The 490,000-nt window shown below is 43.2% G+C and overlaps 3 protein-coding genes across 3 annotated transcripts in view; 2 read left to right on the top strand and 1 right to left on the bottom strand.

The window, feature by feature from the left end:
* The first annotated feature begins 40,424 nt into the window (after window positions 1-40,424).
* LOC140491661 (polyubiquitin-C) lies at window positions 40,425-42,567 on the top strand. Its single transcript, XM_072590157.1, has 2 exons — window positions 40,425-40,588; window positions 40,841-42,567. The coding sequence occupies exon 2, from the start codon at window positions 40,847-40,849 to the stop codon at window positions 42,446-42,448; it is 1,602 nt and encodes a 533-aa protein (XP_072446258.1). The 5' UTR covers window positions 40,425-40,588; window positions 40,841-40,846; the 3' UTR covers window positions 42,449-42,567.
* A 3,406-nt stretch (window positions 42,568-45,973) lies between these two features.
* On the bottom strand, window positions 45,974-301,806 carry LOC140491660 (uncharacterized). The gene is made up of 19 exons (XM_072590156.1): window positions 301,745-301,806; window positions 301,287-301,425; window positions 290,035-290,156; window positions 269,479-269,596; window positions 262,479-262,607; window positions 257,411-257,637; window positions 229,813-229,927; window positions 228,395-228,469; window positions 187,138-187,277; window positions 165,702-165,855; window positions 141,530-141,617; window positions 130,917-131,006; window positions 130,284-130,374; window positions 127,272-127,364; window positions 114,946-114,974; window positions 93,634-93,713; window positions 90,940-91,050; window positions 71,807-71,901; window positions 45,974-47,143 (listed from the first exon to the last, which is right to left on the bottom strand). The coding sequence occupies exons 1-19, from the start codon at window positions 301,793-301,795 to the stop codon at window positions 47,024-47,026; spliced, it is 2,067 nt and encodes a 688-aa protein (XP_072446257.1). The 5' UTR covers window positions 301,796-301,806; the 3' UTR covers window positions 45,974-47,023.
* Window positions 301,807-325,673: 23,867 nt separating this feature from the next.
* Window positions 325,674-490,000, top strand: part of LOC140491253 (integrin alpha-E-like) — a 344,341-nt gene continuing 180,014 nt past the window's right edge. Inside the window, exons 1-18 of the mRNA XM_072589219.1 lie at window positions 325,674-325,731; window positions 343,765-343,870; window positions 367,812-367,915; window positions 373,328-373,395; window positions 388,583-388,697; window positions 401,280-401,366; window positions 404,243-404,317; window positions 426,107-426,190; window positions 431,671-431,742; window positions 438,129-438,244; window positions 440,913-441,067; window positions 469,707-469,860; window positions 477,890-478,040; window positions 481,620-481,693; window positions 482,702-482,831; window positions 485,835-485,977; window positions 486,124-486,264; window positions 488,739-488,942. Coding sequence (XP_072445320.1) covers window positions 325,692-325,731; window positions 343,765-343,870; window positions 367,812-367,915; window positions 373,328-373,395; window positions 388,583-388,697; window positions 401,280-401,366; window positions 404,243-404,317; window positions 426,107-426,190; window positions 431,671-431,742; window positions 438,129-438,244; window positions 440,913-441,067; window positions 469,707-469,860; window positions 477,890-478,040; window positions 481,620-481,693; window positions 482,702-482,831; window positions 485,835-485,977; window positions 486,124-486,264; window positions 488,739-488,942 — 2,019 coding nt within the window. The 5' untranslated portion in view covers window positions 325,674-325,691. The remainder of the gene's footprint in view (window positions 325,732-343,764; window positions 343,871-367,811; window positions 367,916-373,327; window positions 373,396-388,582; window positions 388,698-401,279; window positions 401,367-404,242; window positions 404,318-426,106; window positions 426,191-431,670; window positions 431,743-438,128; window positions 438,245-440,912; window positions 441,068-469,706; window positions 469,861-477,889; window positions 478,041-481,619; window positions 481,694-482,701; window positions 482,832-485,834; window positions 485,978-486,123; window positions 486,265-488,738; window positions 488,943-490,000) is intronic.

Genomic DNA, 490,000 nt, shown 5'->3' on the forward strand with positions numbered 1-490,000 from the left:
GAGGGAATTAATTATTAAACAGAGAATGCTGGAGAAACTCGGCAGGTCTGACAAAGATAGAGTCAACGTTTCAATTATTTTTATTGATTTGCAGGACATGGTGGCATTGCAAGACGAGAATTCTTCTGTCAGTCCCCAAATGCTGTTAAAATGGTGGTTGTGGACCCTGTTCTTGATACACCCACATATTGTCAGGGAGCTACTGCCTGAATTTTTAACCAAATGACAGTGAAGGAATGGCTATAGAGTTGAAAGTCTTGTGTGACTTGGAGGTGACTGTGTAGTTGTTGGTGTATTCTGTTGTTACCACAGGTGGCGAACTCTTCTGTTAATTAAACAAAAACCCAGAAAAACACACCTCGCCTTGTAATCTCTTAAAATATGAGTGACAGGGAACTCTCAAATTCCACTATTTAAAGAAAATAACATCAATTTAATTTTTAACTCAAAAAGTGAATGTTAACCAACAACTATTCACAACCCTAAGCAACCCTTTCCCTTAACTGCTTTTTATCTGCCTCCAACTCTGTAGAGTCATAGAGATGTACAGCATGGAAACAGACCTTTTGGTCCAACCTGTCCATGTTAACCAGGTATCCCAACCTAATCTGTCCCATTTGCCAGCACTTGGCACATATCCCTCTAAACCCTTCTTATTCATACACCCATCCAAATGCCACTTAAATGTTGCAGTTGTACCAGCCTCCACCACTTCCTCTGGCAGCTCATTCCATACACACACCACCCTCTGTGTGAAAAAGTTGTCCCTTAGGTTCCTTTTGTATCTTTCCCCTCTCACCCTAAACCTCTGCCCTCTAGTTCTGGACTCCCCCATCCTAGGGAAAAAATCTTGGTTATTTATCCTATCCATGTCCTTCATGATTTTATAAACTTCTATGAGGTCACCCCTCAGCCTTCCATGCTCCAGGGAAAACAGCCCCAACCTATTCAGAGAGCGGAGGAGCTTCTCGTCAAAAGAAAGAAGGCAGCTTATGGAAGGTAGAGGAAGCAAGGGTCTTGCTCAGGTCTAGAGGATTACAGACAGGTGAAGAAGGAGCTCAAAAATGGTCTGAGGAGAGCCAGGAGGGGGCACGAATTAGGCTTGACAGGAAGGATTAGGGAGAATCCAAAGGCATTTTACACTTGCCACACTTGTGAGGAATAAGAGAATGATCAAAGGAAGAGTAGGGCCGATCAAGGATAGCATAGGAAACTTGTGTATAGAGTCTGAGGAGGTAGGGGAAGTCCTAAATGAGTTTTTTGCATCTGTCTTTACGAAAGAAAAGGACCTTGTAGTGAATGAAACCATTGAGGAGCAGGTAAGCATGCTGGAACGGATAGAGATTGAGGAAGCTGATGTGCTGAAAATTTTGACAAACATTAAGATTGACAAGTCGCCAGGGCCAGACCAGATTTGTCCTCAGCTGCTTTGGGAAACAAGAAACGTGATTGCTTCGGCGCTTGCGAAGATCTTTTCATCCTCGCTTTCCACTGGACTCATACCTGAGGACTGGAGAGAGGCAAATGTAATTCCTCTCTTCAAAGGAAATAGGGCAATCCCCGGCAATTACAGACCAGTCAGTCTCGCGTTTGATGTCTGCAAGGTGTTAGAAAGGATTCTGAGGGATAGGATTTATGACGATCTGGAAGAGCATGGCTTGATTAAATGCAGTCAGCACAGCTTTGTGAGGGGCAGGTCATGCCTCACACAAACCTTATCGAGTTCTTTGAGAATGTTACTAGACAAGTTGATGAGGGTCGAGCAGTGGATGTGGTGTATATGGACATCAGCGAGGCATTTGATAAGGTTCTCCATGGTAGGCTCGTTCAGAAGGTCAGGAGGAAATTTAGCTGTCTGGATACAGAGTTGTCTGGTCGACAGAAGACAGCGAGTGGTAGTGGAAGGAAAGTATTCTGCCTGGAAGTGAGTGGTGTTCCACAGGGCTCTGTTCTTGGGCCTGTACTCTTTGTAATTTTTATTACTGACTTGGATGAGGAGATTGAAGGATGGGTTAGCAAGTTTGCAGATGACACAAAGGTTGGAGGTGTCGTTGACAGTATAGAGGGCTGTTGTAGGCTGCAGCAGGACATTGACAGGATGCAGAGATGGGCTGAGAGGTGGCAGATGGAGTTCAACCTGGATAAATGTGAAGCGATGCATTTTGGAAGGTCGAACTTAAAAGTTGAGTACAGGATTAAAGACAGGACTCTTGGCAGTGTGGAGAACAGAGGGATCTTGGTGTGCAGGTACATAGATCCCTTAAAATTGCCACCCAAGTGGACAGGGTTGTTAAGAAGGTAAAAACAATGACTGCAGATGCTGGAAACCAGATTCTGGATTAGTGGTGCTGGAAGAGCACAGCAGTTCAGGCAGCATCCAAGGAGCTTCAAAATCGATGTTTCGGGCAAAAGCCCTTCATCAGGAATAAAGGCAGTGAGCCTGAAGCGTGGAGAGATAAGCTAGAGGAGGGTGGGGGTGGGGAGAAAGTAGCATAGAGTACAATGGGTGAGTGGGGGAGAAGATGAAGGTGATAGGTCAGGGAGGAGAGGGTGGAGTGGATAGGTGGAAAAGAAGATAGGCAGGTCGGACAAGTCCGGACAAGTCAAGGAGACAGTGCTGAACTGGAAGTTTGGAACTAGGATGAGGTGGGGGAAGGGGAAATGAGGAAACTGTTGAAGTCCACATTGATGCCCTGGGGTTGAAGTGCTCCGAGGCGGAAGATGAGGCGTTCTTCCTCCAGGCATCTCGTGGTGAGGGAGCGGCGGTGAAGGAGGCCCAGGACCTCCATGTCCTCGGCAGAGTGGGAGGGGGAGTTGAAATGTGGGCCACGGGTTGGTGTGGTTGATTGGTGCGGGTGTCCCAGAGATGTTCCCTAAAGCGCTCTGCTAGGAGTCGCCCAGTCTCCCCAATGTAGGGGAGACCGCATCGGGAGCAACGGATACAATAAATGATATTAGTGAATGTGCAAGTAAAACTTTGATGGATGTGGAAGGCTCCTTTAGGGCCTTGGATAGAGGTGAGGGAGGAGGTGTGGGCGCAGGTTTTACAGTTCCTGCGGTGGCAGGGGAAAGTGCCAGGACGGGAGGGTGGGTTGTAGGGGGACGTGGACCTGACCAGGTAGTCATGGAGGGAATGGTCTTTGCGGAAGGTGGAAAGGGGTGGGGAGGGAAATATATTCCTGGTGGTGGGTTCTGTTTGGAGGTAGCGGAAATGTCAGCGGATGATTTGGTTTATGCGAAGGTTGGTAGGGTGAAAGGTGAGCACCAGGGGCGTTCTGTCCTTGTTACGGTTGTTAAGAAAGCATATGGTGTTTTAGACCATAAGACCATAAGACATAGGAGTGGAAGTAAGGCCATTCGGCCCATCGAGTCCACTCCGCCATTCAATCATGGCTGATGCGCATTTCAGCTCCACTTGCCAGCGTTCTCCCCGTAGCCCTTAATTCCTCTAGACAACAAGAACCTATCAATCTCGGCCTTGAAGACATTTAGCGTCCCGGCTTCCACTGCACTCCGTGGCAATGAATTCCACAGGCCCACCACTCTCTGGCTGAAGAAATGTCTCCGCATTTCCGTTCTGAAATGACCCCCTCTAATTCTAAGGCTGTGTCCACGGGTCCTAGTCTCCTCGCCTAACAGAAACAATTTTCTAGCATCCACCTTTTCAAAGCCATGTATTATTTTGTACGTTTCTATTAGATCTCCCCTTAATCTTCTAAACTCCAACGAATACAATCCCAGTATCCTCAGCCGTTCCTCATATGCTAGACCTGTCATTCCAGGGATCATCCGTGTGAATCTCCGCTGGACACGTTCCAGTGCCAGTATGTCCTTCCTGAGGTGTGGGGACCAAAACTGGACACAGTACTCCAAATGGGGCCTAACCAGAGCTTTATAAAGTCTTAGTAGTACATCTCTGCTTTTATATTCCAACCCTCTTGAGATAAGAGACAACATTGCATTCGCTTTCTTAATCACAGACTCAACCTGCATGTTTACCTTTAGAGAATCCTCGACTAGCACTCCCAGATCCCTTTGTGCTTTGGCTTTATTAAGTTTCTCACCATTTAGAAAGTAGTCCATTCCTATATTCTTTTTGCCAAAGTGCAAGACCTCGCACTTGCTCACGTTAAATTCCATTAGCCATTTCCTGGACCACTCTCCCAACCTGTCTAGATCCTTCTGTAGCCTCCCCACTTCCTCAGTACTACCTGCCTGTCTACCTAACTTTGTATCATCGGCAAACTTCGCTAGAATGCCCCCGGTTCCCTCATCCAAATCATTAATATATAATGCGAACAGCTGTGGCCCCAACACCGAACCCTGCGGGACACCGCTCGTCACCGGCTGCCATTCTGAAAAAGAACCTTTTATCCCAACTCTCTGCCTTCTGTTAGATAGCCAATCCTCAATCCATCCCAGCAGCTCACCTCGAACACCATGGGCCCTCACCTTGCTCAGCAGTCTCCCGTGTGGCACCTTATCAAAGGCCTTTTGAAAGTCCAGATAGACCACATCCACTGGGTTCCCCTGGTCTAACCTACTTGTTACCTCTTCAAAAAATTCCAACAGGTTTGTCAGGCATGACCTCCCTTTACTAAATCCATGTTGACTTGTTCTAATCAGACTCTGCTCTTCCAAGAATTTAGAAACCTCATCCTTAATGATGGATTCTAGAATTTTACCAACAACCGAGGTTAAGCTGATTGGCCTATAATTTTCCATCTTTTGCCTTGATCCTTTCTTGAACAAGGGGGTTACTACAGCCATCTTCCAATCATCCGGGACCTTTCCTGACTCCAGTGACTCTTGAAAGATCTCAACCAATGCCTCTGCTATTTCCTCAGCAACCTCTCTCAGAACTCTAGGGTGTATCCCATCGGGGCCAGGAGATTTATCAATTTTAAGACTTTTTAACTTTTCTAGCACTATCTCTTTCGTAATGGCAACCATACTCAACTCAGCCCCGTGACACCCTTTAATTTTTGGGATATTACTCATGTCTTCCACTGTGAAAACTGACGCAAAGTACTTGTTAAGTTCTCCTGCTATTTCCTTATCTCCCATCACTAGGCTCCCTGCATCAGTTTGAAGTGGCCCAATGTCTACTTTTGCCTGTCGTTTGTTTCTTATGTACTGAAAGAAACTTTTACTATTATTTCTAATATTACTGGCTAGCCTACCTTCATATTTGATCCTCTCATTTCTTATTACACTCTTTGTTATCCTCTGTTTGCTTTTGTATCCTTCCCAATCTTCTGATTTCCCACTGTTCTTAGCCACTTTATAGGATCTCTCTTTTTCTTTAATACATTTCCTGACTTCCTTTGTCAGCCAAGGTTGTCTAATCCCTCCCCGGTTAATCTTTCTTTTCTTGGGAATGAACCTCTGTACAGTGTCCTCAATTATACCTACAAACTCCTGCCATTTTTGCTCTAGTGTCTTCCCGGTTAGCCTCTGCTTCCAGTCTATTTTAGTCAGTTCCTCTCTCATGCCCTCATAATTACCTTTATTCAACTGTAACACCATTACATCAGATTTCGCCTTCTCCCTTTCAAACTCCAGACTGAACTCTACCATATTATGGTCGCTACTTCCTAAGGGTTCCCTTACTTTAAGATCTTTTATAGAGTCTGGTTCATTGCAAAGCACTAGGTCCAGAATAGCCTGCTCTCTTGTGGGCTCCATGACAAGCTGTTCCAAAAAGCCATCCTGTAAGCATTCCATGAATTCCCTTTCTTTAGATCCACTAGCAACATTATTTACCCAGTCCACCTGCATATTGAAGTCACCCATGATCAATGTAACCTTGCCTTTCTGACATGCCTTCTCTATTTCCCGGTACATGTTGCGTCCCTGGTCCTGACCACTGTTAGGAGGTCTGTACACAACTCCAATTATGGTTTTTTTGCCTTTGTGGTTCCTCAATTCCACCCACACAGACTCCACATCATCCGACGCTATGTCATTCAATACCATAGATTTAATTTTGTTCTTAACTAACAAGGCAACCCCACCCCCTCTGCCCACCTCTCTGTCTTTTCGATAAGTCGAAAAACCATGGAGGTTTAACTGCCAGTCCTGACCCCCCTGTAACCAAGTCTCTGTGATGCCTACTACATCATAATCATTCACTATTATCTGTGCCATTAATTCATCGGCTTTGTTATGAATGCTACGAGCATTCAGGTTTTGGCTTTCATTTACAGTGGGATTGAGTTTAAGAGCCGTGAAATCTTGTTGTAGCTCTATAAAACTTTTGTTAGACCGCACTTGGAATACTGCATCCAGTTCTGGTCGCCCTATTATAGAAAAGATGTGGATGCTTTGGAGAGGGTTCAGAGGAGGTTTACCAGGATGCTGCCTGGAATGGAGGGCTTATCTTACGAAGAGATGTTGACTGAGCTTGGACTTTTTTCACTGGAGAAAAGGAAGAGAGGGGACCGAATTGAGGTGTACAAGATAATGAGAGGCAAACATAGAGTTGATAGCCAGAGACTTTTTCCCAGGGCAGAAATTGTTAACACGAGGGGTCATAGTTTTAAGCTGGTTGGAGGAAAGTATAGAGGGGCTGTCAGAGGTGGGTTCTTTACACACAGAGTTGAGAGCATGGAATGCTTTGCTAGCAGCAGTTGTGGAAGCGAGGTCATTGGGGATATTTAAGAGACTGCTGGACACGCATATGGTCACAGAAATTTGAGGGTTCGTACATTAGGTTTACCTTACATGAGGATCAGTGGTCGGCACAACATTGTGGGCTGAAGGACCTGTTCTGTGCTGTACTGTTCTATGTTCTAAAACAGCCCCAGCCTGTTCAGCCTCTCCCTATAGCTCAAATCCTCCAACCTTGGTAACATCCTTGTAAATATCTTCTGAACCCTTTCAAGTTTCACAACATCTTTCTGATAGGAAGGAGACCAGAATTGCACACAATATTCCAACAGTGGCCTAACCAATGTCCTGTACAGCCGCAACATGACCTCCCAACTCTTGTATTCAGTACTCTGACTAATAAAAGAAAGCATACCAAACGCCTTCTTCACTATCCCATCTACCTGCGACTCCACTTTCAGGGAGCTATGAATCTGCACTCCAAAGTCTCTTTGTTCAGCAACACTCCCTAGGACCTTACCATTAAGTGTATAAATCCTGCTAAGATTTGCTTTCCCAAAGTGCAGCACCTCACATTTATCTGAATTAAACTCCATCTGCCACTTGTGTGAAGGTAAAGTCTGTACCAATGTTGAGTCAATTCTATTTCTAAAGTGGGGCCCACAGAATTTTACATAAATTCGTGCAGTTTTTGAGCAAAACACAATGTAACTCTGCAAATACAAATTCACTCCATAAATTTATATGTGCGCGCGTGCAGGAGTGAGTGTCTGTATATTAGTGTGTGCATGTGGGTGTGAGTGCATGTGAGAGAGTGTGTATGTAAGCTTGGTCAAGTATGTTTGTGAGTGTGCTGGGGGATAAGCCTGTGAGAGAGTGCGTGTGTGGGGGTGAGTGCGGAGGGTGTATGTGTGTGCGTATGAGAGAGCACCTCTGTATGAGGGTCTGCGTGAGTGTGAGAGTATGTCGGAGTGTGTGTGTGAGTCTAAGAGAGAGAGTGTGTATAGTGTAGTGGGGTCACCTGGAGTGTAACATGAACCCAAGGTCCCGGTTGAGACCTTCCCCATGGGCTCTGAACTTGACTTGGCCACTTTAGTTGTTGCTTGTCCCAAAGTCTGCCTTGGAGGATGGTCACTCGAAGGTCCGAGGCCGAATGTCCTGGACCACTGTAGTGTTCCCTGACTGGGAGGGAACAGTCCTGTGTGGTGATCATAAGACCATAAGACATAGGAGTGGAAGTAAGGCCATTCAGCCCATCGAGTCCACTCCACCATTCAATCATGGCTGATGGGCATTTCAACGCCATTTACCTGCACTCTCCCCGTATCCCTTAATTCCTTGCGAGATTAAGAATTTATTAATCTCTACCTTGAAGACATTCAACGTCCTGACCTCCACTGCGCTCCGTGGAAATGAATTCCACAGGCCCACCGCTCTCTGACTGAAAATATGTCTCCTCATTTCCATTTTAAATTGATCCCCTCTAATTTTAACACTGTGCCCACAGATCCTAGTATCCTTGCCTGACGGAAATAAATTCCCAGCGCCCACCCTTTCCAAGCCATGCATTATCTTGTAACTTTCTATTCCATCTCCCCTCTACCCTCTCAACTCTAATGAATACAATCCCAGGATCCTCAGCTGTTCATTATGTATTAGACCTACCATTCCAGGGATCATCCGTGCGAATCTCCGCTGAATACGCTCCAGTGCCAGTATGTCCTTCCAGAGGTGTGGGGCCTAAAACTGGACACAGTACTCCAAATGGGGCCTAACTAGAGCTTTATAACGTCTCAGTAGCACATCACTGCTTTATATTCCAACCCTCTTGAGACAAATGACATTGCATTTGCTTTCTTAACCATGGACTCAACCTGCAAGTCAACCTTTAGAGAATCCTGGACTAGCTCTCCTAGATCCTTCGTACTTTAGCTTTATGAATTTTCTCACAGTTTAGAAAATAGTCTGTCCCTTTTTTTTCTGAAGTGCAAGACTTCGCATTTGCTCACATTGAATTTCATCAACCATTTCTTGGACCACTCCCCTAAACTGTCTCGATCTTTTTGCAGCTTCCACACCTCCTCAGAACTACCTACCTGTCCACCTAACTTAGTATCATCGGCAAACTTTGTAGAATGCCCCCAGTCTCTTCATCCAGATCATTAATATATAAAGTGAACAGCTACAGCTCCAGCACTGAACCCTGCGGGACACCACTTGTCACTAGCTGCCAATTGGAAAAAGAACCTTTTATCCCAACTCTCTGCCTTCTGTCAGACAGCCAATCCTCAATCCATGCCAGTAGCTCACCTCGAACGCCATGGGCCCTCATCTTACTCAGCAGCCTCCCGTAAGGCACCTTATCAAAGGCCTTTTGGGAGTCAAGATAGATAACATCCACTGGATTTCCCTGGTTTTTCTTTTGTTACCTCTTCAAAGAATTTTAACATGTTTGTCAGGCACGACCTCTCCTTGCTAAAACCATGCAAACTTGTTATAATCTGACCCTGCACTTCCAAGAATTTAGAAGGCTCATCTTTTACAATGGATTCTAGAATTTTACCAACAAGCGAGGTTAGGCTAATTGGCCTATAATTTTCCATTTTTTTGTCTTGATCCTTTTTTGAATAAGGGGGTTACAACAGCAATTTTCCAATCATCTGAGATTTTCCCTGACTCCAATGATTTTTGAAAGATTACAACCAATGCCTCCACTATTTCTTCAGCCACCTTCCTCAGAACTCTAGGATGTAGCCCATCTGGGCCAGGAGATTTATCAATGTTTAGACCTTTTAGCTTTTCTAGCACTTTCTCTTTTGTAATGGCTACCATACTCAACTCTGCTCCTTGATTATCCTTAATTGTTGGGATATTACTCATGTCTTCCATTGTGAAGACTGACACAAAGTATTTATTAAGTTCTTCAGCAATTTCCTTATCTCCCATCACTACCCTTCCTGCATCAATTTGGAGCAGTCCAATTTCTACTTTTGCCTCTCATTTGTTTCTAATGTATTGAAAGGAACTTTACTATCATTTCTAAAATTACTGGATAGCCTACCTCTATATTTGATCCTCTCCTTCCTTATTTCTCTCTTTGTTTTCCTCTGTTTTTGTGTCTTCCCAATCTTCTGATTTCCCTGTGCTCTTGGCCACTTTACACGCTCTCTCTTTTTTGTTTGATACATTTCCTAACTTCCTTTGTCAGCCATGGCTGTTTAATTCCACTCCCCGCCCCCAGATAATCTTTCTTTTATTTGGGATAAACCTGTGTACTGTGTCCTCAGTTATACCCAGAAATCCCTGCCATTGTTGCTCTACTGTCTTCCCCACTAGGCTCTGCTTCCAGTCGACTTTCATCAGATCCTTTCTCATGCCCTTGTAATTACCTTTTATTTAACTGTAACACCATTACATCAGATTTTGTCTTCTCTGTTTCAAACTGCAAACTGAACTCTACCATATTATGATCGCTGCTTCCTAAGTGTTCTGTGACTTTAAGATCTTTTATAAAGTCTGGCTCATTACATAGCACTAAGTCCAGGATAGCCTGCTCCCTTGTGGGCTCCATCATAAGCTGTTCCAAAACGTCATCCCCTCAGCATTCCATGAATTCCCTTTCTTTGGATTCACCGGCAACATTATTCACCCAGTCTATTTGCATATGGAAGTCCCCCATGATCACTGTGACCTTGCCTTTCTGATATACCCTATCTATTTCCTGGTACATCTTGCGCCCCTAGTCCTGACCACTGCTGGGAGGTCTGCACATAACTCCCATTATGTTTTGTTTTGCCTTTGTGGTTCCTCAACTCCATTTACACAGACGCCACATCATCTGACCCTATGTCATTCAGTGCCATAGATTTAATTTCGTTCCTAACTAACAAGACAACCCCATCCCTTCTACCCACCTCCCTGACTTTCCGATAAGTTGTAAATCCTTGGATGTTTAACTGCCAATCCTGAACCCCCTGTAACCACATCTCTGTGATGTCTACCACATCATAATCATTCCTGATGATTTCTGCTGTTAATTCATCTACTTTGTTACGAATACTACAAGCGTTCAGGTAAAGCACCTTAATGCTAATTTTCTTATCCTCATGATTTCCATCACCTCTCCTAAGTTATTCTTCCTTTTTGCTTCATTTCTATTCTGCCTCAAAATGAAACCCTGCACACATGCTAACCTGCTGCTTATCTTTCTTCTTGACTGCATACTCCCTGTCACTTTCCCTTTCCTCCTGACTCTCAAGTTTGAAGTCCTAGTGACCACCCTTCTTATCCTTTTAACCAGAACACTGGTTCCAGATCGCTACAGGTGGAGACCATCCCATCGGTACAGGTCTTCCCCGTTCCCAAACCTGATGCCAATGCCCCATGAAATGGAATCCCTCTTTCCCACACCAATCACTTAGCCACATGCTTGCTTCCATAATTTTCTTATCCCTATGCCAATTGTGCATTCTCCATTCATCCATTGTTGTAGCGTTTGTTCAGTCTCACCAATGTACCGTGGCTTAGGACATCCCTGCCTGCAGTGTATGAGATCGACAATGTTGGCTGAGTTACATAAGTACCTGCTGCATATATGGTGGGAGGTGTCCCCACGTGTAATGGTGGTATCCATCTGGACGCTCTAACACTTCTTGCAGCGGCTGCTGTAACAATATTGTATGGTGTTGTGGTCGACGTTGTCCTAAAGGCTAGACAGTTAACTGCAAACAATGATCTGTTTGAGGTTTGGGGTTGTTTAAAAGTGAGAAGTGGAGGCGTAGGGAAGATTTTGACAACGTAATCGTCCTCATGGATAATGTGTTGCAGGCCATGAAGAACATGTAGTATTTCGGCTCCTGGGAAGTACTCGAGAATGAAGGGTACTCTATCGGCCCGTGTCTGTCTCCTGAGGTCATTGTGGTTTCTCGCTGTAGTACATAGGAACTGGCAGTCGACAAGTTGAGCATCGTACCCTATTCTTAAGAGGGCATCCCTGAGCACTTTCAGGTGTCCATCACATAGAATGTGTCCATCACATTCCTCCTCCTATCAGCCAACATTGTACATCTCATACACTGCAGGCAGGGATGTCCTGAGGCATGGTACATTGACGAGACTGAACAGACACTACGACAATGGATGAATGGACAATGCGCAACAATCACCAGACAGGACTGTTCCCCTCCCAGTCGGAGAATGCTTCAGCGGTCCAGGACATTTGGCCTTGGACCTCCAGGTGACCATCCTCCAAGGCAGATTTTGGGACAAGCTACAACCAAAGTGGCTGAGCTGAGGTTGATAGCCAAGTTTGGTACTCATGGGGATGGCCTCAACTAGGACCTTGGGTTCATGTCACACTCCAGGTGACCCCACTGCACTATATACACACTCTCACTCACAAACACACACACTCCTACATACTCGCACACTCACGCAGACACTCTCTCATACACAAGTGTCTCTCGTACACACAGACATGAATCCCCCACACTCACCCTCACACATGCACCCTCTCACAGGCTTATCCCCATCACACACATACTTGACCAAGCTTATACATGCTGTTTCACATGCACTCACACCCACAAGCATACACTCACATTCACACACCCACTCTGTCTCTCCTGCACACATACACATATAAATTTATGGGATGAATTTGTATTTGCAGAATTACATTCTATCATGTTCAAAAACTGCATGAATCCATGTAAGATTCTGTGGGCCCCACCTTAGAAATAGAATTGACTCTCAACATTGGTATAGATTTTACCTTCACACATTTAAAGCATTGACTGAGCGGAGATGACACCTATTATTAGTTAAGCTGGTGCCACCTTGAGAATGTAATTCTGGGATTTATGTATTAAAGAACCTAAAGCACCATATCCCATTCTAAAAGATGAAAGACTTAATATAAATTTGTTTAAGAACTATAATCTGGTGTGTGATTTTTAACTAAAGTTGTTTAATATATCATTATAACTTCATGACACTGTAACCCTTTTGTTATAAACTCTGTTTCATATGGTCATGTTCCACAACTACCCGATGAAGACGCAGCATGTCAAAAGCTAGTGCATCCAAATAAATCTGTTGGACTACCACAACCTGGGGTTGTGAAATTTTTAACCCTGTTCCAATAAGACACTTATTAAAATTACATCAACTTAATTTCAAAACCATACAGCGGCTGTCGTCTTCGGTCTCTGTCTTCTTCTGGCTGAAGATCTCCCTGGATCATCTTTCTTTTTATTGCAAATGTTTCATATGAAAAGGTACCTTTGACAGAGAGCGTTTCCTAATTCCTTGGATCTGTGTTGTTGGCAGTTGCTCTGTCAAAATGCCTGCCTTTTTAATATTCCCGACAGCAGACTGTCTCATAGGATCGATGTTGGCAAACCAATAAATTCAAACTCAATTGGGGTTTGGTATCCTGGGGCATAATTTAAACTGCTTGGTTAAATTCAAATTGTTGTCAAAACAGCAACCAACTCAGGTATCCATTTTACAGCCAAATGTTACATATTTTCAATTTTCCAGTACACTGAGACTGCCAACTATTCATACTTGTAAGCTCTTAGTCCAGAACAGCATTCACTCTTTCTTAAAGGTACAGCATACACCTTCAATGTCATAACAGCTCGCCCCTTAATAAGGAAATGAACCATCATCATGAAAAGATGGCTTAATTTTTTTCTTTCAATTCTTAATCCCAATACAATGAAATACATGAATTATTAATCTAAGTTCATATTAATTTCTGCACCACATACACATAACATTGGAATCTGTCCAATCTTATCTATACTTTATCCTTTACCTTCATGATAACATGTCTGCTATCACATTTTTATGACCCACAACATGTTCAATTTGTAAATTAAAGATCTTTAACATAAAACTCCAATGAAATAGTTTCATATTTTTGTCTTTAAATCTTTCCAAGAATGGGTGAGGTTGTGGTCCATGTACGCAACTGTCTCCGACACATTCTTTATCACATAAACATTAAAATGTTATAAGCCAGTACCAAACTCAATAATTCTTTTTGATGGTAGACTATTTTCTCTGGTGGGTATTGAGTTTGTTTGAAAAGTAGCTAATTGACTGTTCAATTCCATCATCATCTTCCTTTAGCAGTCCAGCTCCAACTCCTATATCACTAGCATCAATTGCAACTTTGAAAGATTTCAAAACATTTGGTGTCGAAGCACCTCTTTCTTTGGGCATGGTTGTGGGAATTCCTCAATGGCCTTCGTCTTTGCGTTCCTTGGGATCAGCCTTCCAGACCAATGTTATGTCCCAAGAACGCCACTTCTCCCTTCACGAATTCTGTTTTCTTTAAGTTTATTACCAGTTTTGTTTCACGTAATCGTTCAAAGAGCTCTGCCAACTGTACCATGTGATCTTTCCATGTCTCATTAAAGATCACTACATCGTCCTCAAATAGGCTGCGTAGTTTGTTACCTAGCCACAACTCTGTTCATGAATCTTTGGAATGTGGCGGGTGCATTCTTCGTTCCAAAAGGCATCACTATGAACTGGTATAGCCCATTTGGGTTACAAATGCAGAAACTTCTTTCACTTTCTCTGATAAAGGTACCTGCCAATAACTACACAGTATGTTCAACTTTGTGATGTGATTGGCTTGTCCAACCTTCTCTATACAGACCTCCAATCTTTGTACTGGGTATGAGTCCAATTTTGTTACAGCATTGACCTTCCAGTAGTCCACACAAAATTGTTACATCCCATCAGGTTTGACAACTAACACGATCAGCGAACTCCACTCACTCTGACTCAGTTCAGTAATATCTTCATTGAGTATCCCATCCACTTCCTTCTGGACCCATGTGGCTTTGAAGGGATGAAGTCTATATGGGTGTTGTTTTATCAGAACAGCATGCTCTACTTCCACCTCATGCACAATAGTATTAGTCCTCCCCATCTTATTCCTTGATATGTCCTCACTGCTGCAAAAAACTTTCAACTCGGTTCTTTGCTCCTGAGACAGAGAGTTCACTAACCTTTCCCACTCCTCAAGGACTTCCTCATTATTTAATGTATTTTGAGGCATAACAAACTCCACAACATCTGGATTTGATTTCTCATTTTGCGGGGCAGTATCTAACATCTGTTTCATAAGTTCCCTGTCTCTATTATAAGAAGATTTCAACATATTCATGTGACATACCCAATACAGTTTTTTTCTATCTGGCATCTTTACCAGATAGTTTACCTGACTTAGCTTTTTCTCAATTTGATAGGGACTACGAAACCTGGCTTTGAAGGGATCTCCTACCACTAATAAGAATAGTAATACGTCATCCCCATGGGAAAACATCGGCATTTTAGAGTTTTTATCTGCCACCTGCTTCATTCTATGCTGTGCCCTCTTCATATGCTGTTTTGCCAGCTCACCTACCCAATTTAATCTCTCCCTCACCTCAGAAACTTAATCCAAATGTGAGATCTCTGTCTTCAGTCCTGTCAATTTTTCTTTAATTAATTTCAAAGGTCCTTTCACTTCATGTCTGAATATTAACTCAAACGGAGGGAAGTGAGTAGATTCATTTGGGGCATCTCTAATGGCAAACAATACAAATGGGATACCTTTATCCCAATCATTCAGCTAGTCCTGACTACACTCTTAAAATGGTCTTCAGAGTCTGATGCTACCTTTCCAAAGTTCCCTGGAATTCAGGATGGTACACACTTGATTTAAAGTGCTGTATGCCTAAGCTATCCGTGACTTTTGTAAACAGCCTAGCAGTTAAAATTAGACCCTTGGTCTGACTGAATCTCTCTGGGTAGACCATACCATGTGAAGAAAGCTACTAACTCTTCCACGACCCTTTTTGCTTTAATACTCCGTAATGTAATTGCCTCTGGAAATCTGGTAGACACATCTAATATGGTTAGTAAGTAATGGTTTCCACTTTTAATTTTATAAAGGGAACCTGCACAATTAATCATAACTTGCGTGAAAGGTTCTTCGAATGCGGGAATTGGCAACAAATGTGGTTTTATTACTGCCTGTGGCTTATGTACCATTTGGCATGTATGGCAAAATTTAACCACATCCATATGCAGTCCAAACCAATAGAAATGGTTTTGTACTTTAGCTTTAGTCTTCCTCACCCAGGTGATCTACTGGAAATTCATGTGCTACTCATAACACTGGTTTGTACGCTACCAGCAACACAATCTGGTGCACTTCTGCTCATTTCTCCTCTGCACTAACCTACTTGGTCTCCATTTTTGTCTTAGGATTCTATCTTTAAGATAATAATCCTAAAGGCATACATTCTGATTCCTTTTCTGAGTATGCATCAATATATACATCTTTTATTGCCTTGTCTTTCTGTTGTAATCCATTAGCCTTTCAGGACTAAATACTTCTGTCTGACCCTCTTCATGTTCAAGTTTCTCCTGCACGATTACATTCACAGAGTGTCCGCGAACTGAACCTCAATTCCTTCGTCTTTTTCTTTTAGTTTTTGCTTCTTGCTCTCACTTGTAATAGTGGGATCTTGTTACTACACAGTCTGGAAAAGTTCCAGGGATTTTTCTTTTAACTCTTTAGTTCCCTGGTCTTCTTTTGGCATCTCCACAACAAGGGGTATGACTCCACTTAGGATTCTGCTAAATCATTCCCAAGAATAAACTGTACTCCTGGAACTGACACTCTGTCAATCAGTGACACTGTTACTTCCCCAGTCTTGAGTAGGCACTCCAACCTGATCTTACACAGGGGAACGCTCTATTTCTGTCCATCTATTCCACAAGTTACCACAGTCTCTCGGGTAACATGTCAGAAAGAGTGCAAAAATGTTCATTTCTTTAGAAATGGATTAGATGCCATAACTCTCAAAATTATAACTTCCTTCCCTTCTTCCCTGTTCTTCCTGAGTATGCTTTACCCGCAGAGGTGAAGTCTTTTTACAGAGATCAGGCACTAACTCCATACTCAGCCCCTGCCTAGGCTGTGCACTCTCCTGCAGCTCTTCAACTTTTTTTTTGGGTTTTCTTTACTACTTTCACTAAGGCTTAGTCTGTTTTACCTCATCTTTTCCCACAGTGCCTTTCTTCAACAGCCAGCACTGTGACTTTACGTGTCCCACAGTGGAAACACCTGAGGCCTTTCACCTCCTTTTCACCTGCTTGGATTTCTTTTTTCACCCATGGTAAACTATTAGCATGGGCTCTAATCTTTGTTTTGTAGTGTAGGATCTCCCCTTCTCCAAATTTCTATCCCTCATTAGGATGAAATTCCTGCCAGAAGCTACATTTCACGTTATGCACAAATGTATATTCATCTGGCATCTCTGCCACTCTTCTCACTTCTTGAACTTTCTATTCATCCACATGAATTCTTATCATCTCTGGAAGTGAGTTTTTAAACACCTCCAGCAGAATAATCTCTCTTAGAGCCTCATAGGTCTTCCTGATGAAGGGCTTATGCCTAAAACATTGATTCCCCTGCTCCTCGGATGCTGCCTGACCTGCTGTGCTTTTCCAGCAACACACTCTTTGACTCTGATCTCCAGCATCTGCAGTTCTCACTTTCTCCTCATAGGTGTTATCTGTTTTTAAGACCAACACCCATCTATCAAAATTAATATGTTTAATTCTTTCGAACTCAACATAAGTTTGACCTGGGAGCAGGAGAATCAATGCTTCGGGCAAAAGCCCTTCATCAGGAATGAGACTTGTGAGCCAAGGGGGTGGAGAGATAAATGGGAGGGGCTGGGGCTGGGGCTGGGGGAAAGTAGCAGAGAGTGCAATACATGGCTGGAGGTGGGGGTAATGGTGATATTTCAGAGAGGAGAATGGAGCGGATGGGTGGGAAGGTAGATGGACAGGTAGAACAGGTCATGGGGACAGTGCCGAGTTGGAAGGTTGGAATTGGGATAAGGTGGGGGGAGGGGAAATGAGGAAATTAACATTGATACCGTGTGGTTGGAAGGTGGAAGATGAGGCATTCTTCCTCCAGGCTTTGGGTGGTGAAGGTGTGGTGTTGGAGGAGGCCAAGGGCCTCCATGTCCTTGGCAGAGTTGGGGGGGGAAAGAGGACGGTGTTGAAATGTTTGGCCATGGGGCGGTGAGGTTGGTTGTTGGTTTGTGCTGGTGTTGTGGAGATGGTCTTTGAAGTGCTCTGCAAGTAGGTGTCCTGTCTTCCCAATGTAAAGGAGACCGCCTCAGGAACAATGGATACAATAAATAACATGCGTGGAAGTGCAGGTAAGACTCTGGATGTGAAAGGTTCCTTTGGGGCCTTGGACAGAGGTGAGGGGGGAGATGTGGACGCAGGTTTTGCAATTCCTCTGGTGGCAGGGGAAGGTGCTGGGAGGCGTGGACCTGACAAGAGAATTGCGGAGGGAATGGTCTTTCTGGAAAGCAAATAAGGGGAGGGAAGTATATCTCTGGTGATGAGGTCCATTTGTTCCAATTGGGAATAAGGGATAGCGTTTTTACAGGAGGCAGAGTGGGAGGAGGTGTAATCCAGCTGTGGGAGTCGGTGGGTTAAGATGTCAGTGTTCAGTCAGTCACCACCAATTGAGATGAAGAGGTCCAGGAAGGGGAAGGAGGTGTCCAAGATGGTCCAGGTGAACTTAAGGTTGGGGTGGAATGTGTTGGTGAAGTTGATGAACTGTTCAGCCTCCTCGTGGGAGCATGAGGTGGCACCGATACAGTCATCAATTTAGTGTAGGAAACAAAGTTGCAGAACACACCAGTTGGCCTCCTTCTTCAAAGACCGCAATGTCCCCTCCCACGTGGATGATGATGCCCTCTGGCGCACCTCATCTATTCCTGCACCTCTGCCCTTGAATCTCTCCAACGGCAACAGGAACAGAACCCCATCACCATTTCAACCAAGTATACTGTTTTGGAAAATGGAGGGAGTGATGGATTCTCAGGGGAACATAGCACGAACAGTCAAGTTTCTAGTATTGAGAATGGCTCTGATATAATGAGGGGTATGTCGGGTTCCAAGAGATCAATTGTGTTAGGGGACTCTCTAGTCCGAGGCACAGACAGACGTTCCTGTGGCCAGCAGCAAAAAATCAGAATGGTGTGTTCCTTCCCTGGTACCAGGATCAAGGATGTCTCAGAGGCGGTGCAGAATGTTCTCAAGGGGGAGAGGGGCCAGCAAGAGGTCATTGTCCACATTGGAACCAACGATATAGGAAGAGAAAAGGTTGAGATTCTGAAGGAAGATTACAGAGAGTTAGGCATGAATTTAAAAAGGAGGTCCTCAGAAGTAGTAATATCTGGATTACTCCCAGTGCTATGAGCTAGTGAGGGCAGGAATAGGAGGATAGAGCAGATGAATGCATGGCTTAGGAGCTGGTGTATGGGAGAAGGATACACATTTTTGGATCATTGGAATCTCTTTTGGGGTAGAAGTGATCTGTATAAGAAGGACGGCTTGCACGTAAATTGCAAGGGGACTAATACACTGGCAGGGAAATTTGCTAGAGCTGCTCGGGAGGATTTAAACTAGTATCCCAGAGAGATAGTGAGGAAAGAGGTCAATCTGAGACTGGTACAATTGAGAACAAAAGTGAGTCAGTCAGGCCAGGCAGGGACAAGGTAGGACTAATAAACTACATTTATTTCAATGCAAGGGGCCTAACGGGGAAGGCAGGTGAACTCAAGGCATGGTTAGTAACATTTGACTGGGATTTCATAGCAATTACAGAAACATGGCTCAGGGATGGGCAGGACTGGCAGCTTAATATTCCTGGATACAAATGCTACAGGAAGGATAGAAAGGGAGGCAAGAGAGGAGGGGGAGTGGCATTTTTGATAAGGGACAGCATTACAGCTGTGCTGAGGGAGGATATTCCTGGAAATACATCCAGGGAAGTTATTTGGATGGAACTGAGAATTAAGAAAGGGATGATAACCTTATTGGGATTGGATTATAGACCCCCCAATAGTCAGAGGAAAATTGAGAAAAAAACTTGTAAGGAGATCTCAGCTATCTGTAAGAATAGTAGGGTGGTTATGCTAGGGGATTTTAACCTTCCAAACATAGACTGGGACAGCCATGGTGTTAAGGGTTTGGATGGAGACGAATTTGTTAAGTGTGTACATGACAATTTTCTGATTCAGTATGTGGATGTACCTACTAGAGAAGGTGCAAACCTTGACGTACTTTTGGGAAATATGACAGGGCAGGAGACTGACGTGTCAGTGGAGGAGCACTTTGGGGCCAGCGACCATAATTCTATTAGATTTAAGATAGTGATGGAAAAGGATAGACCAGATCTAAAAATTGAAGTCCTAAATTGGAGAAAGGCCAATTTTGACGGTATTAGGCAAGAACTTTCAAGAGCTGACTGGGGGCAGATGTTCGCAGATAAAGGGACAGCTGGAAAATGGGAAGCCTTCAGAAATGAGATAACGAGAATCCAAAGAAAGTATATTCCTGTTAGGGTGAAAGGAAAAGCTGATAGGTATAGGGAATGCTGGATAACTAAAGAAATTGAGGGTTTGGTTAAAAAAAAGAAGGAAGCATATGTAAGGTATATACATGATAGATCAAGTGAATCTTTAGAAGAGTATAAAGGCAGTAGGAGTATACATAAGAGGGAAGTCAGGAGGGCAAAAAGGAGATAGTGTTGGCAAATAGAATTAAGGAGAATCCAAAGGGTTTATCCAAAACATTAATGACAAAAGGGTAACTAGGAAGAGAATAGGGCCCCTTAAAGATTAGCAAGACGGCTTTTGTGCAGAGCCGCAGAAAATGTGGGAGATACTAAACGAGTATTTTGCATCAGTATTTACTGTGAAAAAGGATATGGAAGATTTAGAAAGTAGGGAAATAGATGGTAAAATCTTGCAAACTGTCCATATTACAGAGGAGGAAGTGCTGGATGTCTTGAAACGCATAAAGGTGGATAAATCCCCAGGACCTGATCAGGTGTACCCTAGAACTCTGTAGGAAGCTAGAGAAGTGATTGCTGGGCCTCTTGTGGAGATATTTGTATCATCGATACTCACAGATGAGGTGAAGATTAGCAAGATACACTTAATGGTAAGGTCCTGGGGAGTGTTGCTGAACAAAGAGACCTTGGAGTGCAGGGTCATAGCTCCTTGAAAGTGGAGACGCAGGTAGATAGGATAGTGAAGAAGGCGTTTGGTATGCTTTGATTTATTGGTCAGAGTATTGAGTACAGGTGTTGGGAGGTCATGTTGTGGCTATACAGGACATTGGTTAGGCCACTGTTGGAAAATTGCGTGCAATTCTGGCCTCCTTCCTATCGGAAAGATGTTGTGAAACTTGAAAGGGTTCAGAAAAGATTTACAAGGATGTTGCCAGGCTTGGAGGATTTGAGCTATAGGGAGAGGCTGAACAGGCTGGAGCTGTTTTCCCTGGAGCGTCAGAGGCTGAGGGGTGACCTTATAGAGGTTTACAAAATTTTAAGGGCATGGATAGGATAAATAGACAAAGTCTTTTCCCTGGGGTTGGGGAGTCCAGAACTAGAGGGCGTACGTTTTTAGTGTGAGAGGGGAAAGATATAAGAGATACTTGAGGGGCAACTTTTTCACACAGAGGGTGGTACTTGTATGGTACGAGCTGCCAGAGGATGTGGTGGAGGCTGGTACAATGGCAACATTTAAGAGGCATTTGGATGGGTATATGAATAGGAACGGTTTGGAGGGATATGGGCCGGGTGCTGGTAGATGGGACTAGATTGGGTTGCGATATCTGGTCGGCATGGATGAGTTGGACTGAAGGGTCTGTTTCCGTGCTGTACATCTCTATGACTATGACTCTATAACTTGGCATAAATAGCTATATCTTATTGCTCAGAGAAGTCTGATCTACTCATGTCATGTAAGAACAGCCACAAAAAACAGAATCTTAATTCAGTTGTTTTCCTGACTAGAAGTTAAGACATCCTGTGCTTTCAAAATATTATCAACTATTAAGGGATTCATGGACGTTATGTCTTATTTTGTAAACTGTACCAGCCTCTGACTGAAATCCTTAGTCAATTCAGTCATCTGAACAATACTAACGTCAGCCAACAAGAATTGAACAGTGACATGAGAACATGTGGGTGGCACAGTGCTTAGCACGACTGCCTCACAGCGCTAGAGACCCGGGTTCAATTCCCGCCTCAGGCGACTGACTGTGTGGAGTTTGCACGTTCTCCCCGTGTCTGCGTGGGTTCCCTCTGGGTGCTCCGGTTTCCTTCCACAGTCCAAAGATGTGCAGGTCAGGTGAATTGGCCATGCTAAATTGCCCGTAGTGTTAGGTAAGGGGTAGATATAGGGGTATGGGTGGGTTGCGCTTCGGCGGGGCGGTGTGGACTTGTTGGGCCGAAGGGCCTGTTTCCACACTGTAAGTAATCTAAAATCTAGATAAAACACACAGAACCAAAAAGGGAAATCTTGTTTTTAGATTCAGAAATCTTGATGTTAAAAGTGAAACACGATACTGCTGTGAAGCAACTGGAATGTGTTGACCAACATACTTCAACTCACAAGGACTCGTGTCACAAGATTTCTGTTTTTGCAACTTCAGAAAGTAAACAGAATACTATCAAATGCTTTAAAGATTATTTTGAAGCCTCTAGGTTCGTAACAAATACTAAACAGATATTTTTAAACCACTTTGGAAGGATTTGAGTGTGGTTGTTATTGAAGTATTGCCACTCAAGTTATTGAGTTTAAATTCCACTTCAGTCAAACCTGAGAAAAGGGAAGGAAACGAGTACTGGCGTATATTTAGCTGTCGTGTTCAACATTACCTTCATTTTTCTCTTGGGAAAAAATATTCAGACAGAATACACAAACCATTTGATGTGTTGCACTATGTAGTACAAAGTGTGTCTCGTGCAGGCTTGACTCACTATTAACGAAGCAAATGCCAGTCAAAGAGGAAATCCTGTGACTGAGGATAAACCAGCACATTAGGAAAGAGGAGCAACCAGGGCAGGTATAAGCAGTAGAGCAGGCTGCAAAGACTCAAGAACCAGGCAAGCAGGGGCCATGGTGACAACACTGGACAGAAACAGAATCCAGAGGTGGCATTGTACCTCTGTCCAACTGACAGAAATAAGAAACCCAGAATGTTCACTTCCAAAGGCGGTTCCTCTGTTGAACACGTCAAGGAAAGGATGTGGCTCATGATAATGACCGTCCTTGTGATATAGAAGGCATGTTCTACGGAACAACATGACAGCTTAAGAAGGTGAATAAGTACAAGACAAAGTCTTGGTCTACACATTGATACATCTTGATATCAAAGGGCAAACTGGCATTTGGACAAACTGGATGTTAGGGTTCCAGCATAAGGCTTCTGGTTCCAATACAGTCTTAGTAACAGCAAAAGTTTGGGGGTTCATTGTATTGGGACTGGAAGTTCTGGGCATTATATCAGCAAGGCACTAATGTATTAACTGACGTAAGTTGTCCTGTAGATGCAGCATTTGACTCAGTACAGCTCAGAAGGTTTGCCATAAATGCTGGTCAGTTTCCTCATTCCAGAAAACAAGCAGAAGGTTCCAGCAAAATCATTTCTGTAACTTCTTGCCAAGTATTACAGAATAAAAATGTTGCCAAACAAGTCAGTGACAGACTGTGACCTTTAATTTGGGTGTGTTGCAAATGGATTGGAGGTGAAGGAATTCCTTAAATTATTGTTGGTGTCATGGGCTAGGTGATCTGTATTCTATTCCATGAAAGGGACAGAATGGAAACATCTCACCATGTTCAGTAATTGAGGTTTGTGCAAGAGTATGGTGAGAGATTTCACTGAGTCACAACTGTGACAACAGCTGCTAATAGCTTTATTTCTCAGAACAAGGTCAGTTTTCTGAAATTCTACATCAGATGTCACACGACACCAGGTTTCACTCTAAACGATTGATTTGAATTTACAAGCTTTCAGAGTAGCTCGTCAGGTGAAGTGAAGAGCTACACTCAGGCACAGAATTTATAATCAGAGAGATCAAAAGATCAAACAAATGGTGTGAGTGGAGTGTCAACATGCGGCATAATAGGTGTCTGCAGGTGATCAAGACTGCTAGATGTTGTGCGTAAAGTGTCAACAGCTGAATAGTAAGCAAAGGGATGACCTGTAACCTGTAAGGGATTAATTGAGGCAGAGAGATATTTTTAATTTTTTGTAATTAAGGTGACAAAAACAAACCAAATGACTGGAATAACATAATAAGAATAAAAGTTGCATGCCGAGGGTCTAACCAAAGTAGCAAGTAATCCAAAACTACAAACTAATTACGGTAGGGAGATCATAACAAGTTATCAAGGCAATGGTGTTAAAACAGGGCAGTAAGGAAGATTTTACAAATATAGAAAAGTATGATGGGGTTATATGCAGCATGACATGAACCCAAGATCATGGTTGAGGCCATCTTCATGGGTACAAAATTTGGCTTTGAGTTTCTGCTTGGAAATTCTGCATTGTTGTGTATCTCAAAGGCTGCCTTGAAGGATGCTTACCCAAAGATTGGAGGCAAAAAGTTCTTGAATGCTGAAGTGTTCCCCAACCAGGAGGGAACATTTCTGTCGGGCACTTGTTACGCGATGTGCATTCATCTGTTGCATCTGTATGGTCTCCCTAATATGCCATGCCTTGAGGCATCTTTGCCTGCAGTGTATGAGGTAGACAACATTGGCCGAGTCACATAAGTATCTGACATGTATGTGGTGGGTGGTGTTCCCACATGTGATGGTAGTATCCACATTGTTGATCTGGTATGTCTTTCAGAGGTTGTGTGGTGTTGTCCTGACGGCTGGGTAGTTTGCTGCAAATGATGGTATGTTTAGGGTTTGAAAGTTGTTTGAAGGCTAGAGGTGGAGGTGTAGGGATGATCTTGGCGAGATGTTCATCATCATCAATGACATGTTGAAGGCTGTGAAAGAACATAACATTGTTTCTCCGCATCAGGGTTACACTTTCAGGACAGAGTCATAGAGCCATAGAGATGTACAGCATGGAAACAGACCCTTCGGTCCAACCAGTCCATGCCGACCAGATATCCCAACCCAATCTAGTCCCATCTGCCAGCACCCGGCCCATATCCCTCCAAACCCTTCTTATTCATATACCCATCCAAATGCCTTTTAAATGTTGCAATTGAACCAACCTCCACCACTTCCTCTGGCAGCTCATTCCATACACGTACCACCCTCTGCGTGAAAAAGATGCCCCTCAAGTCTCTCTTATATCTTTCCCCTCTCACACTAAACTTATGCCCTCCAGTTCTGGACTCCCCAACCCCAGGGAAAAGACTTTGTCTATTTATCCTATCCATGCCCCTCATAATTTTGTAAACCTCTATAAGGTCACCCCTCAGCCTCTCCCTATAGCTCAGCTCCTCCAGCCCTGGCAACATCCTTGTAAATATTTTCTGAACCCTTTCAAGTTTCACAACATCTTTCACATAGGAAGAAGACCAGAATTGCACACAATATTCCAACAGTGGCCTAAACCAATGTCCTGTACAGCCACAACATGACCTCCCAGCTCCTGTACTCAATACTCTGACCAATATAGGAAACTATACTAAACGCCCTCTTCACTATCCTATCTACCTGCGACTCCACTTTCAAGGAGCTATGAATCTGCACTCCAAGATCTCTTTGTTCAGCAACACTCCCTAGGACCTTACCATTAAGTGTATAAGTCCTGCTAAGATTTGCTTTGCCAAAATGCAGCACCTCGCATTTATCTGAATTAAACTCCATCTGCCACTTCTCGGCCCATTGGCCCATCTGGTCCAGATCCTGTTGTAATCTGAGGTAACCCTCTTCGCTGTCCACTACACCTCCAATTTAGGTGTCATCTACAAACTTACTAACTATACCTTTTATGCTTGCATTTATGTAAATGACAAAAAGTAGTGGACCCAGCACCGATCCTTGTGGCACTCCACTGGTCACAGGTCTCCAGTCTGAAAAACAACCCTCCACCACTACCTTTGAGTCTTCTACCTTTGAGCCAGTTCTGTATCCAAATGGCTAGTTCTCCCTGTATTCCATGAGATCTAACCTTGCTAATCAGTCTCCCACGGGGAACCTTGTCGAACGCCTAACTGAAGTCCGTATAGATCACATACTGCTCCGCCCTCATCAATCTCCTTTGTTACTTCTTCAAAAAACTCAATCAAGTTTGTGAGACATGATTTCCCATGCACAAAGCCATGTTAACTATCCCGAATCAGTCCTTACATTTCCAAATACATGTACATCCTGTCCCTCAGGATTCCTTCCAACAACTTAGCCACCACTGAGGTCAGGCTCATCGGTCTATAGTTCCCTGGCTTGTCATTACCACCTTTCTTATACAGTGGCACCACGTTTGCCACCCTTCAGTCTTCCGGCACCTCACCTGTGACTATCGATGATACAAATATCTCAGTAAGAGGCCCAGCAATCACTTTCCTAGCTTCCCACAGAGTTCTTGGGTACACTTGATCAGGTCCTGGGGATTTATCCACCTTTAACCGTTTCAAGACATCCAGCACTTCCTCCTCTAATCTGTACATTTTGCAAGATGTCACCATCTATTTCCTACCGTCTATATGTTCCATATCCTCTTCCACGGTAAATACTGATGCAAAATATTTATTTAGTATCTCCCCAATTTTCTCTTGGCCCACACAAAGGCTGCCTTGCTGATCTTTGAGGGGAAAAAGTGAGGACTGCAAATGCTGGTCATCTCAGGTCACCCCAGGTCATCTCCTCTGCCCAGAATCCAGCATCTGCAGTCCTCACTTTCTCCCAGAAGATTTTAACCTACTGCGAATCCTCTTACAAGTATGCCTTCCTTGAAGAAGCTCTCTTCCTCCCTTTACAAGGATTTCAGTGAGTCCCTCTCTCACTGCACACCCAGGTCATCCCCTCTGCCCAGATCAGCTCTGATCTTTGAGGGGCCCTAATCTCTCCCTAGTTACGCTTTTGTCCTTAATATATTTGTGATAACCCTTTGGATTCTCCTTATTTCTTCTATTTGCCAATGCTATCTCATGTCCTCGTTTTGCCCTCCTGATTTCCTTCTTAAGTATACTCCTACTTTCTTTATACTCTTCTAAGGATTCACTCGATCTATCCTGTCTATACCTGACATATGCTTCCTTCTTTTTCTTAACCAAACCCTCAATTTCCTTAGTCATCTAGCATTCCCTATGTCTGCCAGCCTTCCCTTTCACCCTGACAGGAATATACTTTCTCTGGATTCTTGTTATCTCATTTCTGAATGCTTCCCATTTTCCAGCCGTCCCTTTGCCTGCGAACATCTGCCTCCAATCAACTTTCGAAAGTTCTTGCTTAAAACCGTCAAAATTGGCCTTTCTCCAATTTGAACTTCAACTTTTAGATCTGGTGTATCCTTTTCCATCACTATTTTAAAACGAATAGAAGTATGGTCACTGGCCCCAAAGTGCTCCCCCACTGACAGCTCAGTCACCTGCCCTGTCTTATTTCCCAACAGTAGGTCAGGTTTTGCACCTTCTCTAGTAGGTACATCCACATACTGAATCAGAAAATTGTCTTGTACACACTTAACAAATTCCTCTCCATCTAAACCTTTAATACTATGGCAATCCCAGTCGATGTTTGGAAAGTTAAAATCCCCTACCATTACTACCCTATTATTCTTACAGATAGCTGAGATCTCCTTATAAGTCTGTTTCTCAATTTCCCTCTGACTATTGGGGGGTCTATAATACAATCCCAATAAGGTGATCATCCCTTTCTTATTTCTCAGTTCCACCCAAATAACTTCCCTGGATGTATTTCCGGGAATATCCACCCTCAACACAGCTATCCCTTATCAAAAATGCCACTCCCCCTCCTCTCTTGCCCCTTTCCTGTAGCATTTTTATCCTGGAACATTAAGCTGCCAGTCCTGCCCATCCCTGAGCCATGTTTCTGTAATTGCTATGATATCCCAGTCCCATGTTCCTAACCATGCCCTGAGTTCATCTGCCTTCCCTGTTAGGCCCCTTGCATTGAAATAAATGCAGTTTAATTTATTAGTCCTACCTTGTTCCTGCCTGCCCTGACTGTTTAACTCACTTCTGTTCTCAGCTGTACCCGTCTCAGATCGATCTCTTTCCTCACTATCTCTCTGGGTCCCACCCCCCATCGCCCCCATCCCCCATCGCCCCCATCCCCCCACCTTACTAGTTTAAATCCTCCCAAGCAGTTCTAGCAAATTTCCCTGCAAATATATTAGTCCCCTTCCAATTTCGGTGCAATCCGTCCTTCTTGTACAGGTCACTTCTACCCCAAAAGAGATTCCAATGATCCAAAAGTGTGAATCCTTCTCCCATACACCAGCTCCTCAGCCATGCATTCATCTGCTCTATCCTCCTATTCCTGCCCTCACTAGCTCGTAGCACTGGGAGTAATCCAGATATTACTACCCTTGAGAACCTCCTTTTTAAATTTCTACCTAACTCTCCGTAATCTCCCTTCAGAATCTCGACCTTTTCCCTTCCAATGTCATTAGTTCCAACGTGGACAATGACCTCCTGCTGGCCCCTTTCCCCCGTGAGAACATTCTGCACCCTCTCTGAGACATCCTTGATCCTGGCACCAGGGAAACAACACACCATTCTGCTTTTTCTCTGCTGGCCACAGAAACGTCTGTTTGTACCTCTGACTACAGTATCCTCTAACACAATTGATCTCTTGGAAGCCGACGTACCCCTTGTTGCATTAGAGCCAGTCTCAATACTAGAAACTTGGCTGTTCGTGCTACGTTCCCCTGAGAATCCATCACCCCCTACATTTTCCAAAACAGCATAGCTGTTTGAAATGGGTATATCCACAAAAGACTCCTGCACTAGCTGCCTACATCTTACCCTTCCTGGAGTTAACCCATCCAAGTGACTGTTTCTGAGACTTCCCCCCCTTCCTATAACTGCCATCCATCACACACTGTTGCTATTGCAAATTCCTCATCGCTTCTATCTGTCTCTCCAACTGATCCACTTGATCTGATAAGATTTGCATCCAACAGCATTTATGGCAGATATAATCTGCAGTAAGGAGTGAAAGAACGTTTTTTCTCTGAGAATTGTGAGACGTTTAGGATTTATTATCCACACTCTCAATCTGTACTGTCAAAATTGTGATTATGCACAATAGTTTGAAACAGTTTCATTAAAACATTTCAGTAAAAATATATATTCGTTTGCATGAATCCAATATTGTTGGAAGCTCATTTTGCTGGTCCCTGAAAACATGCAATTCAACAGTGTCAGATGACAAATCTGTGCCGTTTTGTTCCTCTCAGAAGGGACAGAGATTTAACAACTCTGAAGGAAGGGACACTCTGAGCTCCATATTTAAATTTAGTGAGGATGAGTTTTTGATAGGAATGACTCAAAAATATATTTAACTTGCTGACAGAGTGTACTTTGTTCTTTGAACAGTAAAAGGCTTACTCATTATCAGTAAAATGAAGTAAACAGTCAACAATTTCCTCACTGGTTATTCATTAATGTCTCTCTAGAAGGTGTGCAGAGGGAGTGCACGTCAGATTATAATCTTTTGTTCCTTAAGGAGATGTGGCTGTCACTGATGTTTATTGAAGTGAATGGGGGTTGTTTGATGGGCCAAGTACATTAAATTGTTCTGTGAATCTCTGGATTTCGGTTCACACAAATCAGATGACAATGACATTATTCTCAAAAGAATATTATTGAATCAGATGGATTTTTATGATAATCCAATATTTCATGGTCACTGTTACTGATATTAGATTTGAGTTGAGTGTGTGGTGCTGGAAAAACATAGCAGGTCAGGCAGCATCTGAGGACCAGGAGAATCGACGTTTCGGACATAAGCCCTTCATCAGGATTCATCTCGGCTCTGATCTCCCGTTTCTGCAGTCCCCACTTTCTCCCTGATATTAGTTGTCGATATCAAGTTAATTTAATTAACTGAATTTAATTCCTCAGCTGCCAGACCAGGATATGAATTTATATCTCAGGATCATTGGTCCATGCATCACGATAACTAGTCCAATAACGTAACCATTAGGCTGCCTTGCCCATATCTATTTGTATGTTTGATTTAATTTTTATGTCACTAAGACATGTATCATTAGATTTGGATGATAAGGTGAAGTTTAATTTACGATTTCATACCTAAAAACAGCAAATGATACTGAATCGAAGAAAAATTCTTGTTTCCAGATGCTGAATTAGCGATTTTTAAGTTGTTTTATATAGGAAAACATACATAAAGAATAAAAGATTTCAACCTGTTTCATTCTGGAAAGTGTGAAAATAGGTACGTCCCCTGGGCCGGATAGGATTTATCCTAAGATTCTCTGGGAAGCCAGGGAGGAGATTGCAGAAGACTGGAGGATGGCAAATGTTGTCCCCTTGTCAAGAAGGGGAGTAGAGACTACCCTTTTAATTATAGACTAGTGAGTCTTACTTCGGTTGTGGGTAAGGTGTTGGAACAGGTTATAAGAGATAGAATTTATAATCATCGAGGAAGGAATAAGTTGATTAGGGATAATCAACACGGTTTTGTGAAGGGTAGGTCATGCCTCACAAACCTTATTGAGTTCTTTGAGAAGGTGACCAAACAGCTGGATGAGGATAAAGTGGTTGATGTGGTGAATCTGAATTTCAGTAAGGCGTTTGATAAGGTTCCCCAATGGTAGGCATGAGACTGAGGGTGATTTAGCATTTGGATCAGAAGTTGGCTAGCTGAAAGAAGACAAAGGATGATGGTTGATGGGAAATGTTCATCCTGGAATTCAGTTACTACTGGTGTACTGCAAGGATCTGATTTGGGTCCACCGCTATTTGTCAATTTTATAAATGACTTTGATGAGAGCATAGAAGGATGGGTTGGTAAATTTGCAGTTAGTGGAGTTGTGGATAGTGCCAAAGGATGTTGCAGGTTACAGAAGGACAGATTGCAGAGCTGGGCTGAGAGGTGGAAAATGGAGTTTAATGCAGAAAGGTGTGAGATGATTAACTTTGGGAGGAACAACAGGAATAGAGTTTTGGCTAATGGCAAGATTCTTGGTAGTGTAGATGAGCAGAGAGATATCTGTGTCCATGTATATAGATCCCTGAAAGTTGCCACCCAGGTTGATAGGGTTGTGAAGAAGGCATATGGTGTGTTAGCTTTTATTGGTAGAGGGATTGAATTTCAGATCCACGATGTTATGCTGCAGCTGTACAAAATACTAGTGTGGTCGCACTTGGAGTATTGCATACAGTTCTGGTCACCGCATTATAGGAAGAATGTGGAAGCTTTGGAATGGGTTCAGAGGCAATTTACTAGAATGTTGCCTGGTATGGAAGGAAGCTCTTACGAGGAATTTGAGGCTTTTTCCTCAAATGGTGATGGCCAGCACAAGGGGACATAGCTTTAAACTGAGGGGTGATAGATATAGGACAGATGTCAGAGGTAGTTTCTTTACTCAGAGAGTAGTTGAGGAGTGGAACACATTGCCTGCAACTAGTAGTAGGCTTGCCAATTGTAAGGGCATTTAAATGGTCATTGGATAAACATATGGATGAAATTGGAATAGTGTCAGATAGATGGGCTTCAGATTGGTTCCACAGGTTGGCGCCACATCGAGGGCTGAAGGTCCTGTACTCCGTTGTAATGTTCTATGTTCATAATGGAACTGGATGGATATTTAAAATCAGAAGTATATGGGTGAAGGACAAGGAAATTGAATTAAGAGTGAACTAGAGCAGATAGGTTGGCACTGCTGTCTCACAGCACCAGTGACCCAGGTTCGGTTCCAGCCTTGGGTGACTGTGTGGAGTTTGCATGTTCTCCCTGTGTCTGCGTGGATTGCCCCCCACAGTCCAAAGATGTGCAGGTTAGGTAAATTGACCATGCTAAATTGCCCATAATGTTCAGGGATATGTAGGTTAGGTGCATTAGTCAGGGGTAAATGTAGAGTAATAGGATAGGGGAATGGGTCTGGGTGGGTTACTCGTGGAGGGCCATTGTTGGGCCAAATGGCCTGTTTTCACATTGTAGTGATTCTGTGATAGCTCCATGTGAAAAGCCAGTACCAGCTGATTGATCTCCTAACCATTGTAGGAATTTACCATTACTAAATGTTCTTGCTTACATGTCCATACCCAACGATGTGTCCACTAGCATAGCATAAAGTAGCCACTCCGTTATAAACCAACACAAAGTTAGAAGTAACCCATCCTCTCACCATTTCAGGATCAGTAATAAATATATAGCCTCACCAGCATTTCTCAAATTGTGAGAAACAGAAATCGAGGTTTTGGTCAAGAAAAAGAAAGAAGCCTATGTTAGGTATAGACAGCAGAGATTGAGTGAATACAAAGAAGAGTATAAAGGCCATAGGAATATATTTAGGAGGGATAGCAGAAGGGCGAAAAGGGGACATGAGATAGCTTTGGCAATAGGCTTAAGGAGTATCCAAAGGGATTATACAAATTAATTAAGGACAAATAGTAGGGAGAGAATAGGGCCACTTAAAGATCAGCAAGGTGGCCTATGTGTGGAGCAGCAGGAGATGGGGGAGATACTAAACGAGTATTTTGCGTCACTGTTTACTGTGAAAAAGGACATGGAAGATGTAGAAGTGGTGAAATAAATCACGACATCTTGAAAAATGTCCATATCACACAGGAAGGGGTGCTAGACGGTTTAAAACACAAAGTTGGATAATTCCCCACGACCTGATCAGGTGTACCTTAGAACTCTGTGGGAAACTAGAGGATTGATTGCTGAACCCTTTGCTGAGATATTTATATTATCAATAGCCACAGGTGTGGTGCCAGACGACTGGAGGTTGGCTAACATGGTGCCACTTTTTAAGAAAGGTGGATAGGAAAAGCCAGGGAACTCTAGACAGTGAGCCTGACATCGGTAGTGGACAAGTTGTTGGAAGAAATCTTAAGGGACAGGATTTACATATATTTGGAAAGGTAAGGATTGATTAGGGATAGACAACATGACTTAGTGAGACACAATTTCCCACGCACAAATTTCATTAAGGTTTTTGAACAAGTACTAAAGAGGATTGATGAGGGAAGAGCAGTCGAGGTGATCTATATGGACTTCAGAAAAGTGTTCAACAAGGTTTCTCAACAGTAGATAGGTTAGATCACATGGATTACAGGGAGAACTAGCCATTTGGATACAGAACTGGCTCAAAGGGAGAAGACAGAGAGTGATGGTGAAGGATTGTTTTTCAGACTGGAGGCCTGTGACCAGCGGTTGCCACAAGGATTAGTCCTGGGTCCATTGCTTTTCATCATTTATATAAATGATTTTGATTTGAACATAGGAGATATGAGTAATAAGTTTGCAAATGACATCAAAATTGATGGTGTAGTGGCCAGCGAAGGAGATTACCTCAGTGTACAATGGGATCTTGATCAATTGGGCCAGTGGCTTGAAGGGTGGCAGATGGAGTTTAATTTAGATAAATATGAGGTGATGCATTTTGGAAAGGTAAATCAGGGCAGGATTTTTACGCTGCATAGTAAGGTCCTGGGGAGTGTTGTTGATCAAAGAGTCCTTGGAGTACAGGTTCATAGTTCCTTCAAAGTGGAGTTGAAGGAAGAGTGAAGAAGGCATTTGGAATGTTTGTCCTTATTGATTAGAGCATGGAGTATAGGAATTGGGAGGTCATGTGTCAGCTGTACAGGACATTGGTTGAGCCACTTTTAGAATACTGCATGCAATTCTGTTCTCCTTCCTATCGGAAAGATGTTGTGAAACTTGAAAGGGTTCAGAAAAAATTTACATGGACGTTGCCAGGGCTGGAGGGTTTGAGCTACAGGGAGAGGCTGGGGCTGTTTTCCCTAGAGCATTGGAAGCTGAGGGATAACCTTATAGAGGTTTATAAAGTCATGAGTGGCATAGATAGTGTAAATAGACAAGGTCTTTTGCCTAGGGTGTGGGAGTCCAAAACTAGAAGGCATCAGTTTAAGGTGAGAGGGGAAAGATTAAAAGGGGCCTAAGGAGCAACTTTCTCATGTACAGTTGGTGTGTGTATGGAATGGGGTGCCAAAGGAAGGGATGGAGGCTGGTACAATTACAACATTAAAAGGCATCTGGATGGTTATATGAAGAGGAAAGGTTTAGAGGGATATAGGCCAAATGCTGGCAAATGGGATACATTTATTCAGGATATCTGGTCGGCATGTAAAAGCACATTCTTGCAGATGGCGGTGTTCCCATGTAACTACTGATCTTCTCCTTCTGGATGGTAGAGATCATGGATTTAGAAAGTGCTGTCCAAGGAGCCTCCGTGAATTTCTTGCAGGGCATCTTGTGGAGTGTACAAGATGCTGCCACTGTGCATTATGGTGGAGGGAGGGAATGTTTGATGTTGTGGCACCAATTAGTTGACTTTACAGAGATTTGTAAAATCATGAGGGGCATGGATAGGTAAATCTATGTTGTACATCTCAATGACTTTATGACTTTAAATAGGGATGCAAAAGAATAATTCTGTGCTACAACAATCTAACGCAAAAGAATCTAATCATCAACCTTTAATGTTCACTGGCATTATCATTACTAACTCACCCACTATCAACAACTTGGACTTGGAGGTTGACCCTGGCCAGTAACTGAACCGGATTAGCTATATAAATGCTGTGGCTACAGGCACAGAAGAGCAGAAGAAGCTAGGAATCGTGCAGTAAATAACTCACCTCCTAGTTTCCCAAATTCTGTCCACCATCTACAATGCGTTAGTCAGAAGTGAGATTGAATAAGCCCACTAGTCTGAATAGGTACAGTTTCAATAACACTCAAGAAACTTGATGCCTCCAGAAGAAAGCAGCCCAGCTAATTGGCACCACATCATTAAACATTCCCTCCCTCCATCATCATGCACAGTGGCAGTATTTTGTACTATCCACAAGATGCCCTGTAAGAAATTCACGGAGGCTCCTTAGAAAGGACTTTCCAAATCCACTCTGTCTACCATCCAGAAGGAGAATGTCAGTAATTACATGGGAACACCATCATCTGCAGGTTCCCCTCCAGGCCACTGATGATCCTGACTTGGAAATATGTTGCCTTTATTTTCAGTGTCACCTAGTCAAAATCCTGGAACTCTCCCGAATGGCATTGTGGGTCTACCGACAGCAAAACTACTGCAGCATTTTAATAAGGACAACTAGGGCTGAGCAATAAATGCTGGCTCAACCACCATCACACCCATTCCATAAATGAAGTTTTCAAATTATTTGATCAGTTTGACACTTTGGTCAGGTACACACAGTCTGAACCAGCATCCAAGATAACATATAAGTTTCATATGCTCATTTCAAGTCGTTTTGTGGCATTCTGTCATCACATGAGCAATAAGGACTCATCAACTTCACTGATACGTTCCAACCCTACCTTAAGATCACCTGGATCATTTCGGATACCACCTTCCCCTTCCTAGACCTCATCATCTAGATCAACAGTGACCGACTCAACACTGACATCTTCTACAAACCCACCGACTCCCACATCTACCTGGACTACGCCTCCTGCCATCCTGCTTCCTGTAAAAACGCTATCCCTTATTCCCAATTCCTCTGCCTCTGCTGTATCTGCTCCCAGGAGTACCAATTCCACCACAGAACACACCAGATGGCCTCCTTCTTCAAAGACCGCAACTTCCCTTCTTGTGTGGTCGATAATGCCCTCCAGCGCATCACATCCTCTTCCCACATCTCCACCCTCGAACCCCACCACTCCAACTGCAACAAGGATGGAACCCCCATACCCCCGGTATTCACCTTCCACCCCACCAACCTCCGTATACATCGCATCATCCTCCGCCATTTCTGCCACCTACAAACAGAGCTCAGTGAGCAAACCTACATCCAGTATCTACAAACAAACCCCAAAACCAAAAATATATTTCCCTCCCCACCCCTATCTGTGTTTCATAACATACATAAATGATCTGGAAGAGGGCACTGTTGGTATGATCAGCAAGTTTGCAGATGACGTGAAGATTGGTGGAGTAGCAGAAAGACTGGGGAGTTGGATGGAAAAGTGCCAGATGGTTCAATCCGGACAAACGTGAGGTGATTCATTTAAGCGTCTAATTCTAGAGCGAATTATACAATGAATGGAAGAGCCTTGGGAAAAGTTGATGGGCAGAAAGATCTAGGAGTGCAGGTCCATAGTACCCTGAAGGTTGCTGCACAGGTGGATAGAGTGGTCAAGAAGGCATATGGTATGCTTGCCTTCATTGGACAGGGTATTGAATATAAGGGCTGGCAAATCATGTTAAAATTGTACAAGACATTGGTTCGACCGCATTTAGAATACTGTGTACAGTTCTGGTCGCCACATTACCAAAAGGATGTGGACGCTTTGGAGAGGGTGCAGAGAAGGTTTACGAGGATGTTGCCTGGTATGGAAGGTTCTAGCTATGATGAGAGGTTGAGTAGGTTAGGTTTGTTTTCATTAGAAAAAAGGAGATTGACGGGTACCTGATTGAGGTCTACAAAATCATGAAGGGTATAGACAGGGTGGATAGAGATAAGCTTTTTCCCAGGGTGAAGGATTCAATAATCAGAGGTCATGCTTTCAAGGTAAGAGGTGGAAAGTTTAAGGGGGGTACACGTGGCAAGTACTTCACACAGAGGGTGGTGGGTGTCTGGAACGCAGTGCCAGCAGAGGTGGTAGAGGCAGGCACAGTAGATTAATTTAAGATACGTCTGGACAGATGCATGAGTAGGTTGAGAGCAGACGGATACAGATAGAATTGGGTTTCACGTTTAGACAGTGGATTTGGATCGGCTCAGGCTTGGAGAGTCGAAGGGTCTGTTCCTGGGCTATAAATTTTCTTTGTTCTTTGTTCTTTTGTAAATCCATGTTCACTCTATACGACCTGTCACTATCGTCCAAGTGCTTTGTTCTTTGTTCAGAGAGACCATTGCTTCCGCAACTCCCTTGTCAGATCCACACCTCCCAAACCCCACCAACCCACCCTCCCCTGCCACCACAAGAATTGCAAAACCTGAGCCCACATCTTCCCCCTCAACTCTATCCAAGGCCCCAAAGGAGCATTCCACAACCATCAGAGGTTTACCTGCACTTCCATACATCATTTACTACATCCGTTGCTCCTGATGTGGTCTCCTCTACATTGGGGAGACAGGACACCTACTTGTGGAATGCTTCAGAGAATATCTCCACAGCGCATACATGAAGCAGCCCCACTGCCCTGTTGCCAAACACTTTAACTCTCCCTCCCACTCCCCCAAGGATATGCAGGCCCTGGCCTCCTCCATCACCAAACCCTTACCACCTGCCGCTTGGAGGAAGAATACCTCATCTTCTACCTTAGGACCCTCCAACCACATGGGATCAATATGGATTTCACCAGTTTCCTCATTTCCCCTCCCCCCACCTTATCCCAGATTCTCCCTTCCAACTCAGCAACGCCCTTATGATCTGTTCTTCCTGTCCATCTTACTTCCCAGCTATCCGCTTCACCATCCTCGTCCATCTATCACCATTCTCGCCACATCTTCACCTACCTACCCCACTCTCAGCGACTTTCCCTCTCCCCCCCCCCCCAAATTTATCTATCAGCCCCCGTGGCCCACAAGCCTCATTCCTGATGCTCGAAACATCTCCTGCTCCTCAGATTCTGCCTGACTGGCTGTGCTTTTCAAGCACCACACTCTGATCTCCAACATCTGCAGTCCTCACTTTCTCCCAATAAGAATTCATGCCTCAGGAATTAGCACATGGACTGAAGTTGTTCAAGAAGGCAGCTCACCATCACCTTCTCAAAAGGCAACTAGGGACAGACAATAAATGCTGGCACAACCAGCAATAACCACATTCCATGAGTGAATTTTTGAAAATTATATTATGAGAAAAAAAAACTTTTAAAAACATTTCTTTATATTCATCCATTGTACATGGGTGTCATTCATTGCCTTTAAGAAGGTGATGAAGAAATTATTGTAAACGCTTTTCTTTCACCACATATTATTTGCTTGCATGTCTTACTGCATTATAACTTTTAAAACGTTGGAGTCCAGCAGCAAGAGGGTTATATACTTATTGAAATGTATAGCACAGAAACAGACCCTTTGGTCCAACTCGTTGATGCCGACCAGCTATCCTAAATTAATTTAGTCCCATTTGTTAGCATTTGGCCCATAGCTCTCTAAACTCTTCCTATTCATATACTCATCTAGATGCCTTTTCAATATTCTAATTGTACCAGCCTCCACCACTTCCTCAGTTCATACACACATTATGTTTGTTCACTTTTGTTACATTTATTCTTGTATTGTCAGATTGTGCTTTTATATGCCCAAAGGAAACTAAATGTTTTCTGGCACTGACTTTGGTCCCAAGGACAAATTTTGCATAAAATCCCCAAAACTTAACATTTATCAATACAAAACTGAAAACAAGGTACTTATTCAAAAATGACAAGGCTTTTTAAGCACGAGGCTGTTCTTCCTGTTGATTTGCCACTACTGAAGACTTTAGCCCTCAAAACAAGACTCCAAAATGAGTAATGATCCTAACCCTTTTCCATGTAATTTGCAATTCAACAATCATCCGCTGAATAGCAATCAGTAGCGGAGTTAAAATGCAATATGAATGTTCTCCTACAATTGGCATTCTGGTCTAACATCAAAGATCTGGCTCCTTACCCGCGTGTCTTCGGAATCACAGGAAAACTGCACCTGAGTTTGCCACAGATTTAACAGCAAGCTTTAACAGTGTAAATGCTGACTGTTAACAATTTAAATCCAAAATTAAAAATAGGCCTATTGAAACAACAAACCATATTGTGATATATTATTGGCATTCACTGTGTTTTAAGGTCAGACCATGCCTTTGAACAAAGATCAGTTTTTAACTAGGAAAGATTGATCAGCATATCACGGTTTAAAATCCAAAGTCTATATTTGTGTAAACATGGTGTACAGTAATTACATGGGCTTGAGAATAAAGGGACATTTCAAAGTTTGCAGATGGCAGAAATGTGTAAATTGAGAACAGTAACCATTTTTAGGAAAACAAAGACAAGTTAAATGGGCAAATAAAGTGTGAAGTGATATGTTTCGTAAGAACGAAAAGGTAATATAAACTAAGTCGTACAACTTTAATGGGGGTGAAGGGCAAGTTAATTATTTTTTTAAAAGTCATATTGACTACTTATCTGTAGAAGTTGACTCATATGGAACGTAAAAGGAAATTATGCCAACGTTTTACAATATGACTGACTAAACCTCAACGCAGTTGTGTATTCAATTCTGGGCATGGCACTTCAGAAAGGATTAGAAAAGGTCTGGGAGATTATATGAATATTAGGGATGACAGGCTTCACATATATGGAGTGATAAAAGAGGCTCAAATTATTAAAATTATAGAATGCTATAGTGCAGAAAGAGGCCATTCAGCCCATGAGGTCACACTGACCCTCCAAACAGCATCCCACTCAAATCAAACTCTCCCAACCCCATATTTCCCATTGCTAATTCACCTAACCTACACCTGCTCCTGTGCTATAACCATTCTATGACTCTGAATTATGGAATTTTTTTTTTAAATGCAGCTTCTCTTGGTCATATTTTCATCTAATTCTGAAACCAAAGCTTTCTTAAATCAGAAACAGAAACAGTAGTTACTCGAAAAGCACAGCAGATCTAGCAGCATCTGTGAAGATAAATCCCCCCTCCCCTTGCATGTAAACTGACATTTGCAGGAACATACACCGAACCTGAAACGTTAACTCTGATTTCACTTCAGAATTGCTGCCAGACCAGCTGAGTGTTTCCAGTACTTTCTGTTTGTGTTACATCATTATACATTCCGGAATGGAGGCAACATATTTTAAAACCAGCTTTGTTTTTTTTCCCAAAAACATGAGAAGTGTTTGTCAGGAATACAAAAACGCTGGAAATACACAGTATTTTCTGCGGGCGCTTCAGATTTTCAGCGAAGTATTTTGCTTCTGTGACATGTTAGTTATGCCTCATATCTACTAAGATACAAATGCCACATCGCACAGAAAATCTGCCAAAAACATACAATAATGACAGGTCATCCATGGCAACCGTAACACATTTCAAATAACAAGGGAGGGTCCTTAGTGCTTTGCTGATGCGGCTTGGTTTCAATGCTAATGAGATTAAATCACACTATAGACCAATACCAGTCTTTAAAATTCATTTATATCAAAGCCATCTAGTTTTATACAAATACAACCGTATCCCTGTAACTGAGGCGTCTTTGGAAATTTACAGAAAAGCAACGTCTATAAACCAACTTCTTTAGGTTTACAGAGATGGAAATGTTCGAAATAAAAATAATTGATTTAAAAATCTTCACAAGAAAACATTTTGCTTTCACGCGTTTTAAACTTTATAATAGACACTGTTATTGCTGATTCATAGTGAAATAACAAAATCTTCCGCCGGATCCCTTACCGCCATCACCCCCCCACACCCACATCACGGGACGATCACGCGGCCTTGTGATGACGCTTTCTGACGCGGCGCTCCCTAATTGGTCGGAATCTTGTTTGATTAACGGGCATTGTGCAGTGTGGTTTAGCATCAGCCAATCAATAATGAGACCGCTAGCAATCTGTCCAATCAGAGGCGGTGGGCGAGTCCCTTATGTAAACTCGCTTCAACAAGCAAATCACATTTACAAATCAATCCGCGATTGAGGTAAGTGATGAATATTTTTCGCAAAGGTTTGATAGTTTAACGTTGAACATAATTAAATATGTTAGTCGAATATTAATCGACCAGTATTAGAGGGTAATCAGACTAAAATGGTCTATGCATTAAGAATTGAGCACTAGTTTAATCGCGGAAGGACCCTATAGGGTGTTCGCCGCCGCTAGGTTATAAAAGTCCGCACCGTCCTACATTCCGTATTATTGTGTTCGCGGAGTTCGTGTCGGTATCATTGTGAGTGTTGGAGAACTGAGCTGACCGCCTAAGGTTAGTATTTCACTGGTGTCTGTAGCCCACAAACAGCACTGTCATTCCTGGCTGCCTTAATTCAGGCAGGCAGATCCGAAGTTGAGGTTTGTTCCGTGTCCTGCGGGTCCCTCCCTGATATCCGTCAATGGCCGAGAGGGTCCGTGCTCCCGCGGGCGGTGCCTCATCCTTTATCTAACTACTTCTTTCAATTGGTTTCTTTCGCTTTGTTCTGGAAATGTGTAATACCTAAAATTGTTGCTTTACTTTCAGTTCACAATGCAGATTTTTGTGAAGACCCTGACTGGTAAGACCATTACCCTTGAGGTTGAGCCAAGTGACACCATAGAGAATGTCAAGGCTAAAATACAGGACAAAGAAGGAATTCCTCCTGACCAGCAGCGCCTGATCTTTGCTGGGAAGCAGCTGGAAGAAGGGCGCACCCTGTCTGATTACAACATCCAGAAAGAATCTACCCTACACCTTGTCTTGCGACTGCGTGGGGGGATGCAGATTTTTGTGAAGACCCTGACTGGTAAGACCATTACCCTTGAGGTTGAGCCAAGTGACACCATAGAGAATGTCAAGGCTAAAATACAAGACAAAGAAGGAATTCCTCCTGACCAGCAGCGCCTGATCTTTGCTGGGAAGCAGCTGGAAGATGGCCGTACCCTGTCTGATTACAACATCCAGAAAGAATCTACCCTACACCTTGTCTTGCGACTGCGTGGGGGGATGCAGATTTTTGTGAAGACCCTGACTGGTAAGACCATTACCCTTGAGGTTGAGCCAAGTGACACCATAGAGAATGTCAAGGCTAAAATACAGGACAAAGAAGGAATTCCTCCTGACCAGCAGCGCCTGATCTTTGCTGGGAAGCAGCTGGAAGATGGCCGTACCCTGTCTGATTACAACATCCAGAAAGAATCTACCTTGCACCTTGTCTTGCGACTGCGTGGGGGGATGCAGATTTTTGTGAAGACCCTGACTGGTAAGACCATTACCCTTGAGGTTGAGCCAAGTGACACTATAGAGAATGTCAAGGCTAAAATACAGGACAAAGAAGGAATTCCTCCTGACCAGCAGCGCCTGATCTTTGCTGGGAAGCAGCTGGAAGAAGGGCGCACCCTGTCTGATTACAACATCCAGAAAGAATCTACCCTACACCTTGTCTTGCGACTGCGTGGGGGGATGCAGATTTTTGTGAAGACCCTGACTGGTAAGACCATTACCCTTGAGGTTGAGCCAAGTGACACCATAGAGAATGTCAAGGCTAAAATACAAGACAAAGAAGGAATTCCTCCTGACCAGCAGCGCCTGATCTTTGCTGGGAAGCAGCTGGAAGATGGCCGTACCCTGTCTGATTACAACATCCAGAAAGAATCTACCCTACACCTTGTCTTGCGACTGCGTGGGGGGATGCAGATTTTTGTGAAGACCCTGACTGGTAAGACCATTACCCTTGAGGTTGAGCCAAGTGACACCATAGAGAATGTCAAGGCTAAAATACAGGACAAAGAAGGAATTCCTCCTGACCAGCAGCGCCTGATCTTTGCTGGGAAGCAGCTGGAAGATGGCCGTACCCTGTCTGATTACAACATCCAGAAAGAATCTACCTTGCACCTTGTCTTGCGACTGCGTGGTGGGATGCAGATTTTTGTGAAGACCCTGACTGGTAAGACCATTACCCTTGAGGTTGAGCCAAGTGACACCATAGAGAATGTCAAGGCTAAAATACAGGACAAAGAAGGAATTCCTCCTGACCAGCAGCGTCTGATCTTTGCTGGGAAGCAGCTGGAAGAAGGGCGCACCCTGTCTGATTACAACATCCAGAAAGAATCTACCCTACACCTTGTCTTGCGACTGCGTGGTGGACTTTGAAAATCTTGTTGTGTATTTTGTCTTTGCATGATTCACTGTATGCATCTTACTTTTGCAATGAGTAAACTGAACTTAATACCTGAAGCATTGTAGATAATAAAGTTTTTGGCAATAACTGATATCTGGCTTACTATCTTTGCTAATCGTGAGGGGGCTACACTGATGTGAATCTTAGCATTCATAATGCGTTGTGGGTTTGCATAAACTCTACCTGTGCTGCAAATGACTGCTCCTTTTACCAAGGGCATCTAGAAAGTGATTCTTGCTACTATGTTGAAATGGGATTGTGAAATTATGGGTGAAGTACACAAATGAGGCTAAGCTGTCACAACAAACATGAGGAATTATTTTGGATCACTTAGTACTTGATAGGGTTATTTCTTCATTAAGGAAGCAAGATTTAAATTGTGGTGAGTTTGCATTTGAGAGCTTAAGTTCCCTAACCTGGAATCTCATCAAGTTAAACAACAGACAAATGTTTATTGTAGGTGGGGTTAAATATTACAATGGGAAAATGCAAGTACTTGACGTGTCTGAAATGGATGGGTTTTTGAGTATTAGTTTAAGTTGACACATCCCATTAAATATGAGTAGCTCTGGCAGGATTTGTCTAGATTGTTGACTATTTTCCATAAGATCAATTATTGCATTTTTAAGTGCTGAAGGGAAAAATTAAGCAAGTAGTGACTGTGTATTGCCTTATAAAAAGATGAACAAGATTCTTGTGTTGCATACTGTTTGAAGCATAAAAAGCAATTGGTTGTGGTGCTGGAAAAGCACAGCAGGTCAATCAAGCAGGAGAAATCAACACTTCTGGCATAACCCCTTCATCAGGAATGTGGGGCTGAGGGATTAAATAGGGGAGTGGGGCTGGGGTTAAGGTAGCTGGGAACATGATAGGTAGATGTAAGTGGGGAGAGAAATGCTTAATATGTTGCTGGAAAAGTGCAGCAGATCAAACAGCATCAAAGAAACAGGAAAATTGACATTTTGGGCATAAGCCCTTCAGGAAAAATGGATGGGTCAAGAGGGCAATGTGGAGTTGGAAGCTTGGGGGTGGGGAAATGAGGAAACTAGTGAATTCCACATTGATCCTGTGTGGTTGCAGGGTATCAAGTTGGAAGATGGGGCATTCTTCCAGGTGTCAAGTAGGAATTGGCAATGCAGGTGGCCCCGGACCTGCACCTCTTTAGTAGAGGGGAGTGTTAGTTGGTGCAGGTGTCCCAGGGATGTTTCTGAAACAATCTGCAAGTTGGTGTCCTGTCTTCCCCAGTGCAGAGGAGACCACATCAGGTGCAACAGATACAGTACATGTGTGGAAGTACAGGTAAATTTCTTCTGCCTGATGTGGAATGATCCTTTAGGGCCTTGGATGGAAGTGAGGGTGGTGGTGGTGGTGGTGGGGGGTGGGGGGGAGGGGGAGAGAAGAGGAGAGAGAGAGAAAGAGGTGTTGGTGTTACACTTGTGTTGGCTGGGGAAGGTGCCAAGAATGGGGTGTGGGCTAGTTGGTGGGGGTGGGGTGTATGGATCTGACTAGGGAGGAGAGGGTAATGGTCTCTCTAAAACTCAGATGGGGTAAGGAGGGAAATATATCTGTAGTGATGGGATCTGTAGGTGGTGGGGGATGTGTTATGACACTGGGTAAACTTTAGATTCCCTACAGTGTGGAAACAGGCCCTTCGGCCCAACGAGTCCACACCGACCCTCCAAAGAGCGACCCACCCAGACCCCTACATTCACCCCTGACTAATGCACCTAACCCTACAGGTAATTTAGTATAGCCACTGCATGTCTTTGGATTGTAGGAAGAAACCGGAGCACCTGGAGGAAACCCACACAGACACTAGGAGAATGTGCAAAAGCTGCAGACAGTTGCCTGAGGGGTGGAAATGAACCTGGGTCTCTGGCACTGAGGCAGCAGTGTTAACCACTGAGCCACTGTGCTGCTAATTTAAACTAGCCACAGAAATGATTATCCTTGTGCTATAATCTGTTAACATTTGAGGCAAAGGACTATCCCATCGATCACTATATAAAAATTAAAAGTCCAACAGAGAAACAAGCAACTATTTGTAACTCCATTCTCATAAACCTGTCTTTTACCACCTCCTCAACAATACTAGTCAGATTTTTTTTAACAATCCTAATTTAAGATTTTCAAACAAGTTAAGCTTCCAAAAAACCAGTCAACTGTCAAAGCTTCTCTTGTTTTCCTCTGCAGATGTTCCTGTCTTTTAGATGTTCTGCGCAAACCTCTTAGACAAGAGTTAAAAATCTCACAACACCAAGCTGTAGTCCAACACCTCATGAAGGCGCAGTACTCTGAAAACTAATGCTTCCAATTAAACCTGTTGGACTATAACCAGATGTTGTGAGATTTTTAACTTTGTAAACCCCAGTCCAACACCAGTATCTCCAAATTGTGACTCTTACAGACAAGTACCTTTCAGAGAGCTATTCTGCTGGCAGTCTGTACTTGGTGGCTTGGCTGTTCTTCCTCTAACTGTTCAATGTAGTTTTATACCCCAAAACATCAGGTAGTTTGGTTTTAATTTATCAAATTACTAAATTAAATTTGATTGGATTCTAGTATCTTGGGGTATAATTTAAACTGGCTGAATTTGTTTTTGTTTCATAGCATACAGCTGTACTTTTGATTTTGACCGAGTTTTACATTGTTACCTTGTTCTAGACTCTGCTTTGTCTATTGCTAGCTTTTCAACTCTCTTAAAAGTACAGTACCTCTACACCCTCATAACAGATGTGATAAAATAGGTTCACTCTTTAGATCACTTAGTTCTTTCAGCACTCCGGACCACATTCGGACCCTCACAATTTGGACCTGAACAGGACAACCAGTACCTGCTACAAATTTCCACTTCCTGCACCTCTGCCCTTAAACCCCACTCCTCCAATCACAACCTCCAGATACCTCGTATCCATTTCAGTCACCTACAAACAGACCCTGCTACTAGGGATATAATTCCCTCCCCACCTCATTGTGTTTTGCAGAGACCATTCTCTCTCCAACTACCTTGTCAGATCCACATCCCACTCCTGGCGTCTTGCCCCTGCCCACGTAAAACCTGCACCCCCACCTCTGTCAAAGGCCCCAAAGGATCCTTCTATGTCGGCAACAAATTTACCTGTGCTTCCACATGTGTCATCTACCATATCTATTGCAACCCGATGTGGTCTTCTATACATTGTGGAGACAAGATGCCAACTTGTAGATTGTTTCAGAGAACATCTCTGGGACACCTGCACCAACCAAACCCACTGCCGAACACTTTAACTCTTCCTCCCACTCCACCAAGGACATGCAGGTCCTTGGCCTCTTCTGTCACCAATCCCTAGCCACTTGGAAGGGGAACACCTCATCTTCCACCTTGGGACCCTGCAACCACACAGGATCAATGTAGATTTCACCATTTTCCTTATTTTCCCTCATGCTGAAGATCTAAATCCCCTTGCAGGACCTCTCTGTTCAAGATCAGTCAAAAGAATTGCTAGGAGTACGGTCTGTTTAAAGCAAGGTTACCAGTTTAATGAATTAAGGCAGCCTGGTGCAGATTTGTCCAGCAACACAGAGGTTAAAAGCTTGGTGCAATTACATTTGAAAATTATACATAATTTATATGTTTTTTAAGAGATGGTACAGCTGTAATTACAAGAAAAGACCAATCACATATAATAAGGTGACCTGATTTATAGCCAGTTAATTCAATGATATTTCCAACAAAAGGGTTCTTAATTTACCTAGATCACCATCTCATGCTAGCAGTTCAAGGTTAGTTCAAATACCAAATGATTCATATTATGAAAAATCCATTGTTCTGTCTTTGTATTTTAGCTTAATTCTGCAAAGCAGCAGTACAAGTTCACAGAGTCACATCATTACTTTCAGCCATTTTGTTTTGTTATTTTAAATTGAAAAGCCATTTTGTGGTTAATAAAAATCTACATATACTTGTTGCTTCTGACAACAGCCTAAATTCAAACTTGAGATCCTCAACCCCATCTTATCCCAGTCCTAAGCCTCCAACTCGGCACTGCCCTCTTGACCTGTCCATCTTCCCATCTATCTGCTCCACCCTCCTCTCTGACCTATCATTTCTCTTCCTCCCCCCCACCCCACCTTTGTCTACCTATCACATTCCCAGCTACCTTAGCCCCCAGCCTCACCCTTTCCCATTTATCTCTCTGCCCCCGGCCCACAAGCTACATTCCTGAAGGGCTTATGCCCAAAATATCGATTTCTCCTGCTCCTTGGATGCTGCCTGATTTGCTATGCTTTTCCAGCACTTTTGATTCTGATCTCTAGCACCTGCAGTCCTCACTTTCTCCTGCATAAAAAGCAATGCCAATACCATTTTCCAATTGTGCTGTAGCTTAGACCTAACCAAAATCTGTTACTGGGATATGATCCTGGAGTAGATCAAACTCTTACATCTCTAATATTCAACCATTAAACTAAATGATACCTGTTTGTATTTGCATCATTAGGGAGATAGGAATTATCTTCAGACATTACAATTAATAAAGGATATGCAGTAACCAATGATCTAGAGTGTTTCAATATTTGATTAAAGTACTCTTTTTTGTGAGATTGTTTTGTGCTGCATCAGTTAGCTTTCTGCCTATTTCAGCTCTTGAGTCAGGAACTGTATCCAATTCATCTCTGTCCATTTGAATCTGTCAATGAAAAGAGATTGCATCAGTTTCTGAGATGAAACCTTTAAATACAATATGCAAACTTCTTATTGCACTTATCTCTGTCTGGTATTATCTATCTGTAACCTATTATGTAGTAAACAGACAGCAATCCAAGATAGGTGAGGTGGGAAGTGATTATATACGTACTGAATACTGTTCAACAAAGATCAAAACATCTACAGTGGGCAGGGAGGAGAGATGCTGAAGACATTTTAAATGAATAAATGCTGGATGCTGGGAAAAAAGGGTCACTGGATTTAATTTTTTTCTCTCCATAGATGTTGTTAGACCTGCTGTTTCTCCAGCAACAAACAAATTGCTGGAAATTTTCCACAGGTCTGGCAGCATGAACAAAGAGCAAAGAAAATTTACAGCGCAGGAACAATCCCTCCAAGCCTGAGCCAATCAAAATGTAATGTCTAAACCTGTCAGTCAATTCCTAAGCATCTGTGTCCCTCTACTCCTCAACTACTCATGCATCTGCCTAGACGCATCTTAAATGAATCTACTGTGCCTGCCTCTACCACCTCTGCTGGCAACGCGTTCCAGACGCCCACCACCCTCTGTGTGAAGTACTTGCCGCGTGTATCCCCCTTAAACTTTCCACCTCTCACCTTGAAAGTGTGACCTTTCGTTACTGAATCCTTCACCCTGGGAAAAAGCTTGTCACTATCCACCCTGTCTATACCCTTCATGATTTTGTAAACCTTAATCAGGACCCCCTCAATCTTTTTTCTAATGAAAATAAACCTAACCTACTCAACCTTTCTTCATAGCTAGCACCTTCTGTACCAGGCAACATCCTCGTAAACCTTCTCTGCACTCTCTCCAAAGCCTTCTTATCCTTTTGGTAATGTAGCGACCAGAACTGTATACAGTGTTCTAAATGCGGCTGAACCAACGTCTTGTATCATTTTAACATGACCCGCCAGCTCTCTTATACTCAATACACCATCCAAGGCAAGCATACTATATGCCTTCTTGATCACTGTATCCACCTGTGCAGCAACCTTCAGGATACAATGGACCTGCACTCCCAGATCTCTCTGCCCATCAACTTTTCCCAAGGCTCTTCCATTCATTGTATAATTCACTCTAGAATTAGTCTTGCCTAAATGCATCACCTCACATTTGTGTGAGAAAATTCCATTTGTTTTGAGTCCAGTGACCCTTCAGAACTGATGGTAGCTATGAAAAAGTTTACGTAGAAGATAGGGATAAGGAGTAAACAATGGGTGGACAGCACCTAAACAGAACAGTTGGACAGACAAAGGAGTGGTTAAATGTGAGTGAGAATGATGAGCTAAAATCTCTGTAGTGACTAGTGATGTGTGGGCTAGGTGGGGAAGCCATGGTAAATGTGGGGTTACAGGGATAATATGGGGGGGTCTGGGTGGCATGCTCTTGGGAAGTTGGTGTGGACCCGATGGGCTGAATGGCCTTTTTTCTGCACTGTAGGGATTCAATGTTATTGTATTAACCAAGTCTCTCATCCCAGAATTGAGAGTGGTACAGTGACTCAGTGGTTAGCACTGCTGCTTCAAAGCATCAAGATCCTGGGCCTGATTCCACTTTCTGGCAACTGAGTGGAGCTTGCATGTTCTCCCCGTCACTGAGTGGAAACCTACACAGACTAAAGATGTGTTGGTTTATGGATTGGCCGTGGGGAAATGTGGAGGGTTACAGGGATAGGGTAGTGGAGGTTGGGTATGGGTGGGATGTATTTTGGATAGTCAGTGTGGACTTGATGTGCTGTATGGTCTGCTTCAAGATTAGAGTGTGGCTGGAAAAGCACAGCAGGTCAGGCAGCATCCCTAATCCCCTCGCACCAGACCTTGTTATCAAATGGTCTGTTATTACACACTACCCACTGTTAACCACAAACAGTCCCCATTAGCAGCCATTCATTTTACTAGACTTGACTGTTATCCATTCCTTTGTCCAACTGTTCTTCTCTTTTGGCTCAATCTACACGTATTGTTTACTTCTTACTGCTTCCCCTCGCCCTATCTTCTACATAAAAAATCTCCTAGCTACCATCAGTTCTGAAGAAAGGTCACTGGACCTGAAACATTAACTCTGATTTCTCTCCACAGATACTACCAGACCTGCTGAGATTTTCCAGCAATTTCTACTTTTGTTTCTGATTTCCAGCCTCCACCCCTCCTCCACAGAAGGGGGGAAGATGTATTGCGTAGGCTAAAGGATATTAAGGTGGACTAATCCCCAGGACCGAATGGGATCTATCTCAAGTTGCTGAGGGAGGCAAGAGAGGAAATAGCTGGGGCCCTGACAGATATCTTGGAGGAATGGAGGGTTGCTAATGTTGTCCCCCTGTACAAGAAGGGTAGTATGGATATATAGTATGCATTTTGGGAAGTCTAATTCTAGAGCGAATTAGACAGTAAACGGAAGAGCCTTGGGAAACGTTGGTGAACAGAGAGATCTGGGAGTTCAGGTCCATTGTACACTGAAGGTTGCTGCACAGGTGGATAAAGTGGTCAAGAAGGCATATAGTATATTTGTCTTCATCGGATGGGGTACTGAGTATAAGAGCTGGCAGGTCATGTTAAAATTGTACAAGACATTGGTTCGGCCGCATTTAGAATACTGCGTACGGTTCTGGTCACCACATTACCAAAAGGATGTGGACGCTTTGGAGAGGGTGCAAAGAAGGCTTACAAGGAAGTTACCTGGTATGGAAGGTGCTAGCTATGAAGAGAGATTGAGTAGGTTAGGATTGTTTTCATTAGAAAAAAGGAGATTGAGGGAGACCCGATTGTGGTCTACAAAATCATGAAAGGTATAGACAGGGTGGATAGAGAAAAGCTTTTTCTGAGGATGACAGATTCAATAACGAGAGGTCATGCTTTCACGATGAGAGGTAAAAAGTTTAAAGGGGATACACGCGGAAAGTACTTTACACAGAGGGTGGTAGGAGCCTGGAACGCATTGCCAGTAGAAAGTAGTAGAGGCAGGCATGGTAGATTCATTTAAGGTGCGTATGGACAGATGCATGAGTAGGAGAGACGCAGAGGGGTACAGATCCTTAGGAATTGAGCGAGAGGTTTAGACAGTGGATTTGGATCGGCTCAGGCTTAAAGGGCCGAAGGGCCTGTTCATAAGCTGTAAATTTTCTGTGTTTTTTGTTCTTCCATTTTTTTTATTTAGTATTTCCCCACCATACTGTTTTTAATCAATGTGTTCAGACAAATTGCACCTCCTGGATAGGTGGGCTTGACCTGACCCAAAGCTAAGGACACTACCGCTGCAGTACTGGAAGTCAACACTAAAACATCTGCATGGTAAACGAATAGCACAATTGGCAGTAATCAAGTTTGAAGCCATACCTCCAAAGAGATTGGATCCTGAATTCAGTGCTTTCAATCACTCAACCATATCCCACAAAATGCTGAGAATGCACCCTAATGTTATCTGCAAACTGAATTAGACCATCAACACTTTCATCTGTATATGTTGCAAACAACAGAGGTCCCAGTATTGATCCTTACAATGGTCACAACCTCCAGCCAGAAAAATATCCCTCCATAACTAACGTCTGGACCAAGCCAATCTTGCATCCAATTTGGCAACTCACTGTGCAGTCATGCAACGATCTTCTGCATTAGCTTACCATAACTGACTTTGTCAAATGCTTTAGTAAAGTCCCAGGCGAGTGAGTAGACAGCACAGAGGACAGGTAGGGTCAGTAGTGTGGGAGATCGGTTGGGGGAACAAGAGTGAATGAGAGAAGAAATAAAATGAATTACAATGAAACAAGGATAGATTTAGTTAAAGTGAACAGGATAAATATATAGCAGGAAAGGCAACAGCAGTTGTGGTGTGCAGAAAACTGCAATGTAAGGGGACTTGGGGATACTTGTGTACGAAACGCAGAAAGCTAGCAAACAGGTATAGCAGGTAATCAGGAATGTTGGCCCTTATTTCAACGGGTTGGAGTATAAGAGTAGGGAAATTTTACAAGACTGTAAAAGTTTTGCAACTGTACAAGATGCTGGTGAGCCAAAAAGTGTGGTGCTGGAAAAGCACAGCCAGTCAGGTAGCATCCGAAAAGCAGGAGAGTCAACGTTTTGAGCATAAGCTCTTCATCATGTGAGAAACAAAGCTCACTCACTTCAATAATTTTAGTCCAAGACAAGATCTGAAGCAATCAGTATGTTTATTATACGCTTGCAAGCGTGGTGCCTGGAATTGGCACACAGAGTTTAGCCAGTACATGTCTTATATAGGATTCCCTACTCCAAACCCGGTGCCCATTACTATTGTTTACCTCTTGTCTTATCCAGCCTTGTGCATAACAAAGTACAAGTTTTACTCGGTCATTTCACCACATCCTGCTGTGGCCCATTGTTAGGTATATCCTTCTTCATGATTATCTACTTCCTCCACATGTGCCATTTCCTCCCTTTCCCCAACCATATTGATCCTTATGACCTTTTAATTGGGGTTTGTTTTTGTGTTTTTGCAAAAGTGGGAAACAGATGCTTATAACTACTGCTTGTACAAGCATATCTGGCTTAACCTACATTCTCACAGCACCTTATCTATTTGTCTACTATTGTTAGCAGGCACGTTTCATTCTTGCATTCACATTTTAGCTAATACAAAACAGTTATATATTTCCTCCACATAGTTTTCATTCTTGTTGACTCAGCTCTTGGTTGAAACAATTATACACTGGTGTGAGTGCATTTACCTTGCATAAGTAATTATAATTGTAGAAGTAACACTACTTTACCTATATCCCACAATCAGGAATGTAGGTGCTCCTTGGATGCTGCCTGACTGGCTGTGACTTTTCCAGCACCACACCTTTTGACTCTGATTCCAGCATCTGCAGTCCTCTCTTTCTCCAAGATGAGACCACATCTGGAGTACTGTGAGCAGTTTTGGTCTCATTATTTAAGAAAACATATTGTTTCATTGGATGCAATTCATAGAAGATTTACTAGGATGATCACTGGTATGGAGGGATTGTCTTATGAGTAAAAGCTAAACAGGATGGGACTGTACCCACTGGAGTTTGAAAGAATGAGAAGTAATCTTATTGAAACATATTGAATTTTAAGAGGTTTGACAGGGAAAGTGCTCAGAGAATGTTTCTCCTCATGAGAGAGTCGGGGACCAGAAGGCATAGTCTCAGAATAAAGGGTGCCAATGTAAAACTGAGTAGAGAATTAATTTCTTCTTTCAGAGGATTGTGAGTCTTTGGAACTCCTTTTCACAGAGAGCTGTGGGGGCAGAATGTTTGTGCATATTTAAGACTGAAATAGATTCTTGATCAGTAGGGGAATGAAGATTTATGGGAAAAGGACAGGAAATTGAATGTGAAGTGTGTTGGATCAGCCATGATCCTATTGAATGGCAGAGCTGGCTCAAGGGGCCAAATGGCTTACTCCTGTTCTTATCGTTGTATATTGCAGGCAGTGGTGAGGATGGCAAGCATGAGACATTGTGGGAGGTGATTGCAATACCAGAGATAGAGTAAGTGTAGGGTGGCAGAGTGAAAATAGCATGGCACTTATTCTGGTGGAGCAGAAAAGGGAAATGACCTTGCGGCACTGCTGGCCGTTCCTTCACAACACAGAGTCTGCACCAACCCAGGCAGTATCTCAGACAAGTCTGCCAGGGTCTAGTGACATGGCCTCCTCTACCATCCTCCAGGAAGAGGACACTCCAGCTTTGAACCAACAGCCTCTTCCCCTTCTCTGACACCTTATATTAAGTCCATCACTGAGCAAGGCAGTTTTAGAATGTCAGTGCTCATCCAGATGGACAGTGACCTTTAAAATATGACATGGTCTTTTGGTGGATATCTACTGGATGTCAAGTTGTTCTGGGAATGGTATGTTGTAAGATGGGGCTAGAATCTGACATGGGTGACTTCGTACGTGCAATGAAGGCAATGAGGTAAGTTTGGCAAGAGATATCTTGCTAGGCACTGTGGTGAAAACTGTCCAAAAAGTTTGATGGAATTCAGACAATAAATCTTAAGATACAGCCCAAAAAAACAAAAGAACTATGGATAATAAAAATCAGAAATTGCTTGAAAATGCAACAGTTCTAGCAACTGTGGGGAATTAACATTTTGGACCCAGTGTCCCTTCTTTAGCTCTCTGTTTTTATTAAAATTGTCCTTGACTCTACCCCTTAGCACATTATTCACCACCATCTCAGCATAACCACAATGCTACACAAAGTAAGGAGACAGAGGATTGGGAAGCCTTTATAAACCAGCAGAGGATAATTTAAAAAAAGAGGGAGAGAAAATGAAAAATAAAGTAAACTATCTAGTAATGTAAGAGAGCATTGCAAGAGTGTTTTCAGAAAAATAAAAGATAAGAGAAAGATGAGTGAACATTTAACAACTGGAAAATGAGGCTGAAGAAGTAGTAATAGGGATCAAAGAAATGGCAGAGAAACCGAATAGATACTTTGCGTCAGTCTTCACGGTAGAAGACACTAGTAGCATAACAGAATTTTAAGACAGTCGGGTGGCAGAGGGTAAGTGTAGTGGTCATCACGAAGATGAAGATGATGGGAAAAGTTTTGCATCCAAGTGTTCTGAAGGAGTAGCTGAGGAAACTTTGGTGACATTAGCAGTGGTCTTTGATGAATCACTGGAGTCAAGGTGGGTCCCAGAGGACTGGAAAATGGCTAATGTCATATCTTTGTTTAAGAAGGGAGGGAGTCCAAAAACAGGAAATTATAGATCAGTTCGCTGGATCTTGGATGTTAATCAGATTTAGAGTCCATTATTAAGGATGACTTTGTGGAATACTTGGAATTACATGGTAATATAGGGCAATAGGGCAAAGTCAGCAGTTTCATCAAGTGGATGTCAAGCTGGATAAGTTTGTTAGAATTCTTTGAGGAGGTATCAAGCAAATTAGGCATAGGAGATCCAGTGGACGGGATCTACTTGGATTTCCAGAAGGCCTTTCACAAGATGCCACACAGGAAACTGCTAAATAAGAGCCCATGGTGTTAGGGATAAGGTACTGGCATGGATAATAGATTGGCTGACTGGCACAAGGCAGAGAATGGGGATAAAGGAGTCATTTTCAGGTTGGCAGCCGGAGATTAGCGAAGGGTCAGTGTTGGGACCACAACAATTAATATTATACATTAACAATCGAGATGAAGGAACTGAGGGCAATGTTGCTAGGTTTGCAATGACACAAAGATAGGTGGAGGGACAGATAGTATTGAGGAAGCAGGGAGGCCACAGAAGGACTTGGACAGGCTAGGAGAGTGGGCAAAGAAGTGGCAGATGGAATACAATGTGAGAAAAAGTGAAATTATGCATTTTGGTAGAAAAAGGAACTGAGACAACATTCTAAATGTGGAAAGGCTGCAGAAATCTGAATCATAAAGGGACGGAGGAGTCCTAGTTCAGGATTCTCTTAAGGTTAACATGCATGTTCAGGTGGCAGTTAGAAAGGCAACATTGACATTCATTTCACAAGGACTAGAATAGAAGAGCAGAAATGTACTGCTGAGGCTATATAAAGCTCTGGTCAGACTGCATTTCCAATATTGTGAGTAGTTTTGGATCCTGTATCTAAGAAAGGATGTGTGGCATTGGAGGGAGCCCAGAGGAAGTTTTCAAGAATGATCCCAGGAACGAAAGGCTTGTCATATGAGGAGCAGTTAAGAACTTAGGGTCTTACTTGGAATTTAGAAGAATGAGGGAGGATCTCATTGAAAGTTACAGAATCCCAAAGGTGGAGATGTTTCCACAGGTAGGAAAGACTAGGACACGAGGGCACAGCTTCAAAATGAAAGAACGACCCTTTAGAACTGAGATGAGGAATAATTTCTTCAACCAGGGGTTGGTCACTCTGCAGAACTCATTGCTATGGAGGGCTATGGAAGCCATATCACTGAGTGCATTTAAGACAGATAGATAGGGTTCGTGATTAGAAAGGGAATCAATGATTATCAATGAGATATTCCTGTGACTGTGAAATCCTGTCCCTGTCCCTGTCCCTGTCCATATCAATGTGGTTGACTCTTAATTGGTCTGTGTGTAATGAGGGATGGGCAATAAATGCTGGCCTGGGCAGTGACACTCTCATCTCGTGAATGAATAAAAAAAAAACTTAAGAACTTACAACATTGCTTACCCATGCATTGCCTCATCCCTTCTTCCAACCCTATCTAAATCAGTGTTACTGTGTCGCCAAATCCCAGTAAAGCCCAGCATCTTCTCACTGTCCAATGTGGTACCATCACATAAAAGAAAGCCTTCAAATGGTTCAAAATATTTGTGTGTATTCATCAACAGCAAAAAGCAAACAAAAATCACACAGAGGATGTCTTAGTCTGTGCGAATAGGTAGAGACTGTTTGCCTTTCAAGAACCAGAAAATTTACAGTCAATGAATGATGATTGCACCCAGTTTTCCTTTATTAGAATCAGGTGTCAATTAAGTCCTGATGTGTAGCGACTATTATACAGAAAGTGATATTCTTCCTGCTCAATGTTCTCATCTTCATCCTCGGAATATTGCTGCCATTCTCCCAACTCTTCAAAGTCCATTACATCTCCTCTTTGCCTGCTCCAGTTGCTCAGAGCATTATATGCTAGGATTATGCAGTAGACTGGGTGTAGTGTAAGGCGACCCCCCAGATCCATCCAAGTAGCATAACCTCATCTTCAGGAGGCCAATTTGTTCCAGGTTGAGATTGAGAAATAGGCGGTATTGTATTTACTCCTGGCTTCAGTTTGGTTGTTGCATAATGGAGTCATTAACCTTAACTGCAGACCGAAGTCTTTGTCTTGCAGTAACCATTCTTGTAAGGCAACTAGCACTTGAATTGAAGCAGGAACGTGAGAGTCCTTGAGATCTTCAGACATCATGATAACTCCCTGGCCACCTGGTGCAGACTTTTATGATCTGAATGTCCTAATTCTGCTCCTTTGTCTTATGGTCTTATGTCCTCTGGGGCTTTCCAGTCTGCCTAATTGGCCCCTTTCCTCTTCCTGGCAGTCACCCATTCCCTTTCTGCCTGCAGAGCCCTAGTATGGTGAAAACATGCTCTCCAAGTAGCCTTCAACCTCATAGATGCACCTTTGTCTCCAGGTGACGCTAAAGTTCTAAAGCTCAGCAGTTTGTTCAAACTGTTGGCATTTCCAATACATATGGTGATATAGACTGCTCAAAGTATCTAGAAATTCTCAGATGCTGCTGGTGGTATAATACACTGGCTTTGGGCTGCCTTGCCATAATCAGTTAAATTTAAAGAAACCTTTGCTTAACTCTACTGGATAAAAAGAACTAAACCCTCATCTGTTGACCAAAATGCAAAAAGCTAAAAAAATCTGTGAAAAGTCTAACAAAATAGTATAAAACAGTAAAAATTACAATAGAATATTCTAAAATAGTAAAGAATAGTAGAAAAATCAGAAACAGATGAAAAGTGAAATACTCAGCTACCAATCGTTTACCCATGATGTCACATCGGTGCATTCACTCAGTGTTGTAGGACTGGTGTGGCTGCTCCTTTTCCTTTAGTGGAGTAAAAACCAATTCCAAAAGGGCAAGATGGATGGAAGGGCACAAGCAAACATGAACAAACAACACCTTCTTCCCCAATTCATCGAACTCTGCACTGACCAAACTCCAGAGCTTTGCACTCAATGCACAACAGTTTTACGTCTTTTTCTTATTCATTCATGGGATGCAGGCATTGCTGGTCAGAATTTATTGCCTATCTCTAATTGCCCAGAGGGCAGTTGCAAGTGAATAACATTTTTGTGGGTCTGGAGTCACATTTCGGCAAGATTGAGTAAGGATGACAGATTTTCTTCCCTAAAAGATATTAGTGAACCAGATGGGTTTTACAACAGTTGTCAGTGGTTTCATGATTGCCCTTAGACTTTTAATTCCAGACTTTTATCAAATTCAAATTTCACTACCTGCCATGACAGGATTTGGACCAGATCCCCAGAATGTTGTCCGGGTCTTTGGATTAATAGTTAATACTTGCCTCCCCTTGAATAGTTCGGGTCTTGTTATATTTAGGCATGGAGTGTTTCAGGATCTGAGGAGTGACAAATGTCCTGCTTCTTTCTCATTCCAGCCTCCCACAGAGCAGAAAACCTTAAGATAGGTGTGAGCTGACATTCAGCCCCTTCCCTTGTGTGGAAAGCATCCAAACACTGATCACCCTGAGTGGCTAATTAACCATTTTCAAGCCCCTGGATTGGTACTGCAGGCTGTCCTCAATTTAATGTCAGGACCTCAGCAAAGGTTTTCATCTTTGACTTGACTGACACTAGCTGACAACGATGACTCCTGGCTTTGTATCAACAATAAATAACAAGGCAGGACAGAAGTAATGTGAGCCTGGTATCTCTGGATGTTGGGGCAAAGTGCCAAGGGGCAAGGCAATGCAAGACAAAGATGGTGTGAGAATACACATAATGTTAGAGTGAGTGGTGCTACAACAGTGGGCAAAGAGCCCAGAGATGCAGTCCAGTCCACAAGCAGTGTGAATCAGTGAGCACACAGTGTCCTTGCTGAAGCATTACAATGATAGTTGTCGGTGCAGCCCGAGATGCAACAATAAAATACAGAAGTGTACTTTAATTGGATCAGAGATGTGCTGTGAGGATTCTCAGAGTGTGGGCTGTCCGTGGATGTAGGTAGTGTGTTGCCAGTACCCATGGAGACTGCCCTGAGATGTTGGTGCCTGGTTTCCAATATGGAAGTCCTCCAGACTGAATGGGTGAGCTGAATTCATCAAGTTCCTGCTCTGGTTTCCGTATCAAGTTTCTTTGATGTCTAGTTTGTTTAATGAGTTTGTTAAAAACAGTGTTTAATAAGCAATAATTTCCCTTACTTGACAACTGGGCACTGCCTAGTGAGAAACATGCCATGCTGTTTGTCAAATTCACCAAAGAATCTCAGACAACACCTTCCAAACTGGTGACCACTTCCACCTAGGACAAGGGCAGCAGATATATGGAAACACCAACACCTTCAAGTTTCCCTCCAAACCACTCGCCATCTTGACTTAGAGATGTGTTGCCATTCCTTCATAGTCGCTGGGTCAAAATCCTAGAATTCCCTCCCTAATGGGATTGTGGGTCAATACAGAGCAGGTGGATTGCAGTGATTCAAGAAGGCAGCTCACCACCACCTTCTCAAGGGCAATAAATGCTGGCCAGCCAGTAATGCCCACATCCCACAAAAAAGAATATATTTTAAAAAGTGTGAAAGATGGAGTGAGATGTTCCCGATGTTAAAATCAGCCTCACCAGACTTCTTGTCCAATTCTGCCACAAATCTAGCTATAGTCCATGCCCCTCAGACCTCTATAAGATTCTGCCCAACAGTTTATTTACACCTGTGGTCTAGGGGCTCTTATGGTTCAGTATGTGTCCAGGACCGAAGAGTCTATTTCCATGCTGTACATCTCTATGACTCTATGTGTCCCTACCTCTGAGTCAGGAGGCCTGGATTTAAGTCTCAACTACTCCAGAGGTGAGTAATAACATCTCTGAATAGGTTGTGTACGAAACTATCCATATGTATGGTCTTAGATTTTTTTCTGTCCTTTCTGTGGAAGTAATTTCTGTATTCAGCTTTAAATACTTCAATTAAATCACCCGCATCTGAATTTATTGAAATACTAAACAAGTTTATATCTTGATAACCTTTAGGCCTTCTGGGTTTGGTGCATCCACATTACACCCTTCCAGAGCCCAAAAAAATCCTTCCTGAGGTTAAATTCTGGAAACTAAACACAATATTGTCAATGAACTCTGCCTAGCATTATATAAATGCATAACTTACTTCCTTTTGTTGATTCTGAGTCAAATCGGATTCGAAATATTAACACTCTTTCTCTCTTCACAGGTGTTGCCAGAACTGAGTTTCTCTAGCACTTTGTTTTTATTCCAAATATATTCATTTATCTTCCATAGTGTTTCACATTTTTAGGCCACCTATCTATACTAGCAAAGTACAGAGGAAGTTGGAGATATCCACTCTGACTTTCTGGTGTTAATAGGCATTAATCGAGCAATGATCCCTCTTAATTGGTGACTTGCAGCTGCCTAACCTCGTTGCTCAGTAGATACAAAAAAGATACAGAGAGAGACATTGCACAGGGCTTGCCAGATTTCTCACATGGATCTGCCACAAATCTCATTGCTCAGCCTAATAGATTTTGTCCTTTTATTGTTTTACAAATGTTTTGCTCTTATTTTCAAAATTTCCTAGATCATAAAGTTTAGTATTACTTGTAAACTCAGGATTAATATATTAATGATCTAATAATACTGCACAAAGAAGATTCTCTTTCTTCATCTTAAATTTATGCATTCTAGTTACCAACTCAATAAACAGCCTGTCACATCTGGCTTCATCAGAGTGAATCGCGATTGCAGTCTGTAAAATGCCCAAAGTGAAATGTAATATTGTAATACCATTATTTTTTGTATTAGTACCTAAGTTCAAGGAATTAATGTGTTTTTTTTATAAACAACTGATCCTCCCATTGCTAATGATTGTGGAGTAGGTTGCTATCTTTACCAGTTTGAGAGTTGGAGGTTTATCTGATGGGTCTAGGGTACATTAAGAGATATAAGATATGCACTAAACTTGTAGATTTGGGGTAAATTTGGGTTTTGACAATTCAGCAGGGAATGGATAATATGATGAGGTTGAAGCAATGTGGCAGCTGAATGGGGAAAAATAAAAGGTCTGATCACCTGTCTGACTTTCATTTAAAAGACAGAATAAAACATAAGAGCAGGCGTAGACCATTTGGCCCTTTGAGCCTGCTCCCCTATTCAATATGATCATGGTTGATCACCCAGCTCAGCACTCTGTTCCCACTCTCTCACCATATCCTTTGATCCCCTCCATCCTGAGAACAATATTTGCATCTTCCTTGAAAGTCTTCATTGTTTTGGCCTCAACAGTTGCCTATGGCAGAGAATTCCACAGGCTCACCACTCTCTGATGAAGAAATGTTTCCTCATTTCTGTCCTAAAAGACCTATCCTTCATCCTTAGAAAGCAATCCCTAGTTCTGTGTTTCCTTGTTATTGAGAACGTCCTTCCTGCATCTATCCTGCCTCATCATGTTAGAATTTTATAGGTTTCTATATGAGGCTCTCCCCTCTTTCTAAACTCCAGTGAATACAGTCCTAACCAATTCTGTATATCAGTCCTGTCTTTCCAGGAACCAAGTCTGAAAAACTTTATTTGCACTCCTTTAATAGCTAGAACATCCTTCCTTAGTTAAGTATCCAAAACTGCACACAGTACTCTAGGTGTGGTCTTACCAATTGCCTAAACAGTTGCAGCAAGACATCCCTGCTCCTGTACTCAAACTTTCTTGCTACCAAGTCTAACATACTATTTTTGGTGGATGTAATCCAAGATGGCGGTAGAGTAGGACACTCCAGCCAGAGCTCATCTGTTCTACCTATTCTCCTTCTTTTTCATCTCTTTATTTTCCTTCCAGTGCTCTTTTTCTCTTTGTCTCTCACGGTCTCTGATGATTCATGGCCTCCAATGTCGACTCTTAGCCTCTGGTGAGCAAAGATTCCCAGCTCTCGTCCTCGGTGACAACTTCTGAACTCCAGCCAGTGACAGTTTCTGGCCTCCAGCAATGATGCCCAGTCTCCGGCGATGATTCCCGGCCTCCAGTGACGACTCCCAGCCTGGTGCAGCAGCCTCCCAACTTGGCATGGCGACCTTCCAACCTGGCTCAGTGGCCTCCTCCCTCAGGGGACTCCTGTGGCATGATGAAGTTCTGGCCTCCTGCATCAAGCCTCCTGGTGTGGTGTGTCGCCAACATGATCTGGAGCTGGGGTTGGGTGCTGACAAGAAGCTAGGTGCCAGTGTGGTCTATTGTTCTGAATTTTTATTTCTGTAATATTAGACATTTTATTTTTCTATTGTCTAAGATAAGAAGATGTGCCTAGGTACTTTTGTATCTAAACTGGCACTGTAATTGGTGATATATATGCCTTTCATTGTACTCATTGAATATAAGCGACAATAAAGGCTATTCTATTCTATTTGATCCTATTCTATCCGCCTTTTCACTGCCTGGTGCACCTGCATGCTTACGTTCAGTAACTGATGTCCAAGGAACCCAGGTATCATTGCACCTACCCCTTTTCCAATCTATCCCCATTCAAATAATCCAGATAATTCACAGTTATCCATTTTATATGCATCTTCCATGTTTTTGCCCAGTGCTTAACTTGTCCAAATCACACTGAAGCTTTTCTTGAATCTCTGCACAGCTCACCTTCCCACCCAGGAGGGTGCTGCTTGAAACTTAGAAATATGACATGTTTGAGGCCTTGAAGAAGATTTGTAGCTCAGGTTGTCGATTTGCTCGCTGAGCTGGTGGGTTTGTTTTCAGATGTTTTGTCATGTCGCTAGGTGACATCATCCGTGAGCCTCCGGTGAAGTGTTGGTGTTCTGTCCCGCTTGCTGTTTATGTGCCTTGGCTTGTTATGGTGAGTGATATCATTTCCGGTTCTGTTTTTGAGAGGTCGATAAATGGGATCCAAACTCATATGTTTGTTAATAGAGTTCTGGTTTGAATGCCAGGCCTTGAGGAATTCCTGTGCGTGTCTTTGTTTGGCCTGTCCTAGAATATATGCATTATCCCAGTCAAACTGGTCTCCATCTTCATCTGTGTGTATGGATGCCAGTGATAGTTGGTCATGTATTTTGGTGGCTCATTAGTGCTCACTTTTCCTGGTGGCTAGTTTCCTGCCAGTTTGTCCAAAGAAATGTTTGTTGCAGACCTTGCAGGGTATTTTGTATGTTATGTTTGTTCTGCTGGCTGCAGGTATGGGGTCCTTTAAACTTGTCAGCAGTTGTTTTTAGTGTGGTAATAGGTTTGTGGGCTGCCATGATGCCAAGGGGCTGGAGTAGTCTGGTGGTCATCTCTGAAATGTATGATAGGATGACAACCTGATATCAGTGTCAAGATTAGAGTGGTGCTGGAAAAGCACAGCAGGTCAGGCAGCATCCGAGCAGCAGGAAAATAGACGTTTTGGGCAAAAGCCACCATCAACTGACAACCTGATATGACACGTAGTTTCCTCATCTAAACCATTAACATATATTGTGATTAGCTGGGTTTCAAGCATTGATCCCTTTGGCACCCCACTAGTCACTGCCTGCACTTGGATAAAGAACATAGAACATAGAAAAGTACAGCACAGAACAGGTTCTTTGGCCCACGATGTTGTGCCGAGGTTTAATCCTAATGTAAAATATAATAACTTAACCTATGCAACCCTCAACTCACTGCTCTCCATGTGCATGTCCAGCAGTCGCTTAAATGTCCCTAAACTCGATCTCCCTGTTAATGAAAGCCGAAAACACCATACATTTTCTTAACAACCCTATCCACTTGGGTGGCAACTTTGAGGGATCTATGTACTTGCACACCTCTGTTCCTCCACACTACCAAGAATTCTGTCTTTAATCCCATATTCAGCATTCGGGTTCGACCTTCCAAAATGCATCACTTTGCATTTATCCAGGTTGAACTCCATCTGCCATTTCTCAGCCCAGCTCTACATCCTGTCTATGCCGCGCTGCAGCCTGCAATAGCCCTCGATACTATCGATGACACCTCTAACCTTTGTGTCATCTGCAAATTTACTAACCCAAACCTCAACCTCCTCATCCAAGTCATTTATAAAAACTACAAAGAGCAGAGGCCCAAGAACAGAGCCCTGTGGGACATCACTCAACACTGACCTCCAGGCAGAATAATTTCCATCTACAACCACTCTCTGCCTTCTGTCAGCCAACCAATTCTGAATCCAGATAGCCAAAGTTCCCTGTATCCCATACTTCCTGACTTTATGAATGACCCTACCATGGGGAACCTTATCAAATGTCTTGCTGAAGTCCATATACACTACATCCACTGCTTAACCTTCGTCAACCTGTCTTGTCACCTTCTCGAAGAACTCAATAAGATTTGTGAGGCATGATCTGCCCCTCACAAAGCCATGCTGACTGCCTTTAATCACACTATGCTTTGCCAAATAGTCATAGGTCCTATCCTCAGAGTTCTTTCCAAAACTTTGCTGACCACAGACGTAAGACTGACTGGTCTGTAATCACCAGGGATTTCCCTATTAACCTTCTTGAAAAGAGGACCAACATTCACCTCCTTCCAATCCTCCGGTACGACTCCCGTGGAGAGTGAGGAGGCAAAGATCTTCACCAGCGGCTTAGCAACCTCCTTTCTCGCTTCCCAGAGCAGCCTAGGATAAATCTGGTCTGGCCCGGGGGACTTAACAATCTTAATGTTTTCCAAAATTTCCAGCACATCAACTTCATCAATCTTGATCTGGTAAAGCCTGTATCCCAGCTCCTCAAAGTTTTCATTCACAACAAGATCCCTTTCCTTAGAGAAAACTAAAGCAAAATACTCATTTAGGGCTTCCCCTATCTACTCAGACTCCACGCACCTTCTCCCTGATCATTCTCTTATTCCTCATGTATGAGTAAAATGCCTTTGGATTCTCCCTAATCCTTCCTGCCAAGTCTTTCTTGTGCCTCCTCCTGGCTCTCCTCAGTCCATTTCTGAGCTCCTTTCTAGTAAGCCTGTAATCCTCTAAAGCTGTACTAGATCCTTGTTTCCTCCAGCTTAAGTAAACTGCCTTCTTTCTTTTGACGAGAAGATCCTCTGTTCTCATCGTCCAAGGTTCCTTAATCTTATCCCTTCTTACCTGTCTCAGAGGAATAAATGCGTGCATCACTCGCAACAACCGCTCCTTAAAGAGCCTCCACATGTCTACTGTCCCCTTTCTGTCGAACAATTGCTTCCTCTGTACTTCCCAAATTCTGCCTTTTCCCCAAGTAAATATCTTCCCTCGGTAACTGCTCCTTTCCCTTTCTAAGGCTATGTTAAATGTGAGGCAGTTGTGGTCACTGTCACCAAAGTGTTCTCCCACCGCGAGATCTGACACCTATCCTGGCTCATTGCTGAGTACCAAATCCAAAATGGCCTCTCCCCTCATCGGTCTGTCTACTTACTGAGTAAGGAAACCCTCCTGAACACACCTGACAAAAACGGCTCCATCCAAACCATCTGCACTTAGGAGTTTCCAGTCGATATTGGGAAAGTTGAAATCACCCATAACTACAACCCTGCTACCTCTGCATTTTTCCAGAATCTGCACACCTATGCGTTCCTATCTCTTTACTGCTATTAGGTGGTTTGTAGAAAACCCCCAATGAGGTGGTTGCTCCCTTGCTGTTCCTTTATTCCACCCATCCCCACGCTGATTGATGATGTCACTTCTGCCCCTGTTACGGCCACTTCCACAGTCACATCCGCCCCCCACAATTCCTCATGCACCATACGTGACGTCACTTCCTCCCCTCAGCTCATCGCTGATGTCACGTGCTCAGTGACTTACGGCCCCCCCCACTGCCATGTTTGCCACCACCTGTGCCCTCACCAACGCCACTCACCTGCATTCTGCTGACACGCCCCCCCACAGATCCCACTGTCACCATCCCCGTCCCCCAGAACCCTGAGGGGAACACCACCCCTGGTCTTGACTCCACCCTCATTCCCCCCACCATCACACCCACTCCAGTTACCGGCTCCGCCCCCACTCCCATCTCCACACCCACACGAGATTCCAGCTCCCAGCCCTGCTCAGTTTTCACCATTCCCCCTGACTCAGGAAGAATGATCAGTCCTCAGCAAAGGACTCACATTCATCTCCCTCCACCCACATCAATGAATTTAATACACACCGTGACTTCGAACACTTCTTCCGCCGCCTCCACCTCCAAGCTTACTTTCACAATGAGGACTCCTGCCCACCTTCCAAGAACCCCTTCGCCCACCTCCAACACACTACATCCACCTGGACACCCCGCGCTGGCCTGTTACCCGCCCTCGACCTCTTCATTTCCAACTGCCACCGGGACATTAACCGCCTCAACCTGTCTACCTCCCTCCCCTACTCCAACCTCTCACCCTCACAATGCGTAGCCCTCCAATCCCTCTGCTCCAATCCCAACCTCACCATCAAGCCAGCGGATAAAGGGAGCGCAGTGGTAGTCCAGCGCACTGACCTCTACACCGCTGAAGCCAAACGCCAACTCGAGGACACCTCTTCCTACTGTCCCCTCGACCATGACCCCACCCCCCATCACCAAACCATCATCTCCCAAACCATACAGAACCTCATCACCTTAGGAGATCCCCCACCACAGCTTCCAACCTCATAGTCCAGGAACTCCGCACTGCCGGGTTCCATCTCCTTCCCAAGATCCACAAGCCTGACCACCCTGGTCAACCCATTGTTTCAGCATGCTCCTGCCCCACTGAACTCATCTCTACCTACCTCAACACTGTCCTATCCCCCCTAGTCCAGGAACTCCCCACATACATTCGAGACACCACCCAAGCCCTCCACCTCCTCCAAGACTTCCGTTTCCCCGGCCCCCAAAGCCTCATCTTCACCATGGATATCCAATCCCTCTACACCTCCATCCGCCATGACCAGGGTTTCCAAGCCCTCCGTTTCTTCCTCTCCCGACGTCCCCAACAGTACCCTTCCACCGACACTCTCATTCGTCTGGCCGAACTTGTCCTCACCCTTAACAATTTCTCCTTCGAATCCTCCCACTTCGTCCACACCAGAGGAAGCCATGGGCTCCCATATGGGCCCCAGCTATGCCTGTCTCTTTGTTGGCTACATAGAAGAGTCCATCTTCTGTAATTACACAGGCACCACTCCCCACCTCTTCCTCCGCTACATTGATGACTGCATTGGCGCCACCTCGTGCTCCTGCGAGGAAGTTGAGCAATTCATCAACTTCACCAACACATTCCACCCTGACCTTAAATTTACCTGGGAGAAAGTGAGGACTGCAGATGCTGGAGATCAGAGCTGAAAATGTGTTGCTGGAAAAGCGCAGCAGGTCAGGCAGCATCCAAAGAGCAGGAGAATCGACGTTTCGGGCATGAGCCCTTCTTCATGAATTCCTGAAGAAGGGCTCATGCCCGAAACGTTGATTTTCCTGCTCCTTGAATATTGCCTGACCTGCTGCGCTTTTCCAGCAACACATTTTCAGCTTAAATTCACCTGGACCATCTCTGACACCTCCCTCCCCTTCCTGGACCTCTCCATCTCCATTAATGACGACCGACTTGACACTGACATTTTTTACAAACGCACCGACTCCCACAGCTATTTGGATTACACCTCTTCCCACCCTACCTCTTGCAAAAATGTCATCCCGTATTCCGAATTCCTCCGCCTCCGCCGGATCTGCTCCCAGGAGGACCGGTTCCACCACAGAACACACCAGATGGCCTCCTTCTTTAGAGACCGCAATTTCCCTTCCCACGTGGTTAAAGATGCCCTCCAACGCATCTCATCTACATCCCGCACCTCCGCCCTCAGACCCCACCCTTCCAACCGTAACAAGGACAGAACGCCCCTGGTGCTCACCTTCCAACCTCCCAACCTTCGCATAAACCAAATCATCCGCCGACATTTCCGCCACCTCCAAACGGACCCACCACCCCTTTCCTCCGTCCGTAAAGACCGTTCCCTCTGTGACTACCTGGTCAGGTCCATGCCCCCCTACAACCCACCCTCCCATCCTGGCACCTTCCCCTGCCACCGCAGGAATTGCAAAACCTGTGCCCACACCTCCTCCCTCACCTCCATCTAAGGCCCTAAAGGAGCCATCCACATCCATCAAAGTTTTACCTGCACATTCACCAATATCATTTATTGTATCCGTTGCTCTCGATGCGGTCTCCTCTACATTGGGGAGACTGGCCTCCTAGCAGAGCGCTTTAGGGAACACCCGCACCAAACAACCACATCCCCCTGTGGCCCAACATTTCAACTCCCCCTCCCACTCTGCCAAGGACATGGAGGTCCTGGGCCTCCTTCACCGCCGCTCCCTCACCACCAGACGCCTGGAGGAAGAATGCCTCATCTTCCGCCTCGGAACACTTCAACCCCAGGGCATCAATGTGGACTTCAACAGTTTCCTCATTTCCCCTTCCCCCACCTCACCCCAGTTCCAAACTTCCAGCTCAGCACTATCCTCATGACTTGTCCTACCTGTCTATCTTCTTTTCCACCTACCCACTCCACCCCTTCCCCCATACCTATCAGCTTCACCCCCCTCCCCCACTCACCTATTGTACTCTATGCTACATTCTCCCCACCCCCACCCTCCTCTCACTTATCTCTCCACCCTTCAGGCTCTCTGCCTATATTCCTGATGGAGGGCTTTTGCCCGAAACATCAATTTTACTGCTCCTCGGATGCTGCTGGAACTGCTGTACCTTTCCAGCACCACACTAATCTAGACAGACCTTACTCAACAAACTTCGTTTTTGTAGCTGTGATGCACTCTCTGTTTAGCAATACTATACCCCCTCCTCGCTTTCCAACTTCCCTGTTCTTTTTAAATGTTCTAAACCCTGCAACATCAAGCAGCCATTCCTGCCCCTGTGAAACCCATGTCTCCGTTATGGCCACAACATCGTATCCCCAAGTACTGATCCATGCTCTAAGTTCGTCACTCTTATCTCTGACACTCCTTGCATTGAAGCAGACTTTAACCAATCCCTTTGTTTCATCACATGAAAAACCTTCCCGATAGATTCACTACATCCTGTCACTGCCTCATCTGCAACTGTCCCCATCTCAGATATGTGGCTCTGATTCCCACCCCCCCGCCAAACTAGTTTAAACCCTGCAGAATCACACGAGCAAATCTCCCACCCAGGACATTTGTGCCCCTCCAGTTCAGGTGCAACCCGTCCTTCTTGTACAGGTCCCACCTTCCCCAGAAGGCATCCCAATGGTCTAGGTATCTGAAGCCCTCCCTCCAGCACCAGCCTCGCAGCCACATGTTAAGCTACATTCGCTGACTGTTCCTCACCTCACTATCCCGTGGCACTGGTAGCAAACCTGAGATCAATACTCTACTCATCCTGCTCTTCAACTTCCAACCTAACTCTCTGTGGTCACTTTTCAGAGCCTCAATCCTTTTCCTGGCTATATCATTGGTGCCAACATGTACCACTATTTCTGGCTGCTCAACCTCCCCCTTCAGAATCCTGTAAACCCGATCAGTGACATCCCGGACCCTGTAACTGGGGAGGCAACATACCTTCCGGAAGTCCCATTCCTGACTACAAAATCTCCTGTCAATCCATCTAACTATTGAGTCCCCTACCACTAGTGCTTTTCTATATTCCCCCCTTCTCTTCTGAGCCACAGTGCCAGGCTCAGTGCCAGAGGCCTGACAACTATGTCTTTCCCCTGAAGTCCTTTGCTCCTCCCTTGCACCTCTCAGCATAAAGGCTCATTTATTCCCACTCTTTGTTTCCTGTTAGCCGAAAACTTTTAATCCATTTAATACATGATGTTCAAACCTACGCGCTTTAATTTTACATGCTAATCTCTTATGTGGGACTTTATCAAAGACCTCTGAAAATCCAAGTAAACCACATCCACTGGCTTCCCCTTATGAGCTATACCAGTTACAGCTCCAAAATATTCCAGCAGATATGTCAAGCACAATTTACCCTTTATAGGCCTCCCAACAGTGAGCGAGAGTTAGAAGAACAAATAAGCAAACAGGTTATTGAAAGATGTAGAGGCAATAGGGTAGTGGTGGTGGGAGATTTTAATTTTCCCAACATTGACTAGGATACACTTAATGTCAGAGGTCTGGATGGGGTAGAATTTGTAAGAAGCATTCAGGAGAGTTTTTTTAGAGCAGTATGTCAATAGTCTGACAAGGGAAGGGGCCATATTGGACCTGGCGTTAGGGAATGAGCCAGGCCAGGTTGTGGAAGTTGCAGTGGGGGATTTCTTTGGGAACAGTGACCACAATTCTGTAAGTTTTAGAATACTCATAGACAAAGATAAGAGTGGTTCTAAGGGAAGAGTACTAAACTGGGCCAAGGCCAATTATATCAAAATTAGACAGGTGCTGGAAATGTGGATTGGACACAGCTATTTGAAGGGAAGTCCACATTTGATATGTGGGAGGCTTTCCAAGATAGGTTAAAGATAGTGCAGGATAGGCATGTCCTGTTGAAGGCAAAGGATAGGAAAGGCAAGGTTCAAGACTGGTGGATGATAGGAGAAATCGTACGACTAGCCAAGAGGAAATGGGAAGCTTACGTAAGGTCCAGGCAGCTAACAACAGAATGGGCCTTGGAGGAGTATCGGAAGAGTAGGACCAGTCTTAAACGAGGAATCGAGCGGGCTAAAAGGGGTCATGAAGTAGCTTTAGCGAGCAGAATTAAGGAGAATCCCAAAGCCTTTTATTCTTATATGAGAAGTAAGCAGGTAACTGGAGAAAGGATTGGTCCACTACAGGATAAGGATGGAAGGCTGTGTGTCGAACCTGAGAGAATGGGTGAGATTCTGAATGATTACTTTGCATCAGTGTTCACTGAGGAGAGGGACATGATTAATATAGAGATTGTGAAGGAGCGGTGCACCAAAAGTTAGTGTGCTTCCAATTAAACCTGTTGGACTATAACCTGGTGTTGTGTGATTTATAACTTTGTACACCCCAGTCCAACACCGGCATCTCCAAATCAAGATTAGAGATAGACGTTTAAATAATTTGGATCATATTGACATAAGTAGAGAAGATGTGTTGGGTAGGCTAGAGGTTATAAAGGTGGACAAATGCCCAGGACTGGATGGGATCTATCCCAGGTTGATAAGGGAGGTGAGAGAGGAAATAGCTGGGGTATTGACAGATATCTTTGTGGCATCCTTAAACACAGGTGAGGTGCTGGAGGACTGGAGGGTTGCTCATGTTGTCCCCCTGTACAAGAAGGTAGTAGGGATATTCTGAGTAACTGTAGACCAGTGAGCCTGACGTCAGTGGTGGGAAAGTTGCTGGGGAAGGTTCTGAGGGATAGGATCTACTTATATTTAGAAAAGAATGGGCTTATCAGTGATAGGCAACATGGTTTTGTGCAGGGGAGATCGTGCCTGAACAACTTAATAGAATTCTTTGAAGAAGTGACCAAGTTGATAGATGGAGGAAGGGCTGTTGATGTCATATACACGGACTTTAGTAAGACGTTTGATAAGGTACCCCATGGTAAACTTACAGAGAAAGTGGAATCAAGGGTTATGGAGATAAGGCAGGAACAGGATACTGATTAAAGATGATCAGCCACGATCATATTGAATGGTGGTGCAGGCTTGAAGGGCAGAATGGCCTATTCCTGCACCTATTGTCTCTTGTCTAAAGTGAAGTCACATGGTGTGCAGGGTGTTCTAGCTAGGTGGATAAAGATCTAGTTGAGCAACAGGAGACAGAGAGTAGTAGTTGAAGGGGAGTTTCTTGAAATGGAGAAAGGTGACCAGTGGTGTTCCACAGGGGTCAGTGTTGGGGCCACTGTTGTTTGTGATATATATAAATGATCTGGAAGAGAGCACTGTTGGTATGATCAACAAGTGTGCAGATGACATGAAGATTGGTAGAGTAGCAGAAAGCATAAGGGACTGTCAAAGAATACAGGAGAATATAGATACACTGGAGAGTTGGGTAGAAAAGTGGCAGATGGAGTTCAATCCAGGTAAATGTGAGGTGATGCATTTTGGGAAGTCTAATTCTCGAACGAATTATACAGTGAACAGAAGAGCCTTGGGAAAAGTTGATGAGCAGAGAGATCTGGGAGTTTAGGTCCATTGTATCCTGAAGGTTGCTGCACAGGTGGATAGAGTGGTCAAGAAGGCATATGGTATGTTTGCCTTCCTCAGGGGTATTGAGTATAAGAGCTGGTAGGTCATGTTAAAATTGTACACAATGTTGGTTCGGCCGCATTTAGAATACTGTGTGCAGTTTTAGTCGCCACATTACCAAAAGGATGTGGACGCTTTGGAGAGAGTGCAGAGAAGGTTTACGAGGATGTTGCCTGGTATGGAAGGTGCTAGCTATGAAGAGAGGTTGAGAAGGTTAGGATTGTTTTCATTAAAAAAAAGGAGACTGAAGGGAGAACCTAATTGAGGTCTAAAAAATTGTGAAGGGTATAGACAGGATAGATAGAGATAAGCCTTTTCCCAGGGTGAAGGATTCAATTACGAGAGGTCACACTTTCAAGGTGAGAGGTGAAAAGTTTAAGAGGGATACACGCGACAAGTACTTTACACAGAGGGCGGTAAGTGTCTGGAATGTATTGCCAGCAGAAATAGTAGAGGCAGGCACGGTAGATTCATTTAAGATGCATCTAGACAGATGCATGAGTAAGTGGGGAGCAGAGGGATACAGATGCTTAAGAATTGGGCGACAGGTTTAGACAGTAGATTTGGATCGGCTCACGTTTGGAGGACCGAAGGGTCTTTTCCTGGGCTGAAAATTTTCTTTCTTCTTTTGTAAATCCATGCTGATTCTATCCGATCCTGTCACTATTACCCAAGTGCTCTGTTTTGACACCTTCTATAAGGGACTCTAGCTAATCCTGTCTCTCTGGTTCATTGCTATGAATAAGTGAATTGGAGCTTGTCCAGTATATAGAGAAGTTGTTGTCTCCTGCATAGGCTTGAAATTAACAAGTAATCACAGAACAGACTGGAGTATTACCTCTGCATTTCTGACATCCTTGTCGTAACTGTGAAGCTGTTCCTGTGTTATCCCGTTCACAAAATTCTTCTCTTTAATGCCTTGTCCATTTGCAACTACAGAAAATATTTAAAAAACTATCAGATCCACATTAAATTTAATAAAAGTGTTAAAATACCAAATCTACAATGTGTTAAAAAGAAACTAAGCACTCCTACAGAAATTAAGCTGGTTAGTCCACAGTTTAAGTTTCTGATAAAACTTCCTGTACATTCTAAGTATTAAAATCTTCATTGTATCAGCTTTTCAGGCAGCACAATAGATTGCAATTGTTTGTTATTTTACTTCCTTGAAAATGCATCCCTGCATATAATTAAGCGTGGCACTCTGGTGCAGTGACAATTTTAGGAGAATTATCCCAAGCTGCGAGATGGACAGTGAAGGTAGAGGACAGGTTGGCAGCTCAACATTGTGAAGTGTGCAGACAGATTAGATAATGGTATGTTATTCACATTGAAGAAGAGCGGAGAAAAAGAGCACACTAATTTAAGGTGATTGGCAAATGAAACAATATGCTCTAGCCATTCTGCAATATTATGATACAATGGATTTATCATAAAAAATAAGCATTTATTGTGTCCAGCCCTCCAACTATGTGTGAAAAAAAACAATACTGAACAAGAATATGGGCGGCACGGTGGCTCAGTGGTTAGCACAGCTGCCTCACGGCACCAGGGTCCCAGCTTCAATTCCAGCCTTGGGCAACTGTCTGTGTGGAATTTGCACATTCTCCCTGTGTCTGCGTGGGTTGCCTCCGGGTGCTCCGGTTTCCTCCCACAGTCCAAAGGTGTACAGGTCAGGCAAATTGGCCATGCTAAATTGCCCGTAGTGTTAGGTGCATTGGTGTGAGGGAAATGGGTCTGGGTGGGTTACTCTTCGGAGGGTCTGTATGGACTGGTTGGGCCGAAGGGTCTGTTTCCACATTGTAGGGAATCTAAAAAAGTTAATTGCTTCACTGGTGTAACCAGTAAGTTCCTTAATAAATAAACATTTTTGATATAAAACCTTTAAAATGTGCTCCCTATTGTGCCTGCTCTCACAGAAATAAGCATAACTTTAAAAATCCTTACATGATTAAATTAGGCAACCAACAAGAGGAGAAAACTCCACAAATATTTTATTGCTAGGGGAATCCAGCAAATCAATGCAAAACACAAGACCGAAGGATATGCATCCTTCTTTAGATGCGAGTACTGAGTTGTTGATTCATCTCCATCTCCCCTTGAGTCATCAGCAAAACATATCCCAGTCCGCAATAATTAAGTTGACTATACACGATACCAAGAAACAGCTGAAGGCAGTGGATACTGCAAAAGCTATAGGTGCTGATAATAGCCCAGCAGTAGTAGTAACAACATGGGAATAAAGAAAGCCATTCTCAGCTAAAAAAATGTTCTCTAAAAGTAGCTGACCAGTTCATCACTAATCAAGCTGTCCCAATACAATGATATCACTTGAATCTACATTTGACAATGTAGAATGTTGTGTTCACTAAAGTCAGGACAACATCCTGCCAATTGCTGTCTATGTCTGTCTATTCTAAAATGTCACCAAAATGATGGAAGATCAAGTGACATTAATACAGAAATTACTTGCTCAGCGATGACAAGTTGGATTTTGCCAGGGCTATACAACCTCTGACTTCATTGCAGCCTTGATCCAAACATAGATAAAAGAGCAAACTTCAAATGTTGAGATGTCAGTGACTATCCTTAACATCAAAGCAGTAATAGACCAAATGTAGCATCCAGAAGCCTGAGTGAAGTTCAACTCAGTGGGAATCAGGGAGAAAACCCAACACTGGCTGGAGTCATTCATAGCTCAAAGGAAGATAGTTGGGATTATTGGAGGTCAAACATGTTAGCTGCAGAACATCTCTGCAGGAATTCCTCAGGGTAGTGTCTTAGGCCCAGCCATCTCCAGCTGCTTCGTTAATTATCTGTTCTCCATCATAAGGTCTTCTGATGGACAGGCCAGACCACTCCGGGGGAGGTGGGGGATTTCTTTGGGAACAGTGGCCACAATTCTGTAAGTTTTAGAATACTCGTAGACAAAGATGAGAGTGGTCCTAAGGGAAGAGTACTAAACTGAGCCAAGGCAAATTACATCAAAATTAGGTAGGAGCTGGGAAATGTGGATTGGACACAGCTATTTGAAGGGAAGTCCACATTTGATATGTGGGAGGTTTTCTGAGATAGGTTAAAGATTGTGCACGATAGGCATGTCCCGATGAAAGCAAAGGATAAGAAAGGCAAGATTGGCGAACCACAGATGGCAGGAGAAATTATACGACTAGCCAAGAGGAAAAGGGAAGCATACATTAGGTCCAGGCAGCTAAGAACAGAATGGGCCCTGGAGGAATATCAGGAGAATAGGACCAGTTTTAAACGAGGAACCAAGCGGACTAAAAGGGGTCATGAAATAGCTTTAGTGAACAGAATTAAGGAGAATCCCAAAGCCTTTTATTCTTATATAAGAAGTAAGCGGGTAACTAGAGAAAGAATTGATCCACTAAAAGGTAAGGAAGGAAGGCTATGTGTCGAACTTGAGACAATGGGTGAGATTCTGAATGATTACTTTGCATCAGTGTTCACTGAGGAGAGGGACATGATGAATCTTGAGATTAGAGATAGAAGTTTGAATAATCTGGATCACGTTGACATAAGGAGGGAAGATGTGTTGGGTAGGCTGGAGGCTATTAAGGTGGACAAATCCCCAGGACCGATGGGATCTATCCCAGGTTGATGAAGGAGGCGAGAGAGGAAATAGCCGGGGCACTGACAGATATCTTTGTGGCATCCTTAAACACAGGTGAGGTGCCTGAGGACTGGAGGATTGCTCATGTTGTCCCCCTGTACAAGAAAGATAGTAGGGATATTCTGGGTAACTACAGACCAGTGAGCCTGACGTCAGTGGTGGGAAAGTTGCTGGGGAAGGTTCTGAGGGATAGGATCTACTTATATTTGGAAAATAATGGGCTTATCAGTGATAGGCAACATGGTTTTGTGCAGGGGAGATCATTTCTTACCAACTTACTAGGGTTCTTTGAGGAAGTGACCAAGTTGATAGATGAAAGAAGGCCTATTGATGTCACACACATGGACTTTAGTAAGGCATTTGATAAGGTTCCCCATGGTAAACTAATGGAGAAAGTAAAGTCACATGGTGTGCAAGGTGTTCTAGCTAGGTGGATAAAGATCTGGTTGAGCAACAGGAGACAGAGAGTAGTAGTTGAAGGGAGTTTCTTGAAATGGAAAAAGGTGACCAATGGTGTTCCACAGGGGTCAGTGCTGGGGCCACTGTTGTTTGTGATATATATATAAACGATCTGGAAGAGGGCACTGTTGGTATGATCAGCAAGTGTGCAGATGACATGAAGATTGGTAGAGTAACAGAAAGCATAGGGGAGTGTTAATGAATACAGGAGAATGTAGATAGACTGGAGAGTTGGGTGAAGAAGTAGCAGATGGACTTCAATCCAGGCAAATGTGAGGTGATGCATTTTGTGAAGTCTAATTCTAGAGGGAATTATACAGTGAATGCAAGAGCCTTGGAAAAAAATGATGAGCAGACAGATCTGGGAGTTCAGGTCTATTTTACCCTGAAGGTTGCTGTACAGGTGGATAGAGTGGTCAAGATGGCATATGGTACGCTTGCCTTCATCGGATGGGGTATTGAGTATAAGAGCTGACAGGTGATGTTAAGATTGTACACAATGTTGGTTCGGCCGCATTTAGAATACGGTGTACAATTCTGGTCACCACATTACCAAAAGGATGTGGATGTTTGGAGAAGGTGCAGAGAAGGTTTATGAGAGTGTTGCTTGGTATGGAAGGTGCTAGCTATGAAGAGAGGTTGAGTAGGTTAGGTTTGTTTTCATTAGAAACAAGGAGATTGAGGGGGGACCTGATTGAGGTCTACAAAATCATGAAGGGTATAGACAGGGTAGATAGAGATAAGCTTGTTCCCAAGGTGAAAGATTCAATAATGAGAGGTCACGGTTTCAAGGTGAGAAGTGAAACGTTTACGAGGAGTACTTTACACAGAGGGCGGCAGGTGCCTGGAACGTGTTGCCAGCAGAAGTAGTAGAGGGCAAGCACGGTAGATTAATCTGGACAGATGCACGAGTAGGTGGGGAGCAGAAGGATAGAGATGCTTAGGAATTCAGTGATAGGTTTAGACAGTGGATTTGGATCAGCTCAGGCTTGGAGGGCCGAAGGGCCTGTTCCTGAGCTGTAAATTTTCTTTGTTCTTTGTTTTTTGTTCTTTTGTTCACTCAAAACATTCTTAAGCAGGCAGCCTGACCATAACTTTGCAATTTGTTTCGGTAAGTGTATATTGAAAATTATCTGGAGTGAGGAAGCTAAGTTGACTACTATATTTTAAAACAGACAAAAATTTATTCACAAAATTATACAATGAATACACAAAGAACAGAATAAGGAACCCCTACAGAACTCAGAGTATCTAAACTAGACTTAATTGTGTGTCCCGAATATACACAACAGTCCCAATAAGCAAACCGCTTTAAAAATCAGTATAAATGGAACACATGCTTACAGGTTGAAGTTAGAAGGAGAGAGGGAGTTTCCATACAGCTCACTGTTGGAACTCCCAACCAGTTCTGAACTGAACTAAACTGCTCACCTACAGAGTTGACCACTCCCCTTTCATTATACAGCTCACTTCTGTAACATGACTACTTTGGCCTGAAGTCTCATCTGTTTACATATAAACAGAAGGCCTCTCAAAATCCTTATCATCTCTGTACCAAACCAGTCTGATTGGAGCCTGTCCTGGTTTATTACCCCTCAGAAAAAAAATCAAGGACATAGTATCCTTGAGCCAAGGAACAGCTTTTAGAAAAAAAAGGACTGGCTTTGTGACAGTCTTAATTGGGAGTGTTCTCATTGCAGTGTTCTATCTGTGTGGGACTCAGAAGCATTGGCAGTGATGTCAAAACAGCAATGAAAATAGAGATGTTCCAGAAATAGAAAGACTGGCAATGGATGTGTGTGGGATCCAGGATCAGTGGCAGTGAGGTTAAAAGGAGCAGTGTGAGCAGTCAAACTTGCGACAGACCTGTTGAGACTTGAAATCAGTGGTAGCAAAGTTAAAGGAGCATTTAGAGCAGACAGTAGATAGTGGAGATGTCCCAGAAGCAGGCAGACAGGTGCTGGAGCTGTATGGTACTCAGAAGAGGTAGAAGTGAGGTTAAAGTGCAGAGAGCAGATAGTGGCGAGACCCAGAAACAGTTAGATGAACAGTGGAGTTGCTTCAACAAAATCTAAATCTGACATCAAAAGAGAGCAGGTAGATAATTGCGGGGATAATTTCTCTTTGGTCTCTGGTGACAGGATCTTGATTTAAGTTAAGACCATACGTACAGCTTAAAACTTCACATAAATAATGAAAATTTTAGAAGTTCAAAAAGCTAAGTTTTTCACTAAATTGAATTAAATAGTTTTGTTTGTCTGACAAAAGCAAGACATAAGACTTTTCTAGTCTATAGTTAAGTAGGAATAAGAATAAAATATGAGCAGGGTCCCCAGGGTTCATACAACTGGGGAATTCAGGCATTGCACTCTGTGGAAAATCACAGATGTTCTTTCTGGTCTGGATAACCATGTGTGCAAATGTATCTATGGCTGGAACAACTCAAGCTCCAGGTTTTGCTGGGGATATGACAGAGCACACATGAGGTTGTGAGGTTTGTGGATAGCATGTTTCAGAACATTGTTGCCCAATGTGAAGGCAGAGAGGGAATGGCTGACTGTTAGACAGAACAAAATGGTCCGGGCAGTAGTGAGGGAATCTTGCGAGTACATCTTGCCTGCTCAGCCTTGGGAAACAGTGGCAGTGATAGTTTCTCTGTGGAGGTCAGCCAGATCCAAGGCCATGGCACTGTGGGTGATCCAGCTATTCATGAGGCTGGTGGGGGAGAAGACAGGAACGAGCATGAAAAGGAAATATTGGTAGGGGATTTGTTAGAGAGGGGTGCAGACAGGCAGCTTTGTTGCTGTACATATGACTCCAGGATGCTATCTTGTATTTTGATGTCAGAGTCAAGGCCCATGTTGGGAACAATGGCATAGGAAGAAAAAGAAATGAAGTCCTGCAAGCAAAATACAGGGAGCTAGGTTGGAAATTGAAAAGCAGGACTTCAAAGGTAGTAATTTCTGGATTAGTCCTGGTGCCACGCAGTAGTGAGTAGAGGAATAGAAGAATAGAGCAAATGAATGCATGGCTAGAGAGATGGTGCAAGATGGAGGGTTTTAGATTCCCGAGGCAATGGGACCATTACTGGAAAGTGGTGGGACCACAGGTTGAATGGGGTACATTTGGACACGAATTGGACCAAAATCCTCATGGGGAGGTTTGCGCATGCTGTTGAGGGGGAGTTAAACTTGGTTGGCATCCTGATAAGTACTTTAGAGCGATGAGAGGCTGAGGTTAAAGCTTTGTGTTATTCATGCATTGGACGTGGTTATTGCTGACTAGCCAGCATTTATTGCCTGTCTCTAGTTGCCCTTGCGAAGGTAGTGGTGAGCTGCCTTCTTGAACCACTGCAGTCTATATAGAACATAGAAAATTATAGCACAGAACAGGCCCTTCGCCCCACAATGTGGTGCTGAGGATTATTTCTACTGTAAAACAAAATAACCTAACCTACATACCCTTCAACTCACTGCTATCCATGTGCATGTCCAGCAGTCGCTTAAATGTCCCTAATGTCTCTGTTTCCACCACCACCGCTGGCAACGCAATCCATGCATTCACAACTCTGCGTAAAGAACCTACCTCTGATGTCTCCTCTATACCTTCCTCCTAATATCTTAAAACTATGACCCCTCGTGCCAGTCAGTCCTGCCCTGGGGAAAAGTCTCTGGCTATTGACTCTATCCATGCCTCTCATTACCTTGTATACCTCTCTTCAGGAAGATCAGGTCACCTCTCTTCCTCCTTCTCCAGACAGAAAGGTCAGAGCTTAGTCAACCTCTCTTCATGAGACAAGCCCTCCAGTTCAGGCAGCATCCTGGTAAACCTTCTTTACACCCCCTCCAAAGACTCCACATCTTTCCTATAGTAGGGCGATAGACACAATATTCCAAGTGTAGTCTCACCAGGGACTTGCAGAGCTGTAGCAAACTCTCGCAGCTCTTAAACTCGATCCCCTGTTAATGAAAGCCGAAAACACCAGATGCTTTCTTAACAACCCTATCCAATTGTGTGGCAACTTTGAGAGATCTATGTACTTGAACACCAAGATCCCTCTGTTCCTCCACACTGCCAAGAACCCTGATTTTGATCCTATATTCAGCTTTCAAGTTCAACCTTCCAAAATGCATCACTTTGCATTTATCCAGGTTGAACTCAATCTGCCATTTCTCAGCCCAGCTCTGCATCCTGTCTATGTTGCGCTGTAGCCTGTAATAGCCCTTGATACTATCAATGGCACCTCCAATCTATGTTTCATCGCCATATTTATTAACTCACCCCTCAAACTCCTCATCCAAGTCATTTATACAAACTACAACGAGCAGAGGCCCAAGAACAGTGAGTGGGAGCAGCGGCCGAGGAAAAGCGAACCCGGGAGACTACAGCTAAGGTAAGACAGTTTGTTTCAAAATTACTTACCTGTAGCGGGCAGAGGTGTTTTTTTTTCTCTCTCTTCACAAAAAGAGCGGGAGCAGCAGAGGAAGTGACGGCAAACAGAGGGGCAGCCGGGAAGGAGAACTGTGAGTATAAATACTCACCCTTTAATCACCAACGGTCATTTGAGTGGGAGCAGCGGCCGAGGAAAAGCGAACCCGGGAGACTACAGCTAAGGTAAGACAGTTTCTTTCAAAATTACTTACCTGTAGCGGGCAGCGGAAGTGAGGTTGGAGCGCATAGCTGGGCGGGAAGGTAAGTGATTAGTATTTGAGTGGGTGTGTTCTAGACCCCAGGTCCTACTTTCGTAGGGCCTCCTCTAACCTAACTTTAAAGTCCACAGGTAAGTGACTCAGTGTTATTGACTCAGTGTTCTTGTTTTTGGAGACAAAGTGTACAGTCATGGCAGCGCAGGCGGTGGAATGTTCCTCCTGCAGGATGTTTGAGGTAGGGGTGACCACCGATACTCCTGCCGACTTCGTCTGCAGGAAATGCAGTCAGATCCTGATCCTCACCGAACGAGTTAGGGAACTGGAACTGGAGCTGGATGAACTGAGGATTATTCGAGAGGCTGAGAGGGTGATTGATAGATGCTACAGGGACATAGTTACGCCGGAGAACAGAGGTAGCTGGGTAACAGTTAGAGGTGGGAAGGGGAAGAAGCAGGCAGTGCAGGGTTCCCTTGTGGTCGTTCCCCTAAAAAATAAGTATACAGCTTTGGAAACTGTTGGGGGGGACAGCCTTGCAGGTGTAAGCTGCAGTGAAGGGGTCTGTGGCTCTGAGACGCAGAAGGGAAAGGGGGAGAGGAGGAGAGCGCTAGTTATAGGGGACTCTCTAGTTAGAGGGACGGACAGGCGGTTCTGTGGACATGGGCGAGACTCTCGGATGGTTTGTTGCCTCCCGGGTGCTAGGGTCCGAGACATCTCGGACCGTGTCTTCAGAATCCTTAAGGGGGAGGGTGTGCAGCCAGAAGTCGTGGTACACATTGGCACCAACGACATAGGTAGGAAGAGGGGTGGGGAGGTCATTCAAGAGCTCAAGGAGTTAGGCTGGAAGCTAAAAGCTAGGACAGACAGAGTCGTCATCTCTGGGTTGTTGCCGGTGCCACGTGACAGTGAGGCAAAGAATAGGGAGAGAGTGCAGTTGAACACGTGGCTGCAAGGATGGTGTAGGAGGGAGGGCTTCAGATATTTGGACAATTGGACTGCATTCTGGGGAAGGTGGGACCTGTATAAACAGGACAGGTTGCACCTGAACCAGAAGGGCACCAATATCCTGGGGGGTAGGTTTGCTAGCACTCTTCGGGGGGGGTTTAAACTAATTTGGCAGGGGGATGGGATCCGGACTTGTAGTCCAGCAAGTAAGCTAGCTGTGTGTCAGGATGCCCAAGACTGTAGGGAGGCTGTGGAGAAGGTAGCACTGACAGGGACTACTTGCGGACACAGAGATGGGCTCAAGTGCATATACTTCAACGCAAGGAGTATCAGAAATAAGGTGGGTGAACTTAAGGCGTGGATCGGTACCTGGGACTACGATGTTGTGGCCATCACGGAAACATGGATAGATGAGGGACAGGAATGGCTGTTGGAGGTTCCTGGTTACAGATGTTTCAGTAAGATTAGGGAGGGTGGTAAAAAAGGAGGGGGGTGGGTGGCATTGCTAATTAGAAATGGTATAACGGCTGCAGAAAGGAAGTTTGAGGGGGATCTGCCTTTGGATGTAGTATGGGCTGAAGTCAGAAATAGGAAAGGTGCAGTCACCTTGTTGGGTGTTTATTATAGGCCCCCCAATAGCAGCAGAGATGTGGAGAAACAGATTGGGAAACAGATTTTGGAAAGGTGCAGAAGCCACAGGGTCGTAGTCATGGGCGACTTCAACTTCCCAAATATTGATTGGAAGCTCTTTAGATCAAGTAGATTGGATGGGGCGGTGTTTGTGCAGTGTGTCCAGGAAGCTTTTCTAACGCAGTATGTAGAGTGTCCAACCAGAGGGGAGGCCATATTGGATTTGGTACTCGGTAATGAACCGGGACAAGTGGTGGGCTTGTTAGTGGGTGAACATTTTGGTGATGGTGACCACAATTCTGTGACTTTCACCTTGGTTATGGAGAGAGATAGGTGCGCACAACAAGGTAGATTTTACAATTGGGGGAAGGGAAATTACGATGCTGTAAGACAGGATTTGAGGAGCATACGTTGGGAGCATAGGCTGTCAGGGAAGGATGTGGTGGAAATGTGGAACTTTTTCAAGGAGCAGATACGACGTGTCCATGATATGTATGTACCTATCAGGCAGGAAAGAAATGGTCGTGTGAGGGAGCCTTGGTTGACGAGGGAGGTTGAATGTCTAGTAAAGAGGAAGAAGGAGGCTTACATAAGGTTGAGGAAACAGGGTTCAGACAGAGCAGTGGAGGGATACAGGATAGCCAGAAGGGACCTGAAGAAAGGGATTAGGAGAGCTAAGAGAGGGCATGAAAAATCCTTGGCGGATAGGATCAAGGATAACCCCAAGGCATTTTATGCGTATGTGAGAAACCTGAGAATGACGAGAACGAGGGTAGGTCCGATCAAGGACAGTAATGGGAGACTGTGTATTGAGTCGGAAGAGATAGGAGAGGTCTTGAACAAGTACTTCTCTTCAGTATTTAAGAACGAGAGGGACCGTATTGTTGAAGAGGAGAGTGTGAAACGGACTGTTAAGCTAGAAGAGATACCTGTTAGGAAGGAAGATGTGTTGGACATTTTGAACAACTTGAGGATAGACAAGTCCCCCGGGCCTGACGGGATATATCCTAGGATTATGTGGGAAGCAAGAGAGGAAATTGCAGTACCGTTGGCAATGATCTTCTCGTCTTCACTGGCAACGGGGGTGGTACCAGGGGACTGGAGAGTAGCGAATGTTGTGCCCCTGTTCAAAAAAGGGAATAGGGATAACCCCGGGAATTACAGGCCAGTTAGTCTTACTTCTGTGGTAGGCAAAGTAATGGAAAGGGTACTGAGGGATAGGATTTACGAGTATCTGGAAAGACACTGCTTGATTAGGGACAGCCAGCACGGATTTGTGAAGGGTAGGTCTTGCCTTACAAGTCTTATTGAATTCTTCGAGGAGGTGACCACGCATGTGGATGAGGGTAGAGCAGTGGATGTAGTGTACATGGATTTTAGTAAGGCATTTGATAAGGTTCCCCATGGTAGGCTTATGCGGAAAGTCAGGAGGCATGGGATAGAGGGAAATTTGGCCAAGTGGATAGAAAACTGGCTAACCGGTCGAAGGCAGAGAGTGGTGGTAGATGGTAAATATTCAGCCTGGAGCCCAGTTACAAGTGGAGTTCCGCAGGGTTCAGTTCTGGGTCCTCTGCTGTTTGTAATTTTTATTAATGACTTAGATGAGGGAGTCGAAGGGTGGGTCAGTAAATTTGCAGATGATACTAAGATAGGTGGAGTTGTGGACAGTGAGGAGGGCTGTTGTCGGCTGCAGAGGGACTTAGATATGATGCAGAGCTGGGCTGAGGAGTGGCAGATGGAGTTCAACCCTGCCAAGTGTGAGGTTGTCCATTTTGGAAGAACAAATAAGAATGCGGAATACAGGGTTAATGGTAGGGTGCTTAGTCAGGTGGAGGAACAGAGGGATCTTGGTGTCTATGTACATAGATCTTTGAAGGTTGCCACTCAGGTGGATAGAGTTTGTAAGAAGACCTATGGAGTATTATCGTTCATTAGCAGAGGGATTGAATTCAAGAGTCGTGAAGTGATGTTGCAGCTGTTCAGGACTTTGGTTAGGCCACAGTTGGAGTACTGCGTGCAGTTCTGGTCGCCTCACTTTAGGAAAGATGTGGAAGCTTTGGAGAGGTTGCAGAGAAGATTTACCAGGATGTTGCCTGGAATGGAGAGTAGGTCGTACGAGGATAGGTTGAGAGTTCTCGGCCTTTTCTCGTGGGAACGGCGAAGGATGAGGGGTGACTTGATAGAGGTTTATAAGATGATCAGAAGAATAGATAGAGTAGACAGTCAGAAACTTTTTCCCCAGGTACAACAGAGTGTTACAAGGGGACATAAATTTAAGGTGAAGGGTGGAAGGTATAGGGGAGATGTCAAGGGTGGGTTCTTTACCCAGAGAGTAGTGGGGGCATGGAATGCGCTGCCCGTGGGAGTGGTGGAGTCAGAATCATTGGCGACCTTTAAGCGGCATTTGGATAGGTACATGGATGGGTGCTTAATCTAGGTTAGAGGTTCGGCACAACATCGTGGGCCGAAGGGCCTGTTCTGTGCTGTATTGTTCTATGTTCTATGTTCTATGTTCTAACAGAGTCTGCAGGACACCACTCAACACTGACCTCCAGGCAGAATACTTTCCACCTACAACCACTCTCTGCCTTCTGTAAGCCAACCAATTCTGAATCCAGATAGGCAAATCTCCCTATATCCCATATCTCCTGACTTTATGAATGATTTACCAATGGGAAACTCATCAAATGCCTTGCTAAAGTCCATATACACCACATCCACTGCTTGACCTTCGTCGACCTGTCTTGTCACCTTCTGAAGGAACTCAATAAGATTAGTTAGGCATTACCTGCCCCTCACAAAGCCATGCTGACTGCCTTTAATCACGCTATGCTTTGCCAAATAGTCATAAATTCTATCCCGTAGAATTCTTTCCAAAACATTGCTGACCACAGACGTAAGACTGATTTGTCTGTAATTGCCAGGGATTTCCCCTATTACCTTTCTTGAAAAGAGGAACAACATTCGCCTCCTTCCAATCCTCCAGTACAACTCCCATGGAGAGTGAGGAAGCAAAGATCTTGGCCAACAGCTTAGCAACCTCCTTTCTTGCTTCCCAGAGCAACCTAAGATAAATCTGGTCTGGCCCTGGGGACTTATCAATTTTAATGTTTGCCAAAATTTCCAGGACATCAACTTCAGCTATTACAAGGGGGCATAGCTTTAAATTAAGGGGGGGTAGATATAGGACTGATGTTAGGGGTAGGTTCTTCACTCAGCGAGTCGTAAGTTCATGGAATGCCCTGCCAGTAGCAGTAGTGGACTCTCCCTCTTTATGGGTATTTAAGCGGGCATTGGATAGGTATATGGAGGATAGTGGGTTAGTGTAGGTTAGGTGGGCTTTGATCGGCGCAACATCGAGGGCCGAAGGGCCTGTACTGCGCTGTATTCTTCTATGTTCTATGTTCATCAATCTTGATCCGTTTAAGCCTGTATCCCAGCTCCTCAAAGTTCTCATTCACACAAATGTTCCTTTCCTTCGTGAAATGCAAAGCAAAAAACTCATTTAGGGCTTCCCTTACCTGCTCAGACTCCACGCACAAGTTCCCTACACTATCCCTGATCAGCCCCACCTTCTCCCTGATCATTCTCTTATTCCTCACGTATGAGTAAAATGCCTTTGGGTTCTCCCTAATCCTTCTTGCCAAGCCTTTCTCGTGCCTCCTCCTGGCTCTCCTCAGTCCATTTCTGAGCTCTTTTCTAGTAAGCCTGTAATCCTCTAAAGCTGTACTAGATCCTTGTTTCCTCCACCTTACGTAAGCTGCCTTCTCCCTTTTGACGAGAAGTTCCTCTGTTCTCGTCATCTCATCATCCAAAGCTCCTTAATCTTACCTCTTCTTATCTGTCTCAGAGGGACAAATTCGTGCATCACTTGCAACAACTGCTCCTTAAACAGTTTCTGCTCCTTTCCCTCCCCAAGGCTATGGTAAATGTGAGGTAGGTGTGGTCACTGACACCAAAGTATTCTCCCACCGCAAGATCTGACACCTATCCTGGCTCATTGCCGAGCACCAAATCAAAAATGACATCTCCCCTCATCAGCTTGTCTACATACTGAGTAAGGAAACCCTCCTGAACACACCTGACAAAAATGGCTCCATCCAAACCATCTGCACTAAGGAGTTCCAGTCAATATTGGGAAAGTTGAAGTTACCCATAGCAACAACCCTGCTACATCTACATTTTTCCAAAATCTGCTGTCCTATCAGTTCTTCAATCTCTCTACTGCTATTAGGAGGTCTGTAGAAAACTCCCAATGAAGTGGCTGCTCCCTTGTTGTTCCTAATTTCTACCCATACTGACTTAGTAGACAAACCTTCCTGAATAGCCTTCGTTTCTGTAGCTGTAATGCACTCTCTAATTAGCAATGGTAACACCCTCTCCTCTTTTTCCACCCTCCCTGTTCTTTTTAAATGTTCTAAACCCTGGAACATCTGGCAACTATTTCTGCTCCTGTGAAACCCACATCTCTGTTATGGCCACAACATCATAGCACCAAATACTGATCCATGCTCTAAGTTCATCGCTCTTACTTCTGACACTCCTTGAGTTAAAGCAGACACACTTTAACCGATCCCTTTGTTTCATCACATGAGAAATCTTCCTGATAGATTCGCTACATCTTGTCACTGCCCCATCTACAACTACCCCCTTCTCAGATGTGTAGCTCTGATTCCCACACCCTCACCATATACTGTAGGTTGAACCGCAATTCCCTGAGGAAGGGAATTCCAGGATTTTGACCCAATGACACTGAAGAAATGGCGATATATTTCTAAGTCAGGATGATGAGTGACCTGGACAGGAACTTGCAGGTGGTGGTGTTCCCATGTATTTGCTGCCCTTGTCTTTCTAGATGGTACTGGTTGTGGGTTTGGAAGGTGCTGTCTAAGGATCTTTGGTTAATTTCTGTGGTGAATCTCACTGATAATACCCACTACTGCTACTGAGCATCGGTGGTGGAAGAGTAGACGTATGTAGATTTGAAGCCAATGAAATCGCTGCTTTGTCTTTGATGGTGTCAAGCTTCTTGAGTATTGTTGGAGCTACACTCATCCAGGCAAGTGGGAAGTATTCCATCACACTCCTAACTTGTGCCTTGTAGGTGGTGGATGGGTTTTGGGGAGTCAGGAGGTGAGTTACTTGCTGCAATATGCCTACTTTCTGAATTTCTCATCATTATCATCACAGAATCCCGATAGTCTGGCCACAGGCCATTCGGCCCAACAAGTCCACACCAAACCTCCGAACAGTAACCCACCCAGACCCCTGACTAATTACATTTACCCCTGAATACATTTACCCCTGACTAATGCACCTAATCTGCACATCTCTGAACAGTATGGACAATATAGCATGGCCAATTCACCTAACCTACACACCTTTGGATTGTGGGAGGAAACCGTGGCACCCAGAGGAAATGCACGCAGACACGAGAATGTGCAAACTCCACACAGACTGTCACCCAAGGCTTGAATTGAACTTGGGTCCCTGGTGAGGTGAGGCAGCAGTGCTAACTACTGAACCACTGTGGCGCCCTTCAATTTCTGGTCAATGTAATCCCTGGGATGTTGATAGTGGCTGATTCAAAGTTGGTAACACCATTGGCTGTCAGGAGGCTGTGGCTATATTGCCTCTTGTTAGAGATCGTCTTGACATGGCATTTGGGTGGCATGAATGTTATTTGCTACTGGATTAGATTAGATTAGATTAGATTACTTACAGTGTGCAAACAGGCCCTTCGGCCCAACAAGTCCACACCGACCCTCCGAAGAGCAACCCACCCAGACCCATTCCCCTACATTTACCCCTTCATCCAACACTACAGGCAATTTAGCATGGCCAATTCACCTAACTTGCACATTTTTGGACTGTGGGAGGAAACCGGAGCACCCGGAGGAAACCCACGCAGACATGGGGAAAATGTGCAAACTCCACACAGAGAGTCGCCTGAGGCAGGAATTGAACCCAGGTCTCTGGCGCTGTGAGGCAGCAGTGCTAACCACTGTGCCACTGTGCCGCCCGTGGATATTGTCTAGGTCTTGTTGCATTTGAACATGGACTGCTTCAGTATCTGAGGAGTCACAAATAATGCTGAACATTGATGATTGCACAATCGTCATCCCTAGTGCAGGTCTTATGATGGAGGAAAGGTCATTTATAAAGCAAATGAAGATGGTTGAACCTAGGACACTACCCTGTGGAACTCCTGCAGAGATGTCTGGAGCTGAGACAACTGACCTTCAACAATCACAACCATCTTCCTATGTGCTAGTTATGATTCCAACCAGTGGATAGCTTTCCTCAAATACCTATTGAATCTAGTTATGCTATTGGTCCTTAAATGCCACACTTGGTCAAATGCAGCCTTGATGTCAAGGGCTATCACTCTCATCTCATCTCTGGAATTCAGCTCTTTTGCCATGCTTGAATCAAGGTTGTAATGAGGTCAGGAGCTCAGTGGCCCTGGCGGAACCCAAACTGGGCATTACTAAACAGGTTTTTACTGAGCACATGCTGCTTGATCACCCTGTTGATGACAGCTTCCATCACTTTATCAATGGTTGAGTAAACTGATGGGGCGGTAATTAGCTGGGATGAATTTGTCCTGCTTTTTTTGTGCAAGTCATACCATTGCCATGACTGAGACTTGGGTTCAAAATGGGCAGAATTCCAGTTCAATGTTCCTGGTTATAAAGCATTCAGATGAAATAAAGAGAGGCTTAGAAGAGGAGAAGAAATCATAGTATTGATCAAGGAATCAATTACAGTAGTGAGAAAGGGTGTGATCTTCAAAGTTTGTGAGAAGATTTGTAGCTCGGATGCTCGTCGTTGTGGTTCTGTTCGCTGAGCTGGGAATTTGTGTTGCAGACATTTCGTCCTCTATCTAGGTGACATCCTCAGTGCTTGGGAGCCTCCTGTGAAGCGCTTCTGTGATCTTTCCTCCGGCATTTGTAATGGTTTGAATCTGCCGCTTCCGGTTGTCAGTTCCAGCTCTTCGCTGCAGTGGTCAGTATATTGGGTCCAGGTCGATGTGCTTATTGACTGAATCTGTGGATGAGTGCCATGCCTCTAGGAATTCCCTGGCTGTTCTCTGTTTGGCTTGTCCTATAATAGTAGTGATGTCCCAGTCGAATTCATGTTGCTTGTCATCTGAGTGTGTGGCTACTAAGGATAGCTGGTCGTGTCATTTCGTGGCTAGTTGGTGTTCATGGATGCGGATCGTTAGCTGTCTTCCTGTTTGTCCTATGTAGTTGTGCAGTCCTTGCATGGGATTTTGTATACTACATTGGTTTTGCTCATGCTGGGTATTGGGTCCTTCGTTCTGGTGATTTGTTGTCTGAAAGTGGCTGTTGGTTTGTGTGCTGTTATGAGTCCTAGTGGTCGCAGTAGTCTGGCTGTCAGTTTGGAAATACTCTTGATGTATGGCAGTGTGGCTAGTCCTTTGGGTTGCGGCATGTCCTCATTCCATTGTCAACGGTATTCAATGAGAAAATAGCAAGGATACAGGGAACATATGTTTTTATAAAGACAAAGGGTAGAATCAAGACCAGGGAACTCTAGATGTTAAAGCTCTATGTTAGGATTAAATAGAAAAGAGAAGCTTATGCAGATAACAAGGGTTTAATAGGGCAGAGTTCCAAGAGGAGTATAATGAATGCAGAGGTGACTTAAAAAGGAAATTAGTAAAGAAAGAGAGTGCATGAGAAAACATTGGAAAGTAGATTAAAGGAAACCCTGAAGGACATTTTCAGTATGTAAAGAGAAAAAGAACAACTAGGGAAAGAGTAAAGCCCATTGGCAACCATAGAGGTAATTTGTATGTGGATTGGACGACATGGGTATGGTCCTCAATTAATACCTCGTGCTGGTCTTCACAATGGAAAAGGATGATACTGATATAAACATTAAGGCAGAAGACTGTGAAGTATTAGAAAAATTTAACATGAAGAGAGAGAGAGAGAGAGAGAGAGACAGAGGGAGAGAGAAAACTAGCATATTTAGCAGTGTTAAGTAGAGAAATCTGCAGGCCTGGATAAGATGCACCCCGAACTGCCGAGGGAGGCAAAGGAAGAGATAACAGGGGCCCTGCTAGTAGCTTTTAAGATTAAAATTAAATCCTTTCTGGTCAGAGGTGAGGTGCCAGAGTATTGAAGGATTGCTAATGTTGTCCCATTATTTAAACAAAAAGGAAGAAATAGATCAGGAAATTACAATTTGACTTCAATGGTGGGAAAGTTCTTCGAACGAATTCTGAGGGTCAGAATATACTTGCATTTGGAGAGACATGGATTAATCAGGGATAGTTAGCATGGATTTTATAAAGGGAGGTCGAATTTTACAAACTTGCTTGAATTGTTTGGTGAGGTAACTCAGACTGTTGGTGAGGGTAATGTATTTGATGTGATTTACATGTACTTTAGCAAAGCTTTTCAGAAGTTCCTTTATGGCCCATGCTGTTTGTAGTGTAATTAATGATTTGGACTTAAATGTAGGGGTATGGTTAAGAAGTTCATGGAAGACCAAAAATTGGTAATGTGATAAATAGAGAAAAGGATAACCATAACTGCAAATGGACTGGTCAGTTCGGCAGAGCATTAGCAAATGAAATTCAACCTATTAAAATGTAAAGTAATGCATTTTTAGGCGCAGGGCTGACAAGGCCAGAGGTTACAATAGGAATGATAGGACTCTGAAAAGATCAAAATGATCCTAATGTGGATATCCAGAAATCCGTGACGGTAGCAAGGTAGGTAGGTAAGATGGTTAAGAAGATATATTAGATATTAATCTTTCATAGCCAAGGCACAGAATACAAAACTAAGGAGTTAATGCTGGAACTATAGAAAACACAGTTAGGTTACAGCTGGTGTTACCATATGCAGTTCTGGTCACCACATTCCAAGAAGGGTGGAATTGCACTGGAGGAAAAGTAGAGATTTAATGCCTGGGTGAATGAGGAAAGACTAGGACCAAAAGGGAAAATGCTGGAAAATCTCAGCAGGTCTGGCAGCATCTGTAAGGAGAGAAAAGAGCCAACATTTTAAGTCTAACTGACCCTTTGTCAAAGACTGGGGTTGCATTCCTTCGAGCAGTAAAGGTTGAGAGGGAAACTGATAGAGGCAAATAAGATAATGAAGGGCATGGATAAGGCACTTTGTCCAATAGTGGAGGGGTTAATAACTAGGCCGTATAGATTTAGGGTAAGAGATAGAATGCTAGTAGAAGAGTTAAGGAGAATTTTCTTCACTCAGAGGGCAGTGGAAGTGTGGAACTCACTCTCTGAAGGTTGGCTTTGTCAGAAACTCTTGGAAGAATCTTTAGACATTCACTTGTGTTACCATAGTCTCCAGTGTTAAGGCCAAAAAATAAAAAATGGGATTACTGTAGTCAGATCTTTGTTGACTGGTGCGGGCAAGATGGGCTAAATGATCTCCTTTCATGCTTTAGATATCAAAGAGTCTATACTTGGTAGGAGATGGAGAGTGTAAGAGGACCAAAATTGGGTTTGAAGGAGTGGCTGGATTTAGAGACGTCTTGGCAAATGGACAGACACAAGTCTACAGAATGGACAAGAGCAATAAGGAAAACTAAAGGACTAATTGTGAGTAACAAATACCACAGGAAACCAGCCTGTAAAATAAATAAAATACTCACTTGAATCAGCTGTGTGTATCAGATTGTGTAAAAGATCAAAGGTCACATTTTCTGCTTTTTTTGAGTTATGGTATTGGTTCATGGTTGGAATGTCTATTGCGCTGAATAAATCTGGAGAAAAAAAATTATTAATATTTGAGCATGATACCAACACCTTGGATTAAGATTGAATCTGTTTTAGTACTAGGATAAAGACTTCTACTGTGTGTGGTAAACACGGTAGCACCTCAGATCAGATGTACTGGTCAGGGAGAGGCTACAGCACAGATTCATTAAAACAAAACAGGGCTTAACATATTACATTATGAGGATAAATTATTGAACTTGGCTTGATTTCTATCTGCTTATGAGGTCAAGGTATAACTTAAAAAGGGTTTAAGATTTTCAAAGAATTTGGTAGCTTAGTTGCAAAAAAACTATTTCTCTGGTTGGAATTATCCACAAAAAGTAGGCACAATCCTAAATTTCGATATAGGCCATTCAAGCGTGAAATTAGGAAGCACTTCTTCATTTAAGGATGGTAGAAATCTAGACCACATACAACAAAAAGGCTATGGATTCTGGAGGTCAAATGATATCTTGAAAAATCTGCTCAGCACATTTTTTGCCATATAGGGTATTAAGAAATATGGATCAAGGATGGTAAATGGAATTGAGACACAGATGAGTTATAATCTAACTGAATGGTCCAAAAGGAGATGAACAGCCCCCTGTTCCCTATGTTTCCTTTCCCTAATATTTACATAAATGGTAACATAATTATTCATTTCTGAGGCTGAAGTACAGGATATGCTGGCTATACAAATGTATTTTGGAATATTGCTGCCATCCTTTACTTTTTGGTGTGAATTTTATTTATATATAGCAGAGAGTTTTAGGGTCCATTGGCGATCACTCGAGTATGATTATCTCCATAAGGGCGTCTATTTGTGGGTCTTCAGATGGCTGAGGAGGCAAATTTGGAATGCACAGTCTCTATTACAGTGTGAGCATTGATGGGGCTAAGTGTGGTCTTTGGTGGTGGGGGTTGGGAGTTTCTGATGTTCTGTTTCTCCATATATGACTTGCGCCTGTTCAGTTGCACAGCAGAGTTCATTTTCATGACATATAGCTCCCTACTGGATGATGTTTCTCCAATCATTCTGGTTTGTAGCCATGTCCTCCCAGTTGATGTTAATATGGAATTTCTTTAAGGTGCCTAGTGTAAGTAATCAACATTTCAGCTTCATATAGCAGTGTGGGAAGACAATGGCTTTGTAGACCACAAATTTTGTCTAATCTGTAGGTCATGGCCTTCACACACCCTTCTTCTGAGTTGGGCATAGGCTCCAATGGCAGAGCGCAGACATGTCATATTTCTTTATCAACGTTGGCCTTCGAGGTGAGAAAGCTGCTGAGGTATGGGAAGTGATCAACATTTTCAAGGGGATGGTTGTTGACCCTTATTGTAGGTGGCCTGGAGGGACCGTTTATGGTTGATGGAGTACTAGGGTCTTTTTTAGTGTTTAAGGTAAGGCCGGGGAGTTATCTGCCTTGACAAAGCCATCCAAGATGCACTGCTGTGTGCTGATAATAGAAACTGGAATGATTGTCATCAACATATTGAAGCTCCAAGCTGGAGGTGTGGAGACCTTGCAGACGAACCTATTAAGGTTGAATAGCCTGCCGTCCATATGGTAAATTATTTTAATTCCTTTGGGCAGGTTTTGGCCAGTGGCTTCTTTCTTAGGCTACTTATGGCATCTTGTACTTTGGTCACACTGGGAGATTCTCCCATGTCACTTTACATGGATCGCTGGAGGAATTGGTTAATGATTTCCAAGTTAACATTAATATTACGGTTGAGGAGTTCTTGGAAATCTTTCTCCAGAGAATGTTTATTGTCTCATTATCCTTGAGCAGTTTTTGTCCACCTTTAGAGCCTTGGTGGCATTGAAGAAGCCTCTTGGGTTTCTGGCATCTGCCAGCTGCTGGATTTCCGAGGCCTTACCGATCCACCATTTGCTTTGAAGGCTGCAACAGAGGATGGCTGCCTGTTGTCTTGGTCTTCATGCCACTGGGCTTCAAATCCTATCTGCCAATGCTTGTGTGGTGGCTGTATATGCACCAGCCACCCCACATTAAAAGATGTAACCAAAGGCATCTTCTCATGAGGTACCATTTCTACTTACATCCTGAACAAAACTCCTGCAGCAATCAGCTAGTGGCAGAGGGGGTGGGAAGCCCTTAGTCACAGGCGGCAGGTGTCAGATTCAGTCGCCTTGCTTCTGGATGAGGCAACTGCACCCATAACTGAGCAGCCCTGTTTAGGATCTGCCCTGCTCACTTCAGTGGGGGCGGGGGCTGAAAAAGGTGCCCTAGAATTAACCCCTCTCCAAGGATCGCCACCTTGTTATGGTGAAGAGACTTGTGTGTACTTAGGAAGCTGAGAGCTAAACTGTCTGGAGTGTAGCTCCTGACAGGGTTACTCATGACAGTAAAGTCAGTGGAGAGGTTCCAGACAAAGGGCGATCCATGAAGGTCTCAACAGCCGAGCAGGCAGAAGATGATAGCTATACTTAAATTGGAGCATCATAATGGTTAAGTTAGAGGTAGATGGGTTTTGGGGTAAATGATCACTGGAATGATGTTTTTACTTCCGAGCAAAGTTTAATTCAAGTTGGAAGTAGCTACTTTAAGTAATATATGCATTACCTACTGGAGGCACAGGATGTTCAGGCAAAGGAAATCCACAGCTACTACTGGATTCTAATGATGGTGGAGGCGCTGTAAAGCTATAGGAATAAGAAGATTGAATTAATCAGAAGGTCAGAATAAAAACTTTACGTATATATGAAAAGGTTCAACGTTGGTGTCCAATATAGTGCAATGTACCAATCATTTCCTGCCAAGCGTTTCAGGCCTGTTAGTTAAGTATTATCACTTAAAGTATGTGACAAATAAGATATTTGTGACAGAAAAACCATAATTAGACTAAATATGTAGAAGCATTTGAGCTTATCTGATAATCAGCATACCATTATGAAATGTAAATCAACTTTCGCTCCATCCAGTTTTTGAGAAAAGAACCTTTGTGATAATAGAAAAGTACAGCACAGAACAGGCCCTTTGGCCCACGATGTTGTGCCGAGGATTAATCCTAATTAAAATAAAATAACTTAACCGATGCACCCCTCAATTCACTGCTCTCCATGTGCATGTCCAGCAGTCACTTAAATGTTCCTAATTACTCTGCTTCCACCACCACAGCTGGCAACGCATTCCATGCATTCACAACTCTCTGCATAAAGAACCTTCCTCTAACATCTCCTCTATACCTTTCTCCTAATACCTTAAAACTATGACCCCTCGTGCCAGTTAATCCTGCCTTGGGGAAAAATCTGGCTATTGACTCTATCCATGCGTCTCATTATCTTGTATACCTCGATCAGGTCACCTCTCTTCCTTTTCTCCAGAGAGAAAAGTCCGAGCTTAGTCAACCTCTCTTCATAAGGCAATCTTCCAGTCCAGGCAGCATCCTGTTAAACCTTCTTTGTACCCTCTCCAAAGCCTCCACATCTTTCCTATAGTAGGACGACCAGAACTGGACACAATATTCCAAGTGTGGTCTCACCAGGGACTTGTAGAGCTGTAACAAAACCTTGCAGCTCTTAAACTCAATCCCCCTATTAATGAAAGCCAAAACACCATATGTTTTCTTAACAACCCAATCCACTTGGGTAGCAACTTTGAGGGATCTATGTACTTGAACACCAAGATTCCTCTGTTCCTCCACACTACCAAGAATCCTGTCTTTAATCCTATATTCAGCATTCGAGTTCCATCCTCCAAAATGCATCACTTCGCATTTATCCAGGTTGACCTCCATCTGTCTATGTCGTGCTGCCGCCTGCAATAGCCTCGGTACCATCAATGGCACCTCCAACCTTTGTGTCATCTGCAAATTTACTAACCCACTCCTCAACCTCCTCATCTAAGTCATTTATAAAAACTACAAAGAGCAAAGGCCCAAGAACAGAGCCCTGCTTACAGATTATAGCAAATGTAATTTATAAGAACGTTTAGAAATCATTCAAGGTGCATTGAGTTGTACTGAAATTGGATCATTAAGGGGCAAGCTCAAGGGTGCCAACTCAACATAGACATCTATTTCAAACCCACTGACTCCCACAGCTATCTTGACTTCACCTCCTCCCACCCAACTCTCCTGTAATAAAACAATCCCTTACTCCCAATTTCTCAGCATCCGCCGTATCTGCTCCCAGGAAGAGCATTTCCACTCCAGGACATCCCACATGGCCTCCTACTTCAAGGAACGCAATTTCCCCTTCCATGTGATCAACCACACTTTCCAGCACTTCTTCCAACTCCACCCAAGAACCCCACCCCTTCAACCGCAAAAAAGCATAGACCCAACCACCTCCCCATCCCCGTCCTCACCTTGTACCCCACTAATCTCCAGATACAGCACATTATCTTCCACCATTTCTGCCACCTACAATCAGACCCCACCAACACAGATATATTTCCATCCCTATCTACATTCCACACAGACCATTCCCTCTGAGACTCTCTTGTTAGGTCCATTCCCCTCCCCCCCCCAACAACCCACCCTCCCACCCTCCTTACCCAGCATGCTTTCTTGCAGCCATAGGTCTAAAACCTGCACCAACACCTCCCTTTTTATCTCCACCCAAGGCCCCAAAAGATCTTTTTACATCTGGCAGAGAGTTTCTTGCACATCCAAACACCTCAGGTACCATTGCTCTTGATGTGGTCCTCTATACATCAGGCAGACAGGACGCCAAATTATGGAATGTTTCAGGGAACATCTCTGGGACACACACACTAAACAACCCACTGCCCTGTGACTGACCACTTCAACTCTCACTCCCACTCCTCCAAGGACATGCAAGTCCTGGTTCTCCTCCACCGCCAAATCAAGTCACCTGACAACTGGAGGAAGACCATCTCATCTTCTGCCTTGGGACCGTTCAACCACAAGGCATCAACATCGACTTTACCAGTTTCCTCATCTGCCCTCCCACCACCTCATCCCAAATCCAACCCTCCAACTAGGTACCACTGTCTTGACCTGTCCTACCTGTCCATCTTCCTTTCCACCTATCCGTTTAACCCTTTCAACCGACCTATCAGTATTACCACCCCCCCCAGCTGCATGCACCTATCACCTTCACAGCTACCTTGTCCCCAGCACCACCCCAAAACCCCTATATATCTCTCAGTCCCCTATCGCCTCCTCAACATTCCTGATGAAAGGCTTATGCCCAAAATCTCCTGTTCCTCGGAAGCTGCCTGACCTGCTGTACTTCTTAAGCACCACACTTTTCAACTCTGACTCTCCAGCATCTACAGTCCTCACTTTCAATAAACCCAGGAAAACCTGTGGCAGTCTTCCCAATCCAAAGTTTTGCACCTTCTCTAGTTGGTACATCCACATATGAATCAGAAAATATTCTTGCACATGCTTAGCAAATTTCTCTCCATCTAAACCCTTAACACTATGGCAGTCCCAGTCTATGTTTGTAAAGTTAAAATACCCTACCATAACCATCCTGTTATTCTTACAGATAATCGAGATCTCCTTACAAATTTGTTTCCCAATTTCCTGCTGACTATTAGGGGGTCTATAATACAATCCCAATAAGGTGATCATCCCTTTCTTATTTCTCAGTTCCACCCAGATAATTTCCCTCGATGTATTTCTGGGAATATCCTCCCTCAGCACAGCTGTAATGCTATCCCTTATCAAAAATGCCACTCCCCCTCCTCGCTTGCCTCTCTTTCTGTCCTTCCTGTAGCATTTGTGTCCTGGAACATTAAGCTACCAGCCCTGTCCATCCCTTGGCCACGTTTCTGTAATTGCTATGATACCCCAGTCCCATGTTCCTAAGCATGCTCTGAGTTCATCTGCCTTCCCTGTTAGGCCCCTTGCAATGAAATAAATGCAGTTTAATTTATCAGTCCTAGCTAGTTCTATGCTTTTGTCTCTGCCTGGCCTGACTGTTTGACTCGCTTCTGTTCTCAGCTGTACCAGTCTCAGATTGATATCTTTCCTCACTATTTCCTTGGGTCCCATTCCCCACCTTAATAGTTTAAATACTCCTGAGCAGGTCTAGCAAATCCCCCTGCCAGTATAATAGTCCCCTTCCAATTTAGGTGCAATCCGCCCTTCTTGTACAGGTCACTTCTACCCCAAAAGAGATTCCAATGATCCAAAAAAGTGAATCCTTCTCTCATGATTCGCTATAGTCAACATGGCTTTGTGCGTGGGAAATCATGTCACACAAACTTGATTGAGTTTTTTGAAGAAGTAAAAAAGAAGATTGATGAGGGCAGAGCAGTAGATATGATCTATATGGACTTCAGTAAGGCATTCGACAAGGTTCCCCATAGGAGACTGATTAGCAAGGTTAGATCTCATGGAATACAGGGAGAACTAGCAATTTGGATACAGAATTGACTCAAAGGTAGAAGACAGAGGGTGGTTGAGGAGGGTTGTTTTTCAGACTGGAGGCCTGTGACCAGTGGAGTGCCACATGGATCGGTGCTGGGCCCTCTACTTTTTGTCATTTATATAAATGATTTGGAAGCGAGCCTAAGAGGTGCAGTTAGTAAGTTTGCAGATGACACCAAAATTGGAGGTGTAGTGGACAGCGAAGAGGGTTACCTCAGATTACAACAGGATCTGGACCAGATGGGCCAATGGGCTGAGAAGTGGCAGATGAAGTTTAATTCAGATAAATGTGAGGTGCTGCATTTTTGGGAAAGCAAATCTTAGCAGGACTTATACACTTAATGACAAGGTCAACAAAGGTGAACAAAGAGACCTTGGAGTGCAGATTCATAGCACCTTGAAAGTAGAGTCACAGGTAGATGGGATCGTGAAGAAGGTGTTTGGTATGCTTTCCTTTATTGGTCAGAGTATTGAGGACAGGAGTTGGGACGTCATGTTGCGGCTGTACAGGACATCGGTTAGGCCACTGTTGGAATATTGTAGAAGGATGTTACCAGGGTTGAGGATCTGAGCTATAGGGAGAGGCTGAACAGGCTTGGACTGTTTTCCCTGGAGCATTGGAGGCTGAGGGGTGCCCTTATAGAGGTTTATAAAATTATGAGGGGCATGGATAGGATAAATAGACAAAGTCTTTTCCCTGGGGGTGGGGAGTCCAGTACTAGAGGGCATAGGTTTAGTGTGAGCGGGGAAAGATATAAAGGAGACCTAAGGGGCAACTTTTTCACGCAGAGGGTGGTACGTGTATGGAATGAGCTGCCAGAGGATGTGGTGGAGGCTGATACAATTGCAACATTTAAGAGACATTTGGATGGGTATATGAATAGGAAGGGTTTGGAGGGATATGGGCCAGGTGCTGGCAAGTGGGACTAGATTGAGTTGGGATATCTGGTCAGCATGAACGGGTTAGACCAAATTGTCTGTTTCCATGCTGTACATCTCTATGACTCTATACACCAGCTCCTCAGCCATGCATTCATCCGCTCTACCCTCCTATTCCTGCCCTCATTAGCTCGCAGCTCTGGGAGATATTACTACTCCTGAGGACTTCCTTTTTAAATTCCTGCCTAGCTCTCTGTAATCTCCGTTCAGTATTTCAACCTTTTCCTTTCCTATGTCATTGGTTCCAATGTGTACAAAGACCTCTTGCTGGCCCGTCTCCCCCTTGAGAACATTCTGCACCATGTCTAAGACATCCTGGCACCCGGGAAGCAACACACCATTCTGATTTTTCGCTGCCAGCCACAGAAATGTCTGTCTGTTCCTCGGACTATAGTGTTCCCTTACACAATCGATCTCTTGGATCCCGATGAACCCCTCATTGCATTAGAGCCATTCTCAATACCAAAACTTGGCTGTTCATTACAAGTTCCCCTGAGAATCCATCACCTCCTACATTTTCCAAAACAGCATACTTATTTGAAATAGTGATAGCCACTGAAGACTCCTGCACTAACTGCCTACCTCCCTTACCTTTCCTGGAGTTAACCCATCTATATGACTGTATCTGTGACTTTTCCCTCTTCCGATAACTGCCATCCATCACATCCCTTGTTCTTTTAAATTCCTCATTGCATCTAATTGTCTCTCCAACCGATCCATTCGATTTGATAGGATTCACAACCAACGGTATTTATTGCAGATATGATCCTCAGTAGCCCATAAACTCTCCCTAAACTCCCTCATCCAACAAGAAGAGCATATCACTCTATTAAAGGCCATTTTTGCTTCTTCACATTCTACAGACCCAGAAAATAGCACGTCTTCTTATTCCTGTACAAAACACTGCTTCAGGTTAAATTAATAGTTGTGGCTTATATTTTAAGTTTAATCAAGAGACATATGTCAATAAAACATATAATCAAGAAAGAACCCACTCTACACACTACTGCAGACTTACTATAAGGCCACACTTAAATATTCACTTATCTGGTTCTGTGCTGTCACCTCTCTCAAAGAGGTTCCTGCAAGATTAGTTGTCAATTTCACTGTTTGTTAATTTTCCCAGATGCACTCCAATGTCCAACGTTACACAAATTCAAACAGCAAAGGTAGTAACTGTGCAGGTTCACTGCTTTGTCAGTTTCTTTCTCTCTCTCTCTCTCTCTCCTGCACTGACCTCACCATGTGCTTCCTTTGTCTGGTCCTCTCCCTTTTAAAAGTGCTGTTGTTTTGACTTTTTTTTCTCCAAAGTTCCAAAACAATGCAATAGCATATAAAACAGTAATTGCTGCTCCTGGAATTCAAGGAAGTCACCTCCAGCACCTAAAATACCTCAAAAAAAGGAGCAGTTGTTACAGCCAGAAATTTTTGCCATCTTCCTTCTTGGATTACTCAGAATCCAGTCACCTGCCCTGCCTTATTTCCCAAGAGTAGGCTAAGTTTTGCATCGTCTCTAGTCGGTACATCTACATAATGAATCAGAAAATTTTCTTGTACGTTTAACAAATGCCTTTCCATCTAAACCCTTCACAATATGGCAGTCCTAGTCTACATTTGGAAAGTTAAAATCCCCTACCATAACCACCCTATTATTCTTCCAGATAACTGAAATCTCCTTACAAATGCACTTTGGCAGAGTTCAATATATATTATTATTATTTGGAAATTTAGATTCTAAAGTGGAAGAACCACATTCTTTTAAAGTTTGATTTGTATTTCTATGTTGTATGTTCAGAAAGAGAGACCAAATAGTTTTAATTTTAATTTTGAGTTGTGAGCTAGAGAGAATTATCTGAAGTTCTGCTGACATGCATCTAAATGGCATCTTTAAAACTGTTAAAGTTAACAATTTAGTACATTCGAAACAAGGGTAGGGGGAGAAATAAATAAGCTGTTGCTCACAACAATGTGTCCTATGACACTGGAAGATATTGATGTCAATAAGTTAATTTAGAAAGGCAGTATGAACATTTATTTCAGATAAAACTGTCATTCGGAGAGAAAAGATCTGCAACAGCAGCAGTGCAGTTTAACAGTCTCCAACACAGTCAGGACAGAAAAGAAAATCCTGATTGGCTCACTGTTAGTGAAAGAAAAGCTCTAGAAACAGAAGACTTTGGCCAAGGAATTTAATGAACCCATGTTAAGTTTTAAGTGACAGTGTTAGCAGATTGCTTGAGTGTCAAAAAGACATTAAACAAAAATCAAATGAATACAGAAATCTGCCAAAAAAAAAACAATCATGGCAAAGTCAACGGAACAATGAAATGTAAAGTGGAATTAGAGTAATCCTTTCACTGAGATTTGAGTATCTGAAAGTTGTTGTTGCCCAGTTGAATCTCTATTTCTGTTATTTATCAGAAGAATATTTAAATTAACTCTATAATATGTGATATAGGTATTTTTCCTGTTGTGTGTAATAAACTCTGGTAAGTATGTTCAGTGATGGATCAACATAGCAAACAATCATAAAAATAAAACTTACAACCTATCAGCTGGGATCACAACTGTTGAGATAAACATACATGTGTTAAGACACGGGGTAAACTCTCCTGCTTAATTTAAAACCAGCAACACAGAAAAGATTTATTCTATGCAGTAATCTGTAAAAATTCAAGTGGCTATGACCTATGTAAAGTAAAAATTAAAAACTTTACTTCTTAACGTATAACAGAGAATTATTAAATAACCGCTATTTACAATTTCTTTCCCTAAACTATCTTTTACCTTCCCTTCTATAATACTAGTCCGATAAAACTCACAAATAAGATTTACAAAACAACATGTCTTATCTCAAAACCAGGCAGCTTTTGTTCTTCTATTCAGATCTTCCTGTGTTTTCTTTTCTCTTTCTTAGGAATTCCTTCATCACAGATTACTGATCAAAAGGTACCTGCTTAAGACAACTATTTTTCAGGCAGTCTGTTTACCTGCCGGGCTTGTCAGTTCTCCTCTCAACTGTTCAATTGTCCCCTGGTCTTATACCCCAGAGCATCATTGGCTTTTAAGATTGTCAGTATATTCAATCCAATCTTGATTGGAAATTGGTATTTTTATGGGGGCATTTAAACTGATTGGCCAAATTCAAATTTGTTCTTGTCTCCAGGCAATGAACTACTCAAGCTGTTCAACTCAGTGTTACGTAAATTGTTGCCTTATTGAGAATACTTGGTTCTGTGTCCGGCAGTTCTGCTACTTTTAACTCTCCATCTTCATGTTACATAGAAAATAGAAGACTGACTGCAAGATTGACAGAGCACTGTACTTGCAGAGATTATTTGAACAAGATGTTAAATCAAGACCCATCTCCATGCAGATGGATGCAAGATATCCATTGTACTGATTGGATAGTTAAAAAGTTGCAGCATGCAGCTGTGCAGAGGAACCTGGGTGTCCTTGTGCATGAATCACAGAAGGTTGGTCTGCAGGTACAACAGGTAATTAGGAAGGCAAATGGAATATTGTCCTTCATTGCTAAAGGGATTGAGTTTAAAAGCAGGGAGGTTATGTTGCAGCTGCATAGGGTGCTGGTGAGGCTACAGCTGGATCACTGAGTGCAGTTATAGTCTCCATACTTGAGAAAGAATGTACTGGTACTGGAGTGGGTGCAGATGAGGTTCACAAGGTTGATTCTAGAATTGAGGGGGTTGTCTTATGAAGAGAGACTGAGTAGACTAGGATTATATTCACTGGAATTCAAAAGAATGAGGGGGGATCTTATAGGAACATGTAAAATTCTAAAGGAAATAGATAAGATAGAAGTAGAGAGGATGTTTCCAATGATAGGTGAAACTAGGACAAGAGGACATAGCCTCAAGACTAGAGGGAGCAGATTTAGGATTGAATTGAGAAGAAACTTCTTCACTCAGACAGTTGTAAATCTATGGAACCCCTTGTCCCGTGAAGTCATTGACGCTACTTCAGTAAACGTTTTTAAAGCTAAGATAGTTTTTTTTTGAATAATAAAAGAATTAAGGGATATGGAAAGTACAACTAAGTCCACAGAAAGATCAGCCATGATCTTATTGAATGGCAGAGCAGGCTCGAAGAGCCGGACGGCCTACTCCTGCTCCCAGTTCTTATGTTCTTATGTACTACTTAGGAGAAGAGTAGCAGAGCTATTCCTTGCATCCCATTTGCAGATGACATTAGTCAGTAGAGTTGTGGACAATAAGGAAGGATGTTGCAGGTTACAGAGGGACATAGATAAGCTGCAGCACTGGGCTGAAAGGTGGCAAATGGAGCTTAATGCAGAAAAGTATGAGGTGATTCACTTTGGAAGGAAGTGACAGGAATGCAGAGTACTGGGCTAATGGTAAGATTCTTGGTAGTATGGATGAGCAGAGAGATCTCGGTGTCCATGTGCAAGATCCCTGAAAGTTGCCAACAGGTTGATAGGGTTGTTAAGAAGGCGTATAGTGTGTTAGATTTTACTGGTAAAGGCATTGAGTTTCAGAGCCATGAGGTCATGCTGTAGCCGTACAAAACTCCGGTGCGGTCTCACTTGGAGTATTGCATACAGTTCTGGGCATTGCATTATAAGAAGGATGTGGAAGCATTGGAAAGGGTGCAGAGGACATTTACCAGGATGTTACCTGGTATGGTGGGAAGTTTTTATGAGGAAAGGCTGAGAGAATTTGAGAGAAGGTTAAGAGGTGACTTCATAGAGACATACAAGATGATCAGAGGGTTAGATAGGGTGGACAGTGACAGAGTTTTCCTCAGAGGGTAATGGCTAGCATAAGGGGACATAGCGATAAAATGAGGGGTAATAGATATAGGACAGATCAGAGGTAGCTTCTTTACTCAGGGAATAGTAAGGACATGGAATGCCCTGCCTGCAACAGTCGTAGACCCGCCAATTTTAAGGGCATTTAAATGGCTGTTGAATAAATATATGGATGACAATGGAATAATGTAGATTAGATGGGCTTCAGATTGGTTTCACAGGTCGGTGCAACACGGAGGGCCTAAAGGCCGGTACTGTGCAGTAATGTTCTATGTTCTATGTTGTATCTCAACCAATATTATCCTTCAAACAACGTTACAAAAAACACAAAAAAGCCATTATCACAATGAGTTAAGCAAGGAAAGCAAGCATAGATCTTCATGAATCTCGTGTAAATGTTTTGAAGAAATATTAGAGAAAGTTTATGAAGGGAATGCAATGGAAATTGTCTGTAAGAATTTTTAAAAATGCTTGACAAAGTCCAACACAAAAGTTGATGCACATGGAGTAGGAAAGTCAGAGTCCAGCTGGATAAAAAAGCTGACTTGAGAACGAAAACAGTCAGTTGTGGTTATTGAGTCATAGAAATGTACAGCATGGAAACAGGCCCGACAGCCCAACTTGTCCATGCCAACCAGATATCCTAACCTAATCTAGTCCTATTTGCCATCACTCGGCCTATATCTCTCCAAAGCCTTTCCATTTGTATACCTATCCAGAAGCCTTTTAAATGTCGTAATTGTAACAACCTCCACCACTTCCTCTGGCAGCTCATTCCATACATGTTTGATGGTTGTTTTTATGGACTGCAGAATGATATACAATGGTGTTACCCAAGGGTCAGTGCTAGGATAGCTGTTTTTTCACTATATACAAGTCACTTTGATCTTGGAATATAGTATGGTATCTCAAAATTTGCTGAATTTGGATGCATGATAAACATAGAAGATGATATAGATGGAACAAACAAAGACAAAGAGCAAAGAAAGTTGCAGCCACAGAAACAGACCCTTTCGCCCTCCAGGCCTGCGCCAATCCAGATCCTCTATCTAAACTTAGCGCCTATTTCCTAAGGATCTGTATCCCTCTGCTCCTTCTCCATTCTAAGTACATCTTAAATGATGCTACTGTGCTCACCTCTACCATCTCTGCTGGCAACACGTTCCTGGCACCCACTACTCTCTGCGTAAAGAACTTTCCACGCATCTCTCCCTTAAACCTTTCCCCTCTCACCTTGAACTTGTGACCCCAATAATTGAGTCCCCCACTCAATAGCTTCTTGCTATTCACCCTGTCTATGATTTTGTAGACCTCAGTCAGGTCTCCCTTCAACCTGTCTTTCTAATGAAAATAATCAAGTCAACCTCTCTTCATGGCTAGTCCCCTCCATACCAGGCAACATCCTCGTGAATCTTCTCTGCACCCTTTCCAAAGCATCCACATTCTTTTGTTAATATGGTGACCAGAACTGTACACAGTATTCCAAATGTGGCCAAACCAAAGTCCTGTACAACTGTAACATGACCTGCCAACTCTTGTACTCAATTCTCTATCCAATGAAGGAAAGCATGCCGTATGCCTTCCTGACCACTCTATCAACCTGTGTTGCCACCTTCAGGGTACAGTGAACCTGAACACCCAGATGTCTCTACATCAATTTTCCCCAGGGCTTTTCCATTTACCTTATAGTTTGCTCTTGAATTGGATCTCCCAAAATGCATCACCTCACATTTGCCCGGGTTGAACGCCATCTGCCATTTCTCCGCCCAACTCTCCAATCGATCTATATTCTGTTACATTCACCCTTCACTGTCTGCTACTCCACCAGTCTTATTGTTACTTGCACACTTCTAATCATACCACCTATACCTTCCTCCAGATCATTTACATGTATCACAAACAACAGTGATCCCAGCACAGATGCCTGTGGAGCACCCCTGGTCACAGGACTCCATATTGAGAAACTCCCTTCAATTACTACTCTCTGTCTCCTGTTGCCCAGCCAGTTCTCTATCCATCTAGCTAGTACACCCTGGACCCCATATGACTTCACTTTCTCCATCAGCCTACCATGGGGAACCTTATCAAATGCCTTACTGATGTCCATGTATATGACATCGACAGCCCTTCCATTTGTCACTCAACAATCAACTTTGTCACTTCCTCAAAACATTCTATTACATTGGTAAGACATGACTTTCCCTGCACAAACCATGTTGCCGATCACTGATAAATCCATTTTCTTCCATGTGGGAATAAGTCCTATCCCTCAGTATCTTCTCCAGCAGCTTCCCTACCATTGCCTCAAACAGGTCACATACAGGCTAACCGAATGAGTAGATAAGTGGCATATAGACTTTAATATAATTTGAAGTAATATAATGTGAAGTGATTTATTTTAGTCGAAGGAATAGGGAGAGGCATCATATACTTCATGGCACAATTCCAAAGTGTGTGGAAATAAAAAGACTGAGGGGTGCAAAAGCATCTATCTTTGAAGGTGACAAGACATTTTGTGAAAGTGGTTCTGAAAACATGGTATTGGGCATCATAGAGGCATTGAATATAAAAATAGAGAAATTATGCTGAACTTTTGTAAAGCTTTAGTCAGATGCCAAATAGAGCATGATGACATGTAAGTCCTTGAAAGGTGCAGAGGAGATTTGCCAGATTGGTTCTTGGATTTTAGCAACAAAGTTAGGTTGGTGAAGATAGATTTATTCCTCCTGGATCAGGATACAACTTCAAAGCTGTTTTGTGGCATTTTACTATATGTAAATTCCAGATATTTCCTTCAGTATCATCTATTTCCTGGATATTACTTTACTCAATTAGTCTCCTTTGGAAGTTCCATACAGAGAGACAACTTTAACATGGATCCTTATAGACCATAGAACAATACAGCGCAGAACAGGCCCTTCTCCCCTCGTTGTTGCGCCAACCTGTGAACTATTCTCAGCTCTTCCCCCTACACTATCCCAAAATCATCCACATGCTTACATAAGGATTGTCTAAATCTCCCTAATGTGGCTGAATTGCCTACATTGGCAGGAAGGGCATTCCACGCCCTTACCACTCTCTGCGTAAAGAACTTGCCTCTGACATTTGTCTTAAATCTATCACCCCTCAATTTGTAGTTATGCCCTCTTGTACAAGCTGACGTCATCATCCTAGGAAAAAGACTTTCACTGTCAACCCTATCTAATCCTCTGATTATCTTGTATGTCTCTATCAAATCCCCTCTTGGCCTTCTTCTTTCCAATGAGAACAGACCCAAGTCTCTCAGCCTTTCCTCATAAGAATTCCCTCCAGACCAGGCAACATCCTGGTAAATCTCCTCTGCACCTTTTCCAATGCATCCACATCCTTCCCAAAATATGGCAAACAGAACTGTACACAATATTCCAAGTGTGGCCGCACCAGCGTTTTGTGTAGTTGCAGCATGATATTGTGGCTCCGCAACTCAATCCCTCTACCAATGAAACCTAACACACCGTATGCTTTCTTAACAGCACTATCGACCTGGATGGCAACTTTCAGGGATCTATGTACATGGACTCCAAGATTCCTCTGCACATCCACACCACCAAGAATCTTTCCATTAACCCAGTACTCTGCCTTCCTGTTATTCTTCCCAAAGTGCATCACCACATATTTAGCTGCATTGAACTCCATTTGCCACCTCTCAGCCCAATTCTGCAATTTCTCCAAGTCCCCCTGCAACCTGTAACACTCTTCCAAACTGTCCACTACTCCACCGACTTTAGTGTCGTCTGCAAATTTACTAATCCATCCACCTATGCCTGCGTCTAAGTCATTTATAAAAATGACACAGCAGTGGTCCCAAAACAGATCCTTGTTGCACACCACTAGTAACTGTACTCCAGGCTGAATATTTTCCATCAACCATCAATTGCTGCTTTCTTTCAGAAAGCCAGTTTCTAATCCAAACTGCTAAATCACCCTCAATGCCATGCCTCTGTATTTTCTCCAACAGCCTACCATGTGGAACCTTATCAAAGGCTTTACTGAAGTCCATGTATACCACATCAACTGCTCTGCCCTCATCTACATGCTTGGTCACCTTCTCAAAATACTCAATGAGGTTTGTGAGACACGACCTGCCCTTGATGTAACCATGTTGACTATCTGAAATCAAATTGTTGCTTGCAATATGGTTATAAATCTTATCTCTTATAATACTTTCCAAAACTTTTCCTACAACAGCTGTTCGTAACTAACCTCGATCCTTTCTAGTCTAATATCTCGTATCTCATTCTTCTCCTCTACAGTATTCTCTTTTCCTGACTGAAAACAGATGAGAAATGTTTGTTTAGCATCTCTCCAATCTCCACAGGGTCCACACTCAACTTCCCACTTCTGTCTTTGACTGGCCTTATTCCTACCCTAGTCATCCTTTTATTCCTCACATACCAATAGAAAGCTTTAGGGTTCTCCTTTATTCTATTTGCTAAAGACTGCTTGTGTCCTCTCTTTGCTCTTCTTAACTCTCTCTTTAAATCCTTCCTAGCTGATCTGTAACTCTCCATCGCCTCATCTGTACTATCTTGCCTCATCAACACATAAGCCTCCTTCTTCCACTTAACAAGAGATGCAATTTCTGTAGTAAACCACGGTTCTCTTACCTTATCACTTCCTCCCTGCCTGACAGGGACATACCTATCAAGGACACGCAATATCTGTCCCTTAAACCAGCTCCACATTTCCATTGTCTGCATCCCTTGCATTTTGCTACCCCATTCTCTGCATCCTAAATCTTGCCTAATCACATTATAATTGCCCATGCCCCATCGATAACTCTTGACCTGTGGCATATACCTATCCCTTTCCATCGCTAAAGTAAACGTAACTGAATTATGGTCACTCTCTCCAAATTGCTCACCTACAACTAAATCAAACAGCTGGCCTGGTTCATTACCAAGCACCAGATCCAGTGTGGCCTCCCCTCTTGTTGGCCCTTCGACATACTGTGTCAGGAAACCCTCCTGTACACATTAGACAAAAATTGATCCATCCAATGTACTAGAGTTATAGCATTTCCAGTCAATGTTGTGGAAGTTAAAGTCCCCCATAATGTCCACCCTGTCCCTTTCACTCCTACCCAGTATAGTTTTGCTAATCCTCTCTTCCACTTCCCTGGAACTCTGCGGAGGCCTATAAAAAACTTCAAGCAGTGTGACCTCTTCTCTCCTGTTTCTAACCTCAGCCCACACTACCTTAATAGATGAGTCCTCATCAAAAGCTCTCTCAGCCACTGTTATACTATCCTTGACTAACAAGGCCACACCTCCCCCTCTTTTACCGCTTAGAGTCATAGAGTCATAGAGATGTACAGAATGGAAACAGTCCCTTCGGTCCGACCCGTCCATGCCGACCAGATATCCCAACCCAATCTAGTCTCACCTGCCAGCACCTGGCCCATATCCCTTCAAACCCTTCCTATTCATATACCAATCCAAATGCCTCTTAAATGTTGCCATTGTACCAGCCTCCACCACATCCTCTGGCAGCTCATTCCATACATGTACTATCCTCTGCATGAAAAAGTTGCCCCTTAGGTCTCTTTTATATCTTTCCCCGCTCACCCTAAACCTATGCCCTCTAGTTCTGGACTCCCTGACTCCAGGGAAAAGACTTTGTCTATTTATCCTATCCAGGTCCCACATAATTTTGTAAACCTCAATAAGGTCACCCTTCAGCCTCCGACCCTCCAGGGAAAACAGCCCCAGCCTGTTTAACCTCTCCCTGTAGCTCAGATCCTCCAACCCTGGTAACATCCTTGTAAATCTTTTCTGAACCCTTTCAAGTTTCACAACATCTTTCCGGCCTTGCCTGCTCTTAATGAAAGATCTAAATCCTGGAATCTGCAATATCAATTCCTCCCCCTGCTCTATCCATGTCTCCGAAATGGTCACAACATCCAAGTCCCAGGTACCTATCCATGCTGCAAGCTTACTTATTTCGGATACTCCTGGCATTGAAGTAGACACAGAAGGAAAGGAGGGAAAGGAGGAGAGTGTTAGTCATTAGGGACTCAATAGAGGCTCAGATAAAAGGTTTGTTGGGCGCAAACGAGACTGGCGGTTGGTGTGTTTCCTCCCAGGTGCCAGGGTCCGTGATGTCTCGGATTGTATCTTTGGGGTCCTGAAGGGAGAGGATGACCAGCCTCAAGTCGTTGTCCATGTAGGTACTAACGACGTAGATAGAAAGAGGGATGGGATGTAAGGCAGGATTTCAGGGAGCGAGGGTGGAAGCTAAGAGCTAGAACAAACAGAGTTGTTATCTCTGGTTTGTTACCCGTGCCACGTGATAGCGAGGCAAGGAATAGGGAAAGATAACAGCTGAACACGTGGCTGCAAGGATGGTGCAGGAGGGAGGGTTAAGAATGTCAGCCTGCACTTATAGCAAAACATTCCTCACATTGCTTCCTGCCACAATCGATACACAGTATAATGCTTTCCTCATTCTGGCTTTATCTTTCATCAGGGGTAGTGGTATTTTTGTGGTCAATGAACTGCACTACATCAGCTGTTGAAGCCCGTGCAGATTCTTTGTCCTCTCAAATTAAAACCAGGTTCTGCTTTTGTTGAAATCCACTGTGCCATTGTATGTTATGGTCTAGTTCTTTGCACAGGAGAAAGTGAGGACTGCAGATGCTGGAGATCAGAACTGAAAATGTGTTGCTGGAAAAGCGCAGCAGGTCAGGCAGCATCCAAGGAGCAGGAGAATCGACGTTTCGGGCATGAACCCTTCTTCAGGAATGAGGAGAGTGTGCCAAGCAGGCTAAGATAAAAGGTAGGGAGGAGGGATTTGGGTTAGGGGCGTTGGAAATATGATAGGTGGAAAGAGGTTAAGGTGAGGGTGATAGGCCGGAGAGGGTGTGGGAGCAGAGAGGTCAGGAAGAAGATTGCAGGTTAGGAAGGTGGTGCTGAGTTCGAGGGTTGGGACTGAGACAAGGGGGGGGGAGGGGAAATGAGGAAACTGGAGAAATCTGAGTTCATCCCTTGTGGTTGGAGGGTTCCTAGGCAGAAGATGGGGCACTCTTCCTCTAGCCGTTGTGTTGCTATGGTCTGGTGGTGGAGGAGTCCAAGGACCTGCATGTCCTTTGGTGGAGTGGGAGGGGGAGTTGAAGTGTTGAGCCACGGGGTGGTTGGGTTGGTTGGTCCGGGTGTCCCAGAGGTGTTCTCTGAAACGTTCCACAAGTAGGCGGCCTGTCTCCCCAATATAGAGAAGGCCACATCGGGTGCAGCGGATGCAGTAAATGATGTGTGTGGAGGTGCAGGTGAATTTGTGGCGGATATGGAAGGATCCCTTGGGGCCTTGGAGGGAAGTAAAGGGGGAGGTGTGGGCACAAGTTTTGCATTTCTTGCAGTTGCGGGGGAAAGTGCCGGGAGTGGAGTTTGGGTTGGTGGGGGGGTGTGGACCTGACAAGGGAGTCACGGAGGGAGTGGTCTTTTCAGAACGCTGATAGGGGAGGGGAGGGAAATATATCCCTGGTGGTGGGGTCCGTTTGGAGGTGGCGGAAATGACGATGGATGATATGACGTATATGGAGGTTGGTGGGGTGATAGGTGAGGACCAGTGGGACTCTGTTCTGGTGGTGATTGGAGGGGCGGGGCTCAAGGGCGGAGGAGCAGGAAGTGGAGGAGATGCGGTGGAGAGCATCATCGATCACGTCTGGGGGGAAATTGCAGTCTTTGAAGAAGGCGGCCATCTGGGTTGTTCGGTATTGGAGCAGATGCGGCGGAGACGAAGGAATTGGGAATATGGGATGGCGTTTTTACAGGGGGCAGGGTGGGAGGAGGTGTAGCCTAGGTAGCTGTGGGAGTCGGTCGGTTTATAATAAATGTCCATGTTGATTCGGTCACCCAAGATAGAAATGGAGAGGTCTAGGAAGGGGAGGGAGGAGTCTGAGACGGTCCAGGTAAATTTGAGGTCGGTGTGGAAGGTGTTGGTAAAGTGGATGAACTGTTTAACCTCCTCGTGGGCGCACTAGGCAGCGCCGATACAGTCATCAATGTAGCGGAGGAAAAGGTGGGGGGTGGTGCCAGTGTAGCTGCAAAAGATGGACTGTTCCACATATCCTACGAAGAGGCAGGCATAGCTGGGGCCCATGCGGGTGCCCATGGCTACTCTTCCGAAAAGACCACTCCCTCCATGACTCCCTTGTCAGGTCCACACCCCCCCACCAACCCAACCTCCACTCCCGGCACCTTCCCCTGCAACTGCAAGAAATGCAAAACTTGTGCCCACACCTCCCCCTTTACTTCCCTCCAAGGCCCCAAGGGATCCTTCCATATCTGCCACAAATTCACCTGCGCCTCCACACACATCATTTACTGCATCCGCTGCACCCGATGTGGCCTTCTCTATATTGGGGAGACAGGCCGCCTACTTGCGGAACGTTTCAGAGAACACCTCTGGGACACCCGGACCAACCAACCCAACCACCCCGTGGCTCAACTCCCCCTCCCACTCCACCAAAGGATATGCAGGTCCTTGGACTCCTCCACCACCAGACCATAGCAACACAACGGCTAGAGGAAGAGTGCCCCATCTTCTGCCTAGGAATCCTCCAACCACAAGGGATGAACTCAGATTTCTCCAGTTTCCTCATTTCCCCTCCCCCCCCCCCCCTTGTCTCAGTCCCAACCCTCGAACTCAGCACCACCTTCCTAACCTGCAATCTTCTTCCTGACCTCTCCGCTCCCATACCTACTCCGGCCTATCACCCTCACCTTGACCTCCTTCCACCTATCACATTTCCAACGCCCCTCCCCCAAATCCCTCCTCCCTACCTTTTATCTTAGCCTGCTTGGCACACTTTCCTCATTCCTGAAGAAGGGCTCATGCCCGAAACGTCGATTCTCCTGCTCCTTGGATGCTGCCTGACCTGCTGCGCTTTTCCAGCAACACATTTTCAGCTCCAGTTCTCTGCACAGTAGGGTAACTTGGATAGTGAAACAGCCTTCTCTGTAATAAGGTTAGCTTGCAATGTACTGCATGATGACTGAAGTTAAACTATTCTTCACTGGTTTGCAAACTATTTGAGACCATTTTTGGTGATTTCTGCTAGTTTCACTTACCACAGGAATTTGCCTAATACGATCTTTATCAGTTGCACCTGGAACTGAAGTCTGTCAGCTCTGAGTTCTGCCAGTTTTTGCTACATGAGCTTTAATGGTCTGGCCTACTGCCTGAGTGCCTCTGTTCTGATCTCTGGCTGTTTCGTGTACTGCTTTTAGCCGTACTGTGGTTTCTTCAGTTCTTGCTTTAGTGTTGGAACATGACTGTTGCCACTGCACACCATTGTTTAGTTTTTATATCAGTGCTGAAAGCCTCTGGGTGCAAACTCCTTTGCTTAAAGGAAATGTTTTACAGCTACTACAATGTTGAAAGCATATTCAGAGCTGGGTATGGAGCATGTATTTGCAACCAGAACCTTTAATTGAACCACTACAATAGATGTAATCTTACATCACTGATTGTATATGTTAAGTATTTGTGTATGTATTTACACCATACACACTAGAAAACACTTATTGTTATAGATGCAAACAAATTGAAACATGCCAGATGATTTAGATCTATAATCTAAAACTGGAAAACATCTCAACATCTCAAGTTATCCGAAGCAATATTTAAACTCATTTGACCTTATTTATTTAACAATTAATAGATCTTGTGGTTTTAGAGCTGTATAACTCTATCAACAGAACTATGCATCAAATAAAACAAGCATGTATTATAATGTACTATCAACACATCTTTATACTACAGTAACTGACAGTTAAATTATATTTAGTAAAACTAACTCCTGCTGCTGGCTGGAAAAGCATTTGGAGCATTTGTGAATAAACATTTGGCCTCATTCTGCAGCTAATGGTACTATGTGACTGATTAAAATTTGGAACATTGCATAACATGATTAACATCAACTTCATTGAACCAAATAAGTGGGGAAAAAAAACAAACCATAATTTGCCAGCAACAATTCACTCCAGTTCCCAATCTCAAATGGGATCTCAGTCACAATAAGAATGCTGTCCTGACTAGACCCAATATCTTAACAGTCTATGCTCCGATGTAAACTGGAAATTTTACTGGGTAGGTAACTGGGATTATTAATCACAGGTTATTGCTTTGACTCGCACAGTGGAGATTATATTTCTTCTTGAATATTTCATTCAAATTACTTTTTTACTGATTTCTTTTTCAAAAATGGCTTTGGACTAAATATTACTTTCACATTAACTCATTGACTGAAATTTCTTGATAACTTATTAACTTTTTAACTGAATTGGGAAGTCAATGGCCTAGTGCCATTATTGTTGGACGATTCAGCCAGAAACTCAATTAATGTTCTGAGGACCTGGGTTCAAATCTTGCCAATTGGGGATGATGAAAATTGAATTCACTGCAATTAAGGGTCTACTGATGACCATGAAACCATTGCGAATTGTTAGAAGAAACCATTTAATTCACTAAATTGGTTGACTCTTAACTGCCCTCTGGACAATTAAGGATGGTCAATAAATGCTGGCTGAGCCAGAGATACTCACATTCCGTGAATGATTTTTAAAAATCTGAATTATTTGAAGTACGTTTTACAGAAGGAATTGTTGATAAATCATTGGTAGAATATCCAAGCACTTAAACTGTGGAACAAATGCACAGACATAAAAGTGAATAATTTGAATGCTATTGTTAGTATGCATCAAGCCAATGTTTTTATTTTAATGTAAACACTGACAGAGAGACTGAAACTGAGCTTGGGCAGTGTGATGATACTATGTCTTTAAGAGATGTATTTTATCCTTTTTTTTAGAAGAGAGGCTTTAAGACAGAGGTGGCTCAGTGGTTAGCACAGCACCAGGGACCTGGGTTTGATTCCACCCTGGGACATGGAGTTTGCACATTCTCCTCATTTCTGCGTGGATTTCCTCCCGATGCTCTGGTTTTCTCCCACAGTCCAAAGATATGCAGGTTAGGTAGATTGGCCTGCAGGGATATGCAGACTAGGTGGATTAGCCATGGGAAATGCAGGGTTACAGGAGTGGGGTGGTTCTAGATGGGGTACTCTTTGGAGTGTCAGTGTGGACTCGAATGGCCTCTTTGAGGTAACAAGCAGTCATTGCAGATCCACGGGAGTAAACTGTTTGTGAGGCATTGGGTTTCATTTTTAAAAGGTGGAACAATAGAAAGAGCCTGTAGGGCTGTGGTCAAGCTTCCACAGAACCAGGATATTTAGTTTTTTTTCAATTTTTCAGGATCAGTTGATGCTGGGGTCTTGAAGATGTGGAAGCTGTTTATTCCTCTCTCAGTTACAGCTAAAAGCTGTGGGCTCTCTTCCTCCCGTTGGAGTTGCATGTGAAACTATCTGTTTTTCTGAATTTGTCTTTGTCAAGGATGTGTTTATGTGATGTTACTACATTGGAACAGTTAATTAATAATAGTTGCTAAGTCTGTTATTTAGTTAAGCACTTGGATAGAGATACAACTAAACCAATTATTTTCTTTTCTTTCTCTTTTGTTGTATTTTAACTATTGTATATGAATAAAGTGTTTTAACTTCAAATCTGGTAGTTTGACCAGTTGAATTGCATCCGGATTGCATCACCTTACCTTTAAAATAAAAAAACGTTAGGGTCTAGGCTACCTTCTTAATATATTTTGAGGGAGTTTGGTCTGCTCCATAACAGCACGATGTACTTGTGTTGTGGCACAGAAAAAACACAATTATTCAAGAAGTTCCAAGTTCAGCTGTTGATCCACATACCTTCTCAGAGAGTACACATCAAGGAAGTGCTAAAAAAAAACATACTATCTTCAGAAGCTGGAATGAGGAAATTATGCAAGTAAAAACAGTCTGTATCACGGAAAGCACAGAGACTGCTACCCAAATCTAAACCAATAAATGCAGATAAAGTACTTCCCTGATAGTAAAGATAGTTATATTGTGTTTTATTAATATACATTTTTTAATATACAGATATATACAGCAGCAACTTTTAAAGTGTTTGTTGTAATGTAGAAAATGGGAAGAACAAGCTCCCACAGCAATTCAATGATGACCAAATTTTCTTTTTTGTTCAGGGAATGTGAGAAATTAGAGATGTGTATATTACAAAGTTGTTACAGTAATCATGAGTAACTTTAATCTACACAGGCCTGAGCATTTGGAAAAATTTAGAATTCAGCAAAGGAGAATCAAGTGATTAATTAAGAGGGGAAAAGTAAAATATGAGACTAAACTTGCAAGGCAGATAAAAGTGACCAATGAAAGCCTGTATATATTTATACAAAGAAAAAAATACTAGTATAGACAAGTCTGAAACAGGAGAATTGGTAATGGAAAATAAGGAAATATCAAAGAAATTAAACAATGACTTCAGGCCTTGGCTAACGTGGTGCCACTGCTGAAGAAGGGTGATAAGGACAAGCCAGGGAACTATAGACCGGTGAGCCTGACCTCGGTGGTGGGCAAGTTGTTGGAGGGAAACCTGAGGGACAGGATACACATGTTTTTGGAAAGGCAAGGACTGATTAGGGATAGTCAACATGGCTTTGTGCGTGGGAAATCATGTCTCACAAACTTGATTCAGTTTTTTGAGGAAATAACAAAGAGGATTGATAAGGGCAGAACTGTAGATGTGATCTATATGGACTTCAGTAAGGCTTTGACAAGGTTCCCCATGGGAGACTGATTAGCAAGGTTAGATCTGACGGAATACAGGGAGAACTAGACATTTGGATACAGAACTGGGTCAAAGGTAGAAGACAGAGGGTGGTGGAGGGTTGTTTTTCAGACTGGAGGCCTGTGACCAGTGGAGTGCCACAAGGATCGGTGCTGGGTCCTCTACTTTTTGTCATTTACATAAATGATTTGGATGCGAGCATAAGAGGTACAGTTAGTAAGTTTGCGGATGACACCAAAATTGGTGGTGTAATGGACAGCAAAGACGGTTACCTCAGATTACAACAGGATCTTGACCAGATGGGCCAATGGGCTGAGAAGTGGCAGATGGAGTTTAATTCAGATAAATGCAAGGTGCTGCATTTTGGGAAAGCAAATCTTAGCAGGACTTATACGCTTAATGGTAAGGTCCTAGGGAGTGTTGCTGAACAAAGAGACCTTGGAGTGCAGGTTCATAGCTCCTTGAAAGTGGAGTCGCAGTTAGATAGGATAGTGAAGAAGGCGTTTGGTATGCTTTCCTTTATTGGTCAGAGGATTGAGTACAGGAGTTGGGAGGTCATGTTGCAGCTGTACAGGACATTGGCTAGGCCACTGTTGGAATATTGCATGCAATTCTGGTCTCCTTCCTATCGGAAAGATGTTGTGAAAGTGGAAAGGGTTCAGAAGAGATTTACAAGGATGTTGCCAGGGTTGGAGGATTTGAGCTATAGGCAGATGTTGAACAGGCTGGGGGTATATTCCCTGGAGCGTCAGAGGCTGAGGGATGACCTTATAGAGGTTTACAAAATTATGAGGGGCATGGATAGGGTAAATAGGCAAAGTCTTTTCCCTGGGGTGGGGAAGTCCAGAACTAGAGGGCATAGGTTTAGGGTGAGAAGGGAAAGGTAGAAAAGAGACCTACGGGGTGACTTTTCACACAGAGGGTAGTACGTGTATGGAATGAGCTGCCAGAGGAAGTGGTGGAGGCTGGTACAATTGCAACATTTAAGAGGCATTTGGATGGGTATATGAATAGGAAGGGTTTGGAGGGATATGGGCCAGGTGTTGGCAGGTGGGACTAGATTGGGTTGGGATATCTGGTCGGCATGGACGGGTTGGACCGAAGGGTCTGTTTCCATGCTGTACATCTCTATGACTCTATGAGAAGACACAACTACCAAGGGTCTCATAAGAAGGAGGAAATGAAGGAAATTAGAGTTAGAGGAAAAAAGTACAGGAGAAATTATAATGATCAAAAGCTGATAAATCCCCAGGTCTGATAATCTACATACTGGATTAGTGGTGCTGGAAGAGCACAGCAGTTCAGGCAGCATCCAACGAGCAGCGAAATCAACGTTTCGGGCAAAAGCCCTTCATCAGGAATAAAGGCAGCGAGCCTGAAGCATGGGGAGATAAGCTAGAGGATGTGTAGTTCTGTTCTTGTCAGTTTTAATATCTGATAATCTACATGTCAGGACACCAAAGGAGATGACCATGGAAATAATGAATGGATTAGTTATCATTTTTCAAAACTCTATAGGTTCTGGTAAATCCCAGAAGATTGGAGGATGGGAAATGCAACCTTACTAGATAGAATGCTGAAAATATGGACTTCTACACCAATTATCACATTAGTAACAGAGCAAATACTAGAGTCTGTTAAAGAGAATGTGATAACAGGGCACTTGGAAACTATCAATAGGATTATACACAGTCAAGATGGATTTATAAAAATAACATAAGGTCATAAGGTATAGGAGCAGAATTAGGCCACTTGGCCCATCAAGTCTGCTTCTCCATTCAATCACTGCTGATAAGTTTCTCAACTCCAATTTCCTGCCTTCTCTCTGTCACCCTTGATCGCCTTACCAATCAAAAGGCAGGTAAGAAAAGCATTATAATAACCACATTCGGAATACTGCGTATAGTTCTGATCACCACACTATCAGAAGGATTTAGATGCTTTGGAGAGGGTACAGAAAAGGCTTACCAGGATGTTGCCTGGAATGGGGACTTTAGCTATGAAGAAAGGTCAGATCGACTGAGTTTGTTTCCACTGTGGTTGGCATTTCACATCAAACAAGTAAAGTTCAATGTAGCTAAGGAGTTAAGGTAAAAATTCAAGGTGCAGACTATGATAGCTTGACAGGAAGGGCAAGGAAGAAAAGATTATTAAGATTATGCAGGTGCAGTGGGTTACTTAGACTGAGAGGCTGAGCCTGCAAATCACTCCATGAAGTGAGGAGGTGAGGAAGATGATTGATTAGAGGAAAACACTTGATGTTGTCTACATGAACTTCAGTAAAAGTCCCTCATGGCAGACTGGTACAAAAGGTGAAGTTACATGGTATCACGGGTGAGCTGTCAAAATGGATACTGAACTGGCTTAGTCATAGGAAACAGAGGGTAGTAGTAGAAGATACTTTTAGGAATGGAGGGCTGTTCATGGTCTACGTAAATATTTTGGAGGAAAACATGACTGGTCTGATTAGTAAGTTTGCAGACAATACAAAGAATGGTGGACTTGCGGATAGTGTGGAGAATTGTCAAAGGAAATACATCAGTTGCAGGCATGGACAGAAAAATGGCAAACGAAGTTTAATCTAGATAAATGTGAGGGTGATGCATTTTGGAAGGTCAAGTACAGGTGGAAATCATACAGTGAATGGCAGAACCTTTCGGAGTATTGATATGCAGATGAATCTGGGTGTGCAGATACACAGATCATTGAAGGTGGTAACGCAGGTAGCTAAGGTAGTAAAAAAGGCCAATGACATGCTTGCCTTCGTTGGAAGGGGCACTGAATATAATGATAGACAAGTTATGCTGCAGCTTTATAGAACTTTAGTTAGACTATACTTGGAATACTGTGTACAGTTCTGGTCACCACACTACCAAAAAGATGTGGCTGCTTTAGAGAGGGTACAGAGAAGGTTTACCAGGATGTTGCCTATGAAAAAAGGTTGGATAGACTGGAACGCAGGAGATTGAGGGGTGACCTAATAGAAGTTTATAAGATTGTAAATGGCATGGATAGAGTGGAAAGTATGAGGCTTTTTCCCAGGATGGAGGGGCCAATTACAAGGTGACACAGGTTCAAGGTGCGAGGGAGGGGGGGAAGTTTAAAATATATGTGCAAGGCAAGATTTTCATGCAAAGGGTGATGAGTGCCTGGAATGTGTTGCCAGAGGAGATGGTGGATGCAGACACAATAGCAACATTCAAGAGACACTTGGACGAATACACGAATAGGAAGGGAATAGGAGTCTATGGATTCTAAGTGGAGACAATTTTAGTATGGAAGGGCAAGGTGTGTTGGAGGGCTGAAGGACCTGTTCCTATGCTGTATTGTTCTTTGTTAATCTTTGCTGAGCTCTCCCCGCTTTAAATTTTTCCATAATTTTCCAAACAACTGAATGCTCCCCTCCCACCCCATCAACTATTTAATGTAAAGCCCTATCCACACTCCTAGTCATGATATTCGACAGGATTCTGGTGTTATAAATGATTCAGGTTGAGCCCATCCCATCAGATCAGCTCCTTTCTTCCCAACTACAATGTCCTGTGAATTCAATGTTTTACCCACACCAGTCTATGAGCCGTGGAGTTACCTTGTTGACCCTGTGCCAATTTGCTTGTATTATCTGGTAGTAATCTGGAAATTATTGCCTATTTGTCTCTGCTTTTTAATTTTGCCCCTAGCTGCTCCGATTCCCTCATTAGGAATTCTCTCCTCTTTCTACCTGCCTTGTTGATCCCTACATGGAACATGGCAACTGGATCTTTCCCCTCCCACTCCAAGTTCCTCTGCAGCCTAGATGAGAAATCCTGAACCTGAGCATGAGGCACGCAACAGAGAATACTTTAGGATTCTCAATCCTGGCCACAGAGAACAGTGTTTATTTCCCTGATTATATGATCTCTGATTACAACGAGATTTCTCTTTTCTCCCTCCCCTTGAATGGCTCTCAGTAGCATGCTGTTATGACCAATTCCTTCATCCTCTCGAAGCTCCCATGTCATCCACATAGGGAGCAAAAATCTCAAACCTTTGAGACAAGATCAATGGCTGAGGCTCTTTCAGCTCAACCTCCTGGATCCCTCTACCTACTTTGCTCAGAGTCACATCTTTCTATTCTTGATCACTGACAGAATTTGACACAGTTAATCGAAGGGATGTGATTGCCACCTGAAATACAGCATCCAGATAACTCTTCCCCCTCCCTGATATGTGGCAATGTTCGAAGCTCAAATTCCAGATCATCAACACTGAGCCGAAGTTCTTCAAGCAACCAACACTTGTTACAGATGTCGTCACTTTGAACCATAATGGGGTCCCACCAGTTCCCACATCATGGAGTACTGGTATATTAAATATGGCAGTATTTATATTTAGAACATAGAACATAGAAAAATACAGCGCAGTACAGGCCCTTTGGCCCTCAATATTGCGCCAATCCAAGCCCACCTAACCTACACTAGCCCACTATCCTCCATACGCCGATCCAATGCCCGTTTAAATACCCATAAAGAGGGAGGGTCCACCACTGCTACTGGCATGAACTCACGACTCACTGAGTAAAGAATCTACCCCTAACATCTGTCCTATACCTACCACCCCTTAATTTAAAGCTATGCCCCCTCGTAATAGCTGACTCCATACGTGGAAACAGCTATTTACTTGTTTAACAAATAGCTGGGTTGCAAACACTGATCTTGTATTCCTTTCGTCACCTCCGAAAAATAACATTTATTCCTACTCTCTGTTTCGTCTTTGCTACCAAATCTTCAATCCATACCAGAATATTCCCTAATCCCATGGTTTTAATTTTGCATACCAACCACCTAAGAAAATTCTATCAAAAGCTTTCCAAAAATCCAAACACACCACTTTCATTAATTCTTCTTTAATTATTCTACTAGTTTCAACCTTAAAATAACTGCAGTGGGTTTGTAAAATGTTGTTCCCTTTTCCATTAAAGATCAAATTAAGAACTAAATAATGAAAATAGAGCTACCAGGACAAATGATGTGTTGTATTTCATGATGTGGGAACTTGTGGAACCCCACTGTAGTTCTAAGTGACAATATCTGTTTGAGATGAATGTGGAGGTGGAGGGGGGGGGGGGGTGGCTGAGAGATAAATAGGAAGGTGGGTGTGGGACTGGGAATGGTGGCTGGGAAGGTGGATGCAGGTAGGGGGCAATTATGATAGATCAGTGGGAAAGGTGGATTGGAAAGGTGGGAAGGAAGATGGACGGGTGGGACAGATCAAGACTGGTGCCGAGTTGGAGGGTTGGATCTGGGCTGAAGTGGGGGGGAGGGGAGATTTGGAAACTGGTGAAGTCGATATTGATGCCGTATGGTTGAAGGATACCAAGGCAGAAGATGAGGCGTTCTTCCTCCAGTCATTGGGTAACATGGATTTGACAGTAGAGGCGACCCAGGACTTGTGTGTCCTTGGTGGAGCGGGTGAGGAAGTTGAAGTGGTCAGCCACAGGGCGGTAGGGTTGTTGGGTGCATGTATCTCAGAGATTTTCCCTAAAATGCTCCACGAGTTGATGTTCTGTCACCCAATGTAGAGAAGACCACATCGAGAGCAAAAGACACAGTAGATGAAATGGGTGCATGTGCAGAAGAATCTTTGCCAGATGTGAAAAGATCCTTTGGGGCCTTGTACATAAGTGAGGGGTGGAGATGTGAGCACAGGTTTTACACCTCTTGTGGTGTCAAGGGAAGATGCCCAGTGTGGAGGGTGGGATGATGGGGCGGTGTGCACCTAACGAGGGAGTCATGGAGGGAATGTCTCTCCGGAATGCAGATGGGGTGGGGAGGTAAATATATCTGTGGTGGTGGGGTCTGATTGTAGGTGGTGGAAATGGCGGAGGATAATACATTGTATCCAGATAATAATGGGGTGGAAGATGACCAAGGGGGTTCTAACCTGTTGCAATTGGAGGAGTGGGATTCAAGAGCGGAGGCATGGGAAGTGGAAGAGATGGGCTTAGAGTGCATTGTTGATCATACGGGAGGGGAAATTGTTGTCCTAGAAATAGGAGGCCATTTAGGATTCCTGGAGTGCAATTGCCCCTCCTGGGAGCAGATATGGCAGAGGCGGAGGAATTGGGAGAAACGGATCGCGTTTTTACAGAAGGGGGTGTGGGAGGAGGTGTCATCCAGATAGCTGTGGGAGTTGTGGGTTTGAAACAGATGTCCATGTTGAGTTCAACGCCGGAGATGGAGAAGGAGAGGTCCAGGAAGGGGAGTGAGATGTCCAAGATGTCCAGGTAAACGTAAGGTCAGGGTGGAGGTGTTAGTGAAGTTGATGAACTGTTGCACCTCTTCGTGGAAGCACGAAGTGGCAGCGATACAGCCAATAATGTAGAACATAGAACATAGAACATAGAAGAATACAGCGCAGTACAGGCCCTTCGGCCCTCGATGTTGCGCCGATCAAAGCCCACCTAACCTACACTAACCCACTATCCTCCATATACCTATCCAATGCCCGCTTAAATACCCATAAAGAGGGAGAGTCCACCACTGCTACTGGCAGGGCATTCCATGAACTTACGACTCGCTGAGTGAAGAACCTACCCCTAACATCAGTCCTATATCTACCCCCCCTTAATTTAAAGCTATGCCCCCTTGTAATAGCTGACTCCATACGTGGAAAAAGGTTCTCACTGTAAACCCTATCTAACCCCCTAATCATCTTGTACACCTCTATCAAGCCACCCATAAACCTTCTTTTCTCCAATGAAAACAACCCCAAGTGCCTCAGCCTTTCCTCATAGGATCTTCCTACCATACCAGGCAACATCCTGGTAAACTTCCTCTGCACCCGTTCCAGTGCCTCCACATCCTTCCTATAGTATGGCGACCAAAACTGCACACAATATTCCAGATGCGGCCGCACCAGAGTCTTATACAACTGCAGCATGACCTCAGGACTCCGGAACTCAATTCCTCTACCAATAAAAGCCAGTACGCCATATGCCTTCTTCACTGCACTATTTACCTGGGTGGCAACTTTCAGAGATCTGTGTACATGGACACCAAGATCCCTCTGCTCTTCCACACTACCAAGTATCCGACCATTAGCCCAGTACCCCATTTTTTTGTTACTCTTACCAAAGTGAATCACCTCACACTTAGCTACATTGAACTCCATTTGCCACCTTTCTGCCCAGCTCTGCAGCTTCTCTATATCCCGCTGTAACCTGCCACGTCCTTCCTCACTGTCTACAACTCCTCCGACTTTCGTATCATCCGCAAACTTGCTCACCCAACCTTCTAACCCTTCCTCCAGGTCATTTATAAAAATGACAAACAGCAATGGTCCCAAAACAGATCCTTGCGGAACACCGCTAGTGACGGCACTCCAAGATGAACCTTTGCCATCAATTACTACCTTCTGTCTTCTTCCAGCCAGCCAATTCCTAATCCAAACCACCAACTCACCCTCAATGCCATATCTCTGTATTTTCTGCAGTAGCCTACCATGGGGGACCTTATCAAACGCCTTACTAAAATCCATATATACATCTACCGCTTTCCCCTCATCTACCTCCTTAGTCACCTTCTCAAAGAATTCAATAAGGTTTGTGAGGCACGACCTGCCCTTCACAAAACCATGCTGACTATCCTTGATCACATTATTCTTATCCAGATGTGCATAAATCCTATCCCTTACAATTCTCTCTAAGACTTTGCCCACAACAGAAGTGAGACTCACTGGCCTATAGTTACTAGGATTATCCCTACTCCCCTTCTTGAACAAGGGAACCACGTTTGCTAGCCTCCAGTCCTCTGGCACTACTCCTGTAGACAAAGAGGACACAAAAATCAAGGCCAATGGCTCTGCAATCTCCTCCCTTGCTTCCCAGAGAATCCTAGGATAAATGCCATCAGGCCCAGGGGACTTATCTATTTTCACCCTTGCCAGAATTTCCAACACCTCTTCTCTACATATCTCAAAGCCATCCATTCTACTTATTCGTGCCTCAGTATTCATATCGACAACAATGTCCTGTTCCTGAGTGAATACTGACGAAAAGTATTCATTCAGTGCCTCCCCAATCTCTTCAGCCTCCACACGCAACTTCCCATTACTATCCTTGATTGGACCTATTCCTACCCTAGTCATTCTTTTATTCCTAACATACCTATAGAAAGCCTTAGGGTTTTCCCTAATCCTACCAACTAAGGACCTCTCATGTCCCCTCCTTGCTGCTCTTAGCTCTCTCTTCAGGTCCTTCCGGGCTACCTTATAACTCTCAATCGCCCCTATTGAACCTTCACGCCTCATCTTTACAAAGGCCGCCCTCTTCCATTTAACAAGGGATTCCAATTCCTTATTAAGCCACGGCTCCCTCACACGACCCTTTCCTCCCTGCCTGATAGGTACGTACTTATCAAGGACACTCAATAGTTGCTCCTTGAACAAGTTCCACATAACAATTACGCTCTTGCCTTGGAATCTACTTTTCCAATCCACACATCCTAAGTCATGCCTCACCGCATCATAATTTCCCTGCCCCCAGCTATAACTCTTGCCCTGTAGTACACACTTATCCCTCTCCATCACTAGAGTAAAAATCACCGAATTGTGGTCACTGTCCCCAAAGTGCTCACCTACCTCTAGTTCTAATACCTGGCCTGGTTCGTTACCCAGAACCAAATCCAGTATGGCCTCACCTCTTGTTGGCTTATCTACATATTGTGTCAGGAAACTCTCCTGCACACATTGCACAAACACTGATCCATCTAACGAACTTGAGCTATCGCTTTCCCAATCAATATCAGGAAAGTTAAAGTCCCCCATAACAACCACCCTATTACTGTCACTCTTCTCCTGAATCATCTTCGCAATCCTTTCTTCAACGATTCTAGGACTATTAGGAGGCCTGTAAAAGACTCCTAACAGGGTGACCTCACCTCTCCTATTCCTAACCTCAACCCAAACTACCTCAGATGGCAAATCTTCGTCCATCTTCCTTTCCACCGCTGTAATACTATCTTTGACAAGCAAAGCCACCACCCCCCCCTCTTTTACCCCCACCTCTGACCCTACTAAAACATTTAAACCCTGGAACCTGCAACAGCCAATCCTGTCCCTGATCTAGCCATGTCTCCGTAATAGCAACAACATCGAAGTCCCAGGTACCAACCCACGCTGCAAGTTCACCTACCTTATTTCGTATACTTCTGGCATTAAAGTATACACACTTCAAGCCACTCTTCTGTTTACAGGCACCCTCCTTTAAGATTGATGCCATATACCTAACCTCCCTACACTCCAGGTCCTGCACCCTAAAGCTACAGTCTGGGTTCCCATGCCCCTGCAGAGTTAGTTTAAACCCCCCCCAAGAGCACTAGCAAACCTCCCCCCAAGGATACTGGTGCCCCTCAGGTTCAGGTGCAGACCATCCTGTTTATAGAGGTCCCACCTTCCCCAGAAAGAACCCCAGTTATCCAAGTACCGAAATCCCTCCCTCCTGCACCATCCCTGTAGCCACGCATTTAACTGTTCTCTCTCCCTATTCCTCGACTCTCTATCACGTGGCACGGGTAACAAACCAGAGACAACAACTCTGTTCATTCTAACTCTGAGCTTCCAACCTAGCTCCCTAAAAGCCTGTCTAACATCCTCAGCACTCCTCCTACCTATGTCATTGGTGCCAATATGGACCACGACTTCAGGCTGCTCCCCCTCCCCCTTAAGGACCCGGAAAACACGATCAGAGACATCACGTACCCTTGCACCTGGGAGGCAACATACCAAACGTGAGTCTCTCTCGTTCCCACAAAACCGCCTATCTGTGCCCCGAACTATCGAGTCCCCAATTATTATTGCTCTGTTCTTCTCCACCCTTCCCTTCTGAGTAGCGGGGACAGGCTCCGTGCCAGAGGCCTGAGCCCCGTCACTTACCCCTGGTAAGTCCCCCCCCCCACAAGTATCCAAAACGGTATACTTGTTCTTGAGGGGAACGGCCGCAGGGGGTCCCTGCACTGGCTGCTTCCTCCCAGTCCCCCTCACTGTCACCCATCTATCTGTCATCTTTGGAGTTACTACTTCCCTATGTAATGGAGGAAGAGGTTGGGGATGGTATTGAAGTCACTGCAGGTGACTTTATCAGTGCCACATCGTGCTCCCATGAGGAAGTGGAACAGTCCACCTGAACCAACTCATACACTTCCATTCCCTGGACCCTTCAGTCTCCCCTTCTGCAAAAATGCAATGCTTTACTCCCATTTCCCCAGCCTCCGTCCTGTCTGCTCCCAAGAGGAGTACTTCCACTCCAGTATTTCCTTATCCAGGACTGTAATTTCCTCTCACACGTAAGCAACAATACCTTCCAGCACATCTCCTCCACTTCCCGCACCTCTGCCCTTGAACCTCACCCCTCCAACCGCAACAAAGATAGAACCCCCTTGGTCCTCACTTTCCACCCCTCTAATATCCAGATACAATGCATTACCCTCTGCCACCTACAATCAGGCCCCACCACCACAGATATATTTCCCGCCCCACCCGATCTGTGTTTCGCAGAGACCATTCTCTCCATGAATCCCTTGTTAGGTCCATGTCCCCCATCAACCCACCCTCCTCACCCGGCACCTTCCTTTGCCACCGCAAGAGGTGTAAAACCTGTGCCCACACTTCCCCGCTCATCTCCGTACAAGGCCCCAAAGGATCTTTTCACATCCGGCAGAGATTCTCCTACATATCCACCCACCTCATCTACTGTGTCCATTGTTCTCGATGGCGTTCCTTCTACATGCGGGTGACAGAGCTTCAACTCGCGGAGCGTTTCAGGGAACAGCTCTAGGATACATGCACACAATCCCACTGCCCTGTGGCCGACCACTTCAACTCTCCCTCCCACTCCCCCAAGGATATGCAAGTCCTGGGCCTCCTCCGTCATCAAATCTAACCCGACGACTTGAGTAAGAACGCCTCATCTTCTGCCTTGGGACTCTTTAACCACACGGCATTAATGTCGCCTTCATTAGTTTCAAAGTCTCCCCTCCCCTCACCGCATCCAACCCTCCAACTTGGCACTGCCCTCTTGATCTGTCCTACCTGTCCATCTTACTTCCCACCTTTCTGCTCTCCCTCCCCACCAATCTATCACAACCACCACCCACCTGCATCCACCTCCAAGCTACCTCCTGCCCAGCCCCATTCACACTTTCCTATTCATTTCTCAGCTCCTTACCTCCGTCCCACCGTACTCCTGATGAAACATCGACTCTCCTGACCTGCGTGCTTTTCAAGCGCCACACTTTTCAACTTTTTTATGGTACCAATGTAAATATTTCCTGCAAATCATAACCTATTCCTAAAGTATTCAATATCTCCTATGAATAGAGATTGTAGGTGATTGATCTTAAAGCTCTGTTGCTTTCCAACTTTTCAATACCTGATTTTGTTGCATCAGTTGTCTCAATTCAACCTGTAATAGTTTGACCTGTTCTTCTGCCTTTCTTTGCATTTCATATCGAAGATGTTGCTCCTATATGAATGTAAAAAGAACTTAAAATAAAATTTGTAAATTTAATTCAATTGCTCAGAAACTTGGATATTTTTCATATTACATCATAAGGTATTTTGAAATGAATGTCTCAATTGCTCTAGTTTAATAGTATGTATGTTAAGTATGTACAAGAAAATTTTCTGATTCATATGTGAATGTACCTATTAGGGAAGGTGCAAAACTTGACCTTCTCTTGGGAAATAAGGCAGGTCAGGTGACTGAGGAGTTAGTGGGAGAGCACTTTTGGGCCAGCGACCATAATTCTATAGTTTTAAAATAGTGATGGAAAAGGATAGACAGGATTTAAAAGTTGAAGTTCTAAATTGGGGGAAGGCTAATTTTGATGGTATTAGGCAAAAACTTTCAAAAGCTGATTGGGGGTAGATGTTTGCAGGTAAAGGGACGGTTGGAAAATGGGAAGTGTTCAGGAATGAGTTAATGAGAGTTCAGAGACAGTATTAGGGTGAAAGGAAAGGTTGGTAGGTGTAGGGAATGCTGGATGACTAAAGAAATTGAGGAATTGGTTAAGAAAAAGAAGGAAGCATAAGTCAGATATAGACAAAAGAGATCGAGTGAATCCTCAGAACAGTATATAGGCAATAGGTGTATAGTTAAGGGGATAACAAGAGGGCAAAAGGGAACATGAGATAGCTTTGGCAAAAAGGGTTAAGGAGAACCCAAAGGGTTTTTACAAATACATTAAGGACAAAAGGGTAACTAAGGAGAGAATAGGATTCCTCCAAGATCATCAAGGCAGCCTATGTGTGGAGTCGCAGGAGATGGAGGAGATATTAAATGAGTATTTTGCATCAGTATTTATTGTGGAGAAGGACATGGAAGATATAGAATGTAAGGAAATAGATGGTGACATCTTGAAAAGTGTCCATATCACAGAGGAGAAGGTGCTGGATTTCTTGAAATGCATAAAAGTGGATAAATCCCCAGGACCTGATCAGGTGTACCCCAGAACTTTGTGGGAAGTTAGGCAAGTGATTGTTAGCCCTCGCTGAGATATTTGTATCATCAGTAGTCACAGGAGAGGTGCCAGAAAACTGAAGATTGGCTAACGTGGTGCCACTATTTAAGAAAAGTGATAACGAAAAGCGAGGGAACTATAGAATGGTGAGTCTGACATTGATGGTGGGCAAGTTGTTGGAGGGAATCCTGAGGGACAGGATGTGCGTATATTTGAAAAGGCAAGGACTGATTGGGGAATAGTCAGCATGGCTTTGTGTATGGGAAGTCATGTCTCACAAACTTGATTGAGTTTTTTGAAGAAATAACAAAGTGGATTGATGAGGAGGGAGCAGTAGATGTTACCTGTATGGATTTCAGTAAGGTGTTCGACAAGTTTTCTCATGGGACGCTAGTCAGCAAGGTTAGATCACATGGAATACAAGGAGAACGAGCCGTTTGGATACACAACTGGCTTGAAGGTAGAAGACAGAGGGTGGTGGTAGAGGGTTGCTTTTCAGATTGGAGGCCTGTGACCAGTGGTGTATCACAAGGAACAGTGCTGGGTCCACTATTTTTTTGTCATTTATATAAATTATTTGGATGTGAACATAGAAGGTATAGTTAGTAAATTTGCAGATGACACCAAAATTAGAGGTGTAGTGGTCAGCGAAAAAGGTTACCTCAGAGTATAATGGGATCTTGATCAGATGGGCTAATGGGCTTAGGAGTGACAGATAGTGTTTAATTTAGATAAATGCGAAGTGCTGCATTTTGGAAAAGCAAATCAGAGCAGGACTTATACACTTAATCGTAAGGTCCTGGGGGGTGTTGCTGAACAAAGAGGCCTTGGAGTGCAGGTTCACAGTTTCATGAAAGTCGAGTTGCCGGTAAGTAGGATAGTGAAGAAGGCATTTCGTTTACTGCTTTCCTTTACTGGTCAGAGGATTGAGCATAAGAGTTGGGAGGTCATGTCATGGCTGTACAGGACATTGGTTAGGTCATTTTTGGAATACTGAGTGCAATTCTGGTCTCCTTCCTATTGGAAGGATGTTACGATACTTGAAAGGGTTCAGAAAAGACTTACAAGGATGTTGCCAGGGTTGGAGGATTTGAGTTATAGGGAGAGTCTAAGTAGGCTCGGGCTGTTTTTCCCTGAAGCGTCGGAGGCTGAGGGGTGACATTATAGAGGTTTATAAAATCCTGGGGGGCATATAGGATAAATAGACAAGGTCTTTTCCCTGGGGTGGGGGAGTCCAGAACTAGAGGGCATAGGTTTAGGGTGAGAGGGGAAAGATATAAAAATCCTAAGGGACAATCTTTTCATGCAGAGGGTGGTGCCTGTATGAAATGAGCTGCCAGAGGAAGTGGTGGAGGCTGGTACAATTACAGCATTTAAAAGGCATCTGGATGGGTATATGAATCAGAAGGGTTTAAAGGGTTACGGGCCAAGTGCTGGCAAATGGGACTAGGTTAGGTTAAGATATCTGGTCGGCATTGATGGAGTGGACCGAAGGGTCTGTTTCCATGCTGTACATCTCTATGGCTCTATTGGCTGGATTATTTGGACCTCCGCTGTTAGAATTAGTTTGGATTTTGTTTTGGCATTGCATGCACTGGTTGTTTTAATTCATTAATGGATGAAGGGATTGGTTACTTAGTACTGAATACATTGGGAGCCTGTAGAGCAACTGTCCACATGGGACTTGGTTTTGCTATTTACTGTGATTTTCCAATATTCCTCATTTGTCTGAATAAATGAGACAGAAAAGGAAGATATGACCCCTGCATTCATGAAATTATATGTGTTATGCAAATCAATAGCAAGAATGACATCTGAATAATGAGAGAAAGTACAAATCTGTGTGAGAACACTTACATAAACGAAACCATCCATAGCATTTTCCAAGAGTTTTTATAATTAATCTTACTTTCTGAAAGTACCTGCTGAAGCTTTTCTTCAAATGAATGTTTTTGATCCAAATTCATTCTCTTGGTCTCCTCCAGCAGCCTTTGGAGCTGTGCTTCTTCCCTCCTGCATTATAAACCAGTTTGATTGCTTATTTATAAGGATGCTTGACTGACAATTGGCAGTTTTAAAATCTTTTGCTAAATATAACATAATTGATGAAGTCCACCATCTAGATCCCAGACTTTAAGCTTTTGCCTTTCTTCACAATATCAGTCGATGATATCAACTAGGCAAGCTCGCACTTCCAAAATCAGGTATCATCCAAGAAACATGAGAATTGACGTTTCAAGCATAAGCTCTTCATCCTGATGCTCAAAACGTCAATTCTCCTGCTCCTTGGATGCTGCCTTACTGGCTGCGCTTTTCCAGCAGCACACTCTTTGACTCTGATCTCCAGCATCTGCAGTTCTCACTTTCCCCCACTTCCAAAATCATGTCTGGGTAACAGATAAAATTTCAGGGCTGGTGTCTGTTAAACCCACACAAGAACTATTTCTACTATTGCAGATGTTTATTGTTTCACACTATCTATTACTATCCTTGGGCTAACTGCTGACATCCAAGGTAACCTTGGAGTGAAGCAGAAGATGTAGCACACATCTTACCTTAGTTCTTCATTTTCCTTTAGTTTAATCAGCTTTTCCTCCTGTTTGGCTTTCTCTATCTGTTTGATGCATTTAGCCTCTTGTTCCAACCTATAAATTACATACGCAGTTTAATGAAAGTGTACTTTTTTTTGTGTGTCAGACTTTGACTGAAAACTATATACTATGACTGTAACTGACATATTTACAAACTCATATGGTGAGCTAAAGCAATACAAATATGAAGGGGGGGCATTAAAATTGGGCTTTATTCATTTGATCGAGACAGAAATATGGCAGGAATGTTTAAAATGATGAAAGATAGGATAAGAAAGATATCAAACTGATATGAATTATTCAGAACAAAACGCCAAACATATACAATTAAACATGAGAGATTTGGCCCGATTGCATCTGTATTTTCAGCACTTCGGATAGTTTTGGGTGCAAAATGAAGTCTGCATTTTGTGTTGTCATGGCTCACTGGAGTAATGAACTGGAAATCAAGCCCTGGAATTGTCACAAAAGTTCAAATTTTTGAAACAAATATGCAAAATTCCCAAGTACCTGACTTTCACCAAGGTTGATAGACAACACAGACCAGTTTTCCCTGTTTGTTACAGGTAATCATCTTAAACTAAATTAAGTAAGCATTATGAATGTATGCTGACATCCACAACTCTGCATGTACTAATCTGGAAATATGCATGTGCAAAATTGCATGTGAAACATGTCATCAAATAAAATTTTGATGATATCACAATCAAAGGTTGCACCATGGAAATGCAGGAAAGAAAAGGGGTGAGAACATTGAAGGGGAGTGAGGACATTAGAAGAGAGAGGGAGTGAATACACAGGAGGGAGGGAGGGGAAGGGAAGGATGGAGGTGGAGTTGGAGTGAGCACATAGGGGAGAAGTGAGGGCAAGAGAGGTTTTTTAAATTCACTCGTGTGAAGTGGACATTGCAGGCTGGCCAGTTTTCTTTTAATTGCCCATCCCTAGTCGTTCTTGAGAAGTTGGTGGTGAGCTACCTTTATGAACTGCTGCAATCAAAGTACTGCTGGTCGATCTACAATGTCCTTAGGGAGGGAATTCCAGGATTTTGACCCACCAACTGTGAAGGAATGAAGATATATTTCCAAGTCAGGATGGTAGTGGCTTGGAGGGGAATTTGTGAAGGGTGGTGTTCTTGTTCTTCTGGATTGAAGTGGTCATCGGTTTGGAAAGTGCTGTCTAAGGATCCTTGATAAGTTTCTGCAGGTGCTTCTTAGAGACAGTGCACTATGCTGCTACTGAGCATTTGTGGTGGAGGGAGTAGATACTTCTGGATGTGGTGCCAATCAAGCAAACTGCTTTGTCCTGGGTGGTGTCAAGCTTCTCAGGTGTTGTTGGAGCTGCACCCATCTAGGCAAGTGGGAAGTATTCCACCACACTCCTTACTTGTGCCTTGTAGATGGTGAACTGGCTTTGGGGAGCCAGAAAGTGAGTTACTTGGCACAGCATTCCTAGCCTGGACCTGCTCTTGTAGCCACTGTGTCTCTGTGACCAGTTGAGTTTCTGGTCAATGGTAACCACCAGGATATTCATAGTTATGGATTCAGTGACGGTAACACCACTGAATGTCAAGGAGCAGTGGTTAGATTGTCTCTTATAGGTGTTGATCATAGTCTGGCACTTGTGTGGCGCAAGTATTATTTGCCACTTGTCAACCTAAGCCTGGATATTGTCCAGATTTTGTTGTGTTTGAACATGGACTGCTTCAGTATCTGAGAAATCACGAATGGCACTGAATATTGTGTAATCATTTCCAAACATCCCCACTTCTGACCTTCTGATGGAGGGAAGGTCATTGATGAAGCAATGAAAGTCGTTTGGCCTGAACCATGACCCTGAGTAACACCTGTCGAAATGTCCTGGAGATGAGATGACTGACCTCCAACAACTACAACCATCTTCCTACATGCCAGGTATGACTCAAGCCAGTGGAGAGTTTGCCCCCTGATATTCATTGATTCCAGTTTTGCTCAGACTCCAGATGCTACAGTCAGTTGAATGCAGTCTTAATGCCACTCTCACCTCACCTATGGAATTCAGCTTTTCTGTCCGTATTTGGACAAAGCCAAATCAGGAACTGATTAGTCCTGGCGAAATGCAAAGTGTGCATCACTGAGCAGGTTATTGCTGAGCAGGTGCTGCTTGATAGCACTGTTGATGACAACTTCCATCACTTTACTGATGATCGAGAGGAAACTAATGGGACAATTAGTTGGGATGTATTTGTCTGACTGTTGTGTTCAGGATATGCCTGGGCAATATTCCACATTGTAGAGTTGATAGATACCAGTGTGGTAATTATTTTGGAACAGCTTGACCTTGGGAGCAGCAAGTTCTGGAGTACACGCCTTCTGTACTATTGCTGGAATGTTGTCAGGGCCAATACCCTTTGCAGTATCTAGTGCTTCCAGCTGTTTCTTGATATTACATGGAGTGAATCAAATTGGCTGAAGACTGATATCTGTAATAGACAATAGGTGCAGGAATAGGCATTCTGCCCTTCAAGCCAGCACCACCATTCATTATGATCATGGCTGATCATCCTCAATCAGTATCCTGTTCCTGCCTTATCCCCATAACCCTTGATTCTAGAATCCTTAAGAGCTCTGACCAACTCTTTCTTCAAAATATCCAGAGACTTGGCCTGCACAGCCTTCTGGGGCAAAGCATTCCACACACCCACCACTCTCTGGGTGAAGAAGTTTCTCCTCAACTCTGTTCTAAGTGGCCTACCCCTTATTTTTAAACTGTGTCCTCTGGTTCAGCGGAAACATGCTTCCTGCCTCCAGAGTGTCCAATCCATTAATAACCTTATACGTCTCAATCAGATCCCCTCTCAGCCTTCTAAACTCAAGCGTATACAAGCCCAGTCGCTCCAATCTTTCAGCGTAAGATAGTCCCGCCATTCCGGAAATTGACCTCGTGAACCTACGCTGCACTCCCTCAATAGCCAGAATGTCTTTCCTCAAATGTGGAGACCAAAACTGCACACAATATTCCAGGTGCGGTCTCACCAGGGCCCTGTACAGCTGCAGAAGGACCTCTTTGCTTCTATACTCAATTCCTCTTGTTATGAAGGACAGCATGTATTAGCTTTCTTCGCTGCCCGCTGTATTGCATGTTTGCTTTCATTGACTGATGTACAAGAACACCTAGATCTCGTTGTACTGCCCATTTACCTAACTTGACTCCATTTAGGTAGTAATCTGCCTTCCTGTTCTTGCCACCAAAGTGGATAACCACACATTTATCCACATTAAACTGCATCTGCCATGCATCCGTCCACTCACCTAGCCTGTCCAGGTCACCCTGTATTCTTCTAACAGCCTCCTCACATTTCACCCTGCTACCCAGCTTTGTGTCATCAGCAAATTTGCTAATATTATTTTTAATACCTTCATCTATATCATTAATGTACACTGTAAAAAGCTGCGGACCCAGCACTGATCCCTGTGGCACACCACTGGTCACCGTCTGCCATTCCGAAAGGGAGCCGTTTATCAGTACTCTTTGTTTCCTGTCAGCCAACCAATTTTCAATCCAAGTCAGTATTTTGCCCCTAATGCCATGTGCCCTAATTGTGCTCACTAACCTCCTATGTGGGACTTTATCAAAGGCTTTCTGAAAGTCCAGGTATACTACATCCACGGAATCTCCCTTGTCCATCTTCAGAGTTACATCCTCAAAAAATTCTAGAAGATTAGTCAAGCAAGACATCCCCTTCATAAATCCATGCTGACCCTGACCTATCCTGCTACTACTATCCAGATGTATCATAATTTCGTCCTTTATAATTGACTCCAGCATTTTTCCCACCACTGAGGTCAGACTAACTGGTCTATAATTCTCTGTTTTATCTCTCCCTCCTTTCTTAAAACGTGGGACAACATTAGCCACCCTCCAATCCACAGGAACTGATCCTGAATCTATAGAACATTAGAAAATGATCACCAATGCATCCACGATTTCTAGAGCCACCTCCTTCAGTACCCTGGGATGTAGACCATTAGGTCCCGGGGACTTATCAGACTTCAGACCTAACAGTCTCTCCAACACCATTTCCTGCTTAATATAAATTCCCTTCAGTTCAGGTCCTTCAGCCACTATTACATCTGGGAGATTGCTCATGTCTTCCCCAATGAAGACAGATCTGAAGTACCAATTCAACTCTTCTGCCATTTCTTTGTTCTCCGTAATAAATTCACCTGTTTCTGTCTTCAAGGGCCCAATTTTAGTCTTAATCATTTTTTTTCTTTTCATTTACCTAAAAAAGCCTTCACTATCCTCCTTTATAGTTTTGGCCAGTTTACCTTCGTACCTTATTTTTTCTTTGCGTATTTCTTTTTAGTTATCCTCTGTTGTTCTTTAAAAGCTTCCCAGTCCTCCGATTTCCCACTCATCTTTGCTATGTTATACTTTTTCTCTTTTGTCTTTATATGGTCCTTAACTTCCCTCATCAGCCACGGCCACCCCTGTCTCCCCTTAGGATCTTTCTTCATTTTTGGAATGAACTGATCCTGCACCTTCTGCATTATACCCAGAAATACCTGCCATTGTTGTTCCACTGCCATCCCTGCTAGGGTATTGAACTTTGGCCAGGTCCTCCCTCATAGCTCCATAGTTCCCCTTATTCAACTGAAATATTGTCACTTCCGATTCTACCCTCTCCCTTTCAAACTGCAGATTAAACCTTATTGTGGTCACTACCTCCTAATGGCTCCTTTACTTCCAGGTCCCTGATCAAATCCGGTTTATTGCACAACACCAGATCCAGAATTCCTTTCTTCCTGGTCGGCTTCAGCACAAGGTGTTCTAAGAATCCATCTCGGAGGCACTCCACAAACTCCCTTTCTTGGGGTTCAGTACCATCCTGATTCTCCCAGCCTACCTCCATGTTGAAATCCTCCATAACAACTGTAGTAATACCTTTACGACAGGCCAATTTCAGCTCCTTATTCAACTTACACACTACAGCCGGGTTACTGTTTGGGGGCCTGTAGATAACTCCCATTAGGGTCTTTCTACCCTTAGAATTTCTCAGCTCTATCCATACTAACTCTACAGCCCCTGATTCTAGATCCTCCCGCGCAGGGACTGAATATCATTCCTTACCAACAGGGCCACCCCATCCCCTCTGCCAGTCAGTCTGTTCTTATGATAGCACGTATAGCCTTGAATATTCATTTCCCAGGCCCTGTCCACTTGAAGCCATGTCTCCATTATCCCCACAACATCGTAAATGCCAATTTCCCAATGAGCCTCAAGCTCATCCACCTTATTTCTAATGCTTCATGCATTCATATATAATATTTTTAATTTGTTACTCCCCTCATCCTTCTATCAATCCCTATTTCACTTTACCTTACGGCATGATTCTTTTTTGAGCTTTCTGCTCCATTGATTCCGTTGTCTTTCTTGACTTCTCTTGTTATAACTTTCCCTTTAACTTCCTTGTTAAACTTCCAGTTTGTCCCCCCACAGCTATTTAGTTTAATACTGGAGACCACTGGAGGATGTCAAGATTGATCATCCACTTGACACTTCTGGTTGAAGGTTGCTGCAAATGCCTTATCTTTTACACTTAAGTGCTGGGCTCTTCAATCATTGAGGATGGAGATAATTGTGGAGACTCCTCCTCCAGTTTGTTGTTTAATTGTCCACCACCATTCACATCTGGACGTGACAGGACTGCAAAGCTTAGATACCATCCTTTGGTTGTGGGATTGCTTAGTTTTGTCTGTCACATGGTGCTTACGCTGTCTGGCAAGCAAGTAGTCCTGTCTGGTAGCTTCACCAAATTGACACCTCATCTCCGGGTATGCCTAGTGCTGCTATTGGCATACCATCCTGTATTGTCCATTGAACCAGGATTGATCTCCTGGCTTGATGTTAATGAATGAGTTGGGGTAATACCAGACCATGAGGTTGTATACTGTGCTGAAATGCAATTCTGCTGCTGATGGCCCACAGAGTCTTATGGATGGCCAATCTTGCAGTGTTAGATCTGTTCAAAGTCTGTCCCATTTAGCATGGTGATAATGCTACACAATATAATGGAGGTTATTGTCAAAGTGAAGGCAAGACTTTATCTCCACAGGGACTATGCAGTGGTCACTCTTACCAATACTGTATCGCGCAGATGCATCTGCAGCCAGCAGATTGGTAAGGATGAGGTCAAGTGTATGGTACTGGAAAAGCACAGCAGGTCTGGCAGCATCCGAGAAGCAGGAAAATCGACGTTTCAGATATAAGACCACCTGATGAAGGGCTTATGCCCGAAACGTCAATTCTCCTGCTCCTCAGATGCTGCCTGACATGCTGTTCTTTGCCAGTACCACACCCTCGTCTCTGATCTCCAGTATCTGCAGTCCTTACTTTCTCCTAGTTGATTTCAACCCTAATGAAAAGCCTCTTTCAAGGATGCCTACCTTGAAGAAGTCCTCCTCATCTCTCTACATGGATCTCAGTGAGTCTATCTCTCACTGCACTGCCCAGATAATCTCCTCTGCCCTGAAGCTCTTCAGCTACATCCAGAAGCAGACTCGCTACCACAGCTACATCTCCTTCCTCAATGCCTGCCTAACATATCAGCAGGGACCAGTTAGGGCCAAAGGGCCTGTCTCCATGCTGTCAGATTCAAAAAACAAACCTGATTAATCAGCTGAGTGAGGATAGTATGTGGTAATCAGTCGGATGTTTCTTGCCCATGTTTAACCTGAAGCCATAAGACTTTATGGGGTGTGATGTCAATGTTGAAGACTCCCAGGACCACTCCACTTTGGATTCTGGGACATTATCCAATAGAGGATTCCTGATGAAGAGCTTATGCACGAAATGTCGATTCTCCTGCTCCTCGGATGCTGCCTGACCTGTGCTTTTCCAGCAACATATGCTCGACTCTGATCTCCAGCATCTGCAGTCCTCACTTTCCCCACACTGTCTGTCACGTATGTTTCCATAAGTATGACTAAGTCAGGTTGTTGCTAGGTCAATCTGTGTGGCAGCTCTCCCAGTTTTGGCACTAGCCCACAGATGTTAGTAAAGAGGACTTTGGGGATTGGTAGAGTTGTTTCTGCCATTTTCTTTAGTGATGCCTAGGTCAATGCTGGGTGGTCCAACTGGTTTCGTTTCTTTCTTGATACATTGTGATTGGTATAACTGAATGGCTTGCTAGGCCATTTCAGAGGGCAGTTGAGGATTATCTTCCCTGAAGAACACTAATGAGCCAGATAGGTTTATCCGACTATCGACAATGGATTCATGGTCACCAGTAGATTCTTGATTCCAAATTGTCTTTTATTGAATTCACATTCTACCATCTGTCTTGGCAGGATTTGAACCTGGGTGTCCAGAACATTAACTGTATTTCTGGATTAATAGTTGAGCAATAATAGGTGATCCCCTTCCACCATAGTGGAGGGAGAGTGAAAATTGGGAAGGGAGCAAGACAGAAAACACTGACAGAGGGTGAGTCAGGATGCAGGAGAGGTAGGGGAGTAAGGACATAGGAGGGTGAGTGGGCACACATAGGGGAGATCAGAACACAAGATGGTAGGGGGAGTGAAGGCATAGCAGGAGTGAGAACGTGAGGGGGGTAAGAGGATACAGGAGGAGTGAGGATGAAAGTGGGGAGTGAGAATTAGGTGGAATTGAAGATACAGGAATGGGAGTGTGGATATAGGGGAGGATGCGGGAGGGGAGTGAGGATACAGGAGGAGGAACTGATGATCTGAGAAGAGGTGAGTAAGAACACCATCGGGACATAGGAGAGGAGCAGACCGAGCAGGTATGAGGGGAGAGGGAGTTAGGATGTAAGAGTAGGGAGAATGCAGGGATGTAGTGAGGACATGGTAGGGGAGTGAGGGTACAAGAGAAGTGGGGACGATGCAGAAACCCCAGAAGGCCTCCCCCCCCCCCCCCCCCCATTCTCCTCCCATTTCTTCTCTGCTCTACTCTTCCCTTCCTCCCATTCATGACCACATCCTCACTCTTCTACACCTACTTACAGAGTCATAGAGATGTACAGCATGGAAACAGATACTTCGATCCAACCCGTCCATGCCCACCAGATATCCCAACCCAATCTAGTCCCACCTGCCAACATCAAAATCATTTTTGTAAATGACAAGAAGTAGAGGACCCAACACCGACCCTTGTGGCACTCCACTGGTCACAGGCCTCCAGTCTGAAAATCAACTCTCCACCACCATCCTTTGTCTTCTACCTTTGAGCCAGTTCTGTATCTAAATGGCTAGTTCTCTCTGTATTCCGTGAGATCTAACCTTGCTAACCAGTCTCCCACTTGCCTCCTTCATTCTCACTCCTTCCATATCCTCACTCTCCCTCCTGTGTCCTCACCCCATCTCCACGTCTTCACTACCCTCTCTCACGTCCTCACTCCTGCCATGTCTCCATTCTCCCTCCCATCTGTGCGCCAACTCACCCTCCTGTGTCCTTACCGCTCTTCCCCACACATCCACACTCCCCCACCCACATACCCACACAACCCCCACCCACATACCCCACACCACCCCCACCCCACACTACCATCCCCATACTCTCCACCCTGCCACAGCATTCTCCCCAGACCCTCCAGCCCAACCCCACAGTGTAAGTTTGCAGTGAATAAAGTGGGGAAAAAATAGAACATAGGACATAGAACAAACACCACAGAACAGACCCTTCGGCCCTCAATGTTGCGCCGACCTGTGAACTATTCTAAGCACATTCCCCTACACTATCCCATCATCATTCATGTGCTTATGCAAGGATTGTTTAATCTCCCTAATGTGACTGAGTTAACGATATTGGCAAGTAGGGCATTCCACGCCTTTACCACTCTGTGAGTGAAGAACCTGCCTCTGACATCTGTCTTAAATCTATCACCCCTCAATTTGTATTATGCCCACTCATACAAGCTGACATCATCATCCTAGGAAAAAGACTTTCACTGTTGCATGTTTTTACCCCCTGCAGCTTGGGAATCAGACAAAATTGTGATATAGGGTGAAGTGGGATATGAGAAGGTGGATTAGATAGAAACATTTAGTCAACTTTGGATCTTTTCAGCTCTACTTTAGGCCTACATTATGACTACACCAATCATGGTGAAATGCATTTTATCCTACAACAGAAATGAAACTGACTGATGTGTGATACAATGTATTGAGTGGCTTGGTTGAAGAGCTGGTACTGTGTGTGTGTGTGTGTGTGTGTGTGTGGTATGAGATGTTGCTATGAGGTTTTTAACACTTTTAAGCTTGTAAAAGTGAGATGAAGCTATTAATGTGATTGATGGAGATTGCTGGTAGATGAGTCATGGGTTGTAGTGCATTGACTAGTGTGAGAACTTAGGTGCAACTAATGGATATCACATTTAAGGTGTATTCTCTTAAGTAACTGAATTTTCCATTGCCTTTCACAGTTTTAGCTGACCACCTGTAGAATGAGGATTAACCTTCTGCACAAAGGCCCTCAGTGTTATGTTGCAGAAACTTGGATCATATCTCTCTTATATTGTTCCATTCTTTTATCTTTCCCAGTTAAAAGTCCCTTCTGCAAATGAAGTCTAACACATGCACCAATGAAAATATACCTTCCCTTTAAAAGAGTCAGGCTTATTTCCTATGCTCTCTTGGGACATAAATGTTATTGACAAGGCCCACCCTATTTGTCTTTGAGAAGATGTTTTAAATAGAGCAGACTGGCATGAATTCATGCTAGCCTCTGACAACTTTGTCTTCCCTACTCAGATGTGCAAACACTCGACACCACACTTATCGCTGGTGGCATGCAGCAAATGAACACATATCATGAAATTAAGGTACTGCACTGGAAAAAAAGGCGTGGAATAAACTTGCTTTGCCAATTGAGTGTTTGTTTTTTTGAACTTTATCCAAATTCTTCCCCTAAATTTAAGAAGTTTAGAACAGATGCAGGAAAAATCCTCTTTACACAAAGTTGTGAAGCTGTAGAATTTACTTCAGTGGTTAATGGTGAACAGTTGAATGAGGCTGTTTAGGACATGTATCTATAATTAGGACTATTTGTTTAAATGGAAGGAAAACACTGAAATGGACTTGTTGGGTCAATTTCCATGCTTTCACATCTGTGCATTTCGATGATAATGGAAACGTGATCAATATATCACAAGGCAACTATACCTCAGGATTATTTCTTTTAAAAAAAAGTGCAGTAAGCTAATATACAAAGAAAGAAGAAGGTTAAAAAAAAGTTGGAATGTAGTATGCTGCCTATCTTGTATTTTATGAAGTCAATGTCCTCCTTGAACTTAATGTACTATCTATGAGAAGGACTGACACAATTAAGACAGTCTAAGGTAATCACCATCCATATATTATAGCAGAAACTCAATGCTAAGCTGTTAATCATGCTAATTAGAGCACTTTTGAGGTAGAACTGCGATGAACAACTTTATGATCTCCCTGACTAGAAGCTTATATCCAAATTTCCCCAAAGAGTAGCCCTTGCCCTGATGAAAGAACTCTTTGAACTGTATTAATTTTCAGAAGCAGTTTCCTTTGTTCTGATGCAATATATATCTGATACTGTATTATTACCTGGCTTGATGCCTCTCTTTTGGATGAGTTCTATTAGCTAATTGTTCTTTGAAGAGTCTATGCAGAGTCCATGCTTGTGGAAATCCTACTGCAAACAAAATAAAGCTCATTGTGAAAGATGTCCCTGGAAAATTCAGGGGAGGTGAAAAGTGTCATTTGTATCTCTGCAGCCCAAACTTGCCAGATGTTGCTGCTTTATGTTACTATGCAGTTTCTTTGTCTAACTATGGATAACAGATGCACAATTCTTTGAACTATTCATAGCTGCTGAACCAAGCCTTATTACTAGTGAATTGAAGTATGTTTGAAAAAATATCCTACTTCAAAGATTTTTCAGAGGATTAAATGGCACAAGTCATATTTATAACATGTCTTTATTTAAATAAAACATCACAATGTGCGACCAGCAAGAGTGTGCAACCATTGGGAGTTGAACTAAGTGTGGGATTTTGAGTATATATCTTAATTTTTTGCATTCTTAAAATGTAAGACTGTGGATAAGGAGAGGGTAAATATTTAAGGGTTGTTATGTTTTTTTTCCGGCTGAAGGAACGTTTAAACAAGCTCTCCTAGTGTTGTACCTACATAACCTAATTAAAACAATTCAGGAAACTGGTTAAATTTGGTTCTTGTAGGCTTTATAATATAAAAGCAAGGCCTATAGTGCTCCCAGCACAATGTGCAACCAGCAAGAGCGCGCAATCACTGTGAGTTAAGTGTGGGAATTTAAGCAAGTGGGGGGAGGGAAGCACTGCTTTCTCTTGTTCTGGCCATTTTTGCAAGGGACAGCTTTGTGGTCGAGGTGCTGCCAGTTAGATCTAAGAGTGGAGCAGGTCAGGCAGCATCAAAGGAGAAGGAGAATCAACGTTTCAGGCATAAGCCCTTCTTCACGAATGAGGAGGGTGTGCCAAGCAGGCTAAGATAAAAGGTAGGGAGGAGGGACTTGGGGGAGGGGCGTTGGGAATGCGATAGGTGGAAGGAGGTTAAAGTGAGGGTGATAGGCCGGAGAGGAGGTGGGGGCGGAGAGGTCGGGAAGAAGATTGCAGGTCAAGAAGGCGGTGCTGAGTCTGAAGGTTGGGACTGAGAAAAGGTGGGGGGAGCCAGTGAAGTGGTATGCTTCTCCGGTCAGCTGTGGGAGATCAGGGAGCAGTTGATTGTCCGTGGTGACCCTGTCTGCAAGAAGTATGTCTGGCTGTAGTTCCTCTCAGAACACTTGTGTCTTGATGGTAGTGATGTCAGCCACTCTGGACTTCAATCCTTAAGGTTGTGCAAGATCTTAGTTAGACTGATTAAGGGTACAACTTTGCTTCTTATGAGAAGCAGCTGGTTCAGTTACTACCCACTGTAGTGAAAGGGTTGGTCTAAGCTAAATGGGGCAAAATTGGTTGAGAGAGATTCACCAAGATTGGCTCAACAATTTTTGATTAGAAAATGGCTGCTTGGGGATCCAAGATAGCGGAGATCTAACAAGTCTGCCTTGTTGAGCTCTGCACCACAACTCAGGATGCCTCCACCATCCCTGCCACCCACCATCCCCCCACCCAACACCATTCCACACAACCCCACCTAAGCTTTAGGAGAAAATCAATAATTAAATATTGGTAAAATTGCTACATATCTTTTTTTTTCTAGCAAGGGAAGATGACTAGAGGCATAGGACCGAACACATCGCAACATGCAGGACATTCCCCTGCAGCTTCGGGCACGCCCACAGCCGCAGCTTCAGCCTCCTCTGAAACCCCAATAAATTCACCTACTCAACAAGGTTTGGCTGCAGTGGTCATGAAACTCCAGGAGAAGATCAAAGTCTCAATTGAAGAAAATCGCACCAGGCTGGAACCAATCTCGGCCATGCTACAGAAGCATGAGCGGGAGCTTGAAGGAATCGGGAAGCAGGTGGAGGAGGTTGAGTGGCAGAACGCGGCATCGGAGATCACGGTTGAGTCTTCAGTGGGGCAGATCCAGGTCCTTGAGAAGCAGGTACAGACCTTAGTAGAATAGGTCGACAACCTCAAAAACAGAGGTCGAAGAAAGGACATCTGGGTTGTCAGGCTGCCAGAGGGAGAAGAAGATAAGCAGCCAGCCAGTTTCTTTGAAGACTGGCTGCCACGATTTCTTGGTTGGGAGGCCGAGGTAGGCCAGGTATAAATCAATAGAGCTCACCGCTTTGCATGCACAGGCCTAGTTCACACCAGTGCCCCCGCCTGGTCCTAGTGCGATTCTAGTATTATCGGGATAAACAGAAGGTAATGGAAGCCTCCAAATCGCAGGGGAAGGATCCACTGACCCTGATTTACAAAAGATCCAAGATTATGTTTAACCAGGACTTATCTGTGGCTGTGATCTGTAAGAGGAAGTCCTTTGATCAAGTGAAGGAGAGATTGAGGGATCTTGGTATTCAATACTCCATAAGGCACCTGGCAGTGCTCCATTTCAATCATGAAGGATTTGAGCACTTATTTGATTCATCAGAAAAAGCGAAAAACTTTCTGGACTTTCTATATTAAAATAGACTGGATGTCCAAAGGATGTGGACAATAATGGTTTTTTCTTTCCTTTTTTTCCTTGTGTACTTCTCTTTTTTTATTACAGAAAGTGTTGTTGGATTTTTTTCCAGTGTTAGTTGAGGTCAATGTATGGTTGGGGATGGGTGGAATGCCCACTTTTAATTTCTTTGTTCATAATACCTGTATTTATTCATCCTTTGCCTGAGTCTGGGACGTGGCTCAAGGCAGAAGGAGCTATGGAGGTGTATGTGGGTCGTGTAAGCACCCCCTGTAGGCAGGGGATAGAGTCTCCCATCAAGTGTTTTTTGTATTTGGTTTAGTTTGTAGGTATTTAGTAGATGTAGTTTTTGAAAGTTTTGGTAATGTAGTTTCAGTGTGTGTATTTTCTCAGCGTGATGAGTATTTATTTACACTCGGCACATTGTAAGTAGGGTTCTTCCCCTCAGGGGTTCAAGGGTTGTATTAGAGAGATATGGCTAATTGTTGATTATGTTGACTATCCCTAATCAACTTATTCCTCTGTGGATGATTATAAATCCTATCTCATAACTCTTTCCAACAATTTAAGTACAATGAAAATAAGGCTCATAGGTCTATAATTTGCAGAGTTGTCTCTACTCCCCTTCTTGAACAAGGGAACAGCATTTGCCACCCTCCAGTCTTCTGGCACTATTCCTGTTGACAATGACGACATACAGATCAAAGCCAAATGCTCGGCAACCTTCTCCCAGGCTTCCCAGAGAATCCTTGGATAAATCCCATCCGGCCCAGGGGCCTTAGCTATTTTTTACACTTTCCAGAATTGCTAACACCTCCTCCTGATGCACCTCAATCCCATCTAGTCCAGTAGCCTGTATCTCAGTATTCTACTCAACCACATTTTCTTTTTCTAGTGTGAATACTGACGAAAAGTATTCATTTAGCGTTTCCCCTATCCCCTCTGACACCATGCACAACTTCCCAACACAATGCTTGGTTGGCCCTAACCTTACTCTTGCCATTCTTTTATTCATGATATAGCTATAGAAACCCTCAGGGTTTTCCTTGAACCTATCAGCCAATTAATTCTCATGTCCCCTCCTTGTTTAGTGGAACAACTTGATTAGCTAGTTGCCTGTAGACAACAAAATAAATTCAAATTAGGCCAATCAGTTTAAATTATTCCCTGAAAAACACCAAATTCTAATCAAGTTTAAATTTAATATATTGACAATCTTAAAAGCCAATGACACAACCTGAAGCCTTGGGGGTATAAAACAGGGAAAAATTAAACGGTTGGGAAGAGACGTTGCCAAGTTACGAGCACCTGCAGACTGCTGGGGAAAATAGCTCTCTTAAAGGTACCTTGATCGATCAGTAACCTGTGAAACAGAAATTCCTAAGAAGAAGAAAAGAAGACCAAGGAAGATATAAGAGAAGATTCAACATCTGGCTGGCTTTGAAAATTTGCATTTTTGGTAAATCTTAATCAGGGGTTTTATTGGACTAGTATTATCGAAGGGGAAGGTAAAAGGTAAGTTACAGGAAGGAGTTGTAAATAGTTGTTAGCTAATTCTTCTCTGTTATATGTTAAGAAATAAAGTTGTTAATTTTTACTTTAAATAGTTCTTTGTCTCTCAAATTTTTACAGATTACTGCATGGGATAAACCTTTTCTGTGTTGGTGGTTTAAATTAAACAGGAGGGTTTACCCCATGTCGTAACAGAGGGACAAGACTGACAGCTCAATGTTCTGGGGTGTAGATGCTATAGGAAGTGGAGTGTCATTTTTGATGAGGGAAAACATTATGGCAGTACTCAGAGAGGATATTCCTGGGGGAAACATCCAGTGAGCTGCAAAGGTGGAATTGAGAAATAAGAAAGGGATGGTCACTTTGTTAGGATTACACTATACGCCCTCAATAGTCAGCGGGAAACTGAAGAGCAAACATGTAGGGAGATCATAGATGGCTGCAAGAATAATAAAGTTGTAACTGTAGGGGATTTTAGCTGTCATTGTGTTAAGGTTTTGAATAAGGAGAAACTTGTTAAGTGTGTTCTAGAAAACTTTCTCAATCAATATGTAGATGGCCTTATGAGAGAAGGGGCAAAACGCAACCTCCTTTTGGGAAACAAAGCAGGGCAAATGACTAAGGTGTTAGTGGGGGAGCACTTTGGGACCAGTGACCATAATTCTATTTGTTTTAAAATAGTAATGGAAAAGGATAGGCTTTCAAGTTAAAGTTCTAAATTGTGGCAAGACTGATTTTGATGGTATTAGACAGAAACTTTTAAATGGGAGAAAGTGAGGACTGTAGATGCTGGAAATCAGAGTTAAGAGTATGGTGCTGGAAAAGCACAACGGGCCAGGCAGCGTCCGAGGAGCAGGAGAATCCTGATGAAGGGCTATGTCCAAAGTGTTGATTCTCCTGTTCCTCAGATGCTGCATGGTCTGTTGTGCTTTCCCAGCACCACACTCTAGAAACTTTCAAATGTTGATTGGGGGAGCCTATATAAGCTAAAGGGATGTCTGGCAAGTGGGAGGCTTTCAAAAGTGAGACAAATGAGAGTTCAGGGACAGCATGTTCCTGCTAGTGTGAAAGGCAAGGCTGGCAGATGTATGGAATGCTGGATGACTAGAGATATTGAGGCTCTGGTCAAGCGAAAGAAGTAGTTATATGTGAGATATAGACAGCTGGGATCAAATGATTCCCTTGAACAGTACAGGAGGTATTGGAGGGAGGGAGGGAGGTGAGAAAATGAGGTATGAGATAGCTTTGGCAGATAAGGTTAAGAAGGATCAAAGGAAATTCTACAAGTATATCTTACATGTGAAAGAGTAACTAGGGAGAGAAAAGGGCCCCGTAACGATCAACGAGGCCAGCTATGTGTAGAACCACAGGAGATGAGTGAGATCCTAAACGAATAGGTCACGTCAGTAATTACTGTGGAGAAAGACATGGAAGCTAGGGAACTTGAAGAAATAAACAGTTATGTCTATAAGGGTGTCCACGTTACAGAATAAGAGTTGCCAGAGGTCTTAAAACACTTATAGGTAGTTAAGTCCCCAGGACTTGATCAAGCGTATCCTAGGACATTGTGGGAAGCTAGGGCCCTTAGCAGATATATTTGTATCTTTGATAGCCACAGGGGAGGTGCCGGAAGATTGGAGGGTGCCTAATGTTGTGCCATTATTAAAGAAAGGATGCAAGGAAAACCCAGGGAACTACCGATCACTGAGCATGATGTCAGTAGTAGGTAAGTTGTTGGAAGGGATGCTGAGAAACAAGATCTACATGCAATTGGAAAGGCAAAGATGTATACGGATAGTCAGCATGGCTTTGTGCGTGGGAAATCATGTGTCACAAACCTGACTGAGTTTTTTTGAAGAGGTGACCAAGAACATAGATGAAGGCAGAGCAATAGACCTTGTCTGCATGGAATTTAGCAAGCCCTTCAACAGGTTCTGCATGGTAGACTGGCTCGTAAGGTTAGAACACATGGGATCCAGGGAAAGCTAGCCAATTGGGTACAAAATTGGCTTGATGGTAAGAAAAGGAGGGTTGTGACCAGTAGTGTGCTGCAAGGATTGGTGCTGGGTCCAATGTTATTTGCCATTTATATAAACAATTTAGATGAGAATATAGGAGACATGATTAACATGTTTGCAATGACACCAAAATTGGTGGTATAGTGGACAGTGGAGAAGTTTTAGAGTATAACTGTACCTTGATTAACTCAGCCAGTGGGCTGAGGAATGGCAGATAAAATTTAACTTAAATAAAAGTAAGGTGCTGCATTTGGTAAGACAAACCATGGCAGGACTTACACAATTCATGGTAGGGCCTTGGGGAGTGTTGCCAAACAGAGACCTAGGGATGCAAGTACATAGTTCCTTGGAATCACAGATGGACATGGTGGTGAAGAAGACGTTTAGCATGCTTGCCTTCATTGGTACAGGAGTTGTGACATCATGTTATAGCTTACAAGACATTGGTACGGTCACATTTGGAGTACTATGTACAATTCCCATTACCCTTGCTATTGGAAAGATGTTATTGACTGGAAAGGGTACAAAAACAATCTACAATGATATTACCGAGACTGGAAAGTTTGCGTTATGAGGAGGGGCTGGATAGGTTGAGACTTTTTTCCCTGGAGTGTTGGAGACTAAGAGATGACTGAATAGATATTTATAAGATCATGAGGGCATAGATAAGGTGAATAGTCAAAGTTTTTTTCCCCCAGAGTTGGCGGGGGGGGGGGAGGGTCAAAACTTAGAGGGTCTAAGTTTAAAGTGGATGGGGAAAGATTTAAAACTGACCTGAGGGGCAACTTTTTCACACAGAGGGTGGTGCATATGTACAATGAACAGCCAAATGAAGTGGTAAATGCAGGTACAGTTACATCATTTAAAAGACATTTGGATAGGTACATGGATAGGAAAGGTTTAGAGGGATATGGGACAAATGCAGGTAAATGGGACTAGTTGGGACTAGGAATGATCAGCCATGATCATATTGAATGGCGGTGCAGGCTCGAAGGGCAGAATGGCCTACTCCTGCATCTATTGTCTATTGTCTATTGTCTAGTTCAGTTTCGGAAACCTGGCTGGGAAGGATGAGTTGGACCAAAAGGTTTGTTTCCATGCTATATGACTCTACGACAACACACTTTGCAGGGGCTTTATAAAATAAAATAACACTTAAACATTTTGGGAAATGTTAAGAAAGATGACCAAAATATTTCAACTAAGAGGTGGTTTTAAGGAGCGCCTCAAAGTAAGAAAGAAAGACAGAGAGATTAAGTGCTGGGAAGGTGCGGGGAGGGAGTTGCAAAACTTAGTTACAAACCGAGGCAGCTGGAGGGATAGTCACAGCACCAGAGACCCAGGTTCAATTCCCACCTCAGGCAACTGTCTGTGTGGAGTTTGCACATTCTCCCCGTGTCTGCGTGGGTTTCCTCCGGGTGCTCCGGTTTCCTCCCACAGTCCAAAAATGTGCAGGTTAGGTGAATTGGCCATGCTAAATTGCCTGTAGTGTTAGGTGAAGAGGTAAATGTAGAGGAATGGGTATGGGTGGGTTGCTCTTCGGAGGGTCGGTGTGGACTTGTTGGGCCAAAAGGCCTGTTTCCACACTGTAAATAATCAAATTTAATCTAATTTGAATTCACAAAACAAAATAGATAAACCTGTAGTTCACACTGTAATAAATAAGAACGAGCTAGTGGTCATTACTGAGATGGCTGCAAGATGACCTATATTGGGACCAGAATATTGAAGGTTTTATAACATTTAGGAAGGACAAGAAGCTATGAAAGGGTGGAGGAGCAACACTATTAATTATAGATGATGTTAGCACAATAGAAAGGATGACCTAATTTCAGGAAACCAGGGTATTAAAGCAATCTGGGTAGAGATGAGGAATGGTGGAGGCAAGAGGTCACTTGTGGGAGTGTACAGGCCCTCTAGCAGTAACCACATGGTGGGACTGGGTAACAAGGAAGAAATAATGGGAGCTTGTCAGAAGGGTACTGCAATTATCAAGGGGTGGGGCCAAGAATTCTAAATTATATATAGACTGGAAAAATGAAATGGGAAAAAGTAGCTTAGATGAGGAATTCATTGAATGTTTTTGGAAAATTTCTTACACTAGCATGTCGCGGCACCAACCAGACAGCGGACTATGGAAATTTGGTTTTGACCAACAAGATAGGAATAATTACTGACTGTAGTGATTGAAACAAGGTCAGCCAGGTGGACCACATTGAATATCAGGGTGCCCTGGCTAACAGATCAAAACAGGAGTATCAGACAAACTGTCACTCTGACAGCTGACTCTGAGTGAGCTAGATCAGTGACAAGGACTTTTCATGCATAAATAAGGGATGACTTGGTGAAGGAATACCAGCCTCTATGGAGTTATTTCACTGACCTCATCATGAAAGCTTCCCTCGGTAGCAGTGATCGTAACACGATTGAATTTTACATACATTTTAAGGGGAAGTATTTTAGGTCCAAGACGACTATTTTGAATTTAAACAAGGGCAATTATGACAGCATGAAAAGAGACCAGGGACCTGCAATTTAGGCTAAGGGAAAGGCAACAGAGATACAGTAGTTTCCTCAGGTCCCTTTTAAATCTTTCCCCTCTCACTTTAAACTTATACCCTCTAGTTTTGGACTCTCCTATGTTGGGGAAACAACTTTGGCTCTTCATCTTCTCTATGCCCCTCATGATTTTATAAATCTCTATGAAACTTACCCCTCAGCCTCCGATGCTCCAGGAGAAAATGTCCCAGCTTATCTAGCCTCTCCTTTCAACTCAAACATTCCAGTCTCAGTAACATCCTTGCAATTCTTATTTGCGCCCTTTCCAATTTAATAACATCCTTCCTCTAGCAGTAATTGTATGCACTACTCCAAATGTGGCCTTATCAGTCTTGTACAGCCGTAACATGACGTGCCAACTCCAATATTCAATGCTCTAACCATTGAAGGCAAGTGTGCCAAACACCATCTTCACCAGCCTGTCTACCTGTGATGCCACTTTTAAGAAACTATGTGTCTACACCTCTAGGTCTCTCTGTTTGACACCTTCCCAGGGCCCTACCATTAACTGTGTAAGCCCTGTCCTGGATTGTCTTATCAAAATATAACACCTCGCATTTATCTGCATTAAACTTTATCTGCCAGTCCTCAGGCCATGGGCCCAATTTACCAGGACCCCATTGTACTTTTGGATAACCTTCTTAACTGTCCACTATATCACCAATTTTGTTGTCATCCACAAACTTACTGATCACATCTCCTACATTCTCATTCAAATTGTTTATATAAATGACAAACAATAGCGGACCCAGCACTGATTCTTGCCTCATACCACTAGTCACAGACCTCCAGTATAAACAACAACCCTCTGTCTCCTCCCATCAATCCAGTTGGCTGGCTCTCCCTGGATTCCATGTGATCTAACGTTACTAACTAGTCAACCATGCAGAACATTGTTGAAGATTCACATGTTATGACACACCTCTGGGGCTCATGGGATTTAAACCCAGATCTCCTGCCCAAAGGCAGGAACGATAGCGATAGGGGATTCATTACTTATGAGAACAGACAAGCATTTCTGCAGCTGCAGGCATGACTCCACTGAGTAGCTGCAGGGTATCCTGAAGGCAGAGGGTAATAAGACAGAGACCATGGTATACATTGGTACCAACAATATAAAATGAGGTATGAGGTCTTGCATCATGAATTCAGAGAACTAGGCAGTAGATTAAAAAGCAGGATCTCTAAGGTTGCAATTCTGGATTATGCCAGGTGCCACATACTACTGAGTACACAAATAGGAGAATATGGCAGATTAAATGCGTGACTCAAAAGTTGGTGCAAGAGGGAGAGTTTTTGATTTCTGGATCACTGGAATCATTTCTGGGGAATGTGGGATCTGTACAAGTGGGATGGTCTGCACATGAACCAGAATGGGCTAACATCCTTATGGTTTGGTTTGCTAGTTCTGTTGGGAAGGGTTTAAATTAGTTTAGTAGAATCAGGGGATGCAATGTGTTAGTTTAATATCAACACAGCATAACTTGCAAAAGGAATCAAAACAGAGTGAGTTCAGCCATGTGCTCTCTCAGAGAAGTAAAGCGAGGCTGGATGGCCTCTAATCCTAGGTGTATTAGAGGTAAGCAGATGAGTTAAGGGTATGCAAATATGTATAGAGCTGCAATGTTGTTGCCATCACAGAGACATGGTTGATGAAGGGACAGGTCTGACAATTTAACATTCCAGGTTATAGGATCTTCAGGCAGGACATGAGAGGGTGCAAAATGGAGGGAGTCAGAGTTGTCAAATGAGGCTTTGTGGATAGAATTCAGAAAAAAAGGGGGCAATCACACTGTTAGGAGTATGTTACAGGCCCTCAAGTGGTCAGTGGGCAATTAAGGAGTAGATATTTAAGTAAGGCTGTTGACATGGTCTCTTATGGTAGGCCCATCCAGAAGATTAAGATGCATGGGATCCATAGTGACTTGACCACTTGGATTCATAATTGGCTTACCCATAGAAGGGTAGTGGTAAAGGGTGTTTGTCAGGCTGGAGGCCCGTGACTGATCTGTACTGGGACCTCTGCTGTTTGTAATAAATATAAATTATTTGGATGAAAATGCAGATGGGTGGGTTAGTAAGTCTGCAGACAACACAAATATCAATAGAATAGTAGTTAGTGTAGAAGGTTGTCAAAGGATATAGCAGGATACAGATCAGTTGCAGATATGGGCAGAAAAATGGCAGATGGAGTTTAATCCGAGTAAATGTGAGGTGTTGCATTTTGGGAGATCAAATGTTAAGGAAAGGTATACAATTAATGGCAGTACCCTGAACAGCCTTGATGCACAGAGGGATCGTGGGGTTCAGTCCATAGCTCCCTGAAAGTGGCTACACAAGTGGATAGGGTGGTAAAGAGGGTGTATGGCATGCTCCTCTTCATTCATCAGGGAATTGAGTACAAGAGTCAGGATATCATGTTGCAGTTTTATAAAACTTTGGTAAGGCCACACTTAGAGTATCGCATTCAATTCTGGTGGCCACATTAGGAAGGATGTGGAGTCTTTGGAGAGGGTACAGAAGAGACTTACTAGAATGCTGCCTGAATTAGAGGGTAAGGAGAGGCTAGAAAAAGTCAGGTTGTTTTCTCTGGAGTGGCAGAGGCTGAGGGGAAGCTTGATAGAAGTCTATAAGATTATGACATGCATGGGTAGGGTTGACAATCAGAATCTTTTTCCTGGAGGTGAAATGTCTAATACTAGGAGGCATGCAATTAAGGTGAGGTAGAAAAGTTCAAAGGAGATACGAGGGGCAAGTTTTTTACACAGAATAGTAGGAGTGTGGAATCCACTGCCAGGATAGTGGTAGAGGCAGACATGATGAGGTGTTTAAGGGGCTTTTAGATAAGCACATGAATATGCAATGTGGGATATGGACCAAGAACAGGCAGAAGCGATTAGTTTAATTTGGCGTCATATTTGGCATAACATTGTTGGCAGAACGACTTGTTCCTGTGACATACTGTTCTATGTTCCATATGCAGGGGAAAGTGAGGACTGCAGATGCTGGAGATCCTGATGAAGGGCTTTTGCCCAAAACATCAATTTTCCTGCTCCTCAGATGCTACCTGACCTGCTGTGCTTTTCCAGCACCACTCTAATCTTGACTATGTTCCATATGCAGTCAATTCACAAAGGCATGTCAAAATAGTGGTATGGTAAATATATTAAGGAATTTCAACTACCCCGATATGAATTGGGATAATCATGCTATAAGGGGTCTAGAGGAGGCTGATTTCTTGAAATGTATACAGGAGAGCTTTTTATGTCAACATGCAGATGGTCCTACAAAGGATGATGCAATGCTAATTCTAATTCTGGAGAATGAAGCCAGATAGCTGTTCGAGGTGACAGTGAAGCAGCATTTTAGTGATAATGACCACAATGTTTTATGTTTTAAGTTTGTATTTGAAAAGGTGAAAGATGATCTACAAAAAAAGAGTTTTGAATTGGAGTAAAGCAGATTTTATTTTTAAAAAATCTGGCTAAAATAGACTGGGACCAGCTACTTGACGGTAAAGCTACAGCAAAGAACAGTGGAAAGCATTCAAAAAGTGATTGGAGTAAGTACAGACCCAATTGTTTTATTTAGGATGAAATGTAGCAGCAACAAGCCCAGATGACCCTGGAGGAGTATAAGAAATGCAGGGAGAAACTCGAGACAGCAAGTAAGAAAACAAAGAGTGTGCATTAGAAACTGCTGGCAGGCAAGATTAGGGAGAATCCCAACACAATCTACAACTGTATCGCGGGGAAGAGAATAATCAAGGAAAAGATAGGGTCTTTAGGAACAAAGGGGTCAATCCCTGTGTGAAGCCAGAGGACATTGGTAGAGTGTTAAATTAGCCTACCTTTACGGGGGGGGGGGCGGTGATGGTGCAAGTACAGAATTCGAGAAGATCGTCTATAAAGTCCTTGAGCAGAACAAGATAAGTGAGGAGATATTAGAGATTTGGCAGATTTAAAAGTGGACAAATCTCCAGGTCCAGATGAGCTATATCCCAGACTGCTGTGGGAGATAAGGTAGGGAAATACAGGGAACCACACCTAAATTTTTAAATCATCTTGGACCAGAGGAGAAATGCCAGAGGGCTGGAGGACAGCTAATGTGGTTCTATTTAAAAGGAACCTCGGGGATAACTTTTTCATGCAGAGGGTGGTGCATGTATAGAATGAGCTGCCTGAGGAAATGATGGAGGCTGACACAATTACAAAAGTTAAAAGGCATCTGGATGGGTATATGAATAAGATGGGTTAGAGGGATATGGACCAAATGCTGGCAAATAGGACTAGATTTTTCAGGGATATTTGTTTGGCTAAGGGTCTGTTTCCGTGCTGTTCATCTCTCTGACTCTATGACTTATTTTGCAAGAATAATGGTAGAGATATGTGAGGGAACTATAGTCCAGTGAGTCTAACATTAGTGGTAGGGAAACAATTGGAGAAAATAGGAAGGAGAAAATTCATCTCTGTTGAGAGATACAAGGCATGATCAGGGACAGTCAGTATGGCTTTGTCAGATGAAGATCATGCCTAACAAATCTGGTTGAATTTTTCAAGGAGGTGACCAAGTATTTGGATGAGTGCAGGGCAACTCATGCAGCTTATATGGATTTCAGCAAGGCCTTTAACAAGGTCCCACAGGGAAATTGATAAAGAAGGTAAAAGCACATGGGTAAGTTGGCAAATTGAATTCAAAACTGGCTACTTACAGGAGACACAGGGTGGTGGTAGAAAGCTATTTGTGTGGCTGGAGGCTGGTGTCCAATGGTGTACAACAAGAATCAGTGCTGGTCCCTTATAGATTGTGATATTTATAAATGATTTAGATGAAAACATGGGAGGAATGATAAGTAGATTTGCCGTTGATACGAAGATTGGCGAGATTGTTGACAGTTAGGAGAAATGTGTAAGATTACAGGAGGATATAAACGGATTGGTTAGACAAGACCTTCCAAACCCACACCACTTCTATCTAGAAGGATAAGGGCAGCAAATACATGAACATGACCACCTGCAAGTGCTCCTCCAAGCCACTCACCATCCTGATTTGGAAATATCTTGCCATTCCTTTACCGTCACTCTGTCAAAATCCTGGAATTCTCTCCCTGAGGGCATTGTGAATTAACCTATAGCACACAGACTGCTCGGGTTCAAGAAGGCAGCTCACCACCACCTTCTCAAGGGCAACTACGGACAGGCAATAAATACTGGCAAGCCAACGATGCCCACATCCCACAAGTGAATAATTGTTTTTTTAAGAACCAGTGGAAGATGATTTTTTTTAACCCTGATAAATCTGTTGTGATGCACTTTGGAACTGAATGACAAGACACTGGGACATTCAGATGAACAGACATCTTGTCCACAGATCCCTAAAGGTATCAGGGCATGTTAATAGGGCAGTTAAGAAGGCATATGGAATGCTTGCTGTTATCAGTCATGGCATAGACCCCAAGACCAGGACGGTCACGTTGGAGCTGTGCAGGAACTTGTTTCGGCCACAGTTGGAGTACTGTGTCACCACGCTGTAGGAAGGATATGGTTGCATTGGAGGGGGTGCAAAGTTGACTCACCAGCAGGTTGCCTGCGATGGAGTATTTCAGCTTGAGTTATTTTTCTTTACAGCAGAAAAGGTTGAGAGGCTCATGGTAGAGATTAACAAGATGAGAAAGGGCATTGTCAGGGTGAACAGAAAATAGCTATAAAACAGTCAAGTTGTCAATAAGAAGGAGATACAAGTTTAAAGTGAAAGGCAGGAGTGGATTTGAGGAAAACACATTTTCACTAGAAGGTAGTGAATGTCTGAAATATAGGGGATGTAGTTGAGATAGGAAACCTCACAATCTTTAAAAAGTTTGTGGATGAACACTTGGAATGCACATTCAAAGCTATGGGTCTAATATGGGAAAGTGGAACCATTATGATTGGAATATACTTTTGGCAATTCAATTCAATGTCTAAAGAGCCTCTCCTCTACGATATGATTCCATGAAAGTAGGGACATTACTGCTGTGATTGTGTGTGTGTTGTAATAACTGTCCTCTGGGTTTTGAATGAATTAATAAACCTTACTTTGTTTTCACCTTGAGGAATTTGCTACATGTCATTTTAAAATTAGATTTCAGAAACAAAGGCTTTAGGAAATACATCACTAGCTATTTCAAAATGAGAAAATAAACATCTGCTTATGGACAGAAGAAGACCATAAAATAATTAATTTCACTTCTCACTCTTGTCCATAACACAGACAAGGATTTGCTTGATATTACAGAGGTGGAAACAAAGTTGCAGATGTGTAGTTAGACGTTTATCTTCAGGTCAACAATGATTCTAGGATTCTGCACAGCCTCAGAGGTCATGAATTGGGAGGTAGGGAATGGAGTATGTACTGGGGGCAGAAGGCAATGAATTCTGTCTTCCCAATGTTTAGTTTGAGGAATTTTATGCTCATCCAATACTGATTTCTGATAATTTCACAATAATGGAGGGTTTGACAAAGGTGCTGGTGTGGTGAAGATGGGTGTAAGTATCATACATGCAAAAACTGGCACTGTTTTCAGATGATGTCACCTGTGGGTGAGAGATAGATGAAAAGTAGGAGCTGGTCAAGGATAGATACCTGAGAACACTAGAGAGAACAATAAGCCATCGCTAAAGAAGTAATATTATACAAACTAATAGGGCTAAAGGCATATAAGTCCCCAGCCCTGATGGCTTACAAGGATCCTAGGATCCTAAAAGAGGTAACTACAGAGATTATGGATGCATTGATTGTAAGTTTCCAAAAATCATTGCATTCTGGAAAAGTGTCAGAGGATTGTGACACTAATGTGACACTCCCATTCAAAAATGTAGTGAAGCAAAAGTGGGTAGCTATAGGTCGATTAGCCTAACATCCATGTTGGAAATATCTTGGAATCCATTATTAAGGAAATAATAATATATCATTTAAAAATTCAAACCTAATCAAGTAGAGTTAGCATTGCTTCATGAAAGAGAAATCGTGTCTGACTAATTTAATAGAGTTTTTCAAGGAAATCTCAACTTGAGCGAATAAAAGGGAACCAGTAGATATGTCTTATTTGGACAAGGTACGTATTAGAAGTAGCATATTGGAATGGATGGAGAATTGACTTACGAGCAGGATTTAGCGAGTAAGGATAAAGGATTTTTTTCAGGTTGGCAACTTGTGACCAGTGGGGTTCCACAGGGATCATTATTGGGACTGCTTACAATATATGTTAATAACTTGGATGAAGGAAATGAATGTACTGTAGTCAAATTTGCAGACAGCACAAAAATAGGTAGAAAGGCAGGTTGTGAGAGCCATACAAACAATTTACAGAGGGATATTTATATATTGAGCAAGTGGGCAATAAGTTGCCAAATGGAGAATAATGTTAGAAAATGCAACTTATTAATTTTGGAAGAGAGAACAAAAGAACAGAATATTATTTAAATTGAGAAAAACTGCATAAAGCTGCAACACAAAGGGCCTTGGGGATACTTGTGCACAAAACACAGGAAGTTATCACTTGGATGAAGTAGATAATCAGGATTGATAATGGAATGTTGGCTCTTATTTCAAGGGGGTTACAGTATAAGAGTAGGGAATTCTTATTGTCATTGTACAAGGTGCTGGTAAGATCACACCTGGAGTACTGTGAGTAGTTTTGGTCTCATTATTTAAGGGGGAAAGTGAGGCCTGCAGATGCTGGAGATCAGAGTTGAAGAATATGGTGCTGGAAAAGCACAGCCGGTCAGGCAATATCTCAGGAGCAGGACAGTCGACGTTTCGAGCATAAGCTCTTCATCAGGAATGATGGGGTGGCCGAAGGGGACTGAGTGATAAATGGGAGGCGGGGGTGGGGGTGGGGGAAAGGTAGCTGGGAATGCGATAAGTAGATGAAGGTGGGCGTAAAGGCGATAGGTCGGAGAGAAGGGTGGAGCGGATAGGTGTGAAGGAAGATGGACAAGTAGGACAGTTCAAGAGGGGTGTGCTGAGCTGGAAGGTTGGATCTAGGATAAGGTCAGGGGAAGGAGAAATGGAATAACTGGTGAAATCCACATTGATCCTTTGTGGTTGGAGGGTCCCAAGGTGGAAGATGAGGCATTCTTCCTCCAGATGTCGGGTGGCTAGAGTTTGGCGGTGGACAAGGCCCAGGACTTGCATGTCCTTGGCAGGGTGGGGGGGGTTATAGTGTTTGGCCATTAGGCGGTGGGGGTCTTTAGTGTATGTGTCCCAGAGATGTTCTCTGAAACGTTCCGTAAGTTGGCATCCTGTCTCCCCAATTTTTAACTTTGTCTCCCCAATATGGAGGAGGGGCCACCCTCTCATTCCTGATGAAGAGCTTATGGTCGAAACGTCAACTCTCCAGCTCCTCAGATGCTGCCTGACTGGCTGTGCTTTTCCAGCACCATACTCTTCGACTCCCATTATTTAAGGAAAGGTATTGTTCATTGGAGGCAATTCAGAGAAGCTTCACTAGGACGATCCCAGGTATGGAGAGATTGTTTTATGAACTAAACAGATTGGGACTCTACTCTCTGGAGTTTAAAAGAATGAGAGATGATCTCATTAAAACATATAGAGTGCTTAAAGGGCTTGACAGGGTAAATGCTGAGAAGATGTTTCTCCTCATGGGGAGTCTAGGACCAGAGGGCATTGTCATAGAGTCATTAAAATGTACAGTACTGCAACAGGCCTTTTGAACACATACTTTGGCTCTGTCTTCACAAAAGTGGACACAAGTCAGATACCAGAAATGTTGTAGAATGCAAAATTTAGTGAGAGGGAAGAACTGAGGGAAATCAATATTAGTAGAGAAATGGTGCTAGGAAAATTGAGGGGATCGAAGGTGGATAAATTCCCCAGAGCCTGTTAATCTACATCCCAGAGTACTTAAGGAAGTGGCTCTGGAAATTATGGATGCATTGGTGGTCATTTTCTAGGATTCTATAGACTCTGGAAGAGTCCATGCAGATTGGAGGGTAGCTAATGTTAATCTAATATTTAAAAAGTGGGATAGAGAGAAACCAGGGAATTAGAGACCAGTAAGCCTAACATTGATAGTGGGAAAAATTCTCGAATCCATTATCAAGGACTTTATAGAAGAGCATTTAGAAAGCAGTAGCAGAATCAGACAGAGTCAGCATGGATTTATGAAGGGGAAAGCATGGTTGACAAATTTGTTGGAATTCTATAAAGATGTCACTAATAGAGTTGACAAGGTGGAGCTCGTCGATATGGTATATTTGGACTTTCAGAAAGTGTTTGACAAAGTCCTGCATAGGTGATTGTTGTGCAAGATTAAAGTGCTTGGGATTGGGGGAAGTATATTGAGATGGATAGAAAACTGGCTGGTAGAGAGGAAACAAAGAGTAGGAATTATTGGGTCATTTTCAAATTGGCAGGCAGTAACTAGTGATGTGCCACAGGGATTGGTGATAGGACCCCAGCTATTCACAATATGTATTAATGTTTGGACGAGGTAACAAAATGTAATATCTCAAAGTTTGCAAGTTGAGTGGAAGGGTGAATTGTGACAATGATACAGAGATCCTTCAGCATGATCTGGACAGGTTGGGTGAGTGGGCAAATCAATTGCAGAGGCAGTATAATTTGGATAAATGTGAGGTTATTCACTTTGGAAGCAAAAACAAGAAGGCAGATTACTACTTGAATGGCTGTAAATTGGGAGAGGGGAGTGTGTGGCCGGACCTGGGTGTCATAGAACATAGTACAATACAGCGCAGAACAAGTTCTTCGGCCCTCAATGTTGCGCCGACCTGTGAACTATTCTCAGCTCATCCCCCTACACTATCCCATCATCATCCATGCACTTATCCAAGGATTGTTTAAATCTCCCTAATGTGGCTGAGTTGACTACATTAGCAGGTAGGGCTTTTCATGCCCTTACCACTCTCTGCATAAAGAACCTGCCTCTGACATCTGCTTTAAATCTATGACCCCTCAATTTGTAGTTATGCCCCCTCGTACAAGCTGATGCCATTATCCTAGGAAAAAGAATTTCACTGTCCATCCTATCTAATCCTCTGATCATCTTGTATGTCTCTATCAAATCCCCTCTTAGCCTTCTTCTTCCCAATGAGAACAGACCCAGGTCTCTCAGCCTTTCCTCATAAGACCTTCGCTCCAGACCAGGCAACATCCTGGTAAATCTCCTCTGCACCTTTTCCAATGCTTCCACATCCTTCCCAAAATATGGCTACCAGAACTGTACACAATATTCCAAGTGTGGCCGCACTAGCCTTTTGTATAGTCGCAGCATGATATTGCGACCCCGGAACTTAATCCCTTAACAGCACTATCAACCTGGGTGGCAACTTTCAGGGATCTATGTACATGGACTCCAGGATCCCTCTGCACATCTAAACTACCAAGAATCTTTCCATTGACCCAGTATTCTGCCTTCCTGTTATTCTTCCCAAAGTGCATCACTTCACATTTAGCTGCATTGAACTCCATTTGCCACCTCTCAGCCCAATTCTGCAGTTTATCCAAGTCCCCCTGCAACCTGTAATATTCTTCCACACTGTCCACTATTCCAACGACTTTAATGTTGTCTGCAAATTTACTAATCCATCCACCTATGCCTGCGTCTAAGTCATTTATAAAAATAACAAACAGCTGTGGTCCCAAAACAGATCCTTGTGGCACACCACTAGTAACTGGACTCCAGGCTGAATATTTTCCATCAACCACCACTCACTGCCTTCCTACAGAAAGCCAGTTTCCAGTCCAAACTGCTAAATCACCCTCAATGCCATGCCTCTGCATTTTCTCCAACAGCCTACCATGTGGAACCTTATCAAAGGCTTTACTGAAATCCATGTATGCCACATCAACTGCCCTACCCTCATCTACATACTTGGTCACCTTCTCAAAAAACTCAATGAGGTTTGTGAGACACAATCTGCCCTTTACAAAACTATGTTGACTGTCTGAAATCAAATTGTTGCTTGCTAGATGATTATAAATCTTATCTCTTGTAATCCTTTCCAAAACCTTTCCTACAACAGAAGTAAGGCTCACTGGTCTATAATTACCTGGGTCATCTCTACTGCCCTTCTTGAACAAGGGCACAACATTTGCAATCCTCCAGTCCTCTGGTACTAAACCTGTAGACAATGACGACTCAAATATCAAAGCCAAAGGCTCTGCTATCTCCTCTCTCGCTTCCCAGAGAATCCTTGTGCACCAGTCACTGAAGGTGGGAAAGAAATGGGCAGCAGGTTATAAAGAAGGCAAAGGGTATGTTGGCCTTCATTGTGAGAGGTTTCCAGAACAGGATCAGGGATTTTTTTGCTGCAGTCATACAGGGCCTTGATGAGGCTATACCTAGAATACTGTGTGCAATTTGTTCTCCTTTTCTGAGGAAGGATACTCTTGATCTTGAGGTAGTGCAGCAAAGGTTTGCCAGGCTGATTTTAGGGATGGCGGGACTGACATATGAGGAGAGATAGGTAAAAACAATGACGGCAGATGCTGGAAACCAGAGTCTAGATTAGAGTGGTGCTGGAAAAGCACAGCAGTTCAGGCAGCATCTGAGGAGCAGTAAAATCGACGTTTCGGGCAAAAGCCCTTCATCAGGAATAACTGTATGAGGAGAGATGGACTAGGAAATATTTTCGCTGGAGTTCAGATGAGTGAGGGGAGATCTCATAGAGACTTATAAAATTGTAACAGTACTAGACAGGGTAGATGCAGGGAGGATGTTCTCAATGGTGGTTGCATGCAGAACCAGGGATCATAGTCTGAGGATTCGGGGTAGACCATTTAGGATGGAGATGTGGAGACATTTCTTCACCCAAAGAGCGGTGAGCCTGTGGAATTCATTACCACAGGAAGTAATTGATGCCAAAACATTGAATGTATTCAAGAGGCGGCTAGATATAGCATTTGGGGAGATTGGAATGGAAAGTTATGGGGAAAATCAGAGGGTTAGATAGGGTGGACAGGGAAAGCCTTTTTCCAAGTATGGGAACGGCAAACACAAGGGGACACAACTTTAAAGTGAGGGGCGATAGGTATAAGACAGATGTCAGAGATAGTTTCTTTACTCAGAGAGTAGTAAGGATATGGAATGCTTTGCCTGCAACGGTAGTAGATTCGCCAAGTTTAAGTGCATTTAAGTCGTCATTGGACAGGGTATATGGACGTACATGGAGTAGTGTAGTTGAGATGGGCTTCAGATTAGTATGACAGGGCGGCGCAACATCGAGAGCCGAAGGGCCTGTACTGCGCTGTAATGTTCTATGTTCTATAAAAATCAGCTACTGAGTTGGACAATCAGTCATGATCGTGATGAATGGCAGAGCTGGCTCAAAGGGCTGAATTAGCTCCTCCTGCTCCTATCTGCTGTTTCTAAGACCCAATTCATCCATGTTGATCAGATATCCTAAATTAATCTCGTCCCATTTACCAGCATTTAGCCCATTTTCTTCTAAACCCTTCCTATTCATAAACCCTTCCAGAGGCCTTTTAAATGTTGCAATTATACCAGCCTCCAGTACTTGTTCAGGCAGGATATTCTATAAACGCACCACCCTCTGTGTGGAAAAGTTGCCCCTTAGGTCCCTTTTAAATCTTTCCCTTCTCACCTGAAACCTATGCCCTCTAGTTTTGGACTACCCTACCCTGGGGAAAAGACCTTTACTATTCACCCTATTAATGACCCTCATGATTTTATAAGCCTCTATAAGGTCACCCTTCAGTGTTTGACGCTTCAGAAAAATAGCCCCAGTCTATTCAGCCTCTCCCTATAACTCAAAACCTCCAAACCTGGCAATATCCTTGTAAATGAATTTTGAGATTTGCAGCTCAGGTTGAGGTTCTGCATGTGGATTTGTTCACGGAACTGGAAGGTTCGGTTTCAGACATTTTGTCACCATACTACGTAACATCATCAGTGAACCTCCGGTGGTATGGCCCACTTTTTCTTTATGTTTACGTTTCCTTGTATCGCTGATGTCATTTCCTGAGGTGACATCATTTCCTGTTCTTTTTCCCAGGGGTGGTAAATAGGATCCAAGTCAATGTGTTTGTTGATAGAATTCCAGTTGGAATGCCATGCTTCTAGGAATTCTCACGTGTATCTCTGTTTGGCTTGTCCTAGATTGGATGTGTTGTCCCAGTTGAAGTGGTGTCCTTTCTTATCTGTATGTAAAGATAGTAGTGAGAGTGGGTCATGTCTTTTTGCGGCTAGTTGATGTTCATGAATCCTTGTGGCTCGTTTTCTGCCTGTTTATCCACAGTAGCGTTTGTTACACTTCTTGCAAGGTATTTTGTAAATGACATTAGTTTTGCTTGTTGTCTGTATAGGCTCCTGCAAGTTCATTAGCTGCTGTTTTAGTGTGTCGTTGGGTTTATGGGATACCATAATGCCAAGAGGTCTGAGCAGTCTGGCAGTCATTTCTGAGATGTGTTTGATGTAGGGGAGAGTGGCTAGGGTTTCTGGACATGTTTTGTCCACTTGCTTGGGTTTGTTCCTGAGACATCTGCGGACTGTGTTCATTGGGTGCCTGTTCTTTTTGAATACACTGTATAGGTGATTTTCCTCTGCTCTTTGTTGTTCCTCTGTGCTGCAATGTGTGGTGGCTCATTGAAATCATGTTCACATGCAGCTTTGTTTGTGAATGTTGGCATGATTGCTTCTGTAGTTCAATATTTGGTCCGTATGTGCTGTTTTCCTGTAGATTCTGGTTTCATGTTCCTCATTGGCTGTTCGCTCCACTGCGACATCTAGGAATGGCAGTTTGTTGTTGTTTTCCTCCTCTTTTGTGAATTTTATGCCAGGAAGGGTATTATTGATGGCCTTGAAGGTTTCCTCTAATTTGTTTCGTTTAATGATGACAAAGGTGTCATCCATGTAGCAGACCCAAAGTTTGGTTTGGATGGTTGGCAGTGCTGCTTGTTCGAGTCTCTGCCTTACTGCCTCTGCTAAGAACCCTGATATTGGAGATCCCATTAGTGTTCCGTTGGTTTGTCTGTAGGTTTTGTTGTTGAAGGTGAAGTGGGTGGTAAGGCATAGGTTCACTACTTTGACGGCATTGTCCTTGCTGATGAAATTAGTGGTGTTTGGTGTATGTGCCTTTGGTTCTTCTAATAGTGTAGTCAGTGTTTCCTTGGCCAGGTTGATGTTAATGGATGTGAACAGGGCTGTTACGTCAAAGGAGACCATTATTTCATCCTCTTCTATCTTGGTGTTTTTGATGATCTTCAGGAATTCTTGGTTGGAGTGGATGGAGTGGCATGAGTTTTGTACTAAGTATTTTGGTCTTTGGTGTAACTCCTTCGCTAATCTGTAAATTGGCATTCCAGGTCGCGAGACTAGGGGTTTGTGAATTTTGGGTAATCCATAGAAGCATGGTGTGTTGGATCCATCTGGTTTCATTTTTTGGAAGTTGGTCTTACTTAATTCTCCAGATTTCTGAACAGAATCCGCCAATTTCTTAACAAGAAACCTAACAGGCAGACAAAACATGTCCAGAAACCCTAGCCGCTCTCCCCTATATCAAGGACATTTTGGAAATGACTACCAGACTTTTCAGACCTCTTGGCATCATGGTAGCCCACAAACCCACCAAAATACTAAAACAGCAGCTAACAAACGTAAAAGACCCTATCGAAACAACAAGCAAAACTAATGTCATTTACAAAATACCTTGCAAGAACTGTAACAAACACTACATTGGACAAACAGCAGAAAACTAGCCACCAGGATACATAAACATCAAACTAGCTGCAAAAAGACATGACCCACTCTCACTAGTATCTTTACATATAGATGAGGAAGGACACCACTTCATTTGGGACAACACATCCAATCTAGGACAAGCCAAATAGAGTCATGCGCGAGAATTCCTAGAAGCATGGCATTCCAACCGGTTCTCTATCAACAAACACATTGACTTGGATCCCGTTTACCATCCCCTGAGAGAAAAACAGGAAATTACATCACCTCAGGAAATGACATCACCAATCCAAACAAACCTAAGCACATAAATAAAAAGTGGGCCATACCACCAGTGCTTCATCCAGAGACTCACTGATGATGTTACCTAGTATTGGTTACAAAACGTCTGAAACCAAACCTTCCAGCTCAGCGAGCAAACTTACATCAAGATCCTTGTAAATCTTTTCTGAACCAACACCTATAATCAATGCACTGTCCAGTCTCAGAATAAAGGAGCACCAATTTGAGATTGAGATGAGAAGGAATTTCTTCTCACAGACGATTGAGAGTCTTTGGAATTCTTTGCCAGAGAACTGTGGGGGCAGAGTCCTTGTGTATGTTTAAGTCAGATATAGTCTTTGACCATTTGGAGATTCACGGATTATGGGAAAAGGGGAGCAAAGTAGACATGAGGAATGTTGGATCAGCCATGATCCTGTTGAGTGGTGAACCAGGCACAAGGGCTGAACAGTTTACTCCTGTTCCTATTTCTTCAGGTCTTCTCATGCAATTTGTAACATCTGTTACATGCATACAAAGCATTGTTTTGATTAGTGAAATCTGACACAATGATTATATAAAGGCCATGGAAACTCACCCTCCATTGGATCCAGCAGTGAACATACTCCATTGTTCTCTTTGTTTAATCTCTTGTAGAGGTTTGTGTAGAAATGTTGCTTAATTACTTTCTGGAACTGCTGAATCGTTAGTGCAGGAGCTTGAGATTTCAACAGTGTATCCACCTCACCTGGCTGAAGAAGAAACTGGTTATTTTCCAGGGTCATAGAGGTCCAGAACACAGAAAGAGGCCTTTTGACCCATGAAGTCTGCTGCAATCAAAAGAACCACCAAATTATTCTAATTCCAATTTCTAGTACTTGGCTCAGAGCTTTGTATGCCTTGGCATTGTAATTGCACATCTAAATACTTCTTAAACATTATGAGACTTCTGCTTCTACCTCCTTACAGGCAATGAGTTCCAGATTTCCACCATGCTTTGAACGAAAACATTTTTCCTCCCATCCCCTCCAAACCTCCTGCCCCTTACCTAAAATCTATGCCCCCTTGTTATTGATCCCTCCATCAACAGGAAAAGTTTCTACCTGTTTAACCTGTCTATGCCCTCCATAGTTTTATGCATCTCAATCATGTCCTCAGTCTCTCGTGCTCTAAGAAAAACAATCCCAATCTAATCTCTCTCTATAACTATAACTCACTAGCCCAGGCAACATCCTGGTCAATCTCTGCACCCTCTCTAGTATAATCAACATCTCTCCTAAAATCTGGATTGTAGAAATGCACACAATGTTCTTGTTGTGGCCTAACCACATTTTTTATACAGTTCCAGTATAGCTTCCCTGCTCTTAAACTCTGTGCCTCAGCTAATAAAGGCAACTATACCACATGCCTTCTTAACTGGTTTATCTACTTATCCTGTTAAGATACCAGTGGACATGCACTCCCAAAGCTCTTCTGATCCTTCATGTTTCCCAGGGTCCTATCATTCATCATGTATTCCCTTTCCTTGTATGTTCTGCTGGTGTGTATCACCTCACACTTATATGAATTGAATTCTGTTTGTCACTGATCACCCAATCTGCCTAGTTAGTCTACGTCCTTGTAATCTAAGGCTATCCTCACTATTTACCAACTCATTAATTTTCGTGTCATTCACGAATTGATCAACGTTCTGCATTCTTAGATAATAATGTTCCCTTTGGAAAAAGTGGGGTCTAGAGATCAGAATCGAGAGTGTATTGCTGGAAAAGCACAGCAAGCCAGGCAGCATCTGAGGAGGAGGAGAATCGACATTTTGGGCCGGAGCCCTTTATCAGGAATGGGGCTGGGAGCCTTGGGGGTGGAGAGATAAAGTGGGAAGGGGTTGGGGCTGGGGAGAAAGGAGGTAAGAGTGCAATAGGTGGATGGAGGTGGGGGTAAAGGTGATAGGTCAGAGAGGAGGGTGGAGTGGATAGGTGGGAAGGAAGATTGACAGATGGAACAGGTCATGAGGATGGTGTTCTTTGGAACCCCACTGGACACAGATTTCCAATCTTAAGAACATCCCTCAACCATCACCCTTTATTTCCTGCCACTCAGCCAATTAAAAATTAGCTGAATTTCTTTGGATCCCATGGTCTTACCTTTGCTATCAGACACACATGTGAGACTTATCAAAAGTCTTGCTGAAGTACAAGTTGACTGTGTTGAATTCATTACCATCTTCTACACACCTAGTCACCTCTTCAAGAAAATTCAATCAATGTGGTCAGACATGATGTCCCCTTAACAAAACAATACTGACTGTTCTTGATTAATCACAACCTCTCCAAGTGCAGATTAACGCTGTCCCTCAGAATTGTTTCCAACAGTTTCCTCACTGCTGAGGTTAGACTGATAGGCCTGTGGTTTTCCGGTTTATCCCTCACTCCCTTCATGAATTACTGTACCACATTGTCTGTCATCCAGTCCTCTGGCACCTCGAATTGAAATTTATTGCTAGCATCCCTACTATTTCCTCCCTTGCCTGGGATACATTTTATCTGACCCAGAAGATTAATCTATTTTTAAGCCTGTCAGTTCACTCAGAACCACCTCTCTCTGTCTATGCTAATTTCTTTATGTACATCACAGTCCTCCATGATTTCTGTACACACATCATCACTCTCACGAGTGAACACCATCACAAATTATTCATTTCGAACCTTACCTATGTTCACTGGCTCCAGACGCAAATACCCACTGTGGCCTTTCATGTTTCCCTAGTTATGATTTCACTCTTAAAAGCCTTATAAAATAGCTTCGTATTTTCCTTTATTTTACCTGCCATTATTCTTTCATGCTCCCTTTAGGCTCTCCTAATTTTCTTTTCAGGTTTCCCTTTGGATATTCTGTACTCCTTTTGGGTTTCTGCTGTTTTGAGCCCTTGGTATTGCTCTAAGCCTCCTCTTTTCTCTTTTCCAATCCTGTGTATCCCTCGACATCCGGGGTTCACAGGATTTGATGGTCCCACCCTTTATCTTTATTGGAACATATTGGTTCTGTACTCTCCATATTTCCTTTTGAACACATCCCATTGCTCTGACACAGATTTACCTAAAGGTATCTGCTCCTAGTTCACTCTGGTCAAATCATATTTGATCTCAGAAATCAAATGTTACAACACACAAGGGGTAATTTGGCCCATCTTGCCTATAAGAACCCAAAGTTACTTTGATGCCCTTTCTAATTCCACAATCCTGCATTCAATCCATTGCCCTGCAGTTTACTGCACTTAAATGCAGATTCAGGTACTTCTTGATAGAGTTTAGGGTCTCTGCCTCAACCACCAACTCAGACAACAAATTCCAGATACCCACCACTTCCAAGATACTCAGTTTGTCCCCTCTGCCATGTCATTTAATCTATGCCCTTTGGTTTTTGAACTCCCTGCCAAGGGTAACAGGTTCCTCCTATCTCTACCACTCACAGTTTCATATACCCTTCAGCCCTCTCTGTTTCGAGGAAAACCTAAAGTAAATCTTCTCTGCACTCTCTCCACAGGAGTTAATGTCCTTCCTGTAATGTGGTGACCAGAACTACACATAAATACTCCAGTTGTGGCCTCACTAGTGGCTTCTACCATTTCATAATTATATCCCTACTTTTGTATTCTATGCCTCTGTCAATGAAGGCCAGCATTCTATATGCCTTCTTTACAACCTTATCTATTTGTATTGCTACCTTTAGAGACCTGTGCACTTGCAAACCAAGATCCCCCACTTCATCTATTCCTCTCAGTATATTGTGTATTCTCTTTTTCTGCTTGACCTCCCTAAATGCATTACCTCATACTTTTCAGAGCTGAACTCTATCTGCCATTTTCCTGCCCACTTGATCAATACATCTATTTCATTTTGGAGATTACAGCTATTCTCTACACTATTCACGACATGGCCAATTCTTGTGTTGTTCATAAATTTCCCAATTGTACACCCCACATTCAAGTCCAAATTGTTAATGTATAGAACAAACAGCAGGCACCCCAAACATCACTGTGGAACAGCTTTCCATTTGCAAGGACAACCATTGACCATTACCTTTTGTTTCCTATTATTAAGCCAACTTTGGATTCAATTCAACACATTACCCTGTATCCCATAGGCTTTTATACTTTTGACCAGTCTGCCACATGGGACTTTGTCAAATGCCTTACTAAAATCTATGTAAACAACATCTACTGAATTACCATCATCAATCCTCCTTGTCACTTCTTCAAAGAATTCAATCAAATTTGAAAGACATGACCTTCCCTTAACAAACATATGCTGACTGTTCCTGACTAGTCCATGTCTTTCTAAGTGACAGTTTATCTGATCTTTCAAGATTGATTCTGATGATTTGCACATGGTAGAAGTAAGACTAATTGGCCTATTTCATTTAGACTCAATACGTGAATTTGTTTCACCCTCAATGTCCCAAACATTGTTTGAAGCTCAGTTGATATTGGGACAGTCAAAGACTTATTTAAATTGATTCTTTAGGGCTTTCACTGGCTGGCCAGCATTTATTGCCTGTCCCAAGGTGCCGTTGACAAGGTTCCACCTTGATAAGATGGCAGTGAGTTGCCTTTTGGAACCCCTGCAGTCGAGGTGCTGTCGGTTGACCTACACTGCTGTTAGGGAAGGAAATCCAGGATTTTGACCTTTTCAGTGAAGGAACAGAGATATATTTCCATAATGAATGGCTTGGAGGGGAACTTGCAGGTGATGGTGTTCCCATGTATCTGCTGCCTTTGTCCTTCTAACGGAAGTAGTAGTTGGTTTGGAAGTTTCTGCCTGAGGATTGTGAATGATGTAATGCATCTTGTAGATGGTACACACTGCTGCCAATAAGCATTGGCAGTGGAGGGAGTGGATATAGTGCCAATTAAGTGGGCTGCTTTGTCCTAGATAGTGAGGTAAAAACAATGACTGCAGATGCTGGAAACCAGATTCTGGATTTGTGGTGTGGAAGAACACAGCAGTTCAGGCAGCATCCAAGGAGCTTCGGAATCGACGTTTCGGGCAAAAGCCCTTCATCAGGAATAAAGGCAGTGAGCCTGAAGCGTGGAGAGATAAGCTAGAGGAGGGTGGGGGTGGGGAGAAAGTAGCATAGAGTACAATGAGTGAGTGGGGGAGGGGATGAAGGTGATAGGTCAGGGAGGAGAGGGTGGAGTGATAGGTGGAAAAGGAGATAGGCAAGTAGGACAAGTCCGGACAAGTTATGGGGACAGTGCTGAGCTGGAAGTTTGAATCTAGGGTGAAGTGGGGGAAGGGGAAATGAGGAAACTGTTGAAGTCCACATTGATGCCCTGGGGTTGAAGTGTTCCGAGGCGGAAGATGAGGCGTTCTTCCTCCAGGCATCTGGTGGTGAGGGAGCGGCGGTGAAGGAGGCCCAGGACCTCCATGTCCTTGGCAGAGTGCGAGGGGGAGTTGAAATGTTGGGCCACGGGGCGGTGTGGTTGATTGGTGCGGGTGTCCCAGAGATGTTCCCTAAAGCGTTCTGCTAGGAGGTGCCCAGTCTCCCCAATGTAGAGGAGACCGCATCGGGAGCAACGGATACAATAAATGATATTAGTGGATGTGCAAGTAAAACTTTGATGGATGTGGAAGGCTCCTTTAGGGCCTTGGATAGAGGTGAGGGAGGAGGTGTGGGCGCAGGTTTCACAGTTCCTGTGGTGACAGGGGAAAGTGCCAGGAAATGGGAGGGTGGGTTGTAGGGGGGCGTGGACCTGACCAGGTAGTCACGGAGGGAATGGTCTTTGCGGAAGGCGGAAAGGGGTGGGGAGGGAAATATATCCCTGGAGGTGGGGTCTTTTTGGAGGTAGCGGAAATGTCGGCGGATGATTTGGTTTATGCGAAGGTTGGTAGGGTGGAAGGTGAGCACCAGGGGCGTTCTGTCCTTGTTACGGTTGGAGGGGTGGGGTCTGAGGGCGGAGGTACGGGATGTAGACGAGATGCATTGGAAGGCATCTTTAACCACGTGGGAAAGGAAATTGCGGTCTCTAAAGAAGGAGGCCATCTAGTGTGTTCTGTGGTGGAACTGGTCCTCCTGGAAGCAGATCTGGCGGAGGCGGAGGAATTGGGAATATGGGATGGCATTTTTGCAAGAGGTAGGGTGGGAAGAGCTGTAATCCAGATAGCTGTGGGAGTCGGTGGGTTTGTAAAAAATCAGTGTCAAGTCGGTCATCATTAATGGATAAAAAATGTCAGTTGTCCTAGATAGTGTCAAGCCTCTTGAGTGTTGTTGGAGTTGCACCCAACCAAACAAGTGAGGAGTTTCCTATCGAGCTTCTGACTTGTACCTTGTAGATTGTGCACAGTCTTTAGGGAGTCAGGAGGTGAGTTAGTTGTCACAGTATTCCTAACCCCTGACCTACTGTTGTAGCCACTGTCTTTATGTAGCTGGTCCAGTTGAGTTTCTGGTCAATGGTAGCCCCCAGAATGATGAGAGTAAGGGAATTCAGTGATGGCAACATCACTGAATGTGAATGGGTGATGTTAGATCATTTCTTACTGGAGATGGTCATTGCCTGGCATTTGTGTGGCACACATGTTACTTGCCATTTGTCAGCCCAAACTTGGATCCAGACATGGACTACTTCAATATCTGAGAAGTCACAAATAGTGCTGAACATTGTGCAATCATCAGTGAATGTCCCCGGTTCTGACCTTATGATAGAAGGAAGGTCACTTATGAAGCAGCTGAAGATGTTTAGGCATAGGGCACCACCCTAAGAAACTCCTGCAAAGATGTTCTGGAGCTGAGATGACCGATCTCCAACCAACCACAACCATCTTCCGATACGCCAGGCACAAATCCAATCAGCAGAGAGTTTGTTTCTGACACTCATTGATTCTAGTTTTGCAAAGGCTCCTTGATGCCACATTCGGTCAAATGCAGCCTTTATGTCAAGTGCTGTCACTCTCACCTCACCTCTGACATTCAGCTCTTTTGACAATGTTTGAACCAAGTCTTTAGTGAGGTTAGGAGCTGAGTGGCCCTGGTGTTACCCAACCTGGGTGTCACTGAGCAGGTTACTGTTGAGCAGATGTCGCTTGTTTGCAATGTTGATTACACCTTCCATCACTGTATTGATGACTAAGAGTAGACTGATAGGTGGTAATTCCTGAAGAAGGGCTCATGCCCGAAACATTGATTCTCCTGTTCCTTGGATGCTGCCTGACCTGCTGCGCTTTTCCAGCAACACATTTTCAGCTCTGATCTCCAGCATCTGCAGTCCTCACTTTCTCCTGATAGGTGGTAATTGGCTGGGTTGGATTTGTCCTGCTTTTTATGTACAGGATATACTTGGGCAATTTTCCATGTTGTCATGTAGACGCCAGTATTGTAATTCTACTGGCTAGGGGAGTGGCAAGTTCTGGAGCACAAATCCTCAGTACTCTTGCAGGAGTGTTGTCAGGGCCCATGGCCTTTGCAGTAACCACTGCCGATTAAGCCCAGTGCTGTAAAAAGCACAGCAGGTCGGGCAGCATCTGAGGAGCAAGAAAGTCAACGTTTTGAGCATAACCCTTCTTCAGGACCATTCCTCAGATGCTGCCAGACCTCCTGTGCTTTTTACAGCGCCATGCTTTACCAACTCTGACTCTTCAGCATCTGCAATCCTCATTTTCTCCCAGTAACCACTGTCAGCAACTGTTTCTTGAAATCATGTAGAGTGAATCGAATTGGCTGAAGACTGGTATCTGTAACGCTGGGGACCAGTAGAGAAGTCTGAGATGGATCATCCACTTGGCCTTTTGAGTTACAGAGTCATAGAATCATACAGCATGGAAACAGATCCTTTGGTCCAGCTTGTCCATGTTGACAAGGTTTCCCAACGCAACTAGTCCCATCTCCTGTGTTTGGCCCATCTCCTCTAAACCTTCCTATTCATGTACCTATCTAAATGTCTTTTAAAGTTGTAACTATACCTACATTCTCCAATTTCTTTGGCAGTTAATTCCATACATGAATCACCCTCTCTGAAAAAGTTGGTCCCTTTTAAATCTTTCGCCCTCACCTTAAAACTATGCCCTCTAGTTTTGAACTCCTCTACCCTCGAGAAAAGACCTTTGCTATTTACTTTATCTATGCCTTTCATGATTTTATAAATCTCTATAAGGAACTCATATGCCTTACTCCTAAGCAGTTTTCCTAGAGTCAGGCCAGCTTTTTACTGAATTGTGGTTGACAGCCCTCAAAGATATTATGAACCTTGGTCTGCTTGAGAGAATCTTTTGAAAGGTGAATTCAAAAGGTCCTCTTCATGTCTTCTATGCCTGGCTATTTCTGGTCACCCACTACCCATATCATTCATACCACACTATCCCTCCTCATTCACCCATGACTTCACAAGCTCCTTGTGTCATGACCATTGACCAATTATATATTGTATTGAACCTAAGTACTCAATAGTGGCAAAACCATGTGTAAAAAAGGCTTTATAAGAAGTTATTCTGGCATTATTTTCCACTATCTTGGAAAAGTATTTTTATGACAGAGCAATAGAAGTGTCAATGATTCAGACTTTTTAAAGTATCAATAGTAAAGTCTAAAGCCTTGAAACCATTAAAACCTGCGTAAACATTGTGCAATTGACAGCAGAGATCAGAGCTGCCACTCAAGCAAACTTAGAATCACTGAATCTCTACAATGTGGAAAGAGGCCATTCAGCACATTGAGTCGGCATTGACCCTCTGAAGAGCATCCCATCCAGACCTAGCCCCCAACCCTTTCCCCACATTACCCATGGCTAACCCACCTAGTCTGCACACCCTTAGTCACTACAGATAATTTGGCAAAAGTGAGGACTGCAGATGCTGGAAATCAGAGTCTAGATTAGAGTGGTGCTGGAAAGGCACAGCAGGTCAGACAGCATCCGAGAAGCAGGAAAATCATCATTTCAGGAGCCCTTCCTGATGAAGGGCTTTTGCCCAAAAGGTCAACTTTCCTGCTCCTCGGATGTTACCTGACCCGCTGTGCTTTTCCAGCACCACTCTAATCTAGACTACAGATAATTTCACCATGGCTAATCCACCTAATCTGCACATCTTTAGACTGTGGGAGTGGAAACAGAAATTAACGAAAGAAGAAAGAACTAAAAAAGGAATAATTGTAGAACACAACATTGTGTTAAGCCATTCCCGGAAACAGTGATCTCGTGCTCACACGCAAAACACAACGGCATGGTACACCGTTCCCAGAAACAACAATTTCTTTGGAGGGCCTTTTTTGTACACGTTATCCAGACTATTAAAAACTGCTGTACCTGTTGTTCTGGGAGAGACGGTGTGGTCAAGTCCCTCAGGTAGGGTCAGAATCACGCTGCCCCTCCCAAAAGCTTTTGATTTAATAAATTTAATTGACTTCTAAATTTAAATTGACTTGCTTCTAAATTTGAGTTTTATTAACTTTACTACAACAGGGAGGAAACTGGAGCACCTGGAGAAACCCAAGCTGACATGGGAAAAATGTGTAAACTCCACATATAATCAGCGGAGGCTGGAATCAAACCTGGGTCCCTGGCAATGTCAGGCAGCAGTGCTAACCACTGAGCCACTGTGTCGTCCATGGCAGCACTTTTTCAAGTTTTACAAGGGGCTCAGATTTCCAACGAAGTAATAGATTTCTGGTCTGCCAGCCAAGCCTTATGGATCCTTTGGCAAAATTAAGCAATGGATCAGGCTAGAGGTGCAGTTAGTAGAAATGCCATTGAAGTTTGAACTTGTTCTCTTCAACAACTTCTGTCAAGACTGCTAAATGACCGGCAGTGCATCCATTTTTGGGCCTGCATTCCTGGTCTTTTCCTCTTTAGCTAGTTCCTTCAATTGCCTCCAAAGCATATGACTATTGTACAGGGCTTCCTGACCTCTGCATATATGATGGCCCCTTTGTCTTCACGACTTGCAACAAGAATCCTGTGCATTATCAGAAATACTTGGTGCATGTTCTCATACCATATTCAGCCATTCCTCAAGGTATCACAGCTTAGGAATAAATTTCGAATGACTTTGACAACTTCTTGCAGATACAATGAACCTCCCCTTTAGGAGCAGCATATTGGTTTTAAGTAGCACCAACCACTCATGATATTGGACTCTCTGCTGATGTATACAGTCAATCAACAGTGCAGATGCTGCTGTTTCTATGCAGCAATCATTTAAAACATTATCCAGCACAAATGTAATACACAATACAATGAACAAATATGAGTCAATTGAATATTGTGATTACCATAACAGTTGTCAGGAACTAACTAATTTAATGTCCCCATTTGTTGTGAAAGAATTCCACTTTAAAATATTCAATTTTTTTTGTCCCTTGAATAAACACTGAAGGTGTACGATATCTGACTTGAAGTACATTGAGGTGACATTTACACGACATTAGAGTGTCAACACAAAACAGCTTTGCTTTGACCACTGCATAAAAGTAACAGGCACGGTCCAAGTAGACTAAGATTGCCTTAACAGTTTATTTGGATCTGATCTTGCATGAATCCTATTTGCCAATACAGTACCTTTACAGGCCCCATACTACCTTGAGTTGGAATCATGTCATGGTTCCTTCATGGTCACTAAGTCCAAAACTTGAATGCGCCTCTAATGGGACTGTAGAACTCTGTATAGCCAAAGGACTGCCATGGTTCAAGATGGCAGTTCACTGCCACCTTCTCAAGGACAATTAAGGATGGGTAATACATGCTGGTCCAACCAGAAAAGTCCACATTCTCTGAATAAATAATAAAATAAGCTTACTTGCTTCTGTTGGAAGTTTGCCAAACACTACTGTATGTTGCCTACCATTATTACTTATCATCATCTGAATTTCTTCATTTTATTTCCCCAGAGGATTGTCTCATGGAAAGATTTGTGACATAGCATATTATGCAGTAAAAAGCAGAAATTTGTGACTGATTTAAAAGAAAGGTGGAGCTCACTTACTGCTGTTTCAATCCCTGCTTTATCTAGAAATTTGAGATCTTCATAAAATTCCTCCAAAGTATGGACATATCCATAGGATTGTAATGGTCATTTCTGGACAATTGTCTGTCAGGTATGACCTTGTAAGTATGACTATGTCAGGGTGTTGCTTGACTAGTCTGAGAGATAGCTCTCCCAATTTTGGCAGTGGCCCCCGATATGTTAGCGAAGAGGGCTTTGCAGAGTCGACGGGGTATTTCTGCCATTGTCTTTTTTAGTGCCGAGATCAATGCCAGGTGGTCCTAGTTACAGTTAGGGTAGTTGAAATCTACTGCAATCAGTACCCTATAACTTTTACACTTCACTGAAATTTGCCTACATATCTGCTCTACATATCTGCTCTTCTATTTCATTCAGACTGTTAGGGGCCTACAGTACACTTCCAGCAACATGATTCCTCCTTTTTGGATTTTAAGTTATACCAAGATGGCTTTATCTGAGGTGCCTTCTAAGATGGCATCCTTCGTTCTTCTGTAATTGATTCCCTGATCAATATTGCAATACCTCATCCTCTTTTACCTCCTTCCCTACCTTGCCTGAAGACCCTAATATCCTGGAATAAGGAGCTGTCTGTCCTGCCCATTTCTGAACCATGTTTCAATGACAATAATGACATCATACCTCCATGTTTTAATTTTTGTCCCCAACTCATTTACCTTGCTTGTCAGACTGCTTGCATTAAAATAAATCCCATCCAATGGTGCCAAACATGTGCCTAAATGGCCATAGGCTGTTCATCTTTGTTCTGTTCAAATGAGTAATACTTGGCATTTCCTATCAATTTCAACACATATGGAATTAATTTGAATTACGTTCGCCATTAGAAATAATTTCTTGGGCTCTTCCTCATGGAAACAACGTAGGCAGCTGCCTGTTTCAGAGGGAGCACAGTAGTAAACTACTAATCATGATTCTATGACATACAAAGACCCCCTTACAATATCTAGGGACCATTGAAAGGAGTCAGTGTGGTGCCTACTCTGTCTATTTGTATTAGTCTTAGTGAAGTTGAAAGGGTAATTCCTGTATTCCCATGTACCAGGCTTTGAGGCTAACCAGAAGTCTTATGAACAAGGAACAAGAGTAGGCCAAGTGGCTCTTCCTGTTCTCAGCGGCAGTTGGAGTGGGAGAAGCGACAGCGAGGACCAGACGCCGACGGGAAGGTAAATTTAAAATATATAAAAACAAACTTGATGTATAGGCGGAGCGCACTCTGAGCAGGAGCAGATATGGGACTACTGAGTGAGTGAGGCTTTATATTTGTGTGGTTGCTTTACCTGAAACAGTACTCAAGTAGTGTCTCCCACCCATCCTCATCTTCAACCATAAAAAAAGGTTCTGTGCGCCATAAGGTAAGGTAACTAGTTTTTTTTTTAGATTATCAGTAGTTTCATAGTCATCTCATTGGGAATTTAGAATAGTGGGAATGGAGGTTATGGAAGTTGCATGTTTCTCTTGCAGAATGTGGGAAGTAAAGGTCACCACTAGTGTTCCCGCTGACTGTATCTGTGGCAAATGCACTCAACCCCAGCTCCTTGAAAACCGTGTTAGGGAACTGGAGCTGGATGAACTTCGGATCATTCAGGAGGCAGACGGGGTTATTGAGATGAGTTACAGGGAGGTAGACAAACCAGGTAGAAAAAGGTAGATGGGTAACCATCATAAGACAAAGGAAAATGGTAGGCAGTTGCAGGCATCCCCTGTGGCCATTCCCCTCAACAACAAGCATACCGTTTGGATACTGTTTGGGAGAACGACTTACCAGAGGTAAGCAATAGGGTACAGGTCTCTGGCACAGAGTCTGTCCCTGTTACTTAGGAGGGAAGGGGAACAGAGCATTAGTCATTGGGGACCCCATAGTTAGGGAGACAAATAGGAGGTTTTGTGGGTAGGAGAGAGACTCACGGTTGGTGTGTTGCCTCCCAAGTGCAAGTGTTCATGATGTCTCTGATCGTGTTTTCAGGATCCTTGAAGGGGAGGGGGAGCAGTCCCAAATCATGGTCCACAGAGGCACAAACGACATAGGTATGAAGAAAGATGGGGATTTAAGGCAGAAATTCAGAGAACTAGGGTGGAAGCTTAGAGCTAGAACAAACAGAGTTGTTTGTTGCCCCTGCCATGTGCAAGCAAGGAAAGGAATAGGGAGAGGAGTTGAACACGTGGCTACAGGGATGGTGCAGTGGGAGGGTTTTTGGAATGCTCGATAATTGGAGCTTTCTCTGGGCTAGGTGGGACATCTACAAACAGGACGGTCTTCACTATTTACTAATTTACTAATGCTCCTCGGGTGTGTTTAAACTAATTCAGCAGGGAGATGGGAACCTAAATTGTAAGGGTAAGGATTTGTGAAGGGTAGGTCTTGCCTTACAAGTCTTATTGAATTCTTCGAGGAGGTGACCAAGCATGTGGATGAGGGTAGAGCAGTGGATGTAGTGTACATGGATTTTAGTCAGGCATTTGATAAGGTTCCCCATGGTAGGCTATGTGGAAAGTCAGGAGGCATGGGATAGAGGGAAATTTGGCCAAGTGGATAGAAAACTGGCTAACCGGTCGAAGGCAGAGAGTGGTGGTAGATGGTAAATATTCAGCATGGAGTCCAGTTACAAGTGGAGTTCCGCAGGGATCAGTTCTGGGTCCTCTGCTGTTTGTAATTTTTATTAATGACTTAGATGAGGGAGTCGAAGGGTGGGTCAGTAAATTTGCAGATGATACAAAGATAGGTGGAGTTGTGGACAGTGAGGAGGGCTGTTATCGGCTGCAGAGGGACTTAGATATGATGCAGAGCTGGGCTGAGGAGTGGCAGATGGAGTTCAACCCTGCCAAGTGTGAGGTTGTCCATTTTGGAAGGACAAATAAGAATGCGGAATACAGGGTTAATGGTAGGGTTCTTGGTCAGGTGGAGGAACAGAGGGATCTTGGGGTCTATGTACATAGATCTTTGAAGGTTGCCACTCAGGTGGATAGAGTTTGTAAGAAGGCCTATGGAGTATTATCGTTCATTAGCAGAGGGATTGAATTCAAGAGTCGTGAGGTGACGTTGCAGCTGTACAGGACTTTGGTTAGGCCACAGTTGGAGTACTGTGTGCAGTTCTGGTCGCCTCACTTTAGGAAAGATGTGGAAGCTTTGGAGAGGGTGCAGAGAAGATTTACCAGGATGTTGCCTGGAATGGAGAGTAGGTCGTACGAGGATAGGTTGAGAGTTCTCGGCCTTTTCTCGTTGGAACGGCGAAGGATGAGGGGTGACTTGATAGAGGTTTATAAGATGATCAGAGGAATAGATAGAGTAGACAGTCAGAAACTTTTTCCCCGGGTACAACAGAGTGTTACAAGGGGACATAAATTTAAGGTGAAGGGTGGAAGGTATAGGGGAGATGTCAGGGGTGGGTTCTTTACCCAGAGAGTGGTGGGGGCATGGAATGCGCTGCCCGTGGGAGTGGTAGAGTCAGATTCATTGGCGACCTTTAAGCGGCATTTGGATAGGTACATGGATGGGTGCTTAATCTAGGATAGAAGTTCGGCACAACATCGTGGGCCGAAGGGCCTGTTCTGTGCTGTATTGTTCTATGTTCTATGTTCTATGTAGTTTGAGTATACAGGAAGTTGAAAATAGTGAGGTTACAAATAAGGTTTCAAGCTCGCAAGAAGGCACTGGCAAGCAAGAAGTTGGTTTGAAGTGTATCTACTTCAAAGCTAGGAGCATCCGGAATAAGGTGGGTGAACTTGCAGCATGGGTTGTACCTGGGATTTCGATGTTGTGGAGAAAGTGAGGACTGCAGATGCTGGAGATCAGAGCTGAAAATGTGTTGCTGGAAAAGCACAGCAGGTCAGCCAACATCCAAGGAACAGGAGAATCGACGTTTCGGGCATGAGCCCTTCTTCAGGAATGCCCATTCCTGAAGAAGGGCTTATGCCCGAAACATCGATTCTCCTGTTCCTTGGATGCTGCCTGACCTGCTGTGCTTTTCCAGCAACACATTTTCATTTCGATGTTGTGGCCATTTCAGAGACATGGGTGGAGCAGGGACAGGAATGGTTATTGCAAATTCCAGGACTTAGATGTTTCAATAAGAACAGAGAAAATGGTAAAAGAGTGGGGGGTGGGGATGTGGCATTGTTAGTCAAAGACAGTATTACAGTTGCAGAAAGGACTTTTGAGGACTCGTCTACTGAAGTATTCTGGGCTGAGATCAGAAACAGGAAAGGAGAGGTCACCCTGTTGGGAGTTTTCTATCGGCCTCCAAATAGTTCCAGGGATGTAGAGGATAGGATAGCAAAGATGATCCTCAATAGGTGCAAGAGTGACAGGGTAGTTGTTATGGGGGACTTTAACTTGTCAAATATTGACTGGCAATACTATAATTCAAGTATTTTAGATGGGTCAGTTTTTGTCTAATGTGTGCAGAAGGGTTTTCTGGCACAATTTGTAGACAGGCCAACAAGGGGCGAGGCCACATTAGATTTGGTACTGGGTAATGAACCCGGTCAGGTGTTAGGTTTGGAGGTAGGTGAGTACTTTGTTGAAAGTGACCATAATTCGGTTATGTTTACTTTAGTAATGAAAAGGGATAGGTATATACTGCAGGGCAAGAGTTACAGCTGGGGGAAAGGCAATTACTATGCGATTAGGCAAGATTTAGGATGCATAGGATGGAGAAGGAAACTGCAGGGGATGGGCACAATTGAAAGTGGAACGTACTCAAGGAACAGCTTTTGCAGATCCTTGATAAGTATGTACCTTTCAGGCAGGCAGGAAGTTATCGAGCCTGGGAGCCATGGTTTACTGAGGAAGTTGAATCGCTTTTCAAAAGGAGGAGAAGAATTTTTATGTTAGGATGAGATGTGATAGCTCAGTTAGGGCGCTTGAGAGCTACAGGTTAGCCAGGAAAGACCTAAGGGGACGTGAGAAGTCGTTGGCGGATAGGATCAAGTAAACCCCTAACACTTTCTATAGGTATATCAGGAAAAAAGAATGACAGGAGTAAGATTAGGGCCAAAGATAGTACTGGGAAGTTGTGTGTGGACTCAGTGGAGATAGGGGAAGCGCTAAATGAATACATTTCGTCAGTATTCACAATAGAAAAAGACAATGTTGTTGAGGAGAATACTGAGATACAGGCTACTAGATTGAGGTTCACATGGAGGAGCGTTAGCAATTCTGAAAGTGTGCAAATCGATAGGTCCCCTGGGCCGGATGGGATTAATTCAAGGATTCATTGGGAAGCCAGGGAGGAGATTGCTGAGCCTTTGGCTTTGATCTTTATGTCATCTTTGTCTACAGGAATAGTGCCAGAAGACCGGAGGATAGCAAATGTTGTCCCCTTGTTCAAAAAGGGGAGTTGAGACAACCCTGGTAATGATAGACCAGTGAGCCTTACTTCAGTTGTGGGTAGAGTGTTGAAAAGGGTTATAAGAGACAGGATTTATAATCATCTAGAATGGAATAAATTGATTAGGGATTGTCAACATTGTTTTGTGAAGGGTAGGTCATGCCTCACAAACCTTATCGAGTTCTTTGAGAAGGTGACCAAACAGGTGGATGAGGGTAAAACAGTTGATGTGGTGTATATGGATTTCAGAAAGGCATTTGATAAGGTTCCCCATGGTAGGTTATTGTACAAAATATGGAGGCATGGGATTGAGGGTGATTTAGCAGTTTGAATAAGAAATTGGCTAGCTGAAAGAAGACAGATGGTGGTGGGTGATGGGAGTTGTTCATCCTGGAGCCAGTTAGTAGTGGTGTACCACAAGGATCTGTTTTGGGGCCAGTGTTGTTTATCATTTTATAAATGACCGAGATGAGGGTGTAGAAGAATAGGTTAGTGAATTTGTGGATGACACAAAGGTCAGTGGAGTTGTGGATTGTGACAAAGGATCTTGCAGATTACGGAGGGAGATAGATGAGCTGCAGAACTGGGCTGAGAGGTGAAAAATTGAGCTTAATGCAGAAAATTGTGAGGTGATTCACTTTGGAAGGAGCAACAGGAATAGAGTACTGGACTAATGGTAAGATTCTTGGTAGTGTAGATGAACGGAGAGAGATCTCGGTGTCCATGTACATAGACCCCTGAAAGTTGCTACCCAGGTTGATAGGGTTGTTAGGGAGGGATACGGTGTGTTAGCTTTTATTGGTAGAGGGATTGAGTTTCAAAACCATGAGGTCATGCTGCAGCTGTACAAAACTCTGGTCCGGCCACTTCAAGTATTGCATACAGTTCTGGACAACACATTATAGGAACAATGTGGAAGCTTTGGAAAGGGTTCAGAGGAGATTTACTAGGATGTTGCCTGGTATAGAAGGGAGGTCTTGCGAGGAAAGGCTGAGGGACCTGAGGTTATTTTCGTTAGAGAGAAGAAGGTTGAGAGCTGACTTACTTGAGACATATTAAGATAATGAGAAGGTTAGACAGGGTGGACAGTGAGAACCTTTTACCTCGGATGGCAATGGCTCGCATAAGTGATAGATATTGGACAGATGTCAGAGCTAGCTTCTTTACTCAGAGAGTAGTAGGGGCGTGGAATGCACTGCCTGCAACAGTAATAGACTCGCCAACTTTAACAGCATTTAAATGGTCATTGGATAAGCATATGGAGAAGAATGGAATAATGTAGGTTAGATGGACTTCCGATTGGTTTCACAGGTCGACGCAACATCGAGGACTGAAGGGCCTGTACTGTGCTGTAATGTTCTATATTCCATGAGCCTACTCCACCATTCAATAAGAACATGGATAATCATCCCCCGATAATATTTCAACCATTTGGTAATGAAGAATCTATCTACCACTGCCTTAAAATTTCAAGGTTTTGCTTTTAAGGAAAGGAATTCCAAAGACTCACAAAACTGTGAGAAAAAAATGTTTCAAGGTCAGGAAAAATACACATGTTGCCCAGGAACTAGTAACAAGCAAAGCCCTATAAGGGCAATGTTGCATAAAAAAAGTGAAGGAAGACAGTAGGGATCAAATTAAAATAGAGTTGGAGGGGGAAATAAAGCACTCCACCCCCACCCCACAGTGCCCACCTCTCCCTGAAAGCATCATGAGTATTGGGGGATAGCCCTTCCTCCCTCTCCGAGGAGCCCCAGGCTCAAACACAGTGGAAATGGGGTAGACAATTGGCCAAAATGACCCCCACAATGGCCCAATGCCTGGACCTGTTTATAGCCAGTCTGGCCAGGCCCAGGAACAGACCCATGAAGAAATCCTCTGACTTGCTCGCTCCCCTCTGCACCTAGTGCCCAAAGATGCACTTGGGGCTGAAGTGCAACCAAAAACAGAGCAAAAGGTTCTTACGTAGCTAAAAAGGGAATACAAAGGCTCACAAGCAATATACACATGGTAGCTGGTCTCCACAGCATTGCAAAACAAACAGTTGGGCTGGGAAGGTTTTTTTGTTTAGAAAAGCATCAAATACCAACATTAAGATGGGGTGTCCCACTCTTCCAGTCGCAGGATAGAAACTGGATACTGAGAATTCCCAACATTGAAGTCAGCGCAGTTAAATGGTGACTCCAACTTGACAATTGCTCTTCTGGACCTTTAAGTTAGACATTCAGCACCAACATCTCAGGATGCACCCCATGGGTGGTGATCATGCACACTCTATATCCATCGACAGCATCTGACATTTGTCATCATCACTGCACACTCATGGTACATCTCTGATCCATTTGTTGTATGGACCTGCATTTCAATGCTGCACTTTGATTGCACTGGCACCTCTCATTCCAATTCTGCTGCAAGGATATGTAGTGCACAGCTCATGGTTTGGACGAAGAAAATCCTCAGAGATCCTTACTTACTCTTTTAGCACTCATTCACTTTGCACCTACTTTGATGCTCACAGTGTCCCTGCTTTGCCTTGTCATACCTTTTTTATACTTTGCCTTCTCAGCCAGAGCTTAAAGGCTCACCTGGCTTTTCAGCACAGACACAAAGGCAAATAGCTTGTCACAGTTGTCAGCAATCGTCAGTCGAAGGATGGACATATTCCTGTATGGCACAATGCTACAGCAATGTTACACTTGTGCCAAGACCATGGTACAGAGTCTAAGTAGAGTAATCCTCAATCCAGTCAAAGGAGACAGCCTACGGAAAGGGGATCCTAGCACAGTAAGTCAAGAGCAGCCTGTGATAATAATCCAGAGGCTTGGGATGACAACTTGAGATGCTGTTCATTTAATATCTTGGATGATAAAATACAGTTTACTGGTAAAGGTGGCTAGGCTCTAAACCTCTAATATTGTTCACAGACATTCACTCACACAACTAATACAGAAGTGAACATACATTTATAAATATGATAACGCATTTACATTGATGTGTCAACCATGCTTCCTAAGTGCCCTAAGAAGGTCTACTTTCTTTCCCTCCTACTATATTTCAGTGTAGAAAAACCAAAGAAGATTGGATGTTAGAAATAAGAAAGAAAAACAGAAATTGCTTTTTATTTGGTAGCATCTGTAGAAGGGTCCTGTAACCCTTCTTCAGAATTGACTGTAGTGAGGCAAAGGTTGTTATCTATGCTGAAGATGGTGGGGGAGAGGGAGGAGTAAACGATAAGTGGAGATAGAGCTGAGGGAGAGAGAACAGCTATTGGGCAAAGGAACAGGTAAAGGTTAGCCTGGGAGAATCAGTCCTGGGTTGCCCAGTGGGGCGGAGGTAGCATGCCATATAGTTCAGCCTATTAGCCTTGGAGTTTTTGTCAGGCAAACCAGGAGTGTTTGTGACTAACTCATGTTGACAGTGTCCTGCCCAGTGCCTGGTGCAATCTTGACCTTGACCTCCCATATGCCTGAAAGTGACAGGAAGGTAGAGGTCGAAGACCTGACCAATTCTGTAATGTCCTGAGGTGACTTTTGGGGGCCCTCTATGTGGCACTGCCCTGACTCCTTGTGAGAATCATCTGTGGTGAGGTCAAGGTCCCTCATCCCATCACCTGAGCACCAGTGGGTTGATCATTTGCTCACTGGACTGCAGGTCTGTGCACAGCTGTCAACTTGTCCATGGCGACAGTCAGATATTCGCATGCCTTTGGCATCAGTGTCCCATTGATATTGCTGCAGTTTCCCAGTGCCTCTGACAAGCTGCTCGTGTCTGCCTGTATATGTCAATGAATTCATTAATGGCTAACATTATGGCACCTTCTCCTCCTGGCGACTGAGCAGGTGCCAGGTCTCTGGCAGGCCTCTGAGTGTTTCTTCCTTAGCTATTCTCAATGTTGAATGTTGGCACCTGTCCTGGCTCGTTTAACCCTCTTATGGGATGTTTTCTCTTGGATTGAGAGCAAAGGATGGATTTAATGAGATGAAAGTGTGTGGGGGAAATGTTGCATAGCATTCTGAGTAAATAAGCAGTGCAGTGGCCATGCAGGCTTAGTAGATTGGGCGGGGTGGGGGGGGGGGCGGGGTGGGGAAGAAGGTTTCCGTTGTTGATAGCGAATGAGCAAAAATGTGGCAGAAAATATTGAAACTGGTGGAGAATGATCCTTGCTGTGAGGTGGGTATAGTAGCAGAGATAGAGTGAACATGAGGTCACAGAAAGGAGATGGTGGTGACCTTTCTCCTACTTGCAAACTGTTCTTTTTTTCAGTTCAGTCATGGGATGTGAGTGACCCTATATAGGCCAGCATTTATTGCTCATTCCTAATTGCCCAAAGGGCAGTTAAGAATTAACCACATGTTCTGAAGTCACATGTGGACCTAACACAATTTCCTTCCCTCAAGGGTATTACTGATCCAGATGAGCTTTTCCAAAAATTGACAATGGTTTTATGCTCATCATTTGACTTTTAATTCCAGATTCTTTGTGTCATACAGTCATAGAATCATACAGCATGAAAACAGACCCTTCGGTCCAACCAGTCAAACTAGTCCCACTTGCCTGCACTTGGCCCATATTCTTCCAAACCTTTCCTATTCATGAACTTATCCAAATGTCTTTTAAATGTTGTAACTGTACCTGCATCCACCACTTTCTCTGGCAGTTAATGCCATACATGAATCATTCTCTGTATAAAAATGTTGACCATTTTGTGTTAAGCCTCCTGCAAGAAACATTCCATGAAACCCAATAAAAATGACAGTCGATTTCCAGTAAGATTCAGTTCAATTTACAGGGTTACGACGTAAAGGTAGGATTGTACATATAAGTCAAAATGCTCAGTGAGTCAGCGCAGGAACAATGGGCTGAATGACCTTCTTCTCCATCAAAACAATTCTGTGATGGACTTCTAGTTCACAAAAACTTTCCTTTTAGTGGAAATTGATAGTGCCAGGGTCTTACTTTCTTTCTTTTCAGTAAGGACAGGACCCATTTTTTCATTTTTCTCTATATCCAGAAGTGCTGAACTGAACATAACTGAACGCAAACAAGATGAGTTGTTAACGATGGTCAACAAGTTTCATGATCACCATTACTGAGCATCAGATTCAGAAAACATCATGGAAACCATTTCCTGTCAATTTATACTTGGTTTCAGCTATTCTTCAGGGAAGTAATAGAGATTATTAATTGTGTCTGAAAAAAGATTCTCAGTTTCCACTTTTAAGTGACTATTTCCCCTCGTCATGTTCAGTGGATCTGAAGCCAGATGGTGAATAATGAAACTAGAATTTTCTTAACAATAGAATTACTTATAGATCGCAGCATGACATGCGTACATCTGTGAACTTCTGCCAACAGCATTTTTTTAAAAATTTACTTTTCTTCTTTCTTTACTTCATCACCAAATCACCAGTGATACTTTTTAAACTATTAACCACCACTATTACAAAATTCCTCATATTTTTCAATTGATTAATTTACAGCCAAAGTCCATTAATAGTCTCTATTCGTAAGTACTTTAATGACTTAATTAAATAATGCCATTACCTATGTATCTAATAATCTGATTAACATACCATTAATAATTGTGTTTAAGATTGAAGCATAGCTCACTGTGTTAAGATGATATTTTGCAACCAATACATTTTAGTTAACAAAGGGCTGAAGATCGTTCAGCATCTGGGCAGCAAAAGAGGAACATAAATACCGTTTTACAAGTTTGTAGGTGTTCTCGTAGCAAATGAATAAAGGCCATGCAGAATGCTGGAATACAGTTGTAAGAAGGTTGATCGAGGCCAAGGATATACTGATCCCAGATATACAGCACAGTTTCCATTGTCAGGTGCCCTGTCAAAACAATAGATTTTCTAAAGTTCTTCATCTTTCTACATTATCCAAATAAAGATCCATTTGGGACGGACATGAATGAGGATAGAATCGGAGGCATAAAGACAAAATTAGGGACTATTTCTAATTGAACATAGCTTGGCACCCAATATGAAAAAATAATTCACTTTTACACAAAAGGTTGGTGAAATTGAGCTTACCAGGAAAAGGAGCATGCTGAACACTTGTCAATGCTTGAATCCAGTATCACTCCCATAAATGTAAAAAGGATCAGTAGTTTCCCTTACACTGCTCCAGCATACTACAATAGCAGAATGAAGTCTGCTGCATTTTCTTCTTATGCAGCAGCTACTGCTGAAGTTTGAGTGTTATACATAATTTATTATTAATTATTGCTGAGTGATCATGAAATTTCCCTTCTAGAACTGTACTCAATAACTTTATGCATAGAAATAACTCTTTCCGGGTCCACTCTTTTTTTTTCACTACTTTAAACATGTCGCCTTTGGTTACTGACCTTCCTGCAAGTGAAAACAGTTTCTGCTCGTCCACTCCGTACTGCTAGAGGTATTAATAATTTTGAATACCTTAATCTTTCCTTAAATTTCTCTGCTCAAAGAAGAACAATTGCAGCTCCTCTTATCTCTTCGTATAACTGAGATCACTCATCTCTAATGTGATGGAATTGTAGTTTCTTGGCTTGTTTTTTGAGACAGACCTTAACTAAACAGGGAAACTGAGAAAGAAAACTGAAGCTCCTGGTTTCTAAGGAAACTAAGACTCAAACTGTCATTGGAAACCAAAAATTCTGGAGAGACTGAAAGTAGTTCAGAAATCACATAAAAAAGGGCCCAGAGTAATCAATCTGAATTACTGACAATGTTCAAAATATTGTAGTCAAGGGAAAAGACGGAGACTATATTCAGAAGATGAGAGTTGGCAAATATAAGTTTCTGTAGATGTTTCTATAATTTAAGGCGAACATGGTGTTAAGTAAATTGAGGAGCTTCTCCAGAAGTGTATCAGTTTTGATGAAGACCATGCCTGTGGAACTTGGATTGGTTGCATGCTGTTGTTGACATGGATCAAGCTAAATCCTAGAGAAATGTTATGGGGAGATATTGGTGTAGTGGTAATAATCCAGAGGAATAGGCTAATATTCTGAGGATAAAATAAAGAACTGGAGATGCTGGAAATCCAAACAAAAACAGCTGCTGGAGAAATGTCTGGCAGCATCTGAAGAGAGAATGAGTCAATCTTTTGGGTACAGTGACCCTTCATCATAACTTCTGGTTTTTTGATGAGGGGGTCACTGGACTTGAAATGTTAACTCTGCTATCTCTCTACAGTTGTTGCCAGACCTGCTGAATTTCTCCAACAACTTCTGTTTTTGTTTAATATTCTGGAGACATAGGTTCAAATTCCACCATGAAAACTCAAATAACAATTCAACCAATTCAATTAATAAATCTAGAATTAATGATGACTCACAAAACTATTGTCAGAAAACCCCCTTAAGTATCAAGATCTTTGTGAAGAAATAAAGAAATCCCTTTAAAAGTATTTTGGTCCCTGTATGTGCTTGAAAAATAGGCTCAAGTAATTCTTACACTGTCGCCCCACCCTACTGTGTTATACGGCACTAACATGGTAGCAAGTGGCATCAAAGTTCAAATAGGTGGAGGAACTCAAGCCTGAGCATCTATGAGGTGGAGTGAGCCATCAAAAGCAGCAGAATTGTATTGATCACATATGCAACGTTATGTCCCAGTATACCCACAATCTACCATTGGTTCAATGAAAAGTATAGGAAAGTATCACTTGAATTGCAGCATGCTACTGTGCAGAGGGACCTGGGTGTCTTGTGTATGAATCACAGAAGGTTGGTCTGCAGGTGCAACAGGTAATTTAAAAAGGCAAATGGAATTTTGTCCTTCATTGCTATGGAAGCTATGTTGCAGCTGTATAGGGTGCTGGTGAGGCCATACCTGGAGTGCTACATGCAGTTTTGGTCTGCTTACTTGAGAAAGGATATACTGGCACTAGAGGGAGTGCAGAGTGGGTTGAGATGCCAGAGGAGAGACTGAGTAGACTGGGATCATATTCATTGTAATTTAGAAGAATGAGGGGGTATCTTATAGAAATGTATAAAATTATGAAGGGAATAGATAAGGTCGAAGTAGAGAGGATGTTTCCACTGGCGGGCGAAAGTAGGACAAGAGTGTATAACCTCAAAATTAGGGGCAGCAAATTTAGGATCGAATCGAGAAGGAACTTCTTCACTCAGAGGGTTGTGAATCTATTGAATTTCCTGCCTGGTGAAGTAGTTAAGGGTTCCTTATTAAATGCTTTTAAAGCTAAGATAGATCCCTTTTTAACAGTAAAGGAATTAATGGTTATAGCAAGAGGGCAGGTAAGTGGGGTGAGGCCATGAAAAGGTTAGCTGTGATTCTATTGAATGGTGGAGCGGGCTCAAAGGGCCAGATGGCTTACTCCTGCTCCTGGTTCTTATGTTTTTACGTATGCCAGGAACAGGACTAATGTACCAAAACATTGAGGTGTCAACCTGATGAAGTCACAACATCGGACTATTTGCCAGCCAAACAATGGGAGCAGAAAGTGATAAAGAGAGCTAAGCCATCCATATTAATGGATCATTTATAAATTCTACAGTCCTGCTGCATCCAGTAACAAATACTGGAGTACAATTAAACAATAACAGGTGATGGAAACTCCACAAATAATGGAGGCGCCCACCATATTAACACAAAAGGCAAATCTAAAGTATTTGGCTGGTGCATCCTGCCCTGTCTCTGAGTTCCCAATATCATGTCAGTGTTCAGTAATTTATCTCACTGCAAATAAAAGCAAGAAACAACTGAAAGCACTGGACACTAAAAAGACAGATATGGGCCCTGACAATATTCCAGCAAAATTACTGAAGACTTGAGCTCCTAGAATTTGCCATACTCCATCAGGTGAACTCAAGAGGTCAAATTATGCACATGACATCAAGCCAGCCTTGGTGAAATCATTGGCTCTGTACACCTTTGGCTGTGAATAACACATGTTTATCACAATAAAACATCTTTCAAAGTCACCACACTGATTGTTGTGTTCTCGTGAACACTTTCACAAATTCAAGTGATACTTTCCTACACTTTTCATTGAACCAATGGTAGATTGTGGGTATACTGGGACATAACGTTGCATATTGTGATCAATACAATTCTGCTGCTTTTGATGGCTCACTCCTCCTCATGGACGCTCAGGCTTGAGTTCCTCCAACTATTTGAAGTTTAGTGCCATATAACACAGTAGGGTGGGGCGACAGTGTAAGAATTACTTGAGCCTATTTTTCAAGCACATACAGGGACCAAAATAGATTAGACTTAGATTACTTCGGCCCAACAAGTCCACACTGACCCGCTGAAGCGCAACCCACCCAGACCCATTCCCCTACACCTAACACTATGGGCAATTTATCATGGCCAATTCACCTAACCTGCACATGTTTGGATTGTGGGAGGAAACTGGAGCACCTGGAGGAAACCCACGCAGACACGGGGAGAATGTGTAAACTCCACACAGAGAGTTACCTGAGGTGGGAATTGAACCCGGGTCTCTGGCGCTGTGAGGCAGCAGTGCCACCGTGCCATCCACTTTTGAAGGAATATCTTTATTTCTTCACAAAGATCTTGATACTTAAGGGGATTTTATGATACCCCACATGGGAAATCTGTAAGATTTTGCTTCACAACAGCTTTGGTATAGCTATTCTATGGTCATATTCCAATAAATTTTCCACTATTGTTGTGTTGTTTTTGCTCATGGTAACCAATCAGCATTTGATTTGCCAGACATTGGCCTGGCTTTTCCAATGGCCAGACAGTTATTACTCCAATATAGATGAGGATTGTGTAAGGGGACATTGCAGAATACCCATCATAGAAGACTCTGAAGGAATTTTTCGGCTAATTGAAGATTCTGCTGGGCAACTCCCCTATGCTTGGAATCCTCTGAAAGTCCCCATGTAATTTGAAGATCGTAGATGATTCCAATGAAATTAAGTAACTCTTTAGGAAAATAGTTACTTAGGAGAAGTTAAATACATAGTCTAATTCCTGAGTAAGTATTCAACTGATCTCATATTTACCCAACAAACCAGACCACTGACTCACTCCCATACCACAACCTGTAGCCTGCCAGGAACCAAAACGCTTCACCTGTTCCAAATCTGAATGTTCCCTTCAGCTCTGGGATCCAAACTCCCTTTACCTGCTCTGGACACACTTTCCCCTCAGCTTGTCCAAACTTCATTCCCTTCACTCCCGCGGCCTGAACTCTCTTCACTGGACCTGAAACACTCCTTGCCCCATTCAGGATCCAACTCGATTCACATGGATTTGGTGATACGTAATGAGGCTGACTTGATTAGGGAGCATAATGTGAAAGAAGCCCTGGGGGCAGTGGCCAATGAATGATAGAATTCACACCGCCATCTGAGAGGGAGAAGCTGGAATCAGATGCCATGGCATTACAATTGAATAAAGGTACTAAAAAGACATGAGGGATGAGCTGGCCAGAGTTGATCGGAAGGGGAGCCTAGCAGGGAAGCTGGTGGAGCAGCAATGGCAAGAATTGCTGGGGTAATTCAGGAGGCACAGCAGAAATTCATCCCAAGGAAGAAGCATACTAAGGGGAGTATGAGGTCATCATGTTAACAAGTGATATTAGGGACAGCATAAAAGCAAAGGAAAAGCAAACATGGTGGTGAAGATTAGTGGGAAGCCAGAGGATTGGTAAGCCTTTAAAAACCAGCAGAGGATATCTAAAAAAGCAATAAGGTAGTCAAAATGAAATATAAGGGTAAGCTGGCGAGTATATAAGAGAAGATTGCAAAAGTTTATTTTAGATATCTAGGAGTTAAGAGAAAGGCAAGTGTGGACATTGGACTGCTGGAAAATGAGGGTGGAGATGCAGTAATGGGGAACAAAGAAATGATGGAGGAATTGACTAGGTACTTTGTATCGGTCATCATGATGGAACAGTAGCATACCAGAATTTCCAAGAGAGTCGGGGGTGGAGGTGAGTGTAGTGACCATCAATAAGGAGAAGATGCTGGAAAAGCAAAAATGTCTGAATGTGGATAAATCACCCAGATAGGATGGACTGGACCCCAGGGTTCTGAAGGAAATAGTTATGACTGTGAGGGCACTGATGGTGACCTTTTAAGAATCACTGGAGTCAGAATTCTGGAAATTAGCTAATGTGACACTCCTGTTTAAGAAGAGTGGGAGGCAGAAGATGAGAAATCATCAACCAGTTAGCCTAACCTTGGTTGTTGGTAAGATTTTAGAGTCTGTTACTGAGGATAAGATTGTGGAGTATTTGCAATTAAATGGCAAAATAGGGCCAAGTCAGCACAGAATAACCAAGAGGAGGTGATGTCTGAAAAATCTGTTCGAATTCTTTGAGGAGATAATGAGCAAGTTACACAAATGAGAACCAATAGATGTGATCTGTTTGGATTTCCAGAGGCCTTTGACAAGGCCTCAACAAAAGATAAGAGCCCATGGTATTAGGGACAAGGTACTGGCATGGATAGAGGATTGACTGATTGGCAGAGACAGAGAATGGGGTATTGGGTCTTTTTCAGGATGGCAGCCAGTGACTGTAGGGAACAGTGTTGGGATCACGACTGTTTACTATTTCCCTTATACATTAACGGTCTGGATGAAGGAATTGAGTGCATTGTTGCTCGGTTTGAAGGTGACACAAAGTCAGGTGGAGTTTCACATAGCATGGAGGAAGCAGGGAAGCTGCAGAAGGACTTGGACAGGCTAGGAAGGTGGGCAAAGAAATCACAGATAGAATATGATGTGGGAAAATGTCAGGTTGTGCACAGGTTATGTGCGAAGAATAGAGGTACATACTATTTCCGAACAGTTTCGGAAATCTGAAGCGTGAAGGTACTTAGATCGGCGAGGCAGCTCAGTAGTTAGCACAATGTCAGGGACCTGGGTTTGATTCCAACCTTGGGCAACTGTCTATGTGGAGTTTGCACGTTCTCCCCATGTCTGCATGTGTTTCCTCCAGGTGCTCTGGTTTCCTCCCACAATTCAAAGATATGCAGGTTAGGTGAATTGGCCATGCTAAATTGCCCATAGTGTTCAGGGATGTTTTAGATTAGATTACATTACGGTGTGGAAACAGGCCCTTCAGCCCAACACCGACCTACCGAAGCGCAACCCACCCAGAAGCATGTGTAGGATGTGTAGGATAGATTCTTTAGTCAGGGGTAAATTTAGGGTAAGGGAATGGGTTTGGGTTGGTTGCTCTTTGGAAGATCAGTGTAAACTTATTGGGCCGAAGAGCCTGTTTCTACACTGTAGGGAATCTATTCCTAGAAATCCGAGTTCAGAATTCTCTTCAGATTAAAATGCTAGTTGAGTTGGCAGTTAGGAAGGAAAATGCAATATTACCAATCATTTCAGGGGGCTGAGTACAACAGCATTTGTATGCTGAGGTTATATAAGGTTCTGGTCAGACTGCATTTCGAATATTGCGAACAGTTTTGAGCTCCATATCTAAGGAAGGATGTGCTGGTCTTGGAGTAGTCCAGAGGAGGTTCAAAAGAGTGATCGTGGGAATCTTGTCATATGAGGAGCAGTTGCAGGCTCTGGATATGCGTCCATGCCTACGTCTTCGAAGGTGAATCCCACCAACCCTCTGAAGACCTCTTCTCCTTCAAACCCCATCCTCCTGGATACCCCGTCCTGGCCTCCTACACTCCCTTGACCTCTTCACCTCCATCTGCTGTTGTGACATCAACCATCTGAATCTCTTAACCCCTTTCACCTACTCCATCCTTTCCCCATCTGAATGCATGGCCCTCCGCTCCCTCAACTCCAACCCCAACCACACCATCAAATCAGCTGACAAGGGAGGCACTGTGTCAGTTTAGCGCACCAACCTCTACCTGGCCGAAGCCACAAGCCAACTCACTGACACATCCTTGTACTGTTCCCTTGATCACGACCCAACCTCTCATCACCAAACCGTTATCTCCAATGCCATCCATAATCCCATCTACAACCTCCAACCTCAGTTCCCAAACTCCACACCGTCCATTTCTATCTTCTGTCTAAAATTCATAAATCTGACTGCCTGGTCAACTGATCACCTCTGCCTGCTCCTGCTCCACTGACCTAATCTCCTTTTATCACGACCCCATCCAGTCCTGTTTGATCCAGGAACTCTTCACCTACATTTGGGACACCACCCACACCATCTACCTTCTCTACGACTTTCAGTTCCCTGGCCCCCAACACTTCATCTTCACCATGGACATCCAATCTCTCTACCCCTGTATCCCACATGAGGAGGGCCTCATGTGGGAGAACTGGTCCTCACCCTTAACAACTTTTCCTTTCAATCCTCCTACAAACCAGAGGGATGGCCACAGGTACCCACGTGAATCCGTGCTTTGCCTGCCTCTTTGTTGGGTACATGGAACAGTTCCTCTTCCACAGCTACACCAGAACCAGCTCCCACATTTTCCTCCGCTACATCGATGACTGTATCAGCGCTGCCTCATGCTCCCACAAGGAGCTCAGAAAATTCATCAACTTTATCTGCACATTCTACCCTGACTACCAGCTGGACCATCTTTGACGCCTCCCTACCCTTATTGGAGCTCTCCGTCTCCATCTCCATCAATTAACTCAGCACTGACATCTATTATAAACCCACCGATTCCCAGAGCTACATCAACTACACGTCCTCCCACACCTCTCCTGTAAAAACACAATCCCATACTCCCTATTCCTTCGTCTCCGCTGTATCTGCCTCCAGGGCGAGCAATTCCATTCCAGGACTTCATGGGGGAGGAGAAGTTATGGTCCTTGAAGTGGAGGACATCCCAGATGTCCTTCTACTTCAAGGAACTTAATCTCTGCTCCCCCATGATTAACAATGCCAACCGCAGCTCCTTCATTTCCTGCACCTTTGCCCTCAAACAAAACCCCCTCAACCACAACAACGGTAGAGTCCCCTCGGTCCTCACATTCCACCCCACAATTCTTCAAGTTCAACGCATTATCCTCTGCCATTTCTGTCACCTGCAGTCTGACTCACCAACAAAATAATATTTCCCTCCCCACCCCATCCACTTTTCGCAGAGACCATTCCCTCCATGATTCCTCATTATATCCACATTCCCCACTAACCCCTCCTCCACACCCAGAATTGTCCCCTACAGCCACAAGAGGTGGCCCAAAAACCTGCCCTCACACCTTCCCCCTTCAGCCTCTGTCCAAAGCCCCATTCCAAGTCTGGCAAAGATTCATGTGCATTTCTTCTAACCTGATTTATTGCATTCATTGCTCCCGATATGGTCTCCTCTGCATCGGAGAGACCGAGTGCAAATTCAGGAACCGGTTCAGGGAACATTTATGGTCCATACGTTCCAACAATCCCACCTTCTGGTAGCTATCCATTTCAACTCACCCTCCCACTCCCCAGGGACATATTCTTCCTGGGCCTCCTCCACCGTCAACATAAGGCCACATACAAACTGGAGGAAGAATGCCTCATCTTCCACTTCGGGAGGTTAAAACCTTAACCTTAACATAGAATTCACCTGTTTCCAAATCTCCCCATCCCCCCCACCTCATCCTAGGACCAGCCCTCCCTCTCTGCCCCACCCCCTTAGCCTGACCCTACTTGTCCATCTTCCTTCCCACCTATCTGTTTGAAACTTGCCACTGACCAAAAACAGCCACCTTCTACCTGCATCCACATATCACCATCCCACTAACATTCCCCCAGCCCCAGTCAGGTCCATTTATTTATTTTGCCCCCTTTTCTTTCCCCAATTCTGATGAAAGGTTCTAACCTGAAACATCGACTCACCCCTCCTCATCCTTCTCCTCCTCCTCTGATACTGCTTGACCTGCCGTGCTTTTTCCAACTCCACTCTTTACCGACTCCTACCAGACAGCAAGTGAGCAGAGCCAAGTGGCCTGTCTTTTTCCTTTCTGATTTTGAGGCTAATTTTAGAGGTCCCCTAATAGTGTCATAGCGGTCTACAGCCTTTTGGCCCAACTTTCCCATGCCGTCAGTTTTCACAATTAAAGGAGTCCCATTTACTTGCATCTGGTCCATAGCCCTCTAAACCTATCCCATCCATGTACCTATCTCAATGCTTTTTTTAAATGACAGAATTGTGCTCACTTCAATCACAGCCTGTTTCAGACACTCACCACCCTCAGTGTGAAAAAATTGCCCTTCAGGACCCTTTCTGTATCTCTCCCCTCTCACCTTACACCTATGCCCTCGAGGTTTAGACTCCTCTACCATGGGGAAAAGCTGTTGACTATCTACCTTATCAATGCCTCTCGTGATTTTATAGACCTCTACAAGGTCAACCTTCAGTCTCCTATGCTCCAGGGGAAGAAGCCCAGCCTATCCAATGTCTCTTTATAAGTCAAACCTTCTAGTCCAGGCAGCATCCTAGTAAATCTTTTCTTCATTCTTTCTAGTTAATAATGTACTTTCTACAGTAGGGCTACCAAAATTGCACACAGTACTCCAAATGTGGCCTTACACCTGTAACAAGACGTCTCAACTCCTATACGCAATACTCTGGCTGATGAAAGCCTTAACCATCCCGTTTACCTATGAGCTATAAATCTGTAGACTACATCTCTTTGTTCTCTCACACTCTTTTGGGTTCTACCACTGAAGGTGTAAGTCCTGCCCTGCGTAATGCACCAAAATGGAACACCCTGCTGACGTCTAAATTTAATTCCATCTGCCATTCCTCAGCCCATTTCTCATCTGAGTGATTTTTAAAAAATTCATTGACAGGATATGGGCATTGCTGGCTGAGCCAGTGTTCATTATCTGTCCCTAATTACATACAGAAAAATTGAGAGACATGGAATCACATGTTAACTGGACCAGGTAAGGACGTCAGTTTCCTTCCCTAAGGGGCATTAATGAACCAGATGGATTTTTCTGGACAATTGTTTCATGGCCATCATTAGGCTTTTATTGAATTCATATTCCACCATCTGTCATGGTGGGATTTGAACCAAGGGCCGCAGGACATTACCTGGGTCTCTGAATTAATAGGAGTTTGTGAAGACTGCAGGTGAAATAATAGTCCAGTGATAATATCCTGTACAACGAATGTGACTAATTCAGCACAAATCAAACATCTTTCTTCTTTGTGGGGCTCAGTGAATAAATTAATTGTGAAAACAACATTGGATTTCTGCACCAGAAAGCTCATCACTAGGGCCAACAGCAGGGTGAAGCAAGGTGGTGGCCAAATCCACTTTGGCAAGTGACAGGACCTAAGGCCACATTTTGCCAGCAGCAGCAAATTAGGAAGGTCATTTTCTAAAATAAAAATTGTGTGATATGGGTGTTTTCCCCGGAAAATATAGTGGTCAGTTGCCTTTTTGAACCACTTTAATCTTTGGGTTGTGGGGATACACACTGTTGTTAGGAAATGAGTTCCGGCTTTTGGCCCAGCAATGGTGATATATTTCTGAGTCAGGATGGTGTATGGTTTAGAGGGACACTTGCAACTCGTGGCATTGAGCATTCTCTCTTAATTTTCTTTCTGGCTGTGTGGGCCTTCGAGGCCTGTGTGCAGCAGCAACTTCTGGAGTGGGAAGTCAATGTTCATTGGTATTGGAGGGACTGAACATTGAAATTGGTAGATGTGGTGACAATCAAGTAAACTACTTTGTCTTCAATTGAGTCAAACCTTGAAAAAAAATTCATTCAAGGCTCGCCTAGCATTTAGTGCCCCTCCCTAGTTGCACAGAGTACAGTTAAGAATGCACCATATTGCTGTGTGTCTGGAGTCACATTTAGCCCGACTAGTTGCCTTCCCGAAAGAACATTGGTTAACCAGATGGGCTTTTCCTGACTATTGACAACAGTTGTACAGTCATCATTATACTTTTAATTCTAGATGTTTTTAATTACATTCAGTTTCCACTGTCTGCCATGGCAGAATTTGAAGCCTGGTTGCTACAACATGACCTGGGTCTCTGCATTAATAGTTTAGCAATGAAACAGCCATCAGTTGAGTATTTTTGGATTTGCACTCAACCAGGTAAGTGGAAAGTATCCATCATATTCTTTATTTTTCTTTGTAGATGGTGGGCTGGCTTTGGAGACAGAAGGTGAGTTGCACATTGTTGAATTCTTAGCTTCTCTCCTCCTCTTGGAGCCACAATACTTATATGGCTAGTCATATTTTATCTCAATTTTATAACCACTATGATGTTGATAGTACGCATTTCAGTGATATTAAGTGTTGAACATCAAGAGTCGATGGTTAGATTCTCTGTTGTATAGATGTCCTTTCTCTGGCACTTTTGTGGCATGAATGTAGTAGCTGTTAGCTGAGTCAGTGGGTTGGCAGTTCAGCAGTGCCACTGATAGCAACGGCCTTTGCTGAATACACTTGGTGGCTATGCACCATCAAAGTCAGATAAACAGGACCTGGGTAAGGGTAGGGGGTTGAAAGACTTACTGAGGACAGAGAGCATTGTTGCATGGGAGCAGTCAGTGATTAAGATGGTACCATATATAGGTTAAGAAGTGCATCTCAGATTGGTTGCAGAGCATTCTAAAGGAGGAGGGTGAATAGCCAGTTGTCATGGTGCATATAGGCACCAATAATATGGGTAAAAAATGGAATTTAGGGAATTAGGAACCAAGTTAAAAAAATAGAACCTCAGAGGTAGTAATCTCAGGATTGCTACCAGTGCCAAGTGCTAGTTAGAGTAGAAATGAAAGAATAGGCAGGATGAAAGTGTGGCTTGAGAGATGGTGCAGGAGGAAGGGTTTCAAATTTTTGGGACATTGGGTCCAGTTCTGGGGAAGGTGGGACTATTACAAATTGGACAGTCTACACCTGGGCTGGACTGTTACAAATATCCTTGGGGGTACCTTTGTGAATGCTGTTGGGGAGGGTTGAAACTAATGTGGCAGGGAGATGGGAACCAAATGAGGAGATTATTGGACAGTAGGGAGATAGTAACTAAAGCATATAAGGAACTATATCATGAAGTCAGCGTGACTAAGGGGAAGAATAGGCAGGAAGCAGATGATGAACACAAAGGGACAGGTGGTCTGAGGTGCATTTGTTTTAATGTGAGAGCATAGTAGGTAAGGCAGATGAACTTAGGGCTTTGATTAGTACCTGGGAATATGACGTTATTGCTATTACTGAGATTTGGTTGAGGGAAGGGCATAATTGGCAACTAAATATCCCAGGATATAGATGCTTCATATGGGATAAAGAGGGAAGTAAAAGGGATGGAGGAGTTGCACTACTGTCAGAGAGGACATCACAGCTGTGCTAAAGGAGGGCACTATGGAGGACTCGAGCAGTGAGGCAATATGGGCAGAGCTTAGAAATAGGAAGGGTGCAATAACAATGTTTAGGGCTGCACTACAGGCCTCCCAATAGCGAGCATGAGATAGGGGTACAAATATGTAAACAGATTATGGAAGGATGCAGGGTGGATGGTGATAGGAGATTTTAATTTTCCCAACATTGACTGCGCTTCAGTTAGTGCTAGAGGTCTAGATGGAGCAGAATTTGTAAGGACCATCCAGGAGGATTTTATAGAGCAGTATGTAAATAGTCCAACTCGGGAAGGGCCATACTGGAACTGATATTGGGGAATGATCCTGGCCTGGGAATAGTGATCATAATTCCGTAAAGTTTAGGTGACTGAAAACAGAAGAAGCTTTGGAAGAAAATTTGGAAAGTAGGACCAATCTGAAACGAGGAATTAAGAGGACTAAAAGGGGTCGTGAAATATTTTTAGCAAATATGGTTAAGTAAAATCCCAAAGCTTTCCCTGCGTATATAAGAATCAAGAGAGTAACAAGAGAATGGGTTAGCCCTCCCAAGGACAAAGGAGGCAAGGTATGCATGAAGTCAGAGAAAATGGGTGAGATTCTTAATGAGTACTTTGCATCGGTATTCACCGAGGAGAGGGACATGATGGAAGTTGAGGTTAGGCAGAGATGCTTGATTACTCTAGGTCAAGTCGGCATCAGGAGGGAGGATGTGTTGGGTATTCTAAAAGGCATTAAGGTGGTCAAGTCCCTAGGACCGGATGGGATCTATCCCACGTTGCTGGGGCTTTATCAGATATCTTTACAGCATCCTTGAACACAGGTGAGATCCTGGAGGACTGGAGAATTGCTGATGTTGTCCCTTTGAGAACGGTAGCAGGGGTAGTCCAGGTAATTATAGACTGGTGAGCCTGATGTCATTGGTAGGGAAGCTGCTGGTGAAGATGCTGAGGGACAGAATGTTTTCCCATTTGGAAGAAAATGTGTTTACCAGTGATAGGCAACATGGTTTTGTGCAGGGAAAGTCATGTCTTACCAACTTAATAGAAATCTTTGCGGAAGTGACAAAGTTGATTGTTGAGGGAAGGGCTGTTCATGTCATACACATGGACTTCAGTAAGGCATTTGATGAGGTTCCCCATGGGAGGCTGATGGAGAAAGTAAAGTTGCATGGAGTCCAGGGTGTACGAGCTAGATGGATCGAGAACTGGCTAGGCAACAGGAGACAGAGAGTACTAGCAGAAAGGAATTTCTCAAAATGGAGAACTGTGACCAGTGGTATTCCACAGGCATCCAATAGGGACCACTGTTGTTTGTGTTATACATAAATGATCTGGAGGAAGGTATAGGTGGTCTGATTAGCAAGTGTGCAGGTGACACTAAGATTGGTGGAGTAGCAGATAGTGAAGGGGATTGTCAAAGAATGCAGCAGAATATAGATAGATTAGAGAGTTGGGTGGATAAATGGCAGATGGAGTTCAATCCATGCAAATGCGAGGTGATGCATTTTGGAATATCCAGTTCAAGAGTAAACTATGCAGTAAATGGAAAAGCCCTGGGGAAAATTGATGTACAGAGAGAGATCTCAGGTCCATTATACCCTGAAGATGGCAATGCAGATCAATAGAGTGATCAAGAAGGCATACGGCATGCTTTCCTTCATCAGATGGGGTATTGTATAGAAGAGTTGGTAGGTCATGTTACAGTTGAATTGGACTTTGAATTGGCCACATTTGGAATACTGTATACAGTCTGGTTGTGACATTACCAAAAGGATGTGGATGCTTTGGAGAGGGTGCAGAGGAGGTTCACCAGGATGTTGCGTGGTATGGAGGGCACTAGCTGTGAAGAGAGGTTGAGTAGATTAGGATTATTTTCATTAGAAAGATGGAGGTTGAGGGGGGACCTGATTGAGGTCTACAAAATCATGAGAGGTATTCATAGGACGTATAGCAAGAAGCTTTTTCCCAGAGTGGGGGACTCAATTACTAGGGGTCATGAGTTCAAGGTGAGAGGGGAAAAGTTTAAGGGAGATATGTGTGGAAAGTTCTTTACGTAGCGGGTTGTGGGTACCTGGAACGTGTTGCCAGTGGTGGTGGTAGAGGCGGGCATGATAGTGTCATTTAAGATGTATCTAGACAGATACATGAATGGGCAGGCAGCAGAGGGATACAGATCCTTAGAAAATAGGTGACAGGTTTAGATAGAGGATCTTGAGCAGTGTAGGCTTGGAGGGCTGAAGGGCCTATTTGTGTGCTGTAATTTTCTTTGTTCTTTGTACATTAAAAACAAAGAGGCACCTCATTCCAGAGACTGCTCAGATTACATAGCAGAAGGTTCCTCAGCTGCTGGGAAGGTGCCAGTGGAATTGGAAGGAGGCCCTTAATTAACATCTTAAGTGGCTCAATTGGATTCTGCCTGGGCATCTAATCTGACATCTTTCCCAGCCTCAACAAAATAGAAGACACGAATGCTTTCCTGTGCCATTTTTCCAGCCTTCTCATTGCTCAATCAGGGCTAGAAAGGTCTGGTAAAATCCAAACTAGGAAGAGCGTCATTTGCGTCAGTATATTCTCATTTCAAGCAGGAGTCAATGATAACAATCAGGAAAGAAAATATACTGATATAGGCTAACATTGATATTCTGCCAATACATTTAAATTATGAATATGATCAACAATGTAGTAATAACCAGGTAATCTGTTTTTTGTATTGTTGATCAATGATAGACATTGACCAAGACAAACAAACAAGAATGGTGGAGAAACAAGCAAGTCTGGCAGCATCTGTAGAGAGAAATACAAAGTTAACATTTCGAATCTAGCGACCCTTAGCTATAACTGAAAATAGCTGGATAAGGATGAAATTTATGTTGATGATGGGGAGTGAATAATGTACACGGTGATGATGCTGAGGCAGAGAGAGAGAGAGAGAAAAAAAAGGATAGGAAAACAAAGAGATTACTGAAGATAGGAATTTGGGAACATCGGAACAGGAGTAGGCCATTGAGCCCCTCAAACCTGTTCAACCATTCAGTGGGGGTAATGGCTGATGAGTGGATGAATGCCACATATCTGCATTTGGCTCATATCCCTTAATATCTTTGCTTAACAAAAAAAAAATTATCTATCTCACATTTAAAACTGATCCAACATCCACTGCTGTTTGTGGAAGAGACTTCCAAATATCTACCATCCTTTGTTTACAGACGTGCTTCCTAACATCTCTCCTGAAAGGTTTGGCCCTTATTCTCAGATGATGCCCCTTAGTTCTTGCATCCATAATCAGTGGAAATAGTTTATTTTTATATACCGTGTATTTTCCTGTTAATATCTTGAAGAGTTTGATCAGATCACCTCTTGACCTTCTAAATCCTAAAGAAAACAGGCCTAATTTATGTAGTCTCTCTGAATAGCTTAACCTCTTAAGTCCATGTTTCATTCTTCGTAACCTATGATGCAGAGCTGGGCTGAGGAGTGGCAGATGGAGTTCAACCATGCCAAGTGTGAGGTTGTCCATTTTGGAAGAACAAATAAGAAAGCGGAATACAGGGTTAATGGTAGGGTTCTTGGTCAGGTGGAGGAACAGAGGGATCTTGGGGTCTATGTACATAGATCTTTGAAGTTTGCCACTCAGGTGGATAGAGTTTGTAAGAAGGCCGATGGAGTATTATCGTTCATTAGCAGAGGGATTGAATTCAAGAGTCGTGAAGTGATGTTGCAGCTGTACAGGACTTTGGTTAGGCCACAGTTGGAGTACTGCGTGCAGTTCTGGTCGCCTCACTTTATGAAAGATGTGGAAGCTTTGGAGAGGGTGCAGAGAAGATTTACCAGGATGTTGCCTGGAATGGAGAGTAGGTCGTACGAGGATAGGTTGAGAGTTCTCGGCCTTTTCTCGTTGGAACGGCGAAGGATGAGGGGTGACTTGATAGAGGTTTATAAGATGATCAGAGGAATAGATAGAGTAGACAGTCAGAAACTTTTTACGCGGGTACAACAGAGTATTACAAGGGGACATAAATTTAAGGTGAAGGGTGGAAGGTATAGGGGAGATGTCAGGGGTGGGTTCTTTACCCAGAGAGTGGTGGGGGCATGGAATGCGCTGCCCGTGGGAGTGGTAGAGTCAGAATCATTGGCGACCTTTAAGCGGCATTTGGATAGGTACATGGATGGGTGCTTAATCTAGGATAGAAGTTCGGCACAACATCGTGGGCCGAAGGGCCTGTTCTGTGCTGTATTGTTCTATGTTCTATGTTCTATGTTCCAGGGCCAATGTATCTTTCATAAGGTATAGTGCCTAGATCTGTTGGCAGCACTCTAAGCAGGATCTAATGGGGGGCTTTACAGAGTAAATACTGAGAGTCTGTCTCCCTTCATGTGAGAGTCTATGACCAGGATACCTAATCTCAGAATAAAGAGGTGCCAATTTAAGAGAGATGAGGAGGAACATCTTCTCACAGAAGGTTATGAGTCTTTGGAACTCTTTGCCACAGACAGCTGTGTTGGCTGAGTCCTTCTGCATTTTTAAGGCTGAGATTGATAGATTTTTGATATCAAGAGCGGAATGAAGGGTTATGGGAAAGTGAAGGTGTGGAATGTTGGATGAGCCATGATCCTATTGAATGGTGAAGCAAGCTCGAGGCGTCAAACGGTCTACTCATGTTATTCTGATTTTACTCAGGTTTTGTCTAACTGCAGCATAACCTCTGCATCCTTGCTCTCCAGTCCTCTAAAGGCCAGCCTTCTGTTAGCTTTCTTGATCATGTTCTGTACCTGTTTGTGACATTTCACCTGGAACTCTAAGACTCTTTGGACATCCACTGAATTTAGCTTTGTATCACCTAGAAGGTACCCCGATATACTCTTGTACACTCCAACATGGAAATCCTCAAACTTGCATACACTAAATTCCATATGCCATAGTTTTGCCTATTCAAATAGTCTATCAATATTCCTTTCATAATTTTATCATTTACACTGCCTACAATGTCACCTAACTTTGTGCCATCAGCAAATTGTATATTTTCTATGCCATTATTCAAGTCATTAATAAATAATGTGAATAATTCAGATCCTAAGAGAAGGACATGACTGGTCACCACCAGCCTATTTGAGTACGTTCCCAATATCCCTACTTTCTGTTGCCTGCCACCTAACCAATTCCCAGCCATTTCAGTAACTTGCCCTCAATCCTGTGAGATTCTACCTCAGTTGAGTGGTCTCTTATGTGGGATTTTATCAAATGCTTTCTGGAAGCCCAAATAAACAACATACATAGACATTCCCCTATCTACTATCTTAGTCACCGCTTCAAAAAAATTCAGTGAGGTTTGTCGGGCATAACTTAGTTGTCACGAATCCATGAAGGCTCTCCCTGATTAACTGAAAAATTTTAAGGTGTTCAATTGTCTCATTCTTGATTATGGACACCAACAATTTCCCCATCACACGTTAGGCCAGCTGGTCTGTAATTCCCTGGCTTTTCTCTTGCCCTTCTAAAAAGCGGAGTGACATGTGTAATCTTCCGATCCAGAGGGACGACTCCTGTATTGAGGGAAGATTACAGTTAGGGCATCTACAATGTGCTCCCTTAATTCCTTTAACACTCACGGATGGAAACCATCAGGGGATCTGTCACTCTTTAATTCGATGAGTACCCTCATTACCAATGATGTCAAGGTGCTGGTATTGGATTGGGGTGGACAAAGTTAAAAGTCAAACAACACCAGGTTATAGTCAAACAGGTTTATTTGGAAATACTAGCTTTCTGAGTGCTGCTCCTTCATCAGGTAGCTAGTGAGGCAGGATCAAAGGACACAGAATTTATAGTAAAAGATTAAAGTGTCATGCAACTGATGTGATGCATTGATGTGATGTTATAGCTTGGACTATAACCTGGCGTTGTGTGATTTTTAACTCATGACCGATGTTTTACTTAAGTTAACTTTATTCAGTCCATTTCCACTGCACTAATGATTTTCAGCAAGCTTTCCTCCTCTTACACTGTAAATCCTGAGGCAAAGTAGCTATTTAACTTGTCTGCCATTTCCTGTAGTCATTGACAATATCCCCACTTTCAGTCTTTAGTGGGTCAACATTGCTCCCCACCACCCACGTTCCCTTCATGAAACTATAAAGTTTCTTCTTTTTAATTTTGGATGAGAATGAGGCAAGTTTTCTTTCAAAATTGCTTTAAGTAGTTCTTATATGCTGCTTTCTCACCCTTTGTCGCCCTTTGCTGGTTTTTGTATCTATTCCATTCAGCAGGACCTGTGCTGTTTTTCACATGATGTTTTTGTTAATCCCTTTTTTCTTTAGTTGTCCATGGCCATTCTTTCAGTGTGGTGGTGTTTTTCCATCTTAAGGGTATAAACTGGTTACATGTTGTGTTAGATGTTTCTTTAATATTCTCCATAGTTCTTCAGTTGTTTTACACATTAGCAGACCTTCCCAGTTTACTATGGACAGCCTCTGTTCCATCTCATTAAAGTTTCCTTTACCTAAATCTAAAATTCTAGGAGCTCATTCATGCTTTTTGCTCTCAAATGCTACATTAAACTTGATCATGTCAACTTGATAAACGTTCACACACAATTAGGTTACTAATTAAATCCGGCTCACTACTCAGTACAAAATCTAAAACTGGTTGTCCCATTGTTGCACCCAGAACATATCACTGTAGGAAACTACACCGGATATACTCCAGAAATTCACTACCTTTCTGATAGATGTATGTCTCCCTCTCCCAATTTATGTTAAAGTTAAAATTCATCATTAATATGACACTGCTTTGCTATAGGTTTGCCTATCTTCAGAAGTGCTATTAGGATGATTATAGTCAACACTTATTACAGTTTTAGATCCCTTCACTCTTTCCTCAGTTCTATGGTCTCCACTGAAACCTTTCCTTTCATGATATCCTCACTCACCAATGAAGTAATTTTGTTTCCAATATGTAAAGCATTGGTGGTGTTGAGAATAGGCAGCTTAAATCTGCCGGAGAATGAGGTAAACAGAGAACTCATTAAAGGCTGTGAACTTTTAACTTAATTCCTTTATTTTCTAGTTTAAATTAAGAAAGACTTTAGTATTAACTATGGCCTTATTTCTTTATTTTTCTACTTACTCCAAGAAAGTAATGCCTCAGTTTTTAATTCTGTTTCTCTTATGACTTTGTACCTAAGTTTTTAGTATTTGTAGTCATTGACAATATCCCCACTTTCTTCTTAGAGTAAGTAGAAAAATGAAGAAGTAAGGCAGTAGTTAATATTAAAGTCTTTCTTATTTTAAACTAGAAAATACCTTTGTACCTAGGATGGCACCATCTGTAGTGACATTGTACACTTTTCACTGTACTCCTGTACTTCTGTACTTGAGGACACGTGACAACAAAATCTAAATCCAATCTTAGATATAATTTAATTCATTAGATAAATATTTGTTTGATAATGGAATAATGTAGATTAGATGGGCTTCAGATTGGTTTCATAGGTCGGCGCAAAATCAAGGGCCGAAAGGCCTGTACTGCGCTGTAATGTTCTATGATTTATTAAAATAAAAAGCAAAGTGTTGCACTTTCTGCAATTGCAATGGGAAGGCGTCATGGGGAGGTGTTGGAAGTGGAGGAGGAGTGGACCAGGGTATCCTAGAGGGAATGGTCCCTGCAGAATGCTGTCATAGGAGTGGAAGAGAATGTGTCTAACAGGGGTGGCGTAAATGGTTTCTAATGATTCTTTAGGTGTGGAGGCTGGTGGGAGGATCACTATCTCAAAGTTGTCCTCCCCTCAGTTCCACTTCATTCTTTGGCTCATCAAGGTTTTAACAAAAGAATTTTTCTCTTCTTTTCAGGTATTAAGAAACTCAAGCTGCAATAACTCATAAGGATGCAAACATTTCTGGAATCTTCCTCCTCTTCCTTTCCCTTTGACTCCATCCTTTCCTCTAATCTCATTTTTTGCATGTATTTATCATGCCTACTTACCTTTTGCACTGTTTTAAAAATTCATTTGTTGGATGTGAGCATTACTGGCTGACTAGCATTTATTACCCATTGCCAGTTACCCTTGAGAAGGTACTGGTGAGCTGCCTTGGAGTTGACCCACATTGATCTTAGGGAGGGAATTGCAAGATTTTGACCCAATGACAGTGAAGGAACAGAAATATTTCTAAGTCAGGATGGTGATTGGTTTGGAGGGGAACTTGAATGTGGGGATACTCCCAAGTATCTGCTGCCCTTGTTTTTCAGAGTGGAAGTGTTGTGGGTTTGGAAGGTGCTGTGTAAGGACCTTTAAATATTTTGCAGTACACACTGGTTCTACTGAGCATCACTGGTGGAGAAAGTGGATGCTTGTGATTGTGGCATCAAATAAGTGGGATGCTTTGTTCTGGATGGTGTCAAGCTTCTTGAGATTTTTTGGAGCTGCACCCATCTAAAGAAGTGGGAAGTATTCCATCACATTCCTAACTTGTACCTTGTGGAGAGGCTTCAAGGAGTCAGGAAATAAATTAGTCACCGCAGAATTCCTAGCCTCTGACCTGGTCTTGTAGCCACTGTGTTTATGTGACAAGTCCAGTTGAGTTTCTAGTCAATGGTAACCCCCAAGAATGTTGATAGTGGAGGATTCTGTGGTGGTAATGCTATTAAATATCAAGGGGGTGTGGTGAGATTGTCTCATATTGTAGATGGCGATTGCCTGGCATTTGTGCAGCGCAAATGTTACTTGTCACTACTCAGCCCAAGTCTCAGTATTATTCGGATCTTGTTGCATTTGAACATGGACTGCTTTGGTATCTGAGGAGTCACAAATGGTGCTGAACATTGTAATATCATTGGCAAATGTCCCCATTTCTGACCTTATGATGGAGAGAAGCTCATCAATGAAGCAGCAGAAGATGACTGGACCCAGGACATTACCTTGAGGAATTCCTGCAGAGATGTCCTGGAGCTGAGATGACTGACCTCCAACAACCACAACCATCTTCCTATGTGCCAGGTATGATTCCAACCACTGGCAAGTTTGTCTCCTGATACTTATTGATTCCAGTTTTGCTTGGGCTCCTTCCTGCCACACTGGTTCAATGTACCTTGATATCAAGAGTTGTCATTCTTATCTCAACTCTGGCATTCAGATTTTTCATCCATGTTTGAACCAAGGCTGTAATGAGGTCAAAACCTGAGAGGCCCTCAAACTGGGTGTCACAGACAAGGTACAGCTTGATAGCACTGTTGATGATACCTTCAATCACTTTACTGATTATCAAGAGTAGAGGAATGAGGCGGTAATTGGCTGGATTTGATTTGTCCTGCTTTTTATTACAGGACAACCTGGGCAATTTTTCACAATGTCAGGTAGATACTGGAACAGCTTGGCTAGGTGTGCAGCATGTTCTAGAGCACAAGTCTTCAGTATTATTGCCAGAACGTTGTCTGGGCCCACAGACTTCGCAATATCCAGTGCCTTAAACCATTTCCTTATATCAGTAGAGTGAATTGAGTTGGCCGAAGACTGGTATCTGTAACGCTGGGGACCACTGGAGGAGGCGGAGATGGATCATCCACTTGGCACTTCTGTCTGAAGATTGCTGCAGATGCTTCAGCCTTATCATTTGCACCTATACTTTGCATTCTTCCATAATTGAGGAAGAGGGTATTTGTGGAGTCGCCACCTCCAGTGAGTTGTTTAATTGTCTATCATCATTAGTGACTGGATTTGGTTGGACTGCAGATCTTAGGTCTGATCCGTTGGTTGTGGAATTGCTTCATTTTCTATATCACTTGCAGCTGATGCTGTTTGGTATGCAAGTAATCCTGTTTGATAGCTTCATCAGGTTAACATGTCATTTTTAGGTCAGCCCTTCTGCATTCTCCATTGAACCAGGGTTGATCCTCTAGTTTGATGGTAATGGTTGCGTTGGGGCTATGCTGGGCCTTGAGATTATAGATTGTGCTGGAGTAATTTTTCTCTGCTGATGATAGCCAACAGGACCTCAGGGATGCCCATTCTTGAACACATAGAATATTACAGAGCAGTACACACCCTTCGGCCTCGATGTTGTGCCGACTTGTGGAACCAGTCTGAAGCTCATCTAACCTACGCTGTTTCATTTTCATCCATACGTTTATCCAATGGCCTTAAAGTTGCCGAGTCTACTACTGTTGCAGGCAGGCCGTTCCACGGCCCTACTACTTTCTGAGTAAAGAAACCACCCCTGACAGTTGTCCTATATCTATCACCCCTCAATTTAAAGCATGTCCCCTCGTGCTACCCATCACCATCCGAGGAAAATGGCTCTCACTGTCCACCCTATCTAACTCTCTGATTATCTCATTTGTCTCAATTATGTCACCTCTCAGCCTTCTTCTCTCTAATGAAGACAGCCTCAAGTCCCTCAGCCTTTCCTCATAAGACCTTCCCTTCACACAAGTCAACATCCGAGGAAATCTCCTCTGAACCCTTTCCAAAGTCTCTATATCTTTCCTATAATGCGGTGACCAGAAGTGTACACAATACTCCAAGTGCGGCCGCATCTGAGTTTTGTACAGCAGCAGCATGATCTTGTGGCACCAAAACCCAATCCTTCTACTAATAAACGCTAACACACCATATGCTTTCTTAACAACCCTATCAAACTGGTGGCAACTTTCAGGGACGTATGTACATGGACAATGAGATCTTTCTGTTCATCTACAATACCAAGAATCTTAACATTTTGCCCAGTATTCTTTATTCTCGTTGCTCCTTCCAAAGTGAATCACTTCACAGTTTTTTGCATTAAACTCCATTTTCCACCGCTCATCCAGCTCTGCAGCTTATCTATGTCTCTCCATAATCTGCAACATCCTTCAACACTATCCATGAATCCCATCCAGCCCAAGGGACTTATCTATTTTCACATTTTCTAGAAATGCTAACACCTCTCCTTGTGAACCTCAATGCTGTCTAGTCCAGTAGCCTGTATTTCAGTATTTTCCTCGACAACATTGTCTTTTTCCAGTGTGAATACTTACGAAGAATATTGATTTAGCACTTCCCCTATCTCCTCTGACTCTACGCACAACTTCCCACTACTATCCTTGATTAGTATCCTTATGTAAAGGACAAGAGGATGACCAGAGTGAGGGTAGGGTCAGTCAGGGATAGTAGAGGAAAATTGCGCCTGAAGTTGGAGGAGGTAGGGGAGATCCTTAATGAATTCTTTGCTTCAGTATTCACTAGTGAGAGGGACCTTGTCATTGTGAGGACAGGCTGATATGCTCAAACAGGTTGATCTTAAGAAGGAGGATGTGCAGGAAATTTTGAAAAACATGAGGATAGACACCAACGACATTGATAGGAAGAGAGATGGAGATTTATGGCAGATATTCAGGGAGCTAGGGCGGAAGCTGAGAGCTAGAAAAAAAAGTGTTGTTATTTCTGGTTTGTTGCTCATGCCCCGTGCTAGTGAGATGAGGAATAGGGAGAGGGAGGAGTTGACTGCTTGGCTACAGGGATGGTGCAGGAGGGAGGGATTTGGATTCATGGATAATTGAGGCTCTTTCTGAGGTAGATGGGACATCTTCAAACTGGATGGTCTTCACCTGAACCAGGGGGATACCAATATCCTGGTGGGGAAGATTGCTCAAGGTCTTCAGGTGGGTTTAAACTAATTCAGCAGGGGGTTGGGAACCTGAATTGTTATTTGAGTGTATAGGATGTCAGAGATATAGTTTCAAGGTCGCAGGAGTGCAAGAAGTTGGTTTGAAGTGTGTCTACTTCAACGTCAGGAGCATCTGAATAAGGTGGGTGAACTTGCAGCATGGGTAGTTACTTGGGATTTCAATGTTGTGGCCATTTCAGAGACATCAGTAGAGCAGGGACAGGAATGGTTGTTACAGGTTCCAGGACTTAGATGTTTCAGTAAGGTCACAGAAAATGATAAATGAGGGGGGGAGGCACTGTTGGTCAAGGACAGTATTATGATGGCAGAAAGGACATTTGAGGATTCATCTACTGAAGTAGTATGGACTGAGATTAGAAACAGGAAAGGAGAGATCACCTCATTGGGAATTTTCTATAGGCATCCGAATAGTTCCAGAGAAGTAGAGGAAAGGATAGCAAAGATGATTCTCAATAGGAGTCGGAGTAAATGGGTAGTTGTGATGGAGGACTTTAAATTTCCAAATATTTACTGGAAATACTATATTTCGAGTATTTTAAAAGGGTCAGTTTTTGTCAACTGTGTCCAGGAGGGTTTCCTGACACAGTATGTAAACAGGCCAACAACGGGTGAGGCCACATTGGATTTGGGACTGGGTAATGAACCCAGACAGGTATTAGATTTAGAGGTAGATAGCAACCACAATTCCATTATGTTTACTTTAGCAATGGAAAGGGATAGGTATATACTGTAGGGCAAGAGCTATAGCTGGGAGAAAGGCAATTATGATGTGATTAGGCAATATTTAGGATGCAGAAGAAAACTGCAGGGATGGACACAATTGAAATGTGGATCTTATTCAAGGAACAGCTTCTACGTGTCCTTGATAAGTATGTACCTGTCAGGCAGGGATGAAGTTGTCAAGCGAGGCAGCCGTGGTTTATGAAAGCAGTTGAAGCTCTTGTCAAGCGGCAGAAGAAGGCTTATGTTAGGATGATTTAGAGACACCGGTGTTGGACTGGGGCGTACAAAGTTAAAAATCATACATCAGTTTATAGTGCAACAGGTTTATTTGGATTCACTAGCTTTCAGAGCGCTGTTCCATCAGGTGGTTGTGGGAAGAGCAGCACTCCGAAAGCTAGAGCCTCCAAATAAACCTGTTGGACTATAACCTGGAGTTGTGTAATTTTTAACTATATTAGGATGAGATGTGAAGTCTAAGTCAGGGCGCTTGAGAGTTACAAGTTAGCCAGGAAAGACATAAAGAGAGAGCAAAGAAGAGCCAGGAGGGAACATGAGAAGTTGTTGGCAGATAGGATAAAAAAAAAATCCTTTTTCCTGTCCAGGAGCAGCAGGAGATAGAGCGGAGGTGACATTGGAGACCAGGAGATTGCCAAGAATGTAAGGACTTAGTATATATTTCAGCAGCGGCTAAATCCGAGATACTACACGTTTTGTATTTCCCTCCTGGCCCTCCTTCCTCGAACCAGAGGAAAAGGACTCTATAAGGTAAGGTCTTTTTTTCCCTTTCCTTTCATATATTTAAGTGCATTGTTTGGTTTTAGTTAGTTGAAATAAAACTAAGGCTTACAATGCAGGGAACTTCAGACCCCGTGGCATGTGCCTCTTTGCTTGATGTGGGAGATCAGGGATGTGGCTGATGTCCCTGACTCTTATATTTGCAGGAAGTGTGTCCAGCTCCAGCTCTTGTTAGACCGCATGACAGCTCTGGAGCTGCGGATGGACTCACTGTGGAGCATCTGCGATGCTGAGGAGGTCGTGGCTAGCACATTTAGTGAATTGGTCACACCGCAGATTAGAATTGATCAGGAAGACAGCGAATGGGTGACCAAAAGAAAGCCATATAAATTTTTGTGACAAAATCGGGACAGGATATTAAGGTGCTGGTAGTGGTTGGTGGCCAAGCGTCAAAAGCTATCCGGAGTTGGAATGCTATGATTTTGCAGAAGAACGTTGGCACCAAGTTGCGGAGTTTCCTTCTCGGTGGTGTAGAGCAGGTAAACCAATGTTAATTAATACTACATTTTGGGTATCTAGATGTCAGGTATAAAGTGTTCCTAGTGATGATTTGGATGCGAGCATAAGAGGTACAGTTAGTAAGTTTGTAGATGACACCAAGATTGGAGGTATAGTGGACAGCGAAGAGGGCTACCTCAGATTACAACAGGATCTTGACCAGGTGGGCCAATGGGCTGAGAAGTAACAGATGGAGTTTAATTCAGATAAATGCGAGGAGCTGCATTTTGGGAAAGCAAATCTTAGTAGGATGTATACACTTAAAGACAAGGTCCTAGGGAGTGTTGCTGAACAAAGGTAGAAAGAGGGATAGGGATGTAAGGCAGGATTTCAAGGAGCTAGGGTGGAAGCTGAGAGCTAGAACAAACAGAGTTCTTTTCTCTGATTTATTACCTGTGCCACGTGATAGCAAGACAAGGAATAGGGAGAGATATCAGCTGAACACGTGGCTGCAAGGATGGTGCAGGACAGGGGGTTTCAGGTTTTTGGATAATTGGGGCTCATTCTGGGGAAGGTGGGACTTGTACAAACAGGACGGTCTTCACTTGAACCAGAGGGGTACTAATATCCTGGGTGGGAAATTTGCTAGTGCTATTCGGGTGGGTTTAAACTAGCTCAGCAGGGGGATGGGAACCTGAGGTGTAGCTGCAGTGCACAGGAGGATGAGAGTAGGGAGGACAGGGACAGGATTTCACGGTCACAGGAAGGTGCTGGCAGACAGCAAACTGATTTGAAGTGTATCTACTTCAACTCCAGAAGTATCTGAAATAAGGTAGGTGAGCTTGCAGCATGGATAGATACCGGGACTTCGATGTTGTGGCCATTTCGGAGACATGGATAGAGCAGGGTGAGGAACGGACGTTGCAGGTTCCAGGGTCTAGATCTTTCATTAAAAACAGGTAAGGCGGTAAAAGAGGGGGAGGCGTGGCCTTGCTAGTCAAAGATAGTATAACGGTGGCTGAGAGAAATTTTGATGAGGACTCGTCTACTGAGGTAGTATGGGCTGAGGTTAGAAACAGGAGAGGAGAGGTCACACTGCGTGGAGTTTTTTATAGGCCTCCACAGAATTCCAGGGAGGTGTAAGAGAGGATTAGCAAAATTATTCTGAGTAGGAGTGAAAGGAACAGGGTGGTCATTATGGGGGACTTTAACTTCCCCAACATTGACTGGAAATGCTATAACTCTAGTACGTCAGATGGATCTGTTTTTGTCCAGTATGTACAGAAGGGTTTCCTGACACAGTATGTCGAAGGGCCGACAAGAGGGGAGGCCACACTGGATCTGGTGCTTGGTAATGAACCAGGCCAGCTGTTTGATTTAATTGTAGGTGAGCACTTTGGAGAGAGTGACCATAATTCAGTTTCGTTTAGTTTAGCCATAGAAAAGGGACAGGCACATGCCACAGGTCAAGAGTTATCGATGGGGCAAGGGCAATTATAATGTGATTAGGCAAGAATTAGGATGCATAGAATGGGGTAGCAAAATGCAGGGGATGCAGACAATCGAAATGTGGAGCTGGTTTAAGGGACAGATATTGTGTGTCCTTGATAGGTATGTCCCTGTCAGGCAGGGAGGAAGTGATAAGATAAGGGAACTGTGGTTTACTATAGAAATTGCATCTCTTTGTTAGGAAGAAGAAGGAGGCTTATGTGTTGATGAGGCAAGTTGGTACTGATGAGGCAATGGAGAGTTACAGATCAGCTAGGAAGTATTTAAAGAGAGAGTTAAGAAGAGCAAAGAGAAGACACGAGCAGTCTTTAGCAAATAGAATAAAGGAGAACCCTAAAGCTTTCTGCAGGTATGTGAGGAATAAAAGGATGATTAGGGTAGGAATAGGGCTAGTCAAAGACAGAAGTTGAGTGTGAACCCTGTAGAGATCGGAGAGGTGCTAAACAAACATTTCTAATTGGTGTCCACTCAGGAAAAGCAGAATATTGTAGAGAAGAAGGATGAGATATGAGATATTAGACTAGAAATGATTGAGGTTAGTTACGCACAGGTGTTATCGATTCTAGAAGGAGTGAAAGTAGCCAAGTCCCCTGGGCTGGATGAGATTTATCCGAGGATTCTCTGGGAAGCTAGGGAGGAGATAGCAGAGTCTTTGGCTGTGATATTTGAGTCATCATTGTCTACAGGTTTAGTACCTGAGGACTGGAGGATTGCAAATGTTGTGCCCTTATTCAAGAAGGGCAGCAGAGATGACCCAGGTAATAATAGACCAGTGAGCCTTACTTCTGTTGTAGGAAAGGTTTTGGAAAGGATTATAAGAGATAAGATTTATAATCGTCTGGCAAGCAACAATTTGATTGCAGATAGTCAACATGGTTTTGTCAAGGGCAGGTCGTGGCTCACAAACCTCATTGAGTTTTTTGAGAAGGTGACCAAGCACGTGGATGAGAATAGGGCAGTTGACGTGGTGTACATGGACTTCAGTAAAGTCTTTGATAAGGTTCCACATGGTAGGCTGTTGGAGAAAATGCAGAGGCATGGCATTGAGGGTGATTTAGCAGTTTGGATTAGAAACTGGCATTCCGAAAGAAGGCAGCGAGTGGTGGTTAATGGAAAATATTCAACCTGGAATCCAGTTCTAGTGGTGTGCCACAAGGATCTGTTTTGGGACCACTGCTGTTTGTCATTTTTATAAATGACTTAGTCACAGGCACAGGTGGATGGATTAGTAAATTTGCAGACGACACTAAAGTCGGTGGAGTAGTGGACAGTTTGGAAGAATGTTACAGGTCGCAGGGGGATTTAGATAAACTGCAGAGTTGGGCTGAGAGGTGGTAAATGAAGTTCAATGCAGCTAAATGTGAGGTGGTGCACTTTGGGAAGAATAACAGTAAGGCAGAGTACTGGGTCAATGGAAAGATTCTTGGTAATGTGGTAGTGCAGAGGGATCTTGGAGTCCATGTGCATAGTCCTCTGAAAGTTGCCACCCAGGTGGATAGTGCTGTTAAGAAGGCATACGGTGTGTTAGGTTTCATTCGTAGAGGGATTGAGTCCCGGAACTGCAATATCATGCTGCAACTACACAAAACGCTGTTGCGGCCACACTTGGAATATTGTGTACAGTTCTGGTAGCACCATTACAGGTAGGATGTGGAAGCATTAGAAAAGGTGCAGAGGAGATTTACCAGGATGTTGCCTGGTCTGGAGGGAATTCTTATGAGGAAAGGCTGAGAGACTTGGGTCTGTTCTCATTGGAAAGAAGAAGGCTAAGGGGGGATTTGATAGAGACATACAAGATGATCAGAGGATTAGATAGGGTAGACAGGGAAAGTCTTTTACCGAGGATGATGACGTCAGCTTGTACAAGAGGGCGTAACAACAAATTGAGGGGTGATAGATTTAAGACATGTCACAGGCAGGTCTTTTACGCAGAGAGTGGTAAGGGCGTGGAATGCCCTATCTGCTAATGCAGTCAACTCAGCCACATTAGGGAGATTTAAACAATCCTTAGATAAGCACATGGATGATTTTGGGATAGTGTAGGGGGACGAACTGAGAATAGTTCACAGGTCGGCGCAACATCGAGGGCTGAAAGGCCTGTTCTGCTCTGTATTGTTCTATGTTCTAAAGAGACCTTGGAGTGCAGGTTCATAGCTCCTTGAAAGTGCAGTCGCAGGTAGATAGGATAGTGAAGAAGGCATTTGGTAGGCTTTCCTTTATTGGTCAGAATATTGAGTAAAGGAGTTGGGAGATCATGTTGCAGCTGTTTAGGACATTGGTTAGGCCACTGTTGGAATATTGCGTGCAATTCTGGTCTCCTTCCTATCGGAAAGATGTTGTGAAACTTGAAAGATTTACAAGGATATTGCCAGGGTTGGAGGACTTGAGCTATAGGGAGAGGCTGAACAGGCTGGAGCTGTTTTTCCTAGAGCGTTGGAGGCTGAGGGGTGACCTTATAGAGGTTTACAAAATTATGAGGGGCATGGATTGGGTAAATAGGCAAAGTCTTTTCCCTGGGGTCTGGGAGTCCAGAACTAGAGGGCATAGGTTTAGGGTGAGAGGGGAAAGATACAAAAGAGACCGATGGGGCAAATTTTTCACACAGAGGGTGGTATGTGTATGGAATGAGCTGCCAGAGGAAGTGGTGGAGGCTGGTACAACTGCAACATTTAAGTGGCATTTGGATGGGTGTATGAATAAGAAGGGTTTAGAGGGATATGTGCCAAGTGCTGGCAGGTGGGACTAGATTGGGTTGGGATATCTGGTCGGCATGTAAGGGTTGGACCAAAGGGTCTGTTTCCGTGCTGTACATCTCTATGACTCTAAAAAGCAGAGAAAGTGTAGAAAGGCAGTGCAGGTGTCCCTAGCGGTCATCTCCCTCCAAAACAGATATACCATTTTGGATACTGTTGGGGGAGATGGCTCACCAGGGGAGGGCAGCAGGTGCCAGGATAATGGCACCGTGGTGGGCATTGCTTTTCAGAAGGGAGGGAAAAAGACTCACAGGGCCATAGTCATAGGGGATTCTATTGTAAGGGGAGTAGATAGGCGGTTCTGTTCCCGAAAAAGAGACTCCCGGATGGTATGTTTCCTCCTAGGTGCTCAGGTCAGGGATGTCACTGAAATGAGGTCCTGAAAACAGAGTTCAGGGAGCTAGGAGAGAAGTTAAAGAGAAGGACCTCAAAAGGTAGCGATCTTGAGATTGCTATCAGTGCCATGTGCTAGCCAGGGTAGAAATGAAAGAATAGACAGGATGAACATATGGCTTGAGGGATGGTGAGGGAGTAAGGGGTTCAGATTTGTGGGACACTGGGACCTGTTCTGGGGAAGGGGACTATTACAAATTGGTTGGTCTACACCTGAACCAGACTGGAAATAATGTCCTTGGGGGCGTTTTTGTGATTGATGTTGGGGAGGTTTTAAACTGATGTGGCAGGGAGCTGGGAACCAGAAGAGAAGACTAGTAGACAATGAAGTGGAAAGTAGAGACTGTAAGGATCATGAAGTTAGCATTACCACGGGGAAGAGTAGGCAGAAAGCAGATGAACTGTCAACCTGAAGTACATATACTTTAATTCAAGGAGTATAGTGGGTAAGGCAGATGAACTTCGGGCATGGACTTGTGCCTGGTAATATGAGATTATAGCCATCACAGAGAGTTGGTTGAAGGCAACTAAATGTTCCAGAATATAGATGCTTCAGAAAGGACAGGGAGGGAAGTAAAAGGGGGGCAGACATGATATTACAGCTTATAGATGCTTCAGACAGGACAGGGAAGGAAGTAAAAAGGGGGGGGGGGTAGGAGTTGCATTGCTGGTCAGGGATGATATCATGGCTTTTAGATGCTTCAGACAGGATAAGGAGGGAGATAAAAGGGGGAGGAGTTACATTGCTGGTCAGGGATGATATCATGACTGTGCTAATGGAGGCCACTATAGAGGGCTTGACCAGTGAGACGTTATGGGTAGAGCTGAGAAATAAGAAGGGTGCAGTTATATTGTTGGGACTCTATTACAGGCCTCCCAACAGAGAGCGTGAGGTAGAAGAACAAATAGGTAAACAGATTATGGAAAGATGTAGAGGCAACAGGGTGGTGGTGATGGGAGATTTTAATTTTCCCAACATTAACTGGGATACACTTAGAGTCAGAGGTCTGATGGGGCAGAATTTGTAAGGAGCGTCTAGGAAAGTTTTTGAGAGCAGTATGTCAATAGTCCGACAAGGGAAGAGGCCATATTGGACCTGGTACTGGGGAATGAGCCAGGCTAGGTGGTAATGTTGCAGTGGGGGATTTATTTGGAAACAGTGACCACAACTATAAGTTTTAGAATACTCATAGACAAAGGTGAGAGTGGTCCTAAGGGAAGAGTACTAAACTGGGCCAAGGCCAATTATATCTAAATTCAGCAGGAGCTGGGAAATGTGGATTGGACACAGCTATTTGAAGGGAAGTCCACATTTGATATGTGGGAGGTTTTCCAAGATAGGTTAAAGATAGCGCAGGATAGGCATGTCCCGTTGAAAGCAAAGGATAGGAAAGGCAAGATTGGTGAACCACAAATGACAGGAGAAATCGTACGACTAACCAAGAGGAAAAGGGAAGCATACATTAGGTCCAGGCAGCTAAGAACAGAATGGGCCCTGGAGGAATATCGGGAGAATAGGACCAGTCTTAAACGAGGAACCAAGTGGGCTAAAAGGGGTCATGAAATAACTTTAGAGAGCAGTATTAAGGAGAATCCCAAGGTCTTTTATTCATATATAAAAAGCAAGCGGGTAACTCTAGAAAAGGTTGGTTCACTAAAGGATAAAGAAGGAAGGTTGTGTGTCGAACCAGAGAAAATGGGTGAGATTCTTAATGATGACTTTGCATCAGTGTTCACCGAGGAGAGGGGCATGATGAATGTTGAGATTAGAGATAGAGGTTTGAATAATCTGGATCACGTTGACATAAGGAGGGAAGATATGTTGGGTAGGCTAAAGGATAGTAAGGTGGATAAATCCCCAGGACCGGATGAGATTTATCCCAGGTTGCTGAGGGAGGTGAGAGAGGAAATAGCTGGGGCGCTGACAGATATCTTTGCAGCATCCTTAAACACGGGTGAAGTGCCAGAGGACTGGAGGGTTGCTCATGTTGTCCCCCTGTACAAGGGTAGGAGGGATATTCCGGGTAACTATAGAATAGTGAGCCTGATGTCAGTGGTGGGGAAGTTGCTGGAGAAGGTAGTGAGGGATAGAATCTACTTATATTTGTAAAGGAATGGGCTAATCAGTGATAGGCAACATGGTATTGTGCAGGGGAGATTGTGCCTTACCAAGAGTTCTTTGAGGAAGTGACCAAGCTGTTAGATGAAGGAAGGGCTGAAGATGTCATACACATGGACTTTAGTAAAACATTTGTTAAGGTTCCCGATGGTAAACTAATAGAGAAAGTGAAGTCACATGGTGTGCAGGGTATTCTAGCTAGGTGGGTAAAGAACTGATTGAGCAACAGGAGACAGACAGCAGTCATCGAAGGGAGTTTCTTGAAATGGAGAAAGGTGACCAGTGGTGTTCCACAGTGATCAGTGTTGATTGTGATATATATAAATGATCTTGAAGAGAGCATTGTTGGTCTGATCAGTAGTTTGCAGGTGACACGAAGATTGGTGGAGTAGTAGAAAGTGTAGCGGAGTGTCAAAGAATACAGGAGAATATAGATAGACTGAGAATTGGGTGGAGAAGTGGCAGATGGAGTTCAATCCAGGCAAATATGAGGTGATGCATTTTGAGAAGTCTAATTCAAGAGCGAACTATATTGTAAACAAAAGAGCCTTGGGAAAAGTTGATAAACAGATCTGGGAGTTCAGGTCCATTGTACCCTGAAGGTTGCTGCACAGGTGGATAGAGTGGTCAAGAAGGCATATGGTATGCTTGCCTTCATTGGATGGGGTATTGAGTATAAGTGCTGGGAGGTTATGTTAAAATTGTACAAGACTTTGGTTCAGCCGCATTTAGAATACTGTGCACAGGTCTGGTCGCCACATTACCAAAAGGATGTGGATGCTTTGGAGAGGGTGCAGAGAAAGTTTACGAGGATGTTGCCTGGTATGGAAAGTGCTAGCTATGAAGAGAGGTTGAGTAGGTTAGGATTATTTTCATTCGAAAAAAGGAGATTGAGGGGGGACCTGTTTGATGTCTACAAAATCATGAAGTTTATAGACAGGGTGGACAGAGATAAGCTTTTTCTCAGGGTGAGGGATTCAATAACGAGAGGTCACGCATTCAAGGTGAGAGGTGAAAGGTTTAAGGGGGATACAGGTGGCAAGCACTTCACACAGAGGGTGGTAGGTGCCTGGAATGCGTTGCCAGCAGAGGTAGTAGAGGCAGGCCCGGTAGATTCATTTAAGGCGTGTCTGGACAGATGCATGAGTAGGTGGGGAGCAGAGGGCTACAAATGCTTAGAAATTGGGTGATAGGTTTAGACGGTGGATTTGCTTGGCCCAGGTTTGGAGGGCTGAAGGGCCTGTTCTTGGGCTGTAAATTTTCTTTGTTCTTTCTTTGAAAACCCTTAAGCTTTCTATAGGGATATTAGGGATAAAAGAGTGACTTAGGGCCAATCAAGGATAGGAGTGATAAATTGTGCATAGAGTCAGAAGAGATTGGGGAAGTGCGAATTGAATATTTTTCATCAGTATTCACACTAGAAAAAGACAATGTTGTTGAGGAGACAACTCAGATACAGGCTATAAAATAGATGGGATTGAGGTTCATAAGGAGGAGCTGTTAGGAATTCTGGCAAGTGTGAAAATAGTTAAGTCCCCTGGGCTGGATGAGATGTTTCCTAGGATTCTCGGAAGCTAGGGAAGAGATTGCAGAGCTTTGGCTTTGATCTTTATGTCATCATTGACTACAGGAATAGTGACAGAAGACTGGAGGATAGCAAATGTGCTCTTGTTCAAGAAGAGGAGTAGAGACAACTCTGGAAATTATAGACTTATGAGCCTTACTTCAGTTGTGGATAAAGTGTTGGAAAAGGTTATAAGAGACAGGATTTAGAATCATCTAGAAAGGAAAATGTTGATTAGGGATAGTCAACATAGTGGTATTCCTGATGAAGGGCTTTTACCCGAAACATCGATTTTTCTGCTCCTCGGATGCTGCTTGAACTGCTGTGCTCTTCCAGCACCACTAATCCAGAGTTTGTGAAGGGTAGGTCATGCCTCTCAAACCTTACTGAGTTCTTTGAGAAGGTGGACCAAACAGGTGGATGAGAGTAAAGCAGTTGATATGGTGTATATAGATTTCAATAAGGCATTTGATAAGGTTCCCCATGGTAGGCTATTGCACAAAATATGGAGGAATGGGATTGAGGGTGATTTAGTGGTTTGGATAAGGAATTGGCTAGTTGAAAGAAGATAGAGGGTGGTGGTTGATGGGAAATGTTCATCCTGGAGTTGGGTTACGAATGGTGTATTCTCAAGGATGTGTTTTGGGGCCACTGCTATTTGTCACTTTTATAAATGACTTGGACGAGGGCTTAGAAGAATGATACTAACGTCGGCAGAGTTGTGGAGAGTGCCAAAGGATGTTGCAGATTACAGAGGGACATAGATAAGCTGCGGAGCTGCACTGAGAGGTGGCAAATAGAGTTTAATGCAGAAAAGTGTGAGGTGATTCACTTTGGAAGGAGCAACAGGAATAAAGAGGGCTAATGGTAAGATTCTTGGTAGTGCAGATGAACAGAGAGATCTCGGTGTCCATGTACATAGACCCCTGAAAGTTGCCACGCAGGTTGATAGGGTTGTTAAGAAGGCATACAGTGTGTTAGCTTTTATTGGTAGAAGGATTGAGGATCAGAGCCATGAGGTCATGCTGTAGCTGTACAAAGCTCTGGTGCGGCTGCACTTGGAGTATTGCGTACAGTTCTGGTCACTACATTATAGGAAGGATGTGGAAACTTTGGAAAGAGTTCAGAGGAGATTTCCTAGGATGTTGCCTGGTATGGAGGGAAGGTCTTATGAGGAAAGGCTGAGAGACTTGAGGCTGTTTTCGTTAGAGAGAAGAAGGTTGAGAGGCGACTTAATTGAGACACAGGATTAGATAGTGTGGACAGTGAGAGCCTTTTTCCTCGGATAGTGATGGCTAGCACAAGGGGACATAGCTTAAAATTGAGGGGTGATACTTATTGGAGAGTTGTCAGAGGTAGCTTCTTTACTCAGAGTAGTAGGGGTGTGGAACGGCCTGCCTGCAACAGTAGTAGACTCGTCAACTTTAAGGACATTTAAATTGCCATTGGATAGACTAATGGATGAAAATGGAGTAGTGTAGGTTATATGGGCTTTAGATTGGTTTCTCATGTCAGCACAACATGAAGAGCCTGCACTGCGCTGTAATGTTCTATGTTCTATATTGTATACGTCGTCTGGACCAGAATGGATACACCCAAGGTTACTACTAGATGCGAGGGAAGAGAATGCTGTGCCTTTGGTGATGATCTTTCCATCCTCACTGTTCACTGGAGTAGTACTAGATGATCGGAGTGTGACAAATGTTACTCCTTGGTCAAAAAAGGGAATTGGATCAACCCTGGGAATTACAGACCAGTCAGTCTTACATCAGTGGTGGGCAAATTATTGGAGAGGATTCTGAGAGACAGGATTTATGATTGGTTCAAAAAGCATAGCTTGATTCGAATTAATCAGCATGGCTATGTGAGGGGCAGGTCATGCCTCCCAAGTCTTGTAGAATTCTTTGAGGATATGACAGAACACATTGCTGAAGGTACAGCAGTGGTTGTGGCGTACATGAATTTTTGCAAGGCGTTTGATAAAGGTTATCCATGGTAGGTTCATTCAGACAAAACATATTCATTTTGCGCTTCCCCTTTCACCGCTAACTCCACACACAACTACCCACAGCTACCCTCAGCCAATCCCAGTCAATGTTGGGAAAAACAAAATCTTCTATCACCACCACCTGTTGCCTCCTTCATCTTCTAACAATTTGTTTACATATTTGTTCCTCCATCTCACACTTGCTGTTGGGAGGCCTGTAGTACAGTGCCACCAATGTTACCACACCCTTTCTATTTTTGAGCTTTGCCCATATTGCCTCACTGCCTGTGTCCTCTATTGTGCCCTCCTTCAACACAGCTGTGATATCCTCTCTGACCAGTAATGCAACTCTTCCACCCCTTTTACCTTTCTATTCCGCCTGAAGCATCTATATTCTGGGACCCTTAGTTGCCAATCATGCCTTTCCCTCAATTAAGTCTCAGTAATAGCAATAACATCATATGCCCAGCTACTAACTCAAGCTACTAACTCAAGTCCTTAGTTCATCTGCCTTACCTATTACACTTCTTGCATTAAAACAAATGCACCTCAGACCACCTGTCCCTTTGTGTTCATCATTTCCTCCCTGCCTACTCTTTCCCTTAGTCACGCTGACTTCATGATATAGTTCCTTATAGGCTTTAGTTACTACCTCCTTACTGTCCACTAACCTCCTCATTTGGTTCCCATCCCCCTGCCACATTAGTTTCAATCCTCCCCAACAGCGCTAGCAATAGCACCCCAAGAACATTGGTTCCAGTCCAGCCCAGGTGTAGACTGTCTAATTGTAATTGTGCCACCTTCCCCAGAATCAGTCCCAATGTCCCAAAAATCCCTCCCTCCTGCACCATCTCTCAAGCCACGGATTCACGCTGCCTATTCTTTCATTTCTACTCTGACTTGCATAATCTGGTAGGATTCTCAACCAAACACACTTCGTGCAGACATAATCATTAGTAAAATGGAAATGTTCCCTAAACTCCCACATCCGACAGGAAAAGCACATCATTCTTCTAAAGGTCATCTTTGCTCCCTCACAATCTACAGACCCAGAAAATAGCATTGTCTTATTGCTCTAAAAATACTGCTCCAGACCAACTTAATAGTTATAGTTTATATTTTTAAAATTTAATCAAGAGATAGATCTCAATAAAGAGACAGATCAGGTGGCACGGTGGCTCAGTGGTTAGCACTGCTGCCTCACAGTGCCAGGGACCCGGGTTCAATTCCTGCCTCAGGCAACTGTCTGTGTGGAGTTTGCACACTCTCCCTGTGTCTGCGTAGGTTTGCTCCGGTTTCCTCCCACAGTCCAAAGATGTGCAGGTTAGGTGAATTGGTCATGCTAAATTGCCCGTAGTGTTAGGTGGATTAGTCAGGGGTAAATATGGGGTGGGGTGGGGTGGGATGGGATTTTCTTCAGTGGGTCGGTGTGGACTTCTTGGGCTGAAGGGCCTGTTTCCATACTGTAGGTAATATAATCAAGGAAAAACCCCATTCTATTCAATATTGTAAATATACAACAAGGTTACACTTAATAACTATGCACTTATCTGTTCCTGTGCTGTGAGCTCTCCCACACAGGTTCCTCCAAGGTCAGCTGTGAATTTCACTGTTCGTTAATTTTTCCTAGACGCACTCTGATGACCAGAGATACTTGAACTCAAACAGCAAAGGCAGCAACTGTGCAGATTCACTGCTGTGACAGACAGCAGTGCAGGTTTCTTTTTCTGACCATGTGGGTCATTGCCTTTGTCTGTCTTCCTCCTTTTTAAAGTGCCATTATTTTGATCTTTTTCTCCCAAAGTTCCAAAACAATGCAACAGCATATAAAACAGTAATTTCTGCTCCTGGAGTTCGATGAAATCTCCTCCAACACCTAAAATACCTCAAAAAAGGAGCAGATCTTAACAACCACAATTTTTTCCTATCCTCCATCTTGGATTACCCAGAATCCCTTCTTCAGACAGCAGTCCTCTCCATATCCATCTCCAGCACTCTCCCTCCACCTGGACTCCTCCATCTGGTTTCTTATCTGCACTTGACCTGTTCATTGAGAACTGACAACATGACATCAGTCACCTTAATTTCTCTGCTACCCATACACATTCTAACCATTCTCCTTCTGAACTTACTGTTGTCCGTGCTCTCAGATCCAACCCTCTCAACAAGGGTGATACTGTTATTGTCTGGACAACAGACCCTATCCTGTGGAGGCTGAGTGCTATCTCTCGGCCACTTCCTTCTATCTCCCTGGACCATAAACCCATGATCGACCAACAAGTTATTGTGTCCATGACTGTCACTAACCTCATTGCATCTGGAGATCTCTTGCCATGGCTTCTCAAAACATGATCCTCCAATCCCACTTTTACCTTCTTTCCAAAATCTGCAAACAAGACAGCCCAGGCACACACATTGTTTCTGTCTGTTCTTGCCCCATGGACCTTATTTCTTCCTACCTGAATTAAATTTTTCTCCCCTTGTTCAGTCCCTTCCCACTTATATTTATCTAATGTGTCACTTTGGTTTCAAAACTCCCCATTCACTAACACCAGCTGCTTCTTCTTCATGAATGCACAATCACTCTACATATTCAATCCCATCAACAGGGTCTGAGGATTCTCTACTTCTTCCTTGAGAGAAGGCCTGAACTGTCCCTACCCACCATTACCCTTCTAACCCTGGCCTAACTCATCCTCACTAACTCCTTTTACTTTCTTCAGGTCAAAGGTATGGGCATAGGTATTCACATGGGCCTGTTATGCCTATCTCTTTGTGGGTTACGTGGAACATTCCTTGTTCCAGATCTGTTTGGGTCCTTCCCTATAATTCTTTCTCCAGTACATTGACAACATAATGGGTGTTGCTTCCCTCTCTCATGCAGAATTGGAAAAATTAATCAATTTTGCTTCTCTTGCTTTCATCTCTAACTCCACCCTTCCCTTTTTAGCATCTCCATTTGCATTTCTGGGGATAGACTGACCATCACCTTCCATGACAAACCCACCAATTCTCAGTTATTTTGGCTATACATCCTCGGAATCTACTTTCTGTAATTCCACCCATTCTCCCAGTTTCTCTGTTACTATCACATCTGTTCTAACAATGCTCCCTTCCACGGGTTCCTCAGGAATGACTCTTTTTCCTCAACTAATGATTCCCCACTACTGCAGTTGACAAGGACACTCAGCTGTGTCTGACCCATTTCCCGCACGTCTGCCCTCAGTCCCTCCAATAACAATTAAATGGGTCCCCTGATTATCACTTTCCACCCCACCAATCCTCACAACAAAAGAACACAAGTTGCCATTTCCATCACCTCCAACATGATGTCATCACCAGATATACATCCCCCTCCCTTCCCTTGTCAGAATTCTACAAGAAAATGTATCATCTGGGACACACTGGTCCACTCCTCCTCCATGCCCAATACCTCACTGAAATAACTCCACAGAGGCCGCTATCCCATCACGAAGTAATCCTTTATTTACATGTGCATAGTACCTGACACCGGCCAGCTTTCTCAGAGCCAGCTCTCAGAATGTACAGAATCTCTGACACTCCTGTTTATATCTGTCAGCCAGGATTCCCTGATTGGACCAGATTAATAGTCCCAATCAGGTAACTCATAATTTATGAGGTCCACCTGGCTGAAATCATTACAATCATTATACACTCCAAACACCGACAACATCTTCCCAATCACTTAACCATCTACCTCGTCTCTCCTTACTATTCACAAATCTCTTTGTTTGCCTATCCCTTTTCACTCTCTCTCTCTTTGGTCATCATCTCCGTGTATTCTGTTCACTCTCCACCACCATTAACAGCCTCCACAACAATCTCCACACCACTGCTCCACCCATCGTCCAACCCCATCATCAACATAAATAACACCTTTTCTCAGCTATTCTGACACAGTTCCTTGAAACATTAACACTATTTTTTCTTGCTGCAGATGCTGCAAGACCTGCTGAGTAATTACTGTTGCACTTTCCATTTTTGTTTCAGACTTACAACATCTACAGTTCTTTGTTTTTATTTAAAAAACACACAGAAATGGGGAGGCAATGGCTTAATTGTATTATCACTGGACTAATAATCCAGGGATCAGCTAATATTCTGGGCACTTGGGTTCAAATCCTGCATTAGTAGATAGTGGAATTTCAATTCACTACAAGGCTGGAATTTTTCATTGAATGTTAACCATGTATCAAATAACCAGGCAAAACCCATGTGGTTCTTTTAGGGAACGAAATCTGCCATCATTACCTACATATGACTCCAGACCCACAGCAAAGGGTTAATTCTTGACTGCCCTCTGGGCAATTAGGGATGAGTAATAAATGCTGGCTTGGCCAGTGATGCCCTCACCCTGTGAATGAATAAAAAGAAGGGAACATTCCCTTGTTCTTGTTTGAAATAGTGGCAGGGATCTTTTATAGTCACCTCAACTGGCAGATGGAACCTTGGTTCAATGTTTCATCCAAAAGACAGCACCTCTGACAGTGTATTTCTTGGTACTGCACTGCACTATCAGCTTTTTCTTTATGCACATTTACAATTCACAATCCATCTTTCCCCTGGAAATCAGCTGTTTCAGTGCATATAAGAGAATGGAAAATAAAGGTTACTATTTTGTATTATTGATTATCACTGCAAGCAATATACGTACCAACAAGACAGTCAGTAGAAGCAAGATTGTTTCATACTGCAAGCATATCATACAAAATGTATAACATTAAATTAATGAGGCAATCACCCCGCTCTATGGGCTTACCTACAAAGAGAGTACTAATCACCGGACAGAGAATGCTATGCAGTCCTCTCAACAAATCTTCCTGGGATCTATTACCTACAGAAAAAAAAACAAAATAGTCAGAATTATTTAAACTGTATTTTGTTTCCTACCACCCAAGCTATGCCTAATTTGCATCTGTCCTCTGCTAAAAGTTCTGATTTTTGCTGAGGTCATCCCCCACTCTCCAGTACCAGACTGGCACATTTCAAGGTCCAGGACAATGTGCTGAGGGACGCACTAAAGCTTGGGACAGCCGCTGCCAAGGCGCTGTGGGGCAAGACCACTGTGTAAGGTCCTTCTGCCAAAGAATAACAGGGGCCCACTCAGTAACTTGACCCTGTTGATGCCTCAGCTAAATGCCAAGAGGTTGATTGTAAATATAGAGAATGGTGAACATCAACACCCAATTTGTTCTCTGTAAGTAAAGAGAGTATAGATCTGAATGGCTTCATTAACTATATATGTACATAAAGATTTATTTTTATGATACAAGTATATTTTTGCAATAAATAAATAACTTCCACTCTCTAGTATTTGACAGTGTCAGCAGAAATATATTATATATGTACTTAGTTTTATAATGGATGATGTGGAAGTCATTGCCTATTATCCTGTTTTGGCCTTGTCTGCTTCCGGGAGCCTTGAGTGTACAGTTATAGAACCATATTGGTAACATTATAGTTTGTAACTCAGTGATTCCAAATTATGTTTTGCCAAATCAGCTTGAAGTGAAGAACAGGGAGTGGGAATTGTAAAATGGATTATGGAAGTCACGCTTCACTGACTTTGGTTCAGGAAGACTCAATGTTATAGTTTGTATTATTGTGGTTCTTTCTTAGAGCATTCAGAATCTACGTCTCTGTTACTGCTTGGGAAGCTTCTGGCTGACTACATCTGCTTCAATACCATTGATGAGAAGATCAACCAGGTTGCCTGCTCCTCATCGCTCTCTTGTGATTTTCCCTGGGAACTGGGCAGGTATTAACTTCAGCTAATGACAAGATGAACCTCGATTATGATGACACCACTAGCTGCCCAATGGTCTGCTGATTCCTACTGTTTAAAGTGTGGATGAGGGTTAACAGGGATAACCCAAATAGAAATTTAATACTTTCCACAGCCCATTTCAGGAGAAGAATGAAGAGAATATGTTCTACCAATCATGCACATAAATCACCGCTTGATAGTGTAGACCTTAAGGATAGCTGAAAAAAGAATATTTTGTCAAAGCTTTTCATCTTGTACTAATCAAGACATTTCATATGATCTCAATTCAAGGGGGAAAGCATCATTAGAATGTTGATTTTCCCCTTTGAAGATATCATGATGAGTACAAGGTGAAAACTTTGACAAAATGTGCCTTTCAGGCATCTTCAATCATGCATATTTGGCAGTACCTCTTTGCCGAGAATAGATATCTTTGATTATTTCAGATACTTCTTTGTCCTTTTCTTCAAGCAGGTTTGCCACCTCTTCAAAACAATCCTCATCTCTTGAACTGCTGGTGACCTCCTGAATAGGGTAAAATAAAATTACGAGGTAAAAACAATGACTGCAGATGCTGGAAACCAGATTCTGGATTAGTGGTGCTGGAAGAGCACAGCAGATCAGGCAGCATCCAAATAGCTTCAAAATCGACATTTCAGGATGAAGGGCTTTTGCCCGAAACGTCGATTTCGAAGCTACTTGGATGCTGCCTGAACTGCTGTGCTCTTCCAGCACCACTAACCTAAAATAAAATTACACCGTGCAGTTCAGACACTTGTTTAGGGTCTATCAGCGTGACTACACATTATGGTCAAATCTCATGATGTATCTGAAGCCCAGTGTACAACAGACAGAAAACTATCCATTCACCTTATACACTTGCTTTAGCCAAAGTTTAAGTGCAGAATCATGAAGAACCCCTTCGTCTATGGGGAGAGCATCAAAGACAATTAGGGCAGAAGCCTCAGCTCATTTATACGGCCTAGCTGCCATATGCTGGTATGTGTTTAAAGGTCCAAGAGTTTCTTAATGCATTGTTGAGGTGAATAGGTAAGTGGTTAAACTGTAGGAGTGTAAGTGTCAGAGTAGGTGAGGGAAGTTGGAAGGGTGAGTGGGGTGTCAGGTGGGTAGAATGTCAGGTTGTTAGAAAGACAGTTGGTTAGGCTATTATGTGGGTAGAATGGGAGCTGGGAAGGGTGGTTGTTTGTTGATGGGTAGGGTGGTAAGTAGGTGGTAAGTGGGTCAAGGTAGTCAGGTAGGTAAAAGTGAGGACTGCAGATGCTGAAGGGCTTTTGCCTGAAACATCGATTTTCCTGCTCCTCCAATGCTGCCTGACCTGCTGTGCTTTTCCAGCACCACTCTGATCTAAACCAAGGTAGTCAGGTGTCAGAGTGGTGGTCAAAGGTTCTTCAAGAACCTCCACCTTGGGGATCAGGGAACCAGTTGTTAGGCAGGCCAGTTGTATAGATGAGGGTTCAGTTGTATAGCTACAAATGGGGTAGACTTGGATTTTTGTTGTCTGACATTCCTTGGGTGACCGTCCAGCTAAGTAAGTTGGAACTGTCAGAAGTCTCCAACTGTAACTTAGAGGAAAAGAGGGGAATTCACCATTAGGAGTTCAGTTTTGGTCTTCTTACCTAATGATGGATTACGGTGGCATGGTGGCACAGTGGTTAGCACTGCTGCCTCAAAGCGCCAGGGACCCGGGTTCAATTCCAGACTCAGGCGACTGACTGTGTGGAGTTTGCACATTCTCTGCGTGGGTTTCCTCTGGGTGCTCCGGTTTCCTCCCACAGTCCAAAGATGTGCAGGTCATGTGAATTGGCCATGCTAAATTGCCAGTAGTGTTAGGTAAAAGGGGTAAGTGTAGGGAAATGGGTGGGTTGCGCTTCGGCGGGTTGGTGTGGGCTTGTTGGGCTGAAGGGCCTGTTTCCACACTGTAAGTAATCTAATCTAAAAAAATACCATTAGACCACAAGACATAGGAGCAGATGTTAGGCCATTCAGCCCATCAGGTTTTCTCAGCCACTCAATCATGGCTATTAAGTTTCTCAATCCCATTCTCCCGCTTTCTCCTTGTAACCCTTGATCCCCTAGATTCTCAAGAACTTATCTCTCTCAGTCTTAAATATACTCAATGACCTGACCTCCACAGCCTTCTGAGGCAATGAATTCTGTGGCTCTACCTTACATTGGAAACAATTCAAAGGTTCACAAAGTTGATATAGGGATGAAGGTTCTGTCTTTTGAAAAAAGGTTGAGCATGTTGAATCATAGTCACTGGAGTTTATAAAATGGAAGCTGATCTTTGTTAATGGAGCTTTAATTGTGTTATTAAGGCTTAGGACGCATAGGTGAAGGGCATTGATTAAGGAGTGCAAGTACATTTTTTAAGAGAAATCTGTAGCTCCACCAATGTGGAATTACAGAGCTGGTGGAGGAGAATGCTCCATCTACTGGGTGACTAGAGTTAGGGACATGCTGGATGGTGAAGGAATAGTCTGAATGATGCCACAAAAACTTGACCATTGTGCATCCAGTAATATCCATCACTTCAAGCTAGTGCTCAATCTGACTGTACTTACGGTATTGAGGTGACTCAAACATGTAGTGCATTCCTTTTGGAAGTGACCCCCCACTGAGTTGGAATTTCACACTGGAACCCTGAAATCTCTTTCAGGAAACTGTGCCCTAAATTTAAGCCAACTTACAGAAATTCTCTCTGTGTCATTCCACTCTGCTTGGAGGAGTTTTCTATTTGAAATGATACCAAACATCCTCCACTTCTTTGCCCTTATCAATTGTCCAGACACTCCATGGTGTTCCAACCTACTGTCTGGAGATGTGTCAGACCTCGGTGGAAGGCCTTCTAATGTGTGACTCCACACTTTTACCATCACAGAGTTTGTGTGGAGGCTGCTGCATGCTGTGGTTTGATGCAATAGGTGATAAGAGTGGTTTGAGGACTCCAAATCCACCTATATTTTCCATGGCCTCATTGAGTTTGTATCCAGTGAATACAGTGTGTACTAAGAAGATTTGTAGCTCAGGTTGAGGTTCTGGATGGAGGTTTGCTCCCTGAGCTGGACGGTTCATTTCCAGATGCTTCGTCACCATATTGGGTAACATCATTAGTGAGCCATCGGATGAAGCACTGATGGACTGCTTTCTTTTGATGTGTTTAGGTTTCCTTAGGTCGGTGACAAAATTTCCGGGGGTGACGTCATTTCTGGTGGTGATGTCATTTCCTGTTCTTTTTCTTGGGGGTGGTAAAAGGGATCCAAGTCAATGTGTTTGTTGATAGAGTTCCAGTTGGAATGCCATGCTTTTAGGAATTCTCATACATCTCTGTTTGGCTTGTCCGAGGATGGATGTGTTGTCCCAGTCAAAGTGGTGTCCTGCCTCATCTGTATTTAAGGATACTAGTGAGGGTGGGTCATTTTTTTTTGCGGCTAGTTGACGTTTATGTATCCTGGTGGCTAGTTTTCTGCCTGTTTCTCCAATGTAGTGTTTGTTACAGTTCTTGCACAGTATTTTGTAAATGACATTAGCTTTGCTTGGTGTCTGTATAGGGTCTTTCAAGTTCATTAGATGCTGTTTTAGTGTGTTGGTGGGGTTGTGGGCTACGAGGTCTCAGTAGTCTGGCAATCATTTCCGAGATGTCTTTGATGTAGGGGAGAGTGGCTAGAGTTTCTGGACGTGTTTTGACGGCTTTTTGGGGTTTGCTGCTGAGAAATCAGTGGACTATGTTCATTGGGTACCCATCCTTTTTGAATACACTGTATAGGCGTATTCGGGGGGGGGGGAGGGTTAGTTAGGGAGGGATATGGTTTTACGGTGGGGTTGAGAGGGAGGGGTTTGCTTTTTACTGATGGGGGGGGTGAGGGAGGGATATGTATTACTGGTGCGGATAGTGAGGAACTCTGATTTCAAACCTCAGCTGCCTTGCGGCCATACCCACTCATGGGAAAGTCTTTGGGAACAAATCCTGAGGACAAATCCAGAACTGGAGTCCCTAAGACGGTCCGACGTTATCTTTAATCTCATTCTGACAACTCCTGTGATGACACTGGTGCCAAGCTGTATCACCCCTTGCCTTTCCCTTGGACAACATCAGTGGCGTGGAGAGGGCAACCTGCTGCATGGGCAACTGCCAGTCTTCCATACAACCTTGCCCAGGCCTGCGCATTAGAGTGGACACTCCAGCATCGCCTCATCGTAACGGCACAATACTGAAAGCAGCAGTCTACTGGTTGTAAGCCTGCATTCGATTGGCATAGAGCAAGGCGCCAGGGATTGCTTTTGATGGCAGGAGAGGCCATCGCGCCCCAATGGACAGCTACTGTCTGCCTCAAGCTGGGCAGTCTCCAGCTAATTAGGCACTGTCCCGCTACAGTCTGCCCAATCCACTGGGGGCATGGGGCTTAGGGATATTAGTAGCCCGATCTGCAGACTGTAAAATCTGTGCCAAGCACAACAAGAAGACAAATAAAGAAGCCAGCACTCAGACTAGTATACTGGAATGTACACACTATGACCACTGGTATTCAGATTACCTTCAGGAGATCAACGACACATGCAAGACAGCAGTGATCAACAATGAACTGCTGAGACTCCAAGTGGACATCGCAATGCTCTAAGAGACATGCCTTGCAGAATCAGGAACGCTACGTGAGAGAGACAGTACATTCTTCTGGCAGGGAAAGGGCTCAGACAAGAACAGAAAGTATGGTGTTGGCTTTGCTATAAAGAATTCACTGCTGAAGATGGTAGTGAGAATGCGACAGAGTAGATTTTCTCATTTCGACTCCACACATCTGATGGGTCTGTCAACCTTGTCAGCGTCTATGCCCCAACCATCCACTCTACACAAGACACAAAGGATGGGTTCTATGACCAGCTCTCAATGATAATAGAGGGGATCCCAAGTCAAGAACAGTTGCTGCTACTTGGCAACTTCAACGCTAGAGTGGCCACTGACCACGACTCTTGGCCAAGCTGCCTGGGACAGTATGGGATTGGAAGTATGAATGACAATGGGCAACGACTGCTCGAGCTCCACAAATTGTGTGTCAGCAACACCTACTTCCAGACCAAAGCTCAGCACAAAGTCTCTTGGCAACATCCTCGCTTCAAACACTGGCACCAGATAGACCTGATAATCACCAGATGCCATCACCTGAGAAATGTGCTCATGACTCGCTCCTTTCAGAGTGCCAACTGCGATATGGATCACTCTGGTTTGCTGCAAGATCAGACTTCGGCCAAAGAAGATGCACTATGCCAAGCCGCCAGGCAAGCAACACATCAATGCCAGTAAGACCCAATACCCAGACAAAGCGGCAGAGTTCATCAAGTCACTGGAAGATGCGCTCCTTGCAGACCTGCTAGAAGGAAATGCTCAGCCGAGATGGAACTCTCTCAGGGACACTGTCCACAGCACTGCACAAGAGGCCTTTGGAAAGAAACAGGGCCAAATATAGGACTGGTTTGAAGCGAGCTCAAGTAAGCTCACTGCTGTCATTGAGGCAGAGTGTGTTGCACTACAAGTGCACAAACGCAACCCCACCCAGGCAACACAGCAAGCACTAAGGACAGCAAGAGGAAAGGTGCAGAAAACAGCTAGATGTTGTACAAATGATTACTGGCTACAACAATGTGAAAGCATTCAGTCATCATTCAACACAGGCAACATCCGTAGAGTGTACGAGGGGATCAAGAAAACCATCGGTCCAACCCAGAGCAAGACAGCACTGAAAACCCTAACAGGTGGGACTATCAAAGACAAAGGTAAGCAGGTGAAGAGGTGGCTGGACCATTACTCCGAAGTCTACTCCAGAGAAAACAGCATCTCAGACAGCATGCTAGACACCGTGGGATGCCTTCCTGTCATAGAGGAACTGCTGAAGAGCTGAGTAAAGCAATCGACAACCTGCCTACTGGGAAAGGCACCAGGATTGGACGGCATTCCACCAGAGGCCATCAAGTGCAAATTGGGCGTCCTGCACAACCTGCACCTAAACCACCTGCACAAATTACTGCGCCATTGCTGGAATGAGAGAGCAGTGCCGCAAGACATGAGAGACTGCAAAATTGTCACCCTGTATTAAAACAAAGAGGTCAGAAGCAACTGTAAGAACTACAGGGAAATCTTTTTGCTTTGCATCGTTGGGAAGATCTTCATCCACATGGTCCTGGACAGACTGCAGACAATCGCCAAAAGGGTATATCCCGAGTCTCAGTGCGGTTTCAGATCAGAATGCTCCACAACCGACATGATCTTCAACCTTCGACAGTAACAAGAAAAATGCAAAGAGCAAAGATAAGCACTCTATATCACCTTCATTGACCTCATGAAGGCCTTCAACCTTGTGAGCAGAGACGGCCTGTTCAAAATCCACAAGGAAGTGAGGACTGCAGATGCTGGAGGTCAGAGTTGAGAGTGTGATGCTGGAAAAGCACAGCAGGTCAGGCAGCATGCGAGGAGCAGGAGAACCGATGTTTCAGACATAAGCCCTTCATCAGGAAGCCCTAATGAAGGGTTTAAGTCAGAAACATCGATTCTCCTGCTCCTCAGATGCTGCCTGACCTGCTGTGCTGTTCAAAGTCCTCGCCAGGATGGTTGTCCCTGAGGCTCTTCAGGATAGTTCAGTCATTCCACACAGGTATGAAGGACGTCGTTCAGTTTGATGGTTCTTCTTCGGAGGCCTTCGACATTTGCAGTAGTGTGAAGCAGGGCTGTGTGCTTGCCCCCACCCTGTTCGGTATCTTTGCAGTCATGCTAAAATACGCCTTTGGGACATCAACTGATGGTGCCTACCTCCACATGAGATCGGATGGGAGGCTGTTCAGTCTGTCCTGGCTGAAGGCAAGACCCAAGGTTCGTGAAGTACTCATCAGGGACATGTTGTTTGCAGACGACGCGGCACTGGCAACACACTTGGAAGAGCAACTGCTACGACTCTTGGACAGCTTCTCAAGAGCCCACCAGGACTTCAGCTTGACCATCAGCCTGAAGAAGACCAACATGTTGTGTCAAAGTGTTGAGCACCCCCTGCCATTCCCATCAACAACTACAAGCTGGAGGTAATCCACAAGTTTACATACCTTGGCTTCACCATGATAGACAGTTTCTCCCTAGACTCCGAGATCAACAGATGGATCAAACAAGCAGGCTCAACATTCATCAGGCTGACAAAGAGAATCTGTGAGAACAGAAAGTTGATGATGCACACCAAGGTTGCAGTCTACAGGGCCTATATGGCAGCAAGACATGGAGACTTTACCCCAGACAAGAGCGGTGTCTCAACTCCTTCCACCTTCGCAGCCTGAGTGCATCCTGGACATCCAATGGACTAACCAAGTCACCAACAATGAGGTCCTGGCCCGAGCCCAGATACCCAGCCTCTTCATCCTGCTCCAACAACACTGTCTCCGCTGGCTGGGCCATGTACACCACATGTCAGACGGGAGGATCTAGAAGGATCTGCTGGACAGGGAACTGTCCGCCGGCAAGAGGGCACAAGGGTGGCCCCATCTTCGTTTCAAGGATTTCTGCAAGAGAGATATGAAGTCATTGAACATGAACGTCGAGAAGTGGGAGGACATTGCAAGCGATCTCTCTCACTTGAGGCTGGCATTACGCAGAGGTCTAAAAAGAGAAGAGAAGCTGAGACTTGCTGCTGAAGAAAAGTGCACTGCCAAAAAAAACAGTACCAACACAACACCGGAGGACAGCGCCTTCAAGTGCAGTTGTTGCAGCCGAGACTGCCAATCCTGTGTGGACCTCTACAGCCACAACAGATGTTGCTCTACCAACAAGGAATGAAGCAAGACTTCCCAGGCGCACATTCATGGTCTCGCGAGACTAATGGATGCCACCTACCTGCTAAAGCTTTTTCATGTCCCCATTTTGCTCTCCTAAGTCTGTTCTTCAATTCCTTCCTGGCTACATAGAACATAGAAAGGTACAGCACAGATCAGGCCCTTTGGCCTACAATGTTATGCCGAGGTTTAATCCTAATGTAAATTATAGTAATTTAACCTACACACCCCTCAATTCACTGCTCTCCATGTGCATGTCCAGCAGTCGCTTAAATGTTCCTAATGACTCTGCTTCCACCACCACAGCTGGCAACGCATTCCATGCATTCACAACTCTCTGTGTAAAGAACCTACCTCTGACGTCTCCTTTATACCTTCCTCCTAATATCTTCAAACTATGACTCCTCGTACCAGTCAATCCTGCCCTGGGGAAAAGTCTCTGGCGATTGACTCTTATCTTTTCCACTCATTATTTTGTACACCTTGATCAGGTCTCCTCTCTTCCTCCTTCTCTCCAGAGAGAAAAGTCCAAGCTTTTTCAACCTTTCTTCATAAGGCAAGCCCTCCAGTCCAGGCATCATCCTGGAAAACCTTATTTGTACCCTCTCCAAAGCCTCTGTGTCTTTCCTATAGTAGGGCAACCAGAACTGAACACAATATTCCAAGTGTGGTCTCACCAGGGACTTGTAGAGTTGCAGCAAAACCTTGTGGCTCTAAAACTGGATCCCTCTGTTAATGAAAGCCAAAACACCAGATGCTTTCTTAACAACCCTATCCACTTGGGTGGCAACTTTGAGGGATCTATGTACTTGCACACCCAGATCCCTCTGTTCCTCCACACTGCCAAGAATCCTGTCTTTAATCCTATATTCAGCATTCGAGTTCAACCTTCCAAAATGCATCACTTTGCATTTATCCAGGTTGAACTCTATTTGGCATTTCTCAGCCCAGCTCTGCATCCTGTTTATGTCGCGCTGCAGCCTACAGTAGCCCTCTATACTATTGAAGACACCTCCAACCTCTGTGTCATCTGCAAATTTACTAACTCACCCCTCAACCCCTTCACCCAAGTCATTTATAATAACTACAAAGAGCAGAGGCCCAAGAACAGAGCCCTGCGGGACCCCACTCAACACTGACCTCCAGGCAGAATACTTCCCATCTACAACCAGTCTCTGCCTTCTGTCAGCCAGCCAATTCTGAATCCAGATAGCCAAATCTCCCTGTATCCCATACTTCCCGACTTGTAACCCTCCAGAGCCCTGTCTGATCCTTGTCTCCTCAATCTTAAGTAAGCTTCCTTCTTCCTCTTGACTAGATGTTCACCTTATCACCAAAGATTCCTTTACCCTTCCATCCCTTCCTTAACTATCAGCAAATGCTCCCTAAACAACCTCCACATTTCTGTCTTGTATTTCCCTGAGAATATCTGTTCCCAATTTAGGTGCTCCAGTTCCTGCCTAATAGCATTGTCACCCCCCCCCCCCCAATTAAATATTTTCCCATACCATCTGCTCCTATCCTCCCTCTCCATGACTAAAGTAAAGTTCAGGGAGTAGTGATCACTTTCACCGAAATGCTCTCCCACCAAGAGATCTGACATCTGGCCTGGTTCACTGCCAAGCACCAAATCCAATATGGCCTCCTCTTTAGTTAGCCTATCTATATATTGAGTTAGGAATCCTTCCAGGACACACCCAACAAAAATGGTCCATCTAAACTATTTGAACTAAGTACGTTCCAATCAATATTAGGGAAGTTATAATCACCCATGACAACAACCCTGTTACTTCTACACATTTCAAAATCTGACTCCCAATTTACTCCTCCATGTCTCTGTTGTTATTGGGGGCCCTGTAGAAAATTCTCAATAAAGTGACTGCTCCTTTCCTGTTTCTGACTTCCACCCGTACTGACTCTGTTGACAAACCCTCCTTAACCACCTCCCTTTCTGCAGCTGTGATCTGTCCTGATGAGCAATGCCACTCTTCCACCTCTTTTACCTCTCTCGCATTCCTTTTGAAACTGTGGTAGTGCTCAGTCCTGATGGAACTAGTGGTGTTGAGGCAACATAGACATGCAATGTACTTCCTTCTGAACTGATCCCCATTTGGAAGAAATTCACATTGACCCCAGATTCCAAGCCCTCTCTCAGGAACGCAAGCCTCACAATTTGAGCCATCTTGTGAAAATTCCCTTATTCTTCTACTCCAAATGCAACAGTTTCCTGTAGCCTGTTGCTACATCACTCCACTTTCTCAACTATCAAGACGTGCTGTAGTATTCTGTTCTGCTGTACAGATGGTGGTGGGTGTCTTGACAGAAGGCTTTCTATACAGAGGTTTTTTCCTTTACTGTTGGAAATTTGGCATTTCTGGTGTTTATTCCAACAGCCTTGTGCAATATATATTCTGAATAATCTTTGAAGGAATGTGTGCTTGCTTGGCTACTTCAGCAGCGAGAGTCAAACAGTATTGTTTCAGATCTAGAGTCACATATAGGCCAGACCAGGTAAGCACAGAAGGTTTCATTCTCAAACTGACAATAATAAACCAAATAACCTTTTATGACAACTGTTTCATAGTGACTATTACTAGCTTTCTTATTGATTGAAGATAAATTCCACAAGTTGCCACTGTGGGATTTGAACTCATATCTCAAAGCATTAGCCTGTGCCTCTAGACTACAAATTCAGTAACTTTACCACTGCACTACCTCTCCTGACTATACTCGCATCCAATGGACTCTCAAATTACATGTATCATCTGTGACCTTGAAAAGTTCATCTTCCAAGTTTATAAAGGTTTCTTCATTGTTTGAGGGGACTGCTTCTAAGGTTCTGCCTGCTACTCAGCCCACATTCCTGATCTTCGACAACGAAGGTGTCTGGTGAGGTGGGACAGGAGGACCTCCACATGTATCAGCTCCTGAGCCTGACCATAGCAGCCATTAACAGATCCATATTGTTGAAACGATCATTTGGCTTGACTGCCTGCCTTCTCTGTGGCAATGTTTTGAGCTCAGGTGCACTTGGAGATGGAGCATTAATGTGTGCCAATATGTTTGAAGCTGGTGGTTGCAGCAGGGGCTGGAGTGCTTTATCTTCCTTCAACACCAATTTTCTAATCTAAATTTAAACTTGTTTCTTTTGATAGGGATTTTATTACAGTGCCCCTGCAGGAGCTATCAATTATTTTGTTTGCTCATTCTTTATTTTGTTAATGTTTTTCAAAATATTTTGAGAGAAATTTCTGCACAGGAATCCACACCTCCACCAATAAGAGTTTGTTCCATTAGCAAAAGCAAGGGCTCAGGATACAAGGGTGACCAGATTCAAGAATTTGTTAGATGACAAAACAGTGGGCTGGATGATGTCACAAGAATTTGCATGAGTATCTGTAGGTCTCGAGCTCATGGTCAAATGCATCCAAAGCTTGGAAATGTGGTGTTTGGCCTAACTGCACCATTATGTTGATGTGGCTCAAGCATGTAGTGGTATTTCATTTGACGGATTTGGACGGAATTTAACATTCCTGATCAAAGGGTGAAGGATCCCTTATGGGACAGTAACCATTATATGATAGAATCCACCCTGCAATTTGAGAAGGAGAAGCTAGAATCAGATACATGGACTTTAGTAAAGCGTTTGATAAGGTTCCCCATGGTTAACCTATAGAGTACATGAAGTCACATGGTGTGCAGGGTGTTCTAGCTAGGTGGATAGAGAATTGGTTGAGCAACAGGAGACAGAGAGTAGTAGTTGAAGGAAGTTGCTCAAAATGGAGAAAGGTGACCCAGTAGTGTTCCATACGGATCAGTGCTGGGGCCACTGTTGTTTGTGATATACGCAAATGATCTGAAAGAGGGCACTATTGGTATGATCAGCAAGTTTGCAGATGACACGAAGATTGGTGGAAAAGCAGAAAGCATAGGGCAAATGTGAGATGATACATGTTGTGAACTTTAATTCTAGAGCAAATTATACAGTAAACAGAAGAGCCTTGGGAAAAGTTGATGAGCAAAGAGATCTGGGCATTCAGGTCCATTTTACCCTAAAGGTTGCTGCACAGGTGGATAAAGTGGTCAAGAAGGCATATGGTATGCTTGCCTTCATCGGATGGGGCATTGAGTATGAGAGCTGGCAGGTCATGTTAAAATTGTACACGACGTTGGTTCGGCCACATTTAGAATACTGTGTACAGGTCTGGACACTTTGGAGAGAGTGCAGAGAAGGTTTACGAGGATGTTGCCTGGTATGGAAAGCGCTAGCTATGAAGAGAGGTTAAGTAGGTTAGGTTTGTTTTCATTAGAAAAAAGGAGATTGAGGGAGGACCTGATTGAGGTCTACAAAATCATGAAGGACGTAGACAGGGTAGATAGAGATAAGCTTTTTCCCAGGGTGAAGGATTCAATAATGAGAGGTCATACGTTCAAGGTGAGAGGTGAAAAGTTTAAGGGGGATACACCCGACAAGTACTTTAAACAGAGGGTGGTAGGTACCTGGAATGCGTTGCCAGCAGAGGTAGTAGAGGTAGATTCATTTAAGGTGCATTTGGACCGATGCATGAGTAGGTGGGGTGCAGAGGAATACAGATGCTTCGGAATTGGACGACAGCTTTAGACAATAGATTTGGATCGGCTCAGGCTTGGAGGGCCAAAGGGCCTGTTCCTGGGCTGTAAATTTTCTTTGTTCTTTGATAAATGAAACACATGACATGACTGCTTAATGTCTCATATATGCGTCTGAGAAATCATGCTCTTTTGCATGGCTTCTGGAAATGCCAAATAAGTTTACTGAAATAACAGTGAAAATTGTTCTTAGTTTCAACTTTCATTAACCTTTTCATACCAGAAGGTTTTAGAATTGTGAGATTTTGGCTAGTGGTAAAGTCATACAAGTACCGGGATTTCAAATTGTACCTCAACTGTTATTTACAGAATAGTGTATTTGTATCTTTTAGTAAGAATATAACTTTAGGAACCATCTAGCTAACTGTAAATTAATAGAATTTTATTTTAATTAAATAATTGCTAGCCTGCAGCGTAGAATGCTTCTCCTGTGTAATGTGGGATATCAGACACAGTTCGAACTTCTTGGGTTGACTATATCTGCAGGAGGTGTGTCCAATTGTAACTCCCGTCAAACTGCATGGATCAGTAGTAGTGGCAATTGGACACACTTTGCAGCATGAAGAAGTTGGAAAGTGTCACAGACAACATTTGAGAGACATCGTCACACCCAACGTTCAAGCAAATATATAATTTATAAAATCATGAGGGGTATAGGTAAGGTGAATAGCAAAGTTCTTTATCCTCAAATGGGGGATTTCAAAACTAGGGGGTATTTTTTAAGGTGAGAGGAGAAAGATTAAAAAGGGACATGAGGGACAGCATTTTTATACAGAGGATGCTTTGTGTGTGGGATGAACTGCCAGAGGAAGTGGTAGATGCAGTTACAGTTACAACATTTAAAAGACATAGGATAGGTACACGAAAGGTTTAGAGGGATATGACACAAACTTGCAGGCAAGTGGGATTAGTTTAGTTTTGAAAACTTGGTCAGCATGGACGAGTTGGACCAAAGGGTCTGTTTCCATGCTGTATGACTCTGTGGGTGACTGGTAAAAGGGGTAGGCAGACAGTGCAGGAGTCGCCTTTGGCTATCCACCCCTCTAATAAGTACATGTATACTGTTTTGGATTCTGCAGGAGGTGACCGCCTTGCCAAGGGAACATGACAGCAGCAGCCACAGTGGTGCCACCACCGCTGGCTCTGTTATCCTGCAGGGATGGTCAAAGTGCAGTAATGAGGGACTTTATAGTCAGGGGCACAGATTGGCGTTTCTGTGCCGCAAAAGTGAATCCAGAATGTTGTGTTGCCTCGCTGGTGCAAGGATCAAGGATATTTCTGATTGAGTGCAGGATATTCTCAAAAGGGAAGGCAAGCAACCAGTGGTTGTGGCACACATCAGTACAAACGGCATTGGCAGAAAGAGCAGTGAGGTCCTGCAAAGGGAGTTCAGGGTGTTAGGTAATAAATTGAAAAGCAGGACCTCATAATTTCATTGTAATCTCAGGATTATTACCTGTGCCATGTACCAGTGAGGCAAGGAATAAGGAAGTAGTAGAGTTAAATACATGGGTAAAGAGATAGTGTGGGAGGGAGCGCTTCAGATACGTAGATCATTGGTATGTTTTCCAGGGCAGATTTGACCTAAATCAAAAGGATGGGCTGCACCTAAACTGGAGGGATACCAACATTCTGGCTGGAGGCTTGTTAGTGTCACTCAGCAGGGGGGTGGTTAAACTAGTGTAAACTAGGTGGGGACCAGAGCAGTAGGACCAAGGAGGTGTTAGGGACTAAGGCCAGTAAGGCAAATAAGAAGAACAGACAGGGCGAGTTGACTGAGCACTGCAGGACTGGTGTTCTGAAGTGTATTTGTTTTAATGTGAGGAGTATGACAGGAAAGGCAGATGAGCATGAATTGGTACATTTAGCTATGATGTTGTAGCTGTTACAGAAAACTTGGCTGAGGGTGGGACAAGACTGGCAGCTTAACATTCCAAGATTTAGATGCTTCTGGTGAGATAGAGAGGTATGTAAAAGAGGTGGAGGAGTTGCATTACTGATGAGGGAGACACCTTGAGGGCTCATCCAGCAAGATCAATAAGGGGTAGAGCTCAGGAATAGGAAAGATACAAGCACTTTGATGGGGTTGTACTACAGGCCTCCCAACAACCAGCAGCAGATAGAGGAACAGATACATGGACAGATTAAGGAAAATGTGAAAACAACAGGGTTGTTGAGGTGGGTGATTTTAACTTCCCTTATATTGACTGGGACTCCTTTAATGCTAGCAGTTTGGATGGTGTGGAGGGATTTGTTAGGTGTGTGCAGGAGGATTTCTTGAAGCAATATATAAATAGTTTAATTAGGGAAGGGGCCATACTAGACAATGTTTGTCCCTTACAACTAGAGTCAGATGATTTCATAATGGACAACAAAGAGATGGCCGACCAGTTGAAAAAATACTTTGGATCTGTCTTCACTAAGAAGGACACAAGTCCTCCTGCTGGAAATGCTCAAGGCCAGCAGGTCAAACATGAAGGACGAACTGAAGGGAATCCTTATTAGTCAGGAAATGGTATTGGGGAAATTGATGGGATTAAAATCCAATAAGTCCCCAGGGCTGGAGGCCTTGTATCCCAGAGTACATAAGGAAGTGGCCCTAGAAATAGTGAATGCATTGGTGATCATTTTCCAGCATTCTAAAGATTCTGGAAGAGTTCCAAAAGACTGGAGGGTACCCAGTGTAAACCCAACTTTTAAAAAAAAAGGAGGGAGAGAAAATGGTGAATTATTGGCTGGTTAGCCTGACATTAGTGGTGGGAGAAAATGCTGGAGTCAACCATTAAGGATGTAATCACTGAAAATTTGGAAAGCAGTGTCAGAATCAGTCCAAGTCAGCATGGATTCACTAAAGGGAAAACATGCTCGACAAATCTTCTGGAACTTTTTGAGGATGTGACCAGAAGAGTGGACAAGAGCAAATCAGTAGATATTGTGCATCTGGACTTTCAAAAGACTTTTGACAAGGGTCCAAACAAGAGATCAGTAAGCAAAATTAAAGGATATGGTAATGTACTGATGTGGACAAAGATATGGTTGGCAGACAGGAAGCAGAGAGTTGGAATAAATCGCTTCTTTTCAGAGCGGCAGGCAGTGATGAGTGGGGTATCGCAGGGTTCAGTGCTTGGACCCCAGATGATCACAATATACGTTAATGATGTGGACAAAGGAAATGAATGCATGATCTCCAATCTGCAGATGATACTAAGCTAGGTGACAGTATGTGCTGTCAAGAGCTTGCTAGAGTATGCAGGGTAATTTGGACAGGTTTGGATGGGCAAATACTTGGCTAATGCAATATAACATGGATAAGTGTGAGGTGATCCACTTTGGTCAGAAAAACAGGAAGGCAGATTATTTTCTGAATGGTGGCAGTTTAGGTAAAGGTGTGGTACAATAAGACCTGAGTATAGTGTTGAACAGTCACTGAAAGTTGGCATGCAGGTGCAACAGACGATGAGGAAAGTTAACGACATGTTGGCTTTCATAGCAAGAGGACTTGAGTATAGGAAGAGGCATGTCTTGCTACAGTTATACTGGGCCTTGGTGAGGGCACAACTTGAGTATTGTACGTAATTTTGGTCTCAGAGTCTGAAGAAGGATATTCTTGCTATTGAATGAGCTTAGCAAAGATTCATCGAGATAGCAGGACTGACTTGTGAGGAAAGCTGGATCAACTGGGCTTGTCCTCACTGGAATTTAGAAGAATGAGGAGGGATCTCAATAAAACTTTTTAAATCCTGATGGAACTGGACAGGCTAGGTACAGGAAGAGTTTTCCTGATGTTGGGCAAGTTTGAAACTAGTGGTCACAGTCTAAGGATAAAGAGTAAGACATTCAGGACTGAGATGAGAAAGAATTTCTTCACTCAGAGTTGTGAACCTGTGGAGTTCTCCACCACAGAAAGGTGTTGGGGCCAGTTCATTAGCTGTATTCAAGAGGGAGCTGGATGTGGCCCTTGCAGCAAAAGAAAGCAGGAGTGGGATACTGAAATTGGGTGATTAGAACGATCATATTGAATGGTGGTGCAGGCTCAAAGGGCCAAATGGCCTACTCCTGCATTTATTTTCAATGTTTCTAGTTCTGGTGTTAGGGAATGAATCTGGCCAGGTGATCGAAGTTTCACTAGGGGAGAATTTCAGGAACAGTGACCACCATTTTGTGAGTTTTAAGGTACTTATGGATAAGGATAAGAATAGTCCCTGGGAAGTACTAATTTTAAATTTTAATTTAGGGGAAGGCTAACTACAACAATATTAGGGAGGAACTGGAGAATGTAGTGGGATGGTTGTTTGAGGGCAAATCCATGTGGGAATCTTTTCAAGGCTAGTTGATTAGAGTTCAGGATCATGTTCCTGTAAAATGAAGGATAAGGATGGCAAGATTTCAGAAACTTGGATGACAAGAGAAATTATAAACTTAGTCAAAAAGAAAGAATATGTAAGATTTAGGAAACTGAAGACAGTGTGCTCAAAGAATGTAAAGAAAGCAGGAAAGAACTTAAACAAGGAGTTAGGAGGTTTAAAAAGGACCACGAAATGGGGCTGTTAACTTGGTCCAATCAGGGAGCTCTATCTGACAGATATAAACAGGAATGAAATAAGCACTACCGCAGTTAGGCGTTAGTGTGGGGGTTTTTAAAAAAATTAAAATAAACACGTGTCAGAGGTTCAAGCTGAGTGCTGGCTAGTAATAAATAAATAAACAGGAGTGAAATAAGCACTACCGCAGTTAGGCAGTAGTGTGGGGGGAAAAAAAAATAAACAGGAGTGAGCATTGCCCTTTGATGTGAAGGGCACTGCTTGCCACTGGCCAGTTGGTTGTTTCCTTTCTTCCTGGTGGTGGAAACTGAATAAAGATTCATGCACCTTCTGTCTCTCACTGTGTCTCACACCTACACACACACACACACACACACACACCATGGGTGCTGGGGAAAAAATAAGCACTAGCACAATTAGGTGGTAGTGTGGGGAAAAGAAAAAAAAGGAAAAAATATTAACAGGAGTGTTCTGATGAAAAAAAACAGGGTGTCAGATATCCTGTTCACTCTGAAAGCTGGCTCTGAGAAAGCTACATCAGTGTCAAGGACTCTCAACGTATAAGTAAGGAGTGATTTAGTGCCAGGATATTAGCCTCTGTGGAATTACTTCTTCAAAGTGCATCACCTCACACTTTTCAGGGTGACATTCTATTTTCCACTAATCTGAAAAAAAAGAGTGTCACGTGGGTGCCGGGGGAAAATAAGCATTGCCGCTGTCAGATGGTAGTGTGGGGGAGAATTAAAATAAACAGGAGTGTAAGAGGTTCTGTTCCCCCTGAGAGCTGGTTCTGAGGAAGCTGGATCAGTGTCAAAAGAAAAAAATGAATAAAAACAGGAGTGTGAGGGCTTCTGCTCCCTCAGACAGCTGGCTCTGAGGTAGCTGGATCAGTGTCAAAAGAAAAAAATGAATAAAAACAGGAGTGTGAGGGCTTCTGCTCCCTCAGACAGCTGGCTCTGAGGTAGCTGGATCAGTGTCAAGGCCTCTGCACCTGTAAATAAAGAGTGACTTAGTAACAGGATACCTGTGGAGTTATTTCAGGAGACATCTTCGACTTAGCTTTATTGTCACATCTACTCCAATGAGTATAGTAATAAGTTTACAAGTCACCACTTATGGTGCCATCTTAGTTCCAAAAGTACCGAGGTACAGATCTTAAGTACAATTCTTAGGAAATAAATTTGAAAAGTAAGAAATAAAAATTCCAGCATTACAGGTCATAGGACTAAATGAGAAAAATAAAGAAATAAAAAGTTCAGAATAACAATCTTTCCAATCCAGTCCACACTGGCACCATGCCTCTAGTCCATACCAGGTCTTGATTCCAAACCATGCCATGCTTCACCACAAGGCTCGAAGCAGGAGACTGCTCTGAAATCATCTCGTTGCTGGATATCCATGCTGGGCCAAAAGAGCGCGATGCTGGCCGTGAAGAGACTGCCAGGAGACCGTAATGCTATGCCACCAAGAAAGTATTACATCGGGCCGAGAGGTTGTCATGTCAGGTCTGCACTGAGTAAAGTGTCCGAGTCCACGTTGGGAGTGGCAGTCCAAGTCTTCACTGAGGCCGTGAGTTCAGAACATTGCCAAGAAGAAAGAAGGAAAGAAAATACAAAAGAGCTCTACCTGAGGAGTCCTACTCCACCATCTTGGATCTGATAGGGCATTGGTTTAAAGTAAAAGGGGGAAAGCTTAAAGGAGGTAAGAAGCAAGTTTTTCACACAGAGGGTGGTAAATATCTGGAATGCACTGCTTGAGAAGGTGGTAGAAGCAGAAACAAGAGCAATGTTTAAGAGGCATCTTGGCAGATATATGAAAAGGCAGGAAATAGAAGGATATAGACCATGTAGAAGAAAAAAAGGTTTTAGCTTAGAAAAGCATCATATGTTGGCGCAAGCTTAGTGGCAAAAGGGCCTATTCCTGTGTTATATTGTTCTTTGTTCTATTCAACAGCAGAAGCCCAAGTTCTATAAACTCTAAACTGCAGAGATGTTATAAAAACATTGCACAGACATCCATCTCTGAATGATAAAAGTCAAAAATACTTTTGCAGTTTCATGTTTCTGATATTGGAAAGTTCAGTTAAGTACTTTCACCACTTCCTTCTTCACTTCCTGTTTATTCAATAAGAAACACTTATTATACAACAATATAAGGACAGGTGTCAGACATGTTTGACAGTTAAAACCGCAACCAATTAGGGTACATGCAAACAGATGAAATAGGAGTTAAAGTTGAAGATTAAACTTCTTGTGTCTGCTCTGCCATTTAAGAAGATCATGGCTGATCTGTGTTTTGAATTTCACATTCCCATCTCCCCTGGTTATTTTTGATTCCCTTGCCGAACAAAATCTATCCATCTTTCTCTTTAAGATTTTCAATAACCCTGCCTCTCCCACCTTCTGAAAGAGTTTCAAAATTGTACCATCCCTTGAGTGAAAAAAAGCTTTGTTCATCTCTGTCTGAAAAGGGTCAGTTTTAGTTTTAAAGCAGTGCTCCACTAATTCTAGATTAGTGGTACTGGAAAAGCACAGCAGGTCAGGCAGCAACAGACGAGCAGGAGAATCAATGTTTCAGGCATAAGCCCTTCATTAAGTATGTGGTGGGGGGAAGGGGGCGAAAAAATAAATAGGATGTCGGGATGGGGCTGTGGGAAAGTAGCTGGTAGGTGATAGGTAGATGCAGGTGGGGGTTGATGGTGATTGGTCAGAGGAGAGGGTGGAGTGGATAAATGGGAAGGAAGATGTACAAGTAGGAGATGTTCCCTGAAATATTTCTTACATCTATACACCTCATCTACTGTGTCAATTGCTCTCGATGTGGTCTCCTCTCCACTGGGGAGACAGGACGCCAACTTGCGGAACGTTTCAGGAAACATCTCTGGGACATATACACCAAACAACCCCAGTGTCCTGTGGCCAACCACTTCAACACCCCCTCCCACTCCACCAAGGACATGCAAGTCCTGGGCCTCCTCCACTGCCAAATCCAAGCCATCCGATGCCTGGAGGAAGACCGCCTCATCTTCCACCTTGGGACTCTCCAAATACACGGCATCAACATCGATTCCACCAGTTCCTCCTCTCCCCTCCCCAACCTCATCCCAGGTCCAATCCTCCAACTTGGCACCGCCCTCTTGAACTATCCTACCTGTCCATCTTTCTTCCTACCTATCCACTCCACCCTACCCTATCACCCCACCCCCCCTATCTGCATCTAACTATTACCTTCTCAACTACTTTGCCCCAGCTCCAGCCCCAACCCCACTATTTATCTCTCAGCCCGCTCCCCCCACTCTGCCCCCACATTCCTGAGGAAGGCCTTATGCACAAAACACCAATGATCCTGCCCCTCGGATGATGTGCTTTTCCAGTGCCATACTTTCTGACTTTGACCTCCAGCATATGTAGTCCTCACTTTCTCCTCATGTACATCAGGCAACATTCTTTCCACATCCACCTTAACTAGACTATTCGGGATCTTATCACCCAAGTCATTGCTCACTCTTCTAAACTCCCAAGCAGCAAGTCCAATCTGTCCATGCTCATAAGACTATCCATTCAATCCAGGTATCAATTAAGGAAACCTTTTCTGTACCGTCTCCAATGCACTTATATCCTTCTTTAAATAAGGAGACCAAAATTTCAGCACACAGTATTTAAAATGTGGTCTCACCAATGCTTTGTATAATGGAAACATAACATCTTCGCTTCTATGCTCAATTCCTGGCTCAATAAAGGGTACAGTTTTTTTGATTGCATCTGTACCTATCTACAAGTTTTTAAAAGACATGAACAAAAATATCTATATCCCTCTAACCTCATATTTCTGCAGGCCTTATTTAGTTAAATAATACTGCTTTTTCATTCTTTCTGCCAAAGTGAGCGACTTCCAAGATTACACTCCATCTGCCATATTTTGTATCACTCAACCTATCTATATCTTTCTGCATGCTCTTTACTTATTCTTCACAATATATTTTCCAACCTATTTTTATGCCATTTGCCAAGTTAGCTAGCATGCCTTCACTCCCCTCATCTCAGTTATTGATATAAATTATACAATGTTGTGATCTGTAGTGATTGGAACCAGGGCCAGGTGGATTTCATTGACTATGAGATCCTTGATTGGGGTTGTTAACCTCAGCCATCAGCGAGCCCTGCTGACAGATTTAATAAACAGGAGTGTCAGAAAGTCTCCTCAGTCTAGGGACTGGCTTTAAGCTGGCTGGGCAGAGCCCATGTACTATGCATGTGTCAATAAAGGGTAACTTTGGTGATGGGATACTGACCTCCATGCAGTTATTTCAGTGGTGATGAGGGAAATCAACATGTGCCTGAAGAAAATTTGCTTGCAACAGTTGTTTTTCAGTGGGGATAAGTATTTCTGGCATCATGTCTCTATTTAGTCAGTTTGACTTGGTTGATCCTGCTGTCGAAGACTGGGCCCAGAACGTGGAAAGAATGCAATTTTATTTCTATGCAAATGATATTGAAAATGATGAAAAGCAATGAGTAATCCTTCTGATTGCTTGGGGACCCACAGCATTTTTGGTTATTAGGAACTTAACTTTCCCTGAGGCAACAGATACTGAAATCTTTCAAGAGTTGACAGATTTAGTTAAACAATATTATAACCCCAAATCTCCTCTAATACTGAGACACTATCTGTTTTATTCGGCAATTTGAGAACCAGGGAAACTATATCGGGATCTTTGACAGATTAAGACAACTGGCATAGGCATGTGATTTTGGGTTAACCCTGAATGAGATGCTGACAGACCATTTGTTATGTGGGATTAATAACATAACAGAAGTGCCTACGAGGTGAAGCCCAACTGGACTTCAAACAGGTATTACAACTAGTTTTATCACTAGAAAATGTAGCAAGTAGACCATGTGAGCTACAGGGATTCCAATGGAAGTGGACACCCTCACCTGTCCAAGTGAACTTGAGAAACACCACTTGAGTGGAAGCAATCACAGAGCCTCACACAGGGTCTATCCTTAAGTCAACCCACAGCAAAATTCCACAACAAAGCTGAATCTCAGCCAAATGACTAAAAGGTTCTTCAGGATGTGAGCCGCAAAGCTGTTGTAGTTGCTGCAATATACAGACTTGAGACATCAAAGGAGCTCTACACAGCCTGACTTGATTAAGAGAACTCAGACTGGTATCCAGGAGAGTGAACATCCTGGAAAGTTCACTTACATACGATTTGGAAACTTAAATTGCTCAGCAACATCCAAATCAGAATTAATTACAACAAGTGAGGAAGTTTTGGACCGCATGGGTATTACCAGAGAGGAGGTGTTTGAAATCTTAAAATATATTTAGGTGGATAAAACCCCTGGGTCTGATCAAGTGCATCCTCGGACATTGTGGGAGGCTAGGGAAGGAATTGCAGAGGCCCTGGCAGAGAGTTTTGCTTCATCTTTAGCCATTGGTTGGAGAGGTTACTGAGGGACAGGATCAACCAACATTTGGATAGTCATGGTCTGATTAGGGATAGTCAGCATGGATTTGTGCACCGGAAGTCATGTCTGACAAATCTTTTAGAGATTTTCAAAGATGTAACCAAGAGGATAGATGTAGGCAGGGCAGTAGATGTTGTCTGTACAGTATTTAGTGAAATCTAACTAAATAACCAGATGTTTTTCAGGAAGGGCTAGAGACTATCAAAGGGGCATAGGTCACTTTACACATTGAACAGAAAGCTCAAAACGGTGGTGCTCGGACCTGGCTTAGTGCACCAGCTGGAGGATGCTCAGGTGTGCGGTGGAAACACATCCGCGCTTCCCCCTGCCTAGATGGAATTTCACATTGGCCCCAAGGTCCCATACTTCCCACAGGAACCTGTCCCACAACCTGAGCCGCCTCCGGAGTTTTAATTTTGCCTCTTTTCGGGATATAAAATGGCGGGCCCTGTATCAACTGCCACTGCACACCGTCCACCTCTTTTTCCTCATCCACCACTCGGATACGCTTTGGTGTTCCCATTTGCCACCGGGTGGTGGGGATCCCTGGTGGGGTATTCTCTATGCAGGAGTCCTCTCCCTCTCTCAGGGATCTGGGGTGGAGGATGTCGCATGCAACAGTCCCCTGCAACTGCAGATTGCGGTGGTTCACGGAATCCCAGCCCAACTGCTTGTTCTGTGGTGCTGTGGAGTCCGTGAACTATGTATATATGGGGTGTGGGTGCTTGCACTCCCTTTTTGATTTTCTCAAGAACGTTCTACTCTGGTTTTGGTTGCACATCAGTCCCACGCTCCTGATTTTTGGGCTCCCAGTGTGCAGGGGGAGGGTAGGTCAGAGAACCTCCTTGTGGGTCTGCTCTTGGGCCTGGCTAAACTGGCCATAAATAGGTCCAGGCAGTGGGCCATGGAGGGGGTGGTTAGGGCCGATTGCCTGCTCCTCTTCCGCAGTTACGTCAAAGCCCGGGTGTTTCTGGAGAAGGAGTACGCGGTGTCCACCAACACCCTTGAGATTTTCAGGGAAAGATGGGCACCGCAGGGAGTGGAGTGTATTATTTCCCCCTCCAACTCTACTTTGGTTTAATCCCTGCCCTCCCATTCACTGTTTGATCATGCAGCATTGACCTTTGATATGAAGGGCACTGCTTGTCACTGGCCACTTGGGTGTTTCCTTTCTTCCTGGTGGTGGAAATTGAACAAAGATTTATACACCTGTTGTCTTTCACTGTGTCTCACACCTACACACAATAACGAAAGAAGAAAAGAAAGAAACAGGAGTGTCAGAGAAAAAAATAAATGGGGATAGGGGCATAGGAGCAGGCTGTCTTGGAGTAGATGGAAGGTGGGAGGGACGGGGAGGCTTGCTGGGTCGGGTCGGGATGGGTGGGGGGGGTGTATTCTCTGCACTTTTTAAAATCTAATTGGACCACCTTGTATGTATTTGTTACTGCTACTTTTGTGATGAGTGTAAGTGGGATTTGAGGTTTGTCCTCATTTCTCTGAAAGCTGGTTAAACACTGGGGTTTGGGGCCTGGCTTTGCCGCTCCTCTCCCTTGTAAATTGCTGTTTCTCTGTATACAGATGTTAATGTTAATTATTTTGTAAAGTGTATTGATTAATAAAATAAAAAATAAATAAACAGGGTATGGGGGGGGGGGGTGGGGGTGGGTGGGGGTGGGGGTGGGGGATAGGGATGGCTGCCTTAGAGTGCCCAAAAGGTGGGAGGAATGGGAAGCTCGCTGGGTTTCCTGGGGTGTCTATGATATATGTACTGTTTTATTGTTCAGTTTATCGGACTGTCTGTATGTGATTGCACTTGCTGTTTCCTTCTTGATTAATGCAAGGTAGGATTCTAGGTTCTTCCTCGTTTCCCTGTGAACTGATTGTATTGTGGGGTTTGGAGTCTGGCTTTGTTGCCTCTTTCCCCTATAAACTGCTGTTTCTTGTATACAGCTTTTAATGTTAACTGTTTGTTTATAATTGTACTGGTTAATAAATTTAAAAAAAGGGAATAGGGAGGGGTGTGGGGCGGTCTGCCTTTGATTGGTCGGAAGGTAGTAGTAGGAACGTGTGGTTTGCTTGGTTGCTGGGGTGTCTGTGATACATGCACTGTTTTATTGTTCGGTTTATCAGACTACCTGTATGCGATTGTGTCCACTGTTACCTTCCTGATGAATGTAAGGTGGTCTTCGAGGTTTGTCCTTGTTTCCCTATGAATTGGTTGTATGGTCTGGCTTTACCATCCCTTTCCCTTGTAAATTGCTGTTTCTTGAATAAAGCTGTTAATGTTAACTTATTGTTCGTAATTTGTACTGATTAATAAAATAAAAAAAAGGGATAGGGCATAGGAATAGGCTACCTTTGAGTGGCCGGAAGATGGGAAAGATGGGGGTGGGGTTGCTGGGTTGCCAGGGGTGTCTGTGTTATATGCTCTGTTTTATTGTTTGGTTTATCAGACTGTTTATATGTAATTGTGTCTACTGTTTCCTTTTTCATATGATAGGGTGGGATTTGAAGTTCATCCTCTTTTCGCTATGAACTGGTTGTATGGTAGGGTTTGGGGATCTGGCTTCACTGCCCCTTTCCCCTGTAAATTGCTGTTTCTTGTAAACTGATGTTCATTATTAACTGTTTGTTCTGTTACTTGTACTGTTTACAAAATTGTCTACTACATTGGCCAAACAGGCAGTAAACTAGCCACCAAAAAAAAACTATCCACTATCACTAGTATTCTTACATACAGACAAGGATGGACTCCACTTTGAGAGGAGGACGTGCTAGATGTCTTGAAACGGTTGAAGGTGGATAAATCCCCAGGACCTGATCAGGTGTACCCGAGAACTCTGTGGGAAGCTAGGGAAGTGATTGCTGGGCCTCTTGTGGAGATATTTGTATCATCGGTAGTCACAGGTGAGGTGCCGGAAGACTGGAGATTGGCAAACGTGGTGCCACAGTTTAAGAAGGGCGGTAAAGACAAGCCAGGGAACTATAGACCGGTGAGCCTAACCTCGTGGTGGGCAAGTCGTTGGAGGTAATCCTGAGGGACAGGACATACATGTATTTGGAAAGGCAAGGACTGATTCGGGATAGTCAACATGGCTTTGTGCGTGGGAAATCATGTCTCACAAACTTGATTGAGTTTTTTGAAGAAGCAACAAAGAAGATTGACTAGGGCAGAGTGGTAGATGTGATCTATATGGACTTCAGTAAGGCGTTAGACAAGGTTTCCCATGGGAGACTGATTAGCAAGCTTAGATCTCATGGAATACAGGGAGAACTAGCCATTTGGATACAGAACTGGCTCAAAGGTAGAAGACAGAGGGTGGTGGTGGAGGGTTGTTTTTCAGACTGGAGGCCTGTGACCAGTGGAGTGCCACAAGGATCAGTGCTGGGCCCTCTACTTTTTGTCATTTACAAAAATGAATTGGATGCGAGCATAAGAGGTACAATTAGTAAGTTTGCAGATGACACCAAAATTGGAGGTGTAGTGGACAGTGAAGAGGGTTACCTCAGATTGCAACAGGATCTGGACTAGATGAGCCAATGGGCTGAGAAGTGGCAGATGGAGTTTAATTCAGATAAATGTGAGGTGCTGCATTCTGGGAAAGCAAATCTTAGCAGGACTTATACACTTAATGGTAAAGTCCTAGGGAGTGTTGCTGAACAAAGAGACCTTGGAGTGCAGGTTCATAGCTCCTTGAAAGTGGAGGCGCAGGTAGATAGGATAGTGAAGAAGGCATTTGGTCAGAGTATTGAGTACAGGAGTTGAGAGGTCATGTTGCGGCTGTACAGGACATTGGTTAGGCCACTGTTGGAATATTGCATGCAATTCTGGTCTCCTTCCTATAGGAAAAACGTTGTGAAACGTGAAAGGGTTCAGAAAAGATTTACAAGGATGTTGCCAGGGTTGGAGGATCTGAGCTACAGGGAGAGGCTGAACAGGCTGGGGCTGTTTTCCCTGGAGCGTCGGAGGCTGAGGGTTGGCCTTATAGAGCTTTACAAAATTATGAGGGGCATGAGTAGGATAAATACACAAAGTCTTTTCCCTGGGGTCGGGGAGTCCAGAACTAGAGGGCATAGGTTTAGGGTTAGAGGGGAAAGATATAAAAGAGACCCAAGGGCTAACTTTTTCATGCAGAGGGTGGTACATGTACGGAATGAGCTGCCAGAGGATGTGGTGGAGGCTGGTACAACTGCAACATTTAAGAGGCATTTGGATGGGTATATGAATAGGAAGGGTTTGGAGGGATATGGGCCGGGTGCTGGCAGGTGGGACTAGATTGGGTTGGGTTATCTGGTCGGTATGGACAGGTTGGACCAAAGGGTCTGTTTCCATGCTGTACATCTCTATGACTCTATGACTGGGACAACATGCATCCTCAGACAAGCCAAACAGAGACACACATGAGAATTCCTAGAAGCATGGCATTCCAACCAGAACTCTATCAATAAACACATCAATTTGAACCCCATCTACCATCCTCTGAGAAAAAAGAACTGGAAATGACATCACCAACCCAACAAAACCTAAACACATAAATAGAAAATGGGACATAACACCAGCGTTTCACCAGAGGCTCACTGATGATGTTACCTAGTATGATGACAAAACGTCTGAAACAGAACCTTCTAGTCAGCGAGCAAACTCACATTCAGTGTTAACTTTTTGGGTCCATTTACCCTTCCTCAGAAATGATGGCAGCCAGGAAAATGTTGATTTTCATGCAGAAGATAGGATGCAGGGAGGGGGCAAGGAATAAATGAGAGATGGAGATAAGGCCCAAAGAGACGGAAGAACAATTGGACAATGGAGTGGATAACTATCAGGCTAGGAGGGTGATTAACTGCTAATGGGGACTGTTCGCAGCTAACAATGAGTTGTGTGCAATAGTAAACCATGCGATATCATGGCCTGGCATCAAGGGGTTGAGGTAGGGGACATGGGAGAGCTCAAGCCCGAAAATTGTTGAACTTGATGTTGAGTTCAGACGGCTGTAAAGTTCTCAAGCGGAAATGAGGTCCTTTTAGGTCTAAACTGCACAAGTCACGTTTTGGACATTCAACTCAGGAAAATCAGATCCACCCAGCAAACCATCCTTTAACATGTGCATTTTCTTCCATGAAATGTAAATGCAAAAAGGTAGGTGCCATTTTCCAGGACAGGGCTTCTAGATTCGGACCTCTGCCACCATTTTCCTAACAGAGGTTCTTCATTATGATGAATATTTTTGGGATAAATCTTAGTTACAAATTTATGAAGATTGAGCTCGGGCCTTGGGTGCCAGTTCAAAGTTAATGTAATACCAGAAAGATATAATTATAGAGATGTGAAATAAGTATTCTATTTTAGTCACTATAGAACTGTGGTCCCTAAAAAAAGCTGCAGCCACAAGGAGGTATTCAATATCCAAAAACTAGCAATATCACTTGATCATTATTAAATCATTGAACATATGGTAACACTGTGATTTCCCAAACAAAGACATCACTAATAGCATTAAAGATATTCAATTCTATTCAATTAATTTTCTTCCACATACCTGATTAGCCTGGACCCTTAAACGGCATGGCCACAACTTCATGAGGGTTAAATATTCTTCAACCAGTAGTGTACTGAGCATACTGAGTGTTGTGCTTTGTGAGGTATTTGTGATGGAGACCTGCACCAATGGAATCAGCAGGAGATAGTTTATGTCCGAAAGACAGCTATTTGAGGGTTGAATCTTCTGGTAGTAAGACAGGACCTTGCTCATTGCCTTGGCTGCATCTGAAAGCATATTGATGACTATGTAACAAATATAACAAGATGTACGGGTTGTGAAAACCTAATAAAAAACTGATATGAGGATTGCTGACTACTACACTCCTACATAGGAAACAAAAAGTAGGAATTAACTGGGACTTCTTCTGAATGGCAGGCAGTGACTTGAGGGGTACCCCAGGGATCGGTACAAGAACCGCAAAACTCACAGTATATATTAACGATTTAGATTTTGGAACAAATTATAACATATCAAAATCTGCAGATGAGCTGGATGGAAAGGTGAGCTGTGAGGAAGATGCAGAGGTGGTGCAGTGTGATTTGCACAATCTGAGTGAGTAGGGAAATACATGACAGATGCATTATAATGTGTATAAATGTAAGGTTATCTACATTGATGGGCAAAATAGGATAATAGGATATTATCTGAATGGCTTTAAATTGAACCTGAATGATTACGAAAAAGAAACAAGCAAAAAGCAGACCCAGGAGGGAATTTTGTAACACAGTGATAGTGTCTGTATTGCTAAACCAGAAGATCTGGGTTCAAGTACCACCTGCTCTGGAGGTGTGCCAACACACAACTGAACAGGTTGATTCAAAATATCTATACGGCAGAACTGTGAGGGGCTCCTGTAGCACAGTGGTATCATCCCTATCTCTGGCTGGAGGCCTGGTTTTGAGTTCTACCTGCTCGGAAGTGTATGATAAGATCTTTGATCAGACTGAATACAAAGAAATTAAAGCATAATTCTGAAGGACTATTGTGGTGCAGTATTAGAATCCCAACCTCTACAACAAGAGAACTGGGTTTAAGTCCAACCTGCTCCAGAAGTGTGTCACAACATCACTGAGCATCTCAAAAATATAAAGTTGGTGATGTTTACCATTAAAAGCAGCATCATAGTTGAGTTGGTTAAAATGCCTGTCTAGAAAACAGGACAGTCTGGGTTCAAATCCAATGGTACCTGCACCTTACTTTAAAGATTTATTATTTAAGCTTGCATTGAATAACATGTTGTTGATCCAACCAGGGATGTGGTAATGTGTAACGAGGCAGAATCTTTCAGGGAACTAGTGACATATTGGTAGTGTCCAAACCTCTGAGCCAGGAGACCTGGGTTCAAGTCCCACCTGCTCCAGAGGTGTGTAATAAGATCTCTAAACAGGTTGATTTGAAAATATAATAAAGCAGAAATAGGAAAAATGCTCCTGACAGTCGGGAGTCCAGAACTAGGGTCATAGATTAGATTCCCTACAGTGTGGAAACAGACCCTTCAGCCCAACAAGTCCACACTGATCCTCCAAAGAGCAACCCACTCAGACCCATTTCCTCTGACTAATGCACCTAACACTATGGGCAATTTAGCATGGCCAATTCACCTGACCTGCACATCTTTGGACTATGGGAGGAAACTGCAGCACCCAAAGGAAACCCATGCAGACACGGGGAGAATGTACAAACTCCACACAGTCACCCAAGGCTGGAATCAAACCCAGGTCCCTGGCGCTGTGAGACAGCAGTACTAACCACTGAGCCATGATGCCGCCATAGTTTAAGGATAACCTTAAGATGAGGAGATGAGGAGAAATTTCTTCACCAGAGGGTGGTGAGCCTGTGGCATTCACTGCCACACAATGAGTGAGGCCAAGACCTTATGTGTTTTTGAGAAGAAGGTAGATATAACCCTTGTAGATAAAGGGATCAAGCGATATAGAGAAGGATGGGATTAGTGTATTGAGCTCGATGATCAACCTTGATCATGTTGAATAGTGGAACAGACTCAAGCAGTTGAATGGACAATACCAGCTCTCTTCTATGTTTCTGTTAGATGCCTCAAAAATATTGTTGATAAGGTACCTTTAATGCAAAATAATATCCAACACTTCACAGAACTGTAATCAAACAAAATTTAACAGAGAATGACTGTGACCCAAAGCTTGTCAAAGTAGTTTGTAAGGGAAGGAGGGAAAGGAGGAGAGTGTTAGCCACTGGGGACTCAACAGTTAGAGAGTCAGATAGAAGGTTTGTTGGGAATGAACACGACTCACGTTTGGTGTGTTGCCTCTCAGGTGCCAGGGTCTGTGATGTCTCAGATCATGTCTTTAAGGTCCTGAAAGTAGAGGGTTACCAGCCCCAAGTTGTGGTCCATGTAGCTACCAACCTCATAGGTAGAAAGAGGCATAGGGATGCAAGGGAGGATTTCAGAGAACTAGGGTGGAAGCTGAGAGCTAGAACAAACAGAATTGTTATCTCTGGTTTGCTACCCGTGCCACGTGATAGCGAGGCAAGAAATAGGGAGAGATTATCAACCGGGTGCAGGGATGGTGCAGGAGGGAGGGTTTCAAGTACTTGGATAATTGGGGCTCATTCTGGGGAAGGTGGGTCTTCTCCCGACAGGACGGTCTTCACTTTAACCAGAGGTGTACTAATAAACTGGATAGGAAATTTATTAGTGCTATTTGGGTGGGTTTAAACTAGCTCAGCAGGGGGATGGGAACCTTAGATGTAGTTCCAGTGCACAGGAGGATGAGAGTAGGGAATGCATGGGCAGGATTTCATGGTCACAGGAATATGCTGGCAGACAGCAAACTGGTTTGAAGTGTGTCTACTTCAACGCCAGAAGTATCCAAAATAAGGTGGGTGAGCTTGCAGCATGGATAGGTACCTGGGACTTTGATGTCATGGCCATTTCGGAAACATGGATAGAGCAGGGTGAGGAATGGATGTTGTAGGAAAAGTTCTGGAAAGGATTAAAAGAGATAGGATTTATAATCATCTAGCAAGCAACAATTTGATTGCAGACAGTCAACATGGTTTCATCAAGGGCAAGTCATGCCTCACAAACCTCATTGGGTTTTTGAGAAGGTGACCAAGTATGTGGATGAGGATAGGGCAGTAGATGTGGTGTTCATGGACTTCAGTAAAGCCTTTGATAAAGTTCCACATGGTAGGCTGTTGGAGAAAATGCAGAGGCACGGGATTGAGGGTGATTTAGCAGTTTGGATTAGAAACTGGCTTTCTGAAAGAAGGCAGAGAGTGGTGGTTGATGGAAAATATTCAGCCTGGCTTCCGGTTACTAGTGGTGTGCCTCAAAGATCTGTTTTGGGACCACTGCTGTTTGTCATTTTTTATAAATGACTTGGACGCAGGCATAGGTGGATGGATTAGTAAGTTTGCAGATGACACTAAAGTCGGTGGAATAATGGACAGTTTGGAAGAATGTTGCAGGTTGCAGGGGACTTGGATAAACTGCAGAATTGGGCTGAGAGGTGGCAAATGTAGTTCAATGCAAATGAATGTGAGTTGATGCACTTTGGGGAGAATAACAGGAAGACAGAATACTGGGTCAATGGAAAGATTCTTGGTGTGGATGTGCAGAGGGATCTTGGAGTCCGTGCACATAGATCCCTGAAAGTTGCCACCCAAGTTGATAGTGCTGCTAAGAAGGCATACGGTGTGTTAGGTTTTATTGGTAGAGGGATTGAGTTCCGGAGCCAAAATGTCATGCTGCAACTATACAAAACGCTAGTGTTGCTGCACTTGGAATATTGTGTATAGTTCTGATCGCCCCATTACAGGAAGGATATGGAAGCATTGGAAAAGGTGCAGAGGAGACTTACCAGGGTATCTGGTCTGGAGGGAAGGTCTTATGAGGAAAGGCTGAGAGACTTGGGTCTGTTCTCATTGGAAAGAAGAAGGCTAAGAGGGGATTTGATAGAGACATACAAGATGATCAGAGAATTAGATAGGTTAGACAATGAAAGTCTTTTTCCGAGGATGATGACATTAAATTATTAAATTTGAACCATTACATGTTTTTGTCTCAGTCAAAGACCACATCGTTAAAGCAAAAATAAGAATATAAGAATGAGAAGCAGGAATAGGCAATTTTCAGCTCTCTGAACCTGCTCTGCCATTCAATACTGGTTGATCTATCCTTGTCCTCAACTTCACTTGCCCACCCAATCCCTATAACCCTTTAACCCAATGTCTATCTCATCCTTAAATTTATTCAGTGCTCTGGCGCGCACTGCATTTTGGGGTATGGAATTCCACAGATTCATAACCCTTTGACTTAGCTTAAAACTTATCCTAGATTGCTCCACAAGGGAAATATTGTTCTATGTCTATTTTGTCAATCCCTTTCAGTATCTTATACGCTTCAAATTCGATCTCCTTTCATTACTCTCACATATAGTGAATACAAGCCCAAGCTGTTCAATCCCTCCTTCTCAGCTTTGCTTCTGTGGAATTAACTCAACTTTCTCTGGACTGCCTCCAATGCAATGACATCCACAAGAAGATACTATCTACCGAGCCACCTTTGAGTGAGGGTTCTGACTCATCCAATAATAACATTAGCTCTGATCATACAAGTGGGAGAAGGAGCCACAAATGTAGGTGTGTATGTTATATTTCAGTTGATATGTGTTGAACCAGTTTCTCGGCATATAATGAATAACATTGTGAAATATATGAAGAGATCGAGGCGGTCTTGGATGGATAACTCTCTGCAATTGCACTCATAATAAATGTCTGGTGCCAATGATTAGTGGTCTTAGGTCTATGGACAGGCTAGAAGCATAAACTGGGTAAGGAAAGAAGGAATTGAATTGGGTAGAAGTAGTGCAAGCTAACGAGTCCTGTTTGTAAATCTTGAAAAGATAGTAGAAATATGAGAAAGAAGGATCGTCAAACTTAAAGAGAAAGAAAGCATACATTTTTAGTGTATCATAACAATAAACAGCAAGGTAAATCTGAGAGTTTAGGAACAGAAGATTTTGATTCACAAATCTCTGTGTTGATGGCAAACTTGTTTGCAGCAAATCTCAGAGTTGCTTACATTTTGACTCACTGAGAGTTTTGAAGATTGGCTGTGAAGATAGCAAGGATTCACATTTCAGGGAGATCTCCATGTCATTGCTGGACTGGACAAGGTTTCCTGAGAGGCTAAAAAGATACTCCATCCGTGCTACAGGGATGAATTAAAGACAATGTTAAGCATTGCAAAGTATGCATGCTCTAATACTCAAATTCTATCTAAGGCTTGAACTGATTCTGACCATGTAAATCATTTTTGCAATCAAGACCCAATGAGAAATCACATTACAAATGATCAGGGTAGGATTGTAAGAAAAATAGGAAAGAAAATAGTAAGAGAAGTCAAAAAACATCTTGTTTTTAAAATTGTCATTCTTAGTTCCAAAAAAAAAGTCATAAGAACATAAAAACCAAGTACTGCAGTAAGCAATTCAGCCCTTTGAGCTTACTCTGCCATTTTATGTGATCGTCGATGATTCCACCTTGGCCTCAACCCCACTTGCCTGCCTGCTCCCCATAACCCTTTAACCTGTAATTAATTAAAAGTCTATCTCCTTAAATTTATACAGTGTCCAGTCATCCACTCATGCTTGGGTAGTGAATTCTACAGACTCACGGCCCTCTGAGAGAAGTAATTCCGGTTTTAAATCTGCCACCCTTTTAGCCTAATACTATGACTTTTCATTCAAGATTACCCCATAAGGAGAAACATCTGCTCTACATCTACTTTGTCAATTTTGCTTAGCATCTCAAATACATCATCTCTCATTATTTTAAACTCCAGACGGTATAGAACTAAACGACATCGGTATGAAAAGAGATGAGGTCCTCAAAGCACAACTAAAGCTAGGAACTGCTTTAAAAAAACAGGAATGAAAATATAGAAATCTCTGGTTTACTTCCAATGCCACATGCGAGTGAATATAGGAATTGGAGGTTAATTCAGATGAATGCATAGCTGGAGACATAGTGCAGGAGGAAGGGCTTTAGATTTCTGAGCAATGGGAGTATTTTTTGGAATTGTGGGACAAGATGGATAGGTTGTACCTGAACCAAAATGGGACCTTATGGAAGGTTTGCTAGTGCGGTTGGGGAGGCTTAACCCAACTTGGCAGGGAGACAGGATCTAGAGAGAATGTTCAGTGGGGAAGATGAACGGCCAAAATTAGAAGTGACAGAAATTGAGTCAGGATGGCATAGATATTATAGGCCAGTTAAAGAATAAGGAAGTTTGGCAGGGTTGAATGGTAATTATTTTAAATGCTAGGAGTCTGAGGAACAAGGCAGATAAGCTGATGGCACAAATTAAATCAGAGGGGTATGATGTAATTGCTGTTATTGAAATATGGTTGAGAGGGACAGGACTGGACATTGGGTCTTCAAGTGAGTCAAGGGAGGAGGTAGGAGGAGTGGGTCTTGCTACATTGATCAGGGAATCAATTACAGCAGTAAGATGGATGACATCTTAGAAAGTTCCTTAAATGAAACCATATGGGTAGGACTTAAAAACCAAAAAGGAACAATCACATTGCTAGGAGTGTCCTACAGACTCCTAACAGTCTGTGAGAAATAGAAAAGCCAACATGTTGGCAAATTTCAGTGAAATGTAAAGGTAGCAGGGTACTGACAGTATTGAATTTCAATGACCCCCAACATTAGGGGTAGTCACTGTGTGAAAGATTTGGAGGGAGTCAAATTCTTGAAATGCATTCAGGTGAGCGTTTTAAACCAGTACGTAGAAGGCCCTACTAGAAACGGGCAGTTCTGCACTAAATTTTAAGTAATGAAGTTGAGCAATATGGTTGACATATTAGTAGGGCAGCATTTTGCAGACAGTAATCATAACTCTGTTCAATTAAAGATTGCTGTGGAAAAGTTCAAGGATAGGCCTGAAATCAAGATTCTCAACTGGGATAAGGCTGATTTTAATAAGATCAGATATGGCCAGAGTGGACTGGGAGCAAATACTTTTAGGTAAATCTGTATAAGAACACTGCATGCATCAAGAAGGGAATATGGAGAATACAAGACCAACATGTTTCAATAAATAAAATGAGTGGAACCAAGAAGTCTTGTGAACCCTGGATATCTAGAGATAGGCAGCATGGGATAAAGAGAAAAGGGGAGGCTTATGGCAGACACCAAAGAGCTCAAAACAACAGAAGTCCCAGAGGAAAATAGAAGGTGAAAAGAAAACTTAAAAAGGGATTAGGAGAGCTAAAAGAGCATATGAAAGGATACTGGCAAGTAAAATAAAGGGAAACCCTACATTATTTCACAGGTAAATTAAAAGTAAAAGGAGAACAAAAGAAAGGGTAGGGCGCATGAAGGACCATAGTGGTAATCTGTGCATTGAGCCAGAGGATGTAGATAATGTTCTAAATTAATATTTTTTGCCTGTGTTCACAAGTGACAAGGACAAAATGGGTATAGAAATCAAGGAGAAAATTTGGTGTCCAATTATAGAAATTAGCATAGACAGAGGGGAGTATCTAAGTGGACTGGCAGGTTTAATAGTAGATAATTCTCCAGGGCTGCATGAAATATATTTTGTTGAGTGAGGCAAAGAAGGAAAGAGCAGGGCTGCTTGCAAAAATTTTCAATTCCACCATGGCCATAGGACAGGAGCTGGAAGAATGGAGGACAGCCAAGGTAGTACCATTATTGAAGAAGGGAGCAAAGGGGAGAAAAAACAGGAAACTACAGGCCAGTCACTATAATCTCCATGGTGGGGAGCTCTTAGAAGCTATTCTGTGGGACAGAATGAATCTGCATTTGGACAGGCAGGGATTAGTCATCAGCAGCCAGTGTTGTTAAGGAGGTCACATCTGACCAACTTGATTAAATTTTTTGAAGGGGTGATCGGGTATGCAGCTGGCGGCAATGCTTTTGACAGTCTACTTGGACTTTGGCAAGGCTTTAGATAACATCCTGCATGGAAGATTGATAGCCCATTGGATCCAAGGAAATTTGTCAAATTGGATTCAAAATTGGCTGAGTGGGCTGAGAGAGGAACTGACGAAAATAGACTAGAAGCAGAGCCTAGCGGGGAAGACAGTAGAGCAAAAATGGCAGAAGTTTGTGGGTATAATTAAGGACACTGTACAGAGGTTCATCCCCAAGAAAAGAAAGATTATCCAGGGAGGGATTAGACAGCCATGGCTGACAAAGGAAGTCAGGAAATCTACCAAAGAAAAAGAGAGATCCTATAAAGTGGCCAAGAGCACTGGGAAATCAGAAGATTGGGAAGGCTACAAAAACAGAGGATAACAAAGAGAGAAATAAGGAAGGAGAGGATCAAATATGAAGGTAGGCTAGCCAGTAATATTAGAAATGATAATAAAAGATTCTTTCAATACATAAGAAACAAACGACAGGCAAAAGTAGACATTGGGCTACTTCAAACTGATGCTGGAAGCCTAGTGATGGGAGATAAGGAAATAGCAGGAGAATAATAAGTACTTTGCATCAGTCTTCACAGTGGAAGACATGAGTAATATCCCAACAATTAAAGGGAGTCAGGGGGCTGAGTTGAGTATGGTTGCCATTACAAAAGAGAAAGTGCTAGAAAAAGCTAAAAGGTCATAAAATTGATAAATCTCCTGGCCCCGATGGGCTACATCCTAGAGTTCTGAGGGAGGTGGCTGAGGAAATAGCGGAGGCGTTGGGTGAGATCTTTCAAAAGTCACTGGAGTCAGGGAAAGTCCCGGATGATTGGAAGATCGTTGTTGTAACCCCCTTGTTCAAGAAAGGATTAAGACAAAAGATGGAAAATTATAGGCCAATTAGCCTAACCTCGGTTGTTGGTAAAATTCTAGAATCCATCATTAAGGATGAGGTTTCTAAATTCTTGGAAGAGCAGGGTCAGATTAGAACAAGTCAACATGGATTTAGTAAGGGGAGGTCGTGCCTGACAAACCTGTTGAAATTCTTTGAAGAGGTGACAAGTAGGTTAGACCAGGGAAACCCAGTAGTTGTGGTCTACCTAGACTTCCAAAAGGTAAACCTGTAGGTTGAGTCCGTGATTAAGAAAGCGAATGCAATGTTGTCATTTATCTCAAGAGGGTTGGAATATAAAAGCACCGTTGTGCTACTGAGACTTTATAAAGCTCTGGTTAGGCCCCATTTGGAGTACTGTGTCCAGTTTTGGTCCCCACACCTCAGGAAGGACATACTGGCACTGGAGCGTGTCTAGCAGAGATTCACACGGATGATCCCTGGAATGGTAGGTCTACCATATGAGGAACGGCTGAGGATCCTGGGATTGTATTCATTGGAGTTTAGAAGATTAAGGGGAGATCTAATAGAAACTTACAAGATAATAAATGGCTGGACGCTAGGGTGGACGCGAGGAAATTGTTTCCATTAGGCGAGGAGACTAGGACCAGTGGACACAGCCTTAGAATTAGAGGGGGTAAATTCAGAACAGAAATGTGGAGACATTTCTTCAGCCAGAGAGTGGTGGGCCTGTGGAATTCATTGCCACAGAGTGCAGTGGAGGCCGGGAAGCTAAGTGTCTTCAAGGCAGAGATTGATAAATTCTTGATGTCACATGGAATTAAGGGCTACGGGGAGAATGCGGGTAAGTGGAGTTGAAATGCCCATCAGCCATGATTGAATGGCAGAGTGGACTCGACGGGCCGAATGGCCTTACTTCCGCTCCTACATCTTATGGTCTTATGGAAGCAGATGATGGTTGAGGGATGTTTTTCTGACCGGACATCTGTGTCCTGCGGAGTCCCATGGGGATCAATGTATGGGCCTTTGTTGTTTAAATGATTTAGACTTCAATGTAGGAAGGTTGATCAGTAAGGTTGCTGACGATACAAAAATTGATGGGGCGGTAAGTAATGAGGATAGCCTTAGATGTAGAACTATTGGTCAGATGGGATGATCAGTGGGCAAATGGAATTCAAACCGGATAAATGAGGTTTGATTTGGACAGGAATTCCTGTTATGAAAAGAGATTAAACAGACTGTAGTTGTTTTTCTTGGATCAGAGAAGATTGAGAAGTGTCAAGAAATGTATAAAATTATGAGGGAAATAGATAAGTAGACAGGAAGAAATGCTTCCCCTTATTGGAAGGATCAATGAAGAGGGGACATACATTTAAAGTTAGGGGAAGAAGGTTTAGAGGAGATGTGAGGAAAAATATTTTCACTCAGAGGGGGGTGGGAATCAGGATCTCACTGCCCATAAGTGTGATAGAGGTAGAAATCCTCTTAACATATAAGAAGTACCTAGCTATGCACTTGCAATGCTTAGGCACATAGGGCTACGGGCCAAGCACTGGAAAATTGGATTAAAATAATTAGGTGGTTGATTTTAACAGACATGGATGCTTGAGCTGAGGTACCTTTTTTCTGAGCTGTAGATCTCTATGACTGCTCAACTTCTCTTGAGATTTTCATCTCATCTCTGAAATCAATCTAGTGAACTTCTTCTGAACTGCCTCCAATACAACAACATCCCAAAAGCTGCACACAATACTCTAGGTACAGTCTCACCAATGCCTTGTACAGCTGCAGCCACACTTCCCTACACTTATACTCTGCTCCATTAGCAATAAATGTGAAAATTCCATTTGCCTTCCCTATGACCTGCTGTACCTGCATATTAGTTTTCTGTAAGTTGTGCACGAGGATACCCAGATTCCTCTGCACAGAAGCAGTCTGAAGTTTCTCTCCATTGAGATAATAGGTTGCCTTTCTATTTTTCCAACCAAATGGATAACCTCACATTTAATCATGTTAAACCCCAACTGCCAGATTTTGGCTAATTCACCTAACCTATCTAAATCCATTTGTACACTTCTTACTTCTTTATTCCAACTTACTTACCCATCTATTTTAGTGCCATCTGAAAATGTGGCTATAGTACTTTCTATTCCTGCATCTAACTCATTAATATAGATTGTAAATAGTTGGAGTGCCAGGACTGAACCCTCAGACACCCCAATAGTTACCTTTTGCCAACCAGGAAAAGACCCATTTATCCCAATTTTCTGCTTTCTGTTGGTTAGCCAATTCTCTATCCAAGCTAATAAATAACCCTGCGCTATGACAAAGATAGCAGATTTCCTTCCTTAAAGGACATTCGTGAACCAAATGGGATTTTATGACAATTAAATGGGGTTACATGGTTGCCATTAGGCTAGCTTTTCCAGGCTAGGGACCAGTACAAGCCGATTCATGAGTTTGCACAATACTTTGTGAGGAATGATTTGTTCAAGATAGCTATTATCCCACAGTATAGCTTTGATATACTCTAGTTCGGAGGCAAATCTGCACAGAGAGCAAATAGCTCACTGCTGATAAGATCAATCTTATAGCACAAGAACTGTAGAAATCCCAATGTATACATTGACCAGAGAAGATAGGCTTGCAGTAGCCAGTAACAAAGAACCATTTAGCTATAAATAGAGAGAAGGAGAAGAATTCTTTTTCAGACAAAAAAATGAATAAAAACAAAGTTCCCAGTATACCTCACATGACCCTGAAAAAGTAAATTATAATAAAATTTGAGCACCAGGTGAAGCTGATCATTTTACACTGCCCCTGTGCAGTAGCCAGATAAAAACAATGACTGCAGATGCTGGAAACCAGATTCTGGATTAGTGGTACTAGAAGAGCACAGCAGTTCAGGCAGCATCCGAGGAGCAGTAAAATTGACGTTTCGGGCAAAAGCCCTTCACCAGGGTATTTCTGAGGAAGGGCTTTTGCCCAAAATGTCGGTTTTACTGCTCCTCGGATGCTGCCTGAACTGCTGTACTCTTCCAGCACCTCTAATCCAGAATCTGTGCAGTAGCCATAAATTATATTCAATCTGAAACATTAACTCTGTTTTCCTATCTGCAATTCCAACCTGATTTGAGTATTTCCAATATTTTCTGTTTTATTTCCATTGATATCGACAGTTGTTATATGAATACCCTAAGATCTTCAGCTGAAAGTTTCACTGAACTTTAACTGGCTATAGCAAAGCAGTTCCTTAAGTAAGATTATCTTACTCCCACTGTTACCTTTTGTGTTAGACAGGAAAAGATGCCAGGTCAACTTTCTCAACTCTGGTGGCAAAGTATGGTTGAACAGAACACATAATTTGGATTTCATGCCCGGCCACTTCTGTAGTAAAGTCACCTAAAAAGCAATAGCACACCCTATTAAGGTGAAAGATATCTTTTTTGAAATTCGAACCTATTCGCTTTGACAAATGAAACTACTGTATATATTTGTAAACTATCCAGATAGCTTTATTAATATGAACTCTTCCTAGAGGTTATTAAGGCTGACAAATCCCCAGGACCGGATGGGATCTATCCCAGGTTGTTGAGGTAAGAAAGAGAGGAAATAGCTGGTGCCCTAACAGATATCTTTGTGGCATCCTTAAATACAGGTGAGGTGCTGGAGAACTGGAGGGTTGCTCATGTTGTCCCTCTGTACAAGAAGGGTAGTAGGGATATTGAGGGATAGGATCTCTTTATATTTAGAAAAGAATGGGCTTATCAGTGATAGGCAACATGATTTTGTGCGGGGCAGATCGTGCCTTACCAACTTAATAGAATTCTTTGAGGAAGTGACCAAGTTGATAGATGAAAGAAGGGCCGTTGATGTCATGTACATGAACTTTAGTAAGGCGTTTGATAAGGTTCCTCATGATAAACTATCAGAGAAAGTAAAGTCACATGGTGGGCAGGGTGCTCTAGCTAGGTGGATAAAGAACTGGTTGAGCAACAGGAGATAGAGAGTAGTAGCTGAAGGGAGTTTCTTGAAATGGAGGAAAGATGACTCAGTGGTGTTCCATACGGATCAGTGCTGGGGCCACTGTTGTTTGTGATATACGTAAATGACCTGGAAGAGGGCACTATTGGTATGATCAGCAAGTTTGCAGATGACACGACGATTGGTGGAGTAGCAGAAAGCATAAGGGACTGTCAGAGAATACAAGAGGATATAGGTCGACAGGAGAGTTGGGTGGAAAAGTGGCAGGTGGATTTCAATACAGACATATGTGAGGTGATGCATTTAGGCAAGACTAATTCTAGAGCTGAATGGAAGGACCTTGGGAAATGTTGATGAGTAGAGAGATCTGGGAGTTCAAGTCCATTGTAGGTTGCTGCACAGGTGGATAGGGTGGTCAAGTAGGCATATGGTATGCTTGCCTTCATAGGACGGGGTCTTGAGTATAAGAGATGGCAAGTCATGTTAACATTGTACAAGACATTGGTTCGGCCGCATTAAGAATACTGTGTACAGTTCTGGTCGCCACATTACCAAAAGGATGTGGACACTTTGGAGAGGGTGCAGAGAAGGTTTATGAGGATGTTGCCTGATATGGAAGGTGCTAGCTATGAAGAAAGGTTGAGTAGGTTAGGTTTATTTTCATTAGAAAAAAGGAGATTGAGGTTTGCAAAATCATGAAGGGTATAGTCAGGGTGGACAGAGACAAGCTTTTTCCCAGGGTGAAGGATTCAGTAACGAGAGGTCACGCTTTCAAGGTGAGAGGTGGAAAGTTTAAGGGGGATACACGCAGCAGGTGGGCGTTTGGAGCGCGTTGCCAGCAGAGGTAGTAGAGGCAGGCACGGTAGATTCACTTAAGATGCGTCTGGATAAATGCATGAAGAGGTGGGAGTAGAGGGATACAGATGCTTAGGAATTGACAGATGCTTAGGAATTAGGTTTAGACAGTACATTTGGATTGGCTCAGGCTTAGAGGGCTGAAGGGCTTGTTCCTGGGCTGTAAATTTTCTTTGTTCATTGTTCCTTTATAGTTTGTTTTATTTTAAATCTGATTAATTTTCACTACGATAATTAATGCAACATGATTCTAGGAAGAATTATTTTTTGTAAGCCAATGGATGTTATCTATCTGGACTTCAAAGGCCTTTGACAAGGTGATGGCAGAGGAGGCTACTGAGTAAGATAAGGGCCCATGGTATTCAAGGCTAGGTGCTAGCATGGATAGAAGTTTGGCTGTCTGGCAGAAAGCAGAAAATTGAGATAAAAGGGTCTTCCTCAGGAAGACAGCTGGTCATAACTGGTATTCTGCTCAGTGTTGGGACACAACTTTTCAGTTTATACATTAATGATCTAGATGAAGGAACTGAGGGCATTCTGACTAAGTTTGCAGCGATACAAAGATAAGTAGAGGGTAGTATTGAGGAGGTGGGGAGGCTGCAGAGGGATTTGGACAGGTTAGGAGAGTTAGGAGAGGAAAGACTAGGACCTGAGGGCATAGCCTTAGAGTAAAGGGAAGGGACGTTTTAGAACAGAGATAAGGAAAATATTCTTCAACCAGAGAGTGGTGAATGTATGGAATTCATTTCCACAGAAGGGTGTGGAGGCCAGGTCATCGAGTATATTTAAGACTGAGATAGATAGGTTCTTGAGTATCAAGGGGGTCAAGGGTTATATGGAGAAAGTGGGAGAATGGGGGAGAAACTTATCAGCCATGATTGAATGATGGAGTTGATGGGCTGAAGGGCCTAATTTCTGGTCCTATGTCTTATGGCCTTAAACCTGAAAAATCTGTCATCTGATATTGAACTGTCATTTTTATTTCAGGGGATCACAAACACCTGATACACTGTCAAGATGACACCTTAATGTCAGGTGTATGAATGTATATTAGGACTGGACTTTTAGTACAGAGGCTGGAAACAGGAGCCGCATCTATTTGCGTCAGGAAACCACATCTGATCAGAACAGAATGAAATTTAGATTTTCAGGGTTGCACACTTATTTGATTACGAAGACACATTCCTGCCCAGTTAGAACGAGTGGGGGCAGGAATGAAAGTAAATGAAACATGAAACTCATTTAGATATCTATAGAAGCCATCTCTACCGGTTGTCTTGAAGGAAAAGTCTTTGATTAATACTACATAGAAGTAAGACGTTGCAGGGGAGCCAGAAGCTTGGTAGACAGGGCAGAGTAAAACGTTGCTCCTTAGGGTTGACCTGGAAATAATGCTGAAGGCCACAATCGAGCAAAAGCGGGTGAATTCTTGGAGGATTACAGGAAAAAAGTTACTTCGTGCAGAACGAACATACATCCCTATAATACAATTTCTAATTGTACCTCCTCTCCTACCTCTTGATTTTCCCCTGTCGAATTTTCCTTTTCTAGGATCTCACAGTCTTCAAAGGCCACAATTCTTCTGATGGATATATGAGGAGTGTGTTCTTGAAGGGTCTAGATAATTCCAGTAGAGGATTGTAGGGCACCATGCAATTGGTCTAGCACCCAGTGGTCTTTGGGCTTGCAAAGTGCCAATTAGTTGTGAACCTGATATGCCATCCAGTCAGAGTAAGAGTCATGGTGTAAAGGGTAGCTACCATTAGTGTGCTGCCATCTTTGAGAAGCACATCTTATCCTTAATGATCCAGCAGTGATAAAATTCAAGATTACAGTTACCATGACTGTCACTTGACAGAGTGTAGTAATAAATGTTATGAGATCCACACTGTCTATCACCAGGTACTTTAGAGAGGTACAATCTCCTGTTGAATATTTAAATATAGTTGCAAATACAATTTAGTAGAGGCACCGATTGGAGGTCTTTAATCAATATTGATCATTTGCTGAGATTGTTACCATGCAAATGATTAAATGGCCTTAGAATAAAGATACAAAACTTAAGAATTTTAAAAGCTCCATGTTCTGTGCTCTGCTTTAAATGTCACAAATGGTAACAATAATAAAGTGAAAAAGTATTTTAAATTCATAAAAAGAATGAAATCAGATAAATCAGGAAGAAAACCTAGCATACATGATAATTGATAATAATGAAAAAAGTAGAGGGCCCAGCACTGATCCTTGTGGCGCTCCACTGGTCACAGGCCTCCAGTCTGAAAAACAACCTACCACCACCACCCTCTGTCTTCTACCTTTGAGCCAGTTCTTTATCCAAATGGCTAGTTCTCCCTGTATTCCATGAGATCTAACCTTGCTAATCAGTCAACCATGGGGAACCTTGTCGAATGCCTTACTGAAGTCCATATCAATGTGAACATATTGTGCTGAATGGAATCTAATCTAATCTAAATAATGGCTTCTTTCTCACTGTAGGGACTTTTATGATTTTCTCTGTATAGCCCATTGAGCATGCACCACCATTCATGATGATCATGGCTGATCTTCATCAATCAGTATCCTGTTCCTGCCTTATCTCCATAACCCCTGATACCACTATCTCTAATAGCTCTATCCAACTCTTTCTTGAAAGTATCCAGAGACTTGGCCTCCACAACCTTCTGGGGCAGAACATTCCACACATCCACCACTCTCTGGGTGAAGAAGTTGCTTCTCAACTCTGTTCTAAATGGCCTACCCCTTATTTTAAACTGTGTCCTCTGGTTCAGGACTCACCCATCAGCGGAAACATGCTTCCTGCCTCCAGAGTGTCCAATCCTTTATTAATCTTATACGTCTCAATCAGATCCCCTCTCAGCCTTCCAAACTCAAGGGTATACAAGCCCAATCACTCCAATCTTTCAACGTAAGATAGTCTCGCCATTCTGGGAATTGACCTCGTGAACCTACGCTGTACTCCCTCAATAGCCAGAATGTCTTTCCTCAAATGTGGAGACCAAAACTGCACATAATATTCCAGGTGCGGTCTCACCAGGGCCCTGTACAGCTGCAGAAAGACCTCTTTGCTTCTATACTCAATTCCTCTTGTACTGAAGGCCAGCATGCTATTAGCTTTCTTCACTGCCTGCTGTACCTGCATGTTTGCTTTCATTGACTGATGTACAAGAACACCTAGATCTCGTTGTACTGCCCCTTTACCTAACTTGACTCCATTTAGGTAGTAATCTGCCTTCCTGTTCTTGCCACCAAAGTGGATAACCACACATTTATCCACATTAAACTGCATCTGCCATGCATCTGTCTACTCACCTAGCCTGTCCAGGTCACCCTGTAATCTCCTCACATTTCACCCTGCCACCCAGCTTTGTGTCATCAGCAAATTTGCTAATATTACTTTTAATGCCATCATCTATATCATCAACATACATTGTAAAAAGCTGCGGTCCCAGCACTGATCCATGCGGTACCCCACTGGTCACCGCCTGCCATTCCAAAAGGGAGCCATTTATCACTACTCTTTGTTTCCTGTCAGCCAACCAATTTTCAATCCAAGTCAGTATTTTGCCCCCAATACCATGCACCCTAATTTTGCTCACTAACCTCCTACATCCACTGGATCTCCCTTGTTCATCTTCAGAGTTACATCCTCAAAAAATTCCAGAAGATTAGTCAAGCATGATTTCCCCTTCATAAATCTATGCTAACTCTGACCTATCCTGTTACTGCTATCTAGATGTGTCGTAATTTCATCCTTTATAATTGACTCCAGCATCTTTCCCACCACTGAGGTCAGACTAACTGGTCTATAATTCCCTGCTTTCTCTCTCCCTCCTTTCTTAAAAAATGAGACAACATTAGCCACCCTCCAATCCGCAGGAACTGACCCTGAATCTATAGAACATTGGAAAATGATCACCAATGCATCCACGATTTCTAGAGCCACCTCCTTCAGTACCCTGGGATGCAGACCATCAGGTCCCGGGGACTTATCAGCCTTCAGACCTAACAGTCTCTCCAACACCATTTCGTGGCTAATATAAATTCCCTTCAGTTCAGGTCCTTCAGCCACTATTACCTCTGGGAGATTGCATGTGTCTTCCCCAGTGAACACAGATCTGAAGTACCAATTCAACTCTTCTGCCATTTCTTTGTTCCCCGTAATATATTCACCTGTTTCTGTCTTCAAGGGCCCAATTTTACTCTTAACCATTTTTTTTTCCTTTCACATACCTAAAAAAGGTTTTACTTATCCTCCTTTATATTTTTGGCCAGTTTACCTTCGTACCTCATTTTTTTTCTGCGTATTTCCTTCTCAGTTATCCTCTGTTGTTCTTTAAAAGCTTCCCAGTCCTCTGTTTTCCCACTCATCTTTGCTATGTTATACTTTTTATCTTTTGACTTTATATGTTTCTTAACTTCCCTTGTCAGCTACGGCCACCCCTGTCTCCTCTTAGGACCTTTCTTCATTTGTGGAATTAACTAATCCTGTATCTTCTGCATTATACCCAGAAATACCTGCCACTGTTGCTCCTCTGCCATCTCTGCTAGGGTATTGCACCAGTGAACTTTGGCCAGGTCCTCCCTCATAGCTCCATAGTTCCCTTTATTCAACTGAAATACTGTCACTTCTGTTTGTACCCTCTCCCTTTTAAATTGCAGATTGAAGCTTATTGTATTAAGGTCACTACCTCCTAATGGCTCCTTCACTTCGAAGTCCCTGATCAAATCTAGTTCGTTGCACAACACCAGATCCAGAATTGCCTTCTCCCTGGTAGGCACCAGCACCAGCTGTTCTAAGAATCCATCTCGGAGGCACTCCACAAACTCCCTTTCTTGGGGTCCAGTACCATCCTGATTCTCCCAGTCTACCTGCATGTTGAAATCCCCCATAACAACTGTAGTAATATCTTTGCGACAGGCCAATTTCAGCTCCTTATTCAACTTACACCCTACATCCAGACTACTGTTTGGGGGCCTGTAGATAACTCCCATGAGTGTCTTTCTACCCTTAGAATTTCTCAGCTCTATCCATACTGACTCTAAATCCCCTGATTCTAGGTCCTCCTGCGCAGGGACTGAATATCATTCCTTACCAACAGGGCCACCCCACCCCCTCTGCCAGTCAGTCTGTCCTTATGATAGCATTTATAGCCTTGAACAATCATTTCCCAGGCCCTGTCCATTTGAAGCCATGTCTCCATTATCCCCACAACATTGTAACTGCCAATTTCCAAATGAGCCTCAAGCTCATCCAACTTATTTCTAATGCTTCGTGCATTCATATATAATATTTTTAATTTGTTATTGCCCTCACCCTTCCTACCAATCCCTATTTCACTCAACCTTACGACGTGATCCCTTTTTGAGTTTTCTGCTCCATTGATACCGTTGACTTTCTTGACTTCTTTTGTTCTAACTTTCCCTTCAATTTCCTTCTTAAACTTCCAGTTTGTCCCCTCCCCCCCACTATTTAGTTTAAACGCAGCTGTGTTGCAATACAAACCTGCCTGCCAGAATGCTGGTCCCCCACCTGTTAAGGTGCACCCCATCCCTCTTGTATAATTTATCCTTACCGCTAAACATACCCCAGTGATCCAAGAATTTAAATCCTTGCTTCCTGCACCAGTTCCCCAGCCACACATTCAAGTCCATTATCTCCCTGTTCCTAGCCTCTCCAGCCTGAGGAACTGGAAGCAAACCGGAGATAAACACCCTGTAGAATGTCCCTCCTCTTCTTCCCGACATCATTTGTGCTGACATGTACCGCCACCTCTGGGTCTTCACCTTTGCCCTTGAGGATTTCCTGCACTCTGTCTGCAATGTCCTTAATCCTGGCACCATGAATGCAACACACCATCCTCAAATCCCGCCTGTTGCCACAGAAACCCCATTCAGTTCCTCTCACTGTGGAGTCCCCTATTACCACAGCTCTGTGTGATGTCTGATTCCTCGGCTCTGCCTCCATGCCAACTTTTGATTGGCAGACCTGACCGCCTCACGGACTGGCAGTGTCGTCTGTCTCTACTGTTTCCAAAAGATTCAACCTGTTCCTGACAGGTACTTCCACTGGGGTCTCTTGCTCTTGTCTCCTCTCTGCCTTCCTCATCGTCTTCTCCCTTCTACTCTCTTCTGGTATGGTAGGTGTAATAACCTCACTGAAGGTCCTGTCCAAAAAGATCTCATTCTCTCGGATGAACCAGAGATCGAGTTCTTTCACCAGTGCTGCAATATGCTCTGTCAGAAGCTGAACGTGTACACACTTTCCACAGTTATACGAGCCAGATACATCAAAGTCCTTGACCTCCCACATCACGCAAGTAGCACACTGAATCAGCTTGGCGGTCATGTCTTCACCCCCTTCAACTGTGGCGTAATCACTTCACTCAACCTCCTTGTCAAAGACTCCTGAGCTAAAGACTCGCTCTTTTCTCAACAGAAACTTCCCTAGACCCCCTTTTCTTTGGTGCAAGTCTGCAGACTTTTAATTTAGGTTAGAGGAGGACAGTGGGAGGGAAGCCCTATGGTTTAGAACACACCTACTTAAATAACAGTCACTCATCTTTAAAATCAAATCAACTTTACCTTCCCAGCCTAATGCCAAATCTTTCACTTTTCTTATCCACAAGTTTATCGATCTCAGATGTGAACACAGTACTGAGCATGCATAGCCTTGTGAGGTGGCGAATTACAAAGATTCACAATCTTCTTAGATTTTTGATACATTGGAACCAGTTCTGGGAAGGAGGTTCTATTCAAGAGCAATTAGATGGTATCAATGTTCTCGAGGGGAGATTTACTAGTATGTTTGGGAACAGTTTAAATTAATTTAGCAGGAAGATGGATATTAGCATGTAGGAATGGAAAAGATGAATGAGTTGCAGAAAGCGAGTTTAGATAGTACTAAAGAAAGAAGTTTCATCATAATAGTTTAGAGCAGACTGAGAACATAGAACAGTACAGCATAGTACAGGCCCTTCAGCCCTCAATGTTGTGCCAACCATTTATCTTACTTTAAGAAAGACCAAGCTAACCTACATACTCATCATACTATCTTCCATGTGCCTATCCAAGAGTTGCTTAAATGTCCCTAATGTAGCTGAGTCTACTACCATCGCTGGGAGTGCATTCCACACACCCCCATTCTCTGTGTAAAGAACCTATCTCTGTCATCTTCCCTAAACCTTCCTCCAATCACCTTAAAATTATGCCCTTTCGTGGGAGTCATTTGCACCCTGGGAAAGAGTCTCTGGCTATCCACTCTATCTATGCCTCTTCTATCAAGTCATCTGTCATTCTTCTTTGCTCCAATGAGAAAAACCCAAGCTCCCTCAACCTTACTTCATAAGATATGCCTTGGCAATATTCTGATAAATAGCGAGTTTTGAGAAGATTTGTAGCTCAGGTTGAGGTTTTGGATGTAGGTTTGCTCACTGAGCTGAAAGGTTCATTTCCAGATGTTTCATTACCTTACTAGGTAACATCTTCAGTGGACCTCATGCAAAGCAATGCTAAAACTTCCCGGGCTACCATAATGCCAAGGGGTCAGAGTAGTCTGGCAATCATTTTAGAGATGTCTTTGATGTAGTGGAGAGTGGCTAGGGTTTCTGGACGTGTTTGTCTGCTTGTTTGGGTTTGTTGCTGAGAAATCGGCGGACTGTGTTCATTAGGTAACATCTTCAGTGGATCACATGCAAAGCAATGCTGAAAATTCCTGCCTTCTACTTATATGTTTGGGTTTCTTTGGGTTGGTGATGTCATGTCCTGTGGTGATGTTTTATCCTGTGGTGAAGTCACTTCCAGTTCCTTTCCTCAGGGGGTGGTAGATGGGGTTCAACTTGATGTGTTTGTTGATAGAGTTCCGGTTGGAATGTCATGCTTCTAGGAATTCTCGTGCATGTCTTTGTTTGGCTTGTCCTAGGATGGATGTATTGTCCCAGTGGAAGCGGTGTCCTTCCTCAAGCGTATGTGAGGATACTAATGAGAGACGGTCATGTCTTTTTGTGGTTAGTTGGTGTTCATGTATTCTGGTGGCTAGATTTCTGCCTGTTTGTCCAATGTAGTGTTTGTTACAGTCCTTGCACGGTATTTTGTAAATAACGTTAGTTTTGCTCATTGTCTGTATAGGGTCTTTAGTGTGCTGGTGGGTTTGTGGGCTACCATGATGCCAAGGGGTCTCAGTAGTCTGGCAGTCATTTCTGAGATGTCTTTGATGTAGGGGAGAGTGGCTAGGATTTCTGGACATGTTTTGTCTGCTTAGTTGGGTTTGTTACTGAGAAATCGGCAGACTGTGTTCATTGGGTACCCACTCTGCCAGACTACTCTGCCAGGTAACAAAATGTCTGGAAATGAACCTTTCAGCTCAGTGAGCAAACCTACATCCAAAATTCTGATAAATCTGCTCTGCACCCTCTCTAAAACTTCCACTTCCTTCCTAAAATAAGGCAATCAGAATTCAACACAATATTCCAAGTGTGGTCTAACCAGGACACTATAGAGCTGCAGCATAACCTCACGGCTATGAAATTCAATCCCCCTGCTAATGAAAGCCAACACACCATACGCCTTCTTAACAAACCTATCAACTTGAGTGGTAATTTTGAGGGATCTATGGACATGGACCCCAAGATTCCTCTGTTCCTCCACACTGCCAAGAATCCCACCTTTAACTTTGTATTTACCATTCAGATTCAACCTTCCAAAATGAATGACATCACACTTTTCCAGGTTGAACTTCATCTGCCACTTATCAGCCCAGTTCTGCATCCTGGAGAACATGAGGACTGCAGATGCTGGAGATCATAGTCGAGAGTATGGTGCTGGAAAAGCACTGCAGGCCAGGCAGTATCCAAGGAGCAGGAAAATCGACATTTCAGGCATAAGCCCTTTATCAGGAATGAGGCTTATGGGTGGGGTCTGAGAGATAAATGGGAGGGGTGTGGGGCTGGGGGGTGGAAGGTAACTGGGAATGCAATAGGTAGATGAAGGTGGGGGAGAAGGTGATAGATCAGAGGGGAGTTTGGAGGGTAGAGGAAGGAGAAGCAGATAGATACTGTGCTCCAACCTCCGCTCCATCTTCCACGCTGACCTATCACTTTCTCCCCCACCTTCATCTACCAATTGCATTCCCAGTTACCTCCACCACCACACCCACCCCCTCTGCCCCAGCCCCATTCCCCTCCCATTAATCTCTCAGCCCCCTGGCCCACAAGCCTCATTCCTGATGAAGTGCTTATGCCCGAAACATCAATTCTCTTGCTGCTCGGACGCTGTCTGCCTGCAGTGCTTTTGCAGTTCTGCATCCTTCAAGGTCCTGTTGCAACCTACAGCCGCCCTCCACACTGTCCTCCACCCCACCAATCTTCAGGTTATTGGCAAACTTACTAATCCATCCTTCCGCTTCCTCATCCAAGTCATTTATAAAAATCATAAACAGTAGAGGTCCTCGAACTGAATCCTGCATGAAATACCACTGGTCACCGAGCTCCAGGCTGAATAATTTCCATTGACTATCATCCTCTGTCTTCTATGGGCCAACCAACTCTGTATCCAGAAAGCTAGATCTCCCTGTATCCCATGCCTCCTGACTTTCTGAATGAGCCTACCACGGGGAACCTTACCATAACCCCTTGCTAAAATCCATGTACACCACATCCACTGCTCTACCTTCATCACGTGTTTTGTCACATCCCCAAAGAATTCAATAAAATTTGTGAGGAATGACCTCCTTCTCACAAAGCCATATTGACTTTTTCTCATTAAGCTATGATTTCCAAGTAATCATAAATCCTGTCTCTCAATGCCCTCTCCAGTAATTTGCCCACCACAGAAGTAAAACTGACTGGTCTGTAGTTCTCAGCCTAATCCCTATTCCCTTTCTTGAACAAGTGAATAACATTTGCCCCTTCCAATCATCTGGCACTACTTCAGTGGACAATGAGGATGTAGCAATATCTTCCCTCACTTCCTGTACTAATGTTGGGTATATCCCATCTGGCCCAAGGACTTATCTATCCTTATGTTTTTCAAAATTTTCGGCATATCCTTCTTTTTAACATTAACATGTTGTTACAGCATTTCAGCCTGTTTCATGCTGTCCTCAAGGTCCCTCTCACAGTCATGAATACTGAAGAAAAGGACCTCCCCTACCTCTTCCAACTCCACGTACAAGTTCCCTCTACTATCCCTGATTGGCCCTACCATTGCTCTTGCCATCTTCTTGTTCCTCAAATAAGTGTAGAATGCCTTAGAGTTTTCCTTAATCCTACCTGCTGAAGCTTTTTTTATGCTCCCTTCTAGCTCTAAGTCCATTCTTCAGTTCCTTCCTCACTACCATGTAATCCTCGAGAGCCCTGTCCTTGTCTTCTCAACCTTAAGTAAATTTCGTTCCTCCTCTTGACTAGATGTTCAACATCCCTTGTCATCCACAGTTCTTTCCACTTACCATCCCTTCCTTGCCTCAGTGGGACAAACCTGTCCAGCACCATCAGCAAGTGCTCCCCAAACAACTTCCTCATTTCTGTCATGCATTTCCCGGAGAATATCTGTTCCCAATTAGGCGCCCCAGCTCCTGCCTAAAAGCATCGTAATCCCCCCTCCCCCAATTAAATACTTTCCCATATCATCTATCTCCATAAGTAAAGGTCAGGGAGTTGGGATCACTATCATCGAAGTGTCCTCCCACCAAGAGAGCGTACACTTGGCCTGGTTTGTTGTCAAGTGCCAAATCCAATATGACCTCCCCTCTATCTACATACTGAGTCAAGAATCCTTCCTGGACATACTTGACAAAAACTTCCCCATCCAAACCATTTGAACTAAGGAGGATCAAATCAATATTAATGAAGTTAAAGTTACCCATGACAACAACCCTGTTACTTCTGCACGTGTCCAAAATCTGCCTCCCAATCTGCTCCACCATGTCTGTTACTATTGTGGAGTCTGTAGAAAACTCCCAATAAAGTGACTGCTCCCATCCTGTTTCTGACTTCCACCCATACTGACTCTGTAGATAAACTCTCCTCATTGGCCTCCCTTTCTGAAGCTGTGATACTACCCCTCATTAGCAATGCCACACCCCCACCTCTTTTAGCTGCCCCCCACCCACACCTAAACCCTGGAACATCCAACAACCATTCCTGCCCCTGTAATATCCAAGTCTCCGTAATGGCCACAACATCATAGTTCCAAGTACTGGCCCATGCTCTAAGTTCATCATCCTTATTCATGATACTTCTTCCGTTAAAACAGATACACTTCAATTCATCACACTGACTGCACCTTTGCCCTATCACCTGTCTATGCCTCCTTACAGACTCTCTGCACACTGTAACTGGCTGTTCATATGTACTCCATTAGCTGATCCATAGCTCTGGTTCCCACATTCCTGTCAATCAAGTTTAAACCCGCCTGAGAAGCTCTCGCAAAGCTGCTGCCCAGGATATTGGTGCCCCTCCAGTTCAGGTGCAACCCATCCTTCTTGTACAGGTCCCACCTTCCCCAGAAGGTATCCCAATGATCCACATATATGAAGGCCTGTCTCCTAAACCAGCCCTGTAGCCATGTGTTCACCTGCACTCGTTCTCTATTCCTAGCCTCACTAGCCTGTGGCACCGGTAGCAATCCTGAGATTACCAATCTGCTTGTCTCACCTTCTAGCTTCCAAGCTAACTCCTGATATTCTCTTTTCAGGTCCTCATCTCTTTCCCTACCTATGCCATTGATACCAATGTGCACCACAATTTCTGGCTGCTCACCCTTCCCCTTAAGAATCGTGTAGACTCAATCCGAGACATCCCTGACCTTGGCACCTGGAAGGCAACATACCATCAAGTCTTGTTTGCGGAAGAAGAGACCACGAAGAGTACAAAGATAGGCTTAGAAAGCATATATGTGAACACATTAAATATGCTGAATATAACTGGTGAGCTAAAGCAAAAATAGCCATGTGACTATATGATACTACATGATACAATTTACTTTTACTCATTGGTGGGATGTGGCCATCACTGGCTAAGCCAGAATTTCACTGCCCATTCCTAGTTGCCCTTCAGGAAGTGGTCCTGAGTTCTTTCTTGATCACTATAGTCCATTTTGTCCAGATCGACCCACAATGCTGTTAAAGAGAGAGCTCCAGGATTTTAGGTTTGCTTGCTGAGCTGAAAGGTTCATTTCCAGACACTTCGTTACCTGACTAGGTAATATCTTCCGTGGACCTCATACAAAGCAATGCTGAAAATTCCTGCTTTCTATTTATATATTTGGGTTTCTTTGGGTTGGTGATGTAATTTCCTGTGGTGAAGTCACTTCCTGTTCCTTTTCTCAGGAAGTGGTAGATGGGATCTAACTTGATGTGTTTGTTGATAGAGTTCCGGTTGGAATGCCATGCTGCTAGGAATTCTCGTGCATGTCTTTGTTTGGCTTGTCCTAGGATGGATGTATTGTCCCAGTGGAAGCGGTGTCCTTCCTCAAGCGTATGTGAGGATACTAATGAGAGATGGTCATGTCTTTTTGTGGCTAGTTGGTGTTCATCCTGGCGGCTAGATTTCTGCCTGTTTGTTCAACGTAGTGTTTGTTACAGTCCTTGCACAGTATTTTGTAAATGACGTTAGTTTTGCTCATTGTCTGTATAGGGTCTCTCAAGTTCATTAGTTGCTGTTTTAGTGTGTTGGTGGGTTTGTGGGCTACCATGATGCCAAGGGGTCTACTCAGAAGGTAACAAAACGTCTGGAAATGAACCTTTCAGCTCAGCAAGCAAACCTACATCCAAAACCTCAACCTGAGCTACAAATCTTCTCAAAACTCGTTATGATACAATAGTGATAACAGAAAAATAACAAGAATGGTGAAAGCTGGACATTTAATACTGAAGTGTGCAAAGTGTTTTGAAAAGATAGATAAGGTTGATAAGTAAAAATGTTGACTACAGTGCTCCTGAATATTATTCAGAAATTCTTTTGCCTTCTTAGTCCAATAGTATCCCAATTCGTATTTGGGTAATTGAAGTCACTCAATATCACAACTCTATACTTCTTTCTAACTACTAATTACTCTGACTACCTAGCCACTTACAGTGTGAAAAAGATTTTTCTTACATTGCATTTGTTTCTTTTGCACTTCAAATCCGTGCCCTCTTACTCTTGAGCTTGCTATGAGTGGGAAGCATTTCCTTCTATCTATCCTATCCATACACTTGATGATTTTAGAAACTTTTATCAAATCTCCTCTCCAAGTAAAACAGTCCTAACCAATCTTCATAACTAGAGTTTCTCAGCCCTGAAACCATTCTTGTAAATGTCTTTTGTACTCTCTCCAAAATGTACACAATTTCTTCTGAAGTGTGGTGCCCAGAATTGTATACAACATTTCTTTTGTGGTCACATTCCTCTTTGCTTGCTCTGGTTGAGCAGAGCATAGCATACCAAGAATATGGGGCACACACAGGCAGGGCTTTTCATCTGCTTCATCATAGCCTTGATGGAAAAGTATGGCTGCACCATATTTACACTTGACCTCAGTCAGGTGGTTGCATAATGGAGTTAGCAACCATGGTTGCAGAGGATAAATTTTATCTGCCAATATCCATTCTTGTAAGACATCCAGCCCTTGATAGTTTATTACACTTCTTCAGACAGCGAGACATGGAGATCTCAGACAAGGAGGGCATGGAATGCCTCCACATGGACCTTTGACAGAGGGACCTAATTCCGATGAATGCAGCACAAGCCACATCAGTAGTAGATGGTAGTGCTGTATGATTGTCAATATCTTGTTTCCTCCATCCCACATCATCTAGGAATGGCAGCATTACATATAAGAGGATATTGAAGATACTGACAGTTCAAGCTGACAGGACATCAGTTCTGTTCCCTTGTAGCCTATGAAATCTTGATTGACTGAATTGTGGCCTGCAGATTGCCTGTGTTTACATCTGCTTCACTGAAATGACTATCTTCAATAATCTTCAATAACCAATAATTATTTTTATGTTGTGAATGTTAGTGGACAACTAAAAACTCATTGGATGCTCCACAAATATCTCCATCCTCAATGATGGATGAAACCAGTAAAAGATCAATGCGAAGGATAAGGTTGAAGCAATCACAACAACCCTTAGCCCAAGGCGCCAAATAGATGATCCATCTGGCCCTCCTCCAGAGGTCCCCATCATCACAGATGCCAGTCTTCAGTCAATTCCATTCACTCTATGTGATATCAAGAAACGGTTGGAGGCAATGGAATTTGCAAACACTTGTGCTCCAGAACTTCCTGCAGCCCTGTTCAAGCAGTTCCAGTACAGTTGCAACACCAGCATCTACCAGACGCTGTGGAAAATTGCCCAGGTATACATATCTTGTACATGAAAAGCAGGACAAATCCAACCCGGTCAATTACAGTCCCGTTAGTCTCCTCCTGATCATCAGTAAAGTGATGGAAGGTGTAATCAACAGTGTTATTATGCAGCAGCTGCTCAGCAATAATGTGTTCACTGATGCCCAGTTTGGGTTTTGCCAGTACCACTCAGCTCCTGACCTCATTACAGTATTGGTTCAAAAATGGACAAAAATGAGGTGATGTGAGAGCGATAGCCCTTGACATCAAGGCCATATTCGACCTGTGTCGCATCAAGAAGCCCTAGAAAAACTGGAATCAATGGAAATTAATGGCAATCCTTCTGCTGGTTGGAGTCATTCCTGACTATATAGGAAGATAGTTGTGGTTGTTAAAGGTCAGTCATATCATCTCCAGGATATCTCAGCAGTTACTCAAGGTAATATCCTTGGCTCAACCATCTTCAACTGCTTCATCAATGATGTGGAGGTGGCAGTGTTGGACTGGGATGGACAAAGTTAAAACTCACACAGCAACAGATTATAATCCAATCGGTTTATTTGGAAGTACTAGCTTTTGGAGTGTTGCTCCTTCATGATGGAGGCTACCTGATGAAAAAGCAGTGTCTGCAAGCTAGTACTTCCAAATATACCTGTTGGACCATAACCTGACCTTCCTTCCATCATAAAATCAGAAGTGGGGATGTTTGCTGATGATTTCACCATTTGCAACTTCTCAGATACTGAATTAGTCTATGGTTATTGTCCAACAATACCCTGGCTTGAGTTGACAAGTGGCAAGTAACATTCACATGACACAAATGCCAAGCAATGGCCATCTCCAAGAAGGGACAACCTAACCATTGCCCCTTGTCATTCAATGGTATCACCAATACTGAATCCTGAACTATCAATATCCTGAGGTTACCACTGATTAGAAACTCAACTGGCCTCACGGTGGCACAGTGGCTAGCACTGCTGCTTCATAGCGCCAGAGACCCAGGTTCAATTCCCACCTCAGGCAACTGTCTGTGTGGAGTTTGCACATTTTCCCAGTGTTGCATGGGTTTCCTCTGGGTGCTCCGGTTTCCTCCCATAGTCCAAAATGTGCAGGTTAGGTGAATTGGCCATGCTAAATGACCCATAGTGTTAGGTGAAGGGGTAAATGTAGAGGATTGGGTCTGGGTGAGTTGCTCTTCGGAGGGTCGGTGTGGACTTGTTGGGCCGAAGGGCCTGTTTCCACACTGTAAGTAATCTAATCATTAATACAATAGCTACAAGAGCAGGTCAAAGGCTAGGAATATTGTAGCAAGTAACACACCTCTTAATTCCATAAAGCCTGTCCATCATATACAAGGCCTATGTCAGGAATCTTTAGTGGTGACGGTGGTGGACTGGACTGATGAAGGAGCAGCGCTCTGAAAGCTAGTGCTTCCAAATAAGCCTGTTGGGACTATAACCTGGTGTTGTGTGATTTTTAACTAAGTTAAGAGTGTAACATAATACATCCCACTTGCCTGGGTGGATGCAGCTCTAACACCTCTAACTCAAGAAGCACTCATCACCATCCAGGAAAAAACAGCCGATTTAATTGGCACTATGCTCACAAGCATTCACTTCCTCCATCACCAAATATCCTTAGAAGGCACCTTCCAAACTCACAACCATTTTCATAAAGCAACAATATTTTGGAATACTACCACCTGTCAGTTCCCCTTTAAGCCATTCACCATCCTGACTTGCAAATATATTGTCATTCTTTCACTGGCGTTGGGTCAAAATCCTGGAATATCCTTCTGAAGCTAAACAAAGAACAAATAAGAAAGAAAATTTACAGCCCAGGAACAGGTCCTTCATCTCTCCCAGCCTGTGCCGATCCAAATCCACTGTCTAAACCAATCGCCCAATTATAGAATCATAGAGTCATAGAGATGTACAGCATGGAAACAGACCCTTCGGTCCAACCCTTACATGTCGACCAGATATCCCAACCCAATCTAGTTCCACCTGCCAGCACCCAGCCCATATCCCTCCAAACCCGTCCTATTCATATACCCATCCAAATGCCTTTTAAATGTTGCCATTGTACCAACTTCCACCACATCCTTTGGCAGCTCATTCCATGCACGTACCACCCTCTGCATGAAAAAGTTGCCCCTTAGGTCTCTTTTATATCTTTCCCCTCTCACACTAAAAACTTATGCCCTCTAGTTCTGGACTCCCCGACCCCAGGGAAAAGACTTGTCTATTTATCCTATCCATGCCCCTCATAATTTTGTAAACCTCAATAAGGTCACCCCTCAGCCTCCGTCGCTCCAGGGAAAACAGCTCCAGCCTGTTCAGCCTCTCCCTGTAACTCAAATCCTCCAACCCTGGCAAAATCCTTGTAAATCTTTCCTGAATCCTTTCAAGTTTCACAACATCTTTCCGATAGGAAGGAGACCAGAATTGCACGCAATATTCCAACAGTGGCCTAACCAATGTCCTGTACAGCCACAACATGACCTCCCAACTCCTGTACTCAATACTCTGACCAATAAAGGAAAGCATACCAATGCCTTCTTCACTATCCTATCTACCTGTGACTCCACTTTCAAGGAGCTATGAACCTGCACTCCAAGGTCTCTTTGTTCAGCAACACTCCCTAGGACCTTACCATTAAGTGCATAAGTCCTGCTAAGATTTGCTTTCCCAGAATGCAGCACCTCGCATTATCTGAATTAAACTTAATCTGCCACTTCTAAGCCCATTGGCCCATCTAGTCCAGATCCTGTTGTAATCTGAGGTAACTCTCTTCACTGTCCACTACACCTCCAATTTTGGTGTCATCTGCAAATTTACTAACTGTACCTCTTCTGCTCGCATCCAAATCATTTATGTAAATGACAAAAAGTAGAGGGCCTAGCACCGATCCTTGTGGCACTCCACTGGTCACAGGCCTCCAGTCTGAAAAATAACCCTCCACCACCACCCTCTGTCTTCTACCCTTGAGCCAGTTCTGTATCCAAATGGCTAGTTCTCCATGTATTCCATGAGATCTAATCTTGCTAATCAGTCTCCCATGGGGAACCTTGTCTAACGCCTTACTGAAGTCCATATAGATCACATCTACTGCTCTGCCCTCATCAATCTTCTAATTCCTAAGGGCTGTAACCTTCTGCTCCCCACCTACTCACACATCTGTCGAGATGCACCTTAAATGAATTTACCGGGCCTGCCTCTACTACCTCGGCTGGCAACACATTCCAGGCACCTACCACCCTCTGAGTAAAGTAATTTCCACGTGTATCCCCATTAAACTTTTCACCTCTCACCTTGAAAACGTGACCTCTCGTTATTGAATCCTTCATCCTGAGAAAAAGCTTATCTCTATCTACCATGTCTATACCCTTCATGATTTTGTAGACCTCAAACAGATCCCCACTCAATCTCCTTCTTTCTAATGAAAACAATCCTAATCTACTCAAGCTCTCTTCATAGCTAGCAATTTCCATACCAGGCAACATCCTCGTAAACCTTCTCTGCACCCTCTCCAAAGCGTCCACATCCTTTTGGTAATGTGACGACCAGAACTGTACACAGTATTCTAAATGCGGCCGAACCAATATCATGTATAATTTTAACCTGACCTGCCAACTCTTATACTCAATACCCTGTCTGATGAAGGCAAGCATACCATATGCCTTCTTGACCACTCTATCCACCAGTGCAGCCACCTTCAGGATAAAATGGACCTGAACTCCCAGATCTCTCTGCTCATCAACTTTTCCCAAGGCTCTTCCGTTTACAGTATTGTTCACTCTAGAATTAGACTTGCCAAAACGCATCACCCCACATTTGCCTAGATTGAACTCCATCTGCCACTTCACCACCCAACTCTCCAGTCTATCTATAGTCTCTTGTATTCTTTGACAATCCCCTATGCTTCTGCTACTCCACCAATCTTCGTGTCACTCCATCAATCTCCGTGTCATCTGCAAACTTACTGATCAGACCACCAATGCCCTCTTCCAGATCATTTATGTCTATCACAAACAACAATGGCCCTTTCTCCATTTCGAGAAACTCCCTTCAACTACTACTCTGTCTCCTGTTGCTCAACCAGTTCTTCATCCACTTAGCTAGAACACCCTGCAACCATTTAATTTCATTGTTGGTCAACCTACAGGACATGGACTGAAGTGGTTAAAGAAGGCAGCTTACTACCTTCTAACATACAACTAGGGATGAGCAATAAATACACGTACCCACATCCTTAGTGAAAAAAAAGTGACCACAAATTAAGTAAATACTCCACTGCAGAGTATGATAGGACATGCGCAGAGTATTTGGTAATCACATCCCAAATAGATCAGCAAGTTTGTTTAATAGATTCTGTTTGGTTTTGCCTACTATTTTCTTCAGATATTCATGGAGGATAGGTACTCTCTAGGTTTATTAAGATAGGACTGGCATTTTACATTAAGTTACTTGTAACAAACCTTTAAATATATTTTGAAATTGATGCAGGGAATAAAATATATCCATGTTAATGTCAATTAAATCTAATAATGAATAGATCACATTAGGTAAATATTTACAAAATTCAATGCTGCACTAGAAATATTCTTCCATGAAATTGTACATTAGCTAGGCTGGTAAAGGAAACAAACTTACCACTCCATCTTGTACCAGACTCAAAACTGTTTCATTTTGCAATGTTTTCCCAGTGAAGTGATTGGCAACATGTTCCTCCAAGGAAGTGTTTATCTGATTTGTGAGTACTCTATGGGCACTTCCTATAGTGAGCAATGAAAACACTGGTTGTGAATAATCATTTTGAACTCGCAAATTAACTATTGAGTAAAATTGTTGGATTGGCATCATATTAATATCCATAAAGGCAATGATAATCCTTTGAATAAAAGTGATGCTTGCCTTTGATTTAAATGTTTTTCACCTCAGAGTTGCATATGGTTGATTGGAAGTTGTATTGGTGTTTCTTTTTGAGACACCTTGCAGTATATGGCTGGAGTATGAGATCAATGATTTCAAACTTTAATTATATAATATAGGACTATAATGGATGAACAGCACAGACTAGGCCATTTTGCCGAACAAGTCCATGCCATTCAAGCCTGCTCCCATCCTTCCTCATCTATAACCACAATGGGAACAGAATCACAGAAGTGTCACAGTGCAGAAAGAGATAATTTGTCCAATCACGTCTGCTCTCCAAATGTGCATTATAGTGCCATTAGTGGCATTCTTCTGCGTCTTCCCCATAACCTTACACATTGTTTCTAATCAACTCATCAGTCAATTCCCCCCTTGAATGTCCCAGTTGAGAATCTCAGCAGATCTGACACCCTCTGTGGAGAGAAACCAGAATTCACGTTTGGGTCCAGTGACCCTTCTTCAGAACTGCTTGCTGCTGGTGTTATGCTTGCCAGCTCATAGAAAAGGTTTACATTTAAAACTGAAGGATACTGGCTGGTGAGCCATTTAGCCAGTTTTGAGTGTTTGTCTCCCTGGATTAAACCAAACAAGAAAGATTAAAATCACCTTGTTTAATATTAATAGAGAGTTTTCAGCTGCATAAAATTATCTTAGTTGCTTATCAGAAAAAGCACAAACAAAATCAGAAAACCTGTGAAGAGTAAGGGAAATAGTGAGTGACAAAGTAAAAATAAGGAAAACAGTGAAGGTCCAGCTGCTCCTATTTCAGGTTTTAGTCTAGTAAACTTTCTCTGAAAGAGACCAATACTGCATAGGTAGTCTCACTAATGCCCTATTTAACTGGAGCATTACTTCCCTATTTTTCTGTATAATTCTCCTTGCAACATTCTGTTAGCTTTCCTAATTACTTACTGTACCTGCATTCTAACCTTTGCAATTTATACACAGTCAGGAGTCATGGAGATACTTCTACATTTCATACCTGGTAACTTCTCACCATTTGGATGATATGCTTCTTTCTTATTCTTCCCAACAAAAAGTGCAATTTCACATTTTCCCCCTTTTGCCGGATCTTTGCCAACTCGCTTAACCTTTCTGTATATTTTTGTAGTTTTTGTATGTCCTTTTTACAACTTACTTATCTACCTCTTATACCATCACATTTGGCAGCATACCTTTCATCTCTTCATCCAAGACATTTATAGAACATACAAAGTTGCAGACCCAGCCCAGGCCACATTTGACAAGTGTTGTGTACAGTTTTGGTCACCCTGTTATAAGGAAAGACATAAACAAACTGAAAAGAATGTGAAGAAGATGTACGAGCATGTTACCAGGACTAGTAGGCCTGAGTTATAGGGATAGGTTGGCCAGGATAGGATTTAGTTCCTTGGAACATAGGAGAATACGGGTTGGCCTTATTGAGGCATATAAAATCATGAGATAGAATGAATGCATATAGTCTTTTTCCATGGATAGGGAATTGAAAACTAGAGGGCATAGGTTTTAAGATGAGAGGAGAAAGATTTAAGAAGGGCATGAGGGCCAACTTCTTCATGCAGAGAGTAGTGCGTATATGGAATGGGCTGCCAGAGAAAGTGGTTGAGGCAAGCACAATAGCAACATTTAAAAACATTTGGATAGGTACATGGATGAGAAGGATTTAGAGGGATATGCACCAAATGTGGGCAATTGGAACTAGCCGAGTGAACACCATGGTCAGCATGGGCCAATTTGAGCTGAAAGGCCTGTTTCCATACTGTATTACACTATGATTCTATGACTCTATGACTAATCCCTGTGGCAGGACACTCATTAACTTGCCAATCCAATAAAGACCCAATAGAGTCACAGAATCATAGAGCTGTACAGCATGGAAACAGACTCTTTGATCCAATTTGCCATGCTGACCAGATATCCTAAATTAATCTAGTCCCATTTACCACCATTTAGCCTGTATCCCTCGAAACCCTTCCTATTCAAATATACATGCAGATGCCTTTTAAATGTTGTAACTGTATAAGTCGCCATAACTTCCCCTGGAAACTCATTCCATATACACACCAACCTCTACGTGAAAAAGTTTACTCTTCTTTCCCCTCTCACCTTAATCCTATGCCCTCCAGTTTTGTACTCTACTGCCCTGGGGAAAAGACCTTGATTATCCACCCTATCCATGCCCTCATGATTTTAGAAATTTCTACAAGGTCACTCATCAGCCTCTGATGCTCCAGGGAAAATAGCCCCAGCCTATTCAGCCTCTCCCTATATGGCAACATCCTTGTAAATCATTTCAGAATCCTTTCAAGTTTCACAACAACCTTCCTTTAGCAGGGAGAACCAGAACTGAACACAGTATTCCAGAAAGTAGTCTAAGCAATGTCCCATACAAGCACAATATGACCTCCTATACTCAATGCAATGACCAATAAAGGCAAGCATACCAAACACCTTCTTCACTATACTGCCTACTTGAAACTCTATATTCAAGGAACTATTGCGACACACTCCAAGATCTCAGCTCAGCAACACTATCCAGGACCTTACCATTAAGTATGTGGGATATAGGTAAATTAATGTTACTTCTGCAATTCTGCAATTCCATCTTACAAAGTAAAATGAACTCACACCAGTGTGTAATTGTTTTAGCCAAGAGCTGAGTCAACAAGAATGGAAACAATGTGGAGGAAATATATAATTGTTTTTGTATTAGCTAAAACTGTATGTCAGAAGGTAGACATTATGGGCAAGTAGATAAGATGTTGTGAGGGGATGAAGTTAAGCTAGATACGCCTGTACAAACAGTAGGTATAAACATGTGCTTCCCACTTTTACAAAAACACAGGAACAAACCCCAATTAAAAGGGTCATAGGGATCAGAACGGCCTCGGGAAAGGCACAGATGAAGGGGGTAGATAATGATGAAGAAAGAATATGCCTAACAATGACCTACAGCAGGATGAGGTCAAACAGCCTTGTGAGACCAGAAATAAGCATTTTATCACAGACAAGGCCAGATAAGGCAAGACGTAAACAGGGGTAATGGGGGCCGGTCTTAGGGAAGTGGACGATGTAAACAGGGGAGGGAGCAGTGTAAACCAATAGACATCAAATCATATAAATGTTGTGGATGAATTGAATTTGGTGTGTGTATGTCCCTTGCCTTGAGAAAGTGGACATCACACCCACTTGCAAGTGTAAAATAAATGGCACTACTGATTCAGATCTTGTCTCGGACTGAAATTATTGAAGTGAGTGGGCTTTGTTTCTCACAATTGGGGGCTGTCCGGGATTTTCTTCCATCACCGGGGGGAGTGGCTGGCCTTGGACACTGGGAAGACGCGTCCCGTTCCCCATTGAGGAGCGGTCTCGTGTCCTGGTTTGGTCTGCTCCCTTGGGTGACTGGTACGAATCCCACAAGAGAGACATCTGAATCAGACAGTGATAGGAGCTCGATAGACAATACGGCACAAAGGGACCAGGCAACTCTGTGCACAGACCAAGGTAAGAAACCTGACTTTTAAGTATTGCCTTGGTGGCCGGGATTGAGTTTTAGTAGTTAATAAGGGACTAACGAAGGAACTCAATATGGATTGTGCCGTGGGTAAGGAAAAAGCCTCCGGGAAAACATAAGAAGGAAAAAGCAATGGAATTGGAGGCGGGGTCCCTTACAACATACCTCCAGAAAGTCCTTTGGGCAGGATGTTGTGGAATTGGCAAAATAATACTTGTACAGGGGAAAAAGATGATTAAATATTGTTGCTTCATATGGACTAAGGAATCCATTCTTCGTCCCGCCTCTTTTGGCCAAAAATTCAGGTCGGACAAAGACTGTGTTTGTAAATATCTGAATTTATTTGTCAATGAGTGAGAGAGAGAGAGAGAGAGAGAGAGAGAATGAAGAGAGCTGTACAGCTGGTAGAAAGTTTAACCCTTTGTGATTTGGTTTGAATGCACATTTGTTTGTTGGTGATTGAATGTTTGCGTTTTTTTCCCTGGAGCTTGAGTTCTGGGACTGTTTTGAATCTGATTCTTATTATGGAAACTTAACATGATTTCTTTTAAGGTTAAGGATTCTATAGAAATTATGAAAAAAAAAGAATGATAACTCCTGTTCTTCTTACAGGTCATGACTGCCTTACTATCAGTTTCTAACTAATCTCTTTTATCTTTACATGAAAGCGATTTATGGAGGACAGTTGAAGTTTCAGTTCAACATTAGATTGTAGTAAAAACAAGATCCTATGGTTAATATCTGTGACCTTGGATTCGGCCATTGTTCATGCATTAGAAGTTTTTTCTTTAAACTTGAATAGACAAATAATTTTAAGGCAGCTCTGATTATTTCAAGACCTATAGTATTGTAATTGAGCAATGATTGGTCAGCACTACTTAAGAAAACTAATTTTGGATTTAAATTAAGGGACTAAAACTGGGTGATTACAGTGGATTTCAAAATTGAGAACTGTATGCATTTTACATTTTGAATATTAAATACTGAATAAATGAATGTAAATATATACAAGTTTGGAACAGGCTTTAAAGTTAGTCAAGCATGAATTGATGAGTTGGTGTTTGAAGTTATGGGGAGCTAGAAATATTGCAATATTTCTTTTAAAAAAAAGAGAAAAAGGGGAAGAACGTAATGACTTATCCCCTTCGGGAGGTATCAATAGGGGACAAAGAGATTGGGTTTGTAAATGTCCCCCTCAGCAGTGGGGAGGTCAGAACATTTAAAAAAGAAATGAAGGTCCTGGTTGAGGATCCGGTAGGGTTGTCTGAACAAACTGATCAATTTTTGGGGCCCAGTCTGTATACCTGGGCTGAGTTAATGTCTATTTTGAATATACTATTTACTGGGGAAGAAAGGGGACTTATATGGGGGGCAGCCATTAAAATATGGGACAGGGAACACCCCATTGGAGATGGGGATGCTGGACAGGGAGAGGTAAAGTTTCCCCTCAGAGACCCCCAGTGGGAAAACCAAAATCCGGAGCATAGAGAAGAAATGAGGGAATTGAAAGACCTGATTCTAAAAGGTATAAGAGAGGCAGTTCCGAAGTCACAGAATTTGACTAAAGTCTTTGAAGTTCGACAGGAGAAAGATGAGACTCCTTCAGCTTTTATTTTGCAGAGATTAAGAGACTCAATGTGGAAATATTCTGGAATGAACCCTGAGAACCCAGTGGCACAGGGTCTTTTGAAAGTACATTTTTGTGACAAAGGAATGGCCAGACATACAGAGAAAGATACAGCAAATAGAAGGGTGGAGTGAAAAGCCATTAGATGAATTGTTAAGAGAGGCACAGAAAGTGTTTGTAAAGAGAGAGGATGAGAGACAGAAACAGAAGGTGAAAATGATGGTAGCTGCGGTTGATGAGGTAGTTAAGAAAAGAATGGAACCAATAGTGACCAACCGGAGCGGTGGGTGGCAGCATGTCGGACAGAGAGGACAAGGGGGAGTGTTTGATAGAGGGTTCGAGCGACAGGGGCAGAGCTGGAGGTCTCCACAGGCAGGATGCTATTATTGCGGAAAGATAGGGCACTTTAACCGGGAGTGTCCTGCTCTGAAAAGGGAAGAGAGGGCAATTCCGCTTATGAATTTTGATGAAGTATAGGGGTGTCAGGGGTTCCTGCCCCCGGGGACCCACCAGGAACCCTTGATAAACCTGAAGGTGGGACCCTGTAGGGAAGAGGTAGTCTTCCTAGTAGATACGGGGGCAGCACGGTCATCGCTGAATTTTAAACCAAAGAAAGTAGGAATGTCAACACGGTCAATTACTGTTTCGGGGGTAAAAAGGGGAAGGATTTACTGTTCCAGTATTTGAACTTATGATGATAGAAGGTCCAAAGGATAGGGTCACAGGGGAACTGTGGTATATCCCTGATATAGGAAGTAACTTATTAGGGAGAGATTTAATTATCCTCTTAGGACTGGGGATTGGAATTCAGGAAAAAGAATTAGTTGTACAAAAGGCAATGTTGACAGAGGATGTGGAGAGAGAGATAGACCCTATTGTATGGGCTAGGGAAGGGAATTGTGGAAAACTACAGATCCCTCCCCTTGAAGTAAATTTTTAAAAAACAAGGAAAGGGGATGTTGTCTGTGAGTGACAGTATCCTATTTCCATAGAAGGTAAACGAGGACTGCAGCCAGTAATTGAAGGATTGATTAGAGATGGATTGTTGGAGCCATGTATGTCTCCTTATAATACCCCAATACTACCAGTGCGGAAATCCGATGGAACTTATCGATTGGTGCAGGATTTGAGAACATTAAATCGAACAGTACAGATCAGGCACCCAGGGTGCCAAACCCCTCTACGTTATTAAGTGAGATCCCTCATGACCACAAATGGTTTAGTGTGATAGATTTAAAGGATGTCTTTTGGGCTTGTCCCTTGGCAGAGGATGGTAGGAATTTGTTTGCCTTTGAGTGGGAAGACCCTAAGACAGGACAGAAACAGCAATACCGGTGGGCTGTGCTTCCCCAGGGGTTTATGGAATCCCCGGATTTATTTGGACAGATGTTAGAACAAATATTGGAGAAATTTAGCAGCCCCGAGGGGACTACCCTGTTGCAGGATGTAGACGACCTCTTAGTAACAGGAAAAAGAAGAGAAAGAGTAGTAGAAGCCACCAACAAATTATTGAATTTCCTGGGTCAGCAGGGACTGCGAGTATCTAAAAACAAACCACAATATGTGGAGCAAGAAGTGAAATACTTGGGACATTTAGTTAGTGAGGGAAAGTGAAAGATAAGCCCGGAACGGATAGAGGGAATAGTGGGAATGCCGCTGCCCAGCACTAAACGGGAGTTACACAAATTTTTGGGAGTCACGGGTTATTGCAGATTGTGGATTGATTCCTATACACAGAAGACTAAGAAATTATATCTTAAACTATTAGAGGGGGAACCAAAATGTCTAAGTTGGGATGATGAGGAAAAAGAGATCTGATCCATGCCCCCGTGTTAGCCTTACCTTCCCTAGATAAACCTTTCCACCTCTTTGCTACCGTGGATAAGGGAGCGGTTTTGGGAGTATTGACCCAGAGGTGGGGGAAGGAATTAGTACATGAAGAATTGATTAAACGAGTCTTGGAGTCCCTATTACTTCCCCGAGAAATAGCAGTAGTGCATGTAAATGGTCATCAGAAAGGAAATGAACCAGAGGTTAGGGGAAATAGATTAGCTGCTGAAGTGGCTAAGGAAGCAGCCCTGAACCCACAAGAAGTGGTGATTCATTCCCTAATACCTACTGTCCCACGTCCTCGGGAAGCTCCTATATTTACTGAAAGCGGAGAAAAAGAATTGAGAGATTTAGGGGCTGTAAAAACAGCAGACGGGCATTGGAGGTTACCTGATGGAAGGAGAATGTTGAACAAAATGATGATGCGAGAGATTATGGCTGTCCTACACCAAGGCAGCCATTGGGGAGTACAAGCAATGTGTGATTTGGTTCTTAGGGAATATGGATGTAAAGGAATATATACAATTGCTAAACAAATATGTGAGGGATGTATCATATGCAGAAAGGTAAATAAGAAAATCTTGAGAAAACAGACCCCAGGAGGAAGAGACCCAGGACTGAGACCTTTCCAGAGTATACAAGTAGATTATACTGAACTCCCCAGGGTAGGCAGACTAAAATATATGCTAGTCATAGTAGATCATTTATCTGGTTGGGTTGAGGCATACCCCCTAGCTACCGCCACTGCGAGTGGAGTGTCTAAAACAATATTGGAGCACATAATTCCCCTATATGGGCTCGTGAACCATATAGATTCCGACCAAGGAACTGACTTTACCTCTAAAGTGTTACGGGGGGGGGGGTAATGAAAGGGTTGGGAATTTCCTGGGAGTTCCATACTCAATGGCACCCGCCATCATCGGGAAGGGTTGAGAGAATGAACCAAACACTCAAACGACAGCTCTCTAAACTGATAATAGGAACCAGACTCCCTTGGATCAAATGTTTACCTATAGCTCTCTTGCGAGTACGAACAGCCCCAAGGAAAGATTTGGGACTATCCCCCTATGAAATCTTATTTGGATTACCTTACTTGGGAACGAATGGAGAATTGCCAAGTCCCGAAACTAAAGATTTGTTTTTAAAGAAGTATATACTGGGTTTGTCCTCCTCTTTGTCTTTCCTCAGGAAACAGGGTTTATTGGCACAGACTCCACCCCTTGAATGCACCGTTCATCCCATCCAGCCGGGCGATTGAATCTTAGTAAAATCATGGACAGAGACTAAATTGCAGCCGGACTGGGAAGGGCCGTACCAGGCTCTTTTGACCCCTGAAACAGCGATAAGGACAGCAGAGAAAGGCTGGACTCACTACACTCGGATCAAAGGGCGAGTGGACCCTCCAGTTGAGGAAGAAGTCTGGACAGCCGAATCAATGCAAGATTCGCTGAAACTCAGGCTAAAGAGACTTTGAGTAACTGATTATACAGTGGCGACGCGAGCGCGAGATTATTTCTGTAAGATTGTATATTCAGCATGATGTTTAGAATACTGGGAATGCTGCTAGAGATATGATGCTAGCCCTTTTAGTATTGGGATTTTGTCAAATATCATTTTCATATGTATTATTAACGGTCCCCAAGTCTGATAATCCACAAGTAATAGACGCTGATGTATGCAGCTTAGTAAATTGTGGGGATGTAGATAATCAGAGACAGTACCGCAGCTCTGAGATACATCTTAAGTCCTATGGGGATGGCCTTGGGGATGGTATTTAGTATAATGGTCTCGTCACAGTACACCGGACCCCCTTCCGACTAGCTCGTGATTGTCCTGATAAAAAGTGTAACCCAATATACCTAATGATAAGGAAAACCACATGGCACGAAACAATCCTGGTGGTGGGGGGGGGTGCACCTATGAGATACAATGAAATGAAATGTTTGGGATAGAAATGAAAGCAAATGGGAAGGATTTCTTGGGCTATTGTTTTTGAATTAGTGTAGGACAGGGAAAACGGGTAGAACTACTGGGTAATAAGATACAATCTTTTACCCCTCCCGCTGATCCTAAAGTAGTAAAATTTATAGAGGTAAAGGACTTGAAACAGACCATTGAAATAGAAACTGGGTACGGGGATGCAAATGCCTGGGTTGAATGGGTAAAGTATACTTTAAAAAGTCTGAACAAAAGCAATTGTTATGCACGTGCCTCCGTTCGGCCAGTGGCCCAACGGGTTCCCTTTCCGCTCGGGTGGAAGCGAGACAGGAAGGGCATGAAATGTATGATAGCCCTGTATCAGGATGAGACTGCGTGGAATGATAGGAATTGTACCTCCCTATCACTGATGTTCCCTCCCTTGGAGAAGAAAGATGTAAAAGATCCCCCCCTGTTTTCTGCCGCAGTTGGAAATCACACATCGTGTGTGTAGACGAGGTACAAGTCAGTCGAAAGATTTGGGGGAGCTGAAATTATGTACAGAGATTAAGAATGTAACCGAAATGGAGAAGGGAGGGAACTACTCAGCATTAAAGGTTCCCCGAGCGGATCTGTGGTGGGACTGTGGAGGCAAAATATTGAGACCCACGCTACTTCCAGATTGGAGAGGGATATGTGCAATTGTACAATTGGCAATTCCATTTACCCTGGCATTTGAGAAGGAAAAGATAGGAGGGAAAAAGGGAAGGGGTAAGAGATTACTGTTAGACACTTCTTTCGATCACAGGATTTATCTTGATTCGGTAGGAGTCCCTAGGGGAGTACCGGATGAATTTAAGGCTCGTAACCAGATTGCAGCAGGCTTTGTGTCAGCTCTCTTTTGGTGGGTAACAATTAATAAAAATGATCATACCCTGTATATGAGGGCTCACCCAAAGACTGATTGAAACAGCCTTGATGAAACAGGTGCCCCTAAAAGGAAAATGCAGAAGATAACAAATGGTAATTAAAGAAAAGGGGGAAATTGTGGGATATAGGTAAATTAATGTTACTTCTGCAATTCTGCAATTCCATCTTACAAAGTAAAATGAACTCACACCAGTGTGTAATTGTTTTAGCCAAGAGCTGAGTCAACAAGAATGGAAACAATGTGGAGGAAATATATAATTGTTTTTGTATTAGCTAAAACTGTATGTCAGAAGGTAGACATTATGGGCAAGTAGATAAGATGTTGTGAGGGGATGAAGTTAAGCTAGATACGCCTGTACAAACAGTAGGTATAAACATGTGCTTCCCACTTTTACAAAAACACAGGAACAAACCCCAATTAAAACGGTCATAGGGAACAGAACGGCCTCGGGAAAGGCACAGATGAAGGGGGTAGATAATGATGAAAAAAGAATATGCCTAACAATGACCTACAGCAGGATGAGGTCAAACAGCCTTATGAGACCAGAAATAAGCATTTTATCACAGACAAGGCCGGATAAGGCAAGACTTAAACAGGGGTAATGGGGGCCGGTCTTAGGGAAGTGGACGATGTAAACAGGGGAGGGAGCAGTGTAAAACAATAGACATCAAATCATATAAATGTTGTGGATGAATTGAATTTGGTGTGTGTATGTCCCTTGCCTTGAGAAAGTGGACATCGCACCCACTTGCAAGTGTAAAATAAATGGCACTACTGATTCAGATCTTGTCTCGGACTGAAATTATTGAAGTGAGTGGGCTTTGTTTCTCACAAGTATCTAAGTCCTGTCCTGATTTGCCTTTCCAAAATGCAGCACCTCACATGTATCTATCTAAACTCCATCTGCCACTCCTCCACCAGCATCACACTTTTTGAAACTCCTCTGCCCACCAGCCTTATGTCAACTTTATGAATCCTGTTAGCTATCCATGGCAATGTTATTCCCTACACATTCAGCCTTATTTTTCTGCAAATAAAACAATATACTAGAAACACTCAGCAGGTCTGACATCATCTGCAGAGAGAAGCAGAGCTTGCTCAGGGAAGTTTCTGTCATCTTGATTCGCTATTTTTTCATCCTACAATCTTACCTCCATTAACAGTTCTGGCAGCTCGCTCTACAAAGAGCGTTTTTTCAGATGTAGATAAATCAGTGAAGGAGGCAACGTGGCTTTCTGCCAACTGTTGGAGCACGACATCAAATAGCTCTTGGCTAAATTCTTGCCAACCCTACGTGAAAAACAGTGAATTAGTCAGTCTCAGTAAGAATCACAAAGAGGGATACCCCTTCAAAGCAAATTGGGCCACGACTAGGGTTAAAATCAACAGTGAGATAAAGTAACCCCTTTCCCATCAATCTTGCTGACATCTCGTCACTTTACACTATCTAATCCAGTCTCGTTCACCAACTGAACGCTGGTTGATTGGGTGAATCCGGGTGTACTTCTTGTTCCTAGTAAATTTGAGTTTACTCCTGGCTTTCCTGTTGAATCCGAGTGCGCTCCCAGTTTTATTTTGTGTGGTGAATCCGTGTACACAGCTCTAATACCTCGCTCAGACGAACTTGTTCTTTGGCGGCCGCCAGCCACTCGCGCGCCATCGCTGCCTTAAACCGGCTGCGGTCGCCATGGTGACCACCGTGTTGTTGGGGCCGTTGCCGTGGAGCTCGCAGGGGATGTTGGGATCGCTGCCATTCTGCCCACTCAGCGCTGACTCGTCGTCGACGCCGGGTGGGGAAGTGAGTTGGAGAGGGACTGAAGCTTTACAGGTCCTCATCTGAATCGAATATAGAAACGCCAAGTGCTATTCCAACACGAAATACCAAACTAAACTTGATATCCAGAACAGCCACACAGAGACCTGCCGTTTATGACAAGACTGACAAGAATAATCCGGTCGAAACGTCAATTCACCTGCTCCCGGATGCTCTCTGACCTGCTGTGCTTTTCCAGCAACACACTCTTGACTCTGATCTCCAGCATCTGCAGACCTCACTTTTCTCCTCCTGACAAGAATAATGGGCAACAAAGGGAAACCAAACAGTGTAGTGGTAAACAGGACATTCCTACTTAAAGAACTCAGTGTTCAGAGGAACCTCAATTATCTGGCGTTTGATTATCCGAATTTCGGATTATCTGGACAAGCGCGCAACGTTCCGATGCTTGGCTAAACTGTTATCCGGAATTTAATTATCCAAACAAAATTCTTTCTGCCTGAGGGGCTAGGATAATCGAGGTTCCTCTGTACTCTGTGCTCACTTTGAACAGGAGATCAGTGAAACAGTGTCATCTATTTGAACAGCCTCAGCTGCACTTGTACCCACAGTAACTGCCACAAATGTTAGATCAGCCTCATTGCGAGTGAACCCATTGGAAAGGGACTGGTCCAGAGTAAGATAGATTATCAGAATGAACTAGCTCTGAATATTAAGGCAGTCAGTAAAAATTTCTGTAAATATATAAAACGAAAAAGAGTGGCTGAAGTAAACATTGGTTCTTTAGAGGATGAGAAGTTGGATTTAGTAATGGGATATGAGGAAATGACTGAGGCATTTAACAGATATTTTGTGTCGGTCTTCACAGTGGAAAATATGAATGACATGCCTGTAACTGAGAAAGAGATGAAGTGAAGAGATGAAAGAGGTGAGGACCTGGAAACAATCATTTTCATGAAAGAGGTAGTGTTAGGCAAGCTGAGGGTGGACAAGTCTCCTGGCCCTGATGGACTGCATCCCAAGTTGTAAAAGAAATGGTAGGAGAAATAGCAAATACACTTGTGGTAATTACCCAAAATTCACTAGAATCTGTGGCAGTTCAAGCAGATTGGAAAACAGCAAATGTGACTCCACTGTTTAAAAAAAGGAGGTAGACAAAAGGTGGGAAATTATAGACCAGTTAGTGTAACTTCTGCAGTGGAGAAATGCTTGAGTCTATTATCAAGGAAGAAATAGCAAGGCACCTAGATAGATATTGGGCAGACCCAGCAAGGCTTCATGAAGGACAGCAGGCCAGGCAGCATCCAAGGAGCAGGAGAATCGATGTTTCGGGCATAAGCCCTTCTTCAGGAATGAGGCTGGTGTGCCAAGCGCGCTGAAATAAAAGGAGGGGGAGGGAATTTGGGGAGGGGCGCTGGCAATATGATAGGTGGAAGGAGGTGAGGGTGATAGGCTGGAGAGGGGGTGGGGCGGAGAGGTCAAGAAGAAGATTGCAGGTCAAGAGGGCGGTGCTGAATCCGGGGGATGGGGAAATGAGGAAGCTGGAGAAATCTACATTCATCCCGTGTGGTTGGAGGGTTCCTAGGTGGAAGATGAGGCGCTTTTCCTCCAGGCGTTGTGTGGCCAGGGTCTGCCGATGGAGGAGGCCAAGGACCTGCATGTCCTTAACAGAGTGGGAGGGGGAGTTAAACTGTTCATCCATGGGACGGTTGGGTTGGTTGGTGCGGGTGTCCCAGAGGTGTTCCCTGAAACATTCCACAAGTAGGCAGCCTGTCTCCCCAATGTAGAGGAGACCACATCGGGTGCAGCGGATACAGTAAATGATGTGTGTGGAGGTACAGGTGAATTTGCGACGGATATGGAAGGATCCATTGGGGCCTTGGAGGGAGGTAGGGGGGGAGGTGTGGGCACAAGTTTTGCACTTCTTGCGGTTGCGTGGGAAGGTGCCGGGAGTGGAGGTTGGGTTGGTGGGGGGTGTGGACCTGACGAGGGAGTCGCGGAGGGAGTGGTCTCTCCGGAACGCTGATAGGGGTGAGGAGGGAAATATATCCCTGGTGGTCGGGTCTGGTTGGAGGTGGCGGAAATGACAGAGGATGATACGATGTATCCGGAGGTTGGTGGGGTGGAAGGTGAGGACCAGTGGGGTTCTGTCCTGGTGGCGATTGAAGGGGCAGAGCTCAAGGACAGAGGTGCGCGAAGTGGAAGAGATGTGGTGGTGAGCATCGTCGACCACGTCGGAGGGGAAATTGTGGTCTTTGAAGAAGGAGGCCATTTGGGTTGTTCGGTAGTGGAATTACTTCTCCTGGGAGTAGATGTGGCGGAGGCGAAGGAATTGGGAATATGGGATGGCGTTTTTACAGGGGGCAGGGTGGGAGGAGGTGTAATCTAGGTAGCTGTGGGAGTCAGTCGGTTTGTAGTAAATGTCTGTGTTGAGTCGGTCGCTCGAGATAGAAATGGAGAGGTCTAGGAAGGGGAGGGAAGAGTCTGAGACGGTCCAGGTAAATTTGAGGTCGGGGTGGAAAGTGTTAGTAAAGTGGATGAACTGTACAACCTCCTTGTGGGAGCACGAGGTAGCGCCAATACAATGATTGTATTGGGTTGGCACACCAGTCTCATTCCTGAAGAAGGGCTTATACCCAAAACGTCGATTCTCCTGCTCCTCGGATGCTGCCTGGCCTGCTGTGTTTTTCCAGCACCATACTTTTCAACTCTGGTCTCCAGCATCTGCAGTCCTCACTTTCTCCTCCTTCATGAAGGACAGGTCATGCTTAACTAATCTACTAGAATTCTATGAAGACACTACGAGCACAATGGACAATGGGGACCAAGTAGATGTGGTGTATCTAGATTACCAAAAGGCATTCGACAAGGTGCCACACAAAAGGCTGTTGCATAAGAGAAAGATGCAAGCTGTTACAGGCAATGTATTAGCCTGGAATGAGAATAGGGTAACTAACAGGAAGCAAAGGGTGGGGATAAAAGAGTGTTTTTTTGATTAGCCATCAGTAACCAGTGGTGTTCCTCAGGGATCAGTGTTGGCACAGCAATTATTCTTAATTTATACAAATGATTTGGAGTTGGGGACCATGTAGTGTGTCAAAGTGTGCGGAAGACACTAAGATGACTGGTCGAGCAAAGCGTGCAGAGGATTGTGAAACTTGCAAAGGGACAATTAAATCTGGCAGATGGGCAAAGATCTGGCAGATGGAGTACAATGTTAGTAATTTGAAGTCATCCACTTTGGTAGAAATAACAGTAAAAAGGACTATTATTTGAATGGTAAAAAATTGCAGGAGAAAGTGAGGACTGCAGATGTGGCGATCAGAGTTGCGAGTATGGTGCTGGAAAAGTAATGCAGGTCAGGCAGCATCCTAGGAGCAGAAGAATCAATGTTTCAGGCATAAACCCTTCATCAGGGATAAAATTGCAGCATGCTGCTGTGCAGAGGGACCTGGGTGTCACAGAAGGTTGTTCTGCAGGTGCAACAGGTAATTAAGAAGGCAAATGGAATTTTGTTCTTCATTGCTAAAGGGATTGAGTTTAAAAACAGAGATGTTATCTTACAGATGTCTAGGGTGCTGTGAGGCCACACCTGGAGCACTGAGTGCAGTTTTGATCTACTTACTTGAGAAAGGATGTACAGACACTAGAGAGGGTGCAGAGGAGGTTCACTAGATCGATTCCAAAGTTGAGAGGGTTGGTTTATGAGGAGACACTGAGTGGATTGGGATTATATTCATTGGAATTTAGAAAAATGAGGGAGTAATCACATAGGAATACATAAAATTATGAAGGGAACAGATAAGATTGAATAGAGAGAATGTTTCCACTGTGGGTGAAACCAGGACAAGAGGGCATAGTCTTAAACTTAGGGGGAGCAGATTTAGAACTGAATTGAGAAGGAACTTCTTCACCCAGAAGGATGTGAATCTGGAATTTCCTGCCCAGTGAAGTAGAACATAGAACATAGAACAATACAGCACAGAACAGGCCCTTCGGCCCACGATGTTGTGCCGAACTTCTAACCTAGATTAAGCACCCATCCATGTACCTATCCAAATGCCGCTTAAAGGTCGCCAATGATTCTGACTCTACCACTCCCACGGGCAGCGCATTCCATGCCCCCACCACTCTCTGGGTAAAGAACCCACCCCTGACATCTCCCCTATACCTTCCACCCTTCACCTTAAATTTATGTCCCCTTGTAACACTCTGTTGTACCCGGGGAAAAAGTTTCTGACTGTCTACTCTATCTATTCCTCTGATCATCTTATAAACCTCTATCAAGTCACCCCTCATCCTTCGCCGTTCCAACGAGAAAAGGCCGAGAACTCTCAACCTATCCTCGTACGACTTATTCTCCATTCCAGGCAACATCCTGGTAAATCTTCTCTGCACCCTCTCCAAAGCTTCCAAATCTTTCCTAAAGTGAGGCGACCAGAACTGCACACAGTACTCCAACTGTGGCCTAACCAAAGTCCTGTACAGCTGCAACATCACTTCACGACTCTTGAATTCAATCCCTCTGCTAATGAACGATAATACTCCATAGGCCTTCTTACAAACTCTATCCACCTGAGTGGCAACCTTCAAAGATCTATGTACATAGACCCCAAGATCCCTCTGTTCCTCCACCTGACTAAGAACCCTACCATTAACCCTGTATTCCGCATTCTTATTTGTTCTTCCAAAATGGACAACCTCACACTTGGCAGGGTTGAACTCCATCTGCCACTCCTCAGCCCAGCTCTGCATCATATCTAAGTCCCTCTGCAGCCGACAACAGCCCTCCTCACTGTCCACAACTCCACCTATCTTCGTATCATCTGCAAATTTACTGACCCACCCTTCGACTCCCTCATCCAAGTCATTAATAAAAATTACAAACAGCAGAGGACCCAGAACTGAACCCTGCGGAACTCCACTTGTAACTGGGCTCCAGGCTGAATATTTACCATCTACCACCACTCTCTGCCTTCGACCGGTTAGCCAGTTTTCTATCCACTTGGCCAAATTTCCCTCTATCCCATGCCTCCTGACTTTCCGCATAAGCCTACCATGGGGAACCTTATCAAATGCCTTACTAAAATCCATGTACACTACATCCACTGCTCTACCCTCATCCACATGCTTGGTCACCTCCTCGAAGAATTCAATAAGACTTGTAAGGCAAGACCTACCCTTCACAAATCCGTGAAGTAGTTGAGGAAGTAGTTGAGGCTTCCTCAGTAAATGTTTTTAAAGCTAAGATAGATAATTTTTTGAACAGTAAAGGAATTAAGGGTCATAGTGAGAGGGCAGGTAAATGGAGCTGAGGCCACGAAAAGATCAGCTATGATCTTATTAAATGGCGGAGCAGTCTTGAAGGGCCAGATGGTCTCCTCCTGCTCCTTGTTCTTATGCTTTTTAAGTTCTTATATTATGTTTTCATGAGCCCCTGGCCATGTACTAATCCTATGTGGACCAGCTGACAGGATTATTCACAGACATCTTTAACCTCCCCTTACTCTGACTTGAAGTCCCCACCTGCTTCAAGAAGACCACCATCATCCCTGTACCAAAGAAGAATTATGCAGCAGGCCTCAATGACTATCACCCAGTGGCTCTGACCTCCATAATTTTTAAGTGCTTCAAGAGGTTGGTTATGGTTCACGTCAGTTCCAGTCTTCCAAATTGCTTTGATCAAAGAGAACAGGCCCTCCAAGCCTGAGTTGATCCAAATCTACTGTCTAAGCCTGTTGCCTAATTCCTAAACATCTGTATTCCTCTGTTCCCCACCTACTCATGCATCTGCCCAGATGCATCTTAAATCAATCTACCGTGCCTGCCTCTACTACCTCTGCTGGCAATGCGTTCCAGACACCCACCACTCTCTGTGTAAAGTACTTGCCGCGTGTATCCCTCTTAAACTTTTCACCTCTCACCTTGAAAGCGTGACCTCTTGTTATTGAATCCTTCACCCTGGGAAAAAGCTTGTCTCTTTCCACCCTTCATGATTTTGTAGACCTCAATCAGGACTCCCCTCAATCTCCTTTTTACTAATGAAAACAATCCAAACAGACTCATCCTGGCTTCATAACTAGCACCTTCTATACCAGTAAACATCCTTGTAACCCTTTTCTGCACCATCTCCAAAGTGTCCACATCCTTTTGGTAATTTGGTGACCAGAAATGTACACAGTATTCTAAATGCGGCCGAACCAACATTGTGTACTATTTTAAACTGACTTGCCAGCTCTTATACTCAGTACCCTGTCTGATCAAGGCAAGCATACCATATGTCCTCTTGACCACTCTATCCACCTGTGTAACAACCTTCAGGGTACAATGGACCTGAACTCCCAGACCTTTCTGCTCATCAGCTTTTCCCAAGGTTCTTCCATACACTGTATAATTCACTCTAGAATTAGACTTCCCAAAATGTATTACCTCACATTTGCCTGGATTAAGCTCCATCTGCCACTTCTCTGCCCAACTCTCCAGTCTATCTATATTCTCCTGTACTCTTTGACAGTCCCTTATGCTATCTGCTACTCCACCAATCTTCGTGTCTTCTGCAAACTTGCTGATCATACCAACAGTGCCTTCTTCCAGGTCATTTACGTATATCCCAAACAACAGTGGCCCCAGCACTGATCCGTATGGAACACTACTGGGTCACCTTTCTCCATTTCGAGAAACTCCCTTTGCACTACTCTCTGTCTCCTGTTGCTCAACCAGTTCTTTATCCACCTAGCTAGAACACCCTGCACACCATGTGACTTTATTTTCTCTGTTCGTTTACCATGGGGAACCTTATCAAACGCCTTACAAAAGTCCATGTATATGACATCAACAGCCCTTCCTTCATCTATCAACTCGGTCACTTCCTCAAAGGACTCTATTAAGTTGGTAAGGCATGATCTCCCCCGCACAAAATCATGTTGCCTATCACTGATAAGCCCATTCTTTTCTAAATATAAAGAGATCCTATCCCTCAGTACCTTCTCGAGCAACTTTCACACCATTGACATCAGGCTCACCTGGTCTGTAGTTACCTGGAATATCCCTACTACCCTTCTTGTACAGGGGTACAACATGAGCAACCCTCCAGTCCTCCAGCACCTCACCTGTATTTAAGGATGCCACAAAGATATCTGTTAGGGCACCAGCTATTTCCTCTCTTTCTTACCTCAACAACCTGGGATAGATCCCATCCGGTCCTGGGGATTTGTCAGCCTTAATAACCTCAAGCCTACCCAACACATCTTCCCTACTTATGTCAACGTGATCCAGACTAATCAAACTGCTATCTCTAATCTCAACATTCATCATGTCCCTCTCTTCAGTGAATACTGATGCAAAGTAATCATTCAGAATCTTCTGTCAGGTTTGACATGCAGCCTTCCCTCATTATCCTTTAGTGGACCAATCCTTTCTCTAGTTACCTGCTTACCTCTTATATAAGAATAGAAGGCTTTGGGATTCTCCTTAATTCTGTTCGCTAAAGCTATTTCATGACCCCTTTTAGCCCACTTGATTCCTCTTTTAAGACTGGTCCTATTCTCCCGATATTCCTCCAGGACTCATTCTGTTCTTTGCTGACTGGACCTTATGTGCGATTCCCTTTTCCTCTTGGCAGTCATACGATTTCTCCTACCATCCACGGTTCACAAATCTTGCTTTTCCTATCCTTTGTCTTCAACAGAACATGCCTATCCTGCACTATCTTTAACCTATCTGAAAGCCTCCCACATATCAAAAGTGGACTTCCCTTCAAATAGCTGTGTCCGATCCACATTTCCCAGCTCCTGCCTAATTTTGATATAATTGGCCTTGGCCCAGTTCAGTACTGTTCCCTTAGGACCACTGTCATCTTTGTCTACGAGTATTCTAAAACTTACAGAATTGTGGTCACTATTCCCAAAGAAATCCCACACTGCAACTTTTGCCACCTGACCTGGTTCATTCTCCAACACCAGGTCCAATATGGCCCCTTCCCTCGTCAGACTATTGACACACTGCTCTAGAAAACTCTTCTGGATGCTTCTTACAAATTCTACCCCATCCAGACCTCTGCCGCTAAGTGTATCCCAGTCAATGTTGGGAAAATTAAAATCTCCCATCACCACTATCCTATTGCCTCTACATCGTTCCATAATCTATTTACCTATTTATTCTTCCACCTCACCCTCACTGTTGGGAGGCCTGTAATACAGTCCCACCATTGTAACTGCATCCTTCTTATTTCTCAGCCCCACCCATAATGCCTCACTACTCAAGTCCACCAACATGTCCTCCTTTAGCACAGCCGTGATATTATTCCTGATGAAGGGCTTTTGCCCAAAACATCGATTTCGAAGCTGGATGCTGCCTGAACTGCTGTGCTCTTCCAGCACCACTAATCCAGAATCTGGTTTCCAGCATCTGTAGTCATTGTTTTTACCTCGTGATATCATTCCTGACTATCAATGCAACTCCACCTCCCCCCACCAGCCCCCCACCTTTTTACTTCCCTCCCTGTCCTGTCTGAAACATCTATATCCTGGAACATTTAGTTGCCAATCATGCCCTTCCTTCAACCAAATCTCTGTGATTGCAATGTCGTCACACTCCCAGGTACTAATCCAAGCCCTAAATTCATCTGCCTTACCCACTATACTCCTTGCATTAAAGTAGATACACTTCAGGCCACCAGTTCTTTTGCGTTCATCTGCTCCCTGCCTACTCTTCCCCTTATTAATGCTATCTTCATGATTCTTACAGTCTCCAGTTTCCACCTCGCTGTCTACTTGTCTTCTGGTTCCCAACCCTTTGCCACATTAGTTTAAAACCACTCCAACAGCAGTAGCAAAAACTCCCCCAAGGACATTGCAATTTACCTACAGACACCATCTCCCTGGCCTTTCACTGATTCCTGGAGCATCTGGATAACAAGGATATCTATAAGCATGGTTAATAAGTTTGTGGACAGCACCAAAATTGGTGACATAGTAGACAGTGAAGAAGATTTTCTAAGATTACAAAGGATGTAGATTAAATAGGTCAATGGGCTGAATAATGGCAGATGGAGTTAAATCTGGATAAGTGCATGGTATTGCATTTTGGTGTAATAAACAAGAGCAGGGCATATACAAGTAATGGTACAGCCTTGGTGGTGTTGTTAAACAGAGTAACCTAGGGGTTCAGATACATAATTCTTTGAAGTTTGCAGAACATATAAACAAGGGTGGTTAAAGTGTGTTTCGCAGGTTTGCTTTCATTGCTCAGTCCTTGCAGTTTAGGAGTTGGGAAATCATGTTGAAGCTGTAAAGGACATTGGTGAGGTCTCTTTTGGAATTCTGTGCCCAGTTCTGATTGCCCACTTATAGGAAGGATAATATTAAGCTAGAGAGGGTTCAGAAGAGATTTACCAGGATGTTGCCAGCTATGGAAGGTTTGAGATATAAATAAAGGCTGGGTAGGCTGAGACATTTTTCTTTGAAAGTTGAGAGGTGACCTTATCAAAGTTTATAAATCATGAGGAGTATAAATATGATTAATAGTAGATGTCTTTTCCCTGGGAAGACGGATTTCAAAACTAGGGGGGCATATTTTTAAGATGAGAGGAGTGAAATTTAAAAATGACGAGGGGCAAATTATTTACACACAGAATGGTTTGCTTGTGGCATGAACTTCCTGAGGAAGTGTTGGATGTCAGCATAGTTAGAATATTGAAAAGGCACTGAGATAAGTACATGAATATGACTGTTTTAGAGGGATATGGGCCAGGAGCAGGGATGTGGGACTAATTTAGTTTGGGATTATGTTCGGCATGGACTGGTTGGACCGAAGTGTCTGCTTTTGTGCTGTATGACTCTATGAGTCGATAAAAGAGGGCGCTAGAAAAAGAACAGCAGGTCAGGCAGTTTCTGAGAAGCAAGAGAGTCGACATTTCGGGCTTAACCCTTCATTTGCAGTGCTCACAATCTCCACTATGACTCTGCCAGGCTCCTACTTATTGACTACAGTTCCACCTTCAACATCATAATTCCAAACAAACTCACATCTAAACTCTGACACCTAGGTCTTGGCTCCCCCCCTCTGTAATAGAATCCTCAACTTCTTGACCCATAGATTGCAATCAGTAAGAATAGGCGACAACACCTTCTCCACTTTAAGCCTCAACATCGATGGCCTGCTAAGTTGCATACTGAGCCCTCTGCTATACTCTTTATGCATTCATGACTGTGTGGCCAAATTCTGCCCCAACTCCATTTACAAGTTTGCTTATGATGCCACTATTGTGTTCGGATCTCAAACAATGACAAGGCAGAATACAGAAAAGTATTGTGTAAAAACAACAGCCTCTCCATCAATGTCAGCAAAACGAAGGAGCTGGTCATTGACTTCAGGGAACGGAATTGAGGGCATGCACTTATCTGCATCATTGGTGCTGAGGTGGAGATGGTTGAGAGTATCAAATTCCTGGGAGCAATGATCACCAACGGTCTATTTTGGACCACCAGTGTCAACACAACGTTCAAGAAACAATGGCAATGTTTGGAGGCAATGGCTTAGTTGTGTATTATCACTGGACTATTAACCCGGAGACCAAGGTAATGCTCTGGGGACCTGGGTTCAAATCCCAACACAGCAGATGGTGGAATTTGAATTCAATAAATATCTGGAATTAAGAGTCTATGATAACCAGAAATCTATGATCGATTGATAAAAAAAACCCATCTTGTTCACTAATGTCCTTTAGCGAAGAAAACTGCCATCCATACCTGATCTGGCCTACAAGTGACTCCAGACCAACAGCAATGTGGTTGACTGCCCTCTGCGCAATTAGGGATGGGCAATAAATGCTGATCTAGCCAGCGATGCCCTCATCTCATGAATGAATAAAAGAAAAGAAAGAACAACAACATTTCTACTTCCTCAGCAGGCTAAGGAAATTCAGCCTGTCCACAAAGACTCTTACCTCCTTTTATAGATGCACCATAGAAAGCATCCTATCTGGATGCTTCACAGCGTAGTATGGCAACTGTTCTTTGCGAGACTGCAAGACATTACATATAGTTGTGAACACAGCCCAATCCATCACACAAACCAGCCCTTCATCCATTGACTCCATCTATACTTCCCACTCTTCAGAAAAGCAAGCAACATAATCAAAGATCTCTCCCACCCCAGTTATACTCTCTTCCATAGACAGAAGATATAAAATTTGAATACACGTATGAATAGATTGATCCCTACTGTTATCAGACTTTTGAATGCAACTCTCAAGTGTTAATTCTGATCTCTCTTTGTCTCTCTCTCTCTTTCTCTCTCCGCACCTTCTCTGTGGCTGTAACACTATTTTGCGTTCTGTTCTGCTACCCTGATGGGCATTGTATGGTACAATCTGCCTGCATAGCATGTAAAACAACACTTTTCACTATATCTCAGTACTTGTGATAATAAATCAATCTTTCATACACATAATGGAGTTACTGAGAACACAGCAACACAATTCAATCCATCATTATTATTTTAACTTGTAGTTTTTTTCTTGGAATGTGGTGTCACTATGCCCCTTTCATGGTTGCCCTGGAGAATGTGGTGGTGAGCTGCCTTCTTGAACTGAAGATAGACCCACAGCACTGTTAGAGAAGAAATCCATGATTTTGACCGAGTAACATAAAGAAATGGCAATATATTTCCAAGGGTACAATAGGTGAGTGGGGGAGGGGATGAAGGTGATAGGTCAGGGAGGAGGGTGGATTGGATAAGTGGAAAGGAAGATAGGCAGGTAGGACAAGTCATGGGGACAGTGCTGAGCTGAACGTTTGGAACTGGGGTGAGGTGGGGGAATGGGAAATGAGCAAACTGTTGAAGTCCACCAACCTGGACCTCCTTCACTGCCGCTCCCTCACCACCTGACGCCTGGAAGAAGAGCGCCTCATCTTCCGCCTTGGAACACTTCAACCCCAGGGCATCAATGTGGACTTCAACAGTTTCCTCATTTCCCGTTCCCCCACCTCACCCCAGTTCCAAACTTCCAGCTCAGCACTGACCCCATGACTTGTCCTACCTGCTATCTTCTTTTCCACCTATCCACTCCACCCACCTATCCCTGATGATTACACAATGTTCAACATGACATGTAATTCCTCAGATACTGAAGCAGTGTCTATTTAAATTCAAAAATAGCTGGCAATAGCTTGGGCTGAAAAGTGACCAATGGCATTCACACTGCATAAAAACCAGGCATAAAAACCCTGACCTATCACCTTCGTCTCCTCCCCCACTCACCTATTGAATTCTATGCTACTTTCTCCCCAACCCCACCCTCCTCTCATTTATCTCTCCATTCCTCAGGCATTCTGCCTGTATTCCTGATGAAGGGCGTTTGCCCGAAACGTCGATTTTACTGCTCCTCGGATGCTGTCTGAACTGCTGTGCTTTTCCAGCACCACTAATCCAGAATCTGGTTTCCAGCATCTGTAGTCATTGTTTTTATATTTCCAAGCCATGATGGTGTCAGGCTTAAAGGGGAATTTGGAGGTGATAGTGTTCCAATATACCTGCTGCCCTTATCCATATAAATGGATGTACTCATGGTTTTGGAAGATGCTTCTAAGCATCTTTGGTAAATTCCTAGCCTCTGACCTACTCTTGTAGCCACTGTGTTCATGTGGCGAGTTCAATTGAGTTTCTTTAATGATAACCCCAGGATGGTGTTAGTGGGGGATTCAGTGATGGTGACAACATTGACTGTGAAGGGGCAGTGGTTAGATTGACTCAAATTGGAGATGGTCATTGCCTGGTTTTTATGCAGTGTGAATGCCATTGGTCACTTTTCAGCCCAAGCTATTGCCAGCTATTTTTGAATTTAATAGAGATTGCTTCAGTATCTGAGGAATTACATGTCATGTTGAACATTGTGTAATCATCAGCAAACATTCCCATTTCTGATCTTATGATAGAGGCAAGGTCATTGATAAATAGCTAAAGGTGGTTGGACCAAGGTTCTCCCCTGAAGAACTCCTACAGATATATCCTGGAACTCCAACAACCAGAATTATCTTCCTATGTGCCAGGTCTGACTTCAACCAATGGAAAGTTTTCCTCCTATTCCCATTGATTCCAGCCACAATCAGTGTGGCTTTGGATGACCTTTTAGAGGTTTATAAAATCAAGAGGGATATAGATAAGTTGAATAGCAAGAATCTTTTCTCTAGAGCTGTGGAATTCAAAAATAGGGGGCATATTTTTAAGCTGAGAGGAGAAAGATTTAACGTGAAGGGACTGTTTTTTACATAGAAAGTGGTTCGTATGTGGAATGAACTGCCAGAAGAACTGGTGAATTCAGGTACAGTTACAACATTTAAAAGACATTTGAATAAGTACACGAATAAGAAAGGTTTGGAAGGATATTATCAAACGCAGGCAAATAGGACTAGTTTGGTTTGGGAACATGATTAGCATGGAATAGTTGGACTAAAGGGTCTGTTTCCATGCTATATGACTCTGTGACTCTATGGCTGTCCATCTTGCCTCACCTCTGGAATTCATTTCCTTTGTTCATCTTTGAACCAAGGCTATAAGGAGGTCAGGAGATGAGTAGTTCTAGCAGAACCAAAACTGGATATCAGTGAGCAAATTATTGCTCAGCAGGTGCTGCTTGATGGCACTGTTGATGATTCTTTCTATCAGTTTATCATGATCAAGAATAGACTGATGGGGTGGTTATTGGCTGAACTGGATTTGACCTTTTTATGTACAGGACATACTTGGGCAATTTTCACATTGTTGGATAGATACCAGTATTGTAACTGTACTGGAACAATTTGGCAAGGATACAGCAAGTTCTGGAGCACATGACTTTAGCACAATTGTCAGAATGTTGTCTAGGCCACAGCCTTTGCAGTGTTCAGTGCCTCCAACTATTCCTTGGTCCCAGAATCTGTTATGCTGGGGAGCTCTGGAGTAGGTTGAGAGGATCATCTGCTCAACATTCTGGCTAAAGTTCATTGCGAATGCTTCAGCCTTAACTTTTGCTGGGCTGTTCCATCATTGAAGATGGGGATATTTGTAGACCCTCCCCCTCGAATGAGTTTTTTAGTTGTACATCACCATTCACGACTGGATATAGAACATAGAACAGTACTGCACAGGAACAGAGTCAGGAGTGTGTTGCTGGAAAAGCACAGCAGGTCAGGCAGCATCCAAGTAGCAGTGGAACAACATTTCAGGCCAGTGCACTTCATCAGGATGCATTCCTGATGAAGGGATCCTGCCCAAACATCGATTCTTCTGTTCCTCGGATGCTGCCTGACCTGCTGTGCTTTTCCAGCAACACACTCTCGACTCTGATCTCCAACACCTGCAAATCTCACTTTCTCCTTGCACAGGAACATTGTTGTGCAAAATATGACACAAAATTAAACTATTCCCTTCCGCGTGCCCTTGGTCCATATCCCTCCATTCCTTGCATAATCACTTGCTTATCTAAAAGCCCCTTAAATGCACCAATCGTATCTACCTCCACCACCAACACTGACAGCACTTTCCAGACACCTACCACTTGCTGTGTGAAAACTTGACCCTCTCATTTCCTTTGAACTTTCTCTCTCTCACCTTAAGTGCATGCCCTCTAGACATATCAGGAAAATGATTCTGACTCATGCATCTCATAATTTTATTTCTTTCAATCAAATCTTCCTTCAGTCTCTGCTGCTCCAGAGAAAACAAGCTTCTCCTTATAGCTCACATCCTCTAATCCAGGCAACATCCTAGTAAACCTCTTCTGCACCCTCTTCAAAGCCTCCACATCCTACCTGCAATATGGTGACCAGAATTCAACGCAGTACTCTGAAGCGTGGCCTAACCAAAGTTTTATAAAGCTGCAACATGATATCCTGATTCTTGTACTCAATGTCCTGACCAATAATGGCAAACATACCTTCTTTAACAGGAGAAAGTGAGGACTGCAGATGCTGGAGATCAGAGCTGAAAATATGTTGCTGGAAAAGCGCAGCAGGTCAGGCAGCATCCAAGGAGCAGGAGAATCGACGTTTCGGGCATCAGCCCTTCTTCAGGAATCTGAATTCAGATTCCTGAAGAAGGGCTGATGCCCGAAACGTCGATTCTCCTGCTCCTTGGATGCTGCCTGACCTGCTGCGCTTTTCCAGCAACACATTTTCAGCTCATACCTTCTTTAACACCTTATCTACTTGTGGAGCCACTTTCAAGGAGCTATGGAATTGAATCCCACAATCCCTCTGTACATCAGTACTGTTCAGGGTCCTGCCATTAACTGAATACTTTTCCTTAACATTTGATCACCAAAGTGCAGCACTTATCTGGAGTAAACTCCATCTGCCATTTCTCCACCCATATCTGCAACCGATCTATACTCTACTATATTCTTTTACAACCTTCTACACTATCCACAACTCCACAGATCTTTGTGTCGCCTGCAAACGTACTAACCCACCCATCTATGTTTTCATCTAAGTCATTTATACAACTCACAAACAGCAGAGGTCCCTGAGGAACACAACTAGTCACGGGACTCCAGCCAGAAAAATATCCTTCCACCACCACCCTCTGCCTTCTATGGGCAGGCCAGTTTTGAATCCAAGCAGCCAACTCACGGTGGATCCCATGCATCTTAATCTTCTGGAAGAGCCTACTATGAGGGAACTTGTCGAAAGCCTCACTAAAATCTAAGATTGAAGACAAGATCCACTGCTCTATTTTCATTGATCACCTTCACCACTCTCAAAAAATTCAATCAAGTTAGGAAGACATGACCTGCCCCACACAATTCCGTGTTTGTTGTCCCTAACGAGGCCATGCCTTCCTAAATGTGTGTAAATCCTACTCTTGAGAATTCTCTCCAGTAGGGTTCCCAACCACCATGTGAGAATCATCAGTCGAGAGTCTCCTGGTTTTTCCCTATTTCTCTTCTTGATCAGAGGAAAAACATTAGCTACTTGCCAGTCCTCTTAGACCTTTTCTGTGGCAAGCAAGGATACTAAGATCTTGGTTAAGACCCCAGCAATTTCCTCTTTTACCCCTCTAAATAACCTGTGGTAGATACTATTGTACCCTGGGGACATAACCACCTTAATGCTCTTCAAGAGATCCAACACTCCTTCTTTCTTGATGTCAAAGTGTCCCAGCATATTTGGCATGCTCCACATTAATCTCACTATCCTTCATGTCCTTCTCTTGCGTGAGTACTGATACAAAGCACTCGTTTAGGATCTTGCTCACATCTTCTGCCTCCAAGCACAAGTTCTATCCTTTATCCTTGAGTAGTCCTGTTATCCTTTTATTTTTCATGTATATATAGAATGTCTTGGGATTCTCTTTAACCCTACTTGTCAAGCTCATTTCATGGCTTCTCCTTGCTCTAATTTTTTGCTTAAATTCTTTCCTGCTTTCTTTATATTTCTCATGGGCTCTGTCTAATTTTAGCTTCCTAAACCTTACATATGGTTCTTTTTTTCTTTTAACTAAATTCACAACCTCCCTTTTTATTCAAGGGTCCCTTACTTTGCCATCCTAGTCCTACCTCCTTACTGGTCCTGAATGCTGATCAGTACGTCTTTAAACAACTCCCACATGTCAAATGTGCACTTGCCTGACAACAGCTGCTCCAAATTAACTCTCCCTACTTCCTACTTAATAATCTCATGATTTGCCCTCCCTAAATTTAGTACTTTTCCATAAGGATCTGACTTATCCTTATTCCTTACCTTAAAACTTGAGGAGTTGTGATCACTGTTTCCAAAATGCTTTCCCACTGAAAGGTAAATAACCTGGCCCTGCTGATTAGCCAATACAAAGTCCGATATAGTCCCACATCCAGTTAATCTATCTGCATCTGTTTCAAGAAACTCTCTTGAATGCACCTAACAAATTTTGCCCCATCTAAGCCTCTAACTCTAAGGAAATCCCAGTCAATATTGAGCAAGTTAAAGTCACCCACAATGACAACCCTGTTATTATTGATAGGACTGTGGAGCTTAGATATGAGCCATTGGATTTGGTATCTGTCTATCATTTGCTGCTTCTGCTGTTGGCATGCAGATAGTTGGGTTTTGTTGCTTCACCAGATGGACTCTGCATGTTTAGCTTTGCCTGATGCTGCTTCTAGCATGCCCTCCTACATTCTCCATTGGAAAGGGTTTATCCGCTATCTTAAGGTAGTGATTCTAGCTCATGACATTGCTCATTTATTTATGCTAGAAACAAAGTACATTGATACACAGAGATCCTTACTCTGTAAACAAAATGAATATGTTCAAGACTTTATGCTTTCTTTGAATTGCCAGACAGCTTGGGAAAAGATGCCCTCCAACGCATCTCATCCACATCCCGCACCTCCGCCCTCAGACCCCACCCCTCCAACCGTAACAAGGACAGAACGCCCCTGGTGCTCACCTTCCGCCCTACCAACCTTCGCATAAACCAAATCATCCGCCGACATTTCCGCCACCTCTAAACAGACCAGGGATATATTTCCCTCCCCACTCCTTTCCTCCTTCTGCAAAGACTGTTCCCTCTGCGACTACCTGGTCAGGTCCACGCCCCCAAACAACCCACCCTCCAATCCTGGCACTTTCCCCTGCCACCGCAGGAACTGTAAAACCTGCGCCCACACCTCCTCCCTCACCTCTATCCAAGGCCCTAAAGGAGCCTTCCACATCCATCAAAGTTTTACTTGCACATCCACTAATATCATTTATTGTATCCATTGCTCCCGATGCAGTCTCCTCTACACTGGGGAGACTGGGCGCATCCTAGCAGAGCGCTTTAGGGAACATCTCCGGGACACCCGCACCAATCAACCACACCGCCCCGTGGCCCAACATTTCAACTCCCCCTCCCACTCTACCGAGGACATGGAGGTCCTGGGCCTCCTTCACCGCTGCTCCCTCACCACCAGATGCCTGGAGGAAGAACGCCTCATCTTCCGCCTCGGAACACTTCAACCCCAGGGCATCAATGTGGACTTCAACAGTTTCCTCTTTTCCCCTTCCCCCACCTCACCCTAGTTCTAAACTTCCAGCTCAGTAACTGTCCCCTTGACTTGTCCGGACTTGTCCTACCTGCCTATCTTCTTTTCCACCTATCCACTCCACCCTCTCCTCCTTGACCTATCACCTTCATCCCCTCCCCCACTCATCCATTGTACTCTATGCTACTTTCTCCCCACCCCCACCCTCCTCTAGCTTATCTCTCCACGCTTCAGGCTCACTGCCTTTATTCCTGATGAAGGGCTTTTGCCCGAAACGTCGATTTCGAAGCTACTTGGATGCTGCCTGAACTGCTGTGCTCTTCCAGCACCACTAATCCAGAATCTGGTTTCCAGCATCTGCAGTCATTGTTTTTACCTCAGACAGCTTGGGAAGCCTATGGGTCCCCATTTTTTTTCTCCATAGCAATTCCTCAATCAATTGGAGTCAACTTGCCACCAGTCAGTACTATTTTGTCCTGTGGTCATTATTTGAAATTTGATATTCTTATATTTGATCTGATGCATATAAGATGTAAAGATTAAGCTATCTGTTTTCAGCAAGTTCTGCTGTACCAAGCAGCAACTGTAAAAATGTTGTGGTTTGTGAAAGGGCCTAAAACACTATAGTTAGGATTTTAAAAATATTGTAGTAAGAGAATTGAGTGATATTTGCTCCATGGACAGATGCAGGGGGAGTTATTGTTAGGTGTACAAAGTGAAGTAGGAGGTGAGTCATACAATAGAAAAGTCAGAGTTGTCCTGATATGTAATTAATATAGTAAGATAATCAAGGTCATGTGAAATGGCAAATCAAGGCTGAGGTTGTGAATATGTATCAGGTGTTTACATGGAAAGAGGACAGTGAACTCAGATGAGAGACAACATGAAAAAGAATCAACATTGAAAGGTGAGGTGCTGAAAAATTGGGAGAATACATCTAGGGAGTAGAGAGTTCAGCCAAAATGTTATCTGACGATAAGCACCACATTATCAGTATGCCAGTTTTGAGCAAGTAGTTGAAGAAGCAGCCAAGGGTATTGTTATGAAGATGCTTCATGTTTGATCGTTTTTCTGGACTTGAGTTTGAAGGATTGTAGATAAATGGATTTTTAAGCAGTTCAATTAAAGGATAGAAGAACATTTTCTTTCAATAAGGCATTTTTTTTAACCATATGGTAGACTATAACACCACAAGATGGAGGAGCAGAATTAGGCCATTTAGTGGGTGGCACAGTGGTTAGCACTGCTGCCTTACAGCACCAGAGACCGGGTTCAATTCCCACCTCAGGCAACTGACTGCGTGGAGTTTGCACATTCTCCCTGTGTCTGTGTGGGTTTCCTCCGGGTGCTCTGGTTTCCTCCCACAGTCCAAAAATGTCCAGGTTAGATGAATTAGCCATGCTAAGTTGCCCGTAGTGTTAGGTGAAGGGGTAAATGTAGGGGAATGGGTCTGGGTGGGTTGCGCTTCGGCGGGTCGGTGTGGACTTGTTGGGCCGAAGGGCCTGTTTCTACACTGTAAGTAATCTAATCTAAAAGCCCATCAAGCCTGCTCCACCATTTGATCATGGCTGATATGTTTCTCAACCCATTTCTCCTGTCTATTTCCCGTAACCATTGATCTTCTTATTAATCAAAAACCTATTTATCTCTGTCTGCAATACCTTCAATGGCTTGGCCTTTACAGCTTCTGCGGTTATAAGTTCCACAGATTCATCATCTCTGGCTGAAGAAATTCCTCCTCCTTTCACTTCTAAAGAGCCAACCTTGCACTCTGAGGCTGTGCTCTTGGGTCCTAATCTCCCTTACTAATGGAAACATCTTCTATGTCCTTCTGCAGCCTTCCCGTTTCCTCAAAACTACCTGTCTATCCACCTATCTTTTTGTCATCTGCAAACCTAGCAGGAATGCTCTCGGTTCCTGTATCCAGATTGCTTATGTACAAAAAGAATAATGTGGTCCCAACCCTGAAGCCTGTGAAACTCCACAATTCACTGGCTGTCATCCTGAAAAAGACCCTTTTACTCACACTCTCTGCTTTCTGCCAGTCAGCCAATCCTCTATCTATGCCAGACTTTATCCCAACACTATGGGCTCTTATTTAGCAGTTTCTTGTTCAAAGCTTGGTAGAAGATTTGTAACTCGGGTGCTCGTTGTTGTGGTTCTGTTCGCCGAGCTGGGAATTTGTCTTGCAAACATTTCATCCCCTGTCTAGGTGACATCCTCAGTGCTTGGGTCCTGGACCCAATATACCGGCCACTACAGTGGACAGCTCGAACTGACAACCGGAAGCGGCAGAGACAGGCCACTATAAATGCCGGAGGAAACAGCACAGAAGCGCTTCACAGGAGGCTCCCAAGCACTGAGGATGTCACCTAGACAGGGGACGAAACGTTTGCAAGACAAATTCCCAGCTCGGCGAACAGAACCACAACAGTTTCTTGTGCACCACCATGTCAAAGTCTTTCTGGAAATTCAGGTAGATCATGTCCATTGGCTCTCATTTGTCTAATGTTAGTTCCTAAAAAAATTCTAACAGCAAAAGCTATACTGACTGAGCCCTATTTTACAATGTATTTCTAAGTACATGACGATCTCATCTCGGACGAGCCTGCATTTCTAGAGCGGCACGGTGGCTCAGTGGTTAAAACTGCTGCCTCACAGCACCAGGGTCCCAGGTTTGATTCTAGCCTTGGGCGACTGTCTGTGTGGAGTTTGCACGTTCTCCCTGTTTCTGTATAGGTTTCCTCTGGGTACTCCAGCCCAAAGAAGTGCAGGTCAGGTGAATTGGCCATGCTAAATTGACCATAATGTTAGGTGCATTAGTCAGAGGGAAGTAGGTCTGGATGGGTTAATCTTTGGAGGGTCAGTGTGGACTGGTTGGATGGAAGGGTCTGTTTCCACACTGTAGGGAATCTAATCTAAATAATGGATTTTAAAGTTTTACCAACTAACTGATGTCAGGCAAACTGGCCTCGAGTTTCCTGTCTTCTGCCTCCCCTCCTTCTTAAATAAGGGTGTTACATTAGCCATTTTCCAGTCTTCAGGGATCCTCCTGACTCCAGTATTTCCTGAAAGACCACCACAAATGCCTCCATAATCATCTCAGCTATCTCCTGGAGAACTCTGGGGTGTGTCATCCATTTGATCCAGATAATGTATTCACCTTCAAACCTTCTAGCTTCCCTAGCATCTTCTCCTCAGTGATGGCCACTACGCTCACCTTTGCCCACTGGCACTCTTGAAGTTCTGGTATGCTGCTGGTGACTTCAACTGTGAAAACTGATGCAAAGTATCTATTCAGTTCCTCCACCATTTTATATTTCATCCTCAACCCCCTTATTGATTTTTTAGTTTTCATCTGCTGGTTTTTAAATGCTTTGGCTTCCCACTAATGTTCACCACTGCATTTTTCTTTTGCTTTTATGATATGTTTCTAGATATTTGCCGGTCTTCATTCCGAAAAGGTGTTTCAGGGAAGACACCTGACTGTTTTTCTGACTGGAATTTATGACTGTTCTGTTCAAAGTGTACTTTTCAGCCTTGGAGATTGATTTTGGATTTTCAATTGGAGAAAGTTTGCTACAGAGTAAGCTGCTTGGTTTGTGTCACCTGTTTCAGAGTAACTGGAACACTTAACTATACTGTGTTTCCTGGGGAAGCAGCAATTATCAAGGTTTTGGAAATGACTGCGTATGTTTGTGACACCCAGCCATATGGGCCAGAACACCAAACTGACAGCAGTCAGAGCATTTGTTCCCTTGTTCTTCAAGAACTAAGAACTAACTTATTGGTGAAAATTATTCTTTTCTGAATGTAAATCTCTGCAGAGGTCAATCAGCTTTTCCCCCCTCTGTCTGGTGTGTCTGCATTTGATTCTGTTCATGTGTTGCGTTAGTAAGAGAGGTAAATAATTATCTTTTCATATTGCAAACTAACTGTGTTAAACAGCTTTGCATCTTTACTGAAAAAGTTTTGTTTCTCAATGAATCAATAATTTGGTGTTTATTACAGAAGTTGGTCCATTGACTGTTTTACTTTAAGTCTAATAGTGGAAAAGCATATGTTTGGCCATATCAGGAACTGGCTAAATTAATTAAATTTTGTTAATTTAATTAACATTAGTTTAATTTAATTAGTTTAATTAGCAAAATTAATAAAATTTAGTGAGTAGTGCAATAGTAGGAATAATGAAATAAAGAGGGATAGTACATCAAAGTTTGCAAATGATACCAAGTTGGGTGGGAGGGTGAACTGTGATGAAGAGATCCTTCAGCAAGAGCTGAACAGGTAGGGTGAGTGGGCAAATCAATTGCAGATGCAGTATAATTTGGATAAATATGAGGTTATTCACTTTGGAAGCAAAAACAAGAAGGCCGATTACTACCTGAATGGCTGTAAATTGGGAGAGGGGAGCATGCAGCAGGACCTGGGTGTCCTTGTGCATCAGTCACTGAAGGTAGGCATACAGGAGCAGCGGATGTTAAAGTAGGTAAGTGATATGTTGGCCTTCATTGTTAGAGGTTTCGAGTACAGGGGCAGAGATGTGTTGTTGCAGTTATACAGGGCCTTGGTGAGGCCACATCTAGAATACTGTCTGCTATTTTGCATCCTTTTCTGAGGATGTATGCTTTTGCTCTTGAGGGAGTGCAGTGAAGGTTTACCAGGCTGATTCCAGGAATGTCAGGTCTGAGGTCTGATGAGAGATTGACTAGGTTAGGATTGTTTTCGCTGGGTTTCAAGTGATTGAGGGGAGATCTCATAGAAACTTATAAATTTCTAACAGGACTAGAAGCGTAGATGGGTAAGGAGGATGTTGCTGATGGTGAGTTTGTCCAGAACCAGGGGTCACAGTCTGAGGATTCAGGGTAGACCATTTAGGACATTTCTTCACCCAAAGAGTGGTGAGCCTGTGGAATTCATTGTCACAGGAAATAGTTAATGCCAAAATGTTGAATGTATTTAAGCAGCAGCTACATACAACACTTTGGGCAAATGGGATCAAGGTTATGGGGAGAAAGGAGGATTAGGTTATTGAGTTGGATGATCAACCGTGATTGTGATGAATGGTGGAACAGGCTAGAGGGGCCAAATGGCCTCCTCCTGCTCCTATGTTTTATGTTTCTGTTTCTCTCACTTCAATCATAACAGTGTATTATTATGTTTATGTCCTTTATAAATGTAAGCTGTAGTTAGAATTGGCAACCATTTCATGTTAACCACTCACACCATAATATATCATGGAATCTTAAAATCAGAAATAAAATGAAATATTATAAATTTACAAATAATGCATTAATCTGAAAAGAGATAAGGCTGGTTAATTTTTTGAGTCGAGGTTTTTCACATATGGGACCTGCTGTGTTAAGATTTTTAATGCCACAGTTACATGACACATACTTTTGCTTAGCATAAGACAGATAATTTCCCAGTGATGTCTGTTTAGAGGGCTTAAAGTGCTGCTAACTTCTCTAATTTGATTTTGCTCATAACAGCACTCCATTTTGCAAGCTTTACTTCATGTTGCTTGATTATCATGAGGCTCCCGTCTGTTGCAGACTGACTATGGAGTTTCCGTGACCAACACCACATCCTTTAACATCAGTTTCGTGTTGTAGTGGTTTTCAAATAGTTCAGACTACATGGGAAAAAGAAGTGTAAAACTTTTGTGGGGGTGGAGTAGTTGCTCATCTGTAGTCTTACCGCCCATATGTGCTTTAATTTGGATGTACATTTTCAGTTGTAATTGCTGTGGAGAATTGAAATAGTCTACTTACTGTCACAGTCTTTAGTAACATTAAAATGAAAAAAATGATTGTAGTTCTGCTTCTTTTGCTGTTATGTAAGTACATTTACATTTCTTTGTAAGGATGATTTTAGATTACTGTACTTTTGTGACATTAATATCAAATTAGAATCAGTTGCAAACTACAGTTGTCAATTATAATTATTTATGTATGTGTATAAAAACATATAATTATTTTTATGTTGATTTTAAAAACTAACGTAATTACTGTTAGATTGTTCATTTTAATATTGTTCACCAAGCATTTAAGATCTGCCTTAAGTAAATAATTTTGTGAGGCTCTTGTGCAGTATAAACCTTGTTAATCACAAAATGTTTAGAGTTAAGGTATATCATTTGTGAAATGTCAAGTTCAAAGCAGATAAGGCTATAATGTAGCCCAGATTATTGGACTCAAGTTCAACTTTAGCAAGGTTCTACACTGAGTAGACCCTGAAAAATTAATCTAAATCTTTTATCTTTGACAGCTGCTTGTTTTTTAGAAATGAGGCATTATAGTAAAATATAGGTAATGAGTGATATTTTGGTCAAAGCGTACCATTGACCTATTGGGCATGTTCTTCTAACTTCTCATCAATCTCAATACTGTGATTCTGCAACTAACAGTTCCTTATCATTTCTAATGGGAATTCAAACACTGCTTCTTTAACCTTACCTTAGTTTTCTGTTCTACCATTCTCTTACTATGAAGAGGAACCTAAGTTTCTTTGTCTTTTTTTCAACTTTAAATTATGTTTGTTCATCCTCAAAAACCTTCATAGACTTTCCTCATAACTCACTTCTTTAAGTTCACAAGCTAGCGTTGTAACTTTCTCTACATCTACAAAATTCTACATCTTTTCTATACTCCAGATGATGCAGAGGATCATGATGATATGGAGTGAAAGTCTTATGAGGAAAGGCTGTTTTTTAGATTAGATTAGATTACTTACAGTGTGGAAACAGGCCCTTCGGCCCAACAAGTCCACACCACCCCGCCGAAGCGTACCCACCCATATCCCTACATCTACATCAACCCCTTACCTCACACTACGGGCAATTTCGCACGGCCAATTCACCTAACCTGCACATCTTTGGACTGTGGGAGGAAACCGGAGCACCTGGAGGAAACCCACGCAGACACGGGGAGAACGTGCAAACTCCACACAGTCAGTCGCCTGAGGCGGGAATTGAACCCGGGTCTCCAGCGCTGTGAGGCAGCAGTGCTACCCACTGTGCCACCGTGCCGCCCACGGTGTTTTTGTTAGAGAAAGGAAGGTTGAGAGGTGACTTAATTAAGACATATAAGATAATCAGAGGGTTAAATAGGGTGGACAATGAGATCCTTTTTCCTTGGATAGTGATAGCTAGCATGAGGGGATTCAGCTTCAAATTGAGGGGCGATAGACATAGGACAGATGTCAGAGGTAGTTTCTTTACTCAGAGTAGTATGAGCATGGAATGCCCTACCTGCAACAATAGTAGATTTGCCAACTTTAAGGGCATTTAAATGGTCATTGGATAAATATATGGATGATGATGGAATAGTGTAGGTCACATGTGCTTCAGATCGGTTTCACAGGTCAGCGCCAACATTGAGGGCCGAAGGCCCTGTACTATGCTGTATTGTTTTATCTTCTGTGTTCCAGAAGTGGCACGTCACCTCCCTTGGTACTTAAATCAAGCATCTCAATATTTGACTTTTATTCCAAAATATTGAATTTATTTTCTACAAATTATCTAATTCCAGCTGTACACAGTGAAAATAGTTTCAGTTTACCCATTATGTCAACAAGTCTTATGCTCTGCATTAGACATACAGCAATATACAAGTGTTTATAAAGATTACTTGCACAATTTTGCAAGATTTTGTTTTGGAAGATAGTCATCTCCCTTTATTCTCATTTATGGCAACTTACCAGTGAACCATTAGATAGAAAGAGTAAATTCTTGCCTTCTCAATCACAGAAGATCTCTTACAACTTGGATTTTGGTGAAGGAACATGTTAGTTCTAATTGAAGATGAAGATACACAAAGGCCCGTTGATAATATTTAATCAGAATCACATGCAATAATGTTAACCTTACTGCAGTAATTGTCAAACGCATCAAAAAAACATGTTGAGTGGCCTGTGTATTTGGACTGAACTTTAAAATGTTCTCGGGGAACACAATCTGTCTTTTAGTCTGCATGAAAGCTTATCCATTTCTTGTGATTTATACAAATGTACAACAAGATCACTGATGTTTGCACAATGCTCAGCATCATTCCCGGCCCCCTCAGATACTGAAGCATTTGATATCTAAATGCAGTGAAACCTGGATATTGCCCAGACTTGAACCGACAAAAGAAAAGTAAGCAATTACCATCTCTGTCAATAGAGAATCTAACCATTATGCCTGAAATTCAATTTGAATGTCAACATCTTAGGAGTCACCATTGATCAGAAACTGAACTAGCCATTTAAATAGAGTGGCTACAAGAGCAGGTCAGATGCAATGAGTAACTCACCCCTGAGTCCCAAAGCCTGCACACCATCCAGGACGTGCAAGTCAGCAGTATGCTGTAATACTGTCCACTTGGCTGAATGAGTGCAGCTCCAATAACATTCAAAAAGCTCAACACCATTCAGAACATCCCACTTGATTAACACCACACTCACAAACATTCACTCTCTCCACCAATGATGCTCAGTAGCAGCAGTCTGTGCCATCTACAAGATGCACTGCAGAATTTCATTGCTACGGCAGTCCCTAGAGAGCATCTTTGAAACCCAAAACCACTTCTATCTATAAGGACAAGGACAAACACGTACATGGGAATAACACTACCAAGCTGCTCTCTATCCTTACTTAGAAATATGGTCACTTCCTTCAGTGTCACTGGGTGAAAATCTTAGAAATCACCCCCGAACAGCATGGTGGGTCCACTTCTATTAAATAGATTGCAGTGTCTCTTGAAGGCAACTCACCACCACCTTCTCAAGGGCAACCAGAGATGGACAGTAAATGCTGGCCCAGCCAGTGACACCCACATCCTAAGAATGAATGAGAAAAAAGTTTGTTGAGCTGCAAATATATTGGAAATTACCAGCAATAAGAGCTGGAATGCTGAATTATTATGTCTAGTCAGTATTAAGTTATGGATGTGGTGTTTGGAGCATTTGGAGAGAAGGAATGAAAGTCAACAGCTTTGAAATTTAGTGCTTGAGAAGATTTCTTAGGATGAGCCATGTAATGTAAAAAGCTAATGAAGAACAATTGAATGAGGCCAAAATAGCATTTTTAAATAATATCAAAAGTTAACAAATGGAGTTATTTAGAAGCATTACTTAATGCTTTAATGGTATGAGTCATCACTGACTAAGCCCACTGACATTTTTGCCCATCCCTAATTTCCCTTGAGAAAATGATAATGAGTTGCCACCTTGAACTGCTACAGTCCCTGGGGAGTGTCAGAGAGCATGTTAGTACCATTACAATGCTATTAGGAATTTGATCTAGCAGCAATGAAGGGATGGTGGCATCGTTCCAGGTCGAGATGGTTGTGTTAGCGAACTTACAGCTGCTGGAGTTCTCACTTATTTTTATAGCCATGGATTTATGTGGCTTGACAAGTTCAATTTGTGACCAATAGTAAGCTGCAGGATGTAGACATTGGGAAACTCAGTGATGGTAATGTCATTGAATGTCATAGAGAGATGATAATAAGCTGGCAATCGTGATTTGGAGATGCCAGTGTTGGACAGGGGTGTACAAAGTTAAAAATCACACAGCACCAGGTTATAGTCCAACAGGCAATTGTGAGTTGTGAATGTTATTTGCCACTTAAATAAAAGCAAATACTGCAAATACTAGAAAGCTGAAATGAAAACAGAAAGTCCGAGAGAAAGGCAGTAGATCTGGCAGCAAGTTGGACATGACATCTTCAGAAACACTTATCAGCCTAGTCTGTATATAGTCCTGAATTTGCTGAATTTTCACACAATCCACTTTGGTATCTGTGGAATAGTGAATGGTGCTGACCATTGTGCAGTCATCAGTAAACATCTCTACTTCTGACTTCATGGTCATTAGAGTCATAGAGGTGTACAGCATGGAAACAGACCCTTCGGTCCAACCCGTCCATGCCGACCAGATATCCCAACCCAATCTAGTCCCACCTGCCAGCACCTGGCCCATATCCCTCCAAACCCTTCCTATTCATATACCCATCCAAATGCCTCTTAAATGTTGCAATTATATCAGCCTCCACCACATCCTTTGGCAGCTCATTCCATGCACGTACCACCCTCTGCATGAAAAAGTTGCTCCTTAGGTCTCTTTTATATCTTTCCCCACTTACCCAAAACCTATGCCCTCTAGTTCTGGACTCCCTGACCCAGGGAAAAGACTTTGTCTGTTTATCCTATCTATGCCCCTCATAATTTTGTAAACCTCTATAAGGTCACCCCTCAGCCTCTGATGCTCCAGGGAAAACAGCCCCACCACCCTCTGTCTTCTACCTTTGAGCCAGATCTGTATCCAAATGGCTAGTTCTCCCTGTATTCCATGAGATCTAATCTTGCTAATCAGTCTCCCATGGGGAACCTTGTCGAACGCCTTACTGAAACCCATATAGATCACATCTACTGCTCTGCCCTCATCGATCCTCTTTGTTACTTCTTCAAAAAACTCAATCAAGTTTGTGAGACATGATTTCCCACGCACAAAGCCATGTTGACTATCCCTAATCAGTTCTTGCCTTTCCAAATACATGTACATCCTGTCCCTCAGGATTCCCTCCAACAACTTACCCACCACTGAGGTCAGGCTCATCGGTCTATAGTTCCCTGGCTTGTCTTTACTGCCCTTCTTCAACAGTGGCACCACATTTGCCAACCTCCAGTCTTCCGGCACCTCACCTGTGACTATTGATGATACAAATATCTCAGCAAGAGGCCCACAGAGTTCTCGGGTACACCTGATCAGGTCCTGGGGATTTATCCACTTTTAACCGTTTCAAGACATCCAGACTTCCTCCTCTGTAATCTGGACATTTTGCAAGATATCACCATCTATTTCCCTACAGTCTATATCTTCCATATCCTTTTCCACAGTAAATACGAATGCAAAATATTCATTTAGTATCTCCCCCATTTTCTGTGGCTCCACACAAAGGCCGCCTTGCTAATCTTTGAGGGGCCCTATTCTCTCCCTAGTTACCCTTTTGTCCTTAATATATTTATAAAAACCCTTTGGATTCTCCTTAATTCTATTTGCCAAAACTATTTCATGTCCCCGTTTTGCCCTCCTGATTTCCCTCTTAAGTATACTCCTACTTTCTTTATACTCTTCTAAGGATTCATTCGATCTATCCTGTCTATACCTGACATTTGCTTCCTTCTTTTTCTTAACCAAACCCGCAATTTCTTTAGTCATCCAGCATTCCCTATACCCACCAGTCTTCCCTTTCACCCTGACAGAAATATACTTTCTTTGGATTCTTGTTATCTCATTTCTGAAGGCTTCCCATTTTCCAGCCATCCCTTTACCTGCGAACATCTGCCTCCAATCAGCTTTCGAAAGTTCTTGCCTAATACCGTCAAAATTGGCCTTTCTCCAATTTAGGACTTCAACTTTTAGATCTGGTCTATCCTTTTCCATCACTATTTTCAAACAAATAGAATTATGGTCGCTGGCCCCAAAGTGCTCCCCCACTGACACCTTAGTCACCTGCCCTGCCTTATTTCCCAAGAGTAGGTCAAGGTTTTCACCTTCTCTAGTACGTACATCCACATACTGAATCAGAAAATTGTCTTGTGCACACTTAAGAAATTCCTCTCCATCTAAACCTTTAACACTATGGCAATCCCAGTCGATGTTTGGAAAGTTAAAATCCCCTACCATTACTACCCTATTATTCTTACAGATAGCTGAGATCTCCTTACAAGTTTGTTTCTCAATTTCCCTCTGACTATTGGGGGGTCTATAATACAATCCCAATAAGGTGATCATCCCTTTCTTATTTCTCAGTTCCACCCAAATAACTTCCCTGGATGTATTTCCAGGAATATCCTCCCTCAGCACAGCTGTAATGCTCTCCCTTATCAAAAATGCCACTCCCCTCCTCTCTTGCCTCCCTTTCTATCCTTCCTGTAGCATTTGTATCCTGGAACATTAAGCTGCCAGTCCTGCCCATCCCTGAGCCATGTTTCCATAATTACTATGATATCCCAGTCCCATGTTCCTAACCATGCCCTGAGTTCATCTGCCTTCCCTGTTAGGCCCCTTGCATTGAAATAAATGCAGTTTAATTTATTATTCCTACCTTGTCCCTGCCTGCCCTGACTGTTTGACTCACTTCTGTTCTCAGCTGTACCCATCTCAGATTGATCTCTTTCCTCACTATCTCCCTGGGTCCCACACCCCCACCTTACTAGTTTAAATCCTCCCAAGCAGTTCTAGCAAATTTACCTGCCAGTATATTAGTCCCCCTTCCAATTTAGGTGCAATCTGTCCTTCTTGTACAGGTCACTTCTACCCCAAAACAGCTTCCAATGATCCAAAAATGTGAATCCTTCTCCCATACACCAGATCCTCAGCCATGCATTCATCTGCTCTATCGTCCTATTCCTGCCCTCACTAGCTCGTAGCACTTGGAATAATCCAGATATTACTACCCTTGAAGACGTCCTTTTTAAATTTCTGCCTAACTCTCTGTAATCTCCCTTCAGAATCTTAACCTTTTCCTTTCCAATGTCGTTGGTTCCAATGTGGACAATGACCTCCTGCTGGCCCCTCTCCCCCGTGAGAACATTCTGCACCCTTTCTGAGACATCCTTGGTCCTGGCACCAGGGAAACAACAAACCAGTCTGCTTTTTCTCTGCAGGCCACAGAAACATCTGTCTGTACCTCTGACTACAGAATCCCCTAACACAATTGATCTCTTGGAAGCTGACGTACCCCTTGTTGCATTAGAGCCAGTCTCAATACCAGAAACTTGGCTGTTCATGCTACGTTCCCCTGAGAATCCATCACCCCCTACATTTTCCAAAACAGCATACCTGTTTGAAATGGGTATATCCACAAAAGACTCCTGCCCTAGGTGCCGACCTCTCTCACCCTTCCTGAAGTTAACCCATCTATGCAACTGTATCTGAGACTTTCCCCCTTTCCTATGACTGCCATCCATCACATACTGTTGCTGTTGCAAATTCCTCATCGCTTCTATCTGTCTCTCCAACTGATCCACTCGATCTGGTAAGATTTGCATCCAACAGCATTTATGGCAGATATAATTTGCAGTAACCCTTAAACTCTCTTTAAACTCCCACATCTGACAAGAAGCACATATCACTGCAAAGGCCATTTTTGCTCCTTCACAATCTACAGACCCAGAAAATAACACCGTCTTATTCCTCTACAAACACTGCCCCAGGTTAAATTAATAGCTATGGCTAATATTTTAAGTTTGATCTAGAGACTTCTCTCCAAAAACATATAATTAAGAAAGAATCCACTATACTCACTACTGCAGCCTTTGTTGAAGCAGCTGAAGTTAGTTGAACCTAGGAATCAATCCTAAGAAACTGCTCCAGCGATGTCCTGGGACTGAGATGTCAGCCTTCAACAACTATAACCATCTTCCTTTTTCCTACATTTAACTCCAACCAATGTAGCAGTTTGCCCTGATTCTCATTAATTGTAGTTTTACTAGGACACCTTGATGCCAGTCAAATGGTGCATTGAGGAAAAAGGCCTTAACTCTCATCTCGCCTTTTGAGTTCAACTCTTATATACATTTGGATTGTAATGAAGTCAAAAACTAAGTGGACCTGGTGGAACCCAAAATGATCATTAGTAAACATGTTATTACAGGGTTAGTAAACATATTATGACTGGGTAGTTAACATCTTCCATCACTTTGCAGATAATTGAGAGTGGAGTTTTAATTAGTTCTGAGACATGACTTAAGTCACACTGCTAGAATATTTCAGGGTGTGTAGCTTTTGTAACATTCAGTGACTATCAGCGCTGTTTCTTGATAACACGTGGAGTGAATCAGATTGGCTGAAGACTGACTTCTGTGATGTTAGAGACTCAGCAGGAGGCCGAGATGAATCATTCACATGATATTTCTGGCTGAAATTGCAGATGTTTCAGTCTTCTCTTTTGATTCACCCATTACTGGGAATGAGATATTTCCTCTGACTGTTAATTGTGCCACAGTCCACCACCATTTATGACTTGATGTGGCATAAATAACAACTTAGATTTGATCTCTTGGTTGAAGGGTTTAGTCCTGTCATCCAGGCAGAAGCTTTAGAGTCTGGATTAGTGGTGCTGGAAGAGCACAGCAGTTCAGGCAGCATCCAAGTAGCTTCGAAATCGACGTTTCGGGCAAAAGCCCTTCATCAGGAATAAAGGCAGTGAGCCTGAAGCGTGGAGAGATAAGCTAGAGGAGGGTGGGGGTGGGGAGAAAGTAGCATAGAGTACAATGGATGAGTGGGGGAGGGGATGAAGGTGATAGGTCAAGGAGGAGAGGGTGGAGTGGATAGGTGGAAAAGAAGATAGGCAGGTAGGACAAGTCCGGACAAGTCAAGGGGACAGTTACTGAGCTGGAAGTTTAGAACTAGGGTGAGGTGGGGGAAGGGGAAAAGAGGAAACTGTTGAAGTCCACATTGATGCCCTGGGGTTGAAGTGTTCCGAGGCGGAAGATGAGGCGTTCTTCCTCCAGGCATCTGGTGGTGAGGGAGCAGCGGTGAAGGAGGCCCAGGACCTCCATGTCCTCGGTAGAGTGGGAGGGGGAGTTGAAATGTTGGGCCACGGGGCGGTGTGGTTGATTGGTGCGGGTGTCCCGGAGATGTTCCCTAAAGCGCTCTGCTAGGATGCGCCCAGTCTCCCCAGTGTAGAGGAGACTGCATCAGGAGCAATGGATACAATAAATGATATTAGTGGATGTGCAAGTAAAACTTTGATGGATGTGGAAGGCTCCTTTAGGGCCTTGGATAGAGGTGAGGGAGGAGGTGTGGGCGCAGGTTTTACAGTTCCTGCGGTGGCAGGGGAAAGTGCCAGGATTGGAGGGTGGGTTGTTTGGGGGCGTGGACCTGACCAGGTAGTCGCGGAGGGAACGGTCTTTGCGGAAGGTGGAAAGGAGTGGGGAGGGAGATATATCCCTGGTAGTGGGGTCTGTTTAGAGGTGGCGGAAATGTCGGCGGATGATTTGGTTTATGCGAAGGTTGGGAGGTTGGAAGGTGAGCACCAGGGGCGTTCTGTCCTTGTTACGGTTGGAGGGGTGGGGTCTGAGGGCGGAGGTGCGGGATGTAGATGAGATGCGTTGGAGGGCATCTTTAACCACGTGGGAAGGGAAATTGCGGTCTCTAAAGAAGGAGGCCATCTGGTGTGTTCTGTGGTGGAACCGGTCCTCCTGGGAGCAGATCTGGCGGAGGCGGAGGAATTCGGAATACGGGATGGCATTTTTGCAAGAGGTAGTGTGGGAAGAGGTGTAATCCAGGTAGCTGTGGGAGTCGCTGGGTTTGTAAAAAATGTCAGTGTCAAGTTGGTCGTCATTAATGGAGTTGGAGAGGTCCAGGAAGGGGAGGGAGGTGTCAGAGATGGTCCAGGTAAATTTAAGGTCAGGGTGGAATGTGTTGGTGAAGTTGATGAATTGCTCAACCTCCTCGCGAGAGCACGAGGTGGCGCCAATGCAGTCATCAATGTAGCGGAGGAAGAGGTGGGGAGTGGTGCCGGTGTAATTACTGAAGATCAACTGCTCTACGTAGCCAACAAAGAGACAGGCATAGCTGGGGCCCATACGTGTGCCCATGGCTACCCCTTTGGTCTGGAGGAAGTGGGAGGATTCAAAGGAGAAATTGTTAAGGGTGAGGACCCCCAGTTTGGCCAAACGAATGAGAGTGTCGGTGGAAGGGTACCTGTTAGATTTTCTGAAAGAAACAGGGTTTCCTTTGTCCACTTTAAAATGACAAAACAATAATTATGAGAAAGGGAATTCAACTGAGTCATTTTCACATTATGAGTATATAGTTTGATTATTTTCTTTTAGACTACAATATTGTACTACCAAGGTTGATTGGATAAACTATTCTACTTAAAATATTACCAAATATGGCAAGTACTGAGAAAAATGAGCTGTGTTTGACATAATGGGTTTCAGTCTGTAAATGTCATTTACCTCATTTACCTCATTAACCTCAACTGCTGTTCCAGCTAGATTGAGTCAATTCTGCAACAGGCCACTTCCCGGCTCACCAGAATTGAGTCTGCTATTCTCGTATGTTTCCTATGGGTGCTTGAATACAAACTGCAGCCTTTGAATAGTTAAGTAGCTGAGATTTTAGTTTTGCAATTTGTGCTGTCACTAAGAAAAGTGCTGAAACCATGGTCTGTAGCACATCAAATCCATTTTATTCAGCGATGCCGAACCTATTTTGGTGAGTCTAGAGAGATGCAATATTTAAATATAATTCTAATCTATTAGTTCTCTTTCCTGTAAAATAAAACTGACAAACAATCCAACACCCAAAATAATCAGCATCTTGAACATAAACTGAGACCAAAAATGACAGACAATTTGAAACAGTAGTGTCACCAGGGATGTGAGATAGCAGATTAATTTTACTTCAAAAAGGACAAAAAAGGTTATGGCAGAATTGTGATTCCTCCGGACTGGAATGAGGATATATTTCTTCACTCAAAGGGTAATGAACCTACCTCAGAAGCGGAGCTGGGACGCTGAATACATTCAAGAGGGAGATAAATAATGTTTTAGTGTTTAAAGGCATCAAAGCAGGAATATGGCATTCAGGCAGAGGGTCAGCCATGATCATACTGAATGACCAATAGGTTCAGAGGGCCAAATGATCTACTGCTGCTTCTAGTTTATATGCTTCTATGTCATGCTTCAATGTTTTTTCTCGGCTGATGTGAAAGGACAAAATGTTATCACTGGCTATTGGTGAATTTGCTTGTACCTAACTCTCTTGCTGGAGTTAAATTTCTATACTACTTTGCCTATGTGTCATTAAATATATGTTCCTTTCACCTATGCTTTTGGATGTAGCAATGCTGGAATACTCTGAGATGAAACTTCATATAACTTGTACTGATGGCAGTTTTCTTTTTCCAAAATTCAAAATTTTCAAATTGTTCATGTTATCTGGATTATTAGCGGAAGGCTTCTTGGATTACTGGTCTGGTAACATTATTTCTGTTTCTGCTTTGGTTGTGTTAGCATTGTAGACTAATATCCATATACTACGTACCATACAATTATCTTTGTTTTGTGATTGGATAAATGCTCAGTAAAATGCCTTGGTAAATTAACATCAAGTTTTGTTTAAAAATACAGTACTGTTCATGCTGGAAATCTGGAATTAAACAAAGAATGCTGAGAACTCTCTGTGGGTCAGGTAGCATCTGTTGAGACAGGAGTTATTAGTGGAAAGGTTAACTGTGTTACTCACTTGACAGATACTGGATGAACTGTTAAGTGTTTTCAGTGTCAGTTTTCATACATATTCTTGCAACTAATCTAATTACCGATTAGGAGTAGTCAGCATGGCTCTGAGAGTGGGAGATCACACCTCACAAATTTGTTAGAGTTCTTTGATGAAGTGACCAGGAAGGTTGATAAGGGCAGGGTGGTAGACTTAGTCTATCGGGATTTCAGGAAAGCCTTTGTTAAGGTTCCACATGGCATGCTGCTCAGGAAAGTTAGTTTGCATGGAATCCAGGGCGAGCTGGCAAATTGGATACACATTTGGCTTGTTGTTAGGAATCAGAGGTAATTGTAGAAGGATGCTGGTTGGACTGAAGACCTGTGACTAATGGTGTGGTTCAGGGGTTAGTGCTGGGCCCATTGCTGTTTGTTATCTATATCAATAATTTGGATGAGAATGTACAAGGCACGATTATTAAGTTTGTAGATGACACTAAAATAGATGGTATTGTGCAGAGTGAGCAAGGTTACCAGAATTGCAGCAGTACCTTGATCAGCTGAGGAAGTGGACCGAAAAATGGCAATTAGAGTTTAATATAGACAAGTGTGAAGTTTTGCATTTTGGAAAGTCAAATCAAAGTAGGAATTTCACGGTAAATGGTGGGGCATTAAGGAGTGTAGTGGAACAGAGGGACCTTGGAGTTCAGGTGCGTGGTTCTCTGAAATTGGAGTCACAGGGCAGTCAAGAAGGCTTTTGGCACACTGAGCCTTCATCAGTCAGGGCATTGAGTAGAGAGGTTGGGAAGTCATGCTGCAGTTGTACAAGATGTTGGTGAGGCCGGACTTGGAGTATTGTCTTCAGTTTTGGTTACCTTGCTATAGGAAGGATGTTATTAAACTGGAAAGAGTGCAGAAGAAACTTATAAGGATGTTGCTGGAACTCAAGGGTCTGAGTTATAGAAAGGTGGACAAGCTAGGACTTTTTTCTTGAGTGTATAGGAGACTGAAGGGGGATTTTATAGATGTGTATAAGATTATGAGAGTCATGGACAGGGTGAATACACTCAGTCTTTTTCTAAGGGTTGGAAATTGAAGACAGGAGGGCATCATTTTAAGGTTCGTGGGGAAAGAATGAAAGGGAACCTGAGGGAGCAACCTTTTTACACAGAGGATGGTATGCATAGAGGATGAACTGTCAGCAGAAGTCATTGAAGCAGGTACATTAACAACATTTAAAAGGCATTTGGACAAATACATGGATAGGAAGGGTTTGGAAGGATTTGAGCCAAGTACAGGGGTTACTGTGTATGGAGATTTTGGTTAGCATGGACCAGTTTGGGACGAAGGGCCTGTGTCTGTGCTGTAGGACTGTATCACTCTATCTGGATTATTATAAGGCTTAAGTTTTAAAATGATTTCATGGGATGTGAGTGTTGCTGGCTAGGCCAGTGTTTATTGCCCATGTCTAGTTGCCCTTGAAAAGATAATGGCAAGCTACATTTTTGAATCACTGCAGTCCATTTGGTGTAGGTACACCCACAATGCTGTTAGAGGCAGAGGTCCAGGATTTTGACTCAGTGATACTGAAGAAGCAGTGACATATTTCCAAATCAGGATGGTGAATAACTGAGAGTGAAACTTACAGATGGTGATATTCCTGTGTATCTGCTGCCCTGGTCCTTCGAGATGGTAGTGGTCATGTGTTTGGAAGTTGCTTTTTGAGGATCCTTGGTGAATTTATGTGGTGCTCATTTAGATGGTGCACAATGTTTCTATAGTGAGTCAGTGGAGAAGGAGTGAATATTGTGGATGTGGTCCCAGTTTTCAGAAGCTCACAGCCAACTTTATTTCGCATTTAGAACAATAATATGTATTCCATGTGAGGTAAGCAACACATCATCTAGTAGTCATATATTCACAGGAAAACATCTTCTGTAATTTCTCAAGCAGATAAAATCTGTAACAATAATGTTCAGTTTTTGTCTCTCCAAAATGTTTTGATTGGTCAGTTTAAAGGATTCTCCTGCTCCTGGATGCTGCCTGACCTGCTGTGCTTTTCCCGCACCACACTCTCGACTCTGATCTCCAGCATCTGCAATCTTTACTTTCTCCCAGTTTAAAAGACATGCCTTATCATGGGTTTCTTAGGTGGGTGGGTGCTAACATGCATGGAGGAACTTGAGGCAGGTGGAATATGTGACACGTTTGCAGATTGTAGTGTCTGGTGTCAGTGGTTGCAGAAGGAAGTATTTGGTGGAAAACAAAACAATGGATGATATGGGGAAACCAAAGATAAAAATACCTTGGCAGGACAGATTGTTCCTCTGGTGGGATGGAAGCTTAGAGATGGAAAAAGGGAGGTGGAGATGACATATTAGAGATGGAAGGAATTGAATGGGAATCATAGGATCGTAAAATAGGAGCAGAATTAGGCCCTTTGGCCTCTTGAGTCTGCTCTGCCATTCAATCATGGCTGATAAATTTCTCAACTCAGTTCTCTTGCTTTCTCCTCATAAACTTTTATGCCCTTACTCATGCTAATATTTGGAACAGGAGAGTAGCAAGGGAAAGTGTAAGTGGACTCAAGGACAAAGAAGGGAATTTATGCATGGAGTCAGAGGAAATGAGTGAGGCCCTTAAGAGTACTTAACATCGGTATTCACCAAGGAGAAGGATGTGAATGATGGTAAGATTAGGGAGGAATATGTTGATACTCTAACATGTGTCAAAATTAAGATGGAGAAGGTGTTGCTTATCTTGAAAAATATTAAGGTTGATTAGTCCCAGGACTTGACAGGATCAATCTCAGGATACTGAAGGAGGTAAGGGAGGAAATCGATGATGCAAAGAACTTTGTATCCCCTTTAGCTACAGGTGAAATCCCAGATGACTAGAGAATAACCAATGTTGTTCCTTTGTTCAAAAAGGCAACAGGGATAATTCAGGAAATTATATGCCAGTGAGCATGAACATGCAGATATTATCGCAATATTTATGGGGCATTTAGACGCATGATCTGATAGATAATAGAGGGATATAGGCCATGTGCAGACAGATGGGATTAGTTCAGAATAGCATGAATCTTTGGCACAGGGTGTGCAGAAGAGCCTGTTTCTGTGCTGTAACATTGTATGTTCTATGTTCTATTCCAAATGTGGCCTAAAGAAAGTTTATACACCTGCAACATGACTTGCCAATTTTTGATGCCCTGACCAATGAAGGCAAGCATGTCATATGTCTTCTTTACCACCTTAGCCACTTGTTTTGCAACTTTCAGGCGGCTATGGATTTAGTACCCAAGATCCCTTTGTATATCGATGCTCCTAAGGTTCTGGCCATTAACAGTACACTTTCCTCATGCATTTGATCTCCCAAAATGCATCACCTTACATTTGTCAGGATTTAACTCCATCTGTCATTTCTTTACCTAACTTTGAAGCTGATTTATATTCTGCTGCATCCTTTAATATTCTTTCTTGCTCTCGACAACTCCACTAATTTGTCTGTCACCTGTAAACTTGCTATTTGGACCATCAACATTTTCACCCAAACCTTTTATATACATCACAAACAACAGAGATCCTTGTGGAACACTGATGCTCACAGACCTATAGTCAGAAAAAAACTTATCCACAACTACCCTCTCTGACCAACCCAATTTTGTATCCAACTTACTAACTCACCGTGGATTTCATGTGATTTGATCTACTGGACCAGCCAATCATGAGGGATCTTGTCAAATACTTTAGTGTAGATAATGTCCAGTATCTTACCCTCATTAACTATCTTTGTCTTTTCCTCAAAAAACTCAATCAAGTTTGTGATATGAGAGCTCCCCTATGTAAAGCAATGCTGACTACCTTTAATTTGTACATTCTAGTTTTAATTCCAGATTTCATTATTTGGATTTAAATTCCATCATCTGCCATAGTGGGCTCCAGGTATTTGCTAGAAGGAAACATAGCTAATGTTGATAGGACTAGAGAAAATAAGGAGGAGAAAGTTAGAAAATACTGAGAAGCATGAATAGAGTGGAAGTGAAGAAAGTGTTTCCAACTAGTAGGTGAGACTAGGACTCAAAGGCCCAACCTCAGGGTGAAGGGACAACCATTTAGAACTGAGATGAGGAGGCATTTCTTGAGCCAGACAGTAGTGAATCTGTGGAACTCATTGCCACAGAAGACTGTGGAGGCCAAGTCATTGAGTGTCTTCATGACAGAGATCGATAGATTCTTGGTTATGAACATAGAACAGGATAGCGCAGAAACAGCCACTTCTGCCTACCATATCTACACCGACCATGATGCCATTCTAATTTATCCTATTCACCTGCATATGGTCTTTATTGCTCTATTCTTTGCCTGTTCATGCGACTGTCTAAATACCTGTTAAACATTGCTATCATATCTGCTTCTACTACTTCCCCGGCTGTGTGTTATGAGCACCTACAGTATCACCCTCTGTGATCACTTGTTATAAAAGCTCAACTGATTTACAGTATTAATGTCATTTAGGGAATGAAATCTGTTGTCCTTGCCTGCTGTCTACGTTAGTCCAGACCAACATCAAAGTATGATGTGGAGGAGTCAGTGTTGGACTGGGGTGGACAAAGTTTAAAATCACACAACACCAGTTATAGTCCATCAGGTTTATTTTGAAGCACTAGTTTTCGGAGTGCTGCTCCTTCCATATAAACCATTACCTGGTGTTGTGTGATTTTTAACATCAAAGTAGTTGACTCTAAATTGCCCTGATTTCAAGAGCAATTAAATGCTGGTCATAACAGTGATACCAACATCCCACGAAATGATTTTAAAATATATATTTTTATGTGCAGTATCATAGTCCCTGAGGTTCTCTCATTAAAATAAAAGTGGCTATGTATTGTAACATTCTTAAATTTAACAAGAACAAGAAGCATGAGATTTCTAATTTACTCAAACATTACTCTTTTTAAACATTCGACTCCTCCTTCCCCCGCCCCACCCAAACACACACACACACACAACAAAACACAAATAAGGAAGATAGAACAGCAGGTGGTCTTGATAAGTCAAAAGGATCATTTCCTTTTGGAGGGTTGGTTAGCCCTGCTGGCTGGTTGGCTGGTTTGTGTTATAGTGTAATACCAACAGAACAGCATGGATTCATTCCCTGCACCAGCTGAGGTTACCAATGAAGGACCCATATTCTCAATATCTCCTGAGGTATCTAATGACGGAGTAGCCTTCTGGGACTATAGCAACTTTATCTTATATGGGTGGCACGATGGCATAGTAGTTACCCCATACTGTTGTGGGTGCAAACCCACTGGGCTGAATAGCCTCTTTCTGCACTGTGGGGATTCTATGATCTTCTTTGAAATAAAAAAAATCAGAACACAGTTCCAAATGAGTAGTCCAAAATTACAAAACTAGGTGAATTGTTTCCATAATACTTTTCCTTTCTTAGATGATTCTTCGATGTATGCAGTGATGATTTGTCTTTAGTTCATTGATTGCTTGATTGGACCTGGGGTCTTTCTGGTGTCTTTGGGGATTAGATAATTTCTTTCCGCATTTGAAAATGGGCATTTCCCTGCTCTTTCGACAGGAGAGAGCAACTTTACAGAGAAAGTGAAGAGAAAATGATCGATGCAGATAGTGCCTCTGGGGGTCTTCTTTCTTCACTCTTTCTCTTTATTGTAATTCCCTCACAGAGTCTGTGTTAGGGTGCAACCTGATCAATCAGAGGCTTGTTGCTATGCTGAGCACTCCTGACAAATGGTGCCACTTTGGCTGTTCTCAATGTACCCCAAAAAGTAACTTTGACATGCATTTTCTAATACTAGATAATTGTTTTTTAAGTGTAACTGAGATTTATGCATGGGAACTGTAGTAGACTTACAAGGAATTGTCCAGGACATTGAAGATTCGGCTTAACAAAAGCCTTCCCACTGGAGCCCTTTGAAAACATCTGCTTGAATCAGAGAATTCAGAGGGTCTGCTTCAGTTAATTAAAAAGTTACTCAGAAATGGTTAAACTACTGAATAACTACACTAATCCTACCTTACCTGACATGTCCCCAGCTATACCTCCCTCAAACCCCAGTCGCTGACCTGACAGCTCTCTCCTCTACCCCAGGACCTAATGCACCTCCTCTATGTCCAGAACTGATAGGCCTCTATCATTTGGGACCCAATCTCACCCTTCACTTCCCCTGTTGCCAAAAACAAGCTCCCCCTCCCTGCTCTGGATATGATGTTCCTTTCACCGGCTCCAGGTCCAATTTCCCCTGATTTCATCTGCTCTAGACCTGACCCCCTCTGACATCTGCTCCAGGCTGATCCCCCTTCACTCACTCCACACTCAGCACTCATTTTCCTGCTCCATACCCTGACTCTCCTTACCCCACTCTGTACCTGACACTTCTTCTCCTGTTCTGAACACAAACCCACTTCTCTGCCCTGTTCTCTACTGCCCTCCCCGGACCCATCCTGGTATCCTTTCTCCTGTTTTGTACTCTTCCACCTTCCTCCTGCTTTGTACCTGATCCCCACTTCTCCCATTAAGCTTAACTGGGTTAGCTTGCTGGAAAACAAGGAGGTATTGTAGAGTGTTACCAAGCTCACTATTTATTTGTCTAACTTTTTCTATATGCATTTTGCAGCCCTGAATACATCAAGAACCTTCAACATTGATACCAATATAAAAGTGCGATTCCAAAATAATGATGGCATCCTGTTTGGCCAGAATGTTGTCCAGTACAGTCATGGGTAAGAACATTTATTCAGATTTTACTTTTTAAACTTTGCACAGACTTTAGAAACAACTGATTAACTACCATACTGACTCAGCTGAAAAGATAGGGCAACACTGTTGTTGGCCATTTTTGAGCTCTGAAGGAATCCAATAGCACCCAGGAGATGGTGAACTGCTTGCTGTCAGAGCTTGGGTATGTTAAAAGGCAAAGAGTGCTCTTCCAAGAACTGCTAACTGGTCAGAGGACTGGCAGCTCATCATGCCCAACATTACCACCGGAAGCAGTAGCTGCTGTTGGGACTGCAGATGATCAAGGCCAGAGAAGAGACCAGGGAATGAATTTAAGTCAGGCTTGCTTAGACCTGAGATGTTGGTTAGTTTGCATATATCAGCAGGTGCACTCCACTCTAAGCTGGAGAATGCCTCATTAGGAGCATCTCCCACAAATCCTGCAATCCCATCGAACCCACATGTAAGCCACAAGGTATCTTTGGGCAGCCTTCCCCCACGGTATATCATTCCCTTGCTCCTTCTACTGCTATTGTACCCAGTGGTTCAATGAGGTCTTTATGTAACCACAAATCAACCACTTACAAACTTCTGGATGCCACCAGGTGAGAAGGATAACTATGAGCTACCTCAACCCTGCTTTAATCAGGCAATAAGGAAGTGGCAGTCACTCCATGACTCAATTTCCATCACAATTTCATAGAGTCACCCCACTCACCCACACAGCCAGCTTCCATGGGGAAAAGTATGTTATAGCCAATGTAGTTAATTATGTAATTATGTGGTATGTTGAACATAAGATTAATCTTAAAGCAAAAGTACTGCGGACATTGGAGGTCTGAAACAACAAAAGAATTTGCTAGAAAATCTCAACAGGTCTGGCAGCATCAATGGTGAGTATTCAGAGTTAATGTTTAGGCCCAGTGACCCTTCTTCAGAGTTCAGTTATCTAAAATTTATCGCGTACCTTTCAGTGATTTTGTTTTACCTTATGATTTTCATTCGCATCTTTTTGCTGTAGTGTTCAATGTTTTATGTTCTAAAGTCTGGCAGTAATGTTGAAATAAAATTCACCATGACACTACCACTCCATACCAACTATATCAAAAATAAACAAATCACCTTGTTGCATTGCCTTGGTGCCTGTTTCTGGAAGAAGCCATTTAATCCCTTGTGTATTTTTAATTAATTATTTTGTGGTCTGTTGGTCTTACTGACTGAGCCATTTTATTGCTCATCTCTAATTGACCAGAGGGCAGTTTAGAGTCAGTTAAATTGCTGTGCGCCTGGAGTCACATGCAGGCAGATTAGGTAAGGACGACAGATTTTTACATTTCATTATCTGCCACATCAGGGATTTGGACCTGTATCCGCAGAACATTAGCATTAGGTTCTAGAGTACTTGTGTGGTGACATTACAACTGTGCCACATAGTTTGATGGCCTTCCTGAAAAGAGACAATATGGGTTCTCGGTGGCTGTCCAGCTGGCAGGTGAGATCCCTGTCATCATATATTTGCAGTTCTCTGTAGAGAGAAAACATTCCTTCTAACGTTTCTTCCTCTACTTAAAACCATGCTTTCTACTTTTGCACTGACATTCCAAGTGAAATAATTTATCAAAAACACAAACAGAATTTACTGGAAAAACTTAGCAGGTCTGGCAGCATGTGTGCAGAGAAAGCAGAGTTAACTTTTTGGATCCAGTGACCCTTCTTCAGAACTATTTGTAGCTAGGAAAAGGTTGGTACGTATATAAAATTATTTGTTAATACAGCGAAAAAATTTCAAGGTTGTATCTCCTAGGTAAACACAATAACTGCAGATGCTGGAAACCAAATACTGGATTAGTGGTGCTGGAAGAGCACAGCAGTTCAGGCAGCATCCAATGAGCAGCGAAATCGACATTTCGGGCAAAAGCCCTTCATGGCTTTTGCCCGAAATGTCGATTTCGCTGCTCGTTGGATGCTGCCTGAACTGCTATGCTCTTCCAGCACCACTAATCCTGTATCATATCTCCTGCCAATCCAAATATAAGTCTTGGACTACATTTTTCTTGCAGGCAGGAAGCAGTGAGTTGGAATAAATGGATCCTTTTCAGAGTGACAGGCAATAATGAGTGTGGTACCACAGAGTTCAGTGCTGGGACCCCAGCTGTTCCCAATATATATTAACGATTTGGGCGAAGGAATTGAATGCACAAGCTCCACAGTTACAGATGACACTAAGCTGGGTGGCAGTCTGATATGAGGAGGATGCTAAGAGGCTGCAAATACCTTGCTAATGAAATATGATGTGGATAAATGTGAGGTTATCCATTTTGATGGCAAAAATAGGAAACTAGATTATTATCTGAATTGTGGTGGTTTAGGAAAAGGTGAGGTGCAATGAAACCTGGGTGTCATGGTTGAGCAGTCACTGAAGATTGGCATGCAGGTGCAGCAGATGGCAAGGAAAGCTAATGGCATGCTGGCCTTCATAATGAGATGATTTTAGTATCGGCATAGAGATATCTTCTTGCAGTTATATGAGCCACAACTTGAGAATTGTATGCAGTTTTGGTCTCTTGGTCTGAGGAAGGACATTCTTACTATTGAGGAGTCCAGTGAAGATTCACCAGATTGATTCATGGAATGGCAAGACTGACATAAGAAAGACTGGATTAACTGGGCTTGTATTGGCTAGAATTTAGAAGAATGAGGTCGGGGGGGAATCTCATAGAATCATAAAATACTGATGGGACGTTTCACTCAGACAGTTGTGAACCTGTAGTATTCTCTACTGCAGAAAGCTGTTGGGGCTAGTTTCTTAGATATAATTAAGAAGGGAGCTGTACGTGACCTTTGTGGATAAAGTAATCGAGGGGTATGGAGAGAAAGAGGGAGTGGAATATTGAAATTGATCAGCCTTGATCATATTGAATGGTGGTACAGGCTCAAAGGGCCAAATAGCCTACTCCTGCATTGACTTTCTATGATCCTATGTTTCTTGTTGCCTCTCTCTAAATCATCACCACTTTATCACTTTCACAATGCATCTACATTTACATACAAAGTATCTCAATATGGCCCATTCAGTAATTTCGATAGTGTGGTGCTGGAAAAGCTCAGCATGAGCCAACCCTTCATCAGGAGGACCTGATGAAGGGCTTACACCTGAAATGTTGATTCTTCTGCTCCTTGGATGCTGCCTGACCTGCTGTGCTTTTTCAGCATCACACTCTCAACTCTGATCTCCAGCATCTGCAGTCCTCACTTTCTCCCATTCAGTAATTTGTACAGTTACAGTTATTTATTTCAATGTAGAACCATAGAAAGAGCACAGAAAAAGGCCATTCAGCCAATTATGTGTGAACAATTGATTGAACCAGCCACATATTCTAATCCCACTTACTGGCACTTAGTCCGTAACCTTGCAGGATCCAATGCAGGTGGAGGTCCAGATTCCTTTTAAATGAGTTGAAGGTTTTCACCTCAACCACTAAATCAAGCAGTGAATTCCAGACACAAAATACCTTCTGGGTGAAAAGGTTGTTCCTTATGTCACCTCTAAACCTTCCACCAATCATTTTAAATGTGTGCACCTTGGTAACTGATCTCTACTAGTGGAAACAGGTAATCCCTGTCCACTCTTTTCAAATTTCTCATGATTTTGTATGTCTTGATTAAGTCACTCCTCAGCCTTCTCTGTTCAAAGGAAAACAACCCAAGCCTTTTCTATCTTTCCCCATATCTGCAATTCTTAAGCTCTAGCAATATTCTTGTAAATTTCTTCTGTTCACTTCTCCAGAGTAATGTGTCCTTCATGTAATGTGAAGAACAGAACAAAATTCCAGATGTGGCCCAGTGATGTCTTATATGGATCCAGCATTACATATTTGCTTTTAAATCCAATACCTCACCCAATGAAGGAAAGCATCCAATATGTCTGTTTTGCAACTTTACATACCTGTCCTGCCACTTTCAGGTCCCTGCTCTCAAGTCTCTCATGTACTCAAGCCCACTCAAAACCCTCTTATTTATTATGTATTCCCTTGCTTTGTTTGCCCTCCCCAAATTCATAACTTTACACTTCTCCAGTTTAAATTCCATTTGCTACTTTCCCACCCATTCAATCAACCAATGATGTCTTCCTGCAGTCAGCAAACCACTTCACTATCACAGATTGGGATGCCTTCAGAAAGTAGCTGAGGGCAACTTAAAAAGCAATAAAAGGCAGAGAAGATGAAATATGAGGGTAAGCTGGCATGTTATATCAAAGAATGTTGCAAGAGTTTTTTGAGGTATACAAAAGGTAAGCGAAAGGCAAGCTGGAAAATGAGGTTGGAGAAGTAGTCATCGGGAGCAAGGAAATGGTGAAGGAACTGGATAGGTACTTTGCATCAGTCTTCAAAGTAGAAGACACCAGCTGCATAACAGAACTTCAATAGAGTCAGGGACAGAAGTGCATGTAATGGCCATCACTAAGGAGAAGGGGGCTGGGGAATATGAAGGGTCAGACGTAGATAAATAACTCAGACCAGATGAATTATACCCAGAGTTCTGAAGGAGATAACAGCAAATTTTGGAGGCATTGATGGTGATCTTTCAGGAATCACTGGAGTCAAGGAGGGTCCCTGAGGTCTGGAAAATGACTTATGTAACACCTGTATGAGAAAGAAGCAGGCAAAAGATGGTTATAAGCTGGTTAGCCTGACCTTGGACATTGGTTGGATTTTAGAGTCCGTTAATAAGGATGAGATTGCAGCCTTCTTGGAAGTACATGGTAAAATTAGGCTCCGTCAGCATGGCTTCGTCAAGGGGAGGTCATACCTGACAGAAATGTTAGACAAAGGAGAGCCAGTGGATGTGATCCATTTCGATTTCCAGGTGACCTTTGATAAGGTGCTGCACAGGAGACTGTAAGATAAGATAAGATCTCATTTGTATTAGGGGCAAGGTACTAGATAGAGGATTGGCTGACTGGCAGACGGCAGAAAGTGGGGATAAAGGGTTCTTTTTCAGAAAGGCAGCTGGTGACTAGTAGAGTTCTGCAAGGGTCAGTGTTAGAATCACAACTTTTCACTTTATATATTAATGATCTAGATGAAAGAACTGAGGGCATTCTGGCTCAGTTTGCAGATAATACAAAGATAGGTAGAAGGACAGGTAGCACAGAGGAGGTGGGGAGGCTGCAGAAGGATTTGGACAGGTTAGGAGAGTAGGCAAAGGAGTGGCAGATGGAATACAATGTGAGATGCACTTTGGTAGGAAGCAAAAAAGGCATGGACTATTTTCTAAATGGGGATACAATTCGGAAGTCTGAAGTACAAAGAGACTTGTAAAATCTAATCCAGGATTCTTTCAAAGTAAACGTACAGGTTTAGTTAGTAGTGAAGAAGGCAAATGCAGTGATGGCATTTATTTTGAGAGGACTTGAACATGAAAGCAGTGATGTACTTCTGAGGCTCTATAATGCTGTGATCAGACCACATTTGGAGAATTGTGTGCAGTTTTGCCCAATATTTCAGGAAAGATGTACTGACCCTAGAGTGTGTGCAGAGGAGGTTCACGAGGAGCTTAGGTTGAGGAAGCAAGGAACTGGCACAGTTTTAGAGGATTGCAGGGTAGCTACAAAAGAACTCAAAAATGGATTGAGGAGAGCTAGGAGGGAGTATGAAAGAGTCTTGGTGGGAGGGATTAGGGAAAACCCAAGGTGTTCTCCACTGACATGAGGAATAAGAGAATGATCAGAGAGAGGGTAGGGCCAATCAGGGATAGTGGAGGGACTTGTGTCTGGAATCTGAAGAGGTAGGGGAGGCCCTAAATGAGTTTTTACATCAGTGTTCATGAGAGAGAGGGACCTTGTTGATAGTGACGTTACCGTGGACCAGATTAATAGGCTTGAACAGATTGATATCAAGAAAGTGAATGTGTTAAAAATTCTGGGAAGCATCATGATAGATAAATCCCCAGGGCCGGATGAAATATATCCAAGGTTACTATGGGAAGCAAAGAATGAGATCGCTGTGCCTCTGGCGATGATCTTTGCATCCTCATTCTCTATAGGAGTAGTACTGGATGATTGGAGGCAGGCGAATGTTGTTCCTTTGTTCAAGAAAGGGAATAGGGAAATCCCCGGGAACTACAGACTGGTCAGTCATAGGCCTGTGGTAAGCAAGCTACTGGGAAGGATTCTGAGAGATAGGATTTATGACTATTTGGAAGAACATAGTTTGATTAAAGATAGTCAACATGGCTTTGTGAGGGGCAGGTCATGCATCACAAGTCTTATTGAGTTCTTTGGGGATGTGTCGAGACAAGTTGAGCATTGGATGTGGTGTATATGGATTTCAGTAAGGCATTGGTTAAGGTTCCCCATGATAGGCTCATTCAGAAAGTTAGGAGATATGGGATACAGGGAAATGTGGATGTCTGGATACAGAATTGGCTGACCAAAACGAAGATAGCAAGTGGTAGTGGGTGGAAAGTATTCTGCCTGGAGGTCGGTGACTAGTGCTGTCCTGCAGGGATCTGTTCTTGGGCCATTCTCTTGTAGTCCTTATAAATGACTTGGATGAAGAAGTGGAAGGATGGGTTAGTAGGTTTGCTGATGACACAAATGTCAGTGGTGTTGTAGATAGTGTCGAGGGCTGTTACAGGCTACAGCAAGACATTGACAGGTGCAGAGCTGGGCTGAGAAGTGGCAGATGGAGCTCAACCTAGATAAATGTGGAGTGATTCATTTTGGAAGGTTGAATTTGAATGCTGAATACAGGGTTAAAGACAGCATTCTTGTCAGTGTGGAGGAACAGAGGGATCTTAGGGTGCATGTACATAGATCCCTCAAAGTTGCCATCCAAGTTGACAGGGTTGTTCACAAGTTGTATGGTGTTTTGGCTTTCATTAGCAGTGGGATTGAGTTTAAGACCACGAGGTTTTGTTGCAGCTCGATAAAACCCTGGTTAGACCATACTTGGAATATTGTGCAGGGAAGGTAATGTCTTACAAACCAAATAGAATTCTTTAAAGAGATGGCAAACTTATTGATGAGGGAAGGGATGTAGATGTCATACACATGGGCTTCAGTAAGGTGTTTGCTAAGTTTCCCCATGGTAGGCTGATGGGGAAGGAGAAGTCGCATGGAGTCCAAAGTGTTCTTGCTAGATGGATAGAGAACATGCTTCAGAGAGTAGTAGTGGAAAAGAGCTTCTCAAAATGGAGACCTGTGACCAGTCATTCTACAAGGCATTAAGGTCGACAAGTCCCCAGGTCCAGATAGGATCTATCCTGGGTTACTGAGGGCAGCAAGACCGGAAATAGCTGGGACTTTAACAGATATCTTTTCAGCATCCTTGAAAATGGGAGAGATCCCAGAGGGGAGAATTGCTAATGTTGTCCCCTTGTTTAAGAAGGGTAGCAGGGATAATACAGGTAATTATACATCTGTGAGCCTGACGTTAGTGGTAGGGGAGCAACTGGAGAAGATACTAAGGGATAGGATATATACTGATTTGGAAGAAAATGGGCTTATCAGTTATAGGCAGCATAGTTTTGTATCCAGTTCTGGTGGCCTCATTATAGGAAGGATGTAGATGTTTTAGAAAGAGTGCAAAGGAGATTTACCAGGATGCTGCCTGGATTGGAGGGCTTGTCTTATGAAGAGAGGTTGAGTGAGCTAGTGTTTTTCATACTGGAGAGAAGAAGGAAGAGATAGAGGTGTACAAGGTAATAAGAGGCATAGATAGAGCAGATAGCCAGTGACTTTTCCCCAGGGCAGAAATGACTGTCACACGGGTTCATAATTTTAAGCAGTGGTAGTAGAGTCAGAGACATGAGGAACATTTAAGTGACTGCCGGACAAGCACATGGACTGCAGTAAATTGAGGGGTGTGTAGGTTATGTTGATCTTTGATTAAGATAAATGCTCAGCACAACATTGTGGGCTGAAGGGCCTGTACTGTGCTTGTTCTATATGCAGTGTTCTGTGTTCTAATGAAAAGCGTAACATAGGAACGTTTGAGGACTCTGGGTTAATACTCGGAGTTTAGAAGGATAAGGGGTGATCGAATTGAAACATACAGAGTAGATGTTGGGAAGATGTTGGGAAATGGTCAATACAGAGTAGATGTTGGGAAAATGTTTCAATTGGTAGGAGAGACTAGGACTCGAGGACATGGCTTTAGATTAAAAGGAAGACCTTTTAGAACTGAGATAAGGAGAGTCTTTAGCCAGAGAGTGGTGAATCTATGGAATTCATTGCTACAGAAGGCTGTGGAAACCAAGTCATTAAGTATATTTAAGATTGAGATAGATAGGTTCTTGAGTATCAAGAGGATCAATGATTACAGGGAGAAAGCAGGAGAATGGGGTTGAGAAACTTATTAGCCATGAATGAATGGTGGAGCAGACTCAATGGGTTGAATGGCCTAATTTCTGCTCCTATGTCTTCAGATTTTATGGTCTTACTCATGTTATATATTAATGATCTGGTCAAAGGAATTAACGGCATTATTAGTAAGTTTGCAGATGACACAAAGAAGGAGGGGTACGTAGTATTAACGAAATGGGGAGGCTAGGCATATGGGCAAAGGAGTGGCTGATGGAATGCACTGCGGAATGGATGAGATTATACACTTTGATAGGAAGAATAGAAGCTTAAACTATTTTTTAAATGGGAAAAGACTGAGAAATTTGAAGCACAAAGGGACTGGAGTCCTATTTCAGGACTCGCATTCATTTTGGGAAGACCAGAATACAAGAGCAAGGACATACTACTGAAGCTGTATGAGGCTCTGGTCAGACGTTATTTGAAATATTGTGAGCAGTTTAGGCCCTGTATCTAAGGGAGGATGTGCTGGCATTGGAGGGGATCCAGATGAGTTTCACAAGAATGATCCCATGAATGAAATCCTTGTCATTTGAGGACAGGTTAAGGACACTGGGTCTCTACCTGGAATTTAGAAGGTTGAAGGGGGATCGCATATAAATTTACAGAATACTGAGAGGCCTGGATAGAGTGACATGGAGAAGATGTTTCCACTAGTTGAAGAGGCTGGGACCTGGGGGGACAATCCTTTCGAACTGAGATGAGGAGGAAATTCTTCAGTCAGAGGATGGTTAATCTGTGGAATTAACTGTCATTTAATCAGAGGAAGTTAGAGAAAATGGGTGAGATTCTTAACGTCACAGAAAATATTAATTTGTAAGAGGATCAAAGAATACAGGGAGAAGGTAGGAGACTGGGTTTGCGAAGCACATGATCCATGATTGAATAGTGGAGTAGACTTGATGGGATAAATTACCTAATTCTGCTCCTACATGTTATGGTCCTATGGTGTTCCTAGTTTCATTATTCAGTTCAACCTGTACTTTCTATACTTATCTAAGTTTCATTAATTTTTTTTGAGATTGTTGTAAGCTCCATCTTTTTATCTTACCCTATATGCTTCTGGATAACTGGGTGCTCTAGATTTGGCAATATCATCATTTTTACTGTGGGTACATACTTACACTGTACTAGTAGAATTTCACTTTTGAGTGCCTCCCACTGATTTGTAACTGAAATTACTTAAAGAAGCTGTAACTAGCCCATTTTTGCCAGATAATCCCACAACTTTGCAAAATTTTCCATCTCTCAAATTAAAACTTTTTCTCTCAATCTATCTTTTTCTCTTTCCATAATAATGCAAAATCTAACATAATTATGATCACTGTGTCCAAAATAGTCACCCACTGCTACTTCACCCAACTAATTACTTATTTCCCAATACTAATTTTAAAATTAAGCTCTCCTTTGTTGGGTTGTTCCATGCTCACCAGAAACAGTATTTTGAATAGAAACATAAAATAGGAGGAGGACTAAGCCATTGGCCCCTCAAACCCACTGTACCATTCAGCATCTCAACATTATATTCCTGCTCTCTTGCATACCCCACTGACATATTTACTCCAATAATCTATTTCTGTTTTTAAATATATTTAGTAGCTTGGCCTTCACAGTCTTCAATGATAGAGAATTCCACATGTTTACCACCTTCTAAGTGAAGAAATTTTTCCTCGTCTTAGTCTGAAGTGGCCTACAGGTGTGACCCCATGCAATGGACCCCAGCCAGGGGAAACATTATTCCCGCATCTTGCTTACTCAGCCCTGTCAGTATATTATATGCTCCACTGTGAAACCCTCTCATTATTCTAAATGCCAGTGAATATAGGTCCAACCAATCTCTTCTCATACATGGGACAGACCTGCCATCCCAAGAATCAGTCTGGGGAACTTTTACCGCACTCCCTTGGTGGCAAGTATATCTTTTTTCAGATAAAGAGATCAAAACAGCACACGATCATCCAAGTGCAGTCTTACCAAGGCTCTGTACAGCTGTATTTAAACAATTTTACAATAAAGCACTGTAAAGCATTTTTCTTCCTAACTGCATGCCGCACCTGCTTGCTTACTTTCAGTAGCTGATGTACGAGGACACTAAGGTCTCTTTGTACAACAACATTTTCCAATCTATCATAATTTAAATAACACACTATCATGCTGTTTTTTCTACTGAAATGGATAACTTCACAATTGAGCATGTTATACTACTTGTGCCATTTATTTGCCTACTCACTGTGCTTGTCTAAATTGCCCTAAAGCGTCTTTACATCTTCCTCAACACTCACAGTCCCATGCAATTTTATACTGTAAGCAAACTTGAAAATATTACATTTGATTCCCTTATCCAAATCCTTGATGTATATTATGAATACATGAGGCATAAGCATTGATTCCTGTGGTCCTCCACTCAGAAAATAACCCATTTACTCCTACTCTGTTTCCTGTCTGCTAAAAAATTCTCATTCCACACCAGTATATTACTCTCAATCCATGTGCTTTAACTTTGTTCACTAAGCTTTGTGAAAATCCAAATGCACTACATTCTTTTGACTAGTTATGTCCTCCAAAATTTCAGCAGTTATGTCAAATGTGATTTCCTTCTCATAACTCTAACTTTACATTGTGTAACCCCGTTGATATTTTCCAAGTATCCTGTTATCACATCCTTTATAATAGATTCTACAACTTTCCTGACTACTGATACTGGGCTAAAAAGTGTATAATTTCCAGTCTTTCTACCTCCCTCCAATTTTTAAAAATGGGATTATATTTTGCACTCTAATCTGCTGAGACTGTTCCAGAGTCTGTAGAATTTTAGATGATAACCAATGCATCTCTTGTTTCCTCAGTCATCTGCTTTAGTACGCGAAGATATAGATTATCAGGCGTCGAGGATTTACCAGCTTTCAATCCTATTAGTTTCTGCAGTACTTTTTAAAAAGTTAATATTAATTTCCTTCAATTCCTCTTTTCTAAAAAAAACCTTGCTTCCCAAGCATTTTTAACAAATTATTTGTGTTTTCTTTTGGGAAGACATAACTAAAGTAGCTCTTTAATTTTTCTCCATTATTGTTCTCCCTTATCATTTATCCCGTTTCAGACTGTAAGGGACCCCCATCCATCTGCACTAACCTTTTTCTTTTCACATGCTTATGGAAGCTCTTGCAGTCTGTCTTTATGTTCCTTGCAAGTTTCCCTTTGAACTCTATTTTTCCCCTCTTAATTAACCTCTTGGTCCTCTTCTGCTGAATTATAAATTGCTCCCTCAGGCTAGCTACATTTTCTAGCAACTTTAATTGAATTGAATTGAACTTATTGTCATGTATACCGTGACACAGTGGTGGCACGGTGGCACAGTGGTTAGCACTGCTGCCTCACAGCACCAGAGACCTGGGTTCAATTCCCGCCTCAGGCAACTGACTGTGTGGAGTTTGCACATTCTCCCCGTGTCTGCGTGGGTTTCCTCCGGGTGCTCCGGTTTCCTCCCACAGTCCAAAGATGTGCAGGTCAGGTGAATTGGCCATGCTAAATTGCCCGTAGTGTTAGGTAAGGGGTAAATGTAGGGGTATGGGTGGGTTGTGCTTCGGCGGGGCGGTGTGGACTTGTTGGGCCGAAGGGCCTGTTTCCACGCTGTAAGTAATCTAATCTAATCTAATCTAAGCTCCACAGTGAAAGCTTTGTCTTGCGAGTAATACAAGCAGATCACAGAGTTAAAATTAGCATATTAATTAAATATTAAAGTAGTAATTAAATAATAGGTATACAGCGGCAATGCTAAGAGTTTGTGAGTCCATTCAGTATTCTAACAACAGTAGGGTAGAAACTGTTTCGAGACCAGCTGGTACAGGTTCAGGCTTTTGTACCTTCTCCCCGATGGTAGAGGTTGTAGAAAAGCATTGCCAGGGTGGGATGGATCTTTGAGAATGCCGGCGGCCTTCCATTGACAGCAGGCATGGTAGGTGGATTCTATAGATAGGAGGTTGGCCTTTGTGATTGTCCAGACCGAGTTCACCACTCTCTGTAACCATCTCCAATCTTGAATGGTACAGTTGCCATACCAGGTAGTGATACATTCAGACAGAATGCTCTCAGAGGCGCACCTCTAAAGGTTGGCAAGGGTATTCGCCGTCACGCCAGATTTCCTCAGCTGCCAGAGGAAGAAGACATTGTTGGGCCTTTGTAACAGTGCATCCACATGAAGAGTCCAAGAAAGCTTGTTGTTGATAACCACTCCCAGGAGCTTGACACTCTCCACTTGTTCCACCTCTGTGCTGTTAATGTGTTGCGGGGGGCATGAGTAACATCTTTATATGACCTGTCTTTGAATTAAATACTGTCCTTAATTTCTTTTGTTAGCTACAGTTGAGCTACTTTTTCATTTGCATTCCTTTGTCAGAAAAGAAGGTATAACTTGATCTTGTTCAAGAATTTTGTTCTGTCTGCTCTTTTCAAACTGCTTGTGTCCCAAAAATCTACAATTATGACTATAATATTGTTTTTGCATGCAGAAATGTGCCTATATATATGCTTCTTTAACTTTCTACAAGTATTTGGGATCTATGGCACATGCCTAGAAGTGTAGCTACCCTTTTTCTTTTCTGAGTTCAACCCACACAGCCTTGTTTGATGCTTCCTTTCATATATCATCCCTCCTCATAACTGATTTAACTAATAATGTTACACCCCCATCTTTTTATTCCCTTCTCATTCCTGGCTGAAACCTTTCTAGTCAAAGTGTGGTGCTGGGAAAGAACAGCAGGTCAGGCAGCATCCAAGGAGCAGGACAGTCAACATTTTGGGCATAAACCCTTTATCAGGAATGTGGAGGGTGAAGGAGGCTGAAGATAAATAGGGGGGTGGGGTTGAGGGGAAGGGAGCTGGGAAGGCACTAGGTGGATACATGTGGAGGGTAATAGTGATATTCCTACAAAATTCCTCGAAGCATGGCATTCCAACCAGAACTCTATCAATAAATACATTGAGTTAGACCCCATCTACCACCCCTGAGAAAAAGAACAGGAAATGACATCACCACAGGAAATAACATCACCAACCCAAAGAAACCCAAACATATAAATAGAAAGCAGGAATCATGTACATTGCTTCACCTGAGGCCCACTGATGATGTTACCGAGTAGGGTGACAAAATGTCTAGAAATGAATCACTCAGCTCAGCGAGCAAACCTACATCCAGAAACTCAACCTGAGCTACAAATCTTCTCAAAACTCGATAAGGTAACAGTGATAGGTAAGTGGGGAGGGTGGAGCAGATGGTGGGAAGGAAGATGGACAGGTAGAAAAGGGCATGAGGACAGTGCCAAGTTGGAGGGTTGAATCTGGGATGAGGTGGGTGGAGGGGATATTTAGAAACTAGTGAGGTCAATGTTGATGCCGTGTGGTTGAAGGGTCCCAAGGAGGAAGATGAGGCGTTATTCCTCCAGTTGATGTGTGGCTTGGATGTGGCGGTGGAGGAGGCCCAGGACTTGCATGTCCTTGGGGGAGTGGGAGCAGGAAGTCGAAGTGGTCAGCCACAGGACAGTGGGGCTGTTTGGTGCATTTGTCCCACAGGTGTACCTTGAAATGCTGCAGTTGGCATCCTGTCTCCCTAATGGTGAGGAGATCACATCGAGAGCAATGGACACTGTCGATGAGGTGGGTAGATGTGCAGGAAAATTTCTGCCAGATATCCTTTGGGGCCTTGGATAGAGGTGAGGTGGGAGGTTTGGGCAAAGGTTTTACACCTTCTGCAGTGGCAAGAGTGGGTGCCGGGTGTGGAGGGTTAGTCCGTGGGTGGGGGGGCATGGACTTGATATAGAACATAGAGAGGTACAACACAGAACAGGCCCTTCAGCCCACGATGTTGTGTTGAGGATTATTCCTAATCTAAAATAAAATAACCTAATCTACGCACCCCTCAATTCACTGCTGTCCATGTGCATGTCCAGCAGTCACTTGAATGTCCCTAATGACTCTGCTTCCACTACCACCACTGGTGATGCATTCCATGCATTCACAACTCTCTCTGTGTGAAGAACCTACCTCTGACAGCTCCTCTATACCTTCCTCCTAACACCTTAAAACTATAAACCCTCGTGCTAGTCAATCCTGCCCTGGGAAAAAGTCTCTGGCTATCGACTCTTTCCATTCCTCTCATTACCTTGTATACCTCGATCAGGTCACCTCTCTTCCTCCTTCTCTCCAGAGAGAAAAGTCCAAGCTTAGTCAACCTCACTTCGTAAGACAAGCCTTCCAGTCCAGGCAGCATCCTGGTAAACCTTCTTTGTATCCTCTCCAAAGCCTCTGAATCTTTCCTACATTAGGGCGATCAGAACTGGAAACAATATTGCAAGTGTGGCCTCACCATGTTTTGTAGAACTGCAGCAAAACCTCATGGTCTTAAACTCGATCTCCCTGTTAATAAAAGCCAAAATACCATATGCTTTCTTAACAATCACATCCACTTGGGTGGCAACTTTGAGGGATTGATGCACTTGAGCACCAAGATCCCACTGTTCCCCCACACTGTCAAGAATTCTGTCTTTAATCCTATATTCAGCATTCAAGTTCAACCTTCCAAAATGTATCACTTCGCATTTATCCAGGTTGAACTCCATCTGCCATTTCTCAGCCCAGCTCTGCATCCTGTCTATGTCGCACTGCAGCCTGTAATAGCCCTCGATATCATCAACGGTGCATCCAACGTTTGTGTCACCTGCAAATTTACTAACCCACTCCTTAACCTCCTCATCCAAGTCATTTTTAAAAACTACGAAGAGCAGAGGCCCAAGAACAGAGCCCTGCGGGACACCACTCAACACTGACTTCCAGGCAGACTACATTCGACCTAAAACCACTCTCTGTCTTCTGTCAGCCAACCAATTCTGAATCCAGACAGCCAAATCTCCCTGCATCCTGTACCTCCTGACTTTATGAATTAATTCACCATGGGGAACGTTATCAAATGCTGAAGTCCATTTACACCACATCTACTGCTTGACTTTCATTGATCTGTCTTGTCACCTCAAAGAACTCAATAAAATTTGTGAGGCATGACCTGCCCCTCACAAAGCCATGCTGACTGCCTTTAATCACGCTATACTTTTCCAAATAGTCACAAATCCTATCCCTCAGAATTCTTTCCAAAACCTTGCTGACCACAGATGAGGGAGTCACAGAGGGAAAGGTCTCTGTGGATTGCAGATAGGGGTGGGGAGGGAAATATAGCTTTGGGTGGGGTCTGATTGTAGATGATGAAAATGACGGAGGATAATGGGCTGTCTCTGGAGAGGGATTTTATCCATATTACGGTTGGAGAGGTGGTGTTCCCTTGCAGGCCTCTTACCCACTTTCGACCTCATTATTCCCCTATTTATCTCTATTAATGTCGACTCTCCTGCTTCTCGGGTGCTGCCTGACCTGCTGTGCTTTTCCAGTGCCATACTTTTCGACTCTGACTCTCCCACATCTGCGGTCCTCACTTCCTCTAGTTCCTGAAAACTCTTTTTCCAGAGATAGTGAGCTGCCATCCTTGCCCCTCTTTATAGCAATAATATCTTGACACTTTGAGTTTATGCACGTCCTCATCAGCTTTATTCATTATCCTCCTTGAGTTTATATTGCAAATTCTCTGTGCTATGAATTTTTAAACCTCTGCTTCATCTGTCGTTCAGAGAGATTTTTTATGTTTCTGCCAGCTGTTTCCTGTTCTGAGTTTTCCCTCAGGTTCCCATCCTCTTGCCAATCTCATTTAATCATCCTCAACACTGCTAGCAAATTTCCCTATAATGATATTTATCCTCATCGCATTCAAGTGAAGAAGTCTAACTTCTTCAGCTCCCGCCTTCTCAAGATTTGGTGTTGATGCCCCAGAAATCTGATTCCCAACCATCTACACTAGTTTTTCAGTCATGTTCAATTGTTCAATTCTCCTATTTCTTTGCTCAAGAGCAAATAATCCTGAGACCACTACTTTAGAAGTCCTCCCTTTCAATCTTCTAACTGCTTGAAATCTGCTTTCTGTACCTCATCCTCATTCCTACTTAAGACATTGGGTGGAATTTCAGAGAGACATGGGATAATGGTTAGATGAGTGGTAGAATCAGGCAAGAGGTTTGGTGAGCCTCATTTTGACATCAAGATCATCTTGTTGTATGCTTGTCTCAAGTGGCAGGAATCTCACTTGGGAGTAGTGAATTCCTAATTGTCAATGATTATTGCTTGTTAAATGCTTTGTGTGCTACCCAACTCCCCATAATTTGCAACAATACCAAATTCACCATACAAGCTAGCTGTTGGGAAGACTAAACATGGAACCCAGAGCAGGTTCTTGCTGGGTTCACCTCATTGCTTGCTCCAAAATATCTCCACATTAGACACTGGGCATCAATATTTTGGATATATCTCTGAACTATTTGCAGGATGCATCTGCATTTCAATGCTATGCCTTGGGTTGCCAATTTCCCCTTATCTGCCATATCCGAACCATAAAGAGCAGTTCTGGACTGACAGAGCTTGTCCAGGTATATAACAGCCTTCAAAGTGTGGCATGAATGCAAGGGATGCTGGTCAATTTAGGGATCTCCAGTAATTGGCAAATTGCTCCAGGAACAGCGCATGGTAAGATACGGTGGAAAGTGGACACAGTACTTGCCATAAGCACTGAAATATCAATTGATGTATGTAGGTTTGCTCGCTGGAAGGTTCGTTTTCAGACATTTTATCACCATACTAGGTAATATCTTCAGTGAGCCTCCGGATGAAGCTTTCATCCAGAGGCTCACTGAAGATGTTACCTGAAAATGAACTTTCCAGCTCAATGAGCAAACTTACATCTTGAACCTCAACCTGAGCTGCAAATCTTCTCAAAACTCGCTAATACCAATTAATGTGCCCAGTTTGGTAAAAAAAAACTGAGAAATCAAACTTACCAAAATCCACCAAGTGCAATGTGACTCACACATTGCCAAAACAAACCTGTAAAACATAGGAGGACTATGACCTCTGGCCAGTTAGCCTCCCGAGAAGAATGTGCTGTAGCACCAGGAGACAATGTACCATCCTGGAGTCAAATTGATAGCTGCAGAAATGTCCCTGTGATCCCCTGACTATGCAATACCCTATCGTTAATACTCATTCATTCTTGAAGGATGTTAAAGCTTTGGAGGGAGTTCAGAGGAGATTTACTAAAATTATACCAGGAATTAAAAATTTTAGTCAGAAAGAAAGATTAGAGAAATTGAGCTTATTCTTCTTGGAGCTGAGAAGATAAGGGGTGACCTTATTGACACATTCAAAATTGTGAACAATTTTGACAGGGTAAAGAAGGATATTCTGTTTCCACTTGTTGACATGCCAGTAACTTTGGGTCACAATTCCAAGACTGTCTGCAAGAGAGGTATGAGTGAGATGAGGAGAAACTTCTTTCCACAGAGAGTTGTTAGGATTTGCAATGCACTTGCACTTCCTGGAAGAGTAGTGGAGGTGGACTCCATAGGAGGTTTCAAAAGGGAGCTGGGTATATATTTGAAAACGCTTAAGTTAGAGGGCTGCTGAGATAAGGCTGGAGAGTAGGGCTAGTTGGGTATCTCTTTTGGGAACTGATACAGACACAATGGGTTGAATGGCCTCCTTCTCTACTGTAATATTCTATGATTCTTTCTCCTCCCTATGCAGCTAAATCAGATATGGTGGCACTGACTTAGCTTTGGCTGTAATTGCTTGAGGATCAATCGCCTTCATCAGTATCCAAAATGAATACTAATTAGCAAGCAAGATTCACTGAAACGACTTCTGCACTGCCTGCCTGGTAGACTTAAACTGCTACAAATAGTGTGGTGCTAGAAAAGCATAGCTGGTCAGGCAGCATTCGAGGAACAGGAGAGTCGGTGTTTCAGGCATCCTGATGAAGGGCTTATGCTGCTCGGATGCTGCCTGACTAGCTGTGCTTTTCCAGCGCCACACTCTTCGACTCTGATCTCCAGCAACCGCAGTCCTCACTTTCTCCCAGACTTAAACTACTGGGTGATCACCCATTGTCTTGTTGCTTAAAGACTTCTACTTGCAGTACGATCACCTCCCTAAACAAGCTAACATGCAAGTCCTCTGCCTTACAAATGCATAAGAGTGACTGCAGCCATTGCTCAAATTTGAAAACCTGGAGCTTAAGCTTGTGCCGCTGGTGACATTTTCTTCAAATATGTTCATATGGTACACAAGTGTGTCCATGATTTACACATACTTCAGACTGTACACCCAACTTGATACTAACCTGCCATCCTGTAACTTTTAAAACTTTTGTTTTAATTAACAGGGTAGAAAATCTTACAGTACTCACCAATCAGATTCTTATCACTTGCAGTCTTCGAAATTATTCACTGTACATCCATGTTGAAACCATTAAAGCATGTTAAAAAGTCTCTTAATAATGACCTTTCCAAATACTTCTGTGTACTTGCCTCCAATCTGAAAAGTAAGTGTTAAATAATTTGACAAGAACAAATGCTGAAATAAAATAGAAAATGTAGGAAATGCCCAGCAGATCTAGTGTAGGGTGAAAGAATGGCTGAATTTTCACATTGGCAGTTAAACTACAGTGACAATTGAGTTTCATGATGTCCTCTCCATCATGGCCAAGGTCAGATTTTCCTGCAGCATCTTCTGGTTTTCACCTCAATATTTATATAAGAGGGATGTTGGATGTGTGTTCCTCAAATTCCTTCCAATCATCATGCTCCTAGTACCAGATTTAAAACCTAGCTGGATACCACTTCAGGTCCTCACTATGATATTTAGGCCCTAATAATCAAAGAAATGGCCCAAAAGAATGATAACTTCACTCTCTGCTTTGTGGACAGAAATTTGATGTTGTTATTAGAGAGGGGTTCATTCGTCTTCCTTGCAGACCGCTACTGTAGGTCATGACATCAGACACAGCCAGTGTGGACAGAAACTGCAACACTAGTCAGTGTTGTTTACCATATGAAGTGACATTTTGTGCTCCATAAGGGTAATTGCAACATTTTATTACTCTGCTACCTGTAATCTATTGCCGTGTATCTGCAGGCACGTGCTGCAACTCTGATGTTGACCTGGTACAGAACCAGAGCTGAAAATGTGTTGCTGGAAAAGCGCAGCAGGTCAGGCAGCATCCAAGGAACAGGAGAATCGACGTTTCGGGCATAAGCCCTTCTTCAGGAATGGCTTATGCCCGAAACGTCGATTCTCCTGTTCCTTGGATGCTGCCTGACCTGCTGCGCTTTTCTAGCAACACATTTTCAGCTCTGATCTCCAGCATCTGCAGTCCTCACTTTCTCCTGGTATAGAACCATACAGTGACATATATGCACAGTTTGACTGACACATTTATATCATAATCTGCCAGCGTCTGTCTCTCTCTGCAGTAAAAAGAGGGCTAAACTACAAAGGTTTGAATCCTGTAAGGCAGAGTTTGAGGCATGGTGGACTAAAAAAATGTATCCAACTATGCACTAAAGTCAATGAATGCTAACAAAGCAAACCAAGAGCCATAAGATGCCAGTGTTTATGCAAGTCCTAAAGCAACCTGTGTAAATGCATGAGATGCATGGCAGTCTTGTAGTATGAGATATTTTACAGCTCCAAAGTAGAGTGTTGAAGGTCAGAAACAGTGGCTGAGTTAGTCAGCCATAATAATGTGACGAGGCTGGTGCTTTGCAGATGCTGATTTTCATGATGAAAGGTCAAGGACAATGGTGGCCTTGATGGATGAGGGACCTCAAGCAGAAGAAACAGTTGTATGATGGCAGAGAGTGGTTTTCAATGAGCTGCAGCTGTAAAGTACCCACTCTGTTTTACCTATTGGATTTTTTGTTATCTTCTTACTAAAGGAAAGGACAATTGGAAGTGCAATGAGAATCTTGTGAGCTATATATAACTATTCATCTTGAAGTGTAAGAAATAAAGTGGATGAGCTTGAGGCTCAGTTGGAAATTGGCTGGTACGATGTTGTAGGGATAACTGAGATGTGGCTTCAGGTGGACAGGGCTTGGGAAACAAATATTCAAGGCTTTATGTGCACTTGAAAAGACAGACAGACGTGCATAGAGGTTGGAGTGGCCCTGTTGGTGAGGAATGATATTCAGTTCCTTGTGAGGGGGGACATAGAATCAGGAGATGTAGAGTCAATATGGATAGAGCTGAGAAATTCTAAGGGTAGAAAGACCCTAATGGGAGTTATCTACAGGCCCCCAAACAGTAGTCTGGATGTAGGGTGTAAGTTGAATAAGGAGTTGAAATTGGCCTGTCGCAAAGGTATTACTATAGTTGTTATGGGGAATTTCAACATGGAGGTAGACTGGGAGAATCAGGATGGTACTGGACCCCAAGAAAAAGAGTTTGTGGAGTGCCTCTGAGATGGATTCTTAGAAAGCTTGTACTGGAGCCTACCAGGAAGAAGGCAATTCTGGATCTGGTGTTGTGCAACGAACCGGATTTGATCAGGGACCTCGAAGTAAAGGAGCCATTGGGAGGGAGTGACCATAATATGACAAGTTTTAATCTGCAGTTTGAAAGGGAAAGAGAGAATCAGAAGCGTCAGTATTACAGTTGAACAAAGGGAAGTATGGAGCTCTGAGGGATGACCTGGCCAAAGTTCAATAGTCCAATATCTTGACAGTGGAACAACAATGGCAGGTATTTCTGTATGTAATGCAGAAGGTGCAGGATCAGTTCATTCCAAAGGGGGAGAAAGATCCTAAGGGGAGGCAGGAGTAGCTGTGGCTGATGAGGGAAGCTAAGGACTGTATAAAGATAAAAGAGAAGAAGTATAACATAGCAAAGATGAGCAGGAAGCTGGAAGACTGGGAAACTTTTAAAGAGCAACAGTGAATAACTAAAAAGGCAATACGTGGAGAAAAAATGAGATACAAAGGCAAACTGGGCAAAAATATAAATGAGGATAGTAAAAGCTTTTTTAGGTATGTGAAAAGAAAACAAATGGTTAAGACTAAAATTGGGCCCTTGAAGACAGAAATGGTTGAATTTATTATGGGGAACAAGGAAATTGCAGATGAGTTGAATAGGTAGGGAAGACACAAGCGATTACAAGCACAGATGTAATAATGGCTGAAGGACCTTGGGTAATGGATGAACTAAAGGGAATTTATGTTAGGCAGGAAATGGTGTTGGATAGACTGTTAGGTCTGAAGGCTGATAAGTCCATGGGACCTAATGGTCTGCATCCCAGGGTACTTAAGGAGGTGGCTCTAGAAATCGTGGGCGCATTAGTAATCATTTTCCAATGTTCTATCAGTTCAGGATCAGTTCCTGTGGATTGGAGGATGGCTAATGTGTCCCACTTTTGAAGAAGGGAGGGGAGAAAAAACATGGAATTATAGACCGGTAGCCTGACGTCAGTGGTGGGAAAGATGCTGGAGGCAATTATAAAAGATGAAATTACGACTCATTTGGATAGCAGTAACAGGATAAGTCAGAGTCAGCATGGATTTATGAAGGGGAACTCATGCTTGACTAATCTTCTGGAATATTTTGAGGATGTAACTATGAAGATGGACAAGGGAGAGCCAGTGGATGTAGTGTACCTGGACTTTTAGAAAGCCTTTGATAAAGTCTCACATAAGAGATTCATGAGCAAAATTAGGGTACATGGCATTGGGGGCAAAATACTGACTTGGATTGAAAATTGGCGTAGTGATAAACGGGTCCCTTTCGGAATGGCAGGCGGTGACCAGTGGCGTACTACAAGGTTTGGTGCTAGGACCACAGCTGTTTACAATATACATTAATGATATAGATGAAGGCATTAAAAGTAATATTAGCAAATTTGTTGATGACACATATCTGGGTGGCAGGGTGAAATGCGAGGAGGATGTTATGAGAATATGGGGTGACTTGGACAGGCTAGGTGAGTGGCCTTCATAACAAGAGGAATTGAGTACAGGAGCAAAGAGGTCCTTCTGCAGCTGTACATGGCCCTGGTGAGACCGCACCTAGAATATTATGTGAAGTTTTGGTCTCCAAATTTGAGGAGGGACATATCTGGCTACTGAGGGAGTGCAGCGTAGGTTCATGAGGTCAATTCCTGGAATGGCAGACTATCATATGCTGAAAGATTGGAGCAATTGGGCTTGTATACACTTGAGTTTAGAAGGATGAGAGGGGATCTGATTGAGACATATAAGATTATTAAAGATTGGGCACTCTGGAAGCAGGAAGCATGTTTCCGTTGATGGGTGAGTCCAGAACTAGAGGACACAGTTTAAAAATAAGGGGTAGGCCATTTAGAACAGAGTTGAGGAGAAACTTCTTCACCCAGAGAGTAGTGGATATATGGAAAGCTCTGCCCCAGAAGGCAGTGGAGACCAAGTCTCTGGATACTTGCAAGAAAAAGATGAATAGAGCTCTTAGCTTTAGTGGTATCAGGGGTTATGGGGATAAGGCAGGAACAGGGTCAGCCATGATCATAATGAATGATGGTGCTGGCTCAAGGGCTGAATGGGCTACTCCTGCACCTATTTCCAGCTCAGCATTGTCCCCATGACTTGTCCTACCTGCCTATCTTCCTTTCCACCTATCCACTCCACCCTCCTCTCTGACCTATCACCTTCATCCCACCCACATCCACCCTTTGTACTCTTTGCTACCTTCCCCACCCTCCTCCCTGACTTATCACCTTCATCCCCACCCATATTGTACTCTATGCTACTTTCTCTCCACCCCCACCCTCCTCTCATTTATCTTCAGGCATTCTGCCTGCATTCCTGATGAAGGGCTTTTGCCCAAAACATCGATTTTCTTGCTCCTCAGATGCTGTCTGAACTGCTGTGCTTTTCCAGCACCACTCTAATCCAGAATCTGGTTTCCAGCATCTGCAGTCATTGTTTTTACCTATTGTCTATTGCCTCTCAAGGGCAAGATCAGAAATTGGCATTTAAGGCTTGACAGAAAAATCGTTCAGGTTTGCTTGGCATTAAAAATGTGATTTAAAAAAAATACTCATCCTGTTTACTCAACTCACTTGCCTTTATTCTTACCACAAGGGTGGGAAAATTCTGCCAATCCGTTCTATTTTATTTTATATTCAGTACGTCTTCCTGTCTGTTGGCCCATATACAATGTATCTGCAATGCCACTGTCCTTTTAATGCCAAAGGATTTATTTCTGCTAACAAGTCCATTATGTCATAATTTGAAAGTTTTCAATTTCTTTACAGCCTAAGAACTCTGTGAAACTGTTTTTCCTATCTTCTGGAGTATATCATGAAAATATAGTAGACACTGGCAACACATCGTTGCAGTTCACAGATTGTAGTGTATTGGAGTCTCTACCTAGTGTCCTTTTGCCTCCCCCTACTCTATCAATAATTTGCACTGTCACCTTTCAGACAATAGAACTGATCTTTGAAGAAGGCAATTCACGCAATAATTTCTTACGTAGACTGGAACACCAAGTACAGAATATAAAGATTGTTACTGGTGAGCTCCAGTCTAAATTTAACTACTGACACAAAATGCAGGAATAATTCTGATTTAGTTTAGAGCATGCTGAAACTTGACATCTTATTTATATGCTTGTGTTTTTTTTATTAGGATATTGGTAAGTTCTCCCCTATATACCACTGACAACAGACATTATGGGAGAATAGAGAAATGCGATCTAAAAAGAAAATTATGTGAAGCTATCAAACTCACAGGTAATCCCTATCAGAACATGTTTATAGTTTACTGTTATTAAATTATGCACTTAAAACTTTTGGAATGATTTAAAAGCTTTTTAATGTTGCAAGACTTTTGTGAGACTCAAGAAAGTGTCCAACAATTAACCTAATGTTCATCGTGGACGAGAACATTTTTTGAAATATTTGTAACAAAGAATAAAATGGTAATTCTGAAAATGTAAACATGGGAGGAAAAAATAGAGGCTAGAATGGGAACCTAACAACATTATTAATGGAAGGTTTTTGATAGTCGGAGAGGAGAGTCGAGGCAGAGGAAACTGGACAGGGAGTTCCAGATGTCATGCCTTGTGAGCAATATGTCATGGAGTCAACCAGGAAGAAGTCTGGTAATGGGTAATGAGGCAGGTTTAATAAATGACCTCTGAGTAAAAACATCCCCCAAGAAGAAATTGTCATAACAGGAAGGAATTTAATATTCAGTTTGGAAGTGAGAAACTTGGGTCAGAAACAACTATATTTAACTTAAATGTAGAGAATTACAATGAAATGAGAATGCTGTTAGCTAAAGTAAATTGAGTGAGTAGGTTAGCAGGAATGACAGCAAATAGTGGCAAACATTTAAAAAGGTAATTCATGACTCTCAGCAAAAATACATCCCAGTAAGGAGGAAGAATTGATAAACCAACAAAGGCTACCCAAGGAAGTTAAGGAGAGTGTTGAATTGAAGGATTAAGCATATCAGGAGGCATAAGTCAGTGATAGTTCCAAAGACTGGGATAAATTCAAAATCCAGCAAAGGAGGATTAAAAAGATAATAAAAAGAGAGAAAATAAACAATGAGGGCAAACTAGAGAGAAATATAAAAACTGACAATATGAGATTCTTTAACCATATAAAAAAGAAAGGAGAAGTCAAAGTGAACATAGGCCCCTTAGAAAATGAATCTGGGGACACTGTCTAGGGGAACCAGGAACGATAATGGATCTAACCATATATTAGGCATCAGTCTTTTTTGTGGGGGATAAGTCGAACATTCCATTAATACTAAAGAATATAACGGAGGAATTAAGTATCATCATCATCATTGGAGAAATAGTGTTTGACAAGCTAATGGGTTAAAGTCCTTGGCCCTGATAGTTTGCATCCTACGATCCTAAAAGAGGTAGCTACAAAGATAGTGGATACATTGGCTGTAATTTTCCAAAATTCCTTGGATCCTGGAGAAGTATAGGATTGGAAAACTGCTAATGTGACACCCATTTTCAAAAAGGGACGAAGGCAAAAATAACTGTATGCTGATTAATCTAACATCTATTGTTGGAAAAGTATTGGAATCAATTATTAAAGAAGTGATAGCAAAACATTTGGAAAATCATAATCTAATAAAACAGCATGGCTTTATGAAAGGGAATTTGTATCTGACTAATTTGTTGGAGTTTTTTGAAGAGATGTGGATAGATGGGTCCCAGTAGGAGTGTTGTATTTGGACTTCGACAAGGCAATTGACAAGGTACTTCACAAAAGTTTAAGTTATAAGAAAATAACTCATGGGTGTTGGAGGTAGTATACTAGATAGAGAATTGGCTCACAGGCAGGAAACAGCAAATGGGGATGAGGAGTTATTTTTGAAGTTAGTAAACCATGATCAGCGGGTTCTTCAGTGATTGGTGCTGGGATTGCAACTGTTTACAATACAGAGGAACCTTGATTATCCGAACGAGATGGGTGGGCACTATTTCGTTCAGATAATCGATTATTTGGTTAATTGATTAAATGCCTTTCCTCTGAGGCTCGGAGTTTTCTGTAAAGTTTGCTCCCCATTCAGGAGACTAGGCAGCAGCACACTGCGTGCAAGCCCCCATCCCCTGCCCGCCCCCCCATCTCGTTCAACACAGCCCCCACTCCCATCCAACACTGCCCCCGCCGCCCCACCCTGTCCAACACTGCCCCCCACCTGCCCCGGCCCCATCCAATACCGCTCCTGTTCGTCCCCCAACCCTGACCAACACCACCCCTGCCCACCCCCCCAACCCCGTCCAACACTGCACTCCCCCCCATCCACCCCCACACCCTCTTTGGGGCAGCCGGACTGGACACTGACAACAAGACTGCTGCTGCTGCCTTTTGTGGGGTAAGTCTCTCACACACAACATTCTACTGCAACTTTTTGACAGGTTCCACCTTTATCCTGTACAGGACAACTTGGAGAGATTATCTGGGGAAAGTGAGTTTATGGTTAGCCCCTATGTAGAACTCCAGGGAAAGTGTGGGGAGAGAGAGAGGGAAGGAGATCAGTCATTTGGAGACAGTGCCTGTTTAATCATTGTCAACAAAAGATGCGATCAGTGTTGGAAACACGTCTTTGATGTAATATTTCTATCGGGACCTCAAGATCTCTTTCGGATAATCTTATATTCGGACAATTGATATTCGGATAATTGAGGTTCCCTGTATATATTAATGACTTTAAGGAAGGAAGAGAATGTACTGTAAATACATTTACACATGAAACAAAAAATATGTAAAAAGGCAAGTTGAAATGAATACAAAACATTTGCTGAGAGTTATTTATCAGATAAGTAAGTGGACAAATGGAGTACAATGTGGGAAAATGTGCATTTGTAAATTTTGGAAAGGAGGAAAAAAGAACACAATATTACTTAAACGGAGAAAAACTGCAGAAAGTTGCAATTTAAAGGGTTTTGGGGATACATATGCATGAAACACATAAAGCCAACATACAGGTGCAGCAAGTCATCAGGAAGGCTTTTATGGAATGTTGGCCCTTATTTCAAGTGGAGGTTGGAATATAAAAATAAAGAAGTTTTACTACAACTGTAAAAGGTGCTGGTGAGACAACAAATGGAGAACTGTAATTTTGGTCCCTTTATTGAAGGAAAGGTATTGTTTCCTCGAAGGCAGTACAAGGACTGTTCACTAGGATGATCCCTAGCATGGAGGGATTGTCTTACAAGCAAAGGCTAAAAAGGTTGGGACTGTACTGACTGGAGTTTAGAAGAATGAGAGGCAATCCCATTGAAAAATATAGGGTTCTTAAGCGACTTGACAGGGTAAATGCTGAGGGTGTTTTCTCACATTGGATAGTCTAGGATCAAAGGGCATAGTCTCAGAATAAAGGGGTGCAAATTTAAGACTGAAACAAAATGGGTTTTGAGTCTTTGGAACTCCTTGCTTCAGAGAAGTGTGAAAGCAGAATGCTTGTGTAAATTTAAGGCGGAGATAGACAGATAGATTCTTAATCATTTGGGGAATCAAGGATTATGGGAAAATGGCAGGCAAGTTGACATGAGGAATGTTGGATCAGCCATGATTCTATTTAATGACCATGTCTGCGGGGTTCAATGGCTCCTATCTCTTTTGGTCTTATGGTTTTAGAGCAGAGAGTACATTTGATTGCAAGCAATTACCAGTTCTGAATTACAGATTGTTGTGGAAATTAACTCGACTCGACTCAACTGCTAGCAAGAGCAAAAAAAAGCTTTATTTTTAACCTCCGCAGGGGGCCAATACACTTGGCAAAAACGCCTTGTGTAAGGGCCCTGAACAAATTTCACATATTTTTATGCTATTCTTATCACACACTCAAGGACAAAAGCTGGGAAACATTTGAGCTCCTTGTTTTTTCATTCCTTTGCCGTGGATATAATTGCTTACTGTCTTTATGTTTCCATTAGCTTTTTTGCTGAATTCTACTGCTTGCAAGGTCAGGTTGAATGTTTGCAAAGTTCAGCAAAGCCAAGCTGTCTCCACTGCAGAATTCAGCAAAGCGTTTGCAAAGTTCAGCAAAGTATTAAATTTAGCAAAGTATTCTCTTTCAGATTTCATAGTAAATGTTAATTTTGTTAATTTTCCATTACAAGATTAAATAGAAATCTTGTTTTAGAGGACTGAAGGTTTCCTGTAGGAATACAGGTGAGGATAAAATCATCAAGGAGAAGCTGAAAACATTTGGAGAGATTTAAAAACAAATGAGGACGAGGGTAACCAGTAGAGCTTGCAGTAATGGTTATATTTGGGAAGGGGAGGTCATGATAGAGAGGATTGGCGAGCCCGGTGGATGGTTGTTATGAGGTAAGATGGGAGGATCTTTGGACTGGAATTGGGACCCAATGAAAGATCAGTGAAAGATTAAAATGAAAATGATAAAGCCACTAAAGTTTGTCAGAAGAAACTGAAAGTCAGGACAGAGATGTCAATAATGTAGAAAGGAAAGAGAGCAGCTTTAGTAATAGCTTGCAAGTGGTGGAAGGGTATTGGCTTAGTGCTAAGCATCTATTGCCCTCTGCAGTGAATTCCCACACTGCCACCAAATTCCCTGAGCTAAATATTCACTCAGGCTGTGTCTCACTGCAGATGTGTTCACTCATTCCTGACCATGCATAGCTTATTGGCCATGTGCTTTCAACAGATCCTCTCTCAAATAGAACTGAGGTGAGTTAAGATGACTCACACTTGTTAAGCTTCCATAGAAATCACCACCGATTAAGGCCCTATTCAGAATTAAGGTGATTGACTGCTCAGTTTATGCTGCATTTCGTGACAGTGAACTGCTGGGCAATTTTCCACATTGTAGGATCAATCATGAACAATGGGAGGAATTGTGGACAGCTTTGGAACAGATAAAATAATGTTTATCTCTTTTATGCATGTTTTCTTGGTAGTGTGGATGTGCAGAGAGATCTTGGAGTCCATGTGCATAGACTTCTGAAAGTTGCAATCCAGGTGGATAGTGCTGTTAAGAAGGCATACGGTGTGTTAGATTTCATTTGTAGAGGGATTAAGTTCCAGAGCCACAATATCATGCTGCAACTATACAAAACGCTGGTGTGGCCACACTTGGAAAATTGTGTATAGTTCTGGTCGCCATATTTCGGGGAGGATGTGGAAGCATTGGAAAAGGTGCAGAGGAGATTTACCAGGATGGTGCCTGGTCTGGAGGGAAAGTCTTATGAGGAAAGGCTGAGAGATTTGGGTCTGTTCTCATTGGAAAGAAAAAGGCTAAGAGGGGATTTGACAGAGACATCCCAGACGATCAGAGGATTAGATAGGGTAAATAGTGAAAGTCTTTTCTCTTGAATGATGACGTCAACTTGTACGAGGGGGCATAACTACAAATTGAGGGGTGATAAATTTAAAACAGATGTCAGAAGCAGGTTGTTTATGCAGAGTGGTAAGGGTGTGGAAAAGCCCTACCTGCAAATGTAGTCAACTCAGCCACATTAGGGAGATTTAAACAATCCTTAGATTAGCACATGGATGATGATGGGATAGTGTAGGGGGCCGAGCTGAGAATAGTTCACAGGTCGGCGCAACATCGAGGGCCAAAGGCCCTGTTCTGCACTGTATTGTTCTATGTCCTATGTTCCTATTATGTAAAGTGACAATCTCTTGTTTTGTCTTTTCCAGAAGCTGAGAAATCTCGTATCAGGCCTGGCTTCACCATGGCTATCAGCTTTTTGCCCTCACAATTCTTGGTAAATATGAAATACTGCATAATACACTTGTTAATATAGATTAATGGGATTGTAGTAGCAAAGATACAAATTTGGCTGAGAGAGAAAGTAGAGTATGGTGGTGAATTGTTGCTTTTTTAGACTGGGAAATGTGGTGTTCACCAGAGCTTGGTATGAGAATACTTCCCTTTTTGATTACATATTAATGGTCAGGATTTGGGTGTGAATTGGATGATTTTAAAACTTACAGGTGAAACACAATTCTAAAATGTAGTGAGCAATGAACCATTGTAGTAACAAAGTAAGATGCAGGTCCATTATGCAGGGCAGATATACAGAGATGAAATTTAATGCAGAAAAGTGTGATACGATTAATTTGATAAGAAGAATCAGGAGAGTGTGAATAAAGTCTTATGGTCAAAATTGATGGTGTTCACAAAGTGGCATGAGCACGACAAGAGAGAATGCAAACAGATTAGAAAAGTTAATAAAAAAGACAAAAGATGTAAAATATTCTGCTGACACATAAATAAACAAAAAGGAAAAGCAGGATGGGAATAAAACATAAGAACATAGGATTTAGAAACAGGAGAAAGTCATTTGACTCTTCAAGCCTGCTCTGCCACTGAATAATATCATGGCTGATCGGATTGTGGCCTGAACTCCACATTCCTGAGTTCCCCTCCTCACTTCCTGATGTTGTCTTACTCCCTCACCCATAATTCTTGACTGACTTGTCTATCAAAAATCTATTCAACTTAGCTTTGAAAAAAAATTCAATGATCCATGCTCCATTGTGTCCCAAGGAAGAGAATTCTGCAGGCTCTGAAAAATCTCATCTCCATCATAAAACGGAAACCTTTTATTCTCAAATTGTGACACCGCATTCCAGTCTCCACCACAAGAAGAAATGTCCTCCAGAAATCCACCCTATTCAGTCCTCTTCTTACACATATGAGTCTGGGAAATTAGTAATGAATGATAAAGAGATGGCAGATGAATTGAACAGATATTTTGTGTCAGTCATCGCTAGAGAGGATTTGAGTAGCATTCCATAAATAGTTGTAAATCAGGAAGTGAAATGGAAGGAGGAAATCATGAAAAGTAGGGGAGTCAGACATGCTATTACCACTGAATCCCCGATGATCAACCTCCTGAGGGGAAGTGATCTCGAATTCTGCAACTCACTTCCTGTCTCCTCATTTCCTGACTAGCATTTACAAGACATATGTCAGGAGTGTAATGGAATAGTCTCCACTTGTCTGTATAAGTGCAGTATCAACAGTACTCAAGAAGCACGACACTATCCAGGACATGTAGCCCATGTGACTGGCATTACATCCATTCCCTCCAACACTGATGCTCAGTGTCAGCAGTGTGTACCATTTACAAGGTGCACTGCAGCAACTCACCAAGACTCCTTTGATAGCACCTTCTAAACCCATGAAACATAGAAACATAGAAAATAGGTACAGGAGTAGGCCATTCGGCCCTACGAGCCTGCACCACCTTTCAATACAATCATGGATGATCATGCAATCTCAGTATCCCATTCTTACCCTCTCCCCATACCCCTTGCTCCCTTTAGCTTGAAGGGCCCTGTCCAACTCCCTCCTGAATATATCTAATGAACTGGCCCCAACAGCTTCCTGTGGGAGAGAATTCCACAGGTTCACATCTCAGTCCTGAATGGCTTACCCCTCATTCGTAGACTGAGACCCCTTGTTCTGGTCTTGCCCAACACTGAGAACATTCTTCCCACATTGGGCCTGTCCAGTCCCATCAGGATTTTATATGTTTCTATGAATTCTCCCTCATTCTTCTAAATTCCAGTGAATACAAGCCCAGTTGATCCAATCTTTCCTCATATGTCAAGATTAGAGTGGTGCTGGAAAAGCACAGCAGGTCAGGCAACATTCGAGGAGCAGAACCCCCGATCCGCACCATCCACCACTCTAATCATGAAGTGCTTTGAAAGGCTGATCATAGCATTAATCAACTCCAGCCTCCCTCTAATCTTGACCCACTCCACTATCAGACCAACAGATCCACGTCAGATGCCATATCACTTGCCCTTCACTCCTCCCTAGAACATCTTGACACCAAGAATAGCTACGTAAGAATCCTCCTCATTGACTACAGTTCAGCCTTCAACACTATTATCTTCTCAAGAGCGATTACTAAACTTAGTGATCTTGGAGTAAGTCCAACTTTCTGCAACTGGACCCTCAGTTTCCTGACCAACGGCCCACAATCAGTGAAGATTGGGGACAATATTTCATTCTCACTAACACTCAACACTGGAACCCTCCAGGGCTGCGTACTCAGCCCCCTAACTGTACTCGCTGTACACCCATGACTGTGTCGCCAAATACCAGACTAATGCCATTTACAAGTTTGCTGATGACACTACCATAGTCGGTCAAATCTCAGATGGCGACGAAACAGACTACAGACAGGAGGTGGATGACCTGGAAAAATGGAGCACTGAGATCAACCTAGCTCTCAATGCCGGCAAAACCAGGGAACTCATTATTAACTTTCGGCAGGATGTTATTCATCCCCCTACACATTAACAGCCTAAAAGTGGAACGAGTGGAGAGTGTCAAGCTTCTGGGAGTGGTTAACCACAACAAACTTTATTGGACTCTTCATGTGGACACACTGGTTACAAAGGTCCAACAATGTCTTCTTCCTCAGGCAGCTGAGGAAATTTGGCACGACGGCGAATACCCTTGCTTTTATAGGTGCGCCATCGAGAGCATTCTGTCTGGATGTATCAGTGCCTGGTATGGCAACTGTACCATTCAAGATTGGAGATGGTTACAGAGAGTGGTGAACTTGGCCTGGACAATCATAAAAGCCATCCTCCCATCTATAGAATCCAGCTACCAGGCCCGCCAGCATTCTCAAAGATCCATCCCACCCTGGCAATGCTTTTCTACAACCTCTACCATCGGGGAGAAGGTACAAAAGCCTGAACACAAGCACCAGCTGGTTTCATAAAGTGTCTACCCTACAGTTGTTAGAATACTGAATGGAGTCACAAAAATCTTAACATTTGCCTGTACCTGTGTTTTTGTTTTTACTGCTACTTAACTATGTAATCTGCCTGTATTGTTCGCAAGACAAAGCTTTTCATGGTGCCTCGGTACACGTGACAATAAATTAAATTCAATTACTCCGATACTCAAATCCTCTCGCTATGAAGGAAACCATGCCATTATCTTTGCTCACTGCCTGCCTCACCTGCATGCTAACCTTCAGCAACTGTTAAATATGATACATAGGTCTTGTTGCACCTCGCCTTTTTCTAAAGTGCCACCATTCAGATAATAATCTGCCTTCCTAAATTTGACACCAAAGTGGATAACCTCACATTTATCTATATGATATTGCATTTGTCAAGTATTTGCCTACTTAGCCAGTCTGTCCAAGGCACCCTGCAGCCTCTTAGAATCGTCCTTACAGCGCACACTGCCACCCAGCTTAGTGTCACCTGCAAATGTGGAGATTGTGCATTCAATTCCTTTGTTCAAATCATGAACAGCTGAGCTTGCAGAACTGAACTCTGTGGCACTCCACTCATCACTGCCTGCCACTCTGAAAAGGATCCACTTATTCCAACTCTCTGCTTCCTGTCTGTCCATGTCATCCTTCACCTCCGATACCATGAGCTTCAATTTTCCTTACTATTCTCTTCTGTGGGACCTTTTTTGAAAGTCCAGATGCACAGAATCTACTAATTCACCTTTGTCTACTCTACTGGTCACATCCTCAAAAAAATCCAGAATTTTGGTCAAGCATGTTTTCCCTTTCGTGGACCGATTCTACACCACTTTCCAAATACTCAGTTATTACATCCTTAATGATTAAGCATTTTCCCCACCACCACTGTCAGGCTAGCTGGCTGATAATTCCCCCTTTTCTCTCTCTCTTCTTTTTTTCAACTGTGGAGTTACATTAGCTACCGTTGAGTCCATTGAAAGATAGACTCTTCTAGAGTGGAAAATGCTGGAATATAATCGTCAATGCTTCTACTATTTCTAGTGCCACTTCATTAAGTACTCTGGGATGCAGAGCATCAGGCCCTGGGGCCTTATCAGGTTTTAATCCCATCAGTTTCCACAATACCATTTCCTGACTAATAAGGATTTCCTTCAGTTCCTTCTTCATGTTTAACCCTCTGTCCCATAGCATTTCCTGAAGATTATTTATGTCCTCCTTAGTGAAGACAGACCCAAACTATATTTTCAACTGGTCTGCCATCTCTTTGTTGTCCATTATGATTTCACCTGATTTTAACTATGAGATTTTAACTCTAACATTTGTCTTTACCAGTCTTTTACTCTTCACAGATCTAAAGAAGCTATTGCAGTCAGTTTTTATGTTTTCTGCAAGCTTACCTTCATATTCTATTTTTCTTTCCAACTGAAACACTTTGTCTTCCTCTGCTGAATTTCAAATTTCTCCCAGTCCTCGGGTTTGCTGCTTTCTCTGACCTATTTTAATGCCTCCTGTTTGACTTTAACACTATTCCTGATTTCCCTTATTAGTCATCATTGAACCACCTTCCCTGTTTTACTCTTACACCAAACAGGGATGTACAATTGTTGTAGTTCATCCATGTGTTCTTTAAATGTCTGCTGTTGCCTATCCACTGTCAACCCCTTAAGTATCCTTGGCCAGTTTGTTCTAGCCCATGCATGCCTCATACCATCAGAGTTAGTTTTCTTTAAATTACGGACCCTAGTTTCAGATTTAATTGCATCACTCTCCATCTTAATGAAGATTTCTACCATATTCTGGTCAATCTTTCCCAAAGGATCTCATATCACAATGTTGCTAATTCATCCGCTCTCATTATACAGCACCGTCTAGGATGACTTGCTCTCTAGTTGGTTCCTTGACATATTGATAAAGGAAACCACCCCTCATACACTCCAGGAAATACTCCTTCATGGCATTGCTACCAGTTTGATTAGTCCAATCAATATGTAGATCGAGGTCACCCATAATAACTGCTCCATGTAAATCTAATTTCCTGTTTGATACAGTTCCCAACATCACAACAACTGTCTGATGGTCTGTGCACAACACGACTAACAAGTCTTTCCCTGTGGTGTTCTGCAGCTCCACCCATACAGATTCTGCATTGTCCAGGCTAATGTCCTCCCCTACTATTGTATTAATCTCTTCCTTAACCAGCAACACTATCCCACCACCCTTTTCTTTATGTCTGTCTTTCACAAATGTTAAATTCTAATCCTTGGTTGTGCTGGAGCTATGTCTCTGTGATCCCTGTTACAACATATACATTAACAACTGTTGCGCAGTTAATTTATCCACCTTATTGTAAATGCTCCACGCATTGAAACATAGAGCATTCAGGCTAAATTTTTTGACATTTATTGCCCTCTTAGAGTCATTGTGAAAAGTGGCCTATTTGATTGTCTATGGTTTCTCTGCCTTCCACTTTCACTTTTCCTTTTACTGTCCTTTGTTTCTGTCCCTACTCTACTTTCCTCCGACTTCCTGCAGTGGTTCCCATTCCCCTGCCATATTAGTTTAAATCCTCCCCAGCTTTACCAGTGAACACTTCGCCTAGGACATTGGTTCCAGTTCTACCAGGTGCAGACCGTCCAGTTTCTACTGGTCCCAACTCCCCCAGAACTGCTTTCAATGTCCCAGGAATTTGAGTCCCTCTCTCTTGCACCATCCTTCAAGTTACATATTCATCTTCACTATCCTGCCATTCCTACTCTGACTAGCACATAGCACTGGTAGCAATCCTGAGATTACTATCTTTAGGTCCTACATTTTAGTTTAACTCTTAACTCCCTAAATTCAGCTTCTAGGACTTCATCACTTTTTTTTAACCTACATCATTCATACCTACATCATGCACCACAGGGACAGAGTGAGGACTGCAGATGCTGGAGATCCGAATCAAACAGTGTGGCATTGAACAAGCACAGCCCCCTCACCCCGCACCCAACCGCCAGTCGCAGAATGTCTTGAAGCCACTCCGAGACATCCTTGACCCTTGCACCAGGGAGGCAACATACCATTCTGGACTCTCGTTTGCAGCCGCAGGAATGCCTATCGATTCCCCTTACATCTATTCCACTATCACTGTAGTTCCTGCACTCCTATGCAGCAGAGCCAGTCATGGTGTCCTGAACCTTGCTGCTGCTACCTTTCCCTGGTGAGCCATCTCCCCGAACAGTATCCAAAATGGTATACCTGTTTTGGAAGGAGTTGACTGCAGGGGACCACTGGACTGCCTTCCTCTGTCTGTTGGTCACCCATTCCCTATCTTCCTCAGTAATTTTATTTGTGGTGTGGCTAACTTACTGAGCGTGCTATCCACAATTTCCTTAGCCTTATGGATGCTCCAAAGTGAATCCATTCACAGCTCCAGAGCTGTCAAGCGGTCAGGCAGGAGCTGCAGCTGGACACACTTCCTGCATGCAAAGGAGTCAGGGACATCAGAACTGTCCCTGAATTCCCACATCACACAGAGGAGCATGACACAGGTCTGGGATCTCCTGCCATGACTTAACTTTTAAGTTAACAACAGTAGAAAAGCAAAGAGAAAATAAGAGAGAAGAAAAACTACTTACCACTCACTTACCTGCTGCCTGTGACTTCATGGTTAAACTTCCTTCTACTTCTCCTTTACCCTTGTGTCTTTAGCAGATACAGTAGTCTGTACATTCTCTGACTGCCTTACCTTGCTGCTGCTTGCCCTCCTCATTGAAACCCAACACTCACCTAAACCTCCAGCTGTACTTCAACCACAAAGCTGCCCTTCTCAAAATGTCTGCAGTGTGAACTCTAACATCTTGAAGAACAAGGGCAGTAGATACATGGAAACGCTACCACCTACAAGTCACTCACATCCTGACATAAAATTGCATCACAGCTACATCACTATTGCTGGGTCAAAGTACAAGAGCCACCTTTCTTATAATATTTAAAATTTACCAAGGGTATCAAATTTGCTGGTGGTAGTGGTGTGGGAGATGTCAGGTAGGTGTGTACGGTCAGTACTGAGAAGGACTACAACATATTAATCGATTCATTGAAGAATTGGATGTAATGAATAAAAGGACTTCAGCACAATTAAGTGCAAGGAAATATCTATTGGTTTGATGGATTAGGAGTCACATAATACTTTAGAAAATAAGAGCTAAACTTTATCCTAGAGGCTGAAGATGCAAAGCTGGCGCCACAAACAGGTGGCAACCCTAATTTGGCTAGCAGGAGACCCAAAGAAGCATTTGTCCTGTTGTGGTTAACTAATTGCAATTATTTCAGAGTTGCCTTTAAATGTTGCCAGCCATTCAATGCAATATGATCAACATTCTAGGGGTTACCACTGACCAGAAACTGAACTGGAGTAGCCATTAAGTACTGTGGCTATAAAAGCTGGGCAGATATTTGAAATCCTGTAGCAAGTAACTCACCTTCTCACTTGCCTGAATGAACATAGAACATAGAAAAGTACAGCACAGAACAGGCCCTTAGGCCCACGATGTTGTGCTGAGACTTAATTCTAATGTAAAATAAAGTAACTTAACCAACGCACCCCTCAACTCACTGCTATTCATGTGCATGTCCAGCAGTCGCTTAAATGTCCCAACGACTTCGCTTCCACCACCTCAGCTGGCAATGCATTCCATGCATTCACAACTCTCTGCGTAAAGAAGTGAGTGCAGCTTAAACAGCACTGAAGAAGCTGGACTCCATTCAGGATGAAGCAGCCTGCTTGATTGACAGCACATCCACAGCAGTCCCTCTACCACCGATATTACCAGCAGTTGTGTATAATCTACAAGATGCACTACAGAAATTTATCTAAGCTCCTTAGTCAGCACTTTCCAAACCCACAACCAGTGCTGTCTTGAAGGAAAAGGCTTGTAAATACATGGGAACATCTGCAAATTGACCTCCAAGCCAGTCACCATCTTGACTTGGAAATATATTGCCTTTCCTTCCGTGTCGCAGGGTCACAATTCTGGAACTTCCACTTATCAGCGGATCCAAACACTCCATCCACTCATCACAGGAATTCCTAGACAACATTAAGAACATAAACATAGACAAGAATAAATAATGGTCTAATTTGATGTAATGGCACTGTTCACTTCAATTGACAGAACTCTAGCCAGAGAGACAGTAGCCAACTTCCTGAACAAACAGAACAGACAACACAATGGGAACCTATCAACAAGGACTGCATACTCAAACTACTAGACTGGTGCTTAACAACACAATTCACATTCAACAACCAAATATCTGAACAGATCAATGGGACATCTATGGGTTCACCATCTCTGGGCTCATAGCAGAAGCAGTGATGCAAAGACTAGAGCAAATAGCCCTCGCACAAATCCAACCCAAACTCTGGATCAGATACATGGACAACACTTTTGTTATCATTAAGAGAACAAAAATCAAGAACACACACGAGTGTCAGTGTGGACTTGTTGGGCCGAAGGGCTGGTTTCCATATTGTAAGGAATCTAATCTAAATCTAAAACCAACACCATGCTCACAGGGATCAGATTTATGAGAGAGGAGGAAACCAACAACCAACTCCCATTTCTGGATGTGATGGTAGAAAGAACATATAACAGTGAATTCACCAAAAAAATGTACACGAAAGCCACACACAAACTAGGTCCTGAACGACAATAGCAACCACCCAAACACACAGAAGAGAAGCTACATTAGGACCATCTCCAAAAGGGCTACAACACACTGCAGTACACCCAACCTATGAAAGGAAGAAGGGAACACCTCGAGAGTATTTGCCTAGAACAAATGTCCCCGCAGCTTCATCTGCAGGTGCCTTACAGACAAATAACACGACAAGGACATACCATGAACTAACTCACTAGCCATGCTACCTTACACAAAAAAAGTCTCATAACTGACAGCCAGACTTCTCTGACTGCTGAGATTCGTGACAGTCCATAAACTGACAGCCACACTCAGACAACAACTCACCAGGATGAAAGACCTGTGCCCATTATGTGCAAGTAATTTACAAGATTCCATGCAAAGACTGCAGGAAACATTACACAGGACAAACTGGCAGACAATTAGCAATCTGCATCCACAAACACCAACGAGCCACTAAATGCCACGACCAGCTGTCTGTAGTAGCCACACAGACACACAGATGACAGGACCACAAATTCAACTGGGACAACACAACTATCATAGGACAAGCCAAACAAAGGATGGCCAGAGAATTTCTAGTAGCACTCATCCAAGTACTCCATCAACAAGCACAAAGACTCAGACCTAATATACCAGCCACTGCAATGAACAATTGGAATCGGCAACTGGAAGCAGCAAGAACAAAAACAAATAAATTCCAGAAGGCACAGTACAGCAGGTCTTCACAAGAGGCTCCAAAGCACTGAAGATGTCACCAAGACAGGGGACAAATCAACTTCCCAGCTTGGCGAACATATCCACAACAATAACTTCCTCCCTTACAGAAATTTGGGTCTTCCTGCTCTATGGGGCTTGCAGCAAATTAAGAAGACAGTTCACCACCACCTTCTTAAGGGAAATTAATGATGGGCAAAAAATGATGACCCAGCTAACAACACCTAATTCCTATGAATGAATTATTTTAAAAAATGGCTTAGTTGGACTCATTCTGTCTGGTCTCTCCATCAGCTTTTACTTCAAAGAACAAAGAAAATTTACAGCCCAGGAACAGGCCCTTCAACCCTCCAAGCCTGAGCCGATCTAAATCCACTGTCTAAACCTATTGCCCAATTCCTGAGCATCTGTATCACTCTGCTCTCCACCTACTCATGCATCTGTCCAAACACATCTTAAATGCATCTACCGTGCCTGCCTCGACTACCTCTGCTAGCAATGCAGTCCAGGCACCTAGCATCCTCTTTGTAAAGTACATGCAGCGTGTATTCCCCTTAAATTTTTCACCTCTCACTTTGAAAGCATGACCTCTTGTTATTGAATCCTTCACCCTGGTAAAAATCTCTATCTACCCTGTCTATACCCTTGATGATTTTGTAGATTTTAATCAGGTCCCCCCTCAATATCCTTTTTTATAATGAAACTAACCTACTCAACTTCTCTTCGTAGTTAGCACCTTCCATACCAGGCAACATCCTCGTAAACCTTCTCTGCACCCTCTCCAAAGTGTCCACATCCTTTTGATAATGTTTTCTATTTTCAAATAGAACATGGAATATTACAGCGCAATACAGACCCTTCAGCCCTCAATGTTACACTGTCCTGTGAAATCAACCTGAAGCCCATCTAACCTAAACTATTCCATTCTCATCCATATGCCTATCCAATGACCATTTAAATGCCTGTAAAGTGGGCGAGTCTACTGCTGTTGCAGGCGGTGCGTTCCATGCCCCTACTACTCTCTGAGTAAAGAAACTACCTCTGACATCTGTCCTATATCTGATCACTCCTCATTTTGAAGCTATGTCCCCTCGTGCTAGCCATCACCGTCCGAGGAAAAAGAATCTCACTGTCCACCTGATCTAACCCTCTGATTTTCTTATATGACTCAATTAAGTCACCTCTTAACATTCTTCTCTCTCATGAAAACAGCCTCAAGTCCCTCCGCTTTTCTCGCAAGACCTCCCTTCCATACCAGGCAACATTCTAGTAAATCTCCTCTGAACTCTTTCCAAACCTTCCACATCCTTCCTACAGTGTGGTGACCAGAACTATATGCAATACTCCAAGTGTGGACCAGAGGTTTGTACAGCTGCAGCATGATCTCATGGTTCCGAAATTCAATCCCTCTACTAATAAAAGCTAACATACCATTTGCCTTCTTAACAGCCCTATCAATCTGGGTGGCAACTTTGAGGGATGTGTGTACTTGGACGTTGAGATCTCTATGCTCATCTCCACGATCAAGAATCTTATCATTAGCCCAGTACTCTGCATTCCTGTTACTCCTTCCAAAGTGAATCACCTCACACTTTTCTGCATTAAACCCCATTTGCCACCTCTCAGCCCAGCTCTGCAGCTTATCTCTGTGAGCCTCTGTAACCTACAACATCCTTCAGCACTATCCACAACTCCACCGACCGTAGTGTCATCCGTAAATTTACCAACCCATCCTTCTACGCCATCATCCATGTCGTTTATAAAAATGACAAACAGCACTGGACCCAAAACAGTACACCACTAATAACTGAACTTCGGGATGAACATTTCCTATCAGCCACTACCTTCAGTCTTCTTTCAGCTAGCCAATTTCTGATCCAAACTTCTAAATCACCTTCAATCCCATGCCTCTCCATTTTGTGCAGTAGTCTACCATGGAGAACGTTATAAAACACCTTACAGAGATCCGTACAAACCATATCAACAACTTTACCCTCATCCACCTGTTTGGCCACCTCAAAGAACTCAATAAGGTTTGTGAGGCATGACTTACCCTTCACAAAACTGTGTTGACTATCCCTAATCAACTTACTCCTCTCTAGATGATTATAAATCCTAGCTCTTATAACCTTTTCCAACATTTCTCCCACAACCAAAGTAAGGCTCACTGGTCTATAATTGCCAGGGTTGTATGTACTCCCCTTCTTGAACAAGGGGACAACATTTGCTATCCTCCAGTCTTTTGGCACTATTCCCGTAGACAATGAGAACATAAAGATCAAAGCCAAAGGCTCTGTAATCTCCTCCCTGGCTTCCCAGAGAATCTTAGGATAATTTCCATCCGGCCCAGGGGACATTTCTTTTATCACACAGAATTTCTAACACCTCCTTCTTGTGAACCTCAATCCCATCTAGTCTGGTAGCCTGTTTCTCAGAATTCTCCTTGACAACATTGTCTTTTTCCAGTGTGAATACTGATGAAAAATATTCATTTAGTGCTTCCCCTATCTCTTTTGACTCTATGCACAACTTCCCACTGCTATCCTTGATTGGCCCTAATCTTACTCTAGTCTTTCTTTTATCCCTTATATACCTAAAGAACGCTTTACAGTTTTCCCTGATCCTACCCACCAATAACTTCTCATATCCCCATCTCGCTCATCTTAGCTCTCTCTTTAGGTCCTTCCTGGCTACCTTGTAACTCTCAATCACCCTAACTGAACCTTCACATCTCATCCGAACATAAGCCTTCTTCTTCCTCTTGACAAGAGAATCAACTTCCTTCATAAACCCCGGCTCGTGCGCTTGACAACCTCCTCCCTGTCTGACAAGTACATACTTAACAAGGACTGACAGTGGCTGTTTCTTGAATAAGCTCCACATTTCTATTGTGCCCATGCCCTGCATTTTCCTTCCTCATCCTGTGCATCTTAAATCTTGTCTAATTGCATTGTAATTGCCTTTCCCCCAGCTGGAGTTCTTGCCCTGCGGTGTATACCAATACCTTTCCATCACTAAAGTTAAAACATAACTGAATTGTGGTCACTGTTACCAAAGTGTTCACCGACGTCCAAATCTAATACCAGCGGGGTTCATTACCCAGTACCAAATCTAATGTGGCCTCGCCCCTTGTTGGCCTGTCTACATACTGTGTCAGAAAATCCACCTGCACCCAATGAACAAAGACTGACCAGTCTGAAGTACTTGGAACTATTGTATTCCCAGTCAATACTTGGGAAGTTGAAGTTCCCCCATAACAACTGCCCTGTCATTCTTGCTCCTATCAAGAATCATCCTTGCTATCCTTTCCTATAAATCTCTGGAACTATTTGGAGACCTATAGAAACTCCCAACAGGATGATGTCCCCTTTCCTGTTTCTAATATCAGTCCATACTACCTCAGTTGATGAGTCCTCAAACGTCCTTTCTGCAGCTGTAATACTGTCCTTGATTAACAATGCCACACCGCCATCTCTTTTAACATCTTCTCTGTTCTTACTGAAACATTTAAATCCTTGAACGTGCAGCAACCATTCCTGTCCCTACTCTACCCATGTCTCTGAATTGGCCACAACATTGAAATCCCAGGTACCAACCCATGCTGCAAGTTCACCCACCTTATTCTGGATACTCCAGGCGTTGAAATGGATACACTTCAAACTAACCTCTTGCTTGCTGGTGCCCTCTTGTAACCCTGAAATCTTACGTTGGATCTCCCTCCTCTCATCCTCCTGTATACTCAAACTACAGTTTGCGTTCCAATCCCCCTGCTGAATTAGTTTCAACCCACCCAAAGAGCATTAGCAAATTTCCCCTCCCCCAAAGATATTGGTACCCCTCTGGTTCAGGTGTTGACCATCCTGTTTGTAGAGACCCCATCTACCCCAGAAAGAGCCCCAATATCCAGCAATCCAAAACCCTCCCTCGAGCCACGTGTTCAACTCCTCTCTCTCTCCCTATTCCTCGGCTCACTAGCACATGGCACAGGCAGCAAACCAGAGATAACAATTCAGTTTATCCTAGCTCTAAGCTTTCACCCTAGATCCCTGAATTTCTGCATAAAATCCCCATCTGTCTTCCTACCTATGTCGTTGGCCTATGTGGACCATGACCTGGGGCTGCTCCCTCTCCCCCGCAAGGATCCCGAAAACATGATCAGAGACATCACGAATCCTGGCACCTGGGAGGCAACACACCAATTGTGAGTCTCTCTCATTCCCACAGAACCTCCTGTCTGTCCCCCTAACTTTGAAGTCCCCAATGACTAACGCTGTGCTCCTCTTCCCCCTTCCCTTCTGAGTAACAGGGACAGACTCTGTGCCAGAGACCTGTGCCCCATTGCTTACCCCTGGGAAGTCATCCCCCCAACAGTATTCAAAATGGTATACTTGTTGTTGAGGGGAACGTCCACAGGGGATCCCTACACTGCATACCAGCTCCCTTTCCCTCCCCTAACAGTAACCCATCTACTTCCTTTTTGTACCTGCGGTGTTACTACCTCCCTGTAACTCCTCTCAATAACCTCCTCTGCCTCCCGAATGATCCAAAGTTCATCCAACTCCAGCTTCGGTTCCCTAAAGGAGTTTTGAGGAGCTGAAGTTGGGTGCACTCCCCGCAGATGCAGTTAGCAGGATACATTGGTGGTGACCCATATCTCCCACATTCTGCAGGAGGAACATTCAACTGCCCAAACCTCCATTTCCACTACTCTAAATTCCCAATGAGCATACTGAAAACTAAAATAGAGGGGGGAAAAAAGATTAGTCACCTTGTCAATCCGGCTCACAGAACCTTTTTTTTGGTTAGATATGATGGCAGAAAGACATTGGTTTTGCCAGTCTTCACTCCTTACACTCCATCACCCAGGGATTGATTAAATTTAAGGAGCAAAGGGAATTGGTGCTACAAGTACACCAAGTATTAAATGTAGGCTAGCCTGAATTACAAAATGACAAGAATTGCAGATGCTAGAGGTCCATGAGAAGAGCCACTGGACCTGAACGATCAACTCAGATTCCTCTCCGCAGATGTTGCCAGATCTGCTGGGTTTTACCAGCAATTTCTGTTTTTGTTGCTTTGGCTGAAGTGAATTTCCTGTTTCTGTGCTTTAACTTCCATGTAATTTTTCATACTAGAAGGAAAAAATGTGCAGGATTACAGGCAAATTAGAACTAGAATTAGGTTTTGTTGTTACGTGTACTCAAGTGCAGTGATACAGGAGTACAGTCAAAAGTCTACAATGTTACCACACAGTGTCATCTTAGGTATAAGGTACCTAGGTACAAATCTTAGTTAATGAGTAGAAAAATAAAGAAATAAGTTAAAAGTTTAACATTACGGTTCTTGTCAGTATAAAGCAGTAAATAAGAAATAAAGTTAAAAATTCCAAATTACAGCCATTCTTTAGCTATGGTCCTGCAGTCACTCCACGGTGGGCTTTCCTCACTCAGGCACGATCTCTGTCCCACACTGGGCTTGATCTTTCGATCCCTGTGCCTCCACACTGCTGTCTCACCACCATCCTCTCTCTCTTCTACACCGTCAGAGGACTAGAATAAGTTAAAGATCTCTACAATAGAATTGACACAATACAATAGTCTGAATTGCCTTTCACTGTGCTTTAATTGCCTATTATGTTGAATTTATGCTTTCTGTTACTCTTCCTCAGCCTCATTTTTATGGTTAGCTGAGGGACTCATCACATTGTTGGAACAGTAAAGAACCCACTTAAAATACATCATTATAATATGGATTTTACTGTGATAATGACTGAGAGTTAACATCTATAATAATGTTACAGGTGTGTCGACAACATCAGAAAAGGCTTAGTAAGAACAGTGAAAATTTGAATGGAGTCTGCACATTCCTGTCTCCAGAACTGCAAGAAACCCATTCTTTTGAGCCTGTCTCTTTGGGTGTGTATAAATCTCTCTTGCATATTAATTAAAGATTACACTCAACAGGTTCTGAATTCAAAATAAAAACCAAAAGGACTGTGAATGCCAGAAGTCAGAAACAAAAACAGAAATCTCTGGAAGGGTCATTGAACCTGAGGTGTTAACTATTTCTCTCCACAGACTATTTCTGCTCCAGGTTTGCTGAGCTTTTCCAGCAATTTCTGTTTCAAGTTCTGAATCCTCTTGACTGTTAAAAAAAACTTCTGAAAATCCCTGAGTCGGAATGAATGGCTGATCTGTTATTTTCCTTGATCATTTTTGGGGGCTCAGAAGTGGTTTGATGCAATGTCCCTTGGGAGATAAATAAGTGGAGATTATATTTGGAGACAATTACAATATATACTCGAGTAATGGTCGATCTTATGTTAAAGTCAACTCCCTTTTTTGGCCAAATAACCTGGAATTTTCCATATATCTCATGTAAAAGTTGACCCTAGTTCTTCGCAGATAACAGATCAATGTTTGAGTCAGTGTGCCGGATGTCATATCCCGCTCCAGCTTTCCAATCTGCACTTGTCCGTTCCGTTCCTGGTCTTCCAGTCCTCTGGCTGTTTTGATCTGCTCCAGCTTTTCAGAATTACCATAATTAGTTTTTTTTCCTCTCTTTATTCGTTTACAAATCAGTTGGGCTTCTGCTAATGACAGGTATGAATTTAAGCCCCTCAGAGGTAGTATCCATGTCGACTCCATAAATTCAAAAAATTTGACTACTACTCGAGTATACCGTATGTGGTATACAAGTTTTCTGAGTGAATTGGATTTTTGGATTGAACAATCTTTTATAATCGAGGTCAGTTACTAGGTGTTCTGTACCAAGAAGTTTCTTTCTGAATGCCCCAAAAACAACATAAAAACTTGAACAGACACCGAGAAAGGGGGAGTGTCATTCAACTTTCTAATGATGAGTGGAATGTAAAAGGGATTTATGTTTTGAGACTCAGCATTCTCAAGCTTGTAGCATTATTGGACAGAAGAAACAATAGGTTTTTAAAAATCATCATGTGTTCATTCCCCAATGCCAGGTCAAAAGCTTTTCTGAGTGGACACGGGATATTCTGAGCAGCCAGAGGTTATTGTCTGTATTGGTAATAATGACACAGGCGAAGAAAGATGAGATCTTGCCAAGGAAGTTCAGGGAATTAGGTAAGAAGTTGAAAAGCAGGACCTCTAGGATTGTAATCTCAGGATTACTTCCTATACTATGTGCCAGTGAGACTAGGAATAGGAAGATAGAACAGTGAAATACATGACTAAAGAGTTGGTTAAGGAGGGAGTGCTTCAGGTATATGGATCATTGGGATGTCTTGGGGGGCAGGTGGGACCTGTAGGAGAAGGATGGGTTGCACTTAGGGAGGTTTGCCAGTGCCACTTTGGATAGTTTAAATCAAGAACCAGAGCAGTCGGTCAGCAAGTAAAATGACTGAGCATTGGTCAGAGATTAAGGCTAAGAGGAAGAAGAGACAGGGAGAGGTTACTGAACGTAGCAGGACTGGCAGTCTTGGTGTATTATTTTCAATGCAAGGAGTATGGCAGGTAAGGAAGATGAATTTAGAGCTTGGATTAATGCATAAAACTATGATGTTGTAGCTATTGCAGAGACTTGAGGTTGAGAATGGAACAAAGCTTGCAGCTTAACGTTGTGGAATTTAGATGTTTCTGGTGAGGTAGATAGGGGTGTCAAAGAGTTGGGGGAGTTGTAAAGAAGAGTAGAGTAGACTTCATTCGTTATTTCTACCATATATTGGTACAGTAAAAAAAGAGACAGATTTCCTCCAAGACCAAGGTGCTACATGATCATGCAAAGGGCACCATAAATTGCATAGAAATGCAAAACACACAAATTACCGTGTAATAAAAGAATGCTAATTCATAGACATTGTTCTAACAGCAATTCAAAGTTGTGCAAAGAATTTCAGCTGGAAAAGAGTCCGATCTTACAGTGTTAAGGAGCCTGATGACTTGGGAAAAGAAACTGTTGCAGTCTGGCCGTGAGAGACCAAATGTTCCAGAATCTTCTGCCAGATGGCAGGAGGGAGAAGAGTTTGAGTGAGGGGTGTGTAGGGTCTTCCACAAAGCTCTTAGCCTTTCTGATGAAAGGTGTGGTATAATGTCTGTAATGGAGGGAATAGATACCCCAATGATCTTCTCAGCTGTCCTCACGAACCATTGCAGGGTCTTATGATCCGAGACTGTGCAATTCCCAAACCAAACAGTCATGCAGCAGCTCAGGATACTCTCAATAAATTCTCTGTAGAATGTGATGAGGATGAGGGTTGGGAGGTGGGCTTTCCTCCCAATCTATGCAGAATGTATGTTACTAATACAGGAGAATATCACAGCTGTACTGAGGGAGGACTCATCCAGTAAGGCCAATATGGGTAGAGCTCAGCAATAGGAAAGGTACAACCTCTTTAATGAGGCTGTACTACAGCCCTCCCAACAACCAGTGGCAGATAGAGAAACAGATATGTGGACAGATTGTGTAAAAATGTAAATAAAACAGGGTTGTTGTGTGATTTTAATTCTCTCTATATTGACTGGGACTTGCTTAGTGTCAGGACTCAGATGGAGAGAATTTGTTAGGTGTGTCCAGGATGGTTTTTTGAAAAAAATATGTAAATAGTCCAAATAGGGAAGAGGCCATACGAGACCTATTATTCAGGAATGAGCCCAGTTAGGTTTTTGAAGTTTCAGTGGTGTAACATTTTGTCAATAGTGGCCATAATTCTGTCAGTTCTAAGCTACTTATGGATGAAGATAGGAGTAGTCCACTGTGAAGGTTGTAAACTGGGGAAAGGCTAACTACCACAATTTTAGGCCGGAACAGGAAAATGTAGAGTCCATAGTGATTATCATGAGGTCAACCAGCTGGATCTCATATAATATGAGTTCTCTGATTGGACCAGATTAACAAACCCAATCAGGGAGTCCTGGCTGACAGATTAAAAAGGTGTGTCAGAGATTCTAGCACTCTGAGAGCTGACTCTGAAGTACTGGAGAGAAGGACTGTTCTTGTGTAAATAAAGGGTGACTTGGTAATGGGATACCAGACTCTGTGGAGTTATTTCAGATTGGGGATAGCTGTTTGAGGCTAAATCCACACCTGGCATGTGAGAATCTTTTCAAGGCCAGTTGACTAGAGTTCAGGACCAGCATGTTCCTGTGAAAATGAAGGAAAAGTATGGCAAGGATCTGAAATCTGAGATGACCAGAGAAATTGGGATCTTAGTCAAAAAGAAAAAGGCAGCATATGTAAAGTTTAGGAAACAGAAGAAAGACAGAGCCCTTGAAGAATACAAAGATAGCAGGAATGAACTCAAACAAGGAATTTTAGGAGGGCTAAAGGGGACCAAGAAATATCTTTGACAAACAGGATTAAGGAAAATCCCAAGGTGTTTTGTACATACATAAGGATCAAGAAGATATCTTGGGAAAGCATACAACCATGTAAGGACGAAGCAGGGAAATTATGTATGGAGCCAGAAGAATTGGATGAGGTCCTTAATGTTAAATTTGCATCAGTGTTCACAAAAGAAATGGTGGACGGTGTGTTTCCAGAGGAGTATATTGATATCTATGGTATGTCAGTATTAAAAAAAAAAGGTGATGTTAGGTATTTTGAAAATTATTAAGATAGATAAGACCCACAACCTGATGGGATCTATCCCAGAATGCTGAGGGAGGCAGATAAGAAAATTGCAGAGACCTTGTACAAAAACTTTGTATCCTCTTTAGTCAGAGGGGAGGTAGGAGATGACTGGAGAATAACCAACTTTATTCCATTGTTGAAGGAGAGGAACAGGGATAATCTGGGAAACTACGATGTGCTGAGCCTTATATCAGTGGTAGGGAATTCATTGGAGAAGATTCTTGGGAATAGGATTTAGTTACATTTTGAAAAATATGGACTTATCATAGATAGGTAACAAGGCTTTGTGTAGAGAAGGTCTTGTCTCATAAACTTGACTGAGTTTTTTGCAGAAAAAAAAAGATGATTGGTGAGGGCAGGGTGGTGGATGTGGTTTACAAGGACTTTTGCAAGGCCTTTGACAAAGTCCGTCATGGCAGGCTTGTCTAAAAGCTGACGTCACATGAGATCCATAGTGAGCTAGTAAGTTGGATACAGAACAGACTGAGTCATAGAAGGCAGAAAATAGCAGTGTAAGGGTGTTTTTTTTTACTAGAGGTCTGTGACCAGTGATCTTCTACAGGGATCAGTGCTGGGTACCCTGTTGTTCATAATATACATTAATAATTTGGAGGAGAATGTCGTTGGCCTGATGAGTAAGTTTGCAGGTGTCACAAAGGTTGGGGGGGATGTGGATAGTGGGAGGATTGCCAGAGGATACTACAGGATAGAGACAGGCTGGAGACTTGGGCAGAGAAATGGAACATAGAGTTTAATCCAAACACATGTGAGATGATGCATTTTGGAAGATCAAATGCATAGAACATAGAACATTACACCGCTGTACAGGCTCATTGGCCCTCGATGTTGCACTGACCTGTGGAACCAATCTGAAGCCTCTCTAACCTATGTTATTCCATTTTCATCCATATGTTTATCTAATGACCATTTAAATGCCCTAAGATTGGCAAGTCTACTACTATTGCAGGTAGTGCAATCCATGCCCCTAAAACTCTGAGTAAAGAAACTACCTCTGACATCTCCCCTATATCTAACACTCCTCAATTTAAAGCTATGTCCCCTCATTCTAGGTATCACCATCCTCAGAAAAAGGCTCTCACTGTCCACCCTATCTAACCCTCTGATTATCTTATATATCTCAACTAAGTCAACTCTCAATGTTCTTCTTTCCAAAGAAAACAGCCTCAAGTCCCTCAACCTTTCCTCGTAAGACCTTCCCTCCATATCAGGCAACATCCTAGTAAATGTCCTCTGAACCCTTTCCAAAGCTTCCACATCCTTCCTAAAATGCGGTGACCAGAACTGTACGCAATAATCTAAGTGTGGTTGCACCAGAGTTTTGTACAGCTGCAGCATGACCTCGTGGCTCCGAAATTCAATCCCTCTACCAATAAAAGCTAACACACCATATGCTTTCTTAACAGTCCTATCAACCTGGGTGACAACTTTCAGGGATCTATGTACATGGAAACTGAGATCCCTCTATTCATCTGCATTACCAAGAATCTAACCATTAGCCCAATATTCTGAATTTCTGTTACTCTTTTCAAAACAAATCACCTCACACTTCTCCACATGAAATTCTATTTGCCACCTTTCAGCCCAACTCTGCAGCTTACCTAAGACCCTCTGTAAACTGCAACATCCTTCTGCACTATACACAACTCTACCGACCTGAGTGTTATCCGCAAATTTATTAACCCATCCTTCCACACCCCCATCTAGGTCCTTTATAAAAATGACAAAAACAGTGACCCCAAAGCTGATCCTTGTAGTACACCATTAGTAACTGAACTCCAGGATGAACATTTCCCATCAACCACCACCCTCTGTCTTTTTTCAGCTAGCCAATTTCTGATCCAAACCACTAAATCACTCTTAATCCCATGCCTCCATATTTTGTGTAATAACCGACCATGGGGAACCTTATCAAACACTTTACTGAAATCCAGATATAACACATCAACTGCTTTACCCTCATCTACCTGTTTGGTCACCATCTCACAGAACTCAAAAGGTTTGTGAGGCATGAACTAACCTTCACAAAACCGTGTTGCCTATCCCTATTCAATGTGTTCCTCTCTGGATGATTATAAATCCTATCTCTTCTAACATTTTCCAACACTTTACCCACAACTGAAGTAAGACTCACTGGTCTAGAATTACCAGGGTTGTCTCTACTCCCCTTCTTGAACAAGGGCACAACATTTGCTGTGATCCAGTCTTCTGGCACTTTTCCTGTAGACAATGACAACATTAAGATCAAAGCCAAAGGCTCGGCAATCTCCTCCCTGGCTTCCCAGAGAATCCTAGGATAAATCCCATCCAGCCCAGGGAGTTTATCTATTTTCACATTTTCCAGAATTGCTAACACCTCCTCCTTGCGAACCTCAATCTCGTTGAGTCTAGTAGCCTGGATCTCAGTACTCTTCTTGATAACATTGTCTTTTTCCAGTGTGAATACCAACAATAAATATTCATTTAGCGCTTCTCCTATCTCCTCAGACTCCATGCACAACTTCCTACCACTGTCCTTGATTGGCCTTAATCTTACTCTCGTCATTCTTTTATTCCTGATATACCTATGGAAAGTTTTAGGGTTTTCTTTGATCCAATTTGCCAACCACTTCTCATGTCCCCTCCTGGCTCTTCTTAGTTCACTCTTTGGGTCTTTCTTGGCTAACCTGTAACTCTCAAGCGCCCTAACTGATCCTTCATGTCTCATCCTAATATAAGCCTTCTCGTCCTCTTGACAAGAGATTCAACTTCCTTAGTAAATCATGGATCCCTCACTCGACCACTTCCTCCCTGCCTGACCGGTACACACTTATCAAGGAAATGCAGTAGCTGTTCCTTGAACAAGCTCCACATTTCAATTGTGCCCATCCCCTGCAGTTTCCTTCCCCATCCTATGCATCCTAAATCTTGCCTAATTGCATCATGATTACTTTTCCCCCACTTATAAATCTATCCCTTTCCATCGCTAAAGTAAACAACCAAATTGTGATCACTATCACCAAAGTGCTCACCTACCTCCAAATCTAACATCTGGCCAGGTTCATTCCCCAGTACCAAATCTAATGTGGTCTCACCTCTGGCTTGTCTACATACTGTATCAGGAAACTATCCTGACACACATCAGAATAAAACTGACCCATCTAAAGTACTTGAACTATCGTATTTCCAGTCAATATTTGGAAAGGCCCCATAACAACTACCCTGTTACACTTGCTCCTATCCAGAATTATCCAGAATGCAAGTGGGAAGTATAGAGTATGTTGCAGAACCATTTCAGATATCATTGGATTCAGGGAGGGTCCCAGAGGACTTGAAAATTGCTCATATAACCCCGCTATTTAAGAAAGAAATAAGGCAAAATGCGGGAAATAATAGGCCGATCAGCCTGACCTCAGTCGTTGGTAAGATTTTGGAGTCCATTGTGAAGGATGAAATTTCTGAATACTTGGAAGCGCATGATAAAATAGAGCAAACTCAGAATGGTTTCATCAAGGGGATGTCATGCCTGACAAGTCTGCTAGAATTCTTTGAGGAGGTAATGAGCGGATTAGACCAAGGAGAACCAATGGATGTTATCTATCTGGACTTCCAGAAGATCTTTGATAAGGTGCCACACAGGAAGCTGCAGAGCACAATGGGAGCCCATGGTGTTAGAGACATGGTACTAGCATGGATAGAAGATTGGCTGTCTCGCAGAATGCAGAGACATTCTCAGGATGGAAGCCGGTAACTAGTGGTGTTTCACAAGTGTCGGTGTTGGGACCACAACTTTTCACTTTATAGATTAATGATCTGGATGTAGGAACTGAGGGCATTCTGGCTAAGTTTGCAGATGTTAGAAAGATAGGTGGAAGGTAGCAGTAAGAAGACGAGGAGGCTGCAGAAAGATTTAAACAGGTTAGGAGAGTGGGCAAAGAAATAGCAGATGAGCTATCACTTGGGAAAGTGTGAGGTCATGCACTTTGGTAGGAAGAATAGAAGCATGGACTATTTTCTACATGGTGAAAAAATTCAGAAATCTGAAGTGCAAAGGGACGTCGGAGCCCAGATTTCTCTTAAGGTAAACTTGAAGGTTGAGTCGGTAGTTAGGAAGACAAATACAGTGTTGTCATTCACTATGAAAGGACTAGAATATAAAACAGTCATGTACTTCTGAGACTTTATAAGGCTCTGATCAGACTACATTTAGAGTATTGTGGCAGTTTTGGGCTCCATACCTCAGTAAAGATGTATTGTCCCTGGAATGGGTTCATGGGAGATTCACAAGAACGATCCCAGGAATGAAAGGCTTACCAAATGGGGAACAATAGACAATAGGCAATTAGACAATAGGTGCAGGAGTAGGCCATTTGGCCCTTCAAGCCTGCACCACCATTCATTATGATCATGGCTGATCATCCACAATCAGTATCCTGCTCCTGTCTTATCCCCATAACCCTTGATTCCACTATTTTTAAGAGCTCTATCCATCTCTTTCTTGAAAATATCCACAGACTTGGCCTCCACTGCCTTCTAGGCAGAGCTTTCCATATATCCACCACCCTCTGGTTGAAGAAGTTTCTCCTCAACTCTGTGCTAAGTGGCCTACCCCTTATTTTTAAACTGTGTCCTCTGGTTCTGGACTCACCCATCAGCGGATACATGCTTCCTGCCTCCAGAGTATCCAATCCTTTAATAATCTTATATGTCTCAATCAGATCCCCTCTCATCCTTCTAAACCCAAGTGTATACAAGCCCAGTCGCTCCAATCTTTCAACATATGATAGTCCTGCCATTTCGGGAATTGACCTTGTGAACCTACGCTGCACTCCCTCAATAACTAGAATGTCCTTCCTCAAATTTGGAGACCAAAACTGAACACAATACTCCAGATGCGGTCTCAGGGCCCTGTACAACTGCAGATTCAGGAGATTTGAAAGGAATTCAATACAGTCAGTTCTGCTATACTGCATGTTTCTCCAACGTGAGTTGGCTTTAATGCAATTAAAGAAATTAGATCATTATTTATATAATGCAAACTTTCCTTATCTATGTTGGCTATAATGCGATTCCGGCCCCATTGGTTTAAATGGCGCGCTATTGTGCAATTCTCTTATATCGCAAGATCGCCCCAGAACAGAACTATCGTATTTTATCAAAACTGACTGTATCTGAATTCCTGAGCAAATATGTTTAAAAAGGTCAGTACCTGAATTCCTGATGTAGAAGTGGGTAAATGAACAAAGAACAATATAGCACAGGAATAAACCCCTCAGCACACCAAGACTGCACCAACACATGATGCTTTTGGAAATGAAAAGCCAGTCCAGATCCCTCTATTCCATGTCTATTCATATATTTGTCAAGATACCTCTTAAACATTGCTTTTGTATCCACCTCCACAACTCCTCTGGCAGCGCATTCCAAACACTTACAAAAAAAACTTGCCTCTCACTTCTCCTTTCAGCTTTCTCCATTTTACCTTAAACCTCTAAAATTGATATTTCTACTCTGGATAAAAGACTCAGACTGTTCATTCCATCCATACCTCTGTAATTTTGTAAACTTTGATCAGGTTGCCCCTCAGCCTTCAATGTTCTGGTGAAACCACACCAAGGTTGTCCAATCTCTCCTCACAGCTAATACCCTCCAAACCAGGCAACATCCCGGTAAACTATCTCTATATCCTCTCCAAAGCCTCCACATCATTCTTGTCATGTGACAATCAGAACTGTACACAATATTCCAAATGTAGCCTAACTAAGGTTCTTTACAGGTGCAACATGACTTGCCAATTGTCATACTCTATGTGCCCCAATTGATGAACACAGCCATGCTGTAAGCTTTCTTGACCACCTTATCTACTTGTATTGCCACCTGGTGGAGCCCTTCATCAGGAATGAGGCTGGGATCCTCCGGGGTAAAGAGATAAATGGGAGGGGGTGGGCTTGAAGCAGATGTGGTTGTGAGAAGAAGAGAAATCAGGTCCTTCTCCACCCTTACACCCAAATTCCTCTCCATTGCACCGCCACAGCACTCCAGTATGTTTGAAGCCTACCACAAGACCAGAGACAATGGGTAAGAGTGCTCGTACAAACATTGCACTCGGGACATGTTGAAGATACCCTGGTTTAAATTTTGACAATCAGTCTGGAGCCAAGTGGACCCTGTGGAGAATCTTCAACTATAAAGCATGGGTCCTATTGCAAATTGATATCTTTCTTGTGTATTCCCAAATATCATTCCATGCCTCGGAGGAGATTTTAACACCTAGCTTTCTCTCTCACACACTGCAAAGTCAATTGAACGCATCTGAGGGGGCACCCCCCAATTGATGATATAAAGTGCTGGCAGAAAGTATACTCTTAGCACTGAGCATCCTCCCCTCTATATCAGATTTGTATGGATCAGTCAAAAGTGTAGTCTGTTTATGAATAAAATATCTAACTTGAAAAAAACAAAAGCGGTCCCTGTTGGATAGCTCGTATTTCTTTGATTGAAGGACATCATTGTGTCTCCCTCAAATAAATTGCCCATGAAAGACACACCTCTAGCTGCCTAACATTTGAATCCTGAATCTTTCATCCCCAGTTGAAGACCCCACATACTCACAATTGGTGTAAAAGAAGGTATTTTGCCAATATTGCTTTCCCTCTGCTGAATTGCCCTCCATGCTTTAACAGTATTGATAACTATTGGGTGATGGCAACATTCCCTAACTGTCCTCATTTTGTCCAAAAACAGCAAGCTATTAAGGGGAAACCTTGCCTGGGAGGCTTCGATATCTAACCATATTGAAAGAGGGTCCCCACAAGCCCAATCATTCACGTAGGATAGAAGCGAGCTTAGTTGGTAGCTTTTAATGTCCAGAAGGTCCATTTCCCCCCAATGTGTGAGGCAGTTGCAGTTTAGCTAATTTAATGAGGTGCCGCTTACGATGCCAAATAAAGGAGCTGAACCAGCCATTCAGTCTCCTGAATGTTTGTTTATTGAAAATCAGGGGGAGCATCCGTATAGGGTATAGCAAATGCGGGAGAATATTCATCTTAATAAGCGCAATCTGACCCAACCACGAGACCAGAAGTGCCTCCCATCTTTGAAGGTCTTGTTTGATTTTGTCAAATAATTGAACAAAATTGGCTTTGAACAGCCGATCCAGAACTGGAGTAATGAATATGCCCGGATACACAAAGCATCCCTGTGACCACTTAAATGGGAATCGATATTCACCCTAAAGACCTAGCACTTTCATAAGACCACCATAGGCATAGCCTCTGATTTTGCAAAATTAATCTTGTACCCTGAAAAGGTGCCAAATACACGAGGAACTGAAACTGCTGGATTTGACAAAAAAAAAGGACATTCCCTGCACACAATGAACTCTTATCTAATTTTAACCCCACTTCTGGAGCTGATATATTAGGATCCCTATGAATGGCCTCTGCCAATGGTTCAATCCCCAACTTAAAAAGTGGCGAAAGGGGACAGCCCTGCTGGCTGCCCCTAAAATATTTAAATTGCTTGATGAATCCTTCTTAAATTGTATTCAGTTTGTACTGCGAGCAAGCATAATGTGAAAATGATAATAGGTAAGGACTAGAGAGTTCTAAGTGTTTGCTACATTTAATTATTCCTTCAGCTGCATTCAATTTTGCTTTGCAATAGGGGTCAGATTTGTGGAAAGGTTTCAATAGATCATTCATTATACTTCAGGATTCACGAAAAAGCAAGGAGCTATTCAGAGAGAGAGAGAGAGAGAGAAGTAGACTGTGTTAGGCAGTATTGTCTTTAGCTGTACTGCTGGGAAGGCAACTGAATTACACAGGACATTTAGTGGGAAATCAAGACAAATTGAATATCTCCTTGCTTTTACAACTTAGACCAAAGTTCTACGAGTTATTGTGCAGATAAATGTTTGGGTCAGAGCTTTGGAAAAATCAGAAGAAATGTGTGAGCTCAGAGGAAGCTATGTGCCATTTAAAGTTCAGTATAGCTGAGGTTGGTGGTTGAATAGCCTTCAAACATATTTGTTTGATGCAACTGAATAAAATTGAAGCTCAAGGAAAAACCCAAGCTAGCTGTCAGTGCCAAGCTGGAGTTGAATCTGCTTAAGTATAAGCGAGAAGCTTTCACAGTCCATGATGGTATGGTTCTTCAGAGGGAATTTTAATGACAGATTAGCAAAAGTGAGACTTGATGACACATGATGTCATTAATATCTGGGGAGAATTTCTGAGAAATATGTGACATCATGTGATGATCATGAGTTGGCACGGTGGCTCAGTGGTTAGCACTGCTGCCTCACAGTACCAGTGTCCTAGGTTCGATTCCAGCCTCGGGTGACTGTCTGTGTGGAATTTGCACATTCTCCCCATGTCTGGGTGCTCTGGTTTCCTCCCACAGTCCAAAGATGTGCAGGTCAGGTGAATTGGTTATGCTAAATTGCCCATAGTGTTTGTCAGAGGGAAATGGGTCTGGGTGGGTTACTCTGCGGAGGGTCGTTGTGGACTTGTTGGGCCGAAGGGCCTGTTTCCACACTATAGGCAATCTAATCATATTTGTAATTTGATACGGGCTGTGAAGTGTTTAATTTTTTTGAATAAAATACCTAACTTGAAAAAAAACAGAGGTCCCTGTTCGGTATCTCATATTTTTGTGCTAACTGATCGAAGGACAGTTAGCCCTGCCGGCTGCCCCTAAATATTCCCTAAATTCTAGTGAGAAAAGAAAACTAGTAGCTTGCTGTAGTTGAAGAGCTGGTGCTGAATTAGGTTCTGTTGTCAAATAGTTTCCTGATCAGCTATGACTTTAAACTTCTACTTTGATATGTTGTTAAACTTTTGATTAATGTTATGGAAATAAATAAGAAAATAATCAATCTGATTTCATTGCAGTGAAATTCAGTACTGGGGATAACAGCAGCAACAGCAACAATAACAACAACAACAACAACAAGTTGGAAAAACATGAAGATTTCACAGGTAAACGTGTCAGGTTATTTCCTAGATATCAATAAATTTGTAATGAGGAGTGAAGAATTGGGTAACTGTTTTTCTTGTGTACAGCATCCCCTCAGACCTTTTAGCCAGGTGATCAGTGATTTTGGCAGCCTATTAAATCCAGCCAATACATCGTCATTAAACATTATCACATTTAAACGAGGAGCAAGTACTAAATCCAAAGTTACGTATTCATCCATCTTCAAACATTTGCATTCTCCACCAAGTATTTTCTGGTTGTTAATAAACACATGTTTTGTATCTGAATCTCTGGGCAGTCAGTGAAGCCAATGATTTGCTTATCCGTCCTGACAAAACACAGGTTATAACATTGATATTAATGTCACTACTCCCACCATAGAAGGGGATCAGGCAATGGGTGGGAAGCTCATCTCTGGTTCTTTAATCTAAACAATACTGATCATTATATTCTCATGGGACAAACCACCTGTGTATCATTTGTACCTATTTTGTTCAGAGAAGATGGACATATGAATATAATTATATTTAACTATCTACCTCTCCTGTACATAACAGTGATTGGTTTTTAATTTTCTTCTTTACTGTTTAAAAAATAGGCAAGGATTTGTTTCACTGAACCCAGTTTGTGAAGTCCAATTTAAAATGACTCACATCAAATTCTATGGGGATAAAATAAAGTAAGTTTTAATAATGCATTCAAAATCCAGAGGAAAATCATGAGGGACTTGGGTAGGGTAAATAAGACAAGATCTTTTCCTTGGATTTGGGAAGTTCAGAACTAGAGGGCATAGGTTTAGGATGAGGGGGAAAAATATAAAAGAGACCTAAGGAGCAACGTTTTCACGTAGAGGGTGTTGCATGTATGGAATGGGCTGCCAGAGGAAGTGGTGGAGGCTAGTACAATTGCAACATTTAAAAGGCATCTGGATGGGCATATGATTAGGAAAGGTTTGGAGGGATATGGGCTGGGTGCTGGCAGGTGGGACGAGATTGGGTTAGGATGTCTGGTAGGTATGGATGAGTCGGACCGATGGGTCTGTTTCCGTGCTGTACATCTCTATGACATTATGTACATTCACATACATATGCATTTAACAAAGAAACAAAAGAGAAAGGAAAGAAATAAAAAATTTAAAAATGACTTAAACCAAAGATATAAGTAGCTTATGAGAATTAAAAACTCTAAGTCAGTATGCAGTTGAGGTTCTTTCAGTTGTCTTGCTTACTTGGTTTACTTCACAGGCAGATCACAGGTTTCTTTCTGGAATCAGATTTTTGGGGATACATTGAGATTAGATGTAGTCTTAGAACCTGGAACTGTTTGTTCTTCAGATGCTAGAAGTGGATTGATAAACAAAAAGCAAAGCTGTATTTTCAAGCAAACTAATAGTTTCAATCATGTGAGTGGGTATTAAAGTGAGACACTCATTCAACACAATGGTTTTGTTGCTTCCTTATCAGAAACCATTGTGTTTGCAACAGATAGTAATGTGATTGACTCTTAATTACTGTCTGGGCAATAAATGCTGACCTCACCAGTAATACCCACATCCCATGAATATAAAGGAAAACTGAACACTTGCAGCATAATGGATTTTGATTGTCATTTTTGAGGTAGACATCTTGTCCACAAGACCTCCATGTTGGCTTAGGTAAAATGTTCAAATAAAGCAAGGTGTGTTACAAAGAGTGTCACATTATTGGCAAGAATATGGTGTTGAAGTTAAAGTCAGATCAAACGTGATGATTTTAACTGGCAGAGCAGATTCAAGGGACTCAATGACCTGATCTTGCTTCGAATTCATATGCTTATATTTCATGGGTTGATGAGTTTGTTTTTATCCTGGTAATTGCTGGACATTTCTGGATTTAGTTAACTGTTCATTCCATATTCAATAGTAGCCATTTTAAAATCTGCAAGCATCCATTTTAGAAAAATAATTTAAATAAGATAAAATCAGTTTAAGATCCCTCTCTTTTCACTATCTAAATAATAGTATGTAAAGCAAGTCCAGATACCTGACATTTGTCTTTAGCCAAGCATCCAATCTCCTATCTATACCCTAAACTTCAGCTCCCAGAAGGCACACTGCCTTGGTGATTGACTTACCTCTGCTCACTAAACTATATGTCTATCCCTACACTATAACAATGACATTTCAAACTACTTCATTAACAGGTGTCCTGTGGACACAAATAGCTTTATAAAAATATAATCAGCCATAATGTAGAATGGGGGAACAAACTTAAAGGGCTACATGATCTACTCATGCTCCTATATTTCTAATTGCAAACTCTGGCTTTTTATCTGACTGTAGAATCACCAATAATTTATGCTTAGCTGTTGTCTAACTTTGTTGCAAAGCATCCCAAATGCTTCATAGAAGATGACAGCATTTTTCAATTGCCACCAGTCTTGCTTCTGAATCAGAAGGCTGTGGATTGAAGCGCTACTCTCGAGACCTTAGCATTAAACTAGTCTGACATTCTTCAGCAATATTGTGGGAGCCTTGCTTTGCCTGAGGTTCCATTTGTTGAATGAGATGCTAATCCATAGCCCTATCTGCACTCTCAGGTGGATGTAATAGCTCCCACAGTCATTATCTGAAAAGTACAGTGGAGGTCTTCCTGATATCCTGAACCCTCAATCAATGTGCAATATAAAAATGTTTTTGCTTGGTTGTTTGCGACTTCTTGCTTTGTGCACATTTTCTATTGCATTTCTTGCATTCCAATCGTCAATCTGGACAACTGAAGTTGGACCACTCAATTTTTGATTGACAGTGCTGCCATTGATGTAAGGGCTGACATGGATAACAAGTATGCAAACTTGAGCTGAAGACTCTGATGGTTATACTTATTTCTTGTTGTTTCAGAAAAAATCAAACTAATTACTACCAACAGCAAGAAGAAGAATAACAACACCACCAAGAAAGACAATGAATTCCCAGGTAATTTGACCACTACATGACTCATGTATTGTCTGTCAACAGATCAAAAGAAATTTCAGACTCTCTGGGCCATTTATTGTTGTGTAAAGAATAGTGTACAGTCAGCAAGTTTTTTTTAAACAGGCATCTTAAAAGAAGGAAAAGGAAAGTGAGAGTTGGTCCTCCAGAGAGGATGGAGAGCTAATAGAAGATAATAAGGAAATAGTGCATGAAATGAAGAAATACCTTGCTCTGTCTTCACTATAGAGGATTCAAAAAGCAGCCTAATAATAACTAAATCTGGAAGTGGAAGAGAAAGAGGAACTTGGTGAAATTCCAATTACCAGCAAAGCAGGATGTAGGCATTGCTGACTAGGCCAACATTTCTTGCTCACCTATAATTACCCAGAGAGCAGTTAAGAGTCACCCACATTGCTATGGGTCTAGATTCACATGTAGGTCAGACCAGGTAAGGACAGAATTTCCTTCCTTAATGGACATTAATGTACCAGGTAGATTTTTCCAACAATTATCAATGGATTCATGGTCAACATTACACTGTTAATTTCAGATTTTTATTGAATTCAAATTCCACCACCTGCTGTGAGAAGTTCCCAATATATCAATATATTACCTAGGTTTCTGGAGTAGTAATACAGCGATAACACCACATGTCCCACCCCCAAACCCCCCTCCTCAGTGGAAAACATCCCAGCCTATTCAGCCTCTCCTTATAACTCAAGCCCTCCATTCCCAGCAACATCCTGGTAAATCTCGTCTTACCACCCCCCCACCCCCCACAGCTTAATAATATTCTTCTGATAATAGGAAGGCCAGAACTGGACTCAGCTCTCTGAAGAGGCCTCATCAGCAACCTTTACAACTTCAATATAATGTCCCAAATGTTTTACTCAAGATCTGAGCAATGAAGGCAAGCATACTAAACACCTTCTTAACCACCCTATCTATATGTGATGCAAAGAATAATGTGCCTGAACTCCTAGATCTCTGTTCAACAATACTGCCCAAGGCCCTACTTTTAATTGGATAAGTCTCGTCTTTGCCTGTTTTACTAAAATGCAATACTTTGTATTTATCCAAATTAAACGCCACATGCCACTCTTTCGCCCATTGACCCAATTAGAGTCATAGAGATATACAGCATGGAAACAGACCTGTCAGTCCAACTTGTCCATGCCAACCAGATATTCTAACCCAATCTAGTCCCACCTGCCAGCACCCGGCCCATATCCCTCCAAACCTTTCCTATTCGTATACCCGTCCAGGTGCCTTTTAAATGTTGCAATTGTACTAGCCTCCACCACTTCCTGTAGCAGCTCATTCCATACACGTACCACCCTCTGCATGAAAAAGTTGCCCCTTAGGTCTCTTTTATATCTTTCCCCTCTTACACTAAACCTATACCCTCTAGTTCTGGATTCCCCCACCCCAGGGAAAAGGCTTTGTTTATTTATCCTATCCATGCCCTAACCTATTCAACCTCTCCTGATAGCTCAAATCCTCCAACCCTGGCAACATCCTTGTAGATCTTTTCTGAACTCTTTCAAGTTTTACAATATCTTTCTGATTGGAATATTCCAACAGTGGTCTAACCAATGTCCTGTACGTCCTCAACATTACCTTCCAATTCCTGTACTCAATATTCTGACCAAGCGCCTTCTTCACTATCCTATCTACCTGCAACTCCACTTTCAAGGAGCTATGAACCTGCACTCCAAGGTCTCTTAGTTCAGCAAGTCTCTTAGTCTCTTAGGTCCGCCCTAGGACCTTACCATTAAGTGTATAAGTCCTGCTAAGATTTGCTTTCCCAAAATGTGGCTCCTCGCATTTATCTGAATTAAACTCCATCTGACACTCCTCAGCCCATTGGCCCATCTGATCAAGATCCCATTATAATCTGAGGTAACCTTCTTCACTGTCCACTACACCTCCAATTTTGGTGTCATCTGCAAACTTACTAACTGTATCTCTTGTGCTCATATCCAAATCATTTACGTAATGACAAGTAGTAGTGGACCCAACACCGATCCTTGTGGCACTCCACTGGTCACGGGCGTCCAATCTGAAAAACAACCCTCCACCACCACCCTCTGTCTTCTACCTTTGAGCCAGTTATGCATCCAAATGGCTAGTTCTCCCTGTATTCCATGAGATCTAACCTTGCTAACCAGTCTCCCATGGGGAACCTCCTCAAACACCTTACTGGAGTCCATATAGATCACATCTACCACTCTGCCCTCATCAATCTTCTTTGTTACTTCTTCAAAAAACTCAATCAAGTTTGTGAGACATGATTTCCCACGCACAAAGCCATGTTGACTATCCCTAATCAGTCCTTGTCTTTCCAAATACATGTAAACCCTGTCCCTCAGGATTCCCTCCAACAACATGCCCACCACTGACGTCAGGCTCACTGGTCTATAGTTCCCTGGCTTCTCCCTACCACCTTTCTTAACAGTGGCTCCAACCTTCTGGCACCTCACCTATGACTATTGCTGATACAAATATCTCAGTAAGAGGCCCAGCAATCACTTCCCTAGCTTTCCACAGAGTTCTAGGATATACCTGATCATGTCCAGGGGATTTATCCACTTTTATGCATTTCAAGACATCCAGCATTTCCTCCTCTGTAACATGGACATTTTTCAAGATGTGTCCACTACTTCCCTACATTCTATATCTTCCATGTCCTTTTCCACAGTAAATACTGATGCAAAATATTTGTTTAGTATCTCTCCCATTTTCTGCAGCTTCACACAAAGGCCGCCTTGTTGATCGTTGAGGGACCCTATTCTCTCCCTAGTTACTCTTTTGTCCTTAATGTATTTGTAAAAACTCTTTGGATGGTCCTTACCTCTCTTTGTCAAAGTTATCTCATTTCCCCTTTTTTGAGAAAGATCTTTTTGTAAACTTAGAAAACCTTCACTGTCCATTATACCACCAATCTTGGTGTTATCCGCAAACTTAGTGACCATGCTTTCTATTTTCTCATCTTAATCATTTACATAAATAACAAACCAAAATGGACCCAGCACTGATCCCTGTGGAACACTGTTGGTCACAGGTCTCCAGTTCAAATAAAGGTTGCCTGTTGATGTACAGTACATCAATAGAAGACATTTGGCAAAGACCCACATAGAGTCATAGAGTCATGGAGATATACAGTACAGAAACAGACACTTCGATCCAACTTATCCATGCTGACCAGATATCCCAACCTAGTCTAGTTCCATTTGTCAGCATCTGGTCCATACCTCTCCAAACGCTTCCTATTCATATACCCATCCAGATACCTTTTAAATGTTGCAATTGTATTATTATATATATATATGACACACATATAAAATGCTTTGGCATTCTCCTTAATCTTACTTGCTAAGGACATTTCATGACTCTTTTTAGCACTCCTAATTCATTATTTAATTTCTTTCCTGCTTCTTTTATGTTTTGCAAGTGTCTTGTCTGCTTTCAGTTTCCTAAACATAGAACATAGAACAGTGCAGCACAGTACAGGCCCTTCAGCCCTTGATGTGGTACCGAACTTTTATCCTACTCTAAGATCAAACTAATTTAAATACTGTTCATTTTACTATCATCCATTTGCCTATCCAAGAGTCGCTTAAATGTCCCTAATATATCTGACTCTACTAACGCCGCTGACAGTGCATTCCACGCACCCACCACTCTGTGTAAAGAATTGACCTTTGACATCTCTCCTAAACTTTCCTCTAAATACCTTAAAATTATGCCCCCTTGTGATAGCCAATTTTGCCCTGGGAAAAAGTCTGACTATTCGCACTATCTATGCCTCTCATCACGTTGTACACCTCTATTAAGTCGCCTCTCACCTTTCTTCACTCCAATGATAAAAGCCTTAGCTCCCTCAACCTTTTTTCATCAGACGTAGCCTCCAGTCCAAGCAGCATCTTAGTAAATTTCCTCTGCACCATCTCTAAATCTTTCATATCCTTCCTATAATGAGGCAACCAGAACTGAACACAATATTCCAAGTATGGTCTAACCAGGGCTCTAGAGAGTGTAACCTCCTTGCTCTTAAACTCAATCCCCCTGCGAATGAAAGCCAACACACCATACACCTTCTCAATAACCCGATGAACTTGGTGGCAACTTTGAGGATCTATGGACGTGGACTCCAAGATCTCTCTGTTCCTCGATACTGTCAAGAATCCTGTCTTTAACCCTGTAATCTGCATTCATATTTGACCTTCCAAAATGAATGACTTCACACTTTTTCAGGTTGAACTCCATCTGCCATTTATTAGTCCAGTTCTGCATCCTGTCAATGTCCTGTTGCAACCTGCAATAGCCCTCCACACTATCCACCATTCTACCAATCTTCGTGTCATCAGCAAACTTACTGACTCACCCTTGCACTCCCTCATCCAAGTCATTTATAAAAGTCACAAAGAGAAAGATTCCAGAACAGATCCCTGTAGAACAGCACTGGTCACCAAGCTCCAGTGAATACTTTCCATCTACTACCACCCGCTGTCTTCTAAGGGCCAGCCAGTTCTGTATCCAGACTGCCAGATTTCCCTGTATCCCTTGCCTCCTTACTTCATGAATGAACCTACCATGGGGAACCTTATCAAAGGCCTCGCTAAAATCCATGTATGCCACATCCACTGCTCAATCTTCATCAATGTGTTTTGTCACATCCTCAAATAATTCAATAAGGCTTGTGAGGCATGACCTGCCCCTCACAAAGCCATGCTGACTATCTCTAATCAAGCTGTGGTCTTCCAAGGAATCATAAATCCCGTCCCTCAGAGTCCTCTCCAATAATTTGCCCACCACAGACGTAGACTGACTGCTATGAAATTCCCAGGACTATCCCTATTCCCCTTCTTCAACAAAGGAATAACATGTGCCACCCTCCAATCATCTGTTACTGCTCCAGTGGACAGTGAGGACGCAAAGATCATCATATCCTGTAGTAACCTTGGGTATATCCCTTCTGGTCCAGGGGACTTACCTATCTTCATGGTTTTCAAAATTTTCAAGCACATCCTCCTTCTTAAAATCAACCTGTTCGAGCATTTCAGCCTGTTTCACTCTGTCCTCACAAGCGACAAAGTCGCTCTCAGTAGTGAATACTGAAGCAAAGTATTCATTAAGCACCTCCCCTACTTCCTCTGATTCCAGGCACAAGTTCCCTCCATTATCCCTGATTGGCCCTACCCTCACCCTGACCTTCCTCTTGTTCTTCACATAAGTGTAGCATATCTTAGGGTTTTCCTTAATCCTATCTGCTAAAGCTTTTTCATGCCCCCTTTCAGCACTCTTAAATCCATTCTTCAGTTCCTTCCTGGCTACCTTGTACCCACCAGAGCCCTGTCTGATCCTTGCTTCCACAAACTTATATAAGCTTCCTTCTTCCCTTGTCACCCAAGGTTCCTTCACCCTACCATCCCTTCCTTGCCTCAGTGGGACAAACCTTTCCAGCACTATCAGCAAGTGCTCCCTAAACAACATCCACAGTTATATTGTGCATTTTTCTGATAACATCTGTTCCCAATTTAGGTAACACAGTTCCTGCATCTTAGCATTATAATTCACCCTCCCCCAATTAAATACTTTCCCATACCATATGCTCCTATCCCTCGCCATGAATTTAGAAAATATCAGTTGATACCTACATACTGGGAAAAACAATGACTGCAGATGCTGGAAACCAGATTCTGGAGCGGTGCTGGAAAAGCACAGCAGTTCAGGCAGCATCCGAGAAGCAGGAAAATCGACGTTTCGGGCAAAAGCCCTTCATCAGGAATACAGGCAGAGTGCCTGAAGGATGGAGAGGTAAATGAGAGGAGCACTCTCATTTATTTCTCCACCCTTCAGGCACTCTGCCTCTATTCTTGATGAAGGGCTTTTGCCCGAAACGTCGATTTTCCTGCTTCTTGGATGCTGCCTGAACTGCTGTGCTTTTCCAGCACCACTCTAATCCAGATGCCTACATACTGTTTCAAGAAACTGTCCTAGATTCTGATTTGGATTTTGGTAAGCATAGATAGGAAAAGGGATGGGGACTTAAGGCAGAAATTCAGGGAGCTAGAGTGGAAGCTTATTGCTAGAACAAACAGAGTTATTACCTCTGGTTTGTTGGCCGTGCCACATGCGAGCGAGGTGAGGAGGAGAGAGAGAAAGGAGGTGAACACATGGCTCCAGGGATGGTGAAGGTGGGAGGGTTTCAGATACCTGGATAATTGGGGCTCATTCTGGGGTAGGTGGGACCTCTACAAACAGGATGGTCTACACTTGAACCAGAGGGGTACCAATATCCTAGGGGCGATGTTGCTAATGCAATTCGGGAGGGTTTAAACTAATCCAGCAAGGGGATGGAAACCTAAACTGGAGTTCCAGTGTCCAGGAGGTTGAGAGTAGTGAGGTCAGAAATATGATTTCATGGTTGCAAGAATGCACCGGCAAGCAGGAAGGAGGTTTGTAGTGTGTCTACTTCAACACCAGGAGCATCTGGAATAAGGTGGGTAAATTTGCAGCGTGGATCGGCACCTGACACTTTGATGTTGTGGCCATTTTGGAGACATGAATAGAGCAGGGACAGGAATGTTGGTTGCAGGTTCCAGGACTTAGATGTTTCAACAAGAACAGAGGAAATGGGATAAGAGGGGGATGTGTGGCTTTGTTAGTCAAGGACAGTATTACAGTAGCAAAAAGGATGTTTGAGGATTTGTCTGCTGAGGTATTAAGGGTTGAGGTTAGAAACAGGAAAGGAGAGGTCACCCTGTTAGGAGTTTCTTACCGGCCACCGAATAGTTCCAGAGATATAGAGGAAAGGATAGCAAAGATAATTCTGGATAGGAGCCAGAGTGACAGGGCAGTTGTTATGGGGGACTTTAACTTTCCAAATATTGACTGGTCATACTATAGTTTGAGTACTTTCGATGGGACAGTTTTTGTCCACTGTGTGCAGGATGGTTTCCTGACATAGTATATAGATGAGCGAACAAGGGACGAGGCCACATTGGATTTGGTACTGGGTAATGAACCGGGTCAGGTGTTAGATTTGGAGGTAGGTGAGCACTTTGGTGATAGTGACCACAGTTTGGTGATGTTTACTTTTAGTGATGGAAAGGGATATAATACAGGGCAAGAGTTTTTGCTGGGGAAAAAGCAACTATGATGTGATTGGGCAAGATTTAGGATGCATTGGATGGGGAAGGAAACTGCAGGGCATGGGCACGCTTGAAATGTGGAGCAAGGAAGAACAACCATGTGTCCTTGATATGTAGCGAGGGATCCGTGGTTTACTAAAAAAGCTGAATCTCTTGTTAAGAGGAAGAAGACGGCTTATGTTAGGATGAGGCTCAGTTAGGACCCTTGCAAGTTACAAGTTAACCAGGAAAGACCTAAAGAGAGAGCTAAAAAGAGCCTGGAGGAGAGATGAGAAGTTACATAGAACATAGAAAAATACAGCGCAGTACAGGCCCTTCAGCCCTCGATGTTGCGCCGACCAAAGCCTACCTAACCTACACTAGCCCAAGTTGTTGTTAGGTAGGATCAAAGGAAAACCCTAAAGCTTCCCATAGGTATGTCAGGAGTAAAAGAATGATGAGAGAAAGATTGGGACCAGTCAAGGATAGTAGTGGGAAGTTGTGTGTGAAGTCTGAGGAGATAGTGGAAATGCTTAATAAATATTTTCCATTAGCATTTACACTGGAAAAAGACAATATTGTTGAGGAGAATACTGAAATCTCGGCTACTAGACTATTTGGGATTGACATTCGCAAGGAGGAGGTGTTAGCAATTCTGGAAAGTGTGAAAATAAATAAGCCCCTTGCGCTGGGTGGGATTTATCCTAGGATTCTCTGGGAAGCCAGGGAGGAGATTGCAGAGCCTTTAGCTTTGATCTTCATGTCGTCATTGCCTACTGAAGTAGTGCCAGAAAACTAGAGGATAGCAAATGTTGTCCCTTGTTCAAGAAGGGGAGTAGAGACAACCCTGGTAATTATATTACTTCGGTTGTGGGTGAAATGTTGGAAAGGATCATAAGAGAAAGGATTGCTAATCAGCTACAAAGGAATACATTGATTAGGGATAGCCAACATGGTTTTGTGAAAGGTAGGTCTTGTCTCACAAATCTTTTTTCTTTGAGTTGGTCACCAAACAGTGGATGAGGGTAAAGCGGTTGATGTGATGTATATGGATTTCAGTAAAGCATTTTATAAGGTTCCCCATGGTAGGCTATTGCACAAAATACAGTGGCATGGGATTGAAGGAGATTTAGTGGTTTGGATCAGAAGTCGGCTAGTTGAAAGAAGACAGAGGGTAGTGGTTGATGGGAAATATTCATCCTGGAGCTCAGTTATTAGTGTTGTACCACAAGAATGTGTTTTGGGTCCACCGCTGTTTGTCATTTTTATAAATGACCTGCATGGGGGCATAGAAGGATGGGTTAGTAAGTTTGCAGATTACATTAAGGTCAGTGGAGTTGTGAATAGTGCTGAAGGATGTTGCAGGCTACAAAGGGACATAGATAAGCTGCAAAGCTGGGCTGAGGGGTAGCAGATGGAGTTTAATGTGGAAAAGTATGAGGTGATTCACTTTGGAAGGAGCAACAGAATAAAGTGTACTGGGCTAATGGTAAGATTCTTGGTAGTGTAGATGAGCAGAAAGATCTCGGTGTCCATGTACGGAGATCCCTGAAGGTTGCAACTTTGACTTTTATCTTCATGTCATCATTGTCCAGGTTGCTGGGGTTATTAAGAAGGCATAGCTTTTATTGGTAGAGGAATTGAGTTTCGAAGCCACAAGATCATGCTGCAGCTGTACAAAACTCTGGTGCGGTGCACTTGGACTATTCTGGTCACTTCATTGTAGGAAGAATGTGGAAGCTTTGGAAAGGGTTCAGAGGAGATTTACCAGAATGTCGCCTGGTACGGAGGGAAGGTCTTGCGAGGAAAAGCTGAGGGATTTGAGGCTGTTTCCGTTAGAGAGAAGAAGGTTGAGAGGTGACCTAATTAAGACATACAAGATAATCAGAGGGTTAGATCAGGTGGACAGTGAAAGCCTTTTTCCTCAGATGCTGATGGCTAGCATGAGGGGACAAAGCTTTAAATTGAGTGGTGATAGATATAGGACAAATGTCAGAGGTAGGTTCTTTATTCAAAGAGTAGTAGGGGTGTGGAATGTGCTGCCTGCAACAGTAGTTGACTCGCCAACTTTAAGGGCATTTAAATTGCCATTGGATAAACATATGGATGATAATGGAATAGTGTCGGTAGATGGGCTTCGGATTGGTTCCACAAGTCAGCGCAATATCAAAGGCCAAAAGGTCTGTATTGCACTGTCATGTTCTATATTTTGAGCAATGTAACTGTTCAAGACCAGATGGAGGCGAACTTGTCACAGTTGTGTATTGTCCGGATACAAATGTTTGAGTTCTTTTACCAATTTAGGTTAGACTCTTTTGCCTCCACTTGAATGGTGTCCCCCAAGCTCAGTTTGACTGGCGAGGGTGTCTCTTTTCATTGGAATACCCTGCAACTCATTTGCTCCACTTGCTGCATTTTCAAATGATAAAGCCAGTTGTAATGCCTGTTTGAAGTCCAGTTCAGCTTTATCTAGTGGGCCGTTTGCATAGTTTTATCATTAATCCCACATACCAAATGGCCTCTCAGATTCTCATTAAGGGTTAAATCAAAATCACATGCCTTTGCCAGTTGTTTTAACGTATTCAAAATACCAACATAGAGTTCCCTGGTTTTCCTACTGCCAAGTAAAACCAATCACATCTCAGAATTAGAAGAGATTTAGGGTCGTAATATTCCTTGATTAAATCCATGAACACATGAAAGATTTTGGTATCTGATTCTTCAGGGAACATTAAGCTCCAAATAATCGAGAAAGCTGCGGGTCCACAATCTGTCAGGAGAATTACTCGTTGCTTTACATCTGCTCCAATGTCATTTGCCTGGAAAAGATAATGCAATCTTGCCACATACAGGGGATTTTAACCTACTGCGAATCCTCTTGCAAGGATGCCTTCCTTGAAGAAGCTCTCTTCCTCCCTCTTCAAGGATTTCAGTGAGTCCCTCACTCACTGCACACCCCAGGTCATCTCCTCTGCACAGAAGCTTTTCAGCCACGTTCTCTAACACCACATTTCCCACGCCCCTCCCCCAAGTCCCTCCTCCCTACCTTTTATCTTAGCCTGCTGGACACACTTTCCTCATTCCTGAAGAAGGGCTTATGCCCGAAACGTCGATTCTCCTGTTCTTTGGATGCTGCCTGACCTGCTGCACTTTTCCAGCAACACATTTTCAGCCAGGTCTTCAATAGCGAGATCAAACAAGTCAAGCTTCCCAAATAATGGCATGATGCCAGAAATGCTTGCCCCCACTCAAAGATGACTGTTGCGAGCAAATTTCTTTAGGAGCATGGTCTTCTCTTGTTGTCATTAAAATAACTTCATGGAGATCCAAGATGGCGGTGAACCAGCAAGTCTGACTCTGTAGTGCTCTTCCCAAGACTCAGGCAAAGTGGGGTGCCCGCCTCCACCACACCTGCCAAATCATTTAAAATAGCTTTTATTTAATACAGCTAGTTATTTTGCACCAAACTTGAGTAGCTTAATGCCCCATTAAAATGACTAAAGGAAAGAATGCCTGCAGCTCGGAGCACACAAGAACCCCCCCCACCCCTCACCCTCCCTAGCTGCAGCAGATGCATCCACAGCCGCCCCAGGGGATTTACCTATGGTGGCGAGCCTTGTTGCAGTGATTTCCAAGCTTGAAGCGAAGATCGATGCCTTGTCCAGGAGCAGGAGGGAATCGTTGTCGGTTGCGCTTCAGAAGCACGACTGAGACATAGAAAAAAACAAACCTCGAGTCGGGGGGGCGGAGCTAAAGGCCACGACCTCTGAGGCTGCTACAGAATCGGCTGTGGGTCGGGTCCGGACTCTCGAACAGCGAGTCCGGGCCTTAGAAGATCACATCGACGACCTCAAGCGGTTGTGAAAAAATATTCATTTGCTGGGCCTTCCCGAACGCAAGAGGAAGGCCAGCTTACAACGTTTCTGGAGCAGTGGCTTCCGCAGTTGTTGAAGCTGGAGGCTGGATCAGGCCAGGTAAGGGTAGAATGGGCCCGCCGGGTTGCAATATGTAGGCCAGGCTTGGACCAATGCCCCCGCCTGGTCCTGTTCCAGCTGCAGTGCTAAAAGGAGAAGCAGATGCTCCTGGAAGCTTCCAGAAATCTCGGGAAAGATCCCCAAGCCATGACTTACAAAGGATCCAAGATTGTGCTGTTTCAGGACTTTTCCCCAGCTCTGGTCCAAAAGAGGAGGACGTTTGAGGAAATGATGACGTGTTTAAGGGATTTAAACATTCAGTACTCCCTGTGCTACCCAGCAACGCCATCCTTTAGCCACAAAGGGTCCGTGTATAACTTCGGATCGCCGGAGAAAGCCAAGGAATTTTTGGACACTCTTAGATGAATTTAAGAGTTAACTCATGTGTGGAATGATGTTGTTCTGCCCTCTCCCTTTTCCGGTTCACCCTTTTTTCTCTTTTATTACCTTATTGCTTAATATTATCTCTGGGGGGTAGGGAGGGGGGCTTATTTGTTCTCCACTCTGCGATTTTCCCCTTTGTTAAAAAATATATATAGGCCGGGTGGTCTAGTCGATTTAGGTGAGGAGGGGTCTCTGTCTTATTTTTTTCTCCTTCTCTTAAAGCGGGGTTGTTTTCCCCTGTTATTTTGTATTACTATACTTAATTATTATCTGCTGAGACTATAATGTTATCATTTTATATATTCATACGTGGTATTAACATCACCAAATATATCTAGGTGTTGGTGTGGGTGGTGGGTGGGGGGGGGGGGCGAATGTGGGTAGGGTACTCACTGTTAACTTTAGCTTTGTAGTACACTTGAATTTTCCTTATTTTATTATGGAGTGCCTGGTTCGAGGGTGGGGCACTGGTTGGGAGAGAATATGATGGGTTTTCGGAAAGGAAGTGATGCCCCCTGGAAACAAGGTGGAAAATCTCTGTTTAAATATGTTTTTTTTAAATTTAGAAATAGTTTTTATTGGTGTGAGTGTATTAAAGAATCTCTATTTTTGTGAATTTTCTATGGTCTATGCTCGGGGTGTTTTGGATGGGGATTCTCCTCCTGGAGGGGTCCCGGACTAGCCTGGACGATTATGGTTAGTCATTTGATTAAATGGTGCACCTGGAATGTCAAGGGGAGTAATTTACCAATCAAAAGGAAGAAAATATAATCAAACCTCAAAAAAGATAAAGGGTTGATATAGCTGTCCTACAGGAGACACATTTAATGGATAAAGAACATTTGAAATTACAACAGGGTGGATTTTATCAGGCCTTCTTCCTTCAACTCTAAAAGTATGGGAGTAGTCATTCTTATTTGGAAGAATCTCCCTTTCAAAATCCTAAGTCAGATAAAAGATGAATCTGGATGATATATACTAATTAAAGCCCTTGTAAATGGAGAGGAATATGGGATTTTAAATCTGTATTGTCCCCTGGCGCATCCTTTCAAATTTATAACGGAAGCCTTCTCCAAACTAATGGCGCTCGGTGCTCGTCTACAATTATAGGGGGAGACTTTAATTGCATTATAGACCCGGAAATAGACAGGATACCCAAGAGTACTGCGGGTGTATCCCCCAGATCCAGACAATTGGCGGATTTGAATAAAGAATTAGGATTAGTAGATGTGTGGAGGTGCCTCCACCTGCAAGGCAGAGATTTTTCTTTTTACTCTAATCCACATAAATGTCACACTAGAATTGACATGATTTTTGCCCCCTCGATTTTTTTAAATTCCATATCATCCTGCAAAATAGGTAATATATTAATTTTGGATCATGCTGCTGTGTATATGGAAATCAAGGCTAGGAACAATTGAGGCATCCCCCGACATTGGCGTATGGATTCCTTCTTAATGAAGGATAGTAAATTTGTAAAATATTTTTCTCAAGAACTTAAAACTTTCTTGGAAATTAATTCAGGTAAGGCTAGTAATCCGTCAATGATGTGGGAGACTATTAAAGCTTATGTGCGAGTTCTGATCATTTCATACTCGGTGACCCAGAAAAAATTAAAGGGAGAACAACAGCATCTACTTGAGGCTCGCTTAAAAGCAGCTGAAACAGCATACGCTGACAGACCTTCTATTGTCAAATTACAAAGGATTATGGCCCTTAGGACAGCTCTGAATACCGCGCTCACCCAAACAGCAATGAGGGAAATATTATTTGCAAAAACAAAGGTTATATGAATTTGGGGATAAACCTGGTAGATACTTAACATTTCTCGCAAGGGAAAAAAAGGCCCCTCAAGCTATCACGGCTATCAAGGAAAGTGCTGGTACTCTGACTCATGATCACAAAAGGATCAACACAATCTTCAGAAAGTTTTATTCTGACTTATATAAATCACAGGATTGTGAAGATAGAGCCAGGAGGATGCAGTCCTTTTTTAAAAGCCTGGCCGTTCCGGACTTAACCCCAGAATAGGTGTCGGTCCTGAATGCTCCCCTAACAACCCAGGAAATACCTGACACAATCAGGCAGCTTCAGAGTGGTAAGGCACCTGGCCCAGATGGCTTTCAGGTTGAATTTTACAAAGAGTTTGGAGGAGTATTAGCTGGCCCACTTTTGGACATGTATAACTATTCGAGGTAAAAACAATAACTGCAGATGCTGAAAACCAAATTCTGGATTAGTGGTGCTGGAAGAGCACAGCAGTTCAGGCAGCATCCAAGGAGCAGCGAAATCGACGTTTCGGGCAAAAGCCCTTCATCAGGAATAAAGGCAGTGAGCCTGAAGCGTGGAGAGATAAGCTAGAGGAGGGTGGGGGTGAAGAGAAAGTAGCATAGAGTACAATGGGTGAGTGGGGGAGGAGATGAAGGTGATAGGTCAAGGAGGAGAGGGTGGAGTGGATAGGTGGAAAAGGAGATAGGCAGGTCAGACAAGTCCGGACAAGTCAAGGAGACAGTGCTGAGCTGGAAGTTTGAAACTAGGATGAGGTGGGGGAAGGCGAAATGAGGAAGCTGTTGAAGTCCACATTGATGCCCTGGGATTGAAGTGTTCCGAGGCGGAAGATGAGGCGTTCTTCCTCCAGGCGTCTGGTGGTGAGGGAGCGGCGGTGAAGGAGGCCCAGGACCTCCATGTCCTCGGTAGAGTGGGAGGGGGAGTTGAAATGTTGGGCCACGGGGCGGTGTGGTTGATTGGTGTGGGTGTCTCGGAGATGTTCCCTAAAGCGCTCTGCTAGGAGGCGCCCAGTCTCCCCAATGTAGAGGAGACAGCATCGGGAGCAACGGATACAATAAATGATATTAGTGGATGTGCAGATAAAACTTTGATGGATGTGGAAGGCTCCTTTAGGGCCTTGGATAGAGGTGAGGGAGGAGGTGTGGGCACAGGTTACTCCCCCACCCCACTCCGGCCTATCACCCTCACCTTGACCTCCTTCCACCTATCGCATTTCCAACGCCCCTCCCCCAAGTCCCTCCTCCCTACCTTTTATCTTAGCTTGCTGGACACACTTTCCTCATTCCTGAAGAAGGGCTTATGCTCAAAACGTAGATTCTCCTGTTCCTTGGATGCTGCCTGACCTGCTGCGCTTTTCCAGCAACACATTTTCAGCTCTGATCTCCAGCATCTGCAGTCCTCACTTTCTCCTCGAAGATTTTAACTACTCATATAGTCAGGGCTGCCTCCCGCCTTTGCTGAAAGAGGCGAATATCTCCCTTATTCTCAAAAAAGGAAGGACTCAGAAGATTATGCATCATACAGACCAATATCCTTGCTAAGTGTAGATTTTAAACTTCTTTCTAAAACATTAGCATTGAGGCTAGAGAGGGTACTGCCATATATCATAAAAGAGGACCAGACAGGGTTTATCAAGGGCCGTAGACCATTTAATAATATTAGAAGGGTCTTGAATGTGATTCAAGTCTGTCATCAGGAAAAAATACCGGGAATAGTAGTCTCATTGGACGCGGAGAAGGCATTTGGCAGGATTGAATGGTCATACCTGTTCTATACATTGGAAAGGTTTGGTGTTGGAAAGGTATTTGCCAAATGGGTGTCAACACTATATAATGATCCCAAAACAGTTGTGATCACCAATGGATTAGGCTCGGATAGCTTCAGTGTGGGTAGGAGCTGCCATTAGGGATGTCCCCTCTCACCGTTGCTATTCACGCTAATAATTAAGCCACTAGCGGAAGCTATACGGGCTGACTCTAGTATAACGGCCCCAAGGGTTGGTACAGGTAAACATAAAATTACCCTTTATGCAGATGATGTTCTCCTTTTTCTTAGTAATCCTCTGATGTCTGTGCCTCGCTTAATCCAAGTTATTAATACATTTAGTGCATTTTCAGGCTACAAAATTAATTTTCCAAAATCAGAGGCCATGCCGATGGGTGGCCTCGCTAGTATATCCTATTTATTGGATGGATCCCACTTCCCATTTCGGTGGTCTCTGGAGGGTTTCTTATACTTAGGCATTTTTATCACCCCAGTATTTGGCCAGCTATACAAGGCCAATTTTGTGCATGTATTGGATAGGATAAGGCAGGACCTTCAACGTTAGGGAGACCTTCCAATTTCCTGGCTGGGTAAAATAGCCCTAATTAAAATGAATGTCTTGCCCTGTCTCTTATACCCTATGAGAATGCTCCCGGTGATGCTGCTGATTCCGGTACTGCGCAAATTGTATGGTTGGCTGGGTTCTTTCATTTGGAAACATAGACGGCTCCTCATTCAGTTGAGGGAGCTACAGTTTCCACAGGCAAAGGGAGGGCTGGATTTTCCTGACTTTAGGAAGTATCAGTTAAGCTCCTTGTTAAGCTACATAGCCGATTGGGTCTCATCTGACCCGCAATCAATCTGGCTGGACATTAAGGCTTCTCAAGTTAAGTGCCCTCTTATTAACCTCCTATTTTGAGATAAGATGAAAATCATTATGGACCACTGTAAAAACCCTATAGTACTAAACACAATTAAAGCTTGGAATATAATGCGGCAAAACAAGGGTAATTCACATAAAACATCCCCCTATACTCCTATAGTGGGGGCATGGGATTTTCAACTGGGGCTCACAGATGCCACATTCAAATCCTGGAGATCCAGGGGTATCTCCTGTTTTGGGGATCTATTTGAGGACGGGGTCCTGATGTCTTTTGAACAGCTGCATCAAAAATTTGGATTACCCAATGGAGACCTCTTTTGATACTTCCATTTTCGAGATTACATACAGAAGAAGACTACGCTATTAGATAGTCTCTATAAATCAGATAGAGAACGTAGAGTGTTGTGGCCAATGGGTGTACCCTCGGTCAGCACTCTTTGTCATTTATTACATGAAGAAGTGTCGGAAGATATGGACCGTCTGCTTAGAACATGGGATCAAAATTTGGGGCTGGAAATTACTACAGAAATGTGGAATGACATCTGGGAAAATGCCAGAAAAATCTCCATTTGTAACAGAACCCAGGCCATTCAGTTAAAGATACTTCATAGGGCCCATCTGGCACCGGAATGATTTGCAAAATTTAGGGCAGAAGCATCTCCAATGTGTCCCAAATGTAAAATAGGGATGAGCACTCTTACACACTGCTTATGGACATGCCATAAGATTCGCAAATACTGGACCAAAGTAATAAATGCCCTGACAGAAATCTTGGGAACGGAAATTACAGTAGATCTAGTATCTCTTCTTCTGGGCTTCTTGAGTTACCTTCTCTGGATGTGCACAGGAGGAAATTATTTTCCATTCTCTCCTTCTGTGCAAGGAAAAATATCTTAGTAAACTGGGTGGCTGAGGGCCCTCTAGGACTTCCGAATTGGCACAGATTAATCATGGAATGTATTCCCCTTGACCTCCTTACAAATATGGTGCACCAAAAAACTGAATTATTCTATAAAATATTGCAGCCCTTCTTGAATTACATAGATACAGATATTTCAGCCATTCTATCAAGGGCTTTCATCTAGTTGAATTAATGATTCTGGCTGGTCCGGGGCCCCTTGGGAGAGGAATTCCGCATGAATACAGTTTTTGTTACAACTTGATGTTAACTCATTCCGAGCATGTACTTCACTACTTAATTACTATGTTATCCTTTTTTCTCTTGAGTAATGTAAGATATTTGATCATGCATGCTGGTTAGTTATAAGGTAGATTAGTAGTTGTCTTTTTCTTTTTGTCTTTTTCGTTTTCTTCTCTGTATCTCTTCTTTTTGTTTGACAGGTTTTGGCTATTATTTATTTAAGATTTAATTGTATATTAGTCTTTGTACTTGTATGTTTTTATTTGTAAACTTGTAAAAACATGTTAAGTTTTCAATAAAAATATCTATTAAAAAAACTTCATAGGGGCTGGTACCCCGTCACCAAGTCATCCTTTATTTACAATGGAGAGACCTTGACACTAATCTAGCTGTCGCAGAGCCAAGTCTCAGAGTGAACAGGAAGTCCAACAGTCCTGTTTATATCTGTCAGCCAGGGCTCCTGATTGGATCAGACTAAAAGCCACAATCAGGGAACTCATATTCTATTAGATACACCTGACTGACCCGGTATAATCACTGCACCCATCTGGCTAGCATGAGGGGACATAACTTTAAATTGAGGGGTGTTAGATATAGGACAGATGTCGGAGGTAGTTTCTTTACTCAGAGACTAGCAGGGGAGTGGGAGGCACTGCCTGCAACAGTAGTAGACATGTCAACTTTAAGGACATTTAAATGGTCATTGGATAGGCATATGGACGAGAATGGAATAGCGTAGGTTATACAGGCTTCAGACTGGTTTCACAGGTCGGTGCAACATCAAGAGTCAAAAGGCCTGTCCTGCACTGTAATGTTCTATGTTGTCAGACCTGCTGAGTTTCTCCAGCAATTTCTATTGAAGGCATACCATGTTCAATTTGCTTGAGTTTTTTGCCAAAACAATCCTGCCAAAATGAATCACTTCACATAAGACCATAAGATATAGGACTATGTACTACTGTATATACTTCAGTAATAGTCCATTTTTTTTTACTACGTTTAAGGTTAAATTCATGGGGTCGACTGTTACATGGATGCTACTTTTGAGGGGCTGAAATACAAGCCCATCAAAATTTATATAATTGCATTAGTAGATGTCCAATTGATTTCTAAATGAAAACAAAACGAATTACGGTAGTTCTGAAAACCCAGAGCGCAACACAACAGCCAGCAGACTGGAAGACCGGGAACAGAGCGGAACAACTGGCATACTGGAAAGCTGGACTGGGACGTGATGGCTGGCACACTGACTCATAAATGTTTAACTGTTATCTGTGAAGAACTAGCGTTCACTTTTACATGAGATATATGGAAAATTCCAGGTTATTTTACCAAAAATAGGGGCTCGACTTTACATGAGATCGGCTATTACTTGAGTTCATATGGTATTTAATCTGATATGTTTGCACATGCAACCAGCTTGTCTATGCTGTCTTAAAATCTATCACTATTTTTGAAATAACCCCGATATCCTATCCCCAGGTCATTATTTGTTTACACATGAAAAGTCCTTGAGTATAGTACTGCTTCATACCGAGTGAGGCATTATAGTGCCAGTATCTCTAATACTTGTTGTGGTTCTGTTCGCCGAGCTGGGAATTTGTGTTGCAGATGTTTCGTCCCCTGTCTAGGTGACATCCTCAGTGCTTGGGAGCCTCCGTGAAGCGCTTCTGTGATCTTTCCTCCGGCATTTGTAGTGGTTTGAATCTGTCGCTTCCGGTTGTCAGTTCCTGCTGTCCATTGCAGTGGCCGGTATATTGGGTCCAGATCGATGTGCTTATTGATTGAAGCTGTGGATGAGTGCCATGCCTGTAGGAATTCCCTGGCTGTTCTCTGTTTGGCTTGTCCTACAATAATTGTGTTGTCCCAGTCAAATTCATGTTGCTTGTCATCTGCAACACGACCAGCTATCCTTAGTAGCCACATACGCAGATGACAAGCAACATGAATTCGACTGGGACAACACTATTATTGTAGGACAAGCCAAACAGAGAACAGCCAGGAATTCCTAAAGGCATGGCACTCATCCACAGATTCAATCAATAAGCACATCGATCTGGACCCAATATACCGGCCGCTGCAGCGTACAGCTGGAACTGACAACTGGAAGCGACAGATTCAAACCATTACAAATGCTGGAGGAAACATCACAGAAGCGCTTTACAGGAGGCTCCCATGCACTGAGGATGTCACCTAGACAGGGGACGAAACGTCTGCAACACAAATTCCAAGCTCGGCAAACAGAACCACAACAATAAGCACCCGAGCTACAAATCTTCTCACAAACTTTGAATCTCTAATATTTATCTTTTTTATAAGTCAGCCAGGGATCCCCGATTGGACTAGATTAAAGCCTCAGTCAGAGAACTTCTATTCTATGATGTCCAACTGGCTGAGCTCATTACAATCACTATAATTGACCTAAGAACTCATAATATTTCTACACTTTGTGCCATCTGCAAATTTTGAAAATATTTCCCTGTATGCCCTAGTCTCAGTCATTAATATAAATCAAGAAAAACAATAATCTTAGTACTGACTCTATGGCTAGTCCAAAATCTAAAGAAAAATATGTTCAACAGTACTCTGTGTTCTGTCAGTCATGCTGCTACTGTCCTTTGTTCTATGGGCTTCAGCATTGCTGGCAAGCCTAATGTTTGGCACGTAATCAAATGCTTTTAGAAGCCTGTGTACATCACATCAATTATATTACTCTCAACAACTCTCTGTTCATCAAAAAACTCAAGCAAATTGAACATGGTATGCCTTCAATAGAAATTGCTGGAGAATCTCAGCAGGTCTGACAACATAGAACATTACAGTGCAGGACAGGCCTTTTGACTCTTGATGTTGCACCAACCTGTGAAACCAGTCTGAAGCCTGTATAACCTATGCTATTCCATTCTCGTCCATATGCCTATCCAATGACCATTTAAATGTCCTTAAAGATGGCATGTCTACTACTGTTACAGGCAGTGCCTCCCATTCCCCTGCTACTCTCTGAGTAAAGAAACTACCTCCAACATCTGTCCTAAATCTAACACCTCTCAATTTAAAGCTATGTCCCCTCATGCTAGCCATTGCCATCCGAGGAAAAAGGCTCTCCTTGTCCACCCTATCTAACCCTCTGATTATCTTGTATGTCTCAATTAAGTCACCTCTCAACCTTCTTCTCTCCAAAGAAAACAGCCTCAGGTCCCTCAGCCTTTCCTCGCAAGACCTCCCCTCCATACCAGGCAACATCCTGGTAAATCTCATTTGAACCTTTTCCAAATCTTCCATATCCTTCCTATAATGCGATGATCAGAACTATATGCAATACTCCAAGTGCAGCCACACCAGAGTTTTGCAGCATGACCTCATGGTTTTGAAACTCAATCCCTGTACCAATAAAAGCAAACACACCGTATGCCTTCTTAACAACCCTATCAACTGGGTGGCAACTTTCAAGGATCTATGTACCTGGACACCGAGATCCCTCTGCTCATCTGCACTACCACGAATCTTAACATTAGCCCAGTACATGCATTCCTGTTACCCCTTCCAAAGAGAATGACATCTGTGAAGAGAAAGCAGAGTTAATGTTTCATATCCAGTGACCCTTCTCCAGACCGGTGTTCTCCTGCAATTTCTGTTTTTGTTTTAGAGATTCAGCATCCTCAGTTCTTCCTTTCATTTTTGGACATGCCTTTACTATACTGATGTTGGCTTCCCTTATTTAATCTACACTTGTCCAAATAACTATTCCCTTTGTATTCTGGGGTGGTATGGTGGCTCAGTGGTTAGCACTGCTGCCTTACAATGCCTGGGACCCCGCTTTGATTCCAACCTTGAGTGACTGTCTGTGTGGAGTTTTCACATTCTCCCTGTGTCAGCGGGGCTTTCCTCCCACAGTCTAAAGCTGTGCAGGCTAGCTGGATTAGAAACTGAAAATGCAGGGTTACAGGGATAGGATAGGGGGTGAATCTGAGTGGGATTCTCTTTAGAAGGCCAGTGTGGACTCAATAGGCTGAATGGTCAGTTTCCACACAGTAGAGATTCAATACTTATTGTTTCTGACAGGAGAAAGGGAGGACTGTAGATGCTGGAGGTCAGTGTCGAAGTGTCCTGATAAAGGGCTTATGCCCGAAACATCGATTCTCCTGCTCCTCGAATGCTGCCTGATTGGCTATGCTTTTCCAGCACCACACTCTTCGACTTATCGTTTCTGACAGTTTTTCCACTGTTGAGATTAAACTGACTGGTCTGTCGTTGCTGGGTTCATCAACACTGAGACAGAAAGAAATTCACTATACAATTCTCACTGACACTGAAACAGGCAGAGAGTCATTATACAGTACCCACCAGAACTGGGACAGTGACTGAATTGCAATACTGGCCCATCCACCATTGGGCCAAGGAGAGCATCACTGTATAGTTCTTACTATCAGTATTTAGACAGAAGTCTTGTTACTTTACCTTGGTATTGAAAAAAAAGACATTGTCTTGATATTTCCAGCTGAGAAAAGTTTGAAATTTCAGTTCTGTTACTTACAGAGGAGCAAAGTGAGGGAAATTCACACTGAATCATTCCTGTACATTTCATCAGACTTTTATCCATTTTATACTTCTGCTTATTTTGTTGTTATTTCACCCTTCCGTATTACAGAGTTTAAAGTTGATCACATTATTATTTTACAAGATTGACTTGACCAAAATAATATTTTTTTTAATCTGAAGTCAGCAACAACAACAGTTGGAATAACAGCAACAACAATAACAACAACAATGGGAATAATGACAAGAACAAGGATTTAGAAAAAGGTGAGGAACTATGGTTTAAAGTTATCTGTTATTTTCTTAGCTATTCAAACTGACAATGAGGGCAAGAGTTTTCAGGAGAGCATTGATAGGTCAGCAAAGTAGTAGCAGACAGCACATACAGTTAAGTGCAAAATAATATGAGGTAACACATTTTTTAAAAGTAAACATTGAAGGGGCATTGATCCTGCATAATAATATATTTTCAGAGTTGAGGCCTGTGAAATTGAAGTCTACAAAAACACATATTTAATGGTGAAAGTCCAGATCGAAAAGGTCATAAAATATTCTTCAGATTTAAAGTCTTCTTTATAATGGCATTGCATATAAATGCACAATTTGAAAAGTAATTAATTTGAGTATAGATTAGATGACATACAGTGTGGAAACAGGCCCTTCGGCCCAACAAGTCCACACCGACCCACCAAAGTGCACCCACCCAGACCCATTCCCCTACACCTAACACTACGGGTAATTTAGCATGGCTAATTCACCTAATCTGCACATTTTTGGACTGTGGGAGGAAACCGGAGCACCTGGAGGAAACCGGTGCAGACACGGGGAGGATGTACAAACTCCACACAGTCAGTCACCTGAGGCAGGAATTGAACCCGGGTCTCTGGTGCTGTGAGCAGCAGTGCTAACCACTGTGCCACTGTGCCACCCACAAGTCAAAGTTGGATTATTGTACCAAGGTGATCATAGGCGGGACTGTAGTGTTTGTAAAGTTCAATAGAATCATTAGAGTCATAGAGTCATAAAGATGTACAGCACAGAAACAGACCCTTCAGTCCAACTCGTCCATGCTGAACAGATATCCCAACTCAATCTAGTCCCATCTGCCAGCACGTGATCCATATCCCTCCAAACCTTCCTATTCATATACCCATCCAGATGCCTTTTAAATGTTGCAATCCTAGACATTATTGCAGCAGTCTTACATAAAAGCAAAATGCTGGATATCATATACAAATACAGAAAATGCTGGAGAAATTCAACAGGTTTATAAGCTTTTGTGGAAAGAAAAACAGTATTAAGTTTTTGAGTCCAATATGACTTCTTCAGACTGGCAGTTCTGAAGAAAAATCATATCAGACTCAAAACGTTAGTTCTGTTTCTCGCTTCACCGATACTGCCAGTCCTCCTGAGCTTCTCCAGAATTTAAAAAAAAATTTAGTTCCATTAGCCTTATTTCTGGTCAGATGATGATTTGCATTCTGATGGTCAAATCTTTGTTAACCAATGCCTTGTGTAGTTCAGCAGTCCCATTCTGAATGTTTGACAGTGTCAATATTCACCACCTCAATAGCAGAGGTATAGATGCCATGAGATTGTGACACAGTGGTCAATTTGATGTTTAGAAGGTCTTTGTGTATACAACCATTGTCTATCTGATCAACATGACCAAGCCAGTTCAAATATTAGCTTAGCAAACTGATATATGCTGGTGAAATTAGCTCACTTCAGGACCTCTGAGTTGCTCACCTTGTCCTGCCAAACAAACAATGCAGAGAGTGCATCTAAGGCAACAAAGGTGGAAATAGATCAGCCTTTTCTATTTCTGAGTATGTTTTCCAGGTATCAACATTATAGAGGAATCCATTGAGGAAAGGTTTGGTAGATTGCAGTTTGGTGCTTTCAGTCAAGTTGCTGCTCCAGACTGTATTACACAGTTTGAACTAACAGCTGCAACTTTTGCTTAACTGACACCTCATCAATCATTTTCAACATTCACTCTATTCACCAGTTAGGCACAGTAGCTGGAGTATGCGCCATCTGCAAAATGTACATAAGTAAATCACCAAGGCTCTTTCAATAACACCACCACCATCCCATGCCTCCTTGACTTGGAACTTGGAAATATATTGCTATTTCTTCAATGTTATTGAGTCAATATTTTGTTTTAGATTACTTACAATGTGGAAATAGGCCCTTCGGCCCAACAAGTCCACACCGACCCGCCGAAGCATAATCCACCCAGACCCATTCCCCTACACCTAACACTACAGGCAATTTAGCATGGCCAATTTGCCTAACCTAACATTTTTGGATTGGGGGAGGAAACCGGAGCACCCAGAGGAAACCGACGCAGACACGGGGAGAATGTGCAAACTCCACATAGAGTGTTGCCTGAGGCGGGAACTGAACCAGGTCTCTGGCGCTGTGAGGCAGCAGTGCTAAGTACTGAGTCACCATGCCACCCTGGTGGGCAAGGGGCATCTTACGATGCTGACAGTTAAAATAAAATTCTCAACAATCGTGATATTTAGACCTTTAGCTGTTGTGACTGTATTAACTGTTAGTACAGCATCACCATAGCCTCTGATGATATCTTGACCCCCTTTGTCTTGGATCTTAGGTGATTAAGGCTGAACAGCTTTCCATCAATTCTGGTATTCTAGACACTCACTGTATATGACAGCAGCAAAGTAAAGAATATTCCAAAGTGTCAGGGCCAGAATATAGCCTTATTTGACCCCACAATGGATTTCAAAGTATAGCAATATTGCTTCATCATAGTGAAGTGATTCATGGCTTTCAACTCTTATTTAAAACTAATTAAATCAGGATCTTGATCAGCTGGACCAATGGGTGAGGAGTGGTAGATGGAGTTTAATACAGATAAATGTGAGGTGTTGCATTTTGGTAAGACAAATCAGGGTGGGACTTACACAGTTAATGGGAGGTCTTGGGGTTCAGGTATATAGTTCTTTGAAAGTGTTGTCACAGGTAGATAGGGTGGTGAAGAAGGTGTTTGACATATACCTTCATTGAACAGAGCATTGAGTATAGAAGTTTGAGTGTCATGTTGCACCTGTACAAGACATTGGTGAATCCACTTTTGGAATACAGTGTACAGTTCTGGTCACCCTGCTATCAGAAGGATATTATTAAAATGGAGAGCTGCAGAAAAGATTTAAAGGGATATTTTTGGGATTGGAGTGAAAAGGAGAGGCTGGATAGGCTGGGATTTATTTCACTGGAGTGTAGGAGGTTGCGGGCTGATCTTATAGAGGTTTATAAAATCATGAGGGGCACAGATAGGGTGACTAGCAAGTGCCCTTTCCCCATGGTAGTGGAGTTCAAACTAAAGGGCATATGTTGAAGATCCGAGGGGAAAGACAAGAGGCCTGAGGGGCAACGTTTTCACACAGAGGGTGGTGCATATGTGGAATGAATTGCAAGAGGAAGTAATAGATGTCCATACAGTTACAACATTTAAAAGCTATTTGGATAGGTATGTGAATAGGAAAGAGAGGATTATGGACCGCACACAGACAAATGGGACTTGTTTAGTTTCGCAAACCTCGTCAATATGAATGAAAAGGACTAAAGAGCCTGTTTCAGTGCTGAATGACTCTATGACTTGATGAGTATTTCCCTAATTGCTTCTGTCGTATAAGTTGCCCATGCCTACAGACACTTAATCTTGAGTCTATGGAATTCACCCAAACATTGGCAAGGGGAAGAATCTATCCAGGGATGTTACCTTCCTCCAAACAGCCTTCTTAATTTTGTAAGACTCAGGCATGCTATAAGTGTCCCAGATATCTTAAAGGTCAGAGATTTCTTGCTTCAGGAAATCCACTTAAAGAAAATAAGAAATAGGATGTAATTAAGTTGTAACAGACAGACTGAGAGAAAGTTTACTAATATTGCAATTTTATTAATTGAAATTAACATACATGTAAACTGCTGTGCAAAAATGTGATACCAAATCTAATAGAATACAGTTTTATGTTATTTATAACTATTCAAGAATATCTAAGTATATCTAAGGATAACAAAAATATCTTGGAATACCAAAAAATTGAATTTCCATCAACATTTAAGGTGTCTTTTCCTTCTCCCAGCGAGAAAAAAAATCTTTTGAAAAGTATTATCTGATGGTTTATAATACTTCTCAAATCATCAATGAAAAGGTCATATTTTTATATTGTTCGCATTCCCCGTGCTTTTCAAATGTGTTTGTTAACCCTCTGTATAGGTTCCTCCCAATCTTATGTGATGTTGTATCATTTAAAATTATTCCTTAACTTCTTGTTAAAGACTTGCTGAAGTTGTGAACTTTTATCTAGTCAACTTGTGTATGACACTTTACAACTGATATATGAAGATTTACTTTATCTCTTTTCTTTTTCACTCTGGAAAGAATCCTTTGTTAAATATTTATGAGGAAAAGGATTCTTCATTTTTCTACATTTTACTTCAACAACATATGTCTGTGTTTGTTTTGATGAGTGTGGTCTGATCCTGGTGTCTAGTGGTATTCATACACCCATTGAGCAGGCAGCATGCTGACTCAGAAAAGTATATCTGCCATTAGAGGTGATTTATTAAATAATCCAGACTGTGCTAAGAATTACACTGGAAACAATTTAAGATCATCAATCAGACATGCAGTGTAATGCCTTTGCATGGGCTAGTAACTATATGTACATATAAATACATAGGACCCTGATTAATGTTGACAAAAAGCATTTGTGCACACATTGCACCTTTCTCATAAAAAGCCAATTTCTGCTGCATTCCCATGGCAACAAATTGAAAATTTAGAGTTAGGCTGTCGAGGCTGGGTCATTAAATATATTCAGGGCAGAGCTAGATTTTTAATCAATAAGGGAAACAAGGATTATTGGGAAAAGGCAGGAAAATGGAGTTAAGGGTGATCAAATCAGCCATGATCTTATTGATGGTGGAAAAGACTTGATAAGCTGAATGACCTCCTTCTGCTCAATTGTTTTATGGTTTTATCTGCTTAGTCTGAGAATTCAGTTAACTGTTCTTGCTGTACTCCATCTCCACACCAATGATGGCTCAACCAATCAGTATCCCCTTCTCAGGCAGTTTAAATATATGTAGCTTTTCTCGAGTGCGTATTTTGTGCCCTAGTCTAATGAATGCAAGACAAAAGGCTTCAACTTACCAATTTCTTTTCAGCAACATTCAAGTTATTGTTGCTGTTATGTTTTCCTGCTGTGCCACTAAAGGAATGAACTAGGGGACAATAAAGTTTCATAAATTGAAATACTTGTAAAACACTGATGTTGTCTAAAGTATCTTAAGGGGTGATGGTAATGGATAAAGTTCACATAAACAATAACTCTTTAATATAGGAAGTAATAGAGTGAAGTATTGAGGAGTGTGAGGGATGAAGGGCTTATGCTCGAAACATCAACTCTCCTGCTCCTTGAATGCTGCCTAACCTGCTGTGCTTTTCCAGCACCACACTCTTCGACTCTGATCTCCAGCATCTGCAGTCCTCACCTTCTCCTAGTAATACAGTGAAGGACTTGTTTGCCGAAGGATTCTCGTACTGACTATAATACATAGAACAGTACAGGCCCTTTGGCCCACAATGTTGTGCAGAACATTTATCTTAATCTAAGATCAACCTAACCTAACCTACAATTTACTGCCGTCCATGCGCTTGTCCAGCAATTGCTGAAGTGCCTCTAATTATATGGTTGTTATAATTTCAGGAAAAGTTAAGCAAAGCAATGAGAACAGCAATAACAACAAAGACAAGAAAGAGAACGATGATGAATTTCCAGGTAACAGCTGAATGATTATCTATCAGTATGCAAGAGCTCCTAGTATGTTTTAAGGCCAGCTGCTGTTTGTATTTCCAGTAAAAACTATAAGCTAAAGCAAGTGCTTAACTGTAACAGGACTAAAGCCACTTAAACTTTGGTAGTAGCTTTATTTCTATATTATTTATTGTAGATAGCTACAGAAGCAGTTAAAAAACTAATTATTGCAAGAGATTCATTACAGAAAGGTGTAAACGTCATAGGAACATTATAATGGGAGACTCATAGATAGACTAGGATAGTGGTAGCATAAGGGGCAATGAAGGGCAGGGAGTCCTAGGTTTTGTTCAGGAGAATTTTCCACGATATTATATATCCAATCCAACAAACATTACTCTGCCTGGATGTTCGGAATGAAGTGGGAAAAGGAGATCAAATGACAGGGTGAATTATTTTGTATTTAAGATGACGGTGGAAAATTACATTGGTCAGACAAGAGTGTGAAAAATCAACTGCTGGAGAGTGGATTCAATGGAGTAAGAGCAGAGTTGGGTTTAATAGATTGGAATCAAAGGTTATTAGGAAAAACATTAGTTGGATAATGGGCTAAGATCAAAGAGGAGATCAGAGGGTGGTAGTAGATGGTAATATTCAGCCTGGAGCTTGGTGACCACTGGTGTTCTGTAGGGGTCTATTCTGGGACCTCTGCTCTCTGTGATTTTTATAAATGACTTGAATGAGGAAATGGAAGGATGAGTTGGTAAGTTTGTCAATGATATGAAGGTTGGTGGAATGGTGGATAGTTTGGAGGGCTGTTGTAGATTACAACGGGACATGGACAGGATGCAGAACTGGGCTGATAAGTGGCAGATGGTGTTCAACCTGGAAAAGTGTGAAGTGACTCACTTTGGAAGGTTGAATTTGAATGCAGAATATAGGGTTAAAGGCAGGATTCTTGGTGGTGTGGAGGAACAGAGGGATCTTGGGGTTGTGACAAGTATCATAGAGTAAATATAATCAAGAGCCAAACTGAAAAAGAAAGTCAGAAGGAAAGTGAAAAGTCACATATGAGAAGCAAAAAGGTATTATGAGAAAAGACAGTCCCAGGAACTTCGATAAACATATTAACAGTAAAGGAGTGGTAAAGAGGAATTGGGCTGATGAGGGACCAAAAAATGCATTTACATATAGAAGCAAGAAGCATGGCTGAGGCATTAAATGAATACGTTGCCTCCTTCACTTCTGGAGTAGAATTATATTGGATTCAAAATGTTAACACTGTTTCTGTCTTCATAGATGCTGCTAGATTTGCTGAGTTCCTCGAACAATTTCTGTTCATAATTCAGATCTTTAGAATCCGTAATACTTTGCTTTTATTTGTTGAGGATAATGCTGTTATTGTGGTGTACTTACCAAAAGGCACATGATAAAGTGTCACACTAAACTTGTGAGGAAAATTATATCTCATGGAATAAAAGGTTACAGCAACAATTTTGTCACAACATTGAGGGATGGGGAACAGAGTAATGGTTAATAGCTATTTTTCAGGCTGTAAGAAGGATTTTGGTGGAGTTACCCAGGGGTTGATATTGGGCGCCTTGCTTTTCCTGATATATATGGATGATTTAGATCTTGATGTGCAAGTTACAGTTTCAGAATTGTGGATGACAAAATACTTGCAAAACAGTAAAAACAGAACACAGGACTGTCAAACAGTGGAAGCAGCATGCAGCAAACAATCAATGGTTCAGATTAAAGTTTTGCATTCCGTGACATCCAGCCAAGATTGGTGGTGTGCAACTAAGCGACTAACTGGAGCAGAGGGCTTTGCAGATACTCCATCCTCAATGATGGGAAAGCCCAGGACATGCCAAGCATATTATTATTAGGTCAGGAGCAGGAGACTATTCTGCCCCTTGGGCCTTTTCCAGCATTTAATAGTGTCTTGGCTGATTTGATTTTGACTTCACATCCATATCCTCATCTATCCCATCAACCCTTCACTTAAAAAAAATTTACCTACCTCTGCTTTTAAAAATGATCAAGAATTCTGATTCCATCACCTTCTCAGGAAAGGGGTTCCAAAGACTCTAAATCCTCTGAGAGAAAATACTTTGCCTAATTTATGTTTTAAAGAGGTGATCCTTATTTTTAAAAAATGACTGTTAGTCCAGATTCTGCCAAAAGTGGAAATATCCCTTCCACATCCCCCCCAAGTTATTATATGTTTCAATCAATTCACCTCTCACTTGTCTAAACTCCAGCAGATACAAGCCTTGTCTGTACAACCTTTCCTTGTAAGGCAACGCACCCAAGGTGTGGTAATGGGCCAATACAGACATGATGGGCTGAATGGCCTCCATCTGTACTGTATAATTCTATAATTCTGTGATTCTAAGTCTTCTCTGAACTGCTTCCAGTACACTTACATCCATATTTAACTATGTGGACTAATACCGTACACTGGGAATTTGTGTTGCAGACGTTTCGTCCCCTGTCTAGGTGACATCCTCAGTGCTTGGGAGCCTCCTGCGAAGCGCTTCTGTGATGTTTCCTCCGGCATTTATAGTGGTTTGTCTCTGCTGCTTCCGGTTGTCCGCTGCAGTGGTCAGTATATTGGGTCCAGGTCGATGTGCTTATTGATTGAATCTGTGGATGAGTGCCATGTCTCTAGGAATTCCCTGGCTGTTCTCTGTTTGGCTTATCCTATAATAGTAGTGTTGTCCCAGTCGAACTCATGTTGCTTGTCATCTGTGTGTGTGGCTACTAAGGATAGCTGGTCGTGTCGTTTCGTGGCTAGTTGGTGTTCTGGATTCGGATCGTTAGCTGTCTTCCTGTTTGTCCTATGTAGTTTTTTGTGCAGTCTTTGCATGGGATTTTGTACACTACATTGGTTTTGATCATGATGGGTATCGGGTCCTTCGTTCTGGTGAGTTGTTGTCTGAGAGTGGCTGTTGGTTTGTGTGCTGTTATGAGTCCTAGTGGTCGCAGTAGTCTGGCTGTCAGTTCGGAAATGCTCTTGATGTATGGTAGTGTGGCTAGTCCTTTGGGTTGCGGCATGTCCTCATTCCGTTGTCTTTCCCTTAGGCATCTGTTGATGAAATTGCAGGGGAATCCGTTTTTGGCGGATACATTGTATAGGTGTTCTTCTTCCTCTTTTTGCAGTTCTGGTGTACTGTAGTGTGTTGTAGCCTTTTTGAACAGTGTCTTGATGCAACTTCTTTTGTGTGTGTTGGGGTGGTTGCTTTCATAGTTCAGGACTTGGTCTGTGTGTGTGCCTTTCCTGTAAACCTTTGTGGTGAATTCTCCGTTCGGTGTTCTCTGTACCATCACGTCTAGGAATGGGAGTTGTTTGTCCTTTTCTTCCTCTCTAGTGAATCGGATTCCTGTGAGTGTGGCGTTGATGATCCGGTGTATGTTCTCTATTTCTGTGTTTTTAATTATTACAAAGGTGTCATCCACATATCTGACCCAGAGTTTGGGTTGAATTTATAGTAAAACTGTTTGTTCTAACCTTTGCATTACCGCTTCTGCTATGAGTCCAGAGATGGGTGAGCCCATGGGTGTGCCATTGATTTGTTCATATATTTGGTTGTTGAATGTGAAGTGTGTTGTGAGGCACAAGTCCAGTAGTTTGAGTATGCAGTCTTTGTTGATAGGTTCACCGTCCTGTTGTCTGTTGTGTATGTCCAGCAGGTTGGCTATTGTTTTTCTGGCTAGGGATTTGTCGATAGAGGCGAACAGTGCCGTTACGTCGAATGAGACCACAGTTCCTTCCTTGTCTATGTGTGTATTTCTGATGATGTCCAAGAATTCCTGTGTTGACTGTATAGAGTGTCTGGATCCGCTGGTCAGGTGTTTCAGTTTCTGCTGTAGTTCTTTAGCCAGTTTGTGTGATGGTGTCCCTAGTAGTGATACTATGGATCTGAGTGGGATGTCTGGTTTGTGCACTTTAGGTAGTCCATAGAATCTGGGGGTGTTGTTGCTTTCAGGTTTCATTCTTTGTAGGTCAAACCTGGTTATCTGTCCGTTTTTTTGTAGGTTCTTCAGTGTGTTGCTTATCCTATTGGTGAGCTGTGGGGTGGGGTCAAACTCCCTCTTTTGGTAGATGTTGGTATCTGCAAGTAGTTGTTGCACTTTTTGGATGTACTCTGCTTTGTCTAGGATGACCGTCATTCTGCCTTTGTCTGCTGCTAGTATGATTATGTTCTTATCGTTTCTTAGTGATTTTAGTGCTTCCCTCTCCTTGGTGTTGAGGTTATGTGTTTGTCTTTTCCTTGTTATCAGAGGTACGATACTTTGTCTCACTGTTTGTTGTGTCTCTTCTGTCAGTCCATTGTTCCTGAGTGTGCATTCTAGTGCTGCTAGGAAGTCTGCTGTCTTGGCGTCCCTGTGGTTGTAGTTGAGTCCCTTGGCCAGTATTGTTCTTTCCGTGTCTGTGAGCTGTCTGTGGGAGAGGTTTCTAACCCAGGTGTGTGTTGTGGTGTCCTCTCTGTTGTGTGTTAGACGCAACCAGCTATCCTTAGTAGCCACACACGCAGATGACAAGCAGCATGGGTTCGGCTGGGACAACACTACTATTATAGGAATAGCCAAACAGAGAACAGCCAGCATGGCACTCATCCACTGATTCAATTAATAAGCACATCGACCTGGACCCAATATACCGACTACTGCAATGGACAGCTGGAACTGACAACTGGAAGCGGCAGAGACAAACCACTATAAATGCCGGAGGAAACATCACAGGAGCGCTTCACAGGAGGCTCCCAAGCACTGAGGATGTCACTAGGGGACGAAAATTCTGCAACACAAACTCCCAGCTCAGCGAACAGAACCACAACAACAAGCACCCGAGCTACAAATCTTCTCACAAACTTTAATACCGTACACAGTACACCATATGTCATCTCACTAGTGTCCTGTTGAACTGAAGCATAACCTCCCCACTTCTGTATTCTCACAATAAATGATGACATTCTATCAGCCTTCTAATTACCTACTATATTTGAATTCTAGTCTTTTTGTAATTCAAACATTAGGATACTCAGATCCTTCTACATCTCAGACTTTGCAACCTTTCACCATTTGGATAATATGCTTTTTCTTTAAATTTCTCCTGCAAAATGGACAGTTTCACATTTTCCAACATTATACTCAATTTGTCAAATCTGCTCACCCTCTTAACCAATCAATATATTTTTCGCAGACTCTTCATATTTTCTTCACTACTTACTTTTCTACCTATCCTTGAGCCATCAGCAAATTTGGCAGCCATACTTGAAATGCAATCTCATCAAAACTTATAAAATTCCTACAGGGCATGACAGGTTGGATGGACATAAGATGTTTCCCATAATTGTTGATTATATGATCACAGGAAAAGTGGCAGGCAAACTAAGACTGTAATGAGGAGGAATTTCTTCACTCAGGTTGGTGAAACGTTGAAATTCTCTACTAAAGAGGGTTGTGGAAACCCAATCATTCAGCAGGTTCAAGACGAAAGTTGCTGTTTCCGTGACTAGGCTTTAAAGGATATGGAGATAATGCAAGCAAGCAGCATTGAGGGGATGATCAGCCATGACCTAGAGTGAGAGGGAAGACTCAATGGACTGAATAGCATACATTTGTTTCCACATTCCCAAACCACACACCATCCTGACTTGGAGCTATGTTGTTGTTTCATCACTATTGCTGGTCAAAGTCCTTGAGTTTCTTTCCTAATAACAATGTGGATGTATCTATAGTGCATGTCTGCAGTGGTCGAGAAAGCTCATCTCCATTTTCTGCAGGGCAAATAGGGATGGTTAATAAATGCTGGCCTCGCCAGAGATGCCCACATTCAATGAAAGAACACAAGTTCTCTTCTTTCTGCTAATTCAGTTTCATGTACAAAATTCAAATGATGCTACAGTCCTTGTATTTTCCTTCAATCTCATGCCTGGAGTATGTGCAAAATCAAACCTTGGGAAATCTTGATTAGTCGTAGTTTCTGTTATCCATCCATTCCAGTTGATGGCGGAAATTCCACTTCGGACTACATAACTCACTGTTGATGTTAATTTAAGGCCTATGCAAATGAAACTGGAACTCAAGTAGACAGATGGTAATTACTAATTTATATTCATGAAATAGCACTTCATCTTTCAACTGGATACATTATAGCCTTCTGGACTCAATATTGAGGAAAATAATATTAATTCATAGTCCTTGTCTCATTTGAATTTTTTTCTCTTTGCTTTTATGATTATTTCCAGCATTTTAAACTTTTATTTAAGCACCAACAATCCCTGTCTAATGCATCTTCAAATCTGTAATCTGAAATTGGAAGCTGACACTTTTAAGAATAAGTTGTGTAGTCTATGGTTGATTTCAATATTATTGATTTAATGTTTGTGTTTCTGCAGGCACCGAGATTGCAATTGTTCTGGATGGATCAGGAAGCATTGAAGAACCTGACTTCCAAAAAGCAAAAGATTTTATTATAAACATAGCCAAAAACATTTGGAAACGATGCCTTGAGGTAAATGATGAACACTATCAGAAGCATTGGTGTATTTTCAGAATCTGAGCCATTTCAAAATAAATGAATATAAAATGCCTAATTTGAAGGAATCAAAATAGCTATGAGATATTAAAAGAAATAATAGTACACAAAAACCAAAACAAATCTAATTAAGCCAATTGATACCCATCAGTATACTCAATCAACAGCAAAGTGAAACAATTGACAGTGCTCCTATGTGGCATGGAGTCACCTATCATAACGCCATAAAGTATAGGAGCAGAATTAGGCTGTCTGGCCTATTGAATCTGTTCTGCCATCATGGGTGAAATTTTTCTCAACACTATTTTCCTGCCTTCTTGCCATAACCCTAGATGTCCTTACTAATCAAGAACCGTACCTACTAGAGAAGGTGCAAAACTTGACCTACTCTTGGGAAATAAGGCAAGGCAAGTGACTGAGGTGTCAGTGGGGGAGCACTTTGGGGCCAGCGACCATAATTCTATTAGTTTTAAAATAGTGATGGAAAAGGATAGACCAGGTCTAAAAGTTGAAGTTCTAAGTTGGAGAAAGGCCAATTTTGATGGTATTAGGCAAGAACTTTCAAAAGCTGATTGAGCACAGATGTTTGCAGGTAAATGGAAGGCTGGAAAATGGAAAGCCTTCATAAGTGGGATAACAAGAGTCCAAAGAAAGTATATTCCTGTTAGGGTGAAAGGAAAGACTGATTGATATAGGGAATGCTGAATTACTAAAGAAATTGAGGATTTGGTTGAGAAAAAGAAGAAAGCATATGTCAGGTGTAGACAGAATAGATCGAGTGAATCCTTAGAAGAGTATGAAGGCAGTAGGAGTATACAAGAGGGAAATCAGGAGGGCAAAAAGAGGACATGAGACGGATTTGGCAAAGAGAATCCAAAGGGTTTTTACAAATACATTAAGTACAAAAGGGTAACTAGGGAGAGAATAGGGCCCCTCAAAGATCAGCACAGGAGATGGGGGAGATACTAAGCGAGTATTTTGCATCAATATTTACTATGGAGAAATACATGGAAGATGTAGAATGTAAGGAGATAGATGGAGACATCTTGAAAAAATGTCCATATTACAGAGGAGGCAAGGTTCTAGCATGGATAAAATATTGGCTGTCTGCCAGAAGGCAGAGAGTCGGAATAAAAGGTCCTTTTCAGGGTGGCAGCCAGTGACTAGTGGTGTTCTGCAAGAGTCAGTATTGGCACCACAACTTTTCATTTTATAGATTAATGATCTGGACGAAGGAAATGAGGGCATTCTGGCTAAGTTTGCAGTTGATACAAAGGTAGGTGGAGGAAGGTAGTATTGAGGAGACGGGGAGGCTGTAGAAAGATTTCGACAGGTTAGGAGAGTGGGCAAAGAAGTGGCAGATGGAATACAATGTGGAAAAGTGAGAGGTAATGCATTTTGGTAGGAAGAATAAAGACATGGACTATTTTCTAAGTGGAGAGAAAATTCAGACATCTGAAGTGCAAAGGGACTTTGGGAGACCTAGTCTGGGTTTCTCTTAAGGTAAACTACAGGTTGAGTAGGTATTTAGGAAGACAAATACAATGTTGTCATTCATCTCGAGAGGAATAGAATATAAACGCAGGATGTACTTCTGAGGCTTTATAAGGCTCTGACCAGACCACATTTAGAGTATTGTGAACAATTTTGGGCCCCTATACCTCAGGACAGACATTCTGGCCTTAGAGCAGATTCAGAGGAGATTTATAAGAATGATCCCAGAATGAAAGGTTTAACATATGAGGTACATTTGAGGACTCTGGGAGTATAATCGATGAAGAGGGATCTAATTGAAACTTACAGAATACTGAATGGCCTGGACAGAGTGGACATTGGGAAAATGTTTCCATTGGCTGGAGAGATGAGGATCCAAGGGCACATCCTTAGAGTAAAGGGGAGACATTTTAGAACGGAGATAAGGAGAAGCTTCTTCCACCAGAGAGTGGTGAATCTGTGAACTTCACTGCCACAGAAGGCTGTGGAGGCCAGGTCATTGAGTATATTTAAAACAGAGATAGATAGGTTCTTGATTATCAAGAGGATCAAAGGTTACAGGGAGAAAGCAGTAGAAAAGACTTATCAACCATGATTGAATGGTGGAGCAGACTTGATGCGCCAAATGGCTTAATTTGCACTTCCATGTCTTACGGTCTTCCCTGTTTAAATTACTGCCTACTTCCATTTGACAGGCAAAAAATCTACATCACCCTGTTGGAGGTCTGTGTCACATAACTGCCTGTTTTGTTAATCATCCCCAACCAATCTCATCACCATCTCCAACTCCTATTCCACTATTTTGGATTAGTGGTGCTGGAAGAGCACAGCAGTTCAGGCAGCATCCGAGGAGCAGCAAAATAAAAAAAATCGACGTTTTGGGCAAAAGCCCTTCATCCACTATCCCAGGCGCAGGATAACTAATTTCATTTCCCTGTCCACATAAGAATATAAGAGGCCGCTCAACATGTTGAGAATTTTCAGCATTTATTGCTTTTATTTCAGGTTTCCAGGGCCATAATTTTTTTTTTAAATTCGGTTTTGTATAAATCTTAAGAATCTAAAAAGTAGTGGAATACTGTAATCATTTCCAAAAAAATTAGTCATCAATTTTAAGTAGTCACAAAAATTATTTCATTTTTTTTGACAGTGTGAATTTGCATTGGTGCAGTTTGGTATGGAAATTAAGACGATATTTGATCTGAATGACAGCCAGGAAATAAGTTCTGGAATTTTCTCAATTGTTAGAAATATGCTTCAGTTGGGTCAAACCACAAAAACAGCTTCAGCAATACAGCATGTTCTGTGAGTATTTAACAATCTAGATTTTTCTTTTATTGAATTATCTCTGAAGATTAGGAATCAGTCAGTTCTGTAACTTTTCTTTCTCCCTACCTCTTCCTACACGTCAGTTTTTATTCTATAGCTTATACAATTTGTGAACATTTTATCTGTGTATGGAGTGCTCCATGATTTTAAAGTAATATTCAATGAATTAGACAACATGCAAGAGATTGATTCTAACTACTTCAACTCTCCAATTAGTTTACCTTTTCTCTGTTCCCCATAGTCTTGTAAAGTCCTTTTTGAGAAATCAAATGCCCTTCTGAAAAGGTTCCATTTATTTACAAGCAATCCCTCCAGATTATAACAGCCCTAGGAGTAAAGACTATTACTTCTATTATTGATACAAAGGTATCTAAGTAAATAATCCCTTTCATCTGAAGTGTTCCACTTCAATTAACATTTTGAAGGAAAATTGAATAGAAAAGCCCTGGAAGTTAGAGAGTGGACAGGTAAGTTGGAAATCCAATTAAGGACAGCCAATTAGGGACAGACAATAAATGCCGACCAGCTAATAATGCACACTTCCCATTGCTTGAATGAAAAAACCCTTGATTCCCTCAATGATTAAAAATCTCTCTATCTCATCTTGAATGTACTTAACGACCTGGCCAATTTCATGAATGGTGGAGCAGATTTCATGGCCTGAAAGGCCTAATTTCTATTCCTATGTTTTATGGTCTTTATTTATATTCCATTCCCTTTGAAATAAAGCCTAACCTTCCATTTAACTCCTGATTAACTTGTATGCTACCTTTTTGTGATTTATGCACAAGAACTCCTAAATTCTTTTGTGGTATGTAGCTTTCTGCGAACTTTCTCCATTTCAATAATATTTAGCTCCTCTGTTCTTCCTGCCAAAGTACAGTTTCCCACATTATATTCCAATTGCTAGGTTTTTTTTGTTCACTTTCTTAGCTTGTCTGTATTCATCTGAGGACTCAGTGTGTCATCCTCACCTCTTGCCTTCTCACCCATTTTTGTGTATCTGAAAATTCTGGCAATAGTAGATTCCCTGTTCTTATCCAATAATTAATATATATGTTGTAAATAATTGTGACCACAGAACTGATCCCTAAGACACTGCAGTTACAGGTTGCCACCCTGAAAATGCCTCCTCCTTATCCCAACTCTCTTTTGTAATTAGTAGCCGATCCTCTGTCCATGCTGATATGCTCCCTTCAACAACATGGGCTTTTATCTTTTTATTAGCATTACATATGAAAGTCCAAGTATGTTGTATCCACTGCTTTCCCTTCATCCATCCTGCTTGTTAACTCCTCAAATAATTCTAACCAATATGTTGGCTTGATTTCCTCTTCATGAAGTCATGTTGACTCTGCTTGATTATATTATGTATTTCTAAATGCTCTGCTATTATATCCTAGTGTTTTATTGTATAATACTCTAACATTTTTCCAATAACAGATTGTCAACCATTTTTGCTGCTGAATGTCTTTCTGAGTCGATTTCAGCTAGCTCTACCCCTATTCCTTTGGTAATTACCTTTATTTAAGTTTAACACACTTTTTTCTTACCCAAGTTTCTCTCTCTCAGATTGAATGATAAATTTTATCATGTTATGATGTCACTGTTTCTCAGGGATCTTTTACTCTGACATAATTTACTAAATCTGCATCATTACACATTACCAGATCCAAAATAGCCTCATCCCTGGTTGGATGTACAAAATATTGTAGGAAGATGTCCCAAATACAAGAGATGAGTTCTTCTTTGTGACTACCTTTTCCAACCTAACCATTTCAGTGTACACAAAGATTAAAATCACCTATGATTAATGGACTGCCTTTTTTACTTGCCCAAATTACCCCCTGGTGTATTCAGTGTTCCATGTTTAGGGGACCTGTTGACAAATCCTACCAGTGTTCTTTCACTTTTTGTTTCTTAGCTCTACGTGTATGGATTCTACATCGTCTGATCCAAGATCATTTCTTACTGTCATACATTTTTTACCTTGTATAGCAATGCCACCCACTCACCTTTTTCTCCTGCCTGTCCTTTCAAATAGTTACATACCCCTGAATATTTAGTTCCTAGCTTCAATTTCATCAATTTCATTTCATCATATTTCTATAATGGCTGTAAGTTCTTACCCATTAAGCTGTATTGAGCTATGAATTAATTTATTTTGTTTCAAATACTATGTGCATTCAGGTAAAGAGTAACTAATTTTGCCTTTTTGCTATTTTTTCCCACTTTGATCCGATGTACTACTGTTTTTCTGTGTTTGCGTACTTTCTGTCCTACTCTGGTTATTGTTTACCCTATGCCAGCTTCCTGTGGCTCAGGTAGTAATGCAGATATTAGAACATTGAAAAGTACAGCACAGAACAGGCCCTTTGGCCCATGTTGTGCCAAGCATTAATCCTAATATAAAATAAAATAACTTAACCTACGCACCCCTAAATTCACTGCTATCCATGTGCATGTCCAGCAGTCGCTTAAATGTCCCTAATAACTCTGCTTCCACCAACACCGCTGGCAACGCAATCCATGCATTCACAACTCTGTATAAAGAACCTTCCTCTGACATCCCCTCTATACCTTTCTCCTAATATCTTAAAACTATGACCCCTCGTGCCAGTCAATCCTACCCAGGGGAAAAGTCTCTGGCTATTGACTCTATCCATTCCTCTTATTATCTTGATTTGGAGATGCCGGTGTTGGACTGGGGTGCACCAAGCTAAAAATCACACAACACCAGGTTATAGTCCAACAGGTTTAATTGGAAGCACACTTATCTTGTATACCTCGATTAAGTCACCTCTCTTTCTCCTTCTCTCCAGGGAGAAAAGTTTGAGCTTAGTCACCTCTCTTCATAAGGCAAGCCCTCCAGTCCAGACAGCATCCTAGTAAATCTTTGCACTCTCTCCAAAGCCTCTGTATCTTTCCTATAGTTGAGAGACCAGAGCTGGACATAATATTCCAAGTCTGGCCTCACCAGGGTCTTGTAGAGTTGTAGCAAAACCTTGCAGCTCTTAAACTCGATCCCCCTGTTAATGAAAGCCAAAACACCATGTGCTTTCTTAACAACCCTATCCACTTGGGTGGCAACTTTGAGGGATCTATATACTTGAACACCAAGATCCCTCTGTTCCTCCACACTACCAAGAATCCTGTCATTAATCCCATATTCAGCATTCGAGTTCAATCTTCCAAAATGGAACCCTATCGCATTTATCCAGATTGAACTCCATTTGCCATTTTCAGCCCAGTTCTGCACCCTGTCTATGTCGCAGGGCAACCTGCAATAGCCTTCGATACTATCAACTGCACCTCCAGCATTTGTGTCATCTGCAAATTTACTAACCCACCCCTCAACCTCCTCATCCAAGTTATTTCTCAAAACTAAAAGAGCAGAGGCCCAAGAACAGAGCCCTGTGGGACCCCATTCAACACTGACCTCCAGGCAGAATACATGTGACCTCTGCCTTCTGTCAGCCAACCAATTCTGAATCCAGATAGCCAAATCTCCCTATATCCCATACCTCCTGACTTTATGAATGAGCCTACCATAGGGAACCTCATCAAATGCCTTGCTGAAGTCCATATGCACCACATCCACTGCTCGACCTTCGTAGACCTGTCTTGTCACCTCCTCAATGAACTCAATAAGATTTGTGAGGCATGACCTGCCCCTCACAAAGCCATGCTGCCTTTAATAACACTATGCTTTTCCAAATAGTCATAAATCCTCTACCTCAGAATTATTTCCAAAACCTTGCTGACCACAGACGTAAGATTGACTTGTTTGTAATTGCCAGGGATTTTCTTAGTACACTTATTGAAGAGAGGAACAACATTCACCTCCCTCCAATCCTCCAGTACAACTCCCGTGGAGAGTGAGGAAGCAAAGATCTTTGCCAGCAGCTTAGCAATCTCCTTTCTCACTTACCAGACCAACCTAGGATAAATCTGGTCTGGCCCTGGGGACTTATCAATCTTAATGTTTGCCAAACTTTCCAGCACATCAACTTCATCAATCTTGATCTGTTCAAGACTGTATCCCAGCTCCTCAAAGTTCTCATTCACAACAAGGTCCCTTTCCTTCATTAAAACTGAAGCAAAAAACTCATTTAAGGCTTCCCCTATCTGCTCAGACTCCACACACAAGTTTCCTACGCTATCCCTGACTGGCCCTACCTTCTCCCTGATCATTCCCTTATTCCCTTATTCTTTATGTATGAGTAAAATTCCTTTGGGTTCTCCTAATCCTTCCCGCCAGGCCTTTTTTGTTCAAAGTTTGGGAGAAGATTTGTAGCTCGGGTGCTCATTGTTGTGGTTCTGTTCGCCGAGCTGGGAATTTGTCTTGCAAATGTTTCGTCCCCTTTCTAGGTGACATCCTCAGTGCTTGGGAGTCTCATGTGAAGCACTTCTGTGATGTTGCCTCCTGCATTTATAGTGATTTGTACCTGCCGCTTCCGATTATCAGTTCCAGCTGTCCGCTGCAGTGGCCTGTATATTGAGTCCAGGTCTGTGTGCTTATTGATTGAATCTGTGGATGAGTGGATAAGCACATCAACCTGGACCCAGTATACCGGCCACTGCAGCGTACAGCTGGAACTGACAACTGGAAGCGGCAGATACAAATCACTATAAATGCCGGAGGAAACATCACAGAAGCGCTTCACAAGAGGCTCCCAAGCACTGAGGATGTCACCTAGACAGGGGACGAAACGTCTGCAACACAAATTCCCAGCTCAGCGAACAGAACCACAACAGGCCTTTTTTGTGCTCCCTCCTGACTCTCCTCAGTCCATTTCTGAGCTCCTTTCTAGCAAGCCTGTAATCCTCTAAAGCTGTGCTAGATCCTTGTTTCTACCACCATATGTAAGCTGCCTTCTTCCTTTTGATGAGAAGCTCCTCTGTTCCCGTCATCCAAGGTTCCTTAATCTTACCTCTTCTTGCCTGTCTCAGAGGAACAAATTCGTACATCACTCACAACAACTGCTCCTTAAACAGTCTCCACATGTCTGCAGTGTCCTTTCTGTGGACAATTGCTCCCAGTCTGTACTTCCCAACTCCTGTCTGATAGCATCATAATTTCCTTTTCCCCAATTAAATACCTTCCCTCGACAACTGCTCCTTTCCCTTTCCAAGGCTATGGTAAATGTGAGGCACTTGTGATCACTGTCACCAAAGTGTTCTCCCAATGCAAGATCTGACACCTGTCCTGCCTCATTGCTGAGCACCAAGTCCAAAATGGCCTTTCCCCTTGTTGGCCTGTCTACTTATTGAGTAAGGAAACCCTCCTGAACACACCTGACAAAAACGGCTCCATCCAAACTATCTGCACTTAGGAGGTTCCAGTCGATATTGGGAAAGCTGAAATCACCCATAACAACAAACCTGCTACATCTGCATTTTTCCAAAACCTGCCCATCTATGAGTTCTTCAATCTCTCTACTGCTGTTCGGGAGTCTGTAGAAAACTCCCAACGAGGTAGCTGTTCCTAACTTCCACCCATATTGGCTCAGTAGACAAACTTTCCTCAACAACCTTCGTTTCTGTAGCTGTGATGCACCCCGTCCTCTTTTTCTTGTAGGTTCTTATATTACCTTGTAGGTTTTGCTTTTTAATTTATCTCCTAACTGATCAAAATCTTTCAGCATAAAGTTATACAGCATGGAAACAGATCCTTCGTCCCAACTCGTCCATGTCAACCAGATTTCCTAAACTGAACTAGTCCCATTTGCCAACATTTGACCCATCTCCTTCTACACTTTTCCTATCCATGTATCTAACCAAATATTTATTAAATGTTGTACTTGTACCAGCATCTACCACTTTGCAGATAGCATGGTAGCTCAGTGGTTAGCAGTGCTGCCTCACAGCACTAGGGACTCAGGTTCGATTCCAACCTCGGGCGACTGTCTGTATGGAGTTTGCACATTCTCCCTGTGTTTGCGTGGGTTTCTTCTGGGTGCTCAAGTTGGTTATTTACCTTACCTGTGTCCCTCATGATTTTACTAACCTATAGAAGGTCACTGCTCAGCCTCCTATGCTCCAGAGAAATAAATCCCAGTCTATCCAGCATCTCCTTATATCTCAAACTGTCTAGTGTCAGTAACATCCTTGTAAATCCTCCCACAGTACAAAGTTGTGTAGGTTCGGTGAATTAGCCATTGAATTAGTGCTAAATTGCCCATAGTGTTCAGGGATGTGTAAGTTAGGTGCATTAGTCAGGGTAAATGTACTGTTGTATCAGAGTGGGTCTAGGTGGATTACTCTACAGAGGCTCGTGTGGACCTGTTGGGTCAAATGGCCTATTTCCACGCTGTAGGGATTTATGACTTCCTCTGGCAATGCATTCCATATATGCACCACCCTCTGCGTGAAAAAGTTGCCCCTCATATCTCTTTTAAATCTTACCCCTCCCACCTTAAAACTATGCCCTATAGTTTTAGGCTCCCCTACCCCTGGGGAAAAGGCCATGGTTATTTACCTTATCTGTGCCCCTCATGATTTTACTAACTTCTAGAAGGTCACTGCTCAGCCTCCAATACTCCAGAGAAATAAATCCCAGCTTATCCAGCCTCTCCTTATCACTCAGACTGTCCAGTGTCAGTAACATCCTTGTAAATCATTTTTGCACCCTTTCCAGTTTAATATCGTCCTTCCTCTAACAGGGCGACCAGAATTGTATATGGTTCTTCAAATATAGCCTTACCAAGGTCTTGTACAGCTGTAACATGACAAAACAACAAAAGAGAAGTACAGCACAGGAACAGGCCCTTTGGCCTTCCAAGCCTGTGCCGATTATCATGCCCTAACTAAACTAAAAACAAACCTTCTGCCCTTATTCAGTCCGTATACCTCTTTTGCCTCCAACGTGCCTGCTTCCAACACCTCCTGTGGCATGACAAGCCAACTCCTGTATTCAGTGCTCTGAGTGATGAAGGCAAGCATGCCAAATGCCTTATTCGCCATCCTGTTTATCTGGTGACATTACATTCAAGGAACAATGTACCTGTACCCCTAGGTTTCCATGTTCGACAAAACCGGGACAAGTGATGGGCTTGTTAGTGGATGAGCATTTTGGTGATGGTGACCACAATTCTGTGACTTTCACCTTGGTTATGGAGAGAGATAGGTGCATGTAACAGGGCAGATTTTACAATTGGGGGAAGGTTAAATATGATGCTGCAAGACAGGATCTGAGGAGAATAAATCGGGAGCATAGGCTGTCAGGGAAGGATGTCGTTGAAATGTGGAACTTTTTCAAGGAACAGATATGACATGTCCTTGATATGTGTATACCTGTCAGGCAGGAAAGAGATGGTCGTGTGAGGGAACCTTGGTTGACGAGGGAGATTGAGTGTCTTGTAAAGAGGAAGAAGGAGGCTTACATAAGGTTGAGGAAACAAGATTCAGACAGAGTGTTGGAGGGATACAGGATAGCCAGGAGGGAGCTGAAGAAAGGGATTAGGAGAGCTAAGAGAGGGCATGAAAAATCTTTGGCGGGTAGGATCAAGGATAACCCCAAGGCCTTTTATGCGTATGTGAGAAACATGAGAATGACGAGAACGAGGGTAGGTCCAAACAAGATCAGTAGTGGGAGACTGTGTATTGAGTCAGAAGAGATAGGAGAGGTCTTGAATGAGTACTTTTCTTCAGTATTTACAAACGAGAGGGACCGTATTGTTGAAGAGGAGAGTATGAAACGGACTGGTAAGCTAGAAGAGATACTGGTTAGGAAGGAAAATGTGTTGGGCATTTTGAAAAACTTGAGGATAGACAAGTCGCCCGGGCCTGACGGGATATATCCTCGGATTATGTGGGAAGCAAGAGAGGAAATTGCAGAACCGTTGGCAATGATCTTTTCATCTTCACTGTCAATGGGGGTAGTGCCAGGGGACTGGAGAGTGGCGAGTGTTGTGCCCCTGTTCAAAAAAGGGAATAGAGATAACCCCGGGAATTACAGGCCAGTTAGTCTGCTTCGGTGGTAGGCAAAGTATTGGAAAGGGTACTGAGGGATAGGGTTTATGAGTATCTGGAAAGACACTGCTTGATTAGGACAGCCAGCACGGATTTGTGAGGGGTAGGTCTTGCCTTACAAGTCTTATTGAATTCTTTGAGGAGGTGACCAAGCATGTGGATGAGGGTAGAGCAGTGGATGTAGTGTACATGAATTTTAGTAAGGCATTTGATAAGGTTCCCCATGGTAGGCTTATGCGGAAATTCAGGAGGCATGGGATAGTGGGAAGTTTGGCCAGTTGGATAGAGAACTGGCTAACCGGTCGAAGTCAGAGAGTGGTGGTAGATGGTAAATATTCAGCCTGGAACCCAGTTACAAGTGGAGTTCGGCAGGGATCAGTTCTGGGTCCTCTGCTGTTTATAATTTTTATTAATGACTTGGAAGAGGGAGTCGAAGGGTGGGTTAGTAAATTTGCAGATGATACGAAGATTGGTGGAGTTGTGGATAGTGAGGAGGGTTGTTGTCGGCTGCAAAGGGACTTAGATATGATGCAGAGCTGGGCTGAGGAGTGGCAGATGGAGTTCAACCCTGTCAAGTGTGAGGTTGTCCATTTTGGAAGGACAAATAAGAATGCGGAATACAGGGTTAACGGTAGGGTTCTTAGTAAGGTGAAGGAGCAGAGGGATCTTGGTGTCTATGTTCATAGATCTTTGAAAGTTGCCACTCAGGTGGATAGAGCTTGTAAGAAGGCCTATGGTGTATTATCGTTCATTAGCAGAGGGATTGAATTCAAGAGTCGTGAGGTGATGTTGCAGCTGTATAGGACCTTGGTAAGACCACATTTGGAGTAGTGTGTGCAGTTCTGGTCGCCTCATTTTAGGAAAGATGTGGAAGCTTTGGAGAGGGTGCAGAGGAAATTTACCAGGATGTTGCCTGGAATGGAGAATAGATCGTACGAGGATAGGTTGAGAGTGCTCGGCCTTTTCTCATTGGAACGGCGAAGGATGAGGAGTGACTTGATAGAGGTTTATAAGATGATCAGGGGAATAGATAGAACAGACAGTCAGAAACTTTTTCCCCGGGTACAACAGAGTGTTACAAGGGGACATAAATTTAAGGTGAAGGGTGGAAGGTACAGGGGGGATGTCAGGGGTAGGGTCTTTACCCAGAGAGTGGTGGGGGCATGGAATGCGCTGCCTGTGGGAGTGGCAGAGTCAGAATCATTGGTGACCTTTAAGCGGCAATTGGATAGGTACATGGATAGGTGCTTAAGCTAGGACAAATGTTCAGCACAACATCGTGGGCCGAAGGGCCTGTTCTGTGCTGTATTGTTCTATTGTTCTATAAAACTCCCCAGGGCCCTATCATTAACCATGTAAGTCCTACCCTGATTTGTCTTATAAAAATGAAAACTTGGTGTTTATCTAAATTAAACTCCACTTGCCATTCCTCGGCCGACCAGCCCAGTTGACCAAGATACCATTGGACTCTTAGATAACCTTCTTCGCTGTCCACTATATACCACCAATTTTGGTGTCATCTGCAAACTTACTAACCATGCCTCCTAAATTATTATCTAAGTCATTTAAATTAATGACAAACAACAGGGGACTTAGTTCTGATCCTCTCCGCACACTGCTGGTCACGCGTATCCAGTCTGAACAAAACACTCTATCACTACCCTTTGTCTCCTACCATGAAGCCAATTTCGTATCCAATTGTCCCTCGATCCTATATGACCTTACCCCACTAACCAGTCTACCATGTACAATAATGTCAAAGGCCTTGCTAAAGTCCATGTAGACAATGTCTACTGCTCTATCTTCATCTATCTTCTTGTCACCTCTTCAAAAAACCAAATCAAGATTGTGAAACAGGATTTCTCATGCAAAACGCCATGCTGACTATACCTAATTAGTCAGGCTCATTGGTCTGTAGTTCTCTGGCTTTTCCCTGTAGCATTTTGAAATAATGGCACGACATTAGCCAATCCCCAGTCTTCTGGCACCTCACCCATGAATGTTGCGAATACAAATACCTCTGCTAGGGGCCCCACAGTTTTCTCCCTAGCTTCCCACAATGGGTTACACCGAATCAGGTCCTAGGGATTTATCTACCTTCGTGTTTTAAGACATCCAGCATTTCCTCTTGTGTAGTGTGGACACTTTTCAAGACATCACTCTTTGTTTCCCTTAGTTCCTTCATCTCCATGTCTTTCTTCACGATATGTATTTGTTTAGGATCTCACCCATCTCCTGTGGTTCCACACACAGGTGGCCTTGTTGATCTTTATCTGTCAAAGCTATCTTATTTTCCCTTTTTCTACCCAAAAAGCGATCCCAGCTGTCTATACCCTGATGTATACCTCCTTCTTTCTCTTGACCAGAGCCTCAATATCTCCAGGCATCCATGTTCCATACTCCTGCCAGACTTGCCCTTCATACTAGCAGGGGCGTGCTGTCCCTGAATTCTTGGTATCTTGCTTTTGAAAGCTTCCCACTTGCCAGATGTCCCATCCACCCTGGCAATGTTTTTCTACAACCTCTACCATTGCGGAGAAGGTACAGAAGCCTGAACACATGCACCAGCCGGTTTTGCAACAATTTCTACCCTACTGTTGTTAGAATACTGAATGGATTCACAAACTTTTAACATTCGCCTGTACCTGTGTTTTGTTTTTACTTCGCTTTATCTATTATTTACTATCTATGCTACTTAACTATGTGGTCTGCCTGTATTGCTTGCAAGACAAAGCTTTTCACTGTGCCTCAGTACATGTGACACTAAATTCAATTCAATTCAATTCAATTCAATTCAATTCAATTCAATTCAGTCTCTCCTAATCAACTTTTGAAAGTTCCTAATACTATCAAAATTAATCTTGCCCAAATTTAGAACTTTAGCTTATGGACTAGGCCCATCCTTTTCTGTAACTAAAACTTCTTAAAACAAGTAGAATTCTGGTCACCAATCCTAAAGTGCTGCCCCTTTAACTTGCTCCCACAGTAACTTGCCCTGCCTTATTTCCCAACAGGAACATAGGACATAGAATATTACAGCGCAGTACAGGCCCTTCAGCCCTCGATGTTGCACTGACCTGTGAAACCAATCTGAAGCCTCACTGTCCTGTACTATTTAATTTTCATCCATATGTATATCCAATGACCATTTAAATGCCTTTAAAGTTGGCGAGTCTACTACTGTTGCAGGTAGCACATTCCATGCCCCTACTACTCCCTGAGTAAAGAGAAGTCGAATTTTGCCCCTTCTCTAGTAGGGCCATCCAAATATTGAATGAGAAGATTTTCTTGAACACACTTAACAAATTCCTCCCCATCCAAGCCCTTAACACTAGCAGTGCCAGACTATGTTTGGAAAATTAAAATCCCTTACAATTACTATTACAATTATTCTTCCAGCTATCTGCAATCTCCCGACATGTTTGCTCCTCAATTTCCTGCTGGCTATTGGTAGCCTAGAGTACATTCCCATCAAAGTGATCACCCCTTCTTATTTTTCAGTTCCACCCATAAAGATCCTGGATGATCCCCCAGGAATATCCTCTCTAAGTACTGCTGTGATATTTTTCTCAATCAACTTAGCTACCTGATGAAGGAGCAGTGCTCCAATAGCATACACTTCCAAATAAATCTGTTGGACTATAACCTGGTGTTGTGTGATTTTTAACTACATTTCAATCACACAGCCTCTTGCTCTTCTAGAGTCCAGCATATAAGCGTAGCCTGTCCAACCATTCCTGGTAAGGCAACCCCCAATTCCAGATATTAGGCCTGTAAGCAAACTCTAAATTTCTTCCAATACACTAACATCCTAGTTTAAGTAAAGTGACTAGTACCATATACAGTATCTAGACGTGGTCTCACCAAAACTCTGTATTGCTTTTTTTTGCAATTCAGACATAGGATGTAAATATCACTGGCTGGTCAACATTTATTCTCTGCCCCTTGGGAAGCTGGTGGTGAATTGTCTTCTTGAGCCACCACAGTCCATGTGCTTCAGGTGGACCCACAATGCTGTTAGGGAGACTCTTCTAGAATTTTGACCCAGCATCAGTAAAGGAATAGTGATTTATTTCCAAGTGGGAGTGGTGCTTGGCTTGGAAGGGAACTTGCAGGTGATGTTCCGATGTATATTTGGGGCCTCATGGTGGCTCAGTGGTTAGCACTGTTGTCTCACCGTGCCAGGGATCCAGGTCAATCCCACCCTTCGGCAACTATTGGTGTTGATTTTGCCAACATTTTCCCTGTGTCTGTGTGGGTTTTCTCCAAGTGCATCTGTTTCCTCCCACAGCCCAAAGATAGACAATAGACAATAGACAATAGATGCAGGAGTAGGCCATTCAGCCCTTCGAGCCTGCACCGCCATTCAATATGATCATGGCTGATCATTCCCAATCAGTATCCTGTTCCAGCCTTATCTCCATAACCCTTGACTCCACTATCTTTAAGAGCTCTATCCAATTCTTTCTTAAATGAATCCAGAGACTGGGCCTCCACAGCCCTCTGTGCAAGTTAGGTGTATTGGCCATGCTAAATTGGCCATAGTGTCCAGGAATACTACTTCTTATTCACTTTGGGAGGAATAACAGGAAGGCAGAATACTGGGTCAATGGAAAGATTCTCGGTACTGTGGATGTGTACAGGGATCTTGGAGTCCATGTACATAGATCCATGGAAGTTGCCACCCTGGGTGATAGTGCTGTTAAGAAGGCATACGGTGTGTTAGGTTTTTAATTGGTAGAGGGATTGAGTTAATGCAGTAATACCATGCTGCAACTATACAAAACACTAGTGCAGCCGCACTTGGAATATTGTGTACAGTTTTGGTACCCCATTACAGGAAGGATGTGGAAGCACCAAAAAGATGCAGAGGAGATTTACCAGGATGTCTGATTTGGAGGAAAGGTCTTATGAGGCAAGGCTAAGAGACTTGGGACTGTTCTCATTAGAAGGACGAAGGCTAAGAGGGGATTTGATAGAGACATACAAAATGATCAGAGAATTAGATAGGGTAGACAATGAAAGTCTTTCTCCTAGGATGATGACATCAGCTTGTACAAGGGGGCATAGGTACAAATTGAGGGGTGATAGATTTAAAGACAGATGTCAGAGGCAGGTTCTTCACTCAGAGAGTGGTAAGGATGTGGAATGCCTTGCCTGCCAACATAGTTAACTCAGCCACAATAGGGAGATTTAAACAATCCTTGGATAAGCACATGGATGATGATGGGATAGTATAGGGGGATGGGCTTAGATTAGTTCCCAGGTCGGTGCAACATCGAGGGCCAAAAGGCCTGTTCTGCACTGTATTGTCCTATGTTTTATGATATGCTGGCTAGGTGGATGAGCCATGGGATAGGGTAAGGAGATGTAACTGGGCGGGATGCATTTGGATAGTCAATATGTACTAGATAGGCCAAATGGCCTGCTTCCACACTGTAGGGATTGTATGAAGATCTACTTTCCTTGTCCTTCTGGATGGATGTAGTTCTGGGTTTGGAAGGTGCTGTCTAAGCGTCTTTGGTGAGTTTCTGTTGACCAGTATTCTTCCTCGCATTCTTCCACACTCCTGACTTGTACCTTGTGGATGGTGGAGAGGCTTTGAAGAGTCAGGAGGTGTGTTATTTGCTGCACTATTCCTACCCTCTCATCTGCTCTTTTAGCCACTGTGTTTATGTGACTTGTCCAGTTCAGTTTCTTGTCAATGATAACCCGGAGGATGTTGATAATGGGGGATTTAGTGATGATTGCACCATTGAATGTCATGTTACTTTGCATATCATTGGAAATATTTATTGTCTGGCCTTTTTTGTGGTGTTACTTGTTACTTGTCAGTCCAAGCCTGGATATTGTCCAGATCTGTGGGCGGCACAGTGGTTAGCACTGCTGCCTCACAGCGCCAGAGACCTAGATTCAATTCCTGCCTCAGGCTACTGTCTGTGTGGAGTTTGCACATCCTCCCCGTGTCTGTGTGGGTTTCCTCTGGTTTCCTCCCACAGTCCAAAACGTGCAGGTTTGGTGAATTGGCCATGCTAAATTGCCCGTAGTGTTAGGTGAAGGGATAAATGTAGGGGAATGGGTCTGGGTGGGTTGCTCTTCGGAGGGTTGGTGTGGACTTGTTGGTTTGAAAGGCCTGTTTCCACACTGTAAGTAATCTACTCTTATTGCATTTGAACATGGACTGCTTTAGTAACTGAGGAGTCACAAACCAAAGTCTCCTTACTTCTGCATTCAATTATTTTTGTGATAGCTTCACTCCAATCCTAATGCTATTACTGTCACCACACAAACATTGCATGGCATTAACAGGATTTACTTTGTTTATTCCTGTATGTATATGGGTGTCGACCAGCATTTGTTGTCCATCTGTGGCTGCTCTTGAGCTTGATAAGGCTGAATGCATAGGTTAAGAAATATTTAATGCTTATTTTGTAGAAATCTAGTTTAGTTTGTAGTTGACATAAATTATGCAATGATTGATAATATTTTATTCATTTTCCAAATTACCTGCTCTGCTAGTTATGGCCCTTTAATGACTCTTATGGTAGGACACCCAAATCTCTCTGCATCTAGAGTTCTGCAAACTCACATCATTCAGATCATACACTTTCTTTTTATTCCTACTAAACTTGACCATTTTCATAATTTTCCACATTACACTCCATTTGTCACATCTTTACCCAGTCACTTAACCAATGCATATGTCTTTGTAACCCCCCGAAACCCTCACCACAGCTAACTTTCCTGCTTATCCAAAAATTTAGCAATTATACCTTCAGTCCCATCATTCAAATCATTATATAAATTATAAACTGTTGTGACACACCACTTGTTATATTTTCCTAACCAGAAAGTGATTATTTTATGGCTACTCCCTGAATCCTGGACATTGAGGAAAGGAAGCTCATTTGATTAAGATTTTGAGTAGTAGGTGGAGCTAACTGCTTCATGCCACTACCATGCTACAGCTAGCTGAACGGTGCTTGCCACGAACCAGATTTGTTTAGTTTATTCCTACATGGATGTAGGCATCGCTGGTAAGGCCAGAATTTATTGTCCATCTGTAGTTGCCCTTGAACTTTGTAAGCCTGAATGTATCAGTTGTAGGTTGAGAAAGATAAGCGTTTATTTTGTAGAAATCTAATTTAGTTGGCATTAAATTGAAATCTGCAGTCTAAATTATATAGTTGCCAGCAGGATTTTGTTTCAAGGTTACTTGTGAAAGAGCAATCTAATTCGGAAATTGGATCCTTGCAATGTATCTCAGGTGGGCCTTTTATGTTAGGAGCACATAAAACTAGCCAACTTAGTTCTTGAGTGCAACTTACAATAAAATGCCAGAGTTAAGTATTTCAGGGAGTTAAGTGGATAGAGTGAAAGAGGTGCTCAGTTGTTTTTGCTTAAAGAGCCTGCAAAGATTGATTCTTGCTCTGTAGAGGAGAAGAAGCATCCAGTAACTTTTCAGCTTTAGTCTTTTCTTAATGCTCATAGTACCATACCATTGATGGTAAAGTTAGAAAATATATAAAAAAGCCAAATATAAAACAATAAAATAATTTAGTAATAGTAGTAGTAGTAGTAGTAGAAGGGTAAACTCAAGGCCAAAGAAGAAGGTATTCATTGCAGGAAATGACAAACAAACAATAATAGTTAGGGATAGAGAGTGTAAATCTAAGAGTCAACTGAGAGATACAACTAGAATTTACAAGGAAATAACAGGCTCAGTCTAAAGGCTCTGTTTCTAAATACATGTTGCATTCAAAACAAAATAAGTTAACTGAGATTGCAAATAGAAATGTATAAATCTGTTCTAATAGCTATTACAAAGATATGGCTTCAAAGACATAGTTTGGGGCCTGAGTCTTGTAGGTTATAAGATATTTAAGAATGACAGGTGAGAAGGAAAGGTGGAGCAGTGGGTCTGAACGTCGATGATGGTATTAGTACAATAGAGGAGGACCGCCTGAGTTCAGGAAACCAAGATGTGGAAACAACTTGAGTAGAAGTGGAAAATGTTAAAGTCAGTAATCACTTGTGGGAATTCCCTTTGAAGGGCTTTTGCCTGAAATGTCGATTTTCCTGCTCCTCGGATGCTGCCTAACTTGCTGTGCTTTTCCAGCACCACACTGATCTAAACCCTGGCCCTAATCTTTCCCTAGTTGTTCTTTTATTCCTGACATATCTATTGAAGGCCTTAGGTTTTTCCTTGATCCTATCTGCCAATGACTTCTCATGTGCCCACCCTGGCTCTTCTTTGCTCTCTCTTTAGGTCATTCCCGGCTAACTTGTAACTCTCAAGCGCCCTAACTGAGCCTTCATGTCTCATCTTGACATAAGCCTTCTTTTTCCTCTTAACAAGAGATTCAACTTGCTTAGTAAATCACAGCTCTCTCACTCGACAACTTCTTCCCTGCCTGATCGGTACATACTTATCAAGAATCCACAGTAGCTGTTCCTTGAATAATCTCCACATTTCAATTGTGCCCATCCCCTGCAGTTGCCTTCCCCATCCTATGCATCCTAAATCTTGCCTAATCACATCATAATTGCCTTGCCCCCAGCTATAACTCTTGCCCTCAGTATATACCATCCCTTTCCATCACTAAAGTAAACATAACTGAATTGTGGTCACTATCACCAAAGTGCTCACCTATCTCCAAACCTAACACCTGACTGGGTTCGTTACCCTGTACCAAATCTAATGTGGCCTCACCCCTTGTTGGCCTGTCTACATAGTGTGTCAGAAAATCCACCTGCACACATTGGGCAAAAACTGACCCATCTAAAGTACTTGAACTACAGTATTCCCAATCAATATTTAGAAAGTTAAAGTCCCCCATAACAACTACCCTGTCATTTTCAGTTCTATTGAGGATTATCTTTGCTATCCTATCCTCTACATCTCTGGAACTATTCGGAGGCCTATAGAAAATTCTCAACATGGTGTGACCTCTCCTTTCCTGTTTCTAATCTCAGCCCAAAGTACCTCAGTAGAGGAGTCTTCAAATGTCCTTTCTGTGACTGTAATACTGTCCTTGACTAAGAGTGCCACCCTGACCCTTTATAATTTTCTCTGCTCTTAAAGAAACATCTAAATCCTGGAACGTGCAAAAACCATTCCTGTCCCGAAATGGCCACAACATCAAAATCCCAGGTGCCAATCCATGCTGCAAGTTCACCCACCTTATTCTAGATGCTCCTAGTGTTGAAGTAGACACACTTCAAACCAACTTCTTGCTTGTCAGTGTGTTCTTGCGATCTTGAAACCTTATTTCTGACCTCACTGCTCTCGATCTCCTGTGTACTGAAACTGCAATTTAGGTTCTTATCCCCTGCTGGATTAGTTTAAATTCACCCGAAGAGCATTAGCAAATTTCTCCCCTAGGGTATTGGTACCCCTCTGGTTCAGGTGAACACCATCCTGTTTGTAGAGGCCCCACCTATCCCAGAAAGAGCCCCAATTATCCAAGAATCCAAAACCTTCCCTCCTGCACCATCCCTGTAGCCATGGGTTCACCTCTTCTTTCTCCCTATTCCTCACCTTGCTAGCACGTGGAACAGGCAACAAACCAGAGTTAACAACTAGCTCTAAGCTTCCACCCTGAATTTCTGTCTTAAATCCCCACCTATCTTCCTACCTATGCCATTGGTGCCTGTGTGTAGATCCTGGGAAGTGTTGCTGAACAAAGTGACCTTGGAGTGCAGGCTCATACTTCCTTGAAAGTGGAATTGCAAGTAGATAAGATTGTGAAGATGTTTTGTATACTTGCCTTTATTGGTCAGTGCATTGAGTGTAAGAGTTCGGAGGTCATGTTGCAGCTGTACAGGACATTGGTTAGGCCACTTTTGAAATATTGTGTGCAATATTTGTCTGGTTTCCTGGATTGCAAGGTTCACTCACAAGAACACAACACCATCACCTTCCTCTTCCTGTTATCAAGCCAAAAATATATTCTGTCTATTACACAAATGAGTAATGAAGTATACAAATTTCAGTGCCAAGGTGATACCAAGTATGTCAACCATATATCACAAGACTGGCAGATTATATCAAAAAGCCTTTAACAACAAGCAACATAATGACTTTACCCAACCAGCTGATGCTTGCAAAACTCTCAACCCTGTGTCTAACGTTATATGTGATTCTGCAACTGGACAACATTTTCTGGGTAATTTTGAATGTATGAGGAATTATGCTGACAACAAATTTAAGATTTGTCAGTTTGGCATGCAATGTAGCACAATGCCATACATTAATATATAGGGCCCTGTGCTTTGCAGGCAGAAAGAACATGTAAACACACTTCACCAGTTCAAACTCAACAAAATAAGCAGGCTCATTTCTCAGGGCAATGTTCTGATGAGTCAAGGACAACCTCCTTGGATTAATATTTAAACAATGCCTGGCTATTAACTGCCATGCAGCATTAATGGCTGCATTCCCATGGCAACATCTGTGCCAATCAGATTCCACTTTTTAAAAACTTGTTCATGGGAAGTCGGTGATGCTGACTGAGCCAGCATTTGTTGCCCTATTCAAATAAACAAAAGAACTGGATGTGAACATTGGAGGTATGGTTAGTAAGTTTGCAGATAACATCAAGATTAGAGGTGCAATGGACAGCAAAGAAGGTTATCTCAGAGTACAACAGAATCTTGATCAGATGGGCCAATGGCCTGAGGAGTGGCAGATGGGATTTAATTTAGATGAATGTGAGGTGCTACATTTTGGAAAGGCAAATCAGGGAAGGACTTAAACAATTAATGGTACGATCCTGGGAAGTGTTGCTGAACAAAGTGACCTTGGAGTGCAGGCTCATACTTCCTTGAAAGTGGAATTGCAAGTAGATAAGATTGTGAAGATGTTTTGTATACTTGCCTTTATTGGTCAGTGCATTGAGTGTAAGAGTTCGGAGGTCATGTTGCAGCTGTACAGGACATTGGTTAGGCCACTTTTGAAATATTGCGTGCAATTCTGGTCTCCCTGCTATCGGGAGTATGTTGTGAAATTTGAAAGAGTTCAGAAAAGATTTACAAGGATGTTGCCAGGGTTGGAGGGCTTGAGCTATAGGGAGACACTGCATACTTTCTCTGGAGGAGAACCTTACAGAAGTTAATGAAATCATGAGGGGAATGTATAGGGTAAATAGGCAAGGCCTTTTCCCCAGGGTGAAAGAATCCAAAACTCGAGGGCATAAGTTTAAGGTGAGAAGAGAAAGATTTAAAAGGGATGAAAGGGGCAACATTTTCCATACAGAGAGTGGTGCATGTATGGAATGAAGTGCCACAGGAAGTGATGGAGGTTATTATGAATCAAAAGGCTGATGGATCGGTATATGAATAGAAAGGGTTTCAAGGGATATGGGCCAAATGCTGGCAAATTAGTCTAGATATATTTAGGATATCTGGTCAGCATGGATGAGTTAGACTGAAGTGTCTGTTTCCATGCTGTACATCTCTATGACTCTATGTTGATTGACTTTCCCTGTTACCTTATCAAGGAACTAAATTCTGGCTTTCCAGACATGATTTGCTTGAAACAAATCCACGCTGAGTCTTTACAAGAAAATTCAGTTTTCTTCTACTGTTGGATTCCAGTAATTCCCCACTGTCAATGTTGTGCTGATGGGTTTATCTTGCTTCCTTTTCTTGAACAACGGTATAATCCTCCAGTAAGATAAAGTCACAATAGTCCTATTCTTCCTTTAAAGAGTGACAACCTTGACATCAAGCCTGCATTTGACCAAGTGTGATATCAAGGACCCATAGCAAAATGGGAATCAATGGGTTTTGGAGCAAACTCTCTGCTGGTTGGAGTCATACCTGACACATAGGAAGACAGTTAGGTTGTTGGAGATCAGTCATTTCAGCTCCAGGACATCTTTGTAGCAGTTCCTTCGGATATTGTTCTAGATCCAGCCATCTTCAGCTGGTTCATTAATGACCTTCCCTCCATCATAAAGGTCAGAAGTGGGGATGTTCGCAATGAGTGCACAATGTTCAGCACCATTCGTGACTCCTCGAATACTGAAGCAGTCCAGATTCAACTGCTACAAGATCTGGAAAACATCGAGGCTTGTGCTGACAAATGGCAAATAACATTCGTGTCACACAACTACCAAGCCATGACCATCACCAGAGGGAAACTATCTAACCACCCTTAACTTTCAATGGTATTATCATCACCGAATGCCCCAATACCCATGATGTTGAGGTGCCGGTGCTGGACTGGGGTAGATAGAGTCAGAAGTTACACAACACCAGGTTGTAGTCCAACATGGTAAAAACAAGGACTGCAGATGCTGGAAATCAGAGTCTAGATTAGAGTGGTGCTGGCAAAGCACAGCAGGCCAGGCAGCATCCGAGGAGCAGGAATATCGACGTTTCGGGCAAAAGCTCTATTCCTGACGGAGGGCTTTTGCCAAAAACGTTGATTTTCCTGCTCCTCGGATGCTGCCTGACCTGCTGTGCCTTTCCAGCAACACTCTAATGTTGACTACAGTCCATCATGTTTATTTTAAATTATAAACTTTCAGAGTTCTGCTCCTTTGTCAGATTCTGGGGGTTCCCATTGACAAGAATCTCAGCTGGACTAGACACATAAACACAACAGCCACAAGAGCAGGTCAGGGGCTAGGAATATTGCAGTGAGTAACTCACCTCCTCACACCCCAAAGCCTGTCTATCATCTATGAGGCACAAGTTGAGAGTGTGATATAATACTCTCCTGTTGTTTGGATGTGTGCAGCTCCAACAACACTCAAGAAGTTTAACACCATCCAAAACTTGATTGGCACCACATCCAAAACATACACTCCCTCTACCAACCACACTGAGTAGCAGCAGTGTCTACTATCTCAAGATGCACTGCAGAAATTCACCAAAATTCCTTAGAAAGCATTTTCCAAACCCACAGTCATTTCTATCTAAAAGGACAAGGAAAGCAGATACAGAGGAACCTTGACTATCCGAATGAGATGGGTGGGTACTATTTTGTTCAGATAATTGATTATTCGGTTAACTAATTTCCTCTGGGGCTCGAGGTTTTCTGCGAAGTCTGCTCCCTGTTCAGGAGACTAGGCATGCAAGTCCACTCCCCCACCCGGTCCCAACCCCATCCACCCCCGCCTGCCCCCAACCCCATCCAACTCCACCTGCCCCCAACCCCATCCAACCCTGCATGTCCCCAACCCTGCCTGTCCCCAACCCTATCCAACCCCACCTGCCCCCACCCCGCCGGTCTCCAACCCCACCTGCCCCATCCCCAACCCCATCCAACCCCGTCTGTCCTGAACCCCATGCAACCCAGCCCCAACCCCGTCCAACCCTTCCCCCAAGTCCGCCTGTCCCCAAACCCATCCAACCCCTCCTGCCCCCAAGCCCATCCAACCCCGCCTGTCCCAAACCCCGTCCAACCCCGTCTGTCCCAAATCCCGCCTGTCCCCAACCCCGTCCAACCCCGCCTGTCACAAACCCCGTCCAACCCCGCCTGATCCCAACCCCATCCAACTCCGCCTCCCCCAACCCCATACAACCCCGCCTGCCCCCAACCCCATCCAACCCTGCCCCCAACCCCGTCTGTCCCAAACCCCGTCCAACCCCATCCGTCCCAAACCTCGCCCAACCCCTTCCAAACCCGTCTGTCCCAAATCCCGTCCAACCCTGCCCGCAAAACCTATACAACCCTGCCCCCAACCCCGTACAACCCCACTTGCCCCCACCCCGCCAGTCCCCAACCCCACCTGCCCCATCCCCAACCCCATCCAACGCCATCTGTCCTGAACCCCATCCAACCCAGCCCCAACCCCGTCCAACCCTTCCCCCAACCCCGCCTGTCCCCAAACCCCATCCAACCCTGCCTGCATTAACCCCGCTCCCAAACCCATCCACCCCACCAGCCTCCAACCCCATCCATCCCCGCCTATCCCCAACGCCATCCATTCCCGCCTGTCCCCAACCATCCCCGCCTGTCCCCAACCACATCCAACCCCACTTGCCCCCAACCCCATCCAATCCCACTCCCAACCCCACCCCCATCCAACGCCGCCTATCCCCAACCCCATCCAACCCCATTTGTCCCCAACCCCATCCAACCCCGCCCGTCCCCAACCCCGCCTGTTCCCAACCCCAGTTGTCCCCAACCCCATCCAACCCCACTTGTCCCCAACCTCATCCAACCCCACCTGCCCCCAACCCTGTCTGTCCCAAACCCCGTCCAACCCCATCCGTCCCAAACCCCGTCCAATCCCTTCCAAACCCGTCTGTCCCAAACCCCGTCCAACCCTGCCCGCAAAACCCATACAACCCTGCCCCCAACGCCGTCCAACCCCACATGACCCCAATCCCGCCCAATCCCGCATGTCCCCAACCCCGCCTGTCCCCAATCCTGTCCAACCCCACTTGCCCCCACCCCGCTGGTCCCCAACCCCACCTGCCCCATCCCCAACCCCATCTAACCCCAGCTGTCCTGAACCCCATCCAACCCAGCCCCAACCCCGTCCAACCCTTCCCCCAACCCCGCCTGTCCCCAAACCCCATCCAACCCCGCCTGCCCCAACCCCGCCCCCAAACCTGTCCACACCACCAGCCTCCAACCCCATCCATCCCCGCCTATCCCCAACGCCATCCATCCCTGCCTGTCCCCAACCATCCCCGCCTGTTCCCAACCACATCCAACCCCACTTGCCCCCAACCCCATCCAATCCCACCCCAACCCCACCCCCATCCAACGCCGCCTATCCCCAACCCCATCCAACCCCACTTGTCCCCAACCCCATCCAACCCTGCCCGTCCCCAACTCCACCTGTCCCCAACCCCGCCTGTCCCCAACCCTGTCCAACCCCACTTGCCCCCACCCCACCGGTCCCCAACCCCACCTGCCCCATCCCCAACCCCATTCAACCCCATCTGTCCTGAACTCCATCCAACCCAGCCCCAACCCCGTCCAACCCTTCCCCCAACCCCGCCTGTCCCCAAACCCCATCCAACCCTGCCTGCCCCAACCCCGCCCCCAAACCCGTCCACCCCACCAGCCTCCAACCCCATCCATCCCCGCCTATCCCCAATGCCATCCATCCCCACCTGTCCCCAACCAGATCCAACCCCACTTGCCCCCAACCCAATCTAATCCCACCCCCAACCCTACCCCCATCCAACGCCGCTAACCCCAACCCCATCCAACCCAACCTGCCCCCAACCCCATCCAACTCAACCTGCCCCCAACCCCATCCAACCCCGCCCGTCCCCAACCCCGCCTGTCCCCAATCCCATCCAACCCGTCCCCAACCCAATCCCCATCTCCAACCCCAACCCCATCCCCATCCCCATCCCTATCCCCATCCAACCCAACCTGTTCCCAATCCCATCCAACCCAACCTGTTCCCAACCCCATCCAAAGCAGCCCCCAACCCCGTGCAACCCTGCACCCAACCCCACCCCCACCCCTGCCCCTGCCCCCAAACCCTTCCAACCCTGCCCCCAACCCCACCCCCGCCTCCAACCCTGCCCCCAACCCCATCCAACCCCGCATGCCCCCAACCCTGTCCAACCCCGCATGCCCCCAACCCCATCCAACCCAGACTTCAACCCCATCCAACCCTGCCTGCCCCCAACCCCGCCTGCCCCCAACTACATCCCCATCCAACCCAGCCCTCAACCCCGTCCAACCCAGCCTTCAACCACATCCAACCCTGCCTGCCCCCAACCCAGCCTGCCCCCAACCACATCCCCATCCAACCCAGCCCTCAACCCCGTCCAACCCTGTATGCCATCCAACCCCGCCTGCCCCCAACCCCGTCTGCCCCCAATCCCATCCAACCCAGCCTCCAACCATGCCCAACCCTGCCCGTCCCAACCCCATCCAACCCCGCCCGTCCCCAACCCCATCCAACCCCGTCTCTCCCCAACCCCATCCCCATCCCACCCCGCATGCCCCCAACCGCATCCAACCCCGTCTGTCCCCAACCCCACCTGCCACCAACCCCATCCAACCCCGCCTGTCCCCAACCCCACCTGCCACCAACCCCATCCAAGCCCGCCTGTCCCCAACCCGCCTGTCCCCAACCCCGTCTGTCCCCAACCCTATCCAACCCCGCCTGTCCCCAACCCCACCTGCCCCCAACCCCGTCCAACCCCACGTGTCCCCAACCCCGTCCAACCCCGTCTGTCCCCAACCCCACCTGCCCCCAACCCCGTCCAACGCCATCCAAGCCCGCCTGTCCCCAACCCCGCCTGTCCCCAGCCCCGCCTGTACCCAACTCTATCCAGCCCCACCAGTTCCCAACCCCACCTGTCCCCAACCCCACCTCCCCCCAAACCCGTCCAACCCTGTCCAATCCCGCCTGTCCCCAACCCCACCTGCCCCCAACCTCATCCAACCCCGTCCAATCCCGCCTGTCCCCAACCCCACCTACCACCAACCCCGTCTGTTCCCAACCCCACCTACCACCAACCCTGCCTGCCCCCAACCCCACCTGCCCCCAACCCCGTCCAACCCCATCTGTCCCCAACCCCACCTGCCACCAACCCCATCCAACCCCGCCTGTCCCCAACCCCGCCTGTCCCCAACCCCACCTGCCACCAACCCCATCCAAGCCCACCTGTTCCCAACCCGCCAGTCCCCAACCCCATCTGTCCCCAACCCTATCCAACCCCGCCTGTCCCCAACCCCACCTGCCCCCTACCCCGTCCAACCCCGTCTGTCCCCAACCCCACCTGCCCCAACCCCGTCCAACCCCATCTAAGCCTGCCTGTCCCCAACCCCGCCTGTCCCCAACCCCGCCTGTCCTCAACTCTATCCAGCCCCGCCTGTTCCCAACCCCACCTGTCCCCAACCCCACCTACCCTCAACCCCGTCCAACCCCGTCCAATCCCGCCTGTCCCCAACCCCACCTGCCCCCAACCCCGTCCAATCCCGCTTGTCCCCAACCCCACCTGCCCCCAACCCCGTCCAACTCCGTCCAACCCCGTCTATCCCCAACCCCACGTACCACCAACCTTGCCTGTCCCCAACCCCACCTGCCCCCAACCCCGCCCAACCCCGTTCAACCCCGCCTGTCCCCAACCCTGCCCGCCCACAACCCCGCCCAACCCTGCCTGTCCCCAACCCCGCCTGCCCTCAACCCCGTCCAACCCCGTCCAATCCCGCCTGCACCCAACCCCACCTGCCCCCAACCCCATCCAACTCCGTCCAACCCCGTCTGTCCCCAACCCCACATACCACCAACCCCGCCTGTCCCCAACCCCACCTGCCCCCAACCCCGTCCAACCCCGTTCAACCCCGCCTGTCCCCAACCCCGCCCGCCCCCACCCCCGTCAAACCCCGCCTGCCCCCAACCCCGCCTGTCCCCAACCCCGACTGCCCCCAACCCCGCCTGTCCCCAACCCCGCCCGCCCTCAACCCCGTCCAATCCCGCCTGCCCCAACCCCGCCTGCCCTCAACCCCGTCCAATCCCGCCTGCCCCAAATCCCGCCTGTCCCCAACCCCGCCTGCCCCAACCCCACCTGCCCCAACCCCGTCCAATCCCGCCTGCCCCCAACCCCGCCAGTCCCCAACCCCGCCTGCCCCAACCCCACCTGCCCCAACCCCGTCCAACCCCGCCTGACCCCAACCCCACCTGCCCCCACCCCTGCCTATCCCCAACCCCACCTGCTCCCAACCCCGTCCTACCCCGCCTGTCCCCAACCGTGTCTGTCCCCAAACCCGCCTGTCCCCAACCCCGCCTGCCCCCAACCCCGTCAAACCCCGCCCAACCCCGTCTGTCCCCAACCCCACCTACCACCAACCCCGCCTGTCCCCAACCCCACTTGCCCCCAACCCCATCCAACCCGGTCCAACCCCGCCTGTCCCCAACCCCTCCCGCCCCCAACCCCGCCCAACCCTGCCTGTCCCCAACCCCGCCTGCCCTCAACCCCGTCCAACCCCGTCCAATCCCGCCTGCACCCAACCCCACCTGCCCCCAACCCCATCCAACTCCGTCCAACCCCGTCTGTCCCCAACCCCACCTACCACCAACCCCGTCTGTCCCCAACCCCACATACCACCAACCCCGCCTGTCCCCAACCCCACCTGCCCCCAACCCCGTCCAACCCCGTTCAACCCCGCCCGCCCCCAACCCCGTCAAACCCCGCCTGCCCCCAACCCCGCCTGTCCCCAACCCCGACTGCCCCCAACCCCGCCTGTCCCCAACCCCGCCCGCCCTCAACCCCGTCCAATCCCGCCTGCCCCAACCCTGCCTGCCCTCAACCCCGTCCAATCCCGCCTGCCCCAAATCCCGCCTGTCCCCAACCCCGCCTGCCCCAACCCCACCTGCCCCAACCCCGTCCAATCCCGCCTGCCCCCAACCCCGCCAGTCCCCAACCCCGCCTGCCCCAACCCCACCTGCCCCAACCCCGTCCAACCCCGCCTGACCCCAACCCCACCTGCCGCCACCCCTGCCTATCCCCAACCTCACCTGCTCCCAACCCCGTCCTACCCCGCCTGTCCCCAACCGTGTCTGTCCCCAAACCCGCCTGTCCCCAACCCCGCCTGCCCCCAACCCCGTCAAACCCCGCCCAACCCCGTCTGTCCCCAACCCCACCTACCACCAACCCCGCCTGTCCCCAACCCCACTTGCCCCCAACCCCATCCAACCCGGTCCAACCCCGCCTGTCCCCAACCCCTCCCGCCCCCAACCGCGTCCAACCCCGCCTGTCCCCAACCCCGCCCAACCCCGCCTGTCCTCAACCCCGCCTGCCCCCAACCCCACCCAACCCCACCTGTCCCCAACCCCGCCTGCCCCCAACCCCGCCTGCCCCCAACCCCGCCTGCCCACAATCCCGCCCAACCCCGCCTGTCCCAAACCCCGCCTGCCCCCAATCCCGTGCAACCCCGCCTGCCCCCAACCCCACCTGTCCCCAACCCAGCCTGCCCCAACCCCACCTGCCCCAACCCCGTCCAACCCCACCTGTCCCCAACCCCGTCAACCCCGCCTGATCCCAACCCCACCTGCCCCCACCCCTGCCTATCCCCAACCCCGCCTGCCCCCAACCCTGTCCAACCCTGCCTGTCCCCAACCCCATCTGTCCCTGTCCCCAAACCCAAACCCAACCCCATCCCCATCCAGCCCCACATGCCCCCAACCCCATCTGTCCCCAACCCCATCCCCATCCAACCCCACATGCTCCCAACCGCATCCAACCCAACACTGTCTGTCCCCAACCTCATCTGCCACCAACTCCACCTGCCACCAACCCCATCTGTCCCAAACCCTGCCTGTCTCCAATGCCATCCAACCCCATCTGTCCCCAACCCCATCCCCAACCGTCCCCAACCCCACCTGCCCCCAACCACGTCCAACCCCGCCTGCATCCAACCCGCCCCCAACCCCATCCAACCCCACCTACCCCCAACCCCATCCAACCCAACCTGCCCCCAACCCCATCCAGCCCCACCTGCCCCCAACCCCACCTGCCCCCAACCTCACCTGCCCCCAAACCCATCCAACCCTGCCTGCCCCCAAACCCATCCAACCCTGCCTGCCCCCAAACCCATCCACCCCACCAGCCTCCAACCCCATTCATCCCCACCCACCTCCAACTGCGTTCAACACTGCCCCCAACCCCGTCCATCCCCACCTGCCCCAACCCTGTCTCAACCCCGCCCCCCCAAACCTATCCCCTCCCATCCCAACCCCATCCTACCCCGCACCCCTGTCTGCCCCGTCCAGCTCCACCCACCGTCCAACCCCAGTCCACACACACCCCTCCCCATCATTTAGAGATGGTGGCTGGACTGTCCAGGACTGTTCCTGGCAGCATTTCTGGGAGCCCAGTTCATTTTTAATCATTGTACCTATAAACAAAAGATGTGATCAGGGTTAAAACAGCTCTTTGACGTAGTGTTTCTATCGGGACCTCAAGATCTTCTTTGAATAATCCGATATTCGGAAAATTGATACGTGGATAATCAAGGTTCTTCTGTACATGGAAACACGATCACCTGCAAGTTCCCCTCCAAGTCAGTCACCATCCTAATTTGGAGATATCCTCACTGACGCTGGGTCAAAATCCTGGAATTCCCTCCCTAACAGCATTGTCGGGTCAATCCACAAGAGGTGGACTGCAGTGATTCAAGAAGGCAGCTCACTACCATATTTTCAAGGACAACTAGGGACAGCAATAAATGCTGGCCAGCCCGTGATGCCTAAATCCCATGAATGAATTTTTAAAAATGAGTCAGAACGAGCTGATGGTGGTTTAACCTGAGGGCACCATGCCTCAGGTGAGTAACAAGGCATGGTAACCTAAACCATTGCAGTAGTTGAGTCCATGCTGTTCGGGTCACATTATATCATAAGCTAGCTGTCTAGGCAACTGAGCTAACTGACCACAGGATTCCAGTATTGCTTCTTTATCCATTGAGGATTGACAAATTATGACCAATGCTCCGCTACTTCTACCTTTGTTAATTTTAGAAATGCTAAGAATTTTAGAAAATCCTCTTCAACGTGCTCATCTATCAGTTTCTCACTGTTTTCAGATCTACTCTAACCTTGGTTTCTTTATTGTTCAAAGCATTAATGCCAACATATCACAAAATTGAATGTCCCAGGAAGTGAAATGTGCATGTGAGTTGCTGCCTTAACATTTTGTCCATTCACAGTGACAACATCTTCAATGAAACTCAAGGCTCCAATAGAAACGCCAAACGATTTATCATTGTAGTGACAGATGGAGAAATATTCAGAGATGACAGAAATCTAACAGATGTAATCAACTCAGCTAAAATGGTGAATATAACACGGATAGCTGTTGGGGTAAGTATATGAATGAAAGCTTCTTGGCGTAGCCTCAGTAATTGTCAGAGATTCCTATGATGTTAAAGCCTCCACTGGGTAGTCAAGTTGACATATCCTTTATCTGCGAAAGATGATTGCAGTGCAACCTCAGAATATGCCCTCCTGTATGACAGCATGAGCACTAAAGAACCTGTCCTTATAAGCAGATGATAAATTTCACATGACAGATGCTCCATGTGACTGTTTGAAGGCTTTTATGTTGCTGTATGTAAAGGCAACACAAGCACTGTGGACACTTCTGTTCTTGATTGAAGTTTGAGTGATTTTTTCCTAACGTTTTATTGAAATCAGTCATTTTTGATTGGATCCTTCAGACTGTGTTTTAATTGGTCGAAAGCCAGTTTGATGGGCATAATTAAAACTAAATAGTCAATAGTACGTCCAACAGTTACTAGTTATAATTTTACTCTAGTGATGAAGACATCTTTGTGATTCTGGACATGGACAAACATGTGACTATGCTAGTGTTTGGACCATAGGTGTTGCCATGATGTTTTGCATGTGATCTCCTGGTAGAACAGAGTATTGGTGGTGATGAGACCATATTCTGTATGGAGAAGAATACAGCTGGAGTTGACATTTCCAATTCATTCCCTGTTAATTAAATTTCCAAGAGGAATAACCTTATCTTTATTTGGAACCCACAGAGAGCTTGATCATGTTTGGCATAGACATCTTCTTGGTCTTATGTCTATGTGGTTGTGATACCTGTCCAGCAGTACAGGGCTGTAACATGGACCATATAAAGAGGCTCTAAAAGCACTGGAATCAAAAACATCAATAGTGCCTGTGGAAGATTGTACATATCAAATGAGAGGACAAGTGCATCAATTGCAGTGATGTCTCTCAAACAGATATCACATGCATCATTGCTTGATCATCCACCATTACCTTCGTTGGATTACGTTTAGGTCTGATGTCAAATAGCAGGTTCTCAAAGAAAATCATCTTCACCAGAAGAAATGCTTCAAGACTGTGCTGAAAGTCAAAGTGAAGATATGTAATGTTGACACCAAATTCTAGAAAATCACCCTGAACTGAACTGGATGGATGCAGTGTTATAAAGACTATTTGAGATCAAATGGTAACAAAATGAACAAGAAAAGTGAGAGTGGAGAAAATGACCCAAGCGAAGAATGCACGACCAGACATCCCACATGAGAATAAAGGTCTAACATGCCATAAAGTTTGTACATTCTAAACTGATTTCATCAGCCACCTTTGGTTTCTTGGAAGACAATCAGCTTGCTTGCAAAGAATAGTCAATAATAATAAGACAGATAGGTAGCTCAGAAGCAAAACCTTCATCACCTGTAAATAAGTAGCATTTAAGAGAAAAAGACTTACATTTATCAAAGACATTTTCTAACCACAGGATCTCTCAAAGTATTTCATAACAAATTAATATTATTTTGAAATGTCATGTAGGACATACAGCAGCCATTTTGTGCACATCAAGCTTCACAATCAGGAACATGGAGTCATAGAGATGTACAGCATGGAAACAGGCCCTTCAGTCCAACCCGTCCATGCCGACCAGATATCCCAACCCAATCTAGTCCCACCTGCCAGTACCCAACCCATATCCCTCCAAACCTTTCCTATTCATATACCCATCCAAATACCTCTTAAATGTTGCAATTTACCGTCACCACCACTTCCTCTGACAGCTCATTCCATACCCGTACCACCCTCTGTGTGAAAATGTTGCCCCTTAGGTCTCTTTTATATCTTTCCCCTCTCACCCGAAACCTATGCCCACTAGTTCTGGACTCCCTGACCCCAGGGAAGACTTTGCCTATTTACCCTATCCAGGTCCCTCATAATTTTGTAAAGCTCTATAAGGTCACCCCTCAGCCTTTGACACTCCAGGAAAAACAGCCCCAGCCTGTTCAGCCTCTCCCTGTAGCTCAAATCTTCCAACCCTGGCAACATCCTTGTAAATCTTTTCTGAACCCTTTCAAGTTTCACAACATCTTTCCGATAGGAAGGAGACCAGAATTGCACGCAATATGCCAACAGTGGCCTAACCAATGTCCTGTACAGCCACAACATGACCTCCCAACTCCTGTACTCAATACCCTGACCAATAAAAGAAAGCATACCAAACGCCTTCTTCACTATCTTATCTACCTGCGACTCCACTTTCAAGGAGCTATGAACCTGCCCTCCAAGGTCTCTTTGTTTAGCAACACTCCCTAGGACCTTACCATTAAGTGTATAAGTCCTGCTAAGTTTTGCTTTCCCAAAATGCAGCACCTCACATTTATCTGAATTAAACTCCATCTGCCACTTCTCAGCCCATTGGCCCATCTGGTCCAGATCCTGTTGTAATCTGAGGTAACCCTCTTCGCTGTCCACCACACCTCCAATTTTGGTGTCATCTGCAAACTTACTAACTGTACCTCTTATGCTCACATCCAAATCATTTACGTAAATGACAAGAAGTAGAGGACCCAGCACCAATCCTTGTGGCATTCCATTGGTCACAGGCCTCCAGTCTGAAAAACAACCCTCCACCAACAACCCTCTGCCTTCTACCTTTGAGCCAGTTCTGTATCCAAATGGCTAGTTCTCCCTGTATTCCATGAGATCTAACCTTGCTAATCATTCTCCCATGGGGAACCTTGTCAAACGCCTTACTGAAGTCCATATAGATCACATCTATCACTCTGCCCTAATCAATCCTCTTTGTTACTTTCTCAAAAACCTCAATCAAGTTTGTGAGATGGTAATGACAAAATCATCTGTTTTTGTGCTATCCACTGAAGAATACATATTGATCAGAATACCAGGGACAACGTCCTTGCTCTTCTTCAGAATAATGGATTGGTATTTTTAAATTTATCAGAGATGGCAGTCAAGATCTTGTTTTAACATAAAAACAGCATTATGGAGCAGAGAAGAGGCCCTTTGACCCATCAAAGTTGTGATGACCTACCTACATTATTTCCACTTTCCAGTACTTGGCCCATAGCCTTGAATGCTATGACATTTCAAGTGCTCATTCATGTACTTTTAAAAAGTTGGAATTTCCCTCCTCCACTACCCTCTCAGCCACTGTGTTTCAGATTCCCAGCACCCTCTGGGTGAAAAAGGTTTTTCTCAAACTCCTCTAAACCTTTACCTTAAAATTATTGATCTTTCAACACTTACTGGCTTTAATTTCTGAGAGCTAGTCCAGGAGTGAGATTTTTAATTAATTCATTCACAGGATGTGGGTGTTGCTGGATTGCCCAGTATTTGTTACCCATCCACAACTTCCCAGAGGGCAGTTAAGGGTCAAGCACATTGCATGGGACCTGGAGTCACATGTCGGCCAAACCATGTAAGGATGACAGTTTTCTTCCTTAAATGACATTAGTGAACCAGATTTTACCTCAAAAGTAACTAACTCAATTTGACATAGTGTAACTATCACTAGAACGTGGAAATATTTTTGTCATATTTGTAGCCTTTTACCAATTTTGTAGGAAGGAAATTTATAGTGATTGGTGATGTGCTTTCTAGGTTCAGTTGGTAAAAAGTTTACTTTTAACACTATGAAATGGATTTGGAACATTAACTTTTTAAAATTAAGATATTAAGATATTTCGTAGAATATAGCCATTGGAATCTGAGAAATTGTTTACAGATGTCTTTGGAAGGGTCTCTGGACTTGAAATGTTAACTGTGGTTTCTCTCTATGATAGAGCCAAACCTACTGATTTTCTCCAGCAATTTCTGGGAATTTATTGTGTGTGAAATTTGTTTACAATTGTGATGTTACATTTGGCTTCTTGAATAGCTTCCAAATTTGTATCTGCAAAACCATTCAGACTGCATATTTCCATATCAGTAATCCATTATCACATCCAAGACAGCCTGCTCCCTGGTTGGGACCATGACATAATTGCTCTAGGAAGCTATCCGTAATGCACTGTATGAATTCATTGTCAGAGATACCCTTTCCAACTTAAGGAACCCAATCAACGTGAAGGTCAAAGTCACCTGTAATTGTTGCTCTATTCTTTTTACATACTATAACTTGTTGATTCTTACTCTTTCCTACAGTGTAACTACTGTTTAGGGGCCTATGCACTTCTGCTCCTACTGTTTCCTTTCTTTTCTTGTTATTTACCTTCACTCAAATGAGCTATACATAATCTGAGCCTAGATCATCTCTCCCTCATTACACCTCTATTAACAGGGCTGCCCCACCACCTTTTCCTTTCGTCTTATATTTCCAAAAAGGTCAAGCATCGCTGAATATTAAGTTCTCAGTTCAGATTTCCTTGTAACCATGCCTCCGTTACAGTTACAAGTTCATATTCATTTCCCTTGATTTCCCCTGTCAGTTAATTTTCATGCATGAAAATGCAAAGCCTTTAGTCTTGTCTCTCTGCCATTTTAAATCACCCTGGCTCTCTCTGTACTGTGGCCTTATTTGCCTCTTCCCTTGATTACCCTTTTTTATTGCCTTGATCCTTGTATCTTTGATCCAAATCTGTATGAAAGAGCTGAACTCAATGTATGAATTGAGTGTGACTGCAGTCAAATGCTACTTTGAAACCAATTAAGTGTGGCAGCAAGGAACCCTGGCAAAATTGTAGGAGCAAGATCCTGCTGACCGAGGACAAAAGACACAGGAGGTAGACAGCATTTACACATGTAATGGATTTTTATTCAAGCAAAAGCCGGTTAATACAGTGAGAGGGCCAAATGATCTTCCTGATTCTGGCTTCAATATGAGGACACAATCATTCCCTTAACCTTCAGCTCAGATCAGAAGAGATCAATGACACACACTGATTTTTACAGTAAAAAAAACAGTATTTTTTAATACACTGTTACAATTATCATACACAAGTGGTTACTGTGCCTTTCACTTCCCCTCCATGGAACTAATCCTATAAAACATCTGACCAATTATGGGCATTCCAAAGACAACCCTAGGTTCCCTAAGACTTTTAACAATTATTGTGATCTCTAGGCCTTGGGATCTTTCTATGTTGCATTCCAAAGTTATTGGCTGTACTCTTTTGGTCTTGTCCCTGGTTTGCTTATCTCAGAGAACTGCTTGAATTCTATTGTTCATTGTACTTGCTATCTCCATGAACTGTTGTCACTTTTTATATAAAAGACAGTGGATTCTGTTATAAAATTCATAATATTAAAATTTTGTAATTACTCCTACTGTTAATACACTTTAGCTAATGTGACAAGATATACCAGACATCTCTTTTATGTTTTCCCTTCATGCATTCATTATAATTTTTATCCCTGAGATTATTTAAAGAATGTTTAACTGGAACCTATTAATATTGTAAGTAATTTAAAAGCAACAACTAATTTCAGCAAAATATCTTTAACTACTGTTTTTATGGCTGAACACATACTTTCCTTAAGACTGGAATTACTTACTTGCTGTGGTTTAATGATCTTTCAAAGTTTTTATGAGTTAAAGTTCTATTATTTCTTCTTTGTTTTTTACAAATCTTCAAATTGTTCATCCTTGAATCTCCTTATTCCATTGTCTTTTGCAGTCTTTGGAATCCTGTCATTCAGATTTTTTTTTGCCTCGGAATAAACCCCTTCTCAAAAGGTGCTTTTTTTAAAAAACCTTAATGCTGAAGTAGGCTTTTTGAATTTTGTCAGTTTGGTTTCTCTTAAAAATAGCCAGTTCAAGCAGGCGTTTCTTTAAATTCCAGCCATTTTATGTCTATTTAAAACAAGGACAGCTCCAACAAGGGAAATCTGGGAAAAATCTCTCCAATGCTTGGAGTCTTCTTTACAATTCTTTGATAAGCTGTGGGTAATGCTGTCTCAGCCAACATTTGTTATCTATCCTCAATTGCCTTTGAGATTGATAATAAAATAAAATGGTTGTTAATGTAACAGGATAACCACCTGCTGCTGGAATTCCTTAGAGCAACTTCCTAGGCCTAGCCATTTACATCATAATCTTCCCTGTATTTTAATGGCAGAAATGGAATGTTGCTGATTACTACAAAAGGCTTAACACAATTCAAGTCAAAACAGCCCTCTTGACTGACACATCATCCACCAACTTAAAGCTTCTTCTAATACTGATACACAGTGGTAGCAATAAGTATGTTCTAGAAGGTGCAATGCAGTCACTCAATGTTCCATTGACAGCACCTTGTAAACTCTCAACCTCTACCACCTTGAGAGTCAAGGCAGCAGAAACATGATATCACCACAACCTGTACATATCCCTCCAAGCTACATACTATCCTGACTTAGAACTATATTGATGTATGGTTACTGTTGCTATGTCAAAATCCAGGAACTCTCTTCCACTCAGCATTTTCAGAATATCTATTCCAGAGTGATTTTGACAGTTCAAGGAGGCAGCTCAAAACCACCTTATCAAGGACAATTAGATGTGCAACGAATGCTGGCAATGTACTTGCCAGCAATACTTCCATGCTGTGAAAGATTAAGAGTAAGCTAAAGAAAGATGAGAATTTCTGGATCCAGCAATTGTGTCTTTGCCATACCCTCATTGTGATTGAGCACCCCAGCCCTATTGAATGGCTGGCAATCTTCCATCTCTCCTGTTTCTATTTTAATCTTTATGATCCTTCCCTCCTGTCCAGTATGTCTCCTAATCTTCTGTTCCTGGTGCTTATAATCTCACCTGTACCCCAGACATCAATATTTCACCCTCCATCCCTTAGAATCTTGAACAACATCTAATCAGTACCTCTGATCTTGCCAACTGTTCTAAGGAATGGTCACCAGACCTGAGATGTTATCTTTGATTTCTCTTCACAGATGCTGCCAGACCTGATGAGCTTTTCCAGCAACTTCTATTTTTGTTTCTAATTCACAGCATCCACAGTTCTTTCAGTTTTTATTTAACATGTTAAATACAGCTTATTATTGTGATAATTATTATTCCACAGGAGATAGGCATCCCTGTCTCCAGACAGTTGGGAGACTTGGTAAAGCTTACATTATGATAATGAGCTCCATCTTTCACAGTTATACTGCAACATTAGAACATAGAATATTACAGCATAGAAATAAGCCCTTTAGCCTTCCCAAGTCTCTGCCAATCATGATCAGTCTAAACTAATCCCATCTGCCTCCACTTGGTCAGTCTATTCTCTGCCTATTCATGTATCTGTCAAAATACTTCTCAAACATTGCTATCATACCTACATCTACCACCATCCCTAGTAATGTACTCCATGTACCTACCACTCTGTAAAAACTCCACCAATTTTCCTGTTGTCTGCAAACTTACTAAGCAGCCCACCTACATTTTCATCTAAATTATTTAGATATATTACAAACAACAGAGATTCCATCACTTATCCTTGTAGAACACCACTGGTCAGACCTCCAATCAGAAAAACACCCATCCACAACTACTCTTGTCTTCTATGGACAAGCCAATCTTGTATCCAACTTACCATTGATTCCATGTGACTGAATCTTCTGGACCAGCCTATCACGAGGGAGCTTGTCAAATGCTTTAGTGAAGTTCATACAGACAACATCCACTTCCTTATCTTCATCAATCATCTACGTCACTTCCTCAAAGCACTCAATCAAATTTGTGAGACCCCTCCCCTATATAAAACTATACTAGCTATCCCTAATAAGTCCGTTCTTTTCCAAATTGAGCAAGTCCTGTCCCTAAGAAGCTTCTCTGATAATTTCCTTATGACTGATTTAAGGTTCTACATAAACAAAGGAGCCTTAAATCTATTTATGGCTATTCTCCAGTCTTCTAGAATCTCACTGGTGGCTAAAGAGGATACAAAGATCTTTAAGGCCCGTCCCTCAGTACTCAGGATAAATCCCATCAGAGCCTGGGAGCTTATTAATCTTAATGTTTTCCAATGTTGCAGAAAATTTCTGAGCACTTAAATGGTAGAATAAAGATGATTGAAAAATCAAGCCATGGGACACATCATGTGCACAAGATGAGTAGATTTCCAGTTGATTCAAATTCTCATTGTATTTCTGATAGGTTGGACCAGCCTTTAAGAAGGAAGCTGCATTTAATGAGCTGAAACTAATTGCATCTGATCCAGATGAGACGCACCTATTCCAGGTTGACAACTATAGTGCTTTAGATAGTCTCCTGATGAATCTAGAGAAAAATATTGTTGGAATTGAAGGTATATTTACCTATTTCAGTTCTTAATCTTGAGCACAATTGTTTCAAATATTCACAATATTGATTGAAGTGTAATATGGCACATAGATGTCAATGACCCAAGAAGAGCTATTTGTATATGAAACTTGAATTAAGATGAAGTTGAAAAGTAATTTCCTGGTTTGCTTTCACATCTTCAGAGTAAGTGTGTATGATGATGCTGTTTCTTGCCTTCCCATTTTGTACCAATGTTCCTATTTGCCTTAATTAGATTTATTTCTGTTAAAACATTGCAGAGTACAAGATAAGTTATACGTGATAAAATCATGTAATGTGATTTTAATATCATTCATGATCTTTGGGAGTTTGAAGTGCCAGCTAAATCTGGTGTCCTCTTATGGATAGTGCAAGCCACACAGAATGGTTGTGATGAGTTTGTAGGCAGTAATTCCAACCTCCTGCTTCTATTTACATTTGGGGTGCTTGTTTGACACGCAATGGAGAATGTGTCCAGAAAAACCTGGAAGTGTTAGACTGTGCCCTAGTTTTACTGATTTGAGTCTTTATGATTCACGGAGGGATCTGCTTCAGTAGTTAGTCATTGACTTAGAAAGTGGGTTAGAAAGGAAACTGAGCTAGAGAAACTGACTGACTGCTGCTTCTATGAACAAAGTTTATTACTAATGCAAAGCTATGTTTAGTATCTTGACACTTTCTTTTTGTCCTGTACACAAATTGCAGGACAATTCTAACCCAGTCTCTTACCTCCCAATCAATCTACTCTTTACCAACATTATGGTGAGTAGTGTCAGTAATAGTGCTATGGAGTAACTCAGCAATAATGTGCTAGTTCAGATCAGTTGGCTCCTGATCTCATTTCAATATTGGTTCAAATATGGATCAAAGAGATAAATTCCAGAGTTAGGTGAGAGTAACATCCTTGACAACAAGGCTGCATTTGACTGAATATGGCATCAAGGAGCCAAAGAGAAAATGGAGTCAATGGAAATCAGTAGAAAACATTCACTGGTTAGAGTCATAGCTGGCGCATAGGACGATTGTTGTGATTATTGGAGATTAGCCATCTCAGCACCAAATGCTTTGGATGAGCACAGCTGTAGCAATATTAAATAAGCTTGGTGCCAAGGATGAGAAAATGGCTTGCTTAGTACAGCAAATCTGCAAGCATTCGGTCCCTCCACCACCAATTCATAGTAGCAGCTATGGTACCATCCAAAAGATGTACAAAGAACAAAGAAAATTTACAGCCCAGGAACAGGCCCTTCGGCCCTCCAAGCCTGAGCTGATCCAAATCTACTGTCTAAACCTGTCACCCAATTCCTAAGCATCTGAATCCCTCTGCTCTCCACCTACTCGTGCATCTGTCCAGACACATCTGAAATTAATCTACTGTGCCTGCCTCAACCACCTCTGCTGACAGAGTTCCAGATGCCCACCACCCTTTGTGTGAAGTAATTGCAGCGTGTATCCCCCTTAAACTTTCCACCTCTCACCTTGAAAGCGTGACCCCTCGTTATTGAATCCTTCACCCTGGGGAGAAAGTTTCTCTATCCACCCTGTCTATACCCTTCATGACTGTGTCGACCTCAATCGGGGGTGGGGGGTGGGATGGTGGAGAAGGCTGGGGGGTAGAAAACTCCCAATAAAGTGACTGCACCTTCCCTGTTTCTGACATCCACCAGACTGACTTTGTAGACAAACCCTCCTCGATGACCTCCCTTTCTTCAGCTATGATACTATTCCTCATTAGCAATGCCACTCTTTTCCCCCCTTCCCCCCCTTCTTTTTACCACCCCCCAAATCATTTTGAAACATCTAAATCCTCGAACATCCAACAACCATTCCTGCCACTGATATCCAAGTCTCCGTAATTGCCACAACATCATAGTCCAAATGCTGTTCCATGCTCTAAGTTCATCACGCTTATTCCTGATACTACTTGCATTAAAGTTGGCACAATTAAACTATCACACTGACTTCACCTTTGCGCTTTTAAGTGGCTATCCTTTCTCACAGACTCTCTGCGCTCTTTATCTGGCTATTCACTACCTACTCCAACATCTGATTTGTACCTCAGATTCCCACCCTCCCGCCAATCTAATTTAAAAGTTTCTGAAGAACTCTTCTGAACCTCCCGCCCAGGATATTGGTTCCCTTCCAGGTGTAACGTGTCCTTCTGGTACAGGACCCAACTTCCCTTGAAGGTAGCCCAAAGGTCCATATATCTGAAGCTCCCCCTCTCCCACACCAGTCCTGTAGCCACTTGTTCATCTGCACTCGCTCTGTATTCCTAGCCTCACTAGCACATGGCACCAGTAGCAATCCTGAGATTGCTACTCTGCTCGTCCTGCTTTCTAGCTTCCAACCTAATCTTGATCAGATAGGCAAATGGACAGAAAATTGGCAGACTGAGTTTTACTTGGATAAATGAGAGGGGTTACACTTTGGTAAGACAAACCAGGGCAGGACTTACACAGTTCATAGTTGGGACCTGAGGAGTAGTATTGAATAGAGTGACCTAGTGTTCAGTTCCTTGAAAGTGGCATCACAGGGTGTTGAAGAAAGCCTTTGGCCTGTTAGCTTTCATTGGTCAGGGCATTGAATATTTGAATTGGGATGTCACGTTGCAGCTGTATAAGACATTGATGAGGCCACTTTTGGAATAGTGTCCAGTTCTGGTCACCCTGCTATAGGAAGGATATTACTAAATTGGTAACAGGTACAAAGAGGATTTACAAGGGCGTTACTGTGACTGTAGAGTTTGAGTTATCGTGCGAAGCTGGAGAGGCTTGGAATTTTTTTTTCCCCTGGAGAATAGGAGGCTGAGGGGTGATCTTATAGAGGTTTATAAAATTGAGGGCACAGGTAAGGTGAATAGCAAAGGTCTTTTCCCTGGGGTAGGGGATTTCAAAATTAGAGGCCATAAGGGTCTGATAGACAGCAACCAGTCCACAGATATCACCCTGAGAGAGAGAAAGGAAACTGAAAGTAATTGAGTCACAGAGAATGGATACAGACCCTTTGGTCCAACTCATCCACACTAACTAGGTTATCTAAACTGAACTAGTCCTATTTGCCTGTGTTTGGCCCATATCCCTGTTTACCACTCCAAATGTCTCTTAAGTATTGTCTTTGTCATGCCTTTACCACTTCCTTTGGCAGCTCATTCTATATACTCACAACATTGTGTGAAAAGTTTCCCCTTGTGTCCCTTTTTAATTAATTCCCCTCTCATCTTAAACCTATGTGTTCTAGTTTTGGACTCCTCTACCCTTGTAAAAGACTTTGGTTATTCACCTTATCTATCCCTATCCTGATCTTATGAATCTCTATAACATCACCCCTCAGCCTCCTACACTCCAAAAATAAATGATTCCATGGATTGGCCAGGCTAAATTGCCACATAGTGTCCAGTCTATGTGAATTAGCCACGGGAATGTGGGGTTCGAGGATGTAATGGTCTACTGATTGATTGTTCTCTTCATAAGTAATGCTTGCCAGGTCTGATATAGTTGTAAAGTCATTATTTACTGCTCGCATTCACTGTTTAATGTTGTCAATTTATTCATTAATTCTCCAGGTACCCAAGGTGTAAACATCAGTGCATTTCAGATGGAACTGGCCCAAGCTGGATTTAGTGCAGATTATGCTGATGTGAGATTTGTAAACTTTTTATGAAATCTGTGATTATTGATTTACTTTTAAGGAAAAATCATGTTTTCCATATTGCATTTTAATGATAAAAATGGGACAGTGCCAGAACATTGCTGTCCACTAATATAGATCTCAATCACCCACTGCCTCAAATACTTTTGCAACCTTTCCCTGAACCTAACCTTAATCCTAGCCCTAACCCTATTGGTCTGTGCCCCCGAGTCAATCTGTTTCATCACTTATGCAAATTGAGGAAGACAACACTTTCCTCTGTGTAGCTTGAACCTATGTTTACCCACTTAGAGTTTGTGACTGTTTCAAACATGTTAGTAGTGTATAATGTAATGAACAGATATTTGTTTTCTTGCATTTGGTCGGAACTATGCAAAAGACAAAATATGTTTTGAAATAAATGTTTTTTGCTGACCCGTCATTTTTAACTGGAAAAGCAACAAAATTTACACAATCAGCATACAAGCAAATAATATTTGGCAACATGGCCTTAATCAACATCTTCAGGCACGGCCACAACAATTATTTTTAGCATATGAAGTTCTCTGTGGCCTCTAACTGCATTTCAGCATATTGAAATGTCCAGCTATATTAATCTGTTCAAATCTCCATATCATTCCACTGCAGTAGTCTTCGTTGCTCCTTCTAAGATTCCTTTTGGAATTCCCTTCATCTTTATTGCCTAATTTAACCCCCTGATTTAAATAACAAATCCCGAGATTGCTACAGACTGCAATCATGCTGTTACAACGATTTGTGGCACAAGTGGAGTTGGCCATATATTTTCTACCCATTTTTAGCAGAATTCACACTGCACATTTTTTTCAAAAGAAAATGAGCCTTACTGCAATCAAACAAAGTGAATTTTTTCTCCTTGTATAGCTGTTGTACCAATTCATAGGAAAACAAACAAATTAATGTTTTTATTCTCAAGAATAACCAAGTGATTATCCTGGCTAACTCTTCTGGAGTAAATAATTATTATGATCTTTACAGGGCAACATTTTACTTGGTGCTGTAGGAGCATATGACTGGAGTGGAGGAGTAATAATGTATAACCAAGAAACAGGAGCACTTTTTCTAAATGAGACGAAAGGAACACTCGAAGCAGCTTACAGTTACCTTGGTATGTTTTATCCTAACCTTGTAAAGTTTCTTTATGAAGCTATTAGAAATTTTACAAATGTCAATACTGTAAACAAGTACTGGATCTGACCCAATTGTATTCATATTAAATGTACCTATATCTTCAAATGAAATTGATCTAAAACTTTGGACAGAGGTATAACCTTCAGTGCTGCTGTTATTCTTTTTATACTTAGAACTTAGGAGCAAGAGTAGGGCACATGACCCTTCAAATCTGTTCGTTCAGTCATATCATGGTGAATTTGGTTATAGTGTCAGCTCCATTTTCCTGTCGGCACCTGTGACTCTTGACTTTATTTTTCTTTCCTTGCTCTTTTTTGAAAACCAAAAAAAAATCAGCAGCATACTTCAGGAGTATTTGCAACTGATGCCTTCAGTGAATCTGGTGCAGAGAAAGTAAGACCGTGAAAGGTATCTAGTATGTTTGGCAACAAAATCATATCTTCAGCATTTTCTACCGATTTGTAATTTTCTATCATCCACATAAGGGTTAACTTTAAATGTGTATATCCATTTTAAATTAACAATCATTATTTTGTGTATCTGCAAAACTGATATTCTACAATTCTGAAAGATGATATGATAATAAATCGAAAGTTGTTTTATCTTTATAAACCTTTTATCCTTTCAAGGAAGGTGGATAGATTGTGTTTAGTGAGAGAGACCGGAAAGGAAGGCTGCCCCATTAGTAATTATGAAAGGAGTGAAGATTGTATCAAATTGAATGAATAGCTGCATAACTTTGCAAAGATGAGAGGCAGGTCAGAAAACTAGACAGAATAGTTAAGAATGACTAAAATATTAGTAGTGAAACGCAAATTAGAGTGTTAGAGAAAGCTAGCTGGAAATATCAAAGCAGATAGCAAGAGCTTCTAGAGGTATTTAACATGGATAAGAGGAAGTAAAGTCGACATCAAGAAAGTACATCTGGGGAATTAATAATGGCATATTGCAGATGATTTGAATAAATTATTTTGCATCTGTCTTCACCACTGGAGTTCTAAAGGGTGCTGGAGTTTTTAGAAGAGGTAACAGAAAGGTTTCACTATGGTAATGCTGTTGACATGGTGCAGAAGGATTTCAAAAGGCATTTGATACAGTGCCACACAACAGAGTTAAGGAAAATCCCAAAGCCTTTTATTCATATACAAGGAGCAAGAGGGAGCTAGAGAAAGCTTTGCTTCATTCAGGGACAAAGGAGAAAAGTCATGCGTGGAGTCAGGGAAAATGCGTGAGATTCTTAATGAGTACTTTGCAGTGGTATTCACCAAGGAGAGGGACATGACAGATGTTGAGGTTAGGGCTAGATCTTTGGTTACTTGAGGTCAAGTTGGCATAAGAGAGGAAGTGTTGGGTATCTAAAATGCATTAAGATGGACAAGTTCCCAGGTCTGGATTGGATCTATCCCAGATTAACGAGGGAAGCAAGAGAGGAAATAACTGGGGCCTTAACAGATATCTTTACAGCATCCGTGAACATGGGTGAGGTCCCAGACGACTGGAGAATTGCTAATGTTGTCCCCTTGTTTCAGATGGGGACAGGGATAATCCAGGTAAGCAAGCAAGCCTACATCTATAATCCAAGTAATTATAGACTGATGAGCCTGCCATCAGCAGGAGGGAAGCTGCTGGAGAAGGTACTGAGGAATAGGATCTATTCCTATTTGGAAGAAAATGGGCTTATCAGTGATTGGCAACATGGTTTTATGCAGGGAAGGTCACGTCCCACCAATTTAATAGAATTTTTTCGAGGAAGTAACCAAGTTGATTGAGGGAAGGGCTGTAGATGTCGTATACATACGTAGACTTCATTAAAGCCTTTGATAAGGTTCCCATGGTAGACTGATGGAGAAAGTGAAGTTGTATGGGTGTACTAGCTAGATGGATAGAGAACTGACTGGGCAATAGGTGACAGTGAGGCATTATGGGTGTATGTAAGAAATAAGGATGCAGTTACATTGGTGGAGCTACATTGCAGGCCTCCCAACAGTGAGTGTGAGGTAGAAGAACAAATAGGTAGACAGATTATGGAAAGATGTAGAGGCAACAGAGTGGTGGTGATGGGAGATTTTAACTCTTCCAATATTGACTGGGATACACTTAGTGTCAGAGGTCTGGATGGGGCAGAATTTGTAAGGAGCATCTAAGAAAGTTTTCTAGAGCAGTACATCAATAGTCCAACAAGGGAAGGGGCCATATTGGACCTGGTGTTGGGGAATGAGCCAGGCCAGGTAGTAGAAGTTGCAGTGGATGGATTTCTTTGGGAATTGTGACCATAATTCTGTAAGTTTTAGAATACTCATGGACAAAGATGAGAGTGGCTTAATGGGATGAGTACTAAACTGGGCCAAGGCCAGATATCTCCCCCAGCATCACAACTGACCTACTTTTAATCTTTATACTGACTGCATTTGACCAGCAAAGGCTTCAGGGCCATGGATCCCTAGACTCTGGTAGCACTAAGTACCTGATTAAATGTGGCACTAGCCTCTGACAAAACAATCTCCCTTGACTCTAATGAAGGACATTGTGCTGAAATCTTCTCTGTTAGATTTCCATCTGCAAATTATAAATGTGTCAAAGTGTAGCAATATTCATCAAAGTGTTTGAACCTTCACAATTTCTTTCTAAAATTTGAAATCTTTACTTATATTTATGATCTACACATTCATCTTTTTGTCTTCTAGAATATATCCAACCGGTGCCTGTCAAGTGTGAACTGCCTTTTGTAGCAGCTATTTTACATTCTGTCCCCTTTTTTTTAGTCCCATAAAGAGGTTTAACTAGTGTTCATTTAGCATTTGTGATAAAGGATTTCCAACTGAAATGCTAATTTCCCATTTCTCTTTCCAGATACTGATGAATCTTCTATGTAAACCATAAAACCATATAGTTCTAACACTTCCTGTTTTTACTATACATTGGCAGTGTTTCCTGTTTCATTTACTATCTCTGTAGATCTGTAATGGTTCTCTCTTTCCAGGGTACAGTGTAGCTTCAGTAAAGGGAATGAATGGGCAGCATTTGTACGTTGCTGGAGCCCCTCGGCATAGCCAGACTGGACAAGTACTTGTATTTCAAGCAGGAACTTCTGTCAAAATAAAGCAACATCTTGCAGGGAAACAGGTTAGTTCATAATTGGAACTGAAGTCCAACATTGACAAAGCATTGTTTGCTACAAAATTAAATGCTTAGTTGCTGATTAAGTTTCCACATCAATGAATTTAAGAAGTTGTAGAATAAAATTCAAGGATTGAATTTTTCTGTTTCAGCTGGGGTCATACTTTGGTTCAGAGCTGTGCTCTCTGGATATAAACAATGATAATGTGACAGATTATCTTCTTGTCGGTGCTCCATTCTTTCATGTACAAGGCGAAGAGGGCATGGTTTATATCTACCAGCTCAATGACAAGGTATGGAATGGGGGCTGGTCCTCCTAAGCATGTACATTTGGACCAAGGACAGCTGGATTGCTGCTCTAGTGAATTTTGTAATGTTTTGGAGTGGTGCTTTCTGGAGGACAGCCTATATTTCTCTGAAAGTTTAAACAGAAAGAATGGAATTTCTGCACAGAGCTCTGAGGTCAAAGGATATTTGGATGAAGTTCTGTAGAGGAGAAATTTTAAAAATATGTGGGGGGGGGGTGTGGAGAGATTTCTTGTAGAAGTTTATAAAGTAATGATAGGTGTGGATAGGTTAATGGTGGTTGTCTTTTCCCTAGGATGGGGGATTTCAAGACTAGGGGGCACATTTTTAAGGTGAGAGGAGGGATTAAAAGGTTTTTTTTTAAGCGGGTGGCTTGCATGTGGAATAAACTTGCTGAGGAAGTAGTGGATATGGGTGCAATTAAATCTGTATGGACCATGCCAGACCCCCTCAACACATTTCAAGAAGGTAGCCTAGACCCTAACTTTTCCAGTTGTTTTAAACAGGTGTATAGTGGATATTCCAGGAGTGATGCAGCTGACCCAACCACTCAGTTTTAAATAAAACAATTTATTTATACACAAACAAAAGACAACCAAATTTAGAATAACATAACTATTTCAAAACCCGATCGGCTCTATCACAACCTAATGATGCTGTTCCATATACTTAGAACATCTCCATGAACACCCCCTTGGCAAAAAAAAATGCTAAAATGAAACACCGGCCCTTATAGGAGAGATGTCAGCGAGACAGAGGATCAGCAATGCAACTGCTTCTTTGGGTGCCCAGTGGCCTCTGTTTCCAGCTAAAACTTGACCAGCAGCTGCACAGGCACAGGCGGCGTGGTGGCTGTGGTTAGCACTGCTGCCTCACAGCGCCAGAGACCCGGATAAAATTCCCGCCTCAGGCAACTGTCTGTGTGGAGTTTGCACATTCTCCCCGTGTCTGCGTGGGTTTCCTCCGGGTGCTCAAGTTTCCTCCCACAGTCCAAAAATGTGCTGGCTAGCTGAATTGGCCATGCTAAATTGCCTGTAGTGTTAGGTGAAGGGGTAAATGTAAGGGAATGGGTCTGGGTGGGTTGCTGTTCGGCAGGTCGGTGTGGACTTGTTGGACCGAAGGGCCTGTTTCCACACTAAGTCATCTATCTAAAAGTGATCTAAAACAGCTTGCTAAAAACAAACCAAACCCTGAAGTGTGAGAACTGCCCACTCCCCTTTCATTATACAAGTGTTTCAAAAAAGTACAAAAGCTTTCTCAAATTGATGTTTTGAAACTTATTGGAACCTCTGTTTTTATGACCTCTCTGAGGAAAAAAAAAGCAAGGACAGAATAACCTTGTTAAAGGAGCAACATTGTCACAATGTTTAAAAGACATTTAGAGAAGTACATGAATAGAAAAGGTTTGGAGGGATATGGGCCAAGAGCAGACAGGTGGGACTTATTTAGTTTGGGATTATGTTTGGCATGGACTGGTTAGACTGAAGGGTCTGTTTCTGTGCTGTATGACTCTGATTATGAGTAGAATTATTTGGGTTCAGTAACCTTCCCCTTTCCTATTTCTTATGCTTTAAGATAAAGACAACCAAAGACTATTATCAAATCAACACCTTCTTAATTGATTAACTCAGAAGCATTGGCATAATGATGGAATTTCCTATTAATGCCAATGTGTTGCAGCCACTTACAAAATTAGTGTGATTTCTTATCCTTACATTGTTTGTTTGGGGTTCACTCTCACAGCACTAGCCTTCTCTGTGGGCCTAGAAATAGTGGGAAGGAATAGTGCAGGAGCAGATTTCTTGGGCTTTGGAGAATAGGACCTCATGGGTCCTGATGGATGTCAGTGGCTTAAATTCATGAATTAAACCACGATAACATTGGGGAAGAGGGTTTCCATTTACAAAATCTACTTAGGCCTACCCTTGCATCCTTGAGGGTTGTACAAATGACCATGCCTCCTGTTTGGCTTTCAGACAAGAAGCTGAAAGTTGGTCCTCTTTCACCTATTGGAATGATTCCACAGGCCTATGCAATGAAATGTGAAGAAAGTTGATCCTAATTAATTCTCTAGAAATTGAAAGCTCTACATTTCCTGACCTTGGTCCATGGGAGCTTGTCATTCTTTGGATATCTCAGCAGTCCCTCAAGTACTGGACAGTTCTTGAAGAACTTGACATTTCTGGGCTACTGGGAACTTCCTGGAAATCTAGGCATAATGAGTTTTCATTGGGATGCCGATCATTCCCTGGTATAGGGATCATGAAACTCGGCTCTATATAATTTTCTCAAGACAACTTTAGGAGTCCATGAAAATATGTAAAATGCGCAAGATGCGTGCTGCTGATTCTTGGCTGAAAATAAAAGGGCTCTATTCAATCTGTTGAACAGTGAACTGTTAATAGGAATGGTTCCAGATTTTCTTGCTATATTTATTATGTTTTATTATTTTATTGAACAGAATATATTTGAAGAGAAAGACAATTTGACAGGAATATCAAGTTATACCAATGCCAGATTTGGAGTTGCCATTGCAAACATAGGTGACATCAATATGGATGGATACAATGATGTAGCTATTGGAGCTCCACTGGAAGAAGACCATAGAGGCAGTATCTATATATTTAATGGACATAAGGATGGTATTCACAAGGCTCATTCCCAGGTAGGGTTAGCTACAGAAACGTCATGGTATCTGGTACAGTCCAAGCTCTCCTGACATTTTTTTTGGTGATCATGTTGTAGAGCAGTTGCCTCTTTGTAACTTGAAACACATAATACTGTGAACAGGAGTGATCCTCAAAGCTAGCAGTAAACGTTGACTTAGATTTCACCAGTGAAAATATTACCATGCATAAACCAAAATAACTTGTTGAATTGTTCTCTGAAATTGGCACAGAAGTTTAAGAACCACAGCAGAATAAACAGAAAAGAATTGTTAAAGCTTAGACTACTTTATTTCTGCTGTTCATGACTGTCTAACAATCAAACATTCATTATTGTGTTTCCTTTCACTAAGTTAAAGGTAGAAACCTTAATCTTGTCCAGTCCTTCCAGATATGCATAAATAGTGGAAAGCTGGCTCCGATTCTTCCAGCAAATCCTCTCTAACTTGATTGTTATACTGTATGATGCCGTGCCTTTATTCTGCTAACAGTCTGTGTCCCCTCCCTCTGCCAAATTAGTTTTAACTCCTTTCAACAGCGCCAGCAAACTCTTGCCTTTCTACTTCAGCTGTTTCTGTCTTCCTCTTAGTCTCTCTAAGTCTGTGTCACTGTAATCTAGAAAAAAAAAGTGGCCCTCCTTTTGTGTCAAGCTGTGAAAACAGACACCTGATTTTCTAATAGGTTTTGGTTGCAGATCATAATTTCCCTGTTTCCACTGAAAGTTAGTGTTACCATCCATAGTCTACGTATTCTGGAAATGATTTGGAGATGCCGGTGTTGGACTGGGGTGTACAAAGTTAAAAATCACACAACACCAGGTTATAGTCCAAAGGTTTAATTGGAAGCACTAGCTTTCGGAGCATCGCTCTTTCAGGTGGTAGTGGAGGGCTCAATCCTAACACCCAGAATTTATAGCAAAAATTTACAGTGTGATGTAACTGAAATTATACATTGAAAAATTTATTGTCTTTTAAGCCTTTCATCTGTTAGAATATCGTGATAGTTTCACTTTCATGTGTAAATCACAAAACCTTTTTTAAAAAGTTGCATTCTCAGG

Source organism: Chiloscyllium punctatum, chromosome 19 (assembly GCF_047496795.1).
Source record: "Chiloscyllium punctatum isolate Juve2018m chromosome 19, sChiPun1.3, whole genome shotgun sequence".
NCBI lineage: Eukaryota > Metazoa > Chordata > Chondrichthyes > Orectolobiformes > Hemiscylliidae > Chiloscyllium > Chiloscyllium punctatum.

Excerpts from the sequence above, each read along its gene's own strand:
- LOC140491661 (XM_072590157.1), top strand. The coding sequence starts at position 40,847 with ATGCAGATTTTTGTGAAGACCCTGACTGGTAAGACCATTACCCTTGAG.
- LOC140491660 (XM_072590156.1), bottom strand. The coding sequence starts at position 301,795 with ATGGCGCGCGAGTGGCTGGCGGCCGCCAAAGAACAAGTTCGTCTGAGC. Across the intron at positions 187,278-228,394 it reads GATTAGTACTCTCTTTGTAG|GGCACCTGACAATGGAAACT; the intron begins GTAAGCCCATAG and ends TTGTTTTGACAG. Across the intron at positions 93,714-114,945 it reads GATGTGTACTCTCTGAGAAG|CTTTACAGCGCCTCCACCAT; the intron begins GTATGTGGATCA and ends TTATTCCTATAG.